Source organism: Desmodus rotundus, chromosome 10, assembly GCF_022682495.2.
Source record: "Desmodus rotundus isolate HL8 chromosome 10, HLdesRot8A.1, whole genome shotgun sequence".
In the NCBI taxonomy this organism is placed as follows: domain Eukaryota; kingdom Metazoa; phylum Chordata; class Mammalia; order Chiroptera; family Phyllostomidae; genus Desmodus; species Desmodus rotundus.
This window is the reverse complement of record NC_071396.1, coordinates 47,096,303-47,669,478: the sequence shown is the minus strand read 5'-3', so window position 1 is coordinate 47,669,478 and position 573,176 is coordinate 47,096,303. Positions and strand designations below refer to the sequence as shown.

Below are 573,176 nucleotides of genomic sequence, written 5' to 3'. Positions count from 1 at the left end.
ACGGGCTGGGTAGAGGGTGGGGGAAGAGAAGAATCAAGGACAATGCCTGGTTGGGGGTTGGAGCCAGCAGCTGAAGAGAGATGCTGAGTGCTGAGAAGGGGAACCCTGGCAAGGAACCACAGAGGGAAAGCAGGGCCCACTGACTGGAGAGGAAGGAAGCTGGGAGGGAGCAGCAGGGGAGGGAGAGAGTGATGGAGGGAGGTGTCTGCGGGAGCCAAGCCTCATGGAGTCTCCTCTTTGGGCTGCAGAGCTGGCTGATCAAGTAGTGGCCCTCAGGTGAGGCCCCAGGGACCTGTCACCTCTCCTTCTCAGTAGCCCCTGGACTGTGGGCTCAGAGTCCCCACACACTGGGTCATGGCCAGCAGGGCATGAATGAAGAACCCTGGGAGTCTCGCTGGCCAGACTCGCCGGGACCTGCGCAGGCCCACTCACTGAGCATCCACACCCACACCTCCCTTGTCTTCCCCGCCGTCTCCCTGCTTTCCTCTCCCCGGTCCACATGCTGTTCTGGACTCTACCACACATTTTTTCCTCCCACGAAGGCTTTCCTGATCATTGAAGCCAGAAGGGCTGCTGGCCTAGCCCACCGCTGCCCTGCACTGTCTCCTCAGCTCTCTGGTGACACCAATGGCCTGCCTGTCGCGTGTGGGGAGATGAGACATGCCTGCACATCAGTGGCTTGTGGGAAGGGGCTGAGATCCTCAGACCTCACGTTCCTGCGAGCTCCTCCTCCTTCAAGCCCATCCTGGGCGTCCCCTTCTGGGTGTCAGGCAGCTGGAGGGGCCACGTGCCGTGCAGCCAGTACCTGCTTCCTGTAGAGCGACGGTCTCTCCACCGGCGATTTCTGTGCTTGTCCGTTTCCTTACAAACCAGAAGCCTCTCAGCACAGAAGAGCAAAGCCCCGATGATGCCCTGAGAAATGCTGAGGGTTCATTCCGGCTCGGCCCTGCGCTAAATGCATTTGATGCTCCTGTCTACCCGCTGAGGTGGGTGATACTGCTAACCCTGCTCACAGATGGAGAAACTGACACTAGGAGAGCGGAAGTGACCTCACGCACTAGTGAGTAGTAGAACCAGGATTTGCACGGAGGTTTGTCCTCGCTCAGGGATCCTGCTCTTACACTATTGCACCTCCCACTCCTGGCCCAGGGAAGAGAGGTCCGAATCATCCTCGGACCCCCAGAGCCTGGCGCAAGTCCCCCGGGAGCCAGAAGCCGTCTCCCTCCTGGCTCCCCAGCCAGGGCCAGGCCGTGTCCTGGGGAAGAGGCCAGCAGAAAGGCCGTGTTTACCCAGGTGCCAGGTGTAAGGGGGAGCCCGGGTAGGGGAGCGGGTGGCGGCCTCTCTCTCACAGAGGGAAGGCTCTCTCTGAAAAGAAAGGGCTGGACAGGTGTCCAGACGGGCAGCCTGGAAGAGACAGCTGAGTTCAAAGGAAGCAATGCAGGGGAGTGGCTCCTGAGAACAAAGGCGCGGCGGGCCACACAAGCCCATCTGTGCTCCAGCCAGGCCAGTTCAGTGGCCTCTGCCGCCCTGTTTGGCTGGGATGGGGACCAGCCGCCCGTCAGGAGCTGCTGACATCCGGTGCCCTGGGAAGGCCAGGCCCCATCTCACAGGAACAAAGGCCCGGTCCTCACGCTGCAGGTGAACTGACTTCGGAACAGCTGGGCTCAGGGAGGCTGCAGTTTGCAGGAGCCAGTGCCCAGATGCCACCCGTGAGGATGCCCCCAGCCCACTTTCTGTCTAGGCGACTTCGCCTTGTCATCCGCCCTTCCAAGCACAGAAGGGTGTGAGTGCACAGTCCAGCCTGGGTTGGGGCCTGCTGGGTACATGCTGTTTGTCATCGTCGCTGTCATCGTCATACTGTTTTCAAAGCCCATAGGTGAGGAACGCCAGCCTGTGTACATCACCTCGCTGACTCCTCACAGTGATGCCCGAGACAAATGTGAACATTCCCACTTTATAGATGAAGAAACCAAAGCTCCTCAGAGCTACAGATCACGCCCTAGGCCCCCGCCGCTGGCTAGCAGAGCCAGCCATCTCAGTGAGCACCAGCAGCGGCGACGTGGGGGCAGTCTGGGAGGCAGCCGCTCGCCCTGCAGGGCTGCTTCTCCCGGAGCCACATCTTGAAAATGCAGGCCCAACACTGGACGTGGGGGCTCTGGGCCAGGGGGTCCGGGCCCGAGAATGAACCTACAGGGAGGGACGTGGTCATGTCAATAGGAGGGGAGACCAGAGCCTGGCCCAAGAGATGCTGGCCAATCCCTCCCAGGCCCAGGCCATCTTCCCTTGGCCAGGAGTGCCCCCGGCAGCCCCTGCCACGCTTCGCAGCCCCGGCCACGCCCTCCTGTCTCAGAGGCCACCTCAGCAATCTTCCCAGGCCCGATACCTGAATGGCAATCAGGAACTTTGGTGGGTTTGCATCGTCCACGCAGACCACACACTGCAGTCCGCCCGATTCCAGGGAACTAGCTAGATATTTTGGAAGCTGCCAGGACGTTCAGTGAAGAGTATAGCTTTGCTGTCAGCCGGTGCTAGGTTTAAATCGTGGCTCTGCCATGGATTAGTCATTCAATGCTGGGTAAGTTATTCAATCACTCTGTCCCTCAATTTGCTCAGCTATAAAATGGGAATAACAATAATACCTGAAGAGGTTAACAGAGGGATTAAATGAAATAAAGAGCATAAAACTCTTAACATTCCAGCTGGCACGTAGGAAATACTAAACAAACAAATAAAACTGGCCAACTTTTGCCAGCTTGGCCCTTGGTGTGACCCTAAAGTAACAGGCTAACTGGCACCGGCCCGGGCGTCGCAAGTCCTGAGTCTGCGAATTCAGCCAAATGACCTCATACCTGTGGGCCTGTCTCCCCTCCTTTAAAATGGGGGTGAAATACCCCGTTTGGTAACTGACAAGAGGATCTATGTTGCTGATGCGGGGGGATCTGGAAAGCCCGAAGTCCGGGGAAGATCAGTTAGATTTGCCTTGTCCTCCGCAGAGCTAATCCAGAACCTACTTGCCCTGGTCAAGGGCAGGCCTGGGACAGGGGATCTGATGTCACTGAGAAACTGAGCTGGTTAAAAAACAGCCTTGTTTTTCACCTAATCTGCCACCAGCACACACATTCAGAGAATGCGCTCCCCCGCAGACCGCCACCACGGGAGGCCTGTGGCTGCACCTCTGCCGCTGCCAGTGTCTACCACGCAGGTGGACCCCCTCCCCAGCCTCCTTCACGTGGAGCAGCGCGCAAACCCATCACCAAAACCCCAGCCTTCCTCCTGACTTCACAATGGATGCGACAGCCGGAACACTAACGGAACAGTGCAAATCGACACAGATATTTGTCGCAGCTCAGGAAGGGAGATCTTTGCAAGGGTGTGAGGCTGCTGCACATACCAAACATTGAGTGTGGCTTTGGGTACCAATCACCAGAAGGGTGCTCGTGGGTGCTGGTGATTCTGCAGCCATCTCCCTCCAGATCTGGGGTGGGGGGGAGGCATGCAGAGCAAGGATGCTTATTGGGCGGGACAGTGGGAATCAAGGAGGCACCCAGAGAGGAGAGCAGATGTTCGTCAACAGCTGTGTTCTGGGCACCCTCTCGGGGCAGCAGACACTGTGCTGGGTACTGGGGACACAGGGGTAATTGCAACAGCTTCATCCTGAAGGAGCCCATGGTCTGGAAAAAGACAGTCACTGAGCAGCAGCCACAGTGCGGTTTCAGCGCCTCAAAGGAGGACGCTCAGGGTGCTTGGGAAAGGCAAAGCAGGAGCACGCATTAGGCCAGAGAGTCAGGGACGGCTTCCTGGAGGAAGGAGCATTTCTGCCGAGAAGCCAGCCAGGCAGGGATGGGCGTGGGGAAGACTGCGGGCAGCAGGATGTCAGGTGCATCACTTGACCTTGCTGTAAAGATGACCGCCCTGTGAGAGTGCGGTGGGGTCCAGAGCGAAAACAGCAACCTGGGGACTAAGCGCGGCATCCCTGTCCCTGGCCCTGACTTCTGCATCCACAGAGGACAAGAATCTGCTGCTTCCCACCCTTTGTCCGTGAACAAAGAGGAGGCCTGGCCTCTCTGCCCCGTGCTGTTATCTCTGAGATGTTATCTCTGAGACATTCTTGGCTAAGAGAGGCCTGCAGAAGCTGCCCTGTGCAGTGACTGAAGTTTCCAGGTTCGCCTGCAGGGAAATTCCTCCGCAGAAGCTAAGGTGTAAGTTCCCACACAGCCGCCAGGTTTCAGACTTCTTGTCTTCTTCACTTCAGATGGAAACAACACAAGCCTGTGCGTCTGCCTCTGCTATTTTTGCCCGTGGGTCCCTGTCCCACATTAAATATTACCATCTTATTCACTGCTCACTGTGAATGGCATTTTCATAGCCATTTCAATACTAATTAAATTGCTTGAGGTCTTTCCCCCCAGTGCTGATGAGTGGCAAGGTGTTGTGAGAAGTGATTAAAAGGCTTGGGCAGGTTCAATCAAGACAAAGGCATTTTTCTGAGGCGGACCTGCCCCTGGCTCAGTTCACAGCCCCGTGTTAGCCAGGAAGGAGGCCTGTTTGGCATTTACTTTTAACGGCACCTCTCAGGGAGTGCCCCTGGGAGCCCCAACTTTGCACCATGCTTGAAAGGTGTTTTGTGGAAAAGGGGTCCCAAGGCCAAGTTTGTTTGGAAAATTCTTAATTAAAAAATATTGAACAGGTTTCCTGGCTTTGGGACACGTCAGCCTTTTGCAGGAAGATGGGCACAGAAAATCTTCAGGGGGAGAAACGAGCATGGCCCAGGAGAAAAGATGCCGGTTTCCTGGGGCTGCATAACCAAGTGCCACAGACTTGGGTGCCTTAAAACAACAGAAATTTGTCCCCTTATAGCTCTAGAGACCGGAAGTCCAAAGCCAAGGTGCTGGAAAGGCCACGCTCCCTCTAATGAATGGCTCTACGGGAAGAGTCTTCTCGCCCCTTCCTGGCGTTGGCTGGTTGCCACCGATCCTTAGCTTTCCTTGGTTTATGGACACGTCGCTCCAATCTCTGCCTTCATCCCGGACATTTTCCCTGTGGATCTCTGTGTCCATAGGTGGCCTTCTTATGAGAACCCTAGTCATGGGACTTGGGGCCCACCACGATCCGCTGTGACCTCACCTAATTTGGTCACATCGGCAGACCCTGTTTCCGAATGAGGCCACATTCCCAGATACCAGGGATCAGGGTTTGGGCCCACCTTTGTGTGGGGGGGCACTATTTAACCACCATGGGTGGGTTAGAGAGAAAAAAACAGGAAACAGGAAGCAGTGCACAGGGTGGCTCAGGGCAGAGACTTTGTAGCCAGATCCAGAATCACATTCGAACCTAAAAGCCTTAGTAAGTGTGGTATATCCAGGCCCATCTGCCTCTTCTGCATGTCCAAGTCCTAACACCCATCTGGAGGGACACTCGTGAGGATCACGGAGACAGGTACAGGTGGGACAGGCTAGGGCTTTGAGCGGGAGCGGGACGTGACTAGGTCAGTTTTTCAGAAGAAAACCTCCACCCTGGCTCTTGGGTGGAGGGCAAGCCAGTAGAGCAGGACTCTGCCTTGACCTTGCTGGGCCCCTTCGTGGGTGCATCCGAGGAACCCACCCACACAACACATCCCCCCTGATAGAAATGCGTGTGAGGAATGCCCAGACCCAAGCCACATGAGGCTCTGCTCAGGGAACATGGAGTCAAGATCCAGCTGTCTGGCTGTCTGACTGTCTGACCGCCTGTCCCACTTTTCGTCAGCTCATACCCCACCATGGGATGTAGGCCAGGGTACCAAAAGTTTTGGGGCCCATTCCCTCTTCTAAACAGGACAGAGATCATTCCTTGCTGTGTCTTTTACAGGATGACATGGGGATTGAAAGACAAAAGGCACAGCAAAGAGCTTTCTGTGGTGGAGGTGATGTCCTTCCAGATGTGACTCCCAGCAGGTCACCCAGCGCCCTCCTTGGCCAGTCCGGCTCACTCTGGTCTGAGGTGAGTGGGGACAGGGTAGAGGCAAGCCCCTAAGATGTGTTGAATAAACCTGTGCGTGGCCCCAAACGAAGCCATCCTCGGCCATGCCCCTGAGGCCTATGATTGCCAATGACCAGAGAGGTTCCCGGGAAAGCAGGGCGGCAGCACAGCCTGGGCCAAGTGGACCAGGGCAGGCAACAGGCGATCGGTCGCTGGGACATATTGATGGGGGAGACGGATGGCCCACACTCTGAGGCAGGTGGGCACAAGTCTGCCCACCACTGCTGGGGCTGGTAGCTGGGAACGAGTTTGGAATGGGAGAACTGAGTCTCCAGGGGATGCCGTGCACACCCCGGGAAAGGATGCTCAGCGCTTATCTGCAGGCAGCACAGGGATGCCCCCCGCACCTCCCCCACCCCCCGAGCTGCCTGTGCATTCCAAGGCAGGAAAATCAGCTCCTAGGGCCCAGGCCCCCTGTGATTTATGGAGGCCTCGATGTCTCAACCTGCATCAAGCCTGTCTTTAGAAGCTGGAAGCAGGGGCAGATCTGCCTGTCCCCTCTCCCTGCCCGCCGGGCCTTAGAGTACGTTTACAAGCAGCATCCACCAAGTTACTGCTGGCAGGAGGCTCCCCCATAGCCATCGAGATGGGGGGCCCACGCAGAGGCCCAGGTGTGCACCTGAAGCCCTGGGGGGCTTCAGAACTCTCTCTCTGACAGAGTGCCTGCCTGTGCTGTGACCTGCTGCTAGAACCAGCACTTGCGAAGATAAAAGGAAAGCATTGGCAGCCCCAGATGTTGCCTTGGAGGCAACAGAAAAGAAAACCTACTTACGCCTGGGCCGGAGACCGTCAGAGAGGAGCACCAGGGCAGCAAGCTCGGGGAGACCAGAGGTCTGCCTGCGTGGGCCTCTCCGGACCGCGGGCTCTGAGGGACACCCCTCTTCGTTCAGGGCTTCCCTCAGTTGCAGCACAGTGCCTGGTGCTCGGCACAAGCTCACTCGGTATGTGACAGTGCCTGAATTCACGTTTTCAGTCCAGTACTGTTTTCTAAGTGCCTGCAAGGCCATGTGATAAATGCTGATGGGGACCCAGAGGTAAGGAATAAATAAGAACCAGAGAGGCCATGCGTGACTGCGCAGACCCTCCGATAAAAGGGGTGTCCCGATGGGCCCTCCCCTGTCAGTGGCTGTGAGCATCGCTGGGTCCACTGATGGGCGATCCGTCACGATGCTGCGCAGAATATATGCTCAATCAGCGCTGGCTCTTGGTGTTATTTTTTAATTGAGACATGAACTATATGAAATGTTATATAAAATAGAATGCACAGATTTTAAGTGTTCCATTTGATGAGTTTGGGCAACTGTATACACCTGTGTGACCATCATCTAAGACAAGACGTAGACAGTACACATTTCTAATCATATCCAGAAAGTTCTCTCATGCCCCGTTCCAGTCGGCCTCTACCTCCCGGCTGCCAGAGGCAATCGTTCCCTGATTGCCGTGATCACGGGTGGACTTTGCCTGTTCTAGGACTTCACGTACACGGAATCATACAGAACTCCCTCTGCCCTGTTCTTCTATGTCTGGCTTTGTGAGTGTGTGTGCCCAGTGTAATGTCTTCGAGGCTCATCCATGTTGTTGTGGGTATTTGTAGTTTGTTACTATTTATTGGTGCATAGTATTCCGTTATATGGATATATCATTTAAAAGAAAAAAACCCTATTCTCCTGTTGATGAACACTTGGTTTGTTTCTAGTTTGGGGTTTTAAAAATAAGTCTGCTACAAACACTCTGGCACAAACCTCTGTATGAATGTATGTTTTCATTTCTTACCTGGCAGGCAGAGGCTGTGAGGTGTGTTCTCATCATTCCGGGGCCACACCAGGGGTGCTCATTTCTCAGATCTGGGGAGAAGGCCACTTCTCAAAAGCCAGACATAGAATAACAGGGCAGAGGGTGTTTGTCTCTCTTGGAGACCCTTGTCACAACCTCAGCACCCCGCTGGCTCTGGTGGTACTCCCGTTGTATATTGTGTCTACCTTCCCATTGCGTCAGGTGAGGGTAAATAACAAGAAATGGAATGACTGGGTCATAGGATGCATATGTATTTGTAAGGAAGTGCTACACTGTTTTCCAAAGTGGCCGCAATATCTTGTACTCCCACCAGCAATATATGAGGGGTTCACTTGCTCCGCAGCCTCGCTAGCATTTGGCGTTACCAGTCCTTTTTAGTTTAGCCATTCTATTGGGTGTGAACTAATATCCCACTGGGGTGTTTATTTAAATTTCCCTGATGACTAATGATATTGAGCATATTTTCATGTGATTATTGGCCTTTCATCTCTTATTTTGTGAGATCGCTGTTCTCATTTTAAAATTGACTTGTCTTTTTTTTTTTTTTGATCTGTAGAAGTTCTTCATGTATTCTGGATATAATTCCTTTATCAGATCTACATATTTCAAATATTTTCCAAATGGTGGCCTACCCATTAATTTTCTTTCTTTCTTTTCTTTTTTGATGACTTGCAAAGATGTATTTTTAAGAGAGGAGGGCACTTCTGTGCAGACGCCAGGTGCCCCCCCCAAAGTCTCAGTGCAACTTCAAGCTTTGGCACTGGCAGTATAAATGCTGCAGACTTAAAACATATCCGAAAGCTCACATGTCTTTTAAACTCAGTTTCATATATTTTAAATATTAAGTTTTTAGTTTAATTTTTTGTTCCAGCCCCCTTTTGAAGATGGCAAATATTGGCTGAAACAAAAAATTAAATTTAAAATTTTTTTGTTTCAGCCTATCTTTATCATTTTACAATTTACAAAACTAAATAAGCTTATGAGAAATAGAAGTGTAACTGTTCACATGATGTTTTGGGACTCAGTGGTCTTTATTCTTCCTCAGGAGGGCCCTGGGGGGCCAGGCACACGAATGGTACCTGGGGAACACCTATTTCATTATCTGCCTGTTACCACTGGACCACTATGTTGGTTGGAATTACGAAAATATCTTTTGACACATTTATTTAACAAAGAAACATCATCAGGAAATGAGAAGCATCCTTATAGGTTTTTTTAATCCCGTTATTGTTCTTAAGATATGCAGCGTAGATCCAATATAAGTAGATAACCAATAACTGAAACTTTCTCCCATCTCAAACAGGCTAACATGCTAATGAGTAGTGAGTGCCGCACGGAATTTGAGCGACCAGTGTTGTTCGGCAGCTCTTTGGTTTGAACTGACTGCCAGGAAGGGCCAGCAGCTCCATGATGTAGGAGGAAGAAGCCGTCAGTGCCTAGCAACGCCACAGTCTGCTGCTACGCGGCTGCGTGGGTTGTGAGGAGTCCCGTGTTTTAACGGTGAGAACGGCACCGATTATGAAGGAAAATGCAGCAATATGGGGGGGTCTTTTTCCCTTGGGGGAGGAGTCTCTGTTTGGTTTTTTTGGAGGGAGCGGTTCAGAAAAATAGGAAAGACATAGAAGTTATGTAGTTACTGTCTTTCAAGTCTCACAATTTAAACTGCAATGAAAAAACCTCCCATAGTTCAGTTACCAGCCTGCATTGCCAGCAAACGTCTGTGTGTGGGCCGGGGCTTTTGCTTTGGAGTGGCTTTTGTAACTCCGTCCTGTGAAGGACAGTGAGTGTGCTGCACGGACGAGGCTCCTTCCTTCCCGCAGGCACAGCCCTCGCTGTCCACAAGTCTCTCCAACGTGATGTCTGTCACTCATTTCGCTGGCTGGTGAGCAGGGGAGGTGGTATTTTTCCAGTCCCTGTAGATGGGGGGCTCACAGCGTTACAGCCCCTCAGTTCTCCCTTGAGAGAGGACGGCTTCAGAATGCTGAAAGCCGGTGAAATGATCAGCGGGGGAGCCCATCTTCTGGCAGCTCCACACAGGTCCTTGTCCTCACAGGCTGGAAGTGGCTCTAGGTTCTGAGCTCTCTCCTCGCTAAGAGGCCCAAATACAACAGGCAGGTGCTGCATCTGCTAAGGAGTGAAGGTCAAAGTAGTATTTGGCATAAATCTTCAAAAAGTGCCTTTCCCTCTCACTCATGTCCTCCACTGTCTCATCCTTGAGGACCTGGCACCCGTCCACATTCCATGCAGCCTGATGGTCCCAGACCTTGAAGGAAAGAAGAACGGCTCCCAAACCAATCCTTCTCCAGTCAGTAAGAGAACGAACAAATCTGAAAATGAATTTGTTCGGAATCACACTTAGTCTTCCTCTGGAGCTGCTGCTTGAGTGAGTGGCTGTGATCTCTCATCAAAAACGTCCGAGGCCCTATCTGCACCTCTGTTCTCTACGCAGACATACCGCGGAGGTCACACGCCCTGGACATACCGCGGAGGTCACACACACATGGCACTGAGGTTCTAAGGTGACGCTGGCTGCCTGTGCTGTCCTCTAGAATGTTGATGAGCGTGGACTATATTTTTGGGTGAGGTGCCCTGGAGATCCATGGTTTAGTTGTTCTTTCTCTTTTCTCACACGTCCATTTGAGATTTGTTCAGAACAATTATGCTGGCCCTTGGTGGTCAGAGCGTTTGCTTGCAAAGATCTGGTGTTGCTTATGTGTTGGTAGGTGGTGGCCCTCCTGGTTCCAAAATCCAACTCTGCGGGGTCTAGGGCAGCAGGGGAAGGTGCTACTGCCACCATGTCCCCAGCCACTGCCCCAGGGATCTCAGACTCAGTCTGGCTTGCCGCCCCAGTGCTGCCTCAGCTTGGGGCTGGCACCCAGCTTCGCACAACAAGTCAGCATGCTCCCTAAGGGGTGCCTACACTCCTCGTCCCTGTCTCCACCTCCGCTCGCCCCCCACTCCGCCCAGGCCCCAATTCCCCCGTGCTCCATAGTGCCCCCTCCCCCAACCACTGGGCCACTGGCACCACAGGCAGCCCTGAGCAGCCGCAAACCCTCCCTGCTGCGGCCTCCCCCGAGGTGCCTAGTCTGTCCCCATTAATTTTGTTAATGGCATTGTTTGAAGATGAAAAGCAGAAACTCACACTTTTAACAACCCATTCATTATTCTTTCCTTTCATGTTTAGTGCTTTTTGTATCCTAAGAAATCTTCCCTCACCTCAAGGCTGTGAAAATAGGTGTCTATCTTTTTTTAATGAAGTTTTTGATTCTAAGTTTTACATTTATGATTCATTTCATTATCTCTGAAAACTCTAGTGGCTGATTAGAGCAACACACTCTAGGGGAACACTCGGGTTCCTGGAAGATCTGACTTTACTCTAGCCGCGGGCTGCCGAGGTGATGTCAGTTCTAAGAAAGGGCCTTCTTTGGAGTGGTGGCTGTGACCCACCCACGGGGCCCCCACTGACTGACCGCAGGCCACAGGTGGTCAACTCAAGACTCTCCAGCCAGAGTAAAAGCTATGGTGACCTTCTACATCCAGCTGGGGGGCACCAAGCTTCCAATTCCTAACGGAGACAACCGCACTGTTATTGTACAGGGCCCCGGGCCTTAGGGGAGCCACCGGGAGACCAAAGGAGGGGGGCCAGGTGAGCCCCACCCTTTGAGGATGCATGGCAGACAGCCATTTCTCGGGCCCTGGGAGAAGCCTACAGGGTGTCTGTCTCTCCTGGGGACCCTTGTCACAGCCTCCGTGCCCCACTGGCTCTGCTGGCACACCAGCTGTGCACCTTGTTTGCCCTTCCATTATGATCGACTGGGAGAGCTCCTTGCTCTTATCTTAACGCTCGCCTCGGGGCTGAAAGGGCACAGCAGGGAGGCTTTCCAGAGACCTGCACTCCAGGCCCAATGGCCCAAGAACTCCAGAGAGAGGAAGGGATGTGCCAAGGTCACACAGCTGGTGGATGACGTCATAGGGATTTGAGTCAGGGCAGTCTGACTCCAGAGTCCCATCATATCGGTCCACGGTTCTCTCTCAGTCTCCTGAGCTGCCCTGGGCAGGCCCCACAGCATGACACGCACCGAGCAGGGGTCCAGTTGTGAGGAGCCCCTGAGAATCACAGCCCACCAAGCCCAACAGGCCTGGCCCCCGGGGGCCCAGCTGTGCTGGCGCTGCAGGGGGCAGCCTCCGTGCCTCCTTCCCGGGGAAGGAAGCGCCCCCCAAGGTGACCCGCACACTCCAGGTTAACAAAGAACTTAGAGTTTTTTAAAAGCAAAGTTCTTTTCCTCTGGGTCTCTTAAAAGAGACTCATCCCAGCATCATATCTCACTGAAATCATTTTGGATGTCAATTGTGTGTCTCTAATGAGCCCAGAAATTTTCATAATTATCCTTTTTTTTCAAAGCCATAATTATAGGTTTGAGTATATGCTACAGACAAGAAAATTTAAATAGCGCTTTGTACACGCTCAGGCATTCTGCTCTTTCAAAAACAAAAGAACATTTAGAGAAGGTCTCCAATTACCCTTCTCATACTGTTCTTTCCTCCTGGAGGCAAACACTGGGGGAGGAGAGTCTAACCACCCTGAGCTGGTCCCTGCGCACAGGTCCCCGCCTGGCCCCTGCTCCGCCGGGCAGGCTGGCTCGGAGGCAGGCTGACCGTGAACTGGGGCCACGTCTCTGCACAGTAACTGGCAGACGGTGCGACTGTTGGCTGGAGCCTCTCCCCAGTACAGAAGGCCCAGGCAAGACCTGAGCCAACCTGGTGACTTCCCATGGGTGTTGGGACAGTGTGGCAGGGACTCCCCAGCTCAGCCCCCTCTGTTCCCAGTGGTGCTCCAGGGCCTGCCCTTGCTCCAAGGCGTGGATTTGAATCGTCATGCAAGTGGAGGGGCCCTGTGGGGGTAGGACAGGGACAGGGACACCATGACTCTCAGTTCAATCATTCATTCATTCATTCATTCACTCATTCAGCACTCACTGAGCATCCCTGTCTTGGAGTTCATGGCCAAGCACATGTCTCTCTCCACTCACATCTACTGTATGCCTGGCATAGTTAGGCACAGGGGAGCCAAGGAAAGGGAGACTCGGACCCTCCCGCTCAGAGCTTCTCTGCTTCCTGAGAGTCCCACCTTGACCCACCTTGACCTTGGCTGGGAGCAGAGAGGGGGGCTCTGCCCCACTGCTCTTGGATTCACCCTTTCTAAGCCAAGTTGATATGGTCCATACCTGGCCACCTGCCGCACTCAGTCCCCAGACACTCCCTAGCATTCCTGGGTGTTTCTGCTTCCAGGTGGTGCACGTTCCAGGTGGTCGATTTTCGCTTCGAAATCGACCTTGGGCATAGACATTGCTGCTACACCCATTTCCTGGCGACAACACCGAGGCTCAGAGAGGTCACCCTTGCATCAGGCCACAGGTCTCCCATCTGGGCCTCCCTTCCCTCATTCACTTTTTGTCACAGCAGGTCAGAGAGCAACACTGTGTTCTCTTGGCCAAGAACAAGCTGTCTCTTGGTGAGACTTCAGTGTTTTCTCTCTTTCCAAACGACTAAGGCCAGCCTCTCTTGCACCCCAGAGCTTCTGGGAATTTGTTTACTTTTGAATCCAAGAGCCCATGTTCTGGGAAGAAGGCGGGGCAGGAGCAGAAACACATGGCCGGTGTCAGAGCAGAGGGTCCCAGGAGCGCCTGTCCCATGGCTGGGGTCCAGGAGTGAACACGGCCTCCTGTAGCACGGGCAGCGGGGAGACGGTGCCAGCACAGCTGCCCCGATGTGGGGGGCCGGCCTGAGAGCGGCCCCCGGGGTAGAAGGCAGCTCTGGGATCGTGCCCCGAAGAGGCGGAGGGGCAGGGCGGCCCTGGCTGGGCGTGCGTCGCTCTGGCGCAGTGGCGTCGGGAGAGTACGCTGCTTCCTCCCGCTCACCATCCTGCGAAGCCAGCTGGAGAAACCCAAGAAAAAAACAATGCTCTGGTCCTAGGAGACTTAACAAAGCCCCTTTCCTGGGCCATCACATACTGAGAACACACCCCGTGCCACGCACCAGTCATCTTCTCCGAGGGGAAGGCTGACAGTAAGCTAGAGAAAAAGTGACACGCGACGATTTCAGAGAGTGACGAGTGCTGAGAAGACTGAGGGGTGATGTGCTCAGGAGTGACTGTGCAAAGGGAAGGTCGCTACCTTGGACGGGGTGCTCAGGGAAGGCCTCTCTGTGGAGGGGACTTTGAGTTGGCTCACGAGTGGTAGCAGCAGCCAGCAAGTGTCCGGGAAGGGGGGTCCAGCAGGAGCACGGGCTGGCGTACCTGCCAGGGGCTCACACGGGCCTGTGTGTGTGAGGAGCAGGAAGGTGTGAACGCAAAGACCGAAGGGCTGTGAGGACAGCGGGGACAGGCAACCTGGCCGAGCAGTCAGCACCTCTGGCTGCAGGGCAGATGATGAATTCGCAGGCAGCACGGGTCAAGGCAGGGAGCCGGGAGCTGATAGAGTTCTAATCTTAATAGTGTTTGCATCCATTTCCTGGAGCCCCTTCACGTCCCTGAATACTTCAGTAATGTCCTCCAGACAGGGGAGCGGGCGGCACCTTCACATCTTCACGCACCTCAAGGTGCAGACTGCCCACACTGTCTGACCCTCTGCAGGCCTCCCTCTGTGGAGCCCCAGCCAGGACGGGCCTCTGGAAGCCTGTGTGGGCGGGACACATCCGTGGAGCCGGCGGTTCAACACAAGTCGTAAACGCAGCACACCAGGCGGCCGGGGACCCACGAGGCCGTTCAGGAGCCAAGAGTCTCCTTCCAAGTCTCTCCCCGTCTTCCTGCGGGCCTGCTGTGGCCCTGCCCTGTTGTGGTGGCCTGGCTTCCTGTGCGAGGCTCTGTCCGGGACGCACACCCTGGTGAGGTGGTGAAGGTGAGCAGTGGCCTGGAGCCTACCTGCCACATTCTCTTCATGTGCGTCTCGTAAAGCATTTGGTGAGGACACCCTTTCTCCAGAACATTCCATCCCACTGAATTAGAAGCCTACAGGACAAAGGCTCCTCGAGGCTGACCTGGGAGGTAGGGAGGCCGGCCCCCACACACACTCTGCCCCATGTGAGAGCAAGGCTTGGGGAGGGGGCGGATGCCGGCCTCCTTCACCTATGGATGGCCTTGATCCCTGACAGTCGCGCCTCTCTTTTTTGCTCTGAGACCTGTCCTACCACACAGGCGGGCATTCAGAGAGGATGTCCCACAGCCGAGGTGGCGACTATATTTCACTCGAGTCTTCCCTCCATTAGACTGGCAGTGGCTGCTTTGAGAATGGTGTTAACAGGGCTTCAGAGCACATCCTGGCCCAAGGGAAAAGAGTGAAGTGACAGATTAGCGATGCTGACCCCGGGCACGGAGAAGACAGTAGACGCCCACACGCCTTTGTTCACCAACCAAAGAGCAGGGAGAGACCCCACGCACAACCGCAGCTCCCTCTTTGCAGCTGAGCGTCTCGGAAGTCAAGACGAGTCTCCCAGCCGAAGCAGTCCCAATGTTCCGACCAGCTCACAGCGATGTGGGCTCACAGGACAACTGCCCAGCACAACCCTGCTCCACTCCTTGCCTTTTCTTGACTCGAAATTCCCTAATTATATGACAACTGAAACAATTCAAGCCCAGAATCCTCTTGGGCAGGCATTCTCCATGGCACACCATGCAGCCTCAGAACCCTGCTAACATACCAAGCTAAGTGGTAAGTGTTTTAGTTAAATATAAATTGAAAGAAAGTTTAATACTAAGGAACTCTGAACATTTCAAATTATTAACATTCTACCTGCAAATTAAATGAGGAAAAAGTACATTGACTGAAGGAACCAATGAGAACACATCTCAGAAACAACACGTTTGAAATTAAGATGATTTATTTGGTTTGAGCTTTTAATTGATCGGAGCTGGTATTAGGGTCCGTTTCCAAAAGGAGAAAACTTACAGGTATTTAGAGTAACCTTCCTCTCGGGGCCTCACGTTCTAATCCAAATCTTCGGTCTTCAGCTTTTGTTGAAGACCGGCTGGATCAGATCCAGCTCCACTTGAAAACAAATACCCATCTCTCAGCTGAGTGGCAGGTTTAATTAGCAGCCACATTCCATTTTAATTGCTGGATTATTAGCAAAGACAGCATCTCCCCGGGTGACTGCATTGCATGTAAATTTGGAGAGAGATGCTTAGCTACCTAACTTTTTCCAAAGACAGGAAACATGCAGACAGGGCTGGCTCCTCTCAGCTCAGAGGGGGCGGGTGGCCGCCACGCCTTCCCGGTGGCTTCTCCTCTGGGGCACCTTTTTTCATAGCACACAGCCCTCAGAAAGGACAAAGTGGGATAGAATCCTTCACTGCTAAAAAAAAGTCTCCTTAATAAATCCATTGAGACTGTCTACTTCTCCACCTGCATATCAAGTGATTCAAAATAGGTTTAACCAGAAAACAGACAGAGCCATTCTCAGCGGGTTTGACTCTCCTCAGAGCGCCAGCCCTGCTTGCTGGCTGCTCTGAAGTGGGGGCCGCTTTCGGACAAAGAACTAACACAAGTACTGTCCCCCCCCCTTTTCCAAAGATATGTCAGCTTGAATAACATGATCTGAGTAGATCTTGGGTAGGCCTCAGGGTTTCTCTGAGCCCTCTTAAAAGCCGACAAGTCCTGCTAAGCCCCGGTGGACGGGAAGAGCCCCCTAAAGCAGCCACGCTGAGCCACGGGCAGGGGGCCAATGGGCACCACAGCTGGGCAGCAACCTGGTCCGTCAGGGCCCCTCCCCTCTGCCTGGCACTCCACTGCCTCCTCTCAGTGAGTCCTCACACCACCCCATGTGGTGGGAATTGAGTGATTTCCGTCTTACAGCTCGAGGGGTGGAGGCATAAAGTCTACCTAGTTTTATTCATTTTGTGCAACTGTTGGGTCTTTACAGGGCAGGTCATCAAGTTTACCTGCAGTTTTTCTAGTTTCGGGGATGACCCAGTTCCTGCATCCCAGGGTATACCCCTCGGTCCCGGCCGATTTCTGACAGGTGCCCAGGGAGCGCACGCAGGATGCCTCCCACAACGCCTTCCGCCTCCAGGGAAGGGACTAGAGCGACAGCAGGCTTCCCAGGAGACGCTGGCCTGCCCTCTCCCCTACTGCCGTGCGACAGAGCACCAGGCTTGGGGCCCGCAAAGGCCACCCGTGCCTTCTCCCACCCAGCCCCGTGTGGGGAGTCCTCCTCACACACTGCTCTAAGACCCACAGCCTCTGAGTAACAGGAATATCTGTGAGTAAAATTTATGATTCACGTTTCCACTGGAGTCAACCTTTTAACCCTCGGAGCACTTAATTGCCGTTTCCAGGTTTCGCTTTAATAACCAGCTTGACTCTTGCCAATTTTGGCTGAAATGAGAAGCACCGAACGTGGGATTGGGAACGGAACCTCGTCACTTGATACTCGACACAGCTCATGCCAAATCCTTAATTCATTAAACTCATTCATGTGGCATCTTTTCCTAAATGACAGAAATTTGCTTCACATGGAAAACTTCTAAACTCCGGGGGCATCCTCAAGGCTGAATTCTTGTAAAAATGCCTTCCCGTAAATCACGGGATGCCTGCACAATTCTCGGCCTTGGTCTTTCCCAGAGGAGCTCAGCTTTTCTATCGGGGCCTCCTGGGCCCCACGCTCCACCTTCCAAAGTAAGCACAGAGCAAGGTGTGGACATCTGGTTCCTGTTTCTGGATTCAAAATTGATCTGCTGGGTGATTCTTGGCAAGTCACTTAACCTCTCTGAGCTTAGGTTCCCCTAATCTGGGCTCACCAGACACCTCTCCTGGCCAGTTAATGAGCAGGTGTTTTACAGAGGGGGGACCTCAGCCTATGGTGCGCAGTAGCAAATCCCAGGAAAAAGAGTGGACAGGTGGTGGGGGAGGGGGTAAAGGAGGTTGAGCATCCCAGCACAGCAGTAGCAAAATCCTGCAAAACACAAGTGGCCTGAAGTGGGGAAGAAGTTATTGCTGGAACCTGTCCTATTTCGCACTAAGACTATCAGGTCTCTGTGCACAATTCCAGACCATGCCTCACTGGCTCTTTAGGAGAGCTGGAGCTCGCCTGCCTCCACAGTCTTCCCCATTCACTGCCCCTCCGGCTGGCTCTGTTCTTCCCCGACCGTCCCACAGCTCTGGGATTCTCCCCTGCCTCGAGGTGGCAAGGCATTCATAGACTGATGCTTGCACGTGCCATGTGCTCTCCAAATCTTATCACATTCCATTCTTCCTTATATCCCCACGGGCAGTTTGGCATTATCTCCATTTCGCAGACAAGGAAAATGTGGCACAAGGAAGGTTGTCAACTTTAGGGGATACTGATTCACCCTGGCTTGTCAGGTCTTTCCTGGTTTTCACACCGACTGTTCCTTGTCCTGGGCCACCCCTCAGTCCCAGGCAAATGGAGACAGTCGGCCACCCTAGTTAGAATGCAAATGCCTGGCTGACCCAGACAAGAGCTCCTCGCTCCTCTCCCTGCCCATCCTCAGCCCTAAGTCCCTAAGCAGACACAAACTCCCTGAGGACAGTGGCCATGTCTTAAGCCTTTGTTATTTAAGAGAATCTAGTATAGAAGGGGACTGGGCTAATCTTTGCCAATTTGAATAAAATCATGCCTTCACGCCCATGGAGAAAGATCAGTTTCCCTATAATGGCACAAACAGGCTGCTTCTAAGCTAATCCAGAAAAACTCCTCGCACTGTTCAGCATCACAGGGAGTAGGTGCTTTGGAGCTCCTCGCTCCTCTGCTCCTATCTACAGGGACACAAGTCAGCACCCTGGAGTCTTAGGACCTTCAAAGTTTTAAGTGAGAGACACCTGCCACCCTTGGACCACGTAGGTCCAAATATGCTAACACAGATGACAGGAATTTGGGCTCCGTGACAGAGGTTTTAAACTTGCACATCTAGCTCGCAAGGCCTCTCTTCAGTTTAGGCACATCCAACAATGTGGGTGTGGGGCCGATGGGGCCAGCACTGCCTCGCATGGGTCGATCCACATGAACATGCACTTCGGCTGGCCGTTTCCATGGGCAACAGAGGGAAGGCCTGTCAGCTGCGGAGGCACACGAGCTGCCCCAGGTCTCAGAGGTGACAGTGAAGGAGACGTCTGTAAGATCCCCTCCTGAGACTTGGGTGCAGCAGGAGGGAGCTCAGGGCAGATCTGGGAGGCTTGGAGGCACCCAATTCCTGGCTACCAGAGGCCAGAGGACTAGTTTGGCTCATCTCATCAACTAAATGCAGACCACTGATCAGAGACAGCAAAGCATGGTGGGCTGGGAGCACAGACATTGGAGCAGGACGAACTTACTAGCTGTGTGACCTTCATCTTATGTATTAATCCCTCTGAGTCTCAGACATGTAGGTGGTCAAGTGCTCACCTTCTCACTCAGTCTGTAGGGTCCCTATGTGGAGAACCCTACATGTCAGTTATCCTCCCTGGTTCCCCGAGGGCTCTCCACTGGCAGAGAAAGGCCACCGAGATTTGGCTTCCCATGTTCTGGGCAGGGAGACCCTGGGTGAGCCAAGCCAGTCATGCTTTCCCAGTGGACTTTAAAAAGGCATCACGGGCTGGCTTCTGCTGAGAAGAGGCTATTCTTGTCCTCAGGGGTCTACTGCTCTGGGGAAAGCCCTTTCTCTTTCTCTGAAAGAGCTTTCAGAAAAAAAGGAAGCCCTTCCCAGAGTGTCAGAAGATACCCCAGGCAGTTCATCCATGCATCCATCTCCATCCATTTATCCATCCATCCATCATCTCCATCCATCCATCCATCCTTCCTTCCATCCATCCATCCATCCTTCCATCCATCTATCCATTTCCATCCATCCATCCATCCATCCATCCTTCCATCTATCCATCCATCATCTCCATCCATCCATCCCCATCCATCCATCCATCCATCTCCATCCATCCCACCCATCCATCCATCATCTCCATCCATCCATCCCCATCTATCCCCATCCATCCATCCATCCATCCATCCTTCCTTCCATCCATCCATCCATCTCTATTCACCCATCCATCATCTCTATCCATCCATCCCCACCCATCCCCATCCATCCATCCATCCATCCATCCATCCATCCATCCATCCATCATCTCCATCTATCCATCCATCCATCCCATCCATCCATCCTTCCTTCCATCCATCCATCCATCTCTATCCATCCATCTCCATCCATCCATCCTTCCTTCCATCCATCCATCCTTCCATCCATCTATCCATTTCCATCCATCCATCCATCCATCATCTCCATCCATCCATCCATCCATCATCTCCATCCATCCATCCATCCCACCCATCCATCCATTATCTCCATCCATCCATCCATCCATCCATCCATCCATCCTTCCTTCCTTCCATCTATCCATTCCACCCATCCCTCCCTCCCTCCCTCCCTCCCTCCATCCTTCCTTCCATCCATCCATCCATCCATCTCTATTCACCCATCCATCATCTCTACCATCCATCCCCATCCATCCCCACCTATCCCCATCCATCCATCCATCATCTCCATCTATCCATTCATCCATCTCCATCCATCCATCCCATCCATCCATCCATCCATTGTTTCGTTCAGCTGTATCCCTCTAACCATCTACTTGTCCTCTCGTAATCATCACCACGTGCCTGCTGGATAGATGTGAACCCAGGGAAAGGTCCAGGGGCTCCACCCTCATGGTGCTCTCAGTCTTAGAAGGGAGGCAGGTGGACAGGAAATGAAAACAGGGGAAATGCTACAGTACAACACGCCTGGGCTGACCATGGAAGAGTCAACTCAACCACACCAGGAGGCGACTACTCTGAGACGTACCTGATAAGTAGCATTAGCCCAAGCGTGGCTCTCCAAGGAACCGGGGGTGGCTCAGAGTGGCTGGAGTGCCAACAGCAAGGTGGGGCTGGGGACGGGGGAGGCTGGAGGGGCAGCCGTGCCCCATATCGAGTCATTTAGACATTATCTCATTTAATCCTCTCAGCAACGCACGCTGACACCCGTCATACAGATGAGGAGTGGCACCTCAATCTACTGACACCATGACACAGCTGTTCAGTGACAAAGGGAAGATCTGAACCCGGGTCTGTCCAACTTAAGAAAATAAAGAGTACAAACCAGGAGAAACTCCACCCAAGTTCAACTAGTTCTGTTCTCAAACAGACTAAGTCACGGAACGTGTCACAGCTCTGGAGGCAGGCACCTGAGAGACAGAGAGATGGGAGACAGAGGGGTCGCACTAAACCAAGACCAGGTTAAAGATCGCCAGGGAAGCTGTGGGACTCGCCATGGTGCCGAACTAGGACACCGACTGGCTTCGCCCCCAGCACGTGGACCGAGTGGTGGGTAGAAACACACCAGTCACGCACAGAGACACCTGCTCCTTAACAGGTCCCTAAATATCAAACAGTTCCTGTGCCCGCCTAAGTTCCTTAAAGGCTGACCTTGTCAAATTGTATTGCAAAGGTCTAGCTTTCCTAGTATACAAAGGGTTTCTACAAATCAACAAGAAAATGGCCAATGAAAGAAAATCAAATGGAGGCTTGCTCAAGCGTTTGCAGAAAAGGTGACGCAAATTGCTTCAAAACGTAACACAAAGATAGTTAGTCTCGCTCATAAAAAGAGAAATGCAAACTGAAATTGCCACAAAGTACCATTTTTAACCTTTGAGACTGGGGAAAGTAAAAACAGTTTGCTGCACAGTGTTGGCGAGAGTGCGGGGAAACACGAGCTCGCGCGTTCCTGGTGCGAGTGTGAGCGGCACGGCCTCAGTGGGCGGCACTGGATAGTCACGTCCGCGCGAAAAGAGCACATCCCCTTGGACCCTGCGATGTGACTACAGGGTGCACCTGCACCTGTGCGAAGAGGAAAATCTACGCAGCAGAACTGGATGTAAGTGCCCAAGACTGCTACCAAAATAAAGGTCCTTCAATAGAGAACCTAAAATTATGCCATACCCGCACAGTGGACAGTCTGCAGCCATTAAAAAATGCAATAAAGAAGCTACTTATATACTGATGTGAAGCCATCTTTGCGATCTACCGTAAAGTAACAAAAAAGCAACGTACAGAGCAACATGCATCGTATGCTGCTGAAGTACTTGCTGTGCTGGGCGCAGCCGGGCTCCCCAGCTGCCGGGAGTGTTGGAGGGACCCCACGTCCCTCTCCAGGGGCTGCCCGGGGCTGCAAACCGCTGCCTCTCCAAAGATGATGCCCGTTCACAATGACTGACCGAAGGCCCGCTCCCCTTACCCCAGACTGAGACCACTCTGAAGGGCTGTCCAGGCTCCAGAGCTCGCGGTGGGGCTGAGGCCTCTGCTGGGGTTGCATTGTGGTCAGAATTCCTCCCCCGGTCCATCCTGCATCCCTCTCGCCCTCACGGATGTCGTCCCACACTCCCCAGGAAACTTCCTACCCTGCAAGTTGCCATTTCAGGGTCTGTCTCCATAGAGCCAACCCCCCATAGAGGGGGCCCCCTTTGTGGGGGCAGGGCAGAGGCAGGGGATTGAACGGGTTACCCAGTTACACACTCACTCAGTTGTGCAACACATACCCCTAGAAGGACATGCGAGAACCCGAAATACTAGTTAACTTTGGGGAGGATAAGAGCCACCGGTGTAGGGCTTGGAGAAAAGAAAGGCTTCCACAGTTTCCCCTTAGTGTTTTTGGGTTTGTATCATGAGCATGTGTTACTATTGACACATAGTGAGTAAGTAACAATGTCTTTAAAAAGGGGAGGCAGAGAGTGTGTAAGCACACGCAGCATTAGGTGATCGCCAGCACCCAGCCTGGAGCCTCTGCCAGGCTGACACCCTAGGTCACAGCACTGAAACCAGAGTTCAAGGTCACCCTTTGGCCTACTGACACTGCAGGGGGGATGTGACTTCTTTTCCTCTTCAAACCCGTGGGGACATCTGGGTCCAAGCCTGGTGTGAAGAAGTGATTTTTACAGGGCTTCCTGCTAGTGCACTGTGGGGTCGTTTCCCAGGCACAGGCGTCACGGAGGAAGCTCGGGCCTTGGGTGCGGGCCCAGCCTCATTAAGGAGGACTGGAGACAGGGGGCAATGCGTGTCCTCTGCTCAGGAGCAGCGTGGTGATGATGGGCGGGACTGCCCACCAGGCCCATTTCTGGGAAGACATCCGAACGCCTGGCCTCGCCCTGCCTTGGTGCTGCCGACCACCCAGCTCTTCGACACATCTGGGTGGGGGTGGGGGTGCTCCTCCAGATGCTGCCTCCGACACAGCTTCTGCCCCCACAACTAGCCAAGCCAGGCCCTTCCTCACCCCATTTATGAGTACAGAACTGAAATATTCCAAGTCAGATCAGAGGTAAATTTCTCAGAATTGCTAAGTCAGCAAGAATGCCAGTTGGCAAAAAGGGAGACTGGGAGTGGAGGTCCTTCCCAGCTCTGGGAGCTCCTAGGGGACCAGTAAGCACGCGATGCCAGTAGTTCTGGGCCTAACCACACCATAGAATGTCTTACGAGGCTTGACTCCTCCCCACATCCTCGGCCTCTCCTCGTTCCCGGACCTTCCACACCCCTGCCCTCCCTGCACCCGTTCCTGGGCCAATACTGACGAAACACACACTGTTTCCTCCAGCATCACTCTCGTGGCAGCAGTGCGTGTTGTTGGGAGACATGGTCTGGGCAGCGGAGGGTTGAGATCGATGCTGCTAGAGGAAGTAGTGGGAGCAGTGGAAAGTCGTTCGGGTCAACCCTTCAGAGGTTTCCCCAGCAGGACTTCAGAGCTCAGATACAGCCGCAGCCCCCCAGTGACGAGGCCCTTGTGCCCTCCCCCTCTAGCCCTAGAATGACGTCTAAGAAGCTGCACTGATAAATGACGACCAGTGATAACCGTAATAACAATGCAGATACGTTGTGCCTTCCCGACGAATCCTGGTCGTGTACCTTAAAACCACAGAGGACCGCACCTGTGTGAAGTACTGCTTTGACTGCCTATATCGGACGTTTGCCTGCTGTTCCTTTTTAGAAAAGGGCCTGGCCATTTGGGGAGCGTGGGCTATATTTGCAATTGGCTCCCCCCTCCCGCCTGTCAAGGATGAACAGCTGGAAGCCGCCTCAGTAGCTTCGCCTCCCCTCGTTTTTGTTACCCCGAGGGAATGGGATTGGAGTACGTCCCACAGGAGTGTCCTTCCTGCAGCCACATCATTGTACAGATGAGCCGATTCTCTGTAGTCCTTCAGGTGAAGGCACATATGCGTATATGCACGTCTATACACACATACGTGTAGATGTTAAGTGTGCAAGCTGTACACTCGATGTGCATTATATTGTATGTCAGTCCTACCTCGCTGAAGCTGTAAATAATAATAAGTAACCTTTGCAAGTACTGTGGAAAAAAGGGTGAGGTGAGATGTCCATCCCCAGAACACCTGGCCGGGCTGGGGCTGCGCTACCTCACTGTCCTGCGTTGCCATGGCTGGGCTTACCCGTGAGCAGCTGGAGGAGGCCTTGACACCTGAGAACTTGACACCTGAGATGAGACCACGGGTGTGAGCAGCAGCGGTCACAGTCCCACACTCTGGTGGGGAGTCTCTCTTCCTGCCATTTAACCTGCCTGGTGACGGGCTAATGGTCAGAAAGAAATACAAGGAAAGGCTCGTGGGGTGTCTCAGGCGCTGATGACAGCCGCCTAGAAGCCTGCTGTGGTTATGGGAAGTTCAACCTGGTCCGCTCCTCCCCGCTCGTTTCAGGCCCCAAGCCCACATTACCTCCTTTTATGAGCTTTAATATCCCTCGGAAATGCTCTCCTTTATGTTCTCTCCATCTCTGCCCTGGAGCATCTCCAGAGGGGCCTGTGATTGGGTTGCGTACAAGTTTCTGAGCTTGCAACTTCCTTTTGGTCATAAATCACCTCTTACACACTTACTTTTCCCTTCTCATTGTTCTCCAGTATTAATAGCCCCAAGTCCCAGGAGCATTTGAGAACTATTCCAATTTTGGTTTGAAAATCAGTTTGGAAGCTAGTGGTCGGCTTTGCTCAGACTTCCAAGCCTTCTGAGAAGGTCAGTTCCTACAAACTGACCAAACCAGGTTTGGGGCGGGGGGCTGCTGTGCTAGTGAGCATCCCATTTTGAAAGTTCTATCATTTTCTCTTGAAATGCTGGATCCCTTGTCTCAGTGTTTTTCTCTTAACTTTGACTCTAAAATTAAAATGTTAATTCTGGAGAGGGAAAAAAACCCCTAATGCCTTCTGTTGTGTGATCTGGCAGATAATTTAAAAGATAGTTCATTTCAGGATAGCTCAAATTCTATTATGAAAGCAGAAGAATAAATATGAAATCCCAATGTATTTCTTAAAACACTCTAATATTATCCTCAGTTTTATGGAAACATCTTTCTTCTAAACAAGTTCTATGTCCTCCATGGTCTGCTCACCTTCTGCAGGGAAAGTAAAAAGGGTGGGATCTCATCAAAGGGGGGAGGAAGGGCTGGGAGCAGGGACCCCAGCCGGTGGGAGCAGGGACCCCTGCCAGCTCATAGGTCTGCCCCCCACCCCACATCAGACAGCTGGGATGTGCGTTCCGGGATGCAGGGAACAGACCACTGGTTGGGTTTCCTTGGGAAGACAAAGCACCCCTTCACATGTAGTGCATTGACGTAAGAGGTCAGCACCCCAAACCAGAACGGGAAACGAGCCTGAGGGTGCATGTGCTAGAGGCTGACACCACGCTGGAGAGACTCAGCCAAGGGCACCATAGTTGGCAAGCAGACCTTCTAGAGAAGGAAGGAGAGGGCACAGTGCCCACTGGCTCCTCGGTGACCACCAGCCTCCCAGCCTCAGAGCTGGGCCTGCCTGGCACCCTGCAGCCCGGCCCAAGCCAGCCTGAGCAGACCTGTGAGTTGCAAACTGGAGCCCCAGCTTGGAAGGCATGGCTTTCCTTACTCTAGCTCCTTCATCCTTTCTCCTGCCCTCCGACATTAGTCAGGTTTTCCACCCACCCCCTCCCCTGCCACAGCTAGTTAGGGGTCAGCATGCCCCCGGACTGACCCCCAAGCCCATCCCTGTGCCTCAGCTGCAGGCTCCCATCTCTCAGCCGAGAGCGGGGCTCAGGTATGGCAGGGGTGAGTGGTTTACTGAGAAAGGGCTCCCTGAAGCTCCCTTTCTGGGACATCATCAACATTTCAAGAGGCTTGATAAAGAAAGTCTCCTCCATCTGGGGAGGGAGGCTATTAATCTATTCATTAGCATCAGACAATGTCTCTTTTGAACCTGATATGTCTAATTGTGGAAGAGAACAAAGCCTCACCATTACAGACAGAGAGGGGCAAAGAGCAGCTGCTCCCGCCACGTCAGGACTGCTGCTGCAGGGAGGCTCACAAAGCCCTGAGGGCCCCCACCCCTGCCCCCAGGGAGCGGCATCCCTGCAGGGGCAAAGTGATGATAATAAGGCGCTAACATTTAGGGAGCCCTTGCTGTGTATTGCACACGGTGCAAAGCACTGTGGGTGCACTATCTTAATTCTCGCAGCAGCACTAAAGAGAACTGAGCACTTTTATCCTCGTCCTGCCAGTGAGGGAACTGAGTCTCAGAATGCCAGTGGTTTGCCTGGAGGGACACAGCCAGCAAACAGCAGAGCAGGGCTCCCCTGGGCTGGCTCCCGAGCCTGTGCTCCTGGCCAAGCTGTGTCCCTCCCTGCAGAGGACCGCAGCGGGGCACCTGGGCCCCAGCTCTGGGAGGCCTTGGGCAGCAGCTCCATTCATGAACTTGCCCAAGGGCAGACACAGTGGGTTGTTCGCTCACAAGTTCCCCAGGGAGTGCCCAGACCTGCGCTGGGTGAGATGGGGTGCCAGCCGAGCAATACGAACTCAGAAAAGCTGGCCTGGCGGATATCACCAGGACTAATGCTGAAACCCAGGCCCACTGCCCTGGAATCTAGCACGGCTCGTAGTAGCAGTTGCCTACGAAGGCCTCTCCACCGGTTTACTCACAAACTCCCAGATTGTTGATCTCTGAGTTGTTGGGACATCATTCTGGTCGTGCGGGGAAGGTTTGCAAAGTAGCCATGGCTACGTATGGGTACGAGGTCCCTCTCTGCTGGGCTGGATCTCGTTCCCGGGGAGCCCAGACATCTAGTTCTGAAGAGGAGCCAGTGGTGTGGGTCTTAAAGCTCAAGCACGTGCTGCCTCCCCGTCATGTCTCGGGCGAGGACTTGCACCGCTGTCTTTCATCCCGGATGGACAGGGGCCACTGCTGGAGCTAGGCCTCGGGCACTGCGCTCACCTAGATTCGGCCCAAGGCTGTTCTTGGGAACTCTGGCCTTTTCTGCCAGCAGCCAGTGTGCCTGAGAGTCATGCTCCTTAGGACAGCCTTCAATGAACGGCGGGTGGTGGCACAGCAACAGGCATCTCCAGCTTCCTCACCACCCAGGTAGGATAACTGAGGCAGGGTGTGCATTATCTCACTGAAAGTCCAGGGGACTGACAGCCAGTTGTCCATGGTCGGGGGTGGGGGGACCTCTTGATCACCTGCCCTTACTCTGTGTCCTTCTGTCCCCCATCTCCCACCACTAGTCCCCGCCCAGAGCTTCCCAGGATCACATGCCAATCACCGACTCATGCTCAAACCCTTGTCTCAGGATCCACTTCTCTCCAGAAGCGTCCTCTCCCTGCTCCGGCCCCAGAGAACCTCGTTTATTCCTCGTTTCTTAGGATGCGCAGCAGGCTGTGGACAAGACTGGCCCGGGATTGATCTCAGGAAGGCTCCTTACAGGCCGTGTGATCCGGGCACACTACTGACCTCATACAGCCTCGGTTTCCCCCGAGGTAACATATGGTAAGCGCACTGACACCATAGATGGGTGTGATATACGTGCGTGACAGGTTTAGCGCTGAGCCGAGCACACAGTGGGCGCCCACCAAAGAGTGGCCGCCGTTCTTATGATTTTATATTAGCAGAACACAGGCACGTGTCCGCCCTCTGCCATCCAGCTGCGACTTCTAGAGTATTCTATCTCTGACTCTGGCCTTGCACAGCTGACGCTCCTCGAATCACCCACTCTGGATGGAGGCACGGAAGGCTTGTCACCCTGCGTTTCAGGCTCAGGGGACAGAGCCCTGAAGTGCTCCCCGCCTCGTTGATATTTTCTGCTCTTGTCTGCTGAGCTTCTGGGCTGGAGGAGGCAGCTGTGAGTTACCTTCTGGTTGTGATTCCACTCTTCAGACATTAGATTGACTCAGGGACAGCTGTGTTTATCCATGTCTGTGTCCCTCTCTGCCAGGCGCATAGTAGGCGCTCAGTAAACATTCGCCAGTGGGCTGCGATGATGTGATATGTGTGTGCCAGAGGCACCAGCTGGCTGCTTGATGGATTCCCATCGCTGGCCGCTGGATGGGGCCAGAGCCTGATGAGGCTGGTGTCCGAGATGACCTTACAGAAATTAGGTGACAGATTGTCACTACTTTGGCAGCTTTGCCCTCCTGGATATATTTTATGATGTCAGTTTATATTTAACTTTTCTGGGTGTATAAATAGCTCATAATCAGTTTTCGAACCATAGATCTTAGAGCTTCTCAGTTTATAAACTTCTGAGTTTTGATGATTCGGCCATTATGATAAGACTTCCTGGCCCCTTCTTAGCACCAACGTTGATTAGCTAAGACTTTAAACCCCTGATTAGCAATGACCTCGAGCCCATCGTGGCTGCCTGGAGGCTTCAGACATCTGGACCGGCATGCACTTCCTGGTGCTGGGCCGCACCACCGTTGCATTCTTCCATGGCTGATGCAACTCGCACAGGGCCAGGACCGGTCCTCACCCTCCAGAGACTGAAAAATAGAGCCCGTGCTCAGGAAACAGCTGTCACAACGGCCCTGCACTTAACTCCCCGGGTGAGACCAGGGCCATCCCTCAGCCTTGCCAGAACCTACAGATGCAGGGCTGCCGCTCTAACCCTGGCTGCCCGTCAGCATCCGCTGGGAGTCCGGGACCGACTCCGACTGACCGTATCGGGATCTCTGAGCATGGGCTCCGAGTGGGGATGACTCGGGCCCCTGGGCACCTACAGTGTGCAGCCAGGCTGAGTTGAAACCCGGTGCTGTAGAAAAGTAGGTGTATCAGGTACATCAGGAAGAGACCATGAGAAAAAAGAATGGTGGAAACGAGAGAGAATTTTAAAGGCACCTCTGTCTTAGGCCATTAAGTACAGGAGAAACGCCCTCTCTTCATGCCGCATGGCGTGTGGGACACACCTCAGCACGGCACTTGCCGTGCCGAATTGTGTCCACTTGCTTTATGTTAACTGAGGTCAGGACTTCCTTGAGGAAAGCCACCAGGTCTGATTCATCTCTGTGCCTCTGATGCCAGCATTGTGTTGGGACAAAGGGGGAGGCAGTGACATGTTTGCAGAGTGATGAATGGACAGGACTCTCCCTCGCAGGTGCTCCCGAGGACACACTGTTTCAGAAAAGACAATGAAAGTCCTTGCCAACCGGACAGAACTTCATAATGTCGAGGGCTTCAGTGGCCCCAAGTCATTCATTCAAAGACGTTTCTTTGGATCGCTGTGTGTGCTCGACCCCAAGCACTGTGCTTGTAGGCGGATGCAGAGCAGTAGACGCACAGGCTGCAGGCATGCGCAGACAAGAGCACAGGTGGAAAGGCGTGGGGCACGTCTCGGAGCCCATGAGACCGGCCAGAGCTCAAGGTACAAGTGATGGGCCATAGAGCTGAAATACGAACAAGCAAAATGCTGTTCCACGTCCTCCTTTTAAGGAGCCAGACAAGGCACAACACCCCTCAGAAAGGTTCCCTTCCCAAATCATACTTTTCTAAAACCTGCTCACAGGGCCAATGCCATATTTCCTGGGAAATTCACTCATGGCAAACCTTCTTCCTGTAATTCTGCATGAACAAAGCACAGTTGTAGCTTCACTTTCCATCCGGACTCCCTCCTTCCTTCACTGTGGCTGCCCCCCCTCCAACCTTCGGCTCCCCAGAGCCAGCCAGCAGAGGCTGGGGAAACAGCTTTCCTCCTCCCGATAAAGCAGCAGCTACCATCCCTGGGATGCTGACAGCTCTCGGCAGGGCTCCCGAATGATGGTGTTTCCTGCCCTAAGTCACCCTCCCCTGATGTCCTGAACGACAGGCTGCTACCAGAAATCAAATCTCTTCCCGGACCTTCCTGGAGCCCTGTGTCCCGGGGTGAGGGCCCAGTCTTCGGCTATGGCTGCAGGCTGGCCCCGGCTTCCAGTAGTTCCCTAGAACTACGAAAAAAGCATCTGGGGAGCTAAGGGACCTAGGCTGGGAGTGACTGGAGTTGGGTTTCAATCCTCACTTCCAACCTGCTGAGTCCTTCCTGAGCATAAGCTCTCTATGTGAAAGATACCCGAAGACAGGAGCTCGCTGGGGTGTTTTACTGAAAACCCACACACCACTGCTTTCTGGTCTGAAATGCACAGGATGCTGAAACAGCCCTTGACTACACAGAGGCGGTTCCTTCTCAGTGGTTCAGGGCACTTAAACACAGAGGCCTGCCAGATCCCTGGGGTGCAGGCCGCTTCCCATGTTATGGATGGCCCCCTGAGGTGGGGGAGTTTCAAAGGCTGGCCAGGGTCCCAGTGAGATGGTGGCAGAGCAGGTGAAAGGTCTCTGTGTCCTGGATATCCCAGGGAAGGACCTTGTGTCACCTACAGTTCACCTCTGTGCCCAGGTCATGGCCAGTGATGAACGTTACCCGCCCACAGAGCCCACACAGCTGGCACCCACAGTGGGCTAAGGCGCTGTGTGTCTTCAGGGCATATACATGTAAGTGTGGGAGAGAAGAAGACCCCGGAAGCCAGAATGCAAAGAAGCACCCCTTTAAGGCCCCACGAGAGGTCACAGTGTGGGACCTGGAAGGACAGTGAGAGGCCGTGCAGCATCACACTGGGAGTAGAGGGTCTGATGGAAGGAAGCTTGGAAGTCTTAGAGGCAGGACTTGAGGATGGATCAGATATTTAAGAAAACAAGAGTGTTTAAGAAAATTTGATATAAAAAGTCATAATCCCACTTCCTATTGCAGCAGAGTGGCCCCCACTTCCCCCTGGGACTCAGACCTGTAGGGACGGTGGTGGGGCTGGCACCAGGGGCCTCAGGCATGGCACCCTGGTCAGTAACAAAGCCAAGGTGTCGGGATAAGGGGTCCGTCGTAGTATCTGTCCCTCTGATGGAGTCCCAGCCCACGCCTTCCACGGACACCTGCCCAAGCAGCACAGAAGTTTCGTTGGGATCCCGTGTCCATCCTTCTGCAGGGAACACAGGACACAGTGGCACCCCGGGGTTCCCACAGACGCAGGGCCATTTCCAGACACAAGGATCGTGTTCCTGAAGGAGGACCTCAGTGCTCACCAGGTGCCCCATTTTTGGTGGGTGGGCATCGCCCAGCCTGACAGGAGTGTGAGGCTGGGGAGGACTCCATGCGAGAGGCAGCCCTTCTATCATGGGATTCTTTGGTGAAGCCACAAAGATGAAGTGCGCCCTGGAATTTTTAGGGTCAGCACCTTACAACAGTGGGGGAGGTGAGAGGTGGCCAAATGCGGGCTGGCTCTATGAAAAGTGGCCCCAACTTTAATCACCCACAGGAGGAGCCCGAAGAAACATGCCCACATGGCCATGCTCACCTCTGCATACTCTACCCCAGTCCCGCACACCAGCACACGCGACGGTCGCAGCTCACACCTTTCTGCGACCTTCTGTTCTGAGTTGTCACTAAGCGACCAATCAGGGGTGGTAGATATGGGCGAGGGCTTTCCACGTAGCTGACAGTGAGAATCCAGATCAGCGGCTCCCAACAGGAGGCAACATCGTCTCCCAGGGGAACTTGAGACCATGTCTGGAGACATTTTTAATTGTCAGTACTGGGGAGGCGATGCTACTGGACAGGGCCAGGGGCTGCCACACAGCCTGCAGCACACAGGAGAGCCCCACCCCCCATGAAGAATGGTCTGTCTCAAAATGTCAGTAGCGCCGAGGTTGAAAAGCCCACTCTCTAGGGGCAGAGACCATAAAGGGCATGATTGTTTGAGTAATTGGAACTAGCTCGGCTTGACCTGCAGGTAGGATACATGCAGGGATGCCAGTGGAGGAAAATAAGAAGTTAGGGAAAAATCCCAAGAGCCCAGATTTTGTTCAGTGGGCAGTGGGGAGTCGTGGAAAAGTTTCTAGCAACAGAGCTGGAGGACCCACAGCTGACTCTTGAGTCTTGGCTCGAGTAACTGGTCAACGCCATTTACCAAAGCCTGGAACAGGGGAGGAGTAGCCTCAAGGAGAAACACACCCCAGTGTGGACCTCAGTGAGTACTCCTGGGACTAGAGCCCCAGGCGGCATTGCAGCCCAGGCTGGGGTGTGAGCTGGGGCCCAGGCGAGAGCTCCTGCTCAGAACCCACTTCCTGGAGACAAGCTGCTGTCGTGGGTGCTGTCAGGAGGGACTAAATGTGTACAGTAGGACACAGAGGACACCCAGATGAGGACCCTTCAAGGACAGAGGAGAAGAGTGCTCATCATAGGGTCTGGCAAAAACAGTGCCACACAGGCCAGGATGCAGTGAGGCCTCAGGAAAGGGTCAGGCAGGTCAAAAGCTGCAAGACAGCAAATTGGAGGTGAGCCAGGGGAAGGTTGCTCATGCCCATCACAGGGAGAGCTAGGGTTTGAGCCCAGGTCTGCTGGCCCCAGTCCCAGGGTTCTTCCCAGGGGCCACACCTCGTTGCCTCAGCACCACGCGGACCCATGGACTCCGGTGGGCCGGCTGGAGCTGCACTGCCGCAGACACAGAATGATGATGAACAGTCTCCCGAACAGAAAGTCTGGTGTCCCAGGGAGGCTTTCTTCCTCCTTCCAACATGAGCTGCAGGCCCTCTGGGGCTGCAGCAACTGCTCCTGCAGCTGAGTCTTCACGTAAACAAATAAATATTCCCTACCTCCTCCGCGAAGTCGGTGGTGCCTCCTCAGGGGTGAGCTGAGCTGGTGGCCGGGCGGCTGCGAGAAGCCAGATTTCATGAGCTGCAGATGGCAAATGAACATCAGGAGGAATGCTCAGCCTCTCTCGTCACTAGAGAAACGCAACATGAAATTGGCACAAGATGTTATCTCCCCCCAGCACACTGACAAAATGAAAGTCTGTAGCTCCGTGTGGTAGCCAGGACGTGTCGAGTGGACACAGACACACTGTCGGTGGAAGCGGAATAGCAGATACTGTCTTTGGGGAGGTCACCACCTGTAGAAATATAAATGCACTTACCGCTCACTGTAGCAAGTCCACTTTCAGGCCCCTGTCCTGGAGAATGCTCACTGCAACCTGTAAAGTTAAAATGCAGAGATAAATGCAACGTCTGCCAGGAGAGAGCACACACAATGGTGCGGCAGCATCTCCGCACTGCTGTACACAGCAGTTAAAGAGGATGAGGCCGGTCTCCGTGGCAATGCGGGGGAAAAGGGCCAGGGTTCACCTCAAAGTGAGAGAGCAAGGTGAAGTTGGGAGACAATGTGTGACTCATCATCGCTTCTGTATCAATATGTACTCATGCGCCCACAGCACCGGCGCTGGGAAGGTACACACAGTAGTGGTCACTCTTCTCGAGGACAGTGGGAGAAGGGAAGGGAAGGCGGTGACACTATTAACTTCATGCACTCATGTGCCATTGGCATTTTCACAACCAGGGTGTGTCACTTGTGGGATTTCATGCCTAAAAGATGGCCTTTCAACTTCCCTTGGAAGGAAACATCACAGCCTGCTCACCTTCCCCAAGGCTGCCTGCTCAGAACAGGTAACCATGGCAATGAGACTCCAGGGGCACACTGTAGGGCCAACTTCACCCAGGCTGGCCTGATGAAAAATCACGTCTTTCCAACTCTCAGAAATGAAGGGCCGTGACTGTTGGGGGCTAGGGGTGGAGCTGGGGGGGAGTGGGGGTCGTTGTGGGGATGGAGCTGTTCCGTAGCTTGACTGTGCCTTCATCAGTGCCCTAGTCACAGTGTCTCACTCAGTTCTGCAGGATGTTTCCACGGAGGGAAACCGGGTTAAACGTTCAGAATCCTGGCTTACCACACGCAGACACGCATGCACGCATGCGCAAGCCCACTCCCACAGACCCAGTCTGTGTGTGAGCCGGCCCGCCTAGTAGGGCAGTATCGATGGAAAGAACACAACCCGAGGGCTCCAAAGTGGGAAAACCGCTCCTGGCCTGCAGCAGGACAAGAAGAGCATCTTCTGGGCCGGAGTTGACTTCTAAAAGCAAAGAGCCAAACCAGAACCCTCCTGCTCAAAGAACGTCTTGGAAGGGAATATCTGCCTGTGGCAGCGCGGATCGAGTAACACCAGTGAACAGCCTGCAAAAACGCACGGCCACGGGTGAGCCCCAAAGCTCGTGTGGGTGCAACAGTTGCTGTGCATCTTATGTTCTCACTGAAGCCAGGGGCTGGTTCAAGGCACCTGAGTCAGCGGTTTCTGCCAAAGACTGGAAGGCTCCGCAGGAGGATGGGGCTGCCCTGGAGGCTGGTCCACCAGGCTAGCGCTCCGTTGTCCCGGCAGCCTGCCTGTGGCACAAACCAGCAGGTAGGGCATCCAGACCACACACACCGTCCGCAGCTCTGCACTCAGAACCCAGGAGAGCCTGCTGGGCTACAGGGAACTCTAAAGTGAGGATTGAGACAGCCTACAGAGGGACTCCCCACTCCCAGTCTTGGTGCCTTGGTCTGCGATGGCTGCTTTCCCACAGTGACCCTGCCAGAAGTCAGCACCAGAATTGTCACAGACATCCCAGTACAGAAACCTGCCCACGAGACCCCAGGAAGCCACCATATAACTCATGTGCTTTGTGCAGCTGAAAAGACAGGCCTCTGTGTGAGTCACTCCCAGGCTCCCAGCGAGAGGCCTACCGGCCAGGCCTTGGACTGTGGTCTTTGTGGAGTGGCAGCCAGGAAGCCAGCACCAGCCTTTCTTCTTTCCAGCCCCTCTCTTTCTACTTATGTGTCTCCCTTTCCTTCAGATCTCATTGGAAGATGCTGTTTAGCTGAAGATTTTATTAATCCCATGCCCATCACTGGGAACATCCAGGAGGCTGATCAACATGCTCCCGATCAGATCCACCACAGGCACCATCTAGTCTTCACAGGGGACTTGAACTCCACCCCAGCGGCCAGACGCCAACCCTCCAGGAACACATGCCCCCAGCACCAGGCACTGTGCCATCTCTGTCCCACGTCACCTGTCCTCAGCCAAAGCACTCCACTCCCCAGCCAGTTTCGCACCCTGCAGCACAGGACTGCCCGTCTTGTCTTCCTGCTTCTTCTCGCGTCGCAGGCCCTGAGAATGTCAGTAAATGCAGAGGCAGGATCTCAGTCTGGTTTGTTCATCACTCTTCCCAGAATCTGGCCCCTGGTACACAGCAGAGGCTTAATCAGCAGTTCTGAGAAGACCACCAATCCAACCCTGAATCTCAGAGCCAAGGCTCGGTCCTGCTCCTCTTGCTCGTGGCTTTGCTCTTCGATACGAACTTGCCTGGCCCATGGGGCCATGCTAGAGAAATCCTTCCCCTCTTTCTCTGGAGCCTGAAGACCTCATCTCTCTCAGCCCACGCCCTCCCCATGTTTGCCCCAGTTTTTGCAGCAGGAACAGACAAGCAACCCACGGCTGAGCCCATACAAGCTGAAGCCGGTCTGCAACTCTGAAAGGCGGTAAGACATGCAGCCCTAATGCCAAGGACGGATGAGGGATTAATGGGTGAGAAATTCAAGGCTGAAACCTTCTGGAAAGGGCACCAAGGAAAGAAAGACCAAAACTCGGAGCTACACACCCGGCACCCCAGAGCCCGGGGCTAGGTAAAACAGTACCTTGACACTATTCTCTGTGTACACAAAGGACAGGGATGCTGACGGGTGGTTGTCCTCATCCCGCAGCTCACGTCCTGATTCTGGCTGTCACACACCATAAAAGTAAAAAAGAGTCGGCATTTCACAAACATCTGACTTTCACAAGTCTTCGTCTCCCACAGCGCGCCCTGCTCCAGCAGTGTCTGGGAAATACCCTGGATCGAACCTGGGTCTCGGTTTGGCCTCCCGGTGCAAGAGTAAACTCAAAGGAAAATTCGTAGGCTTGGACGTTGGCTGCAAACTTTACATCATGTGACACGCGATGCAGCTCATGCAATGTCGCTTTGTTTAGACTGAACAGTGACGGAAATCAGAAATCGGTAACAGGATTGGTCAACTGCAGGAAAGTGGCTGGCCTCGGCCTCGCCTTGGCAGCCCTGTCCCTGAAAAGGGCATCTCCCACCGAAACGAGCCCACGGGCCCCAGGAGGAGGGTCACGCTGGAGCCCCCGGGAGGGCAGTGTGGACCTGTGTTTGAGGGACCCTGACATGGAGGGTGTCTCACCTTCCCAGGGCTGCTGTAACCAAGTGCCACCAACTAGGGGGCTTAAAACAACAGAAATTTGTCTCACTGTTCTGGAGGCTGGAAGCCTGAGATCACAGTGCCAGCCGGGCCACCCTGCCTCTGGAATCTACAGGGAAACTGTCTGCCTCTTGCTGACTTCTTGCTGGTAACAACCATCTTCTCCGCTCCTTGGCTTGCAGCTGCCTAGCTCCAATCTCTGCCTGTCTTTGTGGCCTCACGGCTTTCTCCCCTGTGTGTCCGTGACTCTTTGCTCTCCTGGGGGCCCACCCTGCTCCAGTATAACAATCTCATCTTAATGTGTCTAACCACATCTGCAATGACCCCATTTCCAGATGAGGTCCCATGCTGAGGCACTGGATTTCCACACACCTGTTTTCGAGGGAACATCATATAACAGAGAGGGGACATACAACATCATATAACCCATAACAGAGAGGGGACAGCCTCAGAACTAGAAGGTGGTGGCCCAGGGGCTCCACGACTGGCAAGGCCCAGTGTCCTGGAGTACGGCAGGAAGACAGCTGAGAGAAACAGCTCTGGGCAAGCCCCAGGCCCCAGGGCTCTCAGCCTTAGCAACCATCTGATGGCCAGCTGGGCACAGAAGTAGCAACGCTGCCCGACCCAGAGCCCACGGGCTTGGACAAGGTGGCCAGTGTCCTGAGGGCTTTCACAGCCCAGGGTAGGGGTCAGACAGAGCAGAAGCCCCAATGTGACCATGATCAAGTCCCCCAGCACCAGGCTCCAGCATTACAGTCAAGATCATTTTGATTTAGGAAAAATTAGTGTAAACACAGCTCTTACTAACACAGTGGTTTTGGATTCATAGACTCTTAAGCATATCTCTTCACCTACAGTGATGCTCGGTCCCATGCACGGCACAGACCAGCCCTCAGGATACCGAGCACACGTGTCAACGTGGCAGACAGGGCAAAAATGACAGAAAGGGGCCAACTGTGGGCGTCGACGGGGAGTAACAATGAACCCAGAGAAAGCAGAGTTGGTCCAAGTCTCCCCTCCAAGTCCTTGCAAAAAAAAAAAAAAAAAAACCCTAATAAAATAAACTCCGAATCTGACCCCGGAGCAATAACAGAACACCCGGGCCAAACTTCACAGCGTGGGAAGGATGTAGGAGGCTGCGCAATCTGTGGACGGCGTTTCTCGGCTGAAATTCTTGAACGCTTGTAGAATCCAGGCCAAAATGCTCTGGAAACCAAGTCCTGTGGAAATGCAAACTTTATGAATCGCACATGTAGCCACAAAGGCAGCTCTGTAGCTCAGAGTCAGAAGATTTGCCCAGAAATCCGTCCCCGCGCTGAAGACCACCAGGGCTGAGGCGGAGCACAGCCCAGGCCCCAGAGGGGATGGGGAACTCACTCAGCTCTGTGGGTTTTCTTGACAAACTCCTGAGAACACAAGTGGAGGCTACGGACCCACTTTGCTTTGCCTGAGGGCGTGTGCCTGGAGAGGGAGCACCCATGGGGAACTGCATCCTTTCCCGGCCACTTACCCTGTTTGTACCTCCCTTTCCCACCTGCGAGGTGGGGACCATATAGAACTTACCTCCAGGGGTAGCTGTGATAGGAGTGAATATATGTGAAGCTCTAAGAAAGTGCCTGACCCATCACAACAACCAATGGAAGTCCTCACCTGCAGCAGGCACACCAGCTAAGCCCAAGTTCCAGGATCTCTCCCCTAAGTTACATCTCTTCCAGCACGCCTCCTAAATTTTCAGAGTTTACTTTATAGATCTCAGATTTCCTTCCCACTTTGCCTCCCGACAACCTGGAGAGCTTCCCGCTCACTGTCACAGGATCTAAGGACAGGAAAGGCCTTCCTTGGTCCCTGAGCTTCCACCCCTGCCCCAAGGCAGAGCTCTGTTCACACCGCCTCCGACAGATGGTTGTCGTTTCCAGGCAGGAAATATTTATCGAGCATCCACTCTGGGCCAAGCCCTGGGCTCCGTGTGCTAGGAGCACAGGCAGGAGCAGGACAGCTGAGCTCCCGCAGGCTCTGTGACGGGACTGGAGACCCAGACAGGACTGGATGCTGCAGTCTGGATGCAGAACTTCTTCTTCTCTGGGAAGTCTCCATTTTTACTCTTAAGGCCTTCAACTGATTGGACACGGCCCACCCACATTTTCAAAGGTAATCTCCTTCACTGATTGTAGGTGTTAGTTAACTACATCTAGATAAGTGTCAGGTTAAATGAGTGGCTACTGCAGCTAGAGGAGCTGGCAGATAAAATTAATCCCCACACACAGGTTCCTTTGCTCTTGCTCTCCTCACTTCCTGTCCAGCTTTTCTTTTTGACCGTCCAGCTCTGTGACCTACAGCATCTTCAGTCCCACCCTGAGATGCAGAGAAAATAGCTTTTCATTTACTTCTTCACCAGCTTCCACAATTGCTTTTGCTCTTCATCCCCCAAATAAGCCTTTCTTTCCATTTCACGCCTAATGGAGGAACTTTGTACCTTGTCTTCCCATCCAGTTTATTTAGTTTCCCTATCCTTAGGCACCGTCCACAGAACCAGGGGGCGGGGGGTGCTACACCTCCGCACTCTCTTTGGAGTGGTCTAGGGGGTGTCAAGATGAATGTTCATGTGCAGGTGCCTTGCTGGTTGGATTCCACCATGACACTGCTGGAGAAGATGCCAGGGGGAGATGCTGGCCACTGGGCACTTCTGGCTGCAGCCTGCGTGCAGGAACCAGGCGCCCAAGAAGCCAACCTCTGCAGGGCTGAGTCGCTGCAGAAAGTGCAGTCTTGAGAGCCGGCCAAGGGAGACAGACTGGAACCAGGGAGAGGAAATCTCTTCCTCCTCCACGTCCCTTCAGAGTTCTCTAGTGATCAGACTCCACGTTATGCCAGCTGGCAAAGGAAAACAGCTGCCAAGCCCATGCCCCTCCATTCCGACAGAGCAGCAGAGGAGGGTGAATCTGGAGCTGAGCAGCAATACAGTTAATAACTAGCACAGTCCACTCCTGTAGAAGTTCACACATAATTGAACTTCTTGGTAACGATGAAACAAGGCTACATTTCCACTTAATAGGCTACAGCTATCCTCCTTCGAAGTGGAGATTTTTCACACTGTCCCGAATGAAGAGACACACGGTCGCAACAGTTGTTGTATCTACCACTGTAGCCATGGGAATTACTCCTCAAATCCATCACACACCGGGGTTACCTGAAGACTAACTGTAAAGTTAACTTCCAACAACTGTATGGAAAGGAGAATTAGTTAGCAGGTACGAATGAACACATACATAAAATAAATGCGAGAAACATGCAAAGCTAGCAGAGCCCTCTCTTCTGTAACTGGCTTTGAGGTCACGGTGAAATCTGTGGCTCCCTGCTTTGTGCGGCCTGGAGCTCAGTCGGGGCCTCAGCTGGCTGGGGCTCTCCACCTGGTGAAGTAACAGAAAGCTTCATTCTGGACAGTCGGAGTCCTATCACCTGTTTTTTGGTGGCTGTAGTTTTTGACGTGCCTACACCACTGGGCACGGAAGTGTGAAGGGTATGCCGGAGTCTCCTGGGGCCCAGAAACAGGCTTCCTTTCCCCCATTGGGAGCCGCGACCCAATCAATCACCCTTGGTAATCAGGGTCAGTCACTCCAGCCGGCAGAGTAACTTCTTTCTGTTGGCATAAGAAGCCCCAAGTGGCAAGGTCTCACCTTTCAGTTCAGTGGAATCACAGGTGTAGCCCCTGATTGAGGGGTCCCCTCTCAGGGACTGAAACCTACACTCCAGCAGAGCTCAAGGATGCCTGGACGGGAGGTAAATGTTCTGTGCATGGATCCCCGGGCGTGAGAGGAAGAGATGCAACTCCTAGCCATACCCCATGACTCCCGGGGCATATATTCTGGCTGCGGGGAGACAGCACGTTTCGTGGTTTCTGATGCAAAGCATATACCACGTCCTGCAAGACGGAACCCTGTCCCTTCAGGACGCTATCTCACGAAAGGTGCTGCAGCTGAGTCTTTCTCCCGTGTCCCTGCAACTGCCTTTATGGACAAAGCTTAGTGTCATGCCTGCGGGCACAGCAGAACTATGTACTGAGCCCCCCTCCATTTCCACAGAGCAGGCGAACAGGTGGGGTTGGAGCTGAACAGCAATACGTTGATAAGTGGCATGGGGTGGGGCCGGTGGTGTTAGGAGATGGGGCCAGAGAGGGAGGCAGGGAGTAGACCACCACAGGACGGTGCATTACTCTGTGTGTAAACTGAGCAGATAGAACTCTTCATTGGGAGAGGGCTCGAGAAATCAGGAAAGACTGCCTGTGGGCGGCAGACTGTGCGCTTCCCCTGCCACAGTAAGAGGGTGGGTTCAACCCAAGGGGTAGGGGCTGGCTGAGCGTTCCCAGCTCTGTTTAATCAAAACACTGCAACAAAGCAACTCCTGCGGTTCTGACGCTGGACTGATCACCTTCTCTCACTTCCCCAGAACCTGGTCGGGGCAAGGCTGACGGTAGGTGCTGAGTAATAATCCATGCCTTGGGCAGGAAGTGTTTTCCAGCTACACTCCATCAGTACACAGCCGCACCTTAGCCCCAGGGCCAGGGCACCTTTGCCCTGGAGTCTTCCTTCCCCAAGGCAGCAGGCTCCATGACCTGGCTCTTCCTGAGAACTCACGGGGTTTCTGGAGGCCCCTTCCACCCAAGCAAGGCAATCTTTCTCCCTGCAGCTCCGATCTCCTGGACCTCACAATGTCCCTCCATCTTCCTGACTACACGAGCTTGGCATACCGGCGATGTGGGCGGAGGGAGCGGAGAAGTGGCTCTTGACATATGTTGGTGCTGCTTCACAATTTTGGTTTCTCTGACCTTTACCCTAAGCCAGACTTTTAAGAAGAGAAACAGAGAAGCAGACAGCCCTCTGGGATCTCTGGGACTTCGGGTCAGGAAGAGAGTGGTTCTATCTGGCCACTACTCAGTCTCCGAGTGATGGCCCTGGTTTCCTAAACACCCAGTTCAGGGCTCACTAAGTGAAAAATGTCTTGGACAAAGAACATTCTAAGAGATCCACAGCCTTCTCCAAGGCTCCTGAGACCCTGAGTGAACTGCTTCTAAGTGCTCTCTTCTTTTCCTACCCCCCTGCTTCTCTGCTTCACCCCTCACCCCCTCCAAGGAAGTCAAAGCACACATGTGCCGAGTCCCTGCCTGCACGGCCAGGCGTCTTTGCAGCTGGGCCTCAGCGGAGGGGCTGGGCTCTGGCCCCGGGGGCTCACCACCCCACCCAGAGGGGTGGAGGAGCTGGGGTAGCCGCAGATGAAGGTCTGTGGTCCTCCCTCAAACTCCAGTGAACACAGGAATCACCTTGGGACCTTCTTAAAGTGCAGATCCTGACTGGGGAGGTCTGGAGAAGGCCCAGGGAATCTGCATTTCTACCAGCCCCAAGTGACGCCAAAGCTGTCAAAGCGCGGGCCACACTGAGCAGCAAGGGTCTACAGTGCGTGCTTGGACAACCGAGTGGGCACAGGAACTCCCCAGTTCAGAGGACAAGGCCTCGAAAGGTCTAGGAAGTTGGACAAAGCTTCACAGAGTTGCTGGTACTGGAGCTGAGCGTTAGCACCCAGGAGGCAGTCTGCAAAGGAGGCGGCACCCTCGTTTCCTCCTGCTACACCAACATGCTCTTGGGCCCTGCCTTCTGACCCACCCACACCCTCCTCCTGCTCCGCAGACCACTTCCAGGAGCTAGATTAAGTGCGTCACACGGTCAAGTTCTTCTTCCCACTCTGGTTCCTTCACTGGCCCCTGAGGGCAGGAGAAGGGTACTCAGGGAGAACTCCTGCCTACTCGGTCCTCAAGCAATTACGGGCCAACTGGCTATGGGCCTACCGGAAACATGAGTCATCCCAAGGAAAGGGCACAAGATGAGAATAGCCTATGACAATGACTGGCAGGGGGAGTGGGTGGACGAAGGGAAAGCTCCATGAATTCACTCTATGTTTGAATGAGTTCTGGGGAGCCGTGATCGGCAGCTTCTTAGTCAAGAGTCTGGCATTTAGCTGCATGGATGTCGTGCTTAGTTGAGTGGGCAAGGCCTGTCCACTCCCAGGATGCTGACCGGCACACACAAACAGTTCTCTTTGCACTCTGCCCACACAACCATCTTTCCCCGCCAAAACACCGCCCCTGCCCACTTGGGACACACAGCCACGAAAACCCAACATGAGCATCCTCGATGCTGGCAGCCCCGACTCATTCAGCACCCCAGCCCAGCCCAGCCCTGTCTGGCTTTAGAGTCTTAGCCCCAAGCTGTTGTATCTGCTGGGATTCCCTGCCCCCACTGGCTCCTCCTCCCCCTTCAAGTCTCAGAGTAAATTCACCTCTGCAGAGAGGTCTTCTCTGACCACTGTGCCTGAGTCAGCCCTCCGCCATCATCAGGGCCCCATCTGCCATTTGTCACCTCTTCCTCATGTGTGGTTCACCTGCTTAGGTTCTTCCTCCTGCCAGGCTCCAGCCACTGCCGGGTCAGGCTCTAGCACTGTGCCTCTCGGACACGCCGCACACACTCAGGGAGGGAAAGGATGAAGCCCCCTGAACTCGTGTCCTTCTCTGAGGGGCTCCCCAGCCCACTGACACCAGGTGGACCATTTACAGCAGTTTTTTAAAAAAATCTGTGTTGTTAGCACAGAACTCTTTCTCTGTCCTAAAGCAATCTGATCCCAGGAACCAGAAGGGCCATGGGTGGCTCCAGTGGGTGCTATGGTTGCCAGACACCCCAGGGTGGGGGCCAGTCACTGGCCAGAGCTTGGCACCCATGGCCTCTGCTCCATTTTTCCCAAAATTGGTTAGTTGGGACCTTGCTGCCCAGTTGCTTGGCACTGAGAAGAATTCAAGCTGGACACAGGGGGTCCACAGACTCCCTCCAAGGGGAGCTGGCAGGTAAGGGCTGCAGACTCCAGGCCCTCGCTCCTGGGAGAGAGCTGAGCATGGCAGAGGAGGAGTCCAGGCTGCCGGGCGGCCTCACTCTGGGCAGCTGTGGGGAGGCCCTCGGATGCCCAGCGCCGCGGCCCCTGGCAGCCCAAACCCCACCTGGGCATCGCCCTCCTGCCCCTGCTCTCACTGCAGGCCCCGCCCACAGGCATCCGCAGAAAGGGGCTTCCTGAGAAGTGTTTCCATTCTCTCCACTTTTGCCCGTATGCAGACTTACTAAAAAACACAACTTAAACATTTACAAGCACAAGTCATAGGCCCTCACGGACTTCAAATAAACCTTCCTATAAACCAGTCAACTTCAGAGTCTCTATCCCCCCAAGAATCATAAACCCTCAAAGCTGGTAGGCCCTTCAAGATCCCAATGTCCCTGTTTTATGGCTGGAGACACTGAGGCCCCAGAATGGCAGGGACCTGCCCAAGCTCACAGGGCACTTGGTGGCATGTCTGGGGCTGGAGCACAGGACTTATGCCTCCAGAGCCCTGCGTCCCTACTCCACGTGTGAAAAATCAGAGCCCGCCACCACTCTGCCTCCTGGGCATGTGGTTCCAGCTTTTAAGAGAACAGACTGATTTGAGGTGTGAAAACATCGATGTGCTTAGGGTTTGGAGAAGGAGTGTGCGCTGAGTGTGCATTCTTGGCCGTCAGCCGCCGCCAGCAGCAGGCAGGCCGGCAGCCTGATGGGAAGGCCCTTGGACCCAGCACCACGGTGTCGGCTACGTGGCTCCAAGGCTCAGGCCCTGAAACTCCCAGTTTGCAGCTTGGTTCTACAGTCAGGTGCCAGGCTTGAGCCCTGGCCAGTGTGGCTCTGTTGGTTGGAGCGTCATCCCATAAACTGAAAGCTTGTGGGGTTCGATTTCCGGCCAGGGCACATGCTGAGGCTGCAGGTTCGGTCCCCGGTCCAGGCATGTATGACTCTCAGTCCAGGCACGTACAGGAGGCAACCCGTCGATGCATCCCGTACATCGATGTTTCTCTCTCTCCCTCCCTCTCTCCAAAGAGCAATGGGGAAAAAAGTCCTCATATGAAGATTTAAAAACATTATTTATAAAACAACTGCCAGGCCCGAGAGGCAGCCCCAAGAGTGGCCCTGACAGCGCAGGTCAAGGGCCCGTCCTCGCCAGCCAGTGTGAGGGCTGAGGGTCGAACTCTCCACTAGTGGGCATTGGCCCCACCTGCCCTTCATGAGTGCCTCAGTGGATCCCAGATGGAGATCCCTGCGGAGGTGTCTCACCTCAGGCTGGCAACCACCTCTGAGAGCCCTCAGAATCCTCCACAAGACCCAAAGCCTGAGGGGAAGGGTCTAGCATGAGGCCAGTACACACGGCTGTGAGGGCCCTAAGCCCTTTGGGCCACCACCCACCCTCTTCACCACCACAGGCCCCGACAGGAAACTGAGCAAAGCTCTGTCAAAACCTTGCCAGTGGGGCTTCCTAGTGGGGCTTCCTAGTGGGGCTCCTGGGGCCAAGGCTGTGCTCCAAGGAGCCAGGTCTCAGCAAAACCTGTGGGCCAGGGTCCTGCCACAGGGCCTGTGTTGCAGAATGCATTGGACCCGGGCTGGTTTGGGATGGGATGGAGGGCCAAGGCTGGCCCGGAAGCCTTGGAAGCCAGGAGGTGACCCCTTGCCAGCCACGGGCTCAAAGCAGAGACTTCATGGCCCCCACCCCCGCCCCTGTGCCCCAAAGCCCAGCAGGTCCCCTCTGCACATGTCCTAGGCTCTGTCCTCCACCAGCTATTAGGGTAGGGGACGGGTGAGGATTTGTGGAGCTCCGAGGACTGACAACTTGGGCCCTGATGTTCTCCCCACAGCGCAGAGATTTTAGGCGAGACGTTGTTAGAGCAAAGTCTTCGACTGCGTTCCCAGGCTGGTAGTTCCTGGCTCTGTGGGTGGCGGTGCTGTGTTTGAGAAAGAGAGGGTGCTGCTGCTCACCTCAGGGGCCAGCAGACCAACAGGAGGAGTCCAGCAAAAATAAGTTTCCACGCAACGCGGTGCCCTGCATCGGATCATGAAGTGGAAAGGACATCGGCAGGGCCCGGTGGGCACTGGAATATCAGGGGCCACTTGGCCAAGTGTATGGCCGTCTGCCCACTGCACCGTACACCTGAAACTGACACAAAGTAACACAGACCGGAAACTGTGGTAAAAATACATTAGATAAGTCCTTCTCAAATACTAACACGTGCATACATTGACTGAGATAAAAAGGACCGTGGTAGAAAAACGAGTAGATTCCAAATGTATCTTGAGTTCAGTTAACAGTAATGTGTCGGTGCTGGTTTAAGTCTTGACAACTGCGCCATGTTTACAGAAGATGTTAACACGAGGGGAGAGTGGGTGAGGGGTGTGCGGGAACTCTGCGCTGTCTCTCCAACTCCTCCGTCCATCTAAAATTATTGCAAAATAAAACATTTGCGTTAAACAAGTAACCGCTGCTTGTGTGATTGCAGTGTGCCAGTCCCGGGACTGTGTGCTTCCCACGCATTATCTCATTTTAATCCTCCCAGAACTTTGTGGAGGCTGCAATTGTCGTCTCCACTTTACAGCCAAGGAACCTGAGGCCAGGGCTGCACACAGCCTGCGTCTAGGCGGGCAGCAGGTGGCGGCTCAGGGTACCCTTGGAGGTGTGGGGACCAGGCAGCCACCTGTGCAACCCTGAGTACAGAAGGACTCGCTAAACAGAAATCCGAATCCAGGAAATGTGAGAGGTTTGCCATAAGGCCCCTGAAACACTGGCTGAGCCTCCATCCAAGAGGGAGCTTCCTCCCTATACGGTGTCAGTGGTGAGAGCCACCCCCTCCCTGCAGCTTGCAAACCCTTCCACTGGGAAATTAAATTCCTTCCTACTCCCTCCTCAAGGGCCTTGGAACGTAGTCCTCAGAAGCCGACCGAGGGAAAATTCTTTCTTCCTTCTTTATGCAAGATTTTTATTTTCAAGACACAAAATACTTCCTGGGGCCTCCTTTCACACAAACAGAAAGTTGCAGCTATTCCCAAGTGGCCGGTTAAGCCTGAGGCCCTCAGTCCATCTCGCTGCCTGACTGCCCACTGGTGTGCTTGATAGCCCTTGCCCTCCTCGCCCTTCCCTTGACCCTGAACTTCACTGCCAGGAATTGCTGTTTGAGTCACGAAATGAAGGGGAAGGAGAAGTTCAAGCTCTCTCCCCACCCAGCCTGTTAGCCAGTGTGGGCAGAGGCTAGGTCACCATCTCGGAGTCTTCTTTTTTGTATCTGTGCTCTACCTGGTGCTGGAAGGATGACTTCTTAGCAGCTACTGGTCAAAGCGGAGCGGCTGAAGAACAGACAAACCCGGGGTGGGAAGGAGGGGTTTCCCTGTGGGGCTCAGTGGTCCCTGCCCGCCCTCAGTTTCAGTCATGAGCAAGGGGGGACCAGGCTGTCCTGTCCTTCCTAGCAACACCTCTCTGAGAAGAGTTATGATCACAGGCAGCCCTGACAGACCTCAGGGGCCTCGGGGCAACTCTGTCATAGCAACCCAGGATGGACAGGAACTCAATCAACTCCTAGTGGCCTCATTAGGAAGAGTTCCCCACTTCATCCCCAAGGTTCTGACCACGTCCTAGTCGTGCCCCCCAGAGAGCAAGGCTGCAGCTGAAATGCTGACGGCCGCTTGGGGGTGTTTCAGGCTCAGTGAACAATTACGTGAACAAAACGACACGCCGTGGTAGCCAGCAGCTATTAGCCCCGTGAAACACAACGGTGGAGCACTCAGTCGACTGGCTATCAAAGGGCCCTTCCGGAAAGCAGGAAACCAGCTGTGGCTTAACATCTGCAAGCTCCAAACCCAAAGCAAAGAGAGCAAACAACCAGAGGGAAAACTGTCCACAAGTGCTCGCCCGTGGAATTACATCGGGGCTCCCGTAAGCCATTTAATTGGCTGAGAGTTGGTTTCATTCCAAACGGGCGTGCACTTGAGCAGCACAGAGGAGGCCTTGCGGGATGGTGACAGACAGAGCAAGAGACAGGAAGGCTCATCCCAACCACCTTCAAACACAAGTTATCCCCTTTGAGGGGCTGCATCCTGGGCAGTGAGTGCCTCCCCCGAGGGTATTCCCAGGCCTTTCCTTCAACAGGTGTAGCAATGAAAGGCCCAGGGGGAAGGTGCCTCCCTGCAGGTAAAATCAGCACTAGGTGGCAGCCTCCCAAATCAAGCTGGCCTCCCAGGAGTGAGGATGAGCAGGAAAACGATCTTCATTTCATCCTCTAATCTCCTGGGAAACGCCCCAAGTGTTCAACAAAGAGCGCGGCTTGGAATCTCTTAGACCTGGGTCTGACGTGTAGCTCGACACTCATTAGCTGGGTGGCCCTGAGCAGGTGAGTTACCCTTCTGTCTGCTTTGCAGGACCATGGGGAAGACCAGACATAATGAATGCAAAGCCTCCAGCATGGTGGCAGCTCTACCGACGCTCAGAAGAAATGTTGGCTTTTTCGTGAATATTGGAAGGTGGCGCTGCCCCACGTAGGCTGACCTCCTGTGCACCTTTATCGGAGGTCTCCACCGCCCCAAATCCTCACCACCCGCACTGTCTGCTTCACACAGTTAGAGCCCCAGAATCTCAGCTGTCCGAGTCATCTTCCACCACCTTGGCTCCCAAACGCCAGGTTCCCACCACGCCAGACTTCCAGACATGCCCTGCTTTGCCCTGACACTGTGACCACTTTGCTAAGGCTGGCTCTCTGCTGGGGACTTTTTTCCTCCCCATCTGCACTTGTTAAAATTCCATTGGCCTTCCAAAGTCTGTCTCACGAGTGGTTTTCGAAGAGCCTTCTTTAATCTCTTCATCAGACAACGACCTTGGTCTTCCACAGCACAGTGTTATGTGCGTCGATTGCTTATCATTAAAGCTAGATTAGAACATCTCTTTTCTCTGAGATCAGTCCCCTGGCTCTAGGAAAGAGTGGGAACTCTTCCCATTGAGACTGGTGGGCGGTCTTAGCCAAGTCACCTAACTCTCTGTGCCGGGTCTCCTCCCCTGTAAAACGGGATGATGATGTTAGTGTCAAGCATACAGAGCTGTTGGGAGCATCACATGCAGTTATGCAGGGGATGGTGCCTGGCTGCTATCAGGCCAGCAAACGCTGGTTGCTGCTCTCAGAACTTGTGTGAGTAAACTGGGTTGCTGGCTTACTAGCCTGGAAGCTCCCTGAGGTCAAGAACTAGATCGCCCCCACAGAAAGAACACCCCTCCTAGCACGAGCAGAGGATCCACATATATTGGCTGAACAGGACTGGACTCCCCTCTGGGGAGAGCTCACTATTCGTGGGCTGACAGCACGTCTGTCCTGCCCCTGCTGAACAGTGCTGAGTGGGAACAGGGGGCAAGTCAGCTCTTCACCAGCCTGCAGGACAGCGTGGCCCACGGGACACAAGTTTTGGTGGGCGGTGCCCTTCCCTGCAGTAACGGGGCCACGTCAGCTCCAGCCCCACTCCAGCCCAGCTCTGAAGGCTCCCTTTATGCTCAACCTCTGGCTTCCAAGCCAGGAAGAATCATTCTTGTCCCACACCCACTCCCAGCTTGAAGGTTCTTCATGTAGGAGCAGCTGAACAATATTCTGAGTCAATCACCATAGAAGGGACTAAAAGCTCAGCTTGGTCACCTCTTCAAGGGCCTCTGCTTGGGGCAGGGCCACCGATGCACAAGGAACTGGCCTCCTTCTCACGGAGGCTGCAGCTGTTCGCAGCTTTCCCCACCACCCATCAGGAAACAGTGCAGAAACATAACTGAGCAGCTGCGGCTGTAAAAAGAACCTGCTTCAGAACAAATACAATGTGTCCCGCAAGTACATGCCGCAGGCCGGGTGCTGGGAGGGCTGACACACGTTGTGGGAGAAAAGACCACTCCGTCCGCTTCCCCGCCTGTGCGTGTGTGCGCGTTCCAGACAAGCTGTACGTTCCCCACCAGGCCCCTCTGGCCAGCCTCCCCTCCCTGGGAGCCTGTATGTGAGACGGTCTCTCAACACCATTGTAGAGGTCATAAGCACTGTGCTCAGTCCTGCGGATGCCATCTGGCCCCCTGCTCTTTCCTCTCTACGGCTGAGTAGTGACCATCAGATGCCCCATTGGAACCACGAGGACCTGGCAGCAGAGCCTGCGTCCCACCTTCAGTCCCCTTTGCTATGCGTTTCCACAAGACTGCAGCTGGGCTTGGCCAAACCACTCTTGCACACATGTTGTTTTGTAAGACTAGCACAGAGTCCAACACAGTATTTCTCTTGGGTTCCTCTTCCAAGCCAACAGAGAAAGAGCTATTTCCCCCCCAAATAACACATTATTAAACCAATGAAAAAGAGCCAGGAAAACAATGTAGCCAGTATATTTACTGCAAACAGTTTGCTTGGAACGCAAGTTGCAAACACATCTAATTCTGCCAGGCTCTTTGAGGAACCGTGCTGAAGGCCTCTCACAGCCAGCGGGCCAAGAACACCACCCCCGAAGTGCCCTGGGCCCTGCTCGCTGGTCAGGGGCTACCGAACACTGGCACCCCTGGGTTTCCGCCAAGTCAGGAGAATTTGCTCCCTCCCAAAGGGCTTGCTCCCAGACCCTGCTCGAAAGCGGCACTCCTTCACTCCACGCCGTGGTCTTGAGAGCGGCCGTCTGGGCATAGCCAGCAGCACCATCCAAGAAGCTTCCCTCTAAACCCAGGCAACTTCCAAACAAACACCACTGTGACGGCCTCCCTTACTGGATGTCAGAACTGGCCCCCAGGCCTGTGAAGGGCCAAATCAATTTGATTTATGAAAACGAAGCAAACTTTCCAGCAGGTTTGGCACGCCCTGAAGAAGCACAGGAGAAAGGCTTTAATTATGCTGCCTCTGCTCATTAAACAGGTAAGATCTTAGCAGAGACAAGCCACGTTTTGTCTTACAAAAATGTAAATCCATCTGGCTCCATATTTTATAGTCACCCATAGCCTGAGGCCTTGTGAAATGCCCAAAGTTTTTTTATCTTCCCAGATCTGAAGGTGGAACAGAAGCAAGACCTGCACACAAGAGCTCGGGGGCTGGCAGCACAGAGAGACGGGGAGGTATTGGAGCATTCCTGTCTCTGCAGAGCCCCCGAGCCAGACACTGCACGTGGACTAGGTGAGCCGCCAAAACCTGGAAAGCCAAAGAAAGAAACAGCCCTGTAGTTTATCACAGCAATGCTCCCTCCTGAGCAATCAATGGGAAGAAGATTCGTGCTCTCAACGATTCAGCAGACCCCTCTCCTGGCCAGAAAGGACCACTGCTCTCTGGGCACAAGCCTCTGAGGAGCTTCTCAGTGAGGCTACCACAGACGGACTAGAGGGTCAGTTACTGTTAACAAAAGCCTTCTGCCATAGAGCTGCAGCAGAGAGCCTATTTCATTGTTCAAACGAGAGTCCCTTTGGGGAATTGTTTCCTACTGAATCTCCACGCAGATGAAATCCCATAAGCCCCTGACCACAAGCAAGACTCAGAAAAAGAGCAACTATGTGAAACTTGTTAGAAGCGATTGTTTATGAAGATACCCTCAGTCCTGGGGCCTCTTTTCTTACCTCCCTACCCTTATTCCTTAGGAGATTTCATTCATCTGAATGCTTTACATATCTCATAACATCTATTCCTATATTTACATCTCCAAACTAGGCCTCTTTCTCAAACCCTAGATTTTAAATTCATCTCAAACTCCGCGTCGTAAACCAAACTTCTGATCAATTGATTTTCCATTTTGACCTTATATCCTATGATGTTGCTAGATTTATTTATTAATACTAGTATTTTTTGTCTGTAGATTCTTTTTTAAAATTTTACTTATTTTTTAGAGAGAGGAGAAAGGAGGGAGAAAGAGAGGGAGGGAAACATCAATCGGTTGCTCCTCACATGCCTCCCAGCTGGGGACCTGGCCTGCAACCCAAGCATGTGCCCTGACCAGGAATTGAACCGGTGACCTTTTGGTTTTTGGGATGACACCCAACCCACTGAGCCACACCAGTCAGGGCTTTTTCTGATTCTTTAGGGTTTCTACATACAAGATTATGTTGCCTGCAAATAAAGATAGTTCTATCTCTTTCTTTCTAATTTACATGCCTTTAATTTCTTTTTCTTGCTGGTCTTACTAGCTAGGGCCTGCCGTGCAATGTTGCGTGGAAGTGGCGAGAAAGGACATTGTTGTCTTGCTCCTGATTTTAGGGGGAAAGGAGCCAGCTTTAATGATCAGGTATGAAGTTAACTGTAGGTTTTCACCGGTGCCATTCGTAAAATTGAGGAAGTTCCCTCCTATTCTTAGTTTTCTGAGAATTTTGACTACAAATGGGTGTTGACTTTTTGTCAAATGTTTTTGCTACATTTATTGAAATGATCATATGGTTTTTCTCCTTTGTACTTTTTAAAAATGAGTTACAATGATTAATTTTTAAATGTTAAACCAAGCTTATAGTCCTGAAATAAATCTCAATTGATATAATGTATAATACCTTTTTATATATTTCTGGATTCCATTTCCTTATATTTTCTTAAGGATTTTTGTCTATGTTCAGAAGGATATTGGTTTTTAGTTTCCTCTCTCATAATGTTTTTGTTACATTTCGAAGCTAAGTAAAGCTGACCTCATAAGACAAATTTGGAATGTTTCTCCCTCCATCTTCTGAACGAGACAGTGTTAGATTGGGATTATTCCTTTGTTTAATTTCTAATTGAACTCGTCTGGGAAGCTATCGAAGCTTGGAATTTTCTTAATAGAAAGCTATTTTATTGTAAATATAATTTCTTTAATGAATATAAAACTATTCAGATTTTCTACCTCTTTGTGAGTCCATTTCAGCAAGTTGTGTTTTCCAAGGAATCTGCACATTACATCCAAGCTGTCAGATTCTACTGGCATGAAGCTGCTCATTGTGTTCCCCTGCTATCTTTTTAATGGGCGTAGGACACACAGTGGGGTCTCTCTTTTCATTCCTGAGAATGGTAATTTGTGTCTTACTTTCTTATTCAGTTCTGTTAGGAGTTTCTCATATGTAAAACTCTTTTTATAGTGCCAACTTTTGGTTTTGTTCATTTTATTGTGTCCGTATTTTCTATGTCATTGATTCCTACTCTTGTTTTTATCACTTTAATATTTCTTTCCTTTTATTGACTTTGTGTTTAAATTGCTCATCTCTTCCCAGCTTCTTGAAACAGAAATTTAAATCACTAATTTTAAACTTTTCTTATATAAACAATTTAAAGCTATAATTTTACCTCTAGTGCATTTACTGGACCCCAACACATTCTAGTGTGTGTTTTCATACCACTCAGCTTGAGCTGTTTCTATTTCCCAATAAATTTTTGTTTTTGAACCGCGGGGTTCAAAATGTTCTAGAACACACTTCTGAAAGTGTGTCGTTTGGTGTTTCCTAGATATTTTATTACTATTGGTTTCTACTTTAATGTTTCCGTGGTCAGAGGCCATACTCTATAAATTTCCGTCCTTTCTCAGTATTTTATATTCAATATTTTTCAATATTTTAAATCATTACATGGTTCTTAAAATGTTCCAACTTTGTAAATGTTACATCTGTACTTTAAAAATGTGTATTCTGCGACTGCTGAGTACAGCCCTCCGTACACAGCGATTATGCCAAGCTGACCGATGGTGGTAGGCAAGTCTTCTGTGTCCTTACTGACTGTGGGTTTGTCTGTTTTCCTTTTAGCTCTGTCAGTTTTGACTCAAATATTCAAAATTTGATTATCGGAGGCATATACACTTAGGATTGTTATGTCTCCCTTGGGACTATTTCTACTGTTCTGAAGTGTCCCCATCACCCCTGGGAACTCTCCTTACCGTGAAGTCCATTTTGTCTAGAAATGGTTGAGCTACACCAGCTTTCTTTTGGTTCTGGTTTGCATGGTATCTTTTCCCATCTTGTTACTTGCAACTTAACTGTATTTTTCTATTGAAAATGTATCTCTCATACGTGGCACAGAGTTTGGTCTGGCTTTTCCACCTGACAATCTCTGCCTTTCAGTCCACTTCCACTGAGCGCAACTGTGCGCACGCATGGGTGTGAGCCCGCCGCTCTGCTGTTCGTTTCCAGCGCACCCTGTCCGCCCTCAACAGTGCAAACGGTGCTCCGGCCCTCCTCTTCTGCCTTCCTCTGGCTTATCACACATATTTTTAGCTTCCTACTTTATTGCCTTTATTAGATTCTAACTATTTTGTTTCATATTTAACAACTGCCCTAGAAATTACAATATGCATCTCACCTATGTGGGCTGATGGATGTTAGCTAAAGCTATGGTAGTAAACACTCACCATTTCTGTAAACCGAGCACTCACGCTGTATCCCTAAACTTAGTGGCGTATCGATTACTTCTCATGAGTCTGGGAAAATGCATCTTTCCTGACCACTGCCCACTAGGGCCATTCAAACTTCTGCAGTTGCCTCCTTTTCAACACCCTTCCCCAAAGCATTGCCAAACTCTGATCTTGCCTCTTCTATCGATTCTGATTTACTAGGTTTTACTGGGAAAATAAAAGCTGGTATTGGGTATTGGTGTGAGCTTTCCGAACAACACAAGAGCTGCTGGGCCTGGAAGCTCCCCTCATCCAGCACCTTCCTGGCTGCACTGAGGCGGCTGCCGCACCAACGTAACTTTCCACTCCTGCTCTCAGGACCGTTGTAAAACAAAGTTAGTAGTTACCAGCCCTGGCCTCGCCGAAACACTTTCGCCAGAACGAACATACTAAATGGGCTTTTCACAACTACTGATACTTGAACGTCGTGTTTAGCCCCATGTTTTCCCTATTCCAGCTGGCTGTTTGATCAGATAGCTTGGCCATGAGATTGGATGCTACTTGAGATTCTTGATTCTTTGCCTGGCCAGTATAAAAGTCTTACCCTTTTTGTTAGAAGACGAGGACAGATTGAGAAGCGAGTAAAGACAGAAATTTGAAAGGAACTGGAGTTATATGTCTAAGGTTGTTTTGTGAACGTGGTACCACGTGACTGGCTCCCTGGACGGGTGCAGAGGCAAGGTCTGTGTAATACTCAGGGTTGAAACAGGCGCTTCGGGATTTATTGAGATAGTAGTGTGCACACGTCGCTGTATTCCGTTAAATCCAAGACCGTTTGATTGTAAGACATTACTTTTGGTGCCTCCATTGAACTGTGACACGATACCTCCTCAACAGCCTCCCGAAACACACGAAAGCAGCCCCATCATTACGGCTTCACAATTTCCTTCGTGCTATTCCTGAGCATTTGGTACTCGCCCCACCTTCTGCAGCGTGATCAGCAAGTGATCCCCTGTTGCACACAACTCAGTAACAAAAACGAGCACAGCTTCCCCTACTGTGGGTAACTTCTGTTATTAGGTCTGGTAAAGCCTTGTTCCTCAAAGTGTGGTCTGAACCCCCAGCCATGACATCACCTGTATGCTGGCTGCGAATGAAGACTCCACCCAACCTACCACGTAATTTTTACAAAATTCCCAGGTGATTTGTTTGCATGTTAAAGCTTGAGAAGCATTTTCATAAAGTACTTTGTTGTTTTCTAAGAAAAAAAAGAATTTTGGCCATTTCTCTAGTGGCAAATATTTGTTTATTAATATGAGTTTCACATCCGTCTGCTCCTTTTTTATTTCAATGCCAAAGTGTACTGTAATCTTTTAAAAAGCATCCTAAATGTCCGTGACACCTCACATGGGCATGTACCGAAATGCATCCAAGTTCACAACTCATGGGAGTGACACGGGTACAGCTAAGACCAAGTGTTCACATACACAGGTGATGACAACGTGTCACGACTGCTTCCTGCCTACAGTAACTGCGCGTGTCACTCATTTCACATGTGTTAAAACAGGGAACATGTGCATCCTGAAGTTGACGAAACAGTACATGGGAAAAATCCATTCGTGTTCTTGATCTAGATCTGGGCCTTTCTCGAGCTGGGAATCAAGCACTGAATCACAGCGGTGGACACAATCCGCGCGCGCACCGAAGTCCTGGCCTCGTGCCCCACCTGTTCAGGAGCGTCTCCAACGGGCTCCCCTAAAATTGGCAGGGAACGCGGGGTTGAACCTCTAACCCGCCTGGTGACCAGGCGCAGCCTCTGTGCTCACAGAAGGGACCTTCTCTGCTTTGCCGCTCACCAGAGTTTCCAGTGCTCTCGCGTGCCCGCCTGACGGGGAAACGATGTGATGGGGAAAAATGCGATGGAAAAACACGTTTGCCAAGAGGAGACTCGTCCGGATGAAATGAAATTGTTATGCCCTTCACCTTGATCTGTAGCATGAAAACACTAATTGTTAGGGACCATGAATAAACAAACCCCTCAATAATTTTTTATCCAATTGTCCCGAACTGGTTTCGGAGACTGGAGCCCCTTGAAACTGGCAACATCTTTGTGTCCCTGTGGGCTTGATGAGGGTCAGCTGAATATTCTTTGCAGGGAGTGACAGGAGGGGGAGAGGAAAAGAGAAAATTAATGGATCAGGAAATCCTGGGAATCCTTCCGGGATTCAATTGCAGCAGGATGATTGTTCCACGAGGGCAGAATTAAGCGAACCCTTAGCCTATTGTCTTGGGGTTTTTTTGCCAATTTTCAAAACCAGCACGTGATGGAAAGTGTACTTGCTGGTTATCTATGTTGCCCGTACTGGCGATAAACGATATATTCTGAAGGCCAGAGCTGGGATCAGCGTGCCTGACCCTGCCGCCACTCCAAACCCAAGAGCTATTAAACAAACGCCGGTCGGTGTGGATGCCATGAGTAGCTGTGTTGGCTCGCGGGAACTGGCTTTTCAAGGTCATCTTTTATACTTGCCCCTCCAGTCCTAAGAGATGTTCACTCTTCCTCCTTCCCCCTGGGTACTCAGGCAGGGTAGAACTTGGAAAATTCTTCCTGAGTCCCAGTGGGAAGCAGACCACACTTCAACAGAGATGTACGTACGACATGGTCTGGCTTGGCTAACAGCAGCCCACGTGTTTCCTGGAGTGTGAACACGGCACTGCTCAACCCCAGGGGTAAGGGAAATTGGTGCCAGGGTCTACCATCTAAAGACTTTGGCTGCCGTGCACGCAGGTGCTACGGAGAAAGTTTTGAACGCCGGGATGACGGGCTTGCTCCAGTCCCCACACTGAGCTACTGTTGATCAGATCAGCAGTGGTGCCGTTAAATCTCCCGTCTGTCACTGAAACACAGGCCGACTCCTGGGGACGTGTGTGTGACAGAAGCTCCCAGGGCATCATGGGGAAAACACTCTTTACTGTAAGAAGTCAGCCATGCATTTGGTTCCTTTCCACAGCACAGACAGCAGATACAGCAAACCGCAAACATGGCAACAATTTCCATGTGACAGCTGCTGAGCCTTACACTTTGACGTCAAAGTTTAAACTTTTAAACTTCATCTTCTTTGCCTGTCCGGTCAGAAGTGACCTCTCTGCCCCTGGAAGCCCCAGAACACATTTCCCCCACATCTCCCAGAACAAAGCACTGGGACAAGGCGCCAGACGGCACTGACCAGCTTGTTTCTCTCCCGAATAAACCGCAAGCCCCTTAAGAGCCAAGACTGCGTCCCATTCATTTCCCCACAGTGCCCAGCACAGGGCCTGGCACCACGCAGATTTTCTATTGCATTTGTTTAAGGAAATTAATTCAAAACATTACGTGCTAAGTATCATAAGAGGTGACCTGTAAGTGGACAATCAGGAGGTCATTATAAGGTCATTAACCAAAGCCAGTTAAGTAATGGCCCCCCATCTTTTTTGTTTTTTTACTAGAATCATTAACTTCTTATCCTGAAGTCCCTTGTTTCTTAAACATCTAGAAATAGAAACTGGAAATGAGTTGGGACAAAGGCACTGGCTACCAGGAAAGAATGATAGACTCTGGTTGGATACAGTTTCCTAACATTTGCTTAGGGATGGACTTGCTTTGACCCTCAAAAGAGGAGGAAAGCCGAGAGGCCCAACACAGGAGAAGTGTCACCGGGATGCCACTTAAAAGACCCTAACGTTCCTCAACATCTAACCTATGTCGAGCTATCCTTACTTGTAGGAACTGAAAAAGATTCATGAACTGAAGAGGGCCGAGTGCAAAGACCCAGGTGCCGATTGCGAACACCAAGAAGGTGACAGAGCACCGTGTGCAAAAGGGCCGAGTGCCACAGAGGAATGAGGACACATGCCTGAAAGACTTTATAAATCTCTGCATGCCACAGCCTGTAACAACAGAAGGCTCTTCCCAGGCAGGGAGAAGGCTCCCTCAGAGCATGAGCTCCCCCGTCTCCATCCCCTGATCAAAGAATACAGTCTCTGCTCTGCTTGACCAAACTCAATCCCGTCCTACTGGTGTGAACGGCACTGGGCAAGAGGACCTGGGTTTGGGTCCCTGACCCGGAAAGGTCAGTAACAGAAGGATGAGTGGAATGGGCCACACCAGTAGGTAGTGAGTCTCCTGTCACCAGAAGTATCCCATTAAAGGCAGTGGTGTGCAGAATCTGGCTCATACTTTCTTGTGAGAGCTGGCTGTGTATTCCCAACTCTGTGTTCAGGGATGTTGTGTTGACAGCTTGAAGGTGGAAGTATTTACACCGTGGAAACTGGCAAACCACAAATCGAGACTTTTTTATGTTCCCAGAGAGCCAGTGGCTACACATTTACCAGCAGACCACCGACTGAAGGTTGAATGACTAGTACTGAGGAGGTTTGTGCGTGAGAGCCTACACTGAAACACTGGCTGGCAAGATCATCTCTCAGGCCTCCTCCAGCGCCAAGTCATGAGAAGCCTCCCTGTTCCCACCTGCAGGGAGATGCCCCCCCACACCACTGGTGGTGGTGGTTGTCGGCTCTGCTACCAGGTTCCCGGTTCTAAACTATTCTATGGACTTGGCTACAGGTCTGGCTCCCCAACACCAGCACCGGCATTACCACCAGACCCCAGCCCGGTACAGGCAGCGTTCACACCCAGCAGGCAGACCTGCCAGAGCCCCCAGTTGGTAGACTTCACCGGACCACCTCCTGTGCTGAGGCAGGAGAGCTTTCCTAGGCTCCACTACAGACGGGCAGCAGCACTGGACTCCCCATGCTTGCGGCCGGCAGATGCTGGAGGGCAGGGTCGCAGCCATAGAGTTTTCCTGCACACAGCAGGTACCTTCTGAGGTCCACCCCAGAGGTCTTGCTCCCATGGGGAGCAGAGGCAGGTGGGGACAGGGAAGGATGGGTCCTGGGGTCAGAGGAGACACAGAGACACTTAGGAGTTGTCACAAAACAAAGCTGCTACAACAGCAGCACTCACTGCTCTCGGGACGCCTGGCCTCCTCCCATGAATGAAGAATTCAGCTGCTCTAGTTCCTTTGGTCTTCAGTCCCAACAGCCCTAGAGAAATGAATACCCCAGCAGCCACAGCTGCTTGCTTTCTCCTTGCCATGGTGCATGGCCCAGGCCAGGCATGCAGTTACACAGTATCTGCCGACTGAGCAAGCACACTAGGCAGCCGCTGGAGCTCTGCCTTGGGCCCAACAGACTGCACCCACCTTTTAGGACCCAGAGGCCTCCTCTAGGAGCCTTTCCAAACCCAGGCATCAGGCATACCATCAACCCCGGGCATCACTGAACTCAAATTACTCCTTTCCCTTCTTGAAAGTCCTCCCACAGAAGTCAGCCCATAATAACCCTCTGCTTGGGCTTGTCTTGGTTTCCTATGCGTGGGTCTTGTTTCTTCAGGAAGATCATCAGCTCCTTGAGGGAAGAACCCGAGCTTCTGCTTTCTCTAGTGCCCTTCAATGGTGTCTAGGTCAAGGTCAGGTGCCCCACCATCCCATGATGATTGGTCATGGTCCAAGTCCTTCATTCATGGATCACAGCTCAGCTCCAGGAGACATTCTGCCCCCTTCTGAACTGTTTCTCCTAGGTGATTTGGAAGAGGCACCTGCACCGAGTTGCAGAGTGGACCCCACACCAGCATCATCCCCCCTGAAGGTAACGGAAATGGCAGCCACATTCCGAGTGAGGAAGCAGCAGAGCCCATAGGCCAAGACCTCACAGCAACCTTGTCGCCAAGGTGACATAGGACTGGCCCTGCCTTCTGACCTTCTTGGAGAGAAAACTGGGCTGTGTGAAAAACACAGTGGTGGGCAAGAGACCCCCACAAAACAGCAACCTTGGCCTTCCCCAGCTCTAACCTCATCTCCGAAAATAGCTCGCACTCCGAGAAGATGGAGCCTGCTCTCCCTGTCCCGGGAGAGTTCAGAAGTCACATGAGAAATATGTAAGCCTTTGCCAACTTTGGGTTTAAATTAAGTTTTAAATTCCTTTTAGAGCTCATGATGTTTATGTGGCTTCTAAACTGAACAAGCAAGGTATTTTTTTACTTCATTGTATAAAAATCTAAATCCAGGAGAATTAGTTTTTATTGCTGATTCCAAACTTAATCCCAGGAGAGTGGTTTGTTTTGTTCAAATGAATACTACGGTTAGATTAGCCTTATGTCTACATGTCTGTCTTAGCTTGGGCCACCACAGCAAAACGCCACAGACTTGGTGGCTTAAATAGCAGAAATTTCTTTTCTCATAGTTCTGGAGGCTGAAAGTCCAAGACTAGGGCGCCAGCATGGTGCGCTTCTGGGGAACACTCTTTTCCTGGCTTGCTAATGGCCACATGTTTGGTGTGTACTCTCATGGTCTTTTCTCAGGGCTTGTGCATGAAAGACAGAGACAGAGAGAGAGATCTGTCTCTCTTTCTCCTCTTATTAAGGCCACAGCCTCACTGAATTAGCACCCTACCAGTATGGTCTTATTTAACCATACTCATCCCCTCAAAGCCCTATCTCCAAGTCCAGTCACTTTGGGGGTTAGGGCTCCAACAGAGGAATTTGAGGGCCCACAGTTCAGTCCCTAGCAAGGTCTGTGATGCATTTCACCATGCCTCAAGTACAAGTTCTTCCAGACCAGGCACCTTCCTCATGAGAGGCACGTCTGTGCCCCATGCAGCCCACTCCTTTACAAGAAACCCATGAAAATAATCTTCATCCACAGTCCCATCTCCCCATTGCTCCGATCAGCTCCTCCCTCCCCTGGAAGTAGCTAGCAATGACCCACCCGAGGGCTGCCGTCCTCCCACATGACCCAAGGCCATTGCCATTTGTCACAAGAGATCACTTCTCGACCTCTGACAGCCAGCCCCGGAAGCAGGGAGAATGCTCACTTTCCTCACCCCCTGCCAGAGCTTTGGGAAGAACACGGCTCTAAAGAGACAATGTTGCAGCAGCAGACGCACAAGGAGGCACACAGCCTCCCCCACCCCCACCCTGCAGACAGCTCGAGAGCCACTGCCCAGAGCTCTGCAACCCGCCCCGGCACCTGTCCACAGAGCCGGCCCCATCCACAGAGAAGGAATCGGACCGCTCCCCTCCCAATTAGTGTCATAACCTTGTCTGGAAAATGACAAGAAAATAGGTCAAGACATTGGCTTGAGTTCTCTCCCCACTGTCCGCTCAGGCTCTTCTCTCTGTTCTCACAATGTTTGCCCCTTGGGGGTTGGAGACCCTGTGCTCAGCAGCACGTTCCCCGGATGGAGAGGCTCAAGTGAACCCTGACTTCGTGCACTCCGTTTCCCAGCTGGAAACTAGGCTTTGCCTTCTTCTGCACCTCATAATCAATCCCTGGGTTCTCTAAAATTTACCTCCTAGATATTTTTCCAGTTTTATTGAGCTGTAATTGACATACAACATTGTAAAACTTTAAGGTATACAATGATTTAATATATGTATATATTGCAAAATCCATTTCCTGAATGTGCCTCTCTTTTACTCTCCATCCGCCCCCGCTCTAGTGCAAACCATTACCCCTCTTCTCACCTGGGGACATGCAGCCGCCTCCCAATAGGCCTGGGTGCCCCCAGGTGCTCTTCTGCAATCCCTCCTCCACACAGAGGCCTGAGGCATCCTTCTGAGATGCCAGCTTCCTGGCCACTGTCCGGCATGAAACCTCCCAGTGGCTCCCCACTGCCCTCAGGACAGAGCCTGCACACTGCCGCACAGCATACAAGGCCTTCTGTGACCTGGGCTCCCTGCTAACGACCGAGGTCCCCGTGGACCAGGTCTCCAGGGGACACTGGAAAAGATGATCCAGCCACACGAAGCGCCGCCGTCAGATTAGTTTTGTACACGTCCTTCATCCTAACCCCCCCAGAGGCCAAGCTCCACACAGGTGGCTGGGATCTGGAGAAACACAACGCGGAGTCCCTAGTTTCCAGGCAGAAGACAAGGAAGCACCACAGGCAGAGGGCTGACCGGTCTCCAAGACCTCCCCTTCCCGCGTCTGACTTCAAAGCAGTTCCTCTGCCAAATAGTGTTTAGATAAAGAACGAAAATACCCTACAGGAAGCTACACCCATTTAAAATGGACACTGAGGATCAGACTGAGAAAGTCTAAATCATGTGCCTCTTCTTCATCTAAAGTTCAAACACAAAGCCACATGTAAACGGGTCATCCTCCACACAGATTCTCCTCTCCAGAGCGGCCCCGTTGAATTCATCTGAAATTACGGTTGTCACTTGCGCAACGTGAGAATGGCTTTGACAGCTATGCTGCTCCAGGGAGAGGAGAGGGGACAAGTCGAGCAGGACAGATTAGTTCTGGAAAAGCAGGCATTTGCTGGGCCACCCTGGAGCTTTCGGCTTTGAATGCGGCCTCCTGGAGCATGAAGTCGGCCTGAACCCTTTCTGAAGGAAGGACCACTAAAGTGCCAGTCACACAGAGCGGTTCCTGGACTGCTGAACGGATGGGAGCCCGGAGCCACACGGAACGGAAAGGCCGCACACCCCGCAAAAGCCCAAGCCCGGGCCCCGTCTCTGTACCTCGAACATGAAAGCCAGCCACATCATAACCGAAGCCCACTGCCCAGGAAAATCGTTGGTCCCTTACAGGAAACAGAACCACGAGAGGGCTGACCCTCTCAACGCAGAGAGGGCGATGTTTTAAACGAGGAGGCCCCACCCTCAGTTTCCCTTCTCCACTCTCCTAACCAAACCTGGCCTAAAAATTCTACCTGGCGACCCCACACTCAGCATGGCGGCCCCTCTGACCCCTCCATAGCCCGAGTCCTCTCCCTGGGCCTATCTGGACTGCTCTGGTGCAGAGGTGGTGCTGCCACCTTCAGGCTAGGCCTGGCTCCCAGCACTATCTTAGGAGAATGGTGCTCAGTTGTCCCCCGCCCCCTACCCACCTCAGCCCCCAAAGGCAGAGAAGTATTTAATTTCTAAAGCTCCATCAGTTGGCCCCATCTTGAGCCCACTCATCCTGGATGCTCTAGTCAAGGCCGCTTCCCCTGGAGGGCTGGTCCCATCATCCCCGTGGCGAGTACCCCATGGCTCTCGGTACTCAGCTCTCAAGGTTGGGGAGGAGTTTTTCACCAGAGAGAGCCACAGAGGAAACCATTCAAGGAGGCCTCCTGGGACTAGAGCAGAGATGGAGGAAGCCAGCAAGCTGGCAGGGAGCTCACGCCTGCAGAACGGTGTCTGGCCTACCTGCCCCAAACTCTTGGTAACCTGACACATTCTACCTGAGTCATTCATCCCTTGGCATAAGCATGATCCTTTCCCAAGTCCCAGGTAAGAACAAACCCCTGGTGGAGAGGTGCTTCTCCGGGAAGCCCTGAGCTCCCAGCAGGTTCATGTCAATGAGCTCATCCGATCAGGAATGTTGGGTGGCAGTCACCATGGATACTTGGCGCACATCCCATCAGTGCTCACTGCTGTCAGGTCAACCCCATGGCTTCTGACGGCAAGCTCCCGAAGTCTTTGTCCCAAGGCTTTCTCTGTCCCTGGAGCCTGCTCCACCCAGTGACAGAGTGAACCTCAGTGCTGGGGAGTGAACAACCCCCCCTCCCCAGCAGCCCTCAGCCTCAGTGGACAGGAGTTGGAGGATCAGTACCCCAGGTCCCTCCCCCCTTGGCGGGGGTCACTCTGAGCATATTCTAACTGTCTCCCAGAGCTCTTAGGTCTGCTGCACCCTCAGCCGCCCACAGAGGGAACCCACTGGGGAGCACACCCTCTACTGGCTTCTTTCCCTTTGCTCTTTTGCTTCCTTACTCCCAACTTCCACCACCCAGTGTCTCATGGGATTATTAGCCAAATCTATGTGACTCTAAAGCCCCAAATCCTTCCACAACACCAGCTGACAATTGCCCCCTCCAAGGCAGACAGTAAAGCAGAGCCCCTTCTTCAGAGCCCACCCTTGCCTCCGAGTCAACAGCTATCCGCAGGTGCTGCATCCTCAGCATCCGCGCCTGTCTTCTGCGCTCACACTCCAACCCAGGTGTTTGGCTGTGTATCCAGAGTCCAGGAGGGTTTTTTTTTTCTTTTCTTTACCCTGGACTACATAAAAGAGGCTATAATGCTAGGGATTCTGGCCCTGGATGCCCCTTCAGGTTCGTTCCAGCCCTGAATTTCTGTGAAATGGTTCACAGCAGTCAAGGCAGAATTGGAAATATAATGGAAAATTTCCTTCTTTAAAAAGTCACAGCTTAATGGTTATTCTAATTATTGGGGACTTTGTGAAAAGAGACCAACGGCTTAATTTTGGAAATTAACCTAGCGCCAGCTGCAGCGTCCTGGCCTCAGAGCTGCGGACATATATCCTTGTCTTCACACGTGTGCTCATCTGGACACAGGGCGGTCTCGGGGGCCTGAGGAATGCAAGATGAAATCCCACAAATCTCCATTATTAAATCCATGAGATATTTCAAATCCCGCCCTCTGTCTCGGTAATGATGCCTCTGACATCCCTCCAAAGGAGGAGAGAGGGCGGGCAGGTGGGAACAAAAGACAGAGAGAGAGAGAGAGAACTCTTTTTTGTCTGTCCATATCCCCCAGCCTCTTCTCTGCCATATTCCTGGGGTATCCATCCTCTAGGACAGGTCCTCTCCCCGGCCAGAGAAGGGGCTGTCAACCATTACCTGATGTACACCTGCCCAAGATCACCTCCCTTTGCACCCACACCCTCAGGCTGCCTTAAACTAGTCCGGACCCACTGGGATACTCTCCCCAGGCCACCCGGGGGCCCAAGCCTGGCCGCACTCCTCTTCCTCTCTCCTCCAAACTTACCTTTGTCGCTCTGCCCAAGCTGACGTATGCAAAGCAAACTCAATCCCAGGTAGGGTCCTCCCTCAGAGGATAATCCAGCCCCAAACAGGGACCTTCAGAAACTCTGCATTTGCGTAAAACCTCTCAGGGATTATCCAAGGTCCCTCAGGGGTGAGCTAACTCCTTCTGTGGTTGCAGTTTCTCCATGGAGAGGGGCTGGGAGTCTTCACAAAGGTGCTGATGGGCAATTGGGGATCTGTAGTTATTCGGAGGAACTGGAAGCCTTGGACTCCACTTCTAACCTCTGAATGTCCTTCATGAGTAACACCTCTAGAATCATCTCCCCACATCCTACCCATCCTTCTAAACCCATCTAAAAGCCACCTTCTCTAGGAAGCCCTCCCAGAGTCTCTGGGCCACAGGAGGCCTCTCATCCTCCACACTTCTCTGTGGTGCCCCCTCGAGTGGTGCCTCATGTCACCCTCACTTGCGTGCATGTCCCAGCAGTCTCAGTGTGTGGTGGGCTTAGGACAGGCAGGGCCTGATGCTGTCTCAGGCCCCAGTTCCTACTTTCAACATCGACATAGAATCATCTCACTGCCGAGAGGTGCTCAGCACCTAGTACAGCAGGAACGTGGTAAAGGAGTACCTTTTCAGGCCCCACCATGGCAGTAGCAATAGCCAGGCATTTCATGAAACTCCCCTCCCCTAAAACAAACACCAAAATAAACTGTATATGCACAATATGGTAATGCTAGAGCTGGGCGGGTTACCACGCTTTTTGCCTATACCACACCCAGCTCACTTCTTTAGATGTTGACTGCTCAGCAAAATGGAGATGGAAGGAAGAGAGATGAGGAGGAATGAGGGAGAGCCCTTCACCAGCCAGGAGCCAGCCGTTGCCCTAGGTACTGCCCTGAACAGAGAAGGGGAGACACACCCTGGCTTCTTCCTGCCTCACCCTCCAGTCTCCCACCAGTGCCTCCCATTGGCCAAACACAGCCAGAGGCCAGGAGGTGCGGGAGCCAAGAGTCAGCTTCTCCTGCGGTGCCGACCAGCACAGGACGTGAAATGTGTCCGACAGCGGCAGTCTGAGGACCAGCACTCTGCTTCCATTTCTCCCTGCCCTGCTCCGCCAGGGTCCTGGATTCTCCCTTCTCCCGGCTCCTCGCCCACCCCAGCCATGCCAAGCCAGGTCATGAATGGGGACTGCTTCTGTGAGTCTATTCCAAGAGAACAACCCTCCACGACTGAGAGGGTGGCCGGCTGGACCTCAGATGTCAGCCCTTGGTCACGGAGCCCTGGCGGGGTGGTCTGGCCTGGCCAGTCTGGGCACTGGGGCAGTGCTGGCCAAGGGAATCACCCAGCTTGGCGACGGCCTCGGGAGCACTCAGCACAGCCCAGCTTCCTCGCCCCACACCTCTACCCACCACGCCAATGGGTCCACAACACCAACTCTCTCGGGGTCCCAGAGCCAACCGGGTCTCCAGGCCTCATCAGGATGTCTCTGGTGCGCACATCTGGGTACCACCCGAGTCATTCTGATGAGAGCCACTGGGGTAACGTGGTCCACAAGACGGAGGAATTAGGAGGCCTGCTCACAGAAAACACACACACACAAAATGTGCACACACTCCAACACACATGCTGGAACTCTCTGGATGTTTTCCCAACATCCTCCAAACTGGTCCCTTTTATCCCCCTATCATAAGCCAAGGCTTCGGCTCGAGGGCCCAATGCTCTAACGTTAAAAAGCCACTGTTCCCCAGAAACACATGTCGAAAGTCTGGAAACCAGTGACCAGGAATGCTGAGACTACCAGCTGACATGGAAGCAGAGCTCTCACGCCCACGAATGTTTATAGGAAGACATGGAAGAAATCGTACTTTGCCAAGAAATAGCTGGGTGTTTAAAAGCTGTGTTTATACTAGAGCATCTGCCTCAGGAATCTGGCATGTTAAGTAAGCTCACTGCTGCCCAGGTTGTCCAAACTTTCATCAGGGAAGTGGAGGACTGATGGGGGCAGGTGGAGCCGGGCTCTTGGTCTCGGCCTCGCTACCCTAGGTAGTCTTATCTCCACTCCACCGCAACTTTTTTGAGGTTTTCTGCATCAAGATTCAGTCTTGGTTTTCAGATTTGCCATTGACCTCTGGACAGCCTGAGGCTGTATTCTAGCCCACAGGAGACGGGCAGTGAGAAGCCCACAGGCCGGCGCTAGCAGCTCAGCCCACACAGAGAACGCTGTTCTTGAGGCCTGGGGAGGTCCACCTCTCGGTGAGCCGAGCAGTGATTGTGGTTTACTGAGCTGGCCCTGGGCCCTCTAGAGCTTGCCAGCCCTTGCTCCTCCCCGGGATCTGAAGGCTGATCCCATGAGACCGTGAGGGTCCCATACCAGGCAGTGGTCACAGCCATCTTGAGAAGGGCAAGGAGTCTGGTTTGTTCCTGCCTCCCCAGTAATGCCCTCCCCCGATTCTACCCGGGCACACCCCAATTGGCCTTAAAATGCCCTAAACCATCAGATCCCACCGAACTGCCATCAGGCCCCTTGGATCAGATGCACATTGGCAGGAGACTAAACCCTGAGCCCAGAGCAGAACCCCCGGTGGAGGCTGCAGGGTGGGAGGCACATGTCAGGGCCCCACTCCGCCCAGAGGGCCTCATCCCGTCCCATAGAGCCTCCAGGAGAGCTGCGATCTAAGGGTGGCGAGAAGGACACTGACAAGCCGGAACCTGAGTACCTTCGCTAAAAGCATGTGCACCACTCGGTGGGGAACTATGACCTCCTCAGGCCAGTCCCAACGGCCCTGCCAGCCTCCTCACCTGTAGTCCCCACCATGCCTGCCTCGTCTGGCTCTCAGCCTTTCGATCTCCTGACACACAGCCTGGGCTTTCTTGTGCTGGCAGCCGTTGTGCCTTTGCCTGCCCCTGCCTTCCCTCCTCCCGTGAGGTCCGTGCCCACCTGGAAAACACTTACCTCTAAGGAACAGTGGTCACTCACTTCCAGTCTCCCCCTTACCTCCTCTTGCACAAAGCGAGGCAGCCCCTCCTTCCTCTGATGGCCGCTACAGCCCTAGTCTTGCACAAAAGACAGGGAGGATCTTTGAGCACATGGCTCATCTCTCCCAGCTGACAGAGAACCCCACGGGGTCATAGGTCAGGGGTGTGTCACCCCTGGGGGCCAGGCACACTTAGATTCCACAACTCGGTTCACAGAACGAGGAGCCCCATCACTTAATCATGTCGGTAACGCTTCAACCACCACAACTGGGTGGACAATTCCCTTCCACACAATCTGACCTGCTGGCCACGGAGAGAAAAAGGACAGAAATCTCCTCCCTCATGTGATCTGACCAAGAAAATGCCAGGTCAGGCATTCCAGCCAAAAATTCATTTGGTCTACAGACTCAAACAAGTTTCCAATAAGCACCAATTTAGAAACTGTTGATGAAGCCTCCTCTCGGTTTAGACAAATTTAAAGGATTCCCTACCTTGTCCCTACTCATTTAAGAAAACCCCTAGAAACAGACAAATCCGAAGGGCTGACTCACTTTACAAAAGGTGGCAGAGGATTCCAGTTCCCCAGGACCGCATTTCCCCACAGCCGATCCCATGTCATTGTCAAAGTTATTGCCGTCACCCATTTACTGCCTGTGCCATTAGTAATTTTATATTCTTCTTTATATTAATACTAAAGTGACCATCTTATGTAAACTTAGCTTTACTCTTTCAATGCATTTCATTTTTCCTAATATCCACTTAAATAAAAAAAATAATGGGCATTTCTAAAAGTCTGCATACGATCTAAAATCGCTTTGTCTTCCACTCAGGCCACGCATGGCTGGCTTGGGGTGGCCCCCGATTGCTCTGCTTACTGCAGATGGAAATATCCACACTTGTGCTCCCCCATCAGGGACGGGGCACAGCGGTCACAGTGCCAGGCTCCTGGGCTCTCAGGGTGACTCACTGCCCTGCCCAGCAGCTCCTGAAGGCCACGCTGGGGCAGCTCCTGTGAGCAGAGTTTGCAAACAGTGAAGGCGGAAGACAGAAGGGCAAAGCCAGGCTCTGTGCTCATTTCAGGGAATAGCCACACTTGCCCCAGGTTCTCGCCCACTTGCTCTCCATCCTCTGAGCGGTTGGTGCAGACAAGAAAACCCACACGGGAAGCCTTTTCTCACAAAGATCCGAGAGCTGCAGGCCTGTCATCTCTTCCTGGCGGCCTGGGGTAGAGGCCCTGGCAATAGCAGCAGGAATGATAATGACAATCTGCAGCCCCTGGTCTTGCTGCACAGGTGCCAGGTGCATTTTATCAGCACCTGACACCACACACCACACAGCGAAAGGCTGGGGGAGAACAGAAGGACCGCAATAATTATACTATGATTCACAGAGCACCTCTCTGTGTCTGGCTGGAATAAACAAACACTTTGCGTACATTTGCTTATTTAAGCCTCATGTGGCCTCCTAAGGAGGGCACTTATTTACAGAACAGGGCCCGAGGCTGACTGCTGAAACGAAGGGACAAGGTCAAGATCTTGCAGCTCCTTAGTGTTCCAATGGCAGGAGGAGTCCACATCCAGGCTACGGAGCTCCAACACCCGTGAGCCTTCTGCTCTTCCAAACCTGCCCGACGCCTGCCTTCCCTAGCCTTGCAGGCAGGTGTTCTTGGGCAGATACTACCCATCTGAGGGCGGCCAACCGAGACTGCACTCTTCCAGGCCGTAAGCACCATGTGGGCGGGAAAGCTCCTGTCTTCAGAATTTGCCACTGCCTGTTCTGGACAAGCAGCCTTGTCCTGGGGTTGGGCTGGCTGAGATGGGAGTAAGAGGAGGGAAAGCTCAGCCAGGGACTTGTATCGGCCACCTCAGGCCTTCCCAAGAGCAAACCCTTTATACAGAAGGTCCCTGCCTTTCAGAGCAGCGGTCGGGGAGGTGTGGCCACATGCCACAGGCCTTTGCCCAAGCGGCCTGTCCATGCAGCGGGTACCTCTGGGTCTCAGACCTGCTTGTGCCTGGCCGGGGTAGTGTCAACACAAGAAACACTCGAATCTGTAGAGAATTTTTAGTGAGTTTATTTGTGCCAAACTGATGACAATTGCCGGGAAGCAAAATCTCAACAGATTGACAAATGCTCCAGAGAATGGCAGTTCCGCACCTTATTTCATACATTACAACCAAGACAGGAGGTGTAAGGGGGTTACATGAAGTCCACCGGTGATAGATTAGGGAGGCGGGAGAAAGCAAAGTGTGGGGGGGGGGACACACAGGAAACCTCTTGGATTGGATAAAAGGTAAAATGAGAGACACATGCTTCTTTTCCATAGGTGGGTACAGGATAGTTAACAGTCAACAATGAGCATAACCATAACCATGAGGGCATTGGTAGTTTGACTCTGGTGTGGTGGCTGTGCCCAAGGGGTTCGGAGAAAGGGAAGTTACCTTGACATTCCCAAGGTCTGTTATCCTCGATGCAAAAAGACAATAGGCAGGCTCAGCTAAGGTAAAGACTGACCTTTCTTAGGGAAAAATACCAGCCTAGGCATGACTACTCTCCGTGAACTGCTTCTAGTTAATAACTTCATTTCAAACTATCCTTTGTGGTTACTTTAGGTCTCTGAGTTTGTGAGGCCACCTCGCAGGCCTCCCCTGGGCTTGTCAGGTTAGTACGTGGCCCCTTTTCTTCCACAGGAGTCTACAGTAAGGGGAGGGCACACAGACGGGGATTCAGCCTCTCTGAGAAGCCCTGGCACCCTGCAAGCCCCACACATCCTCCCCCCTCCCCCCATCTGCCTGCCCACCCTCGCATTCCACTGTTCCTCTATGATCAGATTCTGAGGTATCTATTCTGCCTCCCTGAGCTTTCTGTTAAATGCAGAGCCATGGTCTTTTCATTATTACCATTTTAAAATACAACTCATTTAAAAAATCTCTTGGTCAGACTCATCTGTTTTATTATCTATCAACTAACATTATGTTCATTATAAATTCAATACATGTACACTGCACAAAATTGGAAACTCTGAAAAGTATTAAAAAACATTTAAAAAATCGCTCTCATCACCCAGACATAAGCACCATTAACACTGTTAAAAAAAATTTTTTTTAAAAAGAGGCAACAGCCAAAATGGTGTCACTTCTGCAAAGCCATGTCACCAAACCAAAACTTAATAACCAATCTAACTGTAGTTTCCGACTCTCCCGGGAGCGGGACTCCCAGATCCATGTGAGTGAGGTGACCTGCCTGATGAGACCCCTGCCTTCCCCTGAGAAGGCATCCCTGCCTAAGACAGTCCAGCCCTTTACCTTTCTAGTTCCACCCTCTGTCTGTCTACAGAAGCCTCCCATTTTGCACACCGAAGGCATCAGTGTGCTCTTTCAGGTGCTAGATGGGACGCTGCCTGATTCAGGGTTGCTCAGGAAAGCCAGTTAGGTTTTCAAATTTACTTTGTTGAATTTTGTCCTTTAACATGTTGGTATATTTTCTTTCCTTCTTTCCATTCTTTTCTATGTCACTGTTTTTAAAGGAAAGGAATCATGCAATATATAGAGCTTGTGACCTGGTTTCATTTAACATATTGTGAGCATTTTCTCATGTCATTTAATGACAGTATTCTTCAAACACTTGATTCCTAATGACCACAGAGTATTCATCATATGGACGGGCCCTGATTTACTTAGCTGTTACCATACTGTTGGACATTTCAGCTGTTTCTGAGACAGAATACTAAGAAACTAGGAAAATTCCTGGGCAAGGAATGGGGAAACTGAGACAAGTAAACAAGGCCAAGCAGTCTGAGCAATCTACAGCCAGCTGGTGAATCTTAAGACCTTATCTTCCCTAACCAGAGAATACATAACCTGCCTGAACATAAACCACAGGCGACTGGGGGAAGAGAGAAATTCTAATGCAAATGAAAAGGTATATTGGTGCCTTTATTGGTACCTTATTGGTACCAATATTGGCACCATACTGGTAACTACATACTACTGAAAACCATCAGCAAGGGATCCTTTGCGGAGGGGAGGCTGGTCTGGCACATGCTGGGGACTGAGGTGGCTGTCAAAACCATTAGTCAGCAGGACTTCTCTAGACATTTTCAAGAAGTCCAATGTTTTAAGGGCTTACACCACCCACCTACCACAATGTTATTTGAGGTGACTGACACCTGGGACAAATATTTTCCTTTTTATGGAAGACGTGAGTGAGGACACCTATTTGACTACCTGGGGAAGCGCAGGGCGGAGGAGGAAGCCTGAGCCGTGTTCCGGCAACTGACATCAGCTGTGCACTACTGTTGTTCCCGAACACTGCAGGACCTGGCCGCCTGCCGCTGTACACACGTATAAAACAAAGGGTGGTGTGGGAGGAAGGAGGTTTTTATCAAAAGTTTGCCCAGTTTCGGGGAGCTGAGGACTCCCTGGCTCCAAAACACAGAAAGCAGCCAGCCACCCCAGTACCAGAGTCAGCGTTCAGACACCCATCCCATTCTTATCTGCCCTCCTGGGGCCCAAGGCTGTTCTGTGGATGGGCCTTGGTCTTCAGGCTCTCTCTCCCTGGAGTGAGCACTTGTGGGGTCCGAGTCATCACTGCCTCGCTGCAGCTTCCTCCCTCTCCCGGGCCTGGGGCATGCTGCCAGGTCACTGGCAGCCAGTAATGCAAGGGGCTCTGTCTGCGCAGCCCTGGCATCCAAGGCTGCTTGTGTCCCCGGGGCAGGTGAACATTTCCTGCCCACACATCTGTGTGTAGCTCTCAGAGCATAGAATGCCAGTGGTCCAGGACCTGTGCTGTGCGATACAAAACTGCAGCATCCTGAGAGCTGCCACCAGCAAGATGCATGTCCCACATGCATGACTGGGCAAGCAAGGGGAACACAGAAGGGCTTAGACTCCATGCCCTCCATTTAAATCATCTGCCCCCCAATCCTATTGGAAGCATCCCACGTTTCTTGACAATCCCTTGGGCTAGAGTGGTGCACGTCAGCCTGCACAGAGTTTCTGCCCCTCCTCCGGATGCCATGATGCAGAAGCAGGTAGGAGGGCTTTCTAGCTGCATGCAGGGGCGCAGCATCTCTGCCTGGGGCGGAGCATCACACACTGGTTTGTTTACCTTCACCTGCGGGTATGGAGTCACACACTGGCTGCAACCTCAATCTGCTGCCTTGGGGTTTCCTGCAACCCCTCCCTCTCTTCAGGGTGAGGAGCCTTTCCCACCGCCTCATGGTTCCCTTCCCCACTTCCCAGCAATCTGGTCAGATCCCCGATACAATACTGCCATCAAAAAGGAATTGTGCGCCAGGACCTGAAGCCAGAGTACACGCAGATAGCCAGTAACCATCTCATCAAACTAACAGACTTTGGCTTCAGTAGAGAATTCACTCATTATAAACTGACTACCTTCTGTAGCACTATCCCCTATATGGCCACAGAAATCTTGCAGTGTCAATCCTATTGTTGAAGTAGCAGTTGGAAATGAACAGCGGGCCCTGGCTGGTGTGGCTCAGTGGACTGAGTGCCAGCCTGCAAACCAAAGTGTCGCTGGGTTGATTCCCAGTCAGGGCACATGCCTGGGGTGTGGGCCAGGTCCCCAGTAGGGGTTGTGCAAGAGGCAACCACACATTGATGTTTCTCTCCCTCTCTTTCTCCCTCCCTTCCCCTCTGTCTAAAAATAAATAAATAAAATCTTTAAAAAAAAAAAAGAAAGAAATGAGCAGTGGGCGGAAGGAGAAATGGGGCCATAGCCCGCGTTGTCCCAAGGCAAATAGTTGAAATAGCTTTAGTTTCATGCCCTTGTTAGCAAAATTTCCATTGTAATTTTATTCCCCTGCCCCATGTGGGCAGTCAAGGAGAATTGTGGGAAAGGGCACACACAGAAGAGACTGAAGTTGTGTGACCAAGGGTCTGTCAGTGGCAGGCTCCAAGCTGCACCCCACCCCCACACAAACCTGTCAACAGCTGCAGTCCCTGTGCCCCTCCCCAGTGTGGGCAGGTCAGGGGTTGCCAGCACAGGACTGTGAGCAGCAGTAGGAAGAAGACAGTGTGCCATGAATAGGAGGCCTAGATGCACAGACTCTGAAAGATGCCTGAAACTAGACAGTGCCTGGAGACCAGCTAAGTCACCTATGTTTACAATACTTTTGGGTTGGAGAAAAGGTTTCTGGCTCACCCTTGAATTGAGTTGGCAGGGGGAGACAGGGTGATTTTTTTTTGGGGGGGGGGATGTCTTAGACCAAAGTTTATGTGCCTTCTTCAGTTGTACAGACTATTGTTCTTGCATTATTTTCAGTTCTTGAATCTATGTAGTAATTGTAAGGACAAATTTTAAATAACCTTTTTAGATTGCTAAGTAAAAGATTCCTTTCTTTTCTGCCGAACTCTGTCTTTGGAGTTTTGCCTGGTAGGTGGTGAGTAGTAATACCACCCCCTACTGGCTGGGGTCAGTAACACTATGATGGCCCAAAGGTTGATGCCTGGAGCATGGGGGTAATTCTCTACAAAATGGTGACAGGGAAACTGCCATATGTGGGGAAGGGCTTTTGGGAACTGAAGTGGCATGTATTGAATGGGCAGTTCATATACCATATTTTATGTCTGTAGAAAGCCAACAAGTTTTTCAAAAATTAACTATCCTTGATCCCAGCAAAAGAACAACCCTGAAAGATGAAATGAAAGATCCATGGGTCAATCTTGGCCAGAATGAGTAACCAAAGCCATACAGTGAGCTGCCCTGGGGTAACATTAACCCCCAGATAACAGAAATAATGAAGAACCTTGGACTTAACCAGCATGAGATATAGGAGTCAGTAACAGGAAGAAAATATGAGGGCTCTCCAGAAAAAGTCCGGCCATTGTTAATATAACAAGAATGGTTTGCATGACATCAGTGTAACCTGGCAGCCAAGGAGAGTGGACTGGAATGCACATGTGTGAACAATGACGACTTCACTGTACTAGTCAGTGGGGGCGGTAGATGCTGCTGAGTGAGCATGTGTACTGTGTGGCCGTCACATTCAAAATGACTGAGTGAGCAGAGCAATGAATCTACATCAAATCTTATGTTAAGCTTGAACATTCCTCTGCAGAGACTATTCAGAGGACTCAGAAGGCCGCAGCAGTGAGCAAGTGGTGACTGGCAGCTTCATCATGACAATCCACCCGCTCCTGCATCACGTCTCACCCAGAGTTTTTTGGCGAAACCTCCAATCACTCAGGTGACTCAGCCCCCCTACAGCTCAGATTTGGTGCCTTGCGACTTCTGGCTTTTCCAAGAACTAAAATCACTTTTGAAAGGGAAGAGATTTCATACCATAAGTGAAATTCAAGAAAATATGACGGGGCAGCTGATGGGGATTGGGAGAACTGTGTGAGGTCCCAAGGTGCCTACTTTGAAGGGGACTGAGGTGTCATTGTCCTGTGTACAATGTTTCTTGTATCTTCATCAATAAATGTCTCTATTTTTCATATTACATGGCTACCTTCTGGACAGACATCATATAACAATATTATGGGCACCTATTTGATCCTACATACCACAAAAAACAAGATGAGGGGCCACACAGTAAAGGTAAGGCCCTGCCCCCAACATGACCCCAACTCCTCTGACCCCAACATGAGTCTTTCCACAACCCCAGAGATTCAGGCATCAATGCAAAAAACCAAGTCTGCCAATGCCCCACCCAGCATGGAAGTGAGTGTGACCGTTATCCTGGCCAGCGTGGAAGCAAGGACCAGCACTCCCCCACCCAGACTCCAGCCAAAGATTTCCAGTCCCCAGACAGTGTCAAATCAAGGAGTCCCCTACCCAGCCTGGACCCCAGTCTACCACTTCCTCACCCAACCTGGAAGACAGGATGACCATTCCTCCACCCAGCCTGGACCCCAGCTCTACCACTTCCTCATCCAGCCCGGAAGACAGGATGACCGTTCCACCACCCAGCCTGGCTTCCAGGACCACCACTATCCCAGCCAGCATGGAACAGAGGAATATTACTGACCCATCCAGCCTGGAGTCCAGGACTGCCACCCCCAGCCCAGCCCTCCAGCGTGGCCCTGGGGGCTCCCCCACCCCCCACAGCAGCAGCACCAGCAGCAGTGGAGAAGCCCCAGAGGGAACCACCATTGAAAACTGCCTCCAAGCTACACAGCCTGATGGTGGGAACCCAGACTCTTCCTCTGGTCACAGCCAATGCCGGCATAGTGTGGCCAGGAGGGTCTTCAGGTTTTTCTTAGAATTCTTATGCTGTAGGCTGTCCACTAACAAGCAGCTTATCAAAAAAACAAAAATAAAGCCAATATAATTTTAAGAATTGTGGATGGCCAAGGAAGGGCCACAGTCAAAGATGCTGGGGAGATGAGGCAACACTCCCTGCATTTTAAATGTTGAAACCACAGGTGCTGAGCTCCAGGGAGGCCAGTCACTGGTTGCAGGAGAAGAACCAGAGGCGGCACACAGACAGCTCTGGGTGAGAGCGCTGCCAGACACACACACACTCGCTGTGTGTGCAGGTGAGAGGACTCGGTTCGGCGGACGATGGACGTGTGCAAACTGCTGCGTACCGCACGGGATTCACATCAGGAGGGTATCGGGCATCTCGGAGGCCTTCAGAAGCATCCTATCCAGAGTATCTGCTGAGCTGGGAGGACAGCCTGGAGGCCCCTGGGGTCAGGAAGAGAAGCCACCCTCAATGCTGGTCTACCCCTCAGCCCCCACCTAATGAAACTTCAGAGCCTGGACTGTTTTTACTGGGCCCCTCTCCCCTCCCCTGCTCTCCTTTGCTCCCATGTTTGTGGGGGTACTTGGGTTTTCCAAATTTTGTAATAAATTTGATGCTCCAGAAAGATGTATTGGACACTCTGTTTTTATCCTCTCTGCACAGAATTGGGGCGGGGCATCCTGTAGTCTGAGAAGCGTGTAGTGGTGCAGGACTTGGGCTTTATTGGGGTTACTCCCAACAGTACCAGATGTGGTTTTGCAGGGAAAAGGCCAGCGCCCAGTATCCTATTCCAGACACCAGGGCACAGCGGCGGGTGAAGCAGGCAGAGTCTCTATTGTTATGCAGCCCATAGCCTGGCTGCTCTGTGACATCAGCAGGATCCCCTCTCCTGACCTCTTGGCCTTGCCTGCTTCCCTCTGGGCTGCCGTCAGTCTGGGGGGGGGGGCTGTCCCTCCATACAAGTCAGACTTGTAAAGCTCTGGAGGAAGGACGCTCCAGGCAGAGGGAAGAGCCAAGCTCCAGGTGGCCCAAGCTTAGTGAGCTGGAGTGAGAGCAGCAGGAGATGGGGCTGCAGACCAAGGGCAGAGCTCCTGGTTCACAGGAAGGGGTGCGGGTTTGACTCTGAGAACAATGGTCAACCCACAAAGGGTTTTAAGCAAGGAAGTAATATGATCCAATTTAAGTTTTAAAGCTAGGAAACTGTGGAGAATATCCTTCCTGTGCAAACGTTTTTATCTATCTCTGTATATTACAAGATTCACTAAGCAGGGCAGGTTTTCTTATGGCCAATGAAGAAATATGAGCTGGAAACTTCACGTGTTTTTTTTCACTTTTATCTTTTATCACCCCAGTTCCCTGAGACCTACCTGCCTCTGCGGAGCTGATTCATTGTTCTTACATCACTGAGTAGGTGATCTTCTTGCCCTTTGCACTGAGGAGCCTGCCGTGTTCCTTTGATTCATCTGCCCTCCTTCCCTGTGATTTTAACAGCATATGGCATAGACCTATGAGAGGGGGACCCAAAAAATCTGGAATTATCTTCTGGAGGTCAGGCCCCTTATAGTACAGGCTTTCCCCCTTAGATGAGTGTTCTAGGAACCCATCTGTGTCAGTGTGCCAGTGGCATTGTTGTGAGAGGCTGAGTTCAGCTTCAGTGAATTTTTTTTGACAACTCTTTTACTGCGTTTGCCCATTTCATGATGGATGATTTACGAGCACACCTGCCCACACCACACTGAGTATTCAGCAGTTTTTTACCAAACATGGTATGACCCTCATGCCCTACCTTTCCTATTCACCCAATCTTGCCCTAAAGAGACTTTTTTTGTTTGTTTGTTTCCCTGGATGTCAAAAGTCCTCAAAGGGAAATGTTTTGCTGATGTGGAAGAGGTAAAACAAAAAATGGCAGAAGCACTAAAAGGCATCAAAATCTGTGAGTTCAAAAACTTTTGAGCAGTGGAAAAAACATCTTGATAGGTGTATTGCATCAAATGGAGAGCACTCCGAAGGTGAGTGAAGTTTAAACATGTAAGAATGAATGCACAATTTTTTATAAATTAATTTTGTTTGGGGGGAATCCCTCCTTGTATGTGAATACATACACACCCCTTTTATAGAGATGGCAGCAAACGGGATGCCTCGTTCCGCGTCTTGCTCTTCCTACCTGATAATCTGTCTTGGAGATGGGTTAATCCTTAACTCAATGGCCCCCGATCTGTCTCCTGACCCCTATACGGAAAGGCGGTCTGTAAGCCACAAGCCAGGCCTGGCCGGGGGCGGGGGGGGGGGGGGGGGGAGGGGGGGGGCTCACTGTGCAGCCCTCTGCCTGGATTGTGTTCTGGCGACTCTGCACAGCTGTCTCCCTATGCTCAGGTCTCAGGGTAAAGGTCTCGCTCTAAGAGAGTCTTCTTGAAACATTTTATCTAAGACATACCTGCTTCTCTCACCAGGCATAGTCTCTTCTCTCTCTCACAACCTTGTATGTTTTCTTCATACCACTTAACAGAGTATCCAACTACTTCATTTGCCCATTTATTCACCATTCTCCACCAGCTTCTTGCCATGAACAGCTCCGAGAGGCCCAAGGCTGTGCCCATCTCGGCCACTGCCGTGTTCTCGGTGCTCCCCACAGACTGCCGAAGCACAGGCGCCCCGCGCGTGCTCAGTGAGTAAATGCAGTGACATTACGGCTTCACAAAGCTCCCTGACTTCTCATGTGAAGGACAGAGGAGGCAGTATGAAATCATGGGGGTAAAAGTGAACCCCAACTTGCTGATGGAGAAACAGGTTTGGATAGGAAGCACAACTTGTCCATGGCCACTTCGTAGACAGTGGTGGAGCCAAAAATACAGCTCAGACATTCTTATTTAAGACCCATGCCCCTTCCACCTGCAGGAAATACCAAGTTGCATCTATTAACACTCAGCTTCCAAAATGCCAGTCCCTGCTTTCAAGTAGGATCGCAACCCTGTGGACATCCACAGACATGAGGCCAAGACCTCCCACACACCTTCCTTCATTTAAGATCTAAGGACGTTCCCCAGGCAGCAGCAAGTCCCTTGAGGGACAAAACTGTCCTCTTCACTTTTGACAGATGCCAGGGGCCTTGGGCACCATGGAGGATCCAGTAATTTTCCTCCCACACTTGCTTGGCCAGTCTAGGGAGAGGAGGGCACACCCCACTGCCCCCCCAGCTGCCTACCTCCATCTGTCCACTGGCTGCTGTGGAGCAGTCCCATCACATTCCTGCACCTCCGACCATTCCAGCCCTGCATGTGTCAGCACGTGCCCGGTACCTGCAGAGTCAAGGTGGAAGCAGGAAGAAGAGGGGTGTTTCCCAAGTGAAAATCTGACAGGCTTTCTCGGAACCACCTTTTCACCAGGCCCCTTTGGAGACATTCCAGGCCAACTGCAGAGTTCTTTCTCGTGGTGAGAGAAGAGCCCCTGCCCTAGGCACCACTCACTCACCTCTGACTTAAATCCAGCACTGACCTTCACAGCCAGCCCTGGTCAGACTCCGCCCACCCCCACTGGATGAACCTAAAACGTACTGGCAGAACTCGATGCCACTCAGGCAGAGGTTAGTGTTCTGCTTGGCTCACAGCCTCTATAGACAAGGGGGCCATGTGGTTTAGCTTCCAAACCAAGACAGTCTTGAGAATAAAAAGGGTACTCCTAATACTCATCCTGGGATGTCGGGCATGAACGAGGACTATCCAGGGCAGACCAGGCCTACGTCTCCCTAGCTAGGGCAACAAATGTGGTGGTCTGAATAGCCCTGAGCAGCTCTGAGCTTGGGCCATCTGCCTAAAGACTCGCCCAACTGCACATCCTCCACTGCCTTTCATTTCTAAAAGATGTTCGCAAGCATTTTTCACATCCATATAATAATCTAGTAAACTGTGAAAAAAGTATAATCTCCACTTTAGAAATGAAGACACACGCAGGGTTAGGTGAGGGGACTGCCGAGGTCCCACCACAGTGAGCAGCAGAGATGGGACTAGAACTCAAGTCTCCTGATTGTGGTCCAATAAACAGGCCAATTCCCGCTCCTTCCTCTACTGTTGGCCACGGGCAATTTACACAACTGTCAAAGTACAACAGGGCCCCTTCTTAAAGTCATAAGATGGGCTGCTACCGGGAACAATCTGCTCAGTAGGAAATCCTGAGCTAAAGAAACTGCTCTCTCTTTACCAAATAAGATTTCCAGTGGGTTTAATTTATTTCATATAAAAACGGGAAAGCATGTACACTCAGAGATGCACTCACTCCTCTGCCAAAGGCAGTCGCCCACAGAATGTGCGCCCTGCGCCCCTCTGGTCAGAGCAGTCTCGTTCCATACTGTGGGTGTCGAAGGGTGTCCTTGCTCATTGTTATGCTCCCCCTCTTAGCGCATAACAGGCGCTCAGATTCCATACGTGAGTGGGTTCCGGGCCAATGGGGCCGTGGGTGGGACAGTGCACACGTGGAGAGATGCATGCAAGGACTCGGGAAATAAGCTGGGCTCCTTGGATAGGGGATCAGCTATGTTCACAGATCTCTTCGGAACTTGGTAAGTAGGTCACATTTAAGTTTGACCCTGGATGTCCACTTTCTCCCTACTGATCATTCAAGTACTACAGAGCAAGAAAACAGAGGAAGGAAGGGGGCTGGTGCACACTCTGACCCCAATCAGTAAACCTGGTGAACGCAGAAGCCTGAGCTTCTGGGAAGCACCACCTTTGAAGGCTGCCACAGAGCACAAAAGGAGAAGGAGGCAAGCTGACTGGACGGGCACTGGACCTGAGTCCGGGCATGGTCCAGGCAGGACACGTGGTTGAGGGGGGTGGGAAACACAGGGGGACAGAAGAGATATAGGGGCTTCCCCAGCAAAGAATTCTAATTCACTCTGTCGTGACCGCAGTGGTAATTCCATCTGTTTTATTCTTCGTCTGAACTATGAGAGCAAACCATGTACCCATTCGAGGCAGGCCTGGGAAACCGTGCTTTATGGTTGGGGAGGTTTGTTCAGAGGCCACAAACACAAAGGCACCTCTGGTAGTGATGCTATTTTTCCAAGGAACTCCCTTGCCGACCTTCTGTCAGGCACACGCCCCGGCCAACCCATCTGCCCTGGGAGGGAGGCGGACCTGTGTCCCAGGGAAGACCATGAAATCCTAGATATTTTGGAATCAAAGAGCTGAGTTCTAGTTCAAGGGTCTGCCACTCATCAGAAAGGGACTCTCAGCCAAGCCACATATTCCTCCGTGCGTTGGCTCACTCCCAGTTAAATGAAGCTGACAGGGCTGCTGGCGCACGGGCTGTGGGAAGGACAGGGAGAGCCTGCCACAGAGTGCAGAAGGCTGCTTGGGGCCACGGACATGCTCCACAGATGTATGATGGTATTGTTTTCTCTGTAGCAGATTAAAAACCAGCTATGGGTTGCCTGCAGATAAATGCTTCTCAAATATTTTAAATGAAAAGTTGAAAAAGTCAGATCCTAGCAAATTAGTATCACTTCTGGGGTCTCACATTAACTTTGGGTTTAACCCAAATTAATGTACTTCGCTTTGTCAAGACAGGCCTACAACTCAGACCACCAACCTTAGTCCTGAAAACACGAACATTTTACACGGGAGAAAATGTCAGGCTGGTAGAGTACGAGCCAGTGCAGACAACCAGGTCTCTGGCCCATCCGTACAGGCCCAGGGCGACTTAACTGCCTGTTAACAGAATTCCAGTCTAAAAGGCCAGGTTTTCTCCCTTCCCCGAGGTCTGACACTGTCCTCACAGCCCTCTACAGTGCCCTTGCTTACAAGAGAACCTAGACCATTTCAGTTACTCGATACACATTTCTTGAACTGAATCTTAAATCTGAAAATAATATAGTAACTTGTGAGATGCCGACTTCAACCAGCAAACTTCTCTTTGATAACATCCTCCCCAGCTGGGTGTCCATCTCCCCAAACTCGCATTTCCTATGGCAACACAGACATCTTCTGCTCATTTCTGGGGCTGTGGTAAAAACAGCACCTTCCCAAGGAGTGCTCATGACAACGTACAATAGTCTCACCCAGCCCAAGACTTCCCATTGGCCCCAAACTAAAGACAATTTCCAAGTTCAAGTTCACTACCACTTTCAGAGACGTGTATTAGGGGATGGACAAATTCCAAGAAAGAAAGTCAGTCAGTGGCAGTAAGATGTTAAATGCTCATGTTTCTGGAAAGCAAGTATCCAAGATAAGCTTAACCAAGAATACCTACCGTTTACATGGACGTCCACGTCATTTCTGCAGGGGACAGGGGCTGTCCAGGACGATGAGACCCTAGAAAAGGCAGGCTCTGCCCAATATTTCTCCCTGGGCATGCTGGCCATAGACAAGGCCATCAACCAGTCAAATCCCAAAACTTCCCAGCCAGATTCTCACATTCAGAAGATATGAAGTCTTTGGATGTTCCCAAACAAGAACTCCCAGACTTTGGGGAATGCTCAGTACTCATCATTTAGATCTGACTTTGTAATGGGAGTGGGGGCCGTGGGGGCTGGAGCCTTGCATGGAGGAGCCATCTTGGTTTTGTATTTTTTATAGAATTTTTAAAATTATAAAGTGATTCATGCTTATTGCACAAAATAGATAAAATGTAGAATATTATAAAGAAGAATATAGAAACCACCCAAATTTCCACAACACAGAGATAATCATGATTAACATTTATATAAATGCATGTATGTAAATAAAATGAGAAGTGTAATGTATATAATTTTGCAACCCACAGTTCTCATCTAAAATTACTTAAAAGCATTCTCCAACGGAGTCCAATGTTTGCATTTCATAACGCCCACGCAGCACTCCCCCTGAGCCAGGAACTGCCCTCAGTGCTTCACAAGAACTGGTCCTCAGAGCAGGCCTCTGAGTGAGCATTATTACTGTCCCCATCTGCAGTTGGGACACTAAGGGATCATGAAAAGACAAGTGGCAGAGCTGGAGGTCACACCTGGCTGTCCGGCTCCAAAGGCATGCCCTTGATCCCCATGCAGGGCTGCTTCTGCAGTCTTTGGAACCCCGACTTTTTATGACTCCATAATACTCCAGTTCAGTCTCCTGTGTTTGGGGTAATGTCACATTAAAGACCTCAGAGTCCTTTCCAGCCACGGTTCCCTCTGCACTCTGCATTACTCTTTTATTATTATAGGAAAAGGCAAGGGTCCTGGATGTCAGTTGGGGTGGGAACCCCTGGGACAGGCTATTTCTAACAAAGTGGGGGATACACTGTCGAAGAAACACCCATCCAAGAGCGTTAGTGGTCTGACCCCTGGCCTCGCCACCTCAGCGCCCCAGGGAATGGCTGTCTCCGCCGTTCCTTGCTAGGGCAGTCGCTTGACTTGCCTGAGCCGCATTTCTCATCAGTAACATGGGGGCACTTATTCCTGCCTGACGGGAGGTCCGTGAGGCTTATGGAGACAGACAGACAGACAAACCTGAAGTGCCTGGCCCAAGCTGGCCCGGGGCTGGGTAAAGTACAAGGGCAGTTTTGTTTTTGTCTGTAATTTACCTGTTGATTCAGGTGAGTATCCACTCAGGCCTCACGGGCTGAGTTGGGAAGGAGACTCTGGAGTCAGGCAGGCTGGGACTGACTCCCAGCCCTGCCACTTCCTAGCTGTGGGACTTTGGGCAAGTTTCTTAACCTCTGTCTCCTCACCTGTGAGACAGACCTAACAATGGGACACACCACACAGGATTGGATGAGGGTTAAATGGGATGCTGACTGTCACAGAGTTTAGCATCTGACCGTGGAGCCAGCAAGTCACAGACACTCGCGTCATTTCTTCAGTCATCTCCCGCATTCTCTGGGTTCCCCTGCACTCACTTCATTTGCCTCTGAGGTGAGGCCTGGAAGGGAGCAGGGGGCTTCCAAACAGGCCTGAGTCTACAACAACAGAAGAGCCCTCAAGGAACCAGAGTCCTAGGGGAGGTTAGAGACCTGGCCACCCTCCACTTCCCACCCACCTACTGCTGAGGTGACCTGACTGGAGTGCTGGCCACTGTCACAGAGCTACAGGGGCTCAGGCCCTCTTCCAGCACCCCAGAGAACCCTCAGTGTCTTCTTTCTAAAGAAATCACCTTCTCTCTTCAGCAGGGACTCCTGGGAGTGTGGCCCTGCCCCAAGGGCCACTGTTTCTGAACCTCCTTCCTTGGGTCCTAAGTGAGATCTGCAGGACACTGGCTGTTACCACCCAAAGCTGCCAGCTGCAAGTGACAGGCTCCCTGGGGCTCTGAGCTGGCATGCCCCCCAAGACGGCCCATCACATCTGCTCCAGGGAGGGGCATCTGGAGTGAGGTGCCAGGAGGCAGGGCCAGGCCTGCTGGAAGGCGGCCCTGCCTCCTCGGTACTCCCACTCAGCCCTTGGGCTAAAGGGAGGAATGGGACACTCCTCAAAGCCAGCAAGGTAATTGCAGGAGGCTTTAAGCTTAATTGGGCTAGTCATCTGCCTGAAGTCATCCACCTTCAACCTCCAAAAAGCATCTGCAGAAAAAAATCCCAGAGCAGCTGTGGGGCAGGAGGGTAAAGGTGGGGGAGTAGGGAGCTGGCGCCTAGAATTCCTAAGAGGTTCAGGAGTCTTGGGGTGCAGAGCTAACCAACTAAATCTATGCCTAAGATGGGCAAAAAGGGGGGGCGGCCATTGGTCCCAAGCCAGGATCTGGGCCTGGACTGGAGGCCCAGGGTTGGTTCTGGTTTCCCTCTGAGCGCATTTGACTTGGTCAGTGGAGATCTGAGCAAGGGAACCGACATGCCCACGCACATTCCCACATTCCCACAGGTTTACTCCTGTCTGCCAGGGTTGAACAGACAGTGATGTTTGATTCTGTGTAACTGACCAGCTGACAGAGAAAGTTTTTCCATTAGGGTGGGACGGCTCTTTACTCAGAAAACCACATGCAAGAGTTTGATGGCTACAATGCCCAGCTGAGAATGAGCAATCCTTTGCAAGAAGGAAAAAAAAAGTCTATTTAGCAGCTGAATAGAATCCCAAACCCCACAAGTCAAAAGCTGTAGGAGGCAGAGGTGTGAGAGACCAAACCACTGTGCATAAACCCTTTCCTGTGATGGGGGTGTGACGGGGCTGGTTGCACCCCCAGGTCCACACAAGTCCACCCACCCATGGTAAAAATCTCATTGAATCAAAACCAACTCATCCGGAATCCACAACACTTGGGATACGGAATGCCTGGATGCTTTAGGGAAGGCACACTGGTGAATACAACGTGGGGGAACGTTTAGCCTCACTGAGTCTTCCCAATCCCCTTAGCACAGGGGTCCCCAACCAGTACCGGTCCATGGCCTGTTAGGAACCAGGCTGCACATCCGGAAGTGAGCGGTGGGGGAGCAAGCGAAGCTTCGCCTTTATTTACAGCCGCTCCCCATCACTCACATTGCTGTCTGAGCTCTGCCTACTGTCAGATCAGCGGGAGGCATTAGATTCTCTGCGAACCCTACTGTGTAAATGCGCATGTGAGGGATCTAGGCTGTTGTACGCTCCTTATGAGAATCTAATGCCTGATGGTCTGAGGTGGAGCTGAGGCAGTGGTGCTCCTGCTGGGGAGCAGCTGCAAATACAGGTTGTCATTAGCAGAGAGGTGTGACTGCACAGGGACCATCATAAATCAATTGCTTGCGGACTCATATAAAAACCCTCCCAGTGAGTGGCAAGTGACAATTAAGCTGCATCTGGTGTCAGGCTATAAATCAGAATCTGACACTTATTTTAATCTGCGCATGGCCTGCCCGTTATTTTATTTACCACTTCTGTCCGCATCTTTTTCCCGCACTGCACACTTGTCTCAGTCACAGTTTTGGGGAGCCCACATGCTAACCCTAGCATGTGATGAGTAGTGTAAGTATTTCAGTATTTATTACAATATAATAATAGTATAAATAAAATGCATAATAAAAGTAATGTGCTTGAATCATCCCAAAATCATTCCCCCCCATACACCAGTCTATGGAACAACTGTCTTCCACAAAACCAGTCCCTGGTGCCAAAAAGGCTGAGGACCACTGTCTTAGCACACACCAGCCTAGAAGGAGCAGGACATAAATAATCCTATTTTGTCCATCAGTACCAAGTCTTGCCATTAAAGGCTCACTTTACTGGCTGGGGCCAGGCTTTGCATACACTCTTCACAAAAAGTAAGAGACAGGAAATGGAGGGATTGACGTCTGCCATGTGCTAGAGAGAAGCGCTAATCCTTTGCCCTCCTACTAAGTGGCAGGTGTGGTCCCAGGTGATTGACAGTGACCTCACTTCTTACAATAAACCTGTGGGGTAGACGTTAATCCTACCAAAAGAAGAAACCAAGGCCCAGAACCATTACGTACTGCCTACGTCTCTGATCCAAACTCAGGGCGAAGCCTGCAGGTGTAGCATCTGCAGGAATTCAGTAACAAAGCTTCCTTTGGGGCAGCTGGCCCTCACTGGCAGCTGTGTGGGTGGGGATGAAGAGATGGGAGATGACAGAGACCGGGCCAAGTGCAGCTGAGCAGCCTGCTGTCCCTATGGTCCAGCAGGAGAACCCCAGGGAACTGTGAGGAAGTCAGAAACTTGGGGAGGGAGGAGTTTCTCCAAAGACCGTACTGCTGGATTCAGTCAAAGAGGGAGCAGAAAGAACAGCACTTTCTCCGTGGAGTGTAGACAAGGTAAAGACAAACACTTCAAGCACACATGACCAGCTCAAGGATAGAAGAACATTTCCCTGGAAGGTTCCAGGTATGTCCAGGAAGGTGGAGAATTAAGGAAAAGCCAGATTCCTCAGGTGTGGCAGCAGAAGGTACTCAGGGGCGGAGCCAGCCCTCAGTAGCAACAGCCTCTGGCGCATGCGTAAAACACTATGCAGAGCCTTCACGTGGCCCCACCAGAGCTCTGCAAGGACAGCCAGAGGTCATGACAACAGGTGAAGACCTTGGGGCTCAAACCTATTAAATGACTGACCCGCCCCATGGATAAGTGACCCCAGCCAGCAATCAGAGCTTCCCCGGGCCATTCCCCAGTGGTCACAACTCTGTTTGCCTGTGTTTTCTTCTGTAGTTGGGCTGTTTGACCTCCCACCTATGTGACCAAGTCCGTGAAGCCAGGGAAGGGGTAATTTGATCATCTATCCACCCATCCATCCATCTAGTCAGTCAGTCAACAAACACCTGAGCACCTACTACGTGCCAGGCACTGTGCTTGGAGCTGGGGATATGATATGAGAATATGGATGTAGTCCCTGCAGGGGGAGGCATTATAGGCAGGGGAACAAGGAGCACAGAAGAGGGGTGACAAAGGGGTAGAAGCGAGTGGAAAGTTAGTCAGGGAGATAGCATGGGGGTACGACTCCATGTGGGTCCCAATCTGTGATGGAGAAGAGAAGCAGTGCTGTCTCCCAACCCCACCACTCCATCGGGGGGGGTCCAGCTGGATCCCAGAGTACACCTCCTCAAGAACCCCAGCACCACTGTCCCTGAGCTGAAGACCCTCCAGTCAACAAATTGACATCCTCAGAGCTTAGGCAGTAGGCAGCAGAGAAGGCAAGGAGGGGACACCACCCATGGGGAGAAGGAGGGCCACCTTACTCATCTGTTCCCCAAGCTGTTCCACTGGGAAGGTCCCAGCCGTCACCAACTCGGCACCAGAGCAGAAAGGCCCTGGAAGTGCCTCACCTGCCTACCTCATTACTTTAACCTACTTTTAATCACTCCAACACCGCACCCAAAGACACGGTTCCCAGCATGAGAAGCTGTCATGGGGCCAGCAGAGGTATCCCTGACAACGCCAACACCGCACCCGTGCTGAGTGACAGATTGAGCCCTGAGGGGGGTTGGCCGACAGAGAAAGGAGTACGAGAAATATAAGTGGATTTTCTTTCTTAGATATGTTGTGGCAGGGACAGACAGGAATAGACTCCTCTTCCCAAGGCCACTGCCAGGTCTGACTTCCCCGAAGTTTCTGGAGTTCTACAAGATTCCTGAGTGGCAGCCACTCTGGGCAAGCCTGTGAGTGCTGGAGGCCAGGTCTGAGGCTGTGCCCTCTGACTTCCAGCTCCTTGTGCAGTCAGTCCAAAGGATAAAATTAATAAGGAATGAGTGCCAGAGGGAAGGAGTGACAGCAACTTAGTGGGCTGGTCTGTGGTCCGGAGTGGGAGGGAGGACACCATTAGTACCGCAGGGCTGGCTGCGCTCCCCCAGCCTGTTCCCCCAGCAGCCCCATCGGCCTCCGGCTGTTCTAGACCCCAGTGCGTGATAGAGGGCAAGGCCTGCAGACCCCGGGACAAAACAACAGCTCTCAGCCAATGCATGGTAAGGAAGAGGAAAGGGGAGCAGCAGGTAGCCTGCTTGCAGCATACCCTCAAAGGTTCCCCAGCAGAGCCTGGCCAGAATGGAGACACCCCAAAGAGCCCTCAGGCCTAGGAATCCAACTCAGCCAGCCCGGGAGGGATGTACACAGCCATGTGATCAGACAGTGGTCCCCCAAACGAGAAGCATGATGGTGCAGGTCTAAGCCCTTCTGGCCACCCCTGTGCAAGTGTAAGGTCACTGCAACCATGGTCCTAGGAGCTAAATGAAATAGTCACGATTACAGCGACTTCTCCAACTTCTCCCGCACTCGCTCTTTCTGCCCGGGGCTGTCCTGGAGCTGGCTTCCCCTGAGGATTCACTGGCCCCTGGGCCTCTTGCCTGAAGGCAGCTCCTTTTTTGTTCTGTTTTTGTTTGTTTGTTTGTTTGTTTGCCGTGGCAGGTGGCTCAGAGCTGTCTCCACTCCCCAGAGCTGCTTCCAGCTCAGACACCTCTGTCAGCACCCAAAACTCCTGTCCACCTGAGGTCATCTACCCACTTCCTTCACACGCGCATCACTACAGACTTGGGTGTGGGCCCACGGCTCGGCTTTGCGTCCCCTCGCTCCCTCTGACTGACCCCTCCAGTGATGATGCCAGCCTCTAGGAAGAGCAGTGAGGCTCAGCTCAACCACCACCTCCCCACGCACACCCTGGGCAAGTGCCGTCCACCCCATCTCACACGACCCTCAGTCACCCTGTGAGGGCTCTGAACCGTCCTCGTGTTGCAGGTTAGGGAACTGAGCCCAACGAAGTGAAGGGACTGGCCCAAGTCCCACAGCTGGACCGTGAGCAGGATGTGGGCCCCGTGCTGCCTGGCTCTGCAGCCCTGGACTCGCCCACTGTGTCAGGGCCCCTCCTGCTGCACTCCGGATGGCCACCGCGTGTGGGGGCCTGGGTGTGCCAGGTTTCATGAAGCCAAGACTTCCATCTGAGTTGCCCCAACTGAAGCCACTTCTTCCCAAGGAAAATTTAAATAAAGAGCAATTTTGCAACTAAACAGGTGTCTACCCTAGCAAACACCAACATGTAAAAAGAACTGTTTTGTTTTTTTTTTAATTCAAACCCTCAGAAACCAGATACGTAGTCATTGTGGCAGCCCTTCCAACTCCCAGCCCACTGAAGTCATACGGTGTTGAGAGATGCCCTTCTGCTCCTGACGGGCCTCGTGTTCCTCCCTGGGGCTGTCCTTCCAGGGGAGTGTTCGTGCCCTCGACAATTACCCTGTGAGCCCCACTGGGCATCAGACACTGTGCCAGGGAAACAAGACAGATGCTGTCCCTGCATCTGATCTGGTTTCCACTCACGGTCTGGTCTGGCCCAAGCCCGGAGTGGGGGCTGGTACCAGAAGTTATAAAGCATAGAGAGTACCCCCCAGAAACATCCCCCTGAAAGGCATCACTGAGCATTTATCCACAGCTCCCACTCCCCCCTGGCTGAGATTCACCCCCAGAGGGGTAGACACCCACCCACCTTCCCACGCTTCCAGGATGCACTGGAATAAGGACAGCGGAGCTGGGAGAAGACCCTGGGGGAGAAAGCAGCAGGATCCCCGGGACACTTGAGGGGGACTTAGGCAGAGAGAGGTGAGTTAAAACTGCCTGACACAGCTGCCACTGAAATCAGAGGGCTAGGGAGGCAAGTGTGGGCCTTATTCACCCTTCATCCTACAGAAGGACCATCCCATGGACATTGTTAAGTGTCCTAACGCCATGTATGGCGCTAGGCACCAGGCAAACATCCAAGAACCAGCTGTTGCCACACTTGTGACCTGAGCAAGTCCCTTCTCTGCCCTGGGTCTCATTTCCTCCATCTGCAAAGGAGGATCAGGATGCCCACCCCATGGCTGCAGGGGCACTGTATGGCTCTCCATTGCTTTGCACTTGCATCATCTCTTGGCGAGGCCATGCCTTCGCTCAGAGGAGCACAGTCTAATTGTGGGATCCCAGGCACCTTGTAGGTAGGGACAAGCTTTGGAGAAAAGGCGGCCCTTGTCACCAGACACCCTGGATGCTCCCACCTGAGTGTCAGGTGGTGCTGGGGGATGGGGGTAGTGGCAGCAAAGAGCCTTGGAGTCAAGGAGGTGGGGGCTCACAACCCAGCTCTGCTGAGATGGGGGACTTGAGGAAGGTCATTGATTCTCTCTGCCAGTGGGAAGCGTGCTCGCTGCACAACAGGCTGTGCTGCGGATTCGAAGAAACAGTGTCTGTGAAGCACCACCGCATGAGGTCTGGCACAGAGTAGGCTCACAGCCAATGCCCCCTATTGGCTGCCCCCCAAGGACCAGGGAACGTCTGAATCTGAGGCCCCACAAAGCCAGGCCGTTGTCTTTCCTAGGCAGCTTCCCATGCTCCTTCACTGGACGGGGAGCAGCACAGCCCCCAGCCCAGGCGGTGGGGCCGGGGCGGGGTGGGGGTGGCCAGCAGCAGCCCTGGAAGTGTGCTAGCTTTACAGTCCCCCAGCAGGGTCTGTGTTCTCCTCCACTAGCTCAGGCCCTTGGCCCTCCGAGAAGCCCTGAGCTTAAGGGGAACCAGGTGCCTTCAATTTTTTCTTAAATCTACAAATAAAGGGCAACTTTGTGAGGGAACTGGGGTGCATTCTTGGGGCCTCCAAGCAGATTTACAGGCTCAGGCATGGAGGAAAGGCGTTTGGGGACTATGGAGTAGTTCCTAGGACCCAGGAGGCTGGCCGGGGCCCAGGGCCATGAGCAGGGGTTGGGGGGGGTGGGGGGAAGAGGCCCCTCCTCTGCTCCTTGCCCCTCTCCAACAGCACACCCCCAGCTGCTCCCTGAAGAGAAGACGGAAGGTGAGAGGTCCGCCCTATGAGAGCCAGGTTCCTGCAGCTCTTCCGAGTTAGAGACCTTAGATCCTGAGAGCAGCCCTTCCCTTAAAAAGGGGTTTATTTTGCCATGGAAGCAGTGTGGGTCTGTGTGAGCCCTGGGTGATAACATCCAAATCCCTCCTCTCCAGGCACCCCAGACACACCAGCCCTGTCTCTGTCTCTCACAAAGCAAATCTGGGAATCCAGAGAGTCAGGACAGCCAGACAGACTGGACGGAAATTCATCTGTATAACCTTCCTTTTTGCAAGACATAAGATACTCAATATTCAAAATACACAAAATATGTTGACCACCAAATGCCCTGAGAACAGGCAGCCTTGGCAAGACCCGAATGCCAAGAATGTCACTACCGGTGAACAGGAACCACGTTTTGGTAAGCCAGCATGTCAGTGCTCAGCTCTTTGGCTTACTGACTTTTGGAGAACCGGCCTGGGCCCCGGCAGGACTGGGTCAGGTGCCTGGTGTATGGAGGGGTCGTCAATCCCTGTCTTGTTCAGTCATTGTCAGCGCGGCAGCCTGCCGGTGACCTGGGCAGTTGGTGACATAGCTTGCTTTTCCTGGCACCATGGCGGTGTGTGGTTGAGTGAAACGGGGAGAAAGGCTCAGGGCCCCCAGACCACTGCAGACAGAAACTGCAGGAACTTTTTGAGAACCTCAAACTAAAACCACTGAGCTGGGCATGGTCCATGTTTCAGGAAGTCTGTATTGTACCCCCAGGGTCCTTGTAAGTGTCCCTAGGCCGTTTAAATAGGTGGGGTGTAAGCAGGGTGGGGGAGGGCAGCTATGAACTACGAGCACTACAGAAAGACGGGCACACAGGCACGGGCACGGGCAGTGCGACTTCGCCTACGTGGAGTCTCTGCGGGGCTCAGCCTGGCCGTTTCGTGGCAGAGGGAGAGGTCCCATGGTGCCTCTCTTTTCTCTGGTGCTACGGTGCTGTTTTCAGAATAGGGTAGCTGTTTCATTTAGGAGTTTTGTGTGGACATTTTTTTTAACGATACAGGAGTTGAAATGACATCGAACAGATTAGACTGAGGCACCAAATTCAACTTTCAATCAAATTAGTTACAAGTTCCTGACATCAGCACGCAAGGCTCTCCCAGACCCCCACTGCCCACAACGCCCCCCTGATGGAACCAGCTCCTCCCTGACCCACCACACGCATTCTGGCCTCCAGGCCTTCACCTCTGCTGTTCTCTCCCAGTGGCTCACCCTCCCTCACCCCTTTCTTCTCTACCTGCGAAAATCGCTCTCGTCCTTCAGGGTCCACCTCAAGCCTACCGAATCTGTGAGAGCGCTCCTGCTCCTGCACGAATGGACTGGCGCACGCCGCTCGCCGAAGTCCCCAAACTTGTGTAGAAACCCATCTGAAAGGCTCTTCCCAGCCTGCGGGCCTTTGCTTCCCTCCACAGCAGGCAGCCTGGGGAGCTGCTGGCACTCTTGCAGTCCCTACAGCCCTGGCACAGAGGGGTGCTCAGCAAGTGTCCACCTCAATGCTTTCAAAGGACTTTGCACATCACAAGGAAATAAACCCTCCACCTCAGGCCAAGGAAGGGCCACTTGGGCAAACACACATTTTACTCCAATCCAAAGGGATTTCCACACATGTGGGTTACTCTTTTCCTCTATAGGATAAACACAGTGTGTTGCGATATTTCAAATGCATTGCTAAAGCACTGCTCCAAGTGTCGTGTCTTCAAAGACAAACTCGGGAAAAGCCTGTAAAGTCCATGTGTTGGCCCAGCTGAGGAAGCAGCCACGAGCACTGTAACCCTGCAGCCTCTGCCTCTCCCTTTGATGCTGGACCTCCTGGCCACGGCCATGGCCATGGCCACCAGGGGTAGCCCTGCCCTCGTTCTAGGCCCGAGTATCTGCCAGCGCGTGGTGGGAGGCATCTCCCTCTGCAAGGGGTCCTTTCCTCTGTCTCCGGCCAAGAGCTCCCCTCGCTGCCTCTCTCCCACCTACCCCCTCTCCCTCCAGCATCCACATCTGGTTTCCCTTCCACACGAGTTTCACAATGGACAGATTTTGCACTTCGAGGATTTATGGTTCTTGCTGCTCCTCCTTGCTTTTGATATGACTCCGTATGTGCTTAAAATATGGGCTGTGCTCTTGGCTCCAGGGAGCTGTTTATGACAATTCTTTTACAGCCTTAAATCGCTCACTGCTAGGAACCTGGTCTTATTCACAAGCAACGACTAGTTGTTAAGACAGAAAATTGCAAAGTACCTCAGACAGTTGCTTGAAAAGCTTTCTTCATACAAGATCAATTAAGGCTCATGTTTACCTGGCAGGTAAATCCTCTGAGCAACACCTCTGACCCCGTCCTCTTACATCTGCCTGAGACACTGAGGCAAATAGGTGAGAACCCCCCTCCCAAACCCTTCCCCCAGGCGCTAGATACCCACTGAGAGCAGGGTCGGTAGAAACATGCTGACCCTCTGCGGCGATAACTGCTGGGACTGAGAACCACCTGTGTCTTCATCTCCACATTATACTTTTCAGAAGACAGAGGATTCCAGGAATAAGGGGACAAAGTGCTTATCTCCTACCCTCTGGTCAAAGATTTCCCTTGACCAAAGTTTCTCTTGTCTCCCAGCTCCCTGTCATCCCTCTTCCACGCAACAGCCAGAGAGCTCCTCCTAAGAGGCAAAACCTAACCACATCACCTTCTGCTGCAAGTTCTCAGGTAAGTCCTTAGGATTCAGGTGTTGAAGCCCAAGGCCCTGCACAATGTGGCCCTACTTTGTAATCAGCCTCTGCCCCTCCTACACCACTTCCCTGCCGGACACTCACAGTGCCCTGCTGACAAGCAGACCCTTGACCTTCCCCTTAACTGAGCAGTTGCTTAAGCTGTTGCTTCCACCTGGGTTGTACTCCTTTCTGTCTGCTACTCGGTCTCCCTTCTCCTTCTTCACTAGAGCCTAAATGCCCTCTCTTCCCTACAAGAGAGTTCACAAGTGTACCCATCCTCCCCCTCACCACCCCTGCCTGTGGCAGATCCCAGGGGGCTCCACAGCTGTGTCTGAGACCACCACTTGAAAGAAGGTGGCCCAAAACCACACTGCCGCCCTCTGGTACTAAATGTAGGGTGGCCAGTGAAAATGCAGGAATCTCAGTCCAATCTGAATTTCAGATAAGCATATTTTATACTAAAATGTTTTTAGTATAAGTATTCCCCCAAATATTGCACAGTCTTCTGGTATTTGTTTGCTAAGTCTGGCAGCGGTAGCTAGAGGGAAACTCTGGGATGCCCTCCGAGGAGAACAGAGGACCAGGTGCCAGCAGCGAAGGGAGAGGAAAGCAGTGGGGAGGCCTGGGCGAGAGAAGGGGACATGCTCTCCCACTCCCTCCTCCTAGAAGGCAGCACAGGGCTGCTGCCAGCAGGCCTCTGAGCCAGAGGGCTTGGAGTGGAGCATCAGCTCCGCCGCCTGCCAGTGACCTGGCAGCTTCCTTACCTTCTCTGTGCCTCATCTGTAGCGTGGGGATTACCTACTTCACGTGGTTGTCATGAGAATTAAATAAATAATATTTGTATAGCATTTAGAACAGTCCTTGACACAGAGGAAGTGCTATATGAGCACTTCATATAAATATAAAGCAAAAGGAATTAGGCAAACCTACAGATGAGGGAGTAAGTCTGGGAGGTTATTGATAATAGTAATAGTAAAATAAGACAAGAATGGACATTTATAGAGCACTTCTTATGTGACAAGACACTGTGCCACATGTTTGTCCTGTATTAGTTCATCTAATCCTCCCCACAGGCCCATTATTATTATTGTTGTTGTTGTTGTTGTTGTTATTGTTATTACTATTATTACTCCCTTTTTACAGATGAGGAAGCAGAGGCACAGAGAGGCACACAGTTGTAGAACAGAATTCTAAGTCAGGAAGTCTGACTCCATAACTCACTAGACTAGTAAATTGTGATCCACATTAATTCACTCATTCATTATTGAGCACCTGCTGTGTGCCAGGCCCTGGGCTCCTGCTGGTGCACTGGAGTAAACAAGAAAGCCCTTGGACTCATGGCTGGTGGAGAAGACCTGGATGAGCCCCCGCAGGTGTAGGGAGTGGCACTAAAGGGAGCACAGGGCTGTAGACACAGACAACCAAGAGCCGGGGCCTCGCCCCACCTGGACGGGATCGGGGAGGTGTAGTGGCAGATGTGCAAGGTCAAGGAATGCTTCCCCGTGAAATGACATCTTTGCAGATTCAGAAGGTAAAGCAGAAACCAGTCTGATCAAAGGGCGAGGAGAGAGCCTTTGGGCAGAACAGGCAGCCGGCAAAGGCCTGGAGTTGGAGCTTCCAAGGAACTGAAAAATAGAGGCTGTGGCTGGAGGGTGGTGAGAGTCAGCGGCAGTGCAGGCTGCAAAGGGGCAGCACCCAGGGCCCCTGTCTGGAGGCAGGGCATGGCGGGGCCTTCACAGAGGCCTGGGGGAAAGGCCAGGACCCTGCTGTGAAATGTGGCAGGGCTGGCAGAAAATCAAGGAGGCCAGGAAGCATGGGGCCTGCTGTGCTGGGCCAGTGAGCTGTGGCGCCAAGCACAGGGGGAACAGCTCTGAAGAGGGAGCCTGGGCCCTCACCATGGGGCACAGCCACACCACTGAGGACTCTGTGAGCCTCTTCTGTGGTGCCAAGTACAGGGCAGACATGCCTATCACCCATCATGGGGGTGGGCCAGGAGGAATGAAAGCTGCCCCGGGCCTCCCTGTTTAAACAGAATGCTCCTGAGTTCCTTTTACAATAAGAATATTCGGATAAATTAGTAAGCAAGGAGAGAAGCTTTGGAAAGATGCCCAAAGTCCCACCACTCACAGAGAATGGTGTTTGTATCTCTGCCTTGGCCATCCTTTATACAGCAGTCACTGCTTCACAGACTTGGAATCACAGTGTTTACACGACCTTGCGTTTCTCTGCTGACTGCATAAGCATTTGCCCATGGAATTCCAGACTCTGTAATCATGAGTCTTCGTTCCAGTGTAATATTTCCTTCAGAGCTTTCTGTTTATTTAACCAATCCCCCATTACTGGGCACTAAGGTTAACACTTTATTTTTAACAAGGAATATCTTTGCATGTGGTTTTCTCCCTTATCAACTGTTCCACTGGGTTTTCTGAACTAGATTAATGGGGAGAAGTGACTCATTTCAGACACTCTGGATACACACTATAAGTATGATTTCCTAAAATCTTGTACCAATTTGCAGTCCCACCTGTGATACTTAATGGCCTTCCTCACTTTACCATTGTCAGCTTTAGATGTTGATATTTAAAATAAATAGCTCATTATGGGGTAGGACCCAAAACAAAATGCCATGATACTACAACATTAATGTGCTTTTTCTTGATTGCTAACGAGGATGCACATTCTTCCAAGGATTGGTTAATAATTGGTTTTCTTTCTTTTTTCTCCTGAATTGTCCTTTGATGTCCTTTGCTTATTTATGTTAGTCCTTCTTTGAAAATACCTTTGTTTGAGTTCTAAGTATAGTGAAGACGCTTGTCTGCCATGAGGTGGTGCTGAATGAATAAATGGCAGAATAAAGGCTAACTGTTGGTCTGTCCCATTTGCTGTGGGCATTTTCCCCATGTTTGAGGGGTTCACAGAGCCCCTCTGCCACCACAAGGCTGCCTGGAGCCTGAATCAACATCATCCCCTACCTCCTGTGCCATTTCCTCTGGGCTTAGTTGCTCAGGCTGCCCAAACATTCCTAGCATAAAGACCAGAACCAGGGGTGGTCCTCAGGGAACCTCGGCCCCACCTTCCCCTCCACCTCGAGCAAGGCCCTGAATCAGGTCAGCAGGCAGAGCTAAAGGAGAACCAGCAAAAGAGGAGGCAGCCAGCTGCCGGGATTCCACAGGTTGGGGACAACACTAGGAGAGAAGCACACAGGCCTCCAGCAGGGGCAGGAGCTGGAGAGGGAGGGCTGCCCACCAGGCTTGGACTCACAGCTAGCGGCTGCACTACCAATGGACACAGGTATTTTGGGGTGCACGGCATGAAATGAGAGGTGACAGGCCCACACAGGCCTTTGAGCCCAGGGTCTCACTGTGGTCTAAGCAGCTGGCTGCCGGACCATGCTAACATTCGTGTGTGCTCGATGGGCTTATAGGTGAGACCCAGCCCATTTCTGGGCCTCAGCTTCCTGATCTTTGCAGTGAGGGTTCAATAGAGCCTTGGCCCCTCCAGTTCTCGATTCTAGCATGGCCCTGTTCCATCACAGAGGTGAAAGGGATTCCCCTTGAGAAGGTCAGTCCTGGGAAGACCTGGGGGATGGGAAGAGGAATTGGCGGGTCTCCCAGACCCTAGGGCAGGAAAACAGCCTTGACTAGTCCAGATTCACCTTCTCAATAGACCTAGGAGGTGGTGCCCAAAGGCCCATGGGGTTTCCTGGAAAGCCACTGTCTGCTCATTCACCTCCTCCTCCTCCAGGGACCTCTTTCCTAAAGCAAAAGCCTGGGGAGGAACTGGCTTTCCTGGGAACATGGCCTCACCAGTGGGCTCCCTTACCCACCCCCTACACACACTCACCCTCACACACAGCCTTGCAGTCTTCACAGCCTGAATTTGGCAGTACTCTCTCGCATCCCTGGGCATTTGCCTGAAATACTCCTTTATTTACCCAAAATGAGCCCCTACTACGTGATGCAAACACTAAGGATGAACAAGACGGACACAGACCCCACCTTCCCAGAACCAGCAGGCCACAGAATGGCCCACAATCCACTCCAAAATAAACATGAGAGTAGTCCAACGAGAGGCTGTGCTACGTACAGTGAGGAAAGTGAAATGGGCCCATGGCCCAAAGTGACTGCTGGCCGTGGGAGGAAGGGGGCTAGTGCGATTGGGTCCGAAGAGTGAATATCCCAGCAGAGGCTTCAGCTAGGAGAAGAGGGCCACCTGCCAGCACCTCCGGAAGAGCGGTTTGGGCAGAGGGGTCAGTGAGCACACAGGTTCAGTACGTCTGAGTGATGAGACAGGGCAGTGTGGTGGAGTATGGCCATGGGGAAAGTGGCAGACGCTGGTCACAAGGAGACAGGGCCCTCTGGGCACCGCTGGGGATGTGGCTTTGACTCTGGGTGAGATCAGGAGCCAGCAGGGCTTTGAGAAGGGGGACCGCCCCCGGGTGGTCGCTGCTGCATGAGGAGCAGGGACTGTATGGGGCAGGAGAGGCTCCCTGCTCACTGTCACTCAGTTAACCCCTCCTCCTCCTTCAGACCCCAGCCCAGCGTGCACTTCCTCTGGGACACTGTCCCCACTCCCTGCCTGGTCAGATCCCTAGTCAGTGCCATGGCCTCGGTTTCCCTTCATCCCACCTCGCTCCAATGTAATTTCATGTGTGCCCCTGGTTATATGACTTGTGTCTGTCTGCCCCACTAGACTCCATGCTCCTTAGGGGCACGAGCCTGGCATGCAATGGGTGCTCAAGCAATGTGAACAGAATAAACAAGCAAATCTCCAGGGTCTGAGCCAATTTTCCACTCCCGCAAGGAATAGTTTTCTGCTTCTACTTCCTCCCATCTCTATGTCCCTCATACCTTGTGTCCACCCTTCCCAGGGAACCCAGCGTGATCATAAATAGCTACGAGCATGCGCACATGCACACACACGCACCAGAATGCGCTCCAGAGGGCACAGCATGCGTGTGCTCCTTCACTGCACTGCAGGGATCCCCTGAATCAGGCAGCGCCACTGTGCAAGACCTGCCTCGCCCATGTCCACCTCAGCCTGCCTCCTCCAGCTACTCAAAGGCCCCAGGTGGAGCTCAAGGGAGAGTCTGCACCTGAAGGCATGCCAGGAGTCAATTCCCCCTCCCTCTCCGGGCTGCGCAGCATCACTCACAGACCCACTGGCAGCAAAGGCCCTCCATCCTCTCCTGTACCCATGGACCCAGAACTGTTCACACAGACAGGGGCGGGTTGTTTGCAAAGACACAGTGGTTGTATTTTGCAAACCAGAGATGAGCATACACAGACTAAGGAGTACTCTGGGAATGAATGTCTGACCTCTGGTCTGGCCCGGGAAGCTGGGAAACTTTGGTCCATATTTTTAGGGCCAACCACTTTTCCCTATAAAAGCTCCATGCCCATGACTCTTGGTGCTGTCAGATCCCACTTAATTAATGAGCATATTCTTGATGGAAATAACATTTTTAAATAAAAAAGTCATATCTCACATGCTCTGCAAAAGCTCAGTAGCTAAAAGTTACTTTTGCAGAAAAAAAATTTTGGGAGAGGGCAATTTGCATTAAAATCATGCCCATGGCCCAGTGATTTGATTCTACTTCTGAGACCTAATCCAGTTTCAAAGGGCTGCCCCAAAACTGGACTCCAAGAATATCGGTCTCACAGTGTTGCTTGGGAGAGAATGTCTTTGAAAACAACCCAGGTGTTCAGCAGGGCGTACTTAAAGTAACTATGGGGCATCAGTACAGTGGAATATGCTGCAAAGTAATAGTAATAACAATACCAGCACTTACTTGGCACTTACTCTGCTAGGGACCAGGTTAAAAGCTTTACCTGCACCATCTCATTTAATTCTCCCTGTGCTGTAGGTACTATTATCACCCCCAGCTTGCAGAGGAGAAAATCAATACCTGAAAGAGTTAAGCCACAAGGTCAGACAGCCAGTAGCCAGGATTCGCACTTGGCAGTCTGACTCCCAATACCAAGTTTCTAGCCATTATACAATCTGGCCTCAAATGGTGCCATTAAAGAGATCGAGCAGAAGCAAGCCTCGTCAGGTGGAACGATGTTGATGATATGGCGACAGGTAAAACAAGCCGGTTATTAACAGGACATGCACTGATCTTGGTTGTGCACAAGTACTCACGCAAAGAGAAGGATTTGAAAAGATAGCACAGCTTATTGGTGTAGGTTGCTGAGTAGGCGGAATTAGGTGTGTGTTTATGTTTTCTTCTGCTTGTGTTTTCTGATAACAGGTGCCGGTTTCGTATTAAGAAAAAAATATTTTTAATTAAAAAAATTAAATGCCAAAAATCAGTCCCTTGCACATATCCTCCACATAAACCCAAGTGTCCAGTCGTGGCCCTTGCCGTAAGTATAGACACACAGCTCCTCGCACAGGGCTCGGGCCAGGGCCTGAAGCTGTCTCCCGGCACTGCTGGCTCTTCGGGCTCAGCTTCCCCTCCAGGCAAGGCTCCCCAGCTGGGAAGAGACAGCAAAGATCCTTCCCATTCTGTCCCTCATTAGCCTGCCTATCCCATCCTGTCCCCCCTATGATCTCCTCTGGACACTTCTGCCGCCAGGAAGCTGCTGGGCTGAGAGCACAGAGCTGTGTGAACTGCAAGAGCCTGATAGCCTCTGACCTGGCCCCAGCTTTCACCTGGCAGCCAGGCCCAGGGACCCTCGGAACCCAAGACACTCCGTCCTGTCCCTGGGTCTCTCAGGGAGGCACTTCATCCAGGGAGGTAGAATGGTCCAGGGACAAGAGCGCTAGATCTGCAGCCATATGCTGGGGTCCTTCCTGGCCTAGCCACCTGCTTCCCGGCTATGTAATCTTGGGCAAGTTATTTCTCTCTGAGCCTGTTTCCATGCCTGTCAAATAAACAATTAAAAGAGAAACTTGGAAGGGGACTTGTAAGAATCAAAATAATATATACAAAATATATATGTATATAGCAATGATACCAACAAGTAACAAGTTCTGAGTGCTAACTACTGGCTAGGCAGTCTGTTAAACACTTTATATGTCTGCTCTCAGGTAGCTCTCACAGCTACCCCGTGACAGGTCCTGTGAGCTGTAACTACTTGTACTTTCCAGGTGAGGAAACGAAGCCTTAGAGTAGTCAAGTCACTTGCACTGGGAAGCAGTGCAGCAGGAACTCCCGCCGCCATGCCTGGGCCCACACCAACACACCGGGCAGTCCGACATAATGTCTGGAACTTGGACTTCATGCCGATGGCTATCACGGTCATAGCTGCCTGCTGGGCCTCTGCATGGCTTTGGAGAATGGTGTGGCAGTGAGGAACCCTGCCTGGCTTCCCCCAATCCTCCCCCTACCCCCAGAGAGCTGGCACAGCCAGGGGCCGCATACCCACTTTAGGAAGCCTTCCTCTAAGAGTGGTGGCACCTCCCCACACTCAGTCTCTGAGCCAGTGACTCCAGGCTATGGCTTTGCTGCTGCACAAAGCTCCCTCCAGACCAGGTCTTGCACTCTGGCTACCAGGCTGCTGGCCCAAAAGGGACTGCTCACACCCTAGGAGTGGGCCCGCTGGCACTCACACCTGGCACCTGCCCCAAACCCCTTTCAATTCCTTTCAGAAGATAGGGGCCACCGGCCTGGGTCTCCCAGAGGCTCAGAACAGCAGGTCTGTCTGGCCAGCGGGAAGTGCATGAATCAGAGAAGCAGTGCCCTTAAGCAGCCTCTCAACTGTTGGACGGAGCCAGGGCACTGGCTGTGTGCACGTGCTGGAGTGCGATTGTGAGTGCAGGAGTGTGTGGGAGCGAGGGTAACAGACCAGGTTGTCAGTGCGGGTGTGCTATGTGGCTCCGAGAGTGTGCCGCTGCATCAAGGTCCTGCATGGAGGTCTGGGGCGGGCGGACTGGGATGGTCTCCTCCCTCCGCCGTATTGAGAAATCTCAGTGAGTCACCGAGTGGTTCTGCATATTAATGAGCTCGCTCCCAGCAAGGGCAAGAGCGGATTTAAAAGAGCCCTGGGCGGGCGGAGCTGGGAGCAGAGCGCAGCCTAGTGCAGCTAGCGAGCGACAGTCTCAAGGCACCCACCGACGGGCGCAGGGGGAGCGAGAGTAGTCGGGAGGCGCGCTCCAGGCAGAGAGAAAGAGGAGCCAGCCGGCGCCCTCCCCTAGTCCCTGCTCCCGCACTGCGCCCCGCTGGCCAGCATGAGGCTCCTGACGGCAGCTCTGCTCCTACTGCTCTTGGCGCTTTGTGCCGCGGGCGTGGACGGTGAGTGCCCAGGAGGTCTTCTGTCGCAGCTGTCCCATCATGGGGAGCCCAAGCGCCAGATGCTAAGCTTCCTGAAACCCCGGGGGTTCTGAGTGGGCACCAAGGGCGGTCCTGGGGCAGGAGACCCCGCCGGCAACTGAGCAGCCCCTGCGCACTCTTTGGCAGGGTCCAAATGCAAGTGCTCCCGGAAGGGGCCCAAGATCCGCTACAGCGACGTGAAGAAGCTGGAAATGAAGCCAAAGTACCCGCACTGCGAGGAGAAGATGGTTATGTGAGTTCCCGCTCTGAGCGAGCCGTGTGTGCGTGCTGATCTTAACCCTGCTGGGGCACAGCGTGGGGCCGGGTTGGGCTAACAAACCCTTTTCTCTGCCTTGGGCAGGGCCTTAGCAGAGCCTTTGTAATTGCCCAGTGAGTCTGTAGGACGCTGGCGCGACAGTCAGGAAGAGAGTCTGGAGAGAGGGTCACTGCCCCGTGCTCCGGAAACAGCCTCTCTGAGGAGTTCACCCTTGTGAGGATTCAGATGGGCAGCCCACCTTTCCTGGGTGATGAAGGGTTAAATGGCTCCCCTGTGCCAACTTAGAACACCCAGATTGAAAGCACTCTAAACACACCCAGAACTAGTGAAATCGCACCCGAACCGGGGGGCCTTCCTGTTCCTAGAGAAAGGATTAAAGTAAACATTGTCGTGAGTCCTCAGACCCTCCTTTCAGAGCCTTTTTCCATTGGGGGACCATGGACAGCCAGTTTTTGGCCTCTAGCAATTCCATTTTGACATAATCCTCACTCTTCCTTGGGGCTGGACTCTTGTGGGTCGCTGAGCTTGAGCAGTGCTGTGGGAAGTGCTCAGCTGGGGTTAACGCGCCACAGGGCTGGGGCTCTGCTTGGTGGGGATGTCGGAAACACCTCGGAAACTGGGGCAGAGAGAACACTGAGTTTCCTTGCTCCTCTGCCTTCCCAGTTAACCACTTGAGGCCAGCACCACTGTTTCCCCATCAGTGTGATTTTGGCCAGGAAGGGAGCCCTTGGCAAAGCAGCTACCAAATATCTGCCACAGACCACTGGCCCCTCTTCCCCTCCCCCGGAAACAGGACACGCTGTATTCTCAGTCTGGGCAAGTGCCTTGCTCCTACTGGCCCCACTGGCCCCACTGGTCCCACTGGCCACAATGTCTGCAAAGACAGCTCCCATCCCCCACTGCTACCTGACAGCTACACAGTTGGGCTGAAGTTAAAGGAATTCAGAGAACCACTGGCCTGGGCTAAGCCCCCCTGACTTCCTTCCCAGGCACCTAAATTAACCTTTTGTCCCTGCCCCTTTGCCTTGCCCCTTGCCTTATGGACACAAGTCCAGAAAAACAGCTAGAAAATCCTTTTCTGGGGGGGCCAGCAATCACAGGAGCTGAAGGAGGTACCACAAACCCCTCCTGGCTCCCAGTTTGGGGACTGAAAAATGACGGGGATGTTGCAGGTTAAGTCTGTCGTCCTCTAAGGCTGAAGAATGTTCTACACCAAGTCCAGTGGCTGAGACCTTGCAGGGGGAAAGAAGCAGGGTGTGGGGTGCAGTGACATCTCAAAAGGACAGAATGTTCATTAAACACACTAGTTCTTTTTCCTGGCTAAAGTTTTCGGGGTAGGCAGGAAACTGACAGGCAAGTGCAGGCGAGGCTTTATGCAGTCTTGTGAAAACCTGCAGGAGCCTCAGGAGATCCGCATGCAGTCAACCTCTGCTAACCCTCCGTCAGACCCCCCCGGCCAACCCCCATCCCGGCAGGGCTGCAGGTCTTCTCCCTTCAAGCTTCTCAGACTCTCTAGATCAGACAAAGGACCAGCACTTTTTGCCAGAGCAGGTTTTCGGCCACCAAGGCTGAACAAAAGCAAGTTTTCCGGCTCATCCTGAGTCACCCAGAAATCTCTGATGAGGTGGGGGAAGGGAGTCCCTGCACTCGGAAAGGTCCAGGAGAGTCCAGATTCTAGAAAAACCAATTTATGTCCTATGCCCACTGAGCTACTGCCCCAAACCTCATCATCCCAGAAGCATCGAGGAGAGTGTCACAGGACCCAGAATTTCTGAATAATGGCTGGGGGCAGACATCCTCTCGTCTTCGCCCCACAGCCAGTTTTCATAGTCCCAGTATTGTGACGGAGCAGTTGAGCCTGCGGTGACGGGCTGAGTGTCCCCTCCTGCTCCCTGACCTTCAGGTCTCCAGACTTGGGATTCCTAGCCCGCACAGTGCTCTAACTGAGAAGGGATTTTTCTCAGGCTTTGCCCTGTCCTTTTATTGCAAGTGCAGGAGCAGCACTGCAGGCAGAGAGAGGAGCGCATGGGCTAAATTCCTAGAGTGACTAGGTAGGTGCCGTGGGGGGAGGGGGGAGAAGGGCCAGACTCCACTCTGAAGCCTGACCTCAAGACCTCAAAGGAGGGACAAGACCTGGGGAGCAACAGGTCTCAGAAAGAGGGCCAGTGAAGGCGGGGTAGAGTCAATGGAAGGCCCACCTCTGCCCCAGAAAGCTTGGGCTGTGGAGGGGCCCGGGACACTTCAGAGCACAGGAGCAGGCAGAAAACAGGTGGCTCACAACCCTCTAACCCGTTCTACAGCAAGATTCCATTTCCTCTCCTGTCAACTGGGAGACCCAGAGTTCACGGAGACTCTGATCCCTCTCGAACTTGGCCCATAATCCCTCACTCTTTATCTTTCGGAACCTGCAGGGGACTAGCTGATCTCCCTCCCTCCCTTCCGGCTTGGACCTCCAAGCACCCCTCTCTCCTCATTCCCAATCTTCCCCATACCCTGCTCTTGCTGTGATCTCTCAGGGAGCGACCCCTTACCTCTCCCCTTCCACTTTCCATGCCCCCAGGTGGTCCCTCATGCTTGAACACCATCCTTCTTCTGCCACCCAGAAGCCTCCTCCTAACCCCTGCCACCACTCCCAGCCAGGCTGAGATGGGCAGAGCAGTCTGGGCGGCAGCCTGGCCTCCCCTTCCAGGCTGGAGCTCACACTCTAAGGCTGCTCTGCCTCCGTGGCCACCTCATCTTCCATGACAATTACTAATATCAGTAACTACTCATTGTGCATCCACTAGGTGCTAGGCACTAGGCATAGATTATGTCCTTTGATCATCCCAATAATCCTAAGAGGTAGGTCCTACCAATATACCCAACTGACAGATGGGCAAACTGGAAGCCTTCAGGTTACCCAGGGTCCCACAGACAGACCTGGGACCCAAACCCAGGCCCTACACTCTGCACGATGCCATGTGCTTCTCTACTGCATGGCCAGGCCTCCATTGGCTGTCAAAGCCTGAAGAGAGGTCTTATTTTTCTGCCCAAGGGTGAGACAGCTGGGACTTCAAGCTCAGAAACCACGGTGGGCTTCAAGGCCAACAAGACTTAGCTTCAGGACCAGCAGCCCTGAGATATCTGCGGGGGTGGGGGGACGGGGTTGGAAGGATCAGACGGAGACCACAGTGTATGCAGAGCACGTCCAAGCCCTGCTGTGCAACAACTCGAACCCCAGGAAAGGGGCCTTGGCACGCGCAACTTGCTGGCATTAGCTCCCTCCACCTCTCACCTCCAGGTTCAGAGGAACTGGAAGAGTCCTCTGACCTTTGATTCCCAAGAGGGGCTAGAGTCCTGCAGGCGGGAGCGGGAGGAGGGCGGTGGAGGGTGGGGAAGAGGGGGAGACACTACCCCAGACTCTGAGGGCATTGAACTCTGAAGTGAAAGTCGATGCCTCAGTAAAGGTTTAGACCCTAACATGGATCCTGAGAGTAAGGGTCCAACCAGAACCTTCCAAAGAGCCCGCCAGGGAGTGAGCAGATGGGTAGGCTCTCTTGAAAGGAGGGAGGAGGCCACAGCCCCTCAGTGCTCTGACTGGGACCGTCCAGAGCTACCCGCAGTCTACCCTGAGGGGCTATCATTCAGGTTCCTCAATCCTCTACCCTATCCCACTCTATTTCAGCATCACCACCAAAAGTGTGTCAAGGTACCGGGGTCAGGAGCACTGCCTCCATCCCAAGCTGCAGAGCACCAAGCGGTTCATCAAGTGGTACAATGCCTGGAACGAGAAGCGCAGGTATGCCCCACCTCTTCTCGCCTTCCTTCCCACCTTCCCCCAGATCCAGATCCTGGACCCCTTGTAGGTCCCCTAACCATGTCTAATGGGTAGACACATGGGTGTCTACCCATTAGTAACCACAAAAGGCAAATGCCCAGGCACTAGTTACATACCCCCAGGGACGAGGAACTCACCACTTAAAGTAGGCTACTATTCTATTAGACAGCTGTAAGCATCAAAAATGTATCCTTTCGTGAACTAAAGTTTGTCTCATTTTAAATCTTATGTTACAGTCTTAATTCCTCTTCTTAAGTTATGTGATCCTGGGTTTCCCTCTACCAAAGGCTGGGCAAACACTTAGCACAGCTCTGTCTGTGATTCTTATGGGGTGAAACATGACCACTTCAGTGACCGGCTTTATTAACTATAAAACTATAGGCACAACCACGGGTGATAGGGATGACTCCTCGCCAACAATACGTTCTCCCCATGCCCCCTGCTGCCCAGACACTTGATTAACTCTTCCCCATTGCAGGTGCAAGGAGGGACCTTGGGTTTGACCCTTTAAAATCAGAGCTACTCTTAACCTCAGGGGCAGCAGTGGCCAGAAGACCTAAGCCCTGAACCAGACCCCTACCCTCTTTGGGCTCTGTTTCCCCATAATCAGAAGATAGGACTCCTCAGCTCTGATCTCCTGGGGTCCTTTGTCTGACCTCAGAGGGGAGGCAAGTTCCTGGCTCCCCGATGCCACATAAAGGTGAGCCTGCCCTGAAGCAGACCTGTCTGCGCACACTCGGAGCCTGTCTGCCCTTGTATCTGGACAGCACGGCCAGGGAAGCGGGTGCACACACACGTGCATGCCCATGGGTGCAGGAGAGCTTCCCGGGAGCTGGCGCTAGCGCCTCACCCAGCAGAGGAGAAAACCACGGCTGAGGGGGGATGAGGAGTGACCTGCTTAGGAGCACAAGGCAGGGAGCCAGGCTTCTCAGTGCCACCTTCCCCGCCCCTGCCTCAGGGCCCTGTGCTGCCTCTCCCTTCACCCCACCCAGCTAGCCCTTCCGCCCTAAGCTCAGCCAGTGACCAGCTCCCCCACAGCCGGCACTTGGGTGCAACCCCAGTACCTGTGCCTTTGGACCTGCCTCCAAAACTGCCTTGTCTGCAGTTGCTTGAAATAGGAAATGATGAGAGTGAGAGATTTTCTGTAAGTCTGATGGAAATGCAGCCCTGTTTCTGGTCAGGGCAGGCAGTGCACATGGCAAAAGCATGACCCTGCCCCGTCTACTGTCACGCTCCAGGCCCTGCGTCATCAGAAGTGTAACAAGGCCAAACTCAGGGCCAGTTCACGAAGGCTTGAGAACAGCATTGAGCTGCTGAGAGACACTCAGGCCTTTTTTCAGGCGTAGTCATCCCTCGCCCCTGCTCTGGGCCACAGCTGTGATGAAGAGGAGACAGGCACGGGCCCACGCAGCCCTGTCCTCTTTATTGCTGTAAATTCTGACCACAGGGCAGTGAGGGCACCTCTGATCCCAGAGCCCCACCACTGGGTACAAAGTGAGTTCCTCCCACCGTCTCGGATGCTGGGGTGTCCTGGGGGAGGAAGGGGACATTCCCTTGTCCTGACCACCTGCCCTCCCCCTGTAAAAGGTTGAAATGTCTCCACGAATGGAGATAAGGGACGTATCTTGAAGTCCTCTTTGCAGAGGGAAGGAGAGGATGCTGAACCTAAGTAGGGGAAGGAAAGGACAGCAGCCCAGCCCGGACCCTGGGGTCTGAGCACCTCAGGGCCCAGAGCGTCAGGCCGCACTGGTGGTGGCAGGCATCCGATTTCAGCGCACCATGAGGTGGTCCTCTTTGGAAATCAGGAAATAGGCTGGGGGAACATCGGGCTGGGCTGTCTGAGTGTCAAGTACAGTCCCACAGCAGCCCTGGAGCAGAAGAGAAGGGATTAAAGTGCTTTCACAGAGATGGCTTCGAAGGTGAGGGTGACGGTCAGGTTGTGAATGGCAAGGCCTGCTAACTACTAGAGGGACAGACCCCGAGCCACAGCCTCCATGACAGCCTCAGCTTGGCCCCCACACACACCCTTTAGTCTTAGTCTTAAGGCAGCTGCCTCTCCAACTGGTGTTTTCTCAGAGGGCAGACATTCTTTGGGCAAAACACAAAGAAAGACACAAGCCTAAGTTGAGGGAGGAGATGTCTCTCCACCCCCACCCTTGCTGGAGACAGACCTCCTTCCCACCACTGACATTCGATGTCCCTCAGTCTCCCGTGCCTCAGTGTCTTCACATGCAGACAGCGTTTGATTTGAGGACAGAATGAGGCTGCAGAGGTGGAGGGTTTAGGGAGACAATGCCAGATTCGGGTGAGCTCCTGGGGGCCTTGTGCTGGCATCCTTCAAGAGGGTCCCCACTCCTCCCAGGCTCCTGCCATCCTGGGAGGGCCTTGCTGAACACAAGCCTGGAGCAGCAGAGCCACCAGCCTGTGCTTTGCCCAAGTCACGTCCTGAGCCACTTATGTGGGTGTTTTCTCTTCCCAGGGTTTACGAAGAATAGGGTGAAAAGCCCCCGATGGGAGAACTTCATACCGGTTGGGAGACGGCAGAGGACTTTGCAGATTGAAAAAACAAACCCTTTCCTCCTCACAGGCATAAGACACAAATTATATATTGTTATGAAGCACTTTTTACCAAGGGTCACTTTTTACATTTTATAGCTGTGTGCAAAAGGCTTCCAGATGTGAGACCCATCTCTCTTGCGCTCCAGACTTCATCACAGGCTGCTTTTTACTGAAAAGCGGGAAACTCATGCCTTTCCTTTGTAAAAAAAAACAAACAAAAAAAAACCCAAAACAAAAAAACCCCACTTTTTTGTATTTGTCCAGACATCACTATACATCTGAGTTTTATAAGCACCTGGGAGGAACAAGGAGCTCGGCTGAGACACTTCATGGCCGCGCTGCTCCATTCCTAATGCAGGGAGCTTCCGCTTGGAGGTCCTGGCGCCTCTGCACAGCTGCCACGGGCTCTCCTGGGCTCAAGGTCAGTCACAGCCTTGGGGTAGGGGGCTCCGCAGTGGCCCCAGTCGCTGGGCAAGTAGGAGCAGATCTCTCTGCATCTGTTCTTTTATGAACCTGAGTTTGGCTGCCAGAGAAACGTGCTCATCCCTCTGGTTAACTTTTACACACTCCAGGAAACATTTCCAAGATCCCGGGATGGCAAGGCAGACAGTACTTAAGGAAGAGTTCGGGTCTTGTCTCCCACCTGAGGGTTTGTGAAAGCTCACTGCTTCCTAGTTAATGCTTTAGAAGCACATGAAGTTCCTGACACTGTTAGCAAAACCCTTAGGAGGAAACTTAAAAATATACGAATGCACACACTGTATACAGCTCCAGACTTGTATTCTATTGACGAGGCAGCATGTGTCTGTCCCTTATCACAGTGGAACCTGCAGCAGCCCGTCTGACCCCACGCAACCCTTCAGTGTCCGACAGTACAGCCTTCTGAAAGCTAAGAGGACCGTGTGCTCTGTCCTTTGTAAATATGCCCCTGCACACACCACCCCTTCAGTGTGTACCACCTTGCACTGCTGTGTCGTATGCTCTGTAAGTGTCATAAACAATTAGTGTTGCATGCAGGTTTCATATTCTTTCTAAGACAAAAAGAAAAGTAATAAAATATATTTGAAATGTACCAAAATTCTAGACTACTGACTTTTTTTCCTATTGAATTAAGCCAGGATGACAATCATGTTTACCGTGTCCTAAATAAACAGGGACAAAGGTGTTGGAAGGAAAACTGGTGTTTCCCAAATACCTGCCAACACCTGTCACCTCTGTGGAATGTCAGCACAGCCCCAAGACAGAAAGCCAGGCCTCAAGGTTAATGCTTCCTCCCTGCCCAACTCCCACACCTGGGGCAGGCTCATCAGTGCAGCCAGGTCAGTGTGCACAGGACTGGGGGTCCCCCTGGGGTCCCCACTTAGAGAAAAGACTAGATGGGAGACCAGTCAAGATCCCAGGGCCCCAGGATCCCAGTGGGGCTCGGGGGCGGGGGCAGGCAATGCCCACTGAGAGGCTGTGGGGCCATGGAGCCAGGCTGGCTGGAAGCCACAGCTGGGGAGATAGTGAGGCTCCACCCCTGCTTTTGCAAGGTGGAGACCCATGAGTGCACAGCTCACGCACTTCGGAGGTGGAGGCGGCGAGCCACAGAAAGCACACAGGATGCTGGGGCATGGTGTGCGCTTGGGAAGCGGGGGCTCCTTTAACATTCACAAGACCAGGCTACTTGTATTTTGCTAAAACTGCCCACAGCTCCATGTTTCACTGTATCCAAGTCAACCAGGCCCTGGGATAGGCCCCCTCAGTGCCCCCCAGGTCCCCTGCCCTCTGCAGGACTGTCCAGGGGACGCCTGCACTTCTTGTCTGCTACACGAGAAAGCAGGAGCCAGTGACATGCACAGCTGGCCCTGCCCGCACTTATGGGGACACACAGCCAGTAGCTGCCCCAGCATGTCCCCAGCAGGGTGCCACCATGGGCCGTTTCCATCAGGACCTCACCCCCAGCAGCACCGTCACACCAAGTGCACTTCTGAAGACACTAAGGACCAGAGGGGTCACTCAGCACACTGCTCCGATGGCTGAACCAGACTGCCTTCCCACTGAGGGGAGCAGCGGGTGGGCCGGGGCCACCCTGGGTCTGGGTTACTGTGGTCCCACCTTTCCTGTCATTATGGGGGAAAAAGGGAGACTGGACAGGGAAGCCCAGACACCAACCAACGGAACAGAGCCCCAGTGGGAGGGCACAAAACAGGGCAGTGGAGAAGCAAGGCCAGCCCCTCCCTGCAGGAGCCTTGTGTGGGCTTCAGGGGACGTGCCCCTGTAAGGAAGTCAGCAGACAGAGACCCACCATCAGCAGCCCCCAAGTCCCGACTCTCCTCATCTTCCACCCCACCAACACAAAGGCCTCTCCATCCGTCATGGCGGGGGAGCAGAATTCTGTGCACTGCTGCCAGAGCATCAGGCTTCCCCTTCCCCTTCCACTCATGCTGAACACGCCACGTGCACACCTCCGCACCCTCGTGAGGTCTCCTCCATCGCACCTGTGGTTCTCGTGCTGGCACCTGGCCTTCCAGGCCAGGCTGGCCCATGTGTCCCCTCCATAATCCTGCCCCCCAGTCACAGACTGGGCTATCAGTGACAGTAACAATGCCCCTTACAGTGTGCCAGGCACCGGCTGGGCACTTGCCCTGATGCTCTGTCTCCACCCTGCCCCACACTGCTGTGCCCAGACAGGTCAGGCAACTTGAGTAGGAGGTGCTGGTGACCAGTAGAAGAAAGCTGGACCTCAAGCCCCAATCTGTCTGAGAGCAGAATGGGTGGAGATGTTGTGTGTGACTATTCATCCTCGACAGAGATCATGTGTCCCTGGGGAACGAAGGCTGCCCATGCTTCTGCGGATGACTTGAACCCTGCCCACCAACAGACAGGTGCTAGCCTGGCCACTAAGAATGGGCTCAGCCCCACACCCCACCAATGCCAAATGCTGCCCTCCAGGGCCAGGAGCCATCCCTGGCTCCTAGGAAGAATGTCCTTATAAGCACTGTTTCCTGTTATTGTTCTCCTCTGGACTTCCCAGCCTCTCGGTGAGGTGTCTACTCACCGCATCCCAGAGTAACTCCAGTGCAGCAAAGCAAGGCCAGGCTGCTCTTCCAGGTGGACCCTGTGATTGTGCCCCACCCGGAGACGGTAAGCATGCTCCTCTGCACATGGGGTGGACCAGGCCCCCATGCAGGCCCCACCTCTGGAGCCTCGCAGACAAGCTCACTCAGGATCCAAATGCCACCCCGGAGTCCCCGCTCTTCACAAGCATGTCCTGAGCAGGCACGCGCTGCTCTGCCAGGCTGGACGCCAGGACGGCCACATGCTGGCGAGCTCCGCCCAGCTCTCCACTCACCTTCTTCTCCAAGCCAAGCCCTCCTCAGACTCCGCTCTGCCAAGGAGCTCTGCCCGATCACCCGGCACTGGCGCTGGAGTCGACCCGCCGTATCATCACAAGGCCTACTACAACACACAGGCGCAGGGCTTCCTGTTCAAAACTTAGTAAGAATCTCAGGATGGAAACAGTAGAACCCTGAACCACCTCACGTGTCACAAGCCCCTGGAGCAGCCCTGTGCCTCGGGGACCAACCCTAACACCCATCAGACGGCTCATTTTGGCCCTGCGTCATTACGTGACTTGTACTATAATTTACCAGTTTATTTTAACTCTAACATCGGACAAGTGTAGTCTTAGGAGCCAAGGACTGTGTCTTCCGCTTTGTAAAAACCTCCCAAAACCTATAATAGCACATATGAGGTAGTCAAACACCACAAATTAGTCTTGCAGAGCTTTCTGCACCCATTCACTGAGCTACTACTACATGCAAAGCTCCGTGCTGAGCTCGGGGTGAGGGGGGTGGGGGTTTGGTGAGGTGCCATCCCTTATCCTCAGGAGCAGAGTTTAGGCACTCACACACCCAGCCACTGCTTCATTATGCAGCGCTTGTCAGGTGCTGCCCACTGTGCTGAATTCTGCCAATGGCCCCTCCAGGAACTCCCAGGCTATGAGGGAGACAAAGACGCTGTCTGAAATTGTCTAAGCACCATGCCGGAGGGTCACACCGCAGGCTCTGGGGGCACCCCAAAGGGGCTCTCACCAGGCCTTGAAGGAGGTGACCTCTGACCAGGACCTCTGTCAGTTCTGGAAGGGCTCCTAGCAAACTGCAAGTTGTTCTCAGGCAGCAGTAGAAAATGCTGGTTCCACCCTGGTGGCCCGTGGCCTGCTGTGCACACGTGTGATGGGCCAGCCGCAAAGACAGAGCGCGCCAAGGGCAGCAAAGGGGAGAACTCGGATGGAGTTCAGAGGGCACTCGGGGATGCCAACCATGCCCCAGCAGAATGTCCAGGGAAGCCAGCCACAGCTCCCACCCCCACCTCACCCCTGTCTCTCCCTCCCTGTCATCACTCCTCACCCAGAGGGTTAGGGCTGGGGGCCCTCCCACTGCCCTGGGCAGGAGGCTGGCCCACCACAGCTTTCATGCCCACCCTCCCACTCAAGGAAGAATTGCACTGGTTGTAGAGCCCTCGGGGTGTTTTCCTGTCCATCTGCTTTGGGGAAGTTAAAAAGACACTCTTGGAAATCATTAAGAAAGCAACCAAACCCTAAGCAATTTTCTTGCTTTTAAGGCAATTTCTCCCAGTTTTCTCCACACCAGACCCTCTGATCTGCACCACCAGAGGGAAGCAAAAAGCCGGGGCACCTCAGCCAAGGGTTCTCCCAGCCCCCGCGACGGTGTGGGAAGTGACAACAGTGCCTGGTACAGTGACTGCTTGCTGGGGCTGCACGTGCCTCACCCACTGAACCCCGTAACGGCTACAGCAGGGGTTCTGCCAACAGCCCCACTTCACCGACGAGGAGATCGATGCCTGGCGGGACACTGCCGTACTCTCGAAGACAGGAGCCCACAGTGTATGGTCCCGGAGCCGGGCTTCTGCTCTCTGAAGTGCACATTGTCTCACAGCTCCTGCGGAGCCCGGCCCGCAGGAGACACGCTGCTGTGCCCTCGCCTGGCACCTACCTGCTGTAGGTTGAACAGAGATTCATCACCAGATAATCCGGGCCGCAGAGACGACCAGCCCCAGTGGGTTTGTTTTGTGTGTGGCTCGGTTCGTCTTTTAGTGGCAGAAGGCTGTAACAGCCACACGCTCCTCTGGGGCTTCTCCCTCTTATCCGACAAAGGGAGCGCTACAGCCGTGAGGCCGCTGCTCTGGCCCACACTCGGTAGACACAAACTCTGCTGAAGTAGAATAAGTTGAATAAGCAAAATGACAATGGTATCATCAAATTCAACTAATGCTTTAATTAGAATCGAGTTGAAACCATCAAGATGTTGGTTTTAAAAAATTAATTCAAAACTGGATTTAAAATAACCAGCCCGTTTCACAATGAAGAGAGCTGATGATCTGGGATGAATAGCAGGGCATCTGATTAGATGCGGATGAGACCCTCATCTGAAATTCAAAGTTACTCCCCAGAGCAAACTGAGAAGGTGAAGCAACATGCACTTTCTTTCAGCCCATTGTCTCCTTAAAGGCAGCCATCACACAAAGGCCACTGCTCAATTACACAGGCTTTTGTCCCGCGAACAGCAGCCAGCGAAGGCAACCCGGAGTTAAGTATTTGCAGTGGTACAGCCCAAAATATTATCAACCAACACAATCACGAGAGAAGGAGTGCCCTTCAGTTCCTTCACAGCTGCCAAGGCACTGACTCTGCTAACTGCACGTATTTTGAGGGACAGCAGAGTTTAATAAAAACAATAGCAACGACCACAACCAATATTTATTCGGAGCTTTTTAAACAAACTCTGCATTAGTCCCATTTTACAGATGAAGAACTTAAGGCTTAAAGAAGCTGAGTAACTTGTCCAAAGTCACACAGCGGCCTTTGTTTGAACACTCTGGGCAGCGTGACAGACGCGTACGTCCTGGTTTGCCTGGAACAGTACTGGTCTGTGACAGTTGTCCCAGTGTAATTATGAGGGGCATTCCCTTCCACTCTCTCAAGAGAGTTCTGGTGTGGCTGGTAGACTGCAGAGTCACCCACGTAAGGGCCCAGCAGGAGTGTGAGTAGCAGGGACTGCTCAGTGTCCAAGAAATGGTGAGTTAACTTCTCCCCTTGGACAACCTACTCCTCAGTGAGTGTGGGCTCTTTGGAAACAATGGTTACTCTCTAACCCCACGGGGAGCCCTCCCAAATCTTCCTGAGCATCCCCTGGCTTCCCCGCTCCACCCCGGCCCGTCTCCCTGCTAGACAGAGACTGGAGCAATGCCCAGGGATTGTTCCCGGGGGCACAGTGCACTCTGGACACCCATCTGTTGAAGGAAGGCCCAAATCCAAATCTCCGTGCCCCTCTCCGCGTGTCTGTCATGAGATGCTCCAGACAACTAAAGCATCACATTCCTCTTTCAGGAGAACAAAAGTCAGCCTAGCAGCTGCACTTCCCAGAGGGCCGAGGAAAGCCTTTCCTTGACAATGTGGTTGGCATGTGCTGAGTGGGGCGAGCTGCTTCACAGGAGTGGTAACGGGATATGAGCCTTTGACGTCCTGTCTAGTCCAGGGGGGTTGTGGAGGGCTGGAGCCTGCCACAAAGCTTGGGGAAATCCATGGCAACCCAAAGGTGCAACCCTCCCCCTACGTCAGTCCTGAGCTTGTCACCCCTTGGGCCTGATGGCTGTGGTCAAGTCAGTGTTTTTCTACGATAAGGCTGCTGACTAGAGCCCTTCCCTGAGCCTGGGAGGAGCTGGGTTGGGAAAGGAGGGCAGAGGCCCAAGACACAAGCCTTGTTGGAGCCTCAGGCTCGCTGAGTCACCTGGATGGGCAGCTCTGCGAGCACCTGAGCCCTTCAGGCTCACTGACTCAGTTGTCCCCTTGTGTTTAGCCCTCGGACTGGCACCCTGTTCTGAGGCTTTGAGGATGTGTCCAGGGGCAGCTCTGCTGAACCTGGCCTGCCCCAGATCCTAAGGGGTTTTCTGCGTTTCCCCAGGTCTTTTCCAACAGGCCCTCCTGGGAGAGGGGCACAGAAGAGCCCTAGGGCCTCAGCTCAGCCTCCCGTCCCCGAGTGTCTGCAGAGCTGGGAGTATAGGCTGGAGCTGGCAGGCTTATAGAGGTCCTGGCTCCTCTCCCAGGAAGCACAGGGACCATGGGCAGGTTAACTTCTCCCAACCCCAACTTTCTAGGGCTATAGTGAGTATTAAATTAGATACATCAACACAGAAAGTAAGCAGATTTACATGGTAGTTGCTTATTACTATTATCATCCTGCCTTTAAAATTTACAAGAAAAAGCCATACTTTTCCCTATATTGACATCATATTCATTGGCATAAAATGACCAAACTATCAAGAGAAGAAGTTGGAGCCCTCTGTGACCGTGGGCAAACGTCCCTGCCTCCGTCTCACCTTTTGTCACACAGGAGTAGCAGTGCTTCATCTCACAGAGTTCGTGTGAGGACACTAAATGAGACGATCCCGCAGGACACACACAACTCTGTGCGACACGTAACAGGCAAGCCGTGAACGACAGCTGACGATGACAGTAATTCCATCTTAAAGAACGCATTTAACCACCCAGAGACTTTCATTCCTGGGGAAAAACACCTTAGAATCTAGCCCTACTTGTACCCAATAGCTAAGTTTCTCCGGAACTATGAATTTTTTAATTGCTTTAGGACACTGGCCCCCAAAAGCTGATGGATGCTATTTCCTTTTTCCTGGAAAAAAAATGCACAGACTATTTCGCAAATCATTTCAGGAGTTCTTGGATTCTCCTGAAGTCCCCCTTACGACCCCGAGCCCTGTGTGTGGGATTCCTGGCTCGGACCGTCCCAGGTCGGCCCGCCAGGGGCCGCGCGAGTGCTCCCCGGGGCAGGAGCCTCGAGACCCAGTGCACGCCGCAGCCCGTGCTGGGGGTGGGAAAGTCCAAGTGCTGCAAAGCTTTAAATTCTTCCTTAAATCAAGTCACTGAATTGTGCTTCTGAGGTCCATCTCTGAAGTGGCACAGAGGCAGTACAATGTCTTTTTCAGGTGCCATCCCTCGACGTTTGGGGAAGGCAGGGGACATGCTGTGACACACCTGATTCTCTCCAGACTACACCTGCCTGTCCTGTCCGCCGTTCCAGGCGACAGTTCCCAGGCCTGTGCCATCCAGGCCACCCACCCCCGACCTCCTGCGTGGCTGGGGCTCACTTCCTTCGCCCAGACACTGCACTGCAATTAACACCTCCCTGGCCTGTGCTACTGTTCTTAGCCTCGGCATTCAGGGTCTTCCTTTAGAGCATTTAGTTTACCCCGTGGAAGATCAGGGTATATTGTCATCCACCACAACCAGAGGGTTCTATGCCCCCAGCCCCCAGGACCATGATGGCCCTAAGACTGTGACATTCATTCACCCAAGTCGTTGGGAGGCTGACCCAGAAGAGCGGCCCTGTATCCCTCCACACCCTGTCCACCCAAGTCCAGCGGTGGACGCTCCCGTGTGCCCCCTTAACTCCCCTCACCACCCGCCCCATGCACAGTGGGCCTCCTCAGCACAGTGGGCAGCATGTCGGAGGGAGAAGGGTCAGGAAGCCTCTGGCTTGAGATTTCTCAAGGGCTCTTCAGAGGAAACCCCAATTCCTGACTAACTCAAACACTTTTATACTGAGGAACCAAGCTACGGAGAAGAGCCTTACTGTAAAGTAACCAAACACGGTCTGGGTGTTGAACCAAGTTTCTCCACGTAGTAGCACTTTTGCACACACACCCATTCATGGCATACAACCCCTACAAAAGCCTGCTCCTCTTCCTACAGGCTGCAGGCCTTCAATTCTTCAGAAAACCATCCAGCAGGAGTTCCACTAAACACATCTCTGCGGGCTGGCAGAAAGACCCAGAGAAGGTCGTCTGGGCTTAGCGCCGGCCAGATGGAGAAAGATCAAAAGCGCCACCTTGTGGTTACTTCTCAACTCGCATGCTGCTTAGCCTACCCCTGCCTCAGGACCATCATCCCAGCACCCCACTGCATCCTTTGGAAGCCTGCAAAGCCTGAGGGGGCTGTAAGTCACAATGCCCACCCTCACCTGACCCCAGCAGGAGGGAATGGGTGTATATGACCTATGATGGCTGAGACACAGACACATGACTGAGTAAGTTAATCAGGGACTTCACAAGATTTCCTGGGTGGAAGCTGGAGACAGAGGCTTCTGTTTACTCATATGAGGATGTGGACTCAGGGACACCAGAGGTCATCTTTGGGATGCTGTGAAGAAAGCCTGACCAAGAACAAAGCCAACACCCAAACAGAATCAGAGCAGAGAAGTGGAGTGAGGGGACCACCACTGCGTGGGCGAGCCCCTGGACCTAGCATTGCCTGAAGCTGTGTCATCTGTCCCCAGCTACAGGAGCCAACTCACTCTGGTTTTGCCTAAGCTGGCTAGAGCCAAGTCTCTGTCACTTGCAAAGAGTCATAACACGTCAATCAGTTTTTTTAAAGTGAAGTCCAGCTGCAGAAAATATCTGATGCTTACATTAACTTTATAACTAATAATTCTTTTTAATAACTAGGAATAAACACATAGCTATTAAATTAAAAACTGAAATAATTACATAACATAATACATTTTAAAGCCAAACATTTCAACCTAACAGACTAAAATAAAAACCTAGCATGAAAGAAAGCTATCAAAAGGTCAAAAAGAAGTGATTTTGGAGTATAATAGAATGATTTCTTTTTGTATTGTCAAATATCTCTTTGCAGCCTGTGAAGCAATATGGAAATATCTTCAGGAACTTCTGAATGAACCCTTAAAAAAACAACCCCATTTCTAGGAGTCTGTCCTAAGAATCCCAATCAAAGGCATCACCACTTGCACGGTGATGCTCACTGCAGCGTGCTTCACCTGAGGTAAAGATAAATGAAAATGAAAGCCAACTCAAAGGGCCAGGGTACAGTTGAATATGTTATGGTACATAGACTTCACTAAATTCATAGCTAGGCAAACTGTTCATATGCCTACTACAGAAATACTTATTTAAACACTGGTTTAATACCAACAATAATTCACTGAGTTCTTATTATGAGCTATGTATTTTACATGCTTCATGTCATTTAACCCTGGAACAATTTAAATGTCCGATACTTTTCTAACATTTTTAAGTGAGTAATGTAAGGCTTGGGGGAATTTACAATTTTTTAGTGAAAGTGACAGATGAAGGATTCGAACCCTGTATATAGTCCCAGTACAAAATCCACACGCACGCCCACTATGTTTCACCCCACAAACCAGGTGAGGCGCTGAGCAAGTCACCTGAGTCACAGGTACGGGCAGCACATGGCCTTTGTGGGAGCTGCTTAGTTTGGCTGTCCTTTCCAGCTGATGTTCCAGGCGGAGCTGAAGGACAGAGCCTTTACTCAGCACCCACCTGTGGTCTGGCACTGCGCGAGGCACTCTGTTTCCGTTGTCTGCGTCACCCTTGCAATGACCCCCAGTGGGACCTGAGTCCAGAGAGACGGAGAGTTTGCTCCTGGTCGGGGCTCGAGGTCAGGGGCACGGCCGATTACCCACATGTGCAAAGAGAAGATAAATGGGAGGCATCCCAGAGACCTGCTTAGTTGGAGCAGAAGATGGAGCTGGGAATGGCCTGGGGGGGGGCTTTGAAAGTCAGGCAGAAGGATACCTGTGCTAAAAATTGGGGGCAGGACACCCGTGCCACAAAACCTGGAATGCAAGAACAACATTTTATGCATGGCCACCGTTACCACGCTCTCACTCCACACCAACACTACCCGCGATCCTCTCACCGCGTCCGAATACTGTGCCTCTGGTTCAGGCATTATTACCCCATTCTACAGATCAGAACACTCAGCAAGTGAGTGGCCCAAGGCTGCAAAACTTAATAAAGATCCAGTCTCTCTACACTGCAGCGTATGGCCTCTCTGCAGCCTGGCACTCTCCATACCTGCCAGTTGAGTCTGCAGTGCATTTCCAAACACTGCAGACAGAGAAGGGCGAGGGTGGGGTAGCCCTCGTGGCTCCGGGTGGGGGGCAAAGTTCCAAATGACAGCAGCACGGCTGGTGGGGGACAGCAGCCCAGCTCCCCGCTAATTTCCCCCTTTGTCATGCTCAGTGAAGCACTCAGAAGAAACCAATCTTTGTGTCTTTTCACAGTTAAAATTCTACATGGAACCAAAGCCGCAGAGCAGCCACCAAGCCCGCCTTTGTTGGGTTTCTAGGCAGTGAGGACGCAGCATCTCAGCACTGAGAGCTCAGAGAGAAAGGGGCTCCGCTATTCAAAGGGGAACTCAACAAGAGCCTTTTTCTCCCAAGTCCTTGCAATTTTGGACTCACTTTTAATCCCCGGAAGAAATGTTGGATCCCTTTTCCCTCCACATCAACGCTGTTCTGCGAGCTCAGAAACATCAGTGGAAGATTTTCCTAAGTGGCTGTGTGGCCCCCATTTTCTACTTCATTCTGGTGGATCAGCTTGGTTTTCAGAACCTTGAAACCTTCATTTTTGAAAAAGTTCAATACACTCAGAAATATATACATATATTTATATAATTAAATATAAAATATATGTCATTTTAAACTCATCTACTTGTTGTTTCACAAACAAGCCTCAACTGCATTCCTCCAAACTAAGGGGCCAGGCAGCCTTCTGAAGAAGCCACTCACTGGAGGCTTTGGCTTAATATAATATGCTTTTCCTAAAAAGCACATTTTTCCTGCACATTTTTCCAAAGGCAAATTTAGGTGGTACAACTGCACAGTCCCAGGTCGGAAAAGGGCTGCTTTCAGCTCCATGAAGAATAAACAGCTTCTAAAAGCAAAGACCCTCTTGCTTTTTCTGGGCCCCAAATTCTTCTCTGGGCCAATCATCATCATCATCATCACCACCACCACCACCACCACCAGCACCACCAAAAGTATCACTTCTGGAGCAGCTAAAATGTGTCGCACCCCACTGAGGCATGTGACATACTTTGTTTCATCAAATCCTCAGACTTTCTGAAGAGAAACATGTATCCCCATTCTGCAGATATGGAGCCTGAAGCTCAGAAATGTCAAGAACCACGCAGCTGCAAGTGGCAAAGCCAGAGTCGAGCCCAAGCAGTGTGACTCCAGATTGAGTTCTGCCCCTACCTCTTGCAAACCCTCCACTCAGCTGAGGACGTCTACAAGCCTTTAGATTAGATTGTGATGCCAATGTGGGAAATTTTCCTCCTCCTCGTCAAGAGGCTCCCTGTTGCTGCCAAGCAAATGTCCTCTGATGCACCCCCCCCAATAAAGTGGAACTCCAGCTCACTGCTCTTTCTCTCTCCAGCCAGCCAACCAACTGCACACAAAAGCCCTGCTCAAGGGCGTTGGGACCCAAAGGTGGCAGCAGTTCAGCCATTCTGGAGAGTAACTTGACAGAAGATTATTTTTAAATGCCCATTTCTGGCATCCTACATAATATCTGACTAGCACTCCTTAAACTGATGGTGCTCTCAAATGGGGCAGTTAGAGGTGGCTTAATAAAGGGAAGTCAGTGGTGTGCTGGGGCAGCTCCGCCAGCCCAGAGGAGCTGACTGCTACGTTTTCAGAATTTTTGTGAGCTAGCTATTAAATTGTTGGTTGCCCTGGCTGGTGTGGCTCAGTGGGTTAAGCAGCGGTCTATAAACCAAAAGGTTGCCGGTTCAGTTCTCAGTCAGGGCACATGCCTGGCTTGTGGGCCAGGTTCCCAGTGTGGGGGTATATGAGAGGCAACTGCACACTGATGGTTCTCTCCCTCTCTTTCTCCCTCCCTTCCCCTCTCCCTGAAAATAAATAAATAAAAGCTTTAAATTTTTGATAGTTTGAAATCAGCCATGGTAAGAGAACATACACCACAGATATCAGGAAATGCTACAAATCAGGTTTTGGTTTGGTTTTCCCCTAGTTATTAAACATTTACCAGCACACCCCTGGGAGAATGTATATAAGTATGGGAAAAGTTAAGGAAATCAAAGCAGACAGTGCAGTCCCCTGGGATTAGCAACAGTGGGGAGCTGTTAGCAACTGAGCCCTGAAGGAGCAAGAGCAAGGAATGGCTTCCAAACCCAGACAGTGTCACCGCAGAATATGTCCACCCATCAGGGCCTTTGAGAGGCTATTCAGCAGGGTAGGAGACAGGGGTAGAAATATCCGAATCTCACCCCCTTCCCACGCCACCATCTCTGGCCAGTTTCTGCCATCGGCCAAGTCCACCTGAGAGCAGAGGGTGAGGGAGTCCCCCCCACCCCCCACCCCAAGTGAAGTCCACAGAGATCAGCCCGCAGGGCACTGCACACTGGAAAGAAAGTGAGAGAGCAGCGCCCTCTGGGGGCACCCTGTGTCCAGAACAACATGCTCAGTGTTTTTCACTTTTTTAAAAATTGCGAATTATTTTTTTAAACCCACATTTTATGTATATTCAAGCATATATGTTTCTGGAAGAGTGACCCCATCAACCGCCCCAGGCCCTGGTAACAAGTTACCAGGGAAGGTAGCTGGGCAAATAAATGCATTCAACAGAGGGAAACTTTCTTTTCATTAGACCCCCTTTCATAGTGCTCGACTTTTATTCCTGTACACATATCCCTTTTTAAAAAGAAGCAAGTGCCTACTAAGTACAGACCTCTCCATCTGGTGGGATAGTGACTGGCTGCCACTTTGTATGACTTCAGGGAGCACCATCTGCTAACTGGAGCTGCCTTCTGGAACGATGCTGCACCACAACCCACTGGGGAAAACACTGCAGTCCCCATGACCAAGGTAGGGTCCCCACCAGAGGAAAATTAGGGACCCTGCCCCAAATTGGCTCCAGGAACTGGGTAACTCCTCCACTTCAGCCTGAAGAAGTAGGAAACCACCGCTAACTTGGTGGAGTGGGAGGGGCTGGTTTCTGTGTTCAGGAGAGAGAATTTCTTTCAAGGCAGAGATTGTGCACCTCCACGAAGGAACAGGAGGGGGAGGGGGACTGCCCTCTGAGCACTTTTCTTCCCAAGCCCTTCGCACTCCCCTCCCAGCCTTCCCACCTGGAAAAGGCTCCCCAGAGTGAGCAGATGCCTTCCAGAGGTGGTGCAGAGCTCCACCTCGTGGCTGCTCACACATCTCCCTGGAGGTGGCCAAGGGCTCCCAGGAGTGAAAGCAGGGCTTAGAAAAGCCCCAAATAAAGGCTGGACCCGCAAGTCCACCGGACACCTTCGCCTCCTGCTCCCTCACCCCCTTGCAACACCGCACCTAGAGCGGACAGTCACCTCTGTGAAGGCTGCCCCGGGTTCCACCTGGGGCCTTGGCTGCATGTCAGCTCCTGAAAAGTCCACCTGACACTGGGTGACTTTGTTCGTGGGATCCCCTCGGGATCCCCTTCGGACAATGGTCACATCCATCTCCTGGGGCCCTGGATGTGACAAAATGCCAACACAGAATTCATAGCATCTCTGGTCTCCATTTAATAAATGAATGCTTTGAACCCCTGCCAAATACTTAGTGAAATTTTGTCACAGGACTCATAAGATTTTGGCAGACTTAAAAAAATATTAATTTGTAGTGTAATGTGGTGTGATCTAGAAACAGGGGCAAATTCAGAGTTGTCCAACACCTGTCTCCTTTCCAGCCTGTCATTTTCACTGTAAACACTGGAGATAATGTTTAAAGTTAAACAGCCACCCCTCCCTGAACAGTGGGGCCCAATGAGCCTCCTGCCCACCCAACCCTGCAGCTGGCCCCTGGAGCCCCTCTTACCAAGTGAGAGGCGTGCATGGAGCGCCCGCCCACATACGTAGCTCCACTTCATCCCCAAGGGGCGTTTTCAAAAGCCCGTTAGGGAGGGAGTGTGAAGGAGGGCTGGCCCCGAGGACCCTGGTCCACCCAAAAGCATGAGGGAGCTTCTTACAAAGTCAGAGCTGGAAAGGGCCTCATCTACCAATCTCTTGGTGACCTGGATGAAGGGACTGAGGCCCAGAAAGCGGAAAGGTCTTACCCAAGACCCACTTCTGCCCCCAACCCCCTCTTGGAAGTTCTTTCATGGAGTCACACCGTGTCTGGTTGTGGCTCAGAGAAAAATCCTATTTTCTGTGACAGAAAGCTGGAGGGAGGCCATGTCCACCTAAATATTAATATATTACACAGCACTCCCTGGAAAATGTCATAAGCTTCCCAATGCGCACAGCATCCTGACATAGGGGCTGAGTACCGGAAGGCCTCCAGCAGACCACCTTGCCCAACCCTCTTATTTCACAAATGGGTAAACTGAGGCCACAAAGAGAACACACTCTAGTCATGAGACCTTGGGGGAGGGAACTGTTGCCTGGGAGGCTCCCCTTCTATGCCCTAACACAGTGACAGAAGCTGAGTCCCCAAGGTGTCAAAGCTACTCTTGGTGGGCAGAGGCAGGCCTGGGATGCACACAGGAAGATCAGCGGCTCTGCCAGCGGCATTATGCCCCCTTCCCCTGCAAAACTGGAAGCAACAACTGCCTCCCTGTGGCCAGGGCTAGAGAAAATGGTTTCTTATAATAATTTTAATGGAAACTAAGACAAAGTAACAGAAAACATGTCTTACTTTTGCAAATGAACATAGAGGACTTTAAAAATAAAGCACACTTATCATGAACAGTCAAAAACAAACTCAGCCATTTCTCCTTGACCCTCTTTGCTTACTACTCATAGTTCAAGACTCCACTCAACCACCCCCTCCTACCTACGGCCTCCCGGGTCCTGCCAGGCAGACCTGAGTGACTGCCGCCTGCTTCCTTCACCAAGGCTCGTCACTTTCCTGTCTCCACACCAGAGCAGAACCTGGGGCCAAGGCTTCTCTGGGGTACTCCCAGGGCTCAGCCCAGCACTCATACCCTAGGAGGTACTCAGCAAACATCTGAGACCAACTAAATTAATAGCTACCTGGGCTGATCATTAAGTGTGCTTATGGATGGTACTTTATTGTGAGTTTCAATATAGAGGAATCAAAAAACACAAATGAACAAAGTCTAGCAACAATCCTTTTAAAAACAAGTTACTTACACGTGCAAAGTCTACGGCATTTCCAATTCAGTGGGTAATCTTCCCTCTACAAGGTCTCATCTAGCTCTTGGATTCTAGAATTCTGCGCCCACCAAAGCTCTAGACATAAGGAAGCAAAGGCCCAGGGGATGAGAGCAGTGCCGAGCTGCAATGGGATCTGGATTCCATTTTAATTTTTGCTTATAATTTTCCTTTTTTTAACCACTAATTTGAATATGGAATATGTATACTTAATTTTTAAATTTACCAAAAAATTAAAGATACATTGTAAGATAAATGCTGTCCCTCCCATCCCTGCCCCTCACCCTCTCACTCGGGCAAACGCCGCGTTAACAGTCCCTTGGGCAGGTTGCAGAGTCCCTGTGCTCAGACAGGCAAGACGAGCACATGTTTGACACCTCCCCCTCTTCCTTTTCCACAGGCCATGGCGCCCACACACGCTGTTCTACCCCTGGGTCTGTGCTGCTGTGTTGGCCCTGCTTTCTTGCTATACCTTGCAGGCTTCTCCCTGTCAGTACGTACAGAGCTCGCTCATTATCTTCTTAGTGTTCCTTCATACGGATGCAGCATGCTCCGTTTGTCACTGCTCTACCTGTGGGCATCGGGGCTGCTTCTACCTGTTCGGTTTCAAACAGTTGTGCATTTCTCAGTTAGGCAAAAACACCATGTCACTTTCCAAGTGCTTGTTCACTCGGGTTTTGCCTCTTTGATGGAGCCTCTTAGAGCTTCTCAGGATAGTTCAGGCCCCTCACTTCTTCCATATTTCCCTTTGGTTTATTTTCTGAGATCTTCTGATGCCCACGAAGCAAGACGAAAGCAGACAGCCCAACTTCCTAACTCAGCCCTTTTCATTCTGGAGGCGGAGCTGTGCCTCCAAGTTTTCCTGCATCCCCCCAGCCCTCATCCCACTCCTCTTCTCACACACTTACCCATCCCACCCAGCACAGGCCCATCCAGGGGGTGATTAAAAAGACAGGAGTGATGAATCCTTGTCTCTGCTTGAGCTGCTGCACAATCATCACCCTTCTTCACCAATAGGTGGCGTTGCTTGCCACATTTAGACATCTCAGGTGCTTTCCAGCACCAATTTTCAACCTCTACATAACTGGTGTGCTACAAGAATTTTTAAAACATGCAACACCTCACTATTTAGTCAGGGACACTGACCTCTTTTCCCTTAGACTGCCAAATTAAAGAATGACAACAGCCTATACAACAATAGCCATCCAGTGTGAATATTCTGTCTTGAACCATAAATATACAGGTCATATAACAGAGCTGCATCTTGTCACATAATAAGGTTGCATCTCATTAGTTAATTTTTGGTACCAGAAATCTTTATATAAAAGTATAGGCACCTGATTTGTTTAAAAAGTCACTTTGGAGCACAAAGGCTAGGTAATTATTATTTTTCTTATAAATTAATCAAACTTACACTTTTTTGTCAGATCAGCAAAAAATATTGTGTGTGTGTGTGTGTGTGTGTGTGCGCGCTGCAGAATTTTAGTAGTTTATGTAAGCCACGAGCCCTGCCCACCAAACAGCGGTAGACCCCTGAGGTGGGGTGCAGACTTCACGGTGACTTCTCGGTCTCTGCTGCGTGATCCTCCCTCCCAACAGCCCGAGGCTGTGACCACACATTCTGTCTGGCTTCTCCCCTTCTCTGTTCCCACATACCAGGTATGTGTAGTGTGTATTACTTTCCTACACAGGCATATCTCTTTTTATCGCATTGCGCTTTACTGTGCTTCCCACGTGTTGCTTTTTTCTTCTTTTTTTACAAATTGAAGGCAAGACCCTCCACCAGCACAAAGACTATGACACATTTATTGGGTGGTCTGGAACCAAACCTGCAGTGTCTCCAAGGTGCACCTGTATATTGGGAGGCCGAGTCACCTAATGGTTATGCACTTGGGCTCTTGAATCAGCCTTATGCTCAAAACCTAATTCTACCACTGACTTGCTACATGACCTTCGGCAACTGACTTCCCCTGTCTGAGCTTCCACTGCCTCCTCTGCGTGCCCGACTATAACAATGCACACCTCCTCAAGCCGGCATGAGGATTAAAGCCAGTGTAATATGAGCACAGTGCTAGGCACACGGTGAGCACTCAGTAGATATCTGTTCCTATGCGTGTTCCACTGGTACACACTGTGTGTCTGCAGCTGTGTGCACCTTGCTCCTGAAGGCTTTCTTAGTATATGCCGGTCTTCCCTCAGTTCTTCACACACTACAAGCTTGCTCCTGCCCCAGAGTCTTCCCTTGCTAGGGCCACTGCCTGGAATGCACTCCTTCTAGATCTCCCCATGGCTGTCTCCTTCCCATCCTTCAAGTCTCAGCCTCCCCCTCACCTCCTCAGAGATCCTCCCGGGCACATCAGCTACAGTAGGTTTCTCCTGTTTCTTCCCCCGCCACAGCACCTTGTTTATTAAGGACTTGTCACCACCTGCTGTCACCCTAGGTGTTCATTCATTTTTGTGACTGTGGCCTGTTTTCAAGTTGGAATGTAAACTCCAGGACAGCAGCTCCATTTGGGTTTCCTCAGGTCTCCCAGCACTGCACACAGTGACCCCACACTGGGGAGGCACTCCATAAATGACTGGCATGTGACTGGCTACAGGAATGGAAGCGTGTAAGCAGAGCTGCATTTGAATTGTGCCCACTGGCTGCTTTGCACACTCATGTTCCGACTTCCAGGCAGACTACCAGCAATGTGAGGGCAGGAATGGGGGACTTCCCCCATGCCCAGTCCTCAGTGCTCAGTGGGCTGGACACAGTGCTCAGTGGGCAGAGCCTGGGCTTAGGGGAGGGTGGGGAGCACCTGAGAGGGCTGCTGAGGACTTGCTAGGAGGGTAAGACCCTCACATTCCCACCCTAAACATACCACCGAGGACAGTTCCTGGGAGTGATGGGGAAGGGCTTCTGGCCCCTGCTGCTCCAGGAGGTTCTCCTTCCAGCCAGCCCCAGTTCTCCCCCTGCTGATGAGCCCCAGTTCTCCCCTGCTGATGAGCATCCGCCCAGTTGTGCCTTGCCCTCAGCCTCCACTGTGCTCTGTGGAGTCCCTCCTCTCCCCAGCCTACCCTGCAGGAGCGCCCCGGGGATGCCTGTTCTCCATTCTGGACTGGAAAGCCTGCCATGCCCATGCCCACACTGCTGAGGAGGCACATTAGCACAACTCTCATCGACAGGAAAGACAGGTGCAGATGTCTCCTCTGGGCACAGACACAGTGACTGGGGAGTCCCATGGGTTAGAGCATGACAACATTGTCCTATGGGAGTCTAGCCCAAGTCAGAAATGTGTTCTGTCCAGCCAAGTCAGAAAATGTCCCCAGGCCTGGAGAGAGACTCACCAGGGACACACCCTACTCGGAAGCACACGACTTTGCAGTATACAGAACTAAATCCCTCACACACGACTCACTCTCTCCCCAGCCCAGGTTTTCTGCGAGCTGGAAGGTGGAGTCATGTGTAACAGCAGAGCGTATGCACTTCACACTTAAGTACGTTCAAATCAACATCCACATTCAACCACAAAACACACTCAACAGCTAGATGTGATGTGGCCAACACATTCGGAAGACAGAGGCTTTATTGGCCGGGCACTGCCACCATATGGAACTTTCGGTTCAGGTGGAGATGGACTAGAAACAGGTAAACAATTACGTGAACTATGCACAGATTTCTGTGCTGGCGGAGACAGAGGGATGTGACAAAGGTGACTGGCCAGGATCATCGGTAGGCCTCGGAGGTGAGACCCGGAGGCTGAGCAGGAGCCGGCACAGGGAGACTGCTCCAGGCAGAAGGCACAGCAAGTGCACAGCCCTGAAGAGCAAAAAGGGAAAGCCGGTGTTCTAGGAACCCAGAAGGCAGAGGAGAGAAGAACTGGTGATGAGGTTGAGATACACCCCAGGTAGGTAGGAGGCAGATGAGATCCTTGTTAACCACGGTTAAATAAAAATATGGGGGTATTTCTTTCTACATGCAATGGAAAGCCTTGGAAGGTTTTTAGGCAGGGCAGTTCAGGGATATTTTACTTAGGAAAAGTGGTCTTAACAGGATGGAAATGAATAAAGGAATGAGTGAATGAATGAGCGAATGAATGAATAAATTGAATGAACAACTCCTGAAAAAAATGAACATAAGTAACCCAGGGTTTCTCAGTGCTGAGGTTAGGCTGAATTCTTCAGGGACATAGGGACAAGAAGCCCCAAAACTCTAGGACAATAAACTTCACACCAAACAGGACACAGAGAATACCCCCTCCACACTCAGAGCAACTGCTGGCCCCCGCTCTGTGACACAGTTCCACTCTCTGGACCCTCCTAAACTTGGCTCACCATGCAGGCAGGGAAACCAGAGAGGAGAGGACATCATTGGATGTCGCACAGCCAGGTGACTTCCTAAGACCTCAGATAAAGGTAGTGCTCACCAGCGCCCAGAGAACCCCTGCTGGCCTGTAAGCCTCTGGGGAGACGTTATGCCCCTCTGTCCTCCACCCTTGTCATCCTCTTTGAGATGCAGAGGATGAGCCCTGAGAAGAGAAGGACTTTCTCAAAGTAGCAAAGGGGACCCGGACCTCTCGATTCTTGTCACCAAAACAAGAGCAGAAACCAGCTTCAAAGCCAACAGTGCCCCTGGGTGCCAGGGTCACAGCCTTTCCCCAGGAGGGCACCAGCTGGCCCACAAGCACTGGCCACTCTCCCACCTTTGCACCTGCAACAGCTGCCCACCCCCGAATCAGGGCTCCGGTGTCCATCCCGTGTCTCCAGCACCTTGTCGGTGGAGCTGGGCACAGCTTAGGTTTCACACAAAGGGGAAAGGGGCAGAAGGAGGGCAACCGGTGGCCAATATCATGGCCACTGAAACCAGATAGCCCTGGGTTCCAATTCTGGCTCTACTGCCTAATGTCTCTGAGCCTCATATTTAAAAGGCAGATGAACACATACAACTCACAGGCTTTTGAGTTTAATAAAAGCATGAATATTGAGCATGTAGCTCAGCATCCCCCTCACAAAACTGTTCAGAAACAGCACTTCTATCAACATGGATGTTGAGGATGGTGATAATGGAATCAAAAAGCAAAGCAGGGCTGGTGCTGCGCATCCGGGCACTCCCAGTGCTCATGCAAAGAGCATCAGGAACACATCTGTCAAAGCCAGAAGGAAGACTAGATGTTTTAGAAAGAGTCCCATTTTTCTAAACAAAGTTTTCTGTACAGCCCTCAAATTAGCAGAAAATCCAGTCCCACTGGGTTCCTAGCATCCCCCCACCTCGCCTCCAGGACAGCCGCCTCCCGCCTCCCACTCCAGGGCACACCTTTCCTGGTAACAGGTGTTGTGGTGAGCAGCTTGTGGCTTGGGCTTTGAGAACAGGTATTTTCACTGCGGTAACTCCCCCCTCTCTCCCTCAGTGCCCAGATTGGCGGCTAGGAGCATTGAGGGAGCGGAGAAAGTATCACGTGGCCAGGGCTTTGGCAAAGCTTGGTGACGACTTACCTGTGGCCATTCATCGGAGTGACTGGCGTGAGGGTGTGATGAGGGTTTCGATCTGCCCTTGCCTGACCCCCAGCTAGTAGGAGTAACTAGGGACCTCTCCTCTATAAATTGTGGTGCTTTCACTTCCCACCCCACCCACCCCACTTTATCTCCTGAAGTCACACCACCACAGAATGAGTGGACAGACACCAGCCCAGTAAGCCCTCTGCCAGCCATGAGCTGAGCACGGGGCAGAGACTGAGTTGGGGGGCCAACTAGTGGGCCAACTCTTGGGTTACAAGAGGTGGAGTCATCCCGGAAAAGGGGTACAACCCAACTTCCTGACCCCTTTTCCACTAAAGGTAAGGAAGGGCTATGTGTGTACACACATGTGTATATGCATGTCAGCCACACTCAAGCATACATGCACAGTTGTGCACAGCTGGTGCCTAGGCACAAATCCATTCTCTCCACCTACATCCTTTGAGCATCAACTGAGGCAGGCACTGTGGCAGGTGCTGAGGGCACAGAAGAGCCTGTGGCAGCAAAGGAAGGCCCTGCTCATGGGCAGTTGTGACTATGTCATCTTTGCTTCCCCTGTTCCCTTTCTAGGGCAGACTCCATCTCACAGACCCTTCAACTCACCCCTGTGGCCGTTGCTATTCTTAGGGTCATGCTGGGCCACTGGGGCTCCACTGCATTGAGCAAAAAAGGGCTTTTAGATCAATGCCTTCCACAGCAGTCCACTTTACTAAGATCGATAATGACTAGTATATTTCTGTGTACTTCTGTGCCTGGACTTTGGGGGAACCCAGAGCGCCCGAGATGGAGGTGCAATGAGGAGCTGCCTCCTGTCCTGTAAGGAGCAACCGTTACCTTCTCCTTCATCACACGCACCCGGGAGCTGGCTGCTATAGTTTTCCTGCTTGTCTTTCTCACTCCGGTTTGTGTCTTCCCCACCAGCCCCAGGCTCAGGATGCCTGTCGCCTGGTCCCTGCTTCTCTTCTACTATTTTTGCTTCAGAAATACTCCCTGGAGTGTCCGTCCCAGCCCCAGTCAGCATCAGCTGGGGTGCTAGGCACAGTGAAATAAACCTGAGCATTGTTATTAAGTGAGCATTCCACCCAGAGTGGCCCCTTCTCTGTTCTCATCACACAGGGTGAAAAAAGGAATGAGGGGCAATGACTGTCCCACTCAGACTACCCAGACACTCCACATTTTCCTTCCTGCACATGCTGCTAATTTGTCATTAGATGCTACAGCACTGCACCCACTCGTAAGTCCCCTGGGGTCAGGTGGTGCTGGGCTCATCAGGACCTTGTCCTCGGGCTGTCAGAACACTGTCCTGGGAAGTCGGTGTGGGCGGGGTCCCCCTCCCACCATCCCCAGCCCCCATTTCAGATGCAAAGTGCACATATGGCTCATCTCCATCTTTGGGGGAGGTTCTGTCTAAAGTCCTCCCAAAGATTCAGATTGTATGACAAATCACGTTCTAGACTATCGCTACGAGAAAGGGCCGGGGCATTTGCATCATTACCCCCAGACAACAGCTTCATTAGGCTGAAAGAGAGGTTTGCAGCCGCGCAAGCTCCGCCACTGACCTGGGCCTCTCATTTCCCCATTGTCTGCGGGCTCCAAGGCTCTCACTCCAAACCATATGGCCCATTTGGGCATCTCACACTGCCTTCCGGGAAAGTCAGGCATGTTGGGAAGTGCATGCTGGGAAGTGCTCGGGGTAAGCCAGCAGCCTGCCCACATGATCCCAGGTAGGATCCTGCCCCAAAGTGCGGTCAGACTGGGCCGGGAGAGAGAAACTGCCCGAGCTCAGAGAGGGGCAAGCTCTAAAAGAGCAGTATGTGGGCCCAAGAAGGAAAGGCTTCTTAGCCAGAGGGCAAAGGAGATGCGAGCCTTGGCATCTGTCCCCATGCCAATGTCTGACAGCACCTTGCATAGCAGTTCTCAAGGTGGGACAACCCTTTCTTTACCTCTACCCTCCTGTCCCCAAGTACCTGGAGACCCCTCGAGGCCCCAGACCCCAGGCGTTACCCCCACAACAACAATAAGCAGACCCACAACCTAGCAGCCCTGCCCTCCTCCTGTCCCCAGGATCAGTTCCCAAATCCCGAAGCCCTGGCATCCAGGTTGGCCCTTGAAAAGGATGCCCTTGGGGCCCGCTTAAAGGAAGCTGGGGGACAGGGCTGTGTGAGGCTCCCCAATGCCTATCTCTTTGATACCCCACTCTGATCCAAGCCTTTGCAAGGTTCCAAACAGACAGAAGTGTACCCAGAAGCCAGCAGTCACACAGGCCTAGTTGGAGACTGGGGGAGCCGAGCACCCCTGCCTAGAGGAGGCCCTGGTTGGCTCCCGGTGGCGGCACGGAGCCAGTGTGCCTTCCTCTCACAGAGAAGTGGGCCCATGTGGGCCTTGCCTGCTGTCTCTTTAAGAGAAGGAAAGAAAACCAACCCACTGGTGCAACACTTCCACTCCTCCAAAGAGGGGGATTAGGCTCAGGATTAACATTTTAAACTTACCAGACTTTCTGACTCAAAGATCTCGAGCTAATCGTATTACCATCCCTGGGATTATTGCTTTACTCGCTTCGGAACAGATTCTAAAATCAAATTGCTTAAAGTTCCCCCCTGCTTCTTGTGGCTCCTTTTGGAGGGGGCTAGGGGCTGTAGCTTGTTAAGGAGACGACTACTAAAGTCGAATCTCACTATGTCTCTCCTTCCCTGAGCCAGGCGGCAGTAATAAGACGGGCGACACGGTTCCTTTATTCCCGCCCACGCCTGCTCCTAATTCCTGGTAATTTATCCCATATTAAAACTTCTTTAAGTAAGAATGGACAAGCATCAGCACCTGCTATGCAAATGCGGCCAAATCCAGCGCGGGCCAGGGGCGTGCACGCCTGCCCGACGGCGAGCAGCCTTTCAGCGCTCCCAAGGCGCCGGCGGCCCTTCATATGGAAACCGGGCCAGGTCCTGACAGATTGCGACGTGCTCGTCGGGCTGGGGGCGGGGGCTGGCGGGGCGGGGGCGCCCAGTGACGGAGCTCACTCCGGCCCGCAGTCGCCCTGCAGGGAGTATCTGCAGCTCCACCGTGCGTTTTCGTTACCGGTCCTTTTCTTCCACCCATCGCTGATCGTTTTTCTTAATGAAACGTCTATCTTCCTGCCAATACCCAGATCCCCGAGTCCCCTCCCCCGGTGTCCGGGCCTCGATTTCATCCTTCTCTAATCGGAACAACCTTCCCAGCTTTTAAGCCAACGCGGCGGTCACCTGGGGCGACCCGCACCGGCCGCGGCTCTCCGGGTCTTCGGGGTAGGGCTGGGGGCCCGGCCCGCGGCTGGGCGCGGGGATCCTGCCGGATAACAAGGATTAGTTTGCTGGGGACCTTTGAAGCCATTTCTCCCCTCACGTGGCTGGAGGCTGCGGCGCAGTCGCCTCGCGTGCGGCCCTAATCCCGTCACGCGGCCCCTGCGGCGGGCTGCCCAGCAGTGATGCCGCCCGGCCCGCCCGCCGCCCCGCGCGCTCTGCGAGGCCCGCGCGGTGGGAAGAGGCCGCGCGAGGGTCGTCTGCACAGCGCTCGGGAAGACCTGCTTCCAGCCAAGGAACCTTTATTTGCGGTCCCATAAAAGAAGCCGAGAAGCTCCGGCTCTCCCGGGCCAGAGCCGACCCGCGGCGGCGGCGAGGGCGGGGGCGCCGGGGCGAGGCCGGCGGCCCAAAGACTTGCAAAGTGATAAATACATTGTTTAGCTGCCGCGCGCTCGGACCCTCGGGGGCATAGAAAATGAGGCACTTTCTTCCCCCTTTAACTCGAGGGGAGTACCAATAATTCACGTATGTTATAATTCTTCATTGCCCCTAGGTAGTCTGGGAAAACTGGAAGAAAAGAAAATGCCAGAAAGTTATGGTAAAACTTAAGATGCGGCCAAAGTCGCTTTCTTTGCCCCTGCTGTGAGTGTTTGAATAAGAAGAATGCTCCTGGACTGTAACAAGCAAAAAGAATGAAGAAGACAAAAGATTTCCAGAAAAAGGTTTAGCTAGAAGACAAGGCAAGTGAAACTGAAAGGAGGAAAAAAAGCACTTACAATGGAACAATAAGTGTACTAATCGCTTTGATATATTATACAAGCCCAAAGACCCAAAACATTGTGTAATTATTTATAAATGACTTCTCCACTCCTGTGTATAATGCAGAGGAAAGAATAAAACTGCAGGCTACTCTCTAAACTATTTCTAAATAGACTGGTTCAAAAGAAGGCAGAAGTGTTTGAAATAAAATAATTAATGGTGGATTTTATGGTTGTCTCATTAAAACATTTTAATTACTACAAACAAAATGCGTTTGTGCTCAAACCCAACACGAATTTATGTAGTGAGCGTTAAGGCAGAGCAAAGCAAAGGGAAAACATCTCAGCTATTTCTCCTTTCTCTGTGTTTATTTCTGAATATTCTCCATAAACCAACAGTTAAATTCCGCTAGGATAAATTTCGCTGCAACTGCTTTTTTACACACAGAAGAAAACACCCTCACACAGCTTTCCCACACTTGACCCACAAGCATCTTGAGGGGGGAAATGTTTTAATCTCAACTGAAGACGTTCTTAAAAGAACTCAGAGGCATGAAAGCAGACAAAAATGAAACTGCTCAGCAAAATTAGCTCTGGCTTTGGCAATATACTGAGGCAGGTGCAGCCTGGATTTGAGGAGCTAAATCTAGTGACAGCGACAGCAGGAGCTGTGTTCTGTGTTTTGTGTTTTGTTGTGTTTTGTTTTAATCTGAGCCCAGAAGATTTAACTTCAAGAAATCTACAAAAGCAAAACTCAGAGCCTCTGAAGGAGATTCAGGAATGATTTTAGCCTCCAGCAGCTGATGTGACGACGATCCCAGGCCTGACTTCTGGGGGTGGGGTGAACACCTTCTGCCTCCTCCCTCTTCCTCTCAGAGCCTGCACCCTCACGGGCCCTCTCTGCAAAAGTGTGCATGCCCCCCTTCGCCTCCCTGACTCTACTTTGGGCACAAAAAGGACATTGTTTCACCCTAGACAGGCCCAAACTGCAAATGCACTGCAAACCCTGGGCCAGCCCAAGCACATACTGTCCCCCCACCAGGCTTGAGAACTCTGATCAAATTTGAAAAATTCTTGTAGAAAGCACGAATTTGGCTGCGGGATCACCCAGGGTATTTTTAGAAGGCATTACTTATGCAGCTCTAGAATAAAGTAGATTTGCACAAGGACTTCCCCAGGAGGCCAAGGTCTGTCCCACACGTAGGCAGACTGTACACAACCAAACACGTCAGCACACAATGCCGCCGAATACTCAAGCCAGCATCTCTAAGGTGGGAAATGCATACAGCCGGCACTGTATTTAGCAGGGCAGGGGCCAAGGGGGCCTCCATGGATTTCTGGAAACCATGGATAATTTGCCATTTTCCTTGCTCTGTCACTGAAAGACCCCTCTGTTTCCCCCCTCCTGCCTCACATCCCCCTCCCTGTCCCCCCCTTACACAACTGTCATGGGTCATCAGCAAAGAAAATAGGGAATTGTTTCTCCTTTCCATTCCCCTAACCCCACCCTGCTTCTCTTAGATGGAAACCGCATATCTGTGGGTGTATTTAATGAACTAAAAGGAACTGCACGGCCCTGGGTCCCACATCATCCTTCATCCCTTCCTCTTGAGTAACTGCACCTTTTCCTTCCTTTTTTCTAAAAAGATTACAACATTTTCTTTCCAAAATGCCATCCAAACAACCAATGCCACCCTTCCCACTATGGGTAGCTCCAGAAAGAAAATGATAGTGGAAGCTGAGCAGTTTTGTTTAGAAAGGATGGCCCTCCCCACAGCTTTACTCTGTGCAGAAACTTCCATCAAAGCTGCTCCTGTGGACACATCAGCACTGCCCAACCACCCTATAAACTCAGTGCAGTGCCCTGCCGCCCTGTGCCCGACACCTGGCTGGATGGACGACTGGCTGAGTGAGGTGCCTGCACCACTCACCTCTCCTATCATAAACTGCATCTGACAGCTCGTGTACGCTGTAAAAACACGCAAACAAAACCAAAACATCTTTGCCTGTAACGCCATGAAACTCAGATGATCTACATGTAGGTGCCACAGCACTTTTGAAATCAATATCCTGTCTAACCCCCCGGAATGGATGGGGAGTGGCGAATCTCAGCTAAAACAATTTGGGGGAAAGTATAAAACGCGATGGTGACCTCCCCCTCTCCAACACATTCAGATCATCGTCCCAGCACTTGTAATTACAGGACACCAAACCCTCAGCCTCACTCCGCTTCCAGCATCTCTAAAAGATGGTGTGTCGACCTCAGGCCTAGAGTGTTTCTGGTCAATGAAAAGGAGGGTGGCGAGCAGGCCACTTGGCTCAGCCTGGCATCCACAAAAGGGCTCCGAGGCCGTGGGTGCTAAGGCCCAGTGCAGCCATATGCCTGGGCCTGAGACACTGACAGGGCCGGCGGAATAAAATGGGCAAACACAAATTTGGATCTGGATCCGTCCCTGGATCTCCATGCCTATAGGCACTATAATTCAATGTTTGTTTTTAAATCCTGGAATTGTTTTGTGACCAGTAAGGCTACTTTGTATTTTCACATGTTGATCACATTAATTTATTACATGCAAACACATAATTTGCCACTATTTTCTCCTCTTTTGGCCCTCATTTTTTAAAAAATACACCAAAAATCCCAAAGGACCCCGAAAGCATCAGATGCCTTTCTCAACCCTGAGAGCTTCTCCGCCCCATCTCTGCAGAGTTGGTTCATCAGTGCGTTAACGTCAGAAAGGTCCTCTCAGCAGTGAACTGAAGTCACCTCCCCGCCAGTGCCGCGGTGGTCTTGAGTCGGATCTGCAGAGCTGCCCAGAGCAGTGCTGTGCCTTTTCGCCCCCTGCGTGCCTTTCAAGGACCCTCCCTCCACCGCATGCCCCCAGCTGTGAGACAGGCAGGCAAAGGCACAGGAGAAGCCCCAGCCTTGGCAGCACGTGTAGCACCTCTGAGCCATCACTGAAACATGCCCAATTTGCCTCAAGGGCTTGGGCAAGCACGGGGTAACAGGGTGGGTGCTAAAGCTAGACACTCATTCCAACGTGAGGGGCAAACAGAGACTCTGGGTATCAGCAAACAGTGACCACTGCCATGTGGTCCAGATTTCCAGAGATTCTAATTCTGGGCATCTGAGGTAGAGTCCCCCACCCCCATCATTACTACCATCTCAGGTGACCACTGATAAACTCTGGCTTAATCCAGTCCCTTGAGGCATCTGTTCCACCCACCTACCCACCTCCACACACCCCCCTCAGATTGGCAGCTGGATAGCTGGCAGCCAAACACCTGGTGCGGCCCTCACCACCTCTGCGCCTGCTGTGGTTGGGTTTATTACGTGTCCACATTGCATCCTGTTGTGCTCTGGGAATGAGAGCTTCCACAGATGTGCTCAGACTGGGCTCCAAGAGATCTGGGGACAGAGAAACTCTCTTCCTCCCCAGCCAGGATACATATCCTCCTAGAAGGGCCCAGCCTTTTTCTCTTGAGGAGAAAGCTGAAGCCTCACAGAGAACAGGACTGAGCCTAAGCAGCCATTTCCTTCTCACCCTCCCAGGGTTCAGCTCCATCCTCACTGGGTCCCTTGGAGGAGGCCCCCCCCCCCCCCCGCCCACCCCAAGCCTCAGATACACTAATGCAAAGCACCAGGGGCAGGCACTAATGTTCAGGGAGGAGCTGCCATATGCAATGCCCAAGAGCCAGGAACGGACAAGGCTAAGATGCTGCCTGGTCGATCCCTAAGGTGCAGGCAGAGGAGGGGACAAAGGCAGGTAAGAGCAGAGTCACTGCTACCTTCTGAGTTGCCTTTGGGCACATGTGAAAAGCAAAATCTCTGGGCAGAGCAGTCCCACATGAGGGCACCTGGCTTGGCAGGCAGTGCAGAGGCTGGATTTTAGCCACCACTTGCCCTGGATGCCCCTGTGCAGTAAACCACTGAAACGACTGTGGCAGCGCTACTCGGAGAGAGCCACAGGGGGAGGAGAGAGAAAGGAAGAAGAAAAGCTACCACGGCCATTCCAGGCCCATCACAACTGCCCCCTACCCTCTTCTCACTGGGTCCCCACACAAGGCCCATCCAGACAGGTCCCCAGATCTGTTCCCTCAGTGGGCCCTCAGCACTTCTCTCAGCCAGTGGCAAGTCACCTTTCTGTGGCCACATCTCATCTGCCCCAAATCTGTACAGGTCTGTCTAACCCTCCACAGACACCTGGCACAGGGCAGCATGCAGTAGGCACTCACTGTACACGCACTGACTGTGATTGGAAAACGTGGGACGAGGCTAAAAGGACTCCCGAGTGTGGCCCTAGTTTGACTACTAATGACCCCTGGGGTAACCTGGGGGAAGAACCCCATCTTCCACCTCAGCTATGAGGGGCAGTGGACGGATGAATAATCTCCAAGGGTTCTGCTGGCACGGAAGCCTAGTCTTACGAGATTCAGAGCTCCTGGCCCCCACCAGCCAGGCTTTCCCTCCTGGTACCTCAGTGCCCAGCACAGCACTCAGCCCAGACTAGGCACAATGTGGTATATGGGTTGCCCCAGTCTCTATGCGTCGGCTCCTGAGCATTTATTTAACTTGGCGTTTTATTTAGCAAACCGCAGACATCAAACGTGACCAACTCAAGCAAAAAGCCCTACTGGGAAAGCCCTGCTATGGGGTTTCTCATACAGTCAATGGAAGACTGGACAACCAGGCTTGGAAAACAGGCACATGTGTGCGTGTGCGTGTGCGTAACCACAGCTGAAGGCAGGTGCAGGGAAGACCTAGGTCAGTATGCCCTCTGGCCCCTGGCCACCTCTTCCGCCACTGGGCACTGCCCAATCCTAACCAGTTGCTACCAGGACACAAATGTATTCCAAACTGCCACTAGCTGGCAGCCTAAGTCCCAACAGGGGCATGTGACTGTCACATGCCCACACCCTAGCTGCCATGCACGGGGAAGGAGGTGCTCATGCATTCGCACTCAGTAGGACAGCTCTTCAGGTGCAAGGCAGCCAAAAAATGACAAATGGCCACTCTGATGACCCCATTCCCTGGACCAAATAGATTCTTTCCTCCAGGAACTTAGAAAAGGAGCTATAATGTGTTGAATAGTGGCTCCCCAAAAGATACATCCACCTAGAACCTCAAACTGTGCACCGAGTTGGAATAAGGGTTTTTGAAGCTGGAATCGTAAGGATTTCAAGACAAAATCATTCTGGATTGGGGTGGACCCTAAATCCAATCACAGGTGTCCTTATATGAGACAGAAAAGAAGACACAGAAACACAGGAGAAACAGGCAGAGATCGAAGTGGTGCAGTTACAAGCCAAGGGATTCCAAGCACTGCCAGGAGCGACCAGAAGCCAAGAGAGGCACAGAATGGAGTCTCCCTCAGAACCTCCAAAAAGAGCCCGCCCTGCTGACGCTTTGATTTTGGAATTCTGACTTCCTAAACTGTGAGAGAATAAACTTCTGTTGTTTCAAGGTCCCTAGTTTGTGGTAATTTATTACGGCAGTTGGAAAAATAATTACAAAGGCCCAGAGACATCATCAAGTTGAAGCTGGTTGGGGCTGCGGGAAGCTGAAGCAGGGAAACAGAGGCAGACAGACTTGGGGACCCCTGCCTACTACTGCAGGCTTACACAAATGCCAGTGACCCATGGGTTCCCTGAGATGCCCAGTAGCACCCAATAATTTCCCTTTCTTGCTCAAGCTGGCTAAAGCCACTTTTTATGACTTCTAACACAACTACAGCCTTTATATATGATGCGTCCAGTCCCCCCCACGCCCAGGTGGGGGGATATGTGGAGTGCAGCAGGAGAAAGGAGGACTGGGTAGAGGCCCCTGAGCCAAAAGAAAAGCACTGGTCAGCCAGCCAAGGTGGGCTCTGCCTCCAGAGAGCGCCCCTCCAGAAAGAGGACAGTGTCCTAGACTGAGGCCACCCCCCAGAAATCATGGGGAGGGGGATAAAACTTTGCTAAAGGTGTTCATTTTGTTTTCCACCTGGCCACCATAACTGGGTGCTGTTCTTTAGTGACTGTTTTCCCCTAAGTACCAAGCTGGAGGTGTCTGGGCCTCTACTGCTCCAGGTGGAGTGTTGGTGACCAGAGAAAAGCCACTCCTGACAGGTGGAATGAAAACCTGCTACAACAAGAGCCCCAGTAAGGGAAAAAGGGGAGGGGTGCTTGCTACCTTCTCTCCTGTGCCAGGAAAGCCCTCTCCCTTTGCTAGCTCCCACCGGAGGGGGCCTCACAGGACATAAGCACGGAGTTGCAGGGCAAAAGGGAGGTGCAGGGTGGGGAGGTGCCTGGGGGAAGGAGATTCCAACAGCGTTGGGATTTGTGGAGAGGTGTTGGGGAGGGTCAGCCAAAAGGTCCACCCTACTTGGGAAATCAGCCATTCCTTTACTCTCAGCACTGTTCCCCGCCGCTGCCCCCGCCCCTAAGCGAAGGTGAGCAGGGCCTTTCCCCAGTCTATTTGGATAGGGTTTTCCCCGGGTTCTGAGGTTGCTGCATCTTGTAACCATTCATCTGGCGCTCCTTTACAAAAATCTTCGTGCCAAGTGTCTCAGGAACATCTCACATTATCCTCAACAGGGCAGACCTTGTGCCCCAATTTGCAGAGGAAGAAAGTGAAGTCAAATCACTTGCCCAAAGTCAAGCTGCCACTAAGCAGCCTGAAAGAGGAAGCGAACTCAGGATCCCAGCTGGCTCCAGGTTTCCGCTGCTTGCTGCGCGGCTCTCACTTTCTTGCGCCCCGCCTTCCCGTCCTACCCCAGCGAGGGGCGCCCGGCCCGCCCCTGGAGGAGCGTGCCTCGGCGGCTAATCACGGGCCACCCCCGCCTCCATTTTCAATGCGTGGAGACGCCCCAGCCGGCTTAGTCCGGAGACTGCTCCCCCGGCTGCGCGACGCCGCCGATTGGCCCGCGGTAATTACGGGCACGCTCCAGGAGGGGGGAGGGGCAGGGGCAGCCCCCCGCGAGCATAAATTATGCAAATACCCGGGCGCCGCACGGGGCTGACCTGCCGCCTCGCTCCTTTCACGGGGGCTGCCTTGGGGGCGGAGGTGGCCAGGGAGGGGGGCGCCCATTGTTGTGCCGGGTACTTAAGGGGTCCTGAGGCCGGTCGTGTGCCACACTCGGTACTCACACGAGCTGATCTGATTGCCGGCGAGATCACTCGGGAGACCTGCTGGAGCGTGGCCCCTGCAGGCGAGTCGAGGAGGAGAGGCCAAGTTCCCGGTGCGCCCGTGCGCCCTTCCAGGCCTTCGTGCCCGCAGCGGGCACAGAGTAAGAACGGGCTGTTCGGAAAGTAAGTGCGCTCTGGTGGCCCTGCCCTCACCCCGGGCTCCTGCCCTGTAAGTGCTCTCTAATCTGTCTGTCGATCCTGCCCGACGCAGCGATGCCAGCCCCTCTGGAGACCTGCCTCTCAGACCTCGATTGCCCCAGCAGCAGCAGCGACCTGTCCGGCTTCCTCACCGACGAGGAGGACTGTACCAGGCTCCAACAGTCAGCTCCCGCCTCGGGGCCGTCTGTGCCAGCCCACAGGAGCGCATCCGCGATTCCTGGGGCGTCCGATACTCCCCAGGCACAGGACGACGAGCAAGAGCGGCGGCGGCGCAGAGGCCGCGCACGGGTGCGCTCCGAGGCGCTGCTGCACTCGCTTCGCAGGAGCCGGCGCGTCAAGGCCAACGACCGCGAGCGCAACCGCATGCACAACTTGAACGCGGCGTTAGACGCGCTGCGCAGCGTGCTGCCTTCCTTCCCCGACGACACCAAACTCACCAAGATCGAGACGCTGCGCTTCGCATACAATTACATCTGGGCTCTGGCCGAGACTCTGCGCCTGGCCGACCAGGGGCTGCCCGGTGGTGGTGCCCGGGAGCGCCTCCTACCACCACAGTGCGCCCCCTGCCTGCCCGGGCCCCCAAGCCCCGCCAGCGACGCTGAGTCCTGGGGATCCGGTGCCGCCGCCTCCCCCTGCGCTGCCGCCTCCTCTCCACTCTCTGACCCCAGTAGCCCCGCCGCCTCCGAAGACTTCTCCTACGGTCTAGGCGACCCCCTTTTCTCTTTCCCTGGCCTGCCCAAAGACTTGCTCCAGACTACGCCCTGTTTCCTCCCATACCACTAAGCCCTTTTTGGACACCGTTACCTCTCCCCTCCCCCAGGCAACAGACAGTAGTAGATGGGGCCCCAACTGTGGCATCGGGACCCTCAGTCCAGGCCTGAGGAAGTAAGCAGGAGCTTTAAAAGGATGGGGGATACCTGAGCCGCTTGTTAGGTCGCTGCACCCTTGCCATGGCTTCCCCTTGGTCTGTTTCTCCAGCCCTCGGCCCCAGGCCCCTCCTGCCCACCCCTAGACAGCCTTTCCTTTTGCACTTTCTGAACTCCACAAAACGGCCTTTGTGGCTGGCTCAGAGCTGACCCCAGCCACCACTTCAGTGTGATTTAGAAAAGGGACAGATCAGCCCCTGAAGACGAGGTGAAAAGTCAATTTTACAATTTGTAGAACTCTAATGAAGAAAAACGAGCATGAAAATTCGGTTTGAGCCGGCTGACAATACAATGAAAAGGCTTAAAAAGGAGAGACAAGGAGTGGGCTTCATGCATTATGGATCCCGACCCCCACCACTGCGGGCTTTGCTCTAGGAAGAACCCCAGACTCTTGCATAGCTATTCAGGCACTGGGTTGGAGAGTACTTTAATTTATTCAAGATGCTTCATTCATATGAAAATGTATTTTTGTACATAAAGAGTTTATTCTATTATAATGAGCCATCAAAGTTTACATTTTTGTACTGCAGACGTTTCATGTAAATAAAAACTAAGTCACCAAGTCTCTTGCCTAATGTTGGTGTCTCTCTGGGGCCTTTCTTCCCTTCCCCTGGCAGTTCAACCACTAACGTGAAACACTATCTCAACCCACTTTCAAACACTCCAGTCCTGTTTCAAAAACAATTAAAAATAAACTACACCTGATTGCCACCACTGAACGGACGAAGATAGACTGGGGTTTGTGATCTGTCATTTCCTTTCACCTTGTAAACACAAGGGAGATCTTGCAGGTTTCCCATAAGCCAATTAAGACTTTTTAGTGGGGAATTAGGCCCGCATACCCAGCTACCTGTAGAGGTAGGGGCGGTGGGAGACCCATTCTTTTGAGGAACTCCACATCAGCTGGCTCTGTGTTTCAAAGAGAGGGGGATTAAAAAGATCAATACAGTGTGACCACTGCCTAGGAAGTCCCAGTGACAGGTGGGCCTGGCCTGGGCAAGCAGAAGGGTCCACTCTTGTAACAGCCTATTTAGAGGGGGAAATTGACTGGTAAACAATGCCTCCGAATTGTTGCCCATTGAGGCTGGGATCACCCTGGCTGTGAGGTGTGGGACAAATTACATTGGTGTGGTGGCCCTGGGTGAGGTGTGCAGCTGCCTAAAATTGTGAGTTAGGGTGCCTGCACCTCCTCTTCCCCCATCCCCACCCCCACACACATGCTGTGCCCACAATGGAGGAGGGGGGACCTGCAGTGAGCTTAGCCAGTCCTGGGGGCAACAGCCAAAGCTTTCATTTGCTGCCAGAGAAATCAGCCGCCCAAACTCAGTGGGGATTTTTCTGGCGGCAGTGTATTTCTCTGTTGTTTGACAATTAGCTAACAGCACTGGCCGACAGTGGCTTTTGTTTTAAATTCAGAATGTGGATACTTGCGAGAGATAGTTCCGACTGTCTGTTCCCCCAGCTCACAAGTTACCCTACATTGAGACCAAAACGTTTCCTCCACTGGGTTGCCCCTTTTTGGGAATTCAATTATTTAGTGGGAAAGGGTACAAATGAGTTTAGGAAAATAGTATTCTACAGTGTTAGAGAAGTCAGATCCATTTAGGAGGGGAATAGAAGCAGAGAACCAGAAGTAAGGCTACTAACAGCATTTTCCCGTGTGGAAATGCTTTCCCTCCTCACACACGTGTCCCAATGGGCTGGAGCCACAGATGCATTGGCTGAGCCCCCAATAGGCATCACTAAGCCCAGCCATGGGCAAGGAGCCCTCTTTCAGATTAAAAAAAAAAATGCTCCTTTTGGAAAGTTCTGGAAAGTTGGATACCTTCTCTAACTGCCCTCAGAGCAGAGACAAAGAGTAATCCCAGAAAAGCTTTAGATGTTGTGAGGACTCAGAACAGAGTTGCTTCTGCTAAAAACTCCAAGGAAAAAGTTGTGTCTCTTGAATGACCCTGCCTGGGCCCCGCTCTATTGTCTGACTCAGAATTAATTCACTCTACTAGCTTTGCATTTTCCTATAGCAAAGGACACAAATGGCCTGCATCAGATTTTCTGCTCTCGCGTGCATACGATGCTTGGATGTGACCATCTCCAGCTTTTTTCTAAGGGGCATAGGCTGGGTGTGGGAGAAGGGCAGGTCCCCTGTGGGGCCTCTGCTCAGCCATCGTGTAGGTGCACGTGTTTGGGCCAGAGGAAAAGAACAGCCTGTTATATTTATCATTGTCCAAAATCTTTGGGAAAACCAGCAACAAATACCACAAATGCCCCTGGAGCTCACTGCTGTGGTAGGAGCTTTGTCTCATACAACAGCACACAGCCAGCTCTGAAAACAGAAAATGTTGCCGCCCCTGGGACTGAAGAAGAGCAAACCATATTCCAAACTTTATTGCCAAAATAGGCCAAAAACTCAAGGTGCAGAGCACCGTCCATGTAAAGAAACATGTTTAACAACATGGATTGCTGAAGGCATTCACCCCTGCCAGTTAATATTGCTCTTCCAAGGAAGCAAGTATGTATGTGCAGCCCTTGGAGCTCCCAAACAGAAGAAAAGAAGAAAGGTGATTAAAAATGCTTATCCTCAGCTCAGTGGCCTCTTTCTTCCTGCAGCAAACTCCTGTTTGTCTGCTGGCATCTGGGAAGGCAGACTGGGGTAACTGGAGTATTCTAATCAGTTACAGAGCATATAGAACTTCCCACCGACAGGCATGTTTCACTCCCTCAACAGGATCTTCACTGCGGAATTATCAGGCATTTGGGAAGGTTTATTTATTCTCTATCCTGATCTCTCTATTTGCTTCTGTCCTGGTGTAACATATCTATTTTATAGCCTGCTCCCAAGCGTTTGAGAAACCAGGATGAGAAGACTGGGACAGCAGAGCACAATAAAGCATTTACTCAGTCTCTCATTTCTTTCTTTTTAAATATATCATATTGATTATGCTATTACAAGTGTACTAGTTTTCCCACTTTGCCCCCCTCCACCTGGTACCCCCCTTCCCTCCAGCAATACCACCCTCTTAGTTCACGTCCATGGGGCATGCATATAACTTCCTTGGCGTCTCCATTTCCTGCACTGCTCTTAACATCCCCCTGTCTATTTTGTACCTACCAATTATGCTTCTTAATTTCAGCACCTATCTCCCCATTCTCCCTCTTCCCCCTCCCAGTTGGTAATCCTCCAAATGATCTCCATATCTGATTCTGTTCCTGTTCTGGTTGTTTGTTTAGTTTGTTTTTTTAGATTCAGTTGTTGATAGTTGTGAATTTGTTGCCATTTTAATGTTCATGGTTTTGACCTTCTTTTTCTTAAGTCCCTTTAACATTTCATGTAATAATGGCTTGGTGATGATGAACTCCTTTAGCTTTACCTTGTCTGGGAAGCACTTTATCTGCCCTTCAATTCTAAATGAGAGCTTTGCTGGATAGAGTAATCTCGGTTGTAGATCCTTGCTTTTCATCACTTTGAATAGTTCTTTCCAGCCCCTTCTAGCCTGCAGTTTCTTTCGAGAAATCAGCTGACAGTCTTATGGGACCTCCTTTGTAGGTAACTCTGTTTTTCCCTTGCTGCTTTTAAGATTCTCTGTTTATCTTTAACCCTTGGCATTTTAATGATGATGTGCCTTGGTGTGGGCCTCTTTGGGTCCAACTTGTTTGGGACTCTCTGTGCTTCCTGGACTTGTATGTCAATTTCCTTTGCCAAATTACAGAAATTTTCTTTCATTATGTTTTCAAATAAGTTTTCAATTTCTTGCTCTTCCTTTTCCCCTTCTGGCATCCCTATGATTCAGATGTTGGTGTGTTAGGAGATGTCCCAGAGGCTCCTTATACTATCCTTGTTTTTTAATTCTTTTTTCTTCTTGCTGTTCTGGTTGAATGCTTATTTCTTCCTTATGTCCTAAATTGTTGATTTGAATCCCAGCTTCCTCTCCTCCACTGGTGGTTCTCTGTAGGTTTTTCTTTATTTCACTTAGTGTAGCCTTCATTTCATCCTTTATGTTGTTGACATGCCCAGTGAGTTCTCTGAGCATCCTGATCACCAGTGTTTTGAACTCTGCATCTGATGGGTTATCTATCTCCACTTCATTTAGTTCTTCTTCTGGGTTTTTTTTTCTGTTCTTTCATTTGGGCCATATTTCTTTGTCTCCTCAATTTGGCAACCTCCCTGTGTTTGTTTCTGTATATTAGGTTGAGCTGCTTTTACTCCCAGTCTTAGTAGCATGGCCTATGTAGAAAAGGCAACTTGTAAATTGTCTGGGGCGGAGCCCTAGGTAATCACCAGGGCAGAGCAACCCACCTCACCGCTTTGTGGCTCTATGGTGGGGGGAGGTCTCAGACAGGGGACTGTGCCACTGCCTGGCTTCTGGACGTTTGCCTGGCACTTTCCCCATTTCTAGTCACTTCACTCACTCTCTGAATGCTACTGTTGCCCTTCCAGCTATAGCTCTGGTAGTGCATCCCAGAGTGGCTGGATTTGTGTACGTTCTAAGTTCATGTGGGCCCTTAAACAAAGTCTCCTAAAAATCCGGCAGTTTTTTCTGCCATCCCAACTCCCACTTATTTTTACAGCCAGAATTTATGGGGATTTTTCTCCCTGGTGCTGGAACCCTGGGCTGTGCAGTCTGGCCTGGGGCTGGGATCACTCTCTCCCAAGGTATCCCTCTCAATTTTTAGCCACCACACATGAATGACCATTCCACTGCTGCCACTGCCTCTCCATGCCACAAATGTCTCTGCACTTCACTATCCATCTCTGTGACTCCGCCCCTCCTACCTGTCTGGATGAATGTGGTGGCTTCTTTAAAAACTTGGTTGTTGGACTTCCATACAGCTCCGCTTTCTGATGGTTCTGGGTGTTATCTGTTTTGAGATCTAGTAACTCTTTCTATAGTCGTGCAAGGGGGCGAAGTGTATCTGCCTATGCCTCCACCTTGACCGGAAGTCCTTTTATTTCTTGAATGATCGTTATCAAGCCCTGCTGTAGGATGAGTGCTATTCCAGGCACTGGGGTGACCAAGCCCAAGTCCACCCAAAAGGAGCTTACATGTTAGTGGGGAAAGACAAAATTAACTAATGACAAATTGTGGTCAATGGTGAGAATAAAAGAACTGAGTAAAATAGGGGATGATGGAATGGCAGGGCCTGAGGGAGGTTGCTCTTTTAGAAAAGACAGTCAGGGGAGGGCTTTTAATGACATGACATTTAGGAGAGGCTCAGAGGCAGAGAGAAGGCAGCAAGCCATAGCAGTATCTGGGGAGAGCACCCCAGGGATAAGTCCCCAAGAGTGGAAAGCCCTGGCCACGTCCCCTGTAGGAGAGAGACGAGAAGGCTGACATGACTGGAGCAGAGGGCACAAGGGGACAAGGATGGAGACAGATAGGGGCTGTGCACATCACAGTGGGCTTTGTAAACTACTATAAGAACTTTGGGGGTCTTTTTCTCAAGGTAATATGAAGGCTGAAATCAGGAGTAATATGAATTGACTTATATTTTTACTTTATTTTTTTCAAATTACATGAGAAATGTTTTTTAAAAAGTTATAGAGGTCATAGAAGTGAGCCAGCCAGGTGGGCTTCAGAGGCTTGGGAAAAAACTTACAGAAGGGAAAGAAGGGCCCGTGGTACTTAGGAGAGAGAAAGGCAAAGGTAACCTGCCAAAGGCAGGGAGGAAGAAAATGGGGAAGGGAAAGACATGGGTATGCTTCGGAGAGTGAGCCTGAATTCACTTGCATTTTTAAAGCCCCCACTAGTTGTTATAGCGACAGCAGACTTTAAGGGCCAGGGTGAAGCACATGAGTTCTGAAGAAAGCCTCACAGTGGCAAAAGGGGTGGAGAGTAGTCACAACTAGGACACCATTTGAAGACAAACAACAGGATTTGTTTGGGGGCATAAAAGAAAGGCAAAAATCAAAGACAACTCCAAGGATTTGGGCTGGGAGGAATGAGCATGCAGAACCCATCCCAAAAAGCCCACTGCAAATGCTAAAGAGGAGTGGTGAATTATGCCTGCAACTGCTCACTTAAGCACCCAAAGCAAAGATGGAGACACCAGCTGTAGTGTCCATAAGATATGGACAGATTGGTACCCAGGAGAACGATAACTTGTTCTGGACTTGGGGCACCAAGAGAAATGCCTCCAAGAAAATTCATAACAGAGTTAGGGGGAAGGGTCTCATGACGTCATGGGCAATGTCCTCAATGACATCATCACCATTAATGTCACCATCCTAGCTAACACCTTACAGTACTTACTTTGTGTTCCACACACTGTTCTAAACACACTACACTTATTAATCCATTTAATTTTCATAAACAACATGATCTCTCTTTTACAGATGAGGAACTGAGGCACAGGGAAGTCAAATCACTTTCCTAATTAGTCGTGAAGCTGAAGTGTGAGCCTGAGTAATCTGGTACCAGCATTCCTGCTGCTCTTAGATTGTCTCTCAAGGAAAGCAAATGAAGTACAGCCAAAAATCATCATGGGCCACAAGCTTAGCTTCCTGAGGACCAGCCTGGTACGGGAGTAAGCTTAACTACAGCTACAGGCATGGAGGACCACAGTTTCCATAGGGGCCTTTGGCAGAATTCCTCCCAGCGTACCAGCCCCATGCCAAGGTGCACATCAGGGTGAGTGGAGTTTTCCTTCCCCTCCCCCCGCCACCCTTGTGGGCTATGGACAGGGCACACTCTGCACAACCTTTCCCAGCAGCCCTGCCTAGGTGCAAGGATGAGTTACTCCAATCTGCCCTTTCCCCACTGAGGCAGAGGTAGCTGTAGAGGGTTTGGGGAAGTTTCTCTAAGATCCTGGGGTGCCATTGCTTCAGTTTGCAAGACTAGCAGAGCTAAGAGCCTGGCGGCATCCTCTTATGAAAAACCAGTCTCTTCACCATTCAATCTGTGGGTGCCACAGAAAGGCCTCACATATCTTACCAAACCCAGACTTTTCTTTAGAAAAGACTTTGGGGATTGCTTCAGCCTAGGCCAAGCAGGGAACTGAGGCTCTGAAGCTCTACACCAAAGAGCCTAATGGTGAAGTTTGGAGCCTGGAAGGTGCCCCTGCCAACTTTCGCCAATTGCCTGCATCACCCATAAACCAAGAATGAGCCCAGGGTACATCAGACTTTCAGAACTGTCACTTCCTGGAGAGGGCTCAGTACACACTCCACTGAGTCGACCTGCCGCCTGCTGGCTGATGACCGGGAGCCAGGCCGCCCTGGTAGCAGGATGCCAAAACTAAGCACTGGAGTTTCAGGTGGCTGGCTTATACCACACTTTCTAGCAGCAATTAGATGCCAGAACCGATTGCCTGCTGAGGTCACTCTCTTGGGCAAGTGAGGCACCCTGTGCCACTGACCAATACACTGACTTCCAGCCTTGAGAGTGTGGGACAACGTGCACCCAGCTTATGCCAAGGTGGTCTCAAGTCACTGAGACACAAGCTCAAGAAGGGGACCACAGGACACCACTGCTTTGTCAACTCAAATTTTACCTTTCTTCTATCTAAGGAACTGCAGTTTGCCCTTAATAATATGCTCCTCAGTTCTATTAGCTTAAACTCACCCCAACATAACCTGGATACCTACTGTACACCCACTATGTGAGCCTGGCAGATTGTGCTATTTGTTCACAATTATTGGTTCCCTCCCCACTTTTGCCACACTCTCCTGTAAGTCACTGGTGCATCCTATCCGACTGACTCTGGGCTTCGTCATGCAACTGGCTTTGGCCAATGGATTATGAGTAGACATGGGCTACAGCACATCCAAGCAGAAGCTTTCACTGCACATGTACATTCGCACCGCTTTCTGCATGAGGGCAGCGTGACTGAGAAAGTGGCCACCCTTTCTGCTTCAGTCCCCAAATAAGAGCTACCTGTTCAAATCCTTGTCCCAGGGTCTGCTTCTGGGAGAACAAAAAAACAAGCTAGGCCAGTTCTTGGGTCCATTCATAGCTTCTACTAAAAGCAACCTGATAAACACATTCGGTACCAAAAACCTAGAGCTGGCTCTTCCTAGAACAAAATCCAGATGTCTTGTATCACTTAGGCTTGAACTGTAAGAACCCTCCATCATTCCCCAAACACAGCAGGGCCCTTCGTAGCTCTGTGTCTTTCTACCCACTTGCCTCTTATCAGGCTACCAACTTCTCACTCATCCCTCAAACTGCAGCTCTAATGGGACCTCTTCAGTGAAGCCTTCTCAGACATCCTGAACCGACTTAGTCCCGCCATCGGCCTCTGGGCTCCTCCCACGCAGGTCACTCTCCTGATCATTGCCCACGCTGTGAACACATGTCAGATTCTGAGGGCCTTTAGACTGCTTAGCCCCAGGTACATGCCTGAGTCCTCTAAGTGCCCCCAGAGCCTGTGTCTCTTCCTTCATCAGGCTCCTATGGGGCAGTTCACAACTTCCCTGGAAAATTATCCAAGGGGCGCTCAGTCTTTCTAGGAGTGTTTGAAGGTGGTCCAGGCCAAAGAGGGATAGATGGTTTTGTTCAGTCTTTCACCTTGTCCCAGCCGTTTTTCCTGAAGGAAGACGACCACGACCCTGCAGACAGCACCAGAGGAGGGGAGCAGTGTGTGGGGGAGAAGTTCAGGTATCCGCCAGCAAGACGCCAAAAGAATTCACCATTTCGTTTTCATTTCTACCACAGACCTGCCCAAAGGTGCCCAAAACTAGTGTGTAAAACAATCATCCAGGAAAGCTTTCTTCAGAAAATCTAGATGTCTCAGTCCCACCTCCAAGGATCTTCCTTCAGAATACCTAGAGTGAAGCCCTGGCATTTGAATTCGTTAAGAAGTTGCCCAGATATTTGAAATACACAACAGGATTGAGAACTCAAGGTCTTACCAGGCCCTGTACCTCCCACAAGGTCCGGTCTGTTCCCCAAGTGACCCGATGGACTGGAGCCCAGGTGCAGACACCTGGAGAGAGCCGCTTCTGCACACTTCCCTCACATGCTCCTGTGCACACGCGAGGGGATGGTCCTGGGCCTCTCCCCCTTCAGATTTCTTCCCATCCTCACAGGACTAACACGAAGGATGGGACCAGTAAACCTGTTTTACAGTGATTCCTGATTACTCCAAGCCCAAAATCATTTTAGATTTCACTTTGGAGCCTGATAACAGAAACTGCTGATCATTCACTAAAATCCACCCCTCTTCCTGGGCACAGGACAATATTACGTTTTCCAGAATTCAAGCATGATCCTGCGATTGGGCTCTTCTCACTGGATCATGAGTGAAAATGTTACATGCCACTTCTGGAACTATGCCTTTATGATGATAGTAGGGACCTGTACTTTTGTGTAGAATGTAGGAAGCTTACAAAGTACATCATTCCCAGTCTAAAAATGAGAAAAAGCCATAAATCTATAAAATAATTTTTCCTTAGCTAATCAGAGATGTGAGGTCACGAGACAATTAAATAAAGTGAATCATGAGAGGAAAGCCCCTTCAAGAGGAGATAGGGCATGCGAACTGTTTCACCTTGGACAAAGCCTGGGGGAGAGAAGTGGCTGCCATACAAACAGGTCAGAAGAAATTGGCTAAAATCTTAATAAAATCTTAAAAGCCAAATGTGAACTAGAGGGGCAGCATTGGAAGAGAAGGTTTCACACTCACTCACAAGCTCTTATCCATGGGTCCTCACACGAAAGATCAGGCCAGGGCAGGAGACTGGAGGGAGTCTCCTCGGTGGTGAAGGCATCCCGGAGGTGACTGCTGCTTGGGAATAGGCACGAGCCCAACTCACTTCCCAAGAAACACTATCAGCAACATGCAAGTGGTAAGCCACCGAAGAAAGGGCATTATCTTCTGCAGGATACAGACAAAGATCGACTGCTTTGGGGGAGAAATAGAAAGACCCACCTATTTCTGATAGAGGGGTAGGAAACTGCCTCAACCTCAGGACAAAGGCAAAGATCAACTGCTGGTAGAGAAGGTATAGCACAAAACACCCTCTCTTCTTGGGGGAAGGGCCAGGATTCTTCACCAAGACTAAGCAAGGGTCTGCTACTATGGGGGCAATACAGGAAACTCCTTCTCAAGAACAACCTCACCTACAAGGCAAAGTTTGGGAGTTGGAAGAGCTGAAATCCCCAACCAGGAGGCCAAGATGCACAGGACTTGCCAAAGACTAAGGCTGGCCCCCCTTTTGAACTTAGCACTGAGTAACACGCAACATCAGCCTAGTACTGGTGAGAGGCAAGAGCATGGAGAGAGACACCCCTCTGAGGCACAGGCAGGCAAGGATGGCTGGAAGCCGAGGGTGAACAGGAGCACTGAGAAAAACCCTCTGGCGCTCCCCTCAGTAAAAGTGCCTGGGAACAAGAGCCCATTCTGCAGAAACTGGAAGTCTGCGGTGCACCGAAGGTGATGACAAGAAAACACAAACCAAGCTCAGCTCCTGACTGGACTGACCAACCCCCGTCTCTCCGTATTAACTGCAGGACAACAGGAGAGGCATGTCCAGGGACAAAATTATTTCTCTTAGTGCCTGCTGCTCCTCTCTATATGTTGCCCAGCATTAACTAAAAATTACAAGATACACACAGAGAAAAACAACTCATTCCCAAGAGATATAACAATCAATAGATCCAGATTCAAATATAACCCACATGTTAAAATTTTCAGATAGGAAATTTAAAATAACTATGATTAATATGTTAAAGAATCTAGTGGAAACTGTGGACAATGTGCTTATATTAGTCAGGGTTCTCCAGAGAAAGCAAACCAGTAAGACAGGTCAACAAATGAGGAGACTGATTATAGAGATTGGCTCACGTGGTTATAAAGGCTGAGCATTCCCACCATCCACTGTCTGCAAGCTGGAGGCCCAGGAGAGCTGGTGATGCAATTTAGCTGGAGTCTGAAGGCCTGAGAATAGGGGGCCGGTGATGTAAGTCCCAGGCTGAGTCCAAAAGCTCTAGAACCAGGAGCACAGTGTCCTAGAGAAGGAGAAGATGGATACTGCAGCTTAACCAGAGAGAGCCAGTTCATGCTTCCATTGCCTTTTCGTTTTACTCCCGCCCTTGATGGATAGGCTCACTCCCACTCACAGTGGAAAGGGAAACGTATGGTTACAGTAGTTTCCCCTTATCCATGGGGGGTATGGTCCAAGACCCCCAGTGGATGCCAGAAACCACAAGAGCACTGAACCCTCTATATATTATATATCTTCCTATACATACATACCTTTTCACTTAAAGGAAGCACTTCACAGCTTCTCTTTGGCATATTCAAATTGCCAGCATGACCACCCTCACACTTTGGGACCTCACACAAGCACTGCGATACCATGACAATGGGTCTGATAACCCAGATGGCTAGGAAGTGACTAGTGGGTGGGAAGTGTCTGCAGTGTGGAGATGCTGAACAGAGGGATACTTAGCAATACATCCCAGGTGGCCTGGCGCAGGCCATGACAGAGTTCATGACACTACTCAGAATGGGTCACAATTTAAAACTCATAAATTGTTCATTTCTAAAATTTTCCATTTAATATTTACAGACTCTGGCTGACCATGAGTAACAAACTGCAGAAAGCAAACCCTCAGACAAGGTGGGACTATGGTATTCAACCAGACAGGGTGGGACCACCGTATTCAACCAGACAGGGTGGGACCACCGTATTCAACCAGACAGGGTGGGACTACTATATTCAATCTACCTACTGGTGCAAGTGCCAATCGCTCTCAGAGACACCCTCACAGACACACCCGGAAACAACGCTTTACTTGGGCACTCCTAGGCCCAGTCAAGCATACCCATAAAATCACCATTATGCTTAACCAAACTGGGAATTTCAGCAGGGAAAGGATAACTATCAGAATGAGTCAAATTGAGATGGCAGAAAATAAAATGTGATTTCAGAGATGAAGAATTCCTTTCATTGGTTCATCAGTAGCCTGGACATAACTAAGAAAAGACTCTGTGACCTTGAAGATAACATCAACAGACATTATCCAAACTGAAACACACACAAAAAAGTGGGGAAAAAAATAGTGGGAAAACCCACCACAGAACAGAGTGACTCGGTTGGTTGGAGCATCATCCTGTACGCCAAAAGGTTGTGGGTTCAATCCTTGGTCAGGACACATACCTAGGTTTCGGGTTTGATCCCCAGTCTGGGGCGTATAGGCGGCAACCAATCAATGTTTCTCACATGGACGTTTCTCTTTCTCTCTCTCCCTCCCTCTCTTCCTCTCTAAGATCAATAGGCATATCCTCGGGTGAGGATTTAAAACTTTTTTTTTAATCAAAAAATGTTTATGAATTCAAAAAGTATGAACCATAAAAGAAAAAAATTGATAAATTAGACTTTATCAGTAATTAAAAACTTCTGCTCTTCACAGAAACTGTAAAGAAATGAAAAAATAAACCATAAACTGGGAGAAAATACTTTCAAGACACATTCTAATAAAGGACTGATATCCAGAATATATAAAGAATTCTGATAAGAAAACAAACAACCCAATATAAAAACTGGCCAAACAAACAAACAAAAAAGTTGTACACTCCACTAAAGAAGAGATGATTTTGGCAAAAGAGAACATGAAAAGATGTTCAATACAGTTAATCAGGGAAATGCAAGTTAAAGCCATAATGAGACATTGTGACTCCCCAATTCTTAAAATGGCTACAGTAAAACAGCTGACAATACTAAGTGCTGCCTAGGAGGCAGAGCAACTCAGATTTTCATACTTTCTTGCTGGCAGTGCAAAACAGTACAACCAGTTTGGCAGTTTCTTGTACAGCTAAACATACACTTACTATATTACTCAGTAAACCCACTCCTAGGTATTGACATAAGAGAAATGAAACTGTATATTCACACAAAGACCTCTATACAAATGTTTCTATTAACTCCAAAAACTAGAGAGTCCAGGCATCAAGTAACAGGAAAATGGATAAAGAAATGGTCATATATCCAACCAAAAGCAATTAGTCGATACATGCAAGGATACAAATGAATCTCAAAGGCATAATGCTAGGTGGAAAAAAAAAAGCCAGACTCAAAAGATTAAATATTATATGATTCCATTTATATGGCATTTGAAAAAAGCAAAATGATAGGGACAGAAATAAGATTAATGATTTCCAGGAGAGAGTCAGGGAGAAGATTAATTAGAAGTGAAGGCGTAATGGAAATGTTCTATGTCTTGATTGTGATGGCGATTACACAATTGTCAATAGTTCATACATCTTCAAAGGGTGAATTTTATTTTATGTAAATTACACTTCAGTAAGCCTGACTTCAAATACAGAACAATGCTCACGGAGAGGGGCGGGTCCTCCTCCACACCGTCCTCTCTTCCCGTGACTGTCACCTGAACATGACGCAACCCAGCTTCAGCTTCGAGGTCAATGCTGATGCCCAAGCTAGTGCCACTTACAGGGTTTTCAAACACCAGTCCCTCGTGAGGTAACTACAGAAATTGAGGGGATATACTTAGTGACTTTTATACCAATTTATGTAAGTAATATTATATCTGTGTGTCTAGTAATATTTTGTATGTCTTTAGGGGTTCTTCCCTTCATTTTCCCAGTAATTCACTGTTATTACTTTTAAATGCTTGGTCTGGAATGGGTTGAAAATGTTCAAAAACAGGTCCTTGACCACATACAGTTTGAGAAGCACTGCCTAGGGCATGGTGGAGTGACTTGGAGAACACGCAACCCTGAAGGGCTGCGTGAAGCAGGGCCACTGACATCCTGGGATACTCCTCTTGGACTGTTCCGTGAATGACTAATTCGTTTTGTTCTTTGAGTCTTGGCATTATTGCGTGTCTCTGGCACAGGAGCTGAACCTTACCCTGCCAGGGACTGTCACAAAAGCGTGCTATCTACTGCCTCTGAGCCAAGCTTTAGTCCCACAAAGAGCTAGAGACAAGTTCTTTCAAGAAAGCACAGACTCAAAATGTACAGAAAAGCACTCAAGGTAAGCATTACTTTTCACACCATAGACAGCCCTCCAAAAAAGAGGAGGTGAGAGCAGCAGTTCTCACTTCAGTAGGGCGCAGGCAGGCTGACAACAAAGATGGAGCGGGAGCCATCCCAACAGTCAGAGGTCGTCAGCAGAACCGGGCTTTCCCAGGACGACTGCGGGAGGAACAGGACTTGCATCAGCAAGCACAGCAGTAGCAGTCTGAACAACTGCAGCTGCCCAGAAAGGCGGCTCTTGGGACTCCCTTTTGTTGGGCCACCTGGGAATGGGTGCCTCTAGTACTGACGGTGCTCAGGCAACTCACCACTACAGTTCTGCCAGTTCCTAAGTGTTAACTTTTTTTGGCCCGCCTCCTTGTCTATAAAGCAGGGGATAATGATGGTACCTACCCGTATCAAAGGATTTATCAAGGTTTCAATGGTAAGTAATTCGTGTAAAGAGCTAAAACTGTCTAACTCTTTAAAAGAGCCTGATAAATTTTAACTATTGATTGATTTATCTGCAAGGCAATTAGCTTTGTAATGAGATGATTTTTCTTTAGTCACCAGATGGTCCCTATGGTGCTTGAAGGTTACAGGCCTTAGATACAAACCTGGCTGGCGTAACTTGATTCTAAAGCAGCAATTTGAATTTAGGGGCCAATGCTATACTTCAAATGTAAAATTGTGGTTAGAGGATTTAGGAGGGATATTAAATTATACCCAGTTATGGTCTGGTTGCAGCTCAGACTCAAATCTCACTGCCTTTAAGAACTCCTCACATTAAGCACAAGTACATGAGTACAGTGCCTTCCAGTGTATAAAGCGATCACATCCATCATGGGGTGTTAGCCTCACGATGTCCAGTGAAGCAGAAAGGATCATTATATCTATAGCACAGATGAGGCGAGGGGCTCAGAGGTTAAGTGGCTCACCCAAGGTCATGGGGTCAATGGGAGGAGAAGGTGGGGCCCAGAGCCGCATCTGGTTCCAAGCTCTCTCCCTTTTTCCCCCGGATGCTTTCCTGACTCTCCAGGCTTGCCTCACCTGACCCAGGGCACACCTCCACGACACAGTCATGTATACACTGTGCTTTGTAACCAAGCAAAAGATTAACAGTAAATATACAATTAGGTTAAACCATATAAAATTACTGATATTTGAACTCCAGAAATGGCTATTTCATATAATCCAACCAAACAGCTCATACTTGTCTGGATACTTACCAGGGGTTAGGCACTAAGCTAAGCACTACACCAATTGCATTGGCTTGTCTAATCATAATAACCCTATTATCTCCATGTTAGAGAGAAAGAACCTGAGGCCAGAGTTGCAACATTAGTAAGTGATGGGAGCAGAACTTAAATCCAGGCATTTGAGCCCAGAGTACAAGCACTTAACCACTGTACTGCCCTATCATTTATTTCCCCAGCAGAAAGACAGAAAGCTCCTAATGACAGAAGCCATGTCTGACTCCACAGAACAGTGCTGCATGCAACATGTGGTACTCATTCATTCATTCATTTATCCATTCATTCAACAAATCTAAGGTCTCACCAGGCTTCTTGTGAGACTATTCTCCATGAGTCTCAAGCGTTTCTACACATCTTGTGAGCAGAGGCACTGACTGCTCTTTGATCGCTTTGAAAGATACTTGTATATCGAACTGCCTGGGACGATAGAGATAGTGTGTCCCTCCAGAACACAGGGCAGACAGACTGTCCAGTATAAAAGAATCAGTTTCCCGAAGCTCAGAGTTCCTCTCCTGTAACTCACTGTGTAGGTGTCATCTGGCCCTTCCATGTCACCCCAGAGAAATCAGGGCTTGGGAAAGGATCACAATAAGGCTAATACTCTGGGAACTGCTCCTGCTGTGAGTAATAACCTGTCTTATGTCTCTGACCCAAAAGTCTCATATCTTCTACCAACATGAAACTAGCAGGGTAACTTGTGAGCTTGCAAGTAGGATACAATCAGAGACTTAAGAGTTCTCGATGGTACTATGCAAGTGCTGGCCAATGAATGAATGCATGTACTGAGCACTCTTTGTGTACAGCACGCTAGGCCTCAAACATTGTACTGGTGTTTCTCAGGGAGCCCTGGCTGCTGCTGCCAGAGAAAAAAATGTAAGGAAACAGCCAGGAGTGTGGGTCTGGTCTCCCTGGGCTGACCACTGATCTGCCAAACAGCCACACCAACACTAGGCTTCACTAAGAACCAACTGTGTGTATGGCTTCAATTTTCTGAATTCCACAGTGTCTACCTAGGAGCACATGTAAGTCCTTGTAGAGCAAAGGATCCATTCAGCTACTCACCAAATATGTATGAGCACCTACTACGTGCCTGGCTCTGTTCTTGGATTTGGGAGAATGAGACAGATGGGATACCTGCTGTCAAGGATTTATCAACTGGTGGGAGAGACCGTCAACACCAGACTATCAGATAGTGACAAAAAGCTCCGTGAAGATTTAAAAAGAAAAATGCACTACAGGGTGAGTGTGAACCACTTTGGAAGTGGTGGAAGAGGGACCGCTGAGCTGACCTCTGCGTGATGAGAACCAGCCTTGCTCCAGTGAGGAGGATGAGCATCACAGGCAGAGGGAATGAGACTGGTGCATTTGAAGAACAGCAAGGAAGCCAGCATGGAAGAGCCCAGCCAAGGGAAGAGGTGGTAGAGGTGAGGACAGAAAGACAGACAGGAGTCAGACGGTGGCTTCAAGAAGCTCCAAGAATGTTTCCAGTCAAAATGACAGTGGGCACAATTGAGCACTTTTGGTCAGAACCCATCGCCACGGTCGCAAGGATGGCCACACTGTAGAAGGTGCTTGATCCTACACCATGAAGTACTTTTGCTTCAGTGACTCAGTCATCTGCTAGGTGACCACCTGCTGGAAAAAAAACAGCAACAGCAAGAAAAAACAAAACACAGGTAGCCCTAATCTCCAGAGAATGGGTATTTAACGAATTAAATGCATCATGGGAATCATTTTTAAGAGTAGAGCTTCTGTGACACCAGCTAAGGCCAGTCCACGGGGCCTCATACAGAAACCCTTTCCCAGAGCCAGCCTGAAAGACGGAAGCAGGAGCCCCTTGACTATGGGCTACACAAGGCCACCAGCACGTGCAGGGCACTGCCAGATGTCAGAGGCGGCTCAGGCAGGCCTTGCATGTGCATGTGGAGCCTGGAGTTTTTAAAGGTAGGGTTAGGGGCAGAGGTAGAAGACTAGGGGACCCTGGCAAATATCAGAGCAGCTCCCAGAACCACTCTTAACTACTGTAGCTATAGAAAGCATTTTTTTTTTAAGGAAAAAAAAAACTCAATCAGCAAAGATGCAAATGATCCATTTACAATAACCACCTCCACAACAAATCTCTAAATGCTCAAGGCAAGGGGAACAACTTAGTAAAGTAGAGCAGAATAGCATCATGAACAAGTACTGCCTCCTAAGAATGGTTAAAATGACAGTGGAAGCACATGAGACTTGAACTAAATGTTAGGCAGAAATAGACTGCAAACTTTACATACACATCGATCAAAACGATGCAAAAACGGCTAGACGGGAAGAGTTACAGAGCTGTCAACAGTAGTTCAGAAACTGTGAGAAGGTGAAGTTACAGGTTTTATAAAGTTGCTTACTCGATTAAAAATTATAAATGAAAGGTCTTTCCTGATCCAGAAACTGGGATGCAAGTTTTAAGGAAAACATGTTTTCCAGAACCAGCAAGATTTAACATAACAGAGACGCCTCCGTCTAGAAGCCCAGTACTCTGGCCAAGCTGCTGCAAGAGTTATTGGAAATAAAAGTGCACGCCATTAGCTCTTGAATGCCCTTAGGCATTTATGGCTTTCTCTCTGCTACAGGCAGCAGTTTTAATAAGTCGCCCCATCCAGATTCCTAATGATACGCTTTCTACATAAGAAAAAGGGCTTGTGAAACCTAATTCCTCTGACAGAAGCGGGCTCAGGTCTCGAAAGCAGCGAAGACTTCAGATTTCCACCGGGTTTCCTTGCACCTGCCCTTGCAAGGCATGAGGTTTTGTGTGCAGAAGCCTCCAGGGGTTGAAATTTAGCCCTGTCCATGTAGCAGGAAGGTCAGCCGAAGTCACTGGGTCCCAAGACACTGGACTTCAATCTCCGACCAAAAACAAAACATCAAAACACTTCTATTCACCAGGACGTGCTTAGCAGCGCGCTGGCATTTACAAATGTAAGGCAGCACCGTGCAGCTCATAGAGGGGGCTCTGCTTAGAAAGTCGATTGTTCATCAGAGATCTGACAGCCTCTATCAGATCTGTGTCAGCCCGGCTCCAGCAAACACTCCAGAGAAAGGCAGCCTCCTCCAGGCCGAGCCCTGGCTGCCACCTGATATCTGAATGAAGAGCAGAGCCAGCAAAATCCAAACTCCTTTCAGGGCGTCTGCTTCTGTGGGAAATGGTTTTGATTTTCTCAAAAACCACTAATGTGGACGAAAATTAATTTTCACTTGGCCTTTAAAGGCTGATGTTATGTACCCACTAATCAGAATGATAGTCTTTTACTAGGAAGGAAACTTTTGCTCCATTTCCCTGTGTATTTTTTAGTACTTTCCCATCTGGGCAGTCCTCTTACTTTTATTTATTTATTATTATTATTATTATTATTATTATTATTATTATTTATAATGATAACAATTACAATAGCAACCAGCCAAGCACTGTGCTACTTAGGCCTCACAACAAACATGGAGATATCATTAGCCTCACTTTGGAGAAGGGATACAGAAGCTCAGAAAGTTCAAGGGTTTGCCCAAGGAGATCACCTGGCTAGTAACTGGCAGAGGCTGGACTTAAAGCCAAGCTTGCAACTGCTCTGGCCTCTACGGTACTTCAGTTCCCCCCACCTCACTGAGGGTGCATGTGTAGATAGCAGCTCTTAACCTACACAAACCATGCCCCCCCAACAAATCCCAATTTAATTTGGCAAACTTTGAACAGTTGCGCAACCCTCCAACCACTGTGCACCCACAGGGCAAGGAACCAACTACACAGGGAGTAACACCAGCCCAAGACGGAATGCACAGGGGGAGCAGGGGCAGCCGGGCAACAGGTGAGGCTTCGGAAGGAGAGAGCACTGCGCTGAGGCTGCCGAGACACAGAGGACATGGCCACAGAGACAATGTACTTTTGAAAGGGAACCTGATGAGATTACTGTAGAGAATTTAGAAAAACAGAGAAGACTAAAGAATAAAATAAAAATTATCTTTAGTTCCATCACCCAAAAGTTACCACATTTCTTTTTCATCAAAGTAACTTTGAAGTGTATTTACAGTATATTCGAAGCACATGTACGTTTTGTTGAGTACTGACAAATGAGTGCACCTGTTTAACTACCATCACCGTCAACATAGAGCATTTCTATCACCCCAGAAAATTCCCTCCTGTCCCCTTCCATTCAATTCTCCTTCTTCCCTGGTCTCAATCACTGATTCACTTTCTGCCACTTTAGATTAGTTCTACTCGTTCTAGAATTTCACATAAATGGAATCAAAGGATATGTACTCTATTGTGTTTCTTTCGCTCAGGATAATGTTTTTAAGATGCAAGTACGCTGCTGTGTGTATCAGGGACTCAGACGTTTATCTGAGAGTGTATCCCACTGCACGTGCGCGCCGCAGTCTGTCTATGCATTCACCTGCTGCGGGCCATTTCCGCTGTTCCTGGCTTTGGCCCACATCCAATAAGGCTGCTGTGAACATTCACGCACAAGTCTTTGCGTGAACTTATATTTTCATGTCTCTTGAGAACAGACCTGAGAGTGAAGTTCCTGGATCATATGGAAAGGATATATTTGACTTTATAAAAAACTGCCAAACTATTTTCAAAAGCAGTTGTAGCATTTTCTACTCCTGTCAACACTATGTGAGAGTTAGAGTTGCCCCAACTACCTGCCCAGACTTGGCATCGTATACTTTTCAATACTAGCCATTCTAATGGACGTGCAATGACATCATATCATGGTTTTAGTCTGTATTTCCCTGATGACTATTGGTGCTGAGCATGTTTGCATGTTCTTATTGGCCTTCCATATGTATCTTCTTTTGCAAAGTGCTTGTTCAAGTCCTTTGCCCATTTTTATACTGTGATTTTTATTGCAAACACATATTCAATGTACAATCAGGTTAATATATCATACATGAGCACATGAATTCCCAGACACTGCTGTGAGAGAGGCAGCAAAAAAGATAAAGTCAGAGGAGTAGTGAAAGATATTCCTAAAATAAATCAACATTAAATTTTTAAAATTTAAATCAGAGTTAATTACTGCTACTCATTTGTTTTCTTTGCCAATGTTTAACTGGGTGACCTTCTAATCTTTCCGTTGTAAATGCCCTTTGTGTATTTTGGACGCAGCTCTTTTGTCAGATATATGCAGTCCAGCTACTCTCTTCTGCGGCTTTGCCTTTTCATTTCTTAGCAGCTCTTCAGACAAGCAGAAGGTTTTAATTCATGTATCCTTCTTTGTTGTTGTTTTAGCTCATGCCTTTTTGTTTTCTATCTAGGATATATCTTCCTACCCCAAGGCTGCAAAGACTTTCTCCCAGGTTTCTTCTAGAAATGTTACAATGTTAGCTTTTATATTTAGGTCTATGAGCTACCTTGACATAGGCCTCTTTTGGCATAATATATTCTTCTTCTAAAAGGACCTCATGCTCATTTTCAATGGGGAAGACTAAGGGCCAGAGATCCTTACCCAGTGGAGCTGGCATCAGGGCATGAGCTAGAGTTAAATGGAGACTAGAACAACTTGCGCAAAATAAATCACTACCCTCTGACCACACACCATACACTAACGCAAATAAAATCTCATCAAATGCTGGCAGCGTTGGCTGTCCACAGCCCACAGCCACCTCCTCCAGAGAGCTGCCCTCCGCTGATGGGGAAAAAGGGGCAGCTTGGGGGGCTACGCCCTCCCCTCAGGCAGCCTGCCCCCTATAACCAATCAATGAAGGCACAGGGCTTCCTGTGGGATCAGGTTAGACTTCAGCTGCACCCCATCTTTGCCTAACTTCTTCCCCTGCCTTGTCCCATTTCCCTCACTCCTGTGCAGTTTTTGCCTGAGAATACATTCAATGAATCACTTACTCGGGAATCTCTGATTGAGACTCTTTTTTTCAGGGGAGGCAATTCCCTGAGGTCTACACTGAAAGCAGGAGTTGATTGTATCTCCTCCTTGGGCCTTAGGCTCCCCATCAGGCAGGGGATTTATTAAGCTCCTTTGCTGGGTTCATATTCTGTCAGTGAGGACTCTGCGCTAACTAGGACAAATGATGCCCTGCCCCCCTTCCTCTGCAGAGAAAGGTCCCCAGAATACGCCATTACATTGGTTCTTATGGGTCATCAGCATGCCTTCTACTCTGTCATTTTCGTATAAATCATTTCAACCAATTATTGGGGATGTCTACATCACCCACCTCAGAGTAAGTGGTCCCCTGAGCTAAAGGTAAGCATCTGGTTTTGCTCATTATCCAGAATATCGTATGCAAACTTCCTGAGATGCATCATTCCACAATAGACTTGATTTGGGTGTCTAGAAAACACAGCCTTCAATTGTAAGCCCATGAAATGCTATACCATAATTACAGTTTCTAGGCACCTCTAATGACCCATTAGGATGGATTTGTTAGAGACTGTGCAGCCAGCAGCAGGTGAGACTTCAGGGTCTAGTGCTTTCTCTCTCTGAGGGCAGAGACCCACCAGAAATAATCTGCCATAGAGGAAAATCATGGGGGAAGATGAGATGTTATTATGTAATACTCACCACCACCACAGAGAAGGCAAATCCTGAGAGTTTTACATTTCCTAGACTAAAAAATCACTTTGAGAATGGAGAACAACTTGTGCTCAGCTTTTAGGAATGCAAACTGGTGCGTTCACTTTGGAAAATGAATTGACAGTATCTTGTAAAATGCTATTCATCCATCACCTTGGGCCCAGCAATTCAACTCCAAGTCATATATTCTAGAGAAGCTTTTGAACCTGCACCAGGAGACAGGTAAAGGCGGCACTGTTTATAACAGCCTGCAAGGGGAAACAACTCAAATACTCATTTTCAGGAGAATGGAGAAATACATTGGGGTCCCAGCACACAATACAGTATTAAGCATGAGTAAGTACAACTACTTATATCAACATTAGTGGATCTTAAAAACTGAATAAAAACAGCCCTGGCTGGTGTGGCTCATTGGACTGAGTGCCAGCCTGCAAAGGGTCACAGTCACTGGTTCAATTCCTGGTCAGGGCACATGCCTGGGTTGTGGGCCAGGCCCCCAGTTGGCGGCATGCAAGAGGCAACCACACACTGATGTTTCTCTCCCTCTCTTTCTCCCTCCTTTACCCTCTCTCTAAAAATAAATAAATAAAATCTGTTAAAAAGCTGAATAAAAATAGCAGGCCACAAAGACTATATAGACTATGTAACACCTATTTTATAAAGCCAGAGACAAGAGAATGACGACCACGAACTTCAGGACGGTAGTCAGGGACAGGGCAGAGAGTATAAGAAATGAGGTACAAGATATAGCATGTAAAAGGGGCACATAGGTAGACGTGCTGGTAATGGTGATTATAGTGGGTTGAACAGTGTCCCCTGCTCCCCCCAAAGTTCAAGTCCTAACCCCCACTACCTGTGAATGTGACCTTATTTGGAAATGGGGTCTTTGCAGATGTAATTAAGTCAAGGATCTTGGGCTAAGACCATCCCGGATTTTGGGTGGGCCCTGAATCCTATGACTGGTGTCCCTATAAGAGAAAGGAACGAGGTATTTGAGGCACAGACACAGGGAAGGAGACCAGGTAAACACGAAGGCAGAGGTTGGAGTGATGCCCCCCGAGCCCAGGAATGCTAGGAGCCACCAGAAGCTGGCAGAGACCAGGAAGCATCTCCCCTAGGGCCGCAGGAGGGAGCGCAGCCCTGCTGGCACCTTGGTTCTGGACTTCCAGCCTCCGCAGCTGTGAGAGAACGCGTTTCTGTCGTGGTAAGCCGCCCGGTTTGTAGTCACTTGTCACAACAGCCTGAGGAAACTCAACACAGTGATACCCTAGATCTCAAGTTGGGGTGCTTCTGGGTTCTCATTTTTAAATTTCGTGTCAGAACCTACATGCACCTTACATGTGTTCTACTGCATAAAGCAAATACTATAAAATGTGTTCCAAAAAAGGTTAGAAGAGCATGTACAGGGTGGGACAATAGTGGGTTTACAGTTGTAAGTACAGAAAATACAATATAAATAATACAAGAGTAAGCACTGTGTCCCACGTGCTCATAACTGTAAACCTACTTTTGCCCCACCCTATATAAGCAAACAAAAGTTCCTAAGCCCGTTTAAGGCTCCTGAGAGATTTGAGGAATTCGTGGGTATCAAGTCCCTACTATGTGCCAAGGATCATATTAAGCACTTGACAGGTGAGATGACATTTGATCCTCAAAGCAACCCTGTGCTAAATAAGATACCCATTTTGCAGACTTAAAAAAGAAACCGAGGCTGGGAGCGGGGAAATGCTCACCTGAGGCTGCACAGCAAATACGCGGCAGAGCGAGGGCTCTAACGAGGGTTAAGTGGCCAAGCCCATGCCTTCTCCACCGTAACACCCCAGGTCTCCTCTGCGTACCCCAAGCTTGTTAACCTCCAAATACCAGATGTGACCAGTTACAACTCCAGACAAAAACATTTACCTGCTGTATCTCCTGTTCTAGATTTCTCTTCAGACAGAGCTGGACAACATCATCTGATCTCACCATTTCCACATAAATTATGCATTTAAGAGCCTTTTAACTTCCAGCACATCTCACCACAGCCTATGCAGATCACCTTGAAGTAACTGAAGCCTATAATTCATCCATCACCCACTCCTTCACCAGACTACACCAACCTCGGTGCTGAAAATACAGAAAACTAAGATGAAATCAACTTTCCTCCTTCTCCTGTGGGTGAGAGCGGTGGTAACATCGCTTCTTCTGTAGCAACGAAGGGACCAGTGGAGCAATCGGTTCAAGAGGAATAAACTCTAAGAAGACGTTTACTCTGATTTGTCCGGGACTATGCCTGTGTTAGCCCTGGAAGTCCCACATCCCAGGAACCCCTCAGTCCTGGCAAGCCAAAACAGTGGTTCGCCCCACTTAAAAGAAATCTCCTTTTCTTCCAGGGCCTGAAGTATTTACAAAGGGTGAGAAAGAGAAGCATGGGTAATCTGATTCAACCATCTACATCCTTTCGGGGGCTCAGCTTGAAGCCATGTCCCCTCCCCACTTTTCTCTATGAGAAAAGACATGTGTCAGGCCCTGAGGCCAAGCCAGGATGCTAGGGGACATGCCACTGGAGCAGGTGCTGCCTTCCTTCCCTCCCCTCAGCAATCAGTGGGTTTTGATGAGCTGATAACCAAAGATCAGCTTCCAAAGCTGCATCCCAACTGCTAGGCCGTCAGTGCTCAGGAGGAAAAGCTGTGGCAACATGCTGGACCAAAGTCCCAAAGCAGCAGGGTGCCTGGCACTTGGCTAACACTGGCTCTTCAGGTCCTCGCTTCCTCATCATGGACAAATGGCAGGTTCACATCACTGTGCAGTTTGTAGAACTTCTTGCATACAATGGCTCAGTGGATCCTCAGGTGAACGACATGCTCTATCCAGATGGAAACAGACTAAAGGCATGGGTCAAGAAATGGACAGAGCCAGACCCAATACCGGTTCTGATGCCAAGCTTCCCACTGCTTCATTATGCCAATTCCCTCTCTGAAGGGCTCCAACAGCAGCAGAGAAAAAGTAAGAGGGAATCACCATCTTTTCACCGCCCACCTCCCCTGCCCCCTCCAAAAATGTATCATCATCCTGGAACACACACTCAGCAGATGGTTGATTCAGAAATAAATTCAGGGCTGCCAGATTTTCTCCACCACAAAAACCTGACACTCCTCCTCCCCCCAGTGCCTCACACACACAGTGGGAGATGAGGAGCCAGCACCAGGCAGGGGGCCGTGCAGGAGTGGGGGTCGGGGGCACAGGAGACCACAAGGACCCCTGCCCTGCACGGTCGGTCGGTAACGGTTCCTTACCACTCTCAAAGAGAAAGGGCTGGTTCAAGATACTCGAAGGCTGCCCCCAGAGGCCTACCCCACAGTCCCCAGGCTGGGCATGACAGATGTGCCTGCCTCCCTCTAACTGAGATCCAAGTCATTTGGCTCAAAAGAAAAAACACACGGCTCATCTTTCGCTTCCCTGGCTGTGAACGGAGGGTGGAGAGGGAACGGAGGGTGGAGACTGATCTGACATATCCCATGCTGCAGGATGGCTTTGTGGAAGGAGGACATGCACATGTGAACCCGCGTGCATGTGTGTGTGCACAAACAAGGACTCTCTGAAAACAGGCCTTTTTAAGGATTTATTTACTTACTGTATTTTTTTGACTATAAGATGCACCGGACCATAATAGGTACCTAGGTTTTAATGAGGAAAATAGGGAAAAAAACCTGTTCCACCACTGCCCCCCACCCCAGTGAGCCAGGTAAGCTACATTCGGACTATAAGACGCACCCCCATTTTCCTCCCAAATTTTGTGGGGGGGGAGAAGTGCATCTTATAGTCCAAAAAATATGGTATTTTCAGAGAGAGAGGAGAAGGGAGGGAGAAAGAAAGGGAGAGAAACATCCATGCGTGAGAGAAACATCAATCAGTTGCCTCTCATACATCCCCGACTGGGGTCCTGGCCCTCAACCCAGGCATGTGCCCTGACAGGGAATCAAACCAGCAACCTTTCCGTTCACAGGCTGGCGCTCAGTCCACTGAGCCACACCAGCCAGACAAGATAGGGTTTTAAAACAGTGTTTGAATCTGTTTGCAAGGATCATCTGCTTATTGGGCCCCTGCTGCAAGGGCCAGACCCTGAACCACAGGTTGTTGAAGAAGCAAAGACAGGTGCACACGTGCTGGTCTCCAGGGGAAATGAATTGTGCAGCCACTGCCTTTAGCCCCAGTGTGCACTGAGCCAGACACAGAGCAAGTGCCGGGAGCATATGGAAGGTATTGTAAAGGCTTTCATTTCATTTCCAGTGGGAGAAAAGGGGAAACAGGAGTGGTGAAGCTCTTTTGAAATGAGTCCCCTCCTTTCCTGTAGAAGACATCAAGTACAAAGTAAAGAGCAAAGTGGATCAAGTCCCCCTGCCCCTTGTTTTCTACCATCACATAGCCATGTGCCCCCCCCCCAAGGCCTCCTCCGTTGGCAGTAACTGGGGCAGACCACAGGGAAGGGATCAGGCTCCTTCCAGATCAGACTGGGAGGCTGGGTTTATACAGATGCCTTATACAGGGCTCATTCATGTATATAGTGCAGGTGGTCTCAATAACATACTACTCTCTCAAGGTTGTACCCTTGAAGCGGCTCCTGGTATAGGAGGAGTGGACAGAATGCACATCCCAAGGACGGAGAGGAAGGTAAAAAGCCTCTGATTGTCTGGGTCCAGCTCAACTGGCAGCTGCGTCCTCTGATGACCTCCTCCAACAACCACACACGGGGCAGCTTATAAAAAATAGGCGTTGACTTCTCACAGCTCTGGAGCTCAGCCAAGACCAGGGTGCCAGCATGGCCAGGTTCTGACAAGGGCCCTCTTCTCTTCCGGGGTTGCAGACTTCTCACTGTGTCCTCACACGGGAGAAGCATGGAGGAGCTCTCTGGAGTCTCTCTTATAAAAGCATTAGTCCCATTCATGAGAGCTCCACCCTCGTGACCTAATCACATCCCAAAGGCCCCCTGTAAGGACTCACACCCCTTACCCAGTTTCTAGAAATCTAGTCCAATTCCAAGGTTCCAATTTATACGATATGATTTGCACACAGTTTCCACAAAGACACCGTCTACAGACACAAAAAGCTACCATCTGCCTCAGACACCACGGCAGAGCCCCAGGCAGTAAAATTCTGTGAGGGCTCGTCCCCATCTGATTACTCGCTCCGTAGCAGCTCCAGGATCTTTCTGTTTCTCAGCATCTACTGCATGTCAGGCTTCGGCTGAGTTCTATGGACACTGAAGGGAAGACCAGGCCCAGCACACGTCATATACTCAGTAAATGTTTGCTGAAGGAAGGTAAGCTGCCCTGGAACAGGTTCCTAAGACACTTACAGAACTTTGCCTCAATATTCAACTGACCCTTGACCATATAAAGAAAGGAAACAAACCTCCACTGCCGGGGACACTTCGGAACTGCCCCCGCCGGTGCCTTGCCCAGGCCCTCTATGAGGAGGACTCCCTGGCACCTCAGGCCAGCCAAGGAAAATGGCCTGCTGCTTCCCCAGGCCTCCATCCCCGGGTCTAAAGCGGGCCTGGTGGGTCTCTGGGCAGGACGGAGGGCTGCTCCAGCCCTGCCTCTGTGAGAGATGGGGAGGCCTGACCGCTGGCCACGTCAAGCAGAGCAGGCTGGGGGTGAACGACTTGTGCCTGTGCAGCCACACACAAAGGGGGTCTTAATGATTCACCAGGGCAGCAGGGTAAATATTTAGAAAGAGAAGCCCCTTTCTTAGGAGTACCAGCCTTTGTCTTCTTGTTCAGATTGAAAGGACTTGGTCTGAGGACTTGGTTTGTCACAATGGGAAGGAGGACAGGCAGCAGAGCAGTGAGACCAACACTGCGGCCTAAATGATGGAGGTGACCTGGTGGCATGGGGAGGGCTGAATCAACAACCACAGTGGCGGAGCCTCCCCAGGATTCTCCGGGACACCCCCAGGGGAGCCTCTGCACGTGGTGCCATAAGCCCTGCTTTGAGCTCTCCTGTAGGGCTGGGAATCGTGCCCGGGACAATGTTCATCCCTCTTTCTCTAAGAGCAAGTGCTCCAAGGCTCCAGAGGACAGGGAGGCTCTGTGCCCTCTCCTTAGTCCTCCCCAATCCCCTCTCCAGCCACACAGCTGCCGTCCTCTCTTCAGTTAAGCTGCCCCTTGAGTCTGTTTCCCAAGAAAGGCTCCAGGGCCCTCCCCTGGCAGCTGGCCAGCAACTCCGGGTGGCTCAATTCCTCCCACTCCTGACTCTTCCCCTCAAGATGTTCACGACCTGGTTCTTAGAGGGAAAACATTTTAAGTCCCTCATGGTAAACAGCCATTTGAGTTGCTTTAGGAATGTGAAGATTTCCTTTTAGAAATAACGGATTAGGTCCAACCTGTCCGAGGTAATCGAGAAGACGAGGGCCTCCCTGTGCCAGTCCCGGCCTCTGTCTTGGTGAATGCCAACTTAATGGCAACTGTCAGCAGGAGCCATTCTAACTCACAAAAGGGAAACAGAATCTGTATTTTGAAGCCTGCTGGATCAGCCAAAACTTGTGTCAAACAGGCTTTGTTTTTCTATAGCCTGATCCTGACTCAATAGCAAGAAATAGGGTGCGGGTAAGGCCTTCTGTGACCCTCAGGTCTCCAAGCGGAGCTGTGAGCTACAGAGAACCGGGTGTAAGTCTCAGGTGGCTCATGGCCAAGGGAGGCGAACACTCAGCAGAAGCACACTCTGCATCTTGGGCCGCCGTGTCCCTCGCCGTATGAACAGGTTTTCTTTTTCTAGGAGCCCTCCGTGGAAGCTGTGGTTTCCGATTCGATAAAGGCGCAGAATAGCCACGCTCAGCTTTTGCAGGGCAGCCCAAACCATGAGGAAACCAACATGATAACACCTGTGGACCCTCCCACCCCACCTGCACTTAGACGCTCATTCCAGCACAGGTCTAGGGCACTGGAGGCCGTTCGCAACAGTCCTATCTCTACTCCTTGGCACTCTGGAACAACCCATTGGCCCTCCAGCCCAGAGTCAGTGCCCATTCTGCCAGGGGTGGTAGACATTTGTCCATGTAGGGTCACCCAGTACCCACTTGCCCATCAAATCAACACTTCAGTTTATTTTGGGCTTACAACCATTAGCCAGCTCCAAACAGTCTGAGTGAAATGATAAACTACCTGAGTAGTTTACCTAGCCTGTGGTAGCTACCTAGCCTGTGGCACATCACTGAAGACGCAGGGCCATCCACACAGCCAGGCTAATATAACAAAAGACCAGTTTATGCAACGCTTTCTCTGTAGACTTTGAGTCCTTAGCAAGGCATAGGTAGAGCACGCACTGCCCAGACTATCCCTGAGTGCCCTATTTCCTGTCACTCAAGGCCCCAGGCCACCACTGCAAGGAATGGGTATTGGCTGTGTGTGACAGATGTGCCAATCTGTACCCAACATCAAGAGCATAAAATGGGGAGCTCAGTGGTGGGTGAAGTGAGGGAATTGGAGGGAAGGCTTTTGAGGGACAAATCATATCTATCAGGCAGCCACTGGACAGGGGGTGTTGCAATCACCGACACAGGCTGACACTCATGTAGTAAGCCAGGCTACACAGACCCCAGTGGGGCCTGACATGAAAAAGGTGAAAATCCAGATGTCCTCTTCCATGGTCCTCTGTGCCTTTTAAACAAGCCACAGCATCTTAGTTCAGCCAGCCTCCTGAAAGGCTAACCGTCCTGCCCATCAAAAAGTTTCCTCATCCCCTATGTCAGGCTGCTTTACAGCTTAGGTGCCTCAACAATGGCCCTTCCCCTACCCCCGGGAACAAAGTTCATGAATCGACCACACCTCGAGAGTGTATATGCAATGACAGTGACGGACATGGAGAGGCAACCTGGTGTGGGCAGGGAGTATGGCCAGGGAAGGCAGAAAAACGTTTAGATCGTAGTTTCTCCGAGCTTTGCAGCCTCCTGAAGTGGCCCCACTTGTAAGTACTCATGGCCTCACAGTCCCTCTTTCCAAAGGGAGCCCCTCTCAGCCCCAGGCATTCTTCGCAGCAGAGGACTCTCCCAGGGCCCTCCCTTGGTTCCCCAAGCCTGCCTCCATGACTGGCTAGGAAATGGACTCATTAGGCTTTCATCCATCTTTTCCCTGCCCACTCCCTCCCACACCCCAGCCCCGCCCCCATCTGCATCACTAAAATCACAGTGTCTCCTCTCTGGGCCAACTAAGTGTTCCCTCGTGAGGGGGAGGCCTGGCCTGCATGGGAGGGCCGGTGGACCCAGGAACTCCGAAGCACCTGGCCACCAGCTCACTCACCTGCAGCGCTCTCCATTGATCCGGGTGGGAGGTGGGCAGCAGGGCCGGCCCCCCACCCAGACAGAGCAGGAGCTGGAGGCCCAGCTCCCGACCTGTCAATCACAGCCCAGTCTGCAGCTGCGCTCTCCACTGCCCCAGCGCACAGCTCCTTCGAGGGAGATAAACATCAAGAAATCCAATCCAGCACAGCTTCAGAGATAAACAGCTGTGTGCGGCTGCCAGCGGTCAGGAGATAACGCCCCCACACCGTCCCACACACCCGCCAGGCCCTGCACCTGCCGGAGGCTACCAGAATGTGCCTCTCGGGAGACAGGCTGCGTCCCCCACAGCCTGGAGAGATGGTCTCCAGCACTGTGAATGGGGGTGGAGTTAGAGAAGAAAGAAGCTCCATTAGTAACAAACTTATAACAAGCCCTGGAGCCTTGGGCTTTGGAACCAAGAGTGAAGGTTAGAATCCTGACTCTGCCACTGTTTCACAAGTGACAGCAACCCTGAGCCTGGATGTTTCTGACTGTGAGATGGGGCTAACAACTTGCCACCTCCTTGGGTTGGTACCATTGGCAGTAAAGGAGGTTGCACAGAGTGAGCCTCAGTAAAGAGTGGTGGCTGACATCAGCCTGCCTTCGATCTGGGAAGCAATCACTGCAGCCACTCCTTGGGCATTAAAGGTGGCCCAAAAGATGTTTGAGGTGGGTAGGGGAGGCACTATGGCGAGACATGAAACCCAACTCCAAGAGAGGAGAGTTGGATCACATTTGGAGCTGGCAAATGACAAGTGAAAGTGACACAATAGTGGGGAAATTGGGGCTGGGAGAACAGAGAGCTGGGGTGGGAGAGACATCAAGGGAAGGCTTCTCCTTCCCTGGCACCCAAGGTCCCAAAGCCGCTCGCCCCTGGGTGCTTGGGAGACTTCTGCTCAGAGGTCCCACACAACTCATTCATTTATTCCACAAACACCCTGGGAACAGTTCTGAAAAGCCACATCTTATGAGGAGTGAAATACAGCCCCACCCTCAAGGTGAAGTGCAGGGACTTGGTAGGATCAGAGGCAACTGCAGACTATATACTGCCCAGCTGGCTCCTGTCACTCCCAGTCCTTGAGTGGGGCAATCATTTCTTCTCTCTAGCTACCCTCAGCAGCTAGAATTAACTGACTCTCACTGAGGTATAAATGGTTAATGGACCTCCAGGACTATATCTAATGCATAATTTGATTTCTGATCCTGAGGCCACAATGCTGGAAGTTAGATGAGCATGGGACACCCACCCTCCACGTCCCACTCGCCTGAGCAAACATGGGTGGTAAGGGGAGTAGTTCACACAGCCAGAGGAAGGGGGTGAAGGAGGAAGGGGGCCACTCCAGGCTCACAGATGTTCCTGCTCCGGTTTAGCCACTCAGTGGGCCCAGAGCACATTTCGAGTGTGGCGGATAGAAGAATGAGCCAGCCTGGGATGAAGGAGGTGGCCTCTTGGCCACATGTTAGAAACCAGCAGCTGAGTCTGCACCAAGGCTGGCGTCTTTTACTGGCCCTTGTTCCTCCCCCTCCCCACCCCCGACCCCTGCCTGAGGTCTCAAGGTGAGGAAGTGACCAAGCCTCTAGGGTCACAAAGGCCCACGAGGGTGCCCAGGATGCAGGGGTTCCAGGAGAGCTAAGGACTGACCGGACCGCGGGCCCCGAGCGCCTCTGCTGGTGAGGTTAGAAGGAACTGTCTGGCCCGATGCGCAGTGGCTGCCTCTGGATCTCAGAGGGCGCTGAAGGGCAGTCTCCCTGCCCCCAAGGCCCGTAGGGTGCACGCCGGCCCTCACCGCGGTGCGGAGCGCACAAAGGGCGCGGTGACGCAGTCCTGCGTCCTAGTTAAGAGCTTATTAGTCCCCTCGGAGCAGTGTGATCCCACTTTGTTCCCAAACAGCCTGAGCGCGCCCTTTCATGCTATTGTGCGCGCCGCGATTTAGCGCGGCCTTTGTGGGCCTGAAAGGACCGAAGGCTTCTCGGGGTGCGCATTCCCGCGGCACCAGCTTCGGCGGCCGCACTGCCCCGCCAAGCCCCAGGCTCAGAGTCCCCAGAGCCACCGCACCCTCCATCCGGTCTTTCGTGTGCGGCAGCTGGGGTCGATGGCACAAACCGCTGAACCAAAGAATCCCTCAGCCCCCGCTCCCGAAAGCTCTCGCCTCCTCCGCCCCGCTTCCAGTCAAAGTGAAAAAATGCATATGCACCCTTTACCTCTACTTGGAGGCAATTTGACTGGGTTTAAAGGGCTATTGAGGCCTGGAGAGGCCGCCTCTCTGAATAGCTTTGTGCAATGTTTGTAGAGACATTTGCATCTGTTTGCGCTCGGGGAAAGGGCCCTGAAGTCTCGGTAGCCCGAAAGCCTGAGGATTGTTTTGTGTCGCCCCTCCCCGCCCTCCCCGCACCGCTCCGCGCCGGCCCACGTCTTGCGCCTAGCAGAGGCATGCAAAACCCGCCGGGTTCAAAGATGGGGCGCCCTCGCTCTCGGGCCACTTTTAAACAATTGCTGTTAACAATGCAATTTTAAGCAGAAAATCGTCTAACTAGATTAAATCCACACGACATAAAAACCAGAGGGGAAAAAGTCCGCATCGGCACAGGAGTGCGGACGCCTAACAGGATAGAAGAGTGTGAAATGCATGCAGAGGTGGAGCGACCGGCAGGTGCCCGGGCCTCTCTCCGGCGGACAAGGGCTGGACTGTCACTCGCCTCCTTCTAGGTCCGATACCCCTGAAGAGGAAGCGGCTCCGGGGGGCTCAGGCGCACGAGGTTGGTGTCCCACCTTGGGCGACCCAGGGAGGGGTGGTGTGTACCTGAAATCATGCCGTTGGTTCCCCAACATCCCCGCTACCCCACACCCCGCGCAGTCCGCTCCGGCTGCACCCTTCCTTCCCTAAGGGCCCGGGGCGCAGGGCAAGGCTGGGGAAGCCGGAACGCCCTTTCCACTCCGGAGACTGAGCAGGCAGGTTCTTTATGGAATCGAATCAAAGTCAGGCCTTAGAAACCCCCATTGCTATGGCAGCAAAGATCCCTGAAAGCGACAGAGCACATAGCCCCTCCCTCCCTCCCTTCCTGGCCTCGTCCTCCGCTCCCCTCCCCCGCGCTGCCAGGAGCCACGCTCAGAGCGCCCTCGGACGGGTTAATCACTGTAAAAACAAAGAGATGAAAGGCTCTCCAATTGGAGAGCTCTCAGTGGCCTAGCGAAGAGGAGGAGACCACTAGGGCCGAACCTCCCTGGCAAGCCGGGAAGGAGCTCTCGCCCTCAGCGGGGTGGGAGCCACATCCCACCATCCCCAGGCGACGCCGCCCACACAATCTGGCGCCTCCCGAAGGGCAGGCCGAGGCTGGCGGAGCGGGACAGGCTGTCTCTTCCCTCACCCCCCATACACCCCCATCAGCAGTCACAAACCCACAAAACAGGAGCACAAAGCCCCGGGATTTTTAATGGGCCCTACGGAAAGGTTTGAGACTTGAAAAAAATTACTAGCTCTGAAAAGCAAAACAAACCCCCAGCAAAATATATTAATATTAATAAACACTTGTGTGTAATATGATAGCATTGTACTTAGCCAAGTGTAAACACATGTTGCTCTAAATTAAATTTAATGTAGGATCTGGAGTCATTTTTATATCTTTGCTATCTTGCAGGGTGTGACTCAGAAAGAGTTTTTAAAGGCTTACAGGTTTCATTGTAAGCTCCCTGCCCCCCACCTCCAGCCTGGGCATGGAGTCCAAGGCTGACAGGTCCCTGTTTATTCTGTGACTGGTCCATTGGGGTCCCTGACCCACCCTACACCTCACCTCATCCCCACCCCAGCCCCTCAGGCCCACTGACAGGACATCCGTTCATGTAGCGGGAGACCCTGAGATAGGAAACAGGGTAAGGACCTGTCTAGTCACTCTGCCTGTCAAAGACCAGGCAGGCATAGGTCTGTGGTCTCTGGCTGGTGGTCCTTCCCTCCTTCCATCCACCTCTGAGTTTCTGCCCTTGGAGAGAAGGGGCATTTAGGGAGACGGGGCATAGAGGGACTAGTCTGCAGTGGCCTCAGGGTCCAGGGCTCCAGCTGGAGGTGGACTTCCCAGGGACTGTCTATGAAGCACAGGAAGAATGCCACCAGATCCGTGGAGGGGCTGGGAAGGTTGCGCTGGCCTTGCAGCACTGCCTGTAGGGACAGCTTTCAGGAGCTAGCTGAAGATTTTTTTTTTAGCCTTCTTGGTGCTGGACCACCCAACCCAGTATGTACCATCACCTAAACCAAGTGTTATCTAATCCCCTCGTGGTTTTCAAATCCCCCCAGGTAAAAAGAGCACCCCACCCACCTCCCACAACCTGATTCATTTCCTTAAAGCTCCAGGCTTAGGGTCTAGACCCCTCAGATACTCCCATGGTCAAGAACGGTCAGAAAATCTGCCCCCTTTCTGCCCTCAGTATACCTATAATAATAGTAACCAATCACTACAAAGCTCTTTGGGCAGGGAATGGGGGGAGAAGTGGCTTGGGTGAGGCCCGTCAGATGTCCCTGGAAGTAGCTCTGAGGATGCAGGGGGTGGACGGTGGCATTAGCTTCACTTCACAGTTGGAACATTGTGTGAAGTCACCCAGGATGAAACAGCTCTGCCACCTCTAGGCCTTGCACACAACCATCTGTCCTCTCTGTCCTGGCAGGGCCAGCTCTGCTGGGGCCCCAGACTGTCCTTTAGGGTCACTGGGGCAAGGCCCCCAATGATACTAATCCTGGGGAGGGAAGGATCTCTCTTGGTGAGCTTTGCTCCCAGCCGGGCCCCTCCCTTCAGTGAGGCAGAGGTTTCTCCTCTCTTCCCATTTGTCTCTCTGGGGACTTCCATCTATCCCTGATTGCCACATCCATCACTGGGGGAGGAGGGTTGATGAGCCCCACTGGGGGAGGGAACAGCATGATGCCCACCCCCACCCACTCTGTCTCAAAAGCCTCCATCAGGGAGCCTGTTCCATCCAGACATTGGACCCACTTCCTTCAGTTCCTGTACCAAAACTTGCTGAGTCCTGGGACCCTTTCTATGTGCTGCTGGAATTCGGCCAGGAACCAGGCCACCAGAGCAATACCCCCTCCTTTAAAATCTATCTTCCTGCCTTTAAAATCTATTTTCACATCTCCTATTTCTTCTTTTGGGGACACAGGCTTTCCTCACCCCCTCCCACCCTTCATCACAGATGAAGATAACAACAGGGTGAGGGTACAGTCTTCTGACTCTAAGGGAGCCTAGCCTTTCCCAGCCTTTACCCCAGCCCCCAGGATCTCGGAAGCCTCAAGCCCCCTCCTCTGGTGCAGACAAAGTAGGCTTCCCTTTCTATGCTCTTCCCCATAGGACCAAAGGGATGCTGGGATCCCAGTTTCCCTCTTCTCCGCCTGACCCCAAATCATTTTCTGAAATGGCCTGAGACTGCAGGGCAGGCCCACATTACAGTCCTGGGAACTTTTGTTTCAAAGTTCAGGCTCCCAAGATCTGGCTCAAACCCACATCCCCCTCCCAGCCTCCGTGGACTCATACTGTCAAAACGGGGAGAGTAGCAGCCCCTTCGCGTGGGGCTGTTGGTAGGAGTAAACGCCACGAAAAGCATAAACAGTTGGCACCTGTGCTGGAGGAAGTACTCCACAGATGTCAGCGATTCTTGGTGTCCTCCACCAGGACTCTCATCCCCTGCTCCCACTCTGGGCTCAAAGGGGCTTCCCATTCACTCTGGGTGTCACACTCAGTATCCCATCCTCACGTCTCCTTGCTATTCTGGCAGCACTTGCCATTACTGAACAGTTCTCACATTGCGGGCACTGCTCTAAGTGCTTCCACACGCTACTGCACTGCCACTGCACGATTACCCCAGCTTATGGGGGGGGAGCCCACAAACAAGTGCAGAAATATCGAGTCACCCGCCCAAGCTTCACAGCCAGTAATGGAGCCAAGGACTCCTCCTGAATCCAGAGCCAGGCTGTGAAGCTCCAACAGGCCCCTGGTCATCTTGTGTCCACATCTGGTGTCCTTTCCTCAGGCCAGCCGCCTCCCTCTGAGCCACCCAAGATGGGAAAGGACAGTCCTGAAGGAGCCTGTGACCTTGAACCAAGCACCCTGGAGAGTGAGTTTGAGCACACCTCTGAATGGGGACAGAAAGCCCCAGTGGGGCAAGGACAACCCGCGTAATTTGTTGCCCCCTCCACTTCCTTCTCAACTACTTCTTACTCACGTGACGCTCATCAAAGCCACAGCCTCCGTGGTGCTTCCCACTGCCACCCACAGCGCTTGAGGTGTCCCTCCTGTGAGACTGGTGTCCTGGGCTGCCCCGCTGGTGGGGATGCCACCATCCTGATAGGTGTGCCTTGGCACTGCACCTACCTAGTCTAACCAGCCAGGGGCAAGCAGGTGGGAGAATATTCCGCCCACTGGACAGACTGCGCTCTCAGGACAAACCAGCCCCCTCAAGCTTCGATTCTGCCCCATTGGAGGGGCCTGATGGACTCTGGGCCTCCGGATCAGAGCCAGGCCGATGGGCAGATGGAAGGGAGCCCGGGCTCAGCTTGGGGCTCACCCCCTCATGGCGCCAACACAGCCCAGCAGAGAGTGCTCTGATCCCCATGATCCATGGGGAAAACAGGATGCAGCACCCACAGGAAGGCCGGGCAGGACCCAACCCCTCCCCTGCTATCCACCCTGTCTAGCCCAACTTCCTCTCACTGCCCAAGAGCAGAAATGTATCTAAGCACTCCAGTGGACCAAGACAATGAATTCTCTTCCACTGACTGTCAATCACTCACATCCAAGTTCCTTATTGGAAAGATGGGGAAACAGAGGCCCCGTAAGGCAGTGACTTGCTCCAAACCAGAGCCCGATGGTTAGTAACAAGAAACTGGAGTACAGACCGTCCACACCAGCAAGATAGTGTTTCCTTGGTAAATGGACGGCCATTCCCTGCAGGCCTAACTGTGCTCTAGGTTTCAGGGAAATACCTGTGAGGGGCTTGTCTCAGGGCTGATGGGTGTGACCTTCTGGGGTGAAGGCTTAACCCCTCTTAACCTTTGCTCTCTGGCCATCAGTCCCCCTCTTGGCCCCAACTCCTTCTCTCAGGCGAAGTGAGTACAAATCCAGCATCAGTGTACACAGAGGCCACCTGGGGGAACAGAGAGGCCAAGAGGCCCAGCAGGCATAGAGCCCCCTTTAAGCCGATCAGCCTTGCCCCAGTGAACCCTGGAGGGAGCGAGGTGGCTGCTCTGTAGGGTGATTGCTGCAGCAGGGAAAAGCTGGGCCAGGCCCAGGCTCCCGTGAAGGCCCCTCATGCCCCAGGCCACAGGCCATAGCTGGGATGTGCAAAATGCTCCCAGGACTGGGGGGAGAACAGGTGGGTTTTTAAAATCCCACGGCCCTGTCTGGACAGGCTCCTCCAGGAGCCTGGAAAGGCCTCCGCAGAGACTTTTAGCCTACTTGAAAGAACAAACAGCTTTCGAGTGCTCTCTGGAGCACCTATTTCATGGCGAACTCTTGTTATGCTAATAAAAGACCCTTCTTCTGTATTCATTAGAGCACATCTCCAAAAGACCCCCTCCTAGCTGCTGTGCACCCGCAAGCCTTTGTGTGTGAGTGTCTAAGAGCCAAGTGGGAGCTCCAGAACACGGGGCTGGGGCTGCTGCACAATACATCCCGCTGGCATTCCTGACTTAGAAGTCACAGGAAAGGACATGTCAGCAACATCTTACCTATTTAGAAGCCACGTCAAGGAAACCTGTCCTTTCTGGGAGCACCATAAGTAGCAGATGGCCAGTCAGGGAGAAAAAGTCCAGGCGGAACAGGGGATGTCACTGAGCTATGCCCAGGGCCACAGTGCATCACAGTGTGTGCCCCCAAGTCACACAGGCCCCTGGTTCCAGTCTTGGCTCTGCACTCACGAGGCAGGACATCTGACACTGCTGTGACATGTCGAGGCAGGGTACTTTGGAGAGTCCCTCTTTGGTGCAGGCCTGGCACAGAGCGAATGAGCCCTCAAGGAGCCTCTGCTGTGGTGGGCCTTGCCCTGGTCCCAGGTTCAGCACTCGGCACCCAGTCGGATGGAAGAACCCAAGATGAGCAGGTTTGGATGGAAACTTTGGGAGGGAAGCCCCTGGTGTCGACTACAAGAGTGCAGAGGAGAGTCCTCACTTCCCTCTGAACCAGGCAGGGCTCCACCAGTCACCAGGCACACCCACGGTTGGTGACCAGGTGCTAGGGACTGAGTTGTGGCCCCTCCTCCCATATTCTTATGTTAAAGCACTATCCCCTGCTGCCGCCCCCCCTTGACTGTACTTACAGACAGGGCTTTCAGGAGGTAATTAAGGTTAAATGAGGTCATACAGGTGGAGTCTGAATCCTACAGGACTGTGGCCTTATGCGAAGAGGAGAAGGAACTCTCTCTCTCTCTCTCTCTCTCTCTCTCTCTCTCTCTCTCTCTCCCCCCTCTCTCCCTCCCTCCCTCCCCGCCATGCAATGACAGTGAGAAGCCAAGTGTAAGCCAAGGAGAGAACCTTACCAAAACCCAACCATGCCAGTACCCTGACCTCAGGCCTCCAGCCTCCAGAACTCTGAGGAAATACGTTTCTGTTAAGTCCCACAGCCTATGGCATTTTATCATGACAGCCTGAGTTGACTAATATGTTTGGTCTCTTCATGCCTCGGTCTCCTCATCTGTAAGGCAGAATAATGATAATAATAATGCCTGCCTTGTGGGGTTATCAGACACACTGAGGGAGCTTAGCCCAGTGCCAAGCACCGAGGTAAAGGCTCGATACACGTCACCGCCATCACGATGGTCCTCCTGTGGTACCACACATCCCACCCACTGCACTCCTGTGCCAAGTGATGTGCAGACCCTAAATGATACAGCAGCCTAGAGAAGCAACATCTCTCAGGCATCTTCTGGGGTCAAAAATGGCTTTCTGGAAGAGGAGAACATTAAAAACTATGTTTCTAGTGGCTTTGTTGCCCTCCCTATTGGGGATAAGGGAGGATAAGACTGGAATAGGGATAAGAAGCCAGCAGGAGGAAACAGCTGTAGGATGGGGCTCACCTGTGCCCCTGCCCCACCTCCCCCCTTACCTCAGCCTATTCTGGGGCCATGCAGGGGCAGGATGCTCACACAGAGCAAGAAGAGGGCTGTTGCCTTGGGGAAGAGAAAGCCCTCAAGAGCAGGCCACTGATCTCAAAGGGAAATAATGGGATTTTCTGGGATTCACATTGATCCCCAAAGGAGAAAAGCTTCTGTTTGCCTTTTTTTAAGCCGCCAAACAAGGAACTAAAGCCTCTTTCAGCCCTGAGTCAGGGCTGTCCTTTCTGAAGTCCTTATTATCCCTGGGGCACTGGGAGAACGGGCCCCAGTGCCCGGCCCTCCACACAGGGAGCTTTCCGCTGGTCAGAGGCCTGCCTGGTTTCCTAGCGACCCACACCCCACTGGACTGCAAGTGCTGGCACCTTGACCCACAGATCTTGACTGTGTCCTGGCAAAGGCCTGGCTCCTGTCCTTGATCTGCGCAGCGGTATATTTCCATATCCAGGAGCAAACACATGAAGCAATAGCTCTCCAAGCCACCAGACGCCACACACACCCCTCACCCCCGCTGACCAACAATTATGAGTGACAACAGTCACAATAGTAACAGACCAGCCATCTCCTGAACAGTGTGATGCTCCCGGGACTATACTGCTCTCCACATGGCCTGACCTCTGAAGATCTCAACGCCTGGTGGAACAACAAACTGTGCTCACTGCTCCAGGCCTGCCGAGGTGATTCCAGTGACCATCACCTTTTGCCACTTGAGCTGGCCCTCTCATGGCCACACTCTAGACGTGGTCATCCTCCACCACTGCTCCACCTCTGCAAGCTCCCACACCCTTAGGCACTCATGCCCACTTACTCACCGACACAGCGTCACACCCCACAAACACACACACCCCAGACTCGGTCTCTAGCCTTTTCTCTGTCCAGCTCTTACACCCAGACTCCCTCCGACACTCCTCCACCCCAGCTGCTCTCCCCACCCCTGGCCAACTTCCTCAGACTCCACAAGAGAACCTGTCCTCTGCCTCCCGGCTGGGGCCTGGTCCACCCCCACCCACCAGCCACCCAGCCCGGGAACCGGACAGCTCCCTGCTGTCCTCTCACTTCTCCCCTCAACTTCTCATGCAGATTTGACTTCCTGAAGGTTTCAGTTTAGAAAAACCAAACTACACTTCAGTGCAATTGACTCCACACTGCACTTAAGAGATAAAGCTGGAATTTCCTTTTGAGGTACATGGGCACATGACTTGAGACCTGCCCATCTTTCTAGCATTAGCTCTAGATAGTGCCCCCCCTCCACCAATACGGGCGCGTGCACACGTGCACGCACCTGTGCGCACCCCCCGCTCAGTGCCCCCCACCAATACGGGCGCGTGCACACGTGCACGCACCTGTGTGCGTGCCCCCCCCGACACACACGGCATGCTGCTGCATTTCAGTCCTGTGCCCTCCCTGACCACACAGTGGGCTCTGGGCTGTCCTTCCCCCTCTTCCGCGAATGGCCAGCAGAAATTCATATTTTAAGACACCTCGGGGCCACATTCTCCCCTCACGCCCACTACCACGATCACCTCCTTGCGTTGCGTGTCTGTGGCAGAGACTGTTGGTTGTCTTCCTTCTCCTGCGTTAATAGAATGGAATTTTTTAGCTCAGTAAACTGTCAAGAGACTTCCCAGCCTCCATTGCGGCTAGATGTGGTCATGTGACTAAATTCTGGCCAATGGAATAGAAGCAAAAACGTGGCAGGTGGCAGCCTCCAGGACCGCCCCCCCCTTTTTTTGGAGAAAGAGAAATTAAACATGTTTCATTGTCAGAGGATGGCACTTGAATCTTCCCATCTCGTTATACAGCTCCCACAAAATCTTTACCCCCCAAAAACGGCCTCTCGAAGAGTCGTAAAGTCGTGAAGGAAAAAAATATATCCTATTCCAAATATGCATGTCCTTTGAAGTATGAATCACCGTGTATACTGGACTATAAAGTAACTCATGCAAGGGTCTTCCTCACTACACGTCACATAATTTCGGCCATAATATAGAAAAGGGTTATACATTAAACCACTGGGATCAGAACTGATAAACACAGACAATCACCTACATATACACTAAGCAGTCAGGGCCCTGGGTCCAGCTGTCATAAAAGACAAAAATCACGTTCTACCTGAGGCGGGCTCTCCGGAGCCGCGCTGGCCGCCCCTCGACGGAGACTGGCGGCCCAACGGCGAAAACAGACGCCGGAACTCCCAGCAGGCCCCGCGCGGAGGCGGGTGGGCGCCCAGACCCGGATGCTGAGGCCCGGGTGCGCGGAGGGCCGGCGGGGGTTGCGCGCTGCAGGGCTCGCTCCTGCCCTACCCTCCGTGACCTGGACCTTGCGTGGTGCATGTCCCCAGGACCCGCTCTTCCCTTCCCCACTGCAGCAGGGGTGGCACTACTGGGTCTCAGGGGGCAGCAGGGGGCGACGATCGGGGGCTGGGATGAGGGCAAACCCAACCCAGCACCTCGTTCTGTCCTGTCGGCGCTGCTGGGGGCCTGGGCATGAGCTGCGGCTGGAGAAGTTGGGCGCGGGGCTGCCTTCTTGCTGCTGCTTCTCAGGGTGGCACCCCAACACTCTTCGGGGCGTTTCCCTCAGGAAGTCAGGAACCTTTCTTAAGAGACAGCTGCTATGTGCCTGTGCCTCTTCTTCATCTTGTTCTCCTTCCTGCCACCTGGAACAGTGCTACCATCTTGGATAATGAGATGAAAGCCATAGACTAGGAATGGCAGGTTCCTGAGGGTTTTAGGGAACAGAGCTGTCCTGTTAGCCATGGACAGAAAATCTGGAGGGAAAGATAAATTTTCACCACGTTTAAGCAATTCTCGCTTTGGATTTTTTGTCACTCCAAAGAGTGTCCACGGTGCCCTCTTGTAACGCAGGCATATTTCTATCACGATGCCCATCACATCGTGATACGGACACTATTAATGGGTCTAGCCCCCCACCCCCCACATCACGTAGAAACTGAGCTGCCTGATGCCAGGGGTTATGTCTAAGCCTGTCTTGTATTGCCACAACCTGGAGTATGGCAGGCACTCAGTAACGAATAGAAATAAATAAATGGATGCTTGACGATTAGACAGGCAGAGTTGGAAGGAAAGACTTATCTGGGGAAGGCAAATGTCAGGTGCGATAGCACAGAGAAACTGTTTGTGGGCTCCATTCACGTGCCAGCTCCGATAGGCATGCTGGCCTTGCTCTCCAGCTTTCATTGTTCCAGTAGATGCTTCTGGTCCCTACAGCATGACCAGACCTACCCCTTACTTCCCACAGCCAGTTCCTTCCACCAGGCCTGTGAGGCTGCAGGCCACAGGTGGGCAGGCAGGGAGCACTGCTTCTACAGGGGGCACTGCGGGCACTACCACTGCTGTTTGGGACCTGGCTTCGCTAGTGGAGGTTCAGGTGGCACCGTCCAGAAGGACAGGGGAACTGATGTTCTAAGGGACTGAACTTTGACCAATGAGAGACAGAAGCTAACAGATTAATTCTTCTCTGTTCCTCCCCTGGACTGTTTGGAGACAAAGTAGCCCCATACCACCTCTCCCAAGATGTCTTGCAGGACCAAGAAGTCAGCTGTGCTGCTTGTGAGCAGTGACCAGCTCACAACCCACCCACCCCCATTTCCTCTCTTACTCCCCTTCCCCCTTACTTCTGCTTTTCTGGGATCAAACTCCCAACCAAATGTTACCACTTGAGTTTTGTGCTCTATTTCCTAAGGATGCTAATGGTTACCATGTTGGGGGATAGTGCACTCTCTGCTGTGGTCAGAAAGCAGGAGAATGATAGGACACAAGGCTGGTAAAATAGCTGGTGCTGGGTGAGGCAGTTCTCAGGCCAGGAGTCTGTGTTTCTTCTTGAAGCCACTTGGGTACCCTGAGGACCACGAGATGCCTGCACTGTCGCTGCCACAAGCTGGCCAGAAGCTTCCCCTACCTCCTACCCTGACACAAAGCCGGGGACTTCCATGAAACACAAGCAGCAGCAGGGCAGGTTGGCTGTGCTAAAATGAGCACCCCCTCTGGCCCACCATTTCGCTTCTAAGAAAATGTCCTAGAGGTCCACCCACACACGTGTGCAGAGTTGAATATGTAAGCGATTCGAGCCAGGCCAATTAGACTCCATTCCAGGACCTTTGCTGGAATTAATGAGATCAACACCCTCTCTTTGCTGAGGTTGTCAAGCTTGTAAGACACAAACTTGGAATAGGATGGTGGCTTTCTTGCCTTCACGTAGAGAGAGCCTCTCTGAGCACAAAGCCAGAGAGGAGCAAAGCCAAGAATAGGAGGCAGGGAGGGAACAAAGAGGTGGAGAAAGTTAGCTGAAGCTACCATAGGGGCCACAGGAGGATTCCACTGTCCTTGGAGTTGAAGCCAGACTCCCGGCTTTTCAACTACACAAACCAATACGTTTCTTTTTTCACTGATGCCAGTTTGCCTTCGGTTTCTATCATTTGCAAGTGAAATGTGCTCGTCAATGCAATGAGTAAGGGTGTTTACAGCAGTGTTGTTTTAATAGCAAAAATGAGGCCCTACCTAAATGCCCGTCTCAGTACCTTATTTAAATAAATTGCGGTATATACACATTGTGGAACTGGGCAGCCATCACAAAGGAGGAGTAGAGCTCCACCTGCCCACACAGAAAGACATCCATGCTGTGATTAACATGTTAGTGAAGAAGCCAAGGAGCATGATAGTGTACATGACATTCTCCAAAAAGCGTGTGATGTTCGAAGGGTGGACATACGTCCTTGCACAATGCATTTGCTTGGATTCAGATGAAGTTTTTGGGAAGTCACACACACAAGATTGTTACGAAGCATAGTCTCTATGGGCGTGCACTGCGGTGTGCCAGTAAAGGCACCGTTCTGAGGTCTCCACACAGACTGTCCTGTTTTATTCCCCCGCAGTCCAATGGGACTGATAGCATCCTTAGCCCATTTTACAGTTGCAGAACTACAGTGCTGAGAGCCTGAGCACAGGCCTAAGTCACAAGGCAGCCAGCGGCCCTTCCCTGGCCCCGGGTGCTGGTTTCCACAGTGGACAGAAAGGACAGGTGGGGTGACTCGCTTTTTGCACTCTTCCCTTCCATACTGCTTGTTTGGTCATAAAAGTCACACGTGAACAGGGCAAAATGCAAACTAACTGAAGAAGAGCTTGGAGAGGACCGTCCTCTGTGTGGTGTGACAGCCCGAGCAACCAGAACAAGCTGGCTTAGCTGAGGGAACAGCTCTGTGGCTCAGGCAGGAGCCTGCAGTAGCAGCAGGGGCCCCGAGTCCCCTTGGACTTGGCTCTGCTTGTGCTGAGCCTGAGTTAATGGGCTGCCCACTGTCTCCCTCGTCCAAGCAGACAGGGCCCGCTGACGGTCACCCAGCCTCAAGGAGGTCAGCCCCCGCTCCCCAGATCCAAGGAGTTGGGGGACATCTGGACCCCCAGAAGAAGGTCAGTCTGGGCTGGGAGTCAAGCAGTCCCACTCTTGCTATGAGTGACTTGCCTCAGATGTCCAGCAGCGTGCCCATCACACCGGGCCTCCCCAACAGAGGCATAACCCCCACATCCGGCCTTGTCTCCAGGGCTATGCCCTTTGTTGGGGGATAAGAGGCTCCCCTGAAGGCTTTGACATTGCTGCTGCAGTGACCTCACCTCCTGAGGAAGAAGACCTGGCCATGCAGGGAGCGGCCACTCTGGTCTCTTCATGCTGCAGTTGGCCACAGGCTGCCTGCTGGGTATGGTGAGTGGTCCTGGCCTTGGGATTTCCTCTGAGCCCAGAGCCGTTCAGGTCTGCCAGGTGGGCGGTCAGCCCTGTGAGGGTACAGGGGCACTGGGGGGAAGGGGCTAGAGGGCAGCACCCAGCAGACCTCCATTAACCCTTTCAGTTCAGGATTAGCCTGAGCTGACCCCGCCCCCTTCCACACACTTCCATCCCACTCCTTCAATTAAATTGTCTGCTACCCCCACCCCAACCCACCCGCAGCCCCAACTTGACAATGAGCCCTGAAGCTTAGAAACCCCAGTCCTCTGCTCCCATGGCATGCCTTCCTAGGAAGCCCAGGGTGGCCAGGTTGGGAGCCCAGGTTTGGCATCTGAGGCCTGTGGGTTCAAATCCTAGGTCCCTCACTTTCTATATGTGTTCAGTCAACAAGCATTAACTATGTGTCTGCTCTGTGCCAGGCACTGTGCTAAGCCCTGGAGATAGAGGCGTGACGGAGCAATGAGAAAACACGCAGGTCCTGCCCTCTTAGAGCTTACAGTCTGATGGGGAGAGATATTTTTAACACGTGGTTCATGTGGATCTTTGGCAAACATCTTACTAAGTACAAAGGATACAGAGAAGGGGCACATACGCTGAGACTGCTGAGGGTGGGGGTGGTTGGGGATTCCAACCTGGTCTAGGAGGTAGGCTCTTGGGAATAAGGATGTTTGGGAGCTCATTTTGGGAGTGGGGGTGTGGGGTGGGCAAAAGATAGAAACTCAGTAGAAACAGCATGTGCAAGGGCCCTGTGGTTAGGGAGAGAGCGCCACATAGAAGGCCAATGTGTCCGTAGTGCAGAAAGCATGAGTGAGTGTGATGAGAGACAAGAGTGGGAAGTTCAGCAGGGACCAGAGCCATGGAGAGTCACTGAGGGAGGGGGAGCTAAGGCAGGGGCTCCCAGGACCGGTTTGTGTCTTTTAAAGACCATTCTGGCTGCAGACAATGTAGGAGCACAGCCTGAACAAGCCACACACCTCCAAACCTCAGCGTTCTTCTCTGGTAAATAGGAATGGTACTATTCCTGCCTTTGAGGTCATCGAGAGGATTACATGACCTCCTCTGTGAAGCATTTAGCATGATGCAGGGCCCACGGTAGCAGCCCAAACCAGGACAGTTGCTGTCACTGGGGACTGAGGCTGTCCTGGGACCTTGGGGTGGGGGAGTTGGCAAGGCTGAGAAGTGGGCCCTGTTCACAGGTCTCTGAGTCCTCATTTCATTGACTGGGCCAAAAGGCTCCCCAGAAGACAGGTGCTGCTGCAGTGGCTTCTGCAGGGAAGGAACTAGAGGCGTTCACCAAAAAGTGAGTGCAAGAGAGGGCCTGGGCTGGAGCCCGCAGCCCACAGGAAGGGCAGGGAGGAGGAGAAGGGGCAGAGCCTGGGGAGGGGGCTGGCCTCCTGTGCATGCGGCTCACACAGGCCTCAATTCAGGGACAGGTAGCACAGGGCTGTCTCCATTTTGCAAACAAGGAAAGCGAGTCCAGGAAGGTGAAGTCAGGACCCCTTAGCTGGTGACAGGAAAAGGCAGGCTGTGAGCCCAGGCCATTCACTTCTAGAACCACAGGTACTGAACCAGATTCATGCCAGCAATGAGGAGTAGGTGTCCCGGAAGGGACAGAGAAGCTGAGAGGGAAAGGGGTGGGGGACAGAAGGACCAGGCCCACCCGAGAGCTGCCTGTTCTTCCCAAGGCTTGATTACCCAATGTCCCTGGGTGCTCTGGCAAGTGGATCCTTTCAATTGCTTCTCTCGCCCATCATGCTGTGTGGTAAGTCCTGCTCCTGACAACCTGACAGGACAGAAGGGTCCTGGAGGAGGTGTCAGTGACTCTGAGCATTGAAGGATGGGCAAGAGTCAGCAAGGACATCCAGGTGGAGGCACAGCCGATCAAAGGGCTGGAGACACAAATGGGAACTGCATGGCCTGGGTGGGGAGAGGGAGCAGCCCAGCCCAGCTGGGATGAAGGGAGGGCAGGAGTGGGGTCACTGGGAGATGCTCTTGGGGCAGGTCCTGGGGGGCCTGGAGCATCAAGCTAAGGAGCAGATCGTGTAGACAATTGTGTGTGAGCAGATGACTCACAGGATAAAGGTATCTCTTTATCATCAAGATGGACTCGGTGGGGGGGTGCTGTAGCAGAAACCAGGTCAGTGCCTTGGAGGCCCATCGGGGCAGGTGTTTGCCTGGCGGCTGGTGGGCAGGATGAGGCAGGTGCAGAAGGCTTTGGCCCTGGCCCGCCCCCTCTCCGCAAAGGCCGCTCCAAGGCCGGATTCTGGCCCAGCTAACTCCCCTGCTGATGGCTTGTGTCCTCTCAGACCCCCCAAGGCTAATCAGCTTAGGATGGCTGCAAAGGAAAGGCTCCAGACCTGAGGGCCCTTACTCTCTGCAGCTACAAATTAACACTTCAATTAAAAGCCAACCAAGCCAGACCACACTCTCACTGGATGAGGATTTAATTAAGACATGGTGGGGAAGTGGCAGGAGAGGAGGTGACCTTGGAAGGCCCCACCTTGAGCTGACCATCTCAGGCGACCTTTTGTTTCCAGCTCAGACCAGGGGCTCAAGACCACCAAGCACACTGGAGGCAGCGGAACTTCCCAAGATGCCAGGGGTTTCTGTTGCCCAAAACACCCATTCCTGGGCCCTACTTCAGGGCCCCTGAACCCAACTCTCAGGGATGGGCCCGGGCATCTGCATTTTCTCAAATCCCCAGGGCAGATTCTGATGCCTGTGAGGGTGTGAGGACACTCCAGTGGGGCCACTTTGGTAGGCTGAGAGAGCAGTGCAGCATTTGAACAGCAGAGCAGGTCAACACTGGGATGGCATGGCCAGAATATCAGAATAGAAACTGTCAAAGCGCATCACACAGAGTGGAGGGAGGTATTATCTTGTGAAACTCTGGCTTTAGTTATATATGTCTGTTGCTTATATATATTGCTTATATATTGCTATGAAAAATATATACGTGAAATAAATATACAAAATGTGTGTGTGTGTGTGTGTGTTTTACTGTGGGTTTCAGTTTAAAAAAAAGTTTGGAAGCCCCACATCCATAATTCTTCGGCAACAAAGAGGTACCCACGTCCTCCACAAAGCTCTAGGCACCCAGTTCAGCCTAGATGTGCCCACACTGAAACCTCACTACATCTGTTCCTCCGAGCCTACTGGTCTGAAACGCCATGCCCACTGGCAGCCTGCCCTCCCCCAGAAGACAGGTGGGAGGACGCAGCCACCCACCAGCTGCTCCTGGGGGTAACAGCCCTATTCTTGGCCCAGGCTGGGGCAGGTATTAGAAAGAAGACCGCCCCCCCCACACCCCCAAAGAGACTGGAGAATGGAGCTGGGACTTGTACTGGTGGCAAGCAGAGTCCCCAGGTTAGCCTCTGAGCCTGGGACAGCAACAGAGACATCCATACCTTCCAGAGCCCACTGCCTGCTTGGGAGACAGAGAAGTAGGCGCAGGAAAGAGCCTGAGGACATCACAAGGCCAATGGAGCAGAGGGAGGGACATGGAAAGAGGCCTGGGTGTGCAGGAGGTGGGCTGGGCAGGCAGGCTGCCTTCTGAGTGCCACATTCCCCAGCCCTTGTGGGGCCATGCTGGGCCTGCCCTCTCTGCCTTGGAAATCCCTTTGAGCTCGAGAGGGCAGATGGGGGTCAGAGAGTGATGAGCCCTGGCCCCAGCCCTGTTTGAAATCGAAGCATCCTGGGCCAGGGGTGAGGCCTTCGAGGTGGGGTCGCCACCTCCAGGGCAGTAGCATCCTCCCGCCTGGGCCTGGCCGTTGCTAGGGCCCCTCTTCGGAGGCATCAGGTTATAGGGCCGCGTGGAGCAGCCCATCTGCCGGCTAACTTCTCACTTTCCCCCCTAAGGCTGCCTGTGACCCGGCTCCCCAGGCTCTGGCCCGTGTGTAAAGTGGCGGGGGGCCTTTATTCCCACCGAGCCCCTTCTCAGCAGCTCACAGCCAAACTGCTCTTGGATTACATTTTGATGAGTTTTCAATTTAGACCCAGCAGACAAGGGAAAGGAGGGGAGGGGAGAGGGGGCGGAGGGGGGGGTGGGCAGGGGAGCCCGCGGAATAAATGCAACAGATGGGTCCAATTGTGCTGCCTAGGCAAATGAAGGAAGACATCTGTAGCTCCCGAATACTGGTGGTCTGAAACGCAATTAGCCCTCTGTGAAAGGGGCCCCTCGCAGCCCCCTCGGCCAATCCCCTCCGAGGCACTGCTCATGTTACAATGGCCTTGACCACAATCCATTGAGCAGGAAAAGGAAAAAAGAAAAGAAAAGAGAAGAAAAGAAGAGAAAAGAAAAGGAGAGAGTTATCCAGGAGTTGCTGGGCGCTGGCGCTGCTGGAAGACTTGCAATGCAGGAAAGGAAAGGTTACTTACATTTCTGCTTTCCTCTTTTCCCTCTCAATACATCTGACACACGTTCTTACTGAAAAGAAGGAGAGGAGGGAGGGTCTTATTTTTCGACATGGTGAGGCTATGTGGACCATATCTTGAGTGGCTGTTAACCAGCAAATTGCTCAAAAACCTCGATTTTGTACTGACATTTGGAAAATAATGAATGAATGAAGACACAAGTCCCTTCAGTTGCCAGAGGGCCCCACCTCCTGCCCACTGTGGGGTGAGAAAGTTGTTATGTGATAAGTCCCCTTGTGCAGGTGATAATTATAATGGTTGCCGCAAGTTGCAGGGCGTTGGGTTCTGCCTGGCTCCGCAGAGGACCCGCCTCTCCCCCACCAACAGGGAGCCCAACTGGAGAAGTGGGAAAGGATCGGGGCCTCCTTTATTCATGCATATTTATGATTGGTGGTGCCTGGAAGAAAAGGGGGGAAGCCCAGTACAATGGTGCGTGCTGCCCCTGGGGGGTCAGGGCACCTTTAAATTACCCTCTTGGCTTTGTTCCCCTCTGAGCTCTCCTGTGCCTCATCTGAGAGCTGGCAGCTCCGCCTAGGGAGGTGAAAGAAAGCCCATATTTGGGAGACCCCCCTCCTCCGGTTTCTGCTGTCCTTGCCCAGGGAGAGCCAGAGGGCAGCCCACAGGCTCTGAAGCCCTGGTCTCGGGCCCCTGCAGGACATGCGCTGAGCAGTTCAGTCCCACCTTTACTAACAAGAACCTCTGCTCAAAGCGGAGGGGGCATGCTCCCTGTTTGTTCTCTTTCATTGTGACAAAATGTACGTACAGAACAGGCCCCGACCAGGTAGCTCAGTGAGAGTGTGTCCCGATGTGCCAAGGTTGCGGTTCCATCCCCAGTCAGAATCAACCAATAAATGCATAAATACGTGGAACAACAAATCTAGGGGTTTTTCTCTCTCTATCTTGCTCTCTCTCTCTAAAATCCATAAAACGCATGCACATAACATAAAGTTTACCATTTTTAAGGGTCAGGGCTATTAAGCACATCCACACTGTTGTGCGACCATCCCCACGGTCCCTCTCCTGGGCTTTTCCAGCAACCGGATGTGAAACTCAGTGCCCATTTAATAAACAACTCCCCATTCTCTCTGCCCGCCGCTGCTGGGCAAACACCATCCCACTTTCTGCCCCCACACATTTGACCACCCTAGGCCCCTCACATAAACGGATCACACAGAATCTGTCTTTCTGACTGGCTTGTTTCGTTTAACGTGAGTCCTCAGAGTTCACTTGTATTGTAGCACACGTCAGCATTTCCTTCCCTTTTAAGACTAAATAATATTCTATTGTACTTATAAACCACATTTGAAAAAAGGTTTATTTCAAACTTATTCATGAATACAGTTTCATACTATTTTTTTTATCTTCACCTGAGGACAAGCGTATTGATCTTAGAGAGAGGTGAAGGGAGGCAGGGAGAGAGGGAGAGACACATCAAGGCCATAGAGAAACTGCGATCATTTGCCTTTCGTGTGCACCCCGACTAGGGACTAAACCAGCCAACCTAGGCATGCGTCTTGACCGGGAATCAAACCTGCGACCTTTCGGTTTATGGGATGACGCTCCAATCGCCTGAGCCACACTGGCCAGGGCGTATAAACCACATTTTATGTATCCATTCACCCATTGGCATTTGGGTTTTTCCTGCCTTTTGGCTATTGTGTACAATGCTGCTGTGAGCATAGGGTAGAAATAGCTGTGTGAGTCCCTACTTTGAGTTCTCTCTGATACAGACCCAGCAGTGGGAATGCTGGGTCATATGGTAATCCTATGTTTAATTTTGTTTTGTTTTTTTTTACTTGGTTTGGGTTTTTTCCCCCTTTTTACTCCCAATGTGGATGCTCCGATGAAGGAAATACCAGTTCAGTCCCAGGAAGATGCATTTTGAAGACGAAATTGATGACGAACCTGGTCCTTAGACTCAGGTTGAAGCCAGGCCCTGCTGTTTTCGTTTGCTTTGATTTAGAATTGTGCGCGACACACACCCCGGGGTCTCCGTGGAACTCAGCTGGTTATCAAAGCCAGTTTGGGGTTCACAATCCATTCGGCTCAGGCCTCCGTCAGGCCTGCTCCCTCCAGCCCGTTTCTCTTCCCAGATCAGGCTAAGGGTGCTTTAGTGATCCAGTTGTTTGGGGGGGGGGTTGTTGTTATTGTTTTATAATTATTCTCCAGGGCTTAGACAAAGTCGTAGATGCTTGGACTCAATTTTTTGAAGCTTCCAAACCTAGTGCCGTGAGATTCAGGGGTGTCCTAATTCGTCAGCACCTGATGCTGACTCACCAAGGAAGCCAGAACGGAGATGCAGGATCCCAGCCGTGTGACCACAGCATTCCCGAGAGCACCCGCTGCCTCTCCCACACATGAGCATGTCTGCCCTTCCCCAAGTCCCAGCACTGGCCACAGACTCAGTCTGAAACACTTGGCAGCCACCCGTCCCTGGTTTCTTAGGGTGACCCTGGTTTCGGTATTGTACTTCATAGGTCGTGGATCTTCTGCACAGTCCAGAAATCTCAGTGTTCCGTCATCCAGACTCTCCCTCCTGTCCTGGCAACAGGACAAAAGTCTGTGTCAGGCCGTAGACCCCAGGGTTTGGAAAAGGAAGTTACACGGACCCTCAGAATGTGGGAATCCCCAGACCCTCGTTGAGTGAATGCCTCACCCCCGCAGGAATCTTCCCCCCAGGTCTGAGCCAGTTCCTTCAACAAGACCATGAAAGCCCCCACATGGGGGTCAACCAGGCAATGCCATGGCCTGCACTCAGGGCCTCGCACGGAGCCCACTTCCAAGTACCATCAGTCCCTCCTAAACTACCTGGTCCTTCACCCCACCCCCCAACAAGGCTACGTTCTCTCTGAGACACGACACCCTGACCCATGCCGGGTGTAAGGACCCAGTGGGCCTGGCTGATGAGAGCAGCGATCTGCAGTGAGGTCACACATGTGAGCCCATTTCTCCCCAAAATGAGGGACTCCCCGGCTGGTTCTCAAGAACCCCTCACAGAAGCTGCAGCCCGGGCCTTGCCCCCAGCTAGGCCTGGCCAGGAGAAGAGGGGGCCCTGGCCTGCCAAAGGCAGCCATGCTCTCCTCACTAGTGGGTTGCACCCCGGTGCTTGTCATGGAGAGCTTTCGCCCACAGAACCAAGGTCCCCCCTCCAGGCAGACTGCCCGGACGGGCCGGCTTTGCCCAGCCCCAGCATCTAGACCTGTGCACAGCACATTTAGATAAAAGCAGCCTACGTGCAGGCCCAGCCAACGCACATCCACCACTTTAGGGCTCAGGAAGCATTTTCAGACGTGGCCCCCACTGGAAACACCAACCATCCAGACAGACTGAGGAGACAGTGAGAGCCCTTCCCCGTTCATCCATTATTTCCATTTATCAAGGCCACACAACGTGGCAGGCCCCGTTCCAGGCACTGAGGATACAGCAGTGAGCAAGAAAAGACAAGGGGCCTCCGCTCCAAGAGCTTACCTGCTAGAGAGACAGAGAGTCCATAAGCAAACAAACATCTAACACGACAGTCACGCTGTGGAGAAAAATAAAGCAGGGGTGGTAGAGACTCCTGGTGCTCAGCCACCACCAGATCCCTCTTTCAGAGGCTCCTGTGTCCCTGCCCCTGTGGAGTCCTGAAACCAGGCATGGCCGACGAGCCACTTGTGGAAGCAACACAGGTCACTCCCAGGCTGTGGCATTTCATTGCTAGTACGAGATTCTCTGGCCCTCTTTTTCACCTGTCACAGTGGCCCACAATGTTGCAGAGACTGGATCTTCCTTTAGCCCATTCGATGGGGTATTATCTCCGCACAGCCAAGCGCATCCCCAGTAAAACACAGTCAGGGGCTAGAACAAGGGTTCTCAAATGCTTCAGTCTCTTAAACATTATCGAGAACTGCAGAGGGCTCTTATTTATATAAGTTATACATGTTCACCTTTTTAGAAATCAAAAACAATTATCTAATTCATTCTAAAGTAGCAATCATAGGGGAGGGACTAAGCTGGTGACACAGGAGATTCCTGAACTTCCCTCCTCCCGTGGACCCCCCAAATGTGAAGTGGTTTCCTCTGAGGGAAACCCAGAAACTAGCTGAGTGACTCCTACACCCAGAGAGAATGAGAAAAACACCCACACCCCCACGGGTAGGGCAGGAAAGGCTGGGACGCACTCTCGTGATAACCCTACCCCCAGCCCAGTGCCATACGATCAGGAGGAAACTCCCAACTTCCCAGCTTCTCCCTCAGCAGCAAAGGGGCTGGACCCCACATCTAGCATCCCAGCTTGAAGCTCCCACCTGGTAGATGGGCCCCCAAAACATGGAGCTCTGAAAGCCAATGGAACTTGCTTCCACAAGTCTCTACATAGCAAGTACGTATGGGTGGTTAGCACCCACAATGCCATCCTTCAAATCCCACGCTGGGCTCAGGGGCTTAGCACCGAGGGCACAGGCTAAATCACCTGCTTGAGAGTCTTTCCCTGAAAAAGGTTTGACTATATACTTCACAAGCTACTGCCTGAGGGTCCTGCTTCTAGTCAGCCTGCATCTAGAGGCTGACTGATCCTCCCCTTTGGAACATTGATTGGTCTTAGCACACCCTCTACTACCGGGAGCCACTAAGAATAAAGCATACTGCTTGGACGGTCACAAAGACTCCAAGTAGCCAAAGCAAACTTAAGAAAGGAGAACAACGCTGGAGTTATTGACACCCTGATTTCAAACTATATTATAAAGCTATAGTAATCAAAACAGTATAGAATTGGCATAAACACCAGCACATAGATCAATAGAGCATAATAGAAAGCCCAGAAACAAATCTATGCCTATATGGTCAATTAATTTTCAACAAAAAAACAATATACAATGGGGGAAGTTGTATACAATGGGGGATAGTTTCTTCAACAAATGGTATTGAGAAAACTGGGTATCCACGTGCGAAAGAATGAAATTGGACCACTGCTTCACACCATAGACAAAAATCGACTCCATACGGATTAAACATTTTGGCCTTGAACAAATGGCCTTTTTTTTTTATTGTTCAAGTACAGTTTTCTGACTTTCCCCCAGCCCCCCACCTTGAACAAATGGTCTTAAACATAGGACCGGAAGCCATAAAATCTCCTAAAAGAAAATACAGAGGGCGAACTCCTTGACATTGGTCATGGCAACGATTTTTTAATTTAACACCAGAAGGAAATGAAACAAGAGCAAAACCAAGCAAGTAGGACTACATTAAAATAAAACAGCTTTATTTTAATAGAAGAAAAAGAAATTATCAACAAAATGAAAAGGCAACCTATGGAATGGGAGAAAATATTTGCAAACCATGTGTTTGATAAGTGGTTAATATCCGAAACATACAAGGGATTCATACAACTCAATAACAAAATAACAAATAATGCAATTTAAAAATAGGCAAAGAGCCCAAGGAGACATTTTTCCAAAGAAGACAAACAAATGGCCGACAGGTACATGAAAAGATGCTCAACGTCACTAATCATGAGGAAAAAGCAAATCAAAATCCCATGAGAACTCACCTCACACCCATGAAGCTGTCTCTTATCAAAAAGACAAGAAGTAACAAATGCCGGTGAGGGTGTGGAGAAAAGAGAACCCCATGCACTGCTGGTGGGAACGTACACGGGCACAGCCACTGTGGAAAACAGTACGGAGGTTCCTCAGGAAATGAAACGTAGAACTACTGTATGACCCAGCAATCCCACTTCTGGATATATACCTAGAGGAAATAAAAACACTATCTTGAAGATATATTTTTATTTCCACATCCACAGACACATTATCCACAATAGCCCAGAAGCTAAGTGTCCATCAACAGTGAATGGATAAAGGAAAAAGTAGTAATTGCATATTAGATTTTTCCATATGATGGTTCTAGTTAGTGCTTAGTTGTTTTTAACTTCATTCAAAACAATTTTGTTGGATTGTATCGTGACAGCTGTTGTATCAGTGTGCATTTAAAGAAACTTAATCAAAATTGGTGAATTTTTGTGCAGCCATTTTAATATTGAAGATGGAAGAAGACATACAACATTTTTGATGTATTATGTTTTATTATTTCAAGAAAGGTTAAAACACACCGAAATGCAAAAAAAGAATAAAAGACTTGTACCGTGTATGAAGAAGGTGCTATGAATGATCGAATGTGTCAAAAGTGGTTTGTGAAGTTTATTGGTACTATTGACATTTTGGCCAAATCATTCTTTGCTGTGGGGCTGTCTTATGCATTTAGCAGACCCCTGGCCTGTACCCTCTAGAAGCCAGTAGCGAGAGATAGCCAACATACTCAAAATATCCAAATCAAGATACTTATTGGTAAAAAGTGAAAAACGTGTCTTTTATTTGACAAAAGAAACCTAAACGGACTTTAAGGCCAACCCAATATGCACGTATACCACAGTCCTGAAAAAGAAGGTAATCCTGCCGTTTGTGACAACGTGGATAAACCCAGAAGGCCTCCTGCTAAGTGAAATAAGCCAGACAAAGAAAAAAATACTGAATGGCATCTCTCTCTCTTTTTTAAAGATTTTATTTATTTTTAGAGAGAGGGGAAGGGAAAGAGAAAGAGAAGGAGACAAACATCAATGCGTGGTTGCCTTTCATATACGCGCCCTGGGGACCTGGCCCACAACCCAGGCATGTGCCCTGACTGGGAATCAAACCGGCAACCCTTTGGTTCGCAGGCCGGTGCTCAATCCACTGAGCCACACCAGCCAGGGCTGAATGGTATCTCTTATATGACTAAAAAAATAATGTCAAACTCACAGAAACAGAGAGTAGAATGGTAGAATGTTGATTGTAGGGCTTGAGGGTGAGAGAAATAAGGAGACTGGTAAAACGAACAAACTTGCAGCTGTAAGATAAATAAAGTCTGGGATCTAATGTACAACATGTAACTATAGTTGACAATACTATATTGTAAAATTGGGGCTTGTTAAGAGTAGAACTTGAGTGTTCTTTAAAAAATTAAAAATGGCCCTGGCTGGTATAGCTCATTGAGTTGAGTGCGGGCCTGCAAACCAAAGGGTCACAGGTTTGATTCCCAGTCAGGGCACATGCCTGGGCTGTGGGCCAGATCCCCAGTAGGGGGTGCACAAGAGGCAACCACACATTGATGTTTCTCTCCCTCTCTTTCTCTTTCCCTTCCCTTCTCTCTAAAAATAAATAAATAAATAAAATCATCTAAAAGAATGAAAACTAACTATGTGAGGTAATGAATGTGTTGATGTGATAGTGGGAATCTTTTAGAATATATGTGTATATCAAATCATGTATACTTTAAATATATTAAAATTTTATTTGTCAGTTATACCTCAATAAATCTGAAATAAATAAATGTTAACATGTAACATTTTTAATGAAAAATAACTATACTTTTCAAAATGAAAAATTAGTGAGAAGGGTGACATTGCTTTATTTATGTATTTATTTATTTTTGCAAATCTTTTTAAATGTCTCGCTTAATAGAAGACTAGATTCACGAACTTGTTTCTGCATTCGAGCTGGTCTGATATGTTGTTGACACATGAAGTGCAGTCTCAGCAAACATGCACCTGGAAAAGCACAGCCCCTATCGTCCCCATGGGAGGGTCTTAGGGAAGGCCAGGGTCCTTGGGACACCCTTTGAGAACCCGTGGGCTAGAGCAGGCTGAGAGTGCAGGCAGCTGGAGGGGTTGCCCAGTCCAGAGGCAAGGGCGGGCTGGACACTGAGGCAGGAAAAGAACGGATAAGCTGGCAGGTTGAAGCCGCTGGCTTGGCTCTTTGGAGGGCCTGCCGAACACGGAGGCAGGAGCAGACGAGGAAACCGGGAGGCCAGCGGTGGGCCTGAGTTTCTCCAGCTGGCAACAGGGGCAGCAGCACTGGGGCTTCCTGGGCTTCTGACAGCAGCCTTCTCCTCTGCCTACTTGGCCCAGGCGTTAAATGCCAGGAACTGGCATCTAAGACAGTCTTCGCCTTTGCCCACCTTCACACCAGCTATTTGTAAAGCTGTTCATCAGATGCTGGAGGTCTTAGTCAAAGGCAACTCCCGTGGGCTCATCTCAAGTCATCTGGGAAGGATGGACCCCAGAGAACTTCAGCCCCATTCTGGGCTCCTGGCACGTGCCCTGGAGGTTCCTGACAATTCTGAGGACCTGGGACATTTACACGGGGCCAGATCCTGACCAGAAATATACTACAGACCCCCAGGTGTGAGGGGCAAAGGCATGAGCCCTCCTCGTAAACGATTATAGGTAACATTAGACATTGTTAGTAAAAATCTGTATTTTATGTTTATTTTTATATAAATTTAATCTCCATTGTGTTGTTTTTACATTACCTTTTGCCCCCATATGACGGCCTCCCCTCAGCAATCACAAAACCTATTTCACTTAGTAAGTTCTCACAAAACGCCAGGTATTTCTCCCCAACCTACCTCAGGGTCAGAGTCCTATCTCCCTTTAACAGTGTAAGAGCTTAGATTCTTGGGTGTGTCATATAGTTTCATAACTTTTCATTTTAATATAAGTTCAAACACAAAGCAGTTGCAAAACTCCTGAACACCCAGCTTCGTGAATTGTTAACATTTTCCCACATTTCTCTTTCTATCAACCTCCGGGGAGATGAGCAAGCAGATAAAACCACTTTCTTAAGCTGCATCCTTGGGAAAGCAAGTTGCAGACAGCATTCCCCTTTAGCCCTAAGAACTCCAGTGGGCGTTTGCTCAGAAAAGAACATTTTTCAACATAACTTCAGTGCCATTATCAAAATAAGGAAACGTAACGTTGACATACACCAATATGCAGTGCCCAGTCCCTATCCGAAGTTCTCCAATTGTCCCAACAGTGTCCTCTTTCCCTATCCGTGCCCCACCCCCCAGGTCAGGATCCAGTCTAGAATCACATGCTGCTTTTGGTCGTTGAGTCCCGTCATTCTCTCTAATCTGGATTGCCCCGCAGCCGTCCTTTATTTTCCACGGCCTTACTATCTGGGGCGAGTACAATCGTTCTGCACAATGTCCGCCGTGTAGACATCAGATGCGGGCTTCGCATTTTGGCAGGAGGCCCCCAGAAGGGACGTGTCCCCCTCAGTGTCCCGTGAGGAGGCACGCGGTGTGGAATTGTGTCAATGTCGGTGACGTCCACTTCAGTCACTTGGTTAAGTGACGTGGGCCAGCACTCTTCACCGTGAAGTTTCCATTTTTCCTATGCCTTTAATAAGTAGTTTGGAGGAGAGTCTTTGAGACTGTGAATATCCTGATCCCCACCAAACTTCCACCACGAGTTTTAGCCTCCATCGATGATTTTTGCGTAAATCCATTATTACTTGTGTTTTCACAATAACAATTTTCCAACTCCATCGTTCTTTCTACACTCATTCGCTGGCATTCTACAGAAAGGAATCATTTTCCCTTCTATGCCATTTACGATTCATTCATTCATTTTGTACTAGTTTAGATTCTCAAGGTCAAATTTTATTCAGTGGATACAGTCTTTTCCAATCATTATTTGTTTTGATGTTCAAATTGTTCTCGATATGACTTGTGGGAGTCTCTTCAGTCCGGCTTCTCAGTCACTTTGACACGCCCCCATCATTCCTTCTGGCAGAAACCGAGGCTGCACACTCCGCTTGTGCTTTTCCCGCCCCAGCCCTCTCCCAAGGAGCCTGGGTCTGTTTTCTTAGTAAGGAATGGTGTTTAGAAACCAGGATCTAGATATCAAATGTAATCATTGCAACTGGGGTGTTTTTGCTTCTGGATCCTTTCATCCTACAGAGCTAGGAGATACGTGTGTGTGTGTGCACATGTATATATGTACATTTGTGTATATATGTATGGATTAGATAAGTTTATGTGCCGATACCTCCAGTCCTACAACTCCAACGCACAGAATTCTTCCCAGCCTCCCTCCATTCCATATTTTCACTCCCTTCTCCGCTATGAGAATCGGACTGTCAGCATTCTCTCTATAGTCACTCATTGGCACAACACCAGAAAGCTGCTGTATCTACACCATTGAGACAAACACACCTTCTCGGTACAGCTTAATATTTGCAGTTCTTTTTGCCTTAGACAAAGTACTATGGTCAAGAGTGTCTTGGGTTGCTCTTCTTTTTCTTCCTTCAGGGTGATTGTGTTGTTCGGATTAGGTTCATTCTCCCCATGTCTATTCAATCTCAGGGTTTCCGTCATCACTGCTGATGTAATGGAGCCTGGACCCTCCATACTAACTATTGTCTCAATTCGTGTCCAGTGTGGGCCCACGTAGCGTGGGGCTTTGGGGTACAGCTCTATGGTTTTTTCTAATCCCTCAACAACACGTATTTTCACCCCGATTTACATTTCTGGGAGTTTTCCCACTATCTTTTCAAACTCGGCAGCTGCAAACTGTCTTCCCTCCTTCCCAACCTGAGTTGTACTATTAATTCCCTTGCTCCTGGCCTTGGTCTGCCCATCCCTCCTCTCAGACACGCCCTGCCTGTTCTCTCAGGCACTAGCCCAAGTCCCAGTCCTCCGAGCTACTCAGGATGGCAGGCTGGACCTAAGGAGGTCACCTCCAGACTTCCAAGTGTCAACCTAAAAATGGCCCCTGGGGTGGCGGGTGCCCTTCTGCTCCAGCCTCAGCTCCCTCGAGGGCAGACCTAGAGGAAGGAAGTTGGTGTGAAATTTTCGCACTGAAGCAAGTCTTCCTACAATGGGGATGCCACCTGCAGGGAGCAGGCCCCTAGCAGAGGCCTGAGACCACGGTCTGGAGCAAACCACCTTGGTTTCTCTGTGAAAAGTCCCTCCTGGAGCGGCAGCGCCAGTGGGCTTTGGGATGCAAGGAATGAAGGCTGAGGTCTGGGGCCTCGAGTCCAGTCTCCTCGATCGCCAGCCCTGGGCAACCAACCACTCAAGGATGCCTTCCCTCGATCCTCTCTGCCAGACTCCATATGAGGCATTCACTCCACAAGAGGGAAACTTAAAATTGGATGTCAAATATCATCACCCCATCATTCAACAGAGTAGCCCCATTACATGGGTCCTGTCATGCTCCCTTGTTTCTCAGCCAACACCTTCAGTTACGGGACTTGGGTCAAGCATTCAAGGACTCAGACCCTCCCTTTGCCTGGGCTATTTGGCACACAGCCGGTCAGGTTCCCAACTGCCAGTGAGCCCAGTGTGGGCGGTTAATGTCCTGCCACTGAGAGATGCCCCCTGCTCCACCTGCAGACGCCCGGGCCCCCGCTGACTCACGCACAGCACAAGGCAGCCCACAGGAGGGACCTCCCTGTGCCAGGTGGCCCTGGCCTGACACCGTTGCAGAGACTGGCAGATGTTGCCGCGTCCTGGGACTCTGGGCCGTCTCTTTCCACTTGGGGACAGTGAGCGCAAATTTAGCTCTTGTGACCACGACACACCTCGCTCCGCATGCACTTCTAATGAGGCAGCACATACGCACACACTCACAAGCTGCTCCACTGCGGACACGCCGCAGCTTTCCAATGAGAGAGGATTTCAAGGGTGTATTTTTATAGGGAAGAAATGACATAAGCGTCCGTCTTTGTTATTTAAATTTCATGAAAATCAACTATAGACAGTGTGTAATTGAGCACAGAATAGGGCCCAGAATATATTCTGAAATAACGGGAGCCCTTTTATCAGGTTATATATGAAGAAAAGACAGTCAAAGAAAAGCAAAATCTCCATGCAAAATAATGAACTATTTGAAGGGAGAGAAAAGGGAGAGACTGGGGATCAAGCACGGCTGGGAGAGTATTCAAGGGGCTGGTTTGGAGAAGTCGCTTGGGACTGTGGTTTAGAGATGGGGTGGGTTGTGGGTTGGTTGACTTGGGCTCAGAATCAGGCCAAAACCAGAACTTCCGCCGGGAGCCCAGGGGCAGGCAAGTGAAAAGATGAGAGCCGCCCTGGCTGGTGTGCTTAGTGGACTGAGCACCGGCCTGCAAACTGAAAGGTTGCCAGTTTGATTCCCAGTCAGGGCACATGCCTGGGTTACGGGCCAGGTTCGCAGTTGGGAGCATGAGAGAGGCAACCAATCACTGTTTCTTTCCTTCTCTTTCCCCCTCCTTGACCCAGGGCCTGTAGGAGAACAGGAAGGGCTGTAGATCCTGAGAGGACACCTTCCCAAGTCCCTCCTCCTCCCTCCCCTCCATACCCTGCCCCCTGTGGTCCCGAGGCACACACTTGGGCCAGGTGCCCAGGTGATAGACCAGAGCTGGCCTGGGACCGAGTCGGGGCAGCCCGATGGGGGCATGTGGTCAGGAGGTGGCCTGACTCAGGAAGAGGCGATCGCTGACTCTGCACTCATATGGCCACACCCAGGCCCCTTCTCCAATACCAGCAAAGGGGGAGGCCGACCCCAGTGTCCCCCAAGCATCCCACTGTGTGCTGACAGCACAGCTCCTCCCCATGGGCCACTCACCGCGCACACACCTGGGCCCGAGACTTGCCTTCCCTGAGCCTCCACCTGATTAGCAGGAAACGCGTCCCCTGAATGGGTTGTTGTGAGGATGACGTAGGAAACGGAGCCTAGCACACTGCCGGCCACTCATTCCCTTCCCCACCCTCTTCCTTGCAGGCTGCTGCCCTCCCCACTCCCCTTGCCCCCTGCCCTGCAGCTGGATCTCTCTTCGGGGCGGGAGCAGCCCCAAGGCCTGGGACACAGCAGCTTCAGAGAGGGTGCCCAGGCCACCATCATGAAACTCCAGGGAGCCAAGAAGTCCCCAGGAAACTGCACTCTCGCCCCCGCTGGAGCACAGCGGGGCCAGGCCGCTGACTTCTCTGCACGCAGCCTGCAGAACGCCCTCATCCGCTCTCCTTCGTTTCTGGGGAACCTTGTGCCTGGTGGTGGCTGGCCCCAAACATCCCCCGAGGCACAGTCCTGAGAGAACACTAACCGCAGCCTTCTCCCCAGTGGTGCACAGCTACCCAGTCCCAGAGTAAGGTGCTCCCGCAGCCCCCAAGCTCCTGCCCAGGACCCTCCTGTCTCAGCTGTGGTCACACTAAACGGCAATGGTCCGTGTGTCCTCCCCATTGGACCATGAACGCTGCACATCATGGGTCCAGGTACTTAGTAGGTGCCACGTAAGTGTCTGTTAAGATGACAGTGAAGAAGCAGCCCTTGCTCTGAAAGTGCGGACCCCTCCCAGCGAGTCTGGGTTGGACTGGCTGAACGCTGGAATCTTCGAGCTCAAGCTGAACAGCTTTGACCACAGAGCAAGGAGCAGGGTCTCAGCGCCATCTACTGGCAGCTTCGCAAGCCAGCAGGAAGGGCAGATGCGGCGGCGGGAAACGGGGCACCTCTAAAACCCTCCCTCCGACCAACCGGTGTTGTCAACGTGTTCGCGACACTGCTCCCGAGTTCATGCTGCACACGCTCGACACACTGCCTCGAAATCACCAGCCGACTTGGCCGCCTCATTCAGAAAAAAAGGCTGGGGCCCGAGAGTGATAGCCAGTCCCGAACTGAATTGGGAATATCCAGGAGTGGGCTTCTCTTCCACAGGCTTCTCCGGGGCAGGAACTTCCCAGGAACTCCTGGTGGGGAGGCCTTGGGCAGGAGGCAGTGACAGCAGGGACTGCAGAACTGAGGCAAAGGTCCGCTCCTTGGGGTTGGGGGAAAGACCAGCAGGCTTTGGGGTCAGATAGACCCATTTCAAATGCCAGCTCTGCTCCTTACTAGCTGTGTGACTGAGGGCAAGTTATTCACCCTCTCTGTGCCTCTGTTTCTCCATCTGTGAAACAAGCTCCAGGGTAGTACCTCCCCTATAGGATTACTGTGAAGATGAAAAATCCTACCTATAACCCAGATGCCCAGACACCAAGTGCTCCCAAAGGTCAGCCTTCCCTTTGGTGCCTAAACAGCACGAGACCCACCCAGCCTTCACCCTCCTTGGTCATGCTGTGGCCAGCTCCTGTCAGGGTCCCCTCCCCAGTGTTTCTGGGGGGTCTTCAGGCTGAGGACACCCTTCCCTAAAGTCATGGAAGGACTGTTATTTTTCAGTCCACCTCCTGACTCAAGCTCCCCACTCACTGTCTTTTTTCCCAGTGACCCTCTTGCCACCTCATAACCAGCTTTCCCAGGACCTGCTGATCCCCAGACCCCTCACCCCAGTCATGATCAGGGCTGGTCTCCCAACACCCCAAACCCTAGTAGGACCAGACTTGCCTGAAAGGGAGCCACAGAGTGTGATAGAAAGGCCCAGCTAGCTCCTGGGTGTGGCCAGGCTCAAAGTTCCAGACCCCAGGCTCCTCCCGACTCGCTCCCTCTCTGGGGCCCCTGGCTACCCCCGCCTGAATAAGCAAGGGCCCCAGCCATGTTGCCCCTCCCCAGTTCCAGGAACCCCCAGTGTTTTTTATTTCTGCAAGCAGACTGGCCAGAGACGCCATTCTGCCCTGAAGGAAGACAACATTTGATGTCGAAACAAAACTCTCAGGTGTTTTTATTCTGGTGCCCGAAGCCTCTCCATCCCCAAACAGCATCTTGGCATTTTTTTCTATATGAAATCAAATATTCTATTAGTTATTTTTTCCATTTTCCAAAAACAAAGGAATAGCTTGCTCTCAAAGTTGTCTCCTACAGAAACTAAAAATCAAATAACAACAGTTAACGTGGTTTTTTTGGTTTTTGGGTTTTTGCATGTCCTAGCGGAAGGCCCTGCTGGCAGCCCTTCGCCTGTTTTAAGATCCTTCTGAAGATTTACAACAACACCGGACGGCAGTCACCATTTTGCCTCCGTTTTGTAGAGGAGGAAAAGAAAGTACGAGGAGGTTATGGGATGTCCCCGGGGTCCCACAGTAAGGGTCTGACCCAGCTGGAATGCCAGTGCAGCTGTGTGTTCGCAATAAACACTGAGCCAAATAAGAGTTGTGACATTAATTGTTCCACAAATGACAACTTGATGGAAAGTTGTATTCTTGGTTTTTCTTGAATGCTAGTGTTGGCAAAAACAATTCCGTTCATACCGCACGTCCTCCAGGCCCCCACACGTGTGGAGGGAAGGATGACAGAGAGGGAGGCGGGAAGATGCCGCCCTAGTCCCTCACAGGCGTACTGGGGTTCTCCCCACTGGAGGCTGAAAAGGACTGAGTCGATGCCACCAAGGGGGCTGGGGGACTCTAGAGGAGAGAGGTGGGGGAGTTCTTGCCCTGAGGAGGAGGAGCTCTGCTGGGGTCCCAGCAAGCTGACTGAGTATGGGACAGTCTTGCCCACTGAGCATCCTGCCCTCTAAATATACAGGCAAGCGTCTGGCAATCATCCTCCTAGGTATTTACTCAAATAGGTTGAAAACTTATGTCTACCTAAAAACCCACTCATGGATGTTCATAGCAGCCTTATCCATCATTGCCAAACCTGGAAGCAACCAAGATGTGCTTCAGTAGGTGAGTGGATGAATAAGCTGTGGTCCATCCAGACAATGGAATATTGCTCAGTGCTAAAGAGAAACGAGCTGTCAGGCCATGAAAAGACATGGCGGGAACTTAAACGCACGTTACTAAGCGAAAGAAGCCAACCTGAAAAGCCCGAACGCTGTGTGGTGCCAACGACATGGCATTCGGAGAAGGCAGACTACGGACACAGTAAAAAGACTGGTTGTTGCCAGGGGATGAGAAGTTGGAGCACGAGGGGTCTTAGGGCAGTGAAACTATTCTGTGTGGTGCTACAACGGGGGATACACGTCATTGTACATGTGTCAAAAATCCATTGAGTGATGACAATGTGTCAGTGCAGGTTCCCAGACTGTGACACACGGTACTGCTCTGCAGCAGGGTGCTGATCGTGGGGGAGGCTGCGTGCATAGGGGCAGGGGCTATCTAAGAAATCTCTGTACTTTCCACTCAATTTCGCTGTGAACCTGAAAGTGCTCCCAGCACCAAAGTCTGCTTAAAAAAATCCAGGCAAGACTTTTTGAGCACACAAAGGTTGCCCCACAGTGCCCTCTAGTGCCCACAGACTGTAAACTCTCACGGAGAGGAGAGCTGGGGTTTTGTTTTAGTATCTGAGAGAAAGAGTGTGGGGGACCCCCCAAGAGCCCATCAGTAGATGGTGGATAAAACAACGATGGGACATTTACACAGTGGAATGCTACTCAGCCGTTAAAATAAGAAGAAGAAGAAAATTTTACCCTTTGCAACAGCATGGGTGAACCTGGAGAACACTATGCTAAGTGAAATAAGCCAGTGAGAGAAAGTCAAATACCATATGATTCCACTCATATGTGGAATCTAATGAACAAACTGAACCAACAAGCAAAATAGAAATGGACTCACAGATGGAGAGCAGATGACAGCTATCGTGGGAGCAAGGGGAAGGTTAGAGGGTGGGGGGATAGAGCAAACAGGAAAAAGGACTCTTGGACATGGACAACAAACAGTGTGGTGACTGCTGGGGGGAGGGAGGTATGGGGGGTAAATGGTAATGGAAAAAATACAATAAAATTAAAAAGAAAGAGTGTAGGGAAATTTGTTTCTCTGAGCCACACTTATCAATAACTTGTATGTGTTGGGGGTTAGCAGGTAGGGGAGACGGGAGAAGGCAAGGCAGGCTGAGGCTGGCCCCCACTGAGCCCTGGCCCTGGTCTGTCAGCCAGGACCCCAGGTGTCAGGCCGGCCAGATCACGGCTCGTACCAAAGGCTCGCAAAGTCCTGCCAAGTTGGAGCCGAAAGCCCCTGGGCTTTGTTCAGAGGTGGCGGAGGCATTCCAATGTCTGGCAAACCCTGCGGCAGTAAGATTTGCCTCCAGATGACTGAGCCACGTGGCTCTTGGCCTCCAGTAGAAACACCGCAGCTCTACCAGCCGCGTCTCTGAGGGAGCTGGGCCCGCAGGCAATGGGTGCCCACCCCAGCACCCGGTCGGCCAAGGGCAGGCAGAGCCCAGCTCTTACACAGCAGGGACCCTTGGTGCCAAACAGCCCAACGGCCACCACACAGAAATAGCCACGCACCAGGCCTCTGGGAGCCAGCTTCGCCAGCCCCTTTGGTGATTTATGCTTTGCGAGGTGTCGCAGTCCCGGGGAGCCTCTGGAAAACCACTTGGAGAGTGAGCTCTGTAGGCAGGGTTTTTCATTTTCTCATCGCTGTTCTAATTTCATGATCTAGTTCCCCCCTGGGGCCGAGGGAAGTGGAAAACGCTCTTTGTATTGTATTAGTGGCCATGTGGAAAAGACATATTTCCCGTGCCATTCCATCCGCAATGAAGACGCACGCTTGTAAAGCACGTGTGAAAAATGTCACGCATGAAGGGTATGAAATATTTGTTCTCGTGGCACAGGCTAGTTTTGTGAAATACCAGAGGACAGGGAGAAAATTTAAGCGCGAGAAACCTCGTGGAGGATGTGAGCTGCTGGTCTTAAGGACACTGTCACAAATCGTGATACCAGTGTTTAGAAGAGAGGAGGGATGGTTAGGACATGTACTCGTGTTTGCTGGTGCCTGAATAAAGAATCTCAGGAAGGATTCACAGGACGCTGATTGAAGGGATTACCTGCTGGGAGGGGTGAGACTTTTCCCAGTACTTCCTTCTGTCTGTGACTATATTATCTTTTCAAAACATCACATAAAAACAAAACAAGCACCCTGCCCAGATAGCTCAGTTGGTTAGAGTGTTGTCCCCAATACACCAAGGCTGCAGGTTTGGTCCCTGGTCAGGGCACATGCAAGTGTCAACCAATGAAGGCAAAAATGAGTGGGACAGAAAATCTCTCCCTCTCCCTCTCTCTCTCTCTCCCCCCTCCCTCCCTGTCTCTCTGAAATCAATAAATAAAAATATTTTTAAATAAAATAAAGGAGGCAAAAAGCCTTCTACTTTGTGAGTCTGCATCTCAGAACAGAACTAGGACATTCAGGGAAATGTTGTGTATTTTGATTAAAAAAAAAAATCTCAAAAACGAAACCTCCTCTGCACCCAAATATTGGCCCTCGGCCATCAACCACCCTCCCGTTCACAGCGACCTGCTTTCTGTCGCGAACAATCCTCCCTCAGGGACATCTTCCTGCAGCTGAACCACAGCCACCACGCTACTGTTCTAGGTTGTTCCCTTGTTTTGCACTCTGAGAAGGTGGAGGGCTGGTTGTGGTGCTTCCCAGCAAAGCAGGTCTGGGGTGCCGGGGTGGCCGTCAGCCTCGCTCTGTGTGAACGAATCTGTAGCTGACGAGCCCAGCTCTGAGCTTGTGTGAGGTGCAGGTTCATGGGGTCTTTCACACCCTGGACAAGTACGCTAGCGGGCTGGGGAAGAAGACTAATTGTATTTCAATATCTGCTCTGGCTTTTTTCCTATAATAACAGAACTCTTCTTTTGTCGCTGAGCACATGGCCACCCAGCTTCCCTTGCAGCTAGATCTGGCCGCTGGCTGAGACCAGGCCAATAGGATGTGAGCAGAAGCAACGTGGCCATCCGCAGGTCATGCTTTTAAAGGCAGAGGCTGTGTTCCACACCTTTCCCTCTGCCCACTCCCACTGGCGGAGATGCAGACCTGGTGGGGGAGAGCTATTTGGAGCCATGTGGAAGAAGGCAATACTCTGGGGCCAGCTGAGTGACAAGTTGGAAGGTGCTTAGGTTGCTGACACTGTGGAGTCACCGTTATGAGCCCTGGAGGCGAAGAGCCAGAGGACCTGGGGGCAATGGTGACAACACAGCCCCAGGCGCCTCTGCAGAGCGCTGAGCAAGCAGAAGCCTGCTCTTTCTCACGCCGCTCTCCTGACGTCTGCTCCCTCGTACTCCTCATGAGCCTATGCTCACACACCGCCCCTTCTTGGGGTGCCTGCTCCTCCTTATTAGCTTAGCTGACTCCTGCTGGTTCTTCAAGACCTAACCTTGGCATCATCTCCTTGAGGTAGATGGTTATCCCACCAGGCTGGTCTTGGCACCTTGTCGGGACTCCCTCATGGGTCCTACTGGCTGGTCCTTGTCTGAGAGCCTGTCTCCTGCACAGGCCTGAATCTCTTTGAAGATGGGGGTGTCTCCTGAGCTTGGCCACTGCAGAGCCCATCCGGGGCTGGTACAGAGGAGGCCAGGTCCCTCGGGTGCAGCCTGCTCCTTGGGAAGAGGTGCAAAACCCCACTCGGGAACACAGGCGGACTGGAACTTGGCTCTGGAGGCATGTGGGGTAAGGGCCTGATGCAGGGAGGCCTGGGAAGAGTGTGGAGACAGAGGCTGCTCCCCCTGAGCTCAGAGCACATGTGCAATGGGGGTGACCCCACCGCCAGAGCCTCTGCTCCCCAGAACTCTCCGCAGTCCATCTCTTGTCCCAGACTGACATCCACTCCAAAGGGAGATTTCTGTCTTTCGCAGGTTTTTGAAATTCCAGTTCATATTACATTAGTAAAGGGGGATTAAAAACAGGGAATTTGATTTTGCGAAACAAATTCACAAAAATTGCTGGAGGGCCTTTCCTTTTTTTTGGCAAAACCAAGCCAGATGGCACTGCCCGCGGTGACAGCAGCTTCCTGAGGAAGCATTTGGGGCTCACGGCCGTAAAGCTGAGCCAGGCTATTTTTCTTGGCACCAGAAGCTTCTGTGATGGAGCATTTTTTTTCAGGAAATCTGGGTCCTCTCCCGGCTCATGGTGACCGTCCCAGATGCAGGACATGGGTGGAGGTGTTGAGGCGGCAGGAGTGGGGGACAGCTGCATGGACAGCGTGGGCCTCTGACAATCCCGCTTCCAGCGGCAGTCCACTCTGTGGTCGGCTTTCCTGGCGGGAGTCTCCAACAGTTTAGAGAATCAAGCTTCTAGTATGAATTTTAAATTATGAGGGAATTCGAACGCTTGGAGATGCTTTGAACCTCTGGGGTTTGTGTGTCTGCCTTCTTGGGCGGTTCGGAGCCCTGTTCACGGGCTCTGAGTCTGGGGCCTAAACCCACAAATAATGGAGGTTGGTGGTGACCGTTTGGCCCCAGCTTTGTTCAGGAGCCCATGGAAGGAAAACAACGAGAGCATTATCATCCTTGAAAATCTGTGACATCAGGGACACCAGGAAAGAGTAGCAAGAGGCACAGGATCTGGCTGACAAGCAGGAGGCGGCAGACGCGGTGTCTGGCAGGTAGCAGGGCCTGGGTGACTCACTGAGCCTCCCATCCACGACCCCTGAGGTTTACACTGTTGCAACCCGGTGCCACAGTGCTGCGCTGTTATAAACAAAGGATGGTTCTATGAAACAGTGTAAATGTGGGAGCACAACATTCGTGAAAAACGCAAGTGGAATTTGAGTGCTTTTTGTTTTGTACTGTTCCCAAGCCATGTGAACATTTGAGTCAACCAAATTTGGCCAGTTGTGACCATCAATCATAAATTTTACCTTAAGATAACTTTTTGTAGGAAAACTGGATGTCCCCATGAAGTGGGCCCTTAAGCCACATATAAAAATCAACTCCAAATGGATTAAAGATCGAAATACAAGACCCAAAAACTCTAAAACTCCTAGAAGAAAAGCTTTATGACATTGGATTTGGCAATGACTTATCGGATACCATTGGCTATCTTGGACACCTCGTGCTTTTCATCGAAAGCACTGGCAACAAAAATAAAAAGAGACGCAAAGGACTACATCAAAATCTAAGACTTCCGTTTATCAGGGAACGCAATCAACAGTAAAAAGGCAACATTCAAACAAGTATTTGTAAACTGACATCTGACAATGGGTTAGTATCCAGAACATATAAGGAACCCTACACGTTAACAGCAGAAAAACAACAAACTCAATTAAAACGTGGGCATGGGACTAAAGTAGATATTTCACCAATAAAGCTACACAAATGGCCAAGAAGCAAATAAAAAATATTCAACCTCAGTAATCCTTAGGGAAATGCAAGGCAAAATCACAGCGAGACGTCACCTCCTATCCATTAGGCCGACCACTCTCAAAAGCCCGGAACATGACACACGTCAGCACGGGAAGAAACTGGAGCCCTCGGACATTGCTGGTGGGATAGGAAACAGGCAGCCGCTTCGGTCGCTGGACGCTGTACGCTGCTTCCGGGAAACTGACACAGCATCACCGAACGGCCCAGCAGCCTCACTTCCGGGCATGTATCCAAAAGAACGGAAAGCAAGAAATCTGACAGATATTTGACCACCATATTCACGGCAGCATCCTTCACAACAGCCAAAAGGTGGAAGAATCCCAGTGTCCTCTGGCAGATGAATGAACAAACATGAGTGGGGTATCTGTACAACGGAATGTCACTCATTCTTAAAGGGAAAGAAAAGCAGGGCACGTCCACAGCATGGATGTTGCAGGACCAACCTTAAAGGCATTAAGCTCAGTGAAATGAGCCAGTCACGAAAGGACAAATACTGTATCATTCCACTCACATGAGGTAGCCAGAGGGGTCAAACCCACAGACACAAATAGTAGGTGGCTGCTTAATGGGTATAGCATTTCAGTTTTGCAAGACGCATAAAGGTTCTGAAGGTTGGTTGCACAACACTGTGAATATCTTATTAACACGGTGACGCGTACACTTAAAATGGCAAAGGTGCCCATTTTAAATAACACAAAATAAATTATTTTTTATAAACGTGTGTTTGTGCATTACTGCAGAGGAACAGCCGTCCCCCCCGCTTCCCCGCCCCACGCTGTCAGGTCGGCCTGGAGGACTGGGAAGCACCAGGAGCCACCCACAGTCCCACACAGAGGGTTTTCAGGGTGTATTAAATATCTGCCTTGAAGACACGCTAACTTCAGAATATGCTTTATTCCTAAATTTTAGTTAGAAGCATTTAGGCCGGGATTTTACCTCACTTAATTAAAAACACAGAGTCCACGTTTGATGTGCGCGGTGCTGAGCTTGGGGACATCTTTCCTGGCCAGATGCGTTCTTTAAGTAAGACCAGGCTGTGTTGCCTCACTGCCGCTCCAGACTGAAAAAGGAAGCGGCAAGGCCTTGGCAAAGACCGAGTGAAAGCCGACTCCTCTCCAAGTATTAAATGGAGACTCTGACTCTAGCACAATGGTGGTGGGGGGACAGGCATGACCACCCCACTGTACAGGTGAGAACACTGAGACCCAGAAAGGCAAAGCAACTTGCCACAAATCATATCCAAGGTGGAACTGAGGCTGGGCTCCCTTGAAGGCTCCCTCCCTGCCCTCAGGCCCTCAGCTGCTCTGGATGTGGTTGGTGAGAAGAGAAGGGACAGCACGAGGGCCAGGAGAAAAGCCCTTCAGCTCAGTTGATACGAAAGAGGCCAAAAGCTTGAGCTGATTGCTGGGTGTACCTGCACCTGCTCTGTGTGGCCTGGCCACCGCACCCCAAGGCAAGAGCCAGGGAGGCCTGCAGAATTTCTAGGCAACCCAGGCACCGCTCAGGGCTCTAGGCATTGCTGGATGTAGCAATTAGTGAAATAGACACATATTAAGACTTTAGAACAACAATGAAATTGGGCTCAGCCATGATCCTGGACTAGGAGGTGCGAGGAGCAGGGGCCAGAACAGCAGCAGCTCCTGTGTGTCTTCCTGTCACCACTTCCTGCTCCTCGGCAGATGCAGCCACCCTGGCATGATGGTTATGCCCTCCCCGGCCCCACAAGGAGGCCCTCCTGCCCTTGGGAGGAACATCGCCACCAGAGTAAGCAGTCAGGGTCCCCCCCCCCCCCCGCCCCTGCTGACAGCCACCTGTTTCCCACCAGGGGTTGGGTCAGGATCATCCAGCCCAGTCGTCAGAAGAAGGTGGGGACCTGAGGCCCTGGGAAGGAAATGGACTGGCCCCTTGGAGGCCACAGGGCACAGAAGTCGAGGGTAAGGATGTGGAGATCAGAGCTGGGTTTGAGATGTAACTCTGTAGCATATTATGTGGGAGGTCTTGCGTGAGTTACTCAGCCAGGTTTCGGTTTTCTCCTTGGTGAAATAGGATTAACACTGGGACCTATCTCAGAGTTGCAGTGAGGATTAAATAAGACAATTCATATAAGGGCTTAGAGGACACAGCACACAGTAGGACTCATTAATGGCCATGTTATTGTTTTAAAACTCAAGCAGCATTCCTTCTGCTATCCTTCTGCTATCATTCTTACTAGCTGATAGAGCAGGTGAGGCAGGGCCATTTCCAGAAGATGGGGATCTGACTCCCACCCCCCTCTACCAGGTAACATCCCACATACCATCAGTTTCCACCTGTCTAACTCCTAGCCATCCTGCAGGAGTCAGCACAAGTGGTCCCCTCCTCCAGGGAGCCCGCCCTGAAGCCCTCTCCATCCCTGGTGGGTCAGGTGCCCTTCCTGGGATTCAAGATCCTGTGCAGCCCCCCTCACAGCACCCGCCTCCACGAGTTACGAGTGCTCCTTTCCTCACCTGAGAGCTCAGGGAACACAGAGGGCACTCTGTCCTGATGATCGAGTAAGGACGCGCCATCCGCATTCTGAGCACTGACTGCGCATGCGGCCCTGGTCTGGACCAAGTGCTTTGCGTGCATTTCCTCAACTGGAGCCCCCTCCCTAGAGAGGATCACTGTCACTCCGTTTCACAGGTAAGGGAACAAACCTGGCTTCTTGTGCTGGCCCTGCTGTACACTAAGCCTGTGTCCTCGGGCCGGTTATTTAACCTTTCTGCGCCTACCTGTGCCCGGAACCGCTGCCCCCAGGGCCCCGTGCACTGAATTTCAGCTTTGTCTCCATGCTCGATGAGTTGGTGTCCTGTGGTGAGCTTTTCTGTGGTTTCACGTTGGGCCATTTCAGGGCACTTGAGTCAGAGAAGCAAGGACCCTCCCCCCATCCCACTCTGAGCGATAGGCCTTCCTCCCAAAGCCCTTTGCAGCAGTCCCTTCAATGGCTCCGCCAGACTTCCACTGCGCTCGCCTCCTGCCTGGGAGAGCAGTCCACAGGGCTTAGCGATGCTGCCACCTGGTGGCCATGGTCCATCAGGACGCAGGGGAGAGGGTAGCACACTGGCTTGGAGGGCTGGAAGCAGGGCCCCTCCCTGCTTAGTATATTGCCAGCGGTGAGCCATAACACGTGTTTGGGAAAGGCAGGGCAGCTGGACTCCAGCGAGCACCACCCATCAGACACCACACCTTAGTGGTTAAGTCCAAGAATCCCACAGACTGGGTCCAGTCCTCGTTCTGACCCTCCCCAGACACGTGGCCTTGGTCCACTCATCCCTGTCTCAGCTTCCCCGTCTGGGAAGTGGGTAGGCAGCCCCCCCCATCCAGTGCTAGGCCCACCTTCCCCAACAAGAACCTGGAGATTCTTCCTAGAGCATCCTCTTGACCTCATTGTTGTCAAAAGGGAATTAATATTAGACTTGTGCCGATTATGTATTCCACTCCAAAATCGTGTTTGTTTTAAGCAAAACCTGGAGCCTTCTGAGAACGGGTCTGTGCAGGCTGCCGGTGGCTCTGCCTGCCCCTCTGCCCAGGTGCCTCTTCACTCTGCTCTGTCTGCTGTCAAAGGTTCTGCCAAGGGCAGGTCTCCCTCAGCTTGGCACTTGGCACCTACCTCATTCAGCCCTCACACGACAACAACAGATGACCCTTGTCTTACAGAGCAGAAACCAGGTTCAGAGAGGCTGAGTAACTTGTCGAGGTCTCTGATGCCAGAGTCCTTTCCTGCCCACCAGTGCAGAAAGCGCCAGAAGCTCTTGTTCTGTCCCTGAGTTCTCCGAGGAGCACATGACAGGGGACATCTGCTGGAAGAGGCTGTCCTAGCAGAGGGGGCCAAGCAGAGGGAAACCAGCACCTCCACTCCCCCTCCTTTCTCCTGATTCCTGCTGGCCTGTGGAAGATGCAGCAGGCAGGGCTTCCTCCCACCAGATCAACTCCCTGGCTCTTTCGGTTCCCTCTTTCTGGGAGCTTCCCTGAACCGAGTTACACAAGGGCCAGGAACACATCTCTTCTGCCTGCCCTCTCCGGCCAGGGCTGGGAGTGCGGACAGAGCCCTGCTCTCATGGTGGCCGGGGGCAGTGGGGAGGAGGTGTCCATCCCCAAGGGAGGACAATGAAGGCCCAGAGAGAGATAGGACTCACCTGAGGTCCCACACCTAGGGGCAGCAAAGCCCCCTGCCAGGTTTCTGCCCAAGGCCCACTGTCCCCCTCTGGTAGGTGGGAGTGCATGAATACCATCAGAACTGGAAGGTGGGAGGAGAGGCCCTTTCCCATGGTCCAGAGACACTCAGCTGGCCAGGCAGTCCAGGCCGGGGAGACCGATGGGCAGAGAGGAAAGGCTGTGGGACGTGGCCAGCCACCTCGCACTCAGCAACCTCAGCCCCATGTGCGTTTGCAGCCCCTAAGGCCCCTCAGAGTGGCCATTGGGCTTCTGTTTATGCATCCACCCTCCAGGGAGGTACAGCTGTCTGTCCTGAGAAGGTGCATGGCTCAGGCCAGAGCCCAGGGCCCTAGCCGAGCTGCCCAACCTGCACGTGGCTTCTCTCCCTCGCAAGCCGGTCCACATGCCTGCAGTGCGCCTCTGAGAGCCACTACCTAGAGGAAGAATGCCATGGGTGAAGGCAGAGGGCAGGGCCACCCTTTCGCAGCCACGGAAGGCCAGCAGACCACCCAGAGCCGGGTGGGAGGCCCGGAGCAGACTCTCACACAGCCCTCCGGAGGGGCCCACTCTGCTGAAACGGTCTGGGACTTCTGGCCTCCAGGGCTGCCAGACAGAAGATTTCTATTGTTTAAGGCCCAGTGGGTGGTACTCTGTGACGGCAGCCTGGGAAACCAAGATGCCAGTCAATACTTTCCTGCAACATCATTCGGTATCTGACCTCACTGCTGCAGGCCTGTCCTTGTGACTTGGGCCTGCAGGCAGGCACACCTGTCCAGAGCATGTGTGCCCCGCTTCTTTGGCTCCGCCTCCGGTTTGGATCTTCGTTTACATTGTGTGTGCACTGTTGGCTCCTTCTCTTTTTACTCTGTGCAGTATTCCACCGCACATGGTATACGATCGGTTCATTCACTTTCCTGTTACTGGACATTTGTGTTGTTTCCAGTTTGGGGTTAACGCTTGGTTCACTCTCGGGGCGGACACAGTTCCCATTTCTGGGGAGGCTGGTTCCCCGGGGAGCCCTCGGTGGTACTGTCACACTGGCTGGGACAGGCAGGGGCGGATAGTGGTTTTCAGAGTTCTCTCTTTTTCTTTCTTAGTTACTAAGCAACCAACTAGGGTTTAAATGCTCAGAAAAGAGGAAGCAGGCAAGGAGCACTGAATAGGACCCAGAGGGGCTTAAGTTCAACTGCCCCTGGGATGTGGCCTGCTGAGACCTCCGGGGGCCACAAGAACCAGCCCTGAGGAGTGAGTCAGCAGTCGGCCTGGGGCAGGGAGGCAGAGCAGGGAGGCACCTGCTGGTTGACCGGGGCGGCCCGGCCCGCACCATTCACCTGTGCACACACTCCAGGAGTCCCCAGCACAGGGTGTGATGGAAACAAGAGAAAGGGTTATGTCCCCAGCTCATTCTGGGGCCTTGGGCCATGCACTGCCCCTCTTAGGGCCTCAGGTGCCTCCCGTATAAGATGGACACAGGTCTATTGCCACTTCGGCAGGTTGGCCAGTACAGTGGAGGTGGTACGACCACACTGGCGAACTGCGAATAGCTGTGCCGTGGGGAGAGTTAGCACTACCGTGACACCGGGTCACTTCTAGGACAGCAGAGCCCATGGCGCTGAGCAAGCATCCACCTCCATCTCTTCCACACAGCCCTCGGAGGCCAGCAGGCGGGGAGTGGAACGTGGCTTTCTTGCTATCCTTCTGCAGGAGAGGCCACCCTGTGTGAGTGGCTGTTTTCTCCTTTCCCCTGAGGGCCTGGCATTTCCTGGGCTCTCAGGGGACTGCCACATTGCCCCAGCCCAGCACCCTTCACAGCCTCCCACAGGCAGTGCCCCCCCCCCCGCCGTCTGTCCAAAGAGGCTCCCCTTTCTAATAGGCCTAGGGTGCTTTGCCCCCACCTGACTGGCAGGAGAGAAGGACGTGGCTGATACCCTGGACACAGCTCTCAGGTCCCTGGGGCCACAGGGCCACAGAGACTGGCCGAGCTGAAACCCAGGAGGGAGCCAGTCTTTCCGGAGGCCTCCCCTAGTAGGAGTCCCAGACTGGGGGTTCTCAGCCTCTCAACCGTGGGATTGCACTTCCGCAATAGAAAGTCACACTTAGTTTTCTCTCCTAAAAGGAAAAGGGAAGAAGAAACAAAACTGGTGAGAATTCTGATACAGCACGTCCCTGAACCACAGCCGTAATTGTCATTTTCGAAAGTGCCTGTCTGGGATCCACTTCCTCCCAAGAGCTCACAGCAAAAGCACCGGAGTCAGCTGTGCCCCTGGAGGTAAGGTAGGTGGAAGGTAGAGGGGTTTGAACCTGCAGGGAGGGGAGGAGTCCTGGTGGGGTGGGGAGCGGGGCCCCACTGGCTTCTTGCCAGGCGCACACCCCAAAGTGTCCTTCTTCCACCTCATTCCAGAGGTGGCACTGGCAGGGCTGGGGTTCTGCTTCCCCAGAACAGCAGGGTCCTGGGGACACGGGTCCCAGATGCTCTGGGGAGAGTGTCTGCACTCTGGAGCGCTCAGAGAATAAGGGCCCACGAGCAGCAGTGAACCCCTCTTTCGGAGGGTCACTCTTTGAGTCCCTGGGCCATGGGGTTGTTTCCTATGAGGGAACTCGGTTTCTGGCCAGGCCGAGGGCTTGGATGCCCAGCCCAGCTGTCCTGGACCCGGCTTGCATCACACTCCGCAGGGAGAGTCTATCTGTAGGTCGGGGCCAGAGCGGGGTGCAGATGGAGGCGTGTATGTGTGTATGTATGTGTGTCAGGGAAAAGGCGGTGTCCCGAGGGGCCCACTCCTCACCATCAGACTGGAAGGTCCCCATTACTACCCAGCTTCATCCACTAGGCAGGAGGGGCAGAGGGGCAGGGACTCAGAGGAACATTGAACCTGTACCACATGCGACAGGCTCCCTGTCCCACAGCCTTTAAGGACCAGAGTCCAACATGGGGTCACTGTAAACCTGATTCCATGTGATGCTCATTTAGCTGTTTGGCAAATGTGCCCCCAGACCCCTGCTGTGGCCGGGCCCCGTCTGCACTGGGCAGTGTGGCAGCTCGGGACATACCCTGGCCTTGGGAGGCCTCAGAGAGACAGGAGGAGGGGAGCTCAGGGAGGATAGGACAAGGACCCAGAGCTCTGACATGTCATGCAAGGAGGAACCGAGTGGGGGGTTGGCCAGGTGGGTGCCCAGGTCGGAGGGGTCTTCCCGCTGTGGGGGCCAGAGGGCAGGAAGCAGAAACTACCTTCCTAGAAGAGGTCACATTGGCATCAGGCCTTTAGAGAAGAGCAGTATCTGGACACAGAGTTTGGGATGGAAGGAACACTCTTAGTAGAGAAAACTGTGTGAGCAGAAGCGTGGTGCTGGGAGAGTATGAGTAGTTGTTTAAATGCACTCAGCTCTGTTGGCGGCTGGCTTCTGCTGCAGGTCGGGGCAGGTCCCAGACCACACAGCGTTGGTGGCTCCGGTGGAGAGCTTGTGACCCTCAGTCCCGTGCAGGGACAAAGCTGGCTGTTGTAAGTAGCCTTCCCAACGGTGCCAGTGAGACCCTAAAGGACAAATTACTGGAGATGGAGTTGCTGGGCAGCGTGTGTGTTTCGCACTGTGGCGGAACAGTGCCAGTGGCCCTCCATGGAGCCTCGAATAGTCCCCGAGCAGGAGACCTTCCATGCCAGGGTCTGTCTTCTGCCCCAGACAATGAGGATGCGACACTCACCGCATTCAGGCCCATAAGCACTTGGCTTCCCGAGGGAATGTGCTAGCTGTTTTTATTCCTCCTTTGGGTGCCCAGGCAGCCTCTCTGATCTCCCAGGAGCAGATGGGGTTCCCCTCTTCTGTGCCCCTCCGTGTGCCTGATGCTAGAAGCTCCTGTCTCTCCCACCAGCTGAGGGCTTGTTCTCTTACATCCACTGAACCCCAGCAGCTGGTCAGAGAAGGGCCCAGCAAGGGTTCTATTGTGACTGTCAGGTACGAGTAAGGTATATCCTGTCTGTCCTTCCCTTTCCGTGAAGCAGGACCAAACTGTCCCCAAATACAGGTGGTCACCAGAATCCCACTCAGCAAGCTAGAATGTCTTATACTTCGCATAAGCAAGGTCAGGCATACCTACGTTACAGAAAAGAACATGAAAATTCAGAGAGCGCAGGTGGCAGGCCCCACTCACAGACTGGGCGAAACGAAGCTGGGCTAGAATCCGTACCAGTACCCACGGTTGGTGTGTGGCTCTGTTTGGCTGGAGGTGGCCCAGGGTCCCCGAGGTGGGCAAGCGTGTCTGGGCTCAGCGAGTCAGAGGTGGGACTGGCCCCAGCCACACTTGCGTGTCTGTGTTCCATCCTTCCCAGACTCGCATCCATGGAAAGACGCCTCACAGTCCTGCGGGTGAGCCTGCACCACCCCACCCAGGGCCCCGCCGTCTTCGCCACTGTCCCCCGGAGGCTGCAGCACGACACCAGCCCGCTGCTGGTGGGGCGGGGCCTGGACACCCACCTCCAGCTGCGTCTCCCTCACCTGTCCCGCCAGCACCTGTCTCTAGAACCCTACCGGGAGAAGGGCGGCACGACGCTGGCCTTCAACCTCAAGGCCCTGAGTCGCAGGGGCTGCGTGTGGGCCAACGGGCTGACGCTGAGATTCCTGGAACAGGTCCCCCTGGGCACCATCAACAGAGTCAGCTTCTGCGGCATCCAGATGGTGATCCTCGTGGAGGGAGGCACCTCCCTGGAGGCCTTTGTCTGCTGCTTCCAAGTCAGCCCCTCACCCCTGATTTGCAGGCCCCAGGCGGAGGAGACTGACGAATGGGAAGACATCCCGGAGGAGCCACCTGCCCCAGGTTCAGAGCAACTGGCTCCAGGCCACCTGGGCTTTCTCCATGGCCCTTCCCAGACTAGGGACAGCTCACCCCAGCCAAGCACGGGAGGAGGCCCAGAAATACAGCTCCAGAGGGAGTCCCCAGACGGCGCGCTCTGCTAGCCCTGCCGCCAAGAGCACGCCTTGGCTGAAACAGGGCTGGAAATATTCGAGCTACAACAGGCGATGCTGACAAGCAGGGCCTGCCTGGCTAATAATGAACCGATTCTGCAAAGGCGAACAGCCCGGGGTGGGGAGCGGGGGAAGTGCCCTCCAAGCTTCCAGCTCTGCAAGGCAACGGGGAACGTCATATATTTTTAGAGGCGCTGAGGGGCCCTGGGAGCGCTTCTCAGAGTTTTTCCACATTTCACGGTCTTGTCTGACTAGGAGTTACTTTATGTTGCTAATTTTGTGTGCTGCTTAAGAGCTCGAGTTTGAGGTTGCAGCAGGAACGCACGGACACATGTAACAATTACGTTTGTGGTAGCTGGGGGTTACCTTCGGCTCTCAAATACCCACCGGCACTGGGGGCTTAGGGAAGCCTGTGTTTAATAAACTACAAGTATTTCATTAAGCTGGCATGCCCAATAGGAACCCCTGGTCCCCAGATGGGCTGCATGCATGCCACATTGTCACAAAGAGGCAGGGGCGGGAACTACAGAAGAGGTGTAAGAGGAAATTGGAAAGGTGGGGGCTCACATTTCTAGAAAGGATGCAAACAGAGCTCAGGGCTTCCTGGGCATGGGGAGCTGGGGTCTGGGCCTGCCTGAAAATTCATCATCACCGTCATCCTCCTCATCCTCACACTCCGCCACTCTCGGTCATTTCTGGACCAAAGCCTTGACTGACCAGGGGCACAGGCCTTCAGGAAAAGGCGGCTTCCCAGAGAAAGGGGCTGTTTCAGGGTTAATTCTGTGAGAGGGTGAGTGGGAGGCTGTGTGAGAATTCGGCCAGCAGTTATTGCACTCAGGGTAGGTCATGCATCAATGGGATGGGGTGGTCTTTTTGAATAAGGCACCAGTAGGGGCCACGGGTAGGGTGGTTTTCTTGGTGAGCAGAGGACCAGAGAAGTGTCTATGAGACGCTGCATCCCTCGAGCCCTGTGTCCCGGGGGACATGAGAGGCAGGAAGAAGCTCCGTGAGGACGTGATGGCAGATGCATCAGTCAGCGCCATCTCGGCCACGGCCTAGAGCCAGGAAGGCCAGGGCTAAGCACAGGCATCCCACGCAGGACGTTGGTTCGCTGTGACCACGGTTTCCTGTTCTGTTCCCGCAAGACCTCGAGCTCCATGCAAACGGGACCGCGGATTGCCCACTGCTGTGTTCCCGGTGGTCTTGACGGAGCTGGGCAGAGGACGGACGGACAGAAAGGTGCGGGTGGTCAGGGAAGCAGTGACCTTGGCTGTGCCTGGGCGTGAGCCAGCTTTCCCAGGGCAGGGGAAGGCAGCGCAGGACAAGAAGCAGGCCGGGCAGCTGGAACAGGGGGGAGGCTGCGAAATCATGGGCCAACAGCCAGTAGAGGCACACAGCTGTCACCTGCGCTGGGCCTCAGTGGGGGCATCCTAGACCCTCAGGCTGGGTCCGAACAAGGCCGGTGCTTCTGCCTCGTTATCGAGCCCCCGAAGCCCAAACTCAACCAGATGCCCGGGTGTTTGTAATTCTGGGCAGTGACTGCTGAGGAAGGTTGACAGACTTGACAGTGGCCCGTGGCACTGAGAGACAGCTCCCAGCCAGCACATCCTGCCCCAAACAGAGGCCCAGAGGGGGAACAGACACTTGCAGGGGACCCTAGGGGGTGCAAGCAGAAGTAGTTGGGATGGCTGGATCGAGCCTTGGCCTGCAGCCAACCAGGTCTCCACAGGACTTGGTTTGACCCTCTGCCCAGCCCTCACCTCCACCCAAGTGCAATGGAGGCCAGCCCCTGCTGACCCCCTCCCTCAAACTCACCGGAGGAACAACCTCCCTATCTGGCCCCCCACCCGCACAGGCCAGGCAGTCCCAGAGGCTCCCTGAGGCTGCTGGGAGCTCAAATGTGCTTCGCTGGAGGCATCTGCATTTTGAGAGGAGGGACTGGAGAGGGTGGTGCTGGCCCTGAGGAGCAGGTTTCCTTGCAGGAAGAGTGGCATGACAGGGTTCGCAGGGGGCAAACATTTCCCCTTCCCCTCAAACGGATGGTCCCTGCATACATGCACAAAGCCGGATACAATCCAGGGGCTGGCTCAAAGTCTCCCTGGGGCTGCGTTGTGGAGCTGAGACAGGAACTGAGAACTCGGTCTTTCCACAACAGCGTGCTGGGCAGCCAGTTCTGCAGTCCGCAAAGGAACCAGCAGCGTCGAGTAAGCCCCAGGCAGCGTGGACAGGGTATCAGCTCCTACAGGACCCCCCCACCCCCACCTGGTCTGCAGGCTGGGAGACCTGCCCCCTAATCCGTGCGGCCTGTGTGTGCTGCGTTCTCCACCTCTGCTCCGTGTCCTCTCCTTCCTCCACTCCCGTCCCATGGCATCTGGTGGTGCTGATGTGCCATCAGTCAGCCAGCTCCCAGAGACTCACACAGAACCATCAGGACCCTCCAGCTACGCTCCCTGCATTCCCGTGCTCCCCACCACGCCAGGTGTCCATTGCCCGCACCAGGTTGTGGGGTGAAGAGTAAAGAAGCCCAGCTCCTCCGACTTTGAGAGGAGATCCCGCCATTAATGAACTCTGTTCGCATTGCAGGGCTGTGATCCCTCTTACCTTGAACGTGAACTCGTGGGCGGATTACAGTGAAATAAAACCTACCATTTGAGTTACATTCTCAGCTGATTGGAAACATGCATTACCTCCCCATGACCGGGCTGTGAGAAGGGAAGTTATTATCTTTCTTCAGAGTCTGTAAACTCTTTATGGCTAAGGCAAGCTTTAATCCTGCTGGAGAAAAAAAAAAATGATCCAGGAATAAATTGCTCTCATTTACCTTTGTTTTCCAATCACATGCTCCAGTGGGAACAAAACATCCTAAGTGAGGGGATGTGGGAAGCCAGGTGATCCCAGACAGGAGAGTTTAATTATTTTCTTCTTCAAGCACGGGCTTGAAAGGGCGGGCCGGTGCCGTGTGGCGTGGGGGCTCGCGCCACATACACGTGGGTTCCTGCGCGACGCCCGCACTCCTGAGTGGTCATGGCCTCTGCCTTTTTCTCCCAGGGCAGCATGGCCTCCACTTCCCCACAACACCCACTTCTTTGGGGGTGGGGCTCTTGCAGCCATAGGGCCCAGCTCCAGGCACTTGGAAAGACCAGGGAAGAGTCTGAGAAAGGGTAGATTGGAATCGAAATCTAGTCCCAGCCCGGGAGGGAGGAAGAGACCGTGGGCTTTGTGTTTCTGGAGGGGCTTGCTTTCCTCCTCTGCTATTTCTCTGGCCCCTAACACGGAGCTTATGTAGAGCGGGCACCGTAGAGCACTGGAGGGAATCCCAGCTGAGATGTCTGCCTATTTTCTTTTAAAGATGCAGAGGCGGGGGTGGGGAAGCTTCTGAAGACAGCAGAGACTGGCACCTTCCGAGGGAGAGCTCAGTCAGGCAGCCTGCCCTGGGGCCTCCATAATTGCCTCTCTGCGCCATAGCATTCTTCCATTCACCTGCAGTTTGCTGGGCTAAGAAAATGGGCCCTACCTATCACGTCACCTTGCTTGGGGGGATGTGGTGGGAGTGTACCAGTCAGGATCCAGCTGGGAAAACAAAAGCCACTGTAAGTATTTCAAAAATTTAATTCAGGGAATTGGGTACACAGGTGGGGTCACGGAGAAGCCACACAGGCAATGCGATTCAGATTTGGAGATCAGCCAGAGCAGGAAGTCGCTGCCACTGCCCGTCCCCACCCTGGGACTGCAGGGGTGCCTGAGAGAGATGGGTCCCTGGAGCAAAGAGGAGATGCAGCTGCCCAGGCGCCGAGAGTGAGGGCCACACACCCTGGCATCTCCCTTTCCCACAGGGCGGGGGCCCCCACTGGCTGAAGCCGCCCAGAAGGCAGCTAACAAGCAGCCTAGGCAATGCAGCCTCCAGGCCAGAGCAGGGGAGACTCGAGAGCGATGGTCCTGCGGGCAAACGGTCAAAGCCAGCCCGGGGAGTATGCTTCAGTGCCTCTCAGAACCAGCCTGGGGCCCTGGGGCAGCCCCCATGAACGGAGAGGGGCCCACAGAGGAGAGGACTCCACAGCCCGGGGACTCTGGGAGGCAATCGGCCAACACAGACCGCCCTCCACCAGGGGCATCCCAACCTCTGTGACCTCCGGTGTCTGTAAGAAAGGAAAGAGAAGGGCACAAAGGATGAGTGCCATTCAGTGACGTACAAAGAAGAGCTGGGTTTGGTCTGGCCTGGGCCACATAATCCCACCCACTGGGACACCTGCTTTGGAGCCCCACACCTCCCATCCTAGAGGCGGGGCAGTGAAGCAGGGTCTGCACCCCCAGCCCTCTGCTTACTGACTCAGAAACGGCCTTCCTCCCCTGAGCCCCTTCTCCTCGTGCGTTAAGGGGGGACACAACTGGTACCTGCTTCACCTCCATTATGACTGAAACCCACCTGGCGGGAGGGAACATCGTGCCTGCCCCTGGGAAGCACCCCATCAGTGCCGTCCAGTCTCGCTAGCCACCTAAACCCATCCTGAACCCTTCCTCCCTCCAGGACGCCGCCCTGCCTTTGTCCACTGCAGAGCTCCCTCCTAGCTCCAGGCCGGTGTCGGGGCACTCAGAGGGGATTCGCAGGCAGTGGTCCATGGGACAGAAGGCATCCCCTCGGCTGGGAATGTGTGTACCTGCTGTGTGCTGTTTCCTGCTGGAACCTCCCCCGAGCAGAACCCCTGAGAGGAAGAGCCTGTGGTGGGCCTGTCTGGGCTTGTCCCTCTTGGACAGAGCCGCCACCCGGCACCCAGTAGAGGGTGCATAAGGGTCTGTCATCTGAATCACAAGAGACCGAGCTGAGGGAAGGAATTTGGGTGGGGTGATAGCCCACCTTCAGGAACGAGGCTTTGGGGAGAAGCTCAAACAACAACAAAGCTCCTGGTCAAAAAGTTCAAATGCGTTGTAAACAACTCACTGCTCAGCGTGGGAGGAGGCCGGCGTGAGCGGAGCGCTCAGGGAATGGACTCACTGTGCGCCCAGGAGCCCAGGACAGACCCTCGCTGGGCCGGGCAAGGCCCACAGCCCCAACTCCTCCGCCAGCCGCAACCGGCTGTCCTGCTCCCAGAGGAGCCGTGTCTCCGGGATGCAACGTGACCGCCCAGCCCCTCCCCACGCAGAAACACACGCAGGAGGTGCAGAGCTCCCGAACTTGGAGCTCTGCCCTGGAAGCCCTGGAGGCAGGCAGGCTGGATGCTTGGCGTCAGAGGCATCCAGAGCCAGCTCCGGGGCTCATTACTGAGGAACACATGGTTCCCCGTGGACACTCCTTGGAGGCCAAGTGGGGGAAGCGAAGGAGACGGGGGCTCCAACTTTCAGTTTTACGTTCCTCTTCCCCTGGGCCTGCGGTTGCCGTGCAGATTCCAAGTGGAGACATCAGGAAAGCCTCATGTGGTCTGACTTCCCCTGCCAACCCCCCCCCCGCCCCCCAACACTCACACGTGCACACACAGGCACACGCCTGCCTCTAGGCTCCCCCAAGCACCCCAGGTAAAGTGTCGGTTAGGAAACCACAGGGTAATTATGAGCCGAGAGATTTGCTCCTCAGTTGCAGAAAGAAAATAGCTCCATTTGAGATTCTCAGCACGCTTTACAAACCGGGGGGAATGCTTTGGCTCAGCGCAGGGGAAAAGTGGAAGCCAAGCAGAGATCTCATTAGAGGAACAGGAGGGGGGTGCTTGGAGGAGGCCAGAGTGTCTGGATAAAGCAACGCATACACCCTGGAAGCAAGACCCTGGGACGGTGGGGCCAGCTCCCACCGCAGGGTTGACCAATCCCCCGTTTCGGTGGTGTCGGCTCTGCCACCAGGGTCAATTTCAAGGTTCCCAGACGACATCACTGAATTTGGAGTTGGAAAGAGAGGCACAGTGAGCACACCGTTACGAGGCATTTCCACCAGACAGACACGTAGGCCAATGTGGAAATGGCCTCAAGAGCACAGACATGGTGAAACAAAGTATAAAACAATTAGGAAGCGGTGAGCTTTGATTATTTATGAACTGTGTACGTGATAGAGTTTATTTAAGTGTGTACAATTTAATGTTTAATAACGGAGTGTTCGGCAATCAGTCCTTACCAGGCAGGGTGAGATAGCCCCAGACACGCTGTACGGACAAAGTTGCAGCCCCTTGTGCGAAATGACCAAGGTAGAAACTAAAGAGGTACCTGCACAGAAGCCCTGGCGAGGTCAGAGTAGCCATTCTAAGAAACTGGTACAATATTTTGCTATTGAACAATGGTTGTGTTTATATGTGTAGCATGAAAAACTCAAAATAAATCAGGAGGATGTTAAACCATCCCATACTACAGACGAGGGAACCCAGGCTGAGAGCGGAAGGATGCCCAGATTCACCTAGCCAGTAAGTAGGGCACCCAGCGTCTGATTTATGCTAGACCCTTGCTCCTCTCCTCACCCCCTCCGCCCGTGCACACCTGCTGGCTCTGGCTAAACTTGGGTCGAGAGCCCCACCCTCAATGCCCACGTAGAGATGTTACCGGGGAACAGTTCACAACTGGGGTTCTGGAACGAGTCCTCTGGCTCAGAACATGCAACGAGAGAATTAAGTAAGAGACCACACTCCCCTTCTTTTCTGGGGCCTCTATCTCAGACCTCGGGGGCAGCAACAGGCCCCCTGGCATTTAGAGGCTGCCTTCTTGCTCTGGACAGGGGAACTCCTAGCTCTCTGGGCCCCACCCCTCTCTCAGCCCTCTTGGACACCACACGTTGGCGTCTCTGGTAAACTGGGAGCAGACAGGCTTTCACTCAATTGCTGAGCCACAGCCAAACCCCAAGCCCTTCTTGACAATGACAGTGGAGCAGTACCTGCTTGGCCACCCAGGCTGTGTGTGAGCACTCCCCAGAAGCACCTCGGGGAGCCCCAAATAGGTCGCCGCCCCCCCCTTCCCAGAGCAACTGGCGTTGGATTCCAGACAGGAGCAGGACCTCTGCTGAGGCTTGGATCCCAGACCCCAGACTCACATGTGGCTAGAAACCAGTCCCTAGAAAACCCTCCAGTACAAAGTGAACCCTCTCCCACCTCCCAGAGTCTCCCAGCTTGGCGACAGCCCCTCTGGCTTGTGGGTAAGAGACACCCCACTGCCCAGGCCACATCCCCTCAATCCTGTGTCATTTCAAATTTTCTGGCACATAGGTTTGGTATGCTTGGCTCTTTCAAACACCACGCTTTATGGCCTTTTGCAGTGTAATTTTGTTCCTGTCCTGCCATTCAATTTGAATTAAATATCAAACAGATGTGAGTCTTTTTTTTTTGTTGCTCTTTTTAAAGAAAAAGTTTAATATTAGGGAGCATGCCCTCCTATATGATCAGGAAAGCCATTCGGAGAAATAAGCCCCTTCAAATTAAAAAAGAATCACATTGGTTAACGTTAAGTTGCTTTCAAGTGATACATTGCGAAGTGCTAAGGGAAGGTGTTTCCAGCAAGCTATAAAGCAGCCAGGAGAAAAGAGGAAAAGATATACGGCCCTAGTCTGATGGGGAAATTGGAGCTCAGAGAGGGGGCATCCCCCACCTGGGGAGGAAGCTCTCAGCGTGGAGATGAGGTTCACAGGTGATGCTGGGGGGAGCCATCTTCCCCAAAGGCCTGGGGGGACTGCTCGCTGCAGCCTGTGTGGTCAGGGCGGGAGTGGAATGAGGAGGAGCTCTGTTCTGCTTCGAGCGCCAACCTGGCCTTGGGACGCATCTCTCACCCTGCACAATTGCACCAGCCTGGCACACCTCGCCCGGCCAGCAGTCCCAGGGGCGATCCCTGTATGTTTGCACACGCTGAATGGCTTAATCCCCTGGCCCCTGCTGCGGGCTCTTGGATAGTGGGGTCTTTTGCCTTTTGTGGGTCTTGGATGCCTCTGAAAATGCAGAGAAAGCTATGGCTCCTCTTTGGACATGGGAATGTGCATGGATTGCATGCAACCTCAGAGGCACATGGTCCGCTGATTTAGACCCTCCCCTCCCCCCACAAGGTGGCCATAGCACAGACATTTCGTCACCCAGACACTCAGCCCACGAGACCAAGGCCCTTCTCTCACAGGGAACCTGAACCCACATTCCTGAGCACTCCCACGCCCAGCACTGTGCAGGGCCTTTGCATGGACTGGGTCGCTGGGCAGCCTCCAAAGCCCTCTGGGTTCTTGGCAATATGCATGCCTAAAGCTCAGCGTTATTGGACCTGCCGCCATTTGTGGCTACGAGCCAGGGCTTCTCCAGTGCCGGCTCAGGCTAAAGTGTTTCCATGTGGTCCTTTGACTCACCAAACCTAAAAGGCAGCTCTCCAACCACAGCCGGCTGACTACAAATGACATTTCCATGTGGTGGGGAAAGGGGCCAGAATGCCTCTGATTCCAGCTGGTTCTGGACATCCCGGACCCTGAGACAAGGCTCTGCACACCCAAGCTTTGCCTCTAGGGATGATGGTCAAACGCCCAGAGACCCTGCTCCATGGGGAGCATGAGGCCTGGCTAATGAGAAACAGAACCAACACTTCCTTGAATTCTGCAGACAAAAGAGAAGGTTGAGTGGAGGGATTTAGAGCAAAGACAAGCCTAGGCTTTGGAATCAGACAGCTGAAGTCTGGACCCCGGCTCTACCACTTACTGGCTCGGTGACCTTGGGCAAGAGACCAGCCTCTCCCAGCCTCGGGTTCTTCCATCTGTAAAGCAGGGATACCGCCTGTCCCATAGGGGGTTTGGGTGAGCTGGGAGGAGGCATGGGCGGTGCTTAGCTGATGTACAGCAGGGTTCGATGTTTGGAAGTTACCTTGCTTTGCCCTTCCCTCCAGGATGCCAAGCCCCCTGTCTGATGTGCTTGTGGGGCCTGGTGGGCTGGGAGGTGGGTGAGAGGCAGGTTTACCCAACAGTAACCACACAGCAGAGGAGTAGCAGAGGAGAAGGGAGGGATGTGAGTTACAGTCTCATGATTCCTGTCTGGGGGGCGTGGGGAGGAAGGCAGCAGAAATATCTGCAAGTGGTTTTAGAAAAGGAATCGAAATCCCTCGGGGTGGGGGAGGTGCAGCAGAGAAAGGGCAGGGCCTGGCCCCTGTGCTCCAGGGACTCAGGACCACACCCAGGTTCCAAGGGGCTCTGAGCTCAGAGCAGTGAGGGCAGCACCGGGCAGAAGAGGTTTCTGGTCGGAGGAGGACGAAGCTGTGCCTTGGACCATAGGGTCTATTGATGGAGAAATGTCCACCCTCTATGCCTTGTTGCCCAACACAGGGGTCCAAGGACAAGGCAGCCTGATCTCCAGGGTCTCGATTTAGACCCCCTCCACTTCCCAACCTACACAGCCACACGCAGCCGCCATTCATCTGTGCTTCGCTCAGAACAAGAGGTCTCATCTACCGGGCTGCTCAGGCACCCAGCCTTGGAACTCCTGACGGCACTGAAAACACATTTCCCTCACCCTACAGCTAGGGGCAGCCGCCTGCAGGGCAGAGCCCTGAGGACACTTGCACCCTCCCAAGGCGTCTGGTCCCTCCCCAGGCTGCAGGGGCAGTGGGAGTACGTGGGGTCACGGGCTACTGTAACAGTGGAGAAGTGTAACCCACCCACTGTTCTTCTGACATTGTTGCTGTGAGCCCTCACTCTGACTCATACGTGGCTTGTAGATGAACAGCATGTTTGCATAAGAATCCTAGGAACTAACTTCAAAAGATACAGACTCCAACCTTCAGGCATCCTGGCCCCAGGAGACATGTTGATCTCCAAACGTTAAGGTGAGGATGAGGTGGAGCCAGGATGACTAACTCGGAGTGATGCTCACCAGACTGTCACTCGTCTTATCGGAATGGACTGTGCTGGTCTGCACGGAGAGCACTTTGCAAGCCCCTCCCTTGGCTGCTTTGGTCTGTTCCCCTGGCTCTTTATAGAAACCTCGGCCTCCACTGAGATGGGAGACAGGCTCTGTGACTGGAGTCCCCATCTTCCAGGGAGACAGGCTCTGTGACTGGAGTCCCCATCTTCCAGGGAGACGGGCTCTGTGACTCGAGTCCCCATCTTCCAGGGAGACGGGCTCTGTGACTCGAGTCCCCATCTTCCAGGGAGACGGGCTCTGTGACTCGAGTCCCCATCTTCCAGGGAGACGGGCTCTGTGACTCGAGTCCCCATCTTCCAGGGTGCCTGCACCTGAATAAACCACGTTCCTTTCCATCAGCGCCGGGCTCTCGAGTGTTGGCTGTCACAGCAGCGGGCAGCCAGCCTGCTTGCAGTCACACTATGAGGGGGCTGAGCCCCGGGATTCCCAGCGCACCCTCCCCGCCCCTGGAACCTCACTGGGGTGGCTGCTCTCATTCTAGTGGCCCTGCTTCTATGTCCCCCAGGGGCAGGATCTCAGCCACAGATTCTCCTCCAGCCTTTGGGACACGTATGTCTTGTTGACCTACCAATGATGTCACAGACCCTCTCTCATCCTTGTAGGAACCTGACAACTTAGCCCCAACTTAGAATATTCGTATCTTCCTCTCTTCTTAGCGAATTTTCCTTTTAATGATGCATTTAAATATCAAATGGCTTAAATACACTTGAACAAGCAGTTACTTACATTTCCCTCCAGTCTTCATCGGGGACAGGTTTTCCCACAGTGGTGACCAGGGGGCACAGACCTGATTTCTCCAGGGCGGTTTACGTGGCTTTCGACTTGTCGCATTGATGGTGCCGGTTATTCGCTGTCATATCACTGACTCACCTCGGTCTAAAGCCAGCTGGCAGGCATTTTCACTTGGTCACCATTGTTTCATGCTGTCTTTAAAGTTACACCCTAAACTATTCAGGAAATAATTTTTCTTTTGAGGACTCCTTCAGGAATGTCCCCACGGGCAGGATGTCCCCAGGGGCAGGATGCCCAGTCACCCATAGTGGGCCCAAGGTTTCAGGGATTCGTGCGTGTGCAAACCCAGCATGCTCGTTCCAGTGATTCCCATTTCACAGATAAGAAAGTTGACGCGGTGGGGTGGGGCTGGACATTTGCCCAGAGCCCTGCCCTGACCCAACCCCGTAGGTCCATTTCTCAGCGTGGCCCCTCCCTCCAGGCACACTAGGATCCAGCAGGAGCCTGGAGTGCGTTTACTAGGGCAGTGAACGGCAGACAAAAGGTAGAAATGCCCGGCGGCAGCATGGGGATGCTGCGGGGTGGGGAAGCTGCTTCTTTAGCCTATGAAGCAAGCCCTGCAGGCGAAGCTCGAGGCTGCCCCTCCAGAGACCCTTTAAGCCAGGGAGGGCCTGCTTTCGGGTACCTAAGCCCTTTAGAAGATGTGAAAATGGGGGCAGGTCAGCCACATGAAGTGCCGGCTACAATGTGTAAACACCACCTCAGGGCGCTGCTAATCTCCCGGGTCAGGCCCTGGCGCCACCAGCTGCCCACTGCAGGCGCAGAGGCTGGGGACACTCGCCAAGCCGCCTGCGTGATCTCGTGGCGATGGCAGTGGCAGAAGACACCAGGCTCCCGGGGCCAGACAGGGGATCATTTGCTAGTACCTCTGTCTGCCCTGCAGTGGCCTGATTGTCCTGACCAGCATCTTCTGGATGCAAAGCCACAGCAGCTGCTAGGCCAGAGAGGCCCCGAGCTCACCCAGGCCCTCCCCCACCCCGGCCCCCAGTCGTGGCCCCGGGCGAGGTGCAGGGGGCTAACCAGAAACACCTGTGTACATGGAATTTCCTGCCCCGGTTCAGCCTTCATTTCCTCCTCCAGTAAAAACCCAAGGCGTGTGAAGGTGAAAGAAACCAGCCAGTCAATCACCCAGACGACGGCCACCAGGGCCGCAGAGACAGGACTTTCTAAATTAAATTTTAATTCCCACCCGATGGCCAGGCCCAGACAGCCAATATACAAAATGTGTCACCAGCTGCCCCGGCCAGGCAGATGCCCGGCCAGGTCCTGGCAGGAATTAACCTCCCCACTGGGCCAGCAGACGGTGCCATCCACCCTGGTTGTGGGGATGAGACCCTGAGAATGAGAGGGACCCCTTCCCTCTCCATCTCATTGCGCAGCTGCCAGGGCTGCCCGGCTGATTGGCTGCTCCCTACCCCAGGCCGTTTGAATTATTAGGTGCTGGAGAGATCAGAGCCCACCGGTGACTCGGGGACATTTACCAAGACAACATCAAAGCCAGGGGCACCCAGGCCCAAAGTGCAGGATGATGGTCAGAGCCACGGGGTCCTGGCCCAGCAGGTTCAGGTGAGGAGAGAGTCGTAAAAATGCCTCCGTTTTTCCAGATCATTTTTTCAGAGATTCCTGCTGGTTAGAGGAGGTGGGGCTTAGGTCAAAAAGCAGAAGATACTGAACTGCCGGTTTTCTGGCCAAACCAGCTGGCTTGACCACAAAGCTGCCTAGAGCTGGGTCAGCAGACTGAGCGCGTCACTGGAGCTAAGGTGTGACCCCGGGCTCTTTGCCTCTGCCAGCCAGCAGGGCGGTGGCCTCGAGAGGGGATACCGGGGTCACAGAGATCAAGGCTCACAGCCCAGCGTGTGCCCTCCTGCGAGTTCACTTCCCTCAGTCTCCTTCCCTCTCGTGGTGCCTAAAATGGGGAACAGCGAAAGCCCCTCCTTTATACGGTTGTTATGAGGAATAAGGGAGAGTCCATGTGGTGCGTTGTACTGAGGACTGTGGGGACCAGGGCTCCAGGGGAGGCACCTCTGTTTCTCTGTCTGCCAGGGGCATGTCAGCGAGCCGCCACGGGAACACCCCCCCTCCGGGAGAATCGGGAGGTGAAGACCCTTGCTTCAGGAGGGCTGACCCCCTCTCGAACACCCGCAGCCCCACTCCCTGTTCAGCCACGTGCAAGACGCACGTGCCGCCCCCCACATCCTGCCGATTGGTCTCCTCTTTGAGGGGCTCAAACACAAATACGCATCACGGGCGGCCGAGGGTGAGTCAGGGCAAGGTGGAGTCGGCCCAAACCCTTCCTCGTCCCAGAGGGGCAACTGAGAGAGGCCAAGCAACCGGGCTGGAGTCCGGGACCAGCTCCCATGCAGAGCTCTCATCAGGAAACAGAAAGCGTCCAGGTTGTAATCGTTGCCATCCGCCCTCTTTTAAAAATAGCTTTATGATTTTAAAAATAATATATGCTCATTAGGGCATACTAGAACGCCACAGCATACCATGGATCAATCTCACCAACAACGCTGAGGGAAAAAAAAAAAAAAGGCACAAGAATCCACATGGCGTGATTCTGTTTACATAAAGTTGTAAAATAGGCCAATGAAACCCGTGGTGTTTAAGCCAGGAAATGGGTCATCCTTGGGGGGTGGTAACTGCCAGGGGACACGAGGGGAACTTCCAGGAGGCCTGGTGATGTTCTGTCTCTTGACCTGGGTGCTGGTTACACAGGTGTGTCCACTTCGTGGGAATCCGCTGATCTGTACACTTAAAATGTTCACACTTCTCTGCATATGTGTTATATTCAATAATACATTTTCTTTAAGTAAATTTTGGGATCCGCAGCAATGCTGCATGTAAAAACAAATAAATATAAAACGTTCGTGTTCGGTGCAGAAAAATGTGTTCTTTTAAAAGAAAAAGTAGAGAATTGGAAACATGTCACTCATTTGACCATCCTGTGTTAATTCCCTTTATGTTTTAGTCTATTTCCTTTCCACCTCTTTCCATGTGTGATATGTGTGGCTTTGATACATTTAGTATTATTCTTCTATGTAAAACTGTATGAGCGACTTTTTCCCTTAACGTTACGTTGTAAGGATGTGTGCACACGTCCTTGCGGACTTCAGCCTCTGTAATCTAACACCGTACGGACAGAAGATGTTTTAACCTAGTGCTTCTCAACCAGAGTGGGTTTCGTCCCTCCCCCGGGGCATTTGGCAATGTCTGGAGACCCGTGGGATTGTCACAATTTGCAGGAAGTGGGAACCATTGGCATCTGGTGGGTAGAGGCCAGGGATGCTGCTAAACCTCCTACAAGCCCCGGAACAGCCTCCACAACAGAGAATATCCTCCCCCAAATGTCACCAGTGCTGAGGCTGAGAATCCACGTATGACCATGACCTTATTGTCACACATGCAAGCTGCTTCCAGCTTTTCCTGTTATCGACAAGGCAACAACGAACCTCCTAGAGAAAGTATTCTGCACATCTCCGATTCCCTCCTTAGCCTCAGTTTCCGCTGGCGAGCTCACTGTTAAGGCCCCTTTAAAGCTTTTTACGTACAGCTAGACTGCCTTTCAAAAAGTGGTCTGGGTGTACCCTCACCATCCCCGGCCTTCCTCCCCCTTCTCCACAGACAGGCTCTGGCCCCTCAGCCTCTAGAGGCTCAAGGACCTCCCGTCCCTGAAGACAGCCCTCCTCACGGGGACCACCCCCCCCTCGCGCTTTCTCAGCGCAGCATCCTGACAGAGCTGTCCACTACCCGCTCCCTCACCCTTCTCCCCGCCCATTCCCTTCGCAGAAGGACCCCCACCGCTCCACAGACGCTGCCCTCAGGGCCACTGCAAGACCCTGGACAAAACTTCAAGGCTGTTTTTCAGTGTTTGATCTGCCCTCAGCTGCATCTGCCCCAGTCAAGCACCCCCACTCTCTTAGAAGGTTGCTGAAGACCCCTGCGCTGACCCTCTTCGGTATTGTCACCCCAGGGTTGGACCCCACCCTTTTCTCACCCAGGGAAACGGAGATGACTTGAACTCAGCCCGCTTTCCTGAGCTCCAGACTTGAGGTTCCGAGTAAAACAGTGTGGCTTGGCCTCCCCCCCAAGGCAGAAGAGGCCGGTCTTCCAGATCTCGCCTTCTCTGGGTGCTTTGCCTAAAACAAAAATCACAAACGCAGTATGTAGACTTGGCCGAAACCCTGGCTCACACAGATCAACCTCGAAGCAAACACATCTGGGGGGTGACCAGGGGGCCTTAAACATGGATTGGGGTTAGAAGTTAACAAATTGCTGTTAATTATGGGGGGGGTGACAATTCATGGTAGGACAGTTGTGTAAAAAAAAGAATCCTTGTTTGTAAAGGACATATTGCAGTTTTTAGAGGGGGATGGTTAGGACATCTAGATTAGCCTTAAAATATTCTAGATAAGTCTAACAAATACATCAAACAGGCTGGAAAAAGCAGTAATAATCATTTAATTGAATCACAGGTTCATGGAGATTCACTTTTTAAAAAAATTTTTAGACGTTCAGAACCCCCAACAAATCTGAGCACACGGCTCCTCTGCTGGGAACCCTATGGTATCCCCTACTGCCTTGAGGGTCCAGTCTGGACTCCCACCCATGTCCCACCCGCCAGAGGGGCCTCCCAGGGCCAGGCACCAGCCACTCCCCAGCCACCCCTCCCCTCTCCTCCCTCCCCCTCCCCCATCGCAGACCATCATCGCAACTCAGCTTGAAAAGCAGGGGAGATCAACCTGTCTTCTCTGCCTGCAAACACCTAGTCATCTTTCAAGAGTCGCCTCAAAGTGTCCCCTTATTTCTGAACTCTTCCCTGAGTCCTCCCACCTCTGAACCCTCAGACCAAGCCACCGGCCCTCCCTCCACACCCTGCCCTGCCCACTGGTCAGCTATGTCACAGTTGCCAGTTTTCATTTGTTCTCCACTCTCACCTCCCATCCCACCCTCCACCCCCCACCGCCCTGGACTGAGCTCCCTGTGGGTGCAAGCTGTGTCTTGTCCACTGCCTCTTCCCAAGGGACTGGTGCAGATGTAGCACCTGGTCGTGACTCAGTAAAAGTCAGTGAGACGAAAGAGTGGGCTCCTTCCTTCTCTTCCCTTTCTGAAGGTGAGCGGTCCTTGCATGTGAGTTTCCAGGCTGGGCTTTTTCCTGTGCTTTACTCTGCGTGGGGCCTATTGGAACAGGGTCTGAAAAGGAGTCCTGAGGTGTCACTGTAGAGGTGTAAACCAAGCTCAAAGAACACCCGAGTTGCTAGGAAACAAAAAGACAAGTGCAAATTCTCAGATCTCAGTCCACGGATGTTTTGTAATTGCTCGGAGTCATTTTAGTGATCTGCTTACTTACCTGCAAGGTAAGATGCAGTCAAAAAACACAGCAAATCATGCCAATCATTGGAAGGATACCAGAAGTGAGACCAGGCACCACGGAGGGATGAAGCACAAACCTGACCTGGCACTGGGAATATTAGGGAGAAAGGAGACAGCCTGACCAACTCTGAGAAGTGGTCAGGACCCAAAGTCACCTCCTGCCTTTGGCCTTTGCTGGACCCAGCAGAAGAGCCTGTCTGGGGAAGTGCAGGCTGGAGAAGGATGCGGGACTGTGCTGACACAGAGGTGGGTTGATGGCCGCAAAGCCCTGGATCTCAGGGCCATCAGGGTTGGTGGTAGAGACCCTGCTAGCCCTCTGCTCCCCAGATGCAGCCTGGGTAGACCAGCCCGCCCAAGCGTGGAGCCACAGAACGGCCTACCTCACCTTGTCCCAAACTGTGAAGTGGGAGTGGCCTTTCAGGACAAGCTCTGAAAAGCAGCAAGGGCCTCTTTTGTTTTTGTTTCTTGTTTTTCACTGGAAGGCAGTTAGCGTAGCTTACGTGTGCCTGCGATGGTAAAAGAGGCCCCGGATTACCCCGTAGGAGACACTTGGGAAGCTGGTCAAAAGGCACTTCTTGGGCCCGCCGTGGCCCTACTGACTCAAGTCTGGGAGCACATCCCAGGAACCCTCATTTCTGCAAGCTCTGCAGGTAACTTTTTAAAATTGTGGCAAAACACAGATGACATAAAACGTGCCGTTTTAACCATTTTCAAACATACAATTCAGTGGCAGGCATGAATCACATAAACACTACTGTGCCAACCTCACCACGGTCTATTTTCAAAACTTGCCATCATCCCCAACAGGTCAGCAATGACCCCCGTTTCCCTTAGCCTCCGGGAACCTGCAATCTGCTTTCTGCCCCACAGATGTGCCTATCCCAGCTAGCTCGCGTGAGTGGGACCCTGCGATGTGTGCTCTCTTATGTCCAGCTTGTTCCACTTAGCGAAACGTTTTCAGGGCTCATCCCTATTGTGGCGTGTGTTAGAACCTCACTCCTGGTCCAGGCTGAGGGAGTAGTCATCCATTGCATGCGAGACCACATTTAGGCCCCCCATTCCTTTGTCCGTGGACACGGGGTTGCATCTACACCTTTGGCTGCTGTGAATATGCGGCTGTGAACATGGGGGGAAGAGGATCTGCTCAAGTCCCTGCTTTCAGATTCTTGCTGTTTATACCTACGAATGGGATTGCTGGGTCACGTGACAATTCTGTGTTTTAACTTGGAGGAACACCATTTCTGTCCCCGTGCACAAGGGCTCCATCCCCATCTTGCCAACACTTGTTTTCCCTGTGTTTTCAATTATAACCATCCTAACAGGGGGGAAATGGGGCCCATTGTTGCTTTTTCAGGTAATTCGTATGCACAATAAAGTCAGAGGCCTCTGCTGTGTGTGAAGGGGACAGAACATTCAACACAGAGAGGTCAGGACTTGGGGGAAAGGGAAGGGGTGGTTGTCATTTTTCAAAGAATAAATTTTTCTCCTCCCTCCTCCTTCCTCTTCCTCTTCCTCTCCTCCTTCTTCCTCTCCTGTTCCTCCTCCCCTTCTTTTCCTCCTCCTTCTCCTCCTCTTAAGCAAACACTGCTTCTCAGTGCTGAGGTCAGTAGTCCATCAAGAGCACCTCACAGTCCCAGGTGAACCTGACGAGTCTGGGCGTTGCAAGGACCGGGTTGAGATCTGAGAAGACCAGGCCCATGGGCGTGACTACGCTGGGGACGGAGGCCCCGGGCTGGCGACAGCGGTGCTGCGGGAGCCTAAGGCAGGGGATCCACTCTCACGAAGCTTTTGCCAGTGGAAGGACTAAGTGCAAGCCTGTCTCCAGGGTCTCTTGGTTTTATGAGTCGGCTTCATAGGATAACTTTGCCTTTCAGGAAGACCTGCGATGAGAATGCACAGTGGGAAAAGCTCCACCCAGCTTTTTAATAAAAATAAAAATTGAACCAACAAAATCCACACCAGTTAGGGGAGGGGAGAGTAACTTCCCTGCCCCCCCACCGGCAGTGTCTGTGGAACAGCACTTGGGGGTCGAGGTATCAGACTTTGTGCCCATCCTGCACATGACCTCCATCACCCTGATCAAGAAGCAGCTGCCCACTAGCTCGGGGGGCTCTGAGTGTCTGCAAAGGGTTGGGGGGGGGGGACCTGGAGCAGACACCTGAGCGCCTACAGGGGCTGCCCTCTCCCAAATGCCACGTCCTGCCCGAAGTAACACTCACTGCTTTAGGTGGAATTTTGCTTCTCTGGCTACACTGAGCCAATTAGCCTAGCGGAGCTCTGTGGGTAAGCACACTCTCAGTGGGACTTGTGGGAGCCCCAGTCAAGAGATCAAATAACCTCCTTGCTCTCTATGCAGCAGGCCTGGACTCCATCAGAGGGACATGCCCAGCCAGCCAAGACGTAACTTTGGTGCAGACAGCAGGGCAATGAGGCAAGCAATAAAAAGGCCTAATCTCTTAAGGCAACATGAATTGTTGGCGAGAACATAAGGGGAACGCAACATTCGCCAAGGATCATTTTCCTCTTGTTATGGATGCCTGCTGACTGCTTGGAAAAAAACAAGGTGGGGGGAAAAATCCTGCTAACACCGGTGAGCAGCAAGATGTAATTTACAGAACTGGTTTCCCGCAAATTTTAACAGCTAGCAGTTAGTCGTATGGCGGTCATTAGTGACTACCATTGACTGAGAGCTTCTGCTGGACAGGAATCACAGCTTGCCTAATCCCGTGATCCTGCAAAATTAGCGGTATCGTCAGCCTGCGTCAGTTAGGTTCAGTGCGAGAAGCAGAAGTCACTCGAGGTATTTCGAGCGAAGGAGGGGATTTTTGTGCAGAGAATCAGAAGCTCACAAGATTATAGTAAGGGCTGGAGGAGCATACAAGGGCTGGCAATGAGCTGACAGATATAAGGACCCATGACGTAGCTGAGACATCAGGAAACCGCCATCGCTGCCAGCGTAGCTACTGTCCCAGCCACCTCTCCCGCTGTGAAGCTGGTGACCATCTTTCTTGGCTGCTGTGTAACTCACCCAAGCCAAGCGTGCCTCAGCACGAGGAAGGGGGCTCCCTCAGCTGCACCTTCCAAACGTCCCATGAGAACCATCCAGTACTGGGAGTTTCTTCCCATCCGGAATTCTTGCCGCAAAAAGAGCTTCCCAGGCTCCCCGAGGAGAGAGGGTGACATTGACAATAAGAGTGCCTCACGCCCCTATTTTTCAGCTGTGTCCAGAGGGGTTAAGTCACTTGTACAAGGTCACGTGGCCAGTGCATCGGAACCATTACTGGAGCCCGAGTTTGCAGGACTCTGCCTCCTGTTCTTACCTACTGCTTTCAGGGGAATAAAGGAGAAAAAGCACTCTGCATATCCTGAGCCTTCCTATTAATTATAATTACATTGGTGGTTATTACTAGATCTTTAACATTTCAAGGAGGAGACATCATAGCCCAAATGATGGGTAGTGAATCAGTGCCCCCGGCATACCCTTCCTCATCACCAGGAGCTCCCCGCCCACCCTTGCTGGTCGGCTTCTGAGCTAGGTAGGGGTAATGTTTTATTTCTTGGTCTGGGTGGTAGTCACATAGCTATAGTGACCCTGTAAAAACGCATGAAGCCGGTTACTTATGGGATCTTTTTATTTTTGCATTTCTTTACATTATGTTAAACTTCAATATAAGGCTTATTAACAATAATGTTAGCTAATTAGACTTCCTCCAGTACCAGAAGAATATTCCATGTTTTAATTGAAAAGTATTTTCCTTCCAGTTGTCAGAGGCTGAAAACGCCCTATCCCATGCTGCTATCAAGTCAGGGTTTGAGAAAACTGAGGAATAAAAGAGCCAAGAGGCTTTGGGGGTAGAAGTAAAGTCATTTCCTTACTTCCTCTTCAGGAGGTAGAAACACACACACAGACGTGAGACCCGGGCAGAGACCTGCAGCTGTTCACGAACTATTCACCGTCCGCCTTCCTCCTAAGCGACCACGAGGCTGCTCTCCCCAGCCGCCCTGCAGTCAGGCGCAGCCATATGACTGGATTCTGGCCTATGGAACGCCCAGAGTGGGTGGAAGGAATGGCTACAATTTCCACGTCTGGCCCATAAATCTCCCCATGTTCAACCTTTGATAACATTTTGCTACCTACTGGCTAACCGGAGAGCTCTCTGAGAGCCTGGAAGAGGGACGAGCCGCAAGATTGCAGGATCCTGGGTGCCGTGACGTCACATGCAGGACAGCCAGTAGGAGAGTCACCCAACCAGGAAAACCTAGGGTGGGACACTGCACAAGAAAGAAACTTCGTGGTGTGAAGCGTATCTGTTTCAAAAGTTAGCCTGCCCAGAGTAGAGCCATTTTGAAACTAGGCAAATCCTGCTCTCTAAATCACCCCTACCTTCTCAACCTAAAGCCAGCCCCAAAGCATTTTTTAAATCTGAGCAGCCGAAGTAACCTCTTGTCTGTTACCTCTTGACTCTTAGTTAAGTTGTAACAGGTACAATTCACCAGTTTCCTAGCTGAGTTAGGGCAAGAGATCCGGGGAAAGACACATTGTTATAAGATGTGCAAGTTGGCAGCCTTTATTGTTGTTGTTGTTGTTTTCAATTGTTCTTTCTCCTCCTTTGCTAACAAAGAACTCCAAACAGCTGCATTCTGGGCCCATTTAATACAGGGGCTAACCGTTCTGCACCACCAGAGGGCAACACTATATAATAGCAGATGCACGTAGTAACTTTGAATCCTGGTGGAAGGGAGAGATGGAGTCAGCATTTAGGGAGCAGGTCAGCAGGCAGTCACCAGAGCCGTGGATGGGATGGAGGGCAGCGAGGAAAGCCTCTTGGAGATGCATGCCCCCCACCTCCATCTGCCTTGCAATTGTTCCAATGGCTGAGTCGGCCTGTGTTTTTCCTACCTGCATAAAAATCCTCCAGCTGCATGACATAAGGAACAATTGTGCTGCAACTACCTTCCACAAAAACATCCAAACGTGTAGGGCTGTTAGAAAATGAAGACGATGGGAAAACAACAGAAATAACAAGAGAAGCGGATGAGAGGACGGAGCCCATTTTGTTCTCCGTAGGGCTGGGGGCCTGCAAGAGTCTATAGGAAAATAGCAGTTTCTCTAGCAGTACCCTGCGGTTTCCTACACAAACCCCGGTACTGAGTTCTGCTTCCTGGAATGGGGGGCTAGCTCTTCTCTAGGCCCAGCTTCTAGCTGAAAGGAACTAAAAAGGAAGACAAAGGTGTGTCTCTAAATTGTGGGGTGGCATTAAAGAGCAACCGACCTTATGTGTATTACAGTAAATAGATGATTTTGAGATCAAATAAATAAATAAATAAATAAATAAACAGCAACCAAGGATTTCTGGAAGCAAGATCTTAGGGAGAAGAACCCAGGGATCTGAGCCCAGCTGTTGGCTCCCCTTTTTTCCCCTTGAGATATTTGCAATTCAGACGTTTTAGTGGAATCGCTCATCAGGAAGTGTCAGCTAGAAGCTGAGCAGAGCTTCTGACAACTTCTCATCAGGGTGCAGGGACAAAAATTGGAGTTTGAGGCCTGCCAATCAGGAAAGGTTCTGATGAGCAGCTCAGGTTTCCAGCTGGAGTCTCGGAGCCCCGAAATCTATAACCTAGAACGAAAGAGCCTTTGCCCACCCCTGGCAGGGCTGCTCTGTTGGTTGGAGCGTTGTCCCATGCAACAAAATTTTGTGGGTCGCATTCCGGGTCACATTCTGGGTCAGCGCACGTGCAGAAGGCAGCTGATCGACGTTTCTCACACCAATGTCTCTCTCTCTCAAATCAATAAACATATCCCTGGATGAAGTTTAAAAGAGAGAGAGAGAGAGACTTAGCCCAGATTTCCTAGAAGCCAGATCCACAGGCAAAAGCTTGCATGCTGACCCTTTCCTAGAAAATGCAGTGGCAGGGGAGCTGGAGTGAGGCAGAGCAGAAGGGGAAACCCATGTGAGGGAGGGTCCGCTGAGCTCTACAAAATGCCAGTACCCCTCGAGGCTCTCCAGCTCATCAAAAATGAGGAAAATCTCACAGGTCAGAGGAGGATGAGACATAATGACTAAATACGAAGTGATGTCCTGGAACAGAAAAAGCACGTTAGGGAAAAACTAACAAGGTCCAAATAGAGCATGGAATTCAGCTTAGTTATGAAGCAGGTTGGTTCCTCAGTTGTGACAGATGTGCCATAGTAACGTAAACGGTTACCAACAGGGAAAGTGGGCACGTGGTACAGGAACTCTCTGTATATCTTTGCAACTTTTCTGCAAATCTAAAACTATTCTAAAATAAAACACGTATTTTTTTTTTAAAAATAAACAGATTAGATCAAATGAATTTTCATTGTTGCAAACAATGTTTTGTGGGATTATAAATATTTATTTAGCATTACTTACAATTAAAATTACATACATATTAAATATTAATAATATAGATGCAAATATAATTGTTTTATGTACATAATTAAAACATACAATGTCTATAGCACAAAAGACAGGAAGAGGGGGTTAAACTGAGTTAAAGTGTCCTAAAATCCTTACATTGCCCTGATCGGGTGGCCCGATGGCTTGAGCCTTGTCCCACAAAGCCAAAGGTTACTGGTTCCATGTCCAGTCAGGTCACACGGCTGGGCTGTGGGCCTGGTCCTCAGTCAGGGCGCGTGTTAGAGGCAACCAATCCATGTCTCTCTCACACACTGATGTTTCTCTCCCTCTGTTTCTCCCTCCCTTCCCCTATCTCCAAAATAAATAAATACAATATTTATTAAAAATCCTACATCCTCTGGGAAATTGTAAAAATATTCATTTAGATTATTTCTTTAAAAAATAAAATCTCATGCATGCCCCCTACTGGAGACCTAGCCTGCAACCCAGGCATGTGCCCTGACTGAGAATCGAACCGGCAACCCTTTAATTCTCAGGCCGGTGAACAATCCACTGAGCCACACCAGTCAGGGCATAGATTAGATTTTAATAAGTCAAAAATGCATGCTGTAATTTCTAGGCATTGAATGGGTGACTAACACCTAAAAGAAAATTAAAATAAAATAATAAAAAGTACTACAAAAGAGAGTAACAAAGGAAATGGAATGTAAAAGGTGGGACAAACAGAAAATAAATAGGAAGTTACAATGCTTAAAGCCAAATATCAGTTATAACAGCAAATAAAAATGAAGAAAACGCTCCAGTTAAAAGTCTAAGTTAGAGTAGATTTAGAAACAACAATGACGACATCAACCAAATCATCTTTAAACACGTAATTTAACTATAAGGACACAAAGCTACTTTTAAAATAATGGGATGAAAAAAGATACTCAGTTCAGACAGTAACTAAAAGAAAGCTGGTGCAGCTAACAGGACTTCAAGGTAAAGCATCGCTACAGGTAAAGATACATAATACGTGTTAAAAAGTCAATCCACCAGAAATATAACAATTCCGAATTTGTACGTAATTCATAACAGAGGCTCAAATTATAACCAGTAAAATTTGACAGAGCTAAAAAGGGAAATGACAAATCTACAATGATAGTAGGAGACCTTAACACATTTCTGTCATAACTATAGAACAAGCAGCAAAAATTAGTAAGAACGTAAAAGAATCAACTATACAATTAAAAAGGCTGCCGTAAATAACATCCATAGACTATCACCTTTCAAAAGTGAGAGAACAAATATACTTTCTTTCCAAGTGCAGCTGAACATTTGCCAAAATTGAACATATTTTGAGCCATAAAGAAAATTTCAACAAATTTCAAAGAGCTGAAATACAAAAGATATTCTCTGACCACAGCTTAACTGGAATTAAGCTAGAAATCAGTAACAATAAAATTACTAGAAAGTACTCAAATGTCTGGAAATTAAGCAATATACTTGTAAATAAACCATGGGCCGAAGTAGAACTCACAATGGAGAGGAGGAACTACCTGAATAACAATGAAAATGCAGCAACACTAAAACCCGTGTACCCTGCAACGAATGCTCGTGTCTCCCCAGAATTCGTGCAGTGAACCTCTAACGCCCAGCGTGATGGCTTTGGAGCTGCGGCCTTTGTTAGGTAACATGGGTGAGGCCCCCATGATGGTATTAGTGCCCCAATGGGAAGAAGGCAGAAGAGCCCCAGACCTAGAATCAGCCATTTCTCCAAGGAGTCCTTTGAGTAGGAAATGGCCTTAAAAACAAGATTTGGATGCTAGATGTGCTTCTTGCCACAGAAGTGGCTTTTCTTCTTGGCCTTTCAGCAGATAGAGCTAGGAAATATTATACATATAGGGAACATATATATTTATGATATTTCCTATATATTTATTTACATTTATATATACCTATTTTAGAAATGAGTTCACACCAACGCCTGCAACCCCAGCTCATCCCCACAGGAGTCTCTTGCCGTCTTCCTTTCCACGTTATACACCCCCCTTCTCCCCACAGTGAGAACCTGGCTCCCAATAACATCGACACATCGACTCACTTGCTAAAACCCGTGATAAGCCCAAAATTGTTCCAGAATTGATTTTCCTGTACCACTACAAAAAAACAAATGGTTCAGGATTTGTTTGTAATTCTTCCCCGACTGTCTTTCTCAGCATAGACTGTGAGTATGAATATCTGTGTTCATAAATAAAGTGGATTACTTTTTTTCCCCCTTTACTAAGATTATGGTATTCATCTGAAATACAGTTGAGTTCATGGGTTTCGGTTTGAGTTCAGTTTTAGGAATTTTCTTCCTGCCCATTCTTACAGATGCAATTTCAATTTTTGTGACGTGCCCCTGTCTCCGTTTCTCTCTGCCCCTCACCCCTTATAGGTAACTATCTTCATTGTCTTCTGCCTTATCCCTCCTGTGTTTCTATTTCTAGAGGTCTATGGATGCTACTTTTCCTTCTTTCTTGTACAAAATGTAGCATACTATGCTCATTGGCCCTTTGTCTTTTTCACTTGACAATATCTCCTGGAAATCACTCCCTATCAATTCATAGAGCTCACCACTCACTTTTACAGTGTAAGTACTTATTGTGTGCATGTGGCCGTGTTTATTCAACCAATCTCCTACGCTTAAATATTTAAGCATTTGCCGATACTTTGCAATTACAAAAAATGAAGCAATGAATAATCTTGTGGGTATGTATTTTCCTATCATTGGGGTGCATTTTCAGGGTAATTCTAAAAGCAGAATTGCCTGGTTGAGGGTAAATGTCGAGGGAGTTCTGGCGAATGTTGGGAGGTTGCTCTCCGCAGAGCCGTCCTAGTATGCGCTCCTACCGGCAAAGTGATGGCCTGTTTCCTACCGCTCTGCCTACAGCGTGTAGTTTCCAGCCGCTGAACTTCTACCAGTCTGAGAAGTTAGAAATGATACCCAGGTATGGTTTTATTTGTACTTTTCTTATGAGTGAAGTTAAACATCTGTTCGCGTTTTAAGCTCCATTTTTTAGATATCTTTTTGTTGATTATATCTTTTGAGCATTTTTAAAAATATGATTTTTAATCTATTCCCCTCAATTTTTAGGGTTGTATATGCTCAATTTTCAGCATATATAATCAGAAAAAAAATATTTTGAAAATATATATACCTGCTATGGAATGAATGGTGTCCCCCCAATTCATATTGAAGCCCTAAGGACCAACGAGGTCATCCAGATGGGGCCCTATCCAATGCGATTAGTGTCCTTACAAGAAGAGACACCAGACAGCCGACTCTCTCTCTCTCTCTCTCTCTCTCTCTCTCTCTGTCCCTCTCCCTCACCCCGACACACAGAGGCACAGAGAAAATGTCACGTGAGAACGATTGGTCACGTACTCCAGAAGAGAGCTTTCACCAGAGAATGAACTGTATTAGAACCTTGACCTTGGACTATCCAGCCTCCAGAACTGTGAGTAAACTGTATTATTTAAACCACCCAGTCTATGGTATTTTGTTACGGCAGCCCAAGCAGATTAAGACAGGGACAGTAGCTTCCACCTGTGTTATAGTTTGCTAATATTTTCTTCTAATTTGTCCTTTGACTTCCTCATGGTGGCTTTTCCTCAGGCAAAAGGTTTGTTTTGTTCTTAATGTAGTCAAGGTGGGAGCATTCCAATAACCTTTGCAGATGATTGTGGATCTTGCTCTCTGATTCTACAAAGTCGAGGTAAGAAATATCCAAACACGCAGAGATTTTTTGTAAGAGTTTATTTGAGCCAAACTGATGCCATTGCCGGGGAACAAGATCTCCAAAGCTCTGAAGAATAACATTTCTGCAGCTTCTTTTTTGCCTTCGACAATAAGGAGGGACTATAAGGGAGATTACCTGCAGGTAGGGGAAGTAAGGCGAGGATCGATTCCAGGGTAGTTAGCAAGATTAGTTACACGCTCTGCAGAGGGTGGTTATCTCAAAGGTGTGTTACCCTAGGCGCTCAGGAACAATGGACAGGGCTTGCTTCAGGCGAAGATAAACCTTTTACTAAACAAGTTACGTGCCGGAGTCAGACTGCGCACTGTGACCTGCCCAGTTAGGAATTTTTGACCAGATCGCCTTGTGGGGCTACTTTCCGCAGAAGCCTTGTGTTCACGCCCAGCACCAAAACTCGACGAAAGTTAATTTCTCAAATGGTAGCAGTTACGTGGAATACTAAAATATATCACTGACCTTTTCATATTCTGTGCCATTAAACCTATGCGTGATACTGAGCATCATACCTCAGTCACTTGGAAAACACTGGTTCACAAGGTAATACTATCATGTGTATTACTTTGACATGTGAGGTCTTTCCAAATGTTGACGGATTTTATTACACAGCATCAAAAATCATGTTAGTTGAAACTCCCGCTAATGTCGTTGGGAAAGTTTTTTGTTTGTTTGTTTGTTTTAAAGGATTGGGAAGCTGTCAAGCTCCTGGTGGCAGATACCACCTTTCAAACATTTAAAAACCTGCCCGGGCCAGGGGGCCTCAGGTGGGTGGAGTGTCATCCCCTAGACCCAAAGGTCATGGGTTCCACTCCGGTCGCAGCACACGCCGGCGTTGTGGGTTCCATCCCCCGTCTGGACACAAACAAGGTGACAACTGACCCGTGTTCCTCTCTCTCACATCCAGGTTCCTCCCCCCGCTCTCTCTGCCCCCCCACCCTGCTCTTCCTCTCTAAAAACAATGAAAAAAAATGTCCTCAGATGAGTATTTAAAAAATTAAATTAAAAACTTAAAAAATCTGCTTCATGAAGGATATTTTAAAATTCGTGACCGTGTGTGCGCACGCGCGTGTGTTTCACAGTTTTACCCTCCAGCGCGAACGGCAACTCAGTGGCAGGGCAAACAGGTTTCCGTGTTACTATTATTATGACAGTGGTTTAGACCCACGAGGCCAGTGAAAGGACCTCAGTGCCCTCCCAGGGCCGCGCAGCGTGCCGCTCTACCGGCAGCCCGAGTCCTCCAAACCACATTTTCCTTTCAGCTCTAACTTCATGGGGAAAATATATTGAAGTCCAGAGATGCCTCTAGGACTGAGAGTTGTAGAACAGCCCCTCCTTCTTCCTGCAGGCACCCTCAGGTGGTTTTCCTTGGCTCCTTTGTTATTCCTAATTAAGGGTAAACAATCACCTGTACTTCTCAGAGCAGGGCATTAACCTCTTAACAAAGACGGAAGGGGTGGGAGGGTGTTGAAATGAGGAAAAGTGTCAGGTGTCAGATGGTGTGGCCACTTGGACATCAAAGAGAAAGAGCTTCTGAAATAATCAAGTCTGGAAGAAAGGCTGCACCTGCCGCGATGGCCGAGCATCTGTCCCACGGAAAAGAGCACGTCTGTTGGCTGGCGGGGGCAGAGAATGGTAGGGAGAGGTTTGCCAGAGGCCTTCTTTCCTGGGATCCCCGCGCAACCTCGAGCTCCCTCGCGCTCCCTCTCATAGACTCATTGACTCCTCTTGGCTTGAGGTGTGTCGATCAAAAGCTTAGGAACTAACTGGAGGCCTGCTCCCTGCCCTTCCACAAGCAAGGTCCGGCTAAACCGAGGGACATGGCGACACCCCACTGTTTGACTCTCAGATCATCAAAGGCCTTGGAAACATGCAGAGTGGGGCAAAGAGGTGCTGGGAGAATGCAGGACTGCTGGAGCCTACCCTGCCTGCTGGCCTTGTCCTGCCCGGACTTCTCTGGCAGGCCTTTTGACCACCTGTATGAAAGCCTTTCAGCTGTGATACAGCAGTTCCACTTCTAAGAACAGTGTGCCTCAGTGGATTGAGCACTGGCCTGCGAACCTCAAGGCTAGTGGTTCGATTCCCAGTCTAGGGCACGTGCCTGGGTTGCAGGCCAGGACCCTGATTGGGGGCGTGCAAGAGGCAACCACACATTGATGTTTCTCTCCCTCTCTTTCTCCTTCCCTTCTCCTCTCTCTAAAAATAAATAAAATCTTAAAAGAAAAGGACATGTCCTTAACAGTCAGGTGTCCACTCTGGTGAATAACTCTAAGGATATTCACCAGGTCTTTCTAATAGAATTGGAAACAGCCTGAAAACAAGCAACTACACAAGGGGCTGGTTAAATAAGTGACGGTACAGCCCCAGGGTGTTTGAAACGGAGGTTCCCACAATGGGGCCTGCGGACCCTCTAAGGTCACTGAGACCCTTTCCGGGTATCCACGTGGTCCAACGCTTTCCTAACAACGCTAAGACATAGCGTCCTCACTGTCTTGATCTTCGCACCAATGGTGAAAAAAGAAAAGTGGGCAGAACTGCTGGTGGATTGACACAGATTAGCCCTGGCACCAAACTGCACTAATAACCATTTTATTCTTTACCGCCACGTACTCGCAGAAAAAAAAAAAAATCCCAACAGTTTCACTTACGAATGTCTTTGATGAAGCAGTAGCAAGTGGTAACTCGGTGGAATCTTGACCCTTCGGGACACATTTTTAAATATTCTGTGTGACCACGTGGGAAGCAGGCACCAAGTGCTTCTGTCAGGTAACAGGCTGGATGGCTGCCTCGAGGAAGAGCATCTGTTGTGATTGCATAGTGGGCTAAAGGTTCTGCTTTTCACACAGGACATCATTTTTACTTGAACCAACAAGGCAACATTAACACTTTTGTGGGCTCTAGACACTTTTGCCTTTGTGGACCCTTCCTCTCTAACAAGATATAAAAATTACATTTTAGCCCTGGCCAGGTGGCTCAGTTGGTTGGCGCATTGTTCTGAACACCAGGAGATTGTGGGTTCGATTCCCGGTCAGGGCACTTACCTATTGTGGGTGCAATCCCCAGTTGGGGTGTGTGTGGGAGGCAGCCAGTCAGTGTTTCCCTGTCTCTGTCTCTCTAAAATTAATGAAACATATCCTCAGATGAGAATTTTTTTTAAAGTGCTGTTTAAAAGAACTTACATTTTATGACAACTGCGTTGGTATAAAGACAACTTCATTAATTAAATTAAAATATATTTTTTTAATCTAAAAGAATTAACGTTCATTTCTTCTTCCGATTTGAAAAGAAGTTGAAATGGCTTTGTGGGCCCACAAAGTCGTGTGGGCCTCGGCACTGTGCCTGATGGGGAAGGGGAGTGGGCCTGACAGACGGACTGTGGGTGCTCAGGCCTGGGTGTGTGCGGGGCTGAATTCTCCGTGAAGCACAATTTTAATACAGCATGTTAACATATTTGTCTTTCTATCAGTGCAGGGTTTTTGTTTATTTGTTTGTTTGTGTTTAACAGAGGAAGGGCCCATGAGGGCAAAAACACCTGAGGCCCAGGGGTGGTGAGGGGTAGGGGTTGGAGATGGGAGGAGGGAGCCTTCTGGAGAGAGGTGGACACAGGGCCTCGGCACTGACCAGCTCCAGGGGACAGCATTCCTGGAGAGTTCGATGAGACCTGCACACTGAGGAGGAGCATGAGCGGGTGGGAATGGCGCCAAGATCGGCTCTTGGAGGACAGTGGTGCATGACTGAGTGGGGACAATTAGACCCCCTCTGAACTGGGGGGTGTGGAGAGGATGGGTGCTAGGTGCAGAGGAGCCGAGCTCCTGGGAGGGCTGGCTTCAGTCCTGACCCATGAGAGCTCGGGACCCAGATGAGCTGGGTCTGAACCCCAGCACCAGCCTGCCCTCTCTGTGATCTCAGGCATATTTCTTGGCTCTCCGAATCTGTAGTGTCTTCGTCTGTGAAATGAGGATAGAAATGTCTCAGAAATAGCCTGTGCCTGCTGAGGCTGTTGCGAGGGTGCAGTGATGTGATGGGACGTATGTGACCTGGCACGTGGTGAGTGTGCAGTAAGATGGAGAGCAAAGTCGTCCTTTTGAACATTACCCACTTCCAAGTCACCAGGGAAATCAACTGCATCAGAAACCAATGCTGGGGGGGAGGTGAGTGAGTTGCTTCTTGGCTCCCTTGCACTGCAGACTGACAATCATCCTCTGGTTCTGGCCTTGGCCATCACTAAGCACCTGGAGAAGAAGCCTCAGGTCTGTCCACCCCCAGGGAACCAGCAGGCTGCAGTCATCTCCCTCTCTCTCTGCAGGCCTGGCCTGGAAACACACCTAGAATGTTGCTCTCCCTGGGAAGGAGCCTGGCATGGGCCTGGCCCACAGCAGGTGCTCAGCAAATGTCAGCTGAGTGAATAAATGAAGTCTGGCATCCTCCTGACTTGCTGTGCTCTACAGAAACCTCCCCCTGTGGTGGGCCCCTACAGAACCGAGGGGCCTGTGCAAGGACCCAGGGAAGGACAGAGCAACCAAGGCAGGCGGTCCTTGCACCTTCCCTGACATCCCGCTGCAGCTTCCCCAGGCAGTGCAGTGGCGGGGGTCCTCACACATCCTTAATGCTTCATTTTGGCACACAAAAAAATCATCTTTTCTCCAATTTCATCTCCTACAACTCTCCTTTACTCATTCCACTCCAAAAAAAAAAATCTAAATATTACTGACATGTAACAAAGAAGTTTAAGGTGTACAATGTGTTGAGTTGACACATTTATATATTGCAATACGATGATCACTTTAGCTTTAGTGTAACACTGGTACCATATCGCAGAGTTATCATTGGTGTGTGTTTGTGTGTGATAAGAACACACTCACTATTTATTGAGAATTTCAGAGACACGTCTGTCTCAGGCTCTTTGCACTTGCTGTTGTTCCTTTTGCTTGGAACACTCCTCCCCCAGATACCTGCACGGCTTGCTCCCTCAGTTCCTTCAAGTCTTTGTTTAAATGTCGCTTTCCCAGGGAGGTCTTCCCTAACGTTTGAAACTCCACCCCACTTCACATTCCCCGCCCTCCTTCCCTGCCTTATTTTTCTCCACAGCAGGAATCCCATCTACCACATCATTCCTTGTCAATTGCGTTTCTTTCCCTCCTAGACTGCAACCTCCAAGAGGGCAGGGAATTTTCGTTTGTTCTGTTCACTGCTTTTATCTTCAGTACTCAAATTGGTGCGTGGCCCCAAATATGACTTCAGTGCTTAGTTGAATCAATGAATGCAGGAGCGGTGTGCATTGTACACGGCTTTGCAAAGACCAGAGTAAAACACGACGGGTGAAGGGCAGAGGTTAGCGCCGCTGCTCCAGGAGGAAGCCTGCGTGCTGGAGCGGCAGCGGCACCTTAAACCGCACAGCGACTCCGCTGGGCGTGTATTGTTACCTAAATTTGGTCCATAGCTAGGGGCTCAGGTGGCTTCCCTCTCGCCACTTCGGCAGGTGGAGAGGAGGGGAGTGAGGTAGGGCCCTATTTAAGAACCCCGCGATGGGGCACTAACACTTTGGGGAGAGAAACCTAATTTAGGGATTCACAGGGGGGCTTCACAGAGGCCCCTCCTCTTTCTGCGTGTCTGCAGTTTCAAAACGCGTGTGTGGTGATCATCTCTTTTCACATTAATTAATCCCAACTGGGTTCAAGGGTGAACGTTCGCTCAACCGAGGTAGCTAACGGCTTCCGTGCGCAAAGCAGGTCCAGACTTCTGGGGTCACGATGAAGAACCCCGGGGCAGCCGGATGTGCAGTAGTTGGGTGCAGGGCAGAAAAGGTTCGCTGGGGGCTTTTACCTAGAGACAGCGGGGTGGGGGGCGGGGTGGGGAGAGGTGGCTGTGAGGTGCGCAGGAGGTTTGCGTTGGTTGGGGAGGGGGACCGTGATAGCAGTCATTGTGCCTCTCGCCCAGCCCCGGGCTAATAATAAGACGCTCAGTAAGTGCCACTCGAGGCGCACAGGCTGGGTGCGCGCTGCAGGAGCGGCTCCGCCTGGGCACGTCTGCTCGGTGGGCCCTGCGGCTGGCGTCACGGCGGGGTGCCCGGGGGCAGAGGGGCAGCCGGGGACGGACTGCCCCCCGCGCAGGAGGCAGAGCGAGGACGGCCCCCGCGCGCCGGCTGGGGATGGGGTCAGGCCCGCGCGGCGTGGGCGGGGTGGCCGGACGCGCGGGGACGGGATGGGATGTGACGGCGGCGCGCTGTGCATTGTGGGAATCCCGGGGCCGCGGCGACTGGTTCCAGTTCGCTCGGCGGAGGAGCCGGCGGAGGGGGCGAGCGCGGGGCGCGCGGGCGGGAAGCGAGGAGGCGGGCGGGCGGGCCAGCGCGGAGCGCGAAGAGAAAAGGCGCGAGCGGCCCCGAGGGCACAGGCCGGACACCTTGCTGCCGCCGCCGCCGCCGAGCCGCCCGTAAGTGCCGCGCGGGCCCCTCTCCGCGCGCCCCGTCCCGGCCGCCGGGGTCCGGCCGCCGCGCTTCCCCGGCCGCGGGGGCCTGGGAGCGGCCCGGCCGGCTGCGCCCGCGGGGCGCTGGCCGCGCTGGGGCCCCGGGCTTGGCGCGGCTCGGGCCGGGGCCGCGCGCTCCCGGCGCCCTCCCAGGCCACGCCGGGGCCGCGTGGGATTCCCTTCGGTTTTGTTCGGAGAGCAAACCCGGAAGGCAACTTCTCACGAGCGCAGCCTCCGCCGGCGCCCGGGCGCTTTTGTGGGAAGGAGGCAGTTGGGGCCCCTCTCGCGGCGAGCCTTCCCTCGGCGGTCGGGCAGACGGCTCGGCCCGAGGCGGGAGGAGGCCCCGCGGCACTGGCCGGTGGGCCTGGGCCTGGGCGCCCGGGAGCGGTAGTGCGCGGAGTTGGGCCGGGTGAGGCCGCACCCGCCAGTGAGTTGCCGGCCTGGGCACAATAAGTCAGGCCCGAGATCCCGGTGGGCGCTGTGTAGGCGCCTGGCTCAGTCCGCTGGCAGGGCAGGGTGGGGACTGGGGGTTGGTTGGAGGACGCTCGCGGGACTGGAGCCAGACCAGGCGAGGAAGGGGTTGTCCAGAGGCGGGCCGGGGGACCCCCGCTGCTCTTGCTGGGCTCCTGAGGGGCCTTTTGTTTGCTGCTTGGCTGGGAGTTTTTTAAAGGTAACTCCGGAAGGCTGCAGGCTCCCCGGGTGGAGAAGGCCAGGAGGAAAAGAGACTCGCTGGGGGCCGGGGGGTGGGGCGGGGTGGAGTGGCCAGGCGAGGTGAGTGCCCGGGATGCTGCTGGAAGGGTCATCTGACAACAGGTGTGTGGAGGGTGCGCCCCACCTTCACTCCCGCAGGGACCACGGGTCACTCAAGGATCTTGTTAGTAGATTGCTTGGAAGGTTGTTTTAGATAAGATGTTAAGGAAAATATTCCTGAGTTTGAAAGTGAGAGGCCTCTGTAGAAACAGCTGAGACAAAACTAAATTCAGTAATTACAATGATCATGAAGTCCGCGCAGGATTTTAATGGTTTCATAAACAGCCTGTAAGAATAGACAATTAGAGGGGCACTCCTGCGCGTTTCTCTTTTTCTTCCACCCTGTGGTTTGAGGTGTTACCGTTAGGGGGTGGGAGTAGTGCTTTGTTCCAGGCCTCCCTGCTCTAGGGCCTAGGGGGAATTTCTAAGAGCTTTGGATTTGACGGGGAGGTTCCAGTTGTAAATTCGGTGGAATCCACCTACTGCCAGCCACCTGCGGGGTACTGTGTGCTGTCAGAGGAGTCATTAGCTCTGAAACGGACACCTCATGCCTGCGACTGGAATTATTACCCCTGTACACCACTCACCGAAGTTGGGCGGTGGCATCTCCTTCTTGAACAAGAGGCTGTCTGATATAGATACCTTTGTAAACCTATTTTTTTCTTTTAAAAAAAACCCCTCAAGACTTTAAACTTTTCCTCAGAAATGTTTTGGGAGGAGTGTGGGTCATCTCTCATTCTGTTATTTTACTCTGTTCCCGTTGTAATGGGGATAAAGGTATCGAGGAGGGAGGAGCTTAAGGGAACCTTGTCAGAGGCAGGGCCTTGAGAATGGGGAAGGGATAGCCCACGGCGCACTAAACGTTGAGACTTGTCTAGAACATCACTAGCTCAACCCTATGTCACTGGCTCGGTCTGTATGAAATAGGCCAGGAACGGGCATCTTTGGTCCTGGAGATGCAGGACTCAGGGAGAGCCCTCATTCCTTCCCCGGAGAGAGACGTGGAATACGTCTATTCTGACACCTGCCCCTAATACTTGTAGAGCTAATGCCGCCCAAGTCACTTACAGGAGGTTTGTGTAAGTAACAAACACACGGAACACCCTAAGCTGACAAAACCCAGGAATCTGTGGTGTTTATCACAGTTGTAGCAGCCTGAGGTTCTTGGAGTGTGCCTTTGGATTTGCGTTGGGTTTTTCAGAGTTCTGTTCTTGGCGCGTGGGCTGGGAAGGGGCAGGGGTAAGTGGGGTGTGTACCGGTCCTGTGGGTCCTCCCCACTTCTGTAGCTTTAGAAGTATCTTAGGCCGCACCTCAGCTCTTCTGAGGGAGTCTGAGTGGGTCAGCCCTTCATACCAGAGTTGTCCGGCTTGCTTGCTTGGATCAAGCCTGCCAAGATCAGTGTCTTCCAATAAGTATTTATTGAGAAGTAACTCTGGGTCAGGCACTGGGGAGAGTACCACGATCAGAATTGCCCAGTCCTTTTCCTTGGGAAGCTGATAAGTTGAAAATTCAGACAGGCAAGCAGCCATTGCAAGGCCAGTGCAGAAGGCCGCGGTTGCTCCCCCAGTGGCCCCAGGATGGCACCCTAACCAGGAGCAAGCCCTTACCAGGCACAGAAGGGGCAAGCAGGAACTGGCTGGGCAGAGGAGGGCAGGCTGGGATAAGTGTTTGAGGCCTGGGGAACCACATGTGCAGAGTCTCCGAACAATGAGAAAAGAGGTCATGTGGAGGAGCTGCCAGAGGCTCCATCCAAGAGGAGAGTCAGGTGACGCGAGAGGGCCCAGAGGGCCAAATCGGAGAGGATCCTGATCAGAGACGCTGAGGGGTTCAGACTTCATCCTGACAGCAGCGAGACGCTGTCGAAGGCTCTGAGCAGGAGGGAGACGCAGCCAGTTCTTTGTTCTCACTGGGAACGCTTCCTCTGTTCCACCAACAGTGAATGGCTTCTAGATGCCAAGTCCAGCCAGGGTCCTGTCCTATTAGGACGGGGCCCCCTGTCCTAATACTGAAAGCCACCGTTTAACTTGAACTTCGATGGTCTTCCATTGGAGTGGTCATCTTAGCTTGGCCCAGCCTTTGAAAGGGGCAGGGGGTGTGAAGGAAAGTTTCCTGGTGAGGTGAGCCGGCAGAGCCTTCCTCCTGAAATACAGGGTGAGGCAAAAGCGGGTTTGCAGTGGTGAGCGTGCATGGCAGTTTATTTTTGTATTATTACTATTACTGTGTTATTTTCCACGCAAACAACTATACACCCATTTGCCCCACCCTGTCTAGCGGTGGTTCCTTCAGCGCAGCTGGGGAAGCATACCATAGGGGGCGTTTGCGGAGGTGAAGTCTTAATCCCAGACTAGCTTCCTGCAAACTGTTTCCTGCTTGTGGTGAATAGCACTGGGGTTTGGGTTTTGTTTTTTCCCGCCACTAAACATCTAACACGTGAGGGAGATACATCTGCTGGAACAAAGTGTGTGGTTTAGAATTTATTTACTATCTCAATTTATCCTTCACTCCCTGTTTTCAGTCCCTTGGTTCCCCCAGGGCAGACTGTAAGTTCTTTAATCATCCAGCTCACTTTATGATGTAGTGTTTTATGAATGGAGAGAGATTTTTTTTTTCCTGATTGGCTAGAATACCAGAGCAGTTCTCTGTTCCAAACCAATCAGAGTATAGCTTGAGAACCCCAGCTCTGTGAGTGATGGCTGTGTAGTTTATCCACATGCCTCTGGGGACATGACAGCAGAGCCACCGTTAATCATTTGGTGTGATGGGAGTAAACGGAAGAGAATGCTGTAAATAGGATTAATGTCCTTTGCTTAAGAATTAAGTGTCTCAGGTTCGCCTTCATGATCGGAGTTGATGGGAAGGTGACAAATGCCTGTGGACATGTGGGCATTTATCCAGCTACAGGGAAAGGGTGGGGGGAACCCTCCGTCAGCCCCAGTGACGTGAGCACTGAGAGCTCCACTGCCTTCCTCCCCGGGTGCTGGGGACAGGGACGTCTGGCTAGCAGCGCCCCCCCCCCCCCCCCCCCCCCCCGCGGTTCTCATCAATACTTGTTCTGGATCAATATGCAGGCTTTCATTGCTTACATAATAAAAGACTTCCTGATTGACCATTCCAGCGGGTTTGTGAGTGCCCTGTTTGTTTAACAGTTTTTTGTGCTGCACCTTAGCAGAGACTGGTCTCTCACAGGTGTGAGGAAGGTAAGTATTTCCCTCCGGTCTGTGTTACTGAGCCTGTCTAGTGGCAGGGGGAGAGGTCACTAGGGCCATAGAATTGTCAGGGAGTGGAAGGCCACTGCCAGGCTCCCACCTCTGGGAACAGAACAATTGCAACGTTCTTTTCTGGGAACCCCTAAAGTGGCTCCACAAGCTCCCTGAATTTTGAGGGTCTGGGCTCCCACATGGATTAGCCAGGTGCGTGTACCTGACTGGTCCCAGAGAAGGTCACCAGCTGTTGTCCCACTTCCACATCTCCGAGTCCTGTGGCCTTTGGAGATGCTCCCCTCATCTGTGTCAAGAGAAGCACACCCACAGAAAATGTCAACTCATCAGTCTCTGTCCAGGCAACATGGGAGGGCCTCCCAGGTAACAGACGGAGATGCAGTGATGAGCAGAGCAGACTGGACCATCCCCTCAAGACAGTCAAGGAATACGGGACTCAAGCCAAAGAAACAGTTATACACAAGGGGTATTTACAGAACAACAACGACAAGGAAATAGACCATGATGATACAAGTGTTAAGGGCGGGGTAGTTGGTGTTAGAATGTTTGTATAAATTGGATCTAGGGCAGTTAGGTTGGAAGGAAGGCCTGGAATCTGCATTTTCAGAGCACTGTACAAAAGTTGGAGAAAAGCATTTGGACATCCTAAAGGGTGGTAGTAGGCCTAGGGAACGTTATAAGGGATTTTTAGCTGGACTTGGGGGCCACAGCAGGAATGTCCAATGAGGAAACTGGGAGCAATGAGAAACTGGGTGGATTGCTGGGTGCAGGGCATGGAGCCCTGGCTGCTGGAAATAGGGAGAGAGGGGCTGGAGGGCTGCAGGGCCTTGGTGCAAGGCTGCACCTGGGCGTGGGCTGCCCCAAACTAGACTGTGCCTAGGGGCCCCATGGCAGGAATGCAGAGGAGAGAGCTCTTTGTTAGGTCTGCATCACCAGACGTGCTGGGACCACGAGGTAGGATTGTTCAGGCAGGAGGCTGGTGAGAGTGTTCCAGACTGAGTGAGTGGCATGTGCCAAAGCCTGGAGGTGGGAACAAAGGTGGTTTGCCGTGCAGTGAGGAGCCTGTTAGGGTGCCCTGTTGGGGAGAAGAGGGATGGTGTGGTAGGTAGGTAGGTAGGTAGAATGGCCCTTGGCCCTCCTCACCTCTAGGGCCCCTCCTAGTGGTAGAGGGCTTGCAGTTTTCATGTCCATCCTATTGGCAGGATCCTCTCCACCAGGCTTCTACTTAGTCCTGTGCTATGAGGTTGGGGATGTTGTCCAGGTCACGTCTCATTTGCTGGGGGGCCTGTGGTCAGAGACTTGCGTCTCTCTCAAGCCTCGCTCATCTCTGTGTAGCCCCTTCCCAGAATAGTCTCTGGGAAAGCTTTGGGTTTCTGCAGACAAGGTTCCTGTCTGTCGTGACTGATTTATAGTTGGAGGAGTTGCAGAGGTGAAGACAGAGGTCCCTTCAGGACCAACCACAGAATCCTCATTTCCTGGCCTGATAACAGTCAAAAAGGCAGCCAGGCTAATGTATATGAACACAATGTGATGACCGATGCCACGGTTGCCTGAACACCTACCACTGTCTTCAAGGCTTGGGGGGCCCTCTACAGGGGTGAGGGCTTCTAGTTTACTGAGCGGGGTCTGCTCTGGGCCATGACTCCAGGAAGGAAGGACACAGCTTTGTCTGCCTGACAAGAGAGTATTGCTGTTTCTCTTGTGAGCAATGTCTGTGCCGAGGAGAAGTTGAGTGCATCAGAAGCCACTTTTTCAGTGATGTAGAACTGTCCCTCTCCGAAGAAGCTGGGTGCAGGGCATGGGTCAGACAGGGCCTAGCAGGCCTTGGCTGATCATCCAGACCCTGGCTTCAGGGTCAGCTTTCAAGTTGGTTTGTCATGAGACCGGGGCTGGCTGTTTCCTCTTTTCTTCTGAGCAAATAGGGAGGGGACATTTCTCAACTTCTCTTGCGGTTAGGTGTGGCCACATGACCAAGTTCTAGTTCATGGATTGTGGCCAGAAGTGGTACACCTTGCTTCCAGATCTGGGCCCGGAAAACCTCCATGTGTTTTCTTCCATGGCAAGCCTGGGAATTGTGCATGGAAGGATGGGAGTCTGGGCCCCGCAGTCATCCTGCAGAGAAGCACCGGCCCGTCATGGAAACCCATTTTGGACTTTTCATGAGTGAGGAATAAGCTGTAGGGGCTTATTTGTTATAGCAGCTAGTGCTATCCTCATGAATACAAATATCCAATGCCAATTCTTCAAGGAGGTGGCCTTTTTTCATCTTACGCACTTTGTCATCATTTTTGTTAACCTTACTGAGCACTCCCTGAGTAGGTGAGTGTCAGGCCCTTACATGCACACTTTCATTCAGTTCTCTCATATTCCTGTACACATGCTTTATTCAACTCTTAGAGGTCTATTCTATCATCGTATCCACTTGACTGATGAGAAAATGGGCTCAGAGGGGTTATATCACGTGTCCAAGGACACCCAGGCTGTAAGTGGCAGAGCCATGGCTTAAATCAGGTCAGTCTGGCTTTGGAATCGGAGTTATTAACATGGTGCTCAACAGCCACTCTGCCACAGCCACTGGCCCCAGTAGGTGCCTGGCCGTAGCTGCCCACAGCTCTCCACGGCCATCTGACGAGCAGGGTGGGCCTGCACATCTGGGGGTTTATCTGGAGGCCGCAAGCTGCAAGGTGATTGTCCCGATAATGTTTTTAAAATCACCACACGTCACTGGATGTCATGAGGCAGCATGGCTTAGTCAGGGTTCTCCTACCTGGCTGCAGCTTGGGGATCTATAGTTGGAACTGCAGAAAGAACACGGGGAGGGGCAAGCGGCAGAATCGCTGCAGGATAGCCCCCTTGGGGAAGGGGGGAAGACTGAGGGATGTTTTACCAGGGAGGAGCCGGACTCACAATGAGACGTGAAGATGTTCTTTACTCAGCAGGGTGACTCTTGAGGGCCCATGATGTTTCAGGTCTTTCCTGGGACCCAGGGAACCAGAGGTGAGTCAACAACTGCCTGGCCTCAAGTCGCTTGCAGTTCAGTCAAGTTGGGGAAGGAGGCCCCCAGATACGGGCCAGGATATGTGCTCTGGGAACACGGAGCGGAAGCAGTTCTGGTCCCTGGTCAGGTTCAAGAAGAGGGCTCGTGAGCGCAGTTCCGGTTAGCAGGAGGACCAAGGGGTGACAGGCAGGACCAACAGCATGTGTAAAGACATTCTGTCCCTGGCTGGTGTGGCTCAGTGGATTGAGCGCCGGCCTGTGAACCCAAAGGTTGCTGGTTCGATTCCCTGTCGGTGCACATGCCTGGGTTGCTGGCTGGGTCCCCAATTGGGGATAAACAAGAGGCAACCAATTGATGTTTCTCTCACACACTGATGTTTCTCCCTCCCTTCTCCTCTCTCTGAAACTGGGCACAGCATCACAGGTCAGGAAGCCAGGGGCGGCTGGGGCACCTGATCCCAGGCGGGTGACAGGAAACAGGGCTGCGGAAGTAGTTGAAAGGTGCTGTTTGTGGCTGGTTCAGGGTGCTGGGGCACTAGCAAAGCAGTCACAGGCTCTCCAGCGACCATGGGAAGAGACTGGTGCTGGGGAAGGAGGTAAGAAGTAGAGGTGCAGGTGGTGTGAAAAGAAGGGAAGAGGCTGGAGAAGTTACAGAGGTGGGTTCAGCAGAGCTTGGCTAATGATGGGGTGCTGTGGCAGAGAAGTAGGGGCCAGGCTGACTCTTGCTTGGTAGCTTGATGCATGACATTGCCACTGATGGGGCTGAGAAGCCCAAAGCAGTTCAAGGCGCCCACGGGACTTCCAAGTGGGCCCTTGCCTCAGGTAATCAGAACAGAGCCTCGGGGCTCAGCAGCCAGATACGCACTAGGCTGGAGACCTGGGCGTCACCAGCAGGGGACGATGTAAAGGCTCTTGGCTAGACTCAGATGTGAGCACCAGGAGTGTCACTTTTAGGAGTAAGCGTGTTTAGGACCCATCAGGTTTCTGGGTGCCAGTGGCTCCTCTCTGGGGCAGGACACTGTCCAATTTCCACAGGGGCAGCCCTGCACATATGCAGACAGGGCCGCCTGGAGACGGAGCTGAAGTCTGTGCTCCAGTAGGAACAGGGCCGAGCTGCATTAATCACCCCTGACCACAGGCTTCTGCTGAAAGAGGGGAAACATTCAGATCTGAAAAGCTCTCAGTCCAAAGCATAGGGTTGGTCTGTGAAACACATTTGTAGTAAAGCAAAAGACCCAGGAAACCCAGTGGCAGCTTTCCCTGCAAACACGTGCACACATGTGTTCACATGCCATTTCCTGCACAGAGTGAGCACAGGCATCTGTTTGCAGGGGATGTTTTAAAATGAAGCCAACTAATTGTTGCAGAAAAATTCAGACCCTTCTGGGTCTCTTGAGCAGTCGGGGACCAGTTAAGACTTGGTTCCCCTACACAACGTGAAATGCAGGGTTCTCCTCCCAGGGACTGCTTAGCTCCCTCCAGCACCTGCAAGGGCCAGGGCTTGAGCGCTTTAATTCTGTGGGCCTGTCAGCCCGGCTGCCCCACAGTGCCCAGGCATGCTGCTGTCTGCTGTTTTGGCCACCTCTGTCCAGCCGCCAGTTGGAGATGATCTTGGGGGTTGGTCATACTGACGTTAGGTGTGGACCACGGCATGTCTCCAATATAGGGTCGGGCATCAGAGTAGGGCTTGGAAGTTGGTGGCCTCCACGGTCGGAGGTGTGGACTGTTGGAGCTGGAGGAGTCCACACACTACGAAGCCTAACCTTGGTTTAGCAGTAAGTGGGATACCTGCCCATTCATTTCGGTGGTCAGGGCATAATTGTCCTCTTGGGGAGGCTTACCTGGTGCCCTCTTCACAGCCCCTCTCCCAGCACCCTGCACTGGCCTTCCACCATTACCACCTAAATGATTCCAGGGCTCTCTGTCTCTCTCTCCCACGTGCTCTGCGAGAACAGGGACCACACTGCCTTGTGCACCGCTGCCTCCATGGCCCAGCATGGTTCCTGAAGCGAATGCGTGGCAACTGCAATGCTCTCCCAAACGTTTGAGACCTTACTGTGCAGAGCTGCACTAGGAGCACGGTCAGGGGAAGACGTGAGAGCTTGTGGTCTGATGGGAGAGACGGGGGTGGGGGCACGGGCCACTCAGGCTGTCATGTGAAGCACATGGGAGCCCAGGGGACGGAGCGTCTGGATCGAGCACTCAGGGGCGGGTTGGCAGAGGGCAGAAAGCAAGTGCAAGGGATGGAGGAGGTCCTAGTTGAAGCACTGCCACCACGGAGCAGGGCACTCGGGGGACCACGTGCGACCACAAGGAGCACAAGGTAAACCTGGATGGGTGTGCCAGGCCTAGATGTCTAGGGCTCCGCATGACAGACCAAGGGCCCTGGTTTTATCTTGGGCGCCGTGGCAGCCAGGGAACACTTTAAGGCCACAGTGTGTTCAGATTTGTGTGTACACAGGAAACCCTGCTGGTGGAGGGCAGACGGAGTGGAGGCGGGGGCGGGGGTGGGAGACCTTTTCAGGAGACATTTTCGGTCATTTAGTTTAGATAGTGATGACCGGGTCCATCACAGCTGGGGTAGAGAGGAGAGGACCTCTCGGAAGTGTTGAACAGGGGCATCCTCTGGACTGAGTGGCATTTTGGATGGGGATTGGGAGGAGGGGCAGGGAAGGAACGATGCTTCTCTAAGGGCAGCCTGTCCAGCAGACTGGAAGTGTCCCGGGGGCCTCTCATTCCAACCTGGTTACTCATTGAGCTCCTGTGAGCGGTTCCTGCCTCTCGCAGATGAAGGATCGGATGTTGCGTTCACCAAAGAACTTAGGTTTCTGGCTGTAAAGCTTCATTTTAGGGGCAGGTGACATAGTTTTCTTTTCTTTTATGTAGACTTCAGCAAATTTACCAGCCCTGGTCTCAGTGTATGAAAATGCAATTATTAAACAAGAAATCCCATTTTCTTTTACATCATGTGGCATAAAGGCAAGACACTTAGGAACAGCCATCATCAGGGTAACCTTTAAATGGAAGTGACTGATAAAATTGATGTCATGATTTAAAATGTGAAAAGCTAAGCCCTTCTGCCTTCAGGGGCCTCCGCACTTCAGCGGAGGTCATCAGCTGGTCTCAGCGGGCTCAGTGGCTGCGGGCAGCTGCGGCTGCGGGCAGCACCTGTTTCTTCCAGGGAGAGGGCAGGTGGCACCGTCTCAGTGACCCTTACGGTGTGCTTCTTGCCTCCTCAGTGTGCTGACTGATCCAGCTCCAGGGCCACCGCCATGTCGAGCCGGGGTGGCAAGAAGAAGTCCACCAAAACCTCCCGGTCCGCCAAGGCAGGAGTCATCTTCCCCGTGGGGCGGATGCTGCGGTACATCAAGAAAGGCCACCCCAAGTACAGGATTGGAGTGGGGGCGCCCGTGTACATGGCCGCCGTCCTGGAGTACCTGACAGGTGAGTGCCGAGTCAACTGGGACACCGCTGGCAGTTCTGACAGCTTTTCAGGGGCGTTTTTGGTTTCTTTTATTTTGAAACGTCAAACCTACAGGAAAGTTACAAGAATAGTACAGAGACCATTTTCATCCAGGTCCACCAGTGAACGTGTTGTCGCCCCGCCCTGTGGGGGTGATGTGCACACACACGTGTGCGTTTATTTTTGGCTGTTACATATCTGATGGTTTGTTTTGAAATTCCCTCACTTGTCCCAACAGTGCCCTTTGTAGGTTTATTTGGCTTGCTTTCCCAGCCCAAGGTCCCTTTCCTGGTCATACCTTGCATTGCTTGCTCTATGGCTTCTCTAGTTTCATATAATCTCAAACAGTCCCTCAGCTTTTTAAAAATTTTTTCATGGCATGGACTTTTTTACCTTTTTTTTTTTTTTTTTTTTTTTTTTTGACATGGTCCTTTTTGAAGAGTCCCAGTCCTTTTGCAGAGTTCAGTCTGGTTGGTCTCATGCTTGGATTCAGGTTAGACATTGCATGAGAGGTTAGTAGGGATTGTGTGAGTGGCGTCGAGCCCCTCCCTGGTCAGTAGGCACCTGCTGTCCAGGGCTCTGTGCTGTCCCTGGTGACATTCAGTTTGGTCGTTTGATTGCGGTGGTGTCTACAGATTTCTGCACATCCTGAATCATAGTCTTCTACCCAGTGGCTTTAGCATTCTCTGATGATCTTCTGTGGTGGTTGGGAAATGGTACATTTCTTTTAAAGATTTTATTTATTTATTTTTAGAGAGAAGGGAAAGGAGGGAGACAGAGAGGGAGAGAAATGTCGATGTGCATGATGTACATTGATCAGTTGCCTCTCACATGCCCCCACCTGGGCCCGCAGCCCAGGCATGTGCCTTGACTGGGAATTGAACCAGCAACCTTTCGGTTTGCAGGCTGGTGCTCAATCCACTGAGCCACACCAGACAGGCCGAATTTTCTATTTCTGTCATTTCTCCTGCGTTTATTAATTGGCGTTCTTCTGTAAAGAAGAGCATTCCTTCTGTCCTTCTCTTCTTTTTATTTTCTATACTGTCAATGTTGGTTCCCTGATGTTTTTTAAATTTAGTGGCTTATACACTATCATGTCATTACTCACTAGGACACTCAAACTGTCTGAAATTTGACCCTCAAGCTGGTTCTTGTGCCCTTCTGCCACATCTCCCTCCACTTCTGTACATTTCCTTGCTTTCCGACACCATGAGATATTTGGGTCTCACCCCGGACTTTCCCTGCCCCCGTCTTGGAATCAGCCATCTCTCCAGGGAGTCCCTGGACCTTTTCACAGATAAAATCCTGTTGGTCTTATTGGTGGCTCCATAGAAATTTTGAGGGGCCAGCTGGACAGGGATACCACCCCCACTTTTAGTGGTGAGAAAACCAGCCTCAAATCATGAAAGGACTTTCCTGGGTTGCATATAACCAGTAAGGACCTGGGGGGGGGTCCCCACATCCTGCTGTCCAGTCGTCATTCTTTTACCACTTACTGCTCCGTACACCATCAGCATAGGTGGCAGGAGGGGCACCCTTGATTCTTAGCAAGACACGGTGCCTCTCCAGGGTTTACAGTCAGGCAGCGGGAGAGCTAGGTCACTTACTACTCTCCTGAGTGTCTCAATTAGGAAAGCCCAAAGGCTCCCCCATGAAGAATGAGGTCATGACTGGTGTGTTAGAGTTGCGAGGTGTTTGCACATGTTCTGGGACTTTTGATCCTCCGCCTGCCGGAGACCCTAGCAGGGGGCACGCCTGGTGGCGCAAGCTGGGCCTGGCCCTTCTCACTGTGGAGATAAAGAAACACAGGCCCAGGGTTTCTGCGACCTACTGCGGCAGTCAGCCAGGGAGACCGGGGAGGGGTCTCTAGATAGAAATCAAATCCGAGGACATTTTCTAGATCTGGCCTGGCGGTTTACATGCTGTGAGGTCCGGAGCGAGTCACTTAACCTCTCTGGACCCCCGTGTCCGTACAACGCACATGCACACAAGAGTCCCGCTCCGCCGGCTCCAGGCTGCTGGGAGACCAAAGGGGCTTTGACTGTAACGGGAAAGCCGGCATGATGTGTAAACTCAGCCAGCCGGTGTTTCCCGGCTCCCAAATGACACGGTGCCCCTATAACTGGAGTCTTCATAGACACTGTCATGAGGTCAAGTACAGCATCAGTTTCATCTCTTCGGTAAAGATTTCTCCTTTTTGTTCACAGGGCACGGGACAAGGGGTACCGTTGCTCCATCATATCTGAAGCAACAAGTGTCTGTGCCACACAGCAGGTTTTCCGTGTCTGGGCCTGGCTGGCTCTGAAACTGAGCACAGTGCTCATGAGGTCACGGTCAGCTGGTCCGTTCTCATGGCAGCCAGAGACCTTGACCCTGTCTGTACCCACACCCATCGCACCTACCACAGGTGTGTGGCAGTGGTCACAGAGGGAAGTGGGAATGGTCAGGGAAGCCCATTCCTAGAGCTGGAAAAGTAGCTTTTGGCAAATCCTTACTCTGGTATTAGCCACGTTAACCCCCGTCATACATATTCCACAGAGCTGTAGTTAGCTGAACGCGAACCATTTTCTCTGGCTGCATTCGGGGCTGAGTGAGTGGCATGACTATTGCCTAATACTAGACCCCAGCCTGGTGCCTGGTCCACGTGACGGGCACCTCGGGAGATGTTAGTGCTGCACCCGGTCGCTGCTGTGGTCACTTGTGTCCTATTGCCTGGTGGTGGGACGGGCGCTGAGCTCTGGAGCCACATCCAGTAAAAACACTGCTGCTCCATGCCGCCCCTTAGAACAGTGCTGCACGTCCGCGCTGATGGCTCTCCGGAGGTGACCTGCCCTGAGCCCTTAGGCCGGAACAGGAAAGCACGTGGAGGTTTGGAAGTCCCGGGCACCTGCTCACTCAGAACTTTGGTTTGGTCCTTGAGTGAAAAGGAAAGGTGGACCAGCTCTCTCTCTTTTCTGCTCTTTGCTTTTGTTTCACTGAAGCCCTTTCCCCTTCATTCCACATGCGTATTGAGCACTTACTGTGTGCCGGGCACCACTCTGGGCTCTGTATGAGAGCAGAGGAGCGATGTGGGCAGAAAGCACCAACCAACCCAGATGGTTGCCGAGTTTGAGGAGTGCCGTGCAGGGCATCAACAGGCCATGGGGCGCCCGGGTGACTGGGGGCCTGGAGATGAACCGACTCAGGAAGGCTTCTTTGAGGAGGAGACATCCGCTGGGACCTGGAGAAGAAAATGGTGCCAGCCAGCCCTGCGAGAGCTGGGAGAGGTGCTCTGTCATCTGCTCATCTCTGCTGGATGCACCTGCCGAGTGGCAGCCAGCCTTTTCCGGGAGTGGGGGAAGATATGTAAAGAGGGTACCAGCCCCTAAGCTGCTCAGGTCCTGGTCAGTAGTGGGGCCCAGACCTCATGCTCTAGCACAGGCATGTGAGGGAAGTACCACCCGCTGAGCAGGTCCTCACTGAGAGCTGTGATGTGTCCGGCGGTGGGAAATCAGCCAGAACAAGAACTGTCCCCACCCCAGAGAGCTTTCTGTCCAGGGACAGGTAAGAGAAAGAAGGGGACAATGCAGGACCACGTGTGCCGCGAATAGGTGTTGGAAAAGGTTGTTAACCAGTTAACCGGAGTGCCCTGCTTGTCTAGCTGTCACCTGAAGGGCGCTACGGATGGACTGTTTCCCTGTCTGAGCCCCACACCCTCCCTCGTGGCGAGGACAGCGGCAGGTGTGGTGATGGGGCATGCAGCACGAGGCCATTTTGAAATGGCCGGGCCTGGCCGCTTGCCTTCAGGAGGATCCTGTGGAGACGTGGGGTGGGGGTGGGGTGGCCTGGATGCGCAGGTGTTGCTAACAGGACTGCTGAGCTTCAGGGCCCGCCTAGGCCTGGATGGCTCGGGAGTGGGGGCGGGGGCGGGGGAGCTGACGTCGCCCTGGCGGCCAGCCCTGGGGAACACTTGACGTGCCCTGGAAATCAGGTAGGGGCAGTGGAGCTTGATGGTTAAGAGTATGGCCCTTGGTGTCAGAGCTGCCATTTCTTAGTTGTGGCTTTAGACCAGTCACTTCCACCTCTGAGCGGCAGTCTTACTGTCTGTAAAATGGGGAAGACAGTCACTATCTCAGTGAGGCCGAAGTGAGAGGGTGCACCTTTGTGACGGGCTTTCCTGCGCCGGCACAGTGTATGCGCCCACGTGCTGTTACAGTAGGGCTAAAGCAGAGGCAGGAAGGAGCCCCTCGTCGTCCTGCTGTGGTTGCCCGCTTCCCTTAGGGATGGTGGTGGGAGCCTCACCAGGTTCCTGCAGAATGTCTTGGCAGCTTCAGGCCTACCTCTGGTTTGTTTCAAGCTGCCATGTGACTCCTTCCTAAAGCCTGTATCACACTCACTATCAAGGTGCCCTGTTACCAGACTCTTCTGTCTGGTGTCAAAAGCCACTTTTGTCCTGAGCTCCTGGCATACTCATGGAAACCTTGAAGAATTTTCCAGTTAGCCAGGAGCCGAGCATACCCAGCCCCGGGCCTGTGTGAGGGCAGAGCTGAGGCCAGACTCGCACTTAAGCATCTGAACAGGCAGTGCCTCTGCAGGCGGCGCCACCAGTTACACGCTCCCTGTGAAGAGCATGTTCTCAGGGGTGCGGGACCAAGCAAACGCCCCTGGCATGGTGCGGGGAGGCCGTCAGGGGCTTGCATCTGGCTCTGAAACTTGAAGCTGGTGTCTGTTTCTTCTCTTGGGTCCAGAGCCCAATCATCTGCTGAACTTAAAAGGAAAAGTCAACATCTGGAACAGTCTTGGGGCTGGAGAGCAGACAGCTCCTCCCCCAAATCTCCGTGCGCCTGGCTTTGCAGCCCTGCTGGACTCCCCCCTGAGCTCTTTAAGAATACGATGTTGTCCCCTGTCTTCTCAGGGCCCATGTTGTCTGGGCTTCATGCCATTCTCTGCCCACTTAGCCCTTGACCTTCCAGCCTAGGGGAGCTGACGCCTTTTGGGGTTGCTGTGCAGGTTGATACTGTATCGCATGAGTTTAGCCAATATCCATAGTAAGCCCTCAGTGAATGATAGATACAAATAAGTAGCATGGAGTAACTGGGGCAGTTTCTTTGAGGCATCATCTGTGCCCCCCGTGGTACTGTGGTACGTTTTTCCTAACTGATACTTAAAGGGAACTCAACCTTCGTTCATCCCCTGTGGAGCCTCTCCCTTGTGCATTGCACAGCACTGCACAGAGCTGGAGGGGTTGGGGGATGTGACCTAAGAACACGTGACATGGCTTTTACCCCAGTGGAATTTCCACTGATGGTGGGGGTGTACAAGCCCACAGACCAGCAAGGGAGTAGGCAGGTCTGAGGGATAAGTTAAAAGTACTTGAGTCTCACAGTCCGGGGGACCGGGAGGACAGAGAAAGCCCGTTTGTGATCTGATGTTCTCAAGTCACAGGTCCAAGCCACTCCGAGCCGGGCCCACACTGTGTTCAGCAGCACCCCAGTGTTTGGGGAAAGCGAAGGGAGTCCCCCGAAAATAGGGCTCTGTGGCTGATGTGAGGGGACGGCGAGGTTCACACTCGCTCTTTGGAGATGGATGCATGAATGACTTTGATGAGTTCCTCAGTGAGAGAAATCATTTTAGTTTGGGAACCACTGAGAAACAGCTTTCTCCACTGCAGGTCTTTTCAGAAGCTTTAACAGGCTCGTGTCACCTGGAACCTCCCAGGGGAGGAACTAGGGTATGGCGTGGTTCCCGGCTAAAATCACAAAAGCCTTCCAAGGAACACCCTTAAACTCCGTGCACAGTACGGCACGGGGGACACTGTTGCGTTGAGCCCATGTGGATGGCACTACGAGTAGTGCCAACGAAGAAATGACGTGGAGAGCCACTGTAGAGAATGCACCTTGGTCCGGCTTGTTGTGACACTGTGGACACCAGGCCTGGCTTGTAGACAAGGAATCAGGTCTTGCTTCTCCATCCAGGGCCCAGCACACAGACAGCGCTTTGGTATTTGCTAAGTGGGATAGTGATGTGGGGAGGCCGTGCGTTTCTGCTGCCAAGCCGAGATGCTCAGGCGCTGCTCAGGGTGGGCTCACCACTGTCCATGCCTGTGCTGGACACTGAGAGATACATGACCAAAGTCCCTGCCCAAGAAACTTACCTTGGGAGCAAGTGCCTCTAGAGCCATTTTACTCAACCCCCAAGAGAACAAGTCTGGTTCCTATTCATCGGATCCCAAAGGGGGTGTGATGACATCTTATTCTTTGTTTCTGGTCTAGAGTCACTGCTATATAGCCTGGTCGCGCACCTTACTCCACCAGTTTGCCTCCAGAAATCACATCCACTCTCAAAGGATTTGCCAGCATTAGGAGAAGGCCCTGGTTCTCCGAGCTGAATGTCTGACACTTGCAATGAACATAAGCCCCCCACCGTGACCGCTGCGAGGGGTCTGCTGACTCGGGCCCGATGCTGACTCTGTTTAAACCCAGTGTCTCAGTAGTGTGTGCATTGCCACCTCTCACACACAGGACAGGGCTGTCCTCTCTGGATCTAATCCGCAACCATGATGACATTGGGATTCGCTGATTCTTAATCCCCTCCTCCTTTCCCGCTTCCCAGGCCCTGCCCTGGCCCTCCCCCTTGGTTCGGACCTTGGTCTTCCCTCTCCCATCTCTCGTCAGTGACCGGAACCTCTGCAGCCTTCCAGCGGGCCCCTGGCATCCTGTCACAGCTGGCAGTCCTCACCGAAGCTGTCTGTGTGTACCTCACTAACTGGCGAAGTTTACAGGGCCAGCCCCTGACCTAGGGAACAAGAAGGGTCCCCTCAGTGGCCTTACGGCCACTTTACAGACTAGATGAGGCCCAGCCCTTGCACCTGGCTGTTTCCTGCAATAAAACCCCAAGAAAAACGGTGGTTGTTAAAAATATACTTGGTTTTGGCTAATAAAAGGAGCATCCTCATACCAAGTTTTAGCTTGTTTGATTTCTGACTGTACCTCAGGTCAGATGTTCCATGTCCCTTTGGTGTTAGTCATTGGGCCCCCCGCCATCCTGCCCCCATCTGTAAGTGAGGCAGAGCCTGCAGCTGGCTCTGTCACTTACCTGGCCTCTTTACCACCTTCCTATCCAGGACACCCAAGTGTGTCCTGTACTCACACAGCTAAAAATAGGGCAGGAAGAAGGAGGAGCACAGTCAGGCTGGCTCCGTGATGCTCCGAGGCCCTCTGAATTCCTTTGTCTCATGCTAGTTTGTGTGACCACCTCTATGTCAAACTAACTAACACTTCAGGCCAGAACCCCGCTGACTCTTGCTAGCACCTTCTTGGGCATTCATGCGCTCCTGGGGCTCTCAGCACCCATTGGTGCTCATTGTTCTGCAGCGCCCTTCACCAGCTTCATTTTCTTTTAAATGTAAAAAACCACAGGAAAGGGAGGACTAAGGGTTTTAATGAGCCAGAGGGTTGCAACTACAAAAAAGTTGGAAACACTGAAGTTAAAACTCCAGTGTGCTGGGTACCACGAGTGCGTACACTGTATTTAATGCACATTCTCTTCTGTGGTTATACGAGTAATTTGTGTTTGAAAATTTAAGAAGCTAAAACTCACTATAATCTGACTGCCCAGAGATATAACAGCTGGCACTGAATGCTTTTTGTGTGTATGTGTGAAAGTTTGATTTTAATGTAGTTTTATTAATATCTGCTGTTGATGATCTTCACTGACAGCTGATCACAGAAAATCATCACTGGCAAAGCAAATCGTGAAGTAATGATGGAGGTGCTCTCCACATACACTACATGGTCCGTCCTGCAGTTTCCCAGGGCAGTAGATGACTCCATAGTGATGGACATTCAAGGAGTGCTTGACAAAGCAGCAGTTTAGCACTAGGTGCTTTAACATTTCTTCTCGACCCTTTAACAGTTCACGTAATACTGGTTTGGCGGTAGTGAACTGCTTTAGCTTTCTCTCGTGTGGGAAGCTCTTCGAATATCCTTCAGTTCTAAACGATAGCTTTGCTGGGTGGAGTACTCTTCATTATAGGTCTTTGCTTTTCACCGTTGAATATTTCTTGCCAATCCCTTCTGGCCTGCAAAGCTTCATGTGAGAAATCAGCTGACAGTCTTATGGGAGCTCCCTTGTAGGTAACTAACTGCTTTTCTCTTGCTGCTTTTAAGATTCTCTCTTTGTCTTTAACCTTTGCCATTTTAATTATGATGTGTCTGGGTGTGGGCCTCTTTGGGTTCATCTTGTTTGAGACTCTCTGCGCTTCCTGGACTTGTGAGTCTGTTTGCTTCACCAGGTTAGGTAAGTTTTCTGTCATTAGTTTTTAAATAGGTTTTCAATTTCTTTTCTCTTCTACTTTCAGCCCCCCCATTATGCAAGTGTTGGTACACTTGAAGTTGGCCCAGAGGCTTCTTACACTCTTCTCATTTGGGGGGGAATCTTTTTGCTTTTTGCTGTTCTGATTGGATGTTTTTGCTTCCTTATTTTCCAAATGGTTGTTTTGATTCTCAGCTTCATCTACTCTACTGTTGATTCCCTGTAAATTATTCATCATTCCTGATTGTATCCTTCATTTCTGATTGGTTCCTTTTTATGATTTCCTTTTTTTTTTAATGCTGTTGAAGTTCTAGGTTTACTTACTTTTCCCTTAAGTTCATTGAGCATCCTTATAACCAGTGTTGACCTATGCATCTAGTAGATTGCCTATCTCCACTCTGTTTAGTTCTTTTTCAGGACTTCTGTTCTGTTCTTTCATTTGGGACATATTTCTTTGTCTCCTCGTTGTGGCTGCTTCCCTGTGTTTGTTTCTATGTATTAGGTAGAGCTGTTACATCTCCCAGCCTTGGTAGAGAGGCCTAATGTGATAGATGTCCTGTAGGGTCCAGTGGTACAGACTCACCATTCACCCAAGCTGTGCATCTCAGGTGTGCCCCTCATGTGGGCTGTGTATACCCTCCCATTGTAGTTGAGCCTTGATTATAATTGATACCTCAATGGGAGGGATTTACCCACAAGCTGATTGACTGCAAGGACTGGCTTTGGCCACCAAGGAGGATCAGCTATGGATGGGCCCACCCCACTGAGCACAACTTATTTCAGCAGGGCCCTGGTGCCTGCTGAGTTTGCCCCTTGAGTGTGTCACTTGTGGAGGTGGTTGGGTGGTACTTCGACATGATCTGAAGTTGTCTGCTGGGTGTGCTGGTTCTGGGGCCTTCCAAGAGGTGCAGGCCAAAGTCAGCCACCACCTGTCCAGGGCCACCCACATGAGCCACAAAGTGATCTGCAGACGGCTGCTACTTGTGCTGGGCTTAGAGGTGCCCAGGAGAGGACGAGCTGCAAACCAAGGCCAGCTGCTGCTAGTGTCAGGCCTGGGGCTACTTAGTGAAAGGCATGGGACATGCTGAGGCCAGATGCTGCTTGTTGGAGACACTTTAGGAAAGTGTGAAGCTTGATCCAAGACAGGCCATTTGTATGAAAAAGCCACTGGAAACAGCTTGGGTGGGCCTGAAAGTTCGTGGGGTGGGGCCTCAGGGAATCACCGGGGTGGTTGAACAGTGATAGCCAGGTTAATGGAGTGTCAGACATGGCACCTGCCTGCCAGCTCTGAGAGGAGGGCTCAGAAAACAATGGCCTCTGCCAGCACTTCTGTCTGGGAGAAGGCGGCCCCGCCAGCTCTCGTCCTGATACCAGACACTTCATTTTCTCTCTGTATGTCCCTGTTGGCTTTGAGCTGCTGCCCAGCACTGGAACTCAGAGGGAGGAAGTCCAAGGAAGTCTATGCTTAGGCCCTTTAAGAGGAAGTGCCTGGGACTCCATCTCTCTCAGCCACACTCCCAGCTGGTTCTTAACGGCCAGAAGTAATGGGGACTTCTCTTCCTGGCACTGGAACCCTGTGCTAGGGGTGGGGGGGCTGATGTGGGGCTTGGTCCCCTTGTTCCTCCTCGGGGGGGGACCTCCGCAGCTGAGATATACCTTCTGAATTTTATCTACCACATGTGGTTGTGGGACCAGTCCGCCCTGTGTCTCCACCCCTTCTATCAGTCACGATGTGGCTTCCTTAAATCCTTAGTGGTGGCACTTCCGTTCAGCTAGATTTCAGGCCACTCTGAGCGAAGGCTCTGTAGTTCAGGTGTATTTTTGATGTGGTTGTGGGAGGGTGTGAGCACTGTATTTACTGCACTGCCGTCTCGACCAGAAGCCTGGGTAATACTCTTGATCCATCATTTAGAACTATCTCCCAGTTTACTCTCTCTTCAGCTGTATCTTATCTACTATTCAGTCACCGAATTTTTAATTTCAGTTTTGATAGTTTTCATTTCTAGAAGTTTTTTTGGTTCTTTTTTGAATCTGCTCAGTTATTCTTTATAATCTCTTGTTTTCTCTTCATTTTCAAAGTTTTACTTAAATATATAGTTATATATTTATCTGAATAATTCTTTTCTCCTCGGGGATAATTGGCAAATATAACTGTATTTGTATAGTTAAAGTGTACAATGTGATGACTTGATGTACACACACAGGAGTGGGCAAAAGTAGCTTTATAGTTTGTATGGGAAATAATGCAATAATTAATAATAATACCAGAATAACTCTTTCACACACTCACAACTGTAAACGTACTTTTGCCCACCCTCATACATTGAGAAATTACCAAATTTATCTGAATAATATTAATATCTGAAATTTTGACGAGTCTATTTCTATTGGATTTTGAATCATTGTGCAGAAGGCCTATTACAAAGGAATTCCTTCTTGCTTTTGCTTATTATTTTTATAGTTTGATTCTTGTTACACTCTTACTTTGATTCACTTAGAATTTAGTTTGATACATAGTATGAGATAGGGATCCACTCAGCTTTGTTCCCCACGGTCACCCACCTATCTCAGCACAGTGAACTGAATACCCATCTCTCCCCGGTGATCTGAAATGCCGCCTTTGCCATACGTGAAAGTTCTAATACAGTTAAGGCTATTTTGGGACTTTCCCTTCTGTTTCATCGGCCTGTCTTGTTACATACTTGATAATACGTTTCTCATATCTGGTAGGTCTTTCATTGTCATTTCACTTTTGTGGACAGTCATCATTATCTTCAATAAGTACCAGCGGAACTTATTTAATAATACCAGCGGCAAATTCACATGTTCCCAAAGTACATACAGTGAGACCCACATCTCCCTCCCGGCTCTTTTGCACACCCAGTCCCTCTTCCAGGGGACAGTCATGGTTGTTAGTTTCTTATATGTTACATATCTTCCTAAAGATAGTCTTCTTTTGCCTTTTCATCTAAAAAGATCTAGAAGATGAAATCTCAAAAATAGTGCATCAGGATAATGGGTACATGTGATAGGTGGAGGCTGACATTTATATTGGAGCCAAAATCTCTGTTGGGAGAATCCGAGGATCACTGACTGGCCCTGCCGTCCCCCCAGCACCCCAGTCTCCTCGACCAATGTCGAGTCCTGACTTGAGACTGTGAGGTGAGGCCTGCCTGGGTCCTGGGCCGCCACGGGGCCGCTTTCGCCTGGGATGACACGGCCTGCCGTGGGCCCCGAGTGCTCGAACACAGGAAACCAGGCCGGCCGGCACCCCGCAGAGCGTTCCTGCACTTCCCCTTCATCAGCGCCTGAGTGCCGCACATCTGGTGCACTTGTCCGGACTCGTCCGTGACGACCCATTCGTGAGAGATGACTCAGCTCCGACCAGGTGCAAGGTGCCGAGTGGTGCCGGGGGTCGAAGGGGTCACTGCTGACTTCGACAGGTTTGTGTTGAGTGTCCGTGAGGGCCTGGCACATCACAGGCCAGATTAGTGACGCCGGGGCTGGGCCCGTGCTGTCTCCACCCCGCCCTCACACCGTGTACTCAGCTCCCCGCACGAGGACTGACCCTCCACAGCTGTTCAGCAAATACTGGGTTGGCCAAAATGTCCTTCACATTTTTTCCATAAAATAAAAGACGTTTTTTTAAATTTTCACCAATAACTTTATTGATTTGGATATTTTGAGTATGTCGGCTGTCTCCCACTATTGGCTTCTAGTGGGTAGAGGCCAGGGGTGCTGCTAAACATCTTCCAGTGCATACGACAGCCGCACAGCAAACAGTTATTCGGCCAAAATGTCAAGAGTACCAGGAAGCTTCGCAAACCACTTTCGACATGTTCGATCGGTCACAGCGCCTTCTCCATACACGGAACAACTCTTTTTTGTGTTTCAGTTACAGTTTTACTTTTCTTGAAATAATAAAGCATAATATGCCAAAAATGTTGTGTATGTTCCTCCATCTTCAGTATTGAAATGCTGCACAAAAATTCAGTTTTGGTAAGTTTTTTAAAAAATGCACACTGATATGACAGCTGTCACCGTAGAATCCAACCGAATTGTTTCGAGTGAAGTTAAAGACAACTAAGCACTACTAGAGCCGTTGTACAGAAAAAACGTGATGGGCATTTGGCCAGCCCAATGGTTTTTTACTGAAGGATAAGATCAGTTAGGGGAGGAGTCTCAGGAGGAGGGAATGTTGCTAATGTCAGGTGCTACCAAGGAAGTTGATGAGGGTGAGAGCAGAACTAGACCCTGGGTTTTTAAATGAAGTGTTACTGGGGTGAGCGCGAGAGTGTGGTGGGCCGGACCTGCCTGCAGAGAGGCACGTGCAGGGCGGTGGTCGGTGGCAGACAGGTGTTGGAGTGTTTCGAGGGCTGACCTCTCACTTCTGCCTTAAGAGCCATGGAGCTGTTCTCCGCTCTGCCTTGAAAAGCAGACTGCCAGGCCGCCCCACTGATTGAAATTACAGCATCCCGGGGTCCCCCTGTGTGACCATCAAGGATGGCTCTAAAAGAACTGCTTGCTTACTTGAGAGGAGAAGGAAACGGGTAAGAAGTCTACAAATATCTTCTCTCCCAATATTTTCCTGTTAAAATGTCAGCAACTAATAAAACATATGTACAGCCTTCCACCTTTCTTTTCCTGTCTGAAAGGGCTTCTGTGTCTAGTCAACCCAGAGGAAGCTAAGAAAGCCCACTCCTCAGAGCTCTGTGTAAGTTCTAGCAAGAACACAGACCCAGGGATATTAACGGCAGCCAGCCTCCCTCCACCTCCCCGTCTCTCCCCAGCGCCCCCTCTGGTTCTGGTTGCCAAGAAGGTGACAAAAACCCTCCGTGGGTCTGCCAGGCTGCTCAGGGCCAGCCTACCGCTCTGACCCTGGCTCCTACCTTCCTCCCTCTCTCCCTTTGCACCTTCATTTCCCATCCACCTCCCTACTTTTTAAGCAAGTGCCTTCCATCTTGTGGCCAGAAAGCACGAGTTTCCTGGTACTTCAGAAGCTGGTGATGGCACCTGACACTGAGGTGTCCTTACATCTCCATTGACAACACCCCCATTTGTCTAGAGGAGGACATTTGTAGGATGGCCTTTATAGAAGACATTTATGAAGGTCTTCTTTCTGGATGGAGGCCCATTCCCCGTCAGAGCTCGCATTTCTTGCCTGGAGCAACCACTTGGAAATCTAGGGCCTCAGGAAAAGGCTCATCTGCCAGCCCCCCTGGCCGTTGATACCCCGGCTGATGCTCCCTGTTGTAACGGGTAGCTGAGCTAGCCTCTGGTGGACGTTAGTCTGTTGCCTCTGTAAATCCGATCTTGATCGTTGAAAGTCATTGTCTGCTTTTCATTCAGAAAATGAGGGTACTTGACTTGAGCAGCGTTGGTTTTTGTTTGTTTGCTCCTTTTGACTCCCACCTTCCACCCCAGGCCCTGATGGTCTCTATTCTGGACTCAGATTGCGGCTGGTAATTGTGATGGTGTTTTGAGTGCCAAGAAAAGGTCGAGCAGTTGAATAAGACATCTGTCATCTACTAAGCACTAACTCTGTGCCGGGCACTGGCCAAGTCCTTCCCACTTGGTAACTCACGGAGTCCTCAGCCACTTGTTTTGCTTAGGAGGAAATGGAGGCTCCGAGAATTCAGTTAACTTCCCCGGGGTCACTCCGCAGCACAATCACCCGTCTCTGGAAGGGCACTTCCTGCTGGCTTTCCACTGGTGCTGCCTCCTTAGAGGGCAGGGGAGAGAACTGGGCCTCAGGGCCACTCGGCCCCTTTTGCGTCTCCTTTGTTTTCAGTGGGCATCTCAGGAGGATGGTGTATGCCGGGGTTCCAAGGCTGGCTCCTGTCTTGATGGAGCTGTGGCCTGGCCAAGGAGGCCTGGATTCCTGAGGGGGTAGGCCCTGAGAGTCCCAGGTGACCACCGAAGGGCACAGGGTGTGGCTCTGTAAAGGCTGGAGACAGTCCTGTGGCCTGGCGTGGGCAAAGAGGACAGGGGTCCTGCAGGGATGGGCCCAGAAAGACAAGTGGTCACAGACAGGAAAGAGGAATGTCAAGGGCTCCTAGCATGAGATGGGTGTGAGCACAAGAGGGGCGGTGGCTGTTGGGGTGCCGTGTGCTGGCTGGAGGGGAGGGTGGTCTGGTCAGTGTCAGAGGTGCTGGCTATAGCAGCGGCAGGGCGAGTGAGGTCCTGGGACAGCACTCATGGCCAGAGGTGGCCTGGCTGCCATGAGGAGCCACAGAGTCTCAGAGAGGGGAGGGCAGTGCTGGTCAGGTGTCCAGGGTTTGTGTGGCTCCGGTACTGAGGGTGGACTGTGGAGCCAGAAGCTTTTTGCCCGATGTCCCTTCATTGTCCCCTTAGTGAAGGGGAGGTGAGGTCCTGGGTGACAGAGCTTAGGCAAATCCTTAGACGAGTGGCCCTTAGCATCAGGAAAGCACTTGGGCAGTCAGGGCCTGGGCCAGGCTGGTACAGATGACTGCAGGAGTGGCAGTCCCTCTTGGCGGCTTCTCTGACTATGACACACTCAGATTGTTCTAAAAACAGTCAGTCTTGGAAGGAACCTGAGCCCTGGCTGGTGATTCAGTTGGTTGAAGCGTTGTCCTGTACACCAGAAGGTCGCAGGTTCGATTCCTGGTCAGAGCACATACCTGGGCTGCAGGTTTGATCCCCCGTTGGAGCCTGTTCGAGAGGCAGCTGATCAGTGTTTTTTTCTCTCTCTCTCTGCGCCCCCCTCTTTCTAAAATCAATAGGCATGTCCTTGAGTGAGAATAAAAAAAAATTAGAAAAGAACCTGAAAAGTCTTTATGCTCAGGACTTTTTCTAAAGAAGCAGGAAGAAGCAGGCTGGGACAGACGTTGGTGCAGGAGGGTGTCTGTCATCCGTCGCTGAGCAGGCCAGTGGGGTGGCGTGTTGCATGGCTGCCTCTTCTCACGTACATTTGAAACACAGACTGTGCACAAGATAAACAGCACACAAGGGTAGAGCAAAATGTCCCCTCTGATCGAGTCCCCAACCCACTTCCAGGAGGCAAAGCCAGGCCGCCTCCCGAAGAACAGGTGTGTAAGCGCCGCCGAGGACAGGCAGCGCTGCTGCTCCCCACGCGGTGGCGGCCCACCTCGGTACGCGCTGCTCTGCAACAGTGCGCCCCTCGAACGTCCGTCTGGGAAATGGCACCATGTCAGGGCTCTTTAAGTGAGTTTCCTCTTTACATTACACTCTTCAAATCGTTTCATTTCAGCAGACATCTCTGATTGCTCACCCCTTCCTGAGACGAATTAAGAACAAATGGCTGTGATTTTCCATATGAAAACAAACATACGTATTAACCCTTTCCTTGTATTTTAACGCAGGGTCCTTGAAAGCAAGTGACTGGTGGGGCAGAGGGCCTGGGTTAGAGCGGGTGTCTCCAGGCCTTCCCTGAGCACCTCCGCCTCCCACCTTCCTTCCTGGGCCTTGACTTGTGCTGCCTCAGCAGCGGCTTGGGCCCTGCCCCTGCCCCTGCCCCAGCACACCCTGATGGGGTCAGACCAAAGCCCCAGAGCCCATCCCACGGCAGAGACTGCCTGTGGGGCCACCCTGGGTGCTGTGTTCTATCAAGGCAATCTGGCAGCACCGAGGTTAATCAGGTTCAAGTGCATTTTTCAAACACATGTGAACTGTTAAGTGTAACAGCGAAGAGTAATCTATTGGGGGAGGAAACACCAGGTTTTCGAAACACATTGCTGTTCTCCTCCTCTGCTTGGCTCTCGTGCACATCCATCCATCCATCCAGCTGGCCAGCCCGTTACTCTGTTAGAGGAAGGAAACTGAGGAGAAGAAAATCTAGTTTTCTTCCCCTAGAAATCAAGCCTGCTGTACTTTTAAAAGATCAAGTGTGTGGCTGTAGCCTCAATCATAGTAGCTTACGTGTACCTGGTGTTCTCAGCATGTAACTTGGTGACTCTTTAATCCTTGCAAGCCTAGAGGTGACCTCAGGTATCACTCTCCTTTAATGGAGTGGGAACCGAGGCTCAAGTGTGTCTGGACCAGTCACAGCTCAGTGCAAGAGCCGGGACTGAGTGACAGCAGACCCCAGCTCTAACCTCAGTGCAAGGTGGCGCCTGCCCTCCGCCACACACAGACCCAGGAGGTGGCCTGCACAGGTGCTCTTGAGACTTGAAGAAGGTAGAGGAAGGCTCTCCGGGAGGAAAGGTATTCATGCACTGCGCTGTGTCAGCAAAAGTAACGTTTGCCGAGAATCGTACTGTCTCCTCTTTGTTAATCTCTATAATGCAAAAAAAAATTTTTTTTACTTTGAAATATAAAAACCAATGAGCTGACTTTAGAAAGTCCCCAATGAAGCTGTGTTTCTTATTGGGAGATTTTGTGGGGGAGGTGAGACCCTGGACCACATGCTGTCCCTTGGGGCCCTGGCCCTTAGGAGGGGTGTGTAATGTAGGCTTAACAGCAGTGGACGAGTTTGTGTCAGATTTGGAACATCTGCAGAAAAGCAGCGGGATGACTCATTCTCGTACAGTGCCTCATCCTTGCACAGAAAACGTCGCCTTCAGTCACTCCTGCGGGTTTTCTTTTCTCCGTGGAATCCCTAGTTCCTTGAGGCCCCTGGGACAAGCAGACTGGAGAGCTTCGCTCTGGCCCACAGGTGGGACCCCGGAGCGCCAGGTTGATGGCTCATCAGGCTTCAGGCCCTGCCACTCAGCTGGAAAGGTGGGACGTGCGCCAGTGGCCTCGGGCCGTGGGGGGAATTGGAGGAAACTGGTGCAGGCAGGGCGCAGGAAACTCTTAGCCGCGCTCCGCGATTGGGGTCGATGGGGTTAAGGCCTTCGGGACGGTGTAAAACAGCTCTGAACTCGGTGAACTGCCGATGGAAGCCTGGTGACGGCAAGGAAATGACAATAAACAGATTCCTTGTCATGTTGTTGGCTTTGTAGCAAATATCTGTTTTCTCCTTGGGATTACGTGAACATTTGCTTGTCTTTGATTTCTGGTTGTTATTCTCAATCTTTCTTTTGTTAGAGGAGACGCTTCAAACAGCTCTGTAGAAGCCCCCGACTCTGTCCTTTGCAAGGTTTGTGTTTAGAAGTTGGCGCGGCCTGCACACATCACCTGTTAGCTGTTAGCAGTCTGATTCTGCAAACCATGACTTCATCTCCCTGAAGAAAGATAGACAGAATGCTTCAGCACAACAGATACGGTTCAGTTCAAGATGTTTGGAGGGGGAAGAAAAAAGCTGTAAGCCTTTGGTCTCTGGGTGAACTTGGAAAGTAGACCTGTCAAAGGTATTCACGTTCAGACAGCTGGTCTGGAGCTGGAAAGGCTGCCAAATTATGCTGTTACTCAGGGCTGCGAGAATTTTGTCAAGTGGCCCTTAAAATGATCATGCTCCATGAGGCTGGGGAATGCTGGGCCAGGGTGCCTCTGCAGGGCGTGCTGTGCTGGGGGGAGAATAAGGTTGCCTGACTGGTCTGGGCCAGCACAAAAGATGGAGCCAGCAGCTCACTACTTGCTGGAGACTGGGCTAGGAGCCAGAGATGCTGGGATGTCTTGCAAATTAGGTCTTCAAACAAATAAGCAAAAAAATCTTTAAAAAATAGCACATGAGCGGGCCAATGTTGTTCATTCAGTATGTCCCCTTCACAGTGTTTATAGTTAGGGAACCTTACCACATTGAGGGCTCCCTCCAGAGCTGACCCCAAGGGCCTTGGCCCTCAAACCAGCTGAGTGTTGGCCCCCAATCCCTGCTGAGTAATAAAATGAGACTGTCACTGGCTTGGAAGACTTGGCTTGAGGGATGGAGAACCTGGTAAGGGGTGTGTTTCTTATCCTAACTGCTCTCTGTAGTTTCCTCCTGTGGTGTCTTACGGTTCCGTTTGTTTTTGGTTACAGCCCCCAGGGCTGTGGCTCCTGAAAACTCCCTCAAAGGGAGGACATAATCATTGAGCTCTGGAAACCGTGGAAAATAGGATTTGCGTCTGTAGATCTGGTGCTGTCTTGGTTTTCTTTCTCAGAATTCCTTTTCTCTTGAACCAGCGAGAGGTTTAAAAAATGTTCTTTTTTAGAGATGCACAAACCCTTCCCAAACAAGAGCTGCACCAAGGGCAGGACCCCCACCCCGGTGGGCAGGCATGGGCTCCATTCAGCTGATGCTGGCCCTGGCCTCAGGCTCGGGGTGCGGAGGCAGGAACCCACGTCTAGCCCTGAGCCTGGGCTTCCATGACTGAGCCCTTGCTATCATTTGCAAAGCAGCTGATCACTTACTAGGAGGGACACTTAATCAGGAAGTGTCCTCTGGTGGCGTGCACCCTGTCCCATCCCTCAGCAGCAGGCACCTCTCTCCTGGAAGGCAGACGGGACTGTTCCACCTTGTCCAGTTGCTGTCATTTTGCACCTCCCCTCTCCCCTGCAGCAGGCAGCCTGCTCTCAGACAGGAAAGCCCTTTAGCATTGGGCTTCTAAAATCAGACTGAGGCCGAAAGGGTGGGTTTTACTGAGCACGTGCCCTGGATTCCTGCTTTTGTTACCAGTCAGATTTCTCCTCCTCTCCGTTGGGCGGTTGTAAAATGCCCAGCCCTCTGCCTGCTGCAGTGCCGAAGTGGGGCTGGGCACACACTTCTCACAAAGGTGTGTCTCTGAGGTGCTCCTTCTTTCGAGTCCCTTGATGAAGGGGTTACTATGGTAACGTCCTCTGGCAAACAGCAGGAGGAAATGGAAGATCAGGTTTTTGCTCAGCTCTAGGTGGAGTATGGATCTCTGCCCCTCTTTATTATCCTCAGTTGGCACGGCTTCCCTCCTGCCCCACAGGGCTGAGTTCAGAGGTGAGCTGGAGTTCTGCAAAAAGGACGGGGTCCAGGGTTTTTCGGGATCCTTGGTGAGGAAGGCAGCAGAATGACGCCCTTGCCCAGCTCTTTCCAAGGGGCTGAAACCCTCCTGATGCCACTGCACACACGTCCCCCAGCCGCTCCACTCCACCTCGTTGTCACGCGCAGGTGGATCCGGTCTGTCAACCCTGAATCCACTGCTTCATTAGCGGTGAGTGAGTTCAGGCCAGTGGAAGTTTCAGCCACAAGGTGGGAGCTCAGGGTGGGTGGGGGGAAGCTCGTGGAAGTCTGGGGGAATTCCTGGAGAGTTGATCTTCAGATCTCTCAGCCATGGGTGCTACTTACAGGTCACGCCATTGCTTTATTTCAGTGTGTTGTCTACTTCCTGTCCCTTACCCAAATCGGGGGGCCAAGCACACTGAGTTCTGGTGATCCCTCACACCCTCCAGGTCTCTGCGGTCATTGTCACCATCTCCCTGCACAAATAGAGCAATGCTGCCAAAAATAAAAAGACCACATCCCTCCTCTCCTCCCCCTGCCAACGGCCACTGTGCCTTCTCTTGGGGCAAGCCTTCCACTAACACTCCAGGCAGGAAGAGGAAACAGGCCCTTCTGTTTTCCTGAGAAACCGTAATTTCAAACGATCTTGCCAAAGGGGCGGGCTTGCGGCACCACTGTGAGTGTTTCTCTACCTCTTTTGGAGGAGGCCAGGTAGAACATTCTTAGCACTCCGCAGACACCGATGGGGGGGCTGGCACAGGAGCCAGCCAAGTGGGCTACCGCTCCCACTGCAACTGTCCCTCTGCAGCCTTCCTGCTGCACAGGCTCCAGCCCAGCAGCAGCTGCGACCTACCGGCCCTCCCTCCTGCGCCCTTACCCTCAGCTGTGCTCCTGCTCCCCCGCCCAGGCCGAGGTCCGAACTGTGGCACTGCAGAGGTACTGCCTCCGCCAGGGCCAGGGGAGAATGAAGCTGGGCTGGACAGGCAGACATTTCTGCATTCATGGCTCCTGAGGCCTAGGGTCATTTAGGCATCCCCAGCCCCCTTCTCTGCTTAGCTAAGACAGATCCACCTGTGCTGGGCATTGGCTCACACACCCAAGGAGCACTTGGAGGGAAGCTTCAATGAAACTGCTAGGTGGGCCGTTCCCTGCCCCTGGACAAGGGCTCTGCTGGGGAACATGGGGAACAGCTCTGTTGAGACTAACAGGTGAGCGTGGGAGACGTACTGATGCTCTCCCCCTTTCCCCGGGCCTCTCTCTAGTCACTGTCACATGTGAAATCCAAGGTGAGGGGCTCTCACCAGGGAGCATGAAGCAGGTAGGTGCCTCTGGTGTCCTGTGTTGTCAGAGCTGAGATTACTGGGTAAATGAATTCCTGCTGTTGCAGGTGTGACTGATTTTTCACGCCCCCCCCCCCCCCCAGGAGAGTTTGCCGAAGTAGCCGAGCAGCTTTTCAGCCTCACACACCGAGCACCACGGCGAATACCGTGTAATATTGTGAGTTTTAAATACGCGGTTTTCATGTAGCTGGAAAATTTCCCCCTAGTTGTTTTGTAATGATTCCGAGTCGTGACTTGCCAGAAACATCTAGTGTTTCCAACATAACCAAACTGCCAGAAGTCCTGTAGTGCCAGGGAGAGGTCAGACTCGAGCCCAGAAGTGTGGGCTAGACGGACGCCGCGACAGGACCGTGGCGTGGGCAGCATGGCAGAGGTGGGGGTGTCACGTGCATGTTGCGAGAGCCTGTTTCTCGTGAAGAAACGAGTTGATGGGGTTGACAGCTTCTAAGAGAACTGTGCTGCCAGGGAGGAGACCAGCGGCCTCCCGACTTCCTCATCTTCGGTGCTGTGGTGTCTGGTCTGGTGAGAGAGAGCCTGCCCCGGAAGGCAGCTGAAGAAACCCTAACCTAGCCACCACGGGTCAGGCTCAGACCCCTCCAACACTTGTTTTCTTTGTTTTGAGCGATATCAAACTTATAGAATGCTGCAAGAGGAACACCCGTCTATCCTCACCTAGATTTAACAGCTGTTAAAATTCCACCACAATTACTTTCCACTGTAGAATTTCTCAGAATTGTTTGAGGGAATTGCAGACGTGAAGATACTTCCTAAATACTTCAGCATGTATCTCTTCAGAACGAGATGCTCCCTGCAGAGTGGTGATACCATTGTCGCGCCCAGGGGACAATTAGTAATTCCCTGGCGTCTAACAGTCCACATTCTGATCTCCTCGGCTATCTCCAGAGTGAGTTTTCTAGCTTTTTGGTCATCAGCATCCCATGCGAGGTTTACAGATTGTATTTGGCTAGTGTGTCTCTTTAGCCTCCTTTTAATCTACTATGTACTCCCACCTCTTTCTTTTTGTACATATTCAAATGACGTTGGCTTTGTAGAGTCCAGTCATCTGTTTCCAGTTCTGAGCCCGAGTGTGCAGGCGGTCAGCATGGACTCCGTGGACAGAGGCTGACTAAGACCTGTCATGTGCCACCGCCCCCCGAAGCCCTGTAAACCCACGTGAGATCCATTGTTCAGTTCCACGCCTACACGGTTCACTCTCAGGGGCCACACCGTGGCTCCTCAGGGTTGGTCCTGACGACATCTGGATGCCGACCGCAGGCAGGCCTGTTCTGGCAAAGAAGCTCAGATCTCAGCCCTGCCACTTCTCACTGAGGGACCTTTGGCCAGTCTCTCCTCCTCTCAAATCCTTGGTGTCTTCATCTCCAAAACAAAGGGGTTGGACCAGGGGTTTGATTCAACACCTCTGTGGCTCAACTCAAAGTGTGCCAGGCAGGCTGCCTGCATCTCGCCCCTCAGGGTAGCTGCTTTGGGAAGCGATGCCTGCACCCATTCCCAGCACCATGATTGGGGGCCAGGAGAATGCAGGTGGTCCTCTGATGCCCTAACGCAACTGTGTGCTCTTCCCTTCTGTTCCCCACAGCGGAGATTCTGGAGCTGGCTGGCAATGCGGCGAGAGACAACAAGAAGGGACGGGTCACGCCCCGGCACATCCTGCTGGCCGTGGCCAACGATGAAGAGCTGAATCAGGTAAGGGGCTCTCATGGCTGTCCCACCCCAGGCCCCTGAGCAGCCAGTCATGCTGCGTGAGAGACAGCCGTCTCTGCAGGGGGACGTTGGTGTTTGGCTAGCCGTCAAAGGCGTGGGCTGCGCTGTGGACTGTTAGGAGCGTCCCTGCCCCCTCACGGCACTTTCTCCTGAAGGCCTTATTGGGGGTGAGGGGCAGGGGTGAAATAAGGTGTTTGGTGCTCCGTAGAGGAAAGGGATCATTGGAACTCCCCCCGAGGGAGGGACTTGTTCCCGTGTAGTAAGCCTGGGTCCCATCAGTGTCCTTGTAGATGCCATGGAGGGAGGCACTCTACGGGCAGAGCTGACATCTTGAAGGTCAGGGGCAGGGGGGTCTGGCTCACCATTTGCTACTTTGGTTTTCCTGCAAGCTGCTAAAAGGAGTCACCATAGCCAGTGGCGGGGTGTTGCCAAACATCCACCCGGAGTTGCTAGCGAAGAAACGAGGATCCAAAGGGAAGCTGGAAGCCATCATCACGCCGCCCCCAGCCAAGAAGGCCAAGTCTACATCCCAGAAGAAGCCCGCATCTAAGAAGGCAGGAGGCAAGAAGGGGGCCCGGAAATCCAAGGTATGTGATTCGGCAGGGGCGTGTGGGGTGGGGCAGGGCAGTGTAGACAGGTGGGTCAGGAGGGGCCCCCTCCTGCTGAGCGCTCGTCCCACTGATGGGGTGCATCACTACAGAGGGGCATGTGGGAACCGGATACAGAGGGTCTGGTCCTGCTCAAGCAGCCAGAGTCTGGACACTGTCTGGGGACTGGATTCCTGCAGGCAAGGGGGTTGCAGGGAGGGGCTGGGTGGATCAGGCTCAAAGGGCCTTGTGCCTGGCCTTTCAAGGGGACGCCCACGCCTGTGGGAGGTGAGTTGAGTGCACAGGAGCTTCCCCGTGCTGCGGATAGCGAGCATCGAGTCCTGCCCAGAGGTGCCAGCTGCCCCCTTCCCCTGGCACTCTCAGAACTGATGTTGCGTTGCCATGGCTGCATGTCCTCCTCTGACCACGTTCCATCAGGGACAGTCCAAGACAGTTTGCTTTTTAGAATGATTCCCTCGTTAAGGAGCAAAATAGGTGCATTATTCAGGCCCTTCCCGTTAGACCCAGCTTGGACTGAGACTAGGTCGTGCATGGGTGCTGATCTTTTTGTGATGAGAGAAACCCTCTCGTTAGTGCGTCCCTTTGTCACTGGGCTCTGCCTCTCAGCAGCTGTCACAGTGGGCTCCAGGGCCAGCAAACTAGGTCCAGTGCGGTTGAAGCTCTGCCTGGGTGAGTGGGACTACCTGGCCCTGCGGCGCCCCCTCCGGAGTCAGCCTTCCGGCTTCCCGGCCTCCCACCAGACTAGGAGACAGTCACCTCTGGCAGAAGGTGACCTCGCTATTTTGTAAGCCCCTCAATAGGAGCTCCTTGGAAATGACTCGTCGGGTCTAATGATGCTGGTCAGGACATTCTTCCTCCTGGAGCCCAAAGCCTCTTCACCAGAGCGAAATGGTGAGGACACCACCTCCCAGGACAGCTGCAGGGGCCCTGACCCAGAGCCACACACCTGCTGCCCTCCCAGTGCGTCCCCTCATCTGATCCTGTCCAAAGAAAGATCAGGTCCCTGGTGTGTCTGTGCCTCAGCCAGCCTGGCTTTCACCACATGGGGGCACCTTCTCTGACCTCTAACCTCCCATCCACACTCTTGGCAGGCCTTCTGTAGTTGAGATGGAAGAGGCTATATTTTTTGTACGTCCTTTTGAGTGCAAACAAATGCTTCCCTGAAAGCACTAGAATCTAAATTCCTCTTTCCAACAGACCACCCGCCTCACTCCCCCCCCAATCTCACCCCACCCGGCTCCAAATCACTCCCAGCTCTTTGAGAGAGAAACCCGATATTGAAGAGCACCCTGTGAATTCATTTCCAGACGCTTGCACTCCACCTAGCTCACAAGTCCTGGAGGAGGCTTGGAGCCAGGCGGGGAATTCACAGAGTGCTCCGTTCTCGTTCCTGCTAACTATAAAATTAGCAGACTGGATGGTTTCTTTTCCCCCTTTCAGCGTTTGCAGTTGGGGGGAGGAGCAGGATGGGGAAGGCAGGGAAAAGTGCCTGTGCAACCCCTTTCAGATGTTAAAGAAGAAGAGGGTGCAAAGTCCATCATCTCTTTGAGACTAGGCCCCAGGGAGCTGGCTGCCTACAGAGCAGGGCCCTTGCTGCTGGGCGCTGGGCACCAGCAGCACAGAACCTCGTCCCTCTGTCCAGCGGTCCTCCGGCCGAGGCCCGAGCCGTGGCCCTTGTCCCTACAGGCCTGCTGCTCGGTGGTGTTTGCGCAGCCTCTCCGACTGCAGTGCGTCCAGCAACCCCGGGCTGAACCGTGCTCCCTGTCCCTCCAATTCCTAGTAGTTTTGCCCATGACTTTCTGAACTTTCCAACTGATCGAACACTAGGAAGGCTTTTTCTTTCCTTTTGGACTGGAAATATAGAGGGAGCATGTGTGTGTCTTTTGCTCCTAGTAGCTATATTTGGAACCGTGTTTCTAATAACCACATGTCAATAATCGCTCGAACACTCCACTTTTCCCTTGATTACAAAAGCAGGAAGTCTGTTATGGTGGTCTGTTTCTCTTCCATACAATGGATCTCATTGTCTGCTTACTGTACAAGTGTTTGGCTAACATTAAACCCTGGGGGAAGCTGAAATTGGAACCGTGAACAGCTAATTTTCAAAACATTTGTTTAATGTAAATTGTGGTGTCAGCTCCCAGAAAGAGTGGAGAACCCTGAATCTCCAGGTTTAAGTGGAATGTTCTGAAAATAACCTTTCCAGAGACAGCCAGAGAGAGCCTTAGCAACATGCTAAAGTACTTGCAGTGGAAGGGGGTTGGTATTTTTCAAGTGTCAACACTTGAATTCCCAGTCATAATTTCCCCCAATTCCATGTTGTTGGAAGTTTCTGAAAGTCCCCAGTTGTGACAGCTGAGTCGGCTACAGTGGAAATGCTGAGAGAATAGAGAAGGTATCAGAACCCACCAGGGGCTAGGAGTCTGGAGCCCTGGCAGTGCCTTAGGGCTCCCCTTTTCCTACTTGGGTGGCCTCAGGCAAGTCTGTGCCTCGGTTTACACCCCCTCCAATAAAATGATGGGGTCCATCCCAGACTTAGAATTCAGAGACTCAATGGATATTTGCATAATGTATTTTTGACCAGAGTAGGTGTAAGAATTTGGGTGGTGAGAGAGTATACAGTGATAAAATCTTACTCCCACCGGTCCACCCCACTTCCTCCCAGGCAGGCATCTATAATCAATTTTTATATATGCCTTCGGAAAGGCTATGCATGTGAAGGCACATTAGATACGTAAACCCTTCCCCGTCCTACCGAAAGATGTTACCCACTGCTTTGGCAGTGTTGCTCAGTGGCTAAGGGGGCCCCCGCTCACCTGGCTTTGCATTCCAGTTCTGCCATTTCTTGGCTAGGTGGCCTTGGGAAGTGACCTGACTTGGGAAATGACTTGACCTCTCTGGTATCTACCTCAGTTTTCTCATCTGCAAAGTGGGTGGTAGGTCGGCTAAAGGAGAATTTATGTGAGTGCTTATGACAGTGTTGCCCAGATGTTAGCTGCTGCAGTGATTGACTTGGCAGTGCTCCCGTGTCTGCACGCACAGCCGCTCTAGTGTTTCCTGTGTGACTCTAGTTACTTACGTAGTATGCCCGGCCAGTGCCCCCAGCTCTGTACGCATGGACTTCTGGTTGTTTCTGTCTGGTGCGCGGCACCACAGGGACCGTCGCTGTGTGTGGGTCCCTGTCCTCATGTGCCAGAGTGTCTGTAGGATGAAGTCCACAGGGTGAACTTGCTGAGGCAGACAGTGTGGTTTTTAATTTTGGTGGCTGTCGCTTACGTATAGAGCATTTTATCCCATTAACAAATTTCTGAAGCCCACCCATTCTTCCCACTTGCCACACTGGGCTGGTGAAAGAAGACGCAGTCCTGTGACCAGTACTGCTTGAGCCCACGCGTGCTCATCGTCCCTGTTCTCCATAGTGGGGACAGCAGGGCGCTTTGGTCTCGTGAGGGACGGAGTCATCAGAGAAGGCTATGGGGGGAGAGCAGGCGCAAGGACGACAATAGAATGGAGGAAGGGCGCAGGCAGCGTCAGGACAAGGTGGTCAGGCGAGCCCTATCAGTAAGGTGACACGGAATGGAGGCCGACGGAGCGAGGTGTTGGACGCCAGGCCTTCCGGTGCCTGGGAGGAGACAGGTCCGTCGGGAGGAGCAGCAGGGCCCCGAGCTGGGAGCACGCGTGGCTCCTTGCAGAGGGGGCCGGACAGAATGTGCACGTGGGGTCCCTCACGAGTCTGTAGTGGACACCTTTTGCAGTCAGAGAAGCCCACGGTCCTTCTCAAGATAAGGCTTCAATGTGTAAAATACCAGATTCAGAGGAAACCATTTTTTTAAAAAAGGGAAAGATGTGGTTTTCCCTGTGATGAGAACTCTTAGGGTCCACTCTCTTAACAGCCGTCACGTGTCCCGCGCAGCAGTTCACCGGGTCCTCACGTTCTGCGCTGCAGATGTGCCGCCCGCTGCTGCTGCTGGATTTCCTACAGCACAGCGGGGAAGGGGCTCACGGGGGTGTGAGGCTGAAACCATGGAGGGCCCCATTTAAATAAAAGATAAAAGATAAATGTAAAATTAGATGTAGGGCCTTAGATGGGATCTGCACGACTTAAGGGACCTTCATTATTTTCACAGTAAACTCAATTCTGCAAGGGTGTGTGTTTTTCTTTTTTGTTTTGATCTGCCACTTAACACGGTGTTTGAGAGGTTCATCTAGGGTGCTGTAAGTAGCAGACAGCACCAAGTCCGTGCATTTCATTGTTTGAATTTACCACAGTATGCTTCTTCTGTGGTTGAGAGAGGTTTGTTTCCAATTTGAGGCTCCTACCAATGTCCCTACTGCGGAAGTGCATGCCCTTCCATGCACACACATTGCACTGTGTTGGAAGCATGCCTGTGAGTGGAACTGGGATATCTTGAGTATTCGTGTATTCAGCTTTAGTGAATAGGGCCAGATAGTTGCCCAAGTGGTGGCAAAGTGTACAGTCCAATGCAGTGTACGGGACTTCCAGTTCTACATTGTTGCCCAAGCAGGGTACTTGGAGACTTCAATTGTGCCATTCTGGTGAGTGTGTTTTGTCCTGATGACCGAGCAGCTTTAGCATGTTTTCAGGTAAATTTTGGTCCTTTGGATATTTTCTCTTGTGCAAGTGTTTCACGCATTTTTTAAACGTTGGGTTATCTGTCCATTTTAATGACTTACAGTTCTTTTTATATTATAGGTGAGTTCTCTTTCATTGACACATCAGATTACATTTGTTTTAGGTGTACAACATAATGCCTTGATATTTGTATACACAACTGATACTTGAATAATGTTTCGTTGTAACACTGAGAGATGCCTTGGGAGCTGAATTCTTGATGACATATAGACTAGCCTATGGCAAAATTGTTCTCATGTCATTTTGCAGCTTGCCCAGAACGTGTTGATGGCGTTAAGTGAGGGCTTACTGTATTGTGAAGTGATCCCATAAGTCTAGTTAGCACCCATCACCATTCCTGGCGATGAAGTTTTTTTCTTGTGATGAGAACTTTCAGGATCTAATCTCTTAGCAACTTTCAAATATGCAATTCATTGTTGCCAACTGTAGTCACCGTGTTGAACGTTACATCCCTATGACTGACGGACATAACTGGAAGTTTGTACCTTTTGACCTGCTTCAGCTAATTCACCTGCCTCTACCTCTGGCAACCACCAATCTGTTCTCTGAACTGTTAGCTTCGTTTTTGTTGTTGGGTTTTTTTTAGATTCCACATGTAATTGAGACCATATGGTATTTGCGTTTCTCCGTATGACTTATTTCACTTAGCCTAGTGCCCTCAAGGTCCACCCATGTTGGTGCATATGGCGGTATTTTTTTGTAGCTGAATAATATTCCATTATGTGTATTTTAATTCTTGTATTGTTATTTATTGTCATTGTATTATTTTCCATACAAACAACTGTAAACCTTTGTTTGCCCCTCCCTGTGTTTGTAAAATACGTCCTGTGTAACAGACATGTATCACATTTCTTTATCCACTCATCCATCGAGGGACACCTAGGTCGTTCCCATATCTTGGCTCCTATAACATTGGGGGTGCGTATATCTTTTTGAGTTAGTGTTTTTGTTTTCTTCCTGTGAATACCCAGAGGTGGAATGGTTGGATCATATGGTAGTTCCATTTTTAATTTTTTAAGGAAACTTCATATTAATTTTTGTAGTAGTTGTACCAATTTACATTCCCACCAGCAGTACCAGAAGGTCCCCTTTCTCTGTATCCTCACCAGCACTTGTCACCTCTTGTCTCGTGATACCTCACTCTGGTTTTCACTTCAATTTCCTGGTGCTTAGTGATGTTGACACCTTTTCCTGTACTTGGCCATCTGTATGTACTCTTTGGAGGAAAGATCTATTCAGGTCCTTTGTCCATTTTTTTAAACTGGGTTTGGGTTTTTTGCTATTGAGTTTTATGAGTTCTTTGTATATATTGGATATTAATCCCTTATCAGGTATGTGATTTGCAAATATTTTCTCTGCTTCCATAGGTTGCCTTTTTATTTTGCTTATGGATTCCTTTGCTGAGCAGAAGCTTTTGAAAAGTTTGATGGAGTCCCACATGTTTGTTTTTGCTTTTGTTGCCTTTGCTTTTTGGTGTCAAATTCAAAGGAGTCCCTGCCAACACCAGAGCCTAGGAGCTTACCTATTACGTTTTCTCCTAAGGTCTTTGGAGGGCAGGTCTTCGTTCAAATCTTTAACCCATTTTGAGTTGATTATCGCATGTGGTGTCAGATAGTGGTCCAGTTTCATTCTTTTGCATGTGGACATCTAGTTTCCCCAACACAGTTTACTGAAGAGACTATTCTTTCCCTGTTGCATATTTTTGGTGCCTTTGCCAAACATTAAAGGACCATATACTCATGGATTTATTTCTGGGCTCTCTGTTCTGTTTCATTGATCTGTGTGTCTGTTTTGATGCTAATACCATACCACTTTGGCTACTGTAGCTTTGTGGTATAGTTTGATATCAGGAGCATGATTCCCCCAGTTTTGTTCTTATTTCTCAAGATTGCTTTGGCTATTTAGGGTCTTGTGTGGTTCCACACAAATTTTAGGATTGATTGTTTGGTTTCTGTGAACAATGCCAATAAATACCTATTGGAATTTTATTAGGGATTGTATTGAATCTGTAGATTACTTTGGGTAGTATGGATTTTAACAATGCCAATTCATGAGCATAGAATATCTTCTCATTTATTTGTGTCTTCAATTTCTTCACTAATGTCCTACAGTTTCCAGGGTAGAGGACTTTCATCTCCTTGGTTAAATTTATTTCTAGGTATTTTATTCTTTTGGATGTATTGTAAGTGGAATAGTTTTTGTAATTTTTCTGGTAGCTCATTATTAATGTATAGAAACAAAACTGATTTTTGTGTATTGATTTTTATCCTGTAACTTTACTGAATTTGTTGACTAGTTTTTAACAGGCTTTTTGGTACAGTCTTTAGGGTTTTCTCTATATATTGTCATGGCATCTGAAAATATCCAGTTTTCTTTCTTCCTTTCTGATTTGGATTTCTTCTATTTCTTTTTCTTGCCTAATTGCTGTAGCTAGGACTTCCAATACTATGTTGGATAAAAGTAGCAAAAATGGGCATTCTTGTCTTGTTCTTGCTCTTAGAGGAAAAGCTTTCAGCTTTTTCTGTTATTGAGTGTGATGTTAACTGTGGACTTGTCACGTGTGGCCTCTACTATGTTGAGGCACATCCCCTCTGTACCCACTTTGGTGAGAGCTTTTATCACAAACGAATGTTGAATTTTGTCAAGTAATTTTCCTCCTTCTGTTGAGATCATAATATGATTTTTATCCTTCATTTGTGAATATGGGGTATCACATTGCTTGATTTGTGAATGTTGAATCATCCTTGCTTCCCTGGAATAAATTCCACATGATCATGATATGTGGTCCTTTTAATGTATTCTTGAATTTGGTTTGCTAATATTTTGTTCAAGATTTTTGCATTGGGTATATTAGCCTGTAATTTTCTTTTCCTATGGCACCTCCTGTCTGGGTTTGTTATTAGGGTATTGCTGGCCTCGTAAAATGAGTTTGGAGGTATTCCCTCCTCTTCTGTATTTTGGAAGCATTTCAGAAGGATTTGTATTAATTCTTCTTTAAACGTTTGGTAGAAATCACCGGTGAAGTCTCCTGGTCCTGGACTTTTGTTTTCTGGAGGTTTTTGATTATTGACTCAATCTTTTTACCAGTAATTAGTCTGTTCACATGTTCTATTTCTTCATGATTCAGTGTTGGTAGATTGTATGTTTGTAGAAATGTACCCATTTCGTCTAGGTGTCTGATTTTTTAGCACATAATTGTATTTTTAGTCTCTTATTACTCTTTGTATTTCTGTGCTATCATTGTTTCTTCTTTCAGTTCTGATTTTATTTGATTTCTTTTTATTTCTTGGTGAATCTAGCCACAACTTTGTCCATTTTGTTTATTTTTTTCAAATGTCAGCTCTTAGTTTCATTGATCTTTTCTGTTGTTTTTAGTATGCTTCATTTATTTCTATTTTTATCTGTATTTCCTTCCTTCTGCTAACTTTGGGCTCTGTTCTTCTTCTAGTCCCTTGGGGTGTTGTGAAGTCAGGTTGTTTATTTGAGATTTTTCTTGTTTTGTTTTTGCAATGTGGGATTTATCATTAAAACTTCCCTCTCAGACCTCCTTTTGCTTTGTCTTACAAGTTTGGCCCATTGTATTTCCATTTTCATTTTTCTCAAGGTTTATTTTATTTCCCTTTTGATTTATTCTTTGACCCATTGTTTTACTAACATGTTTGATCTCCACATATTTGTGTATTTATCAGAATTCTTGTAATCGATTTCTAGTTCCATACCGTTGTATTCAGAAAAGATGCTCGATATGATTTCAGTCCTCTTAGATCTGTTAAATAAGACTTGTTTGGCGGCCTAACACATGGTCTGTCCTGGAGGACGTTTCATGTGTACTTGAGAGGAATGTGTATTCTGTTGCTTTGGATGGAACGTTCTGTACATATTTGTTAATTCCATCTGGTGTAACATGTCACTTAAGGCTGATGTTTCCTAATTAATTTTCTGTCTAGATGACATGATCATTGATGAAAGCGGGATTCTGATGTCTCCTATTATTGTATTACTTTCTATTTAGAATACTCTCCTTTAGATCTGTTAATATTTGCTTTATATAATTATGTGTTCCTGTGTTGTCTGAATAAATATTACAAATGTTATGTCCTCTTGTCGGATCATTTTATCATTATATAATGGCCTTCCTTGTCTGTTATTGCAGTCTCGGTTTGAAAGTCCATTTTGTCTGATGCAAGTATAGCTTTCACAGCTTTCTTTTGGTTTCCATTTGCATGGAAAATCTTTTTCTATCCCTTCACTTTTAGCCTGTGTGTGTCCCTGAATCTCATGTAACTTTCTGGTAGGCAGCATATGGATAGGTCTTGTGTTTTTATTCATTCAGCCACCCTCTGTCTTTTGTTTGGAGAATTTAGTTCATCTGCATTTAAAGCAGTTATTGATAGGAATGTACTTATTGCCATCTTGTTGTTGTTTTGCGTTTTGTAGTTCTTCTGTTTCTCATCCTCTTGCTCTCTTTGTGATTTGATGACATGTTTAGTGGTATGATTAGGTCCCTTTCTCTTTCTCTTTCGTGTACATCTATAGTGGGCTTTTGCTTTGTAAGTGATGAATACACCACTTTTACTAGACATTTATCTTCCCCAGTGAGATGCATACTCTCATAGCTTTTTCTGTTACTAATTAGCACCCTTTCTTTTCAGCTTAAAACAGTTCTACTAACATGTTTCTGTAAGGCTGGTTTAGTGGTTAACTCCTGTATCTCCCCTTCAATTTGGAAGGACAGCTTTGCTGGGTGGTAGAGTATTCTTGGTTAGAAGGTTTTTTGTTTGCTTGCTTGCTTTTTACTTTAGCACTTTGAATATATGGTGCCCTTCAGACCTGCAGTTTCTGCTTACAAATCTGCTTATACTCTTTGGGGGACTCCTTTGTATGTAACACATTGTTTTCTCTTGTTGTTCTTAAGATTCTATCCTTGTATTTCACTTTTGCCATTCTAATTGTAACGTGTGTCGGTGTGGGTTTCTTTGGCGTTACCTTACTTGCAATTCTCTGGGCTTCCTGGCGGGAGTTTCTTCTTTTTTATGGATGAATAATATTCCGACGCGTGTGTGTATACACACATATACACAATAGGGTGGGCAAAAGTAGACTTTTTTTGGCCATTGTGACATTCTTTTGAGTGAATAAAGCTTCTGTAATAACTGTCGTCTGTGTGTCTTTTTCCTACTGTGCCCACCCCCGCACGTACTGCTGAAAACCATCAGCACTAATTCTCACAGGTGAAGCCTCATCACCTGCCTGCAGCGGCGCTGCCAAGTGGTCCTGTCCGAACACAGGGAAGCTCTCAGGCTCCTCCCGGGAAAACCACCTCGAAGGCCCAGATGTCCAGAGCTCCGTCAGTCGGGGCTTCTCACCTCCTCAGGTCGTTTTGGAAACCTTTGTGTCTCCACGTTCAGAATTGGCAGCTACACTTTTCATAATACATTTAAGTATCACAAAGGGTATAATTTTTGGTATATGATAAAATCGACATTTAAAAAGAAAACTTTCATCACTCATTTAACTGTATTCAAAGAAATCTAAATATTGTGATGATTTGATATACCATCATCGTCTTAAAAAATACACAAGCAGGCTTTTTTTAAATAGTTAGAAATTTGACATTACTTTTCTCCTTGGGCCCTTATTTCCTTGCTTCACAAATTTTATCCTAATGTGACACATTTTTTATGCTTCTAGTATTTTATTGATCTTTACAACAAAAATGATGTCTATAAATTCAAATTTTTTAAAAAATATTTCATAAAAGCACTAAAGGTTATGGATTTTATAGGTTTGAAGAATGATCACATTTATTAATAGTACACAGTTGATCAAACTGACAAATACATTACACATTTTAATAACTTAAGGAAAAAGTAAAATTTTCTTGGCACTGAGGCATAGATGGAGACAGTTTTTCCACGAACTCAAGTATTGTAAGATGAGCATTACTTACTGCTAAAACGAAACAGGGCTCAGCGCCCTGTATTTTAGGCATATTTCTAGGTATAAGTCCCTGGAAAGTCTTGTTCAGGAAGATAATTAAAGAGCAATGGAGAAGATTTTGTAACAGCAGCGTTACCCAACCCCCTGAACTCTTTTTGAGTTATATGCCAGCAACCACATGGTAATCTGCCATCAACTTGTTTTAATAAATGTCTTATTGTAGAATCGTTCTAAATTACAGAAAAGTTACAAAGACAGTGCAGAGAGTTTCTGAATGCCCCTCCCCCAATTTCCTTGTTAATATCTTACAGAAACCTGGTACGTTGGTCACAACTAAGCAACCAGCATTGGTACATCACTTTTTTTTTTAATTTTAATTTTTTATTGTTATTCAATTACAGTGTGTGCCTTTTCTCCCCATCCCTCCACCCCACCCCAGCTGAATCCCCCTCCCTCCCCCATCTCCACCCTCCCCCTTGACTTTGTCCATGTGTCCTTTATAGTAGTTCCTGTAATCCCCTCTCCTCACTGTCCCCTCCCCACTCCCCCCTGACCATTGTTAGATTGTTCTTAACTTCAGTGTCTCTGGTTACATTTTGTTTCCTTTTTTCTTATATTTATTATATTCCAGTTAAACGTGAGATCATATGGTATTTGTCCCTCACCGCCTGGCTTATTTCACTTAGCATAATGCTCTCCAGTTCCATCCATGCTGTGGCAAAGGGTATAAGCTCCTTCTTTCTCTCTGCTGTGTAGAATTCCATTGTGTAAATGTACCATAGTTTTTGGATCCACTCATTTGCTGATGGGCACTTAGGTTGCTTCCAGTACTTGGCTATTGTAAATTGTGCTGCCATGAACACTGGGGTGCACAGGTTCTTGGTACATCACTTTTAACTACATCAGTCTGTTCTTCAGTGATCCATCAGCTGTTCACTCCATTTGGTATTTCTTCAGCTTTGTGGAAAGCAGGGAATTAGAAACATCTGACCTGCAAAAGGATTTGTCATCCAGCCTTTCCCTTTCTAGTTTCCTGGGAAGTATGTCAAAACAGTTTTACCAAGATTTCCCATGTAATTGTTGATTGTACCTGTTTTTCTTTCATGTGTCAAATCTGATACACTTAAGCTATGAGGGAAACCCAAATAGTAATAACTTTAATATATCTTGTCTGCCATCATATTTCTTGATAAAATGCTTTTTGTCTTATCATTTATATTAAAACTTTGGAGCTTCAGATTTAGCTCATTTAATTTGTGGAAAATGTTCCAGGTTAGCCATATAACCTACATGCCGAAGCAGTCCTTATTGTTAAAGAATTCAGCAAAATTAGACCTATTTTTCAATGTTAGTAAAAATGTGAATACGTCAATGACTTTGAATCCTAAATGGGCAAAAGGACAGGGTGCGGGCCTTGCCCCGAGCCTACTGCCCAGGTCCATCCTGCAGGAACAGATGGCCGTCCGTAATATTTCCCACCCCCTGCTTTCTTTTTAAAAACATTTTCAATTACAGTTGACGTACAATATTACATTAGTTTCAGGTGTACAACATGGTGATTAGACATTTATATAACCCCTGAAATGATCACCTCAATAAGTCTGGTACCCATCACAGTAATTGCAATATATCGACCATATTCCCTATGCTGAACTTTACATCCCTATGACTGTTTTTATAACTGGCACTTTGTACTTCTTAATCCCTTCACCTTTTTTACCCATCCCTCCCCCGCAATCTAGCAACCCTCAATTTAGTCTCTGTATCTATGAGTTTGTTTCGGTTTTATTTATTAGATTCCGCATATAAGTGAAATCATATGGTATCCGTCTTTCTGTGTCTGACTTATTTCACTGAGCAAAACATCCTTTATGTTCACCCGTGTCGTTGCAGGTGTCAAGATTTCATTCTTTTCGTGGTTGAGTAGTATTCCATAATATATCTGTACCACATCTTCTTTGTTCAGCCCTCTGTTGATGGGCACTTGGGTTGCTTCCATATTTTGGCTATTATAAACAATGCTGCAATGAACATAGGGATGCATATTTCTTTTTAAATTAGTGTTTCATATTTCTTCCCAGAAGTGGAATTGCTGGGTCATATGGTAGTTCTAGTTTTAAATTTTTGAAGAACCCTCATGCCGTTTTCCTCAGTGGCTAAACCAATTTACAATCCACCTAACAGTGTACAAGGGTTCCCTTTTCTCCACATGCTCGCCAACAGTTGTTGTTTGTGGGTTTATTGATGATGGCCATTCTGACGGGTAGGAGGTGATATCTCACTGTGATTTTAATTTGCATTTCCCTGATGATGAGTGATGTTGAGCATCTGTTCATGTCTGTTGGCCGTCTCTATGTCCTCTTTGGAGAAATGCCTGTTCAGGTCCTCTGTCAATTTTTTAATTGGATTGTTTGTGGGGGTTTTTTTGGTGTTAAGTTATATGAGTTCCTTATATCATTGGCAGATATCTCCTTCCATTCGGTTGGTCATCTTTTCATTTTGTTGATGGTTTCCTTTAGTGTGCAAAACTCTTCAGTTTGATGCAGCCCCATTTATTTATTTTTTCCTTTGTTTCCCTTGCCTGAGGAGACATTCAGAAAAACATTATAAGAACAGTGTCAACCCTGGCTGGTGTGGCTCATTGGATTGAGTGCCAGCCTGTGAACCAAAGGGTCACTGGTTCAATTCCCATTCAGGGCACATGCCTGGGTTGCAGGCCAGGTCCCCAGTAGGGGGCGCTTGAGAAGCAACCACACATTGATGTTTCCCTCTCTTTCTTCCTCCTTTCCCCTCTCTCTAAAAATAAATAAATAAAATCATAAAAAAAGGACCAGCTTTTAGTTTCATTGATTTTTTCTATTATTTTTAAGACTATTTCATTTATTTCTTTATTGTTTTCTTCCTTATACTCACATTGGGCTTCGTTTGTTTTTCTTTTTCTAGTTCCTTTACATGAAAGGTTAATATGTGTGTTTGAGTTTTTTTCCTTCATCCTTGAAGTAGGCCTGCATTGCTATGAATGTCCCTCGTAGAGCTGCTTCCCCAGTGTCCCGTAGATTTGGGGATCATTATGTTTTCATTTTCGTTTGTCTCAAGGTATATTTTGATTTCTTCTGTGATCTGATTGTTGACATATTCATGGTTTAGTAGCATGTTATTTAACCTCCATGCGTTTGTGTGTTTTTGTTTTCTTCTTGTGATTGAATTCTAGTTTCATACCCTTGTAATTGGAGAAGATGCTTGGTCTGATTTCAGTCTTAAATTTATCAGGGCTTCTTTTGTGGCCTAACGTGTGGTCTATCCTGGAAAATGTTCTACGTACAGTTAAGAAAAATGTATGTTCTGCTGCTTCTGGGTGACATGTCCCAAAGAATTATCAATTAAGTCCCTCTGGTCTAATGAGTCTTTCAAGGCCACTGTTTCCTTGTTGATTTCCATCTGGATGATTTATCCATTGATGTCAATAGGGTGCTAAAGTCCCCTACTGTGACCGTCTTACTGTTGGCCATATTTGCCCGCTCTCTGTAGGTGCCCCTAGATTGGACGTTTATGAGTTTCATCCTCTTTTTGGATCGGTCCCTTTGTCATTATGAAATGCCCTGTTTTAACGTCTATTTTCTCTGATATAGTATGGCTGCCCCAGCTTTTTCTTGTTTTCATTTTCATTCTCGTGAAATACCTTTTTTCATCTCTTACCTTTCAGTTTGTGTGTGTGTTGGTCTGAAGTGGTTCTCTTGCAGGCAGCGTATGGATGTGTCTTGTCTTTTTATTTGTTCAGCCACCCTGTGTCTTTTGATTACAGTGTCGAGTCCATTTACATTTAAACTAATTGTTGACAGGTAAGTAGTTATTGCCATTTTATTGTTTTTTAATTGTTTTTGTAGTTCCCTTTAATCTGATTCTTATTCTCTTTCTTACTCTCCTGCTCTATTCTGTTGTATGTTGATAACTTTCTGTAGCGTTGTGTGTGGATTCCTTTATCGCTTTTTTAAGTTATTTCTTGTGGATTTTTGGCCTGTGGTCACCATGTACTTCCTATATGCAAAGCTACGTTTATAGCACTGTGTTTCACGCTGTTGGTTGCTTAAGGTGAAACACACATAAGCCCGCAAGTTTGACTCACCCCTCCATGGTCATGTTTCTGCGATTATTTTTTACTTTGTGTGTATATCAATTTATTGTTGTAATTACACACGATCTTCCTACTTTTGCCGTTTAACCTTCGTACTAGCTTTAGAGGAGGTTGATCCTCTTCTTTTATTATGTGTTTGTCCTTGTGAGAATTTTTCTCTTTCCTATATTTTCTTATTCATATTTTTTATCTTTCCTTTTTAGAGAAATCCCTTTGACATTTCTTGTAATACTCATTTAGTGGTGATGAAGTCTTATTTTTTTTACCATCTGGGAACCTCTTTACTCTCTCTTTTGATTCTAAGTGGATAGAGTGATCTTATTGTAGGTCCTTGCTTTTCATCACTTTGAATATTTCATGCCAGTCCCTGCTGGCCTGAAATGTTTCTGTGGAGAAATAAGGAGCAGTCCTATGGGAGCTCCCCTGTATGTCACTAACTGCTTTTCTCTTGCTACTTTTATGACACTCTGTATTTTACCTTCGGCATTGTAATCATGATGCGTCTTGATGTGGGCCTCTCTTTGGGTTCGTCTCATTTGGGACTCTGTGATTCCTGGACCTGTGTGTCTGTTTCTGTCAGCCACTATTCTTTCACATAAAAATTTCAATTCCTTGCTCTCTTCTTGTTTGTACCCCTGTGATGCAAATGTTGGTATGCTTGATGTTGTCCAAGAGGTCCCTTAAACCAGGGGTTCCCAACCCCTGGGCCATAAACCTGTACCGGTCCATGGCCTGTTAGGGACCAGGCCCCACAGCAGGAGGTGAGTGGAGGGTGAATTAACGAAGCTTCACTCGCATTACCACCTGAGTTCTGCCTCCTGTTCCCCCACACCCCAGCCTGGTGCCTGGAAAATTGCCTTCCACGAACTGGTGCCTGGTGCCAAAAAGGTTGGGGGCTGCTGCCTTAAACTATCCTTTTTTTTTTTTTTAATTCTTTTTGCTGTTCTGATTGGTGGTTTTCTGCTGCCTTGTCTTCCAGATTGCTGATATGCGCCTCTGCTTCATCTAGGGTGCTGTTGAGTCCACCTAATGAATTATTCATTCCAGTCACTATATTCCTCACTTTTAACTTGTTCTTTCCCATGGTTTCTAGCTCTTTGTGTAAGTTCTCCCTGAGGTCATCTGTTTTTGTCCTAAGTTCATTGAACAGCCTTATAACCAGTGTTTTGAACTCTGTGTCTGGTAGATGACTTGCCTCCATTTCATTTAGTTCTTTTTCTGGAGTATTCTATTTTTTTCACTTGGGACATGCTTGTTTCCTCATATTGGCTGTCTCCCTGTGTGTGTTTCTGTGTATTATTAAGTAGATCTGCTAAACCTCCCAGTCTGGGCAGAGTGGCCTTAGGTAGTAGTTGTCTTGTGGGGCCCAGTGGCACCGTCTCCCTGGTCCCCTGAGCCAGGTGTCCCTTGTGTGGGTAGCGTGTGTCCTCCTGGTGTAGTTGGGCCTTGATCACTGTCGGCACATCAGTGGGTGGGACTGACCCTCGGGCTGCCCAGCCGTGAGTACTTGATGTGACTCCAGCAGAGAAGTTCTACTTCCTTGATTTGTTCCCACTGGACCCTCCCTCAGGAGTGATGTACTTCTCGGCAATAATTGGGGCAAGGAAAAGGTTTAGTGTCTAAACAAAAATTGCCACTGTTACCACTATCATCACTCTACAGTATATGTGGATGCAGAAAAATCCCCAAATGACTCAAAATATCCATTTTTTTTTTAATACAAGCCTCATCCTTAGCCAAAATATGTCAAAGACTGGGAAAGACTTGCATTCCCCTCCCGGGTGTGCCATGCCAATATGCAGTCTGGGAAGTGGGAGGAGGGTGGCTGTGCAAGGCAACCCAGCAGGAAACCTTGGCCGTGGGCTTAAGTCACTCTTAGGGCAGGTCAGTTTTAGGAGAAGTACGTGAGAAAGCCAAGGATCTGGACACTGGTGAAACTTCTCCCTGCAACATAACTCTGGGAAGGCTCTTGGGAACCCCAGGGCACACGTACTTCAGACTGAATGATGCTGAGCATGCTGGGATCCATGCCCACGGTGGGTGCTGGGGGTCTCCAGGCAGATGGTGGGCTCACCAAGACACTCCCATGGATCCTTCTCCAGGGCTGGCTTTACTGAAGGAGAGTCGGGGAGTCTTACCTCCTGGGCTGGGGGGAGTTGGAGGGCTATGGTCCTCAGTCTGCTTTTTGGCTCTTTGAGAACTAATGACCTAGAACAATTTGTTTTTCTCTTCAAACTTCAATAGTATACAGCCACCTAGAAAGGAAGGACCCTTAATTAAGAGACATGTACTTGGTCTAAATCTATGAAAATAGGTCTGTTCTAAATTATCAGTGTAAAGTTTTGCCTTTGACAGCTGATTTTTTTAGATTATAAAGTGCTGAAAATACAGTTTAACATTTTTCATGGAATTCATGTACTTCAAAGTAAGTGTGCAGCCCCCTTGGTGAGAAAAGCCGAGGAGCGCTGGCGATTTAGTTTCGCTGTCTCTGGAGTGCTACGGGCAAGGCCTGTGAGCTGCGTCCTGGTCAGACCCGCCCAGATGCGCTGGGCTCTCCCTGTGCGGGCCACATACTGACTCTTCCGTTTGTGCAAGAAGAAGCAGGGAGAAGTCAGCAAGGCAGCCAGTGCCGACAGCACGACCGAGGGCACGCCCGCCGACGGCTTCACAGTCCTCTCCACCAAGAGCCTCTTCCTCGGCCAGAAGGTAAGCAAACGTGCAGCCTCGGCCTGCTCTCGGGCCCTGGGAAGGAGGGGCACAGGCTACCTCCACTGGCAGGCAGGCCTGGGGATTGCAGAGGCCACTCTGGTCTCGTAGGGGTGGGTGGCGAGAATGGGGGTGGAGGGCTGTCATAGTGGCCTCTGGGAATGCCGGGAGGAGGCTGGCAGGCGGGAGGAGGATGTGGTGGTAAAGATGAGGGAAGGGCTCCTGTGGGGGGGTCGGGACCCCCCAGTCAGCCTTCAGAAGGAGCTGCTTATGTGGTATTGCCTGGTCACCATATAGCACTGGCCAGAGAAACAGCCAGAAGTTAAAACTGGGTCCTGGGAAAGGAGAGATCTAGCAGGCAGCCCACACATTCTGCTGGGCACTGAAGGTAGAGCCCCTGATCTAGGGGACGGGATTGTTTCTAGAGGTACGTAAAGGGTGCACGAAGCCACCTGACCACTCCTCGAGCCAATCATTTGGTTTTGTTAACTGTGGGCAGTGTATTTTCAGCTGCCCCAGTGATGCAGCTTTGCCAGGACATCATGGTTTTGTAAAATAAAAATGATGCAGCGGCTTTTAAGACCTGAGAATGAGAGCAAATTAATCCTTCTCTCATGACACTAAAAATGGGGGTGGAGAGAGAGCGAATTAAACTTTTCTTAACGTTTTTAATCCTACACATTAAAAAGTTCAAGGCATGAATTTGGCCTTCCGTGTGAATTGTGTTCAGTTTGAATGTGGTCAACAACTTGGTTCTGAAGCTGCATCATTTTTAAAACCTCACTGTCGATTTTCTTTTGCATCTCAGTGACAGTCCTCCTGCGCACGTCCTTCGTTGCAAGTGCTCCTTGTCCCCCCTCCTCCTGTCGCTAGTGGCACTCGGGCCTCATGATGCAGTTCCAGTGGTGGCCTCTGTGTTCCAGCAAATAACCATTACAGTTTGCATTTTATAACCATCATCTGTATTTTGTGTGCATTTCTCCAAGGAAAATAATAAGCAGCACTAGTTGTCATCTTAAGGTCTGGGGCCTTGAAAGTTTTTGTTTAAAATATTTTTTATTTAAACAATATCAGCTTGGCAGTGAAGGCAACCGCCTGGGTCTCCTCACACACCCTTTAACACGTCCTTCGGGTAATACATTGGAAGTCAGTGTGCCCTGTCATCCAAATTGCTTTGGTTTGAAGACAGTGTGAAAACCCCTGTTAGTTAGGACCAGCTCCTGTGTGCTCCAGATCCCAATGCAGATGATTGGCCAGGACTCGGAAGCCTGTTAAGCAGGTAGGACAGTTCAGCCCGCTGGAGTCACCTTCTCCATCACTCTTTCCCCAGACCTGCCCCTGGGCGCCCTGCCCCTGGCCTCTTCATTCCCAGTGTTCTTCTTGCTACCTACCACCTGTGGGCTACCCCAAAGTCAACCTCAGATCAGAACTCCTCACACCCTTTGCTGGATGAGCACAAATATTTCCAAAATTGCAGCACTCAGCCCTACAAATGGACATGCCCTTCTTGATCTTGGGATCGGGGTCTTGCCTGGGCGCTGCTGCCCGTGAGCCCTGAAAGGGAGGCAGCAAAGGCTGTACACACCTGGCCAGCTCTTCTGTGACTACGCAGCGCTGTCTCCTCCATCTGGGCACACCTGGCCTCAGGCCTCAGGGCCAGGAGCCACAGACACAGACGTCCCAGAAAGCACAAATCCAGTCAGCACTGACTGCGCCCGCTCAGGGCTGGGCAGGGCAGAGTCCAAAAGCTGTAGAGAAGTATCCATACTCTCTAATCATTTACAGACATGTTATCTAATGTTATTTAAGACATAGAGGAAAATGGGAGAAGCGGGTTAGGCCAGTGAAACTAATGTGCCTGTTTGATGCCTTGACTTTTGGAGGGAGACTCTGAAAGGATCGGTTGAGCTAGAACCAGTGCAGAATAGTCAACTGTGAGAGGAGGAGCTGAATGCAGAACTGATGGACCGCCCTCCTCCTTTCTCGTAGCATGTGGCTGAGTGTTAGTGGTGAGAGCAAACCACCGAGCTACCATGAGACTGTCCTTTCGTTCAGTGTGTTTAATGACTCGAGATCCCCACATCCAGGAAGGACCCCCACCTCCAGCACCGCAGATGCCCTTAGCAGAGTAAACTGCCCCACCCCCCGGCCCCAAATGTGGCATCACCAAATAAAGCAGCACCTCAAGCCGGCCTGGGCCCCAGTGTCAGAAACTGGTGTGCTAGCATTCCCTCCTGGAAGCCACGCCTCTCCCTTCGGCAGGAGGCGGAGAGTCTGCAGTTAAGAGCACGCTCTTGAAGCAGTTCTTCTGACCCTTTGTTGGCTGTTACCCTCAAGTGGGCATCACGGCACAGAGCGCAAAAGGGGCAAGTGACAAAGCTGGTGGGGTCCTACACCAAGCGCCACGGCCTTTTAAAGTGTTATTATGCACATTAATTTGGACTTGGATTTTAGGAAGTGTTTCAGAAAGGGTCCTTGAGAACCATGACTGGGCGGTAAGACCACACAGTCCTACGAGTCTTGTTTTCCCACCTGTGATGATGAGACCAAGGCTTGAATATTGCAGGCAGGCCCAGGCGGAGAGAGGTGACGCTGCTCCCTGCAGCTGCGTAAGGCACGGTTGCTAAGCTACCCGCAGGAGCAGCCGGCTGCGCCCAGGAGGCTGGGATCTGTTGTTGTTGATGAGGAATTGCACATGCTGAAGTCTCAGAAGTCATCACCCTCACCGCCTACGATTTCACCCAGTGTTCGCACACACTGTGGAACCGCGTTCAGAATCGGAGTCAGCCGAGCGTTTTTCTTTTGCAGTTCAGTGGAGATTTGCAGCCCCTTGTTAGAAATTTAAAAACCTGATGACTTCATTTCCCCAAAATACTTCCAGTGCGTGTTTCCATACACCTGTGTCAGTGGTGGTGAATGACTTAGGCTTCCTGGTAGGGTCAGTGTTATTAGAAGCAGCCGGGAAGGCAGTGTCAGGAGGGATGAGCAAGTCTTCCTGCCTCCCTGGCTGTCAGGACGGCAGCCACAGCACGTCGGCCACTGCAGGCAGTGAGGGCTCCGTGGGGTTTCTCCCTCTGGCCCAGGTGCCCTGCTCCTAGGGCTGGGAACTGTGAGGAGACAAGGAGCTCTCGCAGCAGCAATGAGGAGGGAGGGCTGTCACCCCGTTCCACCTGTGTCTGACGATCGGTCGGCTCCTAAGAGTGGTGACTCGGCTCCTGGGCCTCCAGCAGTGCACACATGTATCCTTATATTCATGTGACACATTCTAGCCTGAAACACAGCCGACGCCACCGCTAGACCTGAAGCCTCCAGGGAAATTCAGGCCGGGCTGCATGCAAGGTAGGCAGCATAGTACTGATGAAGGAGTCCTTTCACCCCGGGGCAAGGGCAGGAGTGTGGGCCCTCGAGTGGGCCACAGAGAACATGGTTCTCTGTGAGGAAGTAGAATCAGTTCAATGGGAGACATTGCCCTTTCCATCCTCCTTAGTTTAAGCAGACTTTGGGGACAGAAGAAGAGTTGCATTTCATGTGACTGCACAGGGAAATATGACCCGCCAGGCTTCTCCTTCCTTGTCCATCATGAGGGAATGAGAGACACCAAAAATCGACAATTACAGGCTAAACATGCTACTCATCCAATCTTTAACAATCATTTTTATTTTCTAAAGTTGAATTTCTGATCAGATTATGTAAGAAAGTAGGATTGTACTATTTCCCGTAGCCAAGTAGGCCATATCAAGGTATGCTGGATGTCTATCCAGTATCTCCAAGCCACCAGCTCCTTCCCTATCATAGGAGGCCACCTCCTGGTCATGCCTAAATAGTGGGTGCCACCCTCCCTTCCAGAGTGGCCAGCTTGGCTCTGGCCACCTCAGGTCCACGGCAGGCCAAGGGCCTGGTTCCTGACCTGCTACTCCCCTTAGCCCTGCTTGAAGGGAAGGAGGGACGTCATCTCAGAGTGACGTCCTGGTGTCGGGTGTCAACTGCAGCTCCGTCTGTGCGCCCACAGACCCCCAAGTGCTGTCTTAGGCCTCGTGTGGCAGTCGGGTCAGGAGGCAGCACCCCTCTGCCTCCAAGGAGCTCATACTCTGACAAGTTCACATCACGAGCAAGCACAGGGGCTAATGTGGGCATAACGACTTAGAAGGACAACTGGGAGCTGTGGACATCAGAGGTGGCTGCAGCAGAGCCAGCGGAGGTTAGGATAGTCAGGTCCCAGGAGTGGACGGGATCCTGAAGGACACTCGCCTCCGTCCCCTCCTCCCAACTCTGCAGCCTGGTGGAACCTCCTTCCGCTCTGTAAGCGCCCATACCCTTTGGCCACTCTCTCCAGTGGCCAGCAGTCTTCACAGGTATTTTAAGCCCCCGAGCTATGGTTTTAAACAGTTTCCTATGCTGAGACAAAGAAGGAGTCTCTTTATTCTAAAAATTCTAAAATCTTAATGACCCTCTTCCCTCCCGGAAGCTGCACTAAACTTGGGGATTCCCACAGTTCTCCAGAAACCTCATCTCCCACCCTCAGTGAGCACCCTCGCTCTGTCATGTGCCTCAGCCAGCCACCAGCCGCTTTGGCCGAGAGGCCCGGTCAGATTTGCCCCGGGTGGTGGTGGTGGAGGCCCTGGGCCTTCCCAGGGCTGGGTACCTCTCGTGCCCCTGCCAGGCCTGCGTGTCCGCGGGACGGCGCATACTTTTCAGACTTGCACACGTGGCCCATCTGTAGTCCCTGCTCATGGTCCTTCGTCTCCTGTTCAGGGCAGCTACTGCATTTGCTCACACTCATCTCACTACCGCTGCCCACTGGTGCAGCCTGCCCAAGCCGGGCTGGCCACCCCTTAGTCTTTCCAAAGTGCCCGAAGCAGTTTGTCCCGTCCCCATGCCTCTTCCAAGCAAACTCCCACACATGGACCCCCTCCCCAAGCACATGCTTCACAGTTAAGAGGGTTTTTTTAAAAAAATACACATTTGTACATATTTAATAGCAGCAAAATTGTTTTGTGGCTTAGCCCCTCCCACTGAGGACTTCGCTGAGCCTTGCGCACAGCAGAGCATAGTTGGAAAATCAAAGCGTAGGTGAGAGAACCAGCCCTTGATTAGCTGGGAGTTCTCGATGCTGGGGGCAGTGGCCTCAGAAGGTGCAGTGCTCTGTGCCCCCGAGAGCCGGGCTGCTCGGGTCAGGAGGGAACCCTCCGAGGATCAGGAGTCCTGTTTGTAGCCACTGCCTCCCTTCAACAAAGCCACACAGCCCTCCGGTTCCCCCTGGGGGCCCGTCTCTCCCTGGGCAGAGTCTGAGCGGCTGCGGGGTCTTCCCAGCAAGTTGAATCAGAGCCCGTGGAAAGGGCTGATTTTCCAGTGAGGCATTTCTGACTGCAAATCCAGAAGCATCTGTGCACTTAGAAAAAAATAGTGTGAATTTGAAGGATTTGCACTTGTACAGTTTTGCAGCAAACAGAAAAGGAATCTCATAGATGTGCGCTCATCTCACCCACAGCGCCCCAAGTGAAGTGTTGGTTTTTTTCTCCTCCTCCTTCCCCACCAGCTTCCTGCCACTTGCACACCACGCTGGGTTTGGTTTTTTTTTCAATGGCGGGGACAGAGTGTTGGCCTAATTTGAGTTTTGATAAATAGCATTTGCTTAAAGTCAAATGGAATACTGACATGATGTCATCATCCAACCTCTTACCTTGTCCTGAACCCTGAATGTTCACCGCCCACCTTACCCCGAGTGTGGCCGTCAGCACCTGGCCTGATGCTGGTCTCTCCTGTGCCTCTGCCCTGGCGTCAGGGCCCTGTGCTTCGGAGCTTAGCTCCAGGGATGTGGGCGCCCCCAAAATCATCCCTTGGGGCTGGGTACCATAGTATGCAAAGTCCAAGTGGAGAAAACTTGTTCTTTCTCTTCCAGTCCAAACTAAAAATTCAGACCAGTGCCGTGTGCCAGGGCCTCCCAGAGTCCTTCCCCAGCCATGTGACCAAATTTCCTTCCACAACTGCTTTCTCACAAAAGATGATGACTTTTACTCTAAGCTGGTCCCTCTTTTTAGAATCCACTGTCTGCTTCTGGGAATCAGAAATGTGGATTTATATTTCTGAGGCTTATAGAGTATTTGGTTTTGTTTTCAACAAAATGTTTGGCCCCAGAAATTCAGTGACTTGGAGCTCCGTTGCCAAGAGGGTCCCTGCCAAGTGCCCTTGGGGTGAGGGCCCGGACAAAGGCTCCTGCCCTGCCGGGCCCAGTGGGCTGCAGTCAGCTTACCCAGCCTGGGTCTCAGTCCGTCCGGGGCACCAGCTGCTCAGGGTTCACAGGCATTGCTCTTTGCTGCAGCTGTTAGCAATTCATGTCACTGAACAGTGAGCATCTTGAGAAAGGGAGAGAGCGAGCTACCTTTGCTGCAGGCGCTTGTACCCAAGAACAGGAAGGGGGAGAGTACGTACAGGGTAGGAGTCCTGAGCCAGCTAATTTCAATTCTCATTGTCCCTCTCACAGCTGAGTCTAGAACTTGAGATTCCTCACTTACTGAGGGTTGCTATGGCAACAGAATAACACTGGGGAGGGGGCATTTAGTGACTGTTTAAAAAGAGCCACTTGATCGGATACTCATAAGACTCATTCAGGGAAAGTGCTTGACTCATTGGGCCTCAGAGTAACTCACCAACAAGGTAAAAACCATTCAAAAGACAGTGACTCGCTAGAGACCTACTGTTTCCTTCCTGGGTTCCACCAGGCCGTCAGCGCTGTCAGCATCACGGGACTAAAGGACGCATCAAATTACTGAGCACCAGACCATTCTCCTCCTTGCCACCCCTGAGCAGGGCAGGGGGCCAGCCAGCCAGTAGTCATGGTGATGGGGGGCAGCCTTAAAGACCCGTGGCCACTTGGAGGAGAAGGCAGAGCTACTGGGGTTTGCCCAAACCAGCTGCGACTTCTGCACATTCCAGAGCTCAGAGGACAGGGTGGTCACACCCAGTGCCCCACCCACTAGCGAGTGCCCTGATCTAGGGCCTGGCAGCTGCCTCCCTGTAGCCCCCAAATCACAAGTCCTTTTAGGGATATGGATCCACCAGTCCGGTGTGGCTTATGCTGCTCTTTCGCCTAAGCATCACCCAATGGGCTCCGGACCCTCAGGCCCGCTCAAGTCCTTTCAGCATCGGAGTGGCATTTGAGTCCTTCTTTAGATTCGTTTTAGCCAATTCCCCTTTGTGCCCAGTGCACCTGAAGTGTTCGCTGCCCTTCATCTGTGTCCCAAGGCTCACTTCTCTGTGACTTCCCGGCTGTCCTGTTATTTCCCACCTCATGCTTTTCTTTTCAGCTGAACCTTATTCACAGTGAAATCAGTAATTTAGCCGGCTTTGAGGTGGAGGCCATAATCAATCCTACCAATGCTGACATTGACCTTAAAGATGACCTAGGTAATTGGGAATGGGGTTTGGCGCCACCAGCTGTCAGGTGAAAAGTTATGGAACCCAGAATTTAGGCTCTTCATCTTCTCAAACTCCAGCCGGTCAAGCCAAATTCCCGAATCCTAGACGAACGTCGGGGTGGGGACACTGAACGTCTGCTTACTCCGGGCCACTCCAGACGGAAGTGGTCGGATGGGGTTTCTCTGAGTGCAATTGGCTGCTTGCTCCCCTTGATTGTGACCCTGTCGCCATCTAAATTCTCTTCCATAATGATCACACTGACTGCTGGTTACTTGGGGGGGTATTTTTAAAACATGTTTATTTTTTTAAGAACGGAAAATCTCAGGTAACTCCAAAAGGATAGTTTCTCCATTTAAGCCCTGCAGGGACACTCGCAGCTTGAAAGCCCCTGAGAAGGGAGACAAGCTGCATCAGGACACAGTGAAGCTGATTCTAACCCACCAGCCAGTTGGTCCCCCAAACGTGCCACCTGTTGTCGCTCCAGCTCCTTGTTACAACTGAGAACTGTGACGGAGTGTCACTGTCACGAACGGTTTGGGCAGAGGATGACATTACACAGAAGAGCGGTATTTCCGAGACAGCACCTGCAGAGGAGAGCTCTGCGCACCAAGCCACAGGGTCTCCCTGCCCCGGGGGGCCCCACTCTGCGGCTTCACCTTTGTGCAGCAGAGTGGTGCGCTCAGGGGCACCAGACAGGCCCCTGTCGTCTTGTCTGTGAGCCTTGCCGGGGGCAGCAGGCTGACACATGTCCACGCCCAGGCGGCCTCGTGCCCACGCTGGCTCAGGTGCATTTGGTGAGCCCTCAGCTCCCCCAACCCGGGGCTGCCTTTGGAAGCCAGCAGAGTTCCTGACCGTGAGAGGGGCGTGTCCCGGAGCCCAGGCCCAGCTCGCACACACCGGCCCCGGAGAGGGTGGGAGTCTGGGACCTGGGACTCAGCAGGGCCCTGCTCGAGCTCGTTTCCCACCTGCCTTCATCAGACACCCTCTTTTAAAGAAAGCCACAAGCTGGAAAAAGCAAGTATTCTGTCCTGTTATACTTAAAATACCTAAAACTAAGATTACCTGGAATGAGGTAGGCCTGGAGAAGTACTTACACTCATTGAAGGGGAGAGATAAAGGCGATCCTCTCTGCACACCTGTCCTGCCTCCTTGGTGTTCGAGATGTCCCTTGAAGGTAGACAGTCGAATACCAGACCCGGAAAGTTGACTGCTTTTGACAAAATGGAGAAACTTATTGTTTTGGTTGGCCTGATAGTCCACTTTTTTTTTTTTTTTAAACAGACACCATGTTTTAGTAGCTTTTTCAGTGGGGAGCCGGTTGTACAGGCTTTTGCGAAGTGAAATGGGGCATTCGTTGTTTTGTTATTTCTTTTAACCTTTGCAATGATCTCATGTGTGTGTTTCTCTTTTTTTGGGACTTGTCATTCAAATGTTTAATTTCAACATGTCACATTTGATATTCCTCCTCCTCACCCCCATCCACGTGTGCGCACACCTCGTGGACTGTGCCCCTTGGGCTCCTATGTTGGAATCGACCAGGTAGGCCAGCCCTGCCATGGGGCGTTAGTGAATGTGCCTGTGCGTGGGTCTCGGTCCAACACAGTTGATATACATTTGTTTACCTGTTATAGTTGCAAGTTGTACAGGCTGACATTGCCTCGATCGACAGTGATGCTGTCGTTCACCCGACAAACACTGACTTCTACATCGGTGGTGAAGTAGGTAATGCCTAGCCGGGTGCTGCCGAGTGTGTGTGTGCATGGTCAGTCGGCCGCCGCAGACAGCTTGACCCTTTGACAGCTATGCAGGGCTGCATTCATTTCACACTTCCAGCTGTCCTGACCTTCCCAAGGTCTCCCGTCCCCGGGTTACGAACTGTGAGCAATACAGCTAGCTGTCAGCCAGGTGCACCATGCAGCTCACAAATGGGCACGCTTCTGGTTTGGGAACTGGTTCGGCAGCCTCGTTTCTCCACTCGCTTCACGAGGCGCAGCTTTGACGGAGCTTGGGTTCACACAGGACCTAGGCCGCAAGGGCCATGCACCCAGGTCGTCTGAGTGGCGTCCCAGGCCACTTCTGTGCCCTCTGTGGACCAGACACATGCAGGGATGGCTGTGAACCAGCCCCTGCCCGTCTCTCTGTGTCAGAGCACACTCCTGAAAGTGGCCTTCAAGGCTGAGGTTCCCGCTGGGGCACTTGCCCACACCCAGGGTTCTCAGAGCCTCCGGGAACAAAAATCCCCTCGTTCTGATGTGGTGCCCTTAGACCGTGCTTGGGAAACACTCTCCTAGACCCAGAGAGCCCCTTCCTCTCCCCAGCAGCTGGCACGCATCATCGGTTGGCTGCTGGTGCTAGGTAGCTGAGGGCGGGGTGAGGCCCAGAGCACTCAGGCACTCGGCGCGGAGCCGCGGCTGCCAGCTTGCTGCCGCAGTGGGCCAGGTAGTGCCCTGCTTTAAAAATGTGCTGGGGCACTTGTGCAATGAGGCATCAGTCTGAGGGCAAACGAAGAGAAGAGACAGTGTTGGAGCTGGGTATGAGGGGCTTGCACCCTAACCTCGGCACCCTACAGGCTGGAGCCGGAGGCTCTGCAGAGGCACAGGCAGGCAGCTGTGCCACCCCCACCCTCCTAGAGCCCCATTCTTCCTGAATAATGACAATGCCGATGCTTTTCCCTCTGGCCTGCTTGACCCCAACCCACTGCTGTGCCTGCGGTAAACATACGCTAGCCTTGGTGACATAAGGAACCCGGGTCCAGGAGCTTGCCCAAGGTCACCTCACACACTGACACTGTCACAGCTGGGCAAAAACCTCAGCAGGTCCAGACAACCTGAGTGGCCGAGGAGGAAAGACTGCCAGGACCACAACCCAGGCTTTCCAAAGCCCACCTCAGTGCTTTTTTTCAGAGAACCAGTCCAAACGAGTACTGAATCCAGACTCGCTTAACGTGCCAAACCACTGACCAACCAGATTCGTGCATGCTCTCAATTGGTTCCAGCTCCCACTTGGGGGTGTGAGAGGGGAAGTGAGGAAGCTAGGATGCAGTCCCTCCACGTCTCCCATTCGGTGTGAATTCTGAGCCCCGAGACTGCTGGAAGAAGGAATGCGAGTGCAGGAATGCGTAGCCCCAGTGATTAACTTGACCCATCGGAAGTTCTTTCTAACAGTGAAATAGACCACAGGCTGAGCCTGACGTTTGCCCAAGCCTAAATTTCCGCTCAGGCTGTTTGGAACACTGATACCTGTGCCTGCTTTCTAAGCATGAAATAACGTTCTTGTTCTCACGGGCGTAACACATGTTTATGCTTGGGGGCAAGTAAGGCGATTGCTTATGATTAACCCTGAAGTGAAGCCTAAAAAGCAAGAGTCTCACATTAAGAGTGTTGACAATGCAGTTGAAATGGGCCTGTTTCTTGTTAAAAAGTACACGTGTGTCTACATGAACATGTGCATACGTATGTGTGTGTAGGAGTCAAGTCCTGGCTGGGTGCGTTGCCTGCAATCCAGGGTTCAGTTTTTAAGTTGGGGAAATGCATTCAGTGTATTTTAACTTGCAAATTTCACTTCTAATTAAAGCAAGATTTAATTATAAGTAAAAATTTTAAAGTAAACACTCTTCCTAAGATAAAACACCTTTAATTGTAAATCAGCCCATTTTCTTAAATGATCTTGTATTTTTGGAAGGAGTGGGTAGTGTTAGCACAGTACCGATTTTATTCCCCCTTCCAAATCTCCCAGCTCTCCCGCAGGAGCAGCCAGGACGGAGAGCGAGGGCCCGTGACGGTCCTGCTGGAGCACATGTGTCCCCTTCCCCCTCAGGCTGGGTTGGGGGGCGGCTAGACCAGGTGCAGCTGGGCAGCCGCATTTGGGACCCAGCAGGTTCCTTTTTCTCAGTTGCTCGGATATCACAGGTGAAACTGTAAGTGGGCCTCACTCACCTGGCTGTATCCTCAAAGCCTCCACCTGCTGGTGGGTAGGGCTGAGCCATGAGACCTGAACCTGCTCCCTCCAGCCCATTCAGCCAGTGTCTCTGATTCTGAACTATGTCAGAAACACACAGCTGTTGCCACCTCTGCCACTTAAATGCCTACTGCACTCCTTTCCAAGATGGAAAGGCAGGGGGGCAGTCTGGGCTGATGAGGAGGGAGGCTGGGTCCCACCTCAAGGATCCCGACTCGATCTTTCGGAAAGCCAGGCCTCCTAGACAGCCGAGAGCCCCAGTGGGTGACGGCCTGCCGGTCACGTTTGCTCATGCATCCCAGGCTCCCTACAGCCAGGGGCTCACAGGTCAGTGCCTGCCGTTAGCCCGGGGCTGTCTTACTGGTAACAGTGCCCAGGCTCTGATTTTCCTTCTAGACACTTCCCTGGGGTCAGTGCACCCCTCCAGAACAAGCGTGCAAATGAGGCAGGCTTCTCTAAGGAAGTCAGCCCTAGCCACTGCAGGGCCGGTGCATTCCCACGCACCCTGACTGACATCCCAGAAGTTGCCAGGCACACTTCGAATTTTCCAACATACACAGTGAATCTTAAGGGGAGTATTTTTGTCCTCTTGTGAGGAAAAGTACTTTAAAATGTGCAAAACTGAGGAATCAGAGCTTAAGGAAGAATGAGACCCCATTCTGGCCCAACTTTAAAGGGTGATGTTGTCTGTCATTTTGGTCGCTGCTTGCTGTCCCGCACGAGACATGCAGCCCACAGACCTTATCGGTGTTGGGATCTCACTGGAGAGCCTGGCTTTCATAGCAGAAATTGTCAAGCACCCCGATGCACAAGAAAAGGTGCTTCCTGCCGTCACTGGGCTAAAAGAACAAACCTGACCCTGACAGGTGGGCCACCCGTCTTTCCAGGCCTTCCTATAACACGAGTTCATCTTTAAGCTCTGCTTCTGATGTTGTTCTCCTTTACCTAAAATGATTCTAAATCATAAGCGTGATTAAGGAAATTCTATCTGAGGCCATTATTATTTTTTGTATCCACATGTATCAAAGCTGCAAAATAGGAACTAAGCATGATAATAATGCTGGTCCAAAGGTGGCCAGCTCTGAGCACTTTCTCTGGGACTGCGGCCAGGAGGGGAGCCAGCTTCCCGATGGGAGCATGGTATGCCTTTCCTAAAACCTCCTTATTTGGGGATTCTCCCAGAGACAGAGAAGCAAGTCCAGGGGCGGCATCAGCCTTGGAAGCCAGCGCCATCTGGTTTCTCACGCTGAAATAAAGCACGCGGCTCAGGCGTGCTCTTCACCAAGAGCAGGCACCTCCTGTCCCTCTCGCATCTCTGGCCCCTCCAGGATCACCTGGAGTCAGCCCCAGATTATGGCGAGTCCCTTCTAAATCTCACTCTTGTGGCTCAGCCGAGGCTTAGCTCCTGTTCTGCAGCCATCTGGAAATTTAGCCGGTCAGATCACAAAGTACGTAGTAACCTGACATGCTGAGTGTGTGTGTGTGTGCCCTGAGACTCCGGGATGGCAATCTAACCTCGCCCTGTCCTTGTCTAGGAAACACGCTGGAGAAGAAAGGTGGCAAGGAGTTTGTAGAAGCTGTTCTGGAGCTCCGGAAAAAGAACGGGCCTTTGGAAGTAGCTGGAGGTAAGGTCAGGAAGTGCGGGGCGTATCTGGGTGTGGCCCATGTGGAATCAGGGAAACCATTTGATGAGACAACTTGGAATTCGGGGTGGCAATGCAGGTGTGTCTCTGAGATGGAGGCAGGGCCTGCTGGCCTAACAACTTGACCTTTTGTCACAGGCAAATTGTCACCGGGGTTTCAGGGCGGTGAACATAGCCGTTCCAGTTTTTTTATTACTTAAAATAGCTTCTAAATGTTTGATGTCTAGACCTCAAGTTTTAAGGGATTATGGAAGCTGAGTTTGGCAAATGTTAAGATTGAGAATGAGAGAGTGATGCTGAGCCATCTGCAAAACTGCTGGGGAAAGATGCAGCGAGGCATCTGTATTTGGCCATCTGTGCTTTCAATGGGCAAAATATAAACACATTTCTCACTCACCGATTACACCTTTCCTGACACAGGGGCACTCTGATGGGCGGGGAGAGAAAAGGGCTGAGGACCACAGAGGCAGAGGGTTTCGGAATTCCAGACAGTGGGTGAGGCCGGGCTCCGCCCACAGCTGGGTGGGGAATATGCCACCCCCTTCCTTTTTGGGGCTCCGGTTTCCCTTCTTACTAGATGGTCCCAGTGCCCATTCTGTCTTCGAATCCTGTTTTTAATGACTCTGAGTTAAACACGAGCATCAACAGTTACTATGGCATGTCCACACAAGCCCTTTTTCCCCAAGCCATCATGACCTGCCAGGCCGGGCTGGTCACGGGGCTGGTGGGGATGAGAGGGTGTCATCCCCTTGCGGCTCTGTACCTTTGACCTCAGCTCTGCCAGTTGTTTTCCCTACAAGGGACAGGGCGTTGCGTGGGGACATAGTTTCCCAGCTCTTCCAGCCAGCACCACCTGGAACAGGGGAGGACGCACACAGCATACCCCACCCGGCCAAGGGCTCCGTTCCCAGCACCTCTGCGCCAGCCTGGGGTCCTGCGCAGTGGCGCTCCTGCGCGGGCCTATTTGGTGGCCCTGGCCCTGCTGTGCGCTAGATTTAGCACGGCTAAGAAACGTTTGCTTGTTCTAGTAACAGAGGCACACTTTGGGCTTGATTTTAAGATTTATTTTAGAAAAGATTTTAAAATATAAAGCACACCCCTGCTCCACTGTCTGAAGATAATCACTGTTAACACGTTTCTTTGCGATCTTTTTTCCCCCCCCGCACAGTTTAGCGGTGATGTCTCGGGACAGACAGTGAATTAACCCTCAGTCTCGGGTTGCTGTAGGTCGGCACTTGAGCCCAGACTGGGCGAGCCCGTCAGTGAGCAGTGCGAACACCCGCACTCAGACCCGAGACTCGGCTCTGGGCTGTGTCTGCCGCACCCTGAGGCACTGCCCACAAGCACTGTTTCGCGGGGTCTGCTAGTGACACCACCGTAATACGCCACACCTCGTGGGTGGTGCCACCTGGGGTTCCTCACAAAATGGGCTCAGGAAACGCTCGGTCAAACCACAAGTTGGGGTGTCTTCTGTGGCGGTGGTGCGGGGGTGTCAGTGTGCCCCGTGTCAGAGCGGGGCAGGCAGCGCTCACCAGCCCTGGGACCAGGCACACCTCCTCTGCGTTGCATCTCTGGGGACAGGCATCCTGAAATGTGCTCGGGGAGACACCGGGCTGGCTTGTCCCACTTCCTGCCGGGTGGCAGGCCCACAGCCAGGGTCTTGGGATCTGACAGGGGCTGGCTGGAGTTGGAGAGTGGGGCTGGCTGCAGAAACGTGCAGCTGGGCCAAGGCTCCTCTTCCAGGAAAAGAAAACAGTCGCATCCTAGAAATGGTCTCATCTGTCAGAACTACGCAGTTAGAGAGGAGAAGAGGGCAGCAGACATGCTAGTCGGGTTGCTTTCCTCCTAAGTTCGTACCAAACCGTGTCTGGGATACATTATAATTATATAGGCACATGAATGCTCTTGAGGAAAGGGGGCTAGAGACCCCAAAAGGCAGTTAATTTGAGGCTGCAAACATTCTGACACATTCAGTGGAGTCAGATGCTGAAGGCCCCACCTTCTGGGAGGGTGGGGAAGGGCTTACCACAATCTGGGCTGGAAGTCCTGGCAGTCACGCAGCCCGAGCCAGCTTTCCAAGGCTGGGTCTCGGTGTGGCCTCCTCCAGAGGGAGAAGGAACACCAGTCACTCACTGATGACCAGTTTCCCCCTCGAGCTCGCACTGGAATCCCGCCTCGGCCCCCGCTGGGCACAGGGCACCGGGGGCTCAGGAACGTGCTGTTGCTGCCGAGTGGGTCTGGGCTTGGCAGCGAGTGCTGTGTGCTTTGCAGAGGGACAGAGCTCACTGTTCCTGTCTCGTCTGCCCAGCTGCTGTCAGCGCAGGACACGGCCTGCCCGCCAAGTTTGTGATCCACTGTAACAGTCCCGTCTGGGGTGCAGACAAGTGCGAGGAACTTCTGGAAAAGACAGTGAAGAACTGCTTGGCCCTGGCAGATGATAAGAAGCTGAAGTCCATCGCGTTTCCGTCCATTGGCAGTGGCAGGTAAGGGTGCCGGCTTGTGGCCACGGCACTCGGGTGTCTTTCCTGGCGTGCTGAGCCCGTGGTTGTGGGGCTCTGACTGTGGACGAGGTCTCCCAAGGCGGCTCTCGGGCTGGCCTCCATCTAGGAGAAGAGAGCAAGAAATGGGGGAGAGAGCAAAGATTAAGCGATGGTGGGGGGGGGACAGGAGTCCCGAGGACAGTACAGAACGGCTGCTGTGACAGCAGATGCATCACAGAAGGTAACCTCGGAGTGGCCTGGGACTGTTCAGGTGGGTAGGGAGGACAGACGAGCAGTGGATACAATGAAAGGAGCACCCCTCCCAGAACCAGCCTACGGCTGCGTTCCAGTTGTGTCCCCAAACCACAGCATTCTTTGGGCAAAGCCCTGGGCCTCCCACCTTTGTATTCCTGGGCGTCCTTCACCTCCCAGACCTGCTGGCTCTGCCTCTGGCTCATTGCCGGGCTGACGAGGCCATGGGGCTTGTTGGAACTGAGTGGATAGTTATATGAGTGAAACAGGGCCAGGCCTACCCAGCTTCCTGGCCCTGCATTACCCCCAGGTGGGCTCAGCTGCCCCTCAGACAGAGACGCACAAGCCAGAGAGCCCACACTGGAAGGCTGTCGTCTTTGAACAGCTGATGGGGTGGGCAGGGTGGCGACCACCCCAACCACGCCACCTCCCAGGCTGCACACCCCAGATGCCAGCAAATAGTCGCCAGGTCCCTGCCTAGCAGAGCAGTACAGTGCTGTGGTAGGGGTCATCCACCAACCAGCTCGGTGATGGTTAACCCCTGCTCTGTAAAACAGGCACAGTAATCCCTCCAGCGGTGTCCTGGGCCTGCTCTGGAGGTGAGGGAGGGGGCCTGCTGGGGTCCCTCTGCCCGCCCTATCTCAGGGTCCTCCCTGCAGAGGAGCTGAGTTGCCGGCCTCTGGAATGGGCCCTGAGCAAAGGGAAACTGGCCTTCAGAGCTGCAGCTGTGGGCATCTTGGGCCCAAGAGGGGTTGCAGCCCAGGGCTATGTATCGATAGGTGTCTGCACCTGGGCTTCCCATCCTGCACCAGCCCCTCCCAGCACCCAGGGAAGTCAGGGCTCTGTGGAGGCAGACGGGGTTCCCTAAGGAGGTGCCAGCATCGGTCCCAGAGTCAATTTGAGACTTTTTTTTTAACATACCAAATGCTTTTTTGTATCACAGCATAAATTGCCAGCTTCTCCAACCTTCCCACCTTCCACAGAAGGCCTGTTCTTTGACACTGCCCTGCTGTGCGACCTTCGGTAAATGAATCGCCCTCTCTGTCCCCGGCCTGCCTTATCGGCGAGGCTCTGGGGACCGCCCGTCCTCACGGGCGGTTCTGAGGTTCAGTTAATTAGTGCTTCAGAGGCACTTTGATCTGCCCTGATGAAAGGTGCTCCCAAAGAGAGAGGCAGTAGGAGCTGTTATTGGAGGTAGTAATTTCACGCTCCTTCACATGGCTATTGGGAAATTTCTAATTGCAGCATAAAAGTCATTCTCATAAAAGAGCATCTGTTATTACAAACTTATTTACATTTTTCATGGAGTAAAAAGTTTTAAGAAATAACCAATTGAAAGCTTTTAAGAGGGCGGAATTCCTAAGGTGAGCGATGTGCACAGCCGCCTGGCCCACATCTGCCGGGCAGACCGTGCCCCGCAGCGCCGAGTCAGCAGCTGCCCTTTCATGAGGGAAGCCCCGGATTACAGCAGAGCCGGCCCGTAAATCACAGCGGGCTTTAGGAGGGGAAATAAAACGGCTTGTTTGTGGCATCCAGTGTCTCTGGCATAAAAGTTGCGCTGGAATTAAAACAGTAGAAATGCAAACATGTTGGTAAAGTGGGCTCACTTTCTCTCAGCCTAGCTCAGCGTCCTGGGCATCTGAAGGGCAGCCACGACCCCAGACCCCCTTCCTCCAGGCCAGTCTCAAAGCCCCCTGGACATAAATGAGACCTGGGTGTGTAGCCTCGGGAAGCCACCTCAGGCATCTGGACATCCTGTCCTTGGGCATTCTGGTCACAATATTTATGGACACCCCACTCCCTCAGCTGTTTGACATTAGGGAGCGACCCCTCTCAGGAGGGGCGGTCCATGGGGAGTAGCTTCGACTGGGGCTTTGATTAAATTCTCCTTAGGTTTATGAGCTTAAAAGGAAAGCCAGTTTGTCTTTTTCAAGCTACCCTTTATGGTATTTATTGAGCCCCAGACACTGTGCTAAACCCTTAGCTGCATCCTCTCACAGCAGCCCTTCGAGGGACGTACTGTGGTTAATTCTGCTCAAAGGCGCAGAACCAGAAGCTCAGAGGGGTTAAGTCACTTACCTGTGGTCACACAGCTTGCATCTGGTAGGGCCAGAATCTGGTTAGAGGCCCCTGGTTTCAGCACCCATAACATTGGGCACATGGAACCCCTGCCTCCTGTCCCCGGCGGTCACAGACCCACCTCCTTGCTTCCTGCTGGAGGCTCGCCCCACTGCCTGCACCCTCTCCGTGCGTGAGCTTCAGGGAACCTTGGAACCCCCACTTGGAATTCCCTGACCTGCCCAGGCTCAGCCATCAGCCTCCCTACCCCTTAGGCAGGCGCCTGAGAAGAGACATGTAAAGCACAGAAACCAACTGACAGGGAGACTCGCTTATTAACCCCAAACATGCGAGCCCTGGAGTGAGAGAAGGTAAGAGGCCTCTTCTGGGGTTGTGCTGCCTGGGCCCCCCTCTGGCCTTGGGGGACAGAGAGCCCATCTTCACCCCTTTCTGATTTTGACTTTTCCCGCTGGTAGTCCCCTGCTCTCAGCTGAGGACCCTGACGGCCTGGTCTCTGCCTCCAGCTGGGGCAACTTCGGACAGGCTCAAAGACAGAATGTGGAAAAACGTGAGAGGGGACCTAACCCCAGCAGAAGAGTGTCCACACATGGTGACGTTTTCCCCACGTCACCCCTGCTCCCAAGATATCGAGCCCTACCCATCTCCCAAACGGCCAAGATGGCTGGACGGGCCTAGCAAGGAACACAGGCTCCACCTAAAACCTACGTTTACACCTATGCAGCCTTCACGGGCACGTTCCCCACCTGTCTCCTCCAGAAAATCCACCCGACTCGCCCCAGTCCCAGGGCACAGCCTCTCCCCACTGGCCCCTGATGGGCCTGCTTAACACAGTTCGGGGCCTGGGTTCCTCCTATGCCACCCAACCCGGCCACCCAGTTCCTCTGTGCCACCCAGGGGGCTCACCAGGAGCAGGGATGCCTGGTGCGGCCCCACACAAAGCATGGGCTCAGCAGAGCTGGGAGAACTGAAACCTCCGTGAAGTTTGGGCCCTGCGAACCCACATTTCTGCCATCCGATAGGACGATGGGACAGGCAACCGCTGTGCGTGGTTGCCAGCCACCACTGCCCGGGCTTCCCCGAGAGGGCCCCGGAAAGAGCTAGCCCTTGAGGCCCCTGCACCAGTCTAGGGGTACTGAGGCTCAAGACATTTAGGAAAGGGCGCCCCAGGCACACCCGGAGTGACTTCAGGGGAAGCCAGGCCCCTGTCCTCCTCAGTCTGTGCAGGGCGAGGCTGAGAAGGAGGAGGTCCATGTCTGAGATGAACCCACTGCAGGGTGTGAAGCACTCAGCTGCAGGGGGACTTAAGACACAAGCCCTAACCACCGCAGCCGCGTCACCCCACAGGTACCCACTTTCCAGTAGAGGAGGGGATGCTGAGAGGCCGACGCCCCTGTATAGGTCGAATTCAGGTCCAAATCTGACCTGGGGTGTAAGCCCTCGCTCCCATTGCTCTGTTGTGTTTCAGAGGAGGTGGCAGCTGGCCTCGTCCCAAAGGCAGACATGGTGCAGCATAGCACAGTGACTGTCACAGGGTCAGGAGGCTGAGATGGGGGCAGAAGGCACAAAGGCATGGCCAAGCAGCCCCCCCAAAGCTGGGCAGCGCCTACCCAGGGAACCCCCACTCGTGCCCCGGCATGCCACCAGTCCAGGCCGACAGCCATCCGAGAGGACTGGGCCCCGCAGACCCAAACAGCAGCCCTCTGGGGCCCGGTGGCACATTGTTAGCACACAGTAACTACAGTGACAGCAGGCGTCACCCAGTCCCAGCTGTCACGGGCTCAGGGTGGGAGGCAGATTTCCACTGCGGGAGCCTTAGAAAGACCAAGACCACCCACCTTGCAGAAACACGAGTGACTGAAGACGGCGCATCATCTTGTCCAGTCCTCCCTGCCGCCCCAGGTGATAGGTGCTTCGATTACCGGCCCCCTGCACCAGGCGGAGGAACAAGGCGCAGAGACAGGACCCGAACGCGAATCCTGTGTGGCGCCCTCAGCTGCGTGTGCCACCCCTGCCCCCGTCCGAGGGCGCAGGGCCGTGTGCACAGCACCCTTGTGAGGACATCTTCCACGCAGTCCGTTCTGCCACCGGCACTCCGACCGTGGCTGCTAGGAAACGGCAGGAAAGCCGTCACCTTCGTGCTTTCTGGGAGCCAGGGCGGTCCAGCGTGCCCGCCCCTGTGGCGGCTTTCTTCTATAGGCTGTGGCTGTCTAGCACAGAGGGTGGGTTCACCGGCAAGACGTTTTCCTGGAAGCAAATCACGGTCACATCCACCCAGCAGTCGCCTTGCAGGACAAGGCCAGACCAGCCCGCGCTCCGTTAATAGGAGGGCCAGCAGTGTGGGCCATGTGCCTCTAACGCCTCAATCCCTACCTGTCTCCCCACCTGCGGGCTCCTCACCTCTGGGCCCAGCCTGCGAGCTCGGAGTGCGAAGCCCATGCTGGCTCCATGTAGAAGGGTGGCCCCACGTCCGCTGGTCAGACCCCCTTCTTGGGGGCCCACAGCCTGCATTTCCACAGGCCCCTCTCAGTCCTGAGGCAGGCTCCCGTGTGTGGGAAACTGCTGATGTAGGGCCAGGGAAGGACATCCCGTTGCTGAGAGTCACACAGCCTTTGTCAAGGGTCCCAGGCAGAGGATGGAACCCGTGGGAGAAAGGCTGTGTCAGGAAGTGCCAGGCACAGGCGGGAGTGGCTGGCATGGGTTTGGTGCCCCGGGAGGCCCCACTAGCAAGGGCAGCAGGGGCTAGGGCCACGGCCCGTGTTGGCAACCCCAGAGGGGACAGGCTGTGACCGTCAGGCCCACAATGCATTGCCCCTCCAGGAAGTCCCAGAGACCCTCACTCAGCCCAGCCACCTGTGCAGGTGTGAGGCAGAGATGGGCAGGGCAGTGCCCTCACCAGGGCAGCTTGGAGCTGGCGGAGCATCACCTTGGGCTTCCTTGTGGGGAGCCACTCCTTACAGCTCCACTCAGTGCCCCCCGGCCCAGCCAGGTAACATCCACAGGCGGCTCTGCCTGGTCCAGAAGCCCTCAGACCCTCCCATGGTGCCAGCAGGCTGCTGCCAGTGCCCGGCTGGCTCCCCGGGCTGCCATCGCCTCTGGACACCCCCACACCTTCCCATCCGCCCGGGGCCGCCACCTCGGCTCTCCTTACCCGGACGACATGAATGGGGGTGGCCATCCGGGCCGCACCTGCACTTACAGCAGGAACACACACACTCGCTCTTTGTGAGGCCCTGCAAATGGGCCCTCGTCCCAGCGACCCGCTCCCCAAAGCTGGCCAGGACCCCCTCTCAGGAGGGCGCCAGAGGTAGGAAGGGCAGCCCCTCACCCCCGTGCTCCCCATAACACTCACTTGCACACTTTCCCCCGGGGAACACGCTCACCAGAGATGGCCCCAAAACAAAAGGCCGATTTTACTTCCTCCAGCACTCAGTGACACCTGTTTTGTGCCAGGTAGTCTGTCCCCCATCTCCATTCCCGTGACAGCCGTCAGAGCACCTGTGCCAGGTGTGGCGCAAGCGGCTTCTTCCCAGACTGAGCTCGCGATTCCAGAGTGGGAGGGGGGGCCTGTCACGTGAGTGCCCCACCTCACTTCCCGCAAAGCCCTTCTCCCTGCGCTGTGCTCACCACCCTCCATCCTGGCCCACCTGTTGGTCACCCTGACTGTGGTGGTGGACAGAGTCCCCGGGACCTCCCCGGCGGGAAGCCGTGCCTGTCTGACACACCGTCAGGCTGGAACAACCGAGTCTCTTCCCACAGCCTCTGACCCACGGCCCTCCCCCGTGGTCCTGTGTGTGCTGGCAGCCTCGCAGGCGTGCCTGGTGCCTGAGGAGGAGCCACCGTGTGTGGAGGCACTCAGACTCTGGGTTGCACCCCACTGTCCCCGCGGGTTCCCCTGTACAGGCTGGGAACATGTCCTGGGTGATGCCCCTGTCTTCTAAGAACAAGCTTCGCTTCTAAAGCCTCCAGGAGTGACTAGGGGAGCATTCAGGCTGGGTGGAGCCCCGCTGGATCAAAAGCAGGTCAGAGGAACAGCTCTCTGGCGCACCCACAGCGCTCGCACCCACAGTGCTCTGAGCCCGGAGGCAGGCTCTCTGGGGAAGCAGCTGAGGGGGGTCGGAACGCCCTGCCCTCAGTGAGTGAGGCCGAGAGTGCTCTGGGAAAGTGCTCACCTGGCGGCAGGTCTGGTCTGATTGGAGAGGCCAGCTGAGACTGGCAGGTTGGCCCCGCACTTTGGGTACCAACGGATCCATGGGCCCAGAGCAGATGGGAGACTGTAGGTCTGCTGGTGAACAGAGAAATCCCCCTGAAAACTGGCCCCAAACTCTCACCCTCAGTATCCTTAAGTATAAGCTGGGATAAGGGGCTTGGATCCAGGACCAGTGGCTCCAAAGCCCACGTTGTCTCCACCAGACTAGGCAAGTTGCTACCTAACTGCCACTGTCCCCCTGGGTCACCTGGGTCCTGCATCTGCAGCGTTGACCAGGAACAGCCTTGGGCTCCCATGAAATAAGGAGCCCGCCTTTAGATTCTTGCTTAAGTTCTGAGACCCTACCCGTGCAAATTGCTACGTGACACTTACTTTAAGTGGAGATGCATGTGAATTCACACCAGTACGGCTTGGAGACGCTATCCCTTGAGACGAAGAGCCCACGTGGCCTGGAGTTGTTCCCCTGCACCCACAGCTCTCTGACACCCTGGCCCTTGGGGTGGTATAAGCTGCTATGTGCTGGGAGCAGGTTCCTGGCCAGCAGACTCTCAGCCATGCATCTGAGGGCCTGTGCTCAGATGCAACGTCTACTTGTGTGCATGAGCTGAGAGCTGGAGAAGCTGCAGCCTCCCACCGCCCCTGGTGCTGAGGCCCACAGGGAGCCTCGGGGGACTAGACGCACACCATGTGCCACAGAACACGTTCTCTTGTGCACCGTGGTTCCTGCCCACTAGTCCTTCTCTTGTCTGGTGGGCTCTGAGCTTTCTCATGCCTGTGTCCAAGCAGCCATCTGTGGCACATGTGGCCTTGCGAGCCCCCCAGAGGGTGGGGGCAGGGGGCAGGGGCGGTCCCGCGGTGGCCGAGGCTGGCTCCCTCAGCGAGCTCTGTCCTCTGTCTTGCAGGAACGGTTTTCCGAAGCAGACGGCAGCTCAGCTGATCCTGAAGGCCATCTCCAGTTACTTCGTGTCCACAATGTCCTCTTCCATCAAAACAGTGTACTTCGTGCTCTTCGACAGCGAGAGTATAGGCATCTACGTGCAGGAAATGGCCAAGCTGGACGCCAACTAGGCTGAGGCACGCCAGGGCCAGCCCACACCGTGCCCCCGGCCTCCAACGTGAAAGGAAGAAAAGAAAAGAAAAAAACCCCTTCACTCCGACTGGGAGGCGGGAACCCTTTCATTTTCAGTTTGCTCATCTAGGGAAAATAAGGTTTTGGTTTCCAGTTTAATTGTTTTCGACTTTCTAAAATGTTTTTACGTTAGCACTGATAGTTGGCATTACTGTTGTTAAGCACTGTGTTCCAGACTGTGTCTGACTTAGCGTAACCTAGGAGATTTTATAGTTTTATTTTAATGAAACCCTGCTTGACACAGAGCAGCGGGAGAGCAGCGTCTGCTACGGGAGGCGGAGCCCGGGAAGCCCGATCGTAGCCGTGTGTCGTGGTGCTTTGTCGTACACCCCGTGGCGTTCTCACTATGATGCTCCTTTTTCCTTTTGTCCCTGAAGAAGAATCATGAATATGCCGCAGACTTAATGTTTGTTTACTTTTTGTCTTAACGATGGATTTGAAAATGAAAGATTTAAAAGACAAAACAGAGTCTGTTGTCCTTAATTATATTTGCAATTTGGAATTTGTGTGAATTGATTTAGTAAAATGTTAAACTGTTGTTTGGTGCATTTCAAGTTTTTGTGCCCTTGAGCCCTAAGTCAGCTTCTCTCTCTGCAGGATGGGAGGGGGGTGCTGGGGGGAGCAGCCCGCCCCCCAGAGGGTCACAGTGGCCACTGCAGTGGGGCTGGGGTGGGGCCATCTGCAGGTCCCAGTGGCCGGCGGAGGGAGTCGATGTGAAGTGTCTCCTTCCATCCCTGCACACTGGGGCAAAGGTGGTACCCTCATTTCAGGGATGAGGAAGCAGATGTACTGGAAGCATGCGGCAAGTGGCAGGCTGGTACCAGAGCCCGGCTCTCTCCAGCCACCCACCCTGCCTGCAGGTCTCTGGCTTATGGCTGGGCCCAGGACCTCTGGGCCACTTGCCAGATGGAGCTGCGGAAGCCTCGAGACCTCCCCCAGAGCTGTGTTGAACCTGTTGTTCCTACAGGCTGGGGTCCCTAGTACCAGGAGCTTTCTAAGGGCAAGGAACCACCACCACGGTCCCCAAGGCATGCCTCCAGCTTTTCCGTGCCTTCCCCCAGCTGTGGGAATTTAGGAATGTGGGTTATTTAGACGGATCCCAGCTGGACTGGAGGAGCTAAACTCGTACTGCCTAAACTCAGCAACACACAGACACTATTTGCTTCAAAATGCACTTTTGCCTTCATTTAAATTTGCCTGAGATGCACAGAAGACTGCTTCTGTCTGTTTAGAAAGGAACATGCCGGCTTCTGAAGCAGACTTGGCCCAGGAGGAACCAAGCACCACGCCGCACATCGTGGGTAAATGTCACGATCGCCCCTCCTTCCCAGTGGTGCCTGAGGAAACCAGAGCGGCAGCCCCGCGCCATCACACTATCAGCTCTCCAATGAGACTCGAGTACTTGCAACTCGGACTGAGGATCTTTCCAAGTCTCTCCTAAGTGTGAGGTGTTACTAAGACTTCAGTTTCGCCCCCAGGATCTTTACTGGGTCTGGGTTACATAGGCTTACTTCCTGATTAGGAGTCTGGTACTTCGCTGCCTGCCAGGCACTGTGTCGAGTCCCTTGTGGGCATCATTTCATTTTGTCCTTGCGGCAACCCCACCGGACAGGTCCTGTTACTAGAGCCACGGCACAGCTGAGGACACCAGGGCTGGGAGAAGTGTGTCAGCAGCGCCACTGCAAATGACAGGCCACCAGATTCAAATGCAGAGATGCTGACCGCTGTGATACAGGCCTGCTGGGGTACACGAACCAGCAACCAGAGAGAGTGCACTTGGCCTTGGTGGTATTTCTAACTCAGAGGCAGAAACACAGATGGCACTGGGGTTTAACTGGCTTCTGGGTGAGTGAGGGGCATTTCCTTAGCTCCGGAGAAGGAAGCGCAGAGAAGCAAATCCTGTGTCTTGCGCGTATCTCCACTAGATGGCGCCGAGAGGATTGGGAAGTCAAAAAAAAAGAATGGCTGGTTTCTGCTCTTGTGCTTGCACAAAAGAATAAATTGCATTGGTCAGGATTTGCATGAATTATTTACCATAATCACCTAAATATTTCTAAACTTTCAATAATCCAAAGTGCTTCGTGCCCCTGAGCTGTGGGCTCCTTGAAGAAATTCTTTTCAATCAAACCGAGGGAAAGACAGCCAACCAGCTGCCTGGGATTCCCATCATCTCCAAACCACCCAGTTCGTTTTAAAACTGGGATCAAAAATTGTTCTCTGATGTCAGCCTCATGTTTACGGAAAAAAAGAAAACAGCTCATTACTTTAAAAACTGGTGTAGCTGCAAAGAACTGCTTGAAATGCATGCATGCCTCTATTCAAAAGACAAGCTTGCGGTTAGAATTTACGAAAAGTGAAATGATTCTTTGGGGGGGGGGGGGAAGCCTGCGGTCTGTCCCCACCCTCCCCTTTGCCATGACCTGTGGGAGGCGGCTTGCAGTGAGTGCTACGCAACGGGGGGGCGCTCACCCCTCTGTCGCACTGCCAGTGCGCCCGAGTGCCCCAGCCCACCGCAGGGTCATGCACCCCTGTGGTTTCACCAGAGGGCAGGGCAGACAGCATCGGCCCACCCCCATCCCCACCGTGCACTTGTTTCTAAAAACCAGTCCTTGCCCTCGCAGCTGGGCTATGTCCTGAGTAATCCAGACGATCTCTGCCCCGCTTTTGCAGGAGCCCCTGTGAATGACATCCAAGGTCTAACATGGCACCGTGGTCCAACACAGCGAGACCGGCCGTGCTCACCACTGCGTGTGCGTGTGCGCGCATGCGTACACCCCCTCCCCCGCCCCGTCCTCCATACCCACCATTCCCTCTGCTTCTCACGGCAGCTCTAGAAGGTTGTTCCGTATTTTATAGATAGAAAGCTACAACACAGAGACGTGAAGCATGTTCTTCAAGGTCACACAGCTCTCGGTGGTGGAACTGGGATCTGAACCCAGCTGTCTGAGTACAAACAGGTCTCCCACTCCCCCACCCCGGGGCTGGCTTCTCCTTTGGTATGCACCCGGCACTTTGCTCCATCAGGCAGGGCCTCTTGTCTATTCACGGATAGCTGTCCTGTGTGGCCGGCCCTGGCAGCATAAATAGAATCTGCTGGATGAGGGGTGAACAGAAAGTGTATTTAGAGCAATCCAGTGGCCAACAAGGACTTATTGGGTCGTGGCTATGAATGCGGCCTCAGATCAGGGGCTCTTAGCAAGGCAGGTGAGATACGGCCTCCGGCCAGCAGATTAGGGACCCAGAGATCTGCCTGCTGAATGGGCGCTCAGAGAGGAGTGTGTGACCAGGCTCCGAGTGCTCGGGGAGGGTCCTTGGGGCAGATAACCTAGATTTGGACTTTGCAGGAAAGGCTGGAAGGTTCTAGGCTGAGGGAGCAAAGTGATAGGAGATCAGCTCAGCGGCAAGGTGCCCCCAGGCATCTCAGCCCCAGCATGGGGCGGGGGGGCTTTCCCTATCTGAGAACCCAGGTGGCATGGCCACTGGCCGCCAGGCCAGCCCCACTGCCCCGGCCTCTGCTCCCCAGCCCCTTCCCTGGCTTGTGTGTGGCACTGTCCATCCTGGGTTGGTTTATCAGGCAGAATTCCTTCCTTTTGTTCAGAGTCAGGTGGCTGTTTGGTCACAACTATAGTTAGTCCTCACAGAAAAGAAGGCAAAAAAAAAAGGAAGGAAGGTAGAGAAAGGAAGGAAGGGAGGGAGGGAGGGAGAAAGAGAGAAAGGAAAGAAAGAAAGGAACAAAGAAAGGAAGAAAAAAAAGAAAGAGATAGAGAAAGAAAAAGAAAGAAAGAAAAAGAAAAAAGAAGAAACCAGAAATGGGCAGTAATTTCCCTCTCATCCAGCCCCGCCCCTCCCCATGCGGGGCACAGGCCGCTTTGTGTTCACAGAGGCCTTTCGGGGAGGGGAGACGGCTGGGCTGGCCAGTGCCCACAGCAGGCACCCCTCTCCTTCCCTGGTTTGTCACTCACGCTGCCGCCAGTCACCCTGAGCTGGCCCTGCTCTCCCTATCTTCAGAGGCAGTGGTGGCTGGGGGCGGCCCGGCCAATTTATTCATTAGCAACTTCGATGTTTAATTTTCACTGCTAGGCGCCACAAGCCAGTGTTATCTCAGGAGCTGGCCTTGGTGCCGTCTTGGAGCTTGGAGCTTGGAGCCAGCGGCCCGCAGGCACCGGCCCTGGGCGGCGGGTCCTGGGTGCACCCGGGGGCTGAGAAGAAAGGGAAACGCTCAATGGCCAGGGTGAGGCCCTGTTTTCTTCTATTTTCTTCGATTTATCCTCTGGCCTGTTGTATTTGCTTTTGGGGGCCTCCCGTATCAAAATAATATCACATGACCCTCCTGACAGGCGAGGCAATAAAACTGCTCATTAATCCCAGCGCCCAGCACCACCCCTCCATGCTCCTCAGCAAAGGTGTGTAAATACATTGGCCTTTCCCTGACCCCTAAAAACCAACCGCCGGGGCTGCTTTGTCAACTCTGAGGAGTCTCAGGAACACTCTCTCCACAGAAAGCGCTTTCCTGCTCACTCCTCGTCTCCCACCCACCAGAGTGACTCCCACACCAACACCCAGCTGTGCATATGCACCCACGCACACGCACACACCCCCCTCCCACACCCATGGAAACCCATGCTCACATGCACACCCTCCCACACCCATGCTCACTCACGCTCATGGGCACACACACACGCACTCATCACGTACACCGGAAGAGACTCCAGAGCCCTACGTGTGCAGAGTGCAGAGCTGAGGGACATGCAACAAAACGTCCTTCCAACTCGAGCAGCATCAGCCTGAACTCTGTCTCCTACCGAACGGCTGACGTTGCTCCTGGGAGATGCCCCCTTTGGCCTGTTTGGCCCTGTGAATGCGACTCTGCTAACAGCCCCCTTGAGAATGCTTAGAGGGGGCACCCAGGCCACCTTCCAGAGCCTGCAGGGCCCCACTCCCTCAGCGGGGATGGGAGCCCTGCCGGTGTGCCCGGGCACACACGCTGCAGGTACCGTGCTCACTGGGGAAGAGGCCTAAGGCTGCCCTGCAAACGGTCCCCGTGTCCCCAGTCAAAGGTCACTGCCCTGGCTTTGGTGGTTACCGCACTTTACAGAGGGCAGAATCCTGGGTCCCAGAATGACACCTTCCAAATCTTCTGTGTCCAGAGCCCGGAAACCAGAGCCACGCCCACGGCACAGAGGAACACAGCCCTGGACGCAGGTAAGCAGGCCGCGTGTGCCTTGCTGGCGGAAGTCCCTGCCGGGCCCGAGCCCTTGGGCAGGTGACCTCGATCCCAACCACATGGGATGTTACACACCCCCCATTCCTACATACGACATTCCCATCGAGGAGCCCAGCCTCCTGGGTGAGAACCTGGCTTCCTCTGAGCCAGGCTGATGGCACTTCCCTGCTGACCCTCACAGCTTGACCCCCTGGATGTGTCCACCTGAGCATGCCCGGCCAGGCTGGCTGGGAAACCTGCTATTTCTGTACCTAAATGCAACGCGGCTTCCCAAGCTGACGAGAATAAATTACAGTGGAGTTCACACAGGCACAGCTGCGGCAGATGGGCAAATTGATTTGCTTCCCATCTGGGAGATTAAATTCCACCGCCCCAAAATGGCAGCGGGGTAATGAGCTGTCAGTCAGCCGGCGCAGAGCCCGGGCCAGGCACGTAATTGAACCCTGGCAGCTCCTCATTAGGTCCCACGTAGGACCTGGCTACTGATTCCCACCTTGAGGTGGCCTCTGAACCCCAGTGGAGAGCGCACTCGGCCCTGCAGCACATCCTCCGAAGGGAAATGCCGCCTTGGGCCCAGGGCTGGGCCAGCATTCAGAACTTCCTCTTAACCAAAGTGCTTACGATGCATTTGTCACCTGCTGCTGACGGCCCCTCCAGGGTTTAATTATGAACAAATTCAAACAACTGAAAGGATGTCGATGTCTCCCTTTGAGATGACACCCAGGGGACCTTCCTTCCCAAGGAGCTCTTGCCTGAACCCTCTTGTGCCTCCTCATGGATCCCTAGTCACCTCAGGGCTTCCCAGGGGCGACACCGCCAAACCATCAGCACACCCCACTCAGCCCTTCACAGTGTGTAAGACACACACACACACACACACACACACACACGCCGGCTCAACCTTCTCAATGCCCTGGGGTGATGGTGGTGTGTTTCCATTTATAAAGCGGGTAAGAAACGGGGCCCATGGAAGTTCAGAAGTTGCCTTCTGAGGTCTTCATGGGCCTGGGACTCAAGGAAGCCTGGTCATCCTCTCTGGTCTCATACCCCGCCTTGGTCAGGCTCCCCCCACCCATGCTGTCTCTGTCTGGGGCCACTCTTGTCTTGCCTTCAGACCTTCACACAAGCCAGCTCGCCAGCCTGGAACATGATACTGCCACCACTTACTCGCAACACTGCCCAGCCCCTCAGGTCTCTACTCTTAGGCCTCCCTTCCACTCCCTCCAGGAAGCCTTCCCTGACCACCCTGCTGTCCAGGCTACGTGTCCTCTCCTGGTGCACCCTGCACATCCACCATCCATAGCACTGTGCCCCCTAGACGACTGTCATGTGCTGACACGCTGTCACCCCATCAGACAGCGTGTCATTCATCCGCACATGCTCCCTGAGCCTTCTGGGCCAGACCGCAGTGAGCAAGCAAAGGAGAGCCTGCCTGCCACCAGGCCAGGGACCACGCCTCTTGCACTCGGTGGCACCCTTGGTGCCTCATCCAGGGCTGGAGAGGAGCTCTCTCTCAGTGGCTGCGTGAGTCACTGGCCAAGCCGAGCCTGCCAGGACCTCGGAGCCCTGTCACCAGGCAGGGTACCTGACTCGGGGAGGGCAGCAGGAAGGCTAAGGAGAACGCGGTCATTCCTAACACTTCGGCCCTACAGAAGTCAGCCAGGGGTAACATCCCACGGGCTCTCGTGCTTCATGTGGGCACATGTGGCTTCAGAGTGAAGCCTGGCGTTGGCACCAGGCCCCTGCTCGGCACCCTCGCGCCACACTGCTGACCACAGCCTGGGCCTCGCAGCATCTGGTGTGTCTGCTTTCTCTGGCTGTTGACGTGAAAAGGGTGTGGACGTGGACCTTTCTGTGAGAGACTAAGTCCACGGGCACAGTAAACAAGGAAAACAGTGGGAAATGTTTGCAGGAGAGACTGTGGGTTAGAGCTGCCGGCAAGTTCTTGCCTCTGTGCCAGTGAGCTTGGCGCACAAACTTTACAGGCAAAGGTACTGGCCACAGGGCCAGTGTCATTGGGGGGTGACTAGCAGCACGTCCCAGTGATGCCACATGCAAGCCCGAGTCAGGTCACTTCTTCTCACAGCCCTCGCCCGGGTCAGGAGCACCGGCTTCTGCTGCGGCGCAGTGCGCAGCCTGGTCCAGTCCATCCGGCTCCCACACTGGCAGAAAGAGGCCTATCGTCACAAGGACAGGCAGGGGTGGCCCATGTGAATTTTCAACATGCCCCTGATGAGGTGCATGTCCGACCCTCTGCTGCCTCGCCCACCACAGCACAGGAGTAGGGCCAGAATGTTACTGGGCCTCTGCAATGCCATCTGCCACCTCCAGGCCTGGGTGGCAAATGACAGTAACAGCCCAGCCAGACACGGAGCCGAGCACCAACAGCGGCAGCAAGCACGTGGTAGAGAGGGGCCTGCTCGTGTTCTCCCATCAGATCCCCCCACGACCCCGCAAAGTGAACATTAGTATCCCTGCTCTCTTTGTGAGGCAGCTTGGGTCAGAGGGGGGAAGTGACCTGCCCAGGCCACACAGCAGGGGCCTGGCAGAACCAGGATCCAAAGCCAGGAATGGGTAACCGAAGTCAACTCGTGCATCCTGGTATGCTGCCTCCCAGAGGCCTCCGCAGTGGCACCGTCCCATTTTACAGAGGAGGAAGAGCCTTATGCAGTGCCACAGAGCCAGGAAGGCACGCCTGGGCTTCCCGAGGCTTCCCGGTGGGAACCAGGGACCCCAGCAAAGCCTGAGCAGACACAGGGGCCAGCCCCACTCTGCTCCTCCACAGGCTGGGGACTGGCCGGGGCCTTCCCGTAATTAGTGGGCTCTCGTTAAGACCCAGGCGCGCCGCCCTTGGGCCAGGACTTGTTTGTGTTCCCAAGCAGAGGCCCGCGCAGGAAGGCCAGGCCCACGTGCGCAGCCCCATAAATCCAGCCGGCGTCGCTCATTACAACGTTCCGCTTCACGACTCCGCCAGGCCCGGCCCGCCCGGGCCTCACCGGCCGGCCGCCTCCCCACAGCCAGGCCCGGCCGCCCCGGGCCGCAGACATGAGCTCATCCAGCATGCAGCGTGTGAGGAAGTGGCCAGGCGGCACTCTCGGCAGTGAGGGGACAATGTGCCTATTAAGGCTGTCAGCTGTCAGTCCCCCACCAGTACAACCTGCCCCGCAGAGGCAGGGCCACCCCACTCTGGGCCTGTCCACCTCCAGCCCACGTGGATGTGCCCCACAGGGGTGCCCTGTCCTCCCAGAGTGGCCACAGGAAGTCCAGGGGACACAGGGGAGGACATGGGTGGCGGGAAAATCAGCCTTAGAGACAGCCAGCCCCTGAGCACCATCCTGGCTCCCGGAGGACTGGCCAGTGCCCCGTGGAGTCTGGGCAGGCCCCTCAAGCCCCTCGAGCCTTCATGCCACAGCTGAAAAGTAGACAGCTGCCCCCTGCCCTGGCCACCCACTGTCAGGGACAAACCACAGGACAGAGGCAGGTGTTTCATAATCAGGGAAGCACCACAGAGGTGGCCGGACAGAGGGCCTGGGGCCAAAAGAGCCCTGCTCTGTAGCCCGTGACCTTGACTTTGGCGTTATGTCAGTATGGAACCTGGCTGGTCCTTTGTTTAGGGGTCTGAGAGATGGGTAGGAAATGCAGAGCTAGGCAAGTCACCCCACTTCTTGAGGGTGTCTCTCTCCTGGTCTGTAAAATACAGTTGGCATCACAGCGTTGGGGAGAGATGCTTAATAACTGTGAGGCCTCCCTTTCTATTGCTCTGATTCCCATGAAGGTTGGAAGCCATGGGCCTGATGTAACTAAAATCCAGTGATGGTCAGTGTTAGAGAGTAGCCAGCTGTTCTCCACACGGGCCAAGTTCAAGGAAACCCAGCCAGATGCTTAGCAGTACCATGAGTCATTCCAGCGCAACGTCCATGGTGTGTGGCTGAGGGGGCTGGAGTCATAGGCGGCCCCTCCTTCTGGTGCTCCCACAGCTCAGAGAGGAGCAGGCAATATCCAGTTGGGAGAGAAGCTTCTAGAACTCTGCTGTCCTATATGACAGCCATTAGCCACAGGTGGCTATTCAAATTAAAATTAAATACAATTAAAAATTTAGTTTCTCCTTTTCCCTAGTTCCTTCCGAAGGGCTCAGCAGCCACACGTGGCGAAAGGCTGCTGTGTAGGGCAGCTTTGTAGAATGCCAGTCCGTGGAGCCCTTCGGAGAGACCCCCAGGCTCCACATCCCATTTAATTTAGTGCGTGGAGCCACAGCCACGGGCAGGGCACGTCCCCCAGCAAAGGCTTCCATGCTACCAATGGTGACAATGGCAGTGGCTGGTGCGCAGGATGGTGGACAGAGCAACCCGTGTGGTAGAGGTTTCTGTGTTCCTGGCACTGCGCTGGGGCCTCCCGTTCATTAGTATATTTAATTCCTCACCTCCGACACTCTGCAGTTAGGGACCAAATGGGCCCCGGGAGACTAGGGAGCCCCAGCAAGGAGCAGGGGCACAACCAGCTCGACGTCAAAGCCAGCCTGCCACCCAGGTGCAGAGCACAGTCTGACCCAGTCCTGTGCTCTGACGGACGTGCACCCGGAGGGCTGCCAGTGCTGCCCAGAAGCCTTTCACTTGGCTTTAAACACTTCCCCTCGGACATGACTGAGCCGGGCCGGGGCTCACTCAAATCCGTGGTTGCTGTGTGGGAGTCCAGGCTGCTGCTGGCCACTGGGACTGCCCCGGCCCCGCTCCCTGGGCCCTTCTGGGGTCAGGTGCCATGGGGGAGACAACGGGTGGAGGCCACAGCTGTGATGCCAAACCCCTTCAGAAGGAGCCTGGCTCCTGCTGGGGTCAGGTGGATGCCCCAGCGTGCACCTGGACACAGGAGCAGCCTCACGGCCCTGCTCAAAGCCGCGCCCATGGCCCCCAGCAGGGCTCAGCGAGCAGGGTGTGGTGAGTGTGCTAGGCCCTTGGAGAGAACTCCTTGCCCCCTCATTCACTCGTCCCAGATGCAGTTTCCCAAAGCCAGCGCACTGCCCCCGGGGCTTGTCCACGGGGCACAGCCCCTGTGTACCAGCTCACTCTTTGAAGGGAGCGTTTTACTCGGACAAGGCACCCGCAGGCTCCAGGGCTCCAAAGGCTGGCTCCAAGTGCCCTCCTCTCCAGCAGGGTCTCCCCTCCTCTCCCTCTCCTCCGCAGGCCGCCCAGGACCCAAGTCCCCACAGAGGATTGTGGAGTTCACTTAGCCACACACTGGGGACCTGGGACACTTCCTCTCAGGGGTCCCACTTGTTTAGAGACCCCCGGCTCCCATGCACCTTCGTGAGCCCAGGGAATTCTTTCTAAGCAAGGGGAACTCTCTCGATCTCACAGCCCTGAGGGCCACGCAGGCCAGCCAGCCTTCACCAGGGACTCACCGAAACAGCCTGCAGGGCTCAGGCAGCCCTGCCTACGGAAGCCTCTGCCTGCTGTCGCGGGTCCACTGCGGTCATGCCGGCCAAGCCAGAGTGCCAGTCTCCAAGCTGAAGCCACATCCTACATGGGCTCACACCTCCATGCTGACGGCAAAGGGACAGACTGCGCACTCCCCCAGGCCCCATTGTACGTTTGTCTCACTGAAGCCCTAGGACTCCAGTTTAAGAGCCTTTTTATAGACTCCTATAAAGGAGAAAGTGAACTTGTAACATGTTTACACTCCACTAAGTCAATACGCGTAAAAGGGACAACAGCTGAGCGTCCTCTGCCCAGATGTGGCCCAGCAGGGCTGGAAGGCCATGCTGGTGCCAGCCCAGCTCCCACGGACACCTGTGGCCACTGCTCATCACCTATGGGCCTGGAGCAGGGCCCCCAGTTGGCAGGTCCCTGTACACCAGGGCCATGGCTGGGCACCAGTGAAGCCAGAAAGTCCTCCCCTGGCTGGGCCAATGGGTGGCTCCTGTCCTCACTCAGTCGAGACAGCCCCAGCCGCACGCGTTTCATGGGAAGATTGAGAGAGGGGGAAAGCGGAAGCTGTAAAGTTTTACTAGGAATTCCCAACCATCCTCCTTTGGCCCCAACGCTCATGCTGCCCTTCACTTTTAAGAGAGCGCCCTTTCTGCTCTGCACTTACCCCATAATTCTAAGCAACCCGGTGTCCACCTCCAGGATCCAGATCCGGGCTCCAACTGCAGAGGTGCCTGCCCACCCAGGAGGAAGAGGCGGAGCCTGCTCAGGCAGCCCACAGGGGGCTCTCCTGCCCAGCCTCGCCCTGGGACAGGCCCCGAGGACGCCAGCTGCCTGGCTGCCTTCCTGCCAAGGTCGCAGAGTCCAGCTTTCATGCCTGGGGCCTGCCAGGTTCCTCAGGGTCAGGTTTGCAGACATCGTGCACGGCCCTCTCTTCATTTCCTCATTTGTACTGAGCACCTGCTGTGTGTAAATCACACACCAGTGATGCTCACATCAGTCACTGCTGATTGGACGCTTGGTGGGCCTTATCTCAGTGGTTAAGAAAGCAGACAGTGAATCAGTACCCGGGTTCGAGTCCCAGCTGTGCCACTTACTGGCTGTGATCTTGAGTGGGTCACTTAGTTTCCCTGAGTCTGTCACTTATCTATAAAAGAGAAACAATAATATCCCCGCCCGCCCCCCTCCGTGAGATTGCTGCAAGGTTAAACCGCACAGTACACGTGCCTGGCTGGCGTATGGTGAGTACTCAGGAAGTGGTAGCCTAGGGCCCTAGCAACCCGGAAAAGATATCATTCTCCCGTTTTGAAAACAAGGACACTGAGAAGGTTAAATGGTTTACCCAAAGCCACATGGAAGAGACAGAACTGGGTTCAAATCCCAGTTTGCAGACTCCAAAGCCCACAGCCATAAAGGCTCTTACGCAGAACTCCCCAAGCTTAGGAACAAAGCAGACCGCAAAATCAGCGAGAACAGCTCAGTGTCAAGAAACTTACCTAAAATTGTGCAATCTGTGAATCCCCAAAGGAATTATTTTAATTTCAGCATCACAGTTTGAGTGGGTGATAGCAGAGAGGGGTGGTAGTATAGTGTCTTCAGGGCTCTGGGGAGTCGGTCTAGGGCACATGGCCAACTTAGTGTCTGCAGGTAACTGATCGTGGCCCCTGAGTGCCGGGCCTGCGGCGCCTTAGCCCACAGAGGGCCTGGCTGTGCACCCGGCGGGGTGGGGGGAGGGTTGGGGGACAGGGGGGTGCAGGCAGGAGTACAGGCTGCCTGGATCCCCATCAAAGAGCTAGCATTGCTCAGCCATGTCCTGGTCTGGAATTATCTGGAAAATGTATATTGCTTTACAAATTCAGAAGGCCTCTCTGCTAACCACCTTTGTGGAGTTCTTACTTCCTAGGAGCATTGTTTGGAATCACTCATGAAATAGTTTCTTCCTGTTTCTGAATGGACCGAGAACTCCTCTGTGTGAAGTCCTGTGAAGCACAGGCCTGGGGTGGGGTGGTGTTCAAGCCTGGAATCTACGGCGGTAGATGTCAGAAGTGGGTGGACCCTGGAGAACTCCCGGGTGGCGGGTGGAAAACCAGGGCCCAGGTGTAGAGGGGCTGCTCAAGACCCAGGTATGGGCCTGGTGTTGCTGCCAGGAAGGTAAGCATCCTTATCTTGGTCTGCCTGCCTTCCTGTCTTTGCCTCACCCTCCTTCATAGCAGCCTTGAAATGCCCACACCCCACAGTGATTGTGCTGAATTCCTCTTTGGATGAAGAGCCTATTTGTTTTTCTGGTTAAAAGGTCCAAGGATACATGGATCAATAGGGCTCAGGAAGGAGGCCCACCACGGGCAAAGGCTGGCTTGTTCGTGGAAGATTCCTGAAGCCTTAAAACAAGCAAAACGCACCAGAGCTGACTGCCCCACGGTCCCCCATCCATCACCAAAGCCTGACAGTTCCTCTCAACAAAGCCAGTTGCCAATCGCACGCTGTCTTCTTGCTGATGCGGTGACAGTGTTAGTTTAGTGTGTGCTCTCTACACCAAAGCCAAAGGTATTTCTGAGGAAAGCTCACAAGTGTCACCGCCGTTTGGGCTTCCTATTCAGGCCAGGCTCGCACCCTCTCCCCTCAACCACCTGCTTACCCCCTCTGCCACCCAGACGCCCTCCTCCCAGGGCCGAAGGGCCGTCACCTTGCCCATCCCGGCATCTCAGTTTCTACACTGACACCTGGGTTATCGGGAGCTTTTGACTGGGTTTTCCTCTCACCAATCAGAGCAGAGCTGACACACCCAGCACCATGGACTCCAGGGGCCTTTTGGCAGCAATGATGACAGCCACCACCGGGTTGGGGTGGGAAGACCAAGTCCAGATCTGTGTGACAAAGCTGTTGTGATCCTTGGGAATGAACGCTGGTTTTAAAAACACACCTGAGGACCCTGAGCCAGGTGAATTCTGACTGGTGGGTGTCTGGGAGTCACTCAACGACACGGCAACTTGTCCCTCTGCTGAGGTCGGAGCGCCACCTCACGGCCACGCCCCCATCCATGTACACACCTGTTTCTCAGCCCCAAGTGCCACACTCGAGTCTCCAGGAGACGGCAGGTTCACAGCCCGTCCAGCGCCAACCCCCACCTCCCACAGCCCTGGGCCCTTGCACAGCACCCATTGAAAAGGCTTCCTCGTCTGCTCTGTCCCCAGCTCTACAACTGTCGTGAAGAGGGATGGGGAAGCCCCAGGAAGCCCCCGCCCACCGATGCCCAGAACCAGCTTGCACACGCACACTCAGACCGGGCTGTGCAGAAGGGCGCAGGCAGCCTGGCCCGCTCCCAGGCCCACCTGCTTTCTGAAGCCGCCACAGAGACACGCAGAGAGAAGTAAGGCAGGACCACACAAAACAGATGGAAAGAAACTCCTACAAAGCAGCCTCAGCCGCTCGGAGCTGGGCAAACCGCCACGTATCTGAGAGGCTCCGAATTACAGCAAGGCCCGCACATCATCCCGTGCGAACACATTTTTGTAAACTTAACATTTTAAAAAATTTCTTCATGGTGCTTCCTCTTGAAGGGTGTTTTCTAGTTTCTGTTCTGAAAGAGCTGCATTTACGACTTTGCAGATGACACGTACCAGGGCTCACGACTCAAATCGGTAACTGCTGGGCCTGGTTTCGGGAAACAATGCAGGAAGGGTATTCGAGTGGGATCTGCAGGCGTTCCGTGACTGTCTCTGGTGCGGCACTTTTCATCACTCGGGAGCTGATGGCCATTTATGGCAGATTCCGGGAGTCAGAGGAATCCATCACGGCCCAGCGAGAAGAACTACTGGGGAGTTTCATTAACAAGGGTCAGTGAATGCCTTAGTGATGGAGAAGCCAAAAGACACCGCCTCAGTGTGGTCTTACGTGAAACTTAGACATCCCCGGGGCCTTTTTAAATTCCCATGAGCGTCTTTAAATAGAATAAAGTCTGGCTTTAAATTTTTTTTTAATTTTTCAATTACAGTTTTGTTTCTTTTTTTTTTAACTTTTTAATGTGAAATAATTTTAGTTCATTCTTTGGGTCTGAATTCATTACTATACTGACTGCTAAATGGGGATTTTTCTTGCCCTATTACTCCTGATCAGTTGACACTCTGCTATAATGAGGGCTTCCCCCTCTCCCACATTTATTTATTTAAACCGGCGTGGATCACGGGTCTCTGTTTAGTGGGCTTTCCCCCATTACCATCAATACCTCCTTTGATGCTCAAATGTCCCCAACTGCGCCAGTGGGAGCCCCTTCAAGCTGGCTTTGGGTCCCCGTTAGCAGAAAATGGCATTTGAAACCGTACCCGAGCAACTTGGTGTGCCATCTGCGACAGGTGTCATTGCTCCTTGGCCCTCCTAATGGGACAAGCTCAGTGGTACTTGTATCACGTTTACAGGCATGCTAACTTCTATTTATCTATCCCGAAAACCACGAGTTCACACCAACGTGCCCAATTCTGGCCCAACAATACTGGGTTCCTTCTAGCTTTCTCCCTTCCTCCTCTGTAACTCCGTCCCCTAACAGTGAGAAAACCGGCTTCCGAATCCTCCGTACAGGTTCTTATTGGCCCAATCCCCCACGTAGGACCAAGTTCTCCACTCCCCGAGGCTGCCGCCACACTCAGACACCTCTCCCACACGGCCTTTGACCTCTGCCAGGCAGCATCCCACACTGGAGCTGTGTGAATGCTTCTCCCACGCCAGCCCACTTCCCACTGTCCATTTGTAGCCATTCCCATCTCCAGTCTCTGCAGATTTGCCTTTTTTGGAAAATGCCACATAAAGGGAATTCCATAACTCATCTTTTGTCCCTGACACATCACTATCACGATGTCTGAGGGCTCATCCACGTTGTAACATGTATCAGTAGCTCCTTCCGCTTTATCGCTGCACGGTATTCCACTGAAGGATACAGCACGCTTTGTGTACCCATTAACCAGTTGCTGGATATTTGGATTGTTGCAGGCTCGAGGCTATTATGTATCATGTTGATATGAACGTTCACGCACAAGCCTTTGCATGGACACACACTTAAATGTATTCTGGGCAGTGTAGTAGGCGGAATAAAGGCTCCCAAACATGTCCAACTTGCTCATCAGCTGATTTTAAGAAAGCCAGACCACCCTGGATGGCTTTACATTGCGATAGTACCCTAACCCCCAGAACCTATGAATGCATTGTGCTACGTGGCAATGGGGAATTCAGGTTGCAGATGGAAATAAGGTTGCAAAGAGCTGATGTTAAGAATGCAAGATTATCCTGGATTATCCGAGGAGGCCCCGCACACTCACAAGGATCCTTAAAAGTGGAAGGGACAGAAGAAGGGGTCAGAGAGATGCGACGTGAGAAGGACTCAGCCGTCCATTGCTGGCTTTGAACGTGGAGAAAAAAAGCACAGGAACCAAGGAATTGTGGGCGGCCTCTGGGAGCTGGAAGTTTCTCCTCTAAAGCTCCCCGGGGGTAGCGCACCTGCTGACACCTCAACTTTAGCCCAGCGACACCCTGCCAGACCTCTAACCTCCCAAACTATAAGCTAATACGTCTGTGTTGTTTTCAGCCACGACATTTGCGACGATTCATCAGGGCAGATACCTAAGAGCGGCTCTTCGTCTGTATAATAAGTTTGTATTCAACCTTGTAAGAAACTGCCGAATTCTTTTCCAAAGAGGCTGGACCATTTTACATTATCAGAAATGTATGATTTCGGTCAGTTTCTAGAGCCCTGGAGGGGCTGTTTACGACAGGCGCGTCTGGGTTCATGGAAGGAGAGGAAGTGCCAGGCTCCTCACTCCAGCACACTGACACCCGTGAGCTGCTGCAGGAGGAAGGCAGGAGGGAAACAGGGAGGAAGGGAGGAAAGTCAGATAATTTTAATCGGCTCCCTGGCAATACCACAGGACAATGGATGCCAGGGGCTCAAACCTCTACCGCACTTCTTATCAGCTGTGTGATTTGGGGCACGGTGCGTCACTATAAAGCAGAATAAATATCCGCCTCCTAGGTTTGTGATGAGGATTAAATAAGATCATACGGGAAAAACACACATCCGGTGCTTGGCCTCTACCAGCTATCTCGTTGATAATGTTTACAATGGCCAAGTCAACAAGAGAAGGTTAAATGTTGTCTGCTCCGCTTATTTAAGAAGACAGAAGGATGTGTCATCAATTGCAAAAAACACAGAAGGTGGGCTCGTGGAAATGTAAACACTTGTCTTGGTTGGAATACTTTGCAATTCTCTCACAGATCTCAGAAACCTAAAATTTAGCTGTAGCCCTGGCTGGCGTGGCTCAGCTGGTTGGAGCGCTGTCCCATACATACACTGAAAGGTCACGGGTTCTATTCCCGGTCAGGGCACTTGCCTGGGTTGCAGGTTCAGTCCCTGGTTGGGGGGCTTACAAGAGGCAACTGGTCAATGTTTCCCCCTCACATCAGTGTTTCTCTTTCTCTCTCTTCCCTCCCTTCCTCTCTCTCTAAAAGCAACAAGAAAATGTCCTCAGGTGAAGATAAAAAAATTAAAATTTAGCTACAAAAATTTATAGATCCCCTGTTGCCAGTGCTTGTCCATACACCACCACGCTCCCCTACGAATCACGACTGTATACATTTGTACAAGATTCTATATGTTTCAACACCTTTTCAGCATATATTTCTGTGTGGTCTTCAGAACAGCCCAGTGCGCAGACAGAACAGGAATCATCAGGTTTGACAGACTAAGGAAACTGAGGCACACGCTGCCAAGGGGTTCACTCACGCTCCACAGAGAGATGGCCGCTTCCTCTCCTGCAGCGCACGTCCCTGGCTTCCAGCCGTGGCCGTGTTCCCACTCTCCTTCACTGACATCTTCGCTCAGGACCGTGGAAGAGATTAGGGTTTGTCACATCCAGAGATGCTAATAACACAGCCAAGGTCCGTGAGCCCACGCTGACTTCATTATGAGTCTGCTCCTCTTGCGGGGAGCCGCCGTGCACAGCGTGGTGGAGATTCAAAACTCCTTACAGAGTTAAATTGGCATTTGTTCTGAGCCCAGTGGCATTTTAATGCATTGGTAAGAATGGAAATGAGTTGAGCACCCAAGGCCGATCACACAGGGCATGTCAAACACCCCAGAGCCCAGAGCGAAGGCCTTGCCAGAGCCCTGCCAACCACCCCTCACCCCAGCCTCCAAGGGCAAACCCTGCCAAAGGCCTGTTTTCCTCCTCTCATGCCCTTTCATGCCCACCATCTCAGACAAACCCTCAAAGCCTCATGACGAAAGTCCATTCCTTCCTCCATTTCACAGATGAGAAAGCAGAGGCTCAGAGAGGTTAACTGACTTGCCCAAGTTACACAGCTGGCAGACGGTGGAACCGGGCTCTACCTCCAGTCGCTGAGGCTCAGGACTCCACAAGCCCCTCCTGTCTCCCCAGCACCCCTTGCCACAGAGACCCCACCCTCCCTTGGTCACCATGCACTCCGACCTGAGGAATGCGGCCTACAGGGTAGGCAGCTGCGCAACCCCCTCGCAGGGGCGTGCGTATCAGCCCACCCCAGGCCATTTCTGTGCGGCCTCTGCCCTCCAGCCTCATGGACAAGGCCAATTTCTGACCCGAGGCCCTGAAAGCAAAGAGCACTTGGAAGCAGAAGCCTTTTTTTGCACAGGACAGTGAGGTTTGAGGGCCTCGTTGAACTCGTAGGTTTTGCTGTTGTTATTATTGTTTTTCATTCCATTTTGGCGTTTGGATTTGCTGCTCTGGGAAAAGCTAACCCATTAAATGAGCAATGCTTTGTTCTCTTGGGTCAAGTCTTTAACTTTGTTGCAGGGCACAGGAGAAGGTTTTAGAAAACCACAAAGTAACACAGAGCCTGTTTCAAACCCAAGGTAGAACACGAAGCGCCGCATATGCCTTATGCATCTGTCTGTCTGTCTGGCTGGCTGGCTGTTGTCTCATCATCCCCTCTCTCCCCCACACACAAGTACATGACCAAAGGTTACATTCCAGCCCCGAAGGACACTTCCTCATAGCTCTGCTCCAAAAGTCTAGAAGGGCAGCCGCAGTGATATCTGAGTGGACGGGGTCACACCGGCATGTCCCCAGGATGTCCGTGAAGGCAGGATGTGTCTCAGGAAAACTGGAAAGAGGGGCCACACCTGCAGCTCCCTGTCCCTGTGGGTTTGGGCTGCTCCCCACATCTCCCGGGGGCAGGAGGCATCAGGAAGATGGAGAAGGGGAGCGAACGAGACTCGCCCATTCTACCTTAGAAGAAGGGATATTCAGATTCATCCACCGTTCGCCCATCCACTCACCACGGCCAGCTCCATGCAGGCAGCAGGCAGGAGCCGGGGACTTGCGTTAGTACTGCGCCCGAGTTTCCCAGACCATTTCACACAGGTTCTCTCGGTGACTCGCACGGTACCCCTATTTGGCAGAGTAGGTATCGTGCCCATTTTACAGACGTGAAAACTGATGTCCCAAAGTGACCTGCCTGGGTCTCAGAGCAAGAACTAGCAAGACCAGGCTGGGGACTCCGGAGTGACACACGCAGGTAGACTGCCCTGCCCGTCCCCTCAGCACTGGGACGGCCCTCCCGATGTCCCCAGGGTAACCCTCTCGACAGGCCACAGCTCGTGCCCCAGCCCCACCACTTTCTGGCTGTGGGGCTTCCCTTCCCTGTGCCTGACTGAAAGGCATGAGACCAAGCGTGAGCTGGGTTCTCCCCGGCACCTGTGGGTGGGGCACCACCGACGCGGCCTCGTCTCCAATGGGCCTGGTGCCCTGCCCGGGCTCACCACAGGGGCTCGGGACACTCACTTGGATGGGCCAGGGTGGCGGTCAGTGAGCGGATTCCTTCCCTGCCCTGACCTCCCAGGAAGAGAGCAGGGTCTGCAGGGGAGGGAGGGTCCCATCCAGCAGGGCGGGTCCGCCTGGTGGTGGGGCCCTCCTGGCCCTCGCCTTTGTCTGCACCCCTGTAACTGAGAGGCCTGTCTAGACTGAGCGGCTACTGGAAGTAATCCCGGGAAAATCTCCCTGAAACCCGATCCCCGCCCTTATCGAGGGGCAGGCCGATTAGCCTGATTGATTGGACAATGGATGCCTGGCCTTGACACAACCTCCGTGTGTCTGCCCGGCGGAGGGGCTCGTGGAGCAACCTGTCCTGCGGGGTCAGTGGGCCAGTCGTTCTCCCCCAACCTGCTGGAGGAGGGGGCTGGGACAACCCACTTCTCCCAGGGCCAGAACAGGAACCCACAGCGCCCCCAGCACCTAGGGCTGCTTTCCGTGACCCCGGTCCCTGCGAGGGCTCATGTGCCCCACACTGTGAGTGCTGATCACTGTCATCTTCCCTGTTTCACAGGTGATGGCACTGAGCCTAAGCCCCTCGCTCAGGCTCACACAGGGCGCAGAGCACCACCCTCAGCTCCAGGCAGTTTGACCCTGAGGCCAGAGCCCTTCCCCAAACTGCAGTCCCACCTGCTGGCGCTCACACAGCTGTGGTCAGCAGGTCCCAGGCCCCAGCCACGGCTCTGGATGACCACAGTGTCCGTCAGTGAAGAAGGCCGGCCGGGGCTCTTCGACGTAACCTTGGGTGTGCATGGGCTCCCTAAGAAGCAACCGACCCCCACGGGCCAGTGTCACCACCAAAGGGGTTGTTCTGTCTTGTTTCTGCTGAACCATCAAGTTTGGGGACTGAGTATAGACAGAGCAATGCTGCCCTGAGCTGGCTCCACCAAGGGCCTTCAGGAGCCAGTGTGACGTGCAGGGGGCAGGGCCACCAGTCTCACTTGGGCCCATCAGGCCAAGAATAGAAGGCCCATCCCCACCACAAACTACCAGTCTGTCCCCAAGGGCTGGACACAAGGAAACGTGGCTGGTACACGTGTGGTCTATGTGTGCCGGGGGGGCAGGGACAGCGGACAGACGGACGAGCCCTTTGTCCCACGGCGTACGCTTATGAGACCCCTGGTTCCGCCCCACGCAGGTCAGAGTGAGTCCTGCTGGCAGAGCAGCCCGGGGCAGGACGCTCCAGGGAGCCGAGCCTGCTGTCCGCCCTCCGCCGCCACTCACTGATGTGGCCGTGGGACAGTCACCTGCCCCGTCTGAGCCACATTAATTCCAGTTTACAAATGAGAATACCACCCCCCGCCCCCACCCTGCTCCGAGGGTCGCTAGGATTGAAATGAACGCATCTGCACCCTGCATGCAGGTTAGGCATGGCGAGAGACTTGTCCCCACCCAGAAACTCTTATCAACACTCAGAGCTGACACTGTCCGATGGCCGTGCTCCGTCCTGTGCACAGAGTGACTGCTGGAGCCAAGGACCCAGGAAAGATGCAGACTCGGGCAGCCCCTTCACGCTTCCCTGGACACCACCACCCATGTGGCAGGAAAGCTACTATGCCAGGGCCCCACGCCACAGGTGAGGAAACTGGGGCCCAGAGAGATCGCCCCCTAGGACTCAGCAAAAGGTTCCCATGGAAGCAATATCAGCTTATTAACTAGAGTGGGTAACGCTGATCCCCTAGTAATACCTCTGTGTGGGCTTTTGCAACCTGAACACCCAGCTGGGTCCTAATTCATTTTAGCAAATGGCATCCAACACATTTCTGTCTCTGTGATCTCAAACTGGATAATCCCTGCCCCTCCGGTTTCCTGTTGCCAGGTAACACCTGCGCTCTCAGAGGTCCCTCGCCTGCCTTCCACCGTGCCCCTGGGTGGGTCTGGCGTCCATTCCTGGCCATCCCCACATCTCACCCCAGCATCTGGACATGTCTGTCCGGAGCCAGCCAGACCCTCAGCCCAGCACTGGGCCCCGTTCCCCCTTCTGGAAGGTGCTCCTCGGTCATCTTTCCTTTTCTGCCTCAGCCTGCCAGCCCATCTGCCCAGCGGCAGGGCATTCATCTCAAATCACCAGTCACCTTCTTCCTGTGCTTTTACTTCTAGGTTGGGAAAGGCCACCCAGCCCGGCCCTCCCTGCGGGATGAGGCCCCTGCTAACCGGGGAAGGGTCTGGCAGAGTCCTGACACATGAAGCCCCTTAGCAACTGAGCGTAAAGGGGCAAAGGGCAGGTGTCTCCATATAAGCCACATCCCAGGCATCAGCAGAATACCCATCCCACGCCAGTTCCTGTGCAGGCAGTAGGGTGCGCAGACAGGATATACCCCCCGCCCTCTGAACCCCACCCCACCAAGGCCAAGCAGGCCAGGGGGCAGGAGCAGCTGGCAGAGTAGCTGTGACTGGCAGGGGGGCCCTAAGAGTTGCTCTGAGAGACCCCGGCAGGAGGCTGGGCTCTGGTGTTCTGGGGGCAGCAAGGTGTGGGGGAGGGGAGCAGGGGTGAGAAGGGTCCAACTCGGAAGGACTCTTGCAGGAGGGATGAACGGAGATCAGATCACAGCACAGCAGTGTGAACTTCGCACTGTGGGAAAAGGGAAGCCACTGCCGCCTGCAGAGCAGGGCTGGGCTCTAGAAAGACCCCTCTGGTGGCTGAGTAGCTGATGGATTAGAAGGGCACAGGCCAGAAAGAGCAGCTGTGAGGGGCGACTGCAGTCGTCCAGGTGAGAGAGGGCTTGGGGACCCACATGCTTTGCCATTTCTAAGCTGTGTGACCTCGGGCAGATTTCTTAACCTTTCCGAGCCTTAGCCTTCTCCTCCTCCTCAGTCAAACAGTGGTCTTGTGGATTCAACCCAATAATGCATGAAAAGCATTTAGTGATGCCTGGCACACAGTAAATGCTCAATAAATGTTTGCTTAGAAAAACAAAAAGGCAAAGGCTGACTCCTGGAGCTCCCTTCCTCCCCCAGCCGCCCCAATCAATAAAAGCAGCCCTTTTATCTAAATCCCTGAGACCAAAGGGAAACCAAACACAGCAGCTGCAGCTCTGCCTCCCAAGACCTGCCCGTGGGGGCCTCTCCCGGGGGCCCCTCTGCCTCTGCCCCTGCAGCCCAGAAAAGAATGCTGGAGCGTTGACCTGGCCATGAACCTTCCCCCAGCCTCAAAGGCACACAAAAGCATTTCTCCTGCTCAGCCCCAGGCCCCACCCAGCCCTGCCCACCCAGCCCTGCCCACGGGAGCCCTCAGAACCAAGGTGGCCAGCGCAGAAGCACACCCCTGCCTGGCCTGGCTGCCTGGTAGCCATGGCTGGGGCAGCAGGAAGAAGAGCAAAGACAAATTTGCTCCTGGTATTCACGACTCTGGTGACATACTGGTGCACAGGGCCGAATTCCCGCATGAAGGGGAGGGATTCAATCCCACACGAAATGTGCTCGACAGAGAAGGGGAACACAAGCTCTCAAAACCCTGAGAACCTGCGGTTGGTCTTCTCAGGAGACGCTCGTGGCACCTTCCAGGCGGGCTGGCATGCATTCTGCGAAATTAGGGGGAGCCATATCGGACCAGACTCGGGGACCCCAGGAACAAGTCCCGCTGGCTGCTGTTGGATGGCACTGTGGCGGTGGCCTGTCCCCCTGGCTGTGGTCCTCAGCCACTCACACGCGTGGAAAATGCAGGCCGGATGGCGTTTCACATCTGATCACAGTGGGCCTGTTTCCTGGGCTGTCTTTGGAGCATAATCATTTTGTAGCGAGATGTAGAGGAAGACTATGGGTCTGGGGGTGAGTAAGCCCCCGGCTTTGAATCCGATTTCCCAATTTAAAAGCCACATCGCTCAACCCAGGCTGACTCTCGGCCACAGGCGGAAGACAGAGGTTCTGGGAGCTGCCTGACATGATGATGCCCGTGAAGTCCTGAGCCCTGAGCTGGCACGGCCCTGGCACTCCATAAGTATCTGTCCCCTACCCTCAACAACAGTGTCCACTTCAGAACATAGCCCATCTACACCGCCAGCCCCGGAGTGGGCCAGAGGATCAATTACCCAGATGAAGCAAGACGAAGTTTTTAAATGACTGTCGCTGGGCCACTGAAATAACAAGGATTTTCTTCCCATGGAAATTATCTAAATGGCCTCGAGTTCCTCGTGTGTGCCACAGACCGGGGCTGGTAAACGGGGACTTAGTGGCCCTGGAAGAAGAGCCAGCCCCTGGCCATGTTTCCGGGAGTCGGAAGGACGAGCTCGCCTTTGTGGAAAGCAGGGGGAGTACTTGACACACAGGTCCCTGTCCCGGAATCACCGCTCAGTACAGGGACCCGACCACAGTAGGGAGAGTCCCCAAGATACAAAGTTCCCGTCAAACTAGGGTGACGAAAAGCCCTCACGAGTGTGACTTTACCTTCCAGTGACACCTTTTTTTTTTAAAGTAGTTTTAAATTTATTTCTTCTGTTTTGAACCCAGAATGCCTAAAATCAGGCTGGAGGACCTTAATCAGAACATCTGAATTCAGTACTGATTTGGGGAATTTGGTAAAACTTCCCTGTTGGCCGAAGGTCTTAGTTGGCATCTTTTTTTTTCAACTTTTTTGAAGCACAATTTACATAAAGTAAATGCATCCATTCTGAGTGTACAAGTTGTTGAATTTTGAAAGTATATGATACACAGATGTACACACACATTTATATATGCATAACCACCCCTGCAGTCAGGGTCTCGGGCACCTCCATCACCCCCAAAGCCCCCTTGTCCCGTTCTGCAGTCAGCTCCCCTCACCTGCAGCCAGAGCTGAGTATGATTTCAGTCGCCATCACTACAGTTTCACCTGTTCTGCACACGACATTAACGGGATCGATAGCGTTCACCCTTCGTGCACTCAGCACGGTGTCCGTGAGGCTCGCCCGTGTTACCGGTCAGCAGCTGCTGCGCTTTTACTGCCGAGTCGTGTGTCATCGTGTGAACGCACCACAGTTTGTATGTACGTGCGCTTACCGATGCGCCTTTGCGCTCTTCCTAGTTTTACGCTCCTACGAATGAGACTACTATTAATATTTATATTAAAAATCTTTTGGTAGACCTATGTTTCCATTTCTCTTGAGTAAATACTGGCTTGGCCAAAAAGTCCATATGGTTTTTGCCCTAAAATAAAAGACACAGGTTTCATTTTCACCAATAATTTTATTGATTCGGATATTTTGAGTTATGTCGGCTGTCTCCTGCGTGGTAGAATGGTGATGGTTCTCGATTAATGTCTCAATTTGTTATCAACTTTGACTGGTTTGCCTGACCGTGGAGCATCGTCCAGTGAGAAGCCTCCAGCAAGAAACTTTGCAAACCACTTTTGACACATTCCACACACTGCACAAATCTTCTTTTGCGTTTTAGTTTTTTTACCTTTCTTGAAATGACAAAGCATAATATGCCAAAAGTGCTGTGCTAGTTTCCTTCCATCTTAAATATTAAAAAGGCCACACAAAAAGTCACCAATTTTGATGTTTTTTTAATGCACACTGATATGACAGCTGTCACAATGCATTCTAACAAATTGTTCTGAATGAAGTTAAGACAATAAGCACTACTAGAGCCACCTTACAGAAAAAAGTCCTGTGAACTTTTTGACCAACCCAACACTTAGGAATGGAATATGGTTAACTGCACATTTAACTTTAAAAGAAGCTGCTGGGCACAGGTAGGCACAGCTCACTCCTGGCACAACCACATGAAAATTACAACTAAAATATAGAACATCCATCACTCAGAACCATCAGAACTCGAACTGAATGGAAGTCTGACAACTAGGGAAATAAAGAAACCACATCCATCCAAACTGGTAGGAGGGGTGGAGACATGGAACGGGCCGGTCCCATATCCATGTGTGGTGGATAAAAATTCGGGAGGGATATCAGGATATCTCAGGAGTAAGGAGTCCCAGGCCCCCTAGCCCAGGGTTCCAGTGCCAGGAAGATAAGTCACCATAACTTTCCTGGCTGCAAAAACAGCAGGGATTGAGTCAATGGAAGAAACTTCTGGAGTCCCAAGCAGTTCCCGTTAAAGAGCCCACACACGAACTCACTCAGACTCACTCCCTCTAAGCTCCAGCACCGAGGTGGCAGCTTGAAAGGTACTGGTAGCATACAGGGAGGAACTGAAGTGTCTGGCATCAAAGTGGGAGCTGGGGGACAGCTTCCTCCCAGACAGAAAGTTGGGCAGAGGCCACTGTCACTCTTCTGAGCTCTCCCCCCACAGAGCCAGCAGGCGGGTACAGATCTGAGACTCTGGCTAACACTGTTCGCCCGCCCAGAAGATCCTGAGACTCCTTCCCACAACTGGCAGGCCCATCCAAACTCTTAACTGTGGCTTTTCCATATGAATGGCTGGTCTTGGCTCACATTTCACAACTTCCTAAATCCTATCAAATAAGCAACAGCTGGCCTCAGTAAGTCCCCAGCCCCTGTACCACTTGCTCAGGGACCCCAGACCTGGTACTAGGAGCAGCCAGCCTAGATTCACAGCTTGGCTTTGCCTGGGAATCTCCAAGCACAGCACAAGTAGCAGCCATCTCAGATTGCTTACACAGGGTGGCCCTGGGCAGAACGCAGGTCGGGGCTGACCTTGGCCTGCACCACATGGGAAACTCCAGGGCCTGCGCACCCAGCGGACAGTTACAGACCACACTGGGGCACCACCACCCTATCCCTACATGGAGGGTAGATCCTCTCATGGAGGGCAGAGGTTGGTGGTCAGTGGGCACAGCCAGTCCTTGTAGCTGACTGGCCAGGGTAAACCCTTCCCATTGACCTGTCAACAGCAATCAAGGCTCAACTACAAGAGGAGGGTGTACTCAGCCCACATGAAGGGCGTGCCTTGAGTACCCTGCTTGGGTGATAGGGGAGGCTGTGCCACTGGACCCCACAGGACACCTGCTATATTAGGCCACACCACTGGGAGTTACAGCAGTTCTACCTAATATAGAAACCAACACAGGGAGGCTGCCAAAATGAGGAGACAAAGAAACATGGCCCAAATGAAGAACAAATCAAAACTTTGGGAAAAGAGCTAAACAAAATGGAGAACTAAACAGAACGCTGGTTATAAGGATGCTCAAGGAACTTAGGGCCTCAGCAGCGTAAGAAAGATCTGGTCAGAAACAAAGGACACAATAATCAAAATAAAGAACAACGTACAAGGAAACAACAGTAGAGTGGATGAAGCTGGAACCAAATCAATGATTTGAAACATAAGGAAGCAAAAAACAACCAATCAGAACAACAAAAAGGAAAAAATAATCCAAAAAGCGAGGATAGTGTGAGCAGCATCTGGGACAACTTCAGGAGGTCCAACATTCACATCACAGGGGTGCCAGAAGGAGAAAAGAAAGAGCAAGAAATTGGAATTCTATTTGACAAAATAATGAAAGAAAACTTCCCTAATTTGGTGAAGGAAATAGACATGCAAGTCCAGGAAGCACAGAGAGTCCCAAACAAGATGGATGCAAAGAGGCCCACTCTAAGACACATCTTAATTAAAATGCCAGAGGTTGAAGGTAAAGAGAAAATCTTAAAAGCAGCAAGAGAAAAGGATCAGTTAGTTACCCATGGGGGAGATCCCATAAGACTGTCAGCTGATGTCTCAAAAGAAACTGCAGGCTAGAAGGGACTGGCAAGAAATATTCAAAGTCATGACAAGCAGGGACCTACAGCCAAGATTGCTCTACCCAGCAAAGATACCACTTAGAATGGAAGGGCAAATAAAGAGCTTCCCAGACAAGAAAAAATTAATGGAGTTCATCATCACTAAGCCATTATTATATGAAATGTTAAAGGGACTTAATTAAGAAAAAGATGATCAAAACTATGAACAATAAAATAGCAGTAAAGACATAATCTACCTACAATCAAATTTAAAAAGCAAACTAAGCAAACGAGAAGAACAGAGACAGAATTATGGACACAGAGAGTGTTTTGATGATTGCCAGATGGGTGGGGGGTGTGGGGGAATGGGTGAAGAGGGGATTAAGAAGTACAAATAGGTAGTTGCAGAATAGCCATGGGGATGTAAAGTAGAGTATAGGAAATGGAGTAGCCAAAGAACTTATACGCATGACCCATGGACACAAACAATGGTGGGGGGACTGCCAGAGGAAGTAGGGGGTGCTGGGTGGAGGGGGGCAAAGAGGGAAAATTGGGTCTGTGATAGCATAATCAATAAGATATAATTAAAGAAATAAAAACAAAAGAAACTGCCACCCCATTTCCCAAGGAGACTGTACAAGTTTACACTTCAGTAACATGAGAGTTACAGCTATTCCCCATCTTCACTAGCACTTAGGAAGGACAGACAAGCACCATATGACTCCACTTGTGTGGGGAACCCAATGAACAAAACAAACTGACAAACAAAATAGCAACAGACTCATAGACACAGAGAGCAGACTGACAGAGGGGAGAGGGCCTGGGGGGCTGAGTGAAAAAGGTGAAGGGATTAAGGAAAAACCCACATAAACACAGACAACAGTGTGATGACCAGAAGGAAAGAGGGGTGCGGAGGAGGTAGAAGAGGGTAAACGGGGATAAACAGTGATGGAAGCAGACTTGACTCGGGGTGGCGAACACACAATACAATATATAGATAATGCATTATAGAATTGTACACCTGAAATCTATGTAATTTTTTTAACCAAAGTCAACCCAGTAAGTTCAATAAAAAACAAATGTCAGTTTAATTTAAAATATTTTCTTTTTTTAAAGATTTTATTTATTTATTTTTTTAGAGAGGGGGAGGGAAACAGCAAATTGTGGTTGCCTCTCGAGCGCCCCCTACTGGGGGCCTGACTCACAACCCAGGCCTGTGCCCTCACTGGGAATCCAACCGGCAATGATGCCAGCAGTGAAGCCGAGACTTGTTTCAGGTCCTGTCTAACTGGGGCTCATTTCAATTCTCACGACTGACTGTAGGGAATGTTGGCTGGCACTGGCCATTTGACGCTCTTCATCTAGGTGAGGCACATATACGGAGCACTCACTAGGCTTGCTTTTAATAAATTCTATCTAATTCCCACACTCATATTTTTATCATTCACCACCCACCATTGGAATACAAGATGCATGAAGACAGGAATCTTTGCCTGCTTTTTGTTACCATAGGCCCGGTGCCTAGAATAATGCCTGGCACATAGCAGATGCCACATCGATAATTCTTCAGTGAGTTAACGGCCTTCGGGTCAGGCAGTTTACAGAACATTTTATAGATGTGGGAATTCAGGCTCCGAGAAGGAAAGCAGCTCTTCCAATGCCAAAGAGCTGGTAAGTGCCAGAGACCAGACTTGCACGTAGTCTCTCTGGCTCTGCCTGTGCCAGTTCACTTCTGATGCCCCAACACAAACGGAGATTCAAAGCAACAGGCTGTTTATGAGACAGAGAGTCAACCTCGCATGAACTGAACAGCGACGGAGACTCCCTTCTGTCAGCCTGAGTGTCCTGGGTCTGCACGAAGTGTGCAGGTGCGAGGGCCCACCTGTGAGCTGTGAAATGCCGAAACCGTTAGGTACGTCCCCAAAGCTCCCACCAAGATGGAGTAAGCCTCTTGCAGCCTATTCCATGGCTCACGACTAACAATGCTGGACAGAATCCAGAAAGGCAGCTGCTAAGGAGCCTCACCAGTCAGTACCAGCAGGTGGACGGCCGAGGGAAGTCAAAACTTCAAGTACATTCAGTACGGCTTTAACCCCAGGGTGAGTCAATTGGGGAACTTCATAGTGGTTACAGGAAGAAAACACCCCAAGAAATGTCCTCTTCTGGGCCAATGTGGCCCCTAAAAGCCTGAGGTTGTGGAGAAGCCCCCATTGTTCTGAATGTCCTTTTTCTCTCCTGGCCCTGGCCTTGGCCTTGCCCCAAGGCCAGCTTCAGCCTGAGAGCCAATGGTGACAATGCAAGCACCTGAGTCCCCCCAAAAGAAACCTGTCCCTCTGGGAAAGGGGGCTCCCATTCTGCAAAGGGCACTGCTTTTTCCTCTTTTCTATACCCACTCCCCTATTTTCCAAAATGGCAACAGTGCCAGTGGCTGAAGAACGCACCAACAGAACCCCAACTTTGTAGCCAGGAAAGGAGCCTCTGGAAGCTGGAGAAGTTGGGGGAAATCCTATGGAGGAGAGATCAGGAAAAGGGGAGCCCTGATTCCGTGTATAAACCAGCCCAACCCCCAAGTGCATTTCCCTGAGCTGCACACGTGCAGAACACACTCAAAGAGCACAGAAGCCGGTGAGGCGGAGCTTGTCCTTCATCCCTCACCAGTTGGCGGCCTGCTAAACAAAATCGCCATCCTCCAGAACACTTTACCAGGACCGAGAGCCTCACAACTTAGTGTACAGAATGCCCTGGGTACAGCACAAAATTACTCAACATACCGGCAGCCAGGAAAACCTGGCCGATTCTCAAGGGAAAGACAAGGAGTGGATGTCAACCCCAAGATGGATCAGATGTTGTTGGGTCGGCCAAAAAGTCTGTTACGTTTTTCTTTTTGCAAAATAAAAGACACAGTTTTCATTTTCACCAATAACTTTATTGATTTGGATATTTTGACGATGTCAGCTATCTCCCGCTATTGGCTTCTAGTGGGTAGAGGCCAGTGCATACGACAGCCCCACAGCAAAGAATTATTTGGCCAAAATGTCAGTAGTACCAAGAAACGTCACAAAGCACTTTTGACACGTTCGATTGGTCATAGCGCCTTCTCCATACACTGCACGAGTCTTTTTTTTTTTTTTTTTTGGCATTTCAGTTGCATTTTAACCTTTCTTGAAGTAATAAATCATAATATGCCAAAAATATTGCATGTGTTCTTCCATCTTCAATATTAAAATAGCTACACAGAAATTCACCAATTTTGGTAAATTTACTTGAAATATACGCTGATATGACAGCTGTCACAACACAATCTAACAAAATGGTTTCAAATGCAGGTAGAGGCAACTAAGCACTACTAGAGCCATCGTGTGGAAAAAATCAAACGAACTTTGTGGCCAGCCCAGTGGAATTATCAGTCTTTAAAGCAGCAATGTCATCACCCCCATGAGGCAAAGATAAATATTCTTGTAATGCATGGAAAAATAGACATGCCCAGCAAACAATAGAACCAAATGGAAATTTCAAAACTGATAAATAAAACATTGGAACATTTCAATAGTAAGATGAAGATGACAGGAAAAAATAGTCAGAAATCCAAACACAGGTCAACAGAAATCGTCCAAACTGGAGAGCAGAGGGAAAACTATGGAGAGAAAAAATGAACTGAGCTTTGGAGACCTGTCTTCCGATTTCAAAAGGCCATTCATGTCATTGGGGTCCCTGAGAGAGAAAGATTAGCACAGAAAAAAAAAATTAGTTGAAGACATCTCAAATCTAGCAAATTTAGTGAAAAGCATACATTTTCAAAATAAACTGAAATAGACCTAAAACACAGTAAATAAAAGGACAGTATGTGCAGGCGTGTCTAAACCAAACTGCCAAATACCAGAGAGAAAGGAAATAAGACTTCCTGTGAACCCAGAGCTCTGCATCTAGCGAGCATGCCCTTCAGAAACAAAAGCTAAATAATGAGATTTTCAGGTACAGGTCCTAAGAGAACTCGTCACCGGCTCTCTAAAATAAACGCTAAGGGAAGTTTTCCAGACCGAAGGCAAATGACCCCAGAGAGAGAGCTGGATCTTCAGGAATAAAGAAAGAGAAACAAAAAGGGTAAATATAATATAAATTATTTTAGTTTTTTCCTTTAAGATTTTAAAAATATACATCGCTGTTGAAAGAAAATATGATAACCTGCAGAACCCTGAGAGAAGGGCTTGACGTATGTAAATAATACCTAGGACAGCTGTAACATAAAGAGGGAGGCTGGTAGGATCTTTATGGCTGTAACACTTCTGTGTTTTACTTGAAATAGTAAAATATTAACTTTAAATAAACTGAATAGTTAGGGACGTACACTATAAACTCTAGAACAACCACTAAAAAATATACAAAGGCATAATCAAAACACCAACAGACAAAAGAAAATGGACTACTAAAAAATAGTACTGGAGTCCGTGACTCCAAAAGAAGACATGAAATAAGGTACAGAGGAACCAAAAAGGGAAGACACAGAAAAAACCATAAAATGGTCAACCTAAATGTAAATATTAATAATTCAATATAATGGTCTAAATATATCAATAAATATGTCAACTAAAAGACAGATGGTCCGATCAAATCCATGTCCATGGGTCCTTCCTAAATGTTCTTTGACTAATCCCTTCACCTTCTTTTAATCAGTCCCCACTGCCCCCTCCCCTCCCACAGGGGTCAGGTCAGATCTTAAACAATAGTTCCACCGCACGATGCATTCAAGAAAACAACTTTAAAAGGAGGTCAAAAGTAAAAGAACGAGAAAAGATACACTACACAAACACCAATCAAAAGGAAGCTGGAGCGACGGTAGTTATGTGGAAATTAATAAAGGAAAAGCTCATTTGAAAGAGTAGGAGGCCAGAAGGGGGATCTTCGCAGACTACCATTCAAGGTCAATGGCAGATCCCAGTGGGAAGAATGACCAGTTATAAGTCTCAACAGGAAGAGACACACCTTGCGAGTCAATACTCCTTTACTGCTCCAGCAGGAAGAAGAGTCCCCGCCTTGGCCAGCAACACAGCCAGAACTGATAAATACAGCCTCGTCCATCCTGCTTCCCTCCCATGGACTTTTGCTCAAAACAACCGCTCCCAACTTCCTCCTTTTTCTCTGTAAAATAACATTCTTCTTTGCTTGTTGGACTTGCCTATAGTTTTTGCTATAGTATGCTTGTCCCGAATTGCAATTCTTTACCATTTTTCTGGTAAAATAACAGGCCATTTTAGTTTTTAGGACAACATTCCTACTAGATAATAGACTCCACAACCAGGAACATTGCTAGGGATGTCACATAATGGCTAAAGGTTCAGTTCATCAGGAAACCAGATGTAGCTAACAGCAGAACTCCAAAATGAAGTAAATCTAACAAGTGTAAAATGGAAAGAAGCAAAAGATAAGTCCACAATTAAAACTGGAGACTTTGTAATTAGATCTCAGTCAGTACTGGATTGAACAAGTAGAGAGAAAATCAGCAGGGATATAGCAGATTCCAACATCATGAAAAAACCTAACTGACTTAATGGATTTTTATAGAACATGCCACTCAAAAACAGTAGGAAAACAAATATTTTCAAGAGATCTGCATAACTCCTCAAATATCTGGAAATGAAGCAATGAACGTGTAAATAACCCATAGATTACAGAAGATGTCTCAAGGAAAATTAGAAAATTTTTTTAATTGAATGAACATGAAAGTAACATATGACAAATTATAGATTCAGCAAACAGAGTATCTAGAGGAAATTTATAGCATTAGATTCTTATTATTAGAAGAAAATTCTCAAATCAATCATCATAGCTTCTATTTTAAGAAACCAGACAAAAAGAGAAAATTAAACATAAAGCAGAGAAAGGAAATAGTAAAGACCAAAAATCATTGTGATTGAAAACAAAGAAAAAAGAGGAAAAAATCAGTGAATTTAAAAGTCAGTTCCTTGATAAAACACATTTTATCCACCTGACCAAAAAAAGAAAGAGAAGATGCAAAGTACCAACACCGAGAAAGAGACTATCACTATTGAGACTCCAGACATCAATCGACAATAAATAAATGCTACAAACAATTCTGTTTCTGTAAGTTAAATAACCTAGTTGAAATGAACCAACTCCTTGAAAGATATTCATCTAGGAAAAAATGAAAATAAAACCCTAAAAAGTCCTTCCTACAGAAATTGAATTCATGTTTAAAATTTTTCAAGCAAATAAAACTCCAGGCCAGACAGTTTCACTTCCTCAAATGTTCAGTTTAAGGAAGGAATAGTACCAATTCCCCACAATCTCATCCAGGAAAACAGAAAAGAATGCGATGCTTGTCAACTTATTTTATGAGGCTCCTACAGCCCTAATACTCAAACCAGAGAAATATATTGCACGGGAAGAAGCTACAGAAAAGGATCTGTGATAAACACAGATGCAAAAATCCTGAATGAAATGCTAGCACATTCAAGCGATATACAAAAAGAATAATACAACACAGCACAATTCTGAGTTCTCTGGGGAATGCACGGCTGGAACAGCCTTTGAAAACAACCAGTGTGATGCCCTGGACGAGCAGACTGAAGACGAGAGAGGCCACACTCGATCATCCCAACCCATGCGGAAAAGCATTTACCCACCTCAAAATCCATTCGTGATAAAAACTCTCAGCTGTTATATTAGCAGCATGTTTTCTTAATAAAGGGCATCTATAAAACCATACTACTGATAACATACCTCATAGTGAAAGACTGAGTGTTTTCCTCTTGAGGCTGGAAACAGGCAAGGATGTTCTTCTCTCTCACCACTTCTATTCGATTTCATACTGAAAGTGCTGGCCTGCGCGACGGTCATGAAAGAGAGAGAAAAGGCATGTAGGTTGGAAAGTAGGAAACACAACTGTCCCCGTTAGCAAATGGCACGATGGTCTGCAGAGAGGATTAAAACAAAAACCTACAAAAGGCTCCGACAACTAAATAAGCTTACCATAGCTGTAGGACACAAGGTCAACGTAAAAAATCAACTGTGTGTGTGTTCTGTAGTAGCACGAACCATTGGAATTCAGCGTTAAGAAATCAGTACCACTTACAGTAGCACCGAAGACGAAATACTCAGGTGTCAGTCTGACGAAATACCTACCGGATCTCTAGATGGAAAACTATGCATCCCTGATAAGAGACAGGAAAGACGTACAGAGACGGAGAAACACGCCATGTCTATGGGTCGAGAGACTCAATAGTTTTCAAATGTTAATCCTCCGCAGAATGTTCTGGCTACTCCAAAACAAAAATTAATAAACTGGACTTTTCGAAGTTAAAAAGTTTTGCTCTATGAAATAGACTGCTCGGAGAATGAAAAGGCAAGCCTCCGGCTGGGAGAAAATATTTGCAGATCATGTTTCCAATAAAGAACTCATCTCCAGAATATAGAAAGTACTCTCAGAACTCAACAATAGGCAAGCAAACAGCCCAGCTAAAAATGAGCAAAAATCTGAACAGACGCCTCACCAAAGACATGCGGATGGCAAGTAGGCAAATGATAAGATGCTCCGCATCATTGGACAAATGCAAATTAAAACCAGGGAGGGAGGGGGAGGCAGGCGTGGAGGGATTGAGCAAAAAGGAAAAAGGACTCATAGACATGGACAACAGCGTGGTGATTGCTTGGGGGGGGGGTTGTAAGGGGACTTAATAGTAATGGGGAAGAAAATACAATAAAGATTAAATAAAAAATAAAACATAACACCAGAAGGCCACTGCACACTTATGAGAATGCCTACAATTTTTTAAAAATGACAATACCCACTCTTGGCAACAGTGCAAAACCACCGGAACTCACACGCCGCTGGTGGAGATGCAGGCAGAGCGGAGAACGGGCCATCACTTTCTGATACGTTAAACATGTAGCTATCAGAACACCCAGTAATCCCAGCCCTAGATATTTGCACAAGAGAACTGAGAACTTACATTCACACACAGCTTGTACATTTATGTGACATCTTTACTCATATCACCCAAAGCTGAATGCGACCCAGATGACTTTTATTGAACCAGCGAATGGGTAAACACCGTTCCAACGGCACAGCCGTAAAACAGAACGCTGCTCACCAAGAAAGAGGAACTAACGGTTCACACGGCACGGATGACTCTTACGTGCATTTGGCTAAATGAAAGTAGCCAGACCTAAAAAGCTACATGATGTATGGTTCCGTTTTGATAACATTTAGAAAAAAAGCCAAGCAAACCAAATATCATTGTTACCAGGGACAGAGGGTAGGGCAGGGCCATTACAAAGGGACAGCCCAGGAGACTCTGGGGGGTGACAGAGCCATTCCGTGTCATGGCTGGTGGTGACAACATGTCTCTATGCCTTTGCCAAAATTCCTAGAACGGAATATTGCGAAGAGCAAAGTTTACTGCTGGTAAATTGACATGAAATAAAACCAGCCTGGACATGATGAGAAGCCAACATCGAATACAAACTGTAGCGAATGAGCTGAAGTGTACAAATGAGCAGCAGACACACACTGGGGGGATGGGGGGGAGGGGAAGCATCAACCTCGGTGACTTCCGAAACTGTATTTTGACTGGCTGCTACAAAGCTAAAGAGAACTGTACTCAAATACTATGCGGTAGTTAGTAAATTTGCTTCTCACAGAGGAATGGGTTAGCAATTGAAGCTACTTTATACGTATGCTAGAGGTAAACAAGTAAATAGATATATTGTAGACAATGAAAGCAAGGTGTCTAACAAGCTGAAAAAGGCAGTTACAAATAAGCAAATGCAGAGGGCCAGAATGAACACTGTATCGGGTTCGGATTAGAGGTAGCAGTATGAACTACAGGTTTTAAAACATGTTCACTTGCACAGATAGATACAGCAATAAAGACAAGTGAGTGTACTTGAGTTAGTGTACACACGTCTAAGTTTTGTGCATTAACAGAACCTTGAAACAATGGCATCCAGGGAGCAGTGAGGACACTGGCTGCCCAGATTTTACTTCCTAAACGGCCTTCTCCAATCAGAAACCACCACCACCACGACCAGGGGCCTTACTTAGGTGGTTCATTCCAAAGGCGGGGAAGAGAAAGTACAAGATACACCTGGAGCCTCTAGGGGGCCAGGGAGTGAAGCGGCCCTCAGAAAAGGATGAGGACGCGTGGAAAGGGCGCGGGACCACCCTCAGAGCACCCAAGGGCCAACGCCGAAACGGCCTGAGCCACGAAATGCATAACAGCATGATAACCTACAGCATGCAAGAACTATACGTGTGTCAGTGCTGATTGGATGGATGGATGGATAGACAGACAGACAGACAGACAGACAGACAGATGAGGGACAGCTCTTCCTTACAGCACAGTAATTGCTGCAGATGAACATGAATCATTGATGGAGGCTAAAACTAGTGAAGTGAAGTTTGAGGAGAAATGGGATGTTCGCAGTCTCAGAGTCTTTCTTCCAAGGTATTTATTGGGGAAAAGTAATAACTCTCCGTGGAGAATCCTGGCAGGCACTGCCCAGACTAGGTGATCGATGAGAACCCCACCAGGAACAGGACTCACCCACATCACATGCCCCCGAGGGCGTCATCGAAAAGGGCACATGGCTTTGGGGGTATCTCTGTCAAACACGCACAAGCTCAGTCTAATCACGAGGAAATATTAGGTCCGGATTGAGGGGCAGCGTCCGAAATAACCAGCTCTTTAGATGAGTCCAGACCACGAAAGGCAGGTAAAGGTGTTAGAGATCGCGGGAGCCACGGAGACGTGAGAGCGAAGTGCAACGTGGGAATGCGGACTGGCTCCCAGAACAGAAAGAGGGTGTTGGGAGAAGGGCTGGCGAAACCTGAGTAAGGTCTGGCTTAGTTAACAGTACTGTATCGATGTTAATTTCTTAGTTTTAACAATTGTGCTGTGGTTATGCAACGTGCAGTTAACATCGAGGGAGGCTGGGTGAAGTTCCCAGGCTCTCCGTACTAACTTGACTTTTCTGTAAGTCTCAAGACATTACAAACTAAGAGGGAAAAATTCCTTTAAAGAGAGATTTGACTGTTTAATGAAAAGATATTTGGAAGTTATGACATATATAACATTAAAATGTAATTTAAAAATAGCACAAGGGATAAGAGAGTTAACGGGGCTGGACTGCTGCAAAGTTCCTACGTGGGAAGTGAAGTGGCGTACAATCATTCAGAGACAGACCGCGACAAGTTTAAGATGCATATTTTAAAACTTGAATCAACCGCTAGAAATGAAAACCACAGTAAAATAAAGGTATACTTAGTAATCCACGAGTGGAAACAAAATAGAATCGTTAAAAAACTCACTCTGGAAAGGCGTAGACACAGCAAAACAACTAGAAAAACAAATAGCAAAATTGTACTCTTAAACCCCACCCAACCATATCCACAACCACATTAAATTTGATTCTACGTAGTCCAGTTAAGAGGTGAAGACTCTCAATCCAGATAAAACAGTAAGGCACAATGATACAATCTATAGCAGGAGCCTGCTTTAAAATCAGACACAGATACACTGAGAGTAAAAGCACACGAGAAGATGTACCCGGCAAACTCCAGCCACGAGTCAGCTGCATCGCCTGCGCCCACGGGAGACAAAGCAGACTGCAGGGTGCGGGTGAGCCGGTAAGAGGTCTGTTTCAGAACGATAAAGGGGTGGATGCACTTGAAAGAGCGACCCTAAATGCGAATGCACTGAATAACAGAACCTCAAGAAACATGGAATTTGAAAATAGTTTGAATTTCATGAAAGTAAAAACACATCGTATCTAAATTTGCGTAATGGTGTTAAAGTTATGCTTGAAGGAAATGTTACAGCTTCGATTCTTGTGTTAGAAAAATAGAATGGTCTAAAATAAAGATCAAATCTTCTACCTTTGGAAACTAAAATAATAATAATAATAATAAGAGCAAAGTCCAAAATAATTGAAAGAAGAGAATAAATATAAGAGCAAAGATGAATGAAATAGAAAATGGATAAGCAAGTAAAAATGAATAATAAAATAGAAGAAAGCCCACGGAATCCAAAGTGAATAATGTAAAACAATCAAAGTTAAACCAGGTTAGACTTTGGAAGAAAAACGACACAGATTATCAACAACCAGTCGCCACCACGGGTCTAACAGACATTAAAATGAGACTAAGGAAATGTAGCAAATGACTACAATTAACTTGGTCATGAAAATAAGAGACTAAAAAATAAATAAAATAAAAAATCTGAAAAGCCCTATATTTTAATTTTATTTTTAAATTAACATACAGTATTTTTTTGATGTATACTTCCTTATAGTTTTTAAAAACATTGAATTCATAATTTAAAATAGTCCCAACATCTCAGGCCCAGATTTGTGAATTCTAACAAACACTTAAAGAAAAAAAATAATATCAGTTCTACATTAGTCTTTCAGAAAATAGGAAAGGAGGGAATAATTTCCAACTAATTTTTTGAAACTGGCATTACCACCCTGATGTAAAAAATAAACAAAGTCAATATAAGAACACGACAAACCACAAAACATCCTTGAAAGAAATTTAGAATGAGCCAAGTAAATATAAAAACATTCTCTGTTCATGAATCAAAAGACTTAGTATCGCTAATATGGCAACACCCCTAAATTAATCTACAGAGTCGACATAGTCCCTTATCAAAATTCCATCTGCTTTTTTTGCAGAAATTGAAAGCTAGTCCTAAAATTCATGTGGAAATGCTAGGCACTGAGAATCACCAAAAGAATCTTGAAAAGGAATAACCAAGTTGGAAAATGTATACTTCCCCATTTCAACACTGTCTACAAAGCTACAGTAAATCAAGAAAGGGTGGTACTGGCGTAAGGACAGACACACAGATATTCCATCGGTCTGATGGAACAGAACTGACCGTCCATTTAAAAAGCCCACATACCTGTGGCCGACTGATTCTTGACAAGGGGTATGCAGACAGTTCCATGGAAGAAGGAGCAGTTTTTCAACAGACGATGCTCAGACAACAGGGTAGCAACAGCCATAGAATCAATCCGGATCCCAACTAAACACTCCCAGTAAAAATGAACTTTAAATGGATCAAGAACCTAAATGTAAGAGTAAAAATTTGTAACGTTCTTAGAAGAAAACTTAGGCCTCAATTTTTATGACCTTGGATTAGGCAATGGTTTCTTAGATATGACTCCAACACGAACAAAAGAAAAACACAGATAAACTAGACATCTTGAAAATTAAAAATGTTTGTGCTTCGAAAGACACCATCAGAAAGTGAAAAGATGACCCAAAGAATGAGGGCAAATTTTCACAAATAACATATCTTCTAAGGGCCTTGTATCTAGAACACATATTTTAAAAACTATCACAACTCAGTAACAAAAAGACAACCCAATTCGAAAAAAGAAATCAGGAAAAGGGGCTGAGTAGACACTTCTCCAGAGAAGATACCCCCATAGCAACAAGCACATGAAAAGATGCTCAACATCATCACCCAGCAGAGAAATGCAGTCAAAGGCACAGTCAGACGCTGTCTGTACTCACTAGGACGGCAATGGGAAGAGAGACGTCACTGGCGGCACTGGCGAAGATGGGGAAACTGGAACTCTCCTACAGTTCTGGTGGAAACGTAACAGGACGCAGCCACTGCGAAACAGGTTGGCAGTTCCTCACAGACTTACCACAGAACCCCAAATTCCACGCCTAGGTGTATCCCTAGGAGCATGAAAAACACACGTCCGCATCAACACTTGTACACAAGTGTTCACAGCAACATTATTCACAACAGCGAAAAAGCAGCAGCGATCCAACGGCCACCGCTGATGAATGGGGGAACACAGGCGGCGCGTCCATGCCATGGACTACTCTCTCCGCCACGGGAAGGAATGACGTTCGGGAAGCACTGTTTCACCCTACAACGCGTGTGAACCCTCAAAATGGTATGCTAACTACACAAAGCCAGACACAAAAGGCCACATACTGTGTGATTCCATTCATAGAAACTGTCCGGAATATGCAAATTCACAGAGACAGAAAGTAGGTTAGTAGTTGCCAGGGGCTTGAGGAACGGAAGGAGAGGGGTGACTGCCGATGGTACAGGGTTTCTTTGGGGCTGAGGCAAATGGTCAGGAATCAGACAGTAGTGATGGTTTCGCGCCTTGAGAAGATACTCAAAACCACCGATCTACAGGTGAGTGAATTTCATGACATGAATTATGTCCCAATAATAAGAGAACAGACCAACATCTGTCACACACAGGGGCAACAATCCTTGAGAAAATGTCAGCAAACTGAGTAACAATACATAAAAAGGATAATACATCAGGAGCACGTGGGGCTTACTTGAAAATCAGTGTAATCTGCCACATAAGCAGAACAAAGGCTATAATCACCTCAATTGATTATAAAACAAAAAGAGGCATTTGACAAAATTAGGTGCCAGGTCACGGTGGGAATCCTTCGTAAACCAGGAATGGAAGGAACAGCAAACCTCAGCTCGCCGTTCCCGGGGTCAGGAACCCGGATGTGGCTTAACTGCCCATGTGTGGCCCGAGGTCCCTCATGAGGTTACGGTCAGGTTGCCTGCCAGCCGGGGCTTCAGGCTCCCTGGGACGCGTACCTGGCAGAAGACACACTTCCAAGGTCACTCGCGTGGCTGTTGACAGAGACCCTCTGTTCGTCACCGACTGTTGGCTGGAGACCTCCCTTGGCCCTTCTCCGCACAGGCCTCTCCACAGCGCGGCGCACAGGGTGGCACCTGGCTCCCCTCAGAGTCAGCCAGCAAGTGGAGTGAACCCCAAGGTGGACACCACAGTCTTTGTATGACCTTTAAATTGACATTCCATCACTCGTGCCGCGTTCTGTTTGTGAGAAGCAAGTCACTAAAGCCCAGCCCACACTCGAGAACACACAAGTGAACAAAGGAGGTGGGGATCTTCAGGGGCCACCACCTCGGAGAGTGCCTGCTACGACAGGCACCTATGGCAAAGCGACAGCTAACAGGACTACGGTTACGTTTCAGGGCGCGATACTGAAATCTTCCATCCCCGAGACGGAGACCAGGAAAGGGCATGTGCTCTCACTAATTCCGTTCAGTGCTACACCGGAGATCTTTTCAGTGCATTGAAGGTAAACGAATAAGGAAACGAGCAAGCAAATTACTTCAGAGGGCACAAAGCTCAGTAAGGAAGAAAGAAAACTGTCTCCTGCTGGGATGGTTGTTTATTTGGTAAACTGTTAGGCATATGACCCCCCCGCACCCCCGCCAAACCTGCGTTACTAAAACTAATAGAGAAAATTTGCAAAGCCACAGAGTAAAAGTCAAAATGCAAACATCAACTATATCGCTGGAACCTGGAACCAAGCAATTAAAAGTGGCATTCCAAACACAATACCACTTACAGTGGTCATAAAACAAAAAAGTATTTAGGAACAAATTAATAAAACATGTGCAAGACCTCTACACTAAAAATTGCAAGATAGGAGAGAAGTTAAGGAGGCCTTAAATGAAGGAAGCTCTGTGCCATGTTAATGGATATGAAGACTGAATGGAATTGAAGTTGTTGATTTTCCTCAAATTGTTTTATAAATTCAACACGCTCCCAATCAATAACCCAGCAAGCTCTTTTATGGATGGTGGCAGCTGATTCTAAAAGGGTGTTTGGTGACATTCAGAGGACCTAGAATGAGCAAAACATGACAAAGAACGAATTTGGAAGACTCACGCTGCCTGACTCGTGTTACAGGTACAATAATTAAGACAGTGTAGTGTCGGCCTGGAGATCAAATACAGGGTCCAGCACAAATAACGCCCCTTTTTTATTACAAAATCTTTTTTTACAAAATCCTAAGCATGTCATTCTGTAACCTAACAATGTCACACTCAAACACACCCTATGACATTTTAGGCGAAGTGTTCAAATTAAAACCATAAATTATCACACTCGTATTATTATCCTACCCACCACACTCGAGCAGGCCTTCCTTCTGCCAGACCCTGTATATCAATGGAATGGAGTGAATGCCCTAGAAATAGACTCTCACATAAGTGATTTTTGACAGAAAGAGCCAAGACAGTTCAACCGAAAAAGGAACATCTTTTTAAAACTCAGTGCTCTGTCAGGGGGGCAGGGGCGGGGAGAGAAAGGTGGAAGGGTTAAGCAGTGCAAACTGTTAGGTACAGAACAGTCACGGAGGCGGAGAGCACAGCATGGGGACCGTGGTCATAACGTCGTGAGGACTGTGGATGGGCCAGGTGGGTGTGTGAAGCATTGTGGGGACCACTCTGTAAAGGACAGGACCTTCTGGCCACTCTGCCGTACATCTGAAACTGACACAGAACAGTGTTGGATGTAAACTGTAATTGAAAAATGTTTTTAAAAAGTGATACGTCACAAAAAATTATAATAGTGCTGGAACACCTGGATATTGATATGGTGGAAAATGAATTTTGACTCCTACCTCACACCATATGCAAATTAATTTGAAATGAATAATAGGGTCATACTTGATTTCTCCATAACCGTCTAATTATCCTGCTTACTCTGCCTTTCCACACTGAGTCTTCTCAGATTTTTTCATTTTTACCTGCTAGACTGTCAGGTGGAAGAGGAACGAACAGAACCTCCCTGTATTACTAGTGGACAAGTAAAATGGAAAAAAACGACTTTGGAAAATTTGTGGCATTTTTTGAAACATTAAACCTGTATCTGTTTATGACCAGCAACTCCACTCTTAGTCACTTTCCCAAAAGGACAGACATGTCCACAAGGCCTCTCGCCCAAGGGTGCTTGTATCAGCTTCCTTCATAATAGCCCCAAACTGCAACAACCTGATCTCTTTCAACAAGAACATCAATAAACTGTGGCATTTTTATACGATGGAAATCATATTTGGCGACTTCCAAAGTGCACTAGCGCAGGCAACAGCACGGATGAACCTCAGACATGCCGAGAGAAAGAAACCAGACGCAGATGAGCTCGCGCTGCGTGACCGCATTCAGACAAAACTCAAGAACATGCCGAACCAATCTATGGTTACAGTAACAGAAATAATTGCCCATCGGAGGCGAGGACGGCCCACAAGACGACACAGGGGGAGGTTTCCGGGCGATGAAAATGTTCTATGCCCTCATGCGGCCATGGCTGCCCAGGTGGACACGTTTGTCAGATTCATCCGATTATGCACTCAGGTGTGTGCGTCTCACTGGAGGTAGACTTCACCTTGAATTAACAACTTCATTTATTATGGAGGCCTATTATGGGGGTTACATCTGGGTAAAATACTTCTGTTTATCCTTAGGTGAATAGGACAGCAATGGCAAAGTGACTAGTTCATCCCCTGGAACGTCGTCGGCAGTGAAGAAATGGTAGACCCTCTCCTTCTTCCCCAGTCTCCCCAGCCGGACAGCAAACTCCCCAAGGCAGGGGCGTATCTGCTTCTGCTCTCCTTCTACGCCAGTGACGGAGTCGACACGCCAAGGGGCGTGCTGCTGGTATGTGCCTTCTTTCCGACCCAAAGTACCACGGAGTAAGGTGATTTGAGAAGTGGCTCCTGGGTGCAGATATGCTCCACTGGCAAACACGGAATCCACCCGATTTTAGAAAACCTGGGCTTGCCCTAATTAGAACTCAACAAAAGTCAAAATTTGAAGTGAAACTCAGATCTTTGGGGGTTCAGTTGAACTTTGTGGTTGGGAAGTTTTGAAAAAAAATATGTCTCTAAATAAAAGCTAAGGAAAAGGGCTTACTTAAGGAAAAAAAAGCTAATAAAGAATACTGACTTAAACAGCACTTTATGAAGCAATATTATGATGTATTAAAAGCAAAAAATAAGAAACATATGGATTAGATTCTCCTGGAAATATATCACGTTTTAAAATGAAGGAAAATGGTGTTCGGGGAAAATGTGAAGGCTTTGTTCAACCCAAAACACAAATCATTTCTGAGTTTATGAAAAAGCTTTGCATTTTTGTGATAAGCTCAGAATGTGTTCCCTATCCTTTGGTCAAGTGATAGCAGACTATTGGTCCTCAAAACCCAACCAATGCATCATGATCAAACATATTTGGGTAAGATAGAGACATTTGTGAAGACACCAGGTCTGGGGGAGAGGTAAGCCTGCCGTCACAGCGAACTCAGCAGATGGGTCCCCATCGGCTTTCAAGGAAGAAGACGGCAGATTAAACAAACATGCACTTAACCTCCACTCCCTCCAGAAACCCCACGTGACTAACGACAAAAAGACGCTTGTATATGGTAATCCTCATGGACGAAGACAACAGAAGGTACCACCAGAGCAAGGACATTTTGGAAGCTGGACAAGCGGTAGCCAATGCAGCAGATCTGAAAAATCTAGTCCTCAGTCCACGGTAATGAAAACCAAAAAGTCGACTGGGCAGGAATTGGCGGCAACGTCACTTCTGGATTCGGGGGGCGAATGAGAATTTAAAAAGAGGAAGGTGGGTTTATAATCTGTTTAACATACTGCCAAGCCTTCGGATACCCATCCTCGTCCCAGGAAGCCAGGGGACAGCCCCTGCACCGCTGAAGACTCAAGGAAACAGTCTGGAGATCACCACGCACAGTGGGAGTGGGGGACTCCAAATGATCACAGAAGTAAGTGATACCGCACACACTGGTATAAACTATTGTCTCCCCTCAAACCCACACATTGAAGCCCTGACCCCCTCGGTGACTGTATTTGGAAATACGGCCTTAAGGAAGTACTTAATGTTAAATGAGGTCATAAGGTTGGGGACCTGATGCAGTAGGACCTATGTCCTTAAAAGAAGAGGAAGAGGGTACAGCAGAGTGTCCTCTCTCTCTGTGAACACAGAGCGAAGACTACGTGAGGTCCTTGGAAGAAGGTCCTCGGGAGAAGAAGTCCAGAAAGAGGCCTCAGCAGGAACCAACCTGCTGGTACCTTGATCTTGGACGTCCAGCCTCCACGGCAGTGGGAAAATGAATTTCTCTTGTTTAAGCCTCCAAGCCTGGGGCATTTTGCTATGACAGCTTGGGCAAACACATGCTGATTAATACACACACTAAATAAGAAGATAGCTAGTTTTTTCCCCCTACTGAAGCTCCCAGAATGCTGGTAGCCAACATACCATCTCCAGGCAAAAGACAGGAGGCAATTTTTCTGAGCAATCTGACTAGTCCAGGAGAAAAGTTCAAAAAGCACCTACCCTAAGGATTCCCCGTGAAAATAGCCCAGCCAGATTATGCTATATGAAGGTCATATTTTAAGGAAACAGTCCCACCCCAGTCCCTAGGGCTTTCAAGTCAGCTTTTTAGTTACTTCTACTCGCAAGGTGAGCAGACAATCACGAATCACTAGGCACTTGAGGAAATCATCTCATACGAAATGCAGAGAGCAAGGCAAACAGGGGAGGAGGAGAAAACGGTAGTGAAACTAGAGTATTCTCAGGGAACATATCACATCTCTAAAACAAGAACAAGGGGCTATTTTAAAAAGGAATGTTTAGAAAGCAACAACGACAAGAAAGAGCTCTTGGAAATTAAAAAGAATGATGGCAGAGTGAAAGCACATAAAAACTTCAAAGATAAAGAAATGGCTTAGAAAGTAGATGGAAGAGACGAGATGGAAAACAAGAGCCAAATAAGAATGTTGGGGAAATAGTTCAGTAGCTCCCACCTCTGAGTAGCAGGGGCTCCCGGGAGGTGGAGAGGCAGCACATAAAGGGGGGGGGGGGTGCGAGAGAAAACAAGCGAGGAAACAACGCTCACAGGGAATACCCAGAACCGAAGGGCCTGAGTTTCAAGATGGGAGCAAACTCACGAAGTGCCCAGTATAGTGAGTTCCTGGTATCCACACCAGGAACTGCGTTATGAAATTTCAAAGCAACAGGGACAAGGAAAAGCTCCCACAGCAGAGAGGGAGAGAGGGAAATAGATTTCATCGAACGGCCGTTATAGCAACGCCAGAAGCTTGAACACAGTAGCACCGGGCCACCAAGTTCTAAGAGAAAGTTATTTCTAACCTAGAATTCTATACCCAGCCAAATCATCAATTAAGCATGAGGATAAAATACATTTGCAGACATTCAAGTTCTCAAAAAAAAACCTAACCAACCAAAAAAACCCCAACCCAGCTTACTTCTTTGTAACAATTAATGGGGGTGGGGGAACATGCTCCACCATAATGAGGAAGCAACCCATGGAAGAGGAGAAGATGGCATCCAGGAAGCAGAAGATCCAGCAGAAAAGAAAGCCAAGGGAATCAAAGATGTGAGTGGAGAAACCCAAACAAAAGCTGTAGAAAGCACCCACCCCGGGGTTAGAAGATTCCAGGAGAGATTTTCTCAAGAAGATGAAGTAAATAGAATAAGGACTATGAAAACAACTTTGAGATGAATTTTACCCAACAGAAGAGTTTGGTGTTGAATCAGTGGCATATTTAAAAAAAAAAAAAAAAAAACTGGGAAAAGGGCAAACAAAAAAAAAATTCCAGAGAGAAAATGTTGGCTGGAAAATACAAGTCATCACAGCTCAGGTTCATGTAATGTTTTCAGGGTCAAAGTAATTTAATCACTGCATATGAATATAATAAAAAGAGGCCATAACTATGAAAGATGGGAAGCATAGGTAGTGATTAGAAAGTTAAATCCTGCCCTGGCTGGTGCGGCCCAGTTGGCTGGAGCATTGTCTTGTAAACTGAAAGGTCACCGGTTCCAGGCCCGGTCAGGACACTAAGTGTGGGTTCAGTCCCAGACGGGGAGCGTGTGAGAAGCAACTGATTGATGTTTCTCTCCCTCTCTCTCTCCCTCCCTTCCCTCTTTTTAAAATCAGTAACCATGTCCTTGGTTGAGGGGGAAAAATAGTTAAATCCTCATCTACCATAGCAAGAAGTCAGTAGACAATTCCAGAAATTTCAGCAGCTTAGACATACACAGATAAGTAGCAAAAGAATCAGCTAAGTTACTAAAAGTAGTTGCCTCTGGGAAGTAGGAAAGGAGGCGGGGCAGAATTCAAGGACTGTGTGTGTGTGTGTGTGTGTGTGAAGCAGGGTGCAGCCAAGAGGAGGGCCCCAAGAAGGGATTTGTAATGGGGTCCAGAGCTCAAGGTGTCCAGGAAATATTAGAAAAATGTATGTAGGATGTCCTCACCCCCACAAGTCTGAACCAGGGGGGATGGGACACATGGAACAGGGCCATTCAGAGCTGTTTTGGGTGGCCAGAGCTTTGCAGCTAACCCCTGGCACAGTCATTTAACATATCTATAACCTTTAACTTGTTTCATAGATATGTTAAATAGCTGTGGCCATGCTTTGAGCCAGGGGGATAGAAGCGAATTCCACCCAAGATGGGACTGGGAAGCAACTCCCCCTGGTTACAGGGCCTGCATGAGAGCTTGGAGATGATTGGCTCCACGCCATGGGGCCACACCTGCCCAGACTTACTATGGCAGCCCAGTAAAGCTGGAAGAACATGGGGATGCTGGCAGGTGTAGCTGACTGTAGGAGGAGTCGGAAATGGGGCTGCAAAGGAAGATGGGCGCTGGGATTTCAACCTAGGCGTGGCAGCCGTAAAGGGAGAACCACGAGGTTCTGAAGCAAGTAGATAGATAGAGGTCCACGCGGTTCTGATGAAGGGAAAGAGAGGACCACAAGGTTTTGGAGGAGAAGGGAGAGGATCAGCTTTGGTGAAGTGAAGAGAGGACCATTAGGTTCTAAAGAGAAAGGAAGAGGACCACGAGGTTTTGGAGTGCTTCTTTTTGCCATGCAGCTTAGGCAGCAGGAGAGACTTTGCTGGGAAGAAAAGGGGAGGAAGGACTCTTGCTGGTGGGCTGTGAGAAGGTGCCGCATGGCTTTGGATTAACTGGAGATTGCAGCAGCCACACAGCTGATGGTGCCAGGAGCCTGAATCACGGACTTCTACTTCCTTTCCTGAGACACGGTACCCCAGACTGGGCACAGGGAGAGGGAAGGACTGTGCATCTGTGGGTATTCTAGAGGATTTTAGTATCTTATTGAAGTCATTAAGCCATTACTCTAAGTCTGTGTAACTTTTAAATAATTCCTTTCCTTTTCACCAGTCTCTGGCATTGAGAGACGTCTTTCCTCTAGCAGCGGGCATTGCGAACCTAGCAGGTGTGTGTGTGGGGGGGGAACTTCCAGAGACAGACAGGGGGGATCCTTTCTGTAATAATTTATCATGAACCACCCCCCCCGCTCTGTAACGTGTGTACAAAAAGCCTTCTAGAACTATTTGACTCTTTAAACCATGTGCAAATATAACTTTTATTTAAAAATGAAATTTAAAACAAAAACTAATAAAAACTCTAAATGGAGTAAAAGATAGGAGGAAAGAACAAGCGGTGAGAGGGAATGAGAGAGAAAAAGTGTCGCCGTCTCAACCTCCGGGGCCCGACTGTGAGAGACCACAGGTCAGCTGCATGTGCAGCCTCTCCCAAAGGCTCCCTGCTCCCCGACACCGTCCTGACAGAGCCCCTTCCCGCGATTCAGGGGCAGACGTAGGCTCGATCGCGCCCCAAATCCCATACACACGAAGGCCGTCCTGGCAGCCCCCACAGGAAATGCGCAGATGTGCTCGTGCATTTGGAGGACCCACTTTTGTCACGCCTCCCCGGGACCACCTGACTGTGCGGTCTTTGTCCTGCAGAGCACCTGCCAACCAGCACAGGGGGGAGGTGGCTCCGAAGATGCACAGACAACCTGAGGCTCGCCTTGGGGCGGGGGGAGGATCCTGCTTCTACGGGGAAGATAACGCAGGGCAGACCACCTATTCTTTAGTTTTCTATCCCCCCCCTGAGGACATGCTTTCCGTGATTTTAGAGGGGGGGGGGGAGGAAGGAGTGAGAGTGAGAGAGAGAGAGAGAGAGAGAGAGAGAGAGAGAGGGAGAGAGAAAGAGACAGAGAGACGCATCCATGTGAGAGAGACACTGAGGGGTTGCCTCCCACCCATGCCTCAACCACCACCCTCTACTCAGTTCCACCAACCGAGCCGTCTGGCCAGGGCCAGACCACCGATTCTCCAGGCACTCAGGAAGGAAAATGCATACTCTTTGCAATAAAAGGCATCAGCAAATTTTGAAACCTTCAACTAGCCTGCAAGGTGAAAATTTTATCTCACTGTGTTAATAGACATTCTCTAAAATACAGGCAACTTCATTTTATTATGCTTTGGTATTTAATTCTCACCTGAGGGTATATTTACTTATTTTAGAGAGAGAGGAAAGGGGGGGGAGAGAGATAGAGAGAGACATTGATTGGTTGCCTCCTGTATGCGCCCCGAACCAGGGATCGAACCCACAGCCTAGGTATGTGCCCTGACCAGGAATCAAATCACCACCCTTTGGTGCAGGGGATGATGCTCCAGCCAACTGAGCCACCCAGCCAGGGCTTAGTGTGCTTTGCTTTATTTTTTCCTTTTGTTTTAAAAGAGTGTATTTATTTTTAGAGAGAGGGGAAGGGAGAGAAAGAGGGAGAGACACATCAACGTGTGGTCGCCTCTTGTGCGCCCCCTACTGGGGACCTGACCCACAACCCAGGCATGTGCCCTGACTGGGAATCAAACCGGCGACCCTTTGGTTTACAGGCCGGTATTCAATCCACTGAGCACACCAGCCAGGGCTATGCTTTGCTTTATTGATCTTCACCAATACTGTGTTTTCATTAATATCGAGGCAAGACCCTCCACCAGCAAAAGAATTATGACTTGCTGGAGACTCACATAACAGTTAGCATATTTTAGCAATAATGTATCTTTTAATTAAGTTATGCACATTGTTTTTGTGGACACAATGCGATCGCGCACTTAATGGACTACAGTGTACTAAACACGTACCTTTCATATGCACTGGAACGGAACCTGCAATATATCCGAGGTACGCCTGTACAGGTAAGGTTGAGCTGCTTTCTTCTCATTTGTTCCTAAACTGTTCGTATTTCTTTTCCTGTGAACTGCTTGCTCGAGTCTTTACCCACCTTCCCATTGGGTTTTGTTTCCTTTTTCTAATTGATTTTAAAGGGTACTTATACAGTAAGGAAATTAGGTAACTGTGAACCAGGATTATGCACCTGCTTTTTCCAGTGGTACTTGGATAGTCAATCCTGCAATCGAGTGCGGAGAGGGTCCTCCCGGGGTCTCGCGTGAGCACCTAAGAGCAGGGAGAGAGCAGGGAGACACATCGTAAGTACTGTGAGTGTGCCAGGCTCTGAGCGCTTCTCACACCTCATCTCACTGCCTCCTCCACCCCCAGTGAGCACGGTATCGTTAGTATCCCCATGCTACGGATGGAGAGCAGGTTTAGGGAGGTAAAGTCACTTGCCTAGGGCCTCACAGTCAGTAAAGAGCAGTGCTAAGATGCAAACCCAGGCGGTCCGACCCAAAAGACCCAGCCGGTATCCACTCTGCCATACCATCCACCACGTGACTCCCAGGGGCTGGCACCGGTGGGCACTGAGGGTCAAGCTGGTCACTCCAGACCGAATGCATCTTGATGCCACCCTGGAAACACAAACCACCCCTCCAGCCTGTGGGCAGGAGCTGACTGTCCTGTTCTCTTTAGGTTCTCGGTGTCTAGAAAGAAAGGTCTCTGGCATGAAATAGGCACTTAGTAAGTGGTGGCTGAGTGAGTGCGTGAATGAATGTCTTCTCACTTGACCGTGAGCTCCTGGCGGGCAAGGGCCACGGCTGGCTCGTTCTCCCAGTGCCTCCTAGCTCAGTGCCTTGCACAGGGAGGACCAAGACCAAAGAACGTGTTTTGAATGAAGTTAAGCCTCTCCACTCTTTGGGATGACATTCCCCACACACTTCATCTCTTAGTCAAGTCGGAGACACACCACCAATTTGGGAAATGTTCGAGTTGACAGCCCGTGACGTATCACACCGGGAAGACTCAGGGAAAAGAGTAAAAGCCCAGGGAGCCAGGCCAGGAAGACAAGGGTGGCCTGTCTGCCCCCAGGACGAGCAGCTGGCCCCCTTCCCCACCTTTGCCCCAAGGTTGTGCCTGCTATCATTTCTCAAATGGGGAAATAGCATCCCAGAGCCCACACAGCCACCTCACCATTTACTGAGTCTAGTCCTAGCTCTCTACCTGCATCAGTTCATCTGGTCTTCAAATCAACCGCATGCTGCACGGACTACTATTATCCCCCATAGATGAGGACAGGCACAGAGAGGTTCAGTTGTTCAAGGTCACAAACAGCAGAGCCAGGATTTTGAACCCCAATACACCACTGGGCTCTTTACTCAGGGCTGCCTTCCAAACCCAGCTCAGCTCCCAGCCCCAGGGTTCAGCACTCTTCCCCAGGCCAGGGCTCCCCACTCCCCTTCTCCCCCCACCCTCAGTGGGCTCTGCCTTCACTCCTGGCCTGCTAGCATGGCAGGATCTGGGGGGCTGATTCCCCATGCGACCCTGCCTTCAAGAAAGGCTTCTCTGCTCTGCACCCAGCACCATGCGGTGGGCAGTGGGTTTCTTGAGGTCCCTCCAGACTAGAAGAGAGCTGTCCCCAGAGGGCCCAGAGAGCATCTCTAAGCCCACCCTTTCCTGTCGTGTGGCTGGCTGAGGGACCCAATTTGTGCCCAGACAACCTTATTTGCTGAGAGAGCTAAAGCCTGGCCACAGGTGAGCTGGGTCGCAGGCCTCTTTCCACCGGTCTGAGGACAGATGGCCAGGCAGGCATTTCTGCCAGGCCTATAGCCTGTGCTTAAGAGCCTAAGCTCCGAAGTCAGACGTGGGTTCAGATACATGCTGGGTACCGATGGACAAGTTATTCAACCTCTTGGAACCCAGGTTTCCTCACCTGTAAAATAGGGATGATAACAGCATCCCTCTCCTATCACAGGGGGTCAGGGCAATCAAACTGGTTAGTAAGACCCACCCTATTTCCTAAGCCTGGGCTGCGGGCAGGAGTTAGCGTGATGGACTCGGCCCTCCGAGAGCCTCGAGGAGCACCCTCCCTGCTCAGTTCAAGCCCACCATCCCCCATAAGACACAGCCCAAGCTCTAGTCTCCAGCCAAGCTCATCTGTGGAGGCAACATGATGGATGAACCCTGAATCCCATCCAAGGGTGCCCAAGCCCCTCCCAGGCTTGAGCCCCCCATTCCTCCCAGCCCCGGGGTGGGCTCCCTGGCAGGGCCTTTAAGAAGGGGAACGCCCAGAAGAGGAGCCGTGAAAGGTGGAGCAGGCCCTCCCCCCACCATCTTCCTCACCATCTATCCTGCTGGTCACAGGTGGGCCTTCACCTGGGAAGGGTGGCAGCCATCTGGGCAGCCCACACCCATTTTTCCCTTCCTGCCTCTCTTCCTTGGCTGGCTGCAGGGCCAGGCTGAGCTCGCTCTTAATTATCCTGACAAAATTCAGTCACCAGGGGAAGTCCTTGAAGTTGAGGATTTCAACAAAGCTAAACCACTAAATCCCGTGGCCGCCAGCCTGTCTTCGCAGCTTCCCCAGCTCTGCCAGAAATCGCACTTACTCACATGCAGAAACCACAGCCCTGGCGGCCTGTGTCTCCCCGATCGTGGGCCACCTTATCAGGGCAAGCCCAGCCCCCCCTTTATCTGCCTGCCATCTCTAAGTGCCTCCATCCAGCCCCATAAACGTCGGTAATAGACAAGGCTGCCCCACTTCTGACATCACCAACTTCAAAGGCCACGGGTAGGTGGGGCCGAGCCGATCTTGTGCCTTGCAGAGTTAATAGCCATGCTCAGTGCTCCTGGGATGACCCTGTGGGTCTGGGGATCATTCCTGAGGGCCCCAGAGATAATCAATAAATACACAGAATTGGGAAAGGGCACGGGCTCTGGAGCCAAGCGGCCCCCGTTAAAGTCCCAGCTCAACCACTCCGTAATGTGTTGCTCTCGATGTCATTTCTCACAAGCGGGGATGATGACATGTGCCTGCCTAACCCTCCAAATGCCACAGGGACAGGCCTGATGTGGGAGAGAGAGCTCCCTCCTACAGGGAGATGGCGGCTCCCTGGGGCCCCTGACAGACACCCCGATGGGGCCTGGGGGGCAGTGAGGCCTGAATCTGCGGGGTGGCACTGGGACGGAAGGAGTGGAGAAAGGAACTGGACTACATGGCATCTGTGAGCTCCATTCCCGGCCCCCACCACCCACCCCAGGCCCCTCAGAGCTCAGGCTCCAGACCAAGCCCACCGTACACCAGTGACAAGGCTCTCTCCCCGAGGGGGTGGGGGTTAATGTTCAATGCTTCAGAGTTTCCGTCTGGGAAGGTGGAGAGTCCTGGACTCAGATGGTGTGCTGGGCGATGTGACCGTACTTAATGCCGCCAAACTGCAGAGTGGTTAAGACGATCAATTTTATGTTATGAATAGTTTGCCACAACTTGGGGGGGTCTGACTCTCAAGTAGAGGAGACAGTCGAGAGCAATAACAAGGTGCTTCCTAGCTTGTCCAAGGGCTCAAACTAAAACCTGAGATTCCTACAAGCTGACAGAGGACATGAAGCCTGAGCCAAGCGCTGGCCACCTCCCCAATCCAGCCTGTGGTCCCAGCAGCCCCTCTCTGGAGGCTGCCACACTGGACACTGGCTGGAGGGTCTCAAGGGTCTGCCATGCCCACCGCCTCACCCCGGAGTCCCCGGAGTCCAGCTCTGCCTGGCTCACACCCATGAACAGTGGCTGCATGGGATCTCTGCTCCGGACCCTCGGTACCAAGATATAAGTGCAGAAAGGGGGAGAGGAAAACAGAATTAAGTCATCCTCAGCTTTTCTCCCAAGTTCCACTGAGAAGAACCAACTTTTTGGGCCCACTGCCCAGAGACAAAATAGGAGATGAAAATATTTATTTGTTTCTAAGGCTCTTGCAATCCCAGGATGAAAAGCATCCCCCTTGGTTGTAACTTACTGAAGCTGGAGCTGCTTCCAAGTCAGGCCCTCCCGACGGGCAGCTGCCCACTCGCTCGCTCAGGTCTGGGGGCAAAACGTTTCCCCAGCCCACTGGGGAGCAAAAGTGGGATCCCTGCCCCAAGAGAAACTGAAACCATTAAATGAGAATTATCCCCTATTGGCATCAGGGAGCCATAAATAGCCCCGCCCCCACAGTTGAATCACCGGAGCTAGCACTGTGTCAGCATTTCTGCATAAACCAGGGTTTGCTAGGGGATTAGCTCACAGCCATAAAAAATTTGCTCCGGGCTGAAACTTGGCCTAAGGAAAATCTCAGCGCGGGAGTAGATACCGAAAAGAACGCCAGACAGACACAGCCCCCCGGCCTCCCGAGGACAAGAGCGCCTCTGACCAGGACCCCTTCCTCCGGGGCCCTCTTGTCACCAGCGTGTAAGAAGCCTGGTGATTTAAGGCACCACTTGGGGTTGTCATAATTCAAAATTTGGTTCCTTATTTTTTTTTTCTTTTTTCAAGCCAAAAGAAGGGATATTTGCTGCTTCAAGAGTCTGCGTAGGCCTGAGTGTGCGAGTGTGTAATCCAAACCCTCGCCCTTCCCCGCTGACAGCTAAATGTCAAGCAAAGAGAGGTTCTCCTGGGCGGCGAACCAGGGCTCCCGTGGGCTCTGCGTGTGCTGTTGGGACACCGGGCACTATCTTCCACCCCAAGGGTGACGTTTTTGTGAAAGCAAAGCCTGGGAACCAAATGCATCATAAGGGTAGGACAGCTCCGCATATGACACAGGTGTAGTCGGTGGGGACGCATTTTGTTGTTTCTCACCGTGGACAGTCGGTGGGTCCTACATCATCTATTTAACGAGGCCAGACCCCCGGCGCAGCATCTCTGTAGATGGCTTCCTGGTGGATTAAAGATTTCAATGAAAAAAGAAACTATAAAAAATATTAGACGAGAATTTAAGACAACATGGATGTAAATTCAGCGTGGGGAGGTCTTCTTAAGGCAGTCATAAAAACCGGAGGCCATAAAGCAAGAGAGGTTTTTACTATGTGGCAACACAAAGTTTTAAATTTTTAGGTAGCCAGATTTTGTCATAGACAAAATTAAAAGAATAGAGAGAGAAAGAATTTGCAACACATATGGCAAAGGGTTTATAGGTTGTCTTAATAAAGGGCTCCTGCAAATTAATAAGAAAAAGAAAAAACAGCAGAGAGAGAGGGAGGGAGAGGCCAAGCGTATGAAAAGGCAATTTAAAGAGGAGGAGACGTAAGCTGCCAGCACACTATGATGCGGCTTTGCCAGCAGCTGGGGAAATACAAGCTAAAGCAGCGAATCTGACCCACCAGATCGACACAATTGCAACAGTGACCCCAGTGCCAGGGAGTGTGGGCCCGGGAGCCCCCATTCACTGCTAGGGGGTGCTGAACTGCTGCCATCTTTAGGAAACACATGTAGCAGCATCTAGTCAAATTTCAAATACCTGCAGCCTCACTTCTAGAAATGCGTCCTGTAGGCCACACCTACAAGAATGTTTCCCGCAGCCGTATTTGTTAGAGCAAAACCCGGAAATCGAAGCGAATGCCCACCAGTTAAAGTGCTGAATCAATTGTGTTACTGCGTCTATACCTTTGACTATAAACTCTGCCGCTATTAGCTGGGGGAGAATAAGCAACAGCTTACAGTTAGGAACACAGAAAAAGGCCATGAGGGATGTTTTCATTTTTAATTATTTATAGATTATAATGCATGTTCCTTACCATCTATGTGATTTTATAAACGAGGCTCTTTTTCTTTACTACTTCTGTGTATTACTTAGCATTTTGAGTTATTCACGCAGGTCAGAAGATTTGCCTCCGCCCCTCCCTGATAGGGGAGGCCCTTCTCAGCACATTTGCGGGAGGACGCGCCACCACGATGCGGCGCTGACCGTGAAGTCACGTCAAGATTAGAGCGCTGTGTTTAGCGTGTTTAGCTTTTCCTTTTTTTTTTTTTTAAAAGGAGTACAAGGTAAAATCCCAACATACTGTATGTACATACACTTTTATGTAAGTTTGTGTGTGGAGAGAGATGTAGACGGAATTACCCCGTACCATTAACACTGCAGACCGCGGGGGGCAGGGTGGAAAGGGGGCCCCACAAGCCACTAACTTTTTCCTTATACACCTCTATAGTGTTTGGGTGTTTTTCTTGACAGCCAACATACACTAGTGTTGTAATATTTTTAAGTAGAGAGTTTCTGATCAGTTCAAAAAACAGAGTTCACTGACAAAGGAGGAAGGTGGTAGCTGAACCTCAAGTCACTCGCAACAGGCACGAGGCCTTCCTAATTAATGCTGTGGCGTGGGCCCACACTCACCGAGCTCACAGCCAAGTCGGGGAGACAACATACATGCAGCCCTCAGAGAAGAGCTGAAAAACCCACAGGGGTTCAGAGCCTGGCAGAATTGGGGGTGCTCAGGGAGGGCTTCCTGGTGGAGGCTTCCAAGGCTTTGCAAATGGAAGGACCTGGATGAGTGGAGGACTGGGGGAGTGCAACAGGTAGCAACAGCAGGAGCCAAAGGCCCCTGGTTGCACCTGAGTCTGGTTATAAGAGGCGGGCTCTGGGAGAGGGGCTGGCGCACTGTAGCTGCTCAGTGACGCCCCCTAAGCCCTGCGGATAGACGCACTTTCTGCTCCTCAGGTAGCACTGATACACCAATTCCCACAGCAGTCTGCACGCTGCCTGTGGTTTCATTTCCGGTCCAGGGACTGGTTCTCTGGGGAATGACTCACCTCGGAACTGCTCTCTGCCCCAAGGCTTGAGCCAAAGGTGGGCTCTCAATTGTCTGGAAGCCCCACCAGGGAGCACAGGCCGGTGAGGGAGGCTGGCATCTGGGGTCATAGGGTGGCCTTAGTGCTGGGTCCTGCCCAGGTCAGTTCCCACAGCCATTCCCACCTCGGGTCAACCCCCCCCCTGCCGGGTTGACTTGGAAGCATGCAGCCGGTGTCTGTGCTGCCCCACCAGAGCCTGGTGAGAGCGGAGCTCGGTGTGCAAATGAGAATCAGTGTTCGTTCAGAGTTGGTCTTTGCCGCAGGAGCTCTGACCCTCCAGCCCGGTGTCTGGGAGAGCCGATTCCCACCAAGGCCAGGGAGCTGAGGGCTGGGGTCCGAGGACTACGAGACCTATGAACCATCCAGGGTGGGGATGAGCAGGCACACTTGTTAGTACACAAAACACAGAGTTTATTCCTGCATGATTCCTTTCTAATTATTGTGTAGCTCCCATGCAAACAACTGGCAGCCTTCTTTTGCCCCACCTGTGTTTGGTCTGGAGAGACCAACGAAAAATGGGGACCCATACCAACACTCTTATTAAAATTATTTGAATGAGGAAGGGGACCCTTTGCAAATTCTTTTCATTATTTTCACTGCAGGCATAAATAGTTGGTCTATTTCACGTGATTTCTAGAGGAGGAATAAGAAAGGAGAGCCGTTTAACCACAGCGCATCCTTAGTCAAAGAGGCGTGTAAGCCCAGGACCCTCTTGGCAGGGCTCACGCCCCTAGACGGCTCAAGAAGAGATGCAGCCCTTCCTGACAACCCCTCCCTCTGCCTCAGGACCTTCGCCCCTGTCCGGGGAGCTGCAGGCCTGCGTGGTGTACCTCTCGTGATGCCCCTCACCCATTCCCAGTCTGCAACTGGAGGTATTCACTTGGTCCTGCTCTGTGTTTACTGGCTCACTGTCCTCAGAGGGTGGGGGAGGGACAGACATTATCTCCCAGACACACAACTGAGGGCTCTTCCAACCCAATCCCTTATTAATTCTGTGCAGCTCAGCTCCTGGCCACTGAGCGCCCACCCAGCATTAAGCCCATGCAGGGCCCTCGGCACCATGGCAGGTGGGCCCTGCCTCCATGGACCCAGAGCTGGCCACCCCCAATCTGGGACCTGCGGCTTCCCTTCCAGAACCCCCAGGAAAGGTGACACCTTCCTCCTTCTGGTGCAATCACTGCTTCCCCCAGAACCAAAAGGGGCTGGTTCCCTAACTTTGTTTCCCAATTCTTGGTTTTAAAAATCTTTGCTTTTTGCCCTGGCTGTGTGGCTCCGTTAGCTGAAGCATCATCCCATAAACCAAAAGGTTGAGGGTTCTTCTATCCCTGGTTGGGGCACGTACAGGAAGTAACAGATCCATGTTTCTCCCCCACACTGATGCTTCTCTCTCTCTCTCTTCCTCTCTCTAAAATCAGTAAATACAATCTCAGGTGAGGATTTCTTTAAAAACCTTTGCTTTTGTGTCTGAGTTTTTGTTTGGGTGGTGAATACACAACACTGGATACAGACCATGTACTACAGAACTGTACACTTAAAACTTGTATAATCGTTTCAACCAAGGCAGCCCCAATAAATTTAATAAAATAAAATTTTTTTTTTTTTTGCTTTCTGCTCAGAGTAACTGCGGTTCCTTCATTCATTCAACAAATACTTAGCGAGGGCTTTTCATTAGCCACGTTGTTATCTATATGGTGAGAATAGAGTGGTGAATAAAATAAGCAAAAACCCCTACCCTCTTGGGGCTTAAAGTTTAAAAGCAGGGGAAGCAGAAGAAAAACTAGTTAATTAAAAAGTCATTTATCCGAGTGCTATGAGATACAGCAGGGCAGGGCCTGCCAGGGTGGGAGGGGAGACGGTGAATGGGGTCCTTGCTGCTCGCTCTTATCTCCGAGCTGAGTGGTGTTATTACGGTTCCCAAATGTTTGAGGTTCCAGGGAAGAGTTCATCGGTAATGGGATTATCTCTCTCCCTGTTTGCTTTCATTACAGTCCGACTCTCTCCGAGCATGAGAATCTAACCTTACCGAAAGCATATTTTGGTAATCTGATATAAACTAAATTTAAACTTTGACCTCTGACAATAAAAATGCTACTTTCCCCCTCTGAAGACCTAAAATTCAGATTAGCAGCCTGCCAGCTTCAGTTTCCGGGTTTCTGACTGGCTTCTAATTAGATTCTAAGCAGGACTCCGAAGGGGCAGAACCCAGGCCCAGGCCCAGGCCCAGGGTGGGCAGTGGGCGCTGGCCGCTGGGCGCTGGCCGCTGGCCGCCGGCCTGGGGCTCCCCTCCCTCCCACCAGTGGTCCGGTGCCTCCCCCAGTTTTCCCAAACCCTTTCCTCCAGCTCCTGGCCGGTGGTATCACAGCACAGTACTCAGTCAATGCCAAAAACGCAGAAGGAAAAATTGCTGCCTTAAGACACGGTGCAAATGTGCTCTGATTCTCCTTTTGCATGAAGTGCTTTAATCCTGGTATGGCTAAAGGTTAAGTATGAGCTTACTCCAATCCGCCCCCACGTCATGTTCTAATTCCTATAGGTTATCTTATTTAGAAATTAAGGCAAGCAAAATCCACGTGGGGCCATGAGCAGCCAGGCCTGCTCCTCGGGTCCGAGGCCTCTGCAGCCTCACTTGCCACCCGGCTCCTCAACCACCTCTCTTTTTCAGAGTGTGGTGTTCCTGTTGTTCAGGTTTGCTTAACACAAAATTAAATCCTGGCTTTTAGCTTTGGTTGTTTTTTTTGTTTGTTCGTATAAGAGAGAAATCAAATACGTTTCAGTCTGGGCCAGAAACAGCAACTAAAAATTCAAATTCAGGGATGTCCCACATTAATAACTGTCCACCAAGGAAGCATTTCCTGTTTATACGTTGAGCTAATGAGAATCCATCACTCCTGTCAAATACGCTGAACACCAAATTCAAATGTCAAACCAAATGTAAGAGGTCACACATCTCCTTTGCTAACTAAAAGTGTAATTCATAAATATTATTGCTACCAAACTCTCCATCTACAACATTTGTTTAGACATATGCACATGTAATATAAATTGTGATTGAGTTAAATGGGTATATTATTTCCTGTTTTAAGGGCTAACAGCAGCATGAATTATGCTTCACAGCAAAGAGGGCTCAAGTCGCAAGCAGCTCTGCCTGAACGCGGCCCCGTACTTTACACCCCCAGACTGGTTTCTGCACGTTCATTCATAAATGCTTTCCATCACCCGGCCTTGCTGATAACTTTCACTTCTGCTGCCTTATAAAACAGCTCTGGCTATTGAAAAGGTCGGCTACACGGACATAAACTTTTAAAAGTAAAAGTGGAAAAACAAAAAAGATTTACGAAGCCAGGGTCTTCAGTTACCTCTGTGAGCAAAATACCAGCGTCCAAATTAAATGGAAACTTTGCATCTGTGGCATGATTTAGTGAGGAGAGGGGACTGTTAGCACAGGAAGCAACAAGCCAGAGTTTTAGCTTCCAAAATTAATACCAGGGAGTGGAGGAACAAGCAGGGAAGTGACCTCGCATTCCAGTTTTGTCTCCAAATAAACAAACAAATGTCCTTAGTGTGTGTCATTTATTTTTTATCATTACCTGAGGACATGCTTATTGATTTTAGAGAGAGGGGAAGGGAGGGAGAGGGCGGGAGAGAAACACTGATGTGAGAGAGAAACATTGACAGGTTGCCTCTCGTATGTGCCCCAACTGGGGATCGAACCTGCAGCCTCAGCATGTTCCCTGACTGGGATTCTAACCCACAACCTTTTGACTTATGGGACAATGTTCCAACCAACTGAGCCACATATGCCAGGCAAACAAACGTCCTGAGTTTTTAAAAAATTAATAGTTCCATTATTTTAGGAAAGCGAAATTTATTCTAGCCAGGAAAACCAGGGACGCAGAACAGAAATAGACTCTCACCTAAAGCCTGGTAGAGAAATGTCCTCAAATAGAAGGATGGAAAATAAAAGACCAGAAGCAAAACTGACCCTCACCAGTCAGTTCTGGCAGTTCAGCAAAGTTTTACTTCTCTCTCTCTCTCTCTCTATGAAATTTACAGTGAAAACTATTACCACCTACGCCCACCGCCCACTCCGGCCCCGGCTAAATAAAAGTGAGTGAGCCAGCAAATAAACCCTCCCCTCTCTCTGGCCTATGCTGAGACGCTTGTCCCCACAGGCAGGCTGGAGGACGTAGCCCCGAGTCCTGGCGGAGCCCCACTTCCCTATGTGCAAGGCCTCTGGGGTCCTTCCCGGGGTGGGGCCAGGTCCCCCCGGGCTGAGGCACGTGGAGGACAGGGGTGGGTGCGCGGCTCCTCCGCGGAGCTCTGAGTCCTCGCGGTTCCCAAGCCCTTCCCGAGGGCAGCCAGCCCGACGCTGTTGTGCCAGACAATTTTGCAAAGAAGCGAGTCTTTGATGTCACAGACTGGGAGGGAGGGATACACTGGGTTCCCCGCACAGATAACCAAGATGACTCTCCAGCTTTTGAAGTCTGGTGGACAGTATTTCATAAACGCTAGCCTCTGACGGAGATAAGAAAGGGAGATCATGGGTGCCCGCAGCTGTGGCCACTCTGCGCTGACACCCGCAGGCCCGCGGGGGTCGCCCTGCACTCCCCCCAGGTGTAGGCGAAATGCGCAGGTTTGGGTTTAGAATAGATGCTGCTGGGGGGCAGGTTTAAAGTACGTAGCTCCAATTCAGCATTTTAATTAGGTTTCTAATAGTTTTTTCATAGCATTTTTCCATAATAATATAATAGTTACCTCACCGGGTATTTTAAATATAGTATCTCCATTAACTGTCAACCATCCACAGAAAGATGTGATTTTTTATTAGGGTATAATTTACATAAAGTGCAAGGCTCAGGTCTTAAGCGTTCTGCTCAGTTGGGCGAATACCTATGACGACACAGAGCATGTCTCACCCAGAGAGTTCCCCACCCGCTCCTCAGTGGCCACCCCCAGAACCAGCGCCTAACGCGACCTCCCTTGGATTAGTTTTTCCTACAGGCGGGTTCTTCCACTCTAGAACTTCGTGTGAACGGCCCACGGTGTGCACATCTCTCGTGCCCAGCTCCACTCACTCGTCCGCAACGCTGTGCGTGTTGGCAGGTCCCCCCATACTCGCTTGGCTCTGCGGGATGCCTGTGTCAGGCGCGCCCCTCCAGCCACGCTTCGCCCACGGGCGTCTGAGCTGCTTTCTAGTGTCAGAACTTGATGAAGTCGGGCTGCCACTGAGCATTCTCATGCAAGCGTTTTGGTGAAAATACATCTTCATTTCTCTCAGCTGAACTCCTAAGAGGGACATTGCTGGTCACAGGATAAGTGTATTTTTAACTTGCAGAGACTGCCAGCTTCCCCAGGCCCTTCTGCAGTTTCACCAGCGGCGCATGCGCGTCCCAGTGCCTCCGCGGCCTCTCCCACGTTTCGCCTTCGGGGTTTTCACGTTCACGCTTCCACTGGGTAACTTCTGGTGGACAACTAGTAGCAATGCACTACAATTTTAACTTGCATTTCCCTGATGCCTAATGATGATGAGTACTCTTGCTTGCTGACCATTTGTGTATCTTCTTCAGTGAAGTTTTTTCTATTCAAGTTGTTTAGTCCACTTTTAACTGGAGTGTTCGTCTTTGCATTACTGAGTTGCAAGAGTTTTTATGTTTTTCATGCGAGTCCCCTGTCAGACATGTGCTAGCAACAGGTTTACACGTGTCAGCCTATCTTTTTCTTAACGGTGTCCTTTGAAGAGCATAAATTTTTAATTTTCATGAAACCCAATTTATCAAGTTTTGTTTTTATGGCTCACACTCTCTGTGACCTCTCCTAGAAATCTTTGCCTACCCCAAGGTTGAAAAAATAGTTTATGTTTTTCTAGTAATTTTATTTCTTTAGCTTTTATATTTGGGTCAGTGACCCATACTGAACTGATTTTTACATATGGAGTCAAGGTTCTTCCCCCCGCCCCCAAATGGATATTCGATTGTTCCCATACCATTTGTTGAAGAGGTTTTCTTTCCCTATTTAGTTTCCTTGACACTCATTGTCAAACCTCATTGGACCGTGTTTCTGTGGCGCTGTGGGCAGCCTCTCTTCCCTTCCATTCACCTGGTCCCCCACCCTCTCACCGACCCGTCCTGGCTGCCGTGGCTGTGTGCTCACTCTTGGAATAACAGGGGGATGTCTCCGAAATTTGTTCTACTTTTCAATATTGTTTGGGTTATGCTAGGCCCTTTGCCTTTCCATATAAATGTTAAAATAATTTTGCCAAAGAAAAGAAAAGGATTTGCTGGGCTTTCAAATAAACGGACTTGATCTGTTCGGGAGAATTGACATTTTAATAGTATTGAGACCACAGATCCATAAATGTGGTATACCTTTTCATTCATTCAGATCTTCTTAAATTTCTGTCAGCAATGTTTTACAGTTTCGGTCTTTCGCATCTTTCATTAAATTTAGCCCTAAAATATTTAATTTTTATGCTACAATAAATGTTATTTAAAATTTTTCATTGTTGATAGTTCATTCTTAGTATATGGAATCCTAACTTTCATATAACCTCCAGTACTGCAAAATAAATAATTATTTCTGCTCATTTTTTAAAAAATTCCTTAGGAGTTGCCTCGCATAAAGTCATGTTATCTGTAAGTAGAGACAATTTTATTTCTTCCTTTCTAATCTACGGGGTTGGAAATAATACCCATTGTTTTATTACAAAATCATAAGCATGGAATTCTGTAATATAACAATGTCACACTCAAGCACACCACATGACATTTTAGGTGAAATGTTCAAATTAAAACTATAAATTATTACGCCCATATTATTACCCTACCAACCACACTCAAGCAGGCGTTACTTCTGCCGGACTCTGTTTATGTCCTTTATTTCTTTTTCTGAAATATTATATTATTGCCTTGTCTAAGACTTCGTGTAAAATGTAAAATAAAAGGTGTGAGACAGACATCCTCACTTTGTCTCCAGTCTCTGGAGGAAAGCTTCTACTCACCAATAAGCATGTTATCTGTAGATTTTCTGCAGGTGCTATTTGTCACATTGAGTAAGCTTCCTTCTCAGTTTGCTGAGTTCCTATCATGAATGGATGCTGAAATTGGTATTTGTTTTATTCTGCTTTAGTTAATGTGGTGAATTATATTGCATGGTTTTTTCAATGGCATATCAACTTTACTGGGATAAACTCTCCCCTTTTCTATATGTTGTTGATTCGATTTGCCAATATTTTCTTTAGGATGTTTACACCATTGTTAACGAGGGACTTAAATCTGTACTTTTATGATAATGTCCTTTTCTGGCTTTGGTATCGATGTAATGCTGGACTGATGAAATGAGTTGGAAAGTGTCCCCTGATGCTCTGTTTTCTGAAAGAGTTTACACAGACTTGGTATTATTTCTTCTTTAAACGATGAAAGTATTCACCAGGAAAAATTAAAAAAAATCTGGGCTTGGGTTTTGTTTGTGGGAAGTTTTTAGTTACAAAGTTAATTTCTTTAATGAATATAGGGTTTAGATTTCTATTTCTTAGGGTGTCAGCTTTGTAAGTTATATTTTCCCATTTGTCCTTTTTATCTAAATCACTGAATTTATTGGTATAAATTTGTTCGTAACAGCACCTCATTGCCCTTTTGGTATCTTTAGTGACATCCTTCCTTTTACTCCTGATATTAATAATTTGTGTCATCTTTTTCCTTTTTATAATTTTATTTCATGGTTAAAAATATGTGACATAAAATTTACCTTCTTAACCATTTCTAAGTCTAAAATTCAACATTGTTATCTATATCCACATTGTTGTGAATCTCTAGAACTTCGCAACCTGAAACTCTGTATCCATTATACAGTAAGTTTTCCCTGTTTTATTAACCTTTGCAACAAACCAACTTCAGTCTTTACTGATTTTCTCTATTATTTGTATTCTATTTCATTGATTTCTCCTCTCTTGGGGGTTTAATTAGCTCATCTCTTTTGGTCTTCTAAGGTGGAAATAAAGAACATTGGTTTTGTAGCTTTCTTATTTTCTAATATAAGCATTTAAAGATATACATTTTCCTTTAAAATGTACATCCCCACCTATTTTATGTTTTTGTTATCATAATTTAAAAATATTTTCTAATTTCCCTTGTGATTTTCTCTTTAACTTGTGAGTTTAGTTATGTGTTGTTTAATTTCCAAATATTTAAGGAATTTTGTAGGTATCTTGTTAATGAGTTCTACTTTAATTCCATTTTGTTCAGAGATCATACTTAGAAATTCAACCCTTAGAAAGCCGAAGAAATTCACTTTGACTGACTTTGCGGTCCCGTTTCTGGTCCATATTGAGGAGTGCCCCATGTGCACTTGAGAGATATATGATTTTGCTTTTGTTGGGCAGAGTGCTCTGTAAATACCAATTAGATCAGGTTATGGGCAGTGTTGTTCAAACCTTCCACCCACTCGCTAATCTTTCCATTGATCAGGTACTGAGAAAAGCGTCTTAAATTCTGCAGCCAAGATTCAGCTTTAGTTCTCTCAATTTTTGCTTCACGCATTTTGGAGCATTGTTATTAGGTACAAATTTTAGATTTTTGTGTCTTCCCGATTAATTAACCCTTCATGTTACTATAAAATGCCCCTTTTATCTTTTTACCATCTTGAAGGTTACTCACTCTGGTATCAGTGTAGCTTGAATTGTTTTCTTATGCACAGTGTTTGCATGGTATGTTTTCCCAATCTTTCATTTTCAACTTGTTTGTAATTTTAAGTGTAAAGTGTACTTATTATAAACCATATAATGTTGTAGCTTACATTTTTATTCAGTCTGACAATCTCTGCCTTTTCATTGGAAAGTTGATCCATTTACATTTAATTCAATTATTTATATATTTTGATTTTAAACATACTAAAGTTGGATTTTATTGTTATTTTCCCATATGCCTTTTTTTTTCTGTTAGTCCCAACCTGAGTTTTTGGCATAGAACAAACATTTTTAGTATTTCATTTCATCTCCCTTACTGACATTTTAGACATGCATGTTTATTATGTTCTAGTAATTTCTCTAGCGATTACATGTTTACCTTTAATTCATCACAATTAACTTTCAAAAATAATTTTTACCTCATGAACAATTTAAGAATTTAATGACAATACATTTCCCATCCTTCGTGCTCTTGTGCCATTGGTTTTAGTTCTGAAAGACAATAAACCCCCATGTTCCTTTGTTATTATTTTTACTTTAAATGACCAATTATCTATAAAGAATTTTAAAGGTGCTTTTGATTTAAAGGCCTACTCACTCTTTCTGGTGTTCTTCATTCATAAAAGTCCTTCCTCTAGGACCAGGTCCCCATATGAAACTTTTTTTTCAGCCTATAGAATTCTTTTCAGCATTTCGGGTTCTCCTGGAGATTGATTCTTTCAGCTTCTGTCTGCACAAAAGTGTCTTTACTGCATCTTTATTTTGGAAGTATATTTTCACTGGCTATAGAACTCTAGGTTGGCAGGGTTTTTTGCGGGTGTCGTTTTTCTTTTGAGTATGCTAAGGATGACATTCCATTGTCTCCTGATCGCTGTGATTTCTGACAAGAAGTCAACTGTCATTCTTATCATTTGTTCCTCTCTGTAATTTTTCTTTTTTCTCTGGCTGCTTTCAAGGTTTTTTTTAAAAAATCTTATTTTCAGCAATTTGAGGATGATACTGCTTGTGGTTCCCTTGGCTTCTTGAACCTGTGACTGTTTTTGTTTGTTTTGCTTTTATTCATTTTGGGACATGTTTGGTCCCTGTCTCTTCAAATATTTTTTCTGCCCATTTCTCTCTCACCTTGTTATAGGACTCCCATCATGCGTGTGTTAGACCTTTAGGTGTTGTTCCATAGATCTCAGATCATCTCTTTCATTTTTCCTCTCTTTATTCTCTTTTAGTTTCAGTTTGGATAATTTCTAATGACATGTCTTTAAGTTTACCGATTCTTTCCCTGGTTGTGTCCAATCTCTGGATAAGTCCATGAACAGAATTTTTCATGCATAACATCCTCTTTTCCATTTGTAGTATCCCGTGGAGATCCTTTTTTCGTAGTTGCCATACTCCGCTGAACTTCTCCATCCGTTCATATATGTTGCCCACCTTTTCCACCAGATCCTTTGACATATTTGTCATAGTGATTTTATAATTCCTGTCTGATAATTCCAACATTTGAGCCAACTTTGACCCAGTTCTACTGGTTATTTTATCTTTGGACAAGTGGTCATATCACTGTTTGTGGTATGTACATACCATAAGTTTATATTGAATGCCACACACTGTGTGCAAAATATAGTAGATACTAAAGTAAATATCCCCCAAAATGGAGAATTCTCTTCTTCTATCAGACTGTTGATGTGGGAAGTCGAGTTAGAATCTAGCCTGTACTTGAGCTGGATTTTAACTTCATTATTATTTTACTTATATTCTGTGTACTACATGCTTCACATTCTCTTAGTGGTAGAATGTGACTCCCCATACTTAGAGAGAAGCCTAGTATAATAGAGAGCTTCTCTAAATTATCCTACACCGCCTACAACTTCAGAGGGCTCTGCACTAGGGAAGAGGGCTCTCTCTGCATTCCTGCCCCTCTCCGAGTGGTACACTGCTGCCCAGTTCTCAGTGCAAAGCCCAACATTTGGGGGGTATTTATTTGGGCAGCTCTACATACCTGTGCCTCAGACAGAATCACTCTCAGCTCTATTGCTTTTCCCCCAGTAGCAGATGACCACTATCTCATTCTCGGTACAGAATCCAGAGCTTGAGCAGGTTTCTGGCTCTCAGCCAGCAGCAGATGACCCCTGACTATTTCCCATGTAATATCCACAAGGGCTTCTCAGCACAGAAGGGTTTCTTCTGGTTCTTCTGCTCTGGTGTCAATGCTCAGAAGGCCTTGTGAACCTCTGCCTCAGGGCTGGGGCTCTCTCAGCACTTCTTGCCCTCCTCCAGCGGCAGATAACTGCTGCCTCTTACACTTGAAAGCTCAGGAGCATGGGAGGGTTTTTACCGGTTCTCCCACTTTAACTACAGACTCAGACAGGTTCTGCCTACCTGAACCACAGAGATTTCTCTCTCTGTTCTCCTGCCCTGTCCCCGGTGTTTCTTGTGCTCTTGGTGGAGGCCCATGGACAAGAGTGAGCAATTGGACACCTCTTGTATCTTGGGCTTCCAAGAATTCTAAACTGTTATGCTGGCCGATACTTGGCTCTTAGAAATTCACTACCATTTCAGCTGTTTTCTTTTTACGTGCTTCTATGATGACTACCTCTTCCTCTTGCCGCTGTGCCCAAGGCGAAGTGGTCATGTGCCCATCTCCCCCTAAAGGGGCTCTCCCTCTGGATTTTAATGCATTAGCTTCTCTTGCATTCTCAGCTCACTGGCAGACTTAAGAATATGTGACTTTGCTTTTAGACACAATTTCAACTTTTGTGCATTCTTCTCTAATAAAATCAAAATGAAATCTTATCCTTCTCCCTTGGTTCCATCACTCCTTGCACAAACAGGAATAAAGTAAGAAATTTGTGCACAATGAAAGAATGAATATTAGAATAATTACTAATTAGAATAAGTTTTTGTTGGCACACAGCAGGTAAAGCAGGCAGCGTTTTATGCATGTGTGATTTCATTTATCACAACTCAGTGAACTAGATACAGTTTTCCAGATGAGAAAATTCACGCTCAGAATTTTGTGCAAGGCCACACAACTAATAATGGGAGAAACCAGGACTTGAGCCCAAGCAGTCTAGATTCTAGACCTGTAACCTTAACCTCCATGTTACAAAGGAGTGAGTGAGGGGTTAAATGTTCACTTGAACTGAATTTTCTTTCATGGATGACCTGCCATCTGAGTGCTGACTCATTCACACCACTCTCCCTGCACCCAGCACCAGGGCACCACACACGCCGTTTTCCATGAATCCTCCACAGGAAGTATCGTGCCCAGACTTCATCTCACCTCAGTGCCCTTACATCCTCCCACCGCCTGTGGGAAGGTCCTCCCTCCAGCCCACCTGACCGACATAATGGACTGAGGGCCAAGGCTGGATGGACACTGCAGAGGGAGGAAGCAGAGCAGCATCCCAAAGCAGGACTAGCCTGCACGGAAGTCCTTGGAGAGAATGCAGAGAGAGGATCTGACCGCACAGAGACAGCACCTGAGTGCTGGAGGCCTCCACCAACAGCCCGACTTGGTGTGGGGGGGTGGCGGGAGCACGGAACCTTGGTGCCCTCTGGGTCAGCAACTAATGCATCTGAAGGCCAAACCCAGGATCTCAGGGAAGCGATAGGGAAAATTCATGTAACTACAGTTATAACTCAGCAGCATACTTCCCAGACAAGCCGTCTAGAACAGGGCTCGCTCTTCTTGAAGCAATCTCTTGGCTGTTCAAAGGAAGACTTTTCTGAGTCCCTTTAAAAACTAGAGGCATTGCCATTAGAGGCGAAGAGATCAAAAGCACCTTAATCTCCTCTATCAGTGGGGCCAGCCACTTACCAAGTCTAAGAATGTTCCCCATGTGCTGCTTCCTGAGCCTGCCTGCCAGTCCCTGGGACTGGTAGCCTGGGTCTTGGAAAGTAGAAATATGGTTTTACTTACGCAGGTCTCTATCTCTGAGAGATGCACGGGATGATAACACAATGGCCCGATCATCTCCCGCCCCAATGGCTGCAAAGGGTAATTCCCAATTCATAATTGGAATACCTGTGGCTGCTTTCTCTAAAAGAGGGATCAAAACACTGAAACCCATCCGGGAGCAGTGCCTGTGTAATCTGAGAATGGGAGGCCCTCGGCGCTGGGCATGCGCGAGGCACTTGCTCTCATGTTCCTAAGAAAGATTCCCTCAGCGTTCCTCAGGGAGGCCTGGGCCCCACGGCTCCAAGCCCTCGGGAAGGCGTCACTTGTACAAGAGGCTGGCATTGCAGGCCTCCCTGCTCTAGGGTCTCCCTTACATGCTAGGCTGCTACAAATTAAGTCTGCACTCACGGGAGCATGCTTCCAAGAACAAGGGAGCTGAGGCCCTTCTTGCTTCTGTGTAGCCAACTTGGACAGGGGATACTGCCTTCTGAGCCTTTGCGTTTTAAGGTGGACTTTGCCCAGAGAGAGTGAGTTTACTAGAAGGTGCTCAGGATGAGGGGAATTCTGGGACCAGGACATATAAAATGGTTATAGACTAGACCAGTTCAGCCTTTTTGAGTTATTATTTCTGCTGATGATGATTAGCACTCACGTTTCTCACTCTGCACTCTGGTCTCTGCACATGTACCAGTCCTGCTCCCTCAACTAAACTTTGAGCACCCCGAGGGCAGGGATGATGGGTGGCTAACACACAGTATCTGGCGTGCTCGAGAAATATTTGATGAATGAATGCATGTATGAATGAATGAATGTATGCATGAATGAATGTATGCATGAATGAATGAATGTATGCATGAATGAATGAATGTATGCATGAATGAATGAATGAATGAGTGCTGAATGAAGGAAGAGACAAACAAACAAAAAGGCTGCTGTGGGAGGACAGATTCCCAGATGCCAGTATCTGCCCACCCCACACTTCCATGGAATGAAGGGGTGACCCTGGCCTGCTTCTCAGAGAGATGCCAGGGCTAAAGGATCAGGCTCCCACAGAGTCTGTGAGCAAGCTGGGCCCCTGCTACAGGAAGCACGCTAACGAATACCACACCAAGGAGGCCACAGACAGGGACTGAGGCGGAGTCGTGAAGCTGTGGGCCATCAGGCAAATCGCTTAGCCCTCCTGTGCCTCTGTTTCCTTTTGTTGTAAAAGGCTAAAATCCCAGCCGACTCACAAGTGTTGCTGGGAGAACCAAATAAGGTGCTGTTCATAAGGGCCACCTTAAAAACTGTGGAGTGCCCTAAGCAGGTAAGGACAGAGGACAGGGATAACAATGGGCACAAATGGCAATGCATGGGGAGGGGAGAGTCTGGCCTAAGACATGGATGGGAGGCTATAGGGAAGAACTCTGGGCCTGACTGGGCCCGGGGCACTCAAACCCTTCACTTCTGGGCAGGCAATCAGGACATCTGGGCTGACTCTGAGCCCAGATAGGACGCTGGCAGTGGAGCACGTGGGGGGTTCACTGCACAGGGGTGGAAGGGATAAAACTCGTTACTGTTCTATGGACATCCGCAAAACACTGAAAACACACCCAGCCCCTTACTATTGTGTTCCCTTCTTGCTTTGGCCACTAGGAGGCTCAGAGTCTAATTTGCAGCCCATCCCCAATAAAAGCAATGGACCAGTGACCTTTTTTTTAACTCCTCTCCTATTAGACTGTAAGCTGCAGGGGAGCAGGAGCCACTGGTGTTTTGTTCGCTGCTACACCCACAGAGCCAGGCACATGGTCGAAACTCAGCAAACACTTGCCGAGTGACTGACCACTCCCTTGTTTTCATACCTCTCTTTTCCCTTTGCCCTAGTTTCCTCCTTTACTTAGAGTCTGTCCTGTTGTAGCATCTGTATTTCTGAAACCTCCTAGGAGCCTCTTTTGTATAAGGTGGGGTAGAATGAATACGGAAGAAAAAGAAGACGTAACAAATGAAGCATCTGCGGATGCATCAGTCACCCGAGCAGCTTATGTAACAACACGGCTCTGCTGGCCTTTCCCACCCCCATCCAGAGGCAGGCCAGGTGGGAGCAGGCGCAGGAGAGGCCTTGTCTGAATTTTAGCTTGTCCTTAGGAGGCCCTCCTGCCAGGCTGCTCCAGAGATTATGTTACCTCCAGATCCAGCCGAAAGGTTGCCTAGCAACACTCATCAGCCTTCTCACCTCTAAATCCCTCATTTGTGTCTTACATGCACACAGAGCAGTGTGAGCTCGACCCTGGGCACCGTCCTCCTCCCACAGCTCTCCACCTAAAGCAGGCCTGGCCTGCCCCGCGCTACCGGCACCTCCTTCTGTGCCTGGCCCGGGACTCCAGCCTGGGCTCACAGGTTCCCATTGACCATGAGCACAGAGGAGATGAGCAGGCTGAGCCTGAGGCCCCAGAGCCTCCATGCCTGATCGGCACGTGTCAGAAAGATGCATGGAGGAGAGGCGAGACAGCCGAAAGCCCACGTGTGTCTGGCCAGCACAGACCCCCTCACCCCAGGGGCCACCCCCTCTGAGATTTTCTGCTCTCAGGCAAACACTTTATTTTTCATCCAGAAGGGCCAAAAACATGCAAACGTGTAAATAAATGAAGTGTTGCTTAAGATCATGTCTAAACAGTGAGAAAAATTAATATCCTCACTCTACAGCGAGACAGCAAGCAACATCCATCTGGGGAACCAGGGCAACAAGAAGCGATTTGGGGGGAAATAGCTCAGGGCACCCCAATTTTATCTCTGGCTTTCCAGCCACCATGAAAAAAAGCAAAGAACCCAAACTCATAGCCCCCCAAAGAAAGGCCAGAGCAGACACGGACCCCAGGAAGGCTTGCCGGGCAACCCCCTCGCTGTTGTGAGCGTGGACTTCGCCGTGACCTCTCTAGCACCCGTCCACTACCCGGTGTCAACAGGAAAATGCTGCCCTTTTCCATTTCACTCAAAGAGCGCCTGCACCTTCTTGCCTTGGGTCTGAGACCAGGCGCCATCTGGCCTCTGCCTCTCGGCCAAAAGTTAAAACATGAAGTTACATACATTATTGAAAAAAAAAAAAAAAAAGCAAAAGAGCAATTTAATCTATGATGAAATCTATTTTTGATAGGGAAATGAAGACCAGACAAAGGGAAAGGGCCCGATCAAGCCTTGGTCACTGGGCTGGCCAATACGGTAGCCCATAGGTCTACTTAAGTTTAAGTGTAATTAAGTTCAACGAAAGGGAAGTACAAATGTAGTCCTTCAGTGGCACGAGCCACACTTCGAGAGCTCAGCAGGCACACGTGGCCAGTGGCCACTGTGTGGGACAGCTCGGATATCAAAGAACATTGCCACCATTGCAGAAAGTCCCATAGGCCAGCCCTGCTCTGGACCACTCCGGGGGCAGGCTGCAGTCACAGCAGTGTGCCCCGACACGGGGGACCCTGTCAACAGGCCCTGTTGGGTGCCCGTATGTGTCTGGTCATCACCTCTAAGCTAAGCCCTCAGTCTCCAGTCTCAGGAAAACAAAAACAAAAACAAAAATAACCCAACATTCAAGGCCCAAATGCTTCTGGGAATTTCCCTAGAACACCCAACCCTCCCACCCCAGGGCAGCGTCTCAGCCAGATACCCCCCACCACAAGTCACCTGGTTACGCACCTCTCAAGCCATATTCTCACACTGCTCCAGGGGAGCAGGGAGTGGAATGGTGACCCCCAAAGGTATGTCCACCTGGAGCCTGTGAAAGTGAACTTATTTGGAAAAAGCAGGTTTCTTCCTCCAGTGCAGACACATCCAGCATCTGGGTCTGGCCTGTGATGTCCAGCCGGGGCCCATGGGCCCCTCTGAGCACCAGCACCGAGGCAGTGAGCAGACCAGGCTTTGAGCCCCTCCCCACCCCCATGTCTGATCTGTCCCTGCCGAAAAGAAACACCTGCTGGTGGTGACAGAGAAGATGATCGGGGTACAGTGAGGCCTTCTCAGGACTCCTGAAGTGGTGGCCCCGAGGGAGCTGGGGGACCCCCTCCCGCTCTCCTACACCGCGCAGGCCAGGCCACACTCTGCTGCTTCTGTTCTCTCAGGCTGCTCCCACCCCTCCTCTTACCCAAGGATCCTCTCACACCTGCCCCTCAGGAAGCCTCCTCCAGCCACCGAATGGCAGCCTGACAGCCACAGGCCATGGCAGGAAGAGCCCTGGGCTCGGGCTCAGCTCACCCTCACCGTGAGACCCCATCAGTGTCCCCGCCTCTCTGGGCTGCAGTGTGCCCATCCGCAGCAGGGGGCAGAAGCTAGCCTGCCTCGATGATGCCCAGCTCCCACGTAGCCCATTCACCAATTTGTCCCATTATTCACTTTTCTGGCCTGGCATGCACTAAATGTTAAATAATGGCAATAATATTAATTATGATAATAAAAACTAACATTTATTGAGCTGCACAGGATACTGAATGCCTTACATACATGATCTCATTTAATCAGTATTTTCTGGATGGGTGGATGGATGGATGGATAGGAGAAGCAGGGAGGGGGAGAAAAGAGGCTGCATTCTACCCAAGTACCAGAGTCGCGAAGGCAGAACCCTTGTTCCCTGGCTGCACCCAGCACTGAGCTTAACTGAGCACCAGGGGCTGAGTAAATGCGGGGACAGACACCAAAGAATTAACGGACCAGACTTAGGAGGCCTCTTACCTCTGAATGGGGCACCCCAGTCTCACTGGTCCATCCACCCCCGGCCCTCCTCTGGACTCGGGAGCTTCTCTGTCGGTGGGCCCAGTGCACGTCTGGCTTCCCTCTCCAGCGCCCCCGCCTGAGCGCTCTGGAGCCCAGGCCCACGGGGAGTCAGATGGAACCATAAACCTGCAGGATTAACCCTCATGTCAGTACCTGCTAGTTGTCAGGAATCCTCTCGGTGGCCTGAGAGCCATCTGAAGTGACCCATTCCCCAACACCTGGGCCTGCTCCTCTGAGCCGCCACTTCACACCTTCACTGGTTTATCTCCAGTAACCTGAGCTCAGCAGCCTCCGCCAGGCCTGTGAGCCCTGATGTGGCCCGGAGAGGCCAGGACGGCTCTGTCAGCCTTGTTCCAGTCAGTCACTCTGCAGAGATGGGGCCTCGCCCACGTCACCCTGTCATCCGGACACGGGGCACGGAGCTGGCAACCTAGGGGTTCAGTGGGCTCAGCGGGCTGGCTCCAAGGGCATGAGGTAAACTCCCCGAGGCCCTAGGAACTCTTATCACTGCTGAGCCCTCAGGAACTTGCTGAATGTAAAACATTTGCATTGCTTCCCTTGCAGGTCCCCAGGGCAGGCGGCTGAGCCCCTGGCGCACCTCACAGAGCCAGAGAAAGGCGCCTGGTGCTATTAGCTCCAATAAGGAAACATTATAATGCTAGGGAGATGGAATATTCTACAGACTTGTTTAACTTGGTGATTTCTTGAGCACTTGGCGCTGGCAGTCATGGGGGAGTGGGTCCCTTCCCGAGAATATGCGTGGGCTCATTAAATCAGCGTGAGTCACTCTCCCGCCTTCCCTGCAAACATTAATCACGCATCACCAAAACCCAAGGAAAGTCTGTGACTCAATAGCTTCTTCAGACACTAAAGGGTCCAGAGAGCTGATGGAGGGAGATGTTAACCCAGGGTCTCCCCCCAACCAGTTAGTGGAACTCCCCAGGAAGGCACAGGGCTACCACAGGGCAGAGAGAACCGCCAGGTGGCACATAGGGACGTGGGTGCGGCCCATCCACACGGTCACGGGCTCGGCACTCAGGCCTGCTGTGGGCCAGGCACCCAGCCGCACGCTGGGCACTTCTTAGCTGGGACAATCTGGGTGAGTTAGCTAAGCTCTCCGAACCTCAGTCTCCCCATTTTAACGCCTACTCACGGGCTGCTGTGGACCGTCGCTGGAGGAAGGAGAGGGGCCTGGGACTTCCTACTGAAGGCAGGAGGGCTCTGCCAGTCCCCACCAACCTCCCTGTTGTGTCCAGGCAACCTGGGTCTGGCCACCAGGCTCAGTCCCTGGGGGCAGGCAGTGTGTGGCACAGCTGGGGCTCTGGCTGGAGAGGGCAGCTGGTCCTGGGTCCCCTGCAACTCCCCCTGCCACCCGCTCCCCGCCCCGGAGCCTCGGGACTAGTTTCAGGTCGTTCCTCCTTTCTTCCTGGCAACCTATAGCAACGCACCTTCCTCTGCAGCCTTTCTTCTCCGGTCATCTGGCCAGTGGGTCCTGACCACACTCCCAGCCTCCAGGCCTCCTCCCACTGAAGAGACAATGAGCAGCCTCCTCCCACGGCTCTTCCCTACCACTCCTGGTCACTGTCCCACAGGCTGAAGCCCAAAGATTCTTCTGAAGGTCCAAAGAGCGCCCCCCTTAATGCTGGTGCTGGACTCTCCCGCTTCCCTAGCAAACGTCTCTCCCGGCCTCTCAGTTTTTAGTCCCAGGCTGCAAATGTCACCTGCAGGGCGAAGGCTGTGCACTGCCCAGCTGGGACTGTGTGACAAGGTGGCCCTGGGTCCAGTGCAGGCATTGAGCCTGGTCGACACACACTGAAACCCTTCTTTGCCAGGTCACATCCTCCAGTCCTCACAGAATCCTACATGGGCCATGCTCACCCCCACCTCTGGGTGAGCTGGGGCTTGGAGAGGTGGGGCAGATGGTGTCTGAGGTCACCATGCAGTGGGTGATGCAGCTGAGGGAGGGGCCTAAACCTCGGCTGGAAGGAGATAAAGGGGTAGGACCAGCGGGCAGAGGGGCTGGGGTGCAGACAGAATAACCAGAGAGGCCCTGGAGGTTCCAGTGGGGGAAGCGACACTCCTGAGGCCTTGTCTCCACCCCCCCCCCACCCGCTCCAAGGCCGGCCTCTGACTTAGGGAAGCAGCTTCGTAAACAGCAAACTCTCCTCTCTCAGGCCCTCTCTGCCTACCAGCCCCAAACCCAACGCAGAGAACTCTGTGCAAGCCCAGTATACCCCGGGAGGGGGCAGAGCTACCTTCACTGAAGGGGGGGTGTCCCTTCCCAGCGACCAAGCACAGAGTAGAAACCTCAGCCCAGAGGAAGCAGCAAAATAGTTGTGGTGGGTGATCACACCGCAGATAACCTCCTCTTTCTACTCTGGTCTGGTTCCTACATCTTAAATGTCCTTTAATTTAAAAATGGGATTTAAAAAGAGCAAATGTCAAAGGTGGAGGCAGAGGTGGAAAGGGAGGAAGAGAAAAAGGAGAGAAAACGAGAAGGTGAGGTTACCAAGCATGAGGACGCTCACCTCCTGCTGGACCGCGTTCAGGTCCACCTTCCCCACGAAGGGGACAGTGCCGCTGCTGACCAGCACGGTGCTGGAGCTGAGCAGGGCCTTGCACCATCAAGGGCAGAGGTAAAAGACACAGACGGGACAAGAAGAAAGGGGCTGGTCAGAAATGGGGATTCTGCCTGTCACGCCGGGGTCCCGGGGTGCAGCTGGCCCTTCGGCTCTGGGGTCTCCTTGACAACTCCTGCCTCTGCGGAAACGTCTGCTGACCACAGGTGCCCACCACCCACTGACCCTCCTCCAGGAAGGAAAGTGGGACCCAGACCTCCTAACGCTCATTCCTGATGTTGCCCTTGACCTTGTACCCAGAGCTAGCCACCTTCACAGCAGACACCCTGTATTTCAGCAAAGCACCACCCTCACACGCCTTCCCAGAGGCCACCACGGGCTCTCCATGACCAACGGCCTTGCCTCAACCCCATGCCCACCCAAGTGAGGCCACAGAGAGGGGAGGGATGGTCGACGACTTTCCATCATTCTAGCCTGAGTGCAGTCTGTCATCCATCCCTTCTAATGCCAGGGCCGAGAGGGGCCCGGAAAGCGGCACCTGTGTCAAGGTAGGGGCCAATGACACAGGCTAATCACAGGTCCGTGCCGGGGCCCAGAGTCACCCAGATGGTAGGGGAGATTTATGGCCCAAACCTGACTTCCCAGAATCCAACGAGGGCAGGAACAGCGGGAGGCAGACCCGACGGTGCTCCCTTCCAGGTCTCACTGGGAACCAGTGCATGTTTGGAAGGCCGTGGCCTCGCCTGCTTGCTGCGCTTTGTTGCAGGCAGAGAGACGGGGAATTTATGACTTTACAAATCATACCATTCCCAGCGTAAGTGAACTGTCTGGCTGCGGCACGCTCGAGCCTGGATGATTTGCGCAACGTCTAATGGTGAGCGGAGTCATGCTATCTGCTGACGGCCTCCGAGACAAAAGCCGACCGCACGGCAGAGCGTCTGCACAGTGTAACTCGAGGCCGGCAAATTGGCCGCGACTCATAGATGTTGGCTCAGCAGCATTACATAACTCAGTGCGCTCGGCCGGGGACCGGGAGGAACACGGGGCAGCCCCCGAGCCTGGCGAGGAGGCCCCAACGGGGCTGCAGATGACAGGCAGGGCACCCCAGGGGGCTCGGGGCCCGAGGTCAGGGCTGGGCTACACTCCACAGCCTGGCCAGTCCTGGGGCCTGCTAGCAATCAAGAGGCGGGGTGGGCTTCCGGGCCTGCCCGGGAAAGGGGGTGCTGGCTGCAGCCCTTCTTCTCCAGATTTCCTGAGCCCAGCCTGGGAGAGTGGCCTTGCAAGGAGCACGCCCCAACACACACAAGCCAAACAGCACCCACAGCCAGAGGCGGTCTACCCTCTGCTGACTGGCCCGAGTGCAGGCAGAGAGGACCGGTCACACGATGCTCACTGACAGGCTCAGCAGCGTGCCTGGAACATGGGACATCACTGGGAGAGAGGGGTGGCACACACCCTACAGAGGAGACCGTGAGGTCACTCGGTCTCCTTCAGGCTCCTGCGAGCAGTCGTGCCAGGACTCAACATCCAGGCTGTGAGGGTTTTGTTCCCACGTGTCTACACTGAGCATGACACTCAGTAATCATCGTTGTCACAACGCTGAGAAAACCACCTGTGACTCGGGGATAGCATCGTCCCCGTTACACAGGTCAGCAAACTGGGGCTCAGAACAGTCATGTCGCCCTGGCTGGTGTGGCTCAGTGGACTGAGCGCTGGCCTGCGAACCAAAGGGTCACCGGTTCATTTCCCAGTCTGAAATGTGCCTGGGTTGAGGGTCAGGTTGAGAGCTGGGCTGAGCCCCAGCAGGGGGAGCACGAGAGGCAACCACACATTGATGTTTCTCTCCCTCCCCCTCTCTCTAAAAATAAATAAAATAAAAAGCTTCTAAAAAATGTAGAGGAATCACGTCCTCTGACTAAGCTCACAAGGTCAATGAGTGGCAGAGAGCCGGGATTCAAGCTCAGGAGACTCTGGTTGTGAAGTTTCTGGGTTTTCCACGACATCCTCCTTCCAGGGTCTGGGGTGTCATTTTAAGGCTTCCCTCCTCCTCACACTGTGCTGTTTGGGACGATGCCATCAGGCAGTCATCGATTCCTATTTTCTACAGTGGGTTGGAAAGAGGTCCCAGAAAGGAGGGGTCCATGCCTGTCCCAGTTTGATCGTGCTCAGGTGTGAACCCCGAGAGGCACGAAGTGGATGCTCCATGGGAGGCTGGGAAGGTGGGCTCATCAGGGAAAGCTTCTCGACCTGGGCTCCTCGAGCCACCCCAGCTCTGCTATGGCCCTGAAGGAACAGCAGAGACCTTGCTGCCAACCAATCTGGGGCCTGCCTGCGGCTTGGGGCCTGGGGTGGCCTCCACAGGTCAGGAGAGGGACCCCGGAGAGCTGGCCCCCTCGTGGATGCGCCACAGGGCCCGGCCAGGGTGCAGAGCCATCCCTCAGCTCAGGCTTAGAACGTAGCACCAGGAAAAGGGGAACTACTGATTCGCAACCCAATGAAGTCTTTAGCTAAAACAGCAGCAGCAGCAAAACACAACCCTCTCTGAACAGTTGATAGGAAAACAGAGAACAGTATTTGAAAACTCTGATTTTCAACAATAAGGAGGCTATCTTATTACCATAGAGAATTCCCACTGTGCCTCTTGGCAATAAGAATTAAACGCTGTTTAATCAATACTCATATAAACGTAGCCCACCTTTGGTTCGCAAGCCTTACAAGACGCGTGCTTGACCCAGTGACACCATCCTCAGCCCCTCCCTCCCCTCACGCACTCACGCATTCACTCACCGAGTCGCGCATTCAGCAATGCTCAGGCCCAAGCCCAGTCAAGACCCAGCAGACAGGGCCCTTTGGATTTTCAATGCCCTCCGTGTCACATGCCAAGTACAGATTAGACCTCGCGATCTCTAGAGAAGCGTAAATTCAGTTAATGGACTTTTTCTGGCATGTAACTGTCACCCTCAGTAAAGAAGCCGATTGGCCACCTAAGTAATACACACACATCCACGCGAAACATAGGCTGAGGGGGATGACGGACCCATGTCAGCGCTTGCACCGCCGCTGGAATGGACGTTCGCCAAGCAGGGGCACTGGCCCATCTCCACCGCAGTCTTTTGGGCACATCATTAATGCCTTGTATGACAGCTGCTGGGGAGAGGCTGCAGCGGCATTCACTGCTGGGTCTGCTTTTTTTAAGAGAACCTCTTAAAGCTCAGGAAACTTGGCCCTGACCTAGACAGGAAGCCACAAGAGGATCAGTCTGGTCACAAGCCTAAGCTGCCTTGAGGCACAATGACCCCCAAACAGTCACGACACTGAAGGAGGTTCTGTGCCCCATGGGCACACGGCTCCCGTGGCCCCAGGAAGAGGAAGGCAAAACCTCCTGGGCCAAGTCCAAGTGCTCTTCCAAGTCCGAGTGCTCTTCCAAGTCTGAGTGCTCTTCCAAGTCCAAGGGCTCTTCCAAGTCCAAGTGCCAACCCAGCCACAAGAGCAACTCCTCTCTTGGCACATCAGTACCACACAGCCACTGTGAACTTGGCTGGCACACGCTTCCAGGGTGACAACCTCCCTGGAGTTTGTCAGGGAGCAGCCACCAGAAGAGTGACTAGAGAGGACACTCTGAGGACACCTCTTGTTCCTTTGACACAACAAGAAAGGCCGTTGGCCCCACGGTTCTCTCACGTAGTTGATGACACAGGAAACTAAAAGGTTCAGGAAGCACTGGGTTCTCACATGACTAGGCCAGGGGCCCCAGGGAGAACCCAACAGCGGTATGCACCCCCTTCCCCAAGGAGTTCACACGACACTTTCCAACATCGCAGGGAGCTCAGAGGAAGAGATCCTGTCATAACAGTCCCCCAGCACAGACATCCAAGGCTATTGCCCTCTTGACTCTCTGTGCTCCGGAATGCCCCAGGAGGGAGCCCCACCTCGGCCGTGGGAAGGTCCGGCCCTCCCCCACACCCCGAGCTCCTCTGGAGTCTCTGACCTCTGCACACCCGAAATGAAAACGGGGCCTCCAGCTTGTCCTAGTGGGGTACCCTCTCCAACCTTCAGTTTCCCTGTCCACACCTGGAGACCACGGCTCTCCAGCCAGCTCGCCCTGCGGGAGATGCCTCCAGAAGATTCTGCCTCCACACACAGAGACTCGCTGTACGGGTCATGCCCAGGCCCTGCTGCCCCACACTGGCCTACTGGCAGCCACGCTGGGCATCTTCCACGCTCCTCCCTGCCCCTGAGGCAACAATCCATGGACTCCCATTGACCTCTGAGTCGGTGCAAGCGGACTCTCTGCCCTGGAACTTTGAAAGAGGAAATGACGGAGCGCTACAGTACAGCTGCTGATACGGCTGGAAAGCTCACGGCAGTTCCCAGAGCTGGCAGCCCCTGGCTCTCCCCTCAGGCTGAAGAGACAAAGCTCAGGGTGAGAGGCCTCCACCAGCAGGTGGAGAGAGGCCAGCACAAGACAGTAGCTGGGCCACACCATCTCCCACCCCTGGGGCCCAGAGCCCCTGTAATCCAGAAGGTGCCTCCTGCAGCCCTCATGGAGCTGGGAGTTTGCTGTTGGACCACAGGTACAGGGAAACCCATGGGGATTCCATCAAACTTCTCTCCACTGATTGAGGTCCCTGAAACCCAAATGGCCATCAGCAGGGGAGGAAGTACGCGGGGGCAAGCCGACCAAGGCAGCAGGGAGGGATCTGGAATCTGGCCCAGCTTCATAACTCTCTGGGGAGCTTTGCAACTAACTGCATATCTCTAGATCCTACCCAAGGGCGCCTGATCGGGCAGGTCTAGGGCCGGGCTATGCACCGCAGTGTGACGCACTCCTGAGTGACCAGGATGCTGGGCCAGGTTTAGGAACCACTGGTTTAGGCCACCTTCCCCCAACCCTCATTAAAACAGACCCCCCAGGGTCCAGATGGCAGAGGACGGTGTTTGGGGAGCAACATTGTTTTCTGGGAAGTTCCACATCAGTCTGACAAAACCTGTCCACCCCGCCTCCTCCAGGAAGTCTGCCCTGCTTCTGTGAACTTCCCTCCTGAGTCCCACCTTCCCCGCATCTGGACCTCCACTGCCTCCTGTGGTTTCCGGCTTACATTACACATGAAGCCTCGGCCCTGGGGAGCCCCTGTCCTTCTGGAGACAGGCTGGGTGCTCTGAGCAGTGGCGCCATCCCCAGGCCCCCACTGAGCTCCCCGCGGGCTCAGGCCTGGCTGTGGGTTGTGGGTTGTGGGCTGACAGCGGAGGAGGGATCAACTCCTTGTTGACCTTGTGGACCCATGGTGGCCCCTGTGGCCTGGCACTCTGCTGGAGGGGAGGCAGGCTGAGCAGGTCTTCACAGGCAGACACAGGACAGCTGAGCTGGAGCCCCGTGACTCAGCCCCAAAACTAGGACGTTCCAGGAAAACCTTCAAACCTCTACTTAGTAATGGCACTGTGAAGAGTGGGCATGGGGGAGGCAGGAGTGGGGAGGAGAAGAGGGGCCTGGCCCCCCAAAGCCTGGCCCCAGCTCCAGCCACTGCCCTGGTCAGCCCCAGTTCCGAGCAGCCCTGACAGCTGGAAGTGTGCAGGCGAGGAGGAGGCCCTACCATGCAAAATGTGCATTTGATCAAGGTTGAAAACATGCTGTAACATGAGTTCTCCTGATCTATTGGATTTCGGCAAAAGAGCCCTGAACTCCTCACTCAAGTTCAACCTCAGGGCTCGGGAAAAATGAGTCTGTTAATTCGAGCAATTCCCCAGTGGCCAGGAGTGTGTATCACGTGCCCTGAAACAATGTGGCCTGAGTCAGGGGAGAAGCTGAACGCCGTCCTAGGGGAGAGCCAAGGCCTATCTGCTAACCTTGACGGGCTCTGCAGCCTCCTGCCCCGGCCGGCCCAGCGCTCGCTGAGCCCCCCCCACCCCCGAGAGGCTGGGGGGAGGGCTCAGGATCCACAGCTCACCCGCCACTATTCAGAGAACAGCAGTGTCCCTGCAGCCCCCCTTCACAGGCAGGAGAGCGGGGGTCTGCCATCCCTGGGCTCTCCAAGTGGCCAAGGCCTCCAGCAGGCACCAGGGGCTGCCAGGACCGGGACCCTGGCCCGCTGAGCAGACCCGGGGCAGGGCGCCAGCAAGTGCAGATGACAGGCAGGCTCAGCCCCACCGGTGGGTCTGTCTCAGGTGGGCAGCTGTAGGGAGGATCCTTTTTTTTAATTTATTGAGGTAGCATCTGTTAATAACATTATATAAACTTCAGATGCACATTATAATTTGCTATCAGTATACTCTTCAAGTGTTCCCCACCCAAAGTCTAGTCTCCTTCTGTCACCCTGTATTTGGCCCTCTTTACCCCACTCGCCCTCCCCCCACCCCTCTGGTGACCGCCATTCTGTGATCTGTGCCTGGTAGTTCATTTTTGGTTTTGTTACTTTTTTGTTTTCTATTCCACATACGAGTGAAATCATACAGTTTTCTAATGGGACCGAGTTGAGAGCCCGGAGAGAAATCCACAGGTTGATGGAAGCTCCTTCTCAGAGAGGGTGGATGGGGGCTACAGGAGACCTCCGGGCCACCTGGGCAACCGCACCCCTTCACAGTGGGGGTTCGCTGGGCGCCTGCCGCATGCCAGTCTCCCTGTCCGAACCCACAGAGCACCTCCCAGGTGGATGTGGTGGCAGGCACAGAGGGTGACAGTGGCACGGACAGCACCCTTCTCGGGTACTGACCACTTAGCCCCGCAACCGCCCCTGAGGGAGCCCCAGGTCAAGAGACGAGGCACGGAGATGAGTCACTCGCCGGCGACGACCCAGCTGCTGAGCTGTGGTCCGGGCAACGGGATGCAGGCAGTCTGGCTCCAGAGCCTTTCCCTGGACCGCTACCCGGGTCGCTGTCCTCGTCATTAACGTAATGAAAGCGTTCTCCCCCCAGCTGTCTGTCACCCCAAGCACGGCCCAGCAGGCAGGCAGTGGTCTCCTTGGCTCCTCGTCCGGGGCCGGAGCTGCGGGCTGCCCTGCTCTGCCTCAGGGGATCTCGGACAAGATATTCCACCTCCCAACTGCTGTCTCCCTCACTTTAGAATAGAAATAACAACCACTCATAAAGTTCTTGAGATAATTACATGAAATAATGGATATTAAATTGTTGAGCAGTGCCCGCCACTAAACGTCTAATAAAAGCTAGCTCCTCTTCAATAACTACGATTATTAGTAACATTATACTGTTGACATTATGTATATGGAATGCTGTATAAGCGCTGAAGGGGCCAAAGTTGGGGAAAATTAATGATATCCATAACACTACCACCATACCATTATTTTTATTTCCAACTGGGCTCCCGTCTACCCTTTTACCTACAGAAAGTATCCTTACTCTCTGTCTTGATAAGCTGCCCTTTTCCCCCCTCCTTCCCCTCCCTATATCCCATGGCAACCCCGAGCTCCAGCACCGGGGCTGCCAGGTGTGGGCGCCACGCTGCTTCTGCAAACAAAACACAGAAAAAGAAACACTTGCCACCTTTCAGGATTTTCAGCATCAGAACCCTGGATGAACTTCCTGTTTTCCGGCAGAGAGTTCACATAGCTCCTTCCGGTAAGGCCAGCAGAAGGGAAACATTTGAGTGACACAGGGCCATGCTGCTCGGGGTGGGAAAGGGACACAGATATACCACATTGGCGAGGACCACCAGGGAAGATGACCCACTCCCAAATCCCAAAATTCAACAAACATGACCACTCGTGGCCCAGGCTTCTATATCTGATTCTTTGCTCCCACACATGGGCAGAAGGTGAGGCGCTCGAGGCCTGGTCTCACTAGGTCTTCCCAGCAGCCTGGCCAGGCAGGGATCGGAGCCTCCCTGCAGCCGAGCAGAGGGCTGGGGCCAGGGAGGTGCCGAGCCAGGCCCTCTGGCCCCCGGACTCAGCCAGCGCGAGCTGTGGCCTCCCAGACTGCACGTCTCTAGAAGGCTGAGCTACTCCCTGTGCTGGATGCTGGGCCGAGAGGTCACAGCCCTGCCTCCTGGCCAAGTTTTCCATGAAATCATCCAAAGCCAACAGGAGCTCCGGGAACCGTCAGTCTGTGGTTGTACTTCCTCCCTGGCTGTGGGAATCTTAGCTCCTCCGGGCCTGTGCCAAGTCCACCCTCCACACATGCGGGGGAAATGTGCCAGAGGCCAGCCCTTGTTCCCAGACAAGGTCCGGCCCCTGGCGAGGCTGCCCGGGGCCCGGGGGTGAGGCGACCTCAGACCTGATCTGGCTGGCTGCTGCCTCCCTGCCACTCACCGAGGGACTGAACAGACCCAGAGAGGCTGAGCTCTCCGAGGCGCCCACCACGCCCTAAACACCGAAGGCCCACAGCTGCACCTTGGTACGCATGCCTGAACCCCAGCTCAGCTGCATGCACACACGCACTTTTCACATCTGTGGCATCAGGCCCAAAACAGCCAGCAGCAGGAAGGAGCCACTAGAGGCTGCGGGCCTTCCTCCCCATCCCATCTGCACAGGGTGGCGGGAGGTGTAGGTGGTGGCGCTGGCCCAGGCCCCTCTGCCTCTGGGAGAGGCCCGCTCAACATCTGAGCCAGCAGCACAGAGCAGATAGAGATGAGAAATGGGACCAGTCTCCACTCCGCCAAATCCATTCAGGATGACCACGGAAGCTGCAAAAAATCAATTTTCTACAGCTTCTTCAGAAGCACGATTTCTCCTCTGCGTGTGCAGAGCCCTTGGCTCAGCTGTTTTCCATCAGCTCCCGCCATGCTTCCAGGCCACAAGCTCAGCCCACCGCCCACCGCCCACCGCCCACCGCCTCCCGCCTCCCGCCTCCCGCCTCCCGTCTCCCGTCTCCTTCTTTCTTCCTCGATGCTCAGGCCCACTCCCACGGGTGAACAGCTAGGAATGGCAGAGGCCTCCCTTGGGAAAATCAAGCTGGGCGTCAGGGACTCATCTCCAACACTGCCATGCCACATCTCTGGATCCCCAAACCGCCTGCAGAGGGCCCTCACACCCATGCGGGGAGATAGGACTAAACTGAGGGAGGGTCAGGGAAGACGAGAGAAAGAGGAGCGCAGAGCTGCCGGCCCCGGGATGGCAGGTCAGAGAGGAGAACCTCTAGGTGGTGGCATCCGTGCCGCCACCCCTCAGCGTCCGCCCATATTGACCGGGCACTGACTACCCAGGGCTGTGCCCCACCCCCACTCCACCCACCTCAGCTGCAGGTCCCTGACCCCTGAGCAGCCAGAGCAGCGAGCAAGGACTCACTGATGCATGGGCAATGCCTGTCACATGCACGTGCCCATGTTCAGCAAGGGGCACTGCCGACCCAGCTGTGCCCTTCGGGAAACTAGAATCATAGCTGGGGCTCCACAGGAGGGCCGCTGAGCCAGCCAGCCACCTATGCAGCCTGAACAGGTCCTGGACCGAGGGCTTCGATCCTCACTCTCCACCCACGGTCACTCCACGGACACCAGAGCATGTCCACAGCTGCTCTAGAGCACTGGGTCTCACAATGGGGTCCCTGGACCACCGGCAGCAGCGTCACCTGGGAACTTGGGTGAAATGCATTCTCAGGCCCCACCCCAGACCTCCTGAACCAGAAAGCTGGGGGTGGGGCTCAGCGGTCCAGGCTTAACAAGCCCTCTGGGTGATTCTGACTTGTGCTGAGGCCGAGAACCCCTGCTCTGGATGGCCATGACGTAGGGGGACAGTATATGATGCAGGGGTGCCATCCCCAACTCTGCTCTCCTTCAGCCCAAGGGGCTGTCCGTGCCTCTCAGCTTGCAGACCTGAGGGAACCCTGCTGCCCCCACAGGCTGCTTCTCTCTCTGGGCCTGGGGTCCTCCAGGCCCCTCAGCAGACTGGCTGCTTGCCGTAGGCCCCCAAGCCCCAAGTGCCCAGTCTTGCCATGTACTGCTAAATGATCGCTGTTCATCCACACAGCGCAACAAAGCACTAGTACGTACCATACCGGCCGCATCCCTCTCGGGGCCTTGGCACCTGCTGCTCCCTGAGCCAGAACTCTCTCCTCTCGATCTGCGTGCTCCATTCAGGTCTCTGGGCGATGTCACCTCTTCGGAGAGGCCTGTCCTGCCCCTCCTTTCTCAGGGCCACTCCCCATCAGCTCTGACCCCTGACCCTGGTAACTGTTTCTTCGCCTGCACCTAATGGTACACCCTATATTTATTCACTTGTTTGCGGGTGAGCTTTTTGTGGCTGCTGTTTGGTTGGTGTGTGTTTGTCTGCATGTCGCGTTTTCCCCTCTGGATTACGAACTCCATGAGGACCCGGATTTCACCTGTCCTGTTCACGCCACATCCTCCATCCCAAGGACATGCCTGTCGCACGGGAGCTCAGTAAATATGCTAGTAAATGAACACATACATAGAAACATAACCCAGAGCTATTGACTCTCGTATCACTCTTGAAATGTAAAAAGCTAAAACAAATTTGCAAATTAAACATAAACAAAATGGGCCGATAGGTTTTTCTGAAGTTAAGTGGCCCAGAAGGGGGTTAATATTAATAGTAGAGAGAGGCGGCCTCAGGCCAGTCCTGCCTGTGTGTTCTGATGCAGGAGCACCGATGCAGAGATGAATGCCTGCAAATGTGCGCAAACCAAGCAGGCTTAACAACTAGAGGTCTTGTCTGAGAGGAAAAGCAGCTGTGATGCAAAACCAGCCCCCTCCGCACAAGCCGACAGCACCCACTTTAAGGAGGGAATATTTGGCCCCTCTGTCAAGCTGTCCTCTTCACTAGAAGCCACACTAGCCTCAGGGGGGCACTAAAATCTGCCTTAAATAGATTCAATCTCCCAATCCTAATTCCAGAAATCTCTTATTCACTTATTTCCCAACACAGTTACTCCCAACAAACTCAAGCGAGTTGCCATGTGCCACGCTGACACCCTGGCCACCAGCAAATGGCGCCAAGGCCTCTGGCCCTGTCCCTGGGCGTGGGCCTTGTCCTGCCCTGGGGCTTTCTCTGCCTGAACTAACGCAACCAGAATAAACTCCCTCCGTACCACGGTGCAGGTGTGTTTGCCCTCCCCCGGAAGCAAATGCAAGCAATTGAACACACCCTAGTGCGAAGACACACAAGGTGTTTCTTAAGCGATGCCACCACACCAGGAGTTCACAGGTGGGGACCCAGACAATCTAGATCAGATCAGATACATTCTGAGGGAGAAACAGGGCTCAAGGTCCTGATCTTCTGTCCTCCTTGAGGGCCTGGGCACTTATTACCAAGCCCCCCAGGGAACACAGCCAGGCACGGATATGCTGAATTCCAGCACCCGACTAGGCACGAGCTTACCAGCTGAAAATGCACACACCCAGCCGCCAGGGACTGTTAAAGTTCCCACTGCAGCCACGCCCACGGGGCCGTGCGAACCAGCTCGCTGTGCTCACACAGGTTTTCCAATGGCTCCACGCTTTGGGCACCTGCACGGGCTTCCCAGGGGTGAAGATTCCATGAGTGCCAACAGTTTAACTAAAAGTTTATGGGAAAGAAAAAATGTACAGTTGGGAGCGCTGTATCTACTCTCTCGAGTTTGGTTTGTTTCCCCTGCCAGTATGGACAAGAGCACCATGGTTCTGTTTTATGGTGGCCTCCCAAGTCCTGGGTGACAGAGCTTGTGGTCCACTGCAGGGGAGTCCTGCAGCAATGGGGCTGGACCTGGCACCCTGCCCAGGTGCTGATCCTGCCATTGGCACCTGTCCTCAGGGTGGGCGCCAAGGCCAGCCACCTCTGAGGTCAGGCCCCAGGTTCAGCTGGTTGAGGGGTCAGCCTACCCAACCTGCCTGCGCGCAGGCCCCCGGCACAAACATGGACTTGACGTTCTGCTGAGACTCAGCTTCCCGGGGCACCCAGTGTGGAGCAGAAGCAACCTTCCTTCTCCTCCACACCTTCTACCAGCCCTCAGTCTTTGCTGAGGATGCTCTTCAGCACAGGAGCGTCCAGGGAGGGAAATCGCTCCTCAGTCTGCCCCTCTGCATGCTGGCGGAAGCGGTTCTCACAGAGTCTCCTCCGGCCGGGAAGCCGAAACTCGGGCTGCCTGCTGTCCGTGTGAGCTGGTGACCAGTGTCCCCTCGCCCCCTGCCTCTGCCTCCACCCTGACAAACGAACGCAGCCTCCTGCCTCAAAGGTCTCCAAGGAAGGCAGAAGTGCCCTGTTTGCCAAGGAAGTCACCTCCACTCACCGCTCAGGTGTGAGGTGGAGGCCAGGAACCTACAGAGACAAAGGCCTGGCAGCCACATGCTGGAGGCAGCAGGCAGGTCACCCAGGTCATGGCACCGCAGAGAGGGACAGGCCCAGGACTTGTTCAGCAGCAGCACCGCCCACCTCCCAGGGAGGGAGTGCCCTCCAGGAGCCCCAGGGCCTGGCCCCGTGCCCACCACCTCTCAACTGACCCCAGGGAGGCTCCCACGCTCTTCCCCATTGCCGGTGGCCCCAGCATACCCACAAGCAGGCCCCATCTTTCAACTCAAGTATGCCCCAGAAGGTGACTGGGGTCCCAAGAGGAGGAGGGGCTTGTCCATGCCCCCCTAGCTCCACGCTCAATGGGAGAGAAATCAGTCCTCCTCCTAGAAAACACTTGTCAGCTAATGTCTACCGTCTAACCGTCTCTTTACTGAAACCTCCTTGACAACGACGGTCATTAAAGGAATGGATTAGACATGACAAGTGTAAGCAGCCTGGCCAGGCACCCCACAAGCCCCTCCTCCGCAAATCTCCCCTCCAGCTCCCAAGCCAGCAGGGTGTGGCATCTCAGGACATGACCCCCCAGTGACCCCAGGGGGCAGGCTGGTTCCTGCCTCATCCAAGTCACGGGCACAGTGAGAGGCGAAGGCGCACTTTGAGAGGGGAGAGGCCCCAGCAGTCACCCCACCTTGACCCAAGGGCACCTCAGAGAGGTTGTCAAGCACAGGGCCTTGAAGCAAGGAGGTTGGGAAGATCCTCAATGTGCGGCCTTGGACTAGACCCTTGGGAGGGGCCATCAGACAGCACACGGCTCGGCCGCCTCCCCTCTGCCTCCAGTTCCTGCGCACTTTCTAGGTCCGCAGCAGGCAGCAGGCCCGCCCTCTACCTCCATTCTCCCCTCACAGCGCTAGAAAGTGCATGTCATTCCCAATTAGCAGTGGAGCCAACGGAAGTTCAGTTTGCTTAATAACTTAGTAACTTAATGGGTCATTAAGTAACTTGCCCGAGGTGCCAGCCAGCACGTGGCAGGGTGCTCTCAGCCACCCCTTCCTGTTCCCATTCCCAAGCCCAAACCGGCCTGCATGGGGGAAGCAGCGCCTTGTCAGACCCCGGGGACTGGCGGGGCCAGAATGGCTGGGCCTGGCTGGCCATCCCTGTGGCCACTGCCTTGACTCAGCCCTCTTCGGTGCTGGTGTCTGCAAACGGTGTGGCCTCAGCTGGCCTGCCCCGCCCTGGTCGAGCTCCACCCACGGGCTCCGTCTGCTTCCCTCCCCACTTTCCTGGAGCACGTCTCTGACCTCAGTATCCACCTGCTCCAAAACCTTCTATGGCTCCCTGTTTTCACAGACTGAAGTCGGGGCCGGCCTGTCACTGAAGGCCCTGTGTGATCAGGAAGCCGCCTGTCCTGCCCAGGCATCTTTTTGGGAACACTCTGCAGTACATACACTCTCTCCCACTCAGAGGGAATTACCCACTGAAGTCCTCGCTTGGCCTGTCTCTAGGTACCTAAAACCTCAAATGTGTGCAAACCCGAGGCTGCTGCTGGCGATGTAGCGTTAGGGAGCTCATCAGCCAGGGGCAGGGGGAAGTGGGAGGGGACTGGCCGGGTGCACAAGCAGGCCACCAGCCCGGGCAGAGGGCACTGCCCGCTCTCCCCTGCCATGGAGCCCTGCAGGACTCTGCACACACTACCTCCGCCCCGGGGGGGGGTCCCCGCCAGGTTGGCCTCCCTTGGCGCCCCTCCAAAGGGCCTGGCACCGCTGAGTCAGCACTCTCCCACAAAGAGCACAGCATTCTCAGTTCCATGCAAAGTCACAGGAGCGCAGCCACTGCTACACGGCTCTTGCGCAACCGGTGATGTGTGCTTGGGGATTTGCTGTGGCCGCACCCAGCGCAGGCATTCGCACACACGCACCCCGAGCTTGGAGACTGGGAGCTGGGGCGGGCCCCTGGGCTCCGGAGAGGCCTCTGCAGACCTCAAAGGGGGCTGCTGGGTGCAGGGAGTCCCGGGAAATATGCACCATGCCGCCTGGGCCCAGTGGAGGCCTCTTCCAACAGCAGGCCGGCCTCTCAGCAAGGCCACTGTCCTCACCACGTGCCTTCACATGCCCGTCCCGCTGTGCTTCCCAGACCCACTGAGGTCCTGGAGGCACGGGGCTGGGCCAGGGCCCACAGCCTGAGCTCCTGCTCCACCACCGGCGCAGAGGGACTCAGGGAAAGTCCTTGTTCCTCTCGGGCCTCTCTTTCTTCACACATGAAATGGACACTGGGACCAGACTGCTGACTTGCGAACTTTGTTCCTGGAACCCTGTGGCCTCACTTGGGGCCTAGAAGTCAACGGGAGCTGAGCCTTCCTGACCCTGGCACATAACCCTAGACAAGTGTTTCTGCTTCTGGACAGAATTCCAGCCCTACCCCTTCTTCCCACCCAGATATAGGTGTCCAAGAACCTTCAGGAAGGGAGGCTGGGGCTAGAGGGCCCTCTGCCCTGGGCAGGGCAGGGCAGGGTGAGCAAGGACAGACTGACAGGCCAGCCAGTCAGCGTGTGGGTGCTGGCAGAGCCCCCAGCTCTGACCCCATTAATAAAGGAAGCACATGAAAATGGGTCACTACTTCAGCCAGGAGCCTGGCCTCTCGAAGACTGCCCCACTGCGCTGGCACACAGGGGACCCAGTCAGCCGTGGAAGTCGCCACCAAAGCCTCAGAGGTCTGGGGACCGCACAGTCAGGCTGAGTTGGAAGGCCAGCAGGCATCAGGTCTGACCCAAGACCCCACCTCCCCACTGCCCAGGAGGCCTCTCCACCCCTCACCCCTTCCCACTGCGAGAGGCAGGCTGGATCGGTCAGCGGTGGTCAGGGAAGCCAGACATCAGGGCGACATGGCTATGAAGCTGGAGGGGCAGCAAAGACAAGCAGGGGACGGTGACACAGGGTCAGCCTGAGAAGGAGAAAGCCAACGCCAACCCTGGACCAGAGGGACAGCAGACGAAAGTGCTTCCAGGGCCCAGGAACCAGGATCGCCCGGTAGGAGATGGAGTGAGTGACAGGTGGGGCCATGGAAGAGACAGCTGCGGCAGATGGCCGGCCGTGCCCCCCAAGCCAGACAGAGGGAGGAGGCATGCTTTCCTCTCCCTTCCACCTGCCCTCCCGCCTCCCGGGAGTGCCGCCCAAGGCCAAACCCAACCAGAGCCAGTTGCCAAGGAAACCTGGGGACTGGAGTTGGCAGGGCCAGCCTCTGTGCTAGCAAATGCAGCACAAGTGGATCAGACAAGAAAAGGACGAATGACAGCCACCCAGACACTCTCAGACTCCTGCCTGGCCCCCTGCGCCCCCAGATCCTGCACAGCTGCAGAGTGCAGCTGAACCCACCTCTCCTCAGGAAGCCTGGGCTGCTGGTTCGGGTGGGGCCTGACCTCCATCCCCCTGGCCTTGGTCCCCTTGCCCACCTGGGGTCAGGGCGGGATGCCCTCACCGAACTCTCCCCAACCTCAAAGATGTCCTAGCAGCTCAGCAGGCAGCTGTCACAGCTGAGCACTAACTCTGATGTCCCCTTTTGCCCTAAACTCCCCGACTGGGTTTATTTCCAATAAAATCTTTTTGTTCCCAAATGAAAATTCCCAGGCCCTTTCTTGGGGGAATGAATATATGCTGCTGCTGCCGTTACATGGCCGGCCGCTCCCATGTGACTGCGGGGGCCCGGCCTGACCTGGGAGGGGAGGGGAGCGGGGAGCGCTCCCTCTCACTGCCTCCAAAGCCTCCCTCTGAGACCTGCATTTTTAGAGCAAGAGACCCAGAGGGAAAGGCCTTTACTTCACTGAATACAATGGGATCGTGCCCTTTCCCCGCCCTGCCTGCCCCAAGCCTGCCCCCTCTGGCCTACAAGGTCAGTTTTCTCCGACCTTCCTTTCCCAACACCAGGCGACCCAAGAGCTGCATTTTTAAAGAAGAGCCCCAATGGAGTCACCTCCAATCCTACTACCCCTCTACTGTCTCCCAAACTGACCCCCAACATCAAAGCCCGAGGGAGGAGCCGCTGGCGATGGCTCACCCCAGCTGGCTCATGGGGACTTGGTGGTCAGTGACGTCACACTAATAGCCTGAAATTGGCCGTGGCAGGAACGTTTAATCAGCACACGCTGCAGACCAAGGCTTTTTTCCTTCTTCTTCCCCCCGGAGGGCCGGTTGTTTGGCACTCACCAGCACACCGCTGAACTGGCCTTCGACATTTGGGGTGTAAGTGGCCCCTGCTACCACCAAGCCCAGCCTCATGTCCTGCCATCCCCTCTCCCCCACCGCCTCCCTCCAGCTGTTCACCAAACCCACCAGGCCCTCCAGGCCCGCCTGCCATGGGCAGGCTTCCGTCCTGAGTCCAGATCCAGTTGTGCGACCCTGAGCAAGCCGCTTCCCCTCGCTGTCGCCTCACCAACCCCAGGCTGACAGTAGCCCTGGGCCATGGCGAGCAGGAAGGAGAGCTGGGTGTGACGAGCTCGGCACAACATGTGCTCCAGTGATGTGCTCAGAGACAGGGCCACCCCCTCTGCCGAGAGAGACTCTTCTGTGCCTGCGGTTCAGCCTAAATCCCACCCTCTTGGTGAAGTCGGACCTGTGAACCCACAGAATTCGCCTGTTCCCTCCCGGCAGCCCAGCCAGGGACCCGCGGCTCAGCCACATAAGACCGGCGCACCCTGTGAGAACAGAACAGCGCAGGCAGCTGTGGGGTGGGGGGTGACTTGTGTGCAGTTCCCAGGAGAAGCAGGGTTACAGGACTGCCGAAGCTCCTCACCCACAGACCAGGGAAACCTGTGCTCCCTCCCTGGCTAAGGCACCCCTGCTCAGGACGAGGACGCTCCCTCCCTGCCTCGTGGGCACCCACAGACACAGCCCGAGAGAGAGCAGCAGGAAGCAGAGGCACGATATGGGCAAGTAGCCTCATGTGAACTTGGGGTGAATCAGTCTCAGACAGCTCAGCTCCAACCGTCAGCCCATCTGCAAAAGTGAGGGAAACTTCTAGAAGATGGCACGCCCATTGGCCCAGCGCAAATGTACCACCTGGCCAGTCCACGGGAGCTCTGTTCTCTGTGGGAAAGGCAATTCTACACTCGCTACTTGCCCCCCTGCCAGGCTTGGACAAGGCGCTAAGCAACCTGAGAGGGACTGACTTGACTTAGCACTCTCAGGAGGTCAAGAACCTGGGCTGTGCCCACCTGGCTTCCTGGCAAAGCTTAGGAAAGGTCGAGTAAGGCTCCACTTTCCGGTGAAGAGCCCAGCAGCTGGTTATTAAGTGTCATCAAGCATCACTTACCAGTTGTGGCCTCGAGCAAGGAGCCTCCCTGGGCCCCAGTTCCCCCCTCTGTGAAGCGAGGGCTGGACAGTAACCCGTCCTGAGGGGTTGTAAGCAAAGAAGCGCTTCGAGCAGTGTCAGGCACACAGCAAGCGCTCCGTAAGTGCTAGCTAAGTTACTGCATCCATTACCCCATTTGACACAGGAAGAAACGGAGCTTTAAAAGGGAACCCAGCCCTGGCCGGAGCGGCTCAGTCGGTTGGAGCATCGTCCCATAGACGGAAAGGTCACAGGTTCAATTCCTGGTCAGGGCACACACCCAGGTGTGGGTTTGATCTCCAGTCGGGGCACACATGGGAGGCAACCGATCGAAGTTTCTCTCTTACATCAATGCTTCTCTCTCTTTCTTTCTCCCTTTCTCTGTCTCTGAAAGCAATGAAAAAAAATGTCCTCAGGTGAGGATAGTAATAAAATAAAAGTAAACGGGAACCCAGACAGGCAGCCTTTGGAGTTTCATCCGGCAGGATCAAATCTCCAAGGGAAACCCTACAGCGGAACTCAGGCCTAGAACCTCCAGAAGGGAGTGGGGCTCCATCCCTTTCACCTCGAGCGAGGACACCAGAACAGGGGTCAATGACGGGGACTGTTTGAAGCCAGGTGCCGAGTCTTCCACCACAGGTGCCACTGCTGGGCCGGCCTGGTCCACCCTCTCTTCTGCCCCTCTGTGGCAGTAAAGCTTCAGCACGACCCTGCTCAAACTCTACTTATAGCATGTAAATTGCAGAATCTCAGGTTTACAAGGAACTTTAGTGACCATCCAGGTCCACAAACTCCCTCAAAACTTCGGCCAGGACACTGCTTGGTCACCTCCAGTGACGGGGAACTCTGTACCTGCAGAGGCCATGCATTTCACTGCAGATGCACCCTGAGAGAGGGCAAGGGGAAATGAATGACGGGGCCATTGGAGGCTGGGCCCTGAAGGCCGACTCTGACGAGTTCTCTGAGGATCCTGAGGGGGGCACAGCCTCTGACCTCCCAGCAGCTGGCCCCCACCTGAGGAGTTCAGTTACCTCAGGGGATTGAGGGCACTTCTGGGAAGCCAGGCTTGGGCGAGGAGATGTGGAAACAGGTGAGCCACGAACCCACTGGTTCCATGCCACTAGGCAACAGAAAAGAAGAGAGGGTGGCCCCGGGCCGGCCCAGCAGCAGCAGTAGCTGGCAGCAGAAGCCGCCACAGCAGCCGCCGCGGAAATCAAATCGCCCAGATAATGAGCTGGGTTCTCGCAGAGACACCAGCTAATGAAGGCAGCACAGGAAGCCCCATGTCACGGGCCCAAACTGTTTATACAAGTGGTAAAAGAACATTTCAAAAGAAAGCGGGGAAGCCTGAGGAAAACCCTCGGCCACCCTTGGTAAATGATTTCTGAAAATCATGTTAATTTGTTTTCTGGAAGGTGTTTGAAGTCTCTCCGTGTACCCTTTGGGCAACTTTAATTCCCCCTCCTAATCCTCTATTAAACCTGATGCTCACCAGCCCGGCCTGCTGAGGGGATTGTGATTTTTATTCTTCATTACACAGATATATGCCTGGGCCCAGGTGTGTTCCTCGGCTTTTATGGAAACTAAAAGGGCGCTGTCGGCCACACTTCTCCAAGATGCCCTGAATGGCCCCACCTTCGTTAAAGCACTAGGGGACTTAAAGTGAAATTTAAAGGGCCGAAGCCTTGTAACCTTGCAGCCGGAAACGAATGGGTTTGTGGGAAAGTGTGAGACACGACTCTGGGAGGGGCGGTGGTGGGGTCACCGTTGCCAATGCATGGGACCCCCAGGGGCCAGCTCCACCGTCTCGGTGGGGTTCAGCAGGGGAGGTAAAGTGATAATTATCATCATTGTCATCGCCAGCAGCAGCAGGAAGCTCCTCTTCTCAAACACCCACTATGTGCCGGCTGTTCTACTATACGCCTTCCACACCTCGACTCCTTCAACTCAGCAGCCCTCTAAGGAAGGTACTGTCATCAGCCCCATTTTGCAGATGAGTAAACTGCGGCATCGGACAGCCAGGTGACTTCCCTAACTAAGGTCCCACTAAAAAAATGGTAGGGACAAAACCAGCACACTAATAATGAAGACGATGATAGCTGTTGAGTGCTGGTGACGCCCCAGACGCGGTTTGTATGCCCTCTCCCTCTTAGCTTCCACCAAAAGCCCGTGAGGTGAGTCCGTTATTAACCTTACTTTGCAGATGAGGAAACCGAGGCTCAAAGAGGAAGCTAGGGCCTCTGGCTTGAACCCGGGTCAGAAGACTCAGAGCCTAAGCCCTCAGTCTTCTCCCTCTTCCTCCACAAACCAAAAGCACGAGCCCCAGCCAGAGGACTTTACCGCAATCGCACAGCAGATGTGACGAGGCAGCACGCTGGCCGCTGGCCCTTGAGTCCTAGTGACTAGGGCTCCAGCGGCTCAGCTGGGGAGAGAGCCCTGTGGGCTAAGGTAATCTGGGGAGGCTCCCTGCAGGAAGGGGACAAGAGGAAGGCAGGTAGAGGAAGAAGGGGCTGAATCACAGAGGACAGAAGTGGGTAAAATGGGGTGCACAGGTGGGAACAGACAAGTGTGCTCAGAGGCACGTGGCAGGTGGGCAGAAGGATGCAGGGAGAGGTCTGGTCTGGGGACAGACATCTGGGGGTCACGCAGCCGTATGCACAGTCCCACCAAATACACGCTCTTGCCTTCCCTTTCGTGAACAAAGCCTGAAAACAGTAGCATCCCCGCTCCTGTGCGAGGCCAGCTCCTTCCTCTGTCACAGAGTCCCACCTCCCGCGCCCTGGCAAAGGCGTCACTCCTGCCGATGTTCCCTCTCTCTTTGGACCATTAAACCTCTCCTCCCTCTTGGGTCATTCACACCATTATACAAATTTGCTGTAATTTCTCCCACAAAAACAACCCTGCCTTGACCCCTACATCCCTCCCAAGATGCCGCCCCGTTTCTCTGCTTCTTCTGGCAAACTCGAGAGCTGCGGAAATGCTGGGCGGAGCTGACGTCTTCTCCGTCCCCACGCCCAGGCTTCATCCCTGCCTCCCCTCTGGGCTGGCTCTTACCATGGTCTCCAGCAGTCCAGGTGGCCAAAGTGCTCTCTCAGCAGCCCTTCCCCCCAGGAGGCCGCCCTCCCCGGGTCCTCTCTCCCACCCCCGGAACCCTCCCGTTCCCTCTTGCTGGTTCCCCCACATCTACAGACTTCACTGTCTAAGGCCTCCGTCTATGAGCCCTTTTCTCTTCTCCCGTCGTCCACCGTCCCACCCAGGCCGGTGGCTCCAAACATCACTGCCACACCCGTGACACACAACGTCCACCCCTGGCCCCTGCGCTCCCCTCAGCTCCACTCTCGCAAGAGCCAGCTTGGTGTCATTGCTTTCGCATCCAACAGGCTCTCAGGCTCAGCAAGCCCCAAGCTGCACTTCTGGCCTCCACCCCCCGAGCCTGCTCTCCCTCTAAGGTTTTCCCCATCTCAGCAAGTGGCTGTGGGGCTAAGGGAGAGGGGGAAATCGGGAGTCTCTCTCAGCTTGAGCAACTGGGTGGAGGGAGGGCCAGTCCACCAGAAAGTCCTACCGACTCTACCCCCGAAACCCACCTGGGCCCACCCACCACCCTGCGTCCTCACTGCACACCCCCCATCGTCGTGGTGTACCTAGACCCCCGCACTGGCCTTCTAGTTGACCTTCCCACCTTTACCTTTGTTCCCTATGATCCAGTGTCCACTCAGCTCTCAAAGGGATTTTTTTAAAACACAAAGCTAAGTATGTGACTTCCCCAGGGGCCCACTGTACTTGGAATTAAACCCAGACCCCTAGACAATGCCCCATACAGACCCCATGATCTGAACTGTATCTCACCCATGTCTTCGTTCTCACCCTGGACCCCTAACTCCAGCTGCCTTGTCCAGTCTGCACTTCAACGCACCAGGCTTGTCCAACCCCAGGGCCTTTGGACCTGCCCTTCTGTCTACCGGTTAAGGCTCCCCCTGACCTCTTCCCAGCTGACTCCTCTCTCAGGTCACGGCTGCATTGTCACTTCCTCAGGGAAGCTGTCCCTGATGGCCCAGTGTAAGAGAGCCCTCCATCACGTTGCCCACTTTCGATGCCCCGCGGGGTACTTGTCGCACCTGACGACTTTCTTGTGTACGTGCACCTGTGTCTCCCCCCAGAATGTGAGCCCCAGGAGGGCAGGGACCTCATCCGTCACATTTGCTGCTGTACTCCCAGCCTCGGGACAGCACCTGGCTCACACCTGACACTTGGCCACCGTGGTGTGGATACCAGCTTCCTGCCATCTCTTCCTCCCTGCTCCCACAGCCACCCGAGATCCCCGAGAACTGGCCTTCCCCACGAGGCCCAGTGCCCACGAGGTGAAGATGAGGGACTAAGTCAGGACTTTGGGCTGGGAGGGAAGGGGAGAGAAGCACCGTGGCTGTCTTTTCCCTCCCAGCCTTAGTCACCTCCTGCTGCCCTGCCGTGAGCCTGGGGCCCAATGCCAAGCCAGCAGCACTGTGCTCGGAGCGCCGGCTCTGCGGCTGTGCAGGCAGGGCTCACATCTGGGCTCCTCACTATGGTCAGGGGCCCTGGGCAGGTGTCCTCACCTCTCTGGTCCTTGGCTGATTCACCCTGAAAACGGGGATGAGAACACCACCTTCCTCCGGGTCGTCAGGATCACCTGAGTGAGATGATCACTGCAGGGAGGGCCTGGCCCAAAGCACGTCTCCATCTCGATGATGGGGGCATGCTACTGAGACTGTCGGTCAGGACAGGGCCAGGACAGGGACCTGGGGAGGAGAGAGGCCCTACGCACGCACCTCCTGGGATGGAGGCCAAGTGTGGCCAGTCTCAGCACCAAGAGCTCAGCCCTCTCCGATGGGGAAACGGTGGTGCACCCAGACAGCGGGGTATCGCTCAGTGCTGAAAAGAGGTGACCCACCAAGTCACAATGAGATGGGGGACCCTTGAGCGCGTGTTACTACGTGAAAGGGGCCAATCTGAGAAGGGCGGTGTACTATGTGACTCTGAGTATGTAAAATTCTGGGAGAGGAAAAATTATAAAGACAATAAACCCAGCAGTTCCAGGGAAAGGGGAGGGAGGGACAAACAGGCGGCACACAGAGGAGTCTAAGGCGGCAGAGCTGCTCTGGGCGAGGCGATCTATAATCATGGGCACACGTCGCCGTCACTCATCTGCCAAGCCCACGCAGCGCGCTACCCCAAGCGTGAGCCCTAATGGACGCTGCGTGATGACGCCGCGCCAGTGCAGGTTCATCGGCTGCAACAGATGAACCGCTCTGTGGGGGGCTGTTGGCGGTGGGGGAGGCTCTGTGTGTGGGGGCGGGGGGCAGCGGGTCCACTGGAATTCTCTGTACCTTCCCCTCAATTTTGCTGTGAATGTAACACCGCTCTAAAAACTAGAGTCCACTAAAACAAAACAAAGAAAAGAAAACAGCACCCAGTCTGGTCCCCAGGGTTCCCTTTCTGATGCACATCTGGCAAAATGCGCCTGTGCCTCGTTATGCCCTCGGTCCACCGGGAAGCGAGACCCGGTCCTGATGCTGTGAATCCATGGCGCTGTTCGGACACTCGGCTGCACTTCATACCTGCTAAGCGTGAGCTCTCTTTACAGCCGTCCCGAAAAACTCGGGTCCACTCAGCCCCTCCCTGCCAGACAATGTGTTAGGGACTGAGCCCTACACTGGTGACCTGACAGGTAGCACCTGGGCCACGGGAAATGTCCACTTAGAGCCAGCCTCAGTTCCCGTGGTGCTGTGCCCCGAGATGTCTTGGCCTGAACACCCTTCCCAGAAACCAGTGCCACCCAGCCCATTCCCATGGTGCTTCCGGCCTGCCAAAGCATGTGCCCACACCAGCCCAGTGACAAAAGGGAAGGACTGCTGGCCCCTTTTTACAGACGGGACACAAGGGTCCGAAGACATGCAGAATTTGCCCAAGGCCACACAGAGGCGGAAGAGGCTCACTCGGCGTTACCCACCCATCCACCACCTGTCCACAGCAGCAGGCACCTCAACCTGTTCATTTCTGCAGAGGCCAGCCTGGCCCGGAGGCCTCGCGAAGCCAGAGCTTTACCCCAGGCATTTCAGCCTGGGCGGCACAGGCCTATGCCCCCATTTCCAGGCTGGTCTGTGATCGCTGGTCAAGGGCGAGCACTTGGGACACCTTCTCCCGACTCTGGGATGACCAGCTGACAATCCCAAGCTGTGAATGAAACGCGTACCCAGTGGCCCATGGAGCCGTGCTCCAGGGAACTGACCCTGGGAGGGCTGAGCCTGGCCAAACCGCGCCGGTGACGTGAGCAAGGGAATGCAGCAGAGAAGGGGCTGTTCCCAGGGGATGCCCTGCGCCCACGTGGAAGGGGTGGGGCCAGGCAGGGAGATCAGAGTCTATAAATCTTTGCAAGGTACAAGCACCCAAAACGGACAGAATTCCCTTCCCCAGAAGCCACGTGTTTTAAGATGTCAGACAGGACCGTGACCATAATTCACTTCGTGTCTACACACGAGAGTCTCACCAAGGTCGGAGGAGATGGCTGGACACTGGACCACTCTGGCAGCACAAGGGGACATAGGCAGGTCTGTCTGCCGACACACCTCAGAGGACCTCCTGGGATGGGGACGATAAAGAACCCATCCAGGCAGAGTCTGCAACATCCCAGATGCTGGGCTTCTAGGAAGTGCAGGGGGGATTGTTCCGAGCACTGCCCAAGAGTGAGGGTGAGTACCAGAGAGAGGCCAGCCACTGCCAGCCACCCAGAATCCTTGAGTTCTTCGTTCAGATGCCAACTGTGCAGCCCAGAGAGGGTCCGGGACCCGCCCCAGTCACACAGGCCAGGCGAGAGCCAGAGACAGGGCTTGTCTGGCCTGACGCACGCAGGGGCACCCTGCCCCACCGGCGGGGCCTCGCGCCTTCAGCGCACAGGGATGTGCCAGCTGCAGAGCGGCCTCCGGTGTTTGCGACAAGAGCCCTCTGCCTCACCAGTGGAGCCTCCAGCAGAGGGTCCTCGCTCCCCTAAACGTGCTTTCTCCAGGGCCGACGGCACAGAGCAGAGCGCATGTCCAGAGAAAGGGCAGGAAAATGGGTATAAAGTCACATAATAAGGTCTGATTTGCAAACAAAGGAAAGGAAAGCTCTCTCAGCCGTGGGGACCCACTGGGACAAGTCGAGGCGAGATGACTGAAGGCTTGGCGGGCCTTTTAAAGCTTTGTTTGGTCGAAATGTTTGCGCTTATTCTCAAAACTTCTTTGTCGCAGATAAAAGTTGTTCTCTAATTGGGTCATACATTTGGATTTCATTATTTTCAGAATGTATCCCAGACATCGAAAATTAAACACATGTCATCGGCCCCGCTCAGGCCTGAAAGACTTGTAACCAGGCAGTGACTTCGGCCCCAGCGCGATGCCGACTTGGAGCGCGCTGTAGTCATTAAAAGTTTTAAAACTCGGCTCCATTTTTCTCATTTCCTATAATGAGATCTCTTTCCCCTCCTTGAAATACTCCAATTCTACAAGGGTCAGTGGAAAGTCAAACCGGAGAGTGAAGCAAATTTAAATATGAAAAAACGGAAGAGTGAAATATGAAATCCTTCTCCCCCGAAACCCTGACCGAGAAGCCGAACCCCGGCTTCCACACAAAGGAGGGCGGGCGGTGAGGGCGAGCTGGAGAAGCCTGTGAACGCAGGCAGGGGATTTGGCTTCGGAAGCCCGACTGGCTTCGCTGTTCCTTTTCTGACAGGGATTAGGTTAGTGAGAACCCTCCAAGCCCACTCCAGGCGTCCTGGGGACGGTTAGGAAGAAAAGACAATTCTTTCTCGCCTCCTATCCTCATCTCGGGGCTCACCCCAAATGAATTTTTTAACTGGCATCCCCGGGTCAGAGAGCAGGGCCTGCCTGAGAGGCCCAGAGCCCACTGGCAGGTGCTTGTGGCCCTTGGGACAGGCCTGGGGGTGGGTGGGGCAGGGGTATCTGGACCTGGGGCTTGGAGGTCACATTTGGGGTCGGACCCACTTGGCCACATAAAGTCTTCAATATACCAATTTCTTAAGCAAAATGGAAAGAATTAAAGAGAGGCAGGGATGAGAGAGGTACAGAGACCAGAGAGGCCCTTTGCCTCTCCCATGGGACTCAGACAGGTTCTGGGCAGGGAGGCAGATCCCCCAGCAATCAGGCCGCTGCTCAGCTCCCCACTGTGCAGAGCTGGGTGTCTCTGCTGGGGGAGCCCAAGCCAAACAGCGCATGCCCACCCAGCTCCCGGTGACTGCACTCAGCTAGGCCCCGTTTTCTGCAGGCCCCGTCCTTCCCCAGACAGCCGCCCAGGCAGGGAGCTGACGGCCCGAGGGCGGGAGGACCCTAAACCGCCCGCCTGAGCTTCCCGATGCACACAGGCAAGCTGCACGCGCGTCCCCTTCCCCCAAGTAACTCTCTGTCCTCACTCCGCTGCTGCCGGCATCTGGCCAGCGCAACTCCTCAAAGATGGAAAACCAGCTTGCCTCCAGAGACTGGCAGCCCCTAGGGCACACAGCCCCAAACACCTGATCCAGAGAGGGGCTCAGGCCAGGCCCCAGGGAGGGACACGGCCCTGGATCTGCCTCCGTGGGGAAGGGCAGGACCCTTGATGGGGTCTGCCGTGTTCACCCCAAGCAGGGAGGCAAAGACACGCAAACATGTCAGAGGTCAAAGCCAAGGATCTCCTGTGAGGTGGGCAGGAGAGAAAGGGGATGGCTTTGAAACATAAGTGGCCTATTTGGGCCCTGAGTTGGACCTGCTTAGTATATTCCAAACATGGGGCGCGTCCAAACAATCCCCCCAAAGCCAGCTATAAGTTCACAGATGTGCTTACTTACCCTCCTGGTCTTGGTCCAGGTGACCTCTCTGGGCCTGGATTCTCCCATCTGCACCTCCGCAACTGGCGAACAGTGTCATCCCCAAGCTGCAGCTGGACGGCTTCGTGCTGGCTGGCCCTCTGCGCAGCTCCGCCCGAAGGCCTGTGCTCTCGGAGCTTGTCAGTGAGTCTGCTGACCTGCAAGGGAAACAGTGCTCAGCCCTCCTATGTGCCACCCCAGGGTCAACCCGTCTTGTTTCACAGGTGTGGACACGGAGCCCCAGGGAAGTAAGGTGGCCCTGCACAAGAAGGTCACCCATCAGAACAGAAGAGCGAGTGGTAAAAAATCACCATCCCGGAAAACTAGATTTTTGCCAACTGGTCCATTTCGATCCTCAGGGCTCCCTGAATTTGAATGATGTTAGCCTTTTCAAGCACCTTTAGCCCATGATCTTACAGTGAGCCCCACTCACTGTGAGATGTGCCGGGCAGGGGGGATGGAGGTCAGTGAGGTGAAGCAATACTCTAGCTCACCCAGAGAACCAGGGACAGGGGCCCAGGCCCACCTTCCCGCTCAGACCGCCTGCCCGTCAAGTTGGCGTTTCCACCCATCCACCTGACAGGCTGCACCTGCCAGAGGGCGGTACGCATCTAGGGTGGTACGCGTCTGAGATGGGAACATGGGGGCATGGTGGTGGGGGCGGGGGCGGAGGGAGAATTAGCTCAGCTCACTGGGGAGCTTGTAGACAGCGACAATTTATTCGTGGGACGACCAAAGGCCCTTGACGTCAGTTCTGAGACGTGGAGGGAGAGCCAGCTGACTGAGAAGACACCATTACTGTCAGGCCCCTGACCTGCTCCCACAGGCCTTTGTGGCCAGCTGATGCCACTGTGCCTCTGACAGGAGGCTAACAAAGCTCTCCTGGTACACACGATAAACTGAAGTCACGAAAGGGACAAATTAGCTGGTAATTATTTGCTTTACCAAAGGATTGGTTTTTTCTTTACCCCTGGGTTGTAATAAATAGCGAAAGCCCTCCTACCAGCATTTAGGTCTAATCCCACTCACAAAGACTCCAAGTGCCCCAGCCATTCCAAAGCACAAAGCAACTCCTAGGCCGGGACTTGACAACCGCCCTGCCTAAGGCACCAGGTGAACGGCTCGCGGCTGGTCTAAACACCGAACCTGCCCACAAAGATGACCCGGGCAGTGAGGGAACCTTGACCACGGGAAGGATGCCAAGGAAAGCAGACACGGGCTCCAAGACAACCCTCAGAGGGAAAGCTGGATAAGCTCTGGCTCCTGGGCAACCTCAGGGATAAACACTCCTTCCACAGGCATGGGTGGAGCACCTGCTGCATGCCAGGCGTTATGCTGGGTGCTGGGTGAAACAGGGAGCAAAACCAGCAGGGTTCCTGCCCTCCTAGAGCAGGATGGAAGGATGTCAAGGCCGGTGTCAATCAAATAGCCACGCCCACAAACGCCTAACTGTAAACTACCCTAGGGACTCTGAAGGAAAGGAACTCTGGTCTAGGAGAGCTTTCAGTAAAGGAACCTGAGCTAGCCTTTACTAAAAGGCTTTCCCACAAGTAACTGTTGAGTTCACATCCAAAGGATTAGTGACAGTTTATGAGGCAGAGACGGGTGGGCCAGAAAGTGGTCCAAGAAGAGGCGAAAGCATGTGTCAAGGCCCTGGGGTAGGAGGGAACATAATGAGTGTAAGGAACTGGAAGCAGGCAGCCGAAGTGGCTAGGGAGCCGGGAGCCAGGGCAGCACAACAGACAAGGGCTCCCAGGACGTGCCAGCGAGGGTGGTCCTTACGCAGAGGACAATGGGACACGCCTGGAGAGCGTAAGCAGATGAGGGCAAGGGTCAGTCTGTGTCTGCAGAGATGGCTCTGGGTGCTGAGTGGAGGGAGAGCCTGGGAGCACAGGGTGAAGGGTGGGCGGGCAGCCAGGTGGCTGCCACAGCTGTCCAGAGGAGAGATCAAGGTGACCAGATTAGGGGGGCCCCAGTGCTCATTGACAGAAATGGGGCAATTCAGGAGCTATAGCATATAAAGCTAACAAGACTTAGGGCTAGGTCAGGCAGATGTGGGGGGCTATGTCTGTGAATGGGTAGACAGAAATACGGGCCCTGAGGTGGGGGACCCTGGAGGAGGCGCCAGGTGGGTGTGCTGAGGTACCAGGGTCAGAGCAAGGCTCAGGCTCCTGAGACAGCCACGTGGGGACATGGAGGATGCAGGTGAGCATCCACGGGAGAACAAGGCCTGTGTACAGCATGGTCCCTTTCCAAGGGCTGTTCAGGGACAAGTCCCAGGACGTTGCACCTCTCTCTCCACAGCACTGCTCCTCCAGAATCTTCTCACAACCTCCCTATGAGATCACCCTGGAAGGTAGCGCTCTTGCCACAGAAGCCAGACAACTCCTTGCGTGAGGGAAATCTCAGTCTGTTCTCCCCTCAGGAAGCAGTGAGAGGAAATAAGCTTCCAATGGGGCAACAGGGATTAAGTGTAGACACTCAGGAGGACTTCCTGGCTCCGTGTGTGAGCCGCTGGAATGCGTTAGTAAGCAGGCATGTGGGCTCTCCTCCTCCTGGGGTCTCTGACACGGGGATGAGTTGCTTTCTGGGGAATACCTAGAACTCAGTCCTGCCAAGAAGCAGGGGATTGGACCTGGTTGGCCACTGACGCTCCCGGGGCCAAGGTAAGTGAGTCACAGGAGCCAGACTCCCCCGGTTGCTGCCAGGGCACTCACCAGGCACTGCCCACGCACAGCAGCAGAGTTCAGGGGCTTCACCTGAGCTCCTTCATTTGACCCTCACACCATGCCTGCCCGTGGGCGAGCAGGGGCCCCCGCGTGAAAGACTCAGACACTGAGGCTCAGAAGGGTCAGGCGACCTACCTGAAGCCACACAGGGAGGCGGGTACACTGGGGTTTGACCCCTTTGCTAGACACCAAAGCCCACACTTCTTTTCCCTTCTTCCCCGCCCCACCCCCACTCTGGCCTTTGCTTCTAGAGCTGAGCCTGGTGGCAAAGTGCTCTCGGAACCGCAGTAACGCGGGCTGCTGGCAGCGTCGCAGTGCAAATGGTAATGTCAGTAAATGGTTAGTTTATATATAATACAACTACAAAAGTTAAAACAAATATGTTACACAACTGCACGCACACAAGGGAGTTTGCTGCCCGTTATCAAAAGAAGAAAAAAAAAAAGACAGGGGGCACAGAAATCTGCATGAAACAGAGCTGTGTAAAAACAGATAAAAGGTAAAGCTTTGTGCCTATTTCCAAGGCATTCCGCACATTTTGCCAGAGTGCCTTTCAGAAACAGTGGCCATTTGCACCTAGCTCTGTATGAGGGCTCCCTACTCCCTCCATCCTCCAAGAAAGACACTTCTGATTTGTGAGCATTCTCACGTTCTTCAGCCAGGGATGATGCCAATGTAATTTACCCTGTTGCCCTTTGTTTTTACTATGCTTTAGGTTCCTTTCTAGAAACTGGACATTAATAAGCTGGTTTCCAAAGTTGTTTTAAGTCGGTCATTTAAAGGCAAAACAATCAAAGGGTCTGTCACCTTCGAAGACACTTCTTTGCAAGACTTTCGTCCTGCTCTCCATGGCGGACCATGCCCTGTGTCTGGGGACAACCGGAAGGGCCCTCTGAGGGGGAGCAGGTCTGCCCTGAGCTTGGGGCTCTTCCAGAGAGGTGGCTTGTGGCGAGCGGGTGGGAGCCCTCCTGCCACGCCAGCGTGGCCTTGGCCTCTGCCTCAGCCACCAATCACTCTCCCACCTTCTGGGCCCTAGAACCACCAAGACCTCGGCTTCCAGAGCTGGTGTCGCAGAACCCCAAGCAGACAGGCACACAGAGCCAGGCTGCGTGAAGCAGCTGCCCCTGCCTGGGGCTAGGGCTCACAGTCAGGGCAGCGCCCTTGCTGATGGGTCCCGGCACCCCCAGAAAGTGGCTTGCCCAGGCCAGGCTCGGAGAGGCTGGTCACCAGGCTTCTCTGCCAAACCAAGAGCCCATTCTTCCCTGGAAATGGGGCTTCTGAAGCCCCCTTCTGGCTCTTTCTCTCCACGAGTTGCCCAGCTATGCAAACAAAGGCATGTTTAGGGGAAGAACAGGCTCAGGTTTAATAACCCTCAAATCGGGCTCCACATGTGGCTATTGTTAGGCAGATTTAAACAGCAATTACAGAGGTACCTCCTTCCTCCTCAGCAACAATCTTGGCCCTTAATCCAGCTAAGACCCAGAGAGTTTAGGGCTGAGCTCACCGAGATGAAGGTACCAGCTTAAGCAGGGCCCGCTCCAGGCTGGGGGAGCTGGAATGTGGACAATGGCTCTCCCTAAATGTACCTCTTATTGCCAGCAAAAAAAAACCGGGGGGGGGGGGCCAGTAGGGGGCTGCCTGGCTGAAGCCTCCATGGTAGTTCACCTTCCAGAGAATTCACAAGGGAAGTCTGCAGAAATGTTTGGGAGAGAATTCTGAAAGAAAGACAGTGCGCCCCCACGTAAGCCGAGGCTCAGGCTGAGATTGGGTGGGGTGGACTTCCTCCCTCTGGAACTCTGCGTCCATAGGAGACAATCACCTCAGCTGTGTGTGCAAGGCTTCCCAAGGGCTGGCCAGAGTAGAAAACAAGGTTCCACAGGGGAACTGTCACTGGGGGGACAGCACTGCATTCGGAGGAAGGACAGGCCTCCAGTGACGTGCCTCCAAGACCCCACTGGCATTTCCACCCCCTGAACCTTTGGCTCCTGCTGGGTCCCCCGCCAGGGGTGCCCTCCCCACTCCCACTGCCCGAGTCCCTGCTTCCTGTAAGGTCCAGCTTTCCGGTTCCACCACTTCCCTGGAGCCCAGTCATCTGTGAGTGTACCCACACTGTCCATACAAGCTTGGGGGGGGTCACAGCTCATCCTCTGGGGTACCAGACCCTCTACCCCACCCAGTGGGGGAAGAGGCGCAGAGAGACACAGGCCGTGACTTCTCCCCGCTGGCTGGGGCTGGCCCCTGCAGGCCAGTCTCCACCTTAAAGGGAAGCCCTTTGTCCCTGGCCCCTTCTCACAGCAGAAGCCCTCCGAGTGGCTGCGGGACCCTGCTGTGGATGTGGCAGGACCTGGGTGCAGGCTGTGAGTGAGCTCCAGGCCCCTCCGCGCCCTGGGGCCCATGACCAGCTATGACTCAGCACCTCTCCCACTAGCCACCCTTTCAAGTCTGGATTTTCTCGTCCAAGTTTTTGGAGTATTAGCTGGTTCTGCTTTATCACAAAATAATAATGAGAACCATTTGGTGTCAACTGTCATCTTGGATAAAGGCCCGTTTTGCTGTAAAGCTGGGAAAGGACCTCAGCCAGCGTTCACCGAGAGCGCCTCCCTTCCAGGCAGGCACACCAGGGACAATGACTCTGGACGGCAAGGACCTGGGTCTGAATCCTGGCATCACCACCTGGTGGCTGTGTGACCCCGGGCAAGCCACTTCATCCTCTAAGCCTCCGTCGCCTCACCAGCAGAGGGACAATGACAGCAACACCAGGTTCAGGGGGTTGTCGTGATGGCTGAAGGAACAGAGCTCACGCACTAATTCTCCAGGTGCGGTGCTGGACCAGCAGCGCCGGCAGCACCTGGGAAGCTGCTGGGAGGGCCGGGTCTCGGGCCCCTCGCCAGGTCCCCCAAGCCCTGCTGAGCGGGACCGTGGGGCTGCCGGCCGGCTGTGCTGGCTCAGCCCTCAGGTGCCTGGGCTGCACTCTCCAGTTCAGGAGCCACTGAGGGGCTTAGCAGCAAGCAGCCGGTAAGCAGGCTGTCGTCACTATTTCAGGAATCACCGTCGGATTCTCCCCTCTCCTCAGGGATGGAAGAAGCTAAGTCACTTCCCCAAAGTCAAACAGCTGGAACCCAGGCAACGTGCCTCGGAGGCCACAGCCTTCCCCCAAGGCAGGTACAGAAAGGAGTGGAAAGGATCCCTCCAAAACAGGAGGTGCGGGGAGAGCTCCGCGCCTCAGGAATTAAGGCCATGGGATACACACACCCGGGGTCCCCAGGACAAAGCTGCTGGACCCACCTTCCCAGCACCAACAGTAGATACCTGAGCTACGCAGGGAAAGGCCTCTCTCCCCTTAAGCACTTTTTGGACACGAAACAGAAAATAACAATCGTCAGCTGCTCGAGTGACTGCGACTTTCTCTCCAGGACTCAACTTCTCCCTCCGCCTACAGGGGGAGCAACAAGCCCCCAGCCTCGCCACGGCACTGGGAGGTGCTGTTTCTCCTTCCGCACCCGCGGTTCGGGCTGAGGCCTCTGTGCCTTCCGTGCCTCGGTGCCGACCTCCCCCTCCGCCAAGGACGTCGTCTCCTGGGCTCACACGCCAGGGAGCCAGAGCGCAGTGTGCAGAGCACGCGCTACCAGTGCAGGCGGAACCGAACAAGCTGGCAGCCGGGAAGCGGTTCTGCAGAGAGCAGTGCTGGTATCGGGAAACCGCAGGGGACGCTTCCCCTGCTGCTGCTCTGCTTCCGTGGCCCGCCCTGTCACCCCAGGCTAGGGAGCCCTGCGGCTTCTCTGTTTCCAGAAGACGATCCACGATCCACGCCAAGTTTGCTCTGCCTCAACACGCAGCACAATGCCTGGCGAGAGCTAGGCCCCCAATAAATGCTTATGAATAAATGGGACAAAGGCACATAAAGTAACATTCTCAGTGCACCCCATGCCGCCCATTAACCCTCGACCCCGTGTCAGAGCCCATGGCGCTCCTGGACCCACCACACAGTCGCAGGGCCCGCAGTCCACCATGAGTCGTCCTAGTGCGCCTTCACTCATCACACACCAGCCACACTGACCGGCTTTAATTCCACAGGGAGCCCCAGCTCCACCCCACCGCAGGGCCTTTGCACACGCCAGTCCCGCTTCTGGAATGCTCGTCCCCCTAGTCTTCACTCAGCAGATTCCTTCTCCATCTTTAGGGCTCAGCTCAAAAGTCACCTCATTAGAAAGCCACTCTATCTAGGCAGGACCCTCCGACTACCCTCCACTTCCCCTTCGGTTCTTTAATAACACCGTCCCAACTTGCCATTCCTTCTCTCTCATTTTCCTTACTTCTGTTTTATCCAACTGCATTCTCCCTCCAAGGAAGTGTCAGTTCTGGTGAATCAGGGATCACGTCCACCCTGCTTATCCCTGTACTCCCAGGGCCTGGCACACTGGAAATATGCGTATATATTTTAGAATGGGTGAGTGAGTGAGTGAATGAATGAATGAATGAGTTCCCAGAGAGAGAGAGAGGAACAGTGATAATAATGATCCAAAATGAATGAGGAGAGTGGTAGTGTTCCCTGGTTACAGGCAGGGCAAGCCCCTGCCTCCCTCACGGAGTCTGGCTGGGAGCAGACAAGACTGCCAGGGTGGCTTTGGGCCTGCAGCTGGCAGACAGAGAGCGGCAGTGGAGAGCTTGTCACACATTGGTGGTGACCTCCTGCCCTGCCTGTCACCTGCTGCCCCTGAAACAGGACATTGGTAATAGCCTGTGGGCCATGGCCACTGAGAGCAAGCTGGGGGCTGGGCCTTAGGGGAGGAGACCATTCCCTTCCCTGCCACCCTGTTCCTCCTCAAGGTCAGCTGTAAGTCAAGGCCAGTGGCGGGAGATGGGAAAGGCACCCAGGAGAGGGAAGGAGCCAGCGGCACCATGTTGGCTCCACCAAATAGGCCCCAAGGGGAGACTGCTCTTATTCAGTGTTCCCTGCTCCCTGGGTGGGGGGCACCTACAGACATCAGACTCTGAACCAGCCCCCCTGATGGACCCAGCTAGTATCTCCAGTTTGTGAGTATCTCTAGGCAGATGCGTGCCAGACGGGGCTGGATTATCATTGGAATATTTGCCTTTCATGGGAGTCTCAGCTGCTTCTTCCCGGACTTATATTTGAAACAAGCTGTGATGGATGGTCATGTTAACAGGAAGACTAACAGCTGGTCACCATCTACGTCTGCAGAGAACCTCATGCCGGGAGAGACTTTTCTACCACATACATGCCAACTAAAAGCCTTTCTGCCTTCTACGTGGCCAGCTGCGTGTCTTCCCGTGAACCGGAGTCATCGCTCCCACATACATCTGCTTCTCACACCCACGAGTCCCACCCTGAGGAGGAGGTGGGGGTTCCCTTCCCGCTCCTGTCCTCACGCGCTCATGGCCTTAGACCAGAGAGTTTACACAGCACAGACAGCGAGGTCCATTAGTAGGGTGTAAATAGCTCTCAGCTCTTCAAAGGCCAGAGTGAGCCATTCTGTGAGGTCTGAGTCAGCCCTGCCAGGGGCTCGCATTTGCAGCCTTATTCATCTTCCTGGTAACTTCCATAAAGGGCCAAGGCCACCTTTTTGGAATGCTGGGCCTGTCAACAGCACCTCCAGTTGGGTTTTCAAAAAAAAAAAAAAAATTGGTATTTGCTGAGCTCCTACTGTATACACAACTGGTTCTCTGGAAAGGAAATGACGAGCAAAAAAACACATTCACAGTTTTCTAGGGAAGGAGGCACATGGGATAGAAAATATACCGTGGGTTAAATCACACAAAAATTCTAAGAAACCAAGGCCTGAGGGACATCAAGGATGGCTGGGCGAGCCAGGAAGGAGTGGCCGAGGACACAGAACTCGCTGTCAGGGAGACTGGGGGTTGAGTCCTAACCCTGCCACCTCTTTCTAACTGTGCAACCTGGGACAGCTGGCTTAAAGCCTCCAGGCCTAGGTTTCCTCATCTGCAACACAGAGATAAGAACAGGGACTCCCGGGTTCTTGTGCAGACCAAAGGAAATGGCCGAGGGAAGGCACTTCGCATGGTGCCGCGCAGAGAGAAAACTGAAGAAACATCAGTTGTGCTTTGTCCTAAGAGGGAGCTTTTGGGAAAAGACGAGTTTGGAGGCTTGGGAAGCAGTTAGGGACACAGACCCAGACCCCGGCATGTCAACCTACCCTCGTGGGGTGGTGATGTGGACACAGGCTGTCTGCCTCCAATTGGGAGTCAGAGGCAAGGGAAGGACCCATTGCTGACCCTCCAACCATGGATAGAAAAATTGACCCCCAAGATTTCTGGTCAAGATGGCAGCACAGGTAAATGCGGTACTCACTTCCTCCCACAACCACATCAAAATTACAACTATAGAACCATCATTCAGAACCACTTGAAATCTGGCTGAATAGAAGTCCTACAACTAGGGAATTAAAGAAGAAAGCACATCTAGACTGGTAGGAGGGGAGGAGATGCTGAGTAGGCTGGCCCCACCCCTACCTGTGCAGGTGAAAATTGGGAGGGATATCTCAGCTGCAGAGGTCCCCCCTGAGGAGTGAGGGTTTCCAGCCCCACACCAGGCCCCCCAGCCCAGGGTTCCAGTACACGAAGAGAAACCCCCATAACTTCTGGCTGTAAAAACCAGTGGGGGTTGAGGCTGAGAGAGATGGAGGGCCAGGCACTTCCTTGAAAGGGACTACACATGGACTTACTTGGACTCACTTCGTTTGAGCTCCAGCACTGGGGCAGCAACTTGAAAGGCATCAGAGACATGCGGGTAGGAACTTAACTGCCCAGCATCAGGGAGAGTGACGGCAGGAGCAGCTTTCTCTCAGAGAGAAGTGCTGGCAGAGGCCATTCTTCCTTTTCTGAGCCCTCCCCCACGGAGCCAGCAGGCAGGTGCCGTATCTGAGACTCCATCAACCTGGCTCACACTGTTCACCACATACCACAGCTAGTGTTTCCCTGAGGATTCCCTGAGGCCCTACCCAACCCAACTTTCAGGCCCACCCAAGCTGTTTCCAGTGGCTTTTCCATACAAATGGTCTGTCTTGGACCATGCTTCAGATTTTCCTAAAATCTCTCCAACAAGCAGCATCTGGCCTCAGTGTGTCCCACACCTCTTGCTAAGTGGCCCCAGGCCCAGCACTAGTGTCAGCCAGCCTTGGTTCACAGCTTGGTCTCTCCTGGGCACCTCTAAACCCTGGGCAAGTAGCAGCCGTCTGCAGATCACTTTGTAGTTCATGCTGGGTGGCCCCAGGCAGAACACAACAAACAGCAGCTGACCTTGGCCTGTACCTCCTGGTGGGCCCCAGAGCCAGCACCTCCCATGGACAGCTTCAGACCATGTCAAAGCATCACCACCCAACCACCTCCACAAACAACGCACTCAAGGGGCAGACTGGGCAGGCATCAGAGCCCCACTGAAGTCCTGCTCTGTGGGGCAGGCCCCTGCACACCTGATACTCCATGGTGATTGGTGTGGTTGGTGGTTGGAGCCAGGCCTTGCAGCTGATCAGCCTGAGGGTAAATCCATCCCATTGACCTGCCAACAGCAATCAAGGCTCAAATACAAGAGGAGGGTGTACACAATCCATATGGGGGCACATCTCGAGTACCCAGCTTGGGTGATAGGAGAGGATCCTACAGAACACCTACCATACTAAGCCACTCTACCAGGCTTGAGGGACACAGCAGGTCTACGTGATACAAAGAAACAAACACAGGGAGGCTGCCAAAACGAGGAGGCAAGGAAACGTGTCCCAAATGAAACAAGAGGAGAAATCTCTGGAAAAAGAACTAAACAAATGGAGTAAAGCAAGCTACTAGATGCAGGATTCAAAACACTGGTTATAAGGATGCTCAAGGAACTTACTGAGAATTTCAAGGGCATAAAAAAGGCCCAGTCAGAAATGAAGGATACACTAACTGAAATGAAGAAAAACTTATAGGAAATCAACACTAGAGTAAATGAAGCTGAGGGTCAAAACAGAGATTTGGACTATAAGGAAGCAAAAAGCAACAGCAACAACAAACACCAAATCAGAACAACAAAAAGAACCCCCCCCTCCCAAATGAGGATAGCATAAGGAGCCTCTGGGACAACTTCAAGCATACCAGTATCTGCATCATGGGGGTGTCAAAATGAGGAGAGCAAGAAAATGAAAATCTATTTGAAAAAAATAATGATGGAAAACTTCCCTAAATTGGTGAAGGAAATAGACATACGAGTCCAGGAAGCCCAGCAAGTCCCAAACAAGATGAATCCGAAGAGGCCCACATCAAGACAAATATAATTAAAATGCAAAATGTTAAAAACAAAAGGGAATCTTAAAAGCAGCAAGAGGGAAGCAGTTACTTACCTACAAGGGAGCTCCCACAAGATTGTCAGCTGATTTCTCAATAGAAACTTTGCAGACCAGAAGGCAAGAAATATTCAAAGTGATGAAAAGCAAGGACCTACAACCAAGGTTACTCTATGCAGCAAAGCTGTCAAGGACAGATAAAGAGCTTCCCAGACAAGAAAACACTAAAGGAGTTCATCACCACCAAACCAGTATTACATGAAATGTTAAAGGGTCTTCTTTAAGAAGGAGGAGGAGGAAGAGGAAGGGGAGGAGGGATCAAAAATATGAACAATAAAAGGGCAACATACATATCTATTAACAATTGAATCGAGCCCTGGCCAGGTAGCTCAGTTGGTTAGGGCATCATCCCAATACTCCAAGGTTGTGGGTTCAATCCCCAGTCAGGCCATATACAAGAATCAACCAATAAGTGTATCAATAAGTGGAACAACAAATTGAAGTTTCTGTTTTTCTCTCTTTCCTTCCCTCTCTCTAAAATCAATAAATAAAAAATTTTTTTAAAAAATTGACTCCAAAAAACAAAATACACAAGTAGAACAGAAACAGATTCGCAGGTACAAAGAACATCTTGACGGTTGCCAGATGGAAGGGGGTTGGAAGGAAGGGTAAAAAAGGTGAAGGGATTAGGAAGTACAAATAGGTTGTTACAGAACAGTCATGGAATATTAAGCACAGCATAGGGAATACAGTCAGTAACATTCCAATAACTACGCATGGTGACAGATGGGTGCAAGATTTATCAGGATGATCACCTAGTAGGTTATGGAATGTCTAATCACTGGGCTGTACACCTGAAACTAATATAACAAAGTATGTCAACTGTAATTGAAAAATAAAGATAATTTTTAAATAGAAAAGAAAAAGAAAAAAAATTCACTCCCAAGAGGCACTCAGTCTTCTAGCACAAAGGAGTCAAAGTCCCATAGCAAATCAGCCCTGTGGAAAAGGCTGCCAAAGCACAAGGTCTGACAGCCCTGTCACTCAGGGAAACTGAGTCGGAGCCATGGCTGCATGTCAGGACCCAGGACGATGGGCACAGGGAGACCACCTGCTTCTTGGCAACACTCCCATTGGCTTGGCTGCAGAATCTTGGAGGAGAGGGTCACACCCTGCTCCTCTTACACCCTTACACTCTTACACCCTGACAGGGGACAGTCACTGGCTTCCGTCTGGAACTGAAAACTCCTCCTTTCCTGGCCAGACTCTGAGTCAGAGTGCAGGAGGTAACATCTGTGGCTGTGCGGGTCTTCATGAAGCACATTCCCTCCCTTGGTCTCAGGACAGGGGGAGCGGGCATGAGTATCACCTGCACTTTGCAGATGAGACATTGTGGATGAGGGCGGTTAAGCAACTTGCCCAAGGTCACAGAGCAAGGCATTGGCAAAGCTGGAATTCAAACCCAAATCTTCCAATGCCTGGTCCAGTCCTCGTTGCCTTTCTCAACTGACTCTCTCCCCACCAGTCCCAGCTCCAAAAATCAGGACTGTTTGGACAGTTGAAGTATAGACTACATCACAAAAAGCCTTTCAACCAAGCACGAGACTCCAAGGGTGTGAATGACATATTGCATATGGCGGCTTCCCAGACATTCCCAAGATGGCAAGAAATCTCCCAGAGTGAAGATAAGAAGATCTCGAGAGGGAAGCAAGTTGGGTTGTCAAGAGAGAATGGCAAAACAAACCGTGTGTGTGTGCCTGATGCCATGCGTACACACACACACACAGAGGTTATTGTTGATGTACTGGCATGGAAAGAACACCAAGACGCTGATGAGTGAAAACCACCAGTTTGCTGAATGAGGCATGCCATATGATCCCATGGGCATTAAGAAAGCAATGAAAACAAAACCACGCATTGTGTCCACATTCATAACACATGCAAATGCAGAGAAAAACACCTGGCAAGAGCCACACTCTACAAAATATCTTCCACGAGCCCCTGCGGACACATTCTCCAGCCTTCTCCACCTTCTCTGTGCCCTGGGCAGCTGGCCCGAAGGGACTGCGTCAGCGGGTCACCTTCCCGTCCAGCCAGTGGCAAGCACTAGCAGGAGATCGAAGGAACGAGGAGAATGAGATTAGAGTACTTATTCTGCCAGTTCCCTCCCCAGGGTCTCCAGACACTGGCCACGTCTCTCAACCTAAAGTCACAGCTCCTTTTCAAGGTGCCCAGACTGCCCCCTCCCGAGCTCTGGTTCCTTGGGCCCAACGGTGAGAAAGACTTCCTACAGCAGTGAGCCCTGGGGTGCTGCGCTGTGCTTTGTGGATTCCCCCTCCCACAGGTTTTCCTATTGTTTCTACTAAACCTCCTCAAAGTATCCCACTTCCACTGTGCCAACGGTTTCCTCCTAAGACAAAACCCAAACTAATAACAGTGATTAACTGGGGCGGGACGCGGCGGGGAGCAGGGAACACACACCAGTATCTGAGGCGTCCTCACCTAGAGTGACTTCAGCCCTTCCAGTAACTATGTGCTGTGTGGTTGCTTTCTATTGTGAAACTTTCAACCATATGCAAAAATCGAGAGAACACTGTGAAAAGGTCCCAGCTGCAGCAGCCATCAGTTTATGCCCAATCTTGTCTCAGCTGCAGCCTCAGCCACTCCCCACCCCAGATTGTTTTAGAGCAAATCCAAGACATCCTCTCACCTGTGACACTTTAAATTTGTAAAGGAAGTATTTCTATGTTGCCTGGGTAATTGAAACTTAACTAAAATCAGAAGAATGCTTTTTATTTCTTTTTAATCTTTCTAATATTATTCCCATTACCATTTAGCCCTCTTACAGCCCCCTCCCCCCAGCACTCACCACACCGTTGTCCATGTCCATGAGTCCTTTTCCAATTTTGCTCAATCCCTCCACCCCCCTCATCTCTGGCTCCCCTGCCCCCCGTAGCTGTCACCCTGCTCTCCATCTGTGCGTCTGTCCCCATTTTCCTTGTTAGTCAGTTTGTTCATTAGATTCCACATATGAGTGAGATCATACAGTATTTGTCTTTCTCTGACTGGCTTTTTTCACTTAGCATAATGTTCTCCAGGTCCATCCATGCTGTCACGAAGGGTAAAATTTTCTTCTTTTTTATGGACGATTAGAATTCCAATGTGTAAATGTCCCATAGCTGTTTTACCCACTCAGCTACTGATGGGCACTTGGGCTGCTTCCTTATCTTGGCGATTGTAAATAACGCCGTGGTGAACATAGGTGCTGATGTTCTTTTGAATTAGTGTCTTAGGTTCCTTCAGATATATTCCCAGAAATGGGATCTCTGGGTCAAAAGCCAGATCCCTTTTTAATTTGCTGAGGTATCTCCATACTGCTTTCCACAGTGGCTGCAGCAGTCTGCATTCCCACCAACAGTGCAAAAGGTTCCCCTTTCTCCACATCCTCGCCAGCACTTGCTGTTTGTTGATACATTGATGATATACTGTTGATATATTGACGATAGGCATTCTGACAGGTGTGCGATGGTATCTCACTGTGGTTTTAATTTGCGTTTCTCTGATGATTACTGATGTTGAGCATCTTTTCATATGTCCATTGGCCATCATATGTCCTCCTTGGAGAAGTGTCTACTCAGGTTCTTTGCCCATTTTTTAATTGGGTTGGTTTTTTGGTGTTGAGTTTTGTTAAGTACTTTATATATTTTGAATATGAACCCCTTATCAGATGTATCAGCGAATATGTTCTCCCATTCTGTAGGTTGCCTTATTTTGTTGATGGTCTCCTTTGCTGTGCAAAAACTTTTTAGTTTGATGAAATCCCATTTGTTTATTCATTTTTTCTTTTGTTTCCCTTGCCGGAGAGATACATTGATAAAAAATTTCTAAAAGCAATGCCTGAGATTTAACAAAAGAATTCTTGAAGCTAGAGCTTCTCAGGGTGAGGAGACTGCCCTTGTTTTCCGTTTGTGTCCAGTCAAGGCCTTCCCCCTCCCATCATCTTGGTGCCACGGCCCAGAGGCTGACCGTGCCAGCCCCTTCAGAGGCCTGGGGGCCAGGCTGGCATCGGCGCTCCTTGCCAACCTGTCCTAAATGTGGAAGACCTCATTATTAACACAAAGCCACAGGAATGCCTCCCGTCTCGGCATCATCTTTTGGGTGCTGCTCAGACCAGTTTTTTGTTTTTGTTTTAACTTTTTACTGAAGTACAACTTTGGATTTGTGAGCTTGTTTCTATGTTGCCACATTCAGCTGTAGACCGTTCTTTTTCACTGCGGTACAGTATCCCACTGTGTGCTTTATACCATAAATCTTGTATCCATCCTACTCTTCATGGGAATCGGGGTGGTCCCCGGTTCGGAGCTGTCGCAAAGGTGTTGTCATGGACACCCTGCATGTGAACATCATGTGCATGACATTCACATGCACACTCTTCTGTCGAGCATACAGCTGGATGGAATGGCTGGATCATAAGAAGGCATATGTTTAATCTTGGGAGATGCTGGGTTATCCCAAATGTATGGGATTTCTGGCATTCGACGTCCTTGCCAACACCTGGATCGTTCGTGGGCTTCTTTGTCCCACTTCAGTCATTCTGGTAGATGTGATGTTTCTCATTACGGATTTCATTTGCATTTCCCTGAGGACTACTGAAGCTGAACACTGTTTCATATGGGTTTTGGCCATATGGATATCCTCTTTGAAGAAGCATCTTTTCAAGTCTTCTGTATATTTTCCTAGTGAGTGGTCTTCTTTTTCTTACCAATTTGTAAAAGTTATTTACACATTCTGGGTGCAAACCACTTATCCAATGGAGGCTTTGCAGATGACTTCTTCCGTTCTGTAGGTTGCCTTCCCACTTTCATAATGGTGTCTTCTGCTGAAGAGAAGTGTATACATTTAATATAGTCCAATTTACCAACTTAGTTTCTCATATGGCTAATAGTTTTTATGGTTCGTTCAAGAAATCTTTGTCTACATTTCTTTCAGTTTATATGAAGATTCTTTTAGGAAAAAAAAAAAAACTATGGGAAATTAAGAAAAGCCCTAGGCAACCACAAATAGAGACACCAAATCCACAGCCCCGAGAAGCAATTGATACGTGGTTGCCTCGGTTAGAGAGACAGTCTCCTGACTTTTTTTGGTTCCCTTATCAGCAGCCACTTGTAAGAACCGATGCTCTCTCACTGGTAACGGTGAAAAGTGGCAGCCATTCAGACTGAACTCATCTTCATCAAGAGAACTATCTAAGAGCTTAGAATATGTTTTATGCTTAAAAATAACTACTGAATATTAACCATAGGCCGATGACCAACGCAGAAGACGAGAACTGGGGTTCTTGAACCATAGAGAACAGTAGAAAAAATAGCAGCATTAAAACTGAAGTTGCGTCCGCAGGGTAAGTGCTTTGAGGAGGAGCAATGTTGTCGTGACACGGGCCCCCTCTCTCCCCGCAGTCCTAGTCCTAGCCTGCGTGGAAACATTTGTAAAGACTCCCACCAGGGGGCACTTCTCCCGCTGAAATGCCTGAGTAAAACGGTTAACACACTGAGAGGTGATATCACAGCACAAAATATGCTAATCTGAGAAACTTTAAGTATCTGTTGAAATGACAAAAGTTCCTTTGAAAATAAATGATTTTCACTGTTTAAACAGCAATAAGTCTGGAATATAATGGTGGCCTCCTAAATCTACAAACCTCTCCTCACAAATAAAAATCAAAACCCAGTAACAAACCAGCAAAAGGTAAGGTCCACAGGAGAAAAAAAAAAAAAGCAAAAAAAAAAAATCTGTATTTGACCCATGCCTTCAGCATTACTGGGAGCTAGACAATACTATAAACTTCAAATTGCACGTAAGCACCGAATTCCAGCACAGCACCCTGCCGCTGCAGCAAGTCTGTGGGTGCAGAGAGCAAAAAACGGGGAGTCTTAAGAAATTCCATGAAGACAAAGAAGGGGAATGAAGGACATAGATGAAGCACAGACAGAACCATCCCTAAAACAGTATGCATTCATGCGACACTGAATGCATACTATTTGTCATTTATACCTGAATAAAGCTGGAAACCACACGCACAGAAAAATGAGCGTAAGTCTGAAACTGAGTGGTTGAGAATCCCGGCCGCAGGGCAGGTAGTTGAAAGTGAACAGTGTCAGAGGTGGCGATGCCAGAGAAGCATGGCTTCGGGGAAGAGAAGAAAATAGAGAAGAGGTGTTGCCCTTTACAGATGAGGCAGTAAAGAAAAAGAAGGAACAGGGGAAAGTTAATAATCCTGCAGAAAATTAATCATAGAAGCGAAATACACCAAGCCCTCCCCCTCTGTTTTGCCAGCACTGTCCATTCAATAAACTGAACTTCACTATGCTGACAGAAGAGGGCGCTCTTGAAAGAGGAACCCACTCCACAAAATGCCTAAGAGTAGAGGGGAGGAGTGGGAGGAAATCAAACTCTGCACTAAGCTGTCAAAAGAAAAAGGAAAAGAAATATGAATCAGGACATTTTAGCTAATGAAAATTCTCACCCCCCTACAAAAAATTAACCATGAATAAGAAAACTATAAAGTAACATTTCAAACCCAATTAAATATTATAAAACAGACACTTAAAGATTTTTTAAAGTAGAATCACATATAAAAACTATGAATAGAAAATGACCTCCAAAATCAGGAATAAGTGCAATGAGAGTTGATCAGATTCAAGAAAAATTTTGAAGAGAAAGTCAAAACTATCTCAGAAATGAAGAATAGATTACAAGCTGCCCAAAAGAGATTAGGCTCAAATGAAAAGTTTAAAAGAGACGTTGAAGAAAGGTATAAAACAAGTAAAAAGAATGAAAATAAGTTTTAAAAGAAGTAAAAAGTATCAGAGAGGAAGTAGCTGAAATGGAAAGCAAAGAAGGTCCAACATAAGTATAATGGGAGTACTTGAAGAAGAAAAGTAAAACAATGGGTCTGAAATAGTATTTAGAAATATAATCAAAGACAACTTTTCAAAAATAATGTAAATCCTACATATTAAAAAGGTTCACTATGTGCCTTGAAAACCTGACCTGGAATGATTAAGTCTAAGATGTATCTAGTAAAACTATTAGATTTTAGTGACCAAAAAAAAAAAAAAAAAAAATCCTCAGGATCTGTAGGTAAAAAGATCAAAATTTTATTCAGGTAACAAATTTAGGCTGACATCAGACTTCCTAAGGACAACATACAGAACAGGCCCAGAGCAAAGCAGCGTCCTCGGAACACTGGAGCAACGAGGGTAAAAGCCAAATATTTTACATCCAGCGTTCATCCAAGCAAGCTTTATCCAACCGAGAGATAACTGAGAGAACTTCAGCAATAGGATTCACAGTGACAATTTAACATATATAATGACAGAGCTAAGAATAAAACAAGCGTGTGGTCATAACAACAAAAAGACTGTACAAACATTACATGTTTTGACAAAGTTGAAAGTTTGTAACTTTAAAAATTATAACAAAGGGGAGAGAGAAAATGAAAAGTGAAATACAACCACTGATGACTGTTTAGATAGCAGATGGGAATCAGAGGATACCTTTTCAATCTGACAGACCAGAGAGTAAATGTCTAAGGAAAGGGGAGTAGGGCAATATAAAAGGTATAAACACAAAGGCAACCACCAAATCAAAAATAAAAACCAAAAACAAAAACTTTAGACACCCACAGAAATGCATCAAATACAGAAAGAAGCTCAGCTAACACAATACATACGGTCCTAAAGCAGCATCTCAGCATATTGCTTAATGGGGAAACCCAGAGGCATTCCCGAAGTGAAGAGCAGGGCACAGAGGCCAGGGGACCTTTCCCACGGCCAGCAGTGCACTGGAAGTGTTGGCTAATGTTCTGGGACAAGAGAAAAGAAGAGGCTTGAGAACCGGGAAAGAAGAAGGAAGCTAACTCACGTGGGACATGACAGCACACCTGGAAAATCCGGAGAAGGAATGGTAGAACTAACTCAGAACTTCTCAAACTCTTTGATCTCAGAATCCCTTCACTCTCTTCAAAATGATTAAGGCTCTCAAAGAGTCTCTGTTTATGTGGATTATATCTATTGATATTTACTAGATGCAAAATTAAAACAAAAATTTAAATATTAATTAATTTTAATTAACAATAATAAACATGTTAACAAAAATAGCATATTTTAAAATAAGCATAAACAGAAACTCCCAGTGAGAAGAACACATTGTTTTACACTCGGGCATATCTTCGTTGTAAGTTTAATAGGAAACAGCTGGATTGGCACATCTGCTTCTGCGTTCGCTCTGGTCCATCGCACACCGTGTGGCCTCTGGATAACTCCTCCGCGCGCTCTTGCACCATGCACTGAGAGGCACCGAACTAACTCAAACAATGAAATAATTCAGCTTGGTAGAATATAAAACCAACAACAATCAACAGCAGAAGTCACTAGCCTTCACAGACTCACAAGATGAAACAGAAGAGAAACCCCCCGTTTACAAGGGCAACAGAAAAGATAAAATACTTAAAGCTAAACCTAACAAGAAATGTTGACAACCTATATAAAGAAAACTGTAATACACTCCTAAAAAAAAAACACAAAAGTAGACCTGAACAAATAAACAGATATCCCTTATTCATGGCCAGAATGTCTCGACATCATTAAGATGTCAACTCTCCGCAAGTCTATACATGAACTTATATGATCCCAACAAAAATCCTAAGCAGGTTTTATTTCTGTAGCTGAACAACTTAATACTAAGGTCCATATAAAAAATTAATGTATCAGCATCAGTAGGGGAACAATGGAAGTGGAACCAGCCCTCCCAGATATCTGTGAATATTACAAAGCCTCTCTCATTAAAACAGTGTGGGAACGGCACAGAAAGAAACAGGCCAATGGAACACACGACCACGTCCAGAACCCAACCAGCCACACGTGGAGATGTAGTGTATGATAAAGGTCACAGCTCAAATCGCTCAGGCAGAGACGGACTTTGTGAGACAGGGGACTGGTACGCTGCAGAGATATTTGGACAACAGTAACAAAATGAGAGCCTTTCCTTACGTCACATATGAAAATAAATTCCAAATAGACTAGAGCTCAGTGTGAAAAACTCAATTATGCTTCCACTAAAGTCAAACATGAGTGAATTCTTCCATAACCTGGGTGTAGGGAAGCTTTCTAATTATGACTCGAAATCCAGACCAAATGAAATAAAAAATTGACAATTTTGACTACAAATTATTTTTGCAGTTTTGCATGGCAGAAAACCCCACAAGCAAAATCGAAAGACAAACATGAAACTGGGAGAAAATATTTGCAAAATATATCACAGGTAAAGAGCTAGTATTCCTTTTAAAAGACCTCTAAAAATCCTATGGAAAAGTAAACAAAGACATAGAAGACTCACCAAAAAGACATAAAAATGCTTCTGGAACTTATGAGAAAACATTCAACTTTACACATAATCAGAAATGCAAATTAAGACTCCACTGAGACACAATTTTTCACCCATCGGATTGGCAAAAATTCAAAATCTTGACAATACACTCTGCTGGCTAAGCTGTACGGAAACGGGTAATCTCATACACATTGCTGGTAGGAACGCATACTGAGGAATTTAACAACGCTAACAAAACTGCCTGTTTATTTACCTTGACTCAGCAATCCTATTTCTAAGAAATTACCCTAACGCACCTCCACCACTTAGAATATACACACATGAAATGTATTCATTGCAGCCCAACATTGGAAACTACCTAAATTCTCAAACGCGGGAAATGCGTTCAAAATAAGCTATGTCACATACATACAACGGAGAAACAAGCTGCTGTGAAAAAGAATGGGAAAGATCTCTATGAACTGATGGGGAGTGATTTCTAGAATATATTGTTAAAAAAAGGCAAGATGCAAAAGAATATATAGAGTAGGCTACCTTTTGTGTAAGAAAGAAGGGGAAATAGAAAACATACATGTGGTCGCAGACTTTTGAGGAAGGAAGGAAGGCACGTGGGCAGGTGGGCAAGAAGGAAAAACCAGGAGAAAACAAAACTGGTCAGCACCAAGGGGTGGGGAGGAGACAGAGTGGCCAGGTCGGGGGAGTGACACTTCTCTAGGTACAGTCACACCTCGGTCCTCGTTGGCTTCAGCGCTCGCCAAACCCTGTACTCACCACGTTTTGATGAGAAAAACGTGTTTCGGCACTTTCGGCACTTGCTCTGGACTCATCGTGCTGGCTAGAACCTGCATGAGTCAACACGCCGCCCCGCAAGAGAAAACGCGTCATCGTTCGGAACTCGTGGGTTTCAGCACTTGTCCCAAGTTCCAGACCGAGTTAACAAGTACCGAGGTACCACCGCGTACTTTTCTGTGTAGATTTGGTTTTTGAAAGCATGTTAATATTCTATATAGTCAATATAAACTTAAATCGACAAGGATGGAACAAAAACTAAATTGGAAGCAAACAGAAACAAATGAACAAAACTGTATTTCAAATCTAATCACAAGAAAACCTGGGACACATCCAAACTGAAAGCCACACGGAAGAGGAAAAGAAATAAGCTAATCCAAGCCATTTTTGAACAAAGTACGTTGAGGAATATAGCCTCAGTCCAGGGGGAGGAAGAACGACAGACTGAATCATGAACTCTTTTCACTTAGGCTTGTTTCCCGCAGTGGTGCGGGTGTAGCGGCTCCGAAACAATTTCACATGGACTGCCGGGCGGGCGATACAAGCAAAGGTGTGGAATTGTCGGGAGCCGGGTTCTCACTGTGGAAGACGGGACATTCCAGTCGGGGTGAGGGGAGGTAATGCGGACAATGTGGGGACGGAATGAATTTGAGGGTAACACCATGGAAAAAGATATGTATACATATATGTATAATATATATGGTTTTGACTCTGTATACATATGTATGATTTCAGATGTGTGTATGTATTTATATATGGCAAAGCTAGGATACAGCACTGTATTATATGTGTGTAATCTATACCTTCTAGATTTTAAGTGGTCTTGAATCAAAAACACTCCAGGAGCATTGGACATGCCTAGTACCTAGATCTTGTTTGTTAAATACCATTCCCCAGAAAGAAAAGAACCAGGGTTTCTTCCTAAAATGGTTTATTCCACGACTAGAGCAGGGAAGGTACAAGGTGAGCCTGGGTGTCTTGTTAGTGCCAGAAAGTAAACTCAAAACAGGGATGGTAGCAGGTCCAAAGGACGCCAGGCTTGAAGGGGATCTCACTGGCTACCTGCGGGACAACTGGAACATCAAATAACAATGATAGCGATATGGAAATCTACAAATGGAAATCTATGAGCCCATGTGGTGAAGCAGCAGCAGAAATGAGGGGAGGGGCAGGAGGAGGGGAAGGAATGAAGGAAGGAAGGGAGAGAGGGAGGGAAGGAAGGGAGGGAGGGAGGGAGGGAGGGAGGGAGGGAGGGAGGGAGGGAGGGAAGCAGATTCTACATTAAAGGAGAACGCCAAGTGATAAATAGGGGGAAAGTAGTATAACTGGAGAATCACCATTTAGTGACCAATGTAGTAAATACTGGTTGGGGCGAAACCATTGATGGATGCTAAACTGGGGTGGGGGGTGGACGAGAATAAGGAGCAGGACATTTTCATGTCAAAGTGTCTCCCCCACAGAGTGGGTATCAGTCACAAGGGGGAAAAGTTAGAGGACATAAACCGTCCCATCACCAACGGGGGCAGGCTGATCACAGGTGCCTCCGGACGCAACATCCTGAGAAGATACACCCGTCCAGTGGGGGGAGGGGGGTGCGGAATCTGAATCCAGGCTTGAGATAACACCGACAAGCCCGCAGAGTGCAGAGAGGAGCCGCCTGCACTCCGACCTGCGCTCCCACCCAACGGCGGAGTCACGCAAGACAAAGCAGGGCTGACAGCCGGTCCGGGTCAGCGGGCGTATACCGGGCACCTGGCCCTAAGTGCGACGTGTGACCACAGACGGGATGCTGCTGTGAAGGGCAGATTTGGAAGAGGGACCGCAGAACAGGGCGATGAGGTAGCGTTAGGGTTACCTACGCAATGGCAAGCGACTTCCCATTCTGCAGGGACTTCTGAAATCTTGACTTGGCAAATGCCCCCACATGTCCTTCCCCGCGGCCGAGTCACCCTCACTAACAAATGAGCAGGTGTTCCCGGGAGGGCTGCTGTCCGGGGCCTGGAGAGGGCAGCACTACACTAGTCAGCTACGATGGGCGAAGAGGGCTGTGATGACAGTGCATGCACCGGAAAGAACACGCCCACAGGCTCTCCCAGAGAGGCATCGGCCACTGCGGACGCCTGGAGTCAAAGGCTGTGCTCTTCCTCTGCCCCTCAGCCAGAACTCCAGAACAGGTACAGTTCAAAGGGCAAAACCCCAAAACTCTCCCGAGCCAGGGCTCAAGGACCTGTGTGGGTGTGGCTGCCACCCAGCCTCAGCGAGTCCCTGTGATCACCGCCCCCAGACCTGGTGGGCCAACAGAGGCTGTCGGCAGCCACCCCAGTGACTCACCCAGTGTAAGAATGGGCGAGGGAGGAGAATGGGAAGTGAGTGATCATTCACGTTTAGGTGGATTTTTCTTCCTGGAGATTTATTCTGGATTATTGCATCTGACACCACTCATAGACGGAGAATGGCTTTGGTGCAGAAAACAAAAGGAGAATGTGACAGGGCTTTTATTTTACGTTCTTAAAGACTGATCTAAGTTGGATTATATCTGGCATCCGAACACCCACGGCCCCGTCAGACCATGTTGGCAGAAGGGGGGACAGACCATGCAAGGAGTCTGCATTGTCCTTGTCTTCGCGTTGTTCCAGCAAATCTGGAGTCTCACAGTGTCCTCTCCCACAGTCCGGCGAGCACCAAGTGATTCCAACAGGGTCTGCGTGGGGGAGGAAGGCAGGGAGGAGACGGGTGTGGAACTCCAGGACAGGGCTGTGTCATCCCCTTTCCTTCTTCCAAAAGCATGTGTTCTTACACTCTTCACTCTCCTTCGGGGTCAAGATGCAGTTCGGGTTCAAGCTAATAACACGGGCTTTGATTGCAGCGGTCTGCTTACTGGGCTCAACGCAACACCCAGCCGCCTGGGCCGAGATCACACAGAGAAGAAAGGCAGGGCTGAACTTTATCTCTGCTGGATGGGGTGACCCAGACCATGGCCCCTCCCTAGGATTAAGTGGCTAATAGCAGTGAAACTCAGCAGCCAGAGCAAATGCTAAGAGATTGCTTGACAATAAGCAACCCAATGGGCTGTCTCCTTGTCCATTCCGTCTCCTTCTTCCTCTACAGATAAACACTACAATGCATTTTCCAGCTGATAATCACAGAGGATTCAGCATTTTTACAAAAAGAAAAAAAAAGCCTTATCAGCCCCAAATCCAAAGGGCCACTACAGCCTCATCCCTTCTCGGCTTTGTGACCTGGGAAAACGCCAGTGTCTCCCTGGACAGCTCAATCTCCCAGCCGAGAACATCCCCACTTGAAAGACTTTTCCACATAGCACTGGCTTCTGGGACGTGTTATCTCAGGGGAGGGAAAGTTCAAACAAATGAACTTGCAGTGGCTGGGGAGGAAAACTAACAGAGACCCGGGGTCACCCCCACCACCCACGCTACAGGGGGGCAAGGAAGCCCAGCCGCCTCCCCGATCAGCCACCTCCCAGGTCAGCCAGGGGAAAGAATTATGCCAATAGAACATTTTCTCTTTCTCTGCTGCAACTCTGGGGAATAGTTCAGAACCCCAGTTGCCTGAAATCGGGGAGATGGCCCACAGCTCGGTCAGCTGGCCCCTCTTCCAAGTGTCCACAGAGGCTGGAGGAATAGCACTGGCACAGTGATAGACCGCTGGGTGGGGTCACCTGGGAACCTCGGACACCTGTGCTGTGTGCTGAAGAGGAGCAGAGAGAATCCCAGAGCATCTTCCCTGCTCTAGAACCTTCTCTTAGCTGAGCAGCTTTAAGAGCCTGACAAGGGCACTCACCAGGCAGGCAGCCCGAGACAGCGTAATGGCCTGATTTTAGAACATTGTGTGGCCTCCGAAGAAAAGTCGGTCTGTCAGAATTCCTCGGCAGATTGTGAGAATGGGGGACAGGGCAGCCGGCCCACCACAGGCCGTTCTGACGTGAGGCGGGAGAGAGCGGTGTCCGGTGTGTTTCAAGCCCGTCTTACCTCTGGGCCCCCAGTACCTGCATCGTGGACAGCACTGTGGAAGGCCACAGTCATCCAGGGATGCATTTCTGTCGGGGTGGCTGGGAATACAGGGGGCGATGAGAGGAGGCCGCTTTCGGGCTGGGCTAAATAACCAACTGCCCGGGTCCGTGTTCACGGGGCCAGGAGGACTGGAAGGTTACTGACTCCTCCAACATTCCTCCTTCTCCATAACAATGTGGGTCCTGGCCGAGGAGGATCACTTCCCTCCGTAGCTGGCCAACCTGAGGGATTGCAGCGAGCCGCTCGGCCGCTCCCGACAGCCCAGGCCTGGCCTAGCGCGGTGTCTGACTGCGGGGCATCGCTCTGCACAGAACCGCTCCAAAGGCGGTCGGCGCCCAGGAGGACATGTGTCAAAGGATTTCTTCTACGTTAAGTTACAAGGTGAGCTGAAAAAAAACACAACTAAATCACCCTGAGTCCGAGGCTCACACGATCCCCTTGACTCAGAAAACAGCTTTGCAGGGCTGGGTTCTCAGCAGCCATTCGGTCACATACCAGAGTCCCTCTCTACGACCTCACAGACCTGGAGCGAGAACTCGTCGGCCTTAGATAAGCTGAGACAATCACCTAAATGGGCACCCTTGGCTCCCAGGGCCAACCCCCTCCTCCAGGGTGGAGAAAAGGTGTCGGCATCAGACATAAGTTGGCCAGAAAGAAAAATTTATTTGACCTGTGTTGGCAAAATCGGGGTGCCCACGCAGCTGGGCCAAGCTGCTGAGAGCCCCGAGCACGGGTGCCCCGTGGGCCCCTGGTGGCTGTATTCAATGCTGACGCACACTGTGGGCGGCTGCAGTGACGCAGACTCTGTGTATCAAACTCCTATGGATGAGAAAACTGCATCTCCAACCGGGCCAAGTGCCGGTCTGGGGTCCAACAGCAGCCGTGGCCCTCAGTCCTCTCAAGCAGGGCCACCCTGGGGGCCTCGCCTCCAGACCCCTCCCCAAAATAGGAGTGCGAGCACCCTCCACACACACACATCTTCTGCCCTCGGTGCTGTTAAACCGTGTGTGACGCTTTCAAAGCCAGACCTAATCCATTCTTAAGACTTGGCCCCTTTGGGACCTGAAAAGAGGTTTGGTTTTGTCCCCAGCTGGTTCGGAAATGTGACTGCTGCACTGCTTTGCACCAGAAGTCCCTAAACAGCCACCAAACAAGAGCCCCCCTTTGTGGAAGACAGCCTTTTAGAGCCATTGCGTGGTGAACCCAGGCCTGTTTGGGGTGGGTTCGGAGCGAACCACCGGCCTGTGATCTCTGGGGCTGGCCTGTTGTGCAATGAGAGGTCCGTGACTTCCAGTGAGAAGGCACTGCCCCCTCCTACGCGCTCGAGCTCCTACAGCTTCCTTTCTGACCTTTGGCTGAAGTCCCTGGTGCCACCAGCCTATCCACACCCTGGGCACGCCCCGAAGAAGGAGGGAGAGAGACCTGGGCAGAGCCCTCCGCCCCATGGCCAAGGTGGACAGGCTGGTTTTCGCTCCCTTTGCTCTGCTGTTTCAGGACAGACCGGAAGACCCACCTCTCACCCAGAGCCCACCAAGCCCCCCAGGGCCACTGCTCAAGGCCCAGGGCAGGCCAGCTTCTGCTCTCGGACACATCCTCACCCCTCAGAGTCCATGGCCACCTCAGAGTCAGGGCCCTGGACATCATACTCCTGGGCAGGTTGGCTCATTTGTGGTGGCCTGGCCAGGTGGGGGCTCAGGAAACACAGGGGATCGGCCTGAAGGGGCTTCAGAAGACAGCTGCAGGCTGACGAGCCAGCGGGGCCTGGCCAGACCTGGAGGCCTGCAGCAGAGAAGTTATTAGCAATTCTAGGCGGGGTTTGGAAGCCGGGAAGGCAGGCCCCACCAGCACGGCTGCTCCCGGCGCCACCACCACCAGCGGCCAACAGGTGGCAGGAGAGCTTTGGGGAGCGCTCACCTGAGCACCAGGGCTGGTCTAGCTGGCGCAGCTGCAAAGGCTGAGGTCGGGCTCAAACACGGGACAGAGGAGACACTGGGGAGGGAAGAGCCAGAGAGAGAAGAGAGCAGAATGGGTCTGTGGGAGCCATCAGTGTGTCTCTTCTTTTAGCCCCTGATAGAGAAGGCACTCCAGGCCTTGAGCCTCACCTGGGGGCCAGCCCAGGTCAGTACAGACCCCTGCAGGGTGACCTGCCCCCCAGCCCCGCTGATGCCTGAGCTCAGGGCACAAGCTCCCCCAGGCACCTGAAGTGCCCACTCCAGCCTGGCACCCTGGAGCAGACCGCAGGCCCGGGCCGGTTTGATCTGGACTTGTCCCCTGTCCACAGGCAGGTTTAGAATTACTTGTAAAGAACAGGAGTCTGGCGGGGAAGTGGCTGATGGAGGTGAGAGAGGCAGCCCAGGGACGTGGGGTCCTGGCTGTTCTCAGCACCCCACGCTTCTTGGCTTCTTGCTACAAGCAGTGACGATAAAATTACGTTGAGAAACAAAATGGTAAGAGAGGAATTTTTCCTCTTTATAAATAACATTTCCTACCACCAAATTCCGAAGCTCACGGAGGGGACCCCTTCAGCGATGCCACCGCACTGTGTTAAGAACAGCCTCACGCGGTACCGACAGGGAAAGGAATCCATCACGTTTAATTGGTTCTGCTCTGGCCAGAACCGAGGTCTCCGGGAGCCTCCAGTGCACGTTACAACCTGAAGTTTGAGAACCCTACGCTAACGATGTGAAACTAATGTAGTGTAACACCCAGTGCCCTCTCTGCCAGTAGGAAACAATTTCTGCAGTGCTTCTAAAAACCAAACCAACCCAAACAAATAAATCAAATAATTTTACAATGTGGAAAAGCCGAGAGCAGCCGGGCTGGAGGTCTGTTTGGGGGCAGCCCGTGGTTTGGGCGGCTGGGAGCCTCTCGGCCCCAGGCCGCGAGCAGCTCTGCTCTGGCTTCAGGGGCCTGCCGCTGGGGAGCAGCCTCTGAGCCTCGCTCAGGAAGGCGACCTGGGCCACAAATTCAAAATGACAGTTTTAACAAATACGATTTCAGCTTTTCTATTTGGATTTAGGAAGGGGATGATGGCCTTACCCGGGAATCACTATTAAATAATAAGCCTGTAACATATTTGCTGACGGCCCTGCACTACAGAACTTGCTTCAAATTAATTTTAAAATGTGCTGCTGATACGGCTTGTACTGAGAAAGAAAACAAAGCTGGCGAGTGGGGAGATTTAGTCAAGGGCCAAACATACAGAAATGTACTCAAGGAACAGCCAAAGGAGCGTTTAACACTCAAGTGGGTTCTTTAAAAATTTACTAAAAAAAAAAAAAAAAAAAAAAAACCACAAAAACATTTTTCCATAAACTGATTGGAAAATCATTTTTGAAAACGTTTAAAGCAGGCTCAAGCCCTGACAATTTCAGCCTCTCAGAAGTGTCAATGTTTGTTAGTGCATCTATTTCATTGTGAAATTGCAATAGTTGTTAATGAAGGAGAATTGGTTGCATCTGTCTGTTTACAAGTTTTTAATATCCACCCGTCATTTGACCAATGCAGAGAGCAAATAAATATTCCCGTGTCATTTTTCTAATTTCCCAGAAACAAGCATTCCTTTATTATCTGTGACCTTCTCAAATGAGAATTACTGTTAAAGGCTGGCAGGGTGTTAGACCTGCCAGGGCTCTTAGAGCTGGAAGCGCCATATTTCTCGGGAACATTTTTGTGGAGCTTAAATACAGTCTTACCTGCCTTTCTTATATTACTTGGGCTTGGGGAGCGCATATCGCTTTGGAAAAGATAAACAGGCCACCATAAAAGAGAGGATATAAATAAGTAGTAAAGGCAGCTTCGGTTGTAGAAAGCAGAAAATGCCCACTAGGCTAGTGCTAGAAAATATTTATTTATTTTGGAAAATGCACACAAGTAAAGGGGCAAACCTGGGGCAGTGAACTATAGATTCAAATAACACAAGCAGCTGCCTGCTGTCGCACGTCCGTGTTGGGCTTCACGGGAAAAGTTCCCCCAACGTTGGGTTTGCGTCTAGTGAAGAAATTAAGGTGGTTTGAATCAACGCTGACATTGGAGGTCTCCAGACCATTTGTTACTGTCTCATCCACCAGAAGGACAATGTCTATGGGAACCTTTTGTGGAGGAACCTTTGCATTTCTGAGAGCAGAGGCACACGAGAGAAGGCTTCCTCGCTGGTGTTTAGAACCGACTGCAGCTAATACCTGACCACGGCCGCCTTTCCTGCAGCCGGTCCCCGCTTGAACACTGGAAGCATGTGATCGGCCCTCCAGATGCCCGTTATTAATTGCACGCTCTTTGATGTCAGAAGGCCGATAGAATCTACAAAGGCATTCAAGTAAGAAAACAATGCCTCCTGAAAATTTCCCAGCTCGCTGACTGCTGATGGCCCGGTGCTCCCCCTTCACTGGCTCACCTTCAGTGGCACTGTGAAAATATCCCCAAACCCCGGACGCTTTGCCAAGAGTTTTGGCAAAAAATGAATTTCGAAGCCTTTCTAAATTTTCTACCCAGCTTGGCGGGGGGGGGGGGAACCCTCAGCAGATTGGCTCATTCAAGAAGTAGCTATGTGATTAAAAGCAACAAATTTCTAAAATGCCGACGGTTCAGGAATTTTGCATGAACAGAACTATAAAGAAAGAAAACAAACAGGACAGAGGGGCGGGAGGTAGGACAACCAGGGTAAACGGTTCCGCTGGACAAGAGAATAAAGGTCACTTCGTTACAAACACCTCTCCCTCTCTGATGTTTATTTTCTCCCAAGAGACAATCTTATTTTTTTAAGGGCTTATCACGAGGGAATCGCTGACGATAGGTCCATTTCTTTTCTCAGGCAGAACTCAGAGAAAGAAAAAGATTGTTATAACACAGTTTCTTGTGTGCCATTTCAAAACAAATAGACTTTTGTTTTTCTAAACCACTTATTTAGGGGGATGGATTGGGAGGAACATTTTCCTTTGCAAAGAAAAATGTAGGAAAAGCTGCATGTGCAGATCACTTGACCCGCTGCCTATCACGGCATCTTCACGCACCTCAAGGATTTAGCGTGGTGAAAGGGAGGGCGAGGCGGGTTGGAAGGGCGGCCCAGCTGGCTTGCATGGATGGCTGCTCTCCTCCGCGGATCTCAGGGGTACATCCACCCCAGAACTGTTTGTTCATCGTGAAAAAAATATTTGAGCCACCAAATATTGAATTCTTTCACATTCGGGGCAAGGTCCTTTTGCCATCTGGAATTAGGTATGTTATTGAAGGCTGTATTTCCAAATATTAGATTTGCTATCGCTCTCTGAAACTCTCTCAAGCACAAAACTGGACAGTCTCACCTTTCCAAAGCTAGGGGTGGGGTGAGACGATGAAAAATGAGAAGTTTCAAAGAAAAGGAGTGAAGCTGAAAAAAAAATCATCACACTGCGCAGCTTCCTCGGGGTTCAACTAAATAACCTCCGACAGATCTCGGAAAAAAAGAGAATGATCGGGGATTTGCTACATGAAATGATGCACAATTAAATGTAAAGTAAATATTTAAAACAATCACCATCTTGCTGCTCAAAAGAAGAGCTGGGAAATGAAACATTTGCAGTAGGAATCTTGGAATCTCGAGGCTTCCACTCTGCAGGAGCACACTAATAAATGTGGAGAAGCAGTTCTCAATGACTCAAAGATTCCCTCTGCAAACAGTATCACGGCTATGCGTACAAGCCCCGCAAACACACAGTGATTAACCCGAAGTAAACCCTCTCTGGGTTCCCAGGATATCTAAATACGTACAAAATTAAAAATCGAAATAAGAAACGAATCTAGTATTAGTTCTTTCGAAATACTAATTTAATAACTCTCCAAGAAATACTGTCGTAGGAAAGGCAACCCAGATGTCAGCATATAAAATCGAGCTATAAAGTGCCCTTCAAATAGACTTCAATCACTTTTAAATATTTACATTTAATAAGGACAAGTTTTCATGGCAAGAGAGAGGTAATTACATTTATCATTCATAGAAAAATGTATCTTTAATGGATTGTATATTGATCTGCAAAGGTGAAATAGTAACCTAAAATATGTCATTGTCTTTTTTTTTTTCCTTCTGTCCAGCAATTTGTTGCTTCTGCAAAAGCGAAACGTGAAATGCTAGACCTGCTCATGTTGGGGTGTTGGGGTAGAGGAAGGTAGAAGTGATTGTTTAAAAGTATTCACACTCGCTCTCACATTCTCCCCTCTTTTCTCAATGTCTCCTATTATGCTGAACTGAAACCCCAAGTATTTGTGCTTTGGGGGATAATTAGAAGAATCTTATCAGACTTTTATAGCCCTCCCTAATGAGGCTATTTATTTGGCAAACATTAGCCAAAGGATTAGTAACACCTTGATACAGACCTTATTGAAGCTGCTGCCCTCCTGCCTGCTGTACACAAAAGCCTGTCTTATCAGCAGCACGGGCTTGGTGTGGGCAAGCAGTGGCTTCTGACAATTCTCCAGGGGTCAGCCTTCATTAGTCAGACGTTCTGAGGCCTGGGGCCCAGGCAAATTCAGGTTAGGCCACTTTGAGGCCAGCAACCCTGATGCAACTCAGGGCGGTGGGTTGCTGGGAAGACGGGAGGGGCAGGAGCCCAGTCATCATCTGGGTGCGTCCTGGGGAAAACAGCGCTGATTTGCAGCGTGCAGTTGCCCCTGGGAGAGGACCCAGGCCTCTGAATCCCAGGGGCTTGCCTCTTTACCAGGAAATAGACACACTTCAGAAACGACAGGCAGTGGGCTCCCCCCGCCCCGGTCCCCCACCCCACCGCCCCTGCCCGTGGCAGCTGGGAAAGCCAGTCAGAGGCAACCGGTGACCTGTCCTCAAACACCTCGCTCGGAGCTCATGCCCTCTCCATTTCGATGCTTTGACATAATCTCAGAGAAGGAGTATTAATTTGATTTAAGGTGATTTTAGAAGTGATCTAAGATGAATTCATAAGTAAAATACTCTCACCTCTGGCAGGGAGGGCAAAGGGCTTTGCATGTCTGGACTGGGAAGCCCTGACACGTTCTGGAACTCTAAGAAGGGCAGGCTGGAGAAACAAACAAACCATTCGGGCCCGCTGTTCAAAACCCGCCAACGTGGAATTCCCAGTCCCAGGCTCTGACTTCATTTGGGGGAACCGGGCTGGAGGGGACAAGCTTGAGGTGGGATGACAGGGGTTAGGATTGCAAATGACCTAAGGTGGATAAATATTTGTAAAACACTTTGAGAGTTAACGAGCTACACAAGCACCCCGGCTACAGAAAAGGCCTCCGTTCTGTCACTTAGGAAAATTTTCAGGGGAGCTAATATTTGAGGCTCCAGCCCAGACGTGGCCTGAAGGAGCAGACCCCAACGGGCCCATGGTCCAGGCACCGGCCGGCAGAAGATTCCACAAGAGCACGGTATCATGAGTTTGCCCGGAGAGAGAGGAGTTCCTAAACTCTAGTTTCTGCCATAACTGCAAAGCCCCTTCTCCATTAGTAAGCCCACCTGTGAGTTCTCTCTGGGAACGCCAGGCCCTCGATCCTTTCTGCCCAAGTCACAGGACCCCCAGAATAATGCAAGGGTAAAAAAGCCAGTCTGGGAAGCTGTGACCCCTCCTCCTGAGGCCAGGTCTTGATAACATCCAATCCTTGGAAGGAGGAGAGCTGAGGCTGTCAGCTTGGCCTCGCTCTCTTTGTCTAAGGCAGGCACCCTAACCACAAAAACAGCTCTCGCAATTGGCACTGCTTCCATCACCGTAGCAACTGGTGCTTCCAGAAAGGCTAACACATTGGTTTGGGACTCACAGCCAAATTAAAATCTCTGCAGCTCAGTTTGCTCCTCACTCATCCCCTGCCCTCCTCTGGGACCTTCAGGAGCACGGGCCCCAGGCGGCCGGGTGAGTGCCTGGCAGTGCAGGCCCGGCGCCAAGGGGCTAGGCCCCAGGGTGGGCGGCACACGGTGCCCCAGACGCTAGGACAGGTGGGCTCCCAAAGGCGTCCACCAGGTTTCTGTGGCAACAGAATAATTGTCCGACCAAGGTCTCCACAGGGATGGAGAAGTGGGAAGGGTAGTTTTCCATTTCTGTCATGGAAGCGGCTGGGTCAGTGTGTGGCCAGAGAATGATTCGGCTCGCAAGGGGCAGTGGGCCTGGGATGCTCAGTTGCAGGCTGGGAAGAAGAAAGGCATTTAGGACCCTCCCACTCCCCAAAGCCACACTGACTAGATGCTGCCGAAGCAAAGATGCACCCTCAGGCCCTGGGTCCCGCCACCCACACAGCTCACACCCAGCGCCCCTCAAACACCACCCAGCTTGACTGGGGAGGCAGGATCGTCTCTAAATTGCCCCCCCCCAAAACAGTAAGGAAATATTAGGGACACTGAGGCCCAGCCCTGGACCATAAGACGCGGGGGTGGTAAGGACGGGAAGAGCAGCTCAGTCTAAACCTTGGCCTGGAGGACACGCCTTTGGCCGGGTGGGTCTCGCCGGCGGGGTGCGATGCCTGTTCCGGAGGGTCTGAGTCAGTAACGATTTGCAGTGACGGCCTATTCTGCAAACTGAGAGCGACTGGAGATGGGTTATTAGCCACAGCTCTTTTCATGTGGGATTGCTTCTACTGGCACTAATACGCCGTCATTTGAAAGCCTTAACCCAAACGGACGGGCGTCCGCCCAAAGCCGGGGCTGCCGGGACCCAGGCAGCGGGCCCCATGTGCTAGCTATTACCAGGCTGTTTGGTCCCGTCCCGATCGGCATTTGTTGCTGCACACTGAGAAACTGCTGTCAGGAAATGTTCTTTTCTAAATTACATAATTAGGGTATTGGGGAGTGTAGGGAAGGCAGATTAGGGGCATCACTTGTTCTTACTGCAAGCTATGATTCAAAGCACATAAGTAAACACTTAAACTACGTGAACGGTTTAATATTGGTTAAACAATGATCTCCGAGACTCAACTCTAAGCATGGTAGGTGGAAGGAGCTGGAAGGAGAAAAAACGAAGAGTCGGCTACAGAGTGTTCACTGCTTTGCAGAGAAGTGTGGACTCTGACCCAACAGACCAAAATCAGGATTTGGAATGATTACCTAAAATCAAGTCCCAGGGTCCCGCCCCTGCAAGCTGATGGTGGGGCTGGGGGCTAAATGGTCAGGGTCGAGGGTCAAGTTCTTCCCTCAGAAAGACCAGCTTCTCACCCACACCCACTTCCAGAAACGGAGACGCGGGCAAAGTGCCAGCTCAAATTGCGTTTCATTGATTGTTTCTAACTATGGGCCACGGACTTCAACTTGATTAGAAAATTGTGCTGGCGCTTCCTGTGAAGTGCACCCTGAGCCATCCAGGGGAACGCGGGTCTGTGCACGCGCCGTGTTCTCCACCGGCACCGACGCTGCTGGGCAGTGCCCTCCGCCACACGCCTGGGCAGGTGGGGCGGCCACCCTCACGAAGCAAAAGCCCGGGCCAGAGACTCAGCCCAGGAGCCACTGCTGACCAGGGCAGAGTTCCAGATTCCCTACAGGTATGGCTCCGACAGCAGACAACAGCTCCCGCTGGCCTCCGGGACCAGGCACCCGGCTCTCTCGGGTCTTTGTGGGCGGCAGGTCCGCCTCCGGCCTCATCCGCATGGAGGCCTCAGCAGCCCTGTCAGCTCCCTTCCCCCTGGCCCACCTTCTGTGTCTGCTCCCCCTTCCTCTCATCTGAATTCAGGTCAGGAGATGACCAGTGGGGCTGGGAGAAGGTTACCAAGTGATGATAATACCAATAATAAAAACTGCTGATCGTTTTTAAAAGCTTACTCTGAAAAAAAAAAAAAAAAAAAAAGCTTACTCTGCACACTAAGCATCTTAAACTCATTACCAGTCTCGCTGAGCCATCACAAAAGCCCTTTGTGGTGGGCATTATCATCTACTCCCATTTTTCAGATGGTAAAATTGAGGCTTACTCAGAGTAGTTTGCCCCAAATCATGCTGCAATTCTATAAATTTTATTTAACAAACATGTGGCTCTAATTTTGTGCCAGGCGCTACTCTATGTGTTTTATAAATATTAATGGAATAAATCTTCCATACAGCCTTGAATAATAGGTATTATCACCCCCATTTAAAAATGAAGGTACTGAGGTGCAGGGAGTTGAAGTTACTTGCCCAGGTCACACAGCCAGTACGCGTGACTAAGCCTACATTCCCACACTGACTCCAAACCCCGAGTCCCTGACCTTCTCGCAGGACCGAAGGCAGCCCCGGATGAAAGAGGGAGAGAGACCCACCCACCGTGCGCACAGCCCGCGTGCAGAGAACGCTAGTGTGAGAGCCCAGAGGCCTGGTGACTGGCCCTTCCCTGGGTCTCACTTACCACCTGGAACCTAAGGTGACCTGAGCCCACGGACCCTGCATGGTCTCAAACTCAGCCTCTGGATAACTAACGGCGTTCCGGCAAGTCTGCAGAGAGACCTAGGAGATGAGGAGCTGGGGTGGGGGATGCCCTGTCCCTTCCCAGCTCTCCTCCCTGCCCTCCCTCACTTGTCCCTTCGAGCCAAGCCCAGGGATTCACTCCTGGGGACTCTTACCCACCCCCTTCCGCCCTTCCACCTACATGGATGCTCCCGTGAGATCTTCATCTCACGGAACCTGCAGGGGCAGGACACAGAAGGTGGGCAAAAAGTGAAAATCCCGCAAAGGTTAAGGTTCTTCTCATGTATAGGTTCCAAATACGTCCGAAGAATAAAAATAAATATAACCGCCCCACCCCGTCCACAGAAACACACCGCCGCAAACAGCTGAAGCGCTGAGTGCGGAGAAGCCATCGGGATGGCTGGGCCGGGCCAGAAGCTTGGCTTCGCTACCATACACCCCAGTCCTCACGATCTGCAGGTGCCAGGTGTGGGATTCGCCTGTGTGCTAACATAGTGACCCTCGAAGTTGACGCCCACCCTCTTAAGGTCACAGGCGGACATGCACAGAGCAGGGAAACGTTCGGGCGTCCTGGGTGCCCCTCCCAGCCGAGGTCGAACAACACCATCTTCAGCCTCCCTGTCCAGCTCTTGCACAGTAAGCATGTGCCCCGTCCACTGGGAATGTAACACCACGTCCTTCCGTGTGTGTGCCGCCGCGTGCCCGCCAGAGGAGGTGCCTGTGTTAGGTGAGCTTTGTGCGGGCGTGAGTTATGCTGCTGTTGTCAACTGTGGGCTTAAGGTTAATGAATCAAATATACATATCATATATCTTATATACGTGCATACATCTATTACATGCACATATACATATTATACAGTACATATGCATGCAGACGTATTGTATGTATGTGTACATGTAATAATCACGTGCATTAAAAAGAAGAGCTCTTGAAAAAGAAACAGACATGTTTACGTGTGGCCAGGCGGTGAGCGTGCCGGGACCAGAGGCTCGCGGACACGGAGCCCTTCATTCCCCAGGGGCAGTGGTTCGGCGTGCTCTGCTCTGTCGCTGTTTGGGGGCCCGTGCAGACTCTGGAACAGAAGCACCGCGCATGAGGAGAATCGAGGGAGTTTCACTCCTCTTCCCAGTCCGCCCACCTCACGGAGCCCTGTCTCTGTCTTTGGGAACAGTGTTTAAACTCACAGCAATTGCCACAGACACCAGCTGAACACTTACTGGGAGCCAGGCCCATCCTGAGGACTCGCACTTGCTGCACCGGACCTCGTCTAGGCGGTCTGTGCCGGGGGGGTTCGGGGCCCCGTGCCCACGGGAACATGTGCTGTCACAGAGGGGGGCTGGCGTCCTCCCTGCCCTGGGTTCCTCCAGGGGAAGGCCGGGCCTGCCTGCGAAAAGGCCCACCCCAAGGGTTTTAGACCATTTTCCAGCTCTGGGATGCACAGCAGAGGGCGGGGAAACCAGGTACTTGGTCCAGCCTTGAGATAGTGGCCTTAGAGGGCAGCTAGCCTGTCCCCACGCTGGACCCCAAAGCCTTCCATGACTGAGCCCCGACTTACGGCAGAGCCATGCTACCTTTCTGCTAACTGCAGTGGGCCCCAGAGTGACTGCCCCCACCACAGGACAGCCGCCAGACCTCCTGCCCTCTCTCACCCCAGCCTGGCCCGGCGTAAGGACCCAGACTCCAGCCTCGGTCCTGGTCTGGACCTCGGTGCTACCCAGCTGGGATGCAAAAGCACTTGGCAGACAGGTGGCCCAGGGCCACAGTCTACTTCCTCATGTGGCCCGAGCAAACACCTCACTTCTCCAACCTCGAGTTTTTTCTGTCTGTAAAGACAAATGGAAAGAATTCCTCCCTGCCTCCATGTCTTCCCACACACTCTCTCACAGTCTGGGGAGATGGACAGGCAGGGCCAGGAAAGAGCACAAGGACAGTGGTTATTCACCCAATTGTATCAGCAACAATCACAAAATACTGCTCCCTGGTCACAGAAAAGAAATAAAGTGGCAGCATTAATCACACCTCTCTCTCTCTCTCTCTCTCCCTCTCTCTCCTTCATTTACATTTTTCACTAAGGCTGGGTAGGTCAGGCTCCTCAAAAGGAAAAGCCAAATTCTCAAAATATTCCTGCCACTGAGCTTCCCGTGGAAGGAGGCATACAAGGCACTCGATGACCAGACATGAGTGCTGATTCCGTCCAAGACACTGAAAGTGTTACTCACAGGCAGCAGGAGTAAGAACAGCTGAGAACCAGCCCCCTGAAAGGTGAGGAGGGGGAGGCAGCTGCCGGCCTCCAGCTGGGCCTCAGAGAGGATATAAATAGGGCTGAGTGGCAGGGGGAAGGCCCCCACAGTTCTCTCCTCCTGCTGTGAGGTGGGAGCTGCGACCCCACCTGCCTCTGGGCCGCCTCTGCCGGAAACTACAAGGGGCCCAGGCCTGGGCAGCAGGAGCCCAGGTAAGCCGCCCCAGGTGCAGAAGTGACCTTGGCTGCAGGAAGTCCTGTCTCCTGGCTGCAGCTAATTGCAGCCGCTGCAGAGGAGCCAACCTAATTACACAAAACTATGTGGCCCCCACATTCCTGGGCCACCACACACTCACACACCTCGCAGGAGACGCCACCCCGGACGCCTGCTCTGGCCCCAGCCCCTCGAGGGCCCCGCCGAGCCCCCAGAGGTGGTGTCCGATCCCGCAGCTCTCTGGAGGCGCTGCGGGGCTGGCCCAGCAGCATTCCCTCCACTCTGCCCAGCCTGTCCCTAAGGCACTTAACCCTCATCTTCGCCTAACGTAAATATTTAACCCTGCATATTTACGATCTGCCCATCGCCTGCCTCTACCCTGCTGTCTGCTCATCCCGATGGTCTCCCTGCCGGGCCCAGGAGCGAGGGGGGACTCCGAGGGGACCCCCAACCCTGGCATCCAGCTGACATGCAGCCATCGCCCATGGGGTGACGAGCTGGGTCACAATGTATGCTCGGAGAGTCAGTTTCCTCCTCCGTCAAGTGGTGCGAACACCACCTCTCAGAGTCTCTTAGAGATAAAAATCCAACATGGTGCCCGGCATGTAAGAGGCGCTCCAAGAACACGTCCTGTGAGCCTCACACCCAGCGACGTTAACAATGGGCCAGGACCTTGTGCATCTAAGAAGGCTCAGCCATCGGCGTGTGGGTGGCCCCACCAACCATCCCCTTAAAGAGACTTCCCCTCCACCACCCTGCCCCTGCCCCCTTGGTGACACAGGACTGGGACGCAGTGGGCAGCGCAGAGGAAGGATGAGACTGGAGGAAGGCTAGCTTGGAGGGTGGGCCCATCCATGCCACAGGGAGCTGGGGGGCGCGGGTGCACAGAGAAAGGAAAAGGGTGTAGAAGGGAACTGCAGCAGGTCACAGGGGCTCACGTGTTTTGCTGGGGACAGGACAGGGACTCCCCACTGCCAACTTCCCTTCCAAGGACAATGAAGGGACAACTTTCCCATCACTGCTGGCTGGACGACTGCGAAGAGACCCGGCCACGTAGGGCCTGGGGCAGTAAGGGTTAGCCGCCGTCACCTCTTTTAATGCTCCGCGCCCACTGGAGCATGATTTTGTCCCACTCATCAGATGGGGACACCGAGGTTCGGACAGGTTAAATAACTTGCCCAAGGTGACACAGTGAGCAAGAGCCGAGAGGGGCCTCCCTCCAGCCTACGCTCCAAACCACTGCCCACCACCTCTGCTCTCACTCCACGACCCCTCGACTCCAAAACAGTGGGTGGGCAGGTGCCCACTGAGCAGCCGCTGCCTGTTCTTGAGGAAATGCTGCCTCATGAGCCCACCTCTTGCCTCAGCAAAGGAGGTCGTGAGCCCTCACAGAAGACACATGGAGGAGGGACAGGCTGCCTGGAGGAGCCCCTGGTCTAGTACTTCTGTGCTGGCAAGAGCCAATTCACACACAAGATGACTGCAGGGTGGTGACAGCCAACAGAACCAAGATGACTGTGCTCTGCCCAAGAGGGCTAGGAAAGCCAGGGAGGCTTCTGGGAGGAGGTGATCTTTGTTCACTCTGTGGACCTGGAAGGATGAGCAGGCCTTAAATAAACGAGATGGAGATCCAGTCCCGGAAGCAGGACCAGCGCAGGTGCGGAGGTAAGACAGTGCTGGTTTCCTCAGGTGGGGCAGGAGGGTGGGTGGTTGGAGCAGGCACGCAGGGAGCTACAGACCGAGATGTGGGGCGGGCAGCTGGCAACATCGTGGCAGGCTGGCTTCAAAGGGCCTGCGTGCCTGGGTGAGAAGTCTGGCTGTCCCCCTGCGGCGATGGGGAGGGACATGATGGGAGTTGGCCTCCACAAAGCAGCTAGTGGGGGTGGGATGAGCGGGGCTGAGCAGGGACCTGCCTCCTTTCTGAGCTAAAGTCTCCCTGGGGAGCCAGGCACCTCTGGCCCCACCTCACCTCCAGCCCTCCTGAAAGTGGGGGGTGGGGTGTTGGTGCACAGCATGAGTTTCTGACTCCCTTTCAGCCTTGGAGAGACTCATTATACAACAAGATTGTATGTTTCAGAGTACAGAGGGTTCCCCTCCGTCCAACTGCCACACCCACCCACGGAGGGGAGCCCCATGGCACCACCAGAAGCACAACAGGTGGGACGGCACCCCCTTCCTCAGTGCTGCCTGCCTTGCCTGGTTCCCTGGGCCAGCCTCCAGCCCACCCCTGGGCACCCTCCCATGGCTGGCCCTTCCCCTGGGAAGCCTTCCAGGACTGCCAGAGGCCACCTGTCAGCCGGCCTCTGATACCCCACCATACTGACCAGGCACTCGGGGCCCTTACACATGCTCTCCCACTCACCACCCCACCTTCCTGCCCAATCCCTGCTTCTCCTTCAGGCCTCAACCTAGATGTGACTTCCTGCACACGCATTCTCTGAGGCCACCTCCTCTGTGCTCCCACAGCCCTCGGGGCTTCTGTGGGCAGAGCAGCCACCAGGTCACCACGCCACGATTTTGACTGGCCAACTTCACGGGACTAGGACCCCGAGGGCAGAGCTGGGTTAGCCTCTTCGCCCAGGCTCGAGAGACACCAGCTGATGGAACCACCAAGCCCACAGCCCCCACTTCCTCAGACACCACTTCCTGATCTCTAGACCAAGGGGCCCCACTCCATCTCCCAGCTAGACTGTCAGCCCCAACTGGACGAGGCCCAGCACCTCCTGCTTCTCCAGCGCCTGCCCGGGCCTCCAGCTGCCTCACACAGCAGACGCCCACTGGAGACTCAGCAGCAGAGAACCCACAGTGCACGGGCACCCCAGCCTGGACAGCCCCTGCCCACTTCCGGCTGGCCAGCCTCCCTGGGAGTGGCCGTGGCCCAGAGGAGGCCCTGCTAGAGCTCAAGCGCCAGTACTCCGCCTGCCCGGAGTTCGCAGAGTGAGCCCCTGTCTGCATGGCCACTTGTCACTCTGCTCTCCTCACAACCAGCCCAGAGGCATCTCCTGTCTCCCAGGTCACTAGGGCAGGCCCAGAGGCAGGTAGGTCCCTCCCACCCCCTAAATGCCTTTGGCTCTCCCAGGCCAGCGTCCTGCAGCCATCCTGAGGCTAACACATGTGGTCCCTTTGCCTCCTCGGACCTCAATGCCTCTCTGGCCAATGGACTCAGCACACTCGCAGGCTGCACACGGACCTGGCGGGCCTTTGACCCAGGAGAGCGTGCCCCACGCTGGCCCTGCACTGTAGGAAAACTCCTCTAGAAACTTCCAGCTGGGCCCAGGGAAGGTGTGCAGAAGTGGGAAAGCACTGTTTTTCTCCTCCCTGGCTCAGAGAGAAAAGGGGAGACCCCCTGCCCCACTTCATCACTATGCCCGTCACCAGGTAGCCCGGAGTAAATCTGAGTTTGGGCCAGCTACAGCCCCAGCCCCAGCTTCCTGGCTCAGCCACGCTCTCGCTCTCGCCCACAGTGCCGTCCCCAGCCCACACTGGAAGCCTACACCTTTCACAACCCAACTCCCAACATCCCCTCCGGGATGACCCCTAGGCTCTGACCTGCCCACACCAACCTGTCCCCCCCCCCCATCTCTCCATCAGCACTGGGGACGACTGTCCTAGCCCACCTGGGGAGGACCAGAGCTGATTAGCTCAGGAGCTGTGAACTCCTCTGAAACGAGGGACACACAAGGGCTAGCTCTCCAGTATGCACGCACCCCAACACACTCCAGAATTTGTTAAGCCGTCCTACATGGCTGAATGTATAAATGAATGAGAGAGCAGGTATATGTTCAGTAAATATTTAAACATTCAAAATTTATAAAAATACATGAAGTGTTGTCCTTAATATATAAAGAGCTCTCATAAATAAATAGCAGGAAAGCATTTAATGAGAAACGAGAAAATTACGTAGACAGCTAATTCAGGCAACAGTAAATATAAGTGGCTGGTAACATACAAAAAAATACCCTTATTGTCTCAGGTAATCAAAATAGGCACATTAAAACAATGGGATCATCATTTTTTCCTCTCGTGAAGCAGAGGAGGGGTCGAAACTTTAAACATCTGATGCCGGATGTTAGAGACAGTCCAGGAGGCACACACTCTCCCACAGGAACAGAAATCAGTGCAAACTCCTGGAAGGCAACTCGGTGCCAGGCCTCTGGAGCCCGACAGACAGCACCGTCCTCAGAAACTCACCTGCTGAGCACATATGCTACAAACAGCGGTATGGGCCACACTCGTACAAGGACTCACCCGCAGCGTGGCCGCTGAGGGCTGGCACTCAGAAACAGCCTACGGGGCCCAACTTTCGAGGGCGGTTTGGACCTGGAGCGTGTCCTCGCTTGGGCCATAGCGCAGCCCTCGCAGCGACGGGTAGCATGTGGGGCTGCCGTGACAGAGTGAGGTACACATGCCACATGTAGCATAACATGCTGCCACACGAGAGCCAGTCACAAAAATGGGCCATACTGCGTTGTCAGGAAAAAAAATATGGACACGTGAAAAAAGAGACCAGAAGACTCCAAAATGTTAACAGTAGTCACCTCTATTCAAATACATCCTGGGTGTTTTTAGGTTTAACGTATAGGACTTACACAGAGTAATACCTGTAAATCAGTTACTCACTGATAGAGCCACTGGCCAGGTGTCAAGACGGGAAAAGCCCGATGCCCCTCCCACCCCGCCCCCACGGCATACACTCGGGGCCAGCGCCACGCACCTGCCTGGGTGTTCGCGTGCTCTCACACTCCCAGCCCAGCCCAGCCAGGCCACCGGCTCAAGGCTTGTTTTGATCCTCAACTGAATCTATTCAATTAGGGACAGAGTCCAAAGAACCACCAGCTTAAGCCCTTCCCCAGAAGTCCCCAGCAACCACTTGCAGGAAGAGGCAGCAGACAACTGCCCTCTGGGATGGGGGGTGGCCACTGACCACAGGCACCCAGGGAGCCCCAGAGCTGTGTGATGACGGAGCTGATATGGAGGAACCAGCCATGGGTGCAACCCAGCCAGCAACGCATCGGCCTGTTGACTGCGGCATTAATTTACTTCGGAGCCGATGGCTTCATCCATCACCCTGAGGGCCCGTAAGCACTCCCCTTGAGTCTTCCTCATGCCATGGACGTGGAGCAGAAAGGGCACGGAGTGGGTGGTGACGCAGGCTGCCGGCCCGGCCGAGCCCAACAACGGGCAGGGACAGTGATGCAGTGCTGACCCTGTGCCGGGCACGAGGGCTGGCACCTCACGCATAACTCTCAGAGCAGCTCAGCAAGGAGGTGCGGGGACGCCAGTGACCTCTTCTGTCAATGTCTGTCAGCAGTTTCGTGACTTTCCTGAGGTCACACAACTAAGAGGCTGAGCTGAGGTTGAACCCAGACCCGCCTGCCCCTTCCCCGATACCGCACTTCCCAGACGACAGGACCAACTCAGTTCTCCAACCACGGGACCCACAGCCCCCAAAGCTCAGGGCACTGAAATCAAAGCCGGGTGGCGCACGCAAACCCAGGGCCGATGCCTGCCCCCCAGCCCTGCACCGCTCCCAAGCGGAAGAGCCCGGGGCTGTCTCCTGCCATCCTGTGCTGAAGAGGATGCTGTGGATCAGGAAAAAGGTGTCAGGAAAGTGCTCGCCGGGCCCAGAGGCTGTCGGGTGTTTGCTTTCATCACAGCATGGGGGACCTGTCCAAACTATCGCCTGGATGCTGCTGGAAGGGCCTCGCCCCCGCTCTTAGGGTGGGCCTGCGTGGATGGTGCTGGGCCAAAGAGAGGAGAGAAAGGTGGGGCCCACTGTACGGGGCTCCACTGCTGAAACCTCGAAGCAAAATATTTTCATTCATGAGTTCCTCCAGCCTAAACATGCATCTAATCCCCGGGAACTGACAGCTCAGAACGGCTCCCAGGCGGGAGGAGGGCAGAGTGCTCAGTTCAAAGGCAGGAGGAGCCAGGCTTTACTGAGCGTTGCCCAGTGACCGTCACCAGAGTCAGGAGCTGCCTGGGCTTACTGTCCCCAGACCATTTGGGGGGTCAGCTTCTTAAAGGGCCCAGGGGCCTGGCAGCATCCTCTCTCAGTCTGCCCACCCTCCTCCTTACCTGGACCCCAGGACAGAGTGGGAGGGGCCTGTCTGCTCAGTTGCTACTTTATTCTCAAGATGGGTCCTAACAATGCATAGCAGCGGTCTGGGGCAGGGGCTGGGGGGCACTAGTGGGCCCGGGTATGCCTTCTGCCTCCGCAGACCGCTGGTCTCTCCCAGAAAGGCCCTTCAGATGCCCAGTGGCCTGGGAGAAAGGAGGAGGGAGGCAAGGGCTCTATGAAGCCATGCTCAGCACCAGTGGGGCACAGGTGGTCAGCAGCAGCCCCGCCTCGCCCACAAGGCTGACTGAGAGTTCCCAGAGGCTGGCCCAAGCCACCCTGGGCCTCAGGGGCTGCGCCAGGGCCTCCTCTGTGGGGCTGGCCAGGTTCTCTTCCTCGAAGGCAGGAATAAGGAAGTTCTCTACAGAGCCTTCCTAGGAAGAAAGTGTTTATACAATCCAGAATTTGTCATCTCTTCTGGGAGACCAGGCTGCCTTAGGGGCTTGGAGAAAACTGTCTGGGCTGAGCAAGTCAGCCCCTTGAGAAACTAATTTTGCATGAAGGCAACTCTAGGAATACACTTTCCCATGGGGATCTCTTCCCTCCACCTCGGCAGAAACAATCTCTGAATTCTCTGGATTTTTGCAGCCCTGCCGACCCTTCCTAGCATCCCGGAGGGGCCACCGGATTCCATGGAGAAGAAACTAAAACACCTGCGCTGGGCATGGGACCGGCACCCAGAGACAGCTCCACAGCCCTGCTCCCTGCCTTCCAGTCCTGGGCACCCTGGGGCCCGTGGAGAGCCAGGCAGGGACCCGGGGAATAGCGGGCACTTCGTGCCACTGAGCCTGTGTTGACTGTGTCCCCAGGCGCCAGGTGTTGCACAGGCTGTGTGCTAACCCTCACCCTGCACAGGAAGGCCTGATTTCATAGGTGAGGAAGCTGAAGTTCAGAGAGGTGAGGCAATGTGGTTCTCGTGGGTGAGAAATGGGAGCGTCAGGACGCAGCCCAGGACTCCGAAAGCCACGTGAGCCTAGAGAGAAGACCTGGGCAAGCCCAGGGCCTGCTTTCTCCAAGGAAGTCTGACCTGCAGCCCTCTGTTCCCAGGCTCCCAGAGAAAACCAGGAGCCTCTGGGAAGGAGGTCTCCAGCCTCAGAAATGGCACGGTGAAGGCCGGACATGGGTCTGCAGGTGGCCCACCACCTCCTGCCACCTTCCCCATCCTGAGCAGCCCTATCTCACCCACCTGCCACCTGGCCCCGGTGCCCACCCTGCCACGTCACCACCACCCTTTGCCCATTTAGAAGGGAACCTTCTCAGAAACCCACTCATGCACAGGGCAACCAACCCAAAGAAACGCTGTCCCAGTGGAAGCATTACGAGCACCATGCCAGGAGATGGCTTCAGGACCACAAAGGTGGCGTTCTGGGACGTCCCCCCAACTGCAAGTCCTATGAGCACTTTACTTTGTCTTTGTCTGGAGCCAAGTTTAGTTAGCAGAGAGAACGCTAACCCTGGAACCAGAGCCCTGGCTGCGGTCTCGGGGAAGCATGTCACCTGTCTGAGGCTCAATCTGTTCGTCTGCGAACCAGCCCCTGATGCTGGTGGAAACGCTCAGTCCCAAAGGCGGATGAGGCTGCGGCGGGGAGGCAGTTGCGGCGAGGCTGCCAGAACTGGACACTGTGCCCTCAGGGGCCGTGTCACCCTCAGAGCGTGGTGGTGGTACTCCCAGCACCTCCTCTCCAAGCGAGCCCTCGGGGAGAAGCCCAAGGACATAGCCCACCCCCTGGGATTCTTGTGGTCACTTGCAGATCCTGCTCTGGGGTGCGAACCCCAAGGCGGGCACCGAACTCCTGGGGTTGGCGCGGGGTAGCATGGTACAGGGATCATGGGGGTGGGGCAGGGGGGGTTAACCCAGGCACGTCTAATTCTCGGGTCCCAGCTCTGCCCCATGTTGGCTGTGTGACTGGGAGCAAGTTACTTCACTGCTCTGAGATTCAGTATCCATAGATTTTTAAAGTTTTATATTTTATAAATGTTTAAAGGCCTTACTCTCCTTATATTTTAAATAACACTATCTACCTGTGACGACTCTTGGGAGGACCGAAAACATGCGGGGGTCTTAGCGCGGAGTCTGCCCCTTGTACGTGTCCAGTAAGTGGTCGGCTCTACCCATCGGGTCCCGAGCAGCCTCAGGCCGGGGGAGGGCCTAGGGCAGCAATACAAAGTCAGTCACGCCTCTAAGCTTCAGTTTTCTAGAAGCCACATTTTAAAAAGTAAACAGAGACAAGTGGAATTCATTTTAATAACATAGTTCATTTAACCCAACACGCCCCAAATATTATCATTTCAATATGTAACGAATATTTTTTAAAAACTCTACTGGAATATTTTTTTAATATTATGTCTTGGAACTCTGCTGTCCATTTTATACTTACAGCACAGGTCGATTCAGATGCTGGATTTTCCTCAGAAATACCTGAGCAAATTTAGGTCTCACAAATTTTACACTTGCAGAAAGTAAGTTTATATCCCCAAGTTGTTCCAAAAAATACTTGAAAGATTTCTAATACCTTTTTGAGTCCTTGGATCTGCTTCTTGGTTTTCTCTCTCCTCCCAGCTGGCAGGCTATTCTCGTGTTTAAAATCACGTTTAAGTTGATTAAACTTTGTGCATATTGGAAATTCTGCGCTTCATGCCACAAGCCACGTTTCAGTTCTGGCCGCTATCTTGGACAGCACAGGTCAAAGGCCCCAGGGAGATGGGGCCTTGGGAGGACCGTTCACTCGGGGCCGCGTCACAGTAGAAAGGGTCCCCCGCTAAAGTGCCACACATAGCACGGCAGGGGCAGGTGCCGCCCTGAGGCTCAGCAGGCCCTCCACACCCACCAAACCCCCATCGCCCCACTTGCCCCCCGGAGCTGCCCACCATGCCAACTGCACAGCTGCCGTGGCCGGGGGATGGCCGGGGGAGGATCCTCAACTCTTAACACAGACATGCCTCTGTTTGCAGCCCCAGACTTGGCTGACAAACCACAATTCTTGGAACATCAAGGTAAAATGATGAAGATGCTTATCGCTTCACTAACCAGCCCTCTGTTTGAAGGCACGTGCTGTTAGCGTCTGGATGTGAGAAGAGGACGACAGAGCACGAGCTAGGGCAGCAGCCTGCCAGCTGGGGGACAGGGAACTGCAGACCCGAGAACTCAGAAGGTTCTGCCCTGGGCCTTTTGGTGCCGAGCAAACAGTGGACTCCATGCTTGGAGACTAGCCCTAGGTCACAGCTCAGGACAAGCCTGTCGACAGCCTGAAGTTACCCCAGAGTGTGCCACACACCCCTTGCCTTGTGACTCCGAGAACACGGAACCCAGGCAAACGTCACGGGGGATTTCTACACAGAACGGTAAAAGGAAGCTTGCGAGCTACGTAGAAAGCTGTGAGCTGCCCCTTTTCCAGAAAACCAAGATGTGACTGTTCTGGACACACTGAGACATGTGTCTACACATGTGTCCACTTTAAAACAAAATAAACCGCAAAAGGATACAGAAATCATTTAGATGTGGTTGATAAAACTCCTCTCGTGTGCAGTCTGAACCCTGGACACATTGTGTTAGTTGCTGACATTTGATTTCTCCCGGAGAACGTAAGCTCCACGCAGGCAGGAGTTTTTATTTCGCTCACTGACGTATCCCCAGGGTCTGGCATTCACAACATCGAACAGGTGAGTGGGGGCGGGGGGACAGGTGGGGGCGGGGGGAGGAGGGGTGGAGGGGTGCATTTACTCCAAGTGCTCCCTAAGCTCGACATCCTCTGGGCATTCAAGAAATATCTGTTTCCCCACAGGTCACCTGCCCGAAGTTTTGCAATGAACACATTTTTCATGCAGAGAAAGTTCTCGATGTTCAGCTCAAAAAACCCTGTGCTTTACTCCCTTGCCAACATCAGGCTCCAAACTGTCCCCAGACAGTGTCCAAGCCACGGTAAGAAGGGGTCAGCACTGCAGACCTGTCCGCTGTGGGCACCAGGTGTGTATCCCTACCTGGCAGCCAGACTCTGGACGTGGGTGGAAGAGAAGAGCAGCTCCAACCCCTACACACACACACACACACGCATGTGCGCCAGCACACCACAAACACGGTTTAGCCCCAGAACTCCCTCTTTTATCTCAGAGGAGTCAAGGCTTGGTGGTCCCACGAGATCTGCATGTGGGGGGCCCAGAATGTGGAGCTGCTCATTCGGCAGCATTTATACCTGTGTTTAATTTCTGCTTAATAAGACAAGTCAAACGCCCTGCTGGGAGGCCAGCGGACTGCAGGCCACGCGTTTCCGGATGACCAGCTCTGTTAGGGATGGTTCCAGCAGGCAAATCACTTCTCAGTGATGTCCGCGGTTAGAGCCACAGGGCACGTAAATCTCAGTGCACTTCCGATAAGCAGTTAACGCTCCGACACAAAATATTTACCTCTCCACCGATTCGGCCTGCAGGGAGTAGCCCTGGTTCGCCGAGGTATCAAACCCACAGCCATCCATCAGTAGTCGCGCCAGCTAAACAGCACCGAGGAGCCAGCGCAAGCTGCCCGCGCTCTCGGCACAGGCGGGTGCCATCCCAGCCTGGAAGCTTCAGGGTCGCCAGTGCCTTCTCCTGCTGCTCTGCCCAGAGTGGCAGGACCCCTGTCCTGGCAAAGCTGTCCTCCTAGCACCGAAGTCAGTAATTTCACATTCGATATCAGTAATTTCCACTGTCGATAAAGGGACAGATGCCTCAACTTCTGCAGAGGTTTTTGTTTCGTTTTTCCTACAACCATCATATTCAAAAGGTATGCTAAATTCCGCTCAAGATTAATAAAGATAAAGGTGTCATCCTTCCCATCCAAGCTCAGAGACCCCATCAGCTCTATCACGAAGCCCTCGAGGGCCCAGGGCGGCAGGGTAAGGACTGCAGCCCCCACGACCTGTAGCCCCTGCCTACTCTCCCTGAATAACACCCTCACCTCCTTCAGGTCTCTGCTCAGACCCTGAGCTCTCACGACTTCCTTCACAGGGCTCTCAAGGACCGCCCCCCACGTGCTGCTCCCGCCCTCCTCTCTAGCCCCACCTCCACCTTCCACCCAGAATGTCCCCATCTCCCTATGCCTACCTCTGTGTTACCATTTTGCAGTCTTCCATTTGTCCCTGTGTCTGTGAGGCCCCACCTGGTGCAGTTCAGTTCAGTCGCCTAGCACCCAGCTCCAGGCCTGAGGCCCCCCTGGGGCCCAGTAGCTGCTTGATAGACGGATGAAAGACTGACCTAGCTGAAGGATGGGGCAGGAGCCAGCCTGGCTTCCGGGCAGGCAGGAGGTTCACGGACAGCAGGCGCGCACCCTGGGTGGGGCCTGCCACCCTGGCTCTCCACTGAGCATTTCACAGGGGACCCACAGAAGCAGGTTCTCAGTTTGAAGAGATAATCCAGCTAATAACAGGATTAGTTCAGGCACATCCCCTAAACCATCCACGTGAAACCTCTACCTGGGCAAATGTTTGGCCAGCCTCTGCCAGGATTGCTGCCCTCACCAACCACAGGTCGCTCCCCATCGTGCACAACTCACCGGCTCAGCCAAGCCACCCACAGGGCCGCAGGTGGGGGCTCAGGGACGAGCAGCCTGTCTCAGGAGGGCCCGTGTCGCCCGTGCCCTGGGTCCCCACCGCACAGCCCTGCCAGCCCCCACCACCTACTCTTACCTGTGCCAAGAAAAGTGATTATGCAGGCAGCGCAGAAAAGGAGACCCCAAGAGGGCAAACACCAGTGGCTCTGAGCTGACAAGTGACATGTGGTAGCACCTGGGGACATGGACTCCAGGCCTGTGCCAAGCCCATGTGGGGCACAGGGGCCATGATGGCATGTCAGGTGCCAGCATCCAGAGGCTGTGCTGAGAGGGCTTCCGCCTACTCACCACTATGGCTTCTGCTACCTCTTACACCCCCCAGTCTTGCACTGGCTCCCTGGAAATCATGAACTGGTAAAGAAGACCCCCACTGAGGGGGCAGCTGTGCAGGAGCTGTGACAAGGCTCACAGGGGTGGTGGCATCAGCCAACGGCCAGATGGCAGAGGGAGCTGAAATGTTCAAGGTTGGGGTAAAGGTCGGGGAGAAGCTGCCACGCAGGTGAGTCACAGAAAGCATGATGAGACAGGACCACCCCACTCCAAACCCCACAGCAGACCTCAGACAACTTAACCTCTCGGAGCTGTGCTGCCCAATACAGCGGCTGCTAGTCACACGTTGCTAATCTAAATGAACGTGAATCAAAATTAAACAGTTCTTCAGTCTACTAGCCACAGCCACATGGGGCTACCATGTTGGTCAGCACAGAATGGAACAATTCCTTCATCACAGATTAAGTTAAATAATATAATTGCTATTTAAAAAAAGATCCCAGTCCCATGCCTAACAGGTAGTAAGTGCTCGATACCCTTCACCCTCCCCATAAGCTCCGGTCACTCCTGCAGCAGCCTGAACCTGCTGGTGCCACCTCCTTGAAGCCCTCTTGGGTAGCAATTGCTCAATCTCCAGAGCACACCCCCCTCAGGGTCCCGAGATGGATGACCGTCCTCTGTGCTTTCCATTGCCACCCCACAACTGTGATGCTGTCGCCCCATTTTACAGATAAAAGAAGCAGAAGCCCTGAGAAGATGAGAAGTGTACTCACCACCAGGAAGTTGCATGCTGACAGCATCACTGAAAGGTCTAGAAGAGCAGGCCGCAGGTGGGCCTCCAGAAAAGACTTCCGGAACTGCAGGGAGCCTCCCCAGCAACCTGAAGTCAGATGCGGCTGCCAGAGCAACAGCCTCCCCGAAATATCCGGGTCTTAAACCCAGAACCTGTGAATATTTTACATTTCCTGAAGTGGGGAATTAAGGTAGCAAAGGGAATTAAAGTTGTAAATTGGCTGACTCTAAGATAAGAAGGTCATCCTGGATTATCTGGGTGGGCCCAAGGCAATCACAAGGGCCCCTAATGTGGCAGATGGAGGCAGTGCCAGAGTGATGCAATGTGGGAGATGGAAGGGTCCACGAGCCAAGGACTACAGGCAGCCTCCAGCAGCTGGAAAAGGCACGGAAACGGGAGTTCCCCTAGAGCCTCCAGAAAGGAATGAAGCTGCCCTGCTGACACCATGATGTAGCCCAGAGGGATCCCTTTCAGATTTCTGACCTTCGGAATTTGTGCTGTGGTCATTTGTTACAGCAGCCATAGCAAGCTACTATGTCCTTTGGTATCAGAAGTAGGGACAGCGGTATGCTCTAGCAAATCCCTAAGAGAGTACAAGTGACTTTGGAACTGCGCAGTTGCAGAGACTGGAAAAGCTCTGAGGGGCACGTTGGACCAAGCAGAGGCTGCCTCGGACAGACGGTCAGCAGAAATATGGATGTTAAGAGCTCTACGAGCAAGGCCTCAGCAGGGATGAGGACTATGGTTAGGAAAACCGAAATCACTGTAGAGGGTAATTGTCGTGAACAAATGATTAGTAGCGATACAGAGCGTAAAGGCGCGGCCAGCGAGGGCTCAGGAGGAAATGAGGACAGGGTTCCTGTGACCTGGAAGGAACAGGAGCCTTGTAGCATCGTGGCAGGAGGCAGCGAAATGGTGCCCTGAAGTCACGTGGAAAGCAAAACCTGCGGAGAACCAAGATGGCGGCGTAGGTAGACACACTGCGCCTCCTCGCACAACCAGAACTGACAGAGAATCGAACAGCAAGGGGGACCAACACCAAGGAAACAGAAAATAATCATTCATCCACACTGGTAGGAGGGGCGGAGACGGGCACTGGGGTGGAGAGGACTCGCGTGGCTGTGGCGGGACTGAGACTGGCGGAGTGTGGGACAAATGGCGCAGGCAGTCCGAGCACTAGCAGACCCTGCGGTCCCACATTTGCACAGATAAACCCAGAGGGCCGGACTCAGAGTGGCGGAGAGTGGGGCAGGCAGAGCGGCCGGTAGCACCCCGCGGCACCAAATTCGCCCACAGATAAACCGGACGAACGGCGGGCAGAGAAGCAGACCGCTGCGCAACCCAGGGCTCCAGCTCGGGGAAATAAAGCCTCAAACCTCTGATTGAAAGCGCCCCTGGGGGTTGGGGCGGCAGGAGAGACTCCCAGCCTCACGGGAGAGGTTGTTGGAGAGACCCACAGGGGCCTAGAGTGTGCACAGGCCCACTTACTCGGGAACCAGCACCAGAGGGGCCCAGTTTGATTGTGGGTAGCGGAGTGAAAGACTGAAATCCGGAGGAGAGTGAAGCGGGCGCCATTGCTCCCTCTCGGCCTCGCCCCCACGTACAGCATCACAGCGCAGCGACCAGGTTACCCCGCCCCGGTGAACACCTAAGGCTCCGCCCCTTAAAGTAACAGACGCGCCAAGACAAACAAACAAAAAAAATGGCCCAAATGACAGAACACTTCAAAGCTCCAGAAAAAATACAACTAAGCGACGAAGAGATAGCCAACCTATCGGATGCACAGTTCAAAGCACTGGTTATCAATATGCTCACAGACTTGGTTGAATCTATTCGAAAAACAGATGAAAAAATGAAGCCTATGCTAACAGAAACAAAGGAAAATGTACAGGGAACCAATAGTGATGAGAAGGAAACTGGGACTCAAATCAATGGTATGGACCAGAAGGAAGAAACAAACATTCAACCAGAAAAGAATGAAGAAACAAGAACTTGGAAAAATGAGGAGAGGCTTAGGAACCTCCAGGACACCTTGAAACGTTCCAACATCCGAATTCTAGGGGTGCCAGAAGGAGAAGAGGAAGAACAAAAAATTGAAAACTTATTTGAACAAATAATGGAGAACTTCCCCGATCTGGCAAAGGAAATAGACTTCCGGGAAGTCCAGGAAGCTCAGAGAGTCCCAAAGAAGCTGGACCCAAGGAGGAACACAACAAGACACATCATAATTACATTACCCAAGATTAAACGCAAGGACCTACATCCAAGATTACTGTATCCAGCAAAGCTATCATTTAGAATGGAAGGGAGGATAAAGTGCTTCTCAGATAAGGTCAAGTTGAAAAGGCTCATCATCACCAAGCCCTTATTATATGAAATGTTAAAGGGAGTTACCTAAGAAAAAGATCAAAAATAGGAACAGTAAAAATGACACCAAACTCACAGTTATTAACGACCACACATAAAACAAAAACGAGAGCAAACTAGGCAAACAACTAGAACATGAGGGTTGTCAATAAGGGAGTGGGAGGGGGAGAGGGGGGTAAAGGTACAGAGAATAAGTAGCATAGATGATAGGTGGAAAATAGACAGGGGGAGGGTAAAAATAGTGTAGGAAATGTAGAAGCCAAAGAACTTATAAGTATGACCCATGGACATGAACTATGGGGGGGGAATGTGGGAGGGAGGGGGGTGGGAAGGATGGAGTGGAGTGGGGGGGGAAATGGGACAACTGTAATAGCATAATCAATAAATATATTAAAAAAAAAAAAAAAAAAAAAAAAGCAAAACCTGCAACTCACACGGAATTCCGGAGAAGAAAACGAAGTGCCCACGCCATGGCCGGGTTTGCCCTGGCTGTGCATTGCACAAGGCGAAAGGAGAGCGGGAAACTGGTGGGAGAACTGCGAATCAAGGAGGGGCCAGGACCGGCTGACTTGGGGAATTCTCAGCCTCCCCAGGTTGCAAAAGACACTAAAATTAAGAGATTTCTTGTCAAGGAAGCAGGTTCTAGGGTAAAAACTGAGGGTGCAGCTGGGCAGCCTTTTCCTAGAACCCCAGAAAGATCAAAAGGTCAGGGCATTCAGCCACACAAAAGGCTCTTTGAAATGATTAAGTGAGTGACTCACAGGTCCCCTTAGCCATCTCTGCAGAAGCCAAACAGATAATGAGATAATGGAGGAAAGATCTATGGAAGAGGAGACCTACAACTTTCTGGAGAATGATAAACCAGCAAAGACACTGCCATTTTGTACTGAGGGGGATGGAGGGGGACAGAAATGAAAGGCGGCTGTGTGAGCTCTAAAGTTCTCCAGACGAGAGGCAGGCTGCTAAGACTCCTCAGCGACAAACGTCTCCGACTTTTCATGAAAACAGAGGTGGCCTCAGAGTGGAGCCCAAGTTCACAGAAGAGGCCTTCACCCAAATGGCACATGCCCGGCAGGATTTCAGAACTGCTTGGGACCGGCGGCTTTTTTCCTTTCCATTTTCTCCCTTAAAATTTTTTTTTTAATTTTAATTAAAAGTATTGGGATGATGTTGGTTAATAAAATCATATAAGTTTTGAATGGCACTGTGCGTCCACCGCCCAAAGTCAAATCTTCTTCTGTCTCCATATAGTCGACCTCTTTTCCCCTCTACCTGCCGTGCCCCCTTCCCCCGGTGACCACCAGACCGTTGTCTGTGTCTGAGTTTGTTTTTCTTATTTGCTCGTTTGTTGCTTCCACTTTTACATCCCACATATGAGTAAAATCATATGGTTCTTAGCTTTTTCTGTCTGACTTACTGCAATCCGCTGATGACATGTGAAAGGGGGCTCGGCTTCACCAGCTGTTAGGGAAACACGAGTCAAAACTACAATAAGATACTGCCTCACACCTGTTGGAATGGCTGTGACAACAAGACAGCCAATGGAGGGGTTGTGGCAAAAAAGGGAACTCTCGTTCCCTGCTGGGGGAAAGTAAACCAGCACAGCCACAATGCAAAAAGTATGGAGGCTCCTCATTTTCTCCCCTTTTGAACAGAAATTTCCATAACTGTCATCTACACCTGAACAGAAGATGTGTTTCTTGAACATCACAGGCTCACAGATGAAACAAAATTGTGCCTCAGGATGGGTCATACCCAGAGTCTCCCTCATCCCCGATTTCGCAGTGCATCAGGAAGCTGCCATCAGAACCGCTGACTTCAAGAGCGCGCCGCCATAGCTGCAAGGACAAAGTGCTGTCGCTGCCACTGCTGCCACCGCTGCCTCTTCACACCCACAGAACCAGTGACTGGACCCTGACTCTGACGTGGAAAGGGCAGTGGTGTCATGGCCATGCTTCCTGATGACAGGCTTGTTGCCCAGGCACCAGGAAGATGGTCTCCACCTCATCTCTGCCTTCCAAACTGTGCGCGAATGCATCCGTCTAAACTGATAGCATCTACTGGCATCAGACGTCAGCTGTAAGAAGAGCTGAGATGCACAGTTTGCCTTATCAACACCTGTACACAGGAAGGTCCACGAGGAGGAGGTTGGAAGGGGTGCCCAGTGCCAATCCAGCCACTTCACCCACAACAGTCACGCAGAGCTAGCACTTCCTCATCGTCAAGGAAACCAAATCAAAGAAACACAAATGTCCCCAATCTACAGATGAGGAAACTGAGGCTCAGGAAATTTAACAGACTTACACAAGACCCCAGAGCTAGGAAGGAACAGGAATGAAAGCCAGGACTCTGAAGTTACAGGTCCTCTTGTGAATCGTCACATGCATGTTAGAGTCTCCTAGTCCCAGAGGGATCCAAAATACACAGTGAGAGAGAGCTGAGTTGCATGTTCAAAGTAACGGCAAAAAGTTCTACCAAAACAAACCTTAGGGACCCAGCGAAGGCAGTGGAGGTCAATACTAAACAGTACTGGAGTACACAGCGGTGGCCGAAAGAGACCTGGGCCCTGCCTTGGCCTGAATGGATTTGCAGTGTGGAGGTGGAGAGAGGTGTCAGTCACACCAGCACACGAATGAACTCAGACGTCACACCTCGTGAGAACTAGCAAAGGGAGGGGCTCATCGTGCCAGCAGAGGACATGATGGGAAACCCAGAGCCACGCCGCACATCAGAGAAGGCTGCCTGGAGGAATTACACTTAGACCACGAGACTTTGGCTCTCATAAGAGGAGCTGGTTCATTTGAACTGACCTCTCACAGAGGATGCCTCACAAATCCTGAGTGATAAACAAGTGGTGGGCTTGTACTGTACAGCGTGGTGACTCTAGTTAACAATTCTATACATTGGAGAGTGGCCGAGAGAGTAAATCTTAAAAGTGCGCATCACAGGAAAACAAAACTGGAACTATGCATGGTGACAGACGTTAGCCAGATTATTGTGGCGGACGTTTCATAGTATGTACAGATATTGAATCATTATGTTGTGCCTGAAGCTAATATAATGTTGCATGTCAATTATACCTTGATTAAAAAATTCAATTCAATTAAAACCCTGAATGTTTTTAATCCTCTGAAAAGAATCAAAAAGCTAATAAGATAGTGAAGAATTCATTACCAGGCCAAAATCGACAAGAGGCAAGGATAAAGGAAGACACGTTAAGCACTTAAAGCTACTTTTGCCCTGAGGTCACTTTCTGATCCAAAAGAAACAGATGTAACATTGACCTACAGCTGTGGTGACCTCCTACGGTGACAGGGACAAAAGGCAAAGCCTAGGTCCCACCCACGATGAGGAGTTTAACTCCCCACACACAGTGAGGCTGAGCCTCGAGCGGGCTTCACTCTCAGTGAGGCTGAACCGGAAATAAACTAGCCCTCTGGAGGGCCTGCTGCTCACGGTTCACGTAACCGGAGAGTTTGAGAATCGCAAGGTTAACTTAGCTGGTAGTGCCGCCAAAGCCAGCAGCAGCAAATGAAAATCCGTGACACAATGGTCCCTAAAGTATTTTTTCAAAATTAATGACCAGAACACAGTCAAAAATAACCAGGCATATAAGGGAATAAGACACCATAAATCAGGTGACCGAAATAATCTCACAAACACTCCAGATAACAGAATCCTCCCACAATCTAGAAAACAATTATGTTTACAACGCATAAAAAACCAAGATGGAAAATATCTACAGGAACAACTTCTCGAAGAACTGAAGGACTGACAGGAGTTAACGAGGTAGGAGAGGCCCGGGGGGCGAGGGGGGCCCTGGAAGAGGCAAGGCCTTCCCAGCAAAGGGCCCCTGGGCTCCACACTGTACCCCACCGCAAGGCCTCTGAACGTTAGACATTGTAGAAAGAGGCCGGCGTGGCTGGAGTGCAGGAAACGGACAGGGCACAGCATGGCATTTAAAGGACAAGATGAGTAGAGACTGACTAACAGCATTTTGGTCTCTGTCCTGAGGGCAACCACTGAAAGTTACTTCTGAAGGGGCAGGGGCAGGTTTCAAACAGAAGTTGCACTGACCAAACGCGGGTGTCTGGAGATCAGCTCTGGAAGGACCCTGTCTCCCTCTGCTCTCTGGGAACCCACACAACATCCCTGAGTCCCATACTGAGCTGACATTACTGCCCTCAGTGAGACCCTGAGAGGGTCAGTGACCTGTCTTGAGGGACCTGTTGAGTGACTTAAGTCTGAAAACAGACTTAAGTCTTATTTCATCTGAGGCTACATCACAGAAAAATAAAAAAGGAAGTGGGGCGGTTCCTATTGGCAGAGTCAAGCAGGGGGTCCCATTGCCTGAGGCCTGCTGGGCCTCAGTACCCACATCTGCAGAGACAGTCCCCACCCCCCCCCCACCCCCCCCCCCCCCCCCCCCCCCCGGCACCACGGCGGCCTCGGGCAGTCTGCGCTCCCAGCTGGCATGAATCAGGTATCTGCAGCAGGGAAGGCACTGTGTACGTGTGTATCTGTGCGTACGCACAAGTGTGTATGCGTAGGAGGAGGGGCGGGGCAAGCAGAAGGATCAAGATTTTCATCGTCAATGCTGAACTGAGCTCAGAAGTGCAGTCTGGCTAAGGTTTCAGGGGAGCAACCCCCACAAAGTGAGCCACGTTTATTTGGAGGACAAACACACCTCCCCGGCAGCTCACGAAGCTCCGCCCTCCTCAGGCCAGGTGGGAGGCACTGTGGCTACATCGCCCACCCAGAGCCCAGCCACCCCCACCCACAGATCGTTCATCGCCCCCGCCCACCAGGCCTTGGCTCGCTAGCCTGCCCCTCACCTCAAAGCGGGCTCCAGAGATTCATGGACCAATACCCACTCCTGTCCCCTGCTCTGAGCCTGCCAGGGGGTGCCCCCAGGGGAAGCAGGCAGACCACGGTCAGCCCAGGCGCCCCGGCAGTGGTGGGGCCTTTGAGGGGAAAGTTCATTTCATCAATCAGCCCATTGTTGGCCTGCCAAGCGCAGGCTCGTCCTCCCCCGGTGTGTCACTGGGCGCTGTTGACACAGATGTCAACTGTGAAGGGTGCCCTCCGCCTCCCTCCTGGGCGTCCTGCAGGCCTGGCACAGGGCCTCTGTTGCAACGCTCCCACTGGCCCCTTGCAAGAACCAAGATTGCCACACCTTCGGAATTGCCAAAACTTGACTGGATACTTCACCAGAGAATTGGCCATGGAGGCTGCGGCTGACACGGACAGGCATGGCAGATACTTGACTGTCTGCCAGATGACAAAGCCCAACTGAGTGAAACCTGCAGACTTCACAGTATCTGCAGTGCATGCTTCCTCCTGTCCTCCCAAGTGACGGGCCAGTGGTAGCTTTCTGGGGCCCGTTTCCAGCACAGGAAGAAAGGGGCCCCATCTCCACAATCTGCACACATGTAGGCCCCGCCAGCAGGGAGAAACCATGGCATTGGCCAAGCTGTCTCTGCCCCCTCCAGTCCCACCCTAAACCTGTCGTAGGGGAAGATTGGGAACAGCGGGTACAAAAGTGCTCCAGTGGCCCCATCCCATTCCTGTCTTTCACCCGTCCCGGTAGACCTCAGGACAGAGGACAGCTGTGCCGTGGCAATCCACAGGTGGGAGAGACCATAAAACCACCAGAGCATGATAGGGTCCTGCGACCCACCTAATGCCAGGTCCTGAGGAAAGCTGCTAGAGCTCAAGGAAAACATGTGATCTGTGGGCTACTTCACTCCATCGGCCTTGGTGACTCTGCTGAGTTGTCTGCCACGTCTGTGGTCTCCAAAAACATCCACAAACCACGCTAAGGCCATGGGAAAGAAATGAGAAGGAAACTAGCTGTGAGTCCATTCCTGGTGAGCTCCTAGTCCAGGTGGGGAAGACGACACGTACACAGACACACACACAGGGACCGTAGCACGAGGTGGGGTATGTGCCCAGTGACCAGGTCAGCGGGACTCCTAACGAAGGAAAATCGCTGTGTGCTGGAGTGGACAAGGCAGGCAGGTTTCCCAGTGGCAGTGGGCTTGTCCCAGTTTAGCCAGGTGAAATCTAGGAAGAGCAGTGGCTGAACAAACCAGCAAGTGCGGATGAGTGTAATGCTGTGTAAGGAACCACAGACGGGGGGAGACCTGGTGTGAGCACACCCCCCCCCACTATTGTTCAGGTAGGGAGACTGAGACTGGCAGGAAAAAGGGACTTCTCCAAGCGCCGTCAGCCAACTGGGGACTGGTGCCCCAGGCTCGGCTCCAAGGCCATTGTCCCAGCAAGGTCATTGTCCCAGCCACCACCAAAGGAGGCCCCACCAGAACGCCCTGGGCTCCTTCTCAGGGTGTGCTCTTCTACATGGCCAGTGAGCCGTCCCTAAGACAAGACGAGGGCTCATCCCTGGAGCCCAACCCTCCAGAGGTGTAGCAAGTGACTGGGGAAGAGGGGCAGGCAGGCAGAACCAAGCAGCTCCTGGCCTAGCCCAGGCCAAGGCAGGTTGGCAGCGTGGGCTTTTAGGTCTGCTCATTTTCAAATATCAGTGAAAGAATTATTTTGAAATCACATCCAATTTTGAAATGTCCCCATGATAAAACCAAATCTGGTTTGACACCTTGGGCAAAGGCATAGGGTTTGGTAACTAGTCTCTTCTGTCCTCACAACCTTGGGGGCTGGCTCCATAAACCCTGCTCTGCGGCCTGTCAGCGGGATGGGAACTGGCACAGTGTGGGCTCTGCCCTGGGAAAACGCTTCTGGCAGGAGGCAGCACCCGTAGGCAGCAGCCAAGGCTGCTCGAGCCCCAGATTCCCAGGCCTAGCACAGTGTGTGGCGCACAGCAGTGTCCACTGAACACGGCACTCTCAAAGTCCACATGCTGTAATTCTAGAAGTCGTCCCAGTGCCTCGGTTTACCTATCACATGAAGTCAGCCCATGGTTTCCTTGCTCTGGGAAGCTCCCCCACATTGAACAAAAGTGTTGTAAGAAGACCTCTGAGCTCCACAAACTGCACAGCCTTGGCCCCCGACCTGGGTCGACACGTGTAAGACAAGTGTGTGGGGGGCCCAGAGCAGCTGGAGACTGCAGGGAGCAGGTGCCCTGGCGGATCCCGCGGTAGATCACAGAAGGGCATGGGGGAAGCTGTAGCGCTGAGGCCACCGGCCCTTTAATCCAGAAAGTCCTTCAGAGGATCACATAGCCCAGCCCCGTCACCCCTTAAATCCCAGGCCGACCCCAAGAACGGCCCCCAGAGGAAGAGAGCAGTTGTAGTCTGCTATGCAGTTGCAGTGAAGAACATTCTGGAAGGCCAGCCTATTTTCCAAGTCAGGACTTCTTTCCTGGGATACAGGGACCAAGAAATCAAAGGTGCCGATCCACATCAGCGATTTTCAACCTTTTTCACCTCCTGGTACAATAAACTACTCAAATTCTGTGGTACACCCAAAAAAAATAGGTACAATTTTGATTAATTTATCTGCCCTTTTTACTCCAAAGTATTTTTAAAATCAGATATTTATACTTGTATATAAATATTTCCGGTACCAAGAATTAACCAATCAGACACAACCTTATTATGCAATGTGACCAATAAGATGCAGCTCTATTCTATGACCCATGTATTATGGTTTAAGACGGGGCATTCATACCAACGACTATCGTTGTGTAGGCTGTTGCCATTTTTTTATTTGACAATCTAAGGGAAAAGAGCTCAGTGCCCCTGACTATATGGTCAACTACTGCATGTTTTGAAATGGCCTGCAGCACCCCGGTTGAGAATCGCTGGCCTACGTGAACAAAGCGGGGGAGGTCTCCTAGGGCAGACGACTCGGGTGTAGTAGTGGCGGGTCACGCCTAAGACGCCGCAGCCGACAGCACCTGTCTTTTTTCCCCACCCTGATGGAAATGCACCCATCTCACCCGCAGCAGCACACACATCTCTCCTGCTTGTGCGGCATACGTCGCAATTCAAGTTCTGTGCGCCCCGAATGCTTCAGTCACGTCTGAGAAACGCAGCCAAGCACCGTGCACCTGTTCAGCGAACTGCCCCTGAGTGCCCACTAAACAGCGGGCGTGGAACTGAGCAGCCCCCGTGCAGTGGGGACAGAGGCCTTTCCACCAGAAATGGAGCAAATAGAACTCTCACGCTGAGCCCCGGGCCCTGCTCTCCGCTGTGGCCATGACTCCCTCTCCCCGAGGAAGCTCTACGGGAACAAACAGGAGACCATGGGTTCTGACCCTGAATCAGCCACACAAGCATCTTCAACTCTCTGGGCCTCAGCTATCCCATCTGTGCAACGGGGACAAAAGGGGTCGCCCTGAGTATCTCCAATCAGAGCCAATGAACAGTGGGGTGGTGGCGGGGGTGCTAACAACAAAGGTGAGGCCCCTTATCATAACCGTTCAGTTCCTCCTGCAGGGCAAGGGAGAGGGACAAGGGGCCAGGGTCCCCTCTTCAGAAAGGGCCCTCCAATCTGTCCTCGTGCCTTGTCTGTCCACAGCCACTCTAAACAGGTCTCCTGGCTGGGCCACCACCTCCTCCTCCCACCAGAGCTGTGCCACAGCCCAAGCTGAGAGCCAGTCACCCTTCCCGCCCCAGGTGGAGGCAGGAGAGCGAGCGCAACACCCTGACTAATCCTGCTCAGCTTCAAGGCTAGCAAAGAGTTGGGGGAGCGACGCAGATCTCCACTGTGACTCACCTGCGAGCAAGGTCATTACCCGCAGGACCAGGGCTGGTCTGACCTGGAGGTGACCCTGGGAGTCTGGAGCAAGGCCCTGCCTCCGCCCTGGGCTCTCTCTCCCGACACCGAGCACAGTTTCAGTTCTCACCACCAGCGTGAATGTCTCGGGAGGCTGGAGCCTTGTGAAAGCTCAGGAGTTGCCCATCCGTGACTGTTGACCTTGCAGCGCATGTGCCAGTGGTTGTTTTTAACACTCCACACAGATTAACCCATTTAATCCTCGTAACAAATCTGTGAGGTGTCCTCTTATTATGCCCATTTTACAGATGAGGAAAGGAGACTTAGAGAGATTAAGAAACATGCCCACGGTCACAATAACCAGCAAGTGGCAGATCCAGGAATTGAACCCAGACAGCCTGATTCTCGGGCCGTGATCTTCACCTCCACGCCTTCACCCAGAGAGCTCGGCACTTAGGAGAGTGCCTGATGAGCCATTTCCCAAAGAGCCCTAGCATTGTGTGGCGGGGCCTCAGGAGCTGACAGAGGGTGGGATAAGGCTCTAGCCCCTCCCCTGTTTTAACCAAAGCAGCTTTCTTAGGCAGCATCTCAATTTTAAAGACACTGTCTAATTTCATTTGCAAAACTGGACCCCACCACCAAAAACAATTCTGAAAATTTTCTCCTTTAGGGAATTCCCAGCTTATACTTTAGGGGGCTTCACTCCCGGGGCCTTCTCATCTGGGGGATGACAGACAAAGGAGGTCAGCAACAAGAACTTGGAAGACTCCGGGATCCAGCTGAGGGCCATCTAACTTGGGGGCCTTGGAAATGCCCCTCCTTTCGTCCCTAACCCTCTCAAGCCCAGAGAAAACAGGATCACAGGTCCAGAAATGTAAATGGCACCTACCAGCAAGCGGATTGGGAAAGCCAACCTCACACACATTTACACATTCACACTTGCACACACTCTATTTTAGCCTGTCCCCAGCAATGGGCCCGGGTGAGATGACCTACCTGTGAGTGATCTTCTGGCCCCTGGTCAGCCACACCTGCATGTCGGGCATCCCTGAACATGCGCCTGGGAGCCATGAGCCCAGGAAAGGGCTCAGGTACGTATGTCCTCCTTCCTCCCCTCCACCCCCATCCAACCTACCAGCAAGCTTTTGAAGAGCAGGGGCAAGTCTCTCGCACCTCTGACCCCCCGGGGAGGAGCACAAGACCTCCTGTGCAGCACCTGCTGGACGAGCGTGTGTGGCTGGGCCGCAGTCCGCCCCCTGCAGCAGCTGACCCTGAGCAAACTGCCGCACGGGGCCCGGGGCCAGGCATTCCCAGCAGACTGGGAGCCCAGCAGACTGGTGACGTCCTCAGCCTCTGCTTCCTGTCCTTCTCTCGTTGGCAACTGCTTCTGCCCCCCACTGAAAATGGGTCAATTTCCATCAGGGTAAGAAAAAAAGAACAAGTGCCATCAACTGGGGCATCTCATGGTGTGACCTACGTCCAAGTCACCTGTCCCCGCCCCAAGAGACGCCCCCCTGCCTTGTTCTTGCAGATCATCGCCTCTGATTTCTTGGCCCCTCTGTCCCAGGAGAGAAATCCTGTCTTAGAGGGTCATGGCTGTAGTGGGCCCCGAATCTCTTCTCCCTTCCATAGGGACAGTGGTGACCGTGGAGGACAAGGCAGGACTGAGAACTGTCCAGGGGGAGGGAAGTCAAGACCACCTCTCCCTTCCCAGCCTGCTGCTGGGGGTACAGAGGACCCTGGAGCACTGTGGACAGAAGCCCAGGAGACCTTACAATGCTCCCAAGTGTGCCCCATCGCCCTGCCCCTTCCCTCCCCCCACCCCACCCCCTTCCACAAGAAGCCTCCTCTCAGCCCCAGCTCTGGAAGAAGAGCCAAGTTCCTTCCGCCTTCCCACCTCACACCCCAGGAAGGAGGCGTCAAAACCTGGGGAGAGCAGGTGTCATATATGACTGAAAGGTGACCACACAGAGAAAAGACGCAGAAGTGGCTTGTTCAATGGCTCCAACACAACGTCCCCAAAATGCCTTCACTTCCCTGTGACTCAGCAACTTCCTGGAGGGCTGAAGGTGTCCCTCTCTGCTCTTCAGCCCCCCACTGACAAGCAACACTCTGGACCGAGGGGCATCTGTGCCACCTCAGCCTGGCAGCCGCCCTGTACCTGACCCAGAGCGCCAGTGGTGGGAAGCCAAGGGATGCGGCCCTAAGAGAGTTATTCCCCGTGGGAGGTGAGTCCTCCCACCCAACCACTGCTCCCACCCCCGCCCGGAGGAGATAGCGTCCACCTTACCTGGCCAAAGCTATCACAGGAGTCAGCTCAGAGGGACTGAGGGCCTCGGGTTGGACCCTCTGTCCCCCAAGTGACGAAAAGGCCAGGGAGTAGAAGAGCCTACGACATCTGAGACACCAGGCGTTGCTGTCCCCAGAGAGCCAGCTCTGCCCCTGTCACCTACCACACCTGCAGCAGCCTCAAAGCAACACCATGCTGCCCCTCCAGTGGTGCCCAGGTAAAGATGCCTGACACACCCCTCCCGTGCACATAGACAGGCCCAGTCACTCAGCTCACTCTGCCTGCCCACAGGGGCTTGCACGAGGCCCCGACCCCCACCCCCCAGAAGGGGCGCCTTTCTCCAACCCCACACTAGCAATCACTCCCAATTACACGTGTGACAGGGTGCTGAGGCCGGAGCACTTAACTCGGGGCCTGCATTATGCAACGCTTGTAATCCTCTTACTTAAGGTGGAAAACCGATATGGAGCACTGAGTTCACGTGAATGACTGGAAAAATAATTCTAAGAAATAAGAACACCGCCACCGATATCACCTTACAGGCTCCCTGAAAGGATTAAAAGAACGCCTAGGTCGAATTTGCAAGTGCACTCTGCTGAACCCTCCTTGAGCCTTTTCAAGGCAAAGGCTGCTCAGGGGGAGAGGGACGGAGCGGGGATTCCGTGGACAAGAGAGCGGTTCCTTTGTGGCTTTGGGGTGAGCTCCCTCAGCTAGAACCCTGGGGCCTCCCAGCCTGTGCCTATGGCCACAGCCAGGACCACCTGAGCCCCCCACCCCCAGCCCACTGCACCCAGGATGCGAAGGCTGGCGCTCCCTGACCCATGCCAAGCCTCCCAGAGCCAAAGCCCCACCCCTCCCACATGCCTAAGGCAGGTCCCACCTTATGAAGCTGGGAAAGATCCTCAACGGCCTTGCCCTCCAGAACGTCCAGCCCTCTGGACACACGGCCAGCCCCACGGGCTGCAGAGACAACCCCACAGTAAGGATCAAGAGTCCTGAGCAGCTCAGGACCTAACAAGGTAGGGGGCCCTCGCACCCACTTCAGCAGGCCTGGAGTGCACCCTGGGCTCTGTCTCCCCCACCATGGGCTCATCACCTGTCCTTGCCAGGCTGCTCTGCCACACTGAGCTGCCCTAAGGCCACTTGACACTCCATTCGCCACCCAGCAATAGGTGGGCAGGTGGGCAAACAACAGGGCCTGCCCCCCTCCATACCTACACCCCAGCCCAGGGCCTGCCTTTGGGTGGGAGGGAACAGCCTGACACCAGCAGGTACAATTACAGTGGCTGGGCCCATTAAAGCCTGGGAATAAAGAGCTGGCCTGGTAATTACCCCTAATCCCCTTCGAGCCTTTGTCTGCTGGCAGCACTGCCATAAGCCTAATGGTGTGAGATAAGAGGCCAGACTCCCCAGCCCTCCCCAGAGCTGCCTCAGGCGGGTCTCGGGTGGGGACACTCCTTCAGCTCAAGCCCACCAGGATGCCATTCCTAAAAGTCTCCTTTGACAGGACCCTCCACGAAGAGGCAGTCCCCATGGCCCCCACAGGCTGATGAGGTCCCCGGGGCTGTAAGACGGTGGCAGCTGTGGTAGCCAGGAGGAGGGAGAGGATTCCGATCCTGGAGGGAAGCGGTGTTTGGCCGGAAAGTTTGGGCAAGGAAGCTTCATACCACCTGGGCCCAACAGGCATTCCCATAAGCACATTCTGGTCACGTTCAAGCACAGTTCCCGCACTCAGGGTCCCTCGCACAGAACGTGGACCGTGGCGCGGAGCAGTTCACCAGTACGGTATCTGGCTCGCAACACTGATGAATAGATGGCCAGTCTGCTGCCGAGGACTCAGTGGAGGGGGCACCTCGGGCCCTGGACCCCATGGCTCCACTCAGCGTTTGTACCCCAAGGGGCAGGGGTCACACTCAGGAGCCCCAAGGTGGACCTCAACAGGACAGGACAGATCCCGCTTGCGCACTCTCTCATTATGCTGAAAACGCAGTCTTCCCAGCCTCTCTCTTTCTCTTTTAATAGAGACGTGGGCCCTTGCCATTTAAAGAGGGCAACTCCTGGGGACTATTGCCAAATCTTCCTATTTGTCTAGAGAAGTCGGAAGTCCAAAATTTGAGGCCGAGTCTGCAGGCACCTGTTTGCCCTGTCCCCTCGATTCCACGTCAAGCCAAGACCCCTGAGAGCCAGAGCCAGAGCTCCACAGGCCTGACACCAAGCACTGGGCCTGGCCCACCAGCGCGCTAATTGTGGGGTAGATGAACTCGTGACGAATGAGCCGTGAGGCAGAAAGGGTAAGTCAGCTGGGCCAGATGACCCAGGGCTGGATGAGGACACAGATGAGCGGTGAGTCTCAGGCTCAAGGTCAAGTGTACCTGCCACACAGCTCCACGTTGCTTCCCTCGGGGCCTGTCCACAACATTAATGAGAACAGCCCTTCTTTCACTCTGTAGTTCTGCTGTCCACAGTCGGAGTTTGAATTCCACTGTGTCAAGTTAAATGTTGCGACGCCTCCCCACCCTGCCCGGCAGCAGACCCCTTCCAGGCATGACAACTGGGAACGCGTTAGTCCATGGGCTGGGTGCAAAGGCTTCCAGGCCTCAGCAGCCCCACAAGGCAGGAAGAGGGGAACTCATGAGGAGGAGCCCCTCTCCGAACCTACAGGGCCGCTCTTGTCCAGTCCTCTGAATTCTGTAAGCACCAGCAGGAAGCACAACAGAATCCTGACCTGAAGCTCCATCCCCAAGAGGGCTGAATATTCAGCTACACAGGGCGACCAGCTCACGAAGAGAAAGCACAAACACTGAACTTGCAGTTCGGCATGCCCCTGGAATAGTGCCTGCTGTAGGTGTCTACTGGTACAGAACGGCATCGCGAAGCTGCCAAAAAGGTGTGCGCAGGGGCTGTGATCTCATCTCATGGCTCGGATGGGGAGGGACTGGGCCCTTTCAACCTTACACGGTTGTTGGCCTCATTCAGTTCCTTGCCACCTGCTGGACTGGGGGTTTCCCTGGCTTTCAGCCAGAGGCCAGCCTCAGCTCCCAGCTGCTAGTTGGCTGGAGACTGCCATCTGCTTCTGCCACGTGGCTGCATCCAAGCCAATAGGGAGAGAGCCTTCTACAAGGCTGATGTTACAACCTTATCTAAGGTATAAAAGTGACATCCTGTCACCTTCGCCACATCCACTAGTTAGAAGAAGTCACAGGTCCCTATGAGCCTCAAGGAGGGGAGGGGGTTTTGCCCAAGGGCATGAGTACCGGGAAAAGGAACTGACTGAGGCCATTTAGAGTGTCCCCCCACGCTGCCTAACACAGAGTAAAGAACTTCTTATTGCATAACTCCAGCCTCCAAGAAGCAAGCAGCTGCAAGCACAGGACCTCACAAAGACAAGCCAGTCAGAGGTAGCAGGTGCCTCTGAATGCGGAGGTCCAGTCGGAACAGAGAACAGCGTGGCCCATGTCTTCAAAGGGAGCAGTTACACCTGCCACCACCTGTGCCTTCCCTGATCCTCATCAGCCATGTAACTGTTTCTTTTCCAAACTCTCAGAAGACAGCGGGTCTATGCTCTGGATTCAGGGGCACAAAGCAAACCGAGGGAAGTGGTGAGGTACCATTCTGAAAACGGGGATTCTATGAAAATGGATGTGCTGGACTGCACGATCCCTCAGTCACCGCTCTCCTCTTGGCCCCAAGAGGCACAGGTGTCAGGCTGGAACATTCCTCCTTGAAACTAACCAGACCATGAAAAAAAACTAACAATACCATTATTCGAGCCCCCCCCCCCTCCCGCCACCCTCCCATCTGAAGAGCTGGCTCCTATGTAATCACATTACGGGGAAGCCCATCAGTCAACCAGCCCCCACCATGCCCACAAAACTTCCAGCACGTCGGTGCCTCATCCTAATTGTGAGCCAAGACTCATCACACACTGTGAAGAGCCTCCAACACCAAAGGCAGCACTACAACCGAGAGGAAGCAAGAGGAACCCAGAGGAAAATACGAGATAAGGAGCGAAGGAAAACTCCAGAGAATCTCCGATTCGTGTCTTCAGCAAAATAAGGCAACATAAAACGCATATCAAATAAGAATTGAAAGCTACGAAGAAGAACAAAGAGCGAAGCAAGAGCTCTGAGAATTCATACAACAGCAGGAGTAAGAAATCCAATAGAAGTGTGTAGGGTAACATTGAAAACAGTCTCGAACGGCAGTTCTCAAAGCATGACCCCACGTGCCTCAGGGTGCCTGAAGCCCTGTCAGGGGTCCGCGAAACCAGAATCATTTTCATGATAATGCTGAACCAGTATTTGCTCTGTCCCCGGAGTGGACACTGTGGCTTGGACTCGCGGCGCCGTCACAGAAATCACAGTGGTGGCAGCGAACTGTGTCAGGGCCCCTGTATGCTTCTCCAACCTCACACTCGTGGCAAAAATAAATGGACAGAAAGTTTCTCTTGAAAATAAAAAAGTAAGCCTTTTAAAAGGAAAACAATGGTCAATATTTGTCACTAACCATAAAATTTGAGATTTCAAGCAAAATTACAATTTTAGGAAACTTACCTACTACCATCAGCCTGAGGGCATATTTTTCTGCTGAGATCAGTGGTGATATTTACAAACCTAGATTGTTTGATGTTATATAAAGAAACATGTTACCATTTTAAAGACCTGTATAACTCAGTGAGCCAATATTCACCAAATGATCGATAAATTAGGTGACAAAATCAGGCAGAGGTAAAACTCACTCAAGTACAAGACAGACCCATGGCTTTTAATGTAACAGAAGAAACAATTCACTGATAAGGTTCAGATCAATAGTGAAACGAACCTTAAAGAACTTATTGTAGCGTTCTGGTATGCTATCAAGAAAAATATCCACAGCTGTCTGAAAAGACAGTTAAAAATACTTCTCTTTTCCAACTATACATCTGAATGAAACCAGACTTTCTTCACACCCTTCAATCAAACAACATAACAACGGATCGAGTGCAGAAGCAGATGGGAACGTAGCTACCATATTTTGCCGCGTATGACGTGCACTTTACGGCCCAAATTTTGGAGGGAAAAATAAGGGTGCACATTACACATGGGTAGTGCTAGTTCGATTTCTATATAAATGTTTTTGATTCTTTTATTTATGCTTATGCGTTAAAAGTGTAACTCTAGAAAGCAATAACGATGTCCGTATGCAAAATAATACCCTGAAATATGATAAACGGTTTTGTTTCTAAATACAGATAAATAAAAACTTGAATTAAAAAATTAAAACAAAAGGTTTTTTTCCTGAGAGTTTGGGCCAAAAACGTGGGTGTGCATTATACACAGAAAAATACAGTACCCTTAAGTCACATGTGAAAAAGATTGTCAAAAGTGTCAAAAACCATGTCGACCGTTCTGCTAAATTTTTGCTTTGAAAAATATATTTATATTTTTATAACTTATTTATGTTACTATGTAATCGCTTTATTATTTTTAATAAATATTTTTTAATTTCTGGTTTAATTGCTAATGTGGTAACTGCCAATAGGTATTATCTATGTAAGCCAAATCGCTGGGCGGCTCTGTCCCCTTTAAGAGAGCCAGCAGATCCTGAGGCTAAAAAGGAACCTGAAACTGAAAGGTCTGAGAACTGCTGGTCTAAAGAGTTAAACAACAAAAAGATGGAAATTAGAACATAAAGTTAATTAGAGAATCAGTTCAGGAGGTTCGGCACTAAAAAAAATAATAAATTCCAGAAAAAAGAAAATGGAGAGTGGAAATTTTTTATTTTTTTTAAAGATTTTATTTATTTGTTGTTAGAGAGAGGGGAAGGGAGGGAGAAAGACAGAAGAGAAACATCAATGTGTGGTTGCTTTTCACATGCCCCCTACTGGGGACCTGGCCTGCAACCCAGGCATGTGCCCTGACTGGGAATCGAACCAGCGACCCTTTGGTCCGCAGGCCAGCACTCAATCCACTCAGCCACACCAGCCAGAGATGGAAATTTTTTAATTAAAAAAATAATAATATAAGGCAAATTCCTAGAACTGAAGTTTCTAGATATAAAAGCCTCAAGTGCCCAAAGTAGCACACTTTTAAAATCCTATTAAGCAATGGAAATGTGACACTTCAGTACCCTGGTGATAAAGGGACAGTCCTCGTAGATTCTGGGTGGGGAGAAGGGGGGATATGGAAATGGTCACAGTCCAAGGACTGGGACACAGAGGAGTGCCTGACGTCTCCATAGCAACTCGGGGACTGGGACAACAATGGGACATCTCCAGGTTCCTAAGGGAAAGCAATTTCAACCTGGAATTTCATATTCAGCGAAACTATCAGTCACATGTAAAAGTCAGAGATATTTTCAGACACGCAAGCTCTCAGAACTTTTGCCTCCCATGTGCCCCTTCTTAGGAAAATACTGGCAGTTATGCTACTTGAAAGTAAACAGGGAGGGAGAAAACGGCTCGGGGCTCAGGGGGCGGGACCCCAGGGGATACCCTGGATGACGGTGCCGGGAGGACTCAGATGAGCAGCAGGCCTGGAGGGCAACCATGCAGCCGGAAGGAAAAAGCAAAACAAAGTCTACCTGACGCGCTGGGACACACAGCAAACACATCCAGGGTCGTCAGAGAATAGGAGGACCAATAACAGAAAACCAAGCCAGTGAAAAATCAAATAGGTTACTATGCACCTAGTTCCAAGGGAAACAAAAAAATCTACTGGGGGAAAAAACCTGATCACACTCCACTCCACGGATACATTTACACCACCGTGGAAATTCACGCTGGTATAACGTGGGTGCCGCCACGTTTCAGAAAGACTGGGAAGAGGGAAGTGTGTGCGCGTCCACCTGGTCAGAAAAGAATTGTATTGGGAAACTTAATCCCTGTCTTCCGTAATCGAAAGTCAAAAAATGAGAAAACTGGACAAAAACTTAAAAACAAGATAAAGGTAACATAAGCCTATTGTTTAGAAATCTGGTAAATAACAAAAGAAACAAGTAAAAGAATTAAAAACAGTTACTTCTAGAAGGCAGAAGCCAGGGTTGGGAGGCATTGGGCAGTGGGCTACTGCTTTTCATTATAAGCTTATTACTGGTTGGCTATGAATATATATATATTCCCTCAATAAAAATAAAAGTTAAATTAAAAACTACCCAGGCACCAGAAGAGCCAAACTCCCCTCCTTTTGACCTAATAAACATTCCTTGAATTTTTACTTGCCTCTACCCAGGAAGTACCAGCCAGCTTTAAGTACCAAGCACAGTATGATTGGAGGATGCAGGAAGTTTGGGTCCCTCTGTCCAAACGTGCTACCTCACTCTACTGTGGCTGAAACTGAAGCCACCCCAGTTAACCCTGTCATTGTCATCACCATTCACTGGATCTTAGTACAGGGCTGGCCTGGTTCACAGGAAGTGCCTTGTGAACATTACGTCACCTGGTGAGCCAGGCGCTATTATTTGTCCTCTTTGTCCAGATGAGCCTGGAGCTAGGCCTGCCCCCTGGGGTGAGTGGCAGAGTGTGGACCCAGGTGCTCAGCCTGTCTCTCAACCCACCCCGTACTTCTGAGCTGAACCTGGCCCCTCCCCAGCGAGGCTTCCACAGCCCCTACCCCCAAACCTCAGTGGGTCACGTGCTCTCCTGAGGACTTAAGAACAACCTGCCCATCATCCTGGATACCCTCAATCATTCCCACGTGTTTAGGGAAAGTGGAGACACTGCCCGGCTGGAGCTCCGTCGCTGGGAGAGGAGAGGGGCAGGACAGGCGTTGTTAGGCGCATCTGACAAAGGAGGAAACTGAGACTGGGGAGAAGAAAGGACTTGCCTGAAATCACATAACTGGAACCCAGGTGGCCTGACCCACCTTCCGGCATCCCTTCTGCTACACCCCAAGTTGCCCCTTCCTGGTCCTTATTCTGACATTGGGGTTGGCCTATTTGTAAGGAGGAAGAACCATTGGTGGGTTTCTGAAGTCCAGCTTTGACTTCATTCTTCAGTGAAAGTGGTGGCAAGTGGGTGCAAAACAGAGACTGTAACACAGGATGGGTTGTCAAGAGGGAGGCCGGTGAAGCTTGGCTACAGGGGAGCAGGGCTACAGTCCAGGTACCAAGACATCCAGGCTTGGGGGCTCTGCTATGGGGAAGCCCAAGAGGACAGACACACACCTGGGTGTCAAACTGACCCACGGGCTTTAAGGCAAACGCCTGGCTTCCCAGAGGGGCCCAGAGCTGTTAGGGTAGAGCCAGGGCCATGGGGGCAGGACAGAGAGGAGGACCAGCATCCCCATGGCAAGTTCAACGTCGCTTCTCCTCTAGGCTCCTGCACAGGGCAGCCCAGCTGGGGAAAAGGAAGTGCTCACCCAACATTGACCGGGTTAAACTGTGCTGGAAACAACCTGCCCGAGCGTCTTTCCTGAGACTGAAGACTCGTCACACACAGGGCTGGGCACCGGGAGGCACTGGTGGATGCCTGCCGGATGAATCTGTAAACCCACAAAGCCAGTCGCTACTCTGTGCAGCAGCAAACTGGCTCTGCCCACGTTTCCAGAGGTCTGGCTTCTTTGTAAAAACAAGGAAGTGGTGCCATGGATACTGGAGAGTCTTCTTTCCCTCCACCAAGGCATGAATGGTGAGTCCTCAGAGCCAAGGAAGTTCTATAAAGGATTGCCCTTCCCCAACAAAAGCCCACAGCTTATCTTGCCCGAGATCAGTACGGCTCAAAGTGTGGTTCCCCCCATCAATAGCAGCAGAGTCCCGTGGAAACTTGTGAGAGATGCAAATTTCTAGGACCCACCCCAGACTCAATGAATCAGAAACTTTCAACGTGGGTGGGGCCCAGAAATCTGTTTTAACAAGCTCTGCAGGTGATTCTGATGCAAGCTACTCTGAGTACCCGTGCTCCAGATGAACTTCCCCCCAATAATACCCCTCTGGTACAAAGCCAACTTCGTCCTCCGAAGCCCCCAAAATAACTGATGTCAAAGATCACTCATCATTAGCATCAAATTCCTCCAAAATCGTTTATTCAGCATCTGTTCTAAGCATATCTACATAATCTGCCTAGGATGCACACGTGTCTATAACATATAAGAAAAGGGAAAATGTACATAAGCTCCTAACTTGTTACAATTTGTGTGTTGGTGTTTGTGTGTTTTTCCTACCTCCTTCCTAAAATCTTCTGAACTCCCTGAGCATGGGACTCAGCTGGCCCTGGAACACCCACCCACCCCTGGGGATTTGCCCAGAGGTTGTTCAGCCCACTCCAGAGGAGCTGGGAGCTAAACTGGCCACCATCCGACTGAGTTCACACCCAGCCCAGCCCCAGGGCTTACAGCCCAAGACTTGTCTGAAACCTCAACCCCGGGACGCTGGATCCTTCCCTCCTGGACATTTTTTGCTTCACCGCTTGCCCTCTTCCTGCTCCACAAGTCAAATCACAAAGTGCATGTCCCCTGCCCCACTCCCATCCATCCTCAGCCTCTGATTGGGCCTCCACATTGGCTCCTCCCTCTCCTCCTCCTGGACTAACCTCGCCCCATCAGCTCCAGGATGCTAGTAGCTCAGGGCGCCTCATTGTTCAAGGTGCAGCACTACGCTTCCTTGTTCCCCCTGTCACTCGTGGTGAATCAGTCATGGGCCATGGGGATCTAAGGACAGCTTGGCCAGGCCTGTGTATTCCAACGGGGTCCCCCAAGGAGCATGCCACAGGCAAGCCCAGCTGGAGACCCGGGCCTGCCACAGAGACCCCTCTGAAAGCCTCATGAAAGCATTCCAGGATGTAATAAACCCGTCAGGCCCTGGCTAATTTATATCTAAGTGGATGATTTCCCATTTTTCAGAATGTAAATGTTTAGATTGCAGCATTCCCCTGCCTCGGCATCCGAGGTCCTGGCACGTAAGTGGGGAAATCAGCCTGCCTTTCCACAGGGATCCTTAGATGGAAGGGCCACAATGCCAGCACCAGTGGCTGGGAAGAGCTTCCTGCTCTCAGCAGCGCATGTGCACACACCCCTACGTACCCCCACCCCAGACGCAGGACACCAGCATTTGCTTAATGTCAAGAATCTCACTTTTACAGCGAACAGGAGGAAAAATGGAGCTTTCAAAGCCAGGGCCTCAGAGCCGGGAGAGCAACTCAGATTAGCTAGGTATTCCAAGATACGAGTCCTTTTATACTTCTTTCCAAAACGTTCCTCGTTTGCTCTGGCCTCAAATACATTTTATTAGATCTTCGCACTGTATAAACAGGCAAGAGAAGCAGATTAATGGGAATAAATATAACACAACAATCCAAGGAAACAGTCCACTTTGGCCGACCAGGCCCTGAGCATCCCACTGCCCGCTCTGTCCAGGGCTGCGTGTACTAACCCATGAGACCCTGCCAGCTGACACACTGGGTGGTCCCCCAGCATGGGCAGTCCCCGGGAAAGAGAAGCCCCCCCAAGGCAGCCATGAGCCCAGAGGACCACTAGCATCTCCTTGGTTCTAGACATACAACAACCAGCTCCCTAAGAACAAGGGGACTCCTGGCAAGAGCCCCCGTGGCAAACTACTGGCATCCGAGGACTTTAACCACTTCAACCCAGACACCCACCGCCCCTGCACCATGTTACGGGGCTGCCCCAAATTCCCTTCGTTTTTCCCATACAACGGCTCTGGTGGTGCTTAGTTGACTTGAACTTCATTCAAAACAATTTTGTTAGCTGTCTTATCAGCATGCATTAACAAAAAATCAAAACTGGGGAATTTTTGTGCAGCCATTTTACTATTGAAGATGGAAGAGAATATGCAATATTTTTGGCACAGTATGTTTTATCATTTCAAGAAATGTAAAAACGCAACTGAAATACAAAAGAAAAAAAAAAGATTTGTGCAGTGTATAGAGAAGGTGCCGTGATTGATCGAATGTGTCAAAAGTGGTTCATGAAGTTTCTCGGTACTATTGACATTTTGGCCAAATAATTCTTTGCTGTGAGGCTGTCGTATGCACTGGAAGATGTTTAGCAGCACCCCTGGCCTCTACTACTAGAAGCCAATAGCAGGAGACAGCTGACATACTCAGAATATCCAAATCAATGAAATTATTGGTGAAAATGAAAACGGGTCTTATTTTATGGAAAAAAACATACGGACTTTTTGGCCAACCCGATACCTAGACAGAGGCTGACTGGGGCAGGCGTGAGCCCCACAAACGACTTAGCCTTTCTCTTTCCTCACTGTCAAAGCGAGGCAGAGAATGTCCGAGCCTCCTCACTTACAAAGAATGGCGCAAGCAGTCCCAAATGCTGCGGGGGAAGGCGTGAGAGCCAAGAAGGAAAGTTGCTTTATCCATCCGGGAGGACGGCAGAATGCTGAGCCTCACAGCACCAGCGCGGCCCGCGCTGCCCAGTTCTAGTCCACCACCTCCCGGCCGTGTGTCCCTGGCCAGCCACCTCTCCTCTCTTCCACCAATAAGGTGGGGCTGATATAGTATCAATGTCCTAGGCTATGAATAATTAATATGTATTGAATATTTATTGTCCTAATCCAAGGGACAGCCAGGTGACATCACCCGAGAGTGGACTGTGCACCTCACTGAAGAATCTACTCCCTTGAGCGCATACTGGCTGGATGGTGGTGGATGGTGTAGGCGGCATTTGTGAGAATGAGTTCCAACATGAGGCCGGGGAGGAGGCGGACAGGAACCAGAGCTGCTCCTGAGCACAAGCAACAGGCTTGGGCCCACCCCGAGGGCCAGGACTCAGCCTGCGGCTCTCAGCTCAAGCCAGTGCCACCCCTTTTTCGTCAGGAGGGGCGGCGTTGGATAGTTGGTGTAATCGCCCCTCTGACTGGCATGGCCACGGCACCCCACATCTGTCCCCGGGGACCTAAGGTGAAACGAGGAGTCAAGCCCATTCAGGGCTGCCCTTCCCAGTCATGGTGCCTGAGCTTCACCAAGTCACCTGAGGGCAAGGTGTTCAGGCACGTGCTCAAAAGGGAGCCCGAGTTCTGTCCCAGCTTCGCCCCAGGTCTGAGGCTCGCTGGAGGCTGGCCAGTGTACCAGTGGGCCTCTGGAGTCCCGCCTCAGGTCTGCAAACCAGGCCTCATCCAGCTTCCTGTTCAGCCCCCTTTCCCTTCCTGCTCTGCATCCAGGGGACAGAGGATTAACAAGGACCACCCCCCACTCAGCCCAATCAGATAGTCCATGTGACTGACCCAACACTTCCCGGCCAACCTGATCACGCCCAGAGAGCCCTCCCTGCTCCGCCATGGGGCAGCCTGGCGAGAAGTTTCATCCCGTTAATTTTCATCCTGGTAATTGGAAGCAGCTCTCCCCTGTGCTCCTGTAGGATTTAATGAGCTACATAACGTCACACTTCCCACTGAGGCTGCTTAAATCTGCGTTTCTCCCAGGGATGCTGCCACCGCATGGATACCCAGCTGCTCCAGACCTCAGGCCCCACCCATAGCCGGCATCGCCCCCTCTCTGGGGTCCAGCCCCCTCCGTCAGGGCCAGGACCTCCGGCCTCCAGAGGGGCCTCGGACAGACCCCTTCATAGAAAGCAGAGTAGAATCCTCCTTGGACCCACATCCACAATAAAGGGTAATAAAGGTCTTTATGTGCCCATAAAGCAAAATTCCTGCAAAGCCTTTCCATCTCAACATGCCACATGCAATAAAATGACTATTGCTCGTACACGGCCCTTACGCGTGCCAGGGCCTACCCACACACACTGCCATCAGGTGACACACATAGCACCCTAGGTATGAGGGGGAGGGGTGCCCATTCCACCCCGGCACCTATCGGCTGCCAGGCCTAGTCTGAGCCCAGGGGACAGCACACTGACTGACAAGACCCACGCCCTCAGGGCGCTTCCATTCCAGCGGCAGCTTACGAGTGAACTGAAGCTGCGGCTAGTGCGGAGCCAAGAACAAACCCAGAGAGGCCGGGAGCCGCAGGCATGCTGGGAGGGCTAATCCGCACTGAGGGTCGGGGACAGGCGAGTTTGGGTAGGCGAGCACCAGACAGCTAGAAAATACCTCCACTATGGTAGGCTGGGTTAATATGTGAAGGATCACACATGGTAATGAGTTACGGTGCCTGGTGCAGTACTAACCTGTGGCCCAGCACGGCTGGGCTCACTGAGTTGTGAGATGCCCCCACGGCCCAAGAGCTTGGGCAGCCTCAAGAGAGCTGTTGCTGCCACCTCATTACCAGGCATGATTTCCGGGGGTGGGGGGTGGGGCTCAGCCTGGAGATAGAGTACCTCCCTCCCACCCAAGTCCTCCTGTCTCCACTCCTCAGAGTGAGTCTGTATGACCCGCCCCCCACAAGGGCCAGGATCTCATCTGTCCAGCCCAGTGACCAGCACACAGCAGGAGCTCTGAATGGGTGACAGAACCAGGCAGGACTCAGGAGATGCTGCAAGTGCTGCCCAACCCCCCAAAAAGACCCACCCCCCACACAGGGGCGGATGGGAGGAACCCCATTTTGTCCACATTAACATAGTGTTCAGCTAGAACAACAGACTCTGCAACACCCCTCTAATTCCTGCTCTGCCAGGAGTGTGGCACCTCCTCAATAGCCAGCTCAGACGGCCCCTCAGCTCACCTCACCCCAGCAACCAGGGTGATGAGCCAGACCCACTAACCGCATCCTGCAGCTGAGGCAACAGAGGTGCAGCGAGGTCACCCAGAGGTCACACAGGCGCATAGCCAGTCCCGAGGGAAACGCCTTGACCCATCCATACCTCGCCTCCTGCGGGGCCAGACAGGTCTGTCTGGACCAGGAGGTACGACTGGCCTTCTCCTGCACACTTGGCCTTAGGCTGAGCACCACATCTGGCATGGGGACAAAGCAGCGCTGGCCCTGCTATCCGAGGGGAGATGGTGACTTGTGCCTTCGTTCTGCAAGCTTCTGCCACACATGCCCGATATCAGTATCATACCTGCTGCTTCAAGAGGTCATGCACAGTCAGGGTTTGCTGCAAGCATGCTGAGAGAGAGCAGAAGATACAGAGATGGAAAGAGAGGTACTAGTAGAGGGCAGAGGAGGCCAGACTGGAGGGGGTAGGAGGAAAAGAACAGGTCAAGGGTAAGGCAGGAGATGGACATCCTGCGGCCAAGGCCTGAGAACGCAGACTAGGACTGGGCTGGACATGGCGGGCCCAGGGTGGATCAGTCAGGCGACAACATGATGAGAGGGATGTGGCCTTTTCCAAAGCTAGTCAGGAGAACTGAGTCCCAGGATCAAGAACAGCAGCCTTATGTAGAGTCTAGAGCCTGTGGCTCACGGAGATGCTTAGCCTAAGCTCCCCGTTATGCCAACAACCTGCCACCTTCCTCCGCCTGCCCTAGGGACCGCTCGGAAACCCAGAGCCAGGGATAGGACTGCAGGGGTCATCCATCTGCCAGGGGAACGCTGAGCCCTTTGAGGAGAACAGGGTGCCTCCCTCATGAAACCCCACCAGGAGACGGGAAGCGGGTGGAGACTCCAAGGGACATGGGGCTGGCGTGTGACATGGCGATGCCCGGGCTGACCATTCTGCTGCAGAGTACATGGAGTGAGTGTCTGCACACACTGGGCACACGCCAGGCACCCTTCCTCCCCGATCTGCAGGGCTCCAGGCAGCGGACCAAGCTGCTCAGCCCTGCCCTTCAGGGCATCAGCACCCATCAGGCCGGGACCCTTGACCACACTCTTAACACCTGGGAAGCACCCGGGGCCCTTCAGTTGCCTGAAGATACCATGTCCCTCGTCATCCGTAATCACCGACAGGGTAGCAGCCACATCAGGGTGGCAAGTGAGGAGAGAACTCAGGCCGGCAAGATCAGCGCCCCCACAAAGGTGAAGTCCAGGAGCATGGAGGAGGGGCTGCCAACTCCAGCAGTCAGGGGAGGCCTCCCAGGGGAGGCCACACTCAATGAGCCTGATGTCACCAGAGTGAGTCACCACATGGGAAAGAGCATTTCAGGTACAGAGAAGAGCAGGTGTCCAGCAAGGTCCAGGGCTGAGAGATGCTGAGAAGGACAAAGACCAGGGGCCAGAGCAGGACAGGCCTGGAAGCCCCTTCCCCTTCTCCCACCCCGACCCCACCGGGTCACCGGCTCCAAGTTCCAGCCCTCTTTCCAGCTCTAGGTTTCTCACAGCCTCCTGAGCAGCAAAGGACGCTCCCGGGGAGGAGGGCTTGCAAAGCTGGCCCTGGTGATGCCCAGCATTCACGCACACACTCGCTCATTCATTCATTCATTCATATTCTCTCTCTCTCTCTCTCTCTCTCTCTCTCTCTCTCTCTCTCTCTCTCTCTCTCTCTCTCTCTCACACACACACACACACACACACACACACACACACACACTCATTCTCTCTCCTGCTAAAACCGTCACAAGACTGTTTTGAAGCCTCGGAGGCCTGTCCAGCCAGCCATGCCTCCTCTCTCAGCTCAGTGGACCCTGGCGCCACATGACTTGAGATGAGGTGGCAGGAGATGGCCTGAGTCACCTTCCTAATAGCTCTCTCCCTTCCTAAAGGAACCGTGGCAACCTCTCTGCTCCTGGCGTTGACGGAGATGGGGGAGGACCTGGTCCCCACCCTCGGTGGTCTCACAGTCTCCGTCCAGATTCTGAAGTGGCACCACCACCACCCCTCCTGACCAGAGCTCATCCTCCCAACAAATGTTTATCAAGCTCCCACTCCACTGTGAGCTCTGAACAAGTAGATTTAAAAGTTTCCACCCTTAGGGCACAGCTGTAAATCCCTGTGCCCCGCACAACTTCCAATCCACACACTCATTGAACACAGATGAATGGGCCTCCAGCCTGGGCCCCACTGTTGTGCACACCGGAAACAGGTGTGAACCTGACCCCTGGGGTCCTGGCCTTCAGGGTGTGGACTTTCTAGGGGGGAAGACAGATAATAAGCAAGTAGACAAACACGGTAAGGGCTGTGAAGATAAATACAGTAACGCGAGGGAGTGACAGAGGGGTGGGGGCAGCACCTCGGACCAGGTGGCCGGGAGAAATCTAAGAGGTGGCTTTTGAACTGAGCTCTAAGTGACAGGGCGTTCTTTTCTGCCATGTAAAAATCTGGAGAAAGAGTGCCTCGATCAGAGGAAACAGGAAGTGCAAAGGAGCTAAGGTGGGTATGGGAGCAGCTTCTTCAAGTAACAGAAAGGCCAGTGGAGCTGGCCCTTAGTGAGCGAGAAGGCGCTGTGAAAAAGCCCTTTGCTACTTTGAGAAGAGCTTAGGTTTTGATTCGAGGCTAGGCATGGGTCCCCACCCCCATTTTCCCCTTCAGTACCATCAGGATGGGCTAGATTATGCTGCGATAACAAACAACCCCGAAGTCTCCGTGGCTTAAACACCCACAGGGTTACTTCCTGTTTACATTACACACCAATAGTGGGTGAGCTGGGGTTTCTGCCCAGCCTGATCCTCATTCTGGGGCCCAAACACACAGATCAGCCATTCTCTGCAATTCTGTTCTGTGCCAGAAGGAAGGAGAACCAAGCTGATTGCATGATGGGGTTTCCCATGGCCACCCTTAACACCAAGGGGACAGGGAAGTGAAGCCCTACCACATGGCCAGGAGGGGGACAGGAACCATTTGGTGGGCGGGACTTAGGATGACCATAGCGAATCCGCGTTTACTGGATGGAATCCTGGGGTCAATGACGAAACAGGCCTGTGAGCATCGTCATTGATGGATGGGCACCGACGGTGCTAATGAAAGCAAAGACTCGACTCTTCAATGGGCACGTTAGTGGGGTCCTAAAGCATGCGTCTCTTCTCTTGGCACCCGTGGTGAGCCCCCCTCTGGTCTTCTGCTGGGATGGGACCCACACGAAAAGCCACCCACGGGGGCCTGCACAAGTCAGACTCCTATCCTCCGCCTCCTCTCCCTGGCCCAGATCAGCTGCCACAGGCAACCTGTAAATGCCTGCAGGGGGCAGAAGGTGGTCTCAAGCAGAAGCCTAGAGTCCTCAAAGACTCTGGATCTGCTCCCCTTGCTCTTCTCTCCCTCTCCAGGGGCCACCAGGGAGAGGGCCACAAATTCTGATGCAACTGTGGTGCCTCTGGCTGAGGCCAAGAAACTTCCAAAACCATAAAGACGTCCAAACATTGGCCCGGCTTCCTCCAAACAGATATAAACTGCCTCGCTCACATCTGGGCCCACCACACCCCATCTCAGGGCCTCAGGCAGCCCATCGCTACATGGTGGGGAAAGTGGGGAGAGGGGAGCGGGACTCAGCCACGCCCAGCCCCAACTGCCGCATGGCTCTGGGGTAGGGGTGCCTTTGATGGTGCTTACCTTCAGCCCTCAGCTGAGCAGTGACAGCCGGCAAGCTGGACTCAGTGCCAAGCCGCCTAAACCCAGTTATTTTTAATCTGTTTATCCCATTTCGAGTTCTGTGTCACCACTTGTTATCATAACAGAGAGCACCTGGACATGTCTTGGAAAAGCAACAAATACGCTTTGGAGAGGGCCAGGGATTGCCAGGAACGCCAACTGTGTTTCTAGCCTGATGCCCCAGTTGCGACAAACTAGATTCCTTTCTTCCCTTCACAGAAAAAGCCTAATCCAGATAAGCCAGCCAACAATGGTGGCCTGGTCTCCTGAGACCTTCCCTCCCCCTCGTCACCCCTGTGCCTGGTGACCAGACCCCCCCCCCCCCCGCCCCCGTGACTTCAGCCTGGTGCAGGGTTGAATACAGATCCTGCCCAGACACCAGCTCCCAAGACTGTCAGCGATGCCCCTCCCCTCCACGCACCAGCCTCTGCCCAACCGGCCCTGCAACAGCTGGAGTAGCTGGGGATCAGGACAGTCCTGAAGGGCAGGCCAGTCCCTGACATGGTCATCTATTTGGACAGGCCAAGAGGGCGTAATAGTCATCCTGACCAAGTCCTGTGAGGCCACAGGCCAGTGCAGCAGGGCCAGCCTTCTGCTCCTACTGTTGGGACTCCAGGCCACATGGCGGCCCCCGGGGAGGACTGGGGGGAGGGTGCTCTGGTGGCTGGTGCAGAGCGTGGCCCTCACTGATCTGACTCCCGAGGGGTTCCAAGACCCGGGCTCTCTGCCCCCGCGTGACTGCCATCGTTGCCGTCAACGCCATCACAAGGGCCCCCGTTAGCTAAGCACTCTGATGCCGCAGAGCCTGTGCCAGGCTCTTCGGACGGGGCCTGAAGCGACCCCCCTGGTAACCCCCATCAGCGTTGCGTGGGTTGAACAGGGGCCGTGGTCACCATCTGAGAAGCAGCAGGACCTGAAGTCGTCCTCCGCGTCTTGTTCTTCGGGCTCTCGTCTCTGGCTAAAAAGAAGACAGGGTGACAGAGGGCTCCCTGGGAATGCCTTCCCACCCACATTTCACCAGGATTCAGGGGTCCAGGTCCAAGCTCAGCTTTTGTTCTTTGCTCTCGTTAGCACCATTGGCGCCCGTCCGTCAATGGCGAAGCTCTTACCGCTCACAGGCCTGTTTCACCATTGACCCCAGAACTCTATCCAGTAAACGTGGATTCACTATGGTTGTCCTAAGTCCCGCCCACCAAATGGTTCTGGTTCTCCTCCTGGTTCTCACGTGGTAGGGCTTCACTTCCCTGTCCCCTTGGAGTTAAGAGTGGCCATGGGAAAACCCAGCATGTGATCTGCCAGCACCTCTCCACTGAGCACCTACCACATGCTGGCTGTGGCTGAGGTGCCGTACAGGAGACACACAAGGAGAAAGCAGCCATCGCTGCTCTCCGAAGGGCCCGGACTGGTGGGTAAACCTGTGCCTGGCCCACAGAGGCATCAGGTGGGGGCTGTCCTCCCAGACCCAGGCCTTCATCACCTGGGAGTCTTTAACAGGCTTCGGAAGAGCCTCCTGTCTTCCAGTCCATCGCCACGTGACCCGGCACCTCTCTGACTGTGTCACTCTCCTGCTCAAGATCCTTCAGTGGCTCTCACCACCCTGCATCCATTCATTACTGAGCGTCCGCCATGTGCCAGGCACTGTGCCAAGAGCTGTGGCTATACTGGCAGGCAAGACAGCAAAGAGTGTGTCCTCGCCAAGGAGACAACTCTTGCTCTCCAGAGTTAGCCATTCAGCGTCTGAGGGCACTGGCTCTGCCCTCGGACCCAGGAGTTCAAGTCTCATATCTCCCACTCTCTGCACGTGTCGGCTGTTACTATTACTACAACCACCCCTGCCACTACTGGTCCCTTGGACCCTGGAAGCTGACCCTGGAGTGAACTGTGAGCAAAAAGAGCAAGTTAGTATGGCCAGGGAATGACTGCTCAGCAGTGCCCTTGACCTCAGTCTCAAGGAATGTGAGTGTAAAGTAAAGAAAGAGGAAGATCCCAGGCCAGGGGAGTGGATCGCACAGAGGCCAAAAGCCAGAGTGCATATCTGGGGAGGGTGGGTGGGCAGACCTGGGTGCAGGCTGAGTTTGGAGAGCAGGAGGCAGGGGCCAGTCACATGGGTGAACTTTGTTCTTTATCCATGGAGGCTTCTAAGTGGGAAGGAGTCAGCCAAGGAGCCAAAGTGGTCAAGACAGATGGGCTGGTGGGGGGGGGGGGGGTGCGGGGGGACAAAGCTGTGGTCGTAGAGGTGCCTTAGGCCAAGTGCCACTGACCCTTGCTGGGGGTGGAGGGAAGACAACGGCACCTGAAGAACAGGCAGTTAGGGACTGAGAGCTCAGAAGGGCAAGGGAGGAAGAGCAGGGCCATGGCAGGGCATGCTATAAGCAGCTACGCTGGTCCCAGCAGTGGAGAAACTCTGAGAGACTGCATGGTAGCTATCTCCCTGCCTCCAGGTGGGACTGCCGCCAGGCCAGGCAGGGAGAAGGGTGATCCCCCCCCCCCCATTCTTCCCTTGGTCTAAAGTGCAGCTCCAAGGCCCTGGCCGGGTAGCTCAGTTGGTTAGAGCATCGTCCCAACATGCCAAGTTTGCAGGTTTGAACCTCTGGTCAGAGCACCTACAAGGACCAACCAATGAATGTTCCTCTCTCAAAATCAATAAATAAAAAATTAAAGTGTGGCTCCATTTCTTCATCACCATGGAAAGATGAAATCACAGCCATGCCCCCCCCCACAGCACCCCAGGCATCCCCTCTCACCTGACCTGCAACAGAGCAGCCCCGCCAACCCAGCCCCAGGCCTCCCTTGCCCCTTCTTGGCCAGCATGTGTAACTGAGTGAGCACCGGTGACAGGCCACCGGAGAGAGCTGACCTGCCCACCACACAGCACCCTGATTAAACCTGCCTCAGGGCCGCATGTGGCTTTTAACATACGGAGAGGAGCTCAGCCACATGCAACCATATCAACACAAAACGAAACCACAATGTGATACAATTTTTCATTGATCTGATTGGCAGAGACCAGCATGTTTGATACCGCCCTGCATCGGTGCAGATATGGGGAAGACAGCCACTTGCACTTTGTTGGTGAGAGAAGAAATTGGTAGAACCAATGTGGCAGAATCAGTCAAACTTAAAAATGCATGCACACTTGGGTCAGCATTTCCACTTGTGGGAATTCCTCCCACAGGCACTCATGCTCACTCAGACCCCTGCTGCAGCAGCGTGGCCTATTGCAGCAAAGACAGAAGGCACCCACAAAGCCCACCAGTGGGGCACTGGTCAAAAAACGTATGGCCCAGCTCCATGGTGGAATACTATACAGCCATCAAAAAGAATGCGGCAGCTCTGTATGAGCTGATATGGAATGAGTGTTAAGATAAGCCAAGCATTAAAAGGAAGAAAGGAATGGCCGTGCTGGAGTGTAGAGTACGCTGTTATTCGTGTAAACGGAAAAGTCTGGAGGCCTCACATACATGTTCAAGCACTGGCCCTGTCTGCGTGACTGAGCACATCTCTGAGCCAGTACAAAGGCTGCACAAAGGCGGCACTGGAAACGGTGGTTGCCTCTGGGGAGGGAAACTGACGGCTGCAAACAGGTGGAGGGAGGCAGCTGTCACTGTGTATCCGTTTGTATAGCATGTCCTGCGACAGTTTCACTGGGAGTCCACTTTAAGGAAATGAACACAAGAACCCTCTTACGGGACAGCATTTCTCATGCCCGCATCCTCAATATCCTCCCGCCCCTACTGCAGAAGGCTGCTGACAGATACACCTGTGTGCTCTTTTCCCCAAATCCTCAAGTGCCTGACACTGTGCCTGGTACATGGGGTGCTCGGCAAAAGGCTGTGTGCAGAAGCACCAGCGCTTCGGGTGCAAGTCTCTCCACCTCTCCCTGGCAAGCTGGCAGAGATCAGAGCCTGCTCTCCCACCCAGGGGGTTTGGGGAAGACCACCAGCCTGCAACTCTATTGCTCTGCAGTGAGCAGCACCCCCAAAAGCATAACCATGAAGGCCAGTGCGGTGTGCCCTGGAAAGATACCCCCCCAGGAAGCATGGCGCCGGCACGGTGCCCACAGAGAGCTGCCTATGGCCCCGGGAATGGCCGCCATTGACTAATTTCTGTACAAAATTCTACCTGGGATGAGTCAACAGCAGGGCAGACAGGATGTTCCACGGGCTGGCCCCAAAGCTATTGAGAAGGGTGGGGAGGCAGAGCCCTGGGTGCCCCAGCCACTGAGCAAAAGGCCCACTCAGGCCCCTCAGATCAGGGGCTCCTCCGAGAATCCCCCTGGGACTGCCACATGCTTGGTCCCCTGGGATGGGGAAGGGGGCCCTGCTCTTCAGCAGCACTCCAGACTGGCCCCTCACTGTTGTGGGCCTGTTCTCTACCACCTGATGCCACCTTACCACCCTGCAGAGGCAGCCGCTAATTACGCAATGCCATTTATCAAGCCCTGTGTCCTCCAACAAGTCACCATGACCTGGCAGTAGGCCCAGGGGCTGACCCTTCCTGTCCCTACTGGGTAGCTGCCTGAACAGGCAAGCTTTCCCAGACACCCAGATCCTTTCCCACCACTCACTCCCAGACAGCTGGGGCCGGCCCTTCCATTTCTAGAGCCCCAGTCTCCTTGCGTGTACAAGGGGCTCATGAGCCTTCTCTCAGGGTTGTGAGGACTGAGTGGGCTCCCAAAGCCAGTGCAATTACCACGTACGTGGTCAGAGCTCAGTAACTGGTGGCTGCCATCAGAATTTCCAGGAAATCCATCCCGTTCTCCCTCCCCCAGATCTGGGCAGGGAAGGGCGACAGAATGTCCGAAGAGAGGAGGGCTGCTCCCCCGCTCCTGGCGCTCGGCGCTTTGCAAAGACCAGTAGCAGCACCTCCATCCGCACCTTTGTTTGCGCTCAGTCTCCTCACCCGCCGGCCCGGCCTTCCCATCCCCAGCCCCTACTCCTGGAGCGGCAGCAAACCCTTGTCAGCAAACAGCACATTAATTGCTTCTTGGCCGTGTTTCAAATGATATCACAGAACCAGGCTGCTCGATTTGAGCGAATGGAAAGGAGGAAGGAGGGGCACCCGGCAACTGGCGCTAGAGCCCGGGATGATGGGTAGCTCCAGTTTCTAATTAATTGACTGCTCAGATGGAACAAATCTGAAACCCCAACAGGTTGGGTGAGCGAGCCCTGGGCTCCCCGCCAAGCCCTTGCATCAGAGGAGAGCAGAGCTCCCTGCTCTTGACCACCTTCGGGCAGGGGAGCCCTGGCGTCCTGCCTCCCACTGCCCAGAGGAGCTACCGGAGCTCACCATGTCCCAGCTGGGAGGTCCCTGGACTGTTCACTCAATCACTCATTCACCTGGTGAGTGAGTGCTGAGCTCCCAGACAGTAAGCTCCCAGAGACAGGGACTCAACTCTAGTGCTCATAGCGGCACCCCAGTGCCTGGCATAAAATAAGAACGGAAGCTGCTCTATGAACGCACTCAATGAAAGGATGAATGGAAAGCTGGATGCCGAGCACGGCGCTAGGCTCTTGGGCTACAACACTGAACAAACTCAGCACAGTCAGGGCCTCATGGCACTCACCTCCTGGTGCCAGGATTGCTGCTCACCAAGTAATGAGACAGTCAAAGAAAATTCTGTAGCCACAGTCCACGCAAGAAGAAGCCCCCAAAGGCCAGAGGCTGGAAGAGAGTGGAATATATCCCCGACAGGAAGGCCAGGGGCCCAGACACTAACAGTGAGGGGACACTTGCCACCACCTGTGTGCCGACCCAGGGTGGCTGCTCCCAACCCCATGCTCCCTAGGGCCCCCCCAACACAGGCACCGGCACACCCCTCCACCACAGACGGCCACCCACTCAGTGGCCTCTCTGTCCACCAGGTGGGGCCCGGTGTTGACTGGGGATGAGTTCCTGGAAAATCGTGCATCCGGGGCACTGCCCTGAGGCAGCGGGCACACCAGGCACGAGTGGACACGCAGGGCCTGGAGACACCCAGACTGTGGGGACCCCCACCCCCCAGGCGCTTCTCTTCATAGCCAGGTCCCACATATGCTGAGAATACCCAGGTCCCATTCCCAGCTGAGGCCTCCGAACCTCTCAATGCCTGAGTGTCCAGATGTGGCACCCACACCTCCACCCGCCTCGCACTCCTGGAAATTGAGAAGGGCGCATTTCCGAAAGCTTCCGGGGAGGGTGGGACGCAGGCCTGGGTCTGAGTCTCAGCTCTGGTCCTTCCTGCGAGACCTGGAAAGTTACTGAGACCCCCTCTTCTGAAAGACGGAGGGAAACTGTCGGCAGAGGGGCGGCTACCACGTTACGTACACAAAAACATAGGCATGCAGACCCCTGAGGCTGACCACTGACGACTTGGGTTCCCCTGGCTCCCTTCTCTAATTACTGTTGGGGTGGAAGTTGGGGAACTGCCCTGGGCCCCCATTTCTGCTTCTCTCTACAGGTCTTTCCACCTGTCCCACCTTTCCCACCCCACGTGTGTGCGTAACCAACTGCCTGCTCCTTGAACTAGGAATCGTGCACCCTGGGTTCAGGGTCCTTTTCTACTCAGAGCTGCCTAATACTCAGGAAGAGGCAGATCGATGTGAGAGATGATCTGTACCGATGTTAGTCAGTGATGGCTCCAGAATTTCCATAAAGCAGGGGCTTACAGGTGGCCATCTGCGTAGGAGAAGGGCTAGGAACTTGTCTACAAGCCCACTGGTCTCACACGGATTATGTGTTTGTTTGGGGTATCTTTGGGACATGTTGGAGGAGACGTGAGGGGGGGCATCCCCAGCACGACCATTGTTATTAACAGCAGCAACAACCACCCGCGCTGACTGTGCCAAGAGCCTTACGCACATCGTTAATTTTCTTAGTACCCGACGAGTTGTTATCTCCGTTTCTACAGACAAGTGAAACCGAGGGAGGCTACGTAACTTGCCCAACATCTTGCAGCTGGCTAGGACCACAGGCAAGACTCGAACCCAGGCCTGGCAGATGGCATGTCCACCACTACCGTTCGATGCAATGGCCACCCTCCTGGCCTTGCTCCCAGCTGCCCCCTGCCCCACTGGAAGACACCCAGCCCGCCCGCCCGACCACCCAGGCCGCCAGGCTGCAGCTGGCGGGCCTCAAACTTCAAACTTCCCACAAATGGATTTCTGAACAGGGTCTTTTTTTTTTTTTTTTTTTTTTTTCCCTGGAGGGAAGCTGACAAGGCTGTTCCTCTCGGTTCCTGCTGTCTAGGACCTTTGAAAACATTAGTCGGAGGGTGGGGGGCTTGGACTCACTCAGGAGGCTGGTGGGTACTGGCTCCCGCCTGAGCCCCTCACTGGGGTCCCACCCCCAGCTGAGGGGAGAGTGGGGGCTCCCAAATTCCGCTGAGGAGCGTGCCCCCTCCCTGACACCCCCGGCAGAGTCTCTTGCACAGATGCTGGCCGGCCCCTGAGGCCGCACTGCACAATGAGGCCGCACCTGCAAGGAATGTCTGTAAATCCCGCAGCTCTGCGCAGGGCAGCCAGATCGCAGGGAACGGCAGCAAATCCCGGGATAAAAGCAGAAGCCATCCTGTTGACAATTCCTTCACGTTTCTCCCCCAAATCCGTCCACAACAGAACTCTTAAGCTCATGTTTCCTCTCCTGTTGCAAACAATTGTAAAAATGATTGGTATCTGCCCTCAGCGTAGAGCCTGCCTGCTTCATCCCCAGGCTAAATCTTTCTGGAAGGGCCGCATGTGTGAAAAGCATGCACTCCCCAGACGCGGCGCAGATAATGGTTACTCTCAGAAACCGTGATGGCTCAGTTCAGAGCAGAGAAACGCAAAGGCTGGCCAGCATGCAGCTGACTTTCTGGGAGCCAGAGGCCTGCCGCAGACTCCGCGCTGGGTGCCCGAGGGTTGTGCCCGGGGACGGGGTTGTTCTACCGGGCGACACTCTGCCTTTTGACCTCCTGCATGAGTCCCCTGCCTTGGTCTATGGCTCTCAAATCTCTCCTCAAAGTAAAACCAGTACTGGGGAGACAGCGGCGAGCAAGGGGGCTCAGATGGGGCCCTGACACTGACGGGCTGTGCCTTCAGGGGCTTTGGTTTTCGCACCTGGACTGTGAGTGGAACAGACGCCCCCGGCCAGATGACGTCCCATAGTGAGACACACAGACTGGGTGATGCTTGAGCCAGAAAACACCAAAGAGCCCAGGGCCAGCCACCAGTCCCCAGCTCAGCGGGGGAGGCAGCGTCGGGGGCCAGTCTGTACCCATGGGGCTGCAGGGGCTTGAAGGAGCCCAGAATTGAGGCCATGATACAGGTTATTTTTTAAAAAGTGTAAGTTTTATGGATGATGAAAATGCCTTCCATCTCTCTGCCTATATCCTCCTCCCCTTGTTCCAGCTACAGCCTTAGTTTTCTGGAAGGATCCATCCCTCTGCACTCTGTTCCACCTTGGGCGGAGCACAGGCCTATATCTAAACCAATCGGTACAAGGTCTACCCCTGGCCAAGCAATGGGTTCAGGGGAGGCCACGACCAGAGCCAGTCCAATCAGAGTAAACCCCCGGCCCTCCGCTGCAGTTGCTGGGACAGCTTCTCCTTCTATCCCACTGGACGAAATGGCGAGGAGGTGCGGGTAGCGCTGCTGCCACCATCTTTTAACCACATGGGGACTAAGAATAGAACGAACTCTGATTAAAGGGACAAGGGAACGGGACAAAATGAACCCTGCCATGGAGACAGTTCGGGTTCTGGGTCAAGCCGCAGCAGGCCCATCCATGGAACACGCAGACAGGATTAAGAAAGCACCGCATCTGATTCCTCAAAGCCCACAGCCTGGGGTCCAGCCGCACTGTGATGGCCACTCATGCAGAGGGCTATGGGGGCTGTGTCCGCACAGCCTCCAACCCAGCAGGGGGCACCGTGGCAACCACGTGCCCTCTTAGATGTAATACAGCCAGCAATGTCACACTCAGCGATCGTGGTGGTCCTCAAAGCAACCCTGTGTCAGCGGCTGGGCAAAGGATGAGGCAGAGGCCAAGCGATAGGGAGTGGCCTGCTCAGGTTCACACAGCAAGTTCGGGGCTGAGCAGGGCAAAACCCAGTCTCACAGGCTACCCCCCATTACCCGCGTCACCACATCCTTTCCTACTTGGTGGCTGCACAGGACCCCACAGTTGGCAACAGAAGGACAAATCCTGGCCATTGGCCGCCAGAGGATGTCGGGAGTCCCTCGGGAAGGTGCTGCAGGGAGTCAGAAGCAGACCGTGCGTCTGCTGGCCAGGGAGAAGGTCCGTATGCCCACTGCCGTGACAGCAGCCCCTCTGGGCCTCTCGCTGTGGGCCCAGACCAGGCTCCGGGGCAGGGCTTCATCACCACCATGGCCACACCAGCCAAGGGACAGCTTTCAGAGCCACAAACACTTCACACCAGAACCTGAGTGGTCTGGAAGGGTGGTAAAGGGTCTGCAGCCATGGACCCGAGGGGAGGGCCTGAACGCCAGAGTCATCCCCACACCCAAGCCTTGCTCAGAGGGCAAAGAGGTCTGGGGCTGTGAGGGAAGTCAGTCCTCCCCGGCCTTCCTTTTATCATGATACAGTGAAGACCAAGAGGGAAAACAAGAGCCTCCAGAGCAGATGAAGAGTGTGAACTTTGAATCAAAAAGTCCTGAGTTTGAGTCCATTTACTGAATGTGTGTTATACCCCTTTAAATAATACTGACAACTAGTAATAACACCAGCCACTTAGGGTTTCCGATACTCTGCCTCGTCATCTGCATGAGGGAGAGTGCACGCACCCCCAGGGCTCACAGGCAGTGCGCGTGAAGCACAGGGGCACACAGTAAGTGGTAAATGAACAGCCGTAGCAGCAATGCGAGGAGCATCTTTCCATTATTATTACTGTTCTTACACAGAGACAGCCCCTCTGTGTTCCCTGGAGAAAGGAGACATAGCTACGGAATGACATTGGAAACACCCTTATTGAAAACAAGGGAGAAAGAAACTGTGGTCTAGAATAACACCGCCAAAGTAAAATATGAGGGTAAATGTACAATTTCACAAAAGCAGCCGATGCCCCCACCACCCCGCCCAGAGCTCTGGAGCCACGAAGCCAGTGAGGAGCTCTCCACCAGGAGACCCGAGGCCTCAGAACCCCGCTCTTCTCTGCCCGGGAGGGGGCTCCAGGCCACTCCCAGGGCACCAGAGTCTCTTGGCCAGCCCTAGGACACTGCAGTGTAGTTGTCCCCTGGTCCTACCACCCGCACGCCCTCCGGCCAGGGCGCAGGGGTGTCCAACCCTCGGCCCACGGGCCCCATGCAGCCCAGGATGGCTATGAATGCAGCCCAACACAAAATTGTCAATTTAGTTAAAACCTTTTTTTTGCTCATCAGTTTTCCTTAGTGTTTGTGTATTTAATGCATGGCCCAAGACAACTCTTCTTCCCGTGTGGCCCAGAAATGCCAAAAGGTTGGACGCCCCTGTTGGGTTTTCTCATCTGAGTTCTCGCCTTCTCGAAAACAGGCCTGGCTGGCCTCGGTGCCGCCTCCTGCAGGCTCCTCCTGGGAGCCGTCACAGCCCAGTAGCTCCAGTGGCTGCAGGAGGGAGGGCTAAGGTCAGCCTATTCCCAGTTCCCACTGGGAACCCACTGCCCAGCCGTGGGGCCCTGTGAGCAGGCCCTGTGCAGATAAACTTCACTTCACGGTCACCTGTCGCCAGGCCCTCGGAGGGCAGTCCAGAGCCTTCATGGCCCAGGAGGGCAGGGCAAGGGACCCAGGCTCAGACCCCCACCTTGTCTTGCCCCTTCTTGCACTTTCCCCAGAACAGCTGGTTTCAGACTCCGGGCACCCTGAAGCCCCCACGCCACCTTCCTCCTGGTCCCTCTGCAGGCATCTCTCCCTGACTTGGCCTGAGCCCCTCGGGCAGCAGCCCTGCCTGCCGGGCTCCCCGGCTCAGACCCCCTTGGGTCTGGGAAGCACCCCCTCCACTCGGGGCACACCTAGTGCCGAAGCTGACCGTGTGGCCTCGTCCCTCAGGAGCACCAACAATGCCAATGGCATCACGACAGCTGCCACTGAGGGCCTCCTCTATGCCAGTCGCTGGGCCAGACGGGTCCCCTGCGTTTAAGCTCACGACCCTGAAGGGGGGGTGGCATCCGCACTATACAGATGAAGAAAGCAAGGGCTCAGACAGCTAAGGTGTCTCCCCAAGGACACAGAGAGAGCCAGGGCAGAGCTGAAACAGGAGCCCAGGATTGTCTATGCAGAAAGAACACTGACTCTGGACACTGTCTTTGCTAATATATAATATTGTTTAAATAAAACTAACAGCCATAATCAACAGTAAACACAACAGCTAACACCAACAGAGTAGGTATCTATGCCAAACACTTTCCAAAGGCTTCCCATGCGGTAACTCACTGCATTCTCACAACAGCCCTAGAGGGAGAAGTCCAGCCCCCAGGGAGACAGGAAGAGCGAGCAACAGGCCCAAGGTCCCAGAGTCGGGGCGGGGCAGAGCCAGGCCTGAGCCAAGAGCCCTGCTCTCACCAGCCCCCTCTGCGGCCACCCACCCACTGGGTCTCATTCCTGCCCCTACTGCCTGGGAAATCTAATGCCTAAAATCTCCCATGTTGGTTCACATCTTCCAATGTACATCAAACACAATCACAGCTACTGACTTCAAAAACAACCTCCCCGAGGGGCCCCCAGGGTCATCGTGACGGCCACTGGTCACCCACAGACCACACTCCAGGACACCCTGCCTTGGGGACAAGAGGGCCCTGCAGGGTCCAGAGCCATTCAGGGCCCCCATCACTCTGGCACTGGGTGGACAACAGCCTGAAGCTTGGGGACAGGGCCACCTGGCGGATGGACAGCAAGGAACCAGAGCCCTGGGGGCTTGGACCAGCCACTGGGAAGGAAAATAAGTCATTGGAGCCTCCACACCCGAGGGAGTTAGCCATGCAGAGGCCGCATCCCAGAAGAGCACCTAGGGGACAGGGCCACCCCTCAGCTCCTGCCCTGGCACTTCCCCCAAAGGAAGTCCCATCACCACACACCCTCCCCTCCAGCCACTTCCCCATTCCCTCCAGCTGTGTCCATGGCAACGGGCGATCCTCTTGGTAAACAAAAAACTGTTTTTCTTTCTCTCAAAGGTCACCTAAAATGAGACACCCCTGCCTGTCCTTTACCCAGGTATTTTTAAGCCTTGAAGGACTGTCACCACATCACCCAAGCTGGCCTCCCCACCCCCAGAGCTGAGACATGGTGTCACGTCACACCACGAAAGGCACCACCCATGTCCCTCCCCAGCCCCAGCTCCTCGACACCGATGGTCGATGGGTCCACTTTGGGGAAACAAGAAAAGGGACACTGTAGCAAACAGTCCTGCCTTTTCTTCCTCCTCTACTGTTTCCTGGCTCAGCAACTGCACTAGGTGGCCCTCCGGCCATTCCTTGGGTAGCAGAAGCTACCAGACGCACGGCACATCACCCGGCTGCTCCCCCGCCCCACAGGGAAGGGCAAGACCCTGCGCAGAAGTGGAAGGGGAGAAGTTCGCTGGAGGAAGAAAGGCTCTGGGAGGCAGATAAAATAATGGATAGAGCTCTGCAGTTTCCCTCATCCCTGGGCACGCCAAGGGCTCTGTGCCATTTTATTCATCAGCTTCCACACCATCTGCGCTCAGCACTCGGGGAGAGAGCTGTGCTCCCCCAGCTCTCCGTGGGCCACCTCTCACAAAGAACTCCCCCAGCAACACTTCCCATGGCCCCAGACCCCAGGCTGAATGTTCTCCGAGGAACATTTATCTAGTGGAGGAATCAGGCTGCTTTGGTCAAATGTCCCGAAACCACACACTTCTAAACCTTTAGAGGTTTCCCGGGCGATGACTTCATTAAGAAAGTGCTCAAAACTGGATTCTCACCCCTGGGTTACCACCACCAGCTCTTCCCCCGTCACACACCTCTGCAGCCTGCCCTCCCCAACCCCAGCTGGCCCAGACATACACGCCGTCTCCTCCCCACTGGGGTCTCACACCACACACACCCAGCGCGTCCAAAGGGCTTTCAACCAGTTGCTTCTCAGACACGGAGCCAGCCATCTAGCTGTCTCCACTCTAAGACAGGAATAGGTCAGGGTAGGGGCAGAGGGTGCAAAATTAGAATGCAGCACCCCCGAAAGCCTTGACATGCTTGAGAGCAGAATCAGCAGGTTGGAGACCACTTGTTCGATGGTGTCCACTTCCCAGTCCTCGGCCCCTGGAAACAGCCAGGAGGAAAGGCACAGTGCGGCCTCTCTCAGCCACTTAATTCTTGCCCCAGCTTACCTCCCAGACTGGGAGGAGGCTGTTAGCATGGGCTGGGCAGAGTGGGCCCCACGCTTTCCTCAGGTGGCCGGCTGGCAGTGAGCAGCAGCAAAGCTCTGAGTCCCAGACCCCTGTGAGAGAGACGACCTGTGGAGCCCTGGGTGCAGACAGTGGGCAGCCACATCCTGACCTGCTCTCCTCGCAGCACCGGACATCATCCAGTCCACCCCTGAGCTTGGAGGGGAACTGTCCGGGGCGGGGTCTTCAGCCAAGCACCACGTTCCCAAGGAAAAGGCTGCAGCAGACACAGGTCCGGCCGCAGCGCCCACTGCTCTACCCTACCACAGCAGCTGCAGGCACACGCCCTGCAGTTGGAGTGCCTGGGGTCAGCGGCCGGGTCTGCCACCCTCCTGCCAGGTGTGGGTGACAGTACTCACCTCATAGACTTATTACCATGGTTAAATGAATTAATACCTATAAGGTCCCTAGAACAGCTTCTGGTGTATTTAGTTATTTATTTTAAAGATTTTATTTATTTTTAGAGGGAGGAGAAGGGAGGGAGAAAGAGAGAGAGAAACATCGATGTGTGAGAGAAACATCAATTCCTCGTCTGTCATATGTGCTCCGAGTGGAGACCAAACCAGCCACCCAGGCACGTGCCCTGACCGGGAATCCAACCAGAGGCCTTCTGCTTTGTGGGACGACACCCAACCAACTGAGCCACACCGGTCAGGGCGCTTCTGGTGTATTTATAAGCACTGGCTTAGCTTTACAATTTTTTTTTTTAATTTTCAACTTAATTATTACCCCTAGCCCACCCTCCACCTCCCGAGCAGAGCCTCTGGAACAAATGGCCTCTGACTCTCTGAAGTAAAGCCCTAACTTTCGTCCCGTTCATGGGGTGCCTTAGGGACCGTGGCTGGCCTGACTTTGCCTCCCGGTACGCGACACAGCTCTGGGCACCCGGCTGGTGCCTGGTGTATGTTTCCTGAATTGGACCAAGGAGATTCCAGGTCCCTCTCTGCCCGCTTCACCCCCAGCTCCTGTCTTCATCTCAGCCCAAGGCCTACATAGCTCTGCCACGCCAGGAAGCCCATAAAAATACAAAGCACCGCAGGGAGGAAATGAAACTTTGGGAAGCAAGATGGTGATCATGAATGAGAAGTCTACGCGAACAACTCCAAGTGAAGGAAGGACACTTTGGGTAAGTCACACGGCCCCTCACTGGCAGGGGAGACACACGTAACCCTGACACCAAAGCCCCGGGAACCAGCGAGCAGAGTCGGAGAAGCTCCACCTCCACCGACCCTCACCTGGCCAGTCACCCCACGGGCAGCCCCAGAACTGCTTCCCCAACCAGACACATGGCGGGAGAATTCCAGAAGGAACTGCGAGTGCCCACAGGTGCACCCCCTGCAGTTGTCACGGAAACAGAGGCTGCCGGCGTCCAGGCCCCACGTTCGTTCAGGCAGGACCGCAGGGTTTACACAAGGCCCGCACGCCCTTTCTGTGAGGTGCAGGCTGCCAGCCGCAGCCTCGGTTTCCCCTGCAGAAGAATTCCTAGCGTGGGACCACAGGGGCCCGCCTCTGTCCTCCACACAGGGGTGTCATGGAGGGCAAGCCTTCGAGCTCAGAGTCACTCCTGTAAAGCAGTCTGAAGGGATGGCCCTTGCCAAGGGGCCTCTCTCCCTGGCCCACATGCCTTTATAAGGGCTCCTGCCACCCACGAGACTCCGAGAGGGAACAAACACGGAGAGGGAGAAAGAGCTGCTGCCCCGAACTTTCCAGAGCCACAGACTAGCCTGTAGATCAGGGGGAGCCCAGCTACGCCAGGAACACGACAGCAGGGCTTGGGTTCTGGGAGGCGGCCTTGGAAATAAGAACATGACCTTAACCCTGTGGACCCCTTAGACCACAGGACGGCTCCTAAGAACTGCCAGTTAAATATGTTACACTGAGCAATTGCAACGAGTGGAACCCAAGTCTTTGCCATTTTATTCAAAAATGTTTACTTCATGTTTCCCTATTAAATATAAGCAACCTCCCCTTGTATATACTTGCGCCGCATTCACACAATGTGTTCCCCATCAACATGTGAATTCTGGGCGCGGGCCCTGAAATGTTAGTTCTGTGCTAAGATAAATATTAGAATAATATTCACTCTGCCTTTTTGAAGTAGTCAACATCACAATTGGGGGTTGAAGAGCGCAGGCACCACAGGCTTTGGTGAGTAAGCAAAGGATAAGCAGCGATCCTCCCGGGGGAGCAGGGTCGCCGCACCCTGCTGCAACACTGTCCCTTCCCCTGCGATCGTTTTCTCCACCGACAGTGGGCCGCAGGGCTTCCCTGATGGCACCGGGCAAGCACCCTGCACCTCCGAGCCTGGCCCTGTGACGAAGATGGGGCTCCTAGTGTGCCCAGCACCACCACCAACCCCAGCCTGAGCTTCCTGATGACCTTACATGACAAAGAGAAAGGCAGAGAAAGGCAGAAAGAAAGGGGGAAGGGAAGGCATCCTTCCCAGTCCCCTGGGAACAGACCCCCTGCCTGAGCCCTATGTGGCCATGCTGGCTAGAGAAAGGTTGGTCCTCGGTTCACGTGGCCCTGCACCCCTCACAGGTGGTTCCCCCGAAGGCCTGCTTCCGGGCGGACAAAAGCAAGAAGCACTGAGGGGCAGCTCGGAAACAGCGCACTCTGCTCGGCCCCACAAGATTCACACGCGGGCCAGGTCTGAGCAAAGCCCCAGGGCTCGCGTCCAGGCCACCCACAGTCAGCAGCCCACCCCGGGTCCTGGCAGTTCGGACCTTTCAGTCCCTTTGAGCTCACAAAGACACTGGGGTGAATCAGGGAGCTCCCCCTCTGCAGGTGAGAGTGCCCTGGGGGCGAGGGTTCACACAAGCTGTGGCGCCCTGCTGAGCCCTCCTGCCTGGGTTCATTCTCCCTCAGGTGCCATAAGCCCGAGAAATCAGGATGGGTGTGAGGGTGCCCCTGTCACAGCTGTAGAAAGTGGGGCCAAGAGGGGCTACCCCAAGACCAGGCAGCTGGCAAGGGCCACCTCTCCACGGCCCCTCCAGGGCCTGGGCACCGTGTCTGCCCAAGGGACCTGTGTACGACCCGCATTGCTAGGGCCTTCCCTCTGCGCTTGGGGAAGTCGGGAACGCGGCGGCCGGGGTCTGTTGTGAGCAGCACATCTTTCTTTATTTTATTTTACTTTTTTATAGATTCCAGAGAGAGGGTGAGGGAGGGAGAAAGAGAGGGAGAGAAATATCGATCGGTTGCCTCTTGCACATGCCCAGAATGGAGGCCGAACCCACAACACAGGCAAGTGCCCTGACCAGGAGTTGAACCGGTGACCTTTCAGTTTGCAGGACGCTGCCTAACCGAGTCACATCGGCCAGGGCGAGCAGCATATCTTACAGCCTCTCAGGACCTCAACTCCCTCAACTGTCAGATACAGGCTGTCCTAATTATCATTAGGATTGTTGCGGCTACCAAAAGGATCAGTACTTCACAGTCCCATCGTGCTCTTTCCCTGATCACCCACTTGAATTGCACAGAGAACCATGCGCAGCTCGGAGCTGTGTACCACCGAGGGAGCAGCTGCTGCCCTCACCCCTCGAAGCCCCTCAGCGCCCCCAGCCCAGCGACCTGCACCCCCTGAAACCGACCGACAAGGCGCTGCAGGGCAGAGTGGGGCTGTGGCGCGGCTGGCCCTGCCCTGGAGAACCTTAGGTTGTGATCACTGGTGCTCCATTCGATCATCCCTGTGAAACGTGTGAGCAGAGCACTGTAGCTGGTGCACTGGATTCTTGTGAAGAAAATAAGTGGGTTTGAATTTCAAACTGGAAGACATCTCCGACCAAAGGATCCAAACGAAGTAATTTTAGACCTCGTCCTCTTCGGCCGTGCTTTGCTCAAAAGGGGATGTGCCTCGTTTTCCAGGATTCCAGGTCCATCCTGGTAACGTGCCCTGCTCAGACCCAGCTAATTAAATTAAGCCACAGTCACCTCACTCCAAACGGGGTAGAGGGGGCCCATAAATCACACTGCCCTGAGCTCCCCACAAATTGCCTCTCCCCAAAGAGAACCTCTCCATTTGAGAAAATGCATCCAAGGCAGTGTGTGGCGGTGAGGCTCTGGTAATTGGCCCTCCCCTTGGCGTGGCCTCTCCCATTCACCCGCCAGTGAAGAATAATGAGCGACCAGAGCATGGGGAGGCTCAGCAAACAGGGAGGAAAAGGGTTTGCGCTCCAGGGCGCAGGCCAGCGGGCCAGTCTTGCTCCAACCAGCCCAGAGTGACACAGGGGAGCAGTGGGGGCAGGGAGCACGGGAACCTTCTCCTAGGTGTGGCCTCGCTGTTTCATCTTAGACATACTTCTCATAGCCCGCACGCAAGCCGCTCTGGCGGGTAGTGGCCTGGACCGTGCACAGTTGGCAAGTCCTCTGGTGACTGCACTCTGCACGACCCTGGGGGGGCGTGTGCGGGCAGTTGTGTGGGCTACTCAGAACCCCAGAGCGGGGGCCCCAACCCTGCAGAGTAAGTAAACAGGGGAGGACTTCCTGGAGGAAGAGCCAGAAAGGAATGATCCTTGGGACTCCTGCAGAGTTACCTCTGCCTGGACACCTTCACTCAGGTCCCCCGGCTTCTTCCCCAAACACCCAGGCTGGGGGACAACGCAGGGGGAATACTCCAGACAGTGTCCCTGCTTCTCTGCAGTCCCTGCACAAGTGACTGTTTCTCTGCCCTAAGTAAAGAGAAAGCTCTCCATCCTTTCGGCAATAGGAGCGGCCCCCATTATGCGCAGGAAATCCCTGCAGGTACGAAGGGAGAAGACCAGCAAGAGACAGCAGCAGGGAAAGTGAAAACGCAGGCGGGCCGGGGGTGGGAAGTTTGCAGAGCGCTAATCCCCTGCACCAAGGGACTGATTTTAACAAGGCAGGCGGTTTGCAGGATGCCTCGGGTTGACTCGCCTGTGCTGTTGTGGCAGGCGCTTCAGCTTTGTTCTGCGTTCAGAATTCTCTCATTTCAGGCTCTCTTATCCAAAAATGACTGTGCTGTGAAAACCGGCCCCATTTTGGACAACGCCTCAATTTAAGGGACAGTTTTTACACGTCACTTTTCTGCACTACGCCGCCACTCAGAAAGGCAGGGTGGAGGGGGTGGTTTCAGGCTAACCCCCCATCCACATCTGCCTGTGCTCTCCGCTGAGCTGGGGCAAGGTCCCCGGGGAGCAGGCAGTGCTCTTCGCGGAGGAAAAGGCTGGGTAATTGGGCTCTGCAGCCCGAAAGCCCAGCAGGCCACCAGGGAGCCCAGGCAGGTCCCTCCCCACACGGCTCTCTAGACCCTCTCTCACCGGCTTTGGACAATAGCTGTAATAGCAGACATGATTGCGCACCAGGCGCTGTGCCAGGTGCTTTACATGCACCATTTCATTCTTACAGCAGCCCTGAGGAGGGCACCGTGTTCCCCTCTGAGAGACAAAGAGACTGAGGCATAAAGGAGCCGAGGATGTTGGCCGAGCTCCTGCAGCTGACCACTGTGGAGCTGGGTCTGCCACCCAGGGCTGACTCCCGCCCAAAGGCCTGTCCTTCAGCCCCCAGCTCTGGGCCATGCATCCGTCTGCTCCAGCCTACGGCTGGGTTTTTGGAGATGGTTGAGTGCAGGGAGCTAGGCGGGAAGAACTGGCAAACCCAGCAAAAGGAACCCAAGTTCACTGGGTTCCCTGCCTTCCTAGTAAGTCATCCTAGTGTGTTAGCAGGAGAGTGGATTCCCATGTGCGCCAGGGACAAAGCTGCCACCGTCCACCAGCAGATCCCAAGCTGAGGGGCAGTGTGAGACCACCCAGGAGCCAGAGGGGCAGCAGCGGGGTTGGCGCCAGAAGCAGCTGGGACACCAGGAGGCCTCTCCTCTCCATACGGCCGATCATGTCTACCACAGGGCTGGAGCCGGAGGCAGCTGGCTGGGCCACATTCTGAGTCACAGAGGGGTGTGGGTGACACCAGGCAGCTGAGCCGAAAAGTGACCTTCTCCTCGAGGTCACTGACAACACAGTGCTGGTCACATGGCAAGCCAATGGCTTAGCCCACTGCGAACAGGGAGAGGGCCACTGGATGGGCATGGGCTGCGGCCTGCACTGGAACCCACTGGCCCCTCCTGCCAGAAAGGAGGGCCAGCAGACGACGCCATCCTCAGTATGGCCAGCACCACATGACAGAGGCCAGCCACAAACACAGGCACCCACTGAGTGCTGTCTGTCCCTGAGAGGCAGGGATGAGGCGGCCACACCCTCCCCAGCCAGCGTCACCCTCTGGACACCCCCTGAGTGAGCACATGCCTCGCTGGCACTCACTTTGAAACCCTAATCTCCGAGTGGGAAACACAGGGTTGTGAGCGATCAGGCTTTGTTAGCTCTGCCAGGCATCACCCGCGGGACCCAGCATGGCTCTCAGGGTGTGGCCGCCATCGGCCAGACCAGCCACATCTGCTTGCATTTCATCACCAACATGGTAAAGTTTGACTTTCAGGTGACCTTGAAATTCACAAACTCCAGCAGGGCCGGGGGTGGACGTGGGGGATAGGACCCAAGAGAAAGCCGCTAAAAGGAAGCAGAAATAAAACAAGCTGGGGCTGCCCTGTGCCCCCCCAAATTAAAACCAAATGAACATATCAAAGGGCACTTATCCCAGCTATTTAGGCTCCAACACTCCTCAGCTTTAATCAAGTCCCCAGGAGAAAGAGCCTCAAGTGGCTGCAATTTCCTACCTGCCTTCACCTGCACAGCCCAGGCCTGAGTCTGGGAGTTATTTGGGGTGGTTTTTCTCCTAACGCACAAACCCTGCCACAGCGCCTCCTCCCTGAGCCCGGGCCCCTGGGCCCTGACACAGGACCTCTGCCAGCCGGGGCTGCCCAGGCCCTAAGGAAGGTGGCGGGTGTGAGGGAGGGGTTCTTCTCCCTCTGGGGGCTCTAGAAGGCTCCCAGGAGGGTCTCCACCTGGGCTCCGGCTCCGACAGACCAGGTAGCTCAGACAGAAGCCCTAGTCACCGCCTGCAGGGCTGGGTGTCCGAACCGGGGCTATGACCAGCAGCTGCGGGCACCTTTACCGCCTGTCCACCTTGCGGTGGGGAGAGCATGTGGGGCTCCTCGCGGTGGGGGACAGGTGAGTTCCACGCGTCCCTGAGCCCCAGGGCCCCCCAGCAGGACGAGACTAGAAAAGGTAAAGGCACAGCATTTCCTGACACAGCGACTGGTGCCCACAGATCAACGTGAGCACAGCTGCCCACTACACGAAGGCCCTTTAATCTGGCCTCCCGAGAGCCCCACCAGGTAGGAGCCGTGGAGGCGTCTGCTCAGAGAGGGCAGGTTGCAGTCCGAGGCCACACAGCCCACAGGCAGAGAGCTAGGATGGGACTCAGGCCTGCCTGGCTCCTCAGTGTCCATGCCATGGCCCCGGGATACCTCAGGGGCCTTCCCAGCTCTGGCATCTGCACATCTGCTCAGAGGCCGCTGTGACGCTTGCTCTTGGGGCTCTTCCCTGAGATAAATCACAGCATCTGCTCTGGAGTGAGCCTTGGAGCACCAGAGCAGAGGGCAATGGACGACAGGGCCTGGGTGCCACACTCCCCCAGACCCACCTCCAGAAAGAGCTTTGAGTGCTTGCTCGGCTCCTGCTGAATACCAGCGGCTTTCCACACTCCACCTCATTGCATCCCCTGCAAGCCTCTGAGTTAGGGACCAGTGTCACTCCCGCTGCAGGGATTCCCCCTGCTAAGGCGGGACTGCTTATCACATGTCCAGCACTGGATGAGACAGCTGGTTCCGAAAGAATCGGGGGGTGCCCCAGGTCCCTCTTGGGGTACAACTTCAAGCCTACCAATGTCATATCAGTGTCAGTATTTGTGGGTAGAATCCCGTGAACACCCCAACATTTTCTTTCTGGGGCTGCCCTCCCTCACTAGAGACCGCCTTTGTGATGGGTATTCTAAGAGGTGTGGACCATGTGCCAGGAACCCCAGGCAGATGCTTGTGGGCTCTCTGGCCTCAGCGGGACCCCACAGCCAGCTGCATTTGGGCTGAACCCTGACATGGAATCCAGAGGGGTCACACCAGTGGCAGAGCCCCAGCAGGGCATGGCATACAGGGCTGGTGGCTCCATGGGCCAGCACCGAGCCATAGCCTGGGGCCCCGCCAGCCGGCACACTCAGCCCCCACTCAGCAACCCAGCAGTCTGGGCCAGGGCGAAAGCCCAACCCCGAAGATCAGAGCCCCCGTGTCCCTGTCCTCCTCCTCCTCCAGCCTGTCCCCCCACTTCCCCAGGCAGCCCTGGGCCAGGTCAGATGGGGCATCTTCGACCCTTTTCACAGAAGAGTCAACGCCTAGAGCAGTCAAGTGATGCGGACTCACTCTCACTCACTCTCAAGGTTGGCAAGATCTTCAGGTTTACAAAGGCTTTGCCCCTAAACCCAAACCTCTGCCACCTCCAACATGCGCCCTGCAGGAATAGGAACACAGACTTTGGGGTCAGAATGCTGCTCTGACCTTGACCTCTCTGAGGGTCCGTTTCTTCACCTGTAAAACGGGGATATTAACAGAGCAGGTGGGGCTGGGTCAGCCAAGCCGACAGCCTCCGAGGGGCACTGGGAGAGGGCCGGCTGCACCAGGTGGGACAGAAAGGCAGGACACCTGTGAAGGAAACAGGGCGCAGGTGCAGGGAGGGCGGGGGCTGCCAATGAGGCAGTGCGCCAGCATGTATTCTGTGCCCCCAGCATCGGTAGGTGGCTAAAGAGAGGCCCCACGAGGGCAAAGACAACACCACGGAGGAGAAAGGTGTAGGGCAGGCTGGCCACAAGCTGTAATTGAGCACCTACCAAAAACCACGAGAACAGGAGAGCAACCAAATGTGCAAAGAGCAAAGTCCAGCCCAGTGGGGCCTCCGCCATACAGACAAAAGGCCTTGAACCCTACCCTGGGGCTCATGTCCAGAACCCCGAGGTACCGTCAGGCTCCCAGTCAAAAAAGGCCCTGCACTAAGCTAGTGACCCATGTGCTCTGTCCTCCTTAGCCAGCTCCGGCTTCCAGGCTGCAGTATGATCCAGCAAGTGTCGCCACAGACTGGGCCACCTTGGCCACACTCCGGCCTACCTGGGGTCTCACAGTCTTGAGGATGCATGTGGTGGGGGGAGTAGGGGGAGGACATGGTGGAGAACAGGGATCCTGTGCATCAGGAGAACTCTTAGGGACCCGGGAGGCCACACACACACTCAAGCCTGTCCCATGCCCCAGTCAGGTGTCGCTGCCATCCCCTGCAGGGTTGCTGGACAGCCTTGAGCCCACAGGGATGTGACACTACAGAATGGCCCAGAGGAGGCAGAAGCCAGGTCTTTCTGCCCTGCAAACGCTGTGCCAGGTGCAGCCCCCGAGGCCCTGATAGAGCCATGCAGGAAACGGAACAGCCTTGTCCCAGGTTCAAGGTCAAAGCTTGTCACTTGCTAGGTGTCAATACGGTCCTGGCACACAGCTTCCTCACCTGGAAAATCAGGAGGTAGGCATGCACAGGTTTCTGTGAGGAACAGAGGAGGTGACAGGCGGGCATCCTCCAGCGGGCGCGGTAGGCGGGGCCCTTCTCCAGTGCCCGAGTCCTCTTGCTGCCGAGGGACAGAAAGCCACTGGACCCAAAGTGTCCTGCTGAATGGTCCCAGAGCTGGGGCAGTGCCCCTTTGCAGAGCAAGTCAGAGTCAAATCAAAGACCCTCATGTGGGGTCCCTAACAGTGGGCACCAGTGTGGGGGTGTCCCTGGGCAGGAAGGAGGGCAGTGCATCCCTCTAGAATGAGGGCCTAGGGGAGCAGCTCCCCCCAGCCCCCGCCCCAGGGGCCCCCAGGACAGGGCTCCTACTTTGATTAAATCCTCTTTCTTAGCGGAGGAAACCACCCCTCTCCCTCCACCCCAACGAACCAGGCCACCCCAGCAGGACCCGGTTCCTCAGCCTGCCACCCAGGACCAGCCCAAGGCGGCAGCAGCTCCACTCTGTGAAGGCAGCGCCGCAGCTAGACGGCTCCTCGACAGTTATTGGCAGGGCCGCGCTACCCAAGGACAGGATGGGGGAGGGCACACAGGAGGAAGAGCCAATTTTGTTTCCCACAGAGAAACGATTGCAGCTGACAGCTGTCAGTAGGAAAGCGGGGGCGCGTGCCCACATAATCTAAACTCAGCCGCACAGGTCTCCCCTCAACCCAGAAATGAGCTTGTTAGAAGAGCCCGGATCCCGGCCGTCTCCCTTGACGGCTCCCTTCCCCTAATACACGCAGCAAATTGGCAACCTGTCCTCGGGCATTTGCATCCCTCGTCCCTGGAGGGAGATATCTCTATTATTCCGTTTTGGATAAAGGAGTCCATTTGAGATGACAGGTAGCAAACGCCTCTTTAATAAACCACGCAAGCAGCCAGAGAGAGCCAGGCAGTGGAGAGGGACTTGACAAATAGGTAGATTTGCAGCCCCGGAGCATTAGCGGGGCCAGACGCAGCAGTAAGCTCAGGGAACGTTGGGGCTGTGAGATAAATCACCCCTTGTTATTCTGATTTAACCGTCTCCCTGCTGGATCCCCTGTCCTCCACCTCAAAGAGGCAGGCTCAGGAGACGGAGCAGAGGTGGCTTTCTGACCCCTGACTGCTAGCTGCGACCCGCTTCTGAGTTCACCGTCCACCCTGGTGCGGCCAAACTCCCATGTCAGATCGCACATCTTTGAAAAGGGTCCCTGCCCTTCCTTCATCTCTATCCCCGTCTCTGCTGCCTTTCATTTTAATAACCTCCATTGTAAGAGAAATAAACATTTCCTCAGCTCCAACCACATTTCTCCACTGTATGGCCCTGAGTCACCAAAGTTTGTTCCCCTCTCTCGTTTCCTTTTCCTTCACGCAGCTCTCACTCCACTGCACAACCAGCCACGCGCTGAGGTCTCCCTCCCAGGCACCCAGCTTCTCCCATGTCCCTACACTGAACGCGCTGGGCCCAAGATGTTGGGTTCTGTCCAGCCACATCCCGGCAGAGGTTTAACAGCCAGCTCGCTGAGAAAATAAATAAACTAAAACCTGATCTGTAGTGCTTGCCGATCTCTGTGGTGTAAATACTCACACTGGGGCTGTTTCAAGCTTCCAACGGAATGTCACTGAACTTGGAGACGGGAGGACATACACACAGCGGCTCCATCCCTCCTGAGTGCCATGCCGTCCCCTCAGCCTGAGGGGAAACTCCTCCAGCGCTGGCTTCTTCAGTGAGCTCGCACACACGAGCCTCGTCCCCACACACACACTCCGCCCCCACCCCAGCACTGCTCCGGCCCCGAGAACCAGGTGGCTTTCACAGGTACCACGCCTCGGACGGTCCAAATCGCTGCTCCGTCACTTAAGAACACCTGTTTCATTCTGGGCACATTCCATAACTACGTCATGCTTTAGTTTCCACATCTACATTGGAAATCCTAGCTCGTGGGGAGCTCGAGAGTTAACTGGGGTGCCGCGAGGTCCAGTACCTGGCACACAGGCAATGCTCAGTGATGCTGGCAGTCCTCCTCACCCGGGACAAAGGCCACTCTGATGGAACCACAGCAGGAGGCCCCCATCGCCTGCCGAGGGGCCTGCCCACCTGCTCAAGAAGGTTGCCTGGGCAGGACCGTGGGTGTGGCTGGTTCTCAGGGGCAAAGAGACACCACACGGTTGACCCTGGAACACAGCCGTGCCCTCCGCTGCCCCTTCCTATGGCACCAGCACTGCTCGTGAGGGCTGGGGTGGGGGCGTTCTCCACCTCCACAGTGGCTGCGTACTGCAACCACCTGGGGGGCCTGAAAATCTATTTGGGCGGGGCTTCCCACACACCCAGCGTTGCATTTAACAAGCCCAAGGTGCTGGTCCGAGCATCAGGATTTGTTTTGATCTCTCCAGGTGATTCCAATGTGCAGCCCAGATTGAGACCCAGGTGAAGGTGACAAGCAGAACTCCTCAGAGGAGCAGCTGAGCACACATGTCAGTGGTCAGCTTCTGTCCCAAGCAGGCTCTGGCCTCATGCCACATTTGCCCCCTTCCTGGTGCCCAAAGCTCCAGGCCCAGGGAATGCCTGTGGCTGGTGTGACCCACAGAGGCCACGTCACAGAGGGGTTTCCAGCAACTACTGCGGCACTCAAGTGCCGTGTTTCCGCACAACCCCTGTGCGCCCACCTCAAACGCCTGGCCTCCTTCCTGCTCCAAGACCCCGGCAAGGCCTGGTCATGCGAAGAGCATTCTGGGGGGCTGTGTGTGCACAGCCAATGAGACTGTGCACAGTGGCCCCAGCCCCAGGCGGCAAACATAAGGCATGGGTGTGTGGCCGGAACCCACAGCATCCCCTGCCAATAAAAGGGAGTGGGATCTCTGTTTCCCAACATGTTTTCTAGAGAACACTAATTCTATGGGCACTCACCAGGATTATGGGAGGGAGCTACTTAGAGGCAGACACCTCCAAAGGAAACTGGTGGATTAGAAAAGGCAAATCAGCTTCTTTAGAATTCTGAGCAGGATTTCTCAGAGCCTTCGTGTACCGTGCGTGAGGAATCTCCACGACAGGAAGCAAGACACAGCGCCTCCTGAAATCACTAGACCACGGGACCTTTCCCCACACAGTATCTCCCAGGGCCAGCAATCCACAAAACACGGCTGGCAAAGGCTCAGGGAGGTCACATGGCTGGCAGGCCTGCCAGGACATCAGTCCCCAACCCGTGGCCCACACATACGATGCATACATACTGCCACAAGATCCTGCCCGGCCCTGTCCACACTGAAGGACGGTCCCCCAGAGGAGAAGCTGCTCTGGAAGCAAAGGAGGAAGACTCTAAGCCCAGGATCCACTCCAGATCCCGCAAATAGGCTTGAACAGGCTTGGGCAAAGCGTGGATTATGTAAATAAGTATTTGGGGACTTTTTAAACATAGATTATTCACCCAATTAACTCTAATGGCCCCTCAGAGCTGAGAGACACTATTGTGTAAACATGTGGGGCTGAACGTGGCCTCAGCCCCAAGATTTCCTCAAAAGACAGGGTTTACGAGTCCCCCACAAGGGTTCTCTCTGGGCCCCAACTTGGCAGATAAGTTCATTGCCCAGCAGGGAATTCCGGCCTAAAATCTGAAAAGGGTACGAATAAAAGGGAGGATCTAGCCCCCTTTAACCAAGCAGGGAATGGCCTGGGTACAGATTTTATGTATTTTTTCATTTGCCATAAAACATACATTATATGACACAGAACATTTGGGAGCCTCTGGTAGCCTAGCTCCTTCCCAAGAAGAGGAGGAATTGTAGGTTTCTCTCCAGCAGCCGCTCACATTCACATATTCTGAATGTCTCCCTCTGGATACAACACAGCTGTGAGACAGGCCAACCCCGGGCTGCCTCCATGAGGTGGCTCTTCCTGAGCCCAAGGAGGCCAGGCACCGCAGCCCCAGCACGGAGCCTCCAAGGGGAGCTGGGCTCCTCCGGGACACGGGGCCAGAGGCCAGCTCCCCAACACAGAGAGCTCTGGAGTCTAAGGGTACCTGTTCATGGTCAAGTATGCTGACTGATGGGGTACTAGGGGCTGCTTTTCCAACCTCAACCAGAAACGAGGCTTCTGGGGCCCCTTTGGCTCTAGAGGCCACTGGGGATGCCTGGAGTCCGAGGCCCGTCTCTGCCACAGGGAGGTCACACCCCTGTAGGGAGATGAGCTGAGGACCTGCTTTCCCTCGGTCCCCAACACCCTCTCCATAAATAATGCACGCTGTCATAACAGCCGGAAAGCTGGAGTCGTTGTTTCCTTCCGGCTCGCTCTCTTCTCACACCCTACTCATCTTCTCTCTCACCTGCCAACCTGACCTCCAGAATCTCTCCATGGCCACAGCCCCCACCCTAACCAGCCGGGCCTCTCCCTGGGACACAGCCCAACCTCACTGGTCTCCCAGCTTCCCCTTTGCCCCTTCTCAGCCCATAGTCTGCTTTCGGGGGGTCCAAACGTGACCGCGTTCCACTTTGGCACAGAGTCCTTCCTACTGCTCAGAGGATAAAGGCTTTAACAAAGCTCGTGACTGACTGGGTCCCCCTCAGCCTGTTGCTTCCCTCTGCCTGGAACTCTCTTCCCTGCCATCGTTGCCCGGTGGCCTCTCACTTGGCCTCCAGAGCTCGGATCACTCATCATTTTCCCTGGGAACCCAGTATGGACCCACGTGACTCCTTGGTAGCAAGTATCCAAGCAAAAATTATTCCCAGTGCCCATCACTGGGCACATAGCAGGTGTTCAGTAAATATGCGTTGGGTGAAAAGGCTTCAGGGAGACGAACAACCGGGGGGACCAGGCATCTGCAGGCCAGGCACTATGAACGGTGGTCAAAGCCGGGAGAGAGGAAAGGGCAGCTCATCCTTGATTTAGTCCTCCCAACAGCCCCTTGAGGTCAATGCTAAGTGTGTTGTAAACAGGCCCAGAGAAGTAACATGCAGAGCCAGGAAGTGGCGAAGTCAGGATTTGAACTGACATCTAGCTGACTCCAAAGCCCACGCTCTCTCTCCTGCAGGATTCGACTCAGGAGTCTAATCAGAATGGCAGGCTCAACCATACTGAGGGTGGTGGGGGCCAAGAGGGTCCAAGCCAAGGAATCAATGAGCAAAACCACGGTGGCGTGAGGCAGCTGGTGTGCTTGGAAAACGCAATCGGTACAGCAGGGCTGGAGTAGGTTCTAGAAAACAAAAGCTGAGAGCCGGGGCAGTCTACAGAGCCAGGGAGGAAGACAGTGGCAGGCCAACCTTAGGAGCCTGGGTGTTATCCTGGATGACGGAGAGCGTGACCTTAAACTTGTCCGCCATGCCAGAGACCCTCACCAGCTGCCTGGGCATTATAAGGAGGTGAGCCCGTTGAGACCTGTTAGCAATCAGCATGCCCTCATGAGGCCCGGCACGGAATGAACAAACCAAGCAATGAAGGCCAGCACCACATATCAATCCTTCCCTCTCAAAAACGGGCCCTCAAGTAGCCCTGACACCCCTTTAGGATCTAAGGGGAAAATACATTCTGCTCCTGGTACAATCTCCTGAGAACTCCTAGGTCTGGAGGGGGGACACTTTGGGCCCAAAGACAGGTCTTGAGAATGAACTAGGTCCCACTGGCAATCCCAGCCACCCCTACCCCCACCAGTCCTCCTTCTCCAGGAAGCCTTCCAGGTGCAGAGGGCAGTCGAACTCTGCTAGCCACGCTCTGTTTAATGTGCCACTCCCCACCCCTCCCCTCTCACCCACTGCCCAAATGCCCTTTCCCACTTCACGGCAGAATAAAGGACTGTCAGTTGTTAATGCGAGATCCACATCATCTCCTTAATCCCTAGTCCTCGGGATTTCTTTCTGGCCCAGCCTCACCACAAGGCTATCTTGCATTACAATCTTCTGTGGGGCTGAGCGAGCCCTCTGCACACCCTCGAACAGCCACCAGCGTGTGCAGGCAGGCACCTCATGCCCACTTAGGCCCCAAAGCATTTCAGTTTGTGTTTACATATTGGCTAATTCCAAATCCACCAACATTTCCTGAGGGCCTACTATGTGCCAGACACTCGAGAGAACACAAAATGGTATGAAATATGAGATTGCGGCCTCATTAGCTCAACAGGATGTCATCTCATGAGAAGTCAAAGCAATACAAGCTCTAAGGGAAAGTTCGAGAGAAGGGGTGTCCCAAGGCAGCACCTGCTTAAGTGTCACGTGAATGACACGGAAGAAAGCTGCCGGCATTCAGCGAGGGAGGGTGCCGGAACTTTGCACTGGGGAGAGAAGAGTCCACACAAGAGCCACAGGAAGAGTAGGCCTGCGACTTAAAGATCAGCCAGGTCTTTGATTATGGGGAGGAAAGGGAGAGGTCAGCACAGCTAGGCAGACGGGCCAAAGTGAAAGCACGAACGAGAAGGCTGCCTGAGACCAGGGCAGGAAATTGTACCCACAGGCCTGGCCAAGTGACCCTGTGACTTGGCCCAGACAGCCCTGTGGGGCACAACCATTCCAAAGACTAACAGCTCTGTGTGTGCGTGCATGTGTGTGCACCACATCTGTGGCCAAGGTGCTTATTCACACCTGAGGCCGAGCTGTTTCTTCCATGGGGATCAGCCAGTGGGCAACACTTAGGGCACTGAAAATACTACCAGGAGGTGCCAATCCCAACAGTGATGCTTATCACATTCTTGGAAGACTCCCCTGTGTCAGCTATGAAGACTAGAGCAGCAGAGAAGGCCTAGATAAGGAGCCCAGGACACTAGCCCACCAGGACGTCCAGCCCCGGCAGCTGAGAGCTGCCCCAGCTGCAATTCTTACTCAACAGGCCTTATTACAGGGTGTGGGTTTCAGAGTGCAACCCACGACCACCACAGCACAGGGTACTTTGGGCAAGTTCTGTCCCTCCCCTGGGCATCAGCTTCTTGGTCTAAACGTGGCAGGAGTGGATCTCTGGGGCCGGTCTGTACTACAACCCGAGTACCCAAAGGATTCATGAAATTCCCGTCAGCTCAGCAAGAGGCAAGAGTTCACCAGGGCACCAGCTTAACCTGCTTACTTCTACGAGGGAGACTGCCAGCTAGCCATGTGTACAGTGGAATCTTATATGACAGCTTGGAGAGGGGGCACAGATAATCCTATCAGCATGCCAGCAGGTCAGCTCTGTGACGACACCGGTTTGGGGATCCAAGGTCAGGGAGCTGATTGTCCAGACGTGGTTCTCCAGCCCGGCCCCGTTTTGGGCAAACCCTTGCTCCTTGTGGCCTCTATTTTCAACAATGTAAAGTAAGGGCCAGTTACCTTCCAGCTGCTGTTCTCTGAGCCCCTCCTCCACATGCCCCAGAGGGCAGAGAGAGGGGTCACAGAGGCAGGACAGAGCAGTGGGAGGGGCCAGGCTCAGAGCACTCCTGGGTTTGATTCCTGACTCATCCCACTAACGACCTTTTTGAACTTGTGTAAGGCTTGCAAACCTTGACCACATTAGGAACATCCTGCCTACACCCTGTAGGGTGCCAGGGAGGGTTTGAGATAAAATATGCCAAGCACCTGAGACACAGTAGAAACTCCATGGCTGGTAGTTACTCTCGAAAGCACCTTTATAACCAGAATACAACAGGACAGGAGAAAAGCCCGTCGGCAGGTGCAGACATGGGGATTCGGTCTAGGAAGCAGGCAGCGTTTCTGCTCAGTGCGGTTGGCATGGATGTTAAACAAGTGGTCTCGGGACAACTGAGTGCTGCTTTTCATTGGCAGCAAGGGCAGGGAAAAGGGTAGTTAGATCTACGCCTTCCCCTTAAACTACAGCAAATTCTAGTTGGACCGGAGATTCCAATGCAAATAATAAAACCCTAAAACTTCTAGAAGAAACCATGGGTGAATAGTTTTAAAATCTTGCAGGGCGGAGGAATGCTTTCTAAGCACGTCACTAAAAAAATAAAGAGTCAGAAAAGAGGAAAATGTAACCATATAAACACCTAAAACTCCTCATTTAAAAAAAATCTATGGTTAAATGAAATCTTTGCAGGGAACACAACAGAGTTACTTGGCGACAAACATGAAGGGCCTACGAAGAACCAGTTACCGCATCCCTAACACTCAAAGAGCTCTCACTCTCCAGGTCTGTAAAACGAGCCCCCAGGAGAAATATGAGCAAAGGACATGAACAGGTAACTTGTAAAACAAGAACTACAAAACCGCCCTGATCGGTGTGGCTCAGTTGTTTGGGCGTCATCCCACGAAGCAAAAGGTCACCGGTTCCATTCCGGGTCAGGGCACATGCCTGGGTTTCGGGTTCTGTCCCAGGTCAGGGTACGCACGAGAGGCAACCAGTCGATGTTTCTATCTCATATCAATGTTTCTCTCCCTCTCTCTCTCCCTCCCTTCCCCTCTCTCTGAAAATAAATAAATAAAATCTTTTAAAAAATAAAAGGAAATACAAAGTGGCCACTAAGAAGCAAATAAATGCAAACAGATGCAATATATAATTTTCCTACCACCATACTGGCAAAGAATGGAAACATTAGCCAAACCCAGGCTCGCTGGGGTGGAGGGGACACATGGTTATGCCAGGTGAGTGCCCTGGGAGGGGACGCATCAACAGGACCCCTGTGCATGCCCTTTGACCCTACGAAGAGACATACCCACAAAGATGTCCACTGAAGTTTGTTCATAATAAAGAAAAATTGGGAACAACAACCTAAATATGCACGAAGGGAAGACTCACCAAGTAAGGTATGATATTCATACAGTAATTCTGTAACCCTGCCAACCAGCCAGAGCGCTGGGAAGCCCATGGCTTCATGCAAATGTCACAAGAGTGGCAGCAAGATGCTACCTGGGAGGGGACTGCATGCTTGAGCATGGCCCTTGGAAAACAATGGAATAGCTCGGCTTTGCCCACTGTGTGAGATGGGTGGTATGGGGGCATCTACTGAGCCCTGGGGACCCTTCCCCCAGGGGACCGGAAGAAAGGCTGCACGTTCAAGGGGATACACTCCGTGCTCTGGGATGGAGGGTGGAGGTGGGGTGAAACACACCCTGGCTGCCTGCCCTCCCCCAGGCAGGGAGGAGGGGGTGCTGCACTGTGGCTCTGCTATGACATTTGAGGTAGGAAGACCCCCCAGGACTAACAGGTGGGCACTGAGGGTCCAGCGTCTGGGTGGAGATGCGGTGGCCCAGGAGCCAGGCCACCCCTGGGTGGAGTCCTTGGTCCGGGACCCACTCTCGGGCCCAGACACATGCCCGGCCCACCTGCTCAACTGGCCGAGCCCGAAATCTACAGGCCACCTGGGTGCGGGCTCTGGCTCAGAACCACCACTGACCTGCAGATGCACATGGGTCACCAGGCCTCACCACTGGGGACCCTGGTACACGTCAGGGCTAAGGCAGGGCCAGGAGGAAGCAGGGCACAGAAGAACCTGTCTGGGAGGTTCTCAGGCCTCCTCTGAAGAAGGCTGTAGCATCGAAACCTCCGCTCAAACAAAGGTTAAAATGGAAGCCCACCTGGAAAACACACATCCTCAGTCCTGAGAGGGTGGTCACGTGGGCAGCAGGGCCCAGGGGCTGAGGACCCACTGTGCGCCAGGTCTGTGCTTGCTCCTCTCTGAGAGGTGATTAGTCAGAGGCAGAGCTCTGCCCTCCAGCACACAGTAGGGTGGGGCGGAGGGACTCCTCAGAGGCGGGGCAGGTCAGAGGGGTGAGTGCTCAAGCATTGGCCAGCTGGAGGTCAGAGTGGCTCCCAGGGCAGGGACTGCAGACGGTTCAGGAGGCTCTGGAGGTTCAATCTGGGAAATGGGCAAAGTCAACTCCAGAATTGGGGCAAGAAACACCCATTAGACAAGCCCAAGAGGTCCCTCCCAAGAGATAGCTGAGCCTGTTCTGTAGAACTGGGGCAGCAGTGGGAGAGAGCGTGTGAGGAGGGCAGGGGCAGAGCTGGGCGCCGCTAAGAAGTCTAGGAGGTGAGCAGTTAGTGGTTCCACTGTGACTGGAGAAAGCCAGGCTGCACCTGGTAGACCAGGCGGCCCGTGCCCCCATGGCAGCCATGCCCATGCCAGAGAGAGGCAGCACCTCACTACTCTAGGGCCCGTGGGGCCAGGCTCTCAGCAAACATGAGGGGAGGAAGACAGCCCTCACAGGGCCAGCATCTGGGGCCATCCCCCCACAGAGGGATCAGGCTGTGGGGACACAGGGCCCCCTCACACACAAAAGCCTGGCAGCAGGTGATGGGAGACCCCTGCGGAGCTTCACACAGGCCTGGCCTGACTCTGGCCAGGTGAGTCCGGAGGACGAGTGAGAGGAAGTGGAAGAGGCATAAAGGCCATGTGGGTGGAGGATCTATGGCAAGGCCAGACCCAGACAGGAATAGAGAGGGAATAAAGAATCGAGACACACTTCAGGCCCTGCCCGGGAGGCTCGGCTGGTTGGAGCATTGTCCTGTACACCAAAAAGGCTGTGGGTTTGATTCCCGGTCGGACATGTAGGGGAGGCAACTGATAAATGTTTCTCTTTCAAATCTAGTACTGGTGTTCCTCTCTCTCTCCCTCACCCACCTGTAAAATTAATCAGCATATCCTCAGGTGAGGATTAAAAAATAAAAAAGGAAATACTCCAGAAGCAGAATAAGTGGTACCATCTTCCATGTAGGCTGGAAAAAGAGATGAGACCCATCTTATCTCTTTCTCATGCTCTTGGCCTAAGTGGCTCCCCAGTGGGGGCCGTCCCTGGGCAAGGCCGCAGACCTAGGGAGGGGGTATAGACAGCGACCCTCAGCTTGAGGGTGGGCCGGGGAGTGCCAGCTACCTAACAGGCAGGACACACACTGCAGTGCTGGGTCGCACATCCCCAACCTCTTACCTCCTGGACCATCTCTTCCTCAAAGCCACACCCCTGACTGAGTGCCCAGGGCCTGAGGGCACACTGTGGGGGCTGGGTCCCACCTGACACTGAGGGAAGGGTGCCCACTGAGGGAAGGGTGCCCAGTGGGCAGCTGGAAGTCCCCCTCTGGAGACCAGGGAAGAGCGGCATCTAGAGAGAGACCTGGGAGTCAGAAGCAAAGAACGGCAGTGCCCACATCTTCTGAGAGCTGACTCGCTGTGGGGCGCTGTTCTCGGACCTTCACGAGACTAGCTCAATCGGTCCTCACAACCACCCCAGAGGTCAACACTGTTATCATCCCCAACTGACAGGGGAGAAAATCATATCTCAGAGAGGTTGAGCAACTTGCCAGAGGTCACACAGCTAGGAAGCTATAGAGCCAGGGCTGAACCCAGGCACAGCGGCCCCTCTAATTACTACGCTGTGGAAATCAGGCCAAGAGGAAATGGGACAACGTGTGGAGGGAGAAAAGAAAAGGACAGAGCCTTGGGCAATAGCCACAAGCAAGGGACAGGCAGAGGAAAGAGGAGCAGGAGAGATCAGGGGCTGCCCTGCAGGGTGAGTGCACCTGAGTGAGTCAGTGAATGACTGAGCGGGTGGTGGCCGAGGGATGGAGGGGACCCAGACAGTTGGAGAGAAGGGGGTGCGGCCAGTGGCACCGCACTGCAGGGAGGCCAGGAGGGCCCCTGAGTTAGAACTAACTACAAGCTGTCAGCCCGGCCCAGCCCAGCCTGCGGGACTTGGTGCTCGGCCTGGGAACAACTGAGCCCGAGCAGGTTCCATCTGCCCTGTGTGGCTGCAGACCAGTCGTTCTCTCCCCATCCACTGTGGACTCTTGCTCGCTGCCAAGTTCCTTCATCTGCTCCCCAAACAATTCACAGCAACTTCTAAAGCTCACACTGAAAGATGTTGTCTATTTATAACCCAAAATTCCTCCACAACCAAAGTGGACAAAGAAGAGGGGTGACTCCACATTGTCTTTGATGTTGTTGGAACTGAGAAGTGCTCAGAATCGCATCCTTGACCGTGTTCGAGTCACTCCCTTTCCCCATATATGGCCGGATCCACTGTTTGCCAGGACAAGCCGTGTCTTCCTTATTAAGCAATATACAAAGCTAGCAAACAGAGCCCGCTCACCACCCCACATCCCAATCCCAAATGTCACAATTAAAGCTAGGGCCCAACCGGGCCGCAGAGCATCACATGGCCCAGCGGCCGCAAGCACAGGCCAGAGCCCTGCCCCGGCCCGGCCCAGCCCTGGCCCAGGCCCTGGGCATCACGCCTGCAATGCCTGCTGGGTGCGAATGGGCGTGTTGAATCCTCAGAGCAACCCTAAGGTGTGAGTGTTATTATCCCCATCCTACAGATGAGCAGAGTGAGGCATGGAGACGCCACATCATCTGTTCTAGGCCATCCAGGCAGGTTGGCAGAGGTGGAGGAGGACCCCCTTCTGTCCAGCTTCATAGCCCATCTTCTCCACTTCCCCATAGGTCATTCTCTCTCTCCTCTCTAGGCCTTGGTTTACCCACCTGGAAATGAGATGGTTGGAAAGACCACTTGTCAGCCCTCCAACTCTCCTACTAGCACATGTTCTGTTATAGGGCATCTGAACCTTCCAAGGGGCCCTTCGGTCAAGGTCAGGAGTGTATGAATGGGAGCAGGTATGTGGAGGCACAGACCCCCCGCCTGCCCAGCAGAGGCCTGAGACAGCGGTACACAGCAGCATGGGGCCTCTGTGGCCTGTCGAGAAATAAGAACAGAGTCCCCTTCTTCTCTGCCCAGTGCCTCCTGGCCCCCAGGATTTCCCCAGCCCCTGAAGGCCTCCCTCTCCAGGAGCCAATCTGACTGCAGAGCCCCCACGGTGTCTGGGCCTGGCAAGCCTGTCTTTGATTCCCAGGCCTCTGGAATTTGACACCTGGGACATACAGAGCTGAAGGGATGACTGTGGGACTGAATGCTGGGGCCTGAACACGCCATCCTCCCATGTGAATGGATCCAATGTGGCCCTGAAACAGAGGGGGCCCGTGTCACTGGGCATCTCTGAAAAACACACAACTGGCCCACCACGACCCCTCAGAACCACCTGAGCTGGGCAACTGGTTATAAACCTGTGCATCGTGGAGCTCCAGAGCCGCCTTCCGCAGGTTGATTTCTGGAGCCGGGCCCCAAACCTGCAGGTCTACTTAGCCAGCACCCAGGATTTTAGGATGGCGTCGGTGTGGCCCATCACCCTGGGCACCACATTCTGGCTTCCCAGCTGGCCCTCCTGCCCGCTCCTCCTCTCTGCGTGTGGGCCTAGAACCTACAGCTGCGGGCCCCCGACGATGCCGCATGGCTGTGACTTTTCTTTTATAAATAACTTTTTTTTTAGTGTTCTTCACATTAATCTGACAATAATAAACACAATAATCAGCCCTGGCTGGTGTGGCTCAGTGGACTGAGCAGCAGCCTACAAACCAAAGGGCTGCCAGTTGGATTCCCACTCAGGGCACAAGCCTGGTTTGTGGGCCAGGCCCCCAGTGCGGGGCGCTCAGGAGGCAACCACACATTGATGTTTATCTCCCTCTTTCTCCTTCCCTTCCCCTCTATCTAAAAATAAATAAATAAAATATTTTTAAAAATAATCAACCTGCACTTAAAGATGCTTTTCATACTCCCAGGGACGACAGCACCTCCATCCACGCAGCGAGGAAGGGCGACTCCTTTCAAGTTCCTGCGCCTCTGGTGTATGTTGTGCTGGCGTCGCTCTCAATGGAGAAGCTCAACGAGCCAATGAAACAGCAGCTCGGCAAGTACATGAATGAACGCCTAAACCTTTAAAAGGCACTCTCAAGCAGTTGGTCTGCTTCCCACTGGTAAAAACTTCTAAAGATTAGCAAATGTTCCAAGGAATACCGACTACCCCTGGGTCACAGGAATGTTTAAATCCATGATGACGGCTTGTCTTGGGCCAAACCTGACAAACCTCTTCCAACCAGGTGCCAACTGGGGGCCATGGTTTTCTGAAGACACCTCGTCTCGCCCCGTGACCAGCCACCCCTGACCTGCTACCAGTCAAAACCGTTTCGTGGTGTTCAAACCCCTGCATCCATCCCCACCCAGGTTACTTGAGACCTCTGTCTTCTTTTTTGTTTTGAATTAGAAGAAAATATTTATCATTTTCATAAGCAGCATGTGCTTTTTTAGTTCAAATGATACACAAGGATACAGAGTAAAGTGTGAGAGCCTGGCCCCAGAGCAGGCAAACGGGGAGGCATCAGCCCACTTCTCCGGGGGACCGTGGCCTCTGTGCTCCGCTGGCTGGGCTGCAGTCATTGAGTGCAGCTCACACAGGTCCATCCCTCCGGCAGGGACTGAGGCCCAGGCAGGGGTCGCCACGTGCCATGCGGCCCTCGGGGCCTCTCTTCGTAGAACCACAACATCCCTGCCTGCCCCTGCCACGGCCACTTCTCTGCACAGCAAACCATCTCACATATGGTGCCTGGCCACCTGTGTTTAACTTTTACGTTGACTTATCCAAAAAAGTGACAGACCTCCTGGCTCAGTATCAGCAAGTTCTCCATCCCCCGAGGGAGTTCTTCCATCCCTCCAAGCCCCAGGCCCTCCCCACTTATCCAGACAGAGTCTCCTAGCTCACTACCGCACACCATCTGAACACCCACTCCGTCCCTTCTACACCCCCCACTCTCCTGTCCTCTTAACTTTGCTCAAGACTGTCCCACCTGTACCCCAGTCTTCTGTACCCCAACTTTCCCTTCCTCCCATGTCATGCCTCAACCCATAGGCTTCCTCCCCCACAAAGCCTTGCCTGATGCCCCCAGGGAGAAGCAACGGTTACCCACTCCCTCTTCGGGCCTGCGTAGTGCCACGAGGCGCCATTTCTCCCAGGTCTGGACTTCCCCGGCAGACCATGGACGCCCTGGAGGCAGAGGCCTTGTCTCATACACTTGACTTCTCCACACACACTGGCAGGGACACAGTAAACACACAAACAACTAAACGCCGTGTGGGTGGATGAAGCGTGAAGTCACTTCAACTGCAAGACGCGCGCCGCTGAGGAACATGATGAACGTAAAATGCGCGGTGCTGACAATCACAGTGTCAGAATCCCGGTGGGCGGCGGAAAGGCTGGGGCTCTGCAGACGCGTCCCCTGAGAAACGGCACCGCCGGCAGGGGGACAACCCCAGCAAAGCCCTGGAGGTAAGCAGTAGTAGAGAGTGAAGATGGGGAGCAAGGCGAGGTCCGATTCAGAGGTACCTAAGCCCAGGAAAGAAGTTCAAAGTCAGACTCCCGACCATTCAGAGACAGCAGTCTGCTTACTGGGATGGTGCCCTGTGGGGTGAGTTGAAGGAAAGATAATGTTACCCAACATCATTCAACAATGTCTGCTGGCGTGTGGCCCATGCTGGTCCCTGCCCCTGGGGACAGAGAGTCTTGCCGAATGAACACAGAGTCACACTTACTAACAGAGAGCTGGTGCTAAGGAAATTATGATGGCGAGAGACGACTTCCTTACAAAATGACAATCAGTCGCAATCAAAAAGATTCACTCACCGTTAACTCACTGTTACTCATTTGAGGAACACAGAAATGCCTGCTCTGTGCCCAGCACTGAATGCCCAGAGGTTGGCCATGCACAGGGGTGTGGGGTGGAGGCGTGGGAAGCTTCTAGGTTACAGAAACAGAATGTGCAAAGAGGTCAAAGATAAGAGCCATCACATCAGGACCAGGTGCCCAAGAGGGTCAGCAGGACCAGAGACAGCAGGAAGGCTTGTGAGCAGTGGGTGAGAAACGATGGAGGTTTGAGCTAGGGCAGTGGCAGCAGCCTAGGCAGAGGGAAGGGGTCACACCTGGGGGCAGGTGTGGAGGCAGAGTCTACAGACCTGGGTGGCAGAACAAAGAGAGGAAGCCACAGCAACCCTAGAGCCCAGAGCTAGGTTTCCTGAGACAGCCATGCTCACTCACCTGGCCCCACAATGCACCTGGCCAAGGCAGGAGTTGTGGCTGGTGGCCCAGCCTAAGGCCACAGACCAAGATTGCTGGTCCTCATACAGCTGCCCCACAGGTGGGGGCTCACAGTCAGACTGGACTCCCTCAGCAGGCACCGTCAGACGCAAGGACAAATGCGTCTAAAATCATAGCCCACAGCCCCACCCAAGAGACTCAATGGGTTATGTTATCCAGGCATCACACGGCTTCGTATGGCCAGTGTTTGCATCTCTGGACACCTACTGGATGCATTCCCTACCAAAAACTGGGGTCAAGTTCAGATTGTCTACAAACTGGTAAGGAGCTGAGCCTCGCCAGGGGGAGAGCTAGGCTGGCACATACCCTGTAAGGCCCGAGAACACCCCCCGCACAGAAAGAGCTGAAGTTGGAGCTGGCCCCTTCAGCGTGTGCTCCAGGTTCTAGCCCCCCAGAGGGATGCCAGTGCAACTAGGCAGCCCACAGGCTGGTGCTCAGAGAAATGAACCCGTCCCACAGCCCGGTCCTGAGGCAGCACAGGGGCCGAGGCAGCTCTTTCCCCACCAGCCAGGGTCCAGACTCTCCAGGATCAGCTGGTGTCCGGGAGGCGACCCGAACCCTATGCAGCAAAGCCCATCTTTCTGGGGCAAGTCCCACATTGCCCCTTCTGGCTCCTCCCTCCTCCACTCCCAGCCCCCTTCACCCTAACTTCTGGAAGTATGCAAAAGCCCCCTCAACACCCATGTACACACAGGTGCACCCTCCCCCCAACCCAGGTAAGCTGTGGCCGCATCCCTGGCAGGACCACCTCTCCCCAGGCTGGGCTGGTCCAGGGCTTTTGAGAGTGACGGCTGGCAGGGAGAACCAAAGATAAGCAGGCACACGAGGGTGGATCCCACGCTGGTGACTCCTACAGCTCTGTCCCCCACCCAGACCTCTCCAGCAGCCCCAGGCTCCTCCATGCAGAGGCCTGATGGGTGGCCCTCAGGAACCCCAAACACAGCTCGCCCAGATGGAACTGATCTCTTTTCCTCCAGACCTGCTCCTGCACCCCTTCCAGGGACGACTCCACCATCACCCAGATTCCCAAGCAAGAAGCACCGGGTCCCTTGAGTCCCATCCTCCCCCTCCCCCTCCTCATCCAGTCTCTCAGCTCCCACTCCATCGGCAAGTCCTGCAGTCTGTCCATCCTGCTGCTGCCACTGCCTCCCACCAGGATGGCTACAACAGCTTCCTAACTGTTCCTGCCTTCTAGAACATTCTCCTTCCACACAGCGGCCAGGGTGATCTTCAAACGCAACCTGTCCATGGCAGGCCCACACCCAAGTATCCCTCCAGGTAAAGCCGCCCTCTGTGTGGTCACAAGTTCTGCAGCTCTGGCCCCTTCCGCCTCTCCTACCTGGCTCTCAGCCCCTCCCTGACACTGCTGTCCCCAGTGGCACCACCCTTCCTTCCATTCCGGAAGTATCTGCCTCCCGCCCCACGAGGCCTTCGTAAGTGCTAGTCCCCCCACCCTAATGGCCCTTCCTGAGCCCTCTGCCTGGCTTGCCTTCTCCACCCCTCAGGTCTGGTTCAGGCAGGCAGCCTTCATGGGCCACCACAGCTCCACACAAGCCCTGTGTGCACCCAGAGCCTGCGGTTCCCACTCACTTGCATACCCCTCTTCTTTCCTGCTCTGTCCAGCCCCAGGTGGGGCACGCCATCATCAGAGAAAACCACTGGACAGCGGAGCTCCAGACCATAAGCTCCCTGAGTCTGTCCTGCCCCTCGGTGTCACCCAGGGCCTGGCAGACAGTGGACACTCCGTGTCGACTGAACCAGTAAAGGCGCAGCCAGAGGCGAGGGAGTGGAGGCAAGCAGGGGGCCGAGGGCCATCTCTTGTGCGTCCTAGGGCTGCGCTTTGCGGACGCAGGCATTCCACATGGGGCTGCTCACTGGGGGGGCCGGGGGGGCAAGGAGGGGCAGATGTCTCCTCCGGGGAGGCACGAGGGCTGGTGCAGCAAAGGCAGGCAGGCCACCAGAGACAGGGGTGGTCCTCAGTGAAGAGCACACAGCCCCCATCCCCCGTTGGGTGCTCACACCCCAGCCCAGCCCATGCCGGGACTGTCCCTACCCTGGGGACAGTGAGAGGGAGGCTGCCCGGCAGGGCCTGGGGCAGGGTGGCCAAGTACTGCCAGGGATGGTGAGTGCTTTGTGGCCGGCCGCAAGCCTGGCCTTCAGGCCTGCTCGGGGCTTCCTGCTCTGGGTTTCTGACCATGTCCTGAGTCTGTCAGGACACAGCGCAGTGAAGGGGGCTGAGGGTGAAGCGCAAGTCACAGGCCCCGCCCCCCCCAGACCTCCCACCCAGCACCATCTGCGGGCTCCAGCACCCTAGCCCAAAGCTACCACATGGGAAGTGGTCTTCCCATGACTGAGGGACGCCCCTCCCGGGCCCAGAGACCTGGGGGCAGCTGGAGGGGAACGTACAGGGGAACCAACAGTCCAGGGCAGGGCACCAGTTCCAATTGTCCCAGTATTGTTAAAAGTCAACTGCCTTCCAGGGAGGTGGTTACAGGGCTGTTTGCTTCACAATAATTTGTTAAACTGAGCATTTTCTGTATGTGTTGTATTTCACAATTTTTTTAAGGTTAAAAAAGACCGACAAAGCAACCGCCCTTGTGGAATGCAAACCCAGGTAAATGCCCGAACTCGGGCTGGTGCCAGAACCCCCTCCCAGGACGCAGCCGCTCACCGGGCCACTTGCAGGGGCCCCCTGAGTCGGCCCCAGGGGGCAGCTCTGCCTGGGCGCCTGCCCACTCCAGGCCTGTGCTGATGTGGGGGAGGCTGTGCCCACCCCAATGAAGTGCCTTTGTGGGGGGAAAGGACAGAGATGGGGAGGGCACACCCTGCCCCTGGACACTCCCACCCCTCTCAGAAGCAGGCCCATCCCCGCCACCCAGGGCCCAGGACACTAGGGTAGGAAAGGTGGGTGGGTCTGAGGACTCACTCCAGAAGAGAGCGCAAAACACCGCACAGAGCACGGGGGTCACACGCGACCACGACACACAGAAAGGGCCGGCCCCACTTCTCGAAGAGACGCAAATCAAAGCAGCAACAGGCACCACTTCCACCCGACCTGCCTGCAGCAATCAAGAAGAGCAGCAAGGCAGGCGCTGGCCGACAGGCTGGGGAACAGGCCTCTCCCCGACTGAGGAGTGGCCTGTGAGTCGCACACACTATCTGCCAGCATCTCAGCTGCACGGGCCCGTCGGCCATTCCACCGCAAGGAAACAGCTAAGGAGGCAAAAGGACAGGGATGCAAGGTGTGGGCACACTGACGTTCTTTACAGAAGCACTCTTCACAGAAACAAAAAGTTGGGAGCATCTGGCATGTCTGTTAATAAGGGGCTGGGGGGAGATGCTGGAGTTTAAGAGAACACTACGCAGCATGCTAAAGAAAAGCAGGAGCTCCTACTTTGTGATTGAAAGGTGTTCAAGAACTAGTGTTGGAGGAAAAAGACTGGTTACGGAAGAGTGTATTCTAGTGTGCTATGACCCCACGTAATCTGCAAAGTGTGTGTGTAAATGTGCGTGTGTGTGTCCAGCATACACACGCATGTAATTCATAGAGGCACAACTATCTGCAAGGATCCAGACCTGAGCAGCAGTGGACGGAGAAGGCAATTACGAGGCAGGTTCACTTGCTTGGATTGTTTTAGTTATTTTTTTAATTCCCATCCGAGGATATGTTTTTTTAACTAATTTGAGAGAGAGAGAGAGGAAGGCAGGGAGAGAGACACACTTTGATCAGTTGCCTCGTGTACGTGCCCTGACCAGGAATCGAACTCACAACCTTTTTGGTGTTCGGGACGATGCTCCAACCAACTGAGCCACCCAGTCATGTCTGTTTTAATTTTTGATAACAATCATGTATGATCAGAAAGTAATAAAGATATCCCATTAAAATAAAGCACAAGGTAAGAAAAAAACAGGCTTAAAGCCACAAGGATAGGGAGAGCATGAGAGTACACAAGAGCAACAAAATTTTGGAAACTGGAAAGCAGACGAATGAGAGAAGCTGACTTAACAGACCTAAGCAAGCTAAATCCTAAGTCAGCACTGAAGAAAGCCAGAAAGCTCCCTGGCGTTCACCGTAGAATTACACAAAACCCCCGGAATTAGAGGCACCGGGGACCTGGAAAGTGGGGCTGCGCGCAGGAGGGCTGGCAGGCAGCCCTGGTAACCAGCTCTGAGGTGTGCAGGCCCCTCCCCAACCCCTGCAGCCAGGGGACCGCCCCTCTGCTCACTGGCAGAAGACCGGAGGGCTATGTTCTGTAAAGGGTAAGCGGAAGGACTCTGGGGACACCAAGCACAGTTGGCAGCAGGGGTACCATGCTGGAAATGGCAGAAGGAAGTACAAGCTCACACTCTGAATGTTAAGGCCCCCTTGTCTTCTACCTGCTCCCCCCACAACCAGATTCTCCAAAAGCTGACAGCTGGGCAAGTGTCCTCCAAGCTGCACGGGGGAGGAGGCTTCTCTGGGACGCCCAGCCAGCCCTACAGAAAAGGGTCAGAAACTCCCCAGAAGGACTGCTGTTCTGTGAACACACGCACACACACACACACACAGCTTCTAACCGGCTTTTTAGTGAATGTGCATGGACAGTGGAGGAAGTTCTCTAATGTGACAGAGAGAAGACCAAAGAAACAGAATGAAAAAGAGACTTGGAGGAAAGAGACAATGCAAGGAGGGTGAAACTTAAAGAATAATTGTTAATGCAATAAGAAATATGCTTCCATAGCAACCCAAGGGCCATCAATAGATGAGCAGATAAAAAAGCTGTGGTACATATATACAATGGAATATTACTCGGCTGTAAAAAAAGAATGAAATCTTACCATTTGTGACAGCCTGGATAGACCTAGAGGGTACAATGCCAAGTGACATAAGTCAGTCAGAGAAAGACAAATACCATATGATGTCACTGACATGTGAAAACTAAAGAACAAAATAAACATACAAACAAAATGGAAACAGACTCATAGATACAGATAACAGACTCACAGCCACCACCAGAGTGGAGGGGGTTGGCAGGGTGGGTGAAAAGTAAAGGGATTAAAAAGTAAAACTGGTAGCTACAAAATAGTCACAGGGAGGTAAAGTACAGCACAGGGAATACAGTTGTTAATGCTGTCGTAACTGTACACAGTACCAGATGGGCACTGGAAATACCGAGGGGACACCTGTAACGTATTCAATGTCTACACACTACGCTGTACACCTGAAACTAATACCAAATACTACTGAATGCAGACTGCAATAGAAAAAATAAAACGAAAAAAGAAAACACGCGTCTGTGAAACTACAACAGGATGCTACAAGGCAACAACGTGCAGGGAACCAGGGAATTCTTAGAAATTAAAAATGTGATGGCAGACATGAAAACCTCAGGAGCAGGGGCATGAGATATTGTTGAGAGAACCTCCCAGAAAGCACAGTAAAAAACTAAGATTAAGAGGCTATGCTATGAGGTTCAACACCTACATAGTTAGACATACCAGTTATTCGCTCAACGAATAACGAATGACAGCACCACCTCCGCGGCACACGCCCAGATGAGCCCACACTGCTCAAGCGTCTGGGGCGGTGCTGCTCCTGCCTGGGGATCGGCTCTGCTGCATGTGTTTCTCACCCTCCCCTACAGCCAGCGGGCTAACCTGGGCGTGTTCTTCTCCCCGTGTCGGTAGCAAGCGAGCTCCACCACACAGGGGCTTTCAGTCCTTCACGTGTACCGTGATTACCAACATACCATTGGCCCAAAGCAAGCCCCACGTCCCAGCCCAGACTCGGAGGAGGGGATGACAAAGTTAAATGCGAAGGACGTGAATAGGAGGAAGACGCAATTTTTATAACCAACCACATAAGAGTTCAAAAAAAAAAAAAAGACAGAAATAGAAAGGATTAGAAAATACTATAAAATAAATAATTCCAATAGGTTTCTTAAAACTAAAAGACATGAGTTTCTAGTTTGAAAATCCCACAGAGTACCTAGTAAATGAGAGTAAATAGAACCATACCAAAAAGCATATAAAATACCAATTTCAGATCATTCAGAATAAAAAAGAAGTTCCTAGAAGCCTCTCAAGAGAAAATAACAGCAGGTTTCATACAAAAGATGGAGGGAGAAAAACAGCATTTTCAACAGCAACTTCAGAAGCTAAAAGGCAATGGACAAACCTTCAAAATTCTTAAGGAAAGTTATTTCCAAATTAGAGTTCTATACCCAGCCAAACTATCACAGTAAGTGTGGAGGGAAAATAATGAGTTTGTAACACGCAGAGGGTTTTAAAAACCAAACCTCCGTACACCCCTTCTCTGGAAGCCGTAACAAGTGTCCGCCACATGAAGGAGTGAATCAAGAAGAAGGAAGGGTTACGAGAAAGAGGAAGCTCTGCTCAGAAGAGAAATGAAACTGGTTCCCAGGACAACGGGGAAAGAGAAGCTTGGGAGTACAGAGGGACACCAAGTAGAGACGGTGACCATTCCAGGCCAGGGCGAGTCCGAGGCTCCAGGGGAGACCTTTGCAGGAAGATGGACCTGGGAACACACTCACGTGTCTGAATACATTGAGAGGAAGACTCACACAACTGGCTCATAATATGGAGACAAAATCATGATAAATGCATAGAAAATTAAGCAAATGGCTATTATTAATTGTGACAAAAAAAGGTTATACAGCCAAAAAAAAATACTCACAGTTTAATATTTTAATGTGATGCAGTTTAACATGACATAGGTGTGAACGTGGGGCACCGATCCCCGAACACAGATGGACCCTGTCGGAACCACAGGGACGCCAGGAGCGCACATGTGTGTGAGCGGACAGGGAGTGCAGGAGGAAGCCGGCTGCTCACCCCCGACAGTGAGAAGTCAGCTGGCAATGCTGAAAACGGAAAAATTAAAAAGTGACAGTACAAACACGTTTTGGAGAGTTACCGACGTCAATACTAAAAAAAATCAGCTGAAGGGTTTGAAACTGGTCGTCTCTGGGAAGTGAAAATGAGCGTACGTGAGTGCGTATGTGGAAGGGAGCTCCTTTTTCTTAAGTAAGTGTTATATGAAGTTCTTAATTATTTATGTTAATGTGTCATTTTGGTAACAAGTGAAAAACTAAATTTAAAAAGCAAAAACAAATGCCCCCAGTTCCTCCTCCCAAAAAGGGAAAGAATCAATGAGAAAGCAGTGTGCTTGGCCGTTGTCGAGAGCTCGCAAACTAGCAGGCAAGAAACCCACCCGTGGCCCTGGCCAGGTGGCTCAGTTGGTTGGAGCATCGTCTCATATACTAAGAGGTTGTGAGTTCGATTCCCAGTCAGGGCACATACCTAGGATGCAGGTTTGGTCCCCATTCAGGGTGTGTACGGGAGGCAACTGATAGATGTTTCTCTCTCACATCAACGCTTCTCTCTCTCTCTCTCTCTCTCCCTTCCTCTTTCTAAAAAATCAATTAAAAACATAGCCTTGGATGAGGATTAAAATCTTAAAAACAGGAAAGGAAATCCATCCAAGCCAGGCTGAGGAGCACAGAGGATAAGGAAGCAGGTCACAGGCAGTGGGACCGGGAGTGGCTAGACCAGCAAAGGCTTCTGAAAAGCAGGCGATCGACGGTTTCCAGGAGAGGGTCAATAAGCTCCAGAAATCTTCTACTCAAAGAGGTCTTCCCAATATTGTACTATCTGCAACATTCTATGAAAAAATGGAAAACGGGAACCCTCCCAAATGTCCATCAATAAAGGAATCAAACTGCAGGCTATCCACACAGCAGGGCCCAGGGCAGATGCCTGAAAGCAGGTGTAGCCTGTGGGCTGATGTGTGGACGGATATCCAAGACACATTCTTAAATGAACACAAATGATATGGATCATATGAGTCCATTTACGGAAGTACAAGAGTGTGGGTGTGTGAGTGTGTGTGTGCGAGTGTGTGTGGGCACGCGGAGAAAAACCGGTGGAACTCTTCAGCCAGCTACTAACGACAGCTGTTTCTGGGGGAGAGACCAAGGGAACTCAGCACTTTCTGCCTTGCGTTTATCTGCCCTCCAGTGATACTCATTTGTCACTGAGCACCTAGACATGACGTGTGCTGTCCCGTTTGGACTTTTTACTATGAGACTCAACAGAAAAACACGAAGGTTTAGAAATAAGAAAATACAAGTGCTAAAATAATTAATTCAAACTTGTTTTCATTTTTAGAAGTAAAATGTCACCCAGAGGACAGAGGAAGACGTGTGGCCTATTCCACCCAGGCTCAGGAGGGACCCCTCCAGAAGGCTGGGCGCTCGCGAGTAGCCCCTCTCCCTGATTCCTGAGCCAGGAGCCCTGGCCACAGTCGCTGGTGAGCAGCGCGGGCCCTTCAGGGTCTGCCCCGTGGAGAGTGGGACTCCATCTTCCCACACCCCAGAGGCTCACTTTGAGAAACTGGGCTAGGATCTGGAGAGGGACCTCACTGGCCTGGACCTCGTGAGGCTGGGTGAAGGTCACCATTGGAATTAGGTGGGGATGTTCTGTCCCTTGCCAGGAGGCTGTCCCTGCAGCCTGCATGAGGCCCCAATCACCCTTCCTGGCTTACTTAATACAGCGTCCCTGGCGGTGGGTCCCAGGCTCCTAACAGATATCAGCTAGGGATCCACTTGTCTTTAGCAGCGCAAAAGGATTGAAGTGGCACATGCCTGGGAGCAGGTCTGCTCTGGGCTCTGCCACCAACTGCCGTGTGACTCTGGGGAAGTCCCAGAGCCACTCTAAACCTCTGCAAGTGAGGACAATGACTTCCTCGTCTAGGCCCGTGGGGAGGGCCCACTGGAATGAGGCAGGTGGAGCAGCCAGCACAGAGCCTGACGCGTGGTAGGTGCTCAACACAGCCCTGATCCTCAGAAAGGGTCCTGAGGCTTGTGTTCTGCAGGGCCGCTCGCATCCCCACCTCCTTCACAACCAGCCAGAGCTCAGGTCCACATGCGGCCTCGGGCAGCGGGGCAGAGGGGCGGGGTCAGAGGAGGATCCGACAAGTCAAGAGAATGACAACAGTGGGTAAAAAGGCAACACTAGCGAGGGCCTTACTGGAAAGGCAGCAGGCACGTACAGGCGTGGCCTTCCCAAGGCAGAGGCAAACCACAGGCACAGTACAGACGTGGGACACTCCCTTGGAGCTCCCAGGCTGTGTCCAAAAGGAGACGAAGCCGATCAGGAAGGCCAGGATGGGCATTCACAGGAAGTTTGCTGCACAGCTCCAAGAGGCAGGATTATCACCCCATTTTATAGAAAAGGAAACTGAGGTTCTCTGTCACTTGCCCAAAGTTACCCAATTAGTAAATAAGTAATTCAGCCTTTAAAAAAAGCAATGAGTTGGCTCCAAAGCACTATCTCAGCTATGGGGAGGACCTCATGGTAATAACAAAAAAATGCAAATTAATGTACAGATACCGAATCCCTTCTTCTTTATCTAATAAACAGATGTTTTTTTAAAAATTAATCACCCACAGACCTAATGAAAGACACTGGGGAACGGGGATTCTGGAACTCTGCTGGTGTGAGCGTGAGCAGATAGGGCCTCTCTGGGGAGCACCTGGCTGGTACACATGACAAGGTCACACGCGCACGTTAACTCGGCACCGATGGTAAAAACATTCAGTGGACACACCTCTCCGGCTCAGCAACTCTCCTCCAGCGAGTCTCCTACGGCTCCCTGCACAACCGAGGTCGTGCGGCCGCTCACCCAAGGTGCTTCGTAACTTTTCAGAGTCCACTGAGGAGGGACTGACCCAGCTCGACCATGCTGTCGCACCGATGTCAGAAGTTGTCCAGGTGCGGGTCGCTCTCTGTTGAAAGGGCAGCGCCTGTACACTGCCACGCACACACCCCTTCTGGGAAGATACCTAAGAAATTGTTCGTGGTGGTGATTTTAGGTTCTTCAAGTGTTCGCTATATTCCCTCCTGCGCTCTTTAAACTTTTGACCATGAATGTGGTAACTTTAAAAGCACTCACATAATTTAACCCAGAAAATCCACTTTGAAGAATTTCCCCCCCAAAAAACGTGCCTTTCCCTCAACAAATATTTGTTGAATAACAAATGTGGGCAGAGATTTAGCTCTGAGGATGATCGTTCGTGCCGGAGAGAACGCAAAGGTGGAGGAAGCAGCCCGGGTACCCACCTACAGAGAAGAGCTCCAACCAGAGGCAGCACGGTGTGCAGCCCTGGAGAAGCGGCCAATGACAGCCATCAGCATTCACAGTAAACAAGAGGAAAAGCTGGGTCCCAGAAATGCCACGCAGGCAGCGTGGTCCCATCCTGGTTTATATACTGTGGGGGTGAGATGATTAGAATTTTTTCCTCCTTTGTAATTTATGACATCCTCCAATAATCGTGTACTGCTTTTTAATAAGGTAAAAAAATGTTTGTCTTATGAATAAATAACAAATCTAGAACAAAGGCTGCGATGAGATGCTTGCCTCTCTACAGCACTAATGGTTCCCATAATCTCGGCAGTGATGAAAAGACGCGGTCCTGGAACACCATCAGATCTGAATCACTACCAGCATGCTCCGCGGCACCGAGGGAGGGACTGCCACCCTCGTTTTGACAACGGGGCGTGCCTGCACTTGGACGTGGCCTCGAAATACAGGCTCTACCTCTCAGGAGTCCCCACCTCCCTGCCCCTCTGGTATGCTGGAGGACTTTGTGCAGGCCACATCCCCTCTGTGACTCTCTCACCTTTACGTATGGACCATAACTCCTGGCCCGCCCAGCTTACAATAGGGCTGATGGGAACAGCAAAGGAGAGGCCTACTGCGTGCCGGGCACTGGCGGAGTGCTGTGTGAGTCCGAGGTCATCCCTTGTCGATTTCACACCTGACTCTCACAGAGCCAGGATAGGCATCTGGACGTGACCCCAGGAACACACTGAGGTGGGGAGGTGGGTTTCAGCCAAACTCAAACTCCCAGCCCTGTACCCGTCACCCCCCCTGCCCCCGCCCCCCACCCCTCACTCAGACTCACACACCTGCTGTCCCCTCCCCGATGCATCTTTCAAGGAAGTCAGAGTCCCAAAGAAAAGCAAACCCCTTGGGCGGCTGCTGGAAGCAACAGTAGCCCTACTGTCCCAGTTAGAAGAATCCCTTTGCAAAGAAAGTTTTTACAAAGAGAAAGGCAAAGAGAAAGGGGGGTTATGACAACAGAAGGGCAGAGCAAACCATTTCAAGTCCTGACACAGGCAAACTGGTTCGTAAAGTCACCTGTTTCTGAACAGGAACACGAAGCTCTGTCCTGTCATGCCACACAGCTGGGGCGCTGCGCACTGCCAGCTGCCTTATATAAGCTCGTGAAAACCCCGTTCGTTTGAGTTCCCTGTTTGTGCAAATAGTGTCAGGGGCGCATCCGCGCACCCTGGCCATCCATCATCGCCAGTGCGTTCCCCGGGCTGGCGGTGACTCACCTGGGCCCGAACCCGCGCTGTGTACACACCAGTGCGCTGTGTGTTCTGCAGACGGCCTCTGTCACCACAGGGCCTTTCAGCCTGTCGACGCCTCTTTCCCGTTTATCAGGCCCACGGGGGCCGTTTTAATGATGACGAAACCCCGAGCGGTCAGGGGGAGAGGCGAAGGGCCGCGGCAACGGGCCGCGGCGACTGACAGCAAGTGCCCTGTGCTTATTCTGATCGGTCAGTCCCACCAAAACTTGGGGATTCAGAAACCGCAGCTCCGCCAGCACGTCTGCCCTGGAGAGGAGAGAACCAAGGGCCTTGAGGTATCTCTGCAGAAAGCCCCAGGCCATCCCCAAGGAAGAACCTCAAAGAAGGGCGAGAAGGTTTGAGGGTACATGGGGCTGTGAGGCCCCAAAAACCCAGGGTCAGCAGCTCCCCTCCTCCTGAGTGTGAGGGTGGAGGAGCCCGGTTCAAAGCCTTCCAGAAACCCCCACGTCCGGACCTCGGGTCAGCCACACCCACAGGAGACCTAGTCTGCCCCGATCGATCCACGCCAAGCCCGTGTTTAGCCCTCAAACAGAAATTCTTGTCTAGAAGTCCATTTGAAAAAGAAGCACACCCACGCCCACTTGCAGCCTCAGAGCACAAAACCCCATGGACAGGAAAGGTTCCACTGCATGCATGCCCCACAGCCCGTAGTCAAGAGGGTGATTTACGGCCGGGTGATTCAATGCCCTGACTTTACACAGCAAGGAACAACAGGCAGGGCCCATTTGCCTTCCTGAAAATGAGGTACATTCACTTAGTTACATATTTGACATGAGCTCAGATGGGCAAACAGTACAATACATCCCACTACGATACTTAGAAAAACGTGTCCTTAAAATCTCAGCGTATATTGGTCCCTGCTATTTAGGTACATAAATAAATACGGACACATTTAGACATCCGTAACTAACCTACAAACTCTGGCTAATGTTAACATTAGCCAACTGATGTGAACACCACCCAAAGGGACTAGAAAGTATTAAACCAAAATCTTTACAGCACGCTTCTCACTAAATCGGCACCCTGCAAAAGCAACAGGGGGTGCTTCGGAGAGTTCTCTGGCAACAAGACTTCTTAGGGCTCCTTGGTGAACACAGGTGTTATACTTCCTCCTTTCCCCAAAAGGAAGTGTTTTCCAGGAGACCTTGGACCCTAACTGCGAATGCACATCCATGCCTCGTGCCGACAGGAAAGCCTTAAAGTAAGCCCAGTTATTCTTGAGGAGATTCTTTCTCCTTTATTGAGCATTTACATGATTAATAAATCACGTAATTAAAAACAGCTCCTGTTCCAGGGGCGAGAGAAGCAGGGATGAACTCAGGGAACTCACATTCCAGTCGGGAATTTTGTTTTTGCTGATGTGTCTTAATCAAGGTGGCAAAGTCCTTTGAAATTCGCATTTTTATCAAGTCTGACTTTTCTCGAATATGTAAACCTTGGCTCCAATCAATATTCCTACTAAAAGGGCCACGTGATCCCAAAGTTGGTGCCATTGAGCAAAAAGACCCATGAATTACAGCACCGGGTTCTCACTTCTGTCTCTGGGTTACCCCGCGCAGAGGGCGCCAGTCTCTTCCTTCCCATCCAGCTGTGGGGAGACTGAGCATTAGACCACCTACCAAGAACCCAGAGAGTTCTCAAAACCTCTAGCAAGTCCTGAGATGTTTCCGTGGTGCCCTCCCCACAGTTGTCTCCAAGGGTTAAAACTATCCCTGAGACAAACACACCCCTGGCTAAAGAGAACTCACTTTGCGAGATCTAACTGGGGGTCCCGGAGTACGTTCCTAGGAACATACAACAGGAGAGAAGCATCGTGCTTGCCTGGGCCTGGATCGCCCGTGGGAGATCTGGTCTGGCAGAGCCCCGGGGAGGCGGCTGAAGCGGGGCAGCTCCAGACCCTCAAAGACAGAACTCCGCTGCTTCATCGGGGATGGGTGCGGGCTACACACCTGCCCCTCCCTCAGGGCACAGGTGGAGGAGAGGGGAGAGGAGGGCAAAGCCTGAGCCCTCACCTGCCTGGCTTCCTGGGCAGCATCCCTGCTCACTGAGAAAGGGTCAGCCCCGTGGCTTCCCCAGCAGCCCATGCGGAGTTGGAGTTCTTCCAGGCTTTTAATCATCCTCGGATTCACCTCCCAAGAACCCAAGGACAGAAGGCCCAGCAGAGTTTGCTCAGAACTCAGATAATGTATTTTCAAACCAGAAAATACACCTCAGCTCATTACCACCTCATTCACTTTTCCAGAGTGGTTATAATTACAGTATTTGTTTCATAATTGCTGCCTGCTTACACATACAAAATCCCCAAATCTTAGAATAAATTACAGCTCCCTTTCTGATTTAACAGGCATTGGGCTGCCAGTTCACAAAGAGGAGGCGATCCCCCCGAGCGTTATTATAATGACGAGCCTAAGGTGAGCAAAGCAAACCTTGCATTTTCAGCAGCTGATGTGCCTTATTAGCACAAAAGAGAATTATTGAAAATAACTTTATTGAACAGCTTAATTATGGATTTCTCAATTCTAGGCTCAAGGGCTGTGAGAACATCTTTGATCTGCCCTTTTTCTGGCTCACTGCTGACCTCGCACACATGATGAAGAAACACAAGCTTGCTGTGGTCAGTATCCCCCACAGGGCATCTGGTATAATGACTTAACCCAGTGACACCAATATTTCAAGTCCTATTTAAAGTGGGTTCTGGCCCCAGCACCGTGGCTCAGTTGGTTGGAGCTCTGTGCACCAAAGGGGTGCTAGTTCGATTCCCAGTCAGGGCACATACTTAGGTTGCAGGTTCGATCCCCGCTTGGGGCACATACGGGAGGCACCAATCAATGTTTCTCTCTCACATCGATGTTTCTCTCTCTCTTTCCCCCTTCTTCTCTCTAAAATCAATGGAAATGAGAATTTAAATAATAAATACTGTATTTTTCGGACTATAAGAAGCACCTTCCCCCCCTAATTTGGGAGGGAAATGGGGGTGTGTCTTATAGTCCGAACGCAGCTTACCTGGCTCACTACAGGATTTCTGCTTTAAAGGATGTTATTAAATATTTTACCACATTTTTTTCTTCAAATTTTTTTTTCCTATTTTCTTCCTCTAAAATCTAGGTGCGTCTTACAGTCTGAAAAATACGGTAAGTAAACAAATAAATATGGCTCTGTACTTCTCTGAAGAAATGACTGTGTCACACCAGATATTATTCTGCGACTAGGGGCAATCGGGAAACCTGGGATGAGCTGGCCTGAGACCCTGGCACGCACTAAGCCAAGCAGAGGGACAGACATGCAGCTGGAACCAGGGCAGTGGGACCCAGACAGGCAGGAAGGCAGCAGGCAACAGGTTGAAACCTCATTTCCAACGTGCCTTTTGCCTCTGAGAGAGGCCAGGAGCTGACACAGCTGTCAGAGCCCCAAAGAGAATGTTTGAAATGACTCCGTGCTGCTATGCAGGGAGGAGGGACTGACGGAGTCACTCCCATCCCCTGAGATGTTTGAGCCAGGTGTGCTCAACAAAAGGCCACGCCACCACGCTGCTACCTGCACAGGCTGTGTTTGCTCACCACGCAGGAGGGGCCACCAGGCCCCGAGGAGCCCACAAACGGCTCTTCACTCCTGGCTGCAGGGAAAACAAAACCTCACCTTCTGAGACAGGCACCTCCTTTCCCGCTGGGGCTACCATGGAAGTCCCCAGCCCCAGACCCCAGAGGACATTGCCAGACAGCACAAAGGTGAGGACAGCACCTCTCAGACAAAGGTGAACTCGGGCCCCATCAGAAGGAAAGCCCCTCACAAGGCTGGAAACAGGAGTGTGGGTCCTCCTTCTACCTCACAACCCCAAGCACGCATGCACGTACACGCACACACACACTGCGGCCCCTGCCTGCTGCCTCCAAGGCCACGGCCATCTGACAGCCATTGACCCAAACAGCTGTCTGCAGGGGCTCCAGGCAGGGAGGCCCAGGTCCCACTGCTGCGAGTGGGGATGTGACTCGTCAGGGATGTCGTTCCTGGGGATGAGCACCTTCTATGCCCAAGGCCTCAGGGCAGAAGCTGGCGACACATAGAAGCTCTAAGTAGTCCAGGTCTCTGCCCTCAAGGAGCTTGTGGTCTAGAGGGGACTGGAGCCGCCCACCTCCTGCCACGTGACCCCAGCAGAGCCCCTTAACCCTTAGTCTCAGCCCTTATCTGGAGAAGGGGACAAACTATTTTGTTAAATGATAACATGCTCATCAAACGTGTCCAGATGCCACTAGTGTGAGGCAGCCTGGCTCAGTGGTCCAGAGCAGCCCCAACCACAGACTGCCAGGCTTTGGGTCCCAGCTCCAGCGCTTCCCACCTGCGTAACCACACCCTGGGCCTGATGGTGAGAGGAAGGGTGCCCGCCTCGGGGGCGACACTGAGAACAGCACCTGACACGGAGCTGACATTTACTGAGTGCTTACTGTCATCAGTGTTGTTACTGCCACTCATTCTGATTATATGACAGTCTGGGGATCCAACAGTGAAGATGAGACAGTCCTTGTCACCGAGGGAGGTCGGACTGCCTGTCTGCTTGCTTTCCCTGGTGACCTTGGTTCCTTGAGCACCCAGGGGAGGACCCTGCCCACACTTGGTGGGGATCAGAGACAGCCCCAGTGGGAAGAGACATCCCAGTTGAGACCTGAACGCCATGGAGGTGTTTGCCAGGCCATGCCGAGGGTGTGGGGAGGGCGAGGCCAGGCCAAGGGTGCAGTGCGTGCAGAGGAGCAGCCTGGACTGGGGAGGAATGTGTGACCAGGGCGCTGTCGCTGGGCCACTGGGAGGACAAAGGATCTGCCCCCAAACGGCACCGAGAATTTTGTCCCACACAAGTGCAGGGACTGTGAGTAGTTTTTATTTCATTAACACCCAAAATAAACATCTACAAATAAGGGTTTACTGGGGTGGGTCCTACGGGCAGGTGTCCCTCTGCCAGGCCTACACAGAGCACAGGGCACAGGCAGAGCCTGCCTGCTTCAGCTAAGGTGCCGTGGACGTGGGCCCAGAGCTCATAGGGCTGCTGGGGGCCTGCCTGTGCCTGTGGCAGCTCTTGCAGGGACCCACACAGCAGTCCACTGTCAGCATGTCACCCTGTAAACGGGAGTCCCCGCTGCACATGGTAGGGGCCCAACTGCTCTTTGTTGGATTGAGCTCTGGGTTCCTAATTTTAAAACACAGGCAGTTTCTCTTCCACAGCCATCCTCAGAATAGGCGGACTCTCCTGCTGCACCGGGTTTTGCGGGAGGCATGCCGCCGGGGGCAGGGCAGGAGAGCTGGGCCTGGTGGTCCGTTGGGTGGCCGGGAAGATAGCTTGTGGAGCGGGTGATCTGTGGGGTCCGCTTGGGGCCACCGACAGCAGCCTGGCAGATGTGGCCGGAGTCTGGCCCCGAGCCAGACACCAGTCAGCCCTTCCGCAGAGAGAGGGTAGCAGCTGACAGCGTCTCGCCCTCCTAAACCGTCATCCTCACTGTGTGATCTGAGGCATATGCCACCTGCCTCTCTGTGCCTCGGCCTCCTCACCTAAAACTAGGTTTCCTAATATCCCCTAACCCGAGAGGCTGTCTGAGGGTTGAAATAATGAACATCGAGGGTCCAGGAGACCCTGGCACAGTCTGGCTCTCAGTACCGTCAGCCCGGGTGCTCCAGCCCCTCTCTGGAGGGGCTGCCAAGGGAGAGGCTGCTGCTGGCCTCCCCCAAGCAGCGTTTTCCACTCTCCCCCTTGGGGCCCGCTCAGGGGCATAGACACAACCCTGAACACCTCTGGTTTGCTTGAGGGGCAGGGATAGCTCTGGCAGGGGGAAAACTCATTCAAATTTTTTGGATACTTTTTTAAAGAGACTTGAGCTACGCAAACAATCCCTCACATTGATTCTAAAATCTAAGGCAAGTAAAGTAGTCAGGGATGTAGAAGGTACTGCGTTTCACGACTGACACATTCATTCAGAACCACAGCTGGGAGCCAGGCAGCTGTTCCCGGTGGTTCATGTGCACTTGTCGTCCCTGGGCTGCCGAGCACAATGAGCGTGGGCAGGTGTGCCCACGCTCGACTGTAAAGCTGGGGTCCACACCTGACTCTGTAGTTCACCGCGACGGGCTCGGTGGGCTTTTCCTCCATGGCGTGAGGCTGATCACGTCCACCTCTGGGGAAGAATGAAATCCCCTCTGCAGCCTGAGGACCAGGACACAAAGCCCCAAACAAAGAGGCTCAGCCTGGGCACAGACACTTCTGGAAACTGCATCATAGTCACCTGCGAGCCCACATCTCTACAGGGCACTTCCTCATGTCCCCCATGAGCCCTGGCGGGAGCTCTGCCCCCACTCTGCCTTTCCTTCTTCTCCACGGGCTGCCACAGACCACCCCACAGGCCAGCCAAGCAGCGAGAGCACGGGGGAATTCAGACACCTCCCCCAGCGGTGACCCCCACCCCCCGACAGTCCCCAGGCCCCCTGGCCTGCCCATGCACAGAGCAGCCACCACCAAGGCCAGCCCTGGCAGGTAGCACACGGCCCCTCCCAGCTCAGCCTGCACAGTGCCTGGGAGCACAGCCACTCAGCAGGGCCAGCCAGGCCACTGAACCACCCCAGAGCCCACACCTTATCATTAGTCCACGGGCCGGGGCCAGGAACAATGGTCTGGAAGAGCCAGCACATGGGATATGTGCATTAAAGCCACGTCTCCGTGCCAAGTGAGCAACTTAATACATGGCCCAGGTTCTGTCCTCCCTGGTGAACTCTCTCCCCAGCCCGTGACGACACAAAGGAAGGATTAAAGGCTGCCTGCCTCTGCCAGCGCCAGCGTGGCCAAGGAGGTCACCACAAGCGACACCCAGAGCCAAGAGGAATGATGCTCCAGTGGCCCCAACAAGAGAAGGAGGTGGGCAGGCACTCAGCAGCCAGGACTGCGTGGAGTTCTTGAGTCTGCTGCCACGAGGAGGCCTGCGAGCACAGAGCAGAAGCCAGGGCTCTGGGAGGTGACCATGGCCCCAGGAGACGGCCACCCACCTCGCAAGGCATCCCCTCTGCAGCCACAGCCTGGCCACCCGGACAGAGTAAGTCACCAGGCTGATGTGGGGGAGGGGGAGCCAGGCACGGTGAGCCAAAGGGGGCCCATCGGGGCTGCTGCCCCGAGACCACTACCTGATAGGGTGGCTCTCACCTAAGCTGACCACCCACATGCCCCACCCCCTGCTTCAAAGGGCCATGGCCCTCCCAAATCTGGAAAAACCCCTGGCCAATCGCTGTAGATGGTGTAGCGGGCCTCAGAGAAGCCCAGGACGGGTGCTGGGTGCTGCCTCTGCTGAGGCCCCTCTGCCGACAAAGGCCATCGTCACTGCACTGGGCGTTCTGAGCAATCACACCCCAGTGCTCTAGAACACCCCCAACCCCAGCCCAAGTGGCTAGAGGGCAAGACTGGGCCCCACCTGCCAGGAGTCACGGCAGCAGCACAGCTCTTCCCCTCGGAGCAACAGGAGTGCAGTTTCCCCCACGGAGATGGCCAGCAGGGAGGGAGGGGATCAGGCCGCATCAGTCAAGGGAGGTACTGCCAAGGGGAAGGGGCTGCCAGCCTGGCTACGGCCCTGCCCAGAAGGAGCAATTGGGCCAGGGGGCAGGACGAAGCCACACTGGCGAATGTTCTATCACCACCCCCCACCCCCGACGCTGCAGCCCCACTGATGTGGTGGGCCCGCACACCCACCAGCCTCAGGGATGGCCAGCAACAGAGTCGAGCAAGAGACGTCTGGACCCACGGCAGGGTCCCTGGTGTGCGGAGAACCTCCACGTCAATGGGGCTCAGGCCCCTCAGCCCCTAAGCCCTGCTTGAGGCCCGCGCCCATGCCGCCTTTGATGTGCCTGCCAGCTCGGCAGCCTGGAGCCCTCTCCGAACTGCTAGCCCCGCCACGGTCCTAGCACAGCACCTGTTCTGTCTGTCACTATGATGAGGGCCTGGTGGCGGCCCCCAGTCGGGACCCCTCGGCTGTGATGGGCACATCACACCCAAGGGGCAGAGACTGCCAGGGCCACACGGCCAGCACGTCCCATTACCCCAAACACCAACGCCCATAGCCGGCCCGGCCGGTGGACACCACAGCAGGGAGGGGGACCAGGGGCTGGTAGCCTCCTGACTATGGTCCAAGCCACCCAAGAGCCAAGGGAAACACCAAGTGAGCTCCATCCACAAGCGTGGCAAAGCGTCGTTCTGCCCGTCGTGATAACGGCAGGAAAATAACCTCCTCGGGGCCTCAGTTTCCTCGTCTGTGAAATGGTCACCACTGTCGCCTCCTCTTCAAAGGCAGAGCAGGAGGCAGTGCTGCCCAGTGCCTGGCGCCCCGCTTAGAATCCACCATCGGGAGAGGATGAGGGTGCCGCCTCCATGCTTCACCACCCCCTCCCCTGACATGTCACAGATGTCACTGAATGCCACAGACCTCATTTAACATACCTGGGAACACGCCTTTGTCCTCACTCCCTGGATCTGAGCTTCCCCACAACCAGGAGAAGGGAGAAGCAAGAAGAGCCGTCACCACCTCTCCGAGACCCGAAGAGGCGAAGGTGCAGCATTGTGGTCCAGCTCTGCCACCAAACAGCTGCGAGGGTTCAGAAATCACAGCCCTCTCCAGCCTGGGTCTCCCTCTCGGTAAAACAAGCGGCTGGCTGCACCAGGGCAGGAGAGTCCCCAGCTCCCGGCCTGCCCTGCCCAGAGAAAGGGGAGGCCATCTGGCTGAAACACAGTGCGGGCCACCAGTGCAGGCCACGTGGGTGACTTGAAGTGTCCCAGTTAGCCACATTAAAAAAGCAGTAAAAAGAAACATGCGAAACTAAATGTAATAATACATTTCATTTAACCTAAGATACAGAGAATGTCATTCCAACACATAATCAATATTTTTAAAATTATGAATGAGATGTTTTGGAGCCTCTTGGCCGTAGTCAGTATCTGAGATCCTCAGCGTGTCTCCCTGTGCGACTCAGTCTGGACCAGCTGCGTCTCAGGTGCGCAATAGCCGCCGCGTGGTTCGGGGCCCCCCAGCTGGACAGCAGGGGCCTGACAGAAGCCGCGGGGTCCTTCTCCCCGCACCTAATTTCCCAGGCTTGGGATTGTGAATGCCCTGCTCTTTATTAAAAATGATTATAATCATTGAACATAAGATAATAATTATGATCCCTCATCGAGTCCTTCCGATGCGTTAGGCACACGCTTCTCAGCAATCATGTGAGATCCAATTTTACGAAGGAGGCAGCTAAGGCACAGAGAGGGCAAGTCATCTGCCCAAGGTCGCACCGCTATGAAGTAGTAGACGTGGGATTGGAACCCAGGCAGCCAGAGCTCGGAAAGCTTGCTCCAATCACTGCTCTACACTGTCTTCTCAACTCCACCCTCTCTGGCTGCCCCCTTGGCCACACCTCAAACTACCCAGGAGGGCAGGGAGGTTCGAGGGGAGCAGCTTTAACCTTCTCCCTACCTCCTCCCCGGACATCCCAGCCCAGCCTGGGACCCAGGCTCCCCTCCAGCCTGCTCTCATCCACCACTGGCTGGGAGAGCCCGCGGGCTCAGCTCTGGGAGGAACGCCTTCATCCGCAGACTGGTAAAGTGGCTAATTAAATACCGGCCCCCCGCACACGCCCCCGCCCCCGCCATGACTGGGGAACCCAGCCACCTCACCACCCTGCTGCCAGCCGATGGGCCCAGAGGAAAGCCACACAGATTCGGCAGCGGGCAGAGCCAGGCAAAATCCCTCTTTATAGAGTTATTTTTGCTGTGGAATTTTCACTGGCCTGTAAAATATTTTTATATTTATTACACGTTTAATGGGAGCTCCTAGAATCAACAGGGTGTAAATAATGAAAACTAGGGCAGTAAAGGCCTCAATAAACCTCGCACCAGCCCTTTGATGCTCTCTGGGAGCTCTGGTTTCTCCTTCCTCCCCAGACCCCATCCCCTTGTCCCAAAGCAAGCCCAGAAGGCTGAGGGGACCCTCCGCAAGCCCATCTTTGGCTCCCAGAAATTAGGCTGACCATCGGCTGCCAGGGCTGAGCCATTAACAGGTTCCACTGAATATGCTGACCGAGAAAGGGCCTACTGTGTACTCGGCCAATGCCAGCTCATGGGAGCTAGGCCAGGAGAAGACCTGATGGGGGCCCCCTCCCCCACAGCCCCAGATGGCTCTTCTATGCCCAGGCCCCCACACCAGCCCACTAATACAGAACCACACTAGAATGTCAGGTTTCCAAGGCCACAGCATCCCAAGTCTCAGGAGAAAATGCTCCATCCACAAACACTGACCTCCTTGGCAGCGCCCTGGCCCAGCATGCCTGCGTCCTGTGCCCACAGAAAGCGCCAGAGCCTCCATCTGCACTCCGCTCCCCGTGTCCCCCTTGTACCACCAGGGCAAGATCGGGAGGAAGCAAGACCTTACATCCTGCCCCAGGTGGGAACACAGAGACACAGAGAAGGAAGAGGCTGACCCGGGGGGTGGGTGCCAGTTAGTGGCAGAGCCAAGACTAGCCTCGGGGCTAGGGACCCAGGCCCAGGGAGAGAGACCCTGCCTGAGCCCCTCCCAGGAACTGCTCCCTCCACACGTCAACAGCAGCAACCCTCCCTCTGCCTGCCAGGTACCCCTGCGACTGGGGACTCAGTCCCTGACCACTCACCCCTCCCTTCTGACCACCTGATTGCCAGCAGCTGTGACAATCCGTACTGAGCCCAACCCTGCCTCCCTGTCATCTGCTGCCTCCTCCTTGCACGTGCCCCTCAGACACCTGGGCACAGGTAAGCACCCTCCCCAGTTCACTCCCAGATCTCAGAGCACCCCCACATGACGAGGTGCCCGACTCCCCGTGGTCTCAGGATGCCTAGGCCTGTTACAATGAGGCACCCGCCCCCGGAGGATGCACCGTCCCCTCACCCAACAGGACACTGAACATCTATCCATGCCTTTGGAGGAGGCTTTCACGGACGTCTATTCAGCAACCCTAGCACGTGACGGGTTGACTCCACTTTGCTGCCAGAATCCCTGCCA

The 573,176-nt window shown here is 52.2% G+C and overlaps 4 protein-coding genes, 2 long non-coding RNA genes and 1 pseudogene across 20 annotated transcripts; 4 read left to right on the top strand and 3 right to left on the bottom strand.

Moving 5' to 3' along the window:
* Nucleotides 1–9,748: 9,748 nt before the first annotated feature.
* LOC112318043 (cyclin-Y-like protein 1) lies at nucleotides 9,749–10,712 on the bottom strand (annotated as a pseudogene).
* A 90,556-nt stretch (nucleotides 10,713–101,268) lies between these two features.
* CXCL14 (C-X-C motif chemokine ligand 14) lies at nucleotides 101,269–108,186 on the top strand. Its single transcript, XM_024575242.3, has 4 exons — nucleotides 101,269–101,515; nucleotides 101,681–101,786; nucleotides 105,475–105,588; nucleotides 108,107–108,186. The coding sequence occupies exons 1-4, from the start codon at nucleotides 101,452–101,454 to the stop codon at nucleotides 108,120–108,122; spliced, it is 300 nt and encodes a 99-aa protein (XP_024431010.1). The 5' UTR covers nucleotides 101,269–101,451; the 3' UTR covers nucleotides 108,123–108,186.
* Nucleotides 108,187–140,886: 32,700 nt separating this feature from the next.
* Nucleotides 140,887–142,470, top strand: NEUROG1 (neurogenin 1). Its single transcript, XM_024575051.3, has 2 exons — nucleotides 140,887–141,005; nucleotides 141,094–142,470. Exon 2 carries the CDS (start codon nucleotides 141,096–141,098, stop codon nucleotides 141,822–141,824), a length of 729 nt encoding a protein of 242 aa, XP_024430819.2. The 5' UTR covers nucleotides 140,887–141,005; nucleotides 141,094–141,095; the 3' UTR covers nucleotides 141,825–142,470.
* A 75,898-nt stretch (nucleotides 142,471–218,368) lies between these two features.
* TIFAB (TIFA inhibitor) lies at nucleotides 218,369–223,864 on the top strand. 3 transcript variants are annotated; one of them, XM_045183833.2, is made up of 3 exons: nucleotides 218,430–218,459; nucleotides 219,594–219,682; nucleotides 220,508–223,864. In XM_045183833.2, the coding sequence occupies exon 3, from the start codon at nucleotides 220,518–220,520 to the stop codon at nucleotides 221,130–221,132; it is 615 nt and encodes a 204-aa protein (XP_045039768.2). In that variant the 5' UTR covers nucleotides 218,430–218,459; nucleotides 219,594–219,682; nucleotides 220,508–220,517; the 3' UTR covers nucleotides 221,133–223,864. The 3 variants fall into 3 exon arrangements, with proteins under 3 accessions (XP_045039769.2, XP_024430893.2, XP_045039768.2); XM_045183834.3 differs by lacking the exon at nucleotides 219,594–219,682 and having other exon boundaries at nucleotides 218,369–218,454; XM_024575125.3 differs by lacking the exon at nucleotides 219,594–219,682 and having other exon boundaries at nucleotides 218,392–218,459.
* An 874-nt stretch (nucleotides 223,865–224,738) lies between these two features.
* On the bottom strand, nucleotides 224,739–226,303 carry LOC139440338 (uncharacterized). The gene is made up of 2 exons (XR_011650511.1): nucleotides 225,994–226,303; nucleotides 224,739–225,277 (listed from the first exon to the last, which is right to left on the bottom strand). It is a non-coding gene; the product is annotated as an uncharacterized lncRNA (long non-coding RNA).
* Nucleotides 226,304–253,547: 27,244 nt separating this feature from the next.
* MACROH2A1 (macroH2A.1 histone) lies at nucleotides 253,548–328,102 on the top strand. 10 transcript variants are annotated; one of them, XR_008425444.2, is made up of 9 exons: nucleotides 253,548–253,736; nucleotides 263,974–264,178; nucleotides 286,237–286,343; nucleotides 286,751–286,948; nucleotides 304,291–304,401; nucleotides 313,449–313,535; nucleotides 317,310–317,399; nucleotides 319,726–319,900; nucleotides 327,338–328,102. XR_008425444.2 is itself a non-coding variant. In XM_053913446.2 (9 exons), the coding sequence occupies exons 2-9, from the start codon at nucleotides 264,007–264,009 to the stop codon at nucleotides 327,501–327,503; spliced, it is 1,110 nt and encodes a 369-aa protein (XP_053769421.1). In that variant the 5' UTR covers nucleotides 253,549–253,736; nucleotides 263,974–264,006; the 3' UTR covers nucleotides 327,504–328,102. The 10 variants fall into 10 exon arrangements, 6 of the variants coding, with proteins under 6 accessions (XP_053769423.1, XP_053769421.1, XP_053769422.1 ...); XR_011650464.1 differs by having other exon boundaries at nucleotides 253,549–253,736; nucleotides 304,294–304,401; XM_053913446.2 differs by having other exon boundaries at nucleotides 253,549–253,736; nucleotides 313,449–313,539.
* On the bottom strand, nucleotides 319,883–494,975 carry LOC139440317 (uncharacterized). 4 transcript variants are annotated; one of them, XR_011650469.1, is made up of 5 exons: nucleotides 494,715–494,975; nucleotides 430,537–430,712; nucleotides 377,476–377,788; nucleotides 361,391–361,492; nucleotides 319,883–320,020 (listed from the first exon to the last, which is right to left on the bottom strand). It is a non-coding gene; the product is annotated as an uncharacterized lncRNA (long non-coding RNA). The 4 variants fall into 4 exon arrangements; XR_011650467.1 differs by having other exon boundaries at nucleotides 377,709–377,788; nucleotides 494,715–494,965; XR_011650468.1 differs by lacking the exon at nucleotides 494,715–494,975 and adding an exon at nucleotides 479,796–479,883 and having other exon boundaries at nucleotides 377,709–377,788.
* Between the last annotated feature and the right edge of the window lie 78,201 nt (nucleotides 494,976–573,176).

Coding starts and splice junctions, on each gene's coding strand:
- NEUROG1 (XM_024575051.3), top strand. CDS start 141,096: ATGCCAGCCCCTCTGGAGACCTGCCTCTCAGACCTCGATTGCCCCAGC.
- MACROH2A1 (XM_053913444.2), top strand. CDS start 264,007: ATGTCGAGCCGGGGTGGCAAGAAGAAGTCCACCAAAACCTCCCGGTCC. Junction 264,179..286,236: donor CGTCCTGGAGTACCTGACAG/GTGAGTGCCGAG, acceptor TGTTCCCCACAG/CGGAGATTCTGGAGCTGGCT. Junction 317,400..319,725: donor GCCTTTGGAAGTAGCTGGAG/GTAAGGTCAGGA, acceptor TCGTCTGCCCAG/CTGCTGTCAGCGCAGGACAC.
- TIFAB (XM_045183834.3), top strand. CDS start 220,518: ATGGAAAGACGCCTCACAGTCCTGCGGGTGAGCCTGCACCACCCCACC.
- CXCL14 (XM_024575242.3), top strand. CDS start 101,452: ATGAGGCTCCTGACGGCAGCTCTGCTCCTACTGCTCTTGGCGCTTTGT. Junction 101,516..101,680: donor TTGTGCCGCGGGCGTGGACG/GTGAGTGCCCAG, acceptor ACTCTTTGGCAG/GGTCCAAATGCAAGTGCTCC. Junction 101,787..105,474: donor TGCGAGGAGAAGATGGTTAT/GTGAGTTCCCGC, acceptor ACTCTATTTCAG/CATCACCACCAAAAGTGTGT.